This window comes from Taudactylus pleione, unplaced genomic scaffold, assembly GCF_031769625.1.
Source record: "Taudactylus pleione unplaced genomic scaffold, aTauple2 ptg001065l, whole genome shotgun sequence".
Taxonomy (NCBI): Eukaryota; Metazoa; Chordata; class Amphibia; order Anura; family Myobatrachidae; genus Taudactylus; species Taudactylus pleione.
The window spans coordinates 16551-513894 of NW_028285466.1; the positions used below are offsets into that span (position 1 = coordinate 16551).

The window sequence follows — 497344 nt, forward strand, 5'->3', positions numbered from 1 at the left end:
GCTGGAGCCAATTGCAGTGTGGTGATTGCATCCATATTTATATGAGGGAACATTGAGTCCCGGTTTGATGTTGTTCCAAGTGACGTTCTTGACCCTGCGTGATCGCTGTTAGAGTGAGATGGACAACGGGCGCGGTGACAGGACGCTTATGATTGAGGAATGGGGCCGCTGGTCACCTTCCAGCACAATGCCACTTACCGTCCCCTGTAATCTGCATATATTTCATTAGCAATTTATAGGAAACCTGTAAAAATGTCCAAGTCACGGATTGTCGTAAACCTTCCCCGAGCCGGAGAAGATGTGGTGGCCTCTGTTATAGAAACTAATCAAGTGTCTGCCGAATTATTACCCCGTACAGTCCCGAAATCCTCATAATGCACAACGCTGGCAGAAGTGTTTTATTGTCAGCTCTGTGGGTTACAGAGACATAAAAACAGGATTGTAAGCTCTGCGGGCTAGTCACAAGCCTGATAGTAATCTCTGCTGCATATATAGAAGCTAGATGGTAAGCTCTATGGGTTAGATTTAACAAGATGGTTAACTCTGGCTGAGAAATGATGAATACTGTAGTCAGCTTTGGCAAACACAATAGTAAGCGCTATGGGGGGGGATTAGTGAGCTGCGATAACACATTTACACGATTTGACGCAGGTAAATACAACCTACTGTAATGCGCCCGGATGCACATTCATTACTATTCAGTTAGCCGTGCGGATTAGCTCACATTAACTCTCCATAGGATTTAACACACACATTTATATTAGCCCCTGAGCAGGTGAAAATTTGGGGATAATCCCTATTTTATTGTGAAAATTTGTCAAAAATAACACAAATATTTACTTACAGGCATTTTCATGCACCTCAGATGTGAACATGACTGTGCTGCAAATTACTCGGCATTCTATTATGTTATTCCCTATTATTTTATTCCCTATTATTTTATTCCCTATTATTTTATTCCCTATTATTTTATTCCCTATTATGTTATTCCCTATTATGTTATTCCCTATTATGTTATTCCCTATTATAGCTATTTGTCACCTTGTCAGGGCCCCGAATACTTTGGCACTAATAGACTTCTATACTGTTATCCAATTATTAGTTTGCACTTTTTTGGGGTACAGACTGATTTCCCCAGTATTCTCCACACTTACCGTAGGTATTACCAGCCAGAATATCTGCACGATCGCCGGGATAAGCCATTTCCAATTGAATTGTGCGGTAAGCAGGAGCGCGCATACTTGCGGTAAACGCGTTAAAGCAAGCCGCAGCAAAAATAGATTTTACCTCTGTCAATTGTACATTTTAGCGAGCGTCTGTAAATGGTACTTTTTTTATCCGCATTGTACGCACGACGCAGCTTTTCAGCCAATCTCGCCGGTGAGCACCTTGTGGAAATTTATTTTTGCGCATATTTTGGATAACCGCCTCTGGATACACTGCACCGTTGTGTATGGACCACGTGTCACGTATCTGCCATCTGACGGTGTGAACAAATGTCTGTGTTTTTTTATTGAATTGCGCGGTTTGAGAACAGCGCAGAAAGACGCACTTTATATTGCTGTTTGCAAACCCTGTACTCTGATACATCCCCCCCTTATAATCCATCTTGTGTGTTTGTTTTCAGCCGGGACGATATCCGGAGAAGAGGTTCCACTGGTGGCCAAGATGCACATTAAAGAATATCGGGACAGTTTCTCCTGTGAGAAGTTTAACTTCAGAAGCAATCCCAATATCACCTTCTACGTGTATGTCAGCAACTTCTCCTGGCCCATCAAGATACAGGTCAGCCTCAGTGCCCTCTATGTAACATGTATGGGAGGGGGCCTCATCACATAATCCTCTGTCCAGTTGTCGCCTACATCGCGGCGTCTTAACGCTACTCCAGAAGTGCAGAGGCCTTTACCAGGGGACTGGCAGTGCCAGGGGGCATTGGTGTGTCCACTCCGCTGCAGGCCACCCTCTTTATAATGACACCCTCGCTACTATGCCAGTTTTAGTCTGTGCTTTTAGATTAAGGTCTATAAAGTTCTCTGGTACAGTATGTGTGTACTGCGGCTTATTAGGAAAGAAATGAATTTACCGGCGTCCTCAGTATTATATCTGGGCCTCCTGAGCGTCATTTCTACTTTCTCTTCGCCGAATCTTCTGAAAGTTTATTGCAAACAGCCGAAACTTTTTCATTAAAGCGTTTTCTTTTCCTGACTGAAGTTTTAACCTATATTTCAGCCTTGTTCAGCGCCTGGCGGTCTTTCTAATCCACACATGAGATAACGCTCACTACTGTGTATTATAATAATATGAGAAGACACAAAACCGTTCTGGGGCAGCACTGTAGCGAAGTAGCTAGCATTGTCGTCTCAGAGCACTGAGGTCATGAGTTCAAGCACCTATCTGTATGGAGTTTTGACGTTCTTCCCGTGTGTGCGTGAGTTTCCTCCAGGGTCTCCGATTTCCTCCAACAATGCAAAAACTCAATGGTAGGTTATTGGCTTCTGACACAAGATTAACCGCAGTGTGTACGTGTGTGTTACATGCGGTAGGGAATATAGGGCTCGATTCAGACCCGCTCACTAGATGCGCACGCCCGCACCCAGCGTATGCAAATTCTGCTAAGTGACGGCAAGGCAGGCGATCGCACGGCAAGGCATTAGCACGCCCACTATATCTTGGCGTGCGATCGCTCAGCGTATGCAGACACCCAACAGCGAAGTCTTAAGACGCCCACTTGCGCACATCATCTCTAGGAAGTGTATACAACCATCAGTACATCGGATGCGATCGCAGCGCTTGAGGTTGGCTATACCCTGCCGCAAGCACTGCGATCACTTCAGTGTGAAATACAACCAGGTGACATGTACTATGACCCCGCCTGTTAATTATGCACGCCTCTGAAACGGCGATGAGATGCTCAGGCACGCCTGCGTTCTCATCTACACTCCCCCGCCCCTGTCACCACCCATAAACGGCGCCTCCTGTCACTCACTCTGCTGGGCTGTCTATGCGCAGCGAACGAACGCTTCCCGATCTCTCGCTGCGGTTTGTGCATGCGCACCATGTGAACATCGGCCAGCTACGAGCGAACGCATCCTAGCGAGCGGGTCTGAATCAGGTCCATAGACTGTCAGCTCCCCTGGGGCAGGTAGCGATGCGAGTGCCTGAGATATCCCCTGTAAGGCGCTGCGGAATATGTGTGCGCTATGTAAATAATGGCTATAGGGCGTGCAGTGTGTCTGTCAGTGGTGTGTGGCCGCCCACCCTGTGCTTCCTTGGTAATTGCTGGGTTTATTACACATCGTTTATTAGATCTGAACTAATCAGAGGCTCTGGGCCATTGGGTAGAAATGCGCCAGTTTTTTTTAATCTGACCAACAGACCTGGGGCAATTTCTGGCTGCCGCCGTCACGCGCGGGTTCTGCACCGTTCACGTAATTATCTTGTCGTCTTGGGTTAGTTCCTCAGTGTCCGAGGTGATTACATGTAAGATCCGCATCAGGGTTTGGCACCCAGATTTCAGATCTACCGATATCACCGGCTCCTTCCGCCCAGTCACGGTGCAGCAGTGATACCTCCTAATATTATCACCCTGCTAAACACCGCTGTAATAATGTGTGATAGAAGATGTCATTAGCTTAGAACCACGACAACCAATGGGACACGTCACCTTCAGATGGGTTGTGTATGAGATCCCGGCAGTCGGGATGTCGCTGGTCACTATACCGACAGCGGAATCCCGACACCCATAAGGAAAGCAAGTAAGGCGAACCCTTACCCATACCACTAACCCTCCCCTCTAGTGCCCAAACATAACCTCCCCTTCCCCACACCCTAAGCCTATCCTTCCCCCAAGTGCCTAAACCTAACCTACCCCTTCCCCCTAGTGCCTAACTTTCCCCCTAATGCCTAACCGTAACCTCCCCACCCATCTCCACACCCTAAAAATAACCCTCCCCCCTAGTGCCTAACCCTATCCCTCTCCGTAATGCCTAATGCTAACCTCGCACCCCAACCCTCCCCCTAATGCCTGATACGTATCTTCGGGGTCCCAGGCGGTCGGGATTCTGATGCCGAGATCCCGATGCTGTCACACGACCAGTGACCGCACTCGCAAGGGACTAGGGTTACTTTGCGGATAATATCACTGCAGAAACCGGGGGGCAGTCGTGATCTTCCAGCTCTTATCAGGCTCTACAGGTCCCACTAATGATCTATCTGCCGTAGAACCTCCATCTGCGTCTCACTATGCCTAGTACACTGAGGTGCCAGCTGGTTGTTAAAGGGTAATTACCTTCAAGACCAGTAACCCATCCAGTATGGACCCCATGTCCATAGACTTTGCTAGCAGTACTCACAGGCTCCTGGTGCTCCATTGCTGCCTGCCTCATTGTTCTACTTTCCTGAGCAACCAAGCTCCCCCCGCTGTGTCCCCTCTGGTTACCGCAACCGCTGTTCCTGCCAGTTCCCCTTTGTACATAGTGGGGACATTGTCATTAAAAATGAATATATCCTCTGGGTTTGAAACCTTAATAAATGCGTCATTTGCATAATTATTAGTACATAGACCTCTGCGCAGGGTGCACACATACTGCTATCCATGCTGGAACATTAGGAAAAGTGTATAGATTGTGAGTGTGGGTAATAGGGGGCACTGTAACCCACCCAGAGAATACAGTCTGTCACCCATTACATTACAGGTATACAGTAGTTACTAACTGATGGTCATTATCTGTATTATATGGCTGTAGCCGTAGTGTTATGTAGCGTCATTTCATAGCCCAGATCCAGGAGATTTTATAAGAAATGACAATTCTGGCTCTTCTCCATCTCCACTCTAAATTGGCACCAGTCCTCCACCACCCCCCCTCCCCGCCTTCCCCTTAACTATACTTTAAAGCTATCATAAATACTCTTTATAATGTGTGAGAGAAGTGCCGTATTAGCCGACACACACACACTTAAAGCCCATTGTGTTCCTGGAAGCAGCGTAACAATGGCCCTGCTGCCCGGACATCACAATTCATAGTCGCATATCAGCGAACGCCATATGCAAAATTCTGCTGGGTTGCTGCACAGATCATAATTACCGGGAAATGAATGATAGCGGAACGTGCGCTCTTCCTCCATAATCTGCTATAAATAAAGTCTTCGGCCCCAGCAGCTCAGCGTGTACATTTCATTGTGCGACTATTTATCACAGCGTGACAACACGCGCCGAGCTGAGATGTTTGTGTCTCTTATTTTACATGTGATTATAAAGTACACAGGGGTCAGGGAAGTCTCCTCGGCCCCAGCAGTCAGTATCCAGGGACAGCATTGTGCCGCAAGATGGAGGCGCTGTTACACAGTATCGTTGTGCCACAAGATGGAGGCGCTGTTACACAGTATCGTTGTGCCACAAGATGGAGGCGCTGTTACACAGTATCATTGTGCCACAAGATGGAGGAGCTGTTACACGGTACCGTTGTGCCACAAGATGGAGGAGCTGTTACACGGTACCGTTGTGCCACAAGATGGAGGAGCTGTTACATGGTACCGTTGTGCCACAAGATGGAGGAGCTGTTACATGGTACCGTTGTGCCACAAGATGGAGGAGCTGTTACACATTATCATTGTGCCAAAGATGGAGGCGCTGTTACACAGTATCGTTGTGCCAAAGATGGAGGCGCTGTTACACAGTATCGTTGTGCCACAAGATGGAGGCGCTGTTGCACAGTATCGTTATGCTACAAGATGGAGGCGCTGTTACACAGTATCGTTGTGCCACAAGATGGAGGCGCTGTTACACAGTATCGTTGTGCCACAAGATGGAGGCGCTGTTACACAGTATCGTTGTGCCACAAGATGGAGGAGCTGTTACATGGTACCGTTGTGCCACAAGATGGAGGAGCTGTTACATGGTACCGTTGTGCCACAAGATGGAGGAGCTGTTACATGGTACCGTTGTGCCACAAGATGGAGGAGCTGTTACACAGTATCATTGTGCCAAAGATGGAGGCGCTGTTACACAGTATCGTTGTGCCACAAGATGGAGGCGCTGTTGCACAGCATCGTTATGCTACAAGATGGAGGCGCTGTTACACAGTATCATTGTGCCACAAGATGGAGGCGCTGTTACACAGTATCATTGTGCCACAAGATGGAGGCACTGTTACACGGTACCGTTGTGCCACAAGATGGAGGAGCTGTTACACAGTATCGTTGTGCCACAAGATGGAGGCGCTGTTACACAGTATCTTTGTGCCACAAGATGGAGGCGCAGTTACACAGTATCGTTGTGCCACAAGATGGAGGCGCAGTTACACAGTATCGTTGTGCCACAAGATGGAGGCGCTGTTACACAGTATCACTGTGCCACAAGATGGAGGCGCTGTTACACAGTATCGTTGTGCAACAAGATGGAGGCGCTGTTACACAGTATAGTTGTGCAACAAGATGGAGGCGCTGTTACACAGTATCGTTGTGCTACAAGATGGAGCCGCTGTTACACAGTATCGTTGTGCCACAAGATGGAGGCGCTGTTACACAGTATCGTTGTGCCACAAGATGGAGGCGCTGTTACACAGTATCACTGTGCCACAAGATGGAGGCGCTGTTACACAGTATCGTTGTGCCACAAGATGGAGCCGCTGTTACACAGTATCGTTGTGCCACAAGATGGAGCCGCTGTTACACAGTATCGTTGTGCAACAAGATGGAGGCGCTGTTACACAGTATCGTTGTGCCACAAGATGGAGGCGCTGTTACACAGTATCACTGTGCCACAAGATGGAGGTGCTGTTACACAGTATCGTTGTGCTAGAAGATGGAGCCGCTGTTACACAGTATCGTTGTGCCACAAGATGGAGGCGCTGTTACACAGTATCGTTGTGCCACAAGATGGAGGCGCTGTTACACAGTATAGTTGTGCCACAAGATGGAGGCGCTGTTACACAGCATCGTTGTGCTACAAGATGGAGGCGCTGATGCACTTCCCCTGTAGTGTAGGGTTTTGCTGGTTCTGTCAAATTCAGGAAAGTTTAGTTTAATAGACAGGTAAAATAATAATAAAACGTAGACTATAGTTTTTTTTTTACCCCCCTGAACCTGAGAGCTGAGACCCAGGACTCAGAGAGTGGAAGTGTTGTCTCGGAGTTGGTGAAACTCAATACGCAGTGATTAATGATGCTAGAACTATGGCGTTCCCATTGGTGGAAGAAGATATCCCTGTCTTTATTGCGTCTCACACAGCCATTTATTGACAGCTCAGTGGCTATTTGTAGTGACCAGTGATATCCGGGACCAGTGTTCAGATGACAGACGAGCATTAATCAGACTAAAAGCCGACGATCTATCAATCCTGCCGGTTCCTGCTGGTGTCAGCATTCAGCCCGTGTGTCCCCCGAGGAATCTCGCAGCTCGGTCACCTTGGGGCTAATGTCCGTCACTGTCTCCTTTCTGGGTGAAATCTTTAATCAACCTCAATATCCTAATTACGGCTAATCTGCAATAATTACAAGGATTTATGTAGCGAGGCGTCATTTATTATCTGGATACATCTTTACACGTATAAGACTTTCTGACACGGTATGAATCACATTGCGAGCGAATAAGAGACGTCACGTGTTACCTTATTGATCGGAGTTATAGAAAAGCTGCGACTTGGTCACAAATTCTGTCCAAATGGCGGAAACACAGCACATGACAATTTTTCATTTCTTGCCTTTTACTTAGTAATGTTCTTTCAAGCAACATAAATGTCTTAGTACATGTATGCCGTGCTGTATAATGCTCTCCCAATAAAGGGTTAAAGTGATGCTTACAGAAAATATAACCACTCAGATGCCTAATGGAAGTAAATAACGTTTTCACATGAAAGATATCATTATCTGTGAGTATATCAGGTGATGCTGCATGTGACAGGGGCAGTGACATGATGTGAGGAGGGGAATGGAGGAGCAGGGTCCACAGCAGCACAGAGTATATCAGGAGATGAGTGATTTGTCAGTGAGGACAGGGCTGCATGTGACAGGGGCAGTGACATGATGTGAGGAGGGGAATGGAGGCAGCAGGAAGCCACAGACTGAGAGTTATATAGTGGGAGGAGCAGGGTCCCCCAGCAGCACAGGGTATATCAGGAGATGAGTGATGTGTTAGTGAGGACAGGGCTGCATGTGACAGGGGCAGTGACATGATGTGAGGAGGGGAATGGAGGCAGCAGTTACTGGCCCATACTGGGTGTTAGTGTAAAACACAACCCACTCTGGTTACTGGTCCATTCTGGGAGTTAGTATAAAACACAACCCACTCTGGTTACTGGCCCATACTGGGTGTTAGTATAAAACACAACCCACTCTGGTTACTGGCCCATACTGGGTGTTAGTATAAAACACAGCCCACTCTGGTTACTGGCCCATTCTGGGTGTTAGTATAAAACACAACCCACTCTGGTTACTGGCCCATTCTGGGAGTTAGTATAAAACACAACCCACTCTGGTTACTGGCCCATTCCGGGTGTTAGTATAAAACACAACCCACTATGGTTACTGGCTCATTCTAGGAGTTAGTATAAAGCTCAGCCCATTCTTGTTACTGGCCCATTCCTAGGGTTAGTATATAGCTCAGCCCACTCTGGTTACTGGCCCATTCTGAGGGTTAATATAAAGCACAACCCACTCTGGTTACTTGCCCATTCTGAGGGTTAGTATAAAACACAGCCAACTCTGGTTACTGGCCCATTCTGGGAGTTAGTATAAAGCTCAGCCCATTCTTGTCACTGGCCCATTCTGAGGGTTAGTATATAGCTCAGCCCACTCTGGTTACTGGCCCATTCTGAGGGTTAATATAAAGCACAACCCACTCTGGTTACTGGCTCATTCTGAGGGTTAGTATAAAACATAGCCCACTCTGGTTACTGCCCATTATGGGAGTTAGTATAAAACACAACCCACTCTGGTTACTGGCCCATTCTGGGAGTTAGTATATAGCTCAGCCCACTATGGTTACTGGTCCATTCTGAGGGTTAGTATATAGCTCAGCCCACTCTGGTTACTGGCCCATTCTGGGAGTTAGTATAAAACACAACCCACTCTGGTTACTGGCCCATTCTGGGAGTTAGTATATAGCTCAGCCCACTCTGGTTACTGGTCCATTCTGAGGGTTAATATAAAGCACAACCCACTCTGGTTACTGGCCCATTCTGGGGGTTAGTATATAGCTCAGCCCACTCTGGTTACTGGCGCATTCTGGGGGTTAGTATATAGCTCAGCCCACTCTGGTTACTTGCCCATTCTGGGAGTTAGTATATAGCTCAGCCCACTCTGGTTACTGGCGCATTCTGGGGGTTAGTATATAGCTCAGCCCACTCTGGTTACTTGCCCATTCTGGGGGTTAGTATATAGCTCAGCCCACTCTGGTTACTGGCCCATTCTGGGAGTTAGTATATAGCTCAGCCCACTCTGGTTACTGGCCCATTCTGGGAGTTAGTATATAGCTCAGCCCACTCTGGTTACTGGCGCATTCTGGGGGTTAGTATATAGCTCAGCCCACTCTGGTTACTTGCCCATTCTGGGGGTTAGTATATAGCTCAGCCCACTCTGGTTACTTGCCCATTCTGGGAGTTAGTATAAAACACAACCCACTCTGGTTACTGGCCCATTCTGGGAGTTAGTATATAGCTCAGCCCACTCTGGTTACTGGCCCATTCTGAGGGTTAATATGAAGCACAACCCACTCTGGTTACTGGCCCATTCTGGGAGTTAGTATAAAACACAACCCACTCTGGTTACTGGCCCATTCTGGGAGTTAGTATAAACCACATGCCACTCTGGTTACTGGCCCATTCTAGGAGTTCGTATAAAGCTCAGCCCATTCTGGTTACAGCTCTCCGGGGACTAGTTAGAAACACAGAACAATGATGATGGATTTAGCCTTTATTATTAATGGGTACTGTACATCTTATATAACATGTGGAATAGCAGCTGTGTGAAAAGATTGTGAATTGTGATGTATGCTGGCTGAGCCCCAGTGAGTGTCGACATCGATGTCCAACTTTAACACACACTAATTGGACAAGATTTAGCCCTTTGTACAATTTTGGCACCACGGGGTCATTTTAATGAGTTGGGAACATGACTGCAATTACCAGCATGTCCGATAATGGTGGATTTCGGTAGGTTTAGTACCAGAGCTTGTAGCCCTTTCTTTGGCCTTGACTTGGTTTATATAAGCATTGAAGCAATCTGAATGGAACAGAACGCAGATAGGTGAATCATGTTGATATAAGTAACTTTTATACTGTATACGGCATCTTACTCATCACTGTCACTCTCTTTGTATAGTCTTCACCCCTGCTCCACCAGTGGCCAAAGCCCGAGTCTCTCACCACCTGCCAGGCACACACAGTCACACTCACAATGGCTGCCTCTTCGTACCTCCAGCTGCCACCTATCCAACGTTCTCTGCTTCATACAGATTGTCTGGGTCCTAGTGCCGGGGAGACACCCTGAATATGTGACATAAGGGCTGAGGGCCACTCACCATACGTTCCGCTACTGTTTCTTTAGATGAGCTCACTTTGGGCATCCTTGGTCAGTTACATGATCCTCAGCCTCCCCCGGGTTATTGTACAATAGATGGCGGGCAGTCTCTGGGTCAGTTACATGATCCTCAGCCTCCGCCGGGTTATTGTACAATAGATGGCGGGCACTCTATGGGTCAGTTACATGATCCTCTGCCTCCGCCAGGTTATTGTACAATAGATGGCGGGCAGTCTATGGGTCAGTTACATGATCCTCAGCCTCCGCCTGGTTATTGTACAATAGATGGCGGGCAGTCTATGGGTCACTTACATGATCCTCTGCCTCCGCCAGGTTATTGTACAATAGATGGCGGGCAGTCTATGGGTCAGTTACATGATCCTCAGCCTCCCCCGGGTTATTGTACAATAGATGGCGGGCAGTCTATGGTCAGTTACATGATCCTCAGCCTCCGCCGGGTTATTGTACAATAGATGGCGGGCACTCTATGGGTCAGTTACATGATCCTCAGCCTCCGCCAGGTTATTGTACAATAGATGGCGGGCAGTCTATGGTCAGTTACATGATCCTCAGCCTCCGCCGGGTTATTGTACAATAGATGGCGGGCAGTCTATGGTCAGTTACATGATCCTCAGCCTCCCCCAGGTTATTCTACAATAGATGGCGGGCAGTCTATGGGTCAGTTACATGATCCTCTGCCTCCGCCGGGTTATTGTACAATAGATGGCGGGCAGTCTATGGGTCAGTTACATGATCCTCAGCCTCCCCAGGGTTATTGTACAATAGATGGCGGGCAGTCTATGGGTCAGTTACATGATCCTCAGCCTGTGCCAGGTTATTGTACAATAGATGGCGGGCAGTCTATGGGTCAGTTACATGATCCTCAGCCTCCGCCGGGTTATTGTACAATAGATGGCGGGCAGTCTATGGGTCAGTTACATGATCCTCAGCCTCCCCCGGGTTATTGTACAATAGATGGCGGGCAGTTTATGGGTCAGTTACATGATCCTCAGCCTCCGCCGGGTTATTGTACAATAGATGGCGGGCAGTCTATGGTCAGTTACATGATCCTCTGCCTCCCCCGGGTTATTGTACAATAGATGGCGGGCAGTCTATGGGTCAGTTACATGTTCCTCAGCCTCCGCCAGGTTATTGTACAATAGATGGCGTGCAGTCTATGGTCAGTTACATGATCCTCAGCCTCCGCCGGGTTATTGTACAATAGATGGCGGGCAGTCTATGGGTCAGTTACATGATCCTCAGCCTCCGCCGGGTTATTGTACAATAGATGGCGGGCAGTCTATGGGTCAGTTACATGATCCTCAGCCTCTCCCGGGTTATTGTACAATAGATGGCGGGCAGTCTATGGGTCAGTTACATGATCCTCAGCCTCCGCCTGGTTATTGTACAATAGATGGCGGGCAGTCTATGGGTCACTTACATGATCCTCTGCCTCCGCCAGGTTATTGTACAATAGATGGCGGGCAGTCTATGGGTCAGTTACATGATCGTCAGCCTCCCCCGGGTTATTGTACAATAGATGGCGGGCAGTCTCTGGGTCAGTTACAAGATCCTCAGCCTCCGCCAGGTTATTGTACAATAGATGCCGGGCACTCTATGGGTCAGTTACATGATCCTCTGCCTCCGACAGGTTATTGTACAATAGATGGCGGGCAGTCTATGGTCAGTTACATGATCCTCAGCCTCCCGCAGGTTATTGTACAATAGATGGCGGGCAGTCTATGGGTCAGTTACATGATCCTCAGCCTCCGCCGGGTAATTGTACAATAGATGGCGGGCAGTCTATGGGTCAGTTACATGATCCTCAGCCTCCGCCAGGTTATTGTACAATAGATGGCGGGCAGTCTATGGGTCAGTTACATGATCCTCTGCCTCCGCCTGGTTATTGTACAATAGATGGCGGGCAGTCTATGGGTCAGTTACATGATCCTCAGCCTCCGCCGGGTTATTGTACAATAGATGGCGGGCAGTCTATGGGTCAGTTAAATGATCCTCAGCCTCCGCCAGGTTATTGTACAGTAGATGGCGGGCAGTCTATGGTCAGTTACATGATCCTCTGCCTCCGCCGGGTTATTGTACAATAGATGGCGTGCAGTCTATGGTCAGTTACATGATCCTCAGCCTCCCCAGGGTTATTGTACAATAGATGGCGGGCAGTCTATGGGTTAGTTACATGATCCTCAGCCTCCGCCAGGTTATTGTACAATAGATGGCGGGCAGTCTATGGGTCAGTTACATGATCCTCAGCCTCCCCCGGGTTATTGTACAATCGATGGCGGGCAGTCTATGGGTCAGTTACATGATCCTCAGCCTCTGCCGGGTTATTGTACAATAGATGGGTGCAGTCTATGGGTCAGTTACATGATCCTCAGCCTCCGCCAGGTTATTGTACAATAGATGGCGGGCAGTCTATGGTCAGTTACATGATCCTCTGCCTCCGCCGGGTTATTGTACAATAGATGGCGGGCAGTCTATGGTCAGTTACATGATCCTCAGCCTCCCCTGAGTTATTGTACAATAGATGGCGGGCAGTCTATGGTCAGTTACATGATCCTCAGTCTCCCCCGGGTTATTGTACAATAGATGGTGGGTAGTCTCTGGGTCAATTACATGATCCTCAGCCTCCGCCAGGTTATTGTACAATAGATGGCGGGCAGTCTATGGTCAGTTACATGATCCTCAGCCTCCGTCAGGTTATTGTACAATAGATGGCGGGCAGTCTATGGGTCAGTTACATGATCCTCAGCCTCTCCCGGGTTATTGTACAATAGATGGCGGGCAGTCTCTGGGTCAGTTACATGATCCTCAGTCTCCCCCGGGTTATTGTACAATAGATGGCGGGCAGTCTATGGGTCAGTTACATGATCCTCAGCATCCGCTTGGTTATTGTACAATAGATGGCGGGCAGTCTATGGTCAGTTACATGATCCTCTGCCTCCGCCAGGTTATTGTACAATAGATGGCGGGCAGTCTATGGGTCAGTTACATGATCCTCTGCCTCCGCCAGGTTATTGTACAATAGACGGCGGGCAGTCTATGGGTCAGTTACATGATCCTCAGCCTCCGCCGGGTTATTGTACAATAGATGGCGGGCAGTCTATGGTCAGTTACATGATCCTCTGCCTCCCCCGGGTTATTGTACAATAGATGGCGGGCAGTCTATGGGTCAGTTACATGTTCCTCAGCCTCCGCCGGGTTATTGTACAATAGATGGCGGGCAGTCTATGGGTCAGTTACATGATCCTCAGCCTCCGCCGGGTTATTGTACAATAGATGGAGGGCAGTCTATGGGTCAGTTACATGATCCTCAGCCTCCCCCGGGTTATTGTACAATAGATGGCGGGCAGTCTATGGTCAGTTACATGATCCTCTGCCTCCCCCGGGTTATTGTACAATAGATGGCGGGCAGTCTATGGGTCAGTTACATGTTCCTCAGCCTCCGCCAGGTTATTGTACAATAGATGGCGTGCAGTCTATGGTCAGTTACATGATCCTCAGCCTCCGCTGGGTTATTGTACAATAGATGGCGGGCAGTCTATGGGTCAGTTACATGATCCTCAGCCTCCCCCGGGTTATTGTACAATAGATGGCGGGCAGTCTATGGGTCAGTTAAATGATCCTCCCCCTCCCCCGGGTTATTGTACAATAGATGGCGGGCAGTCTATGGGTCAGTTACATGATCCTCAGCCTCCGCCAGGTTATTGTACAATAGATGGCGGGCAGTCTATGGGCCAGTTACATGATCCTCAGCCTCCCCCGGGTTATTGTACAATAGATGGCGGGCAGTCTATGGGTCAGTTACATGATCCTCAGCCTCCCCCGGGTTATTGTACAATAGATGGCGGGCAGTCTATTGGTCAGTTACATGATCCTCAGCCTCCCCCGGGTTATTGTACAATAGATGGCGGGCAGTCTATGGTCAGTTACATGATTCTCTGCCTCCCCCAGGTTATTGTACAATAGATGGCGGGCTGTCTATGGGTCAGTTACATGATCCTCAGCCTCCGCCAGGTTATTGTACAATAGATGCGGGCAGTCTATGGGTCAGTTACATGATCCTCAGCCTCCCCCTGGTTATTGTACAATAGATGGCGGGCAGTCTATGGGTCAGTTACATGATCCTCAGTCTCCCCCGGGTTATTGTACAATAGATGGCGGGCAGTCTATGGGTCAGTTACATGTTCCTCAGCCTCCGCCAGGTTATTGTACAATAGATGGCGTGCAGTCTATGGTCAGTTACATGATCCTCAGCCTCCGCAGGGTTATTGTACAATAGATGGCAGGCAGTCTATGGGTCAGTTACATGATCCTCAGCCTCCGCCGGGTTATTGTACAATAGATGGCGGGCAGTCTATGGGTCAGTTACATGATCCTCAGCCTCCCCCGGGTTATTGTACAATAGATGGCGGGCCTGCCTCCCCCGGGTTATTGTACAATAGATGGCGGGCAGTCTATGGGTCAGTTACATGATCCTCAGCCTCCCCCGGGTTATTGTACAATAGATGGCGGGCAGTCTATGGGTCAGTTAAATGATCCTCACCCTCCCCCGGGTTATTGTACAATAGATGGCGGGCAGTCTATGGGTCAGTTACATGATCCTCAGCCTCCGCCAGGTTATTGTACAATAGATGGCGGGCAGTCTATGGGTCAGTTACATGATCCTCAGCCTCCCCCGGGTTATTGTACAATAGATGGCGGGCAGTCTATGGGTCAGTTACATGATCCTCAGCCTCCCCCGGGTTATTGTTCAATAGATGGCGGGCAGTCTATTGGTCAGTTACATGATCCTCAGCCTCCCCCGGGTTATTGTACAATAGATGGCGGGCCTGCCTCCCCCGGGTTATTGTACAATAGATGGCGGGCAGTCTATGGGTCAGTTACATGATCCTCAGCCTCCGCTGGGTTACTGTACAATAGATGGCAGGCAGTCTACGGGTTAGTTACATGATCCTCTGCCTCCGCCGGATTATTGTACAATAGATGGCGGGCAGTCTATGGGTCAGTTACATGATCCTCAGCCTCCCCCGGGTTATTGTACAATAGATGGCAGGCAATCTATGGGTCAGTTACATGTTCCTCAGCCTCCGTCGGGTTATTGTACAATAGATGGCGGGCAATCTATGGGTCAGTTACATGATCCTCAGCCTCCGCCAGGTTATTGTACAATAGATGGCGGGCAGTCTATCGGTCAGTTACATGATCCTCAGCCTCCCCCGGGTTATTGTACAATAGATGGCGGGCAGTCTGTGGTCAGTTACATGATCCTCAGCCTCCGCCAGGTTATTGTACAATAGACGGCGGGCAGTCTATTGTCAGTTACATGATCCTCAGCCTCCGCCAGGTTATTGTACAATAGATGGCGGGCAGTCTATAGGTCAGTTACATGATCCTCAGCCTCCCCCAGGTTATTGTACAATAGATGGCGGGCAGTCTATGGGTCAGTTACATGATCCTCAGCCTCCGCCAGGTTATTGCACAATAGATGGCGGGCAGTCTATGGGTCAGTTACATGTTGGTTCTCATGTGGAGCTTCCGGCACATGTGCAATACATTAGGCCTGATTTATACTCTATATTCCGCAATGTTTTTTCTTCTGTGCATGTGTCCTATACTGTACTTACAGAGTCACGGTACAGATTTGGAGACACTGTAGCAGAATTGTGAGGGAAGGTCTTCATAGCAGCATTAGCATAAAGATGCCGACACGTCTTATTCTCATATTCTCTCTCTTTACCTCCCCTCTCTCCCTCTCATTAAATTGAGTGATTGAACGATAACGACATCGTTATTGTTCAATCGCTCATTAATCGTTCACAAATCGGGCTTGAAAATGTCGAAAACGACCAGTGATGCGCGCTCCCGCTGCTATTTGTTTTCAACATCAATCATCGCCTGAACATGCCGGTCATTCTGGCGATAACGTCAGATTGCCCATGTTCGGGGATGAGGGGGGGTTGTCTGCACTGAACGTCATATGATTCAGTGTAGGAAGCTACAGAATGTTGTAATCGTAGTGTCGTTCCTCTATCGCCTTATGGATACGCACAGTAAGACTTCTTGCTGTGGATTCCAATCCTTATCTGGTGATGGGATGATGATGATTACATTATTATTCGTCATTTACATACTGTAGCTCCATCACGTCAGTCACTCACATGTACTCATGTACTCATTCCTGCCAGTCCCTGCCCCAGTGAGCTTACAGTCTGATTCCTGTCCTGCGCACAATGCATTTCTCTTCTTATTCTTGCAGAGCCACGAGCGCCTCCCTGTGACGGCCATGGAGCGTGTGCCTCCATTTACATCCGCTCCCTTGTGCCACATCGCAGACTGGAGAGAGAAGGGCGCATAAATCAGCCGCGCAGTTAGTGGCTGCAGTGTTGTGGTTTTGGTTCAGGAGGAAACTTATCCAAAGCATTTAAATATCCCAATCATTTGCTTGGTGCGACTTTTCCCTGGTCCGGCTGAGCATGGTCAGAGCGCTGAGATAAATCAACAGACTCCACCACTCTTCCCAGCTTTCTTTATGAGCTCAATAATAGCTCAGTAAATCATATGTGCATATAGCATCAGTGAACGGCCTCTCACTATATGGCATTGCTGGGAGTCTGATTGACTTACACAGCCGGCCTAGCTAGCTACATTACTGTCAGAGCCTGACTTATAGAGCCCAGCCTCTCTGTACCGCTCTGCGCTACCTTCCCATGAAATCTCATTTATAGTGCTGCCTGATTCATTCCATCACCGCTCTCTGACTAACAGCTGCGCGGATGCGCCCAGGCAGCAGTGCATTTTACACACACTCCGTACAACCAGCAGAACTTGGGTTGAAGCCATAGAACCTCACAGTTTTGGTGAACTCATCCAGCCAACATTACTCTGTGTCCCATTCTTATATCTGCAACTGGGAAAGGAGAGATGCACACAGCGCTGTGCAGACAGTGATTATGCAGAGCCGTGGCGCTCTCCATCTAGCGCTGTGGTAGTTTCTGCGCAGACAGTGATGATGCAAACCGGAATGTGGTGGGAAAACGGCCGCATACTCTGTAACGTAGCATTTCCTATACATATACAGCTGCAGTCACACACACAACATACACATGCCGCATACACTGTAACATAGCATTTCCTATACATATACAGCTGCAGTCACACACAGAGCATACACATGCCACATACACTGTAACATAGCATTTCCTATACATATACAGCTGCAGTCACACACAGAGCATACACATGCCGCATACACTGTAACTTAGCATTTCCTATACAGATATATCCGCAGTCACACACAGAGCATACACATGCCACATACACTGTAACATAGCATTTCCTATACATATACAGCTGCAGTCACACACAGAGCATACACATGCCGCATACACTGTAACGTAGCATTTCCTATACATATACAGCTGCAGTCACACACAGAACATACACATGCCGCATACACTGTAACGTAGCATTTCCTATACATATACAGCTGCAGTCACACACAGAACATACACATGCCGCATACACTGTAACGTAGCATTTCCTATACATATACAGCTGCAGTCACACACAGAACATACACATGCCGCATACACTGTAACATAGCATTTCCTATACATATACAGCTGCAGTCACACACAGAGCATACACATGCCACATACACTGTAACATAGCATTTCCTATACATATACAGCTGCAGTCACACACAGAACATACACATGCCACATACACTGTAACGTAGCATTTCCTATACATATACAGCTGCAGTCACACACAGAGCATACACATGCCACATACACTGTAACATAGCATTTCCTATACATATACAGCTGCAGTCACACACAGAACACACACATGCCACATACACTGTAACGTAGCATTTCCTATACATATACAGCTGCAGTCACACACAGAGCATACACATGCCGCATACACTGTAACGTAGCATTACCTATACAGATACAGCTGCAGTCACACAGAGCACACACATGCCGCATACACTGTAACGTAGCATTTCCTATACAGATACAGCTGCAGTCACACACAGAGCACACACATGCCGCATACACTGTAACGTAGCATTTCCTATACAGATACAGCTGCAGTCACACACACAGAGCACACACATGCCGCATACACTGTAACGTAGCATTTCCTATACAAATACAGCTGCAGTCACACACACAGAGCACACACATGCCGCATACACTGTAACGTAGCATTTCCTATACACATACAGCTGCAGTCACACACAGAACATACACATGCCGCATACACTATAACGTAGCATTTACTATACAGATACAGCTGCAGTCACACACAGAATATAGGCATGCCGCATACTCTATAACGTAGCATTTACTATACAGATACAGCTGCAGTCACACACAGAGCACACACATGCCGCATACACTGTAACGTAGCATTTCCTATATAGATACAGCTGCAGTCACACACACAGAGCACACACATGCTGCATACACTGTAACGTAGCATTTCCTATACATATACAGCTGCAGTCACACACATGCCGCATACACTGTAACGTAGCATTTCCTATACAGATACAGCTGCAGTCACACACAGAGCATACACATGCCGCATACACTGTAACATAGCATTTCTTATACAGATACAGCTGCAGTCACACACAGAGCACACACATGCCGCCTACACTGTAACGTAGCATTTCCTCTACAGATACAGCTGCAGTCACACACACAGAGCATACACATGCCGCATACACTGTAACATAGCATTTCCTATACAGATACAGCTGCAGTCACACACACAGAGCATACACATGCCGCATACACTGTAACGTAGCATTTCCTATACAGATACAGCTGCAGTCACACACACAGAGCACACACATGACACATACACTGTAACGTAGCATTTCCTGTACAGATACAGCTGCAGTAACATACAGAGCACACACATGCTGCATACACTGTAACGTAGCATTTCCTATACATATACAGCTGCACTCACACACACAGAGCACACACATACCACATACACTGTAACATAGCATTTCCTATACATATACAGCTGCAGTCACACACACAGAGCACACACATGCCGCATACACTGTAACATAGCATTTCCTATACATATACAGCTGCAGTCACACACACAGAGCACACACATGCCGCATACACTGTAACGTAGCATTTCCTATACAGATACAGCTGCAGTCACACACAGAGCACACAGATGCCGCATACACTGTAACGTAGCATTTCCTATACAGATACAGCTACAGTCACACACAGAGCACACACATGACACATACACTGTAACATAGCATTTCCTATACAGATACAGCTGCAGTCACACACAGAGCACACACATGCCGCATACACTATAACGTAGCATTTCCTATATAGATACAGCTGCAGTCACACACAGAGCACACAGATGCCGCATACACTGTAACGTAGCATTTCCTATATAGATACAGCTACAGTCACACACAGAGCACACACATGACACATACACTGTAACATAGCATTTCCTATACAGATACAGCTGCAGTCACACACAGAGCACACACATGCTGCATACACTGTAACGTAGCATTTCCTATACAGATACAGCTGCAGTCACACATAGAGCATACACATGACACATACACTGTAACGTAGCATTTCCTATACAGATACAGCTGCAGTCACACAGAGCACACACATGCCGCATACACTGTAACGTAGCATTTCCTATACAGATACAGCTGCAGTCACACACAGAGCACACACATGCCGCATGCACTGTAACGTAGCATTTCCTATACAGATACAGCTGCAGTCACAGACAGAACACACACATGACACATACACTGTAACATAGCATTTCCTATACAGATACAGCTGCAGTCACACACAGAGCACACACATGCCGCATACACTGTAACGTAGCATTTCCTATACAGATACAGCTACAGGCACACACAGAGCACACACATGACACATACACTGTAACATAGCATTTCCTATACAGATACAGCTGCAGTCACACAGAGCACACACATGCCGCATACACTGTAACGTAGCATTTCCTATACAGATACAGCTGCAGTCACACACAGAGCATACACATGCCGCATACACTGTAACGTAGCATTTCCTATACAGATACAGCTGCAGTCACACACAGAGCACACACATGCCGCATACACTGTAACGTAGCATTTCCTATACAGATACAGCTGCAGTCACACACACAGAGCACACACATGCCGCATACACTGTAACGTAGCATTTCCTATACAAATACAGCTGCAGTCACACACACAGAGCACACACATGCCGCATACACTGTAACGTAGCATTTCCTATACACATACAGCTGCAGTCACACACAGAACATACACATGCCGCATACACTATAACGTAGCATTTACTATACAGATACAGCTGCAGTCACACACAGAATATAGGCATGCCGCATACTCTATAACGTAGCATTTACTATACAGATACAGCTGCAGTCACACACAGAGCACACACATGCCGCATACACTGTAACGTAGCATTTCCTATATAGATACAGCTGCAGTCACACACACAGAGCACACACATGCTGCATACACTGTAACGTAGCATTTCCTATACATATACAGCTGCAGTCACACACATGCCGCATACACTGTAACGTAGCATTTCCTATACAGATACAGCTGCAGTCAAACACAGAGCATACACATGCCGCATACACTGTAACATAGCATTTCTTATACAGATACAGCTGCAGTCACACACAGAGCACACACATGCCGCCTACACTGTAACGTAGCATTTCCTCTACAGATACAGCTGCAGTCACACACACAGAGCATACACATGCCGCATACACTGTAACATAGCATTTCCTATACAGATACAGCTGCAGTCACACACACAGAGCATACACATGCCGCATACACTGTAACGTAGCATTTCCTATACAGATACAGCTGCAGTCACACACACAGAGCACACACATGACACATACACTGTAACGTAGCATTTCCTGTACAGATACAGCTGCAGTAACATACAGAGCACACACATGCTGCATACACTGTAACGTAGCATTTCCTATACATATACAGCTGCACTCACACACACAGAGCACACACATACCACATACACTGTAACATAGCATTTCCTATACATATACAGCTGCAGTCACACACACAGAGCACACACATGCCGCATACACTGTAACATAGCATTTCCTATACATATACAGCTGCAGTCACACACACAGAGCACACACATGCCGCATACACTGTAACGTAGCATTTCCTATACAGATACAGCTGCAGTCACACACAGAGCACACAGATGCCGCATACACTGTAACGTAGCATTTCCTATACAGATACAGCTACAGTCACACACAGAGCACACACATGACACATACACTGTAACATAGCATTTCCTATACAGATACAGCTGCAGTCACACACAGAGCACACACATGCCGCATACACTATAACGTAGCATTTCCTATATAGATACAGCTGCAGTCACACACAGAGCACACAGATGCAGCATACACTGTAACGTAGCATTTCCTATATAGATACAGCTACAGTCACACACAGAGCACACACATGACACATACACTGTAACATAGCATTTCCTATACAGATACAGCTGCAGTCACACACAGAGCACACACATGCTGCATACACTGTAACGTAGCATTTCCTATACAGATACAGCTGCAGTCACACATAGAGCATACACATGACACATACACTGTAACGTAGCATTTCCTATACAGATACAGCTGCAGTCACACAGAGCACACACATGCCGCATACACTGTAACGTAGCATTTCCTATACAGATACAGCTGCAGTCACACACAGAGCACACACATGCCGCATGCACTGTAACGTAGCATTTCCTATACAGATACAGCTGCAGTCACAGACAGAACACACACATGACACATACACTGTAACATAGCATTTCCTATACAGATACAGCTGCAGTCACACACAGAGCACACACATGCCGCATACACTGTAACGTAGCATTTCCTATACAGATACAGCTACAGGCACACACAGAGCACACACATGACACATACACTGTAACATAGCATTTCCTATACAGATACAGCTGCAGTCACACACAGAGCACACACATGCCGCATACACTGTAACGTAGCATTTCCTATACAGATACAGCTGCAGTCACACACACAGAGCACATACATGCTGCATACACTGTAACGTAGCATTTCCTATACAGATACAGCTGCAGTCACACATAGAGCATAGACATGACACATACACTGTAACGTAGCATTTCCTTTACAGATACAGCTGCAGTCACACACAGAGCACACACATGCCTCATACACTGTAACGTAGCTTTTCCTATACAGATACAGCTGCAGTCACACAGAGCACACACATGCCGCATACACTGTAACGTAGCATTTCCTATACAGATACAGCTGCAGTCACACACAGAGCATACACATGCCGCATACACTGTAACGTAGCATTTCCTATACAGATACAGCTGCAGTCACACACAGAGCACACACATGCCGCATACACTGTAACGTAGCATTTCCTATACATATACAGCTGCAGTCACACACAGAGCACACACATGCCTCATACACTGTAACGTAGCATTTCCTATACAGATACAGCTGCAGTCACACACACATGCCGCATACACTGTAACGTAGCATTTCCTATACAGATACAGCTGCAGTCACACACAGAGCATACACATGCCACATACACTGTAACGTAGCATTTCCTATACATATACAGCTGCAGTCACACACAGAACATACACATGCCGCATACACTGTAACGTAGCATTTCCTATACAGATACAGCTGCAGTCACACACAGAGCACCCACATGCCGCATACACTGTAACGTAACATTTCCTATACAGATACAGCTGCAGTCACACACTGAGGACACACATGCCGCATACACTGTAACGTAGCATTTCCTATACAGATACAGCTGCAGTCACACACAGAGCACACACATGCCTCATATTCTGTAACGTAGCATTTCCTGTACAGATGCAGCTGCAGTCACACACACAGCACACACATGCCACATACACTGTAACGTAGCTTTTCCTATACAGATACAGCTGCAGTCACACACAGAGCACCCACATGCCGCATACACTGTAACGTAGCATTTCCTATACAGATACAGCTGCAGTCACACACTGAGGACACACATGCCGCATACACTGTAACGTAGCATTTCCTATACAGATACAGCTGCAGTCACACACAGAGCACACTCATGCCTCATATTCTGTAACGTAGCATTTCCTGTACAGATGCAGCTGCAGTCACACACACAGCACACATATGCCACATACACTGTAACGTAGCATTTGCTATACATATACAGCTGCAGTACCATAGAGCACACACATGCCGCATACACTGTAACGTAGCATTTCCTATACAGATACAGCTGCAGTCACACACAGAGCATACACATGCCGCATACTCTGTAACGTAGCATTTCCTATACAGATAAAGCTGCAGTCACACACAGAGCACACACATTCCGCATACACTGTAACATAGCATTTCCTATACAGATACAGCTGCAGTCACACACAGAGCACACACATGCCGCATACACTGTAACGTAGCATTTCCTATACAGATACAGCTGCAGTCACACACACAGAGCACACACATGCTGCATACACTGTAACGTAGCATTTCCTATACATATACAGCTGCAGTTACACACAGAGCACACACATGCCGCATACACTGTAACGTAGCATTTCCTATACAGATACAGCTGCAGTTACACACAGAGCATACACATGCCACATACACTGTAACATAGCATTTCCTATACAGATACAGCTGCAGTCACACACAGAGCACACACATGCCGTCTACACTGTAACGTAGCATTTCCTATACAGATACAGCTGCAGTCACACACACAGAGCATACACATGCCGCATACACTGTAACATAGCATTTCCTATACAGATACAGCTGCAGTCACACACACAGAACATACACATGCCGCATACACTGTAACGTAGCATTTCCTATACAGATACAGCTGCAGTCACACACACAGAGCATAGACATGCCGCATACACTGTAACTTAACATTTCCTATACAGATACAGCTGCAGTCACACACACAGAGCACACACATGACACATACACTGTAACGTAGCATTTCCTATACAGATACAGCTGCAGTAACATACAGAGCACACACATGCTGCATACACTGTAACGTAGCATTTCCTATACATATACAGCTGCAGTCACACACACAGAGCACACACATGCCACATACACTGTAACATAGCATTTCCTATACAGATACAGCTGCAGTAACATACAGAGCACACACATGCTGCATACACTGTAGCGTAGCATTTCCTATACATATACAGCTGCAGTCACACACACAGAGCACACACATGCCACATACACTGTAACATAGCATTTCCTTTACATATACAGCTGCAGTCACACACACAGAGCACACACATGCCGCATACACTGTAGCGTAGTATTTCCTATACAGATACAGCTGCAGTCACACACACAGAGCACACACATGCCGCATACACTGTAACGTAGCATTTCCTATACAGATACAGCTGCAGTCACACACACACAGCACACACATGCCGCATACACTGTAACGTAGCTTTTCCTATACAGATACAGCTGCAGTCACACCCATAACACCCACATGCCGCATACACTGTAACGTAACATTTCCTATACAGTTACAGCTGCAGTCACACACAGAGCATACACATTCCGCATACACTGTAACGTAGCATTTCCTATACATATACAGCTGCAGTCACACACAGAGCACACACATGCCTCATACACTGTAACGTAGCATTTCCTATACAGATACAGCTGCAGTCACACACACATGCCGCATACACTGTAACGTAGCATTTCCTATACAGATACAGCTGCAGTCACACACACAGAGCATAGACATGCCGCATACACTGTAACGTAGCATTTCCTATACATATACAGCTGCAGTCACACACAGCATACACATGCCACATACACTGTAACGTAGCATTTCCTATACATATACAGCTGCAGTCACACACAGAGCATACACCTGCCGCATACACTGTAACGTAGCATTTCCTATACAGATTCAGCTGCAGTCACACACACAGAGCATACACATGCCGCATACACTGTAACGTAGCATTTCCTATACAGATACATCCGCAGTCACATACACACAGCACACACATGCCGCATACACAGTAACGTAGCATTTCCTATACAGATACAGCTGCAGTCACACACAGAGCACACACATGCCACATACACTGTAACATAACATTTCCTATACACATACAGCTGCAGTCACACACAGAGCACACACATGCCACATACACTGTAACGTAGCATTTCCTATACAGATACAGCTGCAGTCACACACATAGCACACACATGCCGCATACACTGTAACGTAGCATTTCCTATACAGATACAGCTGCAGTCACACACACAGCACACACATGCCGCATACACTGTAACGTAGCATTTCCTATACAGATACAGCTGCAGTCACACACAGAGCATACACATGCCGCATACACTGTAACGTAGCATTTCCTATACTGATACAGCGACAGTCACACACAGAGCACACACATGCCGCATACTCTGTAACGTAGCATTTCCTATACAGATACAGCTGCAGTCACACACAGAGCACACACATGCTGCATACACTGTAACGTAGCATTTCCTATACAGATGCAGCTGCAGTCACACAGAGCACACACATGCCACATACACTGTAACGTAGCATTTCCTATACAGATACAGCTACAGTCACACACACAGAGCACACACATGCCACATACACTGTAACGTAGCATTTCCTATACATATACAGCTACAGTCACACACACAGAGCACACACATGCTGCATACACTGTAACGTAACATTTCCTATACAGATACAGCTGCAGTCACACACAGAGCACACACATGCTGCATACACTGTAACGTAGCATTTCCTATACAGATAAAGCTGCAGTCACACACACAGAGCACACACATGCTGCATACACTGTAACGTAGCATTTCCTATACAGATACAGCTGCAGTCACACAGAGCACACACATGCCACATACACTGTAACGTAGCATTTCCTATACAGATACAGCTACAGTCACACACACAGAGCATAGACATGCCGCATACACTGTAACGTAGCATTTCCTATACATATACAGCTGCAGTCACACACAGAGCATACACATGCCGCATACACTGTAACGTAGCATTTCCTATACAGATACAGCTGCAGTCACACACAGAGCACACACATGCCACATACACTGTAACGTAGCTTTTCCTATACAGATACAGCTGCAGTCACACACAGAGCACACACATGCCGCATACACTGTAACGTAACATTTCCTATACAGATATAGCTGCAGTCACACACACAGCACACACATGCCGCATACACTGTAACGTAACATTTCCTATACAGATACAGCTGCACTCACACACACAGCATACACATGCCACATACACTGTAACGTAGCATTTCCTATACAGCTACAGTCACACACAGAGCACACACATGCAGCATACACTGTAACGTAGGATTTCCTATACAGATACAGCTGCAGTCACACACAGAGCACACACATACCGCATACACTGTAACATAGCATTTCCTATACAGATACAGCTGCAGTCACACACAGAGCACACACATGCCGCATACACTGTAACATAGCATTTCCTATACAGATACAGCTGCAGTCACACACAGAGCACACACATGCCGCATACACTGTAACGTAGCATTTCCTATACAGATACAGCTACAGGCACACACAGAGCACACACATGCCACATACACTGTAACGTAGCATTTCCTATACAGATACAGCTGCAGTCACACACACACAGCACACACATGCCGCATACACTGTAACGTAGCATTTCCTATACAGATACATCTGCAGTCACACACAGAGCACACACATGCCGCATACACTGTAACGTAGCTTTTCCTATACAGCTACAGTCACACACAGAGCACACACATGCCGCATACACTGTAACGTAGCATTTCCTATACAGATACAGCTGCAGTCATACACAGAGCACACACATGCCACATACACTGTAACGTAGCATTTCCTATACAGATACAGCTGCAGTCACACACACACAGCACACACATGCCACATACACTGTAACGTAGCATTTCCTATACATATACAGCTGCAGACACACACAGAGCATACACATGCCGCATACACTGTAACGTAGCATTTCCTATACAGATACAGCTGCAGTCACACACAGAGCACACACATGCCACAAGCACTGTAACGTAGCATTTCCTATACAGATACAGCTGCGGTCACACACAGACCACACACATGCCGCATACACTGTAACGTAACATTTCCTATACAGATATAGCTGCAGTCACACACACAGCACACACATGGCGCATACACTGTAATATAGCATTTCCTATACAGATACAGCTGCAGTCACACACAGAGCACACACATGCCACATACACTGTAACGTAGCATTTCCTATACAGCTACAGTCACACACAGAGCACACACATGCCGCATACACTGTAACATAGCATTTCCTATACAGACACAGCTGCAGTCATACACAGAGCATACACATGCCGCATACACTGTAACGTAGGATTTCCTATACAGATACAGCTGCAGTCACACACAGAGCACACACATGCCGCATACACTGTAACCTAGCATTTCCTATACAGATACAGCTGCAGTCACACACAGAGCACACACATGCCGCATACACTGTAACGTAGCATTTCCTATACAGATACAGCTGCAGTCACACACACACAGCACACACATGCCGCATACAATGTAACGTAGCATTTCCTATACAGATACAGCTGCAGTCACACTCAGAGCACACACATGCCGCATACACTGTAACGTAGCATTTCCTATACAGATACAGCTGCAGTCACACACAGAGCACACACTTGCCGCATACACTGTAACGTAGCTTTTCCTATACAGATACAGCTGCAGTCACACACACACAGCACACACATGCCGCATACACTGTAACGTAGCTTTTCCTATACAGATACAGCTGCAGTCACACACACAGAGCACACACATGCTGCATACACTGTAACGTAGCATTTCCTATACATATACAGCTGCAGTTACACACAGAGCACACACATGCCGCATACACTGTAACGTAACATTTCCTATACAGATATAGCTGCAGTCACGCACACAGCACACACATGCCGCATACACTGTAACGTAACATTTCCTATACAGATACAGCTGCACTCACACACACAGCATACACATGCCACATACACTGTAACGTAGCATTTCCTATACAGCTACAGTCACACACAGAGCACACACATGCCGCATACACTGTAACATAGCATTTCCTATACAGATACAGCTGCAGTCATACACAGAGCATACACATGCCGCATACACTGTAACGTAGCATTTCCTATACAGATACAGCTACAGTCACACACAGAGCATACACATGCCGCATACACTGTAACGTAGCATTTCCTATACATATACAGCTGCAGTTACACACAGAGCACACACATGCCGCATACACTGTAACGTAACATTTCCTATACAGATATAGCTGCAGTCACGCACACAGCACACACATGCCGCATACACTGTAACGTAACATTTCCTATACAGATACAGCTGCACTCACACACACAGCATACACATGCCACATACACTGTAACGTAGCATTTCCTATACAGCTACAGTCACACACAGAGCACACACATGCCGCATACACTGTAACATAGCATTTCCTATACAGATACAGCTGCAGTCATACACAGAGCATACACATGCCGCATACACTGTAACGTAGCATTTCCTATACAGATACAGCTACAGTCACACCGAACATACACATGCCACATACACTCTAACGTAGCATTTCTTATACAGATACAGCTGCAGTCACACACAGAGCACACACATGCCACATACACTGTAACGTAGCATTTCATATACAGATACAGCTGCAGTCACACAGAGCACACACATGCCACATACACTGTAACGTAGCATTTCCTATACAGATACAGCTACAGTCACACACACAGAGCACACACATGCCACATACACTGTAACGTAGCATTTCCTATACAGATACAGCTGCAGTCACACACACACAGCACACACATGCCACATACACTGTAACGTAGCATTTCCTATACATATACAGCTGCAGACACACACAGAGCATACACATGCCGCATACACTGTAACGTAGCATTTCCTATACAGATACAGCTGCAGTCACACACAGAGCACACACATGCCACATACACTGTAACGTAGCATTTCCTATACAGATACAGCTGCGGTCACACACAGACCACACACATGCCGCATACACTGTAACGTAACATTTCCTATACAGATATAGCTGCAGTCACACACACAGCACACACATGGCGCATACACTGTAATATAGCATTTCCTATACAGATACAGCTGCAGTCACACACAGAGCACACACATGCCACATACACTGTAACGTAGCATTTCCTATACAGCTACAGTCACACACAGAGCACACACATGCCGCATACACTGTAACATAGCATTTCCTATACAGACACAGCTGCAGTCATACACAGAGCATACACATGCCGCATACACTGTAACGTAGGATTTCCTATACAGATACAGCTGCAGTCACACACAGAGCACACACATGCCGCATACACTGTAACCTAGCATTTCCTATACAGATACAGCTGCAGTCACACACAGAGCACACACATGCCGCATACACTGTAACGTAGCATTTCCTATACAGATACAGCTGCAGTCACACACACACAGCACACACATGCCGCATACAATGTAACGTAGCATTTCCTATACAGATACAGCTGCAGTCACACTCAGAGCACACACATGCCGCATACACTGTAACGTAGCATTTCCTATACAGATACAGCTGCAGTCACACACAGAGCACACACTTGCCGCATACACTGTAACGTAGCTTTTCCTATACAGATACAGCTGCAGTCACACACACACAGCACACACATGCCGCATACACTGTAACGTAGCTTTTCCTATACAGATACAGCTGCAGTCACACACACAGAGCACACACATGCTGCATACACTGTAACGTAGCATTTCCTATACATATACAGCTGCAGTTACACACAGAGCACACACATGCCGCATACACTGTAACGTAGCATTTCCTATACAGATACAGCTGCAGTCACACACAGAGCACACACATGCCGCATACACTGTAACGTAGCATTTCCAATACAGATACAGCTGCAGTCACATATAGAGCACACACATGCTGCATACACTGTAACGTAGCATTTCCTATACAGATACAGCTGCAGTCACACACAGAGCATACACATGCCGCATACACTGTAACATAGCATTTCCTATACAGATACAGCTGCAGTCACACACAGAGCACACACATGCCGCCTACACTGTAACGTAGCATTTCCTATACAGATACAGCTGCAGTCACACACACAGAGCATACACATGCCGCATACACTGTAACATAGCATTTCCTATACAGATACAGCTGCAGTCACACACACAAAACATACACATGCCGCATACACTGTAACGTAGCATTTCCTATACAGATACAGCTGCAGTCACACACACAGAGCATAGACATGCCGCATACACTGTAACGTAACATTTCCTATACAGATACAGCTGCAGTCACACACACAGAGCACACACATGACACATACACTGTAACGTAGCATTTCCTATACAGATACAGCTGCAGTAACATACAGAGCACACACATGCTGCATACACTGTAACGTAGCATTTCCTATACATATACAGCTGCAGTCACACACACAGAGCACACACATGCCACATACACTGTAACATAGCATTTCCTATACAGATACAGCTGCAGTAACATACAGAGCACACACATGCTGCATACACTGTAGCGTAGCATTTCCTATACATATACAGCTGCAGTCACACACACAGAGCAAACACATGCCACATACACTGTAACATAGCATTTCCTTTACATATACAGCTGCAGTCACACACACAGAGCACACACATGCCGCATACACTGTAGCGTAGTATTTCCTATACAGATACAGCTGCAGTCACACACACAGAGCACACACATGCCGCATACACTGTAACGTAGCATTTCCTATACAGATACAGCTGCAGTCACACACACACAGCACACACATGCCGCATACACTGTAACGTAGCTTTTCCTATACAGATACAGCTGCAGTCACACACATAACACCCACATGCCGCATACACTGTAACGTAACATTTCCTATACAGTTACAGCTGCAGTCACACACAGAGCATACACATTCCGCATACACTGTAACGTAGCATTTCCTATACATATACAGCTGCAGTCACACACAGAGCACACACATGCCTCATACACTGTAACGTAGCATTTCCTATACAGATACAGCTGCAGTCACACACACATGCCGCATACACTGTAACGTAGCATTTCCTATACAGATACAGCTGCAGTCACACACACAGAGCATAGACATGCCGCATACACTGTAACGTAGCATTTCCTATACATATACAGCTGCAGTCACACACAGAGCATACACATGCCACATTCACTGTAACGTAGCATTTCCTATACATATACAGCTGCAGTCACACACAGAGCATACACCTGCCGCATACACTGTAACGTAGCATTTCCTATACAGATTCAGCTGCAGTCACACACACAGAGCATACACATGCCGCATACACTGTAACGTAGCATTTCCTATACAGATACATCCGCAGTCACATACACACAGCACACACATGCCGCATACACAGTAACGTAGCATTTCCTATACAGATACAGCTGCAGTCACACACAGAGCACACACATGCCACATACACTGTAACATAACATTTCCTATACACATACAGCTGCAGTCACACACAGAGCACACACATGCCACATACACTGTAACGTAGCATTTCCTATACAGATACAGCTGCAGTCACACACAGAGCACACACATGCCGCATACACTGTAACGTAGCATTTCCTATACAGATACAGCTGCAGTCACACACACAGCACACACATGCCGCATACACTGTAACGTAGCATTTCCTATACTGATACAGCGACAGTCACACACAGAGCACACACATGCCGCATACTCTGTAACGTAGCATTTCCTATACAGATACAGCTGCAGTCACACACAGAGCACACACATGCTGCATACACTGTAACGTAGCATTTCCTATACAGATGCAGCTGCAGTCACACAGAGCACACACATGCCACATACACTGTAACGTAGCATTTCCTATACAGATACAGCTACAGTCACACACACAGAGCACACACATGCCACATACACTGTAACGTAGCATTTCCTATACATATACAGCTACAGTCACACACACAGAGCACACACATGCTGCATACACTGTAACGTAACATTTCCTATACAGATACAGCTGCAGTCACACACAGAGCACACACATGCTGCATACACTGTAACGTAGCATTTCCTATACAGATACAGCTGCAGTCACACACACAGAGCACACACATGCTGCATACACTGTAACGTAGCATTTCCTATACAGATACAGCTGCAGTCACACAGAGCACACACATGCCACATACACTGTAACGTAGCATTTCCTATACAGATACAGCTACAGTCACACACACAGAGCATAGACATGCCGCATACACTGTAACGTAGCATTTCCTATACATATACAGCTGCAGTCACACACAGAGCATACACATGCCGCATACACTGTAACGTAGCATTTCCTATACAGATACAGCTGCAGTCACACACAGAGCACACACATGCCACATACACTGTAACGTAGCTTTTCCTATACAGATACAGCTGCAGTCACACACAGAGCACACACATGCCGCATACACTGTAACGTAACATTTCCTATACAGATATAGCTGCAGTCACACACACAGCACACACATGCCGCATACACTGTAACGTAACATTTCCTATACAGATACAGCTGCACTCACACACACAGCATACACATGCCACATACACTGTAACGTAGCATTTCCTATACAGCTACAGTCACACACAGAGCACACACATGCCGCATACACTGTAACGTAGGATTTCCTATACAGATACAGCTGCAGTCACACACAGAGCACACACATACCGCATACACTGTAACATAGCATTTCCTATACAGATACAGCTGCAGTCACACACAGAGCACACACATGCCACATACACTGTAACATAGCATTTCCTATACAGATACAGCTGCAGTCACACACACAGAGCACACACATGCCTCATACACTGTAACGTAGCATTTCCTATACAGATGCAGCTGCAGTCACACACAGAGCACACACATGCCACATACACTGTAACATAGCATTTCCTATACAGATACAGCTGCAGTCACACACACAGAGCACACACATGCCGCATACACTGTAACGTAGCATTTCCTATACAGATGCAGCCACAGTCACACACACAGCACACACATGCCGCTTACACTGTAACGTAGCATTTCCTATACAGATGCAGCCGCAGTCGCACACAGAGCACACACATGCCACATACACTGTAACATAGCATTTCCTATACAGATACAGCTGCAGTCACACACACAGAGCACACACATGCCGCATACACTGTAACGTAGCATTTCCTATACAGATGCAGCCACAGTCACACACACAGCACACACATGCCGCTTACACTGTAACGTAGCATTTCCTATACAGATGCAGCCGCAGTCGCACACAGAGCACACACATGCCGCTTACACTGTAATGTAGCATTTCCTATACAGATACAGCTGCAGTCACACACAGAGCACACACATGCCGCATACACTGTAACGTAGCATTTCCTATACAGATGCAGCTGCAGTCACACACACAGAGCACACACATGCCGCATATACTGTAACGTAACATTTCCTATACAGATACAGCTGCAGTCACACACACATGCCGCATACACTGTAACGTAGCATTTCCTATACAGATACAGCTGCAGTCACACACACAGAGCATAGACATGCCGCATACACTGTAACGTAGCATTTCCTATACATATACAGCTGCAGTCACACACAGAGCATACACATGCCACATTCACTGTAACGTAGCATTTCCTATACATATACAGCTGCAGTCACACACAGAGCATACACCTGCCGCATACACTGTAACGTAGCATTTCCTATACAGATTCAGCTGCAGTCACACACACAGAGCATACACATGCCGCATACACTGTAACGTAGCATTTCCTATACAGATACATCCGCAGTCACATACACACAGCACACACATGCCGCATACACAGTAACGTAGCATTTCCTATACAGATACAGCTGCAGTCACACACAGAGCACACACATGCCACATACACTGTAACATAACATTTCCTATACACATACAGCTGCAGTCACACACAGAGCACACACATGCCACATACACTGTAACGTAGCATTTCCTATACAGATACAGCTGCAGTCACACACAGAGCACACACATGCCGCATACACTGTAACGTAGCATTTCCTATACAGATACAGCTGCAGTCACACACACAGCACACACATGCCGCATACACTGTAACGTAGCATTTCCTATACAGATACAGCTGCAGTCACACACAGAGCATACACATGCCGCATACACTGTAACGTAGCATTTCCTATACTGATACAGCGACAGTCACACACAGAGCACACACATGCCGCATACTCTGTAACGTAGCATTTCCTATACAGATACAGCTGCAGTCACACACAGAGCACACACATGCTGCATACACTGTAACGTAGCATTTCCTATACAGATGCAGCTGCAGTCACACAGAGCACACACATGCCACATACACTGTAACGTAGCATTTCCTATACAGATACAGCTACAGTCACACACACAGAGCACACACATGCCACATACACTGTAACGTAGCATTTCCTATACATATACAGCTACAGTCACACACACAGAGCACACACATGCTGCATACACTGTAACGTAACATTTCCTATACAGATACAGCTGCAGTCACACACAGAGCACACACATGCTGCATACACTGTAACGTAGCATTTCCTATACAGATACAGCTGCAGTCACACACACAGAGCACACACATGCTGCATACACTGTAACGTAGCATTTCCTATACAGATACAGCTGCAGTCACACAGAGCACACACATGCCACATACACTGTAACGTAGCATTTCCTATACAGATACAGCTACAGTCACACACACAGAGCATAGACATGCCGCATACACTGTAACGTAGCATTTCCTATACATATACAGCTGCAGTCACACACAGAGCATACACATGCCGCATACACTGTAACGTAGCATTTCCTATACAGATACAGCTGCAGTCACACACAGAGCACACACATGCCACATACACTGTAACGTAGCTTTTCCTATACAGATACAGCTGCAGTCACACACAGAGCACACACATGCCGCATACACTGTAACGTAACATTTCCTATACAGATATAGCTGCAGTCACACACACAGCACACACATGCCGCATACACTGTAACGTAACATTTCCTATACAGATACAGCTGCACTCACACACACAGCATACACATGCCACATACACTGTAACGTAGCATTTCCTATACAGCTACAGTCACACACAGAGCACACACATGCCGCATACACTGTAACGTAGGATTTCCTATACAGATACAGCTGCAGTCACACACAGAGCACACACATACCGCATACACTGTAACATAGCATTTCCTATACAGATACAGCTGCAGTCACACACAGAGCACACACATGCCACATACACTGTAACATAGCATTTCCTATACAGATACAGCTGCAGTCACACACACAGAGCACACACATGCCTCATACACTGTAACGTAGCATTTCCTATACAGATGCAGCTGCAGTCACACATGCCGCATACACTGTAACGTAGCATTTCCTATACAGATGCAGCCACAGTCACACACACAGCACACACATGCCGCTTACACTGTAACGTAGCATTTCCTATACAGATGCAGCCGCAGTCGCACACAGAGCACACACATGCCGCTTACACTGTAATGTAGCATTTCCTATACAGATACAGCTGCAGTCACACACAGAGCACACACATGCCGCATACACTGTAACGTAGCATTTCCTATACAGATGCAGCTGCAGTCACACACACAGAGCACACACATGCCGCATATACTGTAACGTAACATTTCCTATACAGATACAGCTGCAGTCACACACACAGAGCACACACATGCCTCATACACTGTAACGTAGCATTTCCTATACAGATACAGCTACAGTCACACACAGAACATACACATGCCACATACACTGTAATGTAGCATTTCCTATACAGATACAGCTGCAGTCACACACAGAGCACACACATGCCACATACACTGTAACGTAGCATTTCCTATACAGATGCAGCTCCAGTCACACACACAGAGCACACACATGCCGCATACACTGTAACGTAGCATTTCCTATACAGATACAGCTACAGTCACACACACAGAGCACACACATGCCGCATACACTGTAATGTAGCATTTCCTATACAGATACAGCTGCAGTCACACACAGAGCACACACATGCCGCATACACTGTAACGTAGCATTTCCTATACAGATACAGCTGCAGTCACACACACAGAGCACACACATGCCGCATACACTGTAACGTAGCATTTCCTATACAGATACAGCTGCAGTCACACACACAGAGCACACACATGCCGCATACACTGTAACGTAGCATTTCCTATACAGATACAGCTACAGTCACACTCACAGAGCACACACATGCCGCATACACTGTAACGTAGCATTTCCTATACAGATACAGCTGCAGTCACACACACAGAGCACACACATGCCTCATACACTGTAACGTAGCATTTCCTATACAGTTAAAGCTGCAGTCACACACAGAGCACACACATGCCGCATACACTGTAACGTAGCATTTCCTATACAGATACAGCTACAGTCACACTCACAGAGCATACACATGCCACATACACTGTATCGTAGCATTTCCTATACTGATACAGCTGCAGTCACACACAGAGCACACACATGCCGCATACACTGTAACGTAGCATTTCCTATACAGATACAGCTGCAGTCACACACAGAGCACACACATGCCACATACACTGTAACGTTGCTTTTCCTATACAGATACAGCTGCAGTCACACACAGAGCACACACATGCCGCATACACTGTAACGTAGCATTTCCTATACAGATACAGCTGCAGTCACACACACAGAGCACACACATGCCGCATACACTGTAACGTAGCATTTCCTATACAGATACAGCTGCAGTCACACACACAGAGCACACACATGCCGCATACACTGTAACGTAGCATTTCCTATACACATACAGCTGCAGTCACACACAGAGCACACACATGCCTCATTCACTGTAACGTAGCTTTTCCTTTACAGATACAGCTGCAGTCACACACAGAGCACACACATGCCGCATACACTGTAACGTAGCATTTCCTATACAGATACAGCTGCAGTTACAGACAGAGCATACACATGCCGCATACACTGTAACGTAGCTTTTCCTATACAGATACAGCTGCAGTCACACACAGAGCACACACATGCCGAATACACTGTAACGTAGCTTTTCCTATACAGATACAGCTGCAGTCACACACAGAGCACACACATGCCGCATACACTGTAACGTAGCTTTTCCTATACAGTTACAGCCGCAGTCACACACAGAGCACACACTGCCGCATACACTGTAACGTAACATTTCCTATACAGATACAGCTGCAGTCACACAGAGCACACACATGCCGCATACAGTATAACGTAGCATTTCCTATACAGATACAGCTGCAGTCACACACAGAGCATACACATGCCGCATACACTGTAACGTAGCAGCTCCAGCGTGCGCATGCGCAGTAGGGTACCATGGATCCGCTTGCGCGCGCTATGCGCTCGCGAGCGAGTCTGAATCAGGCCCTAGGTGCGATTAGAAGGGCTGTTTAACACGAATGCAGCAACGACTGAGGACACATCTGTATGTTTTCATGGCTGTTGTTAGGGACAATTTCATTGTGTAATGAAACCTGCGATGCCTGCTCTGTCTACAGCATTTTGTTATACCGGTCATTTCTGTATTTAGGGCCTGATTCAGTAGTACATGCAAGCGCACTGGCTTATCGCAGATTCCCGATGATGAGGAATCTGCGCGTACGCAGGACCCATTCTGCGTCTGTCAAGAATGGGTCCTGCATAGTTGCACGCAGACCCTTGTCTGTCTATCTGGCGTGCAGTGTTCCCGTAATGAGGCGTGTCAGCTCGGTTTTTGTGGGAATGGCCAGCCCAGGATCTGTATTGATCAACGCAGTTTCCTAGGGTCGCAAGCTGGCCAGCCTGAGGCCCTGCGCCGTCCGTGTATATATTATATATCTGTAGCCTGCGTGTATATATTATATACAGTATCTTTAGCCTGCGTGCATATACATCATATCTATAGCCTGCGTGCATATATTATATATCTATAGCCTGCATGCATATATTATATATCTATAGCCTGCGTGCATATATTATATATCTATAACCTGCGTGCATACATTATATATCTATAGCCTGCATGTATACATTATATATCTAAAGCCTGCGTGCATATATTATATATCTATAGCCTGCGTGCATACATTATATATCTATAGCCTGCATGTATACATTATATATCTAAAGCCTGCGTGCATATATTATATATCTATAGCCTGCGTGCATACATTATATATCTATAGCCTGCATGTATACATTATATATCTAAAGCCTGCGTGCATATATTATATATCTATAGCCTGCGTTTATACATCATATCTATAGCCTGCATGTATACATTATATATCTATAGCCTGCATGTATACATTATATATCTATAGCCTGCATGTATACATTATATATCTATAGCCTGCGTGCATATATTATATATCTATAGCCTGCATGTATACATTATATATCTATAGCCTGCATGTATACATTATACATCTATAGCCTGCATGTATACATTATATATCTATAGCCTGCGTGCATATATTATATATCTATAGCCTGCGTGCATATATTATATATCTATAGCCTGCGTGCATACATTATATATCTATAGCCTGCGTGCAGCTTTGCATTTGCAATCCTTGCTGAATCAGGCCCTTAGTATTTTAAAAGCAAAAGTGTAATAAAAACCGCATTCTGCCATTGCTGCTGCTCACACTAGTGGCGTAATTGCTGTCGGCAATATCCTGCTCTCTGCCTGTGAGGTCATTTTGTTATATTGCGTGGGGATTTTACAGCCGTTATTTAGTGAATTAATACACGCCAGACGCATTTACCTTTGTCCAGTTCAGTAGTTGGCGGCAGGGCACGCCGAGCTTGTCACAACTCCCAGCAGATGATCAATTTGCATTTTCTCCACATATTTCTGGTTTAATCAACCTGATCAAATGACTTTTCTCCGAGTGGAGAAGCTGCTCTTAGACTCAGCTGGTGGCCGGTAATTGTCCGCTCAGTGAAGCAACTCGTTATATACCAGTAGCCCCAGCATCATTACCGGGAACGATCTGCTTTTGCGTCTTCATAATGTCTTTGCACAGTGAGAGTTACGGCGGCTGTATTCTCACTGCACAAAGAGATGTATTAGCATTGCTGATGGCGGAGAAGGCGAATGGAACCGATTCCCACCGGGGGACGCTTCACCTCCTGCTAAGTGGTGTGACCACCATCCATCACGCCAAATCAGGACACATATAAATAACTGCTAGTAATACCATAAAAACACAACACTTGAGTAAATATACCAAGTACCGTATACTAACATTAGTATATTGCTGCAGATTGCAGTTATCATCCCGTCATGCTTAGTAACATGTTTAACAATGGCGAGCTGGGCTGGACGCTCAATATATTGGTCACCGTCCTTCGAGAACAGTGGGCCTGATTCAGAGCCGTTCGCTATTTGCGGTCGTTCGTTCAAAAACAAGGGGTGGCTATTCAAATGATCCGTTCGCAAATTGCAGTCTGTTCACACCTCTAAGTCTGAACGAGCGAGCAAAACATACGCTTGTTTATTTGTTAAAAACACCCCCTGGCCGCTCGCACCATACGTCATGTCCGCTATTTATTAGATTAATCGAGTACATCGACCAGCGTATGAACTGCTCGCTATTCTTGTGGTTGGTTTTTGCTACCACAATCTTGCGAGCAGTTCTGACTATAAAATAACCCAGTGACGTGGTCAATGACGCTGCTGTATTAATTATGCACACCCATAAAACGCCCGTTTTGACCTTTAAGCACGCCTGCGTTCGGATCTCCACTCCCCATTTTCAAGCACCTTCCCCTGTTACCACCCACATACGCCTCATTCTGTCACTCAAAATAGCAGGCATTCGCTATATTGCGAGCACATGAATTTCGGCCGCACTGACTGGTTCGCGCATGCGTATAACGATCCGTACGCATGCGCAGATGTGCGAGCATCGCTCGGAACGAGCGTACTGCCGCTAGTGAGTGGCTCTGAATGAGGGCCAGTGTCTGAGGTGAGGTTGGTATTTAAAGGGCGGCCGTGTAGGGAACGGCGATTGGACCGTAATATCTGTCATTGGCTTCAAAACGCAACAGGCTCTGAGTGAGTAGAATGCAGATCTCAATAACACAACATTAACAAGTAGAGTCCATTGAGAACGTCACAAAGGCGGGTTCTGTGGTTGGGTCACGGTGTATGAAGCCTACAGGACAGGGAGATAAATAGGCAGCGTCTTATTGCGCAGGAACAAATGGTTGTAGCCGTCCATTGCTGTGTTCCCCAGTCATTGTATGTGCACTCACTGAGAAGCCTACACCATAGGCCAGAACCTAACTCCTACCGTACTTCTTCATTATTTGCCGGATATCCCCTAGCAGAGCCAATCTAGCACTTACCGTACCCGCCGTTCTCCCATTATTCGGGAGAGGGCCGTATACCGTATGAAGACCATTGTAACCATACACAAAGCAGCATGCTGGCCCAGTGTCAGTAGCACACGCGTCTGGTGTACGCCAGGATTATGCCGCATACATTTACTGCCAACTTGCCCCCATGTCTATTACCATTTATTGTATACAATATAAGGCATCAGTAAAATGGCCTTGTGTATGAAAGCAGTTTTGCCTAAACACGCGCAGAAATGTATTTACCTAACGCTGCGGATGGTCATCACAAGAGCCCATCGTTATTTCAGGCGCACATAAATACAGTACCACCCCCTCACTTACCTATAATGGTGCGAGCAAACACCCCCTATCATCCTGGCCCTACAGTACCACCCCCTCACTTACCTATAATGGTGCGAGCATACACCCCTTACCATCCTGGGCCTACAGTACCACCCCCTCACTTACCTATCATGGTGCGAGCAAACACCCCTTACCATCCTGGCCCTACAATACCACCCCCTCACTTACCTATCATGGTGCGAGCAAACAACCCTTACCATCCTGGGCCTACAGTAACACCCCTCACTTGCCTATCATGCTGCGAGCAAACACCCCTTACCATCCTGGGCCTACAGTACCACCCCCTCACTTACCTATCATGGTGCGAGCAAACAACCCTTACCATCCTGGGCCTACAGTAACACCCCCTCACTTACCTATCATGGTGCGAGCAAACACCCCTTACCATCCTGGGCCTACAGTAGCACCCCCTCACTTACCTATCATGGTGCGAGCATACACCCCTTACCATCCTGGGCCTACAGTACCACCCCCTCACTTACTTATCATGCTGCGAGCATACACCCCTTACCATCCTGTGCCTACAGTACCACCCCCTCACTTACCTATCATGGTGCGAGCATACACCCCTTACCATCCTGGGCCTACAGTAACACCCCCTCACTTACCTATCATGGTGCGAGCAAACACCCCTTACCATCCTGGGCCTACAGTACCACCCCCTCACTTGCCTATCATGCTGCGAGCAAACACCCCTTACCATCCTGGGCCTACAGTACCACCCCCTCACTTACCTATCATGGTACGAGCAAACTCACCTTACCATCCTGGGCCTACAATACCACCCCCTCACTTACCTATAATGGAACGAGCATACACCCCTTACCATCCTGGACCTACAGTAGCACCCCCTCACCTATCATGGTGCGAGCATACACCCCTTACCATCCTGGGTCTACAGTAACACCCCCTCACTTACCTATCATGGTGCGAGCAAACACCGCTTACCATCCTGGCCCTACAGTAGCACCCCCTCACTTACCTATAATGGTGCGAGCATACACCCCTTACCATCCTGGGCCTACAGTAGCACCCCCTCACTTACCTATCATGGTGCGAGCATACACCCCTTACCATCCTGGGCCTACAGTACCACCCCCTCACTTGCCTATCATGCTGCGAACAAACACCCCTTACCATCCTGGGCCTACAGTACCACCCCCTCACTTACCTATCATGGTACGAGCAAACTCACCTTACCATCCTGGCCCTACAGTACCACCCCCTCACTTACCTATAATGGTACGAGCATACACCCCTTACCATCCTGGACCTACAGTAGCAACCCCTCACCTATCATGGTGCGAGCATACACCCCTTACCATCCTGAGCCTACAGTAGCACCCCCTCACATACCTATCATGGTGCGAGCAAACACCCCTTACCATCCTGAGCCTACAGTAGCACACACCTCACTTACCTATCATGGTGCGAGCAAACAACCCTTACCATCCTGGCCCTACAGTAGCACCCCCTCACTTACCTATCATGGTGCGAGCAAACACCCCTTACCATCCTGGGCCTACAGTAGCAACCCCTCACTTACCTATCATGGTGCGAGCAAACACCCCTTACCATCCTGGGCCTACAGTAGCACCCCCTCACTTACCTATCATGGTGCGAGCATACACCCCTTACCATCCTGGGCCTACAGTAGCACCCCCTCACTTACCTATCATGCTGCGAGCAAACACCCCTTACCATCCTGGGCCTACAGTACCACCCCCTCACTTACCTATCATGGTACGAGCAAACTCACCTTACCATCCTGGGCCTACAGTACCACCCCCTCACTTACCTATAATGGTACGAGCATACACCCCTTACCATCCTGGACCTACAGTAGCAACCCCTCACCTATCATGGTGCGAGCATACACCCCTTACCATCCTGAGCCTACAGTAGCACCCCCTCACATACCTATCATGGTGCGAGCAAACACCCCTTACCATCCTGAGCCTACAGTAGCACACACCTCACTTACCTATCATGGTGCGAGCAAACAACCCTTACCATCCTGGCCCTACAGTAGCACCCCCTCACTTACCTATCATGGTGCGAGCAAACACCCCTTACCATCCTGGGCCTACAGTAGCAACCCCTCACTTACCTATCATGGTGCGAGCAAACACCCCTTACCATCCTGGGCCTACAGTAGCACCCCCTCACTTACCTATCATGGTGCGAGCATACACCCCTTACCATCCTGGGCCTACAGTAGCACCCCCTCACTTACCTATCATGGTGCGAGCAAACACCCCTTACCATCCTGGGCCTACAGTAACACCCCTCACTTACCTATCATGCTGCGAGCAAACACCCCTTACCATCCTGGGCCTACAGTACTACCCCCTCACTTACCTATCATGGTGCGAGCATACACCCCTTACCATCTTGGCCCTACAGTAGCAACCCCTCACTTACCTATAATGGTACGAGCAAACACCCCTTACCACCCTGGGCCTACAGTAACACCCCTCACTTACCTATAATGGTGCGAGCAAACACCCCTTACCATCCTGGGCCTACAGTACCACCCCCTCACTTACCTATAATGGTGCAAGCATATATCCCTTACCGTCCTGGGCCTACAGTAGCACCCCCTCACTTACCTATCATGGTGCGAGCAAACACCCCTTACCATCCTGGGCCTACAGTAGCACACCCTCACTTACCTATCATGGTGCAAGCAAACACCCCTTACCATCCTTGCCCTACAGTAGCACCCCCTCACTTACCTATCATGGTGCGAGCAAACACCCCTTACCATCCTGGCCCTACAGTAGCACATCCCTCACTTACCTATCATGGTGCGAGCATACACCCCTTACCATCCTGTGCCTACAGTAGCAACCCCTCACTTACCTATCATGGTGCGAGCAAACACCCCTTACCATCCTGGGCCTACAGTAGCACCCCCTCACTTACCTATCATGGTGCGAGCAAACACCCCTTACCATTCTGGGCCTACAGTACCACCCCCTCACTTACCTATAATAGTGCGGGCAAACACCCCTTACCATCCTGGGCCTACAGTAGCAAGCCCTCACTTACCTATAATGGTGCGGGCAAACACCCCTTACCATCCTGGCCCTACATCAGCACCCCCTCACTTACCTATAATGGTGCGAGCAAACACCCCTTACCATCCTGGGCCTACTGTACCACCCCCTCACTTACCTATCATGGTGCGAGCAAACACCCCTTACCATCCTGGGCCTACAGTACCACCCCCTCACTTACCTATGATGGTGCGAGCAAACACCCCTTACCATCCTGGGCCTATAGTACCACCCAACACTTACCTATCATGGTGCGAGCAAACACCCCTTACCATCCTGGGCCTACAGTACCACCCCCTCACTTACTTATGATGGTGCGAGCATACACCCCTTACCATCCTGGGCCTACAGTAGCAACCCCTCACTTACCTATCATGGTGCGAGCAAGCACCCCTTACCATCCTGGCCCTACAGTAGCACACCCCTCACTTACCTATCATGGTGCGAGCAAACACCCCTTACCATCCTGGGCCTACAGTAGCACCCCCTCACTTACCTATCATGGTGCGAGCAAACACCCCTTAACATCCTGAGCCTACAGTAGCACACCCCTCACTTACCTATCATGGTGCGGGCAAACACCCCTTACCATCCTGGCCCTACAATACCACCCCCTCACTTACCTATCATGGTGCGAGCATACACCCCTTACCATCCTGGGCCTACAGTAGCACCCCCTCACTTGCCTATCATGGTGCGAGCAAACACCCCTTACCATCCTGGGCCTACAGTAGTACCCCCTCACTTACCTATCATGCTGCGAGCAAACACCCCTTACCATCCTGGGCCTACAGTACCACCCCCTCACTTACCTATCATGGTGCGAGCATACACCTCTTACCATCCTGGCCCTACAGTAGCACCCCCTCACTTACCTATCATGCTGCGAGCAAACACCCCTTACCATCCTTGCCCTACTGTACCACCCCTACACTTACCTATCATGGTGCGAGCATACACCCCTTACCATCCTGGCCCTACAGTAGCACCCCCTCACTTACCTATCATGCTGCGAGGAAACACCCCTTACCATCCTGGGCCTACAGTACCACCCCCTCACTTACCTATCATGGTGCGAGCAAACACCCCTTACCATCCTGACTCTACAATAGCACCCCCTCACTTACCTATCATGGTACGAGCAAACACCCCTTACCATCCTTGCCCTACAGTAGCACATCCCTCACTTACCTATCATGGTGCAAGCAAACACCCCTTACCATCCTGGGCCTACAGTAGCACACCCTCACTTACCTATCATGGTGCAAGCAAACACCCCTTACCATTCTGGCCCTACAGTAGCACACCCTCACTTAGCTTTCATGGTGAAAGCAAACACCCCTTACCATCCTGGGCCTACAGTAACACCCCCTCACTTACCTATCATGGTGCGAGCAAACAACCCTTACCATCCTGGCCCTACAGTAGCACCCCCTCACTTACCTATGATGGTGCGAGCAAACACCCCTTACCATCCTGGGCCTGCAGTAGGTTCCCCTCACTTACCTATCACGGTGCGAGCAAACACCCCTTACCATTCTGGGCCTACTGTAGCACCCCCTCACTTACCTATCATGGTGCGAGCAAACACCCCTTACCATCCTGGGCCTACAGTAGCACATCCCTCACTTACCTATCATGGTGCAAGCAAACACCCCTTACCATCCTGGGCCTACAGTAGCACACCCTCACTTACCTATCATGGTGCAAGCAAACACCCCTTACCATCCTGGGCCTACAGTAGCACACCCTCACTTACCTATCATGGTGCAAGCAAACACCCCTTACCATCCTGGCCCTACAGTAGCACACCCTCACTTACCTATCATGGTGCAAGCAAACACCCCTTACCATCCTGGGCCTACAGTAGCACCCCCTCACTTACCTGTCATAGTGCGACCAAACAACCCTTACCATCCTGGCCCTACAGTAGGACCCCCTCACTTACCTATCATGGTGCGAGCACACACCCCTTACCATCCTGGGGCTACAGTAGCACATCTCTCACTTACCTATCATGGTGCAAGCAAACACCCCTTACCATCCTGGCCCTACAGTAGCACATCCCTCACTTACCTATCATGGTGCGAGCAAACACCACTTACCATCCTGGACCTACGGTAGCACCCGCTCACTTACCTATCATGGTGCGAGCAAACACCCCTTACCATCCTGGGCCTACAGTAGCACCCCCTCACTTACCTATCATGGTGCGAGCAAACACCCCTTACCATCCTGGGCCTACAGTAGCACCCCCTCACTTACCTATCATGGTGTGAGCATGCACCCCTTACCATCCTGGCCCTACAGTAGCACACCCCTCACTCACCTATCATGGTGCGAGCAAACACCCCTTACCATCCTGGCCCTACAGTAGCACGCCCCTCACTCACCTGTCATGGTGCGAGCAAACACCCCTTACCTTCCTGGGCCTACAGTACCACCCCCTCACTTACCTATCATGGTGCGAGCAAACACCCCTTACCATCCTGGCCCTACAGTAGCAACCCCTCACTTACCTATCATGGTGCGAGCAAACACCCCTTACTATCCTGGCCCTACAGTAGCACCCCCTCACTTACCTATCATGGTGCGAGCAAACACCCCTTACCATCCTGGGCCTACAGTAGGAACCCCTCACTTACCTATCATGGTGCGAGCAAACACCCCTTACCATCCTGGCCCTACAGTAGCACCCCCTCACTTACCTATCATGGCGCGAGCAAACACCCCTTACCATCCTGGCTCTACAGTAGCACATCCCTCACTTACCTATCATGGTGCGAGCAAACACCACTTACCATCCTGGGCCTACAGTAGCACACCCTCACTTACCTATCATGGTGCGAGCAAACACCCCTTACCATCCTGGGCCTACAGTAGCACACCCTCACTTACCTACCATGGTGCGAGCAAACACCCCTTACCATCCTGAGCCTACAGTAGCACACACCTCACTTACCTATCATGGTGCGAGCAAACAACCCTTACCATCCAGGCCCTACAGTAGCACCCCCTCACTTACCTATCATGGTGCGAGCAAACACCCCTTACCATCCTGGCCCTACAGTAGCACCCCCTCACTTACCTATCATGGTGCGAGCAAACACCCCTTACCATCCTGGGCCTACAGTAGCACCCCCTCACTTACCTATCATGGTGCGAGCATACACCCCTTACCATCCTGGGCCTACAGTAGCACCCCCTCACTTACCTATCATGGTGCGAGCAAACACCCCTTACCATCCTGGGCCTACAGTAACACCCCTCACTTACCTATCATGCTGCGAGCAAACACCCCTTACCATCCTGGGCCTACAGTACTACCCCCTCACTTACCTATCATGGTGCGAGCATACACCCCTTACCATCTTGGCCCTACAGTAGCAACCCCTCACTTACCTATAATGGTACGAGCATACACCCCTTACCATCCTGGCCCTACAGTACCACCCCCTCACTTACCTATCATGGTGCGAGCAAACACCCCTTACCATCCTAGCCCTACAGTAGCACATCCCTCACTTACCTATCATGGTGCAAGCAAACACCCCTTACCATCCTGGGCCTACAGTAGCACAACCTCACTTACCTATCATGGTGCAAGCAAACACCCCTTACCATCCTGGCCCTACAGTAGCACACCCTCACTTACCTATCATGGTGCAAGCAAACACCCCTTACCATCCTGGGCCTACAGTAGCACCCCCTCACTTACCTGTCATAGTGCGACCAAACAACCCTTACCATCCTGGCCCTACAGTAGGACCCCCTCACTTAGCTATCATGGTGCGAGGAAACACCCCTTACCATCCTGGGGCTACAGTAGCACATCTCTCACTTACCTATCATGGTGCAAGCAAACACCCCTTACCATCCTGGCCCTACAGTAGCACACCCTCACTTACCTATCATGGTGCGAGCAAACACCCCTTACCATTCTGGGCCTACAGTACCACCCCCTCACTTACCTATAATAGTGCGGGCAAACACCCCTTACCATCCTGGGCCTACAGTAGCAACCCCTCACTTACCTATAATGGTGCGGGCAAACACCCCTTACCATCCTGGCCCTACATCAGCACCCCCTCACTTACCTATCATGGCGCGAGCAAACACCCCTTACCATCCTGGCTCTACAGTAGCACATCCCTCACTTACCTATCATGGTGCGAGCAAACACCACTTACCATCCTGGGCCTACAGTAGCACACCCTCACTTACCTATCATGGTGCGAGCAAACACCCCTTACCATCCTGGGCCTACAGTAGCACACCCTCACTTACCTACCATGGTGCGAGCAAACACCCCTTACCATCCTGAGCCTACAGTAGCACACACCTCACTTACCTATCATGGTGCGAGCAATCACCCCTTACCATCCTGGCTCTACAGTACCACCCCCTCGCTTACCTATCATGGTGCGAGCAAACACCCCTTACCATCCTGGGCCTACAGCAGCACACACTTCACTTACCTATCATGGTGCGAGCAAACACCCCTTACCATCCTGGGCCTACAGTAGCACCCCCTCACTAACCTATCATGGTGTGACCAAACACCCCTTACCATCCTTGGCCTACAGTAGCACCCCCTCACTTACCTATCATGGTGCAAGCAAACACCCCTTACCATCCTGGCCCTACAGTACCACCCCCTCACTTACCTATCATGGTGCGAGCAAACAACCCTTACCATCCTGGCCCTACAGTAGCAGCCCCTCACTTACCTATCATGGTGCGAGCAAACAGCCCTTACCATCCTGGCCCTACAGTAGCACCCCCTCACTTACCTATCATGGTGCGAGCAAACACCCCTTACCATCCTGGCCCTACAGTAGCACCCCCTCACTTACCTATCATGGTGCTAGCAAACACCCCTTACCATCCTAGCCCTACAGTACCACCCCCTCACTTACCTATCATGGTGCGAGCATACACCCCTTACCATCCTGGGCCTACAGTACCACCCCCTCACTTACCTATCATGGTGCGAGCATACACCCCTTACCATCCTGGGCCTACAGTAACAGCCCCTCTCTTACCTATCATAGTGCGAGCAAACACCCCTTACCATCCTGGCCCTACATTAGCACACCCTCACTTACCTATCATGGTGCGAGCAAACACCCCTTACACCCAGATACACTTACACCTAACCAGGTCATAGGCACAAGGAAAGTTACTTCAGGGACACTTACACCTACCCAGATTATAGGCACAAGGAAGGTTACATCAGGGGCACTTACACCCAGATACACTTATACCTACCCAGGTCATTGGCACAACGAAAGTTACATGAGGGACACTTACACCCAGATACACTTACACCTACCCAGGTCATAGGCACAAGGAAAGTTACATCAGGGACACTTATACCTACCCAGGTCATAGGCACAAGGAAAGTTACATCAGAGACACTTACACCCAGATACACTTACACCTACCCAGGTCATAGGCACAAGGAAAGTTACATCAGGGACACTTACACCTACCCAGGTCATGGTGCAAGCAAACACCCCTTTCCATCCTGGCCCTACAGTAGCACACCCTCACTTACCTATCATGGTGCAAGCAAACACCCCTTACCTTCCTTGGCCTACAGTAGCACCCCCTCACTTACCTATCATGGTACGAGCAAACACCCCTTACCATCCTGGGCCTACAGTAGGACCCCCTCACTTACCTATCATGGTGCGAGCAAACACCCCTTACCATCCTGGGCCTACAGTAGCACATCCCTCACTTACCTATCATGGTGCGAGCAAACACCACTTACCATCCTGGCCCTACAGTAGTACCCCCTCACTTACCTATCATGGTGCGTGCAAACACCCCTTACCATCCTGGGCCTACAGTAGCACACCCTCACTTACCTATCATGGTGCGAGCAAACACCCCTTACCATCCTGGACCTACAGTAGATTCCCCTCACTTACCTATCATGGTGCGAGCAATCACCCCTTACCATCCTGGCTCTACAGTAGCACCCCCTCCCTTACCTATCATGGTGCGATCAAACACCCCTTACCATCCTGGGCCTACAGTAGCACACCCTCACTTACCTACCATGGTGCGAGCAAACACCCCTTACCATCCTGAGCCTACAGTAGCACACCCTCACTTACCTATCATGGTGCGAGCAAACACCCCTTACCATCCTGTGCCTACAGTACCACCCCCTCACTTACCTATCATGGTGCGAGCATACACCCCTTACCATCCTGGGCCTACAGTAGCACCCCCTCACTTACCTATCATGGTGCGAGCAAACACCCCTTACCATCCTGGCCCTACAGTAGCACCCCCTCACTTACCTATCATGGTGCTAGCAAACACCCCTTACCATCCTGGCCCTACAGTACCACCCCCTCACTTACCTATCATGGTGCGAGCATACACCCCTTACCATCCTGGGCCTACAGTAGCACATCCCTCACTTACCTATCATGGTGCAAGCAAACACCCCTTACCATCCTGGCCCTACAGTAGCACACCCTCTCTTACCTATCATGGTGTGAGCAAACACCCCTTACCATCCTGGCCCTACAGTAGCACACCCTCACTTACCTATCATGGTGCGAGCAAACACCCCTAACACCCAGATACACTTACACCTATCCAGGTCATAGGCACAAGGAAAGTTACATCAGGGACACTTACACCCAGATACACTTACACCTACCCTGGTCATAGGCACAAGGAAAGTTACATCAGGGACACTTACACCTACCCAGGTCATAGGCACCAGGAAACTTACATCAGGGACACTTACACCTACCCAGGTCATAGGCACAAGTAAAGTTACATCAGGGACACTTACACCCAGATACATTTACACCTGCCCAGGTTATAGGCACAAGGAAAGTTACATCAGGGACACTTACACCTACCCAGGTTATAGGCACAAGGAAGGTTACATCAGGGGCACTTACACCCAGATACACTTATACCTACCCAGGTCATAGGCACAAGGAAAGTTACATCAGGGTCACTTACACCCAGATACACTTACACCTACCCAGGTCATAGGCACAAGGAAAGTTACATCAGGGTCACTTACACCCAGATACTCTTACACTTACCCAGGTTATAGGCACAAGGAAAGTTACATCAGGGTCACTTACACCCAGATACACTTACACCTACCCAGGTCATAGGCACAACGAAAGTTACATCAGGGACACTTACACCCAGATACACTTACACCTACCCAGGTCATAGGCACAAGGAAAGTTACATCAGGGTCACTTACACCCAGATACACTTACACCTACCCAGGTCATAGGCACAAGGACAGTTACATCAGGGACACTTACACCCAGATACACTTACACCTACCCAGGTCATAGACACAAGGAAAGTTACATCAGGGACACTTACACCTACCCAGGTTATAGGCACAAGGAAAGTTACATCAGGGACACTTACACCCAGATACATTTACACCTGCCAATGTCATAGGCACAAGGAAAGTTACATCAGGGACACTTACACCCAGATACATTTACACCTGCCCAGGTCATAGGCACAACGAAAGTTACATCAGGGGCACTTACACCCAGATACACTTACACCTACCCAGGTCATAGGCACAAGGAAGTTACATCAGGAGCACTTACACCCAGATACACTTACACCTACCCAGGTCATAGGCACAACGAAAGTTACATCAGGGACACTTACACCCAGATACACTTACACCTACCCAGGTCATAGGCACAACGAAAGTTACATCAGGGACACTTACACCCAGATACACTTACACCTACCCAGGTTATAGGCACAAGGAAGGTTACATCAGCGGCACTTACACCCATATACACTTATACCTACCCAGGTCATAGGCACAAGGAAAGTTACATCAGGGACTCTTACACCAAAATACACTTACACCTACCCAGGTCATAGGCACAAGGAAAGTTACATCAGGGACACTTATACCTACCCAGGTCATAGGCACAAGGAAAGTTACATCAGAGACACTTACACCCAGATACACTTACACCTACCCAGGTCATAGGCACAAGGAAAGTTACATCAGGGACACTTACACCTACCCAGGTCATGGTGCAAGCAAACACCCCTTACCATCCTGGCCCTACAGTAGCACACCCTCACTTACCTATCATGGTGCAAGCAAACACCCCTTACCATCCTGGGCCTACAGTAGCACCCCCTCACTTACCTATCATGGTGCGAGCAAACACCCCTTAACATCCTGAGCCTACAGTAGCACACCCCTCACTTACCTATCATGGTGCGGGCAAACACCCCTTACCATCCTGGCCCTACAATACCACCCCCTCACTTACCTATCATGGTGCGAGCATACACCCCTTACCATCCTGGGCCTACAGTAGCACCCCCTCACTTGCCTATCATGGTGCGAGCAAACACCCCTTACCATCCTGGGCCTACAGTAGTACCCCCTCACTTACCTATCATGCTGCGAGCAAACATCCCTTACCATCCTGGGCCTACAGTACCACCCCCTCACTTACCTATCATGGTGCGAGCATACACCTCTTACCATCCTGGCCCTACAGTAGCACCCCCTCACTTACCTATCATGCTGCGAGCAAACACCCCTTACCATCCTTGCCCTACAGTACCACCCCTACACTTACCTATCATGGTGCGAGCATACACCCCTTACCATCCTGGCCCTACAGTAGCACCCCCTCACTTACCTATCATGCTGCGAGGAAACACCCCTTACCATCCTGGGCCTACAGTACCACCCCCTCACTTACCTATCATGGTGCGAGCAAACACCCCTTACCATCCTGACTCTACAATAGCACCCCCTCACTTACCTATCATGGTACGAGCAAACACCCCTTACCATCCTGGCCCTACAGTAGCACATCCCTCACTTACCTATCATGGTGCAAGCAAACACCCCTTACCATCCTGGGCCTACAGTAGCACACCCTCAGTTACCTATCATGGTGCAAGCAAACACCCCTTACCATTCTGGCCCTACAGTAGCACACCCTCACTTAGCTTTCATGGTGCAAGCAAACACCCCTTACCATCCTGGGCCTACAGTAACACCCCCTCACTTACCTATCATGGTGCGAGCAAACAACCCTTACCATCCTGGCCCTACAGTAGCACCCCTTCACTTACCTATGATGGTGCGAGCAAACACCCCTTACCATCCTGGGCCTGCAGTAGGTTCCCCTCACTTACCTATCACGGTGCGAGGAAACACCCCTTGCCATTCTGGGCCTACTGTAGCACCCCCTCACTTACCTATCATGGTGCGAGCAAACACCCCTTACCATCCTGGCCCTACAGTAGCACCCCCTCACTTACCTATCATGGTGCGAGCAAACACCCCTTACCATCCTAGCCCTACAGTAGCACATCCCTCACTTACCTATCATGGTGCAAGCAAACACCCCTTACCACCCTGGGCCTACAGTAGCACAACCTCACTTACCTATCATGGTGCAAGCAAACACCCCTTACCATCCTGGCCCTACAGTAGCACACCCTCACTTACCTATCATGGTGCAAGCAAACACCCCTTACCATCCTGGGCCTACAGTAGCACCCCCTCACTTACCTGTCATAGTGCGACCAAACAACCCTTACCATCCTGGCCCTACAGTAGCACCCCTTCACTTACCTATGATGGTGCGAGCAAACACCCCTTACCATCCTGGGCCTGCAGTAGGTTCCCCTCACTTACCTATCACTGTGCGAGGAAACACCCCTTACCATTCTGGGCCTACAGTAGCACCCCCTCACTTACCTATCATGGTGCAAGCAAACACCCCTTACCATCCTAGCCCTACAGTAGCACATCCCTCACTTACCTATCATGGTGCAAGCAAACACCCCTTACCATCCTGGGCCTACAGTAGCACAACCTCACTTACCTATCATGGTGCAAGCAAACACCCCTTACCATCCTGGCCCTACAGTAGCACACCCTCACTTACCTATCATGGTGCAAGCAAACACCCCTTACCATCCTGGGCCTACAGTAGCACCCCCTCACTTACCTGTCATAGTGCGACCAAACAACCCTTACCATCCTGGCCCTACAGTAGGACCCCCTCACTTAGCTATCATGGTGCGAGGAAACACCCCTTACCATCCTGGGGCTACAGTAGCACATCTCTCACTTACCTATCATGGTGCAAGCAAACACCCCTTACCATCCTGGCCCTACAGTAGCACACCCTCACTTATCTATCATGGTGCGAGCAAACACCCCTTACCATTCTGGGCCTACAGTACCACCCCCTCACTTACCTATAATAGTGCGGGCAAACACCCCTTACCATCCTGGGCCTACAGTAGCAACCCCTCACTTACCTATAATGGTGCGGGCAAACACCCCTTACCATCCTGGCCCTACATCAGCACCCCCTCACTTACCTATAATGGTGCGAGCAAACACCCCTTACCATCCTGGGCCTACAGTACCACCCCCTCACTTACCTATCATGGTGCGAGCAAACACCCCTTACCATCCTGGGCCTACAGTACCACCCCCTCACTTACCTATGATGGTGCGAGCAAACATCCCTTACCATCCTGGGCCTATAGTACCACCCAACACTTACCTATCATGGTGCGAGCAAACACCCCTTACCATCCTGGGCCTACAGTACCACCCCCTCACTTACTTATGATGGTGCGAGCATACACCCCTTACCATCCTGGGCCTACAGTAGCAACCCCTCACTTACCTATCATGGTGCGAGCAAGCACCCCTTACCATCCTGGCCCTACAGTAGCACACCCCTCACTTACCTATCATGGTGCGAGCAAACACCCCTTACCATCCTGGGCCTACAGTAGCACCCCCTCACTTACCTATCATGGTGCGAGCAAACACCCCTTAACATCCTGAGCCTACAGTAGCACACCCCTCACTTACCTATCATGGTGCGGGCAAACACCCCTTACCATCCTGGCCCTACAATACCACCCCCTCACTTACCTATCATGGTGCGAGCATACACCCCTTACCATCCTGGGCCTACAGTAGCACCCCCTCACTTGCCTATCATGGTGCGAGCAAACACCCCTTACCATCCTGGGCCTACAGTAGTACCCCCTCACTTACCTATCATGCTGCGAGCAAACATCCCTTACCATCCTGGGCCTACAGTACCACCCCCTCACTTACCTATCATGGTGCGAGCATACACCTCTTACCATCCTGGCCCTACAGTAGCACCCCCTCACTTACCTATCATGCTGCGAGCAAACACCCCTTACCATCCTTGCCCTACAGTACCACCCCTACACTTACCTATCATGGTGCGAGCATACACCCCTTACCATCCTGGCCCTACAGTAGCACCCCCTCACTTACCTATCATGCTGCGAGGAAACACCCCTTACCATCCTGGGCCTACAGTACCACCCCCTCACTTACCTATCATGGTGCGAGCAAACACCCCTTACCATCCTGACTCTACAATAGCACCCCCTCACTTACCTATCATGGTGCAAGCAAACACCCCTTACCATCCTGGGCCTACAGTAGCACACCCTCACTTACCTATCATGGTGCAAGCAAACACCCCTTACCATTCTGGCCCTACAGTAGCACACCCTCACTTAGCTTTCATGGTGCAAGCAAACACCCCTTACCATCCTGGGCCTACAGTAACACCCCCTCACTTACCTATCATGGTGCGAGCAAACAACCCTTACCATCCTGGCCCTACAGTAGCACCCCTTCACTTACCTATGATGGTGCGAGCAAACACCCCTTACCATCCTGGGCCTGCAGTAGGTTCCCCTCACTTACCTATCACGGTGCGAGGAAACACCCCTTACCATTCTGGGCCTACTGTAGCACCCCCTCACTTACCTATCATGGTGCGAGCAAACACCCCTTACCATCCTGGCCCTACAGTAGCACCCCCTCACTTACCTATCATGGTGCGAGCAAACACCCCTTACCATCCTAGCCCTACAGTAGCACATCCCTCACTTACCTATCATGGTGCAAGCAAACACCCCTTACCATCCTGGGCCTACAGTAGCACAACCTCACTTACCTATCATGGTGCAAGCAAACACCCCTTACCATCCTGGCCCTACAGTAGCACACCCTCACTTACCTATCATGGTGCAAGCAAACACCCCTTACCATCCTGGGCCTACAGTAGCACCCCCTCACTTACCTGTCATAGTGCGACCAAACAACCCTTACCATCCTGGCCCTACAGTAGCACCCCTTCACTTACCTATGATGGTGCGAGCAAACACCCCTTACCATCCTGGGCCTGCAGTAGGTTCCCCTCACTTACCTATCACTGTGCGAGGAAACACCCCTTACCATTCTGGGCCTACAGTAGCACCCCCTCACTTACCTATCATGGTGCAAGCAAACACCCCTTACCATCCTTGCCCTACAGTAGCACCCCCTCACTTACCTATCATGGTGCGAGCAAACACCCCTTACCATCCTAGCCCTACAGTAGCACATCCCTCACTTACCTATCATGGTGCAAGCAAACACCCCTTACCATCCTGGGCCTACAGTAGCACAACCTCACTTACCTATCATGGTGCAAGCAAACACCCCTTACCATCCTGGCCCTACAGTAGCACACCCTCACTTACCTATCATGGTGCAAGCAAACACCCCTTACCATCCTGGGCCTACAGTAGCACCCCCTCACTTACCTGTCATAGTGCGACCAAACAACCCTTACCATCCTGGCCCTACAGTAGGACCCCCTCACTTAGCTATCATGGTGCGAGGAAACACCCCTTACCATCCTGGGGCTACAGTAGCACATCTCTCACTTACCTATCATGGTGCAAGCAAACACCCCTTACCATCCTGGCTCTACAGTAGCACATCCCTCACTTACCTATCATGGTGCAAGCAAACACCACTTACCATCCTGGCCCTACGGTAGCACCCGCTCACTTACCTATCATGGTGCGAGCAAACACCCCTTACCATCCTGGGCCTACAGTAGCACCCCCTCTCTTACCTATCATGGTGTGAGCTTGCACCCCTTACCATCCTGGCCCTACAGTAGCACACCCCTCACTCACCTATCATGGTGCGAGCAAACACCCCTTACCATCCTGGCCCTACAGTAGCACACCCCTCACTCACCTGTCATGGTGCGAGCAAACACCCCTTACCTTCCTGGGCCTACAGTACCACCCCCTCACTTACCTATCATGGTGCGAGCAAACACCCCTTACCATCCTGGCCCTACAGTAGCAACCCCTCACTTACCTATCATGGTGCGAGCAAACACCCCTTACTATCCTGGCCCTACAGTAGCACCCCCTCACTTACCTATCATGGTGCGAGCAAACACCCCTTACCATCCTGGGCCTACAGTAGGAACCCCTCACTTACCTATCATTGTGCGACCAAACACCCCTTACCATCCTGGCCCTACAGTAGCACCCCCTCACTTACCTATCATGGCGCGAGCAAACACCCCTTACCATCCTGGGCCTACAGTAGGAACCCCTCACTTACCTATCATGGTGCGAGCAAACACCCCTTACCATCCTGGGCCTATAGTAGCACATCCCTCACTTACCTATCATGGTGCAAGCAAACACCCCTTACCATCCTGGCTCTACAGTAGCACATCCCTCACTTACCTATCATGGTGCGAGCAAACACCCCTTACCATCCTGGCCCTACAGTAGCACACCCTCACTTACCTATCATGGTGCAAGCAAACACCCCTTACCATCCTGGGCCTACAGTAGCACACCCTCTCTTACCTATCATGGTGCGAGCAAACACCCCTTACCATCCTGGCCCTACAGTAGCACACCCTCACTTACCTATCATGGTGCGAGCAAACACCCCTTACACCCAGATACACTTACACCTATCCAGGTCATAGGCACAAGGAAAGTTACATCAGGGACACTTACACCCAGATACACTTACACCTACCCAGGTCATAGGCACAAGGAAAGTTACATCAGGGACACTTACACCTACCCAGGTCATAGGCACAAGGAAAGTTACATCAGGGACACTTACACCTACCCAGGTCATAGACACAAGTAAAGTTACATCAGGGACACTTACACCCAGATACATTTACACCTGCCCAGGTTATAGCCACAAGGAAAGTTACATCAGGGACACTTACTTACACCCAGTTACATTTACACCTGCCCAAGTTATAGGCACAAGGAAAGTTACATCAGGGACACTTACACCTACCCAGGTTATAGGCACAAGGAAGGTTACATCAGGGGCACTTACACCCAGATACACTTATACCTACCCAGGTCATAGGCACAAGGAAAGTTACATCAGGGTCACTTACACCCAGATACACTTACACCTACCCAGGTCATAGGCACAAGGAATGTTACATCAGGGACACTTACACCCAGATACACTTACACCTACCCAGGTCATAGGCACAAGGAAAGTTACATCAGGGTCACTTACACCCAGATACACTTACACCTACCCAGGTTATAGGCACAAGGAAAGTTACATCAGGGTCACTTACACCCAGATACACTTACACCTACCCAGGTCATAGGCACAAGGAAAGTTACATCAGGGACACTTACACCCAGATACACTTACACCTACCCAGGTCATAGGCACAAGGAAAGTTACATCAGGGTCACTTACACCCAGATACACTTACACCTACCCAGGTCATAGGCACAAGGAAAGTTACATCAGGGACACTTACACCCAGATACACTTACACCTACCCAGGTCATAGACACAAGGAAAGTTACATCAGGGACACTTACACCTACCCAGGTTATAGGCACAAGGAAAGTTACATCAGGGACACTTACACCCAGATACATTTACACCTGCCAAGGTCATAGGCACAAGGAAAGTTACATCAGGGACACTTACACCCAGATACTTTTACACCTGCCCAGGTCATAGGCACAACGAAAGTTACATCAGGGGCACTTACACCCAGATACACTTACACCTACCCAGGTCATAGGCACAAGGAAAGTTACATCAGGAGCACTTACACCCAGATACACTTACACCTACCCAGGTCATAGGCACAACGAAAGTTACATCAGGGACTCTTACACCCAGATACACTTACACCTACCCATGTCATAGGCACAACGAAAGTTACATCAGGGACACTTACACCCAGATACACTTACACCTACCCAGGTTATAGGCACAAGGAAGGTTACATCAGGGGCACTTACACCCATATACACTTATACCTACCCAGGTCATAGGCACAAGGAAAGTTACATCAGGGACTCTTACACCAAAATACACTTACACCTACCCTTGTCATAGGCACAAGGAAAGTTACATCAGGAGCACTTACACCCAGATACACTTACACCTACCCAGGTCATAAGCACAAGGAAAGTTACATCAGGAGCACTTACACCCAGATACACTTACACCTACCCAGGTCATATGCACAAGGAAAGTTACATCAGGGTCACTTACACCCAGATACACTTACACCTACCCAGGTCATAGGCACAAGGAAAGTTACATCAGGGACACTTACACCCAGATACACTTACACCAACCCTGGTCATAGGCACTAGGAAAGTTACATCAGGGACACTTACGCCTGCCCAGGTCATAGGCACAAGGAAAGTTACATCAGGAGCACTTACACCCAGACACACTTACACCTACCCAGGTCATAGACACAAGGAAAGTTACATCAGGAGCACTTACACCCAGATACACTTACACCTACCCAGGTCATAGGCACAAGGAAAGTTACATCAGGAGCACTTACACCCAGATACACTTACACCTACCCAGGTCATAGGCACAAGGAAAGTTACATCAGGGGCACTTACACCCAGATACACTTACACCTACCCAGGTCATAGGCACAAGGAAAGTTACATCAGGAGCAATTACACCCAGATACACTTACACCTACCCAGGTCATAGACACAAGGAAAGTTACATCAGGGACACTTACACCCAGATACACTTACACCTACCCAGGTCATAGACCCAAGGAAAGTTACATCAGGGACACTTACACTTACCCAGGTCATAGGCACAAGGAAAGTTACATCAGGAGCAATTACACCCAGATACACTTACACCTACCCAGGTCATAGACACAAGGAAAGTTACATCAGGAGCACTTACACCCAGATACACTTACACCTACCCAGGTCATAGGCACAAGGAAGGTTACATCAGGAGCACTTACACCCAGATACACTTACACCTGGCCAAGTCATAGGCACAAGGAAAGTTACATCAGGAGCACTTACACCCAGATACACTTACACCTGCCCAGGTCATAGACACAAGGAAGGTTACCTCAGGAGCACTTACACCCAGATACACTTACACCTACCTAGGACATAGACACAAGGAAAGTTACATCAGGGACACTTACACCTACCCAGGTCATAGACACAAGGAAAGTTACATCAGGAGCACTTACACCCAGATACACTTACACCTACCCAGGTAATAGACACAAGGAAAGTTACATCAGGAGCACTTATACCCAGATACACTTACACCTACCCAGGTCATAGGCACAACGAAAGTTATATCAGGGACACTTACACCTACCCAGGTCATAGACACAAGGAAAGTTACATCAGGGGCACTTACACCCAGATACACTTACACCTACCCAGGTCATAGGCACAAGGAAAGTTACATCAGGAGCAATTACACCCAGATACACTTACACCTACCCAGGCCATAGGCACAAGGAACGTTACATCAGGAGCACTTACACCCAGATACACTTATACCTACCCAGGTCATAGGCACAAGGAAAGTTACATCAGGGGCAATTACACCCAGATACACTTACACCTACCCAGGTCATAGGCACAAGGAAGGTTACATCAGGGACACTTACACCCAGATACACTTACACCTACCCAGGTCATAGACACAAGGAAAGTTACATCAGGGACACTTACACCCAGATACACTTACACCTACCCAGGTCATAGGCACAAGGAAAGTTACATCAGGGGCAATTACACCCAGATACACTTACACCTACCCAGGTCATAGACACAAGGAAAGTTACATCAGGGGCACTTACACCCAGATACACTTACACCTACCCAGGTCATAGGCACAAGGAAAGTTACATCAGGGACACTTACACCCAGATACACTTACACCCAGATACACTTACACCCAGGTACACTTACACCTACCCAGGTCATAGGCACAAGGAAAGTTACATCAGGAGCAATTACACCCAGATACACTTACACCTACCCAGGTCATAGGCACAAATAAAGTTACATCAGGGGCACTTACACCCAGATACACTTACACCTACCCAGGTCATAGGCACAAGGAAAGTTACATCAGGAGCACTTACACCCAGATACACTTACACCTACCCAGGTCATAGGCACAACGAAAGTTACATCAGGGACACTTACACCCAGATACACTTACACCTACCCAGGTCATAGGCACAAGGAAAGTTACATCAGGGACACTTACACCCAGATACACTTACACCTACCCAGGTTATAGGCACAAGGAAGGTTACATCAGGGGCACTTACACCCATATACACTTATACCTACCCAGGTCATAGGCACAAGGAAAGTTACATCAGGGACTCTTACACCAAAATACACTTACACCTACCCATGTCATAGGCACAAGGAAAGTTACATCAGGAGCACTTACACCCAGATACACTTACACCTACCCAGGTCATAGGCACAAGGAAAGTTACATCAGGAGCACTTACACCCAGATACACTTACACCTACCCAGGTCATATGCACAAGGAAAGTTACATCAGGGTCACTTACACCCAGATACACTTACATCTACCCAGGTCATAGGCACAAGGAAAGTTACATCAGGGACACTTACACCCAGATACATTTACACCTACCCAGGTCATAGGCACAAGGAAAGTTACATCAGGAGCACTTACACCCAGATACACTTACACCTACCCAGGTCATAGGCACAAGGAAAGTTACATCAGGGTCACTTACACCCAGATACACTTACACCTACCCAGGTCAAAGGCACAAGGAAAGTTACATCAGGGGCACTTACACCCAGATACACTTACACCTACCCAGGTCATAGGCACAAGGAAAGTTACATCAGGAGCAATTACACCCAGATACACTTACACCTACCCAGGTCATAGGCACAAGGAAAGTTACATCAGGAGCACTTACACCTACCCAGGTCATAGACACAAGGAAAGTTACATCAGGGGCACTTACACCCAGATACACTTACACCTACCCAGGTCATAGGCACAAGGAAAGTTACATCAGGAGCAATTACACCCAGATACACTTACACCTACCCAGGTCATAGGCACAAGGAACGTTACATCAGGAGCACTTACACCCAGATACACTTATACCTACACAGGTCATAGGCACAAGGAAAGTTACATCAGGGGCAATTACACCCAGATACACTTACACCTACCCAGGTCATAGGCACAAGGAAGGTTACATCAGGGACACTTACACCCAGATACACTTACACCTACCCAGGTCATAGACACAAGGAAAGTTACATCAGGGACACTTACACCCAGATACACTTATACCTACCCAGGTCATAGACACAAGGAAGGTTACATCAGGGACACTTACACCCAGATACTCTTACACCTACCCAGGTCATAGGCACAAGGAAAGTTACATCAGGGGCAATTACACCCAGATACACTTACACCTACCCAGGTCATAGACACAAGGAAAGTTACATCAGGGGCACTTACACCCAGATACACTTACACCTACCCTGGTCATAGACACAAGGAAAGTTACATCAGGAGCATTTACACCCAGATACACTTACACCCAGATACTCTTACACCCAGATACACTTACACCTACCCAGATAAACACATACAGAGGTGATTGTGCAGAGCAGCCAATTAGAAGCAGCATCACCTTAAACGTGTGCCTGCACCAGCACTCACAAACGATAACGCAGCTGATAGGCACATTTGCAGCGCTGCGCGCTATTACGCGAACACGCCTCCACTGTACTCGCCCTACTCTTCCCTCCCTGTCCTGCGTCTTCAGCCGCAACAAGTGTCTCCATATGCATATAGGCATGCAGTTTTTTATTGCGAGCTTACGCAGTGAAAATTTGCGTAGTTTAACTAATGCAAACAGAGGAGTGTCCATCTTAGCGTCAGGCTAATGTCTTTATCGCTATCACAATATCATTTAGCAGCAGATCTCCGAATGCAGTGAGGTGCTGTCTCGCACGGGACCCGTCAGTGTTTTGCAGTTGTACGTCCCTTAATGGGATGAAGTTTTGCAGAGAGCTCGGTGGTGTCAGATTGTGACGTTCCGGCACTGATATGATATTACTATAAATGACATTTGGGTAGCCATGGAACGCTCGCCTCCCTGAATCTGCCCTTTCAGAAACAGCAGGGAGAGAAGTAAGAAGCTTTTAGATTTGCCGAACTAGTGATATGTCTACAAAAATGGATCCACAAAATTATAGAGCTGCCGCAGCAAGTTTTATGTAAGAGCTATTAGCTGCAACCGGGGAAAATAATCCGCTTTAGGCGTTCCGTCACTTGCCACAGACACGTCGGAACGATGGAGACCGGTCCCAATTCTCTGCAGAAATTGTGTGTTGCACAAGAGAAAAACCAGCAGGATATTATGGTCTCCACCCCAGGGGTCTGTAGTTTCTGGTTTTCTTTTCTGACACAAATAAAATAGTACATAAGACAGTTGTGTATTAATCAATAGAACTATAAAGGGCCTGGTTCATTGGTGACGCAGTTGCGGCCACGGCGGTAATATGCAAGTGCTAACTTCAGCCTTCCCCTTGTTCACTAGCCTGCGTCAGAGCCCTGGGACGACTACTTTCTATGCCCATGGACAGTAACATCCGCCGGTGATTCCGGACACTCCACCATCGGCGCACCATCACGTCCACTATCGATACCTGGACCAGCTTATTACTGGTGCAGTGTCTCCTTCTGAACTCCGTCTAAACATGGCCGCTGTGGGTCTGCATTTGGGAACACAGCTACGTTCTCTGATACGCCTGTTGCACTCCTATAACTCACCACCGAGACTTCAGGCTGTCCCCCAGGAACGCCCTTATTGTGCTTTGCTGGTTCTAACGCCGTGCCTCCGCACACAGCAGCATACTATGGGCCTGATTCAGAGCCGGACGCAATTAGCGCTCGCTCGTCCAGAAAATAGGGGTGGCTATTCAAATGAACCGTTCGCTCTTTGCGGTCTGTTCACGCCTCTAGGTCTGAACGAGCGAACAAAACTTGCGGGGGTTTTTTTGAAAAAATACGCCCCCTGCGTCATGTCCGCTATTTATTAGATTAATCGAGTACATCGACCAGGGAATGAACTGCTCGCTATTCTTGTGGTTGGTTTTTGCTACCACAATATTGCGAGCAGTTCTGACTATAAAATAACCCAGTGATGTGGTCAGTGACGCTGCTGTATTAATTATGCACACCCATAAAACGCCCGTTTTGACCTTTAAGCACGCCTGCGTTCGGATCTCCACTCCCCGTTTTCAAGCACCTTCCCCTGTTACCACCCACATACGCCTCCTCCTGTCACTCATATTAGCAGGCATTCGCTATTTAGCGAACAAACGATTTTCGACCGCACTGACTGGTTCGCGCATGCGTATAACGATCCGTATGCATGCGCAGTTGGGCAAACATCGCTCGGAGAGAACGAGCGGCCGCTTACGAGCGGCTCTGAATCAGGCCCTATGCGTACACTCAGGGGAACGCATACTCTGCGTACACTCAGGGAGCGCAGGCTCCGTACACTCAGGGGAACGTGTGCTCCGTACACTCAGGGGAACGCATACTCTGCGTACACTCAGGGGAGCGCATGCTCCGTACACTCAGGGGAACGAATACTCTGCGTACACTCGGGAACGCGTGCTCCGTACACTTGAGGGAAGGCGCGCTCCGTACACTCTGGGGAAGGCGCGCTCCGTACACTCGGGGGAAGGTGTGCTCCGTACACTCGGGGGAAGGCGCGCTCCATACACTTCGGGGAAGGTGTGCTCCATACACTCGGGGGAAGGTGCGCTCCGTACACTCAGGGGAACGCATAGTCTGCGTACACTCAGGGGAACGTGTGCTCCATACACTCCATACACTCAGGGGAGCGCATGCTCCGTACACTCAAGGGAACGCATACTCTGCGTACACTCAGGAACGCGTGCTCCGTACTCTCGGGGGAAGGCGCGCTCCGTACACCCGGGGGAAGGCATACTCTGCGTACACTCAGGGGAACGTGTGCTCCATTCACTCAGGGGAGCGCATGCTCCGTACACTCAAGGGAACGCATACTCTGCGTACACTCGGGAACGCGCGCTCCGTACACTCGGGGGAAGGTGTGCTCCGTACACTCGGGGGAAGGCGCGCTCCATACACTTCGGGGAAGGTGTGCTCCATACACTCGGGGGAAGGTGCGCTCCGTACACTCAGGGGAACGCATAGTCTGCGTACACTCAGGGGAACGTGTGCTCCATACACTCCATACACTCAGGGGAGCGCATGCTCCGTACACTCAAGGGAACGCATACTCTGCGTACACTCGGGAACGCGTGCTCCGTACTCTCGGGGGAAGGCGTGCTCCGTACACTCGGGGGAAGGCGCGCTCCGTACACTCAGGGGAAGGTGCGCTCCGTACACTCGGGGGAAGGTGCGCTCCGTACACTCGGGGGAAGGCGCGCTCCGTGCACTCGGGGGAAGGTGTGCTCCGTACACTCGGGGGAAGGCGCGCTCCGTGCACTCGGGGGAAGGTGTGCTCCGTACACTCGGGGGAAGGCGCGCTCCGTACACTCGGGGGAAGGTGCGCTCCGTACACTCGGGGGAAGGCGCGCTCCGTGCACTCGGGGGAAGGTGTGCTCCGTACACTCGGGGGAAGGCGCGCTCCGTGCACTCGGGGGAAGGTGTGCTCCGTACACTCGGGGGAAGGCGTGCTCCGTACACTCGCTGGAACGCATACTCCGTACGGGTTTTCAGGATTTTCACGCACGCACACGCAGTAGCAAATAGTCGCTCATCTGCCCAAACCTGGGCACTGTGTTCCCCTCTCCATCAGCCCCAAACTCATCTTCCCAGAAGCAAGGACACTTTCTCCAGCTGCCTTTGTGTTAATGAGCGCAAAGTATCTTCTCGTAGCGTTTCCAGCAACACTCTGCGTGCGAACAGCGAGGAAAAGGATTTACCCCAAATTACTCCTAAATGCTGGAAATAAATCAGAATAAAAAGTTAATTGCGCCACTGATGATATATTTATATTACTGCCATAATGATTCCTCTATAATGTCCTAATTGTCCTCCAGAAATAACCTGCGTGCTTACGTGTTACTTATATACAAGCCGTAAGGAGACGGTGAGGCGCCATGTTTCGCCATCACATGGTCTCTGCGTACATATCTGGAATTCGTAGAATGATGAACTAGGCCTGCGGTAACTAATGAGTAAGGGAATGTAACAGCGACACGTTTCATGGGACTATTCATCTCTGCGGAACAAAGGCGGCAGCTTGTCCTGTAATTGGCATCTTCTCTTACATGCCCAAATGCCCCTGACATGTACACAGGAGGGTGGGGTGTACACTGCTGTCATTGCTGCCTGTGTACCTCCTGTATCTGATACCACGCACATTGTCATTAAGCCAAAGACTATAGCGCCTGGGAGAACCAATCACAGCTCGGCGCCGCAAGCAGAGGTCCGCGCACTTGTTTCACTCCTCAAGAGCTCAATGCACAAATAATGTTACACTTCACCGTTCAATCCCCCGATCTTATTTCCTGGCGATTCTGGAATGAGCGCTATAAAATGACAGTTCTATGGCCTAATAGGTGAATGAGCTGGAAATGACTGCGTGAAAACCGTGGGGCTTACAGGGCGCAATTACAATCATTATCCCGCGGAAGAGTGAGATTACGCCAGGTTAACCGTGGTAAATGTATCTGTGTCGGCAGCATTACCTCTGTCATCTTTTGTCTAGTATTCACAATACCGACAGTCGGCGTTTGCCGCGTCCTCACCGCTGTCAGCCGCCTGTTGATGTTTCTCTGTTGTTAGAATTAAGTTTCAGCCGAGACGATTGATTCTGCAGCAGTTGGAATAATGGCTGCAGCCGCACTTAGAACCTGCGTTATATATTGCCAGGAGGATTTATCAGACACAGTAATTGGAGTAAGTGATGGGGGTTCGGGGTCTTTTTCTGGTCGTCTATTAACGTATCCGATGTCTTTGGGCTGAAAACACAACACGGTCGGCTGATTTCTCCTTCTGCACCAAATCGGCGTGATCTTGCATGGTTGTGATCTGGAAACCGTCTTCATTAATGTAACTGGGCAGTAGCAGCGCATTCGCACATAGGGGCCTATTTGTCATAAATATTTATGTCATCATAATAAGTATCCCCCAGAAGTACTAAGGAGGGAACGGAGAAGGTATCACCTAATATCTGCTGTGGACCCCAGCAGCAGCCCCCCCCCCCCCCTCCCCATAGGCTTCTACGAGGGATGTGATGCCGTCAGATTTACCAAGCTCCGGATTGCTTTGCGGCTTACCCCCTCATAAGATGGCGTCGTGCTGCCGCAGCCTATAGTCTACACTTTATGACATTTCCTTAGCGAGGATTCCTTGTGTTCAGGGCCTTATTCAGCAATCGTGGCAGCAAGCGCGTACGGAGTTCTGCTGAGAATTATTGAAATGACTGCGATCGCAATGACCCCGCAGCGCAATATAAAGACGCCCACTTCCCATTATTCACATCTGTAATACCTTGAAAGTTTGTGAAAACATCGGGACCATCGAGGACCATCGGTGCCTCGCGCTCAATTAAGGCAGGTCAGACCTCACTCACACACAGCTAAACTTCCTGCCGGTATCTAGTGCTCAGGCTGCGTGTTAATTATACACAACCCTGTAACGGCGTTGAAACGCACTGGCACGCCTGCGTTTCTCCGACCACCCCCCGTTACCACCCGCAAACGGTAGTTCTTGTCAATCACTCTGTGATGGGTCTACATAGTCACTGCGATCTCATACCCGATCGCAGATCCTTGCTGAATCAGGCCCTTAGATCGCAGTGAATATGTGATATTATTGATAAATGAGCCCCGTAGTAGGTTGCAGCGTCGCAGAGATGAGCGTACACGAGTTTTCAGATGGATCCCTTGCACTAAGGATGGGATTGGTGCACGTGCACACTTATACTGAGGACACTAAGTGTATGCAGAGGGGCTGCTGCAGCTGCAGAAATGTGTACAAACCCGTGTACGGGGAAATATACACTTTCCTGTGCACACAATTCACGTGTAATTGCGGTTTTATCAACAGAGATGTCGATCTAACTCCACATTTGTGAATATTACATACTGTACATACCATACATGCATGCAGACATACTGTCCATGCATGCAAACATACTGTACATACAGGCATACATACTATACATGCATACATACTGTACATACATACGAACAGAGACTGAGAATATCAGGCAGCATACAGAGACTGACAATATCAGCCAGCATACAGAGACTGACAATATCAGCCAGCATACAGAGACTGACAATATCAGCCAGCACACAGAGACTGAGAGTATCAGCCAGCACACAGAGACTGAGAATATCAACCAGCACACAGAGACTGAGAATATCAGCCAGCACACAGAGACTGAGAATATCAGCCAGCACACAGAGACTGAGAATATCAACCAGCACACAGAGACTGAGAATATCAGCCAGCACACAGAGACTGAGAATATCAGCCAGCACACAGAGACTGAGACTATCAGCCAGCACACAGAGACTGAGAATATCAGCCAGCACACAGAGACTGAGACTATCAGCCAGCACACAGAGACTGAGAATATCAGGCAGCACACAGAGACTGAGAATATCAGGCAGCACACAGAGACTGAGAATATCAGCCAGCACACAGAGACTGAGAGTATCAGCCAGCACACAGAGACTGACAATATCAGCCAGCACACAGAGACTGAGACTATCAGCCAGCACACAGAGACTGAGACTATCAGCCAGCACACAGAGACTGAGACTATCAGCCAGCACACAGAGACTGAGACTATCAGCCAGCACACAGAGACTGAGAATATCAGCCAGCACACAGAGACTGAGAATATCAGCCAGCACACAGAGACTGAGACTATCAGCCAGCACACAGAGACTGAGACTATCAGCCAGCACACAGAGACTGAGAATATCAGACAGCACACAGAGACTGAGAGTATCAGCCAGCACACAGAGATTGAGAGTATCAGCCAGCACACAGAGACTGAGAATATCAGCCAGCATACAGTGCGCAAGCCCCGGAGCGAGAGAGAAACTCTCTCGCTCCGGAGCTCTCTACAAAAGGGGCGGCTGTCGATGTTGATCGACAGCTCGCCCCGTTTTGTAGGCAGGCCGGGGGGTTGGTTTCCAAAATGGAGGCGTTCCTTAAGGAGATGCATAAAATGTATTCGTTATATAGTAAATTACGTATATAGCGCACACATATTCCGCAGCGCTGTACAGAGAGTACTCCAGCCAGTCACATCAGCCCCTGTTGCAGTGGAGCTTACACTCTATGCTCCCTGTCACATATACACACACTAAGGTTATTTTTTTGTGAGTAAACCAGTCATGTTATGTCGCTGACGAGAGCGGAGAGGAAGTAAGACGATCGCCCCCCAGCGAGCGCTCCAAGCTGATGAGGTCTCCTCTTCTTGCCTGGACTCTTACCGGGCTGGTATTCAGTACATGACACAGGTTGGTGCTATTACAGATCGGCACGTGCTCTGCTCAGATCTGCCTCACTGGCGTGCCTCATGCCTCACTCATTATCTCATTATACAGCCCACAGAATAGCGCCCTCTGCTGTGTACATGATGGCAATGATCGGATGACCAGAGTCTTTGCCATGCTGGAGTGTGTAGATACCTCAGATACTAACGTTACACCTTTACATTCTGACTCATTTTGTTGAATGGTTTTTGGATAATTGAGAAAATCTGCTGAAGTTTTGAGCTGAAATTTCCTTATGAAACAGGTAATAAATGCTCCACTAAGGCCAGAGCGTTTGGGGCGCAAATCGCGGGAATTCTTTAGAATGTAAGCTCTCACGAGCAGGGCCCTCTTCCCTCATGTTCTTCTCCTTCCCTCACTCATACGATCATCTACTCCAGACTCCCCACAAGGGTATAACACTTGGTAGCTGACGCCCCGCTGCTTATTCTGAGTGTTAAGGTGCACATCCACTAGCAGATATTAATGGACGACTGAACGATAACGACAACGTTGTTGTCCATTAATCGGGCATGAATCGGGCACTAAAATGTCAGAAACGACCAACGATGCGCGATCCCGCTGGTCGTTTCCGAAATCAATCATCGCCCGAACATGCCGGTCAATCTGCCGATAACGACTGATCGCTCAGTGTAGGCACTGCAGGGGATGGGGAACGATGGTACGATTACGATGTCGTAATTGTACTGTCTTCCCTGGGTTGCGTAGTGGATACGCACCTTTATGAGCGCTATTGCAGCAATGTTTATAAACATTGTCCTTGTCCTGCATTGTTTTCTACTGTGAGTCGATGTTTTGTGTTGCTTCTTTGTGAGGCGCTGCGGAACCCTTGTGGCGCCATATAAATAGAGGATAATAATAATTCTGGCAGCAGATGAAGGACCATCAGGAGCGCATCATTAATATCAAATAAACTGATTTAGTGAAAGAATCATTTACAGAATTTACAATGTCCCTAATACAGAAGTCAGTGCAGACGCCAGCCTGACGCACTCTAGTTATTAGGAGGTTTATACCCCCATATACAACTCACGTACAGGCACCCTGACTGCTTGTGTAAGGCTTCTCAATGGGCGAAGCACATAATCCGTTATGGTCCTTGTTATTTAGCTGTGCATTATACACATCTATAACAGTAATGAGATAAAGGCTCGTATAAAGTTTGCGCATTTGTGCTCCGAGAGTAGACGTAACAATCATGTTGAAAAAAACACCAAGTTACTGTACATTCTGACATACTGTCAGTTTGTATCTAACTGAGCAGACTACAGTTGTGTATAATATGTGTAACAATAGTGCAGTAATGCGTACAGTAGTGTATAATATGTGTAACAATAGTGCAGTAATGCGTACAGTTGTGCATAATACGTGTAACAATAGTGCAGTAATGCGTACAGTTGTGTATAATATGTGTAACAATAGTGCAGTAATGCGTACAGTTGTGCATAATATGTGTAACAATAGTGCAGTAATGCGTACAGTTGTGTATAATACGTGTAACAATAGTGCAGTAATGCGTACAGTTGTGTATAATACGTGTAACAATAGTGCAGTAATGCGTACAGTTGTGTATAATACGTGTAACAATAGTGCATTAATGCGTACAGTTGTGTATAATACGTGTAGCAATAGTGCAGTAATGCGTACAGTTGTGCATAATACGTGTAACAATAGTGCAGTAATGCGTACAGTTGTGCATAATACGTGTAACAATAGTGCAGTAATGCGTACAGTTGTGCATAATACGTGTAACAATAGTGCAGTAATGCGTACAGTTGTGCATAATACGTGTAACAATAGTGCAGTAATGCGTACAGTTGTGCATAATACGTGTAACAATAGTGCAGTAATGCGTACAGTTGTGCATAATACGTGTAACAATAGTGCAGCAATGCGTACAGTTGTGCATAATACGTGTAACAATAGTGCTGTAATGTGTACAGTTGTGCATAATACGTGTAACTATAGTGCAGTAATGCGTACAGTTGTGCATAATACGTGTAACAATAGTGCAGTAATGCGTACAGTTGTGCATAATACGTGTAACTATAGTGAAGTAATGCGTACAGTTGTGTATAATACGTGTAACAATAGTGCAGTAATGCGTACAGTTGTGTATAATATGTGTAACATTAGTGCAGTAATGCGTACAGTTGTGTATAATACGTGTAACAATAGTGCAGTAATGTGTACAGTTGTGTATAATACGTGTAACAATAGTGCAGTAATGTGTACAGTTGTGCATAATACGTGTAACAATAGTGCAGTAATGCGTACAGTTGTGTATAATACGTGTAACAATAGTGCAGTAATGTGTACAGTTGTGCATAATACGTGTAACAATAGTGCAGTAATGTGTACAGTTGTGCATAATACATGTAACAATAGTGCAGTAATGCGTACAGTTGTGTATAATATGTGTAACAATAGTGCTGTAATGCGTACAGTTGTGTATAATACGTGTAACAATAGTGCAGTAATGCGTACAGTTGTGCATAATACGTGTAACAATAGTGCAGTAATGTGTACAGTTGTGCATAATACGTGTAACAATAGTGCAGTAATGCGTACAGTTGTGTATAATACGTGTAACTATAGTGCAGTAATGCGTACAGTTGTGTATAATACGTGTAACAATAGTGCAGCAATGCGTACAGTTGTGTATAATACGTGTAACAATAGTGCAGTAATGCGTACAGTGGTGTATAATATGTGTAACAATAGTGCAGTAATGCGTACAGTTGTGTATAATACGTGTAACAATAGTGCAGTAATGCGTACAGTTGTGTATAATACGTGTAACAATAGTGCAGTAATGCGTACAGTTGTGTATAATATGTGTAACAATAGTGCAGTAATGCGTACAGTTGTGTATAATATGTGTAACAATAGTGCAGTAATGTGTACAGTTGTGTATAATACGTGTAACATTAGTGCAGTAATGCGTACAGTTGGTTATAATACGTGTAACACAAGTGCAGTAATGCGTACAGTTGTGCATAATACGTGTAACAATAGTGCAGTAATGCGTACAGTTGTGCATAATACGTGTAACTATAGTGCAGTAATGCGTACAGTTGTGTATAATATGTGTAACAATAGTGCAGTAATGCGTACAGTTGTGTATAATACGTGTAACAATAGTGCAGTAATGTGTACAGTTGTGTATAATATGTGTAACAATAGTGCAGTAATGTGTACAGTTGTGTATAATACGTGTAACAATAGTGCAGTAATGTGTACAGTTGTGTATAATATGTGTAACAATAGTGCAGTAATGCGTACAGTTGTGTATAATACGTGTAACAATAGTGCAGTAATGCGTACAGTTGTGTATAATACGTGTAACAATAGTGCAGTAATGTGTACAGTGGTGTATAATACGTGTAACAATAGTGCAGTAATGCGTACAGTTGTGTATAATACGTGTAACAATAGTGCAGTAATGCGTACAGTGGTGTATAATATGTGTAACTATAGTGCAGTAATGTGTACAGTTGTGTATAATACGTGTAACAATAGTGCAGTAATGCGTACAGTTGTGTATAATACGTGTAACAATAGTGCAGTAATGCGTACAGTTGTGTATAATACGTGTAACAATAGTGCAGTAATGCGTACAGTTGTGTATAATACGTGTTACAATAGTGCAGTAATGTGTACAGTGGTGTATAATATGTGTAACAATAGTGCAGTAATGCATACAGTTGTGTATAATACGTGTAACAATAGTGCAGTAATGTGTACAGTTGTGTATAATACGTGTAACATTAGTGCAGTAATGCGTACAGTTGTGTATAATATGTGTAACAATAGTGCAGTAATGTGTACAGTTGTGCATAATATGTGTAACAATAGTGCAGTAATGTGTACAGTTGTGCATAATATGTGTAACAATAGTGCAGTAATGTGTACAGTTGTGTATAATACGTGTAACAATAGTGCAGTAATGCGTACAGTTGTGCATAATACGTGTAACAATAGTGCAGTAATGTGTACAGTTGTGCATAATATGTGTAACAATAGTGCAGTAATGTGTACAGTTGTGTATAATATGTGTAACATTAGTGCAGTAATGCGTACAGTTGTGTATAATACGTGTAACAATAGTGCAGTAATGCGTACAGTTGTGTATAATACGTGTAACAATAGTGCTGTAATGCGTACAGTTGTGCATAATACGTGTAACAATAGTGCAGTAATGCGTACAGTTGTGCATAATACGTGTAACAATAGTGCAGTAATGCGTACAGTTGTGCATAATACGTGTAACAATAGTGCAGTAATGTGTACAGTTGTGCATAATACGTGTAACAATAGTGCAGTAATGCGTACAGTTGTGCATAATACGTGTAACAATAGTGCAGTAATGCGTACAGTTGTGCATAATACGTGTAACAATAGTGCAGTAATGCGTACAGTTGTGCATAATACGTGTAACAATAGTGCAGTAATGCGTACAGTTGTGCATAATACGTGTAACAATAGTGCAGTAATGCGTACAGTTGTGCATAATACGTGTAACAATAGTGCAGCAATGCGTACAGTTGTGCATAATACGTGTAACAATAGTGCTGTAATGTGTACAGTTGTGCATAATACGTGTAACTATAGTGCAGTAATGCGTACAGTTGTGCATAATACGTGTAACAATAGTGCAGTAATGCGTACAGTTGTGCATAATACGTGTAACTATAGTGCAGTAATGCGTACAGTTGTGTATAATACGTGTAACAATAGTGCAGTAATGCGTACAGTTGTGTATAATATGTGTAACATTAGTGCAGTAATGCGTACAGTTGTGTATAATACGTGTAACAATAGTGCAGTAATGTGTACAGTTGTGTATAATACGTGTAACAATAGTGCAGTAATGTGTACAGTTGTGCATAATACGTGTAACAATAGTGCAGTAATGCGTACAGTTGTGCATAATACGTGTAACAATAGTGCAGTAATGCGTACAGTTGTGTATAATACGTGTAACAATAGTGCAGTAATGTGTACAGTTGTGCATAATACGTGTAACAATAGTGCAGTAATGTGTACAGTTGTGCATAATACATGTAACAATAGTGCAGTAATGCGTACAGTTGTGTATAATATGTGTAACAATAGTGCTGTAATGCGTACAGTTGTGTATAATACGTGTAACAATAGTGCAGTAATGCGTACAGTTGTGCATAATACGTGTAACAATAGTGCAGTAATGTGTACAGTTGTGCATAATACGTGTAACAATAGTGCAGTAATGCGTACAGTTGTGTATAATACGTGTAACTATAGTGCAGTAATGCGTACAGTTGTGTATAATACGTGTAACAATAGTGCAGCAATGCGTACAGTTGTGTATAATACGTGTAACAATAGTGCAGTAATGCGTACAGTGGTGTATAATATGTGTAACAATAGTGCAGTAATGCGTACAGTTGTGTATAATACGTGTAACAATAGTGCAGTAATGCGTACAGTTGTGTATAATACGTGTAACAATAGTGCAGTAATGCGTACAGTTGTGTATAATATGTGTAACAATAGTGCAGTAATGCGTACAGTTGTGTATAATATGTGTAACAATAGTGCAGTAATGTGTACAGTTGTGTATAATACGTGTAACATTAGTGCAGTAATGCGTACAGTTGGTTATAATACGTGTAACACAAGTGCAGTAATGCGTACAGTTGTGCATAATACGTGTAACAATAGTGCAGTAATGCGTACAGTTGTGCATAATACGTGTAACTATAGTGCAGTAATGCGTACAGTTGTGCATAATACGTGTAACATTAGTGCAGTAATGTGTACAGTTGTGCATAATACATGTAACAATAGTGCAGTAATGCGTACAGTTGTGTATAATATGTGTAACAATAGTGCAGTAATGCGTACAGTTGTGTATAATACGTGTAACAATAGTGCAGTAATGCGTACAGTTGTGCATAATACGTGTAACAATAGTGCAGTAATGCGTACAGTTGTGTATAATACGTGTAACAATAGTGCAGTAATGCGTACAGTTGTGCATAATATGTGTAACTATAGTGCAGTAATGCGTACAGTTGTGCATAATACGTGTAACAATAGTGCAGTAATGCGTACAGTTGTGCATAATACGTGTAACAATAGTGCAGTAATGCGTACAGTTGTGCATAATACGTGTAACTATAGTGCAGTAATGCGTACAGTTGTGCATAATACGTGTAACAATAGTGCAGTAATGCGTACAGTTGTGCATAATACGTGTAACAATAGTGCAGTAATGCGTACAGTTGTGTATAATACGTGTAACAATAGTGCAGTAATGCGTACAGTTGTGCATAATACGTGTAACAATAGTGCAGTAATGCGTACAGTTGTGCATAATACGTGTAACAATAGTGCAGTAATGTGTACAGTTGTGCATAATACGTGTAACTATAGTGCAGTAATGCGTACAGTTGTGCATAATACGTGTAACAATAGTGCAGTAATGCGTACAGTTGTGCATAATACGTGTAACAATAGTGCAGTAATGTGTACAGTTGTGCATAATACCTGTAACTATAGTGCAGTAATGTGTACAGTTGTGCATAATACGTGTAACTATAGTGCAGTAATGCGTACAGTTGTGTATAATACGTGTAACAATAGTGCAGTAATGCGTACAGTTGTGTATAATACGTGTAACAATAGTGCAGTAATGCGTACAGTTGTGCATAATACGTGTAACAATAGTGCAGTAATGTGTACAGTTGTGCATAATATGTGTAACTATAGTGCAGTAATGCGTACAGTTGTGTATAATACGTGTAACAATAGTGCAGTAATGCGTACAGTTGTGCATAATACGTGTAACAATAGTGCAGTAATGCGTACAGTTGTGCATAATACGTGTAACTATAGTGCAGTAATGCGTACAGTTGTGTATAATACGTGTAACAATAGTGCAGTAATGTGTACAGTTGTGCATAATACGTGTAACTATAGTGCAGTAATGCGTACAGTTGTGCATAATACGTGTAACAATAGTGCAGTAATGTGGCTTGAGAGTATTAAAAGCAAGTGGTAAAGTTGCGTTACCCTATTCGTACACAATATAATTATGTAAGAACAAGTTGTGTAAATAAGAGCGTCTTGTCAATATTTAGAAAGTTGCAGGTTATATATGATCTGTAATTTCATACAAACATCTCACGTGCATTGGTGACACCTTTAAAATTTAAACCAGAATCTTCTTTTTGCAGTAATCTGAATGGAAATGATAAATAATGTGAACAGGAGATTGTGACGTATAATATAGCCAATCCTAAGTGGCACTATAGGATTGCTGATGGGCTGCGCCATTGCGTACCTTTGCGCCAACACTCCAGTACCCTTCCGTCTATTTACGTTGAATCTTTACGATGTCTCTATGTAAATACGTCTTTACCTGCCTTCCTGCTGACTTACCCCACTGTTCTGCTTCCCCAGTGGCTGAAAGTCTACAATAGGCGCAAATGTAGATGCTGACGCGCATCGGTACACATGCCCCGCACGTTATCGCGTATATTCCAGTGACAACCGTTGATGCAGGAGCCAGATCTAAATGAGGTCCATAACCGCTGTTTTACCCTTTGTCATTGTTATAGTAATCTTTGATTCCCATTTCCTCCATACTAATGATAATCACATTACTGACTGTGATACGTGAGCAAAGCTTAATGTAGGAATGTTACTGTATCATTAAACTCCTGATACTCACTTCCAGGCATTAACATTTCATAGCGCTGCCCTTTATATCACCCCGCAAACAAGCGGAGAACACAAACCAGCGTCACAAGTTTGTGCCTGAAATGTCACGTTGTGCGGGGAACCAGCTCAATGCTCCGGGGTACCTGGGGGTGACCCGCGGGAGCTGCCGGGAAAGGTCCGTCCGCTGGAAAACAGATTGTTTCCACAGCTCGCTAAATTGGCCGCGTTCGTAGAGCTGGAATATTCCACTTACTGTGTATGAGATATATAAAGTAATCTGCTGAGTCCCATCAGTGACCATAACGACTTCCAGTGATACCGTACATCGCTACTTATAAGGGAGTTAGGCTGAGTATATTGCTTTATCTACTTCTGTCTTTGGGCAGAATTTATTTCCCTTGCATTGAGCTCTCCACAGTAACGACAGCTGTAGCCAGCGATCAGCTTTGTGTCATAATGAAGTAACCTTGTACGATGATATAAAGATCTGTCTGAAGAGCACATAAGAAATTATTAAAGAATAATAGAGAAACAGAACAAAGGATAAATCCCGTCTGGTGTAAAACGCATTTATACAGCCTGAAAGCGCAACTGAGGGGCGAAAACTAGTGTACAATACAGCAACAAAACGTATTTACCTGTGGAATAGCGTCTGTCACCCACGTTTCCACTGTAGGTGATCACGGCCGGACCTACCATCAGTACCATACTCCTCCTCCTACCAAGGGTCAGCCAGGTGCCCACAGCGCTACCTCTGACCACAGGTCCCAGAACTGCAAATGGCCAAAGAAGAACACTGGACACTTTCATGGAAATACAGCTTTTGTTTTGTTCACAGATAGTGTGTCGCAGATAGCGTGTCGCAGATAGCGTGTCGCAGATAGCGTGTCGCAGATAGCGTGTCGCAGATAGCGTGTCGCAGATAGTGTGTCGCAGACTGTGTGTCGCAGATAGTGTGTCGCAGACTGTGTGTCGTTGCAGACTGTGTGTAGCAGACTGTGTGTCACAGATAGCGTGTCACAGATAGTGTGTCGCAGACTGTGTGTCGCAGATAGCGTATCACAGATAGCGTGTCGCAGATAGTGTGTCGCAGACTGTGTGTCGCAGACTGTGTGTCGCAGACTGTGTGTCGCAGACTGTGTGTCGCAGATAGCGTGTCGCAGATAGCGTGTCGCAGACTGTGTGTCGCAGACTGTGTGTCGCAGACTGTGTGTCGCAGATAGTGTGTCGTTGCAGACTGTGTGTAGCAGACTGTGTGTCGCAGACTGTGTGTGATTGTGTGTCGCTTTCAGATACAATGTATCCTGTAACACATATTACACAGTTACCAACACCATATGGCCAGATAGCTAGGACAGTACTGGTCAGGGGCACAATACAAAGGGCCTTTCACATGGAGTTCTATGTCCGTCCGTCCTCCTCTGCTTTTGTAACAGATGATGGGGGAATGGGGTAGAAGAATATAAGCAATGTGGGTGTATTCCCTAATTCAGGAAGTTATTTTTGTGCTTACTATGTGAACATTGACCTGCATATAGAGCATTAATGCACACAGTATGTACAGGGTTAGTGTATGTATATATATATAGAGAGAGAGAGAGAGAGAGAGAGAGAGAGAGAGAGAGAGAGAGAGAGAGTATAGTGATACTGGGGGGAGGGGTAGGTCATACAGATACTGTCATGAGACCTATATAGGAACAGTGTGTGATGTATTAAGATCTAAAAGAGGGAGCACGTGGGAGATAATGCAGATTCTATTCTATCCAGTGGGTTGGCCACTGTAAAGAATAGAGTAGAGAATAGCCCACTACTCACTCCTAAACCATTTCTCACAATTCTAGTCCATTACTCATGCTCCTAGACCACTACTCATGTTCCTAGACCACTACTCATGCTCCTAGACCATTACTCACACTCCTAGATCACTACTCATGCTCCTAGACCATTACTCACACTCCTAGACCACTACTCATGCTCCTAGACCATTACTCACTCTCCTAGATCACTACTTATGCTCCTAGACCATTACTCACACTCCTTGACCATTGCTCATGCTCCTAGACCATTACTCACACTCCTAGACCACTACTCATGCTCCTAGACCATTACTCACACTCCTAGACCACGAATCATGCTCCTAGACCATTACTCTCACTCCTAGACCACGAATCATGCTCCTAGACCATTACTCACACTCCTAGACCACTACTCATGCTCCTAGACCATTACTCACACTCCTAGACCACTACTCATGCTCCTAGACCATTACTCACACTCCTTGACCACTGCTCATGCTCCTAGACCATTACTCACACTCCTAGACCACTACTCATGCTCCTAGACCATTACTCACACTCCTAGACCACGAATCATGCTCGTAGACCATTACTCACACTCCTAGACCACGAATCATGCTCCTAGACCATTACTCACACTCCTAGACCACTACTCATGCTCCTAGACCATTACTCACACTCCTTGACCACTGCTCATGCTCCTAGACCATTACTCACACTCCTAGACCACTACTCATGCTCCTAGACCATTACTCACACTCCTAGACCACGAATCATGCTCCTAGACCATTACTCACACTCCTAGACCACGAATCATGCTCCTAGACCATTACTCACACATATAGGCTGCTAGTCATATTCATAGGCCACTACTAATGCTTATAAACCACTACTCACACTTATAGTTCACTACTCATACACCACGAATCATGATTATAAACCACTACTTACACTCATAGGCCACTACTCACACTCAGACCAATACTCACGCTCATAGACCACTACTTACTCCTAGACCACTACTCGCGCTCATAAACCACTACTCACTCATAGGCCACTACTCACGCTCATAGGCCACTACTCACACTCATAGACCACTACTCACTCATAAACCACTACTCACGCTCATAGGCCACTACTCACGCTCATAGGCCACTACTCACACTCATAGACCACTACTCACACTCATAGACCACTACTTACGCTCATAGGGCCTGATTCAGAGCCGGACGCTATTTGCTGACGGTCGTTCCAAAAAAGGGGCCGGCTATTTAAATTGAGCGCTCGCTCTTTGCGGTTTGTTGACGCCTCTATGTCTGAGCGAGCGAACGAAAAATGTGCTCGCTATTTTGTAAAGACGCCCCATCTCCGGTATTTATTAGATTAATTGGGTACATCGAAAGGCATCTGAACTGCTCGCAGTGCTTGTGGTAGGTTTTTCTTACCGCTATCACTGCGAGCAGTTCAGGCTAAAAGACAACCAAGTGACGTGGTCGATGACGCTCCTTTACTAATTATGCACTCCCATTAAACGCCCTTTTGAACGTTTGGCACGCCTGCATCCGGATCTCCACTCCCCGTTTTCAAGCACCTTCCCCTGTTACCACCCACAAACGCCTCATTCTGTCAATCAAATTAGCAGCCCCTCGCTGTTTTGCGAGCGCACGATTTCCAACCGCAATGACTGGTTTGCGCATTACGACCCATACGCATGCGCAGTTGTGCGAACATCGCTCAGAGCAAACGAGCGGCCGCTTACGAGCGGCTCTGAATCAGGCCCATAGACCACTACTTACTCGTAGACCACTACTCGCGCTCAAAGTGCTATGATCGCCTAATTGCTAAATTCCCCTTTTCACTCGCACAGTTCTATTATGCCTATCAGCTTTTGCGAGTGGCCAGGTGATGGTCGCGACCATCGGGCTTGCGACGAGACCCTTCCTACTGAGAGTGATGTCAGTAGGGCCGCCCTCAAACGGCGGGCATTCCTTCGAGAACACCTCCGTTTGGCCAGCCACCCCCCCCCCCGCCTACAAAACGGGGCAAGCTGTCGATCAACATAGACTGCCGCCCCGTTTTGTTGCGAGCCCCGGAGCAAGTGATTTCTCGCTCGCTCCGGAGCACGCGCAGTACGTGCGCACTGCCCACCCATCGACCCGCTTGCGAGCACATAGCGCTTGCGAGCGGATGTGAATCAGGCCCTCTGTACCCAATTGGTGGTAGCTGTCTTGGATTTGACCATTTATTTTTCCATGAGGTTTGGGCACATATTGGCTGAAGCTACATTATGCCTCCATTCTGTATAGGTGACATGCGCACTTCTATATACATGTATGTAATCAGTGGTGTTTAGGCTTCTGCATATATTATACTGTACTTTATAGTTGTACTCATGTTTCTTACATTTTGTGCCCTCGCTGTATATATGACCATTCATATGCTTTGCGGTTTATTACTCCAGAGAAAAAGTTTTGTTTGTACAAATTACAGCATTTCCATCCTTACGTGCAGTTACATGGGTCTGTCTGTCTGTCTGTACAGCGCTGAATAACCCGCCGCTGCCCAGGCACGTCCTGCTATTTACTTCCCGCTAGTTCTCATTGTTGACTCAAAGAAAAAAAAAAGTGATAAACTTAATTACAGCAATTTCCAATTTATATCAAATGACTGAATATTACTTTATGGAACCCAAATTGGATTGAAATCTAATTATATGTGGATTATCTCTGGGATGCAAAGTAACTGCATAAATACACAGCCGGCTTCCGGTGCTGTACACAGTGTACGGGCAGTCAGACAATGAGCGTCAGTAATTGTGTACTGAGGAATGCACAGTATGTACCAAGGTGCACCATATCCATCTGGTGTATATATATGTATACATGTGGGATCGGTATGATTTACCAGCGGACGGGATGCCAGCGGTCACAGGACTGACAGCGGTATTCCAATGGTGAAAATCCCGACAGGCCAGTAAGTAACCTAACCCTCCCCCGGTGATGCCTAAACCTAACCCTCTCTTCCCGCACCCTAAACCTAACCCTCTCCGGGCAGTGCCTAACCATAACCTCCCCGGGTAGTGCCCAACCCCTAACCCACCGTTTATTTAAATTTTGTGGTCACACTTGCTAGGGCACCCTGTATTTCAAATGTAAGACAAACTTTTTTTCTTTTTCCAGGTGCTTATTAGCTGATAGCCCTGGGTGTGGTCCTGTCTCTTTAAGGCAGGACCCAGGTTCATGTATAAAATGTATGCAAGCTTGAGCCAAAGGTGGCAGATCAAGTTCATTTATCTGAGAATCAGTGTAGGGACTGGCCAGATGGGAACGACCGTGAAGCGGTGGTCAGCTTAACAAATTATTGCAATATTTTGGAACCAACATTCCCTATGTTTAAAGGAGCTGCAGTTTGAAAAGCATGTGAGTGCCGAGTTTGTATGATATTTTTTATGTAGATGGTGTGGTCACATGCCAAGGGCACCCCGGATGGTTGAGTGCCGTGGATTAAGCTTCTCGTATATATATATATATATATATCATACATGCCTACCCTCCCGGTATTCGCGGGAGGCTCCCGATTCTTCGGGTAACCCCCCGCACCCCCGGAAGGGTAGGCATTTCTCCCGCATTCTGCCCACTTCCTAGTGAAGTGGGCAGAATGGGGAGAGCTTCCGCGGCAATCGCGGGTCTCTGTGTAGGGGGCGGGGCTTAATTACGCGATTCTGCACGAATCACGTCATTTAGGGGCCTAATGACGCAAGATGTCAGGCCCCGCTCCCATCACAACCCGATTTTTCTCCTCTCCCCAAGTCTCCCGCAAAAGCTAAGTACAATGTAGGCAAGTATGATATATATACACAGTATATACTGCTGCATGTCCTATTCAGCGTCAAATGCCAGATTCCCCATGATAAGTAGAGAGATTTATGTAATAACACTTAGAATAGTTTTTAAGACGTTCTATGATAAAGGGAGAAGTTCCATATCAGACATCAGCTGGAAATATACCCGCACACGCCAGCTCTATGCCCAATTTGCCACACCGGTGCTAGTGATTTGGTCTATAATACACTGGTAGCGTGTACAGTACTCATAGCAAAACGATGCTTGCCACTTACCTACATAGGAAACATACGTGTTTAGGAACATTTACCTACATCGGAAACATACGTGTTTAGGAACGTTTACCTACATAGGAAACATACGTGTTCAGGAACGTTTACCTACATAGGAAACATACGTGTTTAGGAACGTTTACCTACATAGGAAACATACGTGTTTAGGAACGTTTACCTACATAGGAAACATACGTGTTCAGGAACATTTACCTACATAGGAAACATACGTGTTCAGGAACGTTTACCTACATAGGAAACGTGTTTAGGAACATTTACCTACATAGGAAACATATACGTGTTTAGGAACGTTTACCTACATAGGAAACATATACGTGTTTAGGATCGTTTACCTACATAGGAAACATACGTGTTCAGGAACGTTTACCTACATAGGAAACATATGTGTTTAGGAACGTTTACCTACATAGGAAACATACGTGTTTAGGAACGTTTACCTACATAGGAAACATACGTGTTTAGGAACGTTTACCTACATAGGAAACATACGTGTTTAGGATCGTTTACGTACATACAGTAGGAAACATACGTGTTCAGGAACGTTTACCTACATAGGAAACATACGTGTTCAAGAACGTTTACCTACATAGGAAACATACGTGTTTAGGAACGTTTACCTACATGCTCCCGAATCTGATCACACACGGACCAATCAGAGTCTGATTGGAAAATGTATCAAGCTGCGAAAACAGTGGAGAAGTTTTTATCATACCAACCAATCAGCACGTACCTATCATTTTTTTAGAGTGTTCTGGATAAATGCTACCTGAAAGCTGATTGGTTGCTATGGGCAGCTTCTCCACTGGTTCACATCTCCATTCTTTCCGTGGTTTGATACATCTCTCCCCTTGGTGTGGTCAGGGGGCAGAGAGGGCGATCACGGCAATCTGTGTGCCTCACTCATCTCCAACATGGCGGATAATAATTCCATTGATCGTTGTGGATGCGATTGGGTTGGCGTAGCGATATCCCTGTGATGGAAGAGGAGGCGGAGGACCAGGCCCCAGCATTATGCCTCATGTGGTTCCACTAATACTGTAATAAAATAGCAGAATGCCTGTTTAGCTTAATGAGCAAATGACCACCGGATGCAGTTCCCTCTCTGTGTGTACTGGTCCTGGCTGATCACATTGCAGTGACTGATGGCCGTTTCCCAGATCAGAAGTATATGATGGTTCCGTGTTCCGCGCACGTTTCATCTTAATGGCATTTTGTAGTCCATGTATCATGCCCTCACGTTACAGTCACCCTGGACTGAATGTCATTCCAGTCATCTGGCTTCTGAAAGCCGGTGATTGAGGACTTGGCACTAACTTGTCATGGAGTTGGCTCTGTCCTGCTGTGCACAGAGAGAAATACATTATAGGGAGACTTGTACACGCAAGTCAGAGCCCTGTTCCTGACAGCGTGCTTGGAGATGATTCACGCTGTAGGTCTCTCAGGCTCTAGCTTGTGACCTAGCCTGTCAGGTGGAGTATGTCCGGGGGTCCTGCTGTCTTCCAGAGCATATGTTAGGCTCCGTGCGGGTGAGACCAGCACACAGCCCCGCGGAGAAACTGAAAGACGCGGGAAGGTCGTAGGAAAAGTCAGTAACTTTTTACTTAGGCATTGGCCAGAGAATATTTTCTATAGCGGTGCACCTTCTCACCGAGCCGGCATACTGTGTCTGTACCTCACGTGAGGCCTGAGATTGTGTACTGACCACTTCCTTCCTGCCTTTCAGATTGCCTTCTCCCAACACAACACAATCATGGACCTGGTGCAGTTCTTCGTCACCTTCTTCAGGTAAGAGCTGACGCGACGAATGCTCGCCGTGACTAGATGTGAATAAGATACAGTACTCCGCTGGTGCCATGCAGTATTGTTCCCCCGAAATTGGGGCCATGTTATAACCCGCTCTGCACATGTGACCATTTCATAACAGCTTTGGCCTTGCGGGGCACCTCCTTATGCTGAAGTGCCCGTCATTTCTGTCACAACGCGAGAGTCTGCTTAGGTTCCAAAGTAAATTGGGAGAGGGGGGGGGGTACATTTATAGGGACATGAGCACTCTTGAGATTTTTCCTCCTCACTACTCTTCTAGTTTGTGGAGGCGTCTCCGGAGTGCGCCGAGCAGGTGACAGCGTGGTTTGCGCTGAGCGGCCCTTATACAGAAGATGCTCTGGTACTAAACCAAGAAGATTTGCAGTGCTCACCCTCTGCGCTTCATAAATGACGTCCAGGGGTCACCGATGGGTCATGGGCTGCCAGAATTTATCAGAAGGCAACGTTTTCTCTAAACTACAGCAGCCAATCCGGTACTGTCATTGTTTATTTTGCACTAGACAGATAAAAGCTAGTTGCTGATTGGATGGTACGGCTCAGTAGAAAATATGTACCTAAATCTATCATTCTTAGTAAATGAGCCCTTCTGTATGGTATATGGAGGGTAGTGTGCAGGAATAACCCCAATCCCATGGATCATCTCTACTTCTAATATCTAAGCCTGAAGGCCCTCAGTCAGTTGTGTCTGCTGCCTGTAATAGGTCTCTCTTCCCATCTCTTTGGCCTAAAGTCTATCAGCCGTTATCGCCCATTTCCTGATGGATGACCCAACGCTTCCTGAAACGTCATCTCTCCAATCCTGATGTCATTGTCTCCCCCTCTCCATGGTCCTGTCTCTGCCCCCTTTATACCATTGGCATTACTAACCTCTTCGTGAATCTATCTTCTCATTCATTTCTCACTGATGAAGCCACGAAAACCACCATACACACCCTTATCATCTCCCACCTTTATTACTGTAACCTGATCTTCTCGCCCTACGTACTCTCTGCTACTCTTCAATCCGTCCTCAGCCTCCTGCCCACTTTTCTTCTCTCGCTGCTACTCCTCTGGTGATCCCTCCCCGTCAGTCACTTCACTGGCTCCTCAGCCTATACACAATCAAACTCACATCTGTCTTTAAACTGCAAATCTCCTGTCCTGTAGCTGTATTATTATTATTATCATTATTATTATTATTATTATTATTATTATTATTATTATTATTATTATTATTATTATTATTATTATTATTATTATCCTTAACTTATATGGTGCCACAAGTGGTCCACTACACCTTATATACTACATAGACAGAAGCAGAGCAAACGTACCAAGACAAAAGTGCAAAAGACTCACAGTATAAAACATTGCAGAACATGGTATACAGGCTATATAACTACTGCACAGTACAACACATTGCAGAACATGGTATACAGGCTATATAGCTACTGCACAGTACAAAACATTGCAGAACATGGTATACAGGCTATATAGCTACTGCACAGTACAAAACATTGCAGAACATGGTATACAGGCTATATAGCTACTGCACAGTACAAAACATTGCAGAACATGGTATACAGGCTATATAGCTACTGCACAGTACAACACATTGCAGAACATGGTATACAGGCTATATAGCTACTGCACAGTACAACACATTGCAGAACATGGTATACAGGCTATATAGCTACTGCACAGTACAAAACATTGCAGAACATAATATACAGGCTATATAGCTACTGCACAGTACAAAACATTGCAGAACATGGTATACAGGCTATATAGCTACTGCACAGTACAAAACATTGCAGAACATGGTATACAGGCTATATAGCTACTGCACAGTACAAAACATTGCAGAACATGGTATACAGGCTATATAGCTACTGCACAGTACAACACATTGCAGAACATGGTATACAGGCTATATAGCTACTGCACAGTACAAAACATTGCAGAACATGGTATACAGGCTATATAGCTACTGCACAGTACAACACATTGCAGAACATGGTATACAGGCTATGTAACTACTGCACAGTATAAAACATTGCAGAACATGGTATACAGGCTATATAGCTACTGCACAGTACAAAACATTGCAGAACATGGTATACAGGCTATATAGCTACTGCACAGTACAAAACATTGCAGAACATGGTATACAGGCTATATAACTACTGCACAGTACAACACATTGCAGAACATGGTATACAGGCTATATAGCTACTGCACAGTACAAAACATTGCAGAACATGGTATACAGGCTATATAGCTACTGCACAGTACAAAACATTGCAGAACATGGTATACAGGCTATATAGCTACTGCACAGTACAACACATTGCAGAACATGGTATACAGGCTATATAGCTACTGCACAGTACAACACATTGCAGAACATGGTATACAGGCTATATAGCTACTGCACAGTACAAAACATTGCAGAACATGATATACAGGCTATATAGCTACTGCACAGTACAAAACATTGCAGAACATGGTATACAGGCTATATAGCTACTGTACAGTACAAAACATTGCAGAACATGGTATACAGGCTATATAGCTACTGCACAGTACAAAACATTGCAGAACATGGTATACAGGCTATATAGCTACTGCACAGTACAACACATTGCAGAACATGATATACAGGCTATATAGCTACTGCACAGTACAAAACATTGCAGAACATGATATACAGGCTATATAGCTACTGCACAGTACAACACATTGCAGAACATGGTATACAGGCTATTTAGCTACTGCACAGTACAACACATTGCAGAACATGGTATACAGGCTATATAGCTACTGCACAGTACAAAACATTACAGAACATGGTATACAGGCTATATAACTACTGCACAGTACAAAACATTGCAGAACATGGTATACAGGCTATGTGACTACTGCACAGTACAAAACATTGCAGAACATGTTATACAGGCTATATAGCTACTGCACAGCACAAAACATTGCAGAACATGGTATACAGGCTATATAACTACTGCACAGTACAAGACATTGCAGAACATGGTATACAGGCTATATAGCTACTGCACAGTACAAAACATTGCAGAACATGGTATACAGGCTATATAGCTACTGCACAGTATAAATCATTGCAGAACATGATATACAGGCTATATAGCTACTGCACAGCACAAAACATTGCAGAACATGGTATACAGGCTATATAACTACTGCACAGTACAACACATTGCAGAACATGGTATACAGGCTATATAGCTACTGCACAGTACAAAACATTGCAGAACATGGTATACAGGCTATATAGATACTGCACAGTACAAAACATTGCAGAACATGGAAAACAGGCTATATAGCTACTGCACAGTACAAAACATTACAGAACATGGTATACAGGCTATATAACTACTGCACAGTACAAAACATTGCAGAACATGGTATACAGGCTATGTGACTACTGCACAGTACAAAACATTGCAGAACATGTTATACAGGCTATATAGCTACTGCACAGCACAAAACATTGCAGAACATGGTATACAGGCTATATAACTACTGCACAGTACAAGACATTGCAGAACATGGTATACAGGCTATATAGCTACTGCACAGTACAAAACATTGCAGAACATGGTATACAGGCTATATAGCTACTGCACAGTATAAATCATTGCAGAACATGATATACAGGCTATATAGCTACTGCACAGTACAAAACATTGCAGAACATGGTATACAGGCTATATAGCTACTGCACAGTACAAAACATTGCAGAACATGGTATACAGGCTATATAGCTACTGCACAGTACAAAACATTGCAGAACATGGTATACAGGCTATATAGCTACTGCACAGTACAAAACATTGCAGAACATGGTATACAGGCTATATAGATACTGCACAGTACAAAACATTGCAGAACATGGAAAACAGGCTATATAGCTACTGCACAGTACAAAACATTACAGAACATGGTATACAGGCTATATAACTACTGCACAGTACAAAACATTGCAGAACATGGTATACAGGCTATGTGACTACTGCACAGTACAAAACATTGCAGAACATGGTATACAGGCTATATAGCTACTGCACAGTACAAAACATTACAGAACATGGTATACAGGCTATATAGCTACTGCACAGTACAACACATTGCAGAACATGGTATACAGGCTATATAGCTACTGCACAGTACAACACATTGCAGAACATGGTATACAGGCTATATAGCTACTGCACAGTACAGCACATTGCAGAACATGGTATAAAGGCTATATAGCTACTGCACAGTACAACACATTGCAGAACATGGTATACAGGCTATATAGCTACTGCACAGTACAACACATTGCAGAACATGGTATACAGGCTATATAGCTACTGCACAGTACAACACATTGCAGAACATGGTATACAGGCTATATAGCTACTGCACAGTACAACACATTGCAGAACATGGTATACAGGCTATATAGCTACTGCACAGTACAACACATTGCAGAACATGGTATACAGGCTATATAGCTACTGCACAGTACAACACATTGCAGAACATGGTATACAGGCTATATAGCTACTGCACAGTACAACACATTGCAGAACATGGTATACAGGCTATATAGCTACTGCACAGTACAACACATTGCAGAACATGGTATACAGGCTATATAGCTACTGCACAGTACAAAACATTGCAGAACATGGTATACAGGCTATATAGCTACTGCACAGTACAAAACATTGCAGAACATGGTATACAGGCTATATAGCTACTGCACAGTACAAAACATTGCAGAACATGATATACAGGCTATATAGCTACTGCACAGTACAAAACATTGCAGAACATGATATACAGGCTATATAGCTACTGCACAGTACAAAACATTGCAGAACATGATATACAGGCTATATAGCTACTGCACAGTACAACACATTGCAGAACATGGTATACAGGCTTTATAGCTACTGCACAGTACAACACATTGCAGAACATGGTATACAGGCTATATAGCTACTGCACAGTACAAAACATTGCAGAACATGGTATACAGGCTATATAGCTACTGCACAGTACAACACATTGCAGAACATGGTATACAGGCTATATAGCTACTGCACAGTACAACACATTGCAGAACATGGTATACAGGCTATATAGCTACTGCACAGTACAAAACATTGCAGAACATGGTATACAGGCTATATAGCTACTGCACAGTACAAAACATTGCAGAACATGGTATACAGGCTATATAGCTACTGCACAGTACAAAACATTGCAGAACATGGTATACAGGCTATATAGCTACTGCACAGTACAAAACATTGCAGAACATGGTATACAGGCTATATAGATACTGCACAGTACAAAACATTGCAGAACATGGAAAACAGGCTATATAGCTACTGCACAGTACAAAACATTACAGAACATGGTATACAGGCTATATAACTACTGCACAGTACAAAACATTGCAGAACATGGTATACAGGCTATGTGACTACTGCACAGTACAAAACATTGCAGAACATGGTATACAGGCTATATAGCTACTGCACAGTACAACACATTGCAGAACATGGTATACAGGCTATATAGATACTGCACAGTACAAAACATTGCAGAACATGGTATACAGGCTATATAGATACTGCACAGTACAAAACATTGCAGAACATGGTATACAGTCTATATAGATACTGCACAGTACAAAACATTGCAGAACATGGTATACAGTCTATATAGCTACTGCACAGTACAAAACATTGCAGAACATGGTATACAGGCTATATAGCTACTGCACAGTACAAAACATTGCAGAACATGGTATACAGGCTATATAGCTACTGCACAGTACAAAACATTACAGAACATGGTATACAGGCTATATAACTACTGCACAGTACAAAACATTGCAGAACATGGTATACAGGCTATGTGACTACTGCACAGTACAAAACATTGCAGAACATGGTATACAGGCTATATAGCTACTGCACAGTACAACACAGTGCAGAACATGGTATACAGGCTATGTGACTACTGCACAGTACAAAACATTGCAGAACATGGTATACAGGCTATATAACTACTGCACAGTATAATACATTGCAGAACATGGTATACAGGCTATATAGCTACTGCACAGTACAAAACATTGGAGAACATGGTATACAGGCTATATAGCTACTGCACAGTACAAAACATTGCAGAACATGGTATACAGGCTATATAGCTACTGCACAGTACAAAACATTGCAGAACATGGTATACAGGCTATATAGATACTGCAAAGTACAAAACATTGCAGAACATGGTATACAGGCTATATAGCTACTGCACAGTACAACACATTGCAGAACATGGTATACAGGCTATATAGCTACTGCACAGTACAAAACATTACAGAACATGGTATACAGGCTATATAACTACTGCACAGTACAAAACATTGCAGAACATGGTATACAGGCTATGTGACTACTGCACAGTACAAAACATTGCAGAACATGTTATACAGGCTATATAGCTACTGCACAGTACAAAACATTGCAGAACATGGTATACAGGCTATATAACTACTGCACAGTACAACACATTGCAGAACATGGTATACAGGCTTTATAGCTACTGCACAGTACAACACATTGCAGAACATGGTATACAGGCTATGTGACTACTGCACAGTACAAAACATTGCAGAACATGGTATACAGGCTATATAGCTACTGCACAGTACAAAACATTGCAGAACATGGTATACAGGCTATGTGACTACTGCACAGTACAACACATTGCAGAACATGGTATACAGGCTATATAGCTACTGCACCGTACAACACATTGCAGAACATGGTATACAGGCTATATAACTACTGCACAGTACAAAACATTGCAGAACATGGCATACAGGCTATATAACTACTGCACAGTATAATACATTGCAGAACATGGTATACAGGCTATATAGCTACTGCACAGTACAACACATTGCAGAACATGGTATACAGGCTATATAGCTACTGCACAGTACAAAACATTGCAGAACATGGTATACAGGCTATATAACTACTGCACAGTACAAAACATTGCAGAACATAGTATACAGGCTCTGTGACTACTGCACAGTACAAAACATTGCAGAACATGGTATACAGGCTATATAGCTACTGCACAGTACAAAACATTGCAGAACATGGTATACAGGCTATATAACTACTGCACAGTACAAAACATTGCAGAACATGGTATACAGGCTATGTGACTACTGCACAGTTCAAAACATTGCAGAACATGGCATACAGGCTATATAACTACTGCACAGTACAAAACATTGCAGAACATGGTGTACAGGCTATATAGATACTGCACAGTACAAAACATTGCAGAACATGGAAAACAGGCTATATAGCTACTGCACAGTACAAAACATTACAGAACATGGTATACAGGCTATATAGCTACTGCACAGTACAAAACATTACAGAACATGGTATACAGGCTATATAACTACTGCACAGTACAAAACATTGCAGAACATGGTATACAGGCTATGTGACTACTGCACAGTACAAAACATTGCAGAACATGGTATACAGGCTATATAGCTACTGCACAGCACAAAACATTACAGAACATGGTGTACAGACTATATAGATACTGCACACTACAAAACATTGCAGAACATGGAAAACAGGCTATATAGCTACTCCACAGTACAAAACATTGCAGAACATGGTATACAGGCTATATAGCTACTGCACAGTACAAAACATTGCAGAACATGGTATACAGGCTATATAGCTACTGCACAGTACAAAACATTGCAGAACATGGTATACAGGCTATATAGCTACTGCACAGTACAAAACATTGCAGAACATGGTATACAGGCTATATAACTACTGCACAGTACAAAACATTGCAGACCATGCTATACAGGCTATGTAACTACTGCACAGTACAAAACATTGCAGAACATGGTATACAGGCTATATAGCTACTGCACAGTACAAAACATTGCAGAACATGGTATACAGGCTATATAGCTACTGCACAGTACAAAACATTGCAGAACATGGTATACAGGCTATATAGCTACTGCACAGTACAAAACATTGCAGAACATGGTATACAGGCTATATAACTACTGCACAGTACAAAACATTGCAGAACATGGTATACAGGCTATGTGACTACTGCACAGTACAAAACATTGCAGAACATGGCGTACAGGCTATATAACTACTGCACAGTACAAAACATTACAGAACATGGTGTACAGGCTATATAGATACTGCACAGTACAAAACATTGCAGAACATGGAAAACAGGCTATATAGCTACTGCACAGTACAAAACATTACAGAACATGGTATACAGGCTATATAGCTACTGCACAGTACAAAACATTACAGAACATGGTATACAGGCTATATAGCTACTGCACAGTACAACACATTGCAGAACATGGTATACAGGCTATGTGACTACTGCACAGTACAAAACATTGCAGAACATGGTATACAGGCTATATAGCTACTGCACAGTACAAAACATTGCAGAACATGGTATACAGGCTATATAACTACTGCACAGTACAAAAGATTGCAGAACATGGTATACAGGCTATATAACTACTGCACAGTACAAAACATTACAGAACATGGTATACAGGCTATATAGCTACTGCACAGTACAAAACATTGCAGAACATGGTATACAGGCAATATAGCTACTGCACAGTACAAAACATTGGAGAACATAGTATACAGGCTATATAGCTACTGCACAGTACAAAACATTGCAGAACATAGTATACAGGCTATATAGCTACTGCACAGTACAAAACATTGCAGAACATGGTATACAGGCAATATAGCTACTGCACAGTACAAAACATTGGAGAACATAGTATACAGGCTATATAGCTACTGCACAGTACAAAACATTGCAGAACATGGTATACAGGCTATATAACTACTATACAGTACAAAACATTGCAGAACATGGTATACAGGCTATGTGACTACTGCACAGTACAAAACATTGCAGAACATGGCATACAGGCTATATAACTACTGCACAGTACAAAACATTACAGAACATGGTGTACAGGCTATATAGATACTGCACAGTACAAAACATTGCAGAACATGGAAAACAGGCTATATAGCTACTGCACAGTACAAAACATTACAGAACATGGTATACAGGCCATGTGACTACTGCACAGTACAAAACATTGCAGAACATGGTATACAGGCTATATAGCTACTGCACAGTACAAAACATTGCAGAACATGGTATACAGGCAATATAGCTACTGCACAGTACAAAACATTGCAGAACATGGTATACAGGCAATATAGCTACTGCACAGTACAAAACATTCCAGAACATGGTATACAGGCTATATAGCTACTGCACAGTACAAAACATTGCAGAACATGGTATGGGCACTGCTTACAAGAGCTTACAATCTGTAAGTAGCATGTCCACATCTGTGCCATGTGCATAACTGGAACCATAGCTGATTTACCGCGCTATTTGCATTTTTCACTGTCCCAGCCATGTGCACTTACCAGTGATCTCATTACATCAGAGCCGTAACTAGGGTAGTGCGACCAGTGCCATGGCACAGGGCAGGGGGCGCTGTTTGGGCCTGTCACTTTTCTGTTTATTATCAGTCTCACTTGTAGCTTCCTCTTCTTTTATCCCCAGCATCTCCTGGCCTCCCCTATCTCTTCCCTGACCCTTCCCCATGAGGCCATGGCCCTCTCTCAGGTGCACTATATTATGTCCCTATTTATCCCCAGCATCTCCTGGCCTCGCCTATCTCTTCCCTGGCCCTTCCCCATGAGGCCATGGCCCTCTCTCAGGTGCACTATATTATTTCCCTATTTATCCCCAGCATCTCCTGGCCTCCCCTATCTCTTCCCTGGCCCTTCCCCATGAGGCCATGGCCCTCTCTCTCAGGTGCACTATATTATGTCCCTATTTATCCCCAGCATCTCCTGGCCTCCCCTATCCCTTCCCTGGCCCTTCCCCATGAGGCCATGGCCCTCTCTCAGGTGCACTATTTTATGTCCCTATTTATCCCCAGCATCTCCTGGCCTCCCCTATCTCTTCCCTGGCCCTTCCCCATGAGGCCATGGCCCTCTCTACCAGGTGCACTATATTATGTCCCTATTTATCCCCAGCATCTCCTGGCCTCCCCTATCTCTTCCCTGGCCCTTCCCCATGAGGCCATGGTCCTCTCTAAGGTGCACTATATTATGTCCCTATTTATCCCCAGCATCTCCTGGCCTCCCCTATCTCTTCCCTGTCCCTTCCCCATAAGGCCATGGCCCTCTATCAGGTGCACTATATTATGTCCCTATTTATCCCCAGCATCTCCTGGCCTCCCCTATCTCTTCCCTGGCCCTTCCCCATGATGCCATGGCGCTCTCTCAGGTACACTATATTATGTCCCTATTTATCCCCAGCATCTCCTGGCCTCCCCTATCTCTTCCCTGGCCCTTCCCCATGAGGCCATGGCGCTCTCTCAGGTGCATTATATTATGTCCCTATTTATCCCCAGCATCTCCTGACCTCCCCTATCTCTTCCCTGGCCCTTCCCCATGAGGCCATGGCGCTCTCTCAGGTGCACTATATTATGTCCCTATTTATCCCCAGCATCTCCTGGCCTCCCCTATCTCTTCCCTGGCCCTTCCCCATGATGCCATGGCCCTCTCTCAGGTGCACTATATTATGTCCCTATTTATCCCCAGCATCTCCTGGCCTCCCCTATCTCTTCCCTGGCCCTTCCCCATGAGGCCATGGCCCTCTCTCAGGTGCACTATATTATGTCCCTATTTATCCCCAGCATCTCTTGGCCTCCCCTATCTCTTCCCTGGCCCTTCCCCATGAGGCCATGGCCCTCTCTCAGGTGCACTACATAATGTCCCTATTTATCCCCAGCATCTCCTGGCCTCCCCTATCTCTTCTCTGGCCCTTCCCCATGAGGCCATGGCCCTCTCTCAGGTGCACTATATTATGTCCCTATTTATCCCCAGCATCTCCTGGCCTCCCCTATCTCTTCCTTGGCCCTTCCCCATGAGGCCATGGCCCTCTCTCAGGTGCACTATATTATGTCCCTATTTATCCCCAGCATCTCCTGGGCTCCCCTATCTCTTCCCTGGCCCTTCCCTATGAGGCCATGGCCCTCTCTCAGGTGTACTATATAATGTCCCTATTTATCCCCAGCGTCTCCTGGCCTCCCCTATCTCTTCCCTGGCCCTTCCCTATGAGGCCATGTCCCTCTCTCAGCTGCACTCTATTATGTCCCTATTTATCCCCAGCATCTCCTGGCCTCCCCTATCTCTTCCCTGGCCCTTCCCCATGAGGCCATGGCCCTCTCTCAGGTGCACTATATTATGTCCCTATTTATGCCCAGCATCTCCTGGCCGCCCCTATCTCTTCCCTGGCCCTTCCCCATGAGGCAATGGTCCTCTCTCAGGTGCACTATATTATGTCCCTATTTATCCCCAGCTTCTCCTGGCCTCCCCTATCTCTTCCCTGGCCCTTCCCCATGAGGCCATGTCCCTCTCTCAGCTGCACTCTATTATGTCCCTATTTATCCCCAGCATCTCCTGGCCTCCCCTATCTCTTCCCTGGCCCTTCCCCATGAGGCCATGGCCCTCTCTCAGGTGCACTATATTATGTCCCTATTTATGCCCAGCATCTCCTGGCCGCCCCTATCTCTTCCCTGGCCCTTCCCCATGAGGCAATGGTCCTCTCTCAGGTGCACTATATTATGTCCCTATTTATCCCCAGCTTCTCCTGGCCTCCCCTATCTCTTCCCTGGCCCTTCCCCATGAGGCCATGGCCCTCTCTCAGGTGCACTATATTATGTCCCTATTTATGCCCAGCATCTCCTGGCCGCCCCTATCTCTTTCCTGGCCCTTCCCCATGAGGCAATGGTCCTCTCTCAAGTGCACTATATTATGTCCCTATTTATCCCCAGCATCTCCTGGCCTCCCCTATCTCTTCCCTGGCCCTTCCCCATGAGGCCATGGTCCTCTCTCAAGTGCACTATATTATGTCCATATTTATCCCCAGCATCTCCTGGCCTCCCCTATCTCTTCCCTGGCCCTTCCCCATGAGCCATGGCCCTCTCTCAGGTGCACTATATTATGTCCCTATTTATCCCCAGCATCTCCTGGCCTCCCCTATCTCTTCCCTGGCCCTTCCCCATGAGCCATGGCCCTCTCTCAGGTGCGCTATATTATGTCTCTGGCACAGGGCTCCAAAAAGTCTAGTTATGGCTCTGCATTACATCACAGACGGCTGTAAGGGGGAGGCTCGGCAGCTTACCAAACAGTACTGTCCAGCCCATTACTCTTCCCCGCTACAATTTTTTCTACACACTCACCCCCCTCCCACTCTCCTAGCTGTGCCACAGACCGCCGCTTCACCTGATCCCTTCTTCCCACTTCCAGGATTCCTCCAGTGCTGGTGCCAGCCTCTGGAATATCTTCGTATTCTCCATTAGACTTTCACACAGCCTCTCATCTCCTCATTGATACCTACCACACCTCCTCCTAACGCTGAGCCCCTACACCACGCAGCTCCCTATGTCCGCCTACAGCCCCTCTAGAATTAAAGCTCCAAGAGTAGGGCCCCTAACTGTGCAAAAATGAGATATTGGTAACACGGATGGATATAATACACCTGTAATTCTTATATATAAAGTACTGTCAGGTTGGAGAGGTCAGTATCAGCCAATCGGAAGCAGCTAGACATGGCTGCCATTAGTCATTGCGTATCTTTGCACCATCCCCCTGGTTCCTACAAGGCATACACCTCCTAGTCAGTGGACACAGCCACATCTAATACATTGCACTTACTGTACATGGACATAACTTTGCACTCAGCAGTAACGCCGACCCCATAGATAAACATCCGCTGGATAAACTGGGCCACAATGTTTTCAGACCGCAAATGACCTCAATTCCGCTCCCTCCCGCTAACACCGGTCTTAACGCCTGATACAGGGGTGCACGCAATTCAAACGCAATGCCGATATTGACATACTACAGCTGAGCGATTATTTGCTACTGTGCATGTGCAAAAAGTTCATAAAACCCCTACGGCGCGTGTGTACGGACAGCGGGGCTGATGCGTTCGGTACAGACGTTATCATATATGGTGCGGCGTTCCCGGGCCGTGACCTGAAGTAAACGTAAAAAAGTCTGTCTCATGGGCGCGTCGGTGAAATGACTACGTTCTCAAACGCACAGCCTCAGGGACCATGTTCAGACAAATAAATTGCTCCTGCTGTAGGGCTGTGCAAGTGTCGATGTTGGTGCGGCATCGTTGTAACAGCGCACAGAGGCGCAGAAAGTGGGCGGGTCAGAGCTTGCACAGGCTACTACAGAAGGAGGAGGCTAAAACTAGCATTTGCATATTATCGCAGCCGTGACTCCGGGACGAGCGGATGCTGCAGCGCCGACCTCTGAGTGGGACGCACAGGGACATTACTGTGCGCGAGCACATAATGAATAGATGAAGAATAGCAGTTTGCAGCCATTATTTCCTTCCAATGTTTCTCCATTAGGAGCATTTTGCATTTAGGATACAATGGACACCTTGGGCTAAATCCAATTACTGCAGCTCAGTGGACGCCTTGTATAGTAATGCTGATTAGTGTAAACATGCTTATTTTCAGCACGCCACCATTTGCCCGATAGACTGGAATATGTCCTTTTTTTTGCCTATTCCCTATTTTAACTTGGCGAGCCAGGCGATGTTCTTCCTGCGCAGCTAAGCGAACATGACGTGAATCCTCTTTTGACAAAGTTGCACAACTCTCCAGGCTGTCAGCCCTCCAGGATAAGAGCCGTGAAGGGCGAGTGTGAGCTTGGAGGAGGGCTATGAATTATGAAACAAAATATTTCAAGGGTGAGATAGCTTGTGCCCCAGCAGCTAGATTCAGTCTAAGCTGATCATGTTATATATTCCTCCCACTTGTGATACAAACAGCTCCCCTCTATCTGGCTGTGTCGCACCATCTACTGGTTAGCACTCGCTGCCAGGTGATATTCTGTGTTATCTGCTAACTGGAGGCTTAGTTATTGGTTATACTGCTGTCAGGTGATATACCGTGGTGTCTGCTGACTGGGGGCTCAGGTGTTGGTTAGCACTCGCTGCCAGGTGATATTACGTTGTGTCTGCTCACTGAGGGCTCAGATATTGGTTAGCTCTCGCTGCCAGGTGATATTCCATGGTGCCTGCTGACTGGGGGCTCAGGTATTGGTTAGCACTCGCTGTCAGGTGATATTCCTTGGTATCTGCTGACTGGGGTCTCAGGTATTGGTTAGCACTCGCTGCCAGGTGATATTATGTTGTATCTGCTGACTGGGGTCTCAGGTATTGGTTAGCACTCGCTGCCAGGTGATATTATGTTGTATCTGCTGACTGGGGTCTCAGGTATTGGTTAGCACTCGCTGCCAGGTGATATTATGTTGTATCTGCTGACTGGGGTCTCAGGTATTGGTTAGCACTCGCTGCCAGGTGATATTATGTTGTATCTGCTGACTGGGGTCTCAGGTATTGGTTAGCACTCGCTGTCAGGTGATATTCCGTGATGTCTGCTGACTTCGGTCTCAGGTATTGGTTAGCACTCGCTGTCAGGTGATATTCCGTGATGTCTGCTGACTGGGGTCTCAGGTATTGCTTAGCACTCGCTGTCAGGTGATATTTCTTGGTATCTGCTGACTGGGGTCTCAGGTATTGGTTAGCACTCGCTGCCAGGTGATATTATGTTGTATCTGCTGACTGGGGTCTCAGGTATTGGTTAGCACTCGCTGCCAGGTGATATTACGTTGTATCTGCTGACAGGGGTCTCAGGTATTGGTTAGCACTCGCTGTCAGGTGATATTCCATGATGTCTGCTTACTGGGGGCTCAGGTATTGGTTAGCACTCGCTGTCAGGTGATATTCCATGGTGTCTGCTGACTGGGGGCTCAGGTATTGGTTAGCACTTGCTGTCAGGTGATATTACGTTGTGTGTGCTGACTGGGGTCTCAGGTATTGGTTAGCACTTGCTGTCATGTGATATTACGTTGTGTCTGCTGACTGGGGGCTCAGGTATTAGTTAGCACTCGCTGTCAGGTGATATTCCTTGGTATCTGCTGACTGGGGGCTCAGGTGTTGGTTAGCACTCGCTGTCAGGTGATATTCCGTGGTATCTGCTTACTGGGGGCTCAGGTATTGGTTAGCACTCGCTGCCAGGTGATATTCCATGGTGTCTGCTGACTGGTGGCTCAGGTATTGGTTAGCACTTACTGTCAGGTGATATTACGTTGTGGCTGCTGACTGGGGTCTCAGGTATTGGTTAGCACTTGCTGTCAGGTGATATTCCGTGGTGTCTGCTGACTGGGGACTCAGGTATTGGTTACCACTTGCTGTCAGGTGATATTACGTTAGCTCTGCTGACTGGGGGCTCAGGTATTGGTTAGCACTCGCTGTCAGGTGATATTCCGTGGTGTCTGCTGACTGGGGGCTCAGGTATTGGTTAGCACTCGCTGTCAGGTGATATTCCGTGGTGTCTGCTGACTGGGGGCTCAGGTATTGGTTAGCACATTCGCTGCCAGGTGATATTACGTTGTGTCTGCTGACTGGGGGCTCAGGTATTGGTTAGCACTCGCTGTCAGGTGATATTCCGTGATGTCTGCTGACAGGGGTCTCAGGTATTGGTTAGCACTCGCTGTCAGGTGATATTTTGTGGTATCTGCTTACTGGGGGCTCAGGTATTGGTTAGCACTCGCTGTCAGGTGATATTCCATGGTGTCTGCTGACTGGGGGCTCAGGTATTGGTTAGCACTTGCTGTCAGGTGATATTACGTTGTGTGTGCTGACTGGGGTCTCAGGTATTGGTTAGCACTTGCTGTCATGTGATATTACGTTGTGTCTGCTGACTGGGGGCTCGGGTATTGGTTAGCACTCGCTGTCAGGTGATATTCCTTGGTATCTGCTGACTGGGGGCTCAGGTGTTGGTTAGCACTCGCTGTCAGGTGATATTCCGTGGTATCTGCTTACTGGGGGCTCAGGTATTGGTTAGCACTCGCTGCCAGGTGATATTCCATGGTGTCTGCTGACTGGTGGCTCAGGTATTGGTTAGCACTTGCTGTCAGGTGATATTACGTTGTGGCTGCTGACTGGGGTCTCAGGTATTGGTTAGCCCTTGCTGTCAGGTGATATTCCGTGGTGTCTGCTGACTGGGGACTCAGGTATTGGTTAGCACTCGCTGCCAGGTGATATTCCATGGTGTCTGCTGACTGGTGGCTCAGGTATTGGTTAGCACTTGCTGTCAGGTGATATTACGTTGTGGCTGCTGACTGGGGTCTCAGGTATTGGTTAGCCCTTGCTGTCAGGTGATATTACGTTGTGTCTGCTGACTGGGGGCTCAGGTATTGGTTAGCACTCGCTGTCAGGTGATATTCCGTGGTGTCTGCTGACTGGGGGCTCAGGGATTGGTTAGCACTCGCTGTCAGGTGATATTCCGTGGTGTCTGCTGACTGGGGGCTCAGGTATTGGTTATACTGCTGTCAGATGATATTCTGTGGTGTCTGCTGACTGGGGGCTCAGGTATTGGTTAGCACATTCGCTGCCAGGTGATATTACGTTGTGTCTGCTGACTGGGGGCTCAGGTATTGGTTAGCACTCGCTGTCAGGTGATATTACGTTGTGTCTGCTGACTGGGGGCTCAGGTATTGGTTAGCACTCGCTGTCAGGTGATATTTCGTGGTGTCTGCTGACTGGGGGCTCAGGTATTGGTTAGCACTTGCTGTCAGGTGATATTACGTTGTGTCTGCTGACTGGGGGCTCAGGTATTGGTTAGCACTTGCTGCCAGGTGATATTACGTTGTGTCTGCTGACTGGGGGCTCAGGTATTGGTTATCACTCGCTGCCAGGTGATATTACATTGTGTCTGCTGACTGGGGGCTCAGGTATTGGTTAGCACTCGCTGCCAGGTGATATTCCGTGGAGTCTGCTGACTGGGGGCTTAGGTATTGGTTATACTGTTGTCACGTGATATTCCATGGTGTCTGCTCACTGAGGGCTCAGGTATTGGTTAGCACTCACTGCCAGGTGATATTCAGTGGTGTCTGCTGACTGGTGGCTCAGGTATTGGTTAGCACTCTCTGTCAGGTGATATTCCGTGGTGTCTGCTGACTTCGGACTCAGGTATTGGTTCGCACTTGCTGTCAGGTGATATTCCGTGGTGTCTGCTGACTGGGGACTCAGGTATTGGTTAGCACTTGCTGTCAGGTGATATTACGTTGTGTCTGCTGACTGGCGGCTCAGGTATTGATTAGCACTCGCTGTCAGGTGATTTTCCGTGGTGTCTGCTGACTGGGGGCTCAGGTATTGGTTAGCACGCGCTGTCAGGTGATATTCCGTGGTGTCTGCTTACTGGGGTATTGGTTATACTGCTGTCAGATGATATTCTGTTGTGTCTGCTGACTGGGGGCTCAGGTATTGGTTAGCACTCGCTGTCAGGTGATATTACATTGTGTCTGCTGACTGGGGGCTCAGGTATTGGTTAGCACTCGCTGTCAGGTGATATTTTGTGGTGTCTGCTGACTGGGGGCTCAGGTATTAGTTAGCACTCGCTTCCAGGTGATATTCCGTGGAGTCTGCTGACTGGGGGCTTAGGTATTGGTTATACTGCTGTCACGTGATATTTCGTGGTGTCTGCTCACTGAGGGCTCAGGTATTGGTTAGCACTTGCTGTCAGGTGATATTACGTTGTGTCTGCTGACTGGGGGCTCAGATATTGGTTAGCACTCGCTGCCAGGTGATATTCCATGGTGCCTGCTGACTGAGGGCTCAGATATTGGTTAGCTCTCGCTGCCAGGTGATATTCCATGGTGCCTGCTGACTGGGGGCTCAGGTATTGGTTAGCACTCGCTGTCAGGTGATATTACATTGTGTCTGCTGACTGGGGGCTCAGATATTGGTTAGCACTCGCTGTCAGGTGATATTTTGTGGTGTCTGCTGACTGGGGGCTCAGGTATTGGTTAGCACTCGCTTCCAGGTGATATTCCGTGGAGTCTGCTGACTGGGGGCTTAGGTATTGGTTATACTGCTGTCACGTGATATTTCGTGGTGTCTGCTCACTGAGGGCTCAGGTATTGGTTAGCACTTGCTGTCAGGTGATATTACGTTGTGTCTGCTGACTGGGGGCTCAGATATTGGTTAGCACTCGCTGCCAGGTGATATTCCATGGTGCCTGCTGACTGAGGGCTCAGATATTGGTTAGCTCTCGCTGCCAGGTGATATTCCATGGTGCCTGCTGACTGGGGGCTCAGGTATTGGTTAGCACTCGCTGCCAGGTGATATTCCGTGGTGTCTGCTCACTGAGGGCTCAGGTATTGGTTATACTTATGTAAGAATCAGGTTGGATGTACTTCTCCAGGATTTGGCTGGCTGTGATGTGCTGGTTATAATGTGTGACAGCAGCCGTGCTTTTGTCTGATACTTGTGTATCTGTAGGATTCCTGTATCCTGTCACTGGTCAAACACGTGTCCTGATGCAGAGACTTACGCTAATGCCGCTGCAGCTGTGAATTTGTATGCAGCGCCTGTGCAAAAATATGAAAACGCTGCAGCAGCCTAGATTGTTATTGAGATGCCCACCAGCAGCTTTGCAAATCCAAGCAGCTGCGTACAAAGACGCAGCATCAGTCACATGGCATGATTCAGTATGGATCGCAATAACGATTACGCACACAGCCTCACTGCGAAGATATGGTAATCCTCCACGATTGCTATGCCATACACAGCACTACATAAGGACGCCCACCTTACCTTACACACATCCATAATACTTAGCAAGACTGCGACACCATCGGTAACATGGAGTACCATCACAGCCTCACGCACACTTACACAGGCTCTGACCTTACTCAGGAATTACTAACCTCATCACACGCAGTGATTACACAAGACTGAGATAACATCAGTAACATGGAGTACCATCACATCCTCACACACACTTACACAGGCTCTGACCTTACTCAGGAATTACTAACCTCATCACACACAGTGATTACACAAGACTGAGAGACCATCAGTTACATGGAGTACCATCACAGCCTCACACAGACTTACACAGGCTCTGACCTTACTCAGGAATTACTAACCTCATCACCCGCAGTGATTACACAAGACTGAGAAACCATCAGTAACATGGAGTACCATCACATCCTCACACACACTTACACAGGCTCTGACCTTACTCAGGAATTACTAACCTCATCACACACAGTGATTACACAAGACTGACAAACCATCAGTAACATGGAGTACCATCACATCCTCACACACACTTACACAGGCTCTGACCTTACTCAGGAATTACTAACCTCATCACATGCAGTGATTACACAAGACTGAGAGACCATCAGTAACATGGAGTACATCACAGCCTCACACACACTTACACAGGCTCTGACCTTACTCAGGAATTACTAACCTCATCACATGCAGTGATTACACAAGACTGAGAGACCATCAGTTACATGGAGTACCATCACAGCCTCACACACACTTACACAGGCTCTAACCTTACTCAGGAATTACTAACCTCATCACATGCAGTGATTACATAAGACTGAGATACCATCAGTAACATGGAGTACCATCACAGCTTCACACACACTTACACAGGCTCTGACCTTACTGAGGAATTACTAACCTCATCACACACAGTGATTACACAAGACTGAGATACCATCAGTAACATGGAGTACCATCACATCCTCACACACACTTACACAGGCTCTGACCTTACTCAGGAATTACTAACCTCATCACATGCAGTGATTACACAAGACTGAGACACCATCAGTAACATGGAGTACCATCATATCCTCACACACACTTACACAGGCTCTGACCTTACTCAGGAATTACTAACCTCATCACACACAGTGATAACACAAGACTGAGATACCATCAGTAACATGGAGTACCATCACATCCTCACACACACTTGCACAGGCTCTACCATACTCAGGAATTACTAACCTCATCACTCGCAGTGATAACACAAGACTGAGAAACCATCGGTAACATGGAGTACCATCACATCCTCACACACACACTTACACAGGCTCTACCATACTCAGGAATTACTAACCTCATCACTCGCAGTGATAACACAAGACTGAGAAACCATCGGTAACATGGAGTACCATCACATCCTCACACACACACTTACACAGGCTCTGACCTTACTCAGGAATTACTAACCTCATCACACACAGTGATTACACAAGACTGAGAGACCATCAGTAACATGGAGTACCTCACATCCTCACACACACTTACACAGGCTCTACCTTACTCAGGAATTACTAACCTTATCACACGCAGTGACTACACAAGACTGAGAGACCATCAGTAACATGGAGTACCCTCACATCCTCACACACACTTACACAGGCTCTGACCTTACTCAGGAATTACTAACCTCATCACACACAGTGATAACACAAGACTGAGATACCATCAGTAACATGGAGTACCATCACATCCTCACACACACTTACACAGGCTCTGACCTTACTCAGGAATTACGAACCTCATCACACACAGTGATAACACAAGACTGAGATACCATCAGTAACATGGAGTACCATCACATCCTCACACACACTTACACAGGCTCTACCATACTCAGGAATTACTAACCTCATCACTCGCAGTGATAACACAAGACTGAGAAACCATCGGTAACATGGAGTACCATCACATCCTCACACACACACTTACACAGGCTCTGACCTTACTCAGGAATTACTAACCTCATCACACACAGTGATTACACAAGACTGAGAGACCATCAGTAACATGGAGTACCTCACATCCTCACACACACTTACACAGGCTCTACCTTACTCAGGAATTACTAACCTCATCACACGCAGTGACTACACAAGACTGAGAGACCATCAGTAACATGGAGTACCATCACAGCCTCACACACACTTACACAGGCTCAGACCTTACTCAGGAATTACTAACCTCAGCGCACGCAGTGATTACACAAGACTGAGAGACCATCAGTAACATGGAGTACCATCACATCCTCACACACACTTACACAGGCTCTACCTTACTCAGGAATTACTAACCTCATCACACGCAGTGACTACACAAGACTGAGAGACCATCAGTAACATGGAGTACCCTCACATCCTCACACACACTTACACAGGCTCTGACCTTACTCAGGAATTACTAACCTCATCACTCGCAGTGATAACACAAGACTGAGACACCATCAGTAACATGGAGTACCATCACATCCTCACACACACTTACACAGGCTCTGACCTTACTCAGGAATTACTAACCTCATCACATGCAGTGATTACACAAGACTGAGACACCATCAGTAACATGGAGTAACATCACATCCTCATGCACACTTACACAGGCTCTGACCTTACTCAGGAATTACTAACCTCATCACACACAGTGACTACACAAGACTGAGATACCATCAGTAACATGGAGTACCATCACATCCTCACACACACTTACACAGGCTCTACCTTACTCAGGAATTACTAACCTCATCACATGCAGTGACTACACAAGACTGAGAGACCATCAGTAACATGGAGTACCCTCACATCCTCACACACACTTACACAGGCTCTGACCTTACTCAGGAATTACTAACCTCATCACACACAGTGATAACACAAGACTGATATACCATCAGTAACATGGAGTACCATCACATCCTCACACACACTTACACAGGCTCTACCTTACTCAGGAATTACTAACCTCATCACTCGCAGTGATAACACAAGACTGAGATACCATCAGTAACATGGAGTACCATCACAGCCTCACACACACTTACACAGGCTCTACCTTACTCAGGAATTACTAACCTCATCACACACAGTGATAACACAAGACTGAGATACCATCAGTAACATGGAGTACCATCACATCCTCACACACACTTACACAGGCTCTACCTTACTCAGGAATTACTAACCTCATCACACACAGTGATAACACAAGACTGAGATACCATCAGTAACATGGAGTACCATCACATCCTCACACACACTTACACATGCTCTGACCTTACTCAGGAATTACTAACCTCATCACATGCAGTGACTACACAAGACTGAGATACCATCAGTAACATGGAGTACCATCACATCCTCACACACACTTACACAGGCTCTACCTTACTCAGGAATTACTAACCTCATCACTCGCAGTGATAACACAAGACTGAGATACCATCAGTAACATGGAGTACCATCACAGCCTCACACACACTTACACAGGCTCTACCTTACTCAGGAATTACTAACCTCATCACACACAGTGATAACACAAGACTGAGATACCATCAGTAACATGGAGTACCATCACATCCTCACACACACTTACACAGGCTCTGACCTTTCTCAGGAATTACTAACCTCATCACACACAGTGATAACACAAGACTGAGATACCATCAGTAACATGGAGTACCATCACATCCTCACACACACTTACACAGGCTCTGACCTTACTCAGGAATTACTGACCTCATCACTCGCAGTGATAACACAAGACTGAGAAACCATCAGTAACATGGAGTACCATCACATCCTCACACACACTTACACAGGCTCTACCTTACTCAGGAATTACTAACCTCATCACTCGCAGTGATAACACAAGACTGAGATACCATCAGTAACATGGAGTACCATCACAGCCTCACACACACTTACACAGGCTCTACCTTACTCAGGAATTACTAACCTCATCACACACAGTGATAACACAAGACTGAGATACCATCAGTAACATGGAGTACCATCACATCCTCACACACACTTACACAGGCTCTACCTTACTCAGGAATTACTAACCTCATCACACACAGTGATAACACAAGACTGAGATACCATCAGTAACATGGAGTACCATCACATCCTCACACACACTTACACAGGCTCTGACCTTACTCAGGAATTACTAACCTCATCACACACAGTGATAACACAAGACTGAGAAACCATCAGTAACATGGAGTACCATCACAGCCTCACACACACTTACACAGGCTCTGACCTTACTCAGGAATTACTAACCTCATCACACACAGTGATAACACAAGACTGAGATACCATCAGTAACATGGAGTACCATCACATCCTCACACACACTTACACAGGCTCTGACCTTACTCAGGAATTACTAACCTCATCACTCGCAGTGATAACACAAGACTGAGAAACCATCAGTAACATGGAGTACCATCACATGCTCACACACACTAACACAGGCTCTGACCTTACTCAGGAATTACTAACCTCATCACACACAGTGATTACACAAGACTGAGACACCATCAGTAACATGGAGTACCATCACTGTCTCACACACACTTACACAGGCTCTGACCTTACTCAGGAATTACTAATCTCATCACACACAGAGATTACACAAGACTGAGATACCATCTGTAACATGTAGTACCATCACAGCCTCACACACACACTTAAATAGACTCTGACCTTACTCAGGAATTACTAACCTCATCACACACAGTGATTACACAAGTCTGAGAGACCATCAGTAACATGGAGTATTATCACAGCCTCACACACACTTACACAGGCTCTGACCTTACTCAGGAATTACTAACCTCATCACACGCAGTGACTACACAAGAGTGAGATACCATCAGTAACATGGAGTACCATCACATCCTCACACACACTTACACAGGCTCTGACCTTACTCAGGAATTACTAACCTCATCACACACAGTGATTACACAAGACTGAGACACCATCAGTAACATGGAGTACCATCACATCCTCACACACACTTACACAGGCTCTACCATACTCAGGAATTACTAACCTCATCACTCGCAGTGATAACACAAGACTGAGAAACCATCGGTAACATGGAGTACCATCACATCCTCACACACACACTTACACAGGCTCTGACCTTACTCAGGAATTACTAACCTCATCACACACAGTGATTACACAAGACTGAGAGACCATCAGTAACATGGAGTACCATCACATCCTCACACACACTTACACAGGCTCTACCTTACTCAGGAATTACTAACCTCATCACACGCAGTGACTACACAAGACTGAGAGACCATCAGTAACATGGAGTACCATCACAGCCTCACACACACTTACACAGGCTCAGACCTTACTCAGGAATTACTAACCTCAGCGCACGCAGTGATTACACAAGACTGAGAGACCATCAGTAACATGGAGTACCATCACATCCTCACACACACTTACACAGGCTCTACCTTACTCAGGAATTACTAACCTCATCACACGCAGTGACTACACAAGACTGAGAGACCATCAGTAACATGGAGTACCCTCACATCCTCACACACACTTACACAGGCTCTGACCTTACTCAGGAATTACTAACCTCATCACACACAGTGATAACACAAGACTGAGATACCATCAGTAACATGGAGTACCATCACATCCTCACACACACTTACACAGGCTCTACCTTACTCAGGAATTACTAACCTCATCACTCGCAGTGATAACACAAGACTGAGACACCATCAGTAACATGGAGTACCATCACATCCTCACACACACTTACACAGGCTCTGACCTTACTCAGGAATTACTAACCTCATCACATGCAGTGATTACACAAGACTGAGACACCATCAGTAACATGGAGTAACATCACATCCTCATGCACACTTACACAGGCTCTGACCTTACTCAGGAATTACTAACCTCATCACACACAGTGACTACACAAGACTGAGATACCATCAGTAACATGGAGTACCATCACATCCTCACACACACTTACACAGGCTCTACCTTACTCAGGAATTACTAACCTCATCACATGCAGTGACTACACAAGACTGAGAGACCATCAGTAACATGGAGTACCCTCACATCCTCACACACACTTACACAGGCTCTGACCTTACTCAGGAATTACTAACCTCATCACACACAGTGATAACACAAGACTGATATACCATCAGTAACATGGAGTACCATCACATCCTCACACACACTTACACAGGCTCTACCTTACTCAGGAATTACTAACCTCATCACTCGCAGTGATAACACAAGACTGAGATACCATCAGTAACATGGAGTACCATCACAGCCTCACACACACTTACACAGGCTCTACCTTACTCAGGAATTACTAACCTCATCACACACAGTGATAACACAAGACTGAGATACCATCAGTAACATGGAGTACCATCACATCCTCACACACACTTACACAGGCTCTACCTTACTCAGGAATTACTAACCTCATCACACACAGTGATAACACAAGACTGAGATACCATCAGTAACATGGAGTACCATCACATCCTCACACACACTTACACATGCTCTGACCTTACTCAGGAATTACTAACCTCATCACATGCAGTGACTACACAAGACTGAGATACCATCAGTAACATGGAGTACCATCACATCCTCACACACACTTACACAGGCTCTACCTTACTCAGGAATTACTAACCTCATCACTCGCAGTGATAACACAAGACTGAGATACCATCAGTAACATGGAGTACCATCACAGCCTCACACACACTTACACAGGCTCTACCTTACTCAGGAATTACTAACCTCATCACACACAGTGATAACACAAGACTGAGATACCATCAGTAACATGGAGTACCATCACATCCTCACACACACTTACACAGGCTCTGACCTTACTCAGGAATTACTAACCTCATCACACACAGTGATAACACAAGACTGAGAAACCATCAGTAACATGGAGTACCATCACAGCCTCACACACACTTACACAGGCTCTGACCTTACTCAGGAATTACTAACCTCATCACACACAGTGATAACACAAGACTGAGATACCATCAGTAACATGGAGTACCATCACATCCTCACACACACTTACACAGGCTCTACCTTACTCAGGAATTACTAACCTCATCACTCGCAGTGATAACACAAGACTGAGACACCATCAGTAACATGGAGTACCATCACATCCTCACACACACTTACACAGGCTCTGACCTTACTCAGGAATTACTAACCTCATCACATGCAGTGATTACACAAGACTGAGACACCATCAGTAACATGGAGTAACATCACATCCTCATGCACACTTACACAGGCTCTGACCTTACTCAGGAATTACTAACCTCATCACACACAGTGACTACACAAGACTGAGATACCATCAGTAACATGGAGTACCATCACATCCTCACACACACTTACACAGGCTCTACCTTACTCAGGAATTACTAACCTCATCACATGCAGTGACTACACAAGACTGAGAGACCATCAGTAACATGGAGTACCCTCACATCCTCACACACACTTACACAGGCTCTGACCTTACTCAGGAATTACTAACCTCATCACACACAGTGATAACACAAGACTGATATACCATCAGTAACATGGAGTACCATCACATCCTCACACACACTTACACAGGCTCTACCTTACTCAGGAATTACTAACCTCATCACTCGCAGTGATAACACAAGACTGAGATACCATCAGTAACATGGAGTACCATCACAGCCTCACACACACTTACACAGGCTCTACCTTACTCAGGAATTACTAACCTCATCACACACAGTGATAACACAAGACTGAGATACCATCAGTAACATGGAGTACCATCACATCCTCACACACACTTACACAGGCTCTGACCTTACTCAGGAATTACTAACCTCATCACACGCAGTGATTACACAAGACTGAGACACCATCAGTAACATGGAGTACCATCACATCCTCACACACACTTACACATGCTCTGACCTTACTCAGGAATTACTAACCTCATCACATGCAGTGACTACACAAGACTGAGAAACCATCAGTAACATGGAGTACCATCACAGCCTCACACACACTTACACAGGCTCTGACCTTACTCAGGAATTACTAACCTCATCACACACAGTGATAACACAAGACTGAGAGACCATCAGTAACATGGAGTACCATCACATCCTCACACACACTTACACAGGCTCTGACCTTACTCAGGAATTACTAACCTCATCACTCGCAGTGATAACACAAGACTGAGACACCATCAGTAACATGGAGTACCATCACTGTCTCACACACACTTACACAGGCTCTGACCTTACTCAGGAATTACTAATCTCATCACACACAGAGATTACACAAGACTGAGATACCATCTGTAACATGTAGTACCATCACAGCCTCACACACACACTTAAATAGACTCTGACCTTACTCAGGAATTACTAACCTCATCACACACAGTGATTACACAAGTCTGAGAGACCATCAGTAACATGGAGTACCATCACATCCTCACACACACTTACACAGGCTCTGACCTCCGACTCAGACGCATGTTACCGAAAATCTCTCAACCACACAAACATCGGCATCGTGACTAGCGCTGGTTCAGAGCTGTGAGCAAAATAAAAGCAGTAACTGTGGACCGCGCACACTGCAGGGGGCACAGAGCAGAGAGTTAGATGTGGGAGTAACAAGTCCTGGATGAGGTATAAGCTGCAGTGTAATAATGTGTGAGCTACATACAGCAGCAGCCAGTATTTACCCTGCATACAGACATAGTACATGCATTTGCCCCCCTTGCATTGGTTATGTGTAAGGTGCCACAAGCTCCGCAGTACCAGACAGCCAGCATTATTAATCTATTCGTGTAATAGACAACTCTACCGCTATCTCTGATCCGATGTTGAAAGAGAACTATTTGGGAAATTAATGTTGTAGTAAAATCACTAAACGTGGGGATTGTCACATAATTTATGGGCTTGGAGTTGGCGTGGCAATGTCCATTAGTACGAGGGCTGATTGAGAAGTAACGAGGCTGCCTCTGTGTTTCCCTGTCCCATAGGTAGACGTGACAGCGCTAAGCTTGTTATTGTGAAGCTCATACACCGAGGTGACTGAACCTGCGGTTGGGCTGCCGTAGTCCTCTGTGTTTGGTCACAGCGAGTGGAAGATCTTCGTACAGTACATTTAGTCATGGAGGATGAGGAAGACGTGTCTGCGAGATTATTACGTCGGAGACGTGAGATTGAATTTTGGGCCTGATTCAGAGCTGCTCGTAAGCGGCCGCTCGTTCGTTCCGAGCCATGTTTGCCCAACTGCGCATGCGTACGGATCGTTATACGCATGCGCGAACCAGTCAGTGCGGTCGAAATTCATGTGCTCGGAAAATAGCGAATGCCTGCTATTTTGAGTGACAGGAGAAGGCGTATGTGGGTGGTAACAGGGGAAGGTGCTTGAAAACGGGGAGTGGAGATCCGAACGCAGGCGTGCTTAAAGGTCAAAACGGGCGTTTTATGGGTGTGCATAATTAATACAGCAGCGTCATTGACCACGTCACTGGGTTATATTATAGTCAGAACTGCTCGCAAGATTGTGGTAGCAAAAACCAACCACAAGAATAGCGAGCAGTTCATACGCTGGTCGATGTACTCGATTAATCTAATAAATAGCGGACATGACGTAGGATGCGAGCGGCCAGGGGGCGTAGTTTTCCAAAAAACGACCGCAAGTTTTGTTCGCTCGTTCAGACCTAGAGGCGTGAACAGACCGCAAAGAGCGAACGGTTCATTTGAATAGCCACCCCTGTTTTCTGGACGAGCGAGCGCTAATTGCGTCCGGCTCTTTGTGTTAAACTTGGGAAAAAAAGCGGAATTGAGACTCCATGAAATGTTACGGCGTACTGTGGAGAGACAACTAGCCGCGCTGTAGTATGTCAGTGGTGGAAGCACTTCAGAGTGGGTAATACACAAATGACTGGCGAAACGCGTTCTGGTAGACCATCCACCGCGGTTACAGATGTCACCATTGTCATAGCTGCGGAGATGTTGCAAAATGACAGAATGTAACTTAAAACTTTCGGCTTCACTTGGCAATCCACGATTACGTCACACATCACAATTCGATGGCAGGAAATCTGGTATCTTCTCCGACATTCGAACAGTGGGCCTGATTCAGAGCCGCTCGTAAGCGGCCGCTCGTTCGCTCCGAGCGATGTTCGCACAACAGCGCATGCGTATGGGTTGTAATACGCATGCGCGAACCAGTCATTGCGGTCGGAAATTGTGTGCTCGCAAAATAGCGAATGCCTGCTAATTTGAGTGACAGGATGAGGCGTTTGTGGGTGGTAACAGGGGAAGATGCTTGAAAACGGGGAGTGGGGATCCGAACGCAGGCGTGCCTTAAGTTCAAAACGGGCGTTTTAAGGGTGTGCATAATTAACAAAGCAGCGTCATCGGCCACGTCACTTGGTTGTCTTTTAGCCTGAACTGTTCGCATGATTGCGGTAGGAAAATCCAACCACAAGCACTGCGAGCAGTTCAGACGCCTTTCGATGTACTCGATTAATCTAATAAATAGCGGAGATGACGTAGGATGCGAGCGGCCAGGGGGCGTTTTTTTAAAAATAGCGAGCGCATGTTTTGTTTGCTCGTTCAGACATAGAGGCGTGAACAGACCGCAAAGAGCGAGCACTCTATTTAAATATCCGGTCCCTTTTTCTGAACGAGCGAGCGCAAATAGCGTCTGGCTCTGAATCAGGCCCTGTGTTCTTGCATGATTCAACTCGTCGTCGCATCTGCTCTTCTGTGAGATCTCTGGGTACCCACCTGGCACACACGCGATGTATTGTCAGTTCCTCTGTCACAGAATGCTGAACCCATTGGAATGAGATGCCAAGTGACGCCGAAAGTTTTTGTAAAGTTATCCTTCTGTCACTGTGCAAAATCTCCGCAGCTTTGGCAATGGTGACATCTGTAACCGTGGTGGATGGTCTCCCAGAACGCGGTTTGTCAGTCACCTCTTTGAGGTGCTTCCACCACCGAAATACTGCAGCGCGGCTGATTGTTTCTCCACCGTATGCTTGCCGTAACATTTCATGGAGGTTCGTTTCCACTTTTTCCAAGTTTAACAAAAAATTCAATCACACGTCTCTGACGCAATCTCACAGACACGTCTTCCTCATCCACCATGACGAAAGGTACGAAGATCTTCCACTCACTGTCACCAAACAAAGAAGACTACGGCAGCCCAACCGCAGGTTCAGACACGCCGATGTATGAGCTGCACAATAACCAGCTTAGCGCTGTCACGTCTATCTATGGGACAGAAACACAGAGGCAGCCTCGTTACTTCTCAATCAGCCCTCGTATATGAAATAGGGGTATAACTGGGTGCACTTGTTACCTGCCTGTATCAGCTCAGCCCATAATCCCATAAATCAGCCACAGATATAACCATCTGCTCCGGAGCTGTACATTTACCAGGTGGAGGGTACAGACAGTGCCAGGGGGTGATGATGGAGTGGTGCATTTGGTAGAGTCACACACTGGTCACTATGTAACGCTGGTGAACTTACCATATCCAGGGGCTATAAAGCCTCTGTGTCCCTTCTAGGACAGGAAGGATAAAAGCGAATGTTTGCTGTGCGTGTCTATTACTCAGCTGCAATAATCTTTCTGCTATATCTGGGTTTCTCCACCGCCCGAGGGAAGGAGATTTGTGAGATGAGTTTAGCGCAGAACAATTTGAGATATATTGAGCACATAAGTGACTGGATAACTTGTCCTGTGCAGCTATTAGAGGCGTCATTAAGTCCCCGCAATAGTAAGAATATAATCAAAGCCTCTTCTGCGCCATCATTCTCTTATCATCCAGCAGTTTGAGATTTGTACTAATAAAGTAGGAAAACACTGTTTAAAGTGATGGGCTGGAGAGATGAGAAACCTCTGAGGGTAATTACGCCATGCCCGGCAGAGAGCGCTGAGAGGCGCAGGGTCACTTCTGCAGCCATTGTGATTTCTGGGTGTCTAATCTGATCACTAAGTCAGTCTACTGTTATATGCACGGGGGGGGGGGGGCTTCACCCCTTATCACCCTCATTCCCACTCTATCGTTTTTCCACGCAGACACCACATTACACTTATGTTTATAGAACACGTGTATCCTGAGTGCATGAAATATAAGGTGAGAGCTGAGGATTGTGAGTCCAGGGTGATTGAGATGTATATTGCATGCAGGGGATTTGGAATGCAGATGCCACGTGAGGTAAGGTGTGTGCAGGTGGCATGGGATGTAAGGTGAGTGCAGGCGGCATGGGATGTAAGGTGAGTGCAGGTGGCATGGGATGTAAGGTGAGTGCAGGTGGCATGGGATGTATGGTGAGTGCAGGTGGCATGGGATGTATGGTGAGTGCAGGCGGCATGGGATGTATGGTGAGTGCAGATGGCATGTGATGTATGGTGAGTGCAGGCGGCATGGGATGTAAGGTGAGTGCAGGCGGCATGGGATGTAAGGTGAGTGCAGGCGGCATGGGATGTATGGTGAGTGCAGGTGGCATGGGATGTATGGTGAGTGCAGGTGGCATGGGATGTATGGTGAGTGCAGGCGGCATGGGATGCAAGGTGAGTGCAGGCGGCATGGGATGTAAGGTGAGTGCAGGTGGCATGGGATGTAAGGTATGTACAGGGGCATGGGATGTAAGGTGAGTGCAGGTGGCATGGGATGTAAGGTGAGTGCAGGTGGCATGGGATGTAAGGTGAGTGCAGGTGGCATGGGATGTAAGGTGAGTGCAGGTGGCATGGGATGTAAGGTGAGTGCAGGTGGCATGGGATGTAAGGTGAGTGCAGGCGGCATGGGATGCAAGGTGAGTGCAGGCGGCATGGGATGTATGGTGAGTGTTGGTGGCATGGGATGTAAGGTATGTACAGGGGCATGGGATGTAAGGTGAGTGCAGGTGGCATGGGATGTAAGGTGAGTGCAGGTGGCATGGGATGTAAGGTGAGTGCAGGTGGCATGGGATGTAAGGTGAGTGCAGGTGGCATGGGATGTAAGGTGAGTGCAGGTGGCTTGAGATGTGGTTTGCGTTGCTCATACAGTTATTATTGGATTTACATAAGTCACACACTTCACTACACTGTACCCTACCTCATAAGTGTAGGATTAGAGACCGCTGCTCATGTGGATTTTCATATGCTAGGGGTCCATGGAGGGGAGTTTGGACCAGGACTGAGATAGTGAGGTCAGTTGGACATCGCTGAATTGCCCCATATACTGTAGGGTCTCAGACAAAGCAGGTCCTCCTGGAACATCACATTTCATTTCCTAATGAAACCCGGCCACATAAGCAGCTAAGATAAAACCTCAAAAGGTTCAACTATCTATTTTTACTAATACCCCTTTACCAGTCCTGGGTCTGACACCAGATAATGAGCACAGGGCCTTATTCAGACCTGCTCGCAAGCAGGTCGATGGTGGGGCACTGCGCACGCATGGCGTGCGAAATGCGCGAGCGAAAGCCCCGGAGCGAGTGAGAAATTCACTCCCTCCGGGGCTCGCTACAAACGGGGCGGCTGTCGATGTTGTTCAGCCCCGTTTTGTAGGCAGGGAGGGGGGTGGCTGGCTAAACGGAGGCGTTCCCTTAGGAACACCTGCCGTTTGAGGGCGGCCCTACTGACATCACCAGCGACCATCACCTGGCCGCTCGCAAAAGCTGTGGGTGGTCACCCACAGCTATGCGAGCGGCCAGGAGGCCGGTTTTAAAAATAAAAAAGCGGCCGCCCTGATTCAGAGCGAGCGCTCGCTTTTTGCGAGCGGCTCTGAATCAGGCCCACAGTTCCAAACTGGGTCAGACCCCTTTCAACTCTGGCACCGTGCAGTGCAGACACTTGGAGATGACATCTTCTCCTTGTGCTGGAATGCGGCTCTCCCAGTGCTGGAAATGGCTCCCAGTTCGGATAACTCGGGTTACCTGGTTACACTGAGCCTTACACGGGTCCTTCCCGGGAAAATTCCTGCGCGCTTGAAGGGTTGGCTTCCAGGGTAACTGGACCCGGTGGAGCCGTTTCCACTGACAGAAATCCCGGGTTGGTACTCGCTCATGTACAATAACCCAGGACTCTCATGGCAGTGTAACAGGTTATGTGGGTGGTCCTAGGATCTGATCAGCTGCCTGACGAGGGGAGGGAACATCAAAGTCAGATTCACCAACTTCAGGGTAATATGTTTATTTGGAATGGACCTGATTCTGTTGGGGAAGACCTGGGGACTTCTGCGCTAAATGTGGGCGGTGGGATATTGATATTGGAAATGAGATCCGTAATGAGCAGCCGCAAAACCGATTTTCTTCCCACCACTGACCTCTATGTTACGTTTGCTGGGGAGTCGCCGTGCGCTATCAATGGGGTGTTGTAGCTGAAATGCCTGAAATCCCACCAAAATAGTCATTGCCGCCGCCTTTGCTGTGTATGTGTACGCAACTGCGATGCGAAAATAAGTACTGACACCCACCTGCAGCATTGACCATCCTGGTATCTGCGTACACAGGGCGTGATTCAGCAAGGAACGCGACTGCGAATGCAATAGCGATTACGCATTCATTGCAAATGCTCTGCCATACGCAGCACTACATCAGGACGCCCACCTTACCATACTCACATCCGTAATGTATAGCAAGACTGTGAAACCATCGGTAACAGCGAGCACCATCGCAGCCTCACGCACACCTGCACAAGATCTGACCATAATCAGGAATGACTAACCTCATCGCACGCTATCAGGCCTCAGGCTGCGTACGGCACCACAGTGACTAATTTATGCACGCCTGTGTTTCCCCGACCACCCCCTGTCACCACCCACAAACATCTGCGTAGTCACTGCGATCGCAGTACCGGCGGCAATGGCCAGTTCGGGCACGCACACTGCGATGCATACGCATGTACAGAACGCAACAATCGGCCGATTGCTGAATCAGGCCCACAGACGTAGCGTCGGTCGCAGATCGTTATTGCAGCTCTGAGTGAGTGTATGGTCCCGCAGAATGGCCACGGGAATTGGAACGGCGGAGATAATATCCCTTCTGTAAGAGCTCGCAGTTGCAGGGTAAAACACCAACATAAAATGGTAGTGACATGCCTGCGTTCCGTGCCGCCACTCGGTAATGTATTGTGGTGCATGAGCCGTAGGATTTTCTTTTCAAAAAGTTTTGTGCATGTACAGTTGCAAACAACACTCATCAATGTGAATATGGGCGTTTTGTGCGCCTGCGAATCCGGCACGAAGTGTCCCCCTCTTAGAATTCTCCAGTCCCGGATGACAGTACGTTTCCGTATCGCGCCATGTCCTGCGGGTGTTAGATCCCTGCTGTCCGCCCATAGCACAAGCACAAGTAGATTATTTCGAAGTAGTGTTGCTGTCAGTTACTTGTCTCCCAGCCCCTGTGTCTGACTATTACATCGTGTATTACGCCCGTCGGCCCCTGTGTCTGACTGTTACATCGTGTATTACGCCCGTCGGCCCCTGTGTCTGACTGTTACATCGTGTATTACGCCCGTCGGCCCCTGTGTCTGACTGTTACATCGTGTATTACGCCCGTCGGTCCCTGTGTCTGACTGTTACATTGTGTATTACGCCCGTCGGTCCCTGTGTCTGACTGTTACATCGTGTATTACGCCCGTCGGCCCCTGTGTCTGACTACTACATCGCGTATTACGCCCGTCGGCCCCTGTGTCTGACTATTACATCGCGTATTACGCCCGTCGGCCCCTGTGTCTGACTATTACATCGCGTATTAGGCCCGTCGGGCCCTGTGTCTGACTATTACATCGTGTATTACGCCCGTCGGGCCCTGTGTCTGACTGTTACATCGTGTATTACGCCCGTCGGTCCCTGTGTCTGACTGTTACATTGTGTATTACGCCCATCGGGCCCTGTGTCTGACTATTACATCGTGTATTACGCCCGTCGGCCCCTGTGTCTGACTGTTACATTGTGTATTACGCCCGTCGGTCCCTGTGTCTGACTGTTACATCGTGTTTTACGCCCGTCTGCCCCTGTGTCTGACTACTACATTGCGTATTACGCCCGTCTGCCCCTGTGTCTGACTACTACATTGCGTATTACGCCCGTCGGCCCCTGTGTCTGACTATTACATCGCATATTACGCCCGTCGGCCCCTGTGTCTGACTATTACATCGCGTATTACGCCCGTCGGCCCCTGTGTCTGACTATTACATCGCGTATTACGCCCGTCGGCCCCTGTGTCTGACTATTACATCGCGTATTACGCCCGTCGGGCCCTGTGTCTGACTATTACATCGTGTATTACGCCCGTCGGGCCCTCTGTCTGACTGTTACATCGTGTATTACGCCCGTCGGTCCCTGTGTCTGACTGTTACATTGTGTATTACGCCCGTCGGGCCCTGTGTCTGACTATTACATCGTGTATTACGCCCGTCGGCCCCTGTGTCTGACTGTTACATTGTGTATTACGCCCGTCGGTCCCTGTGTCTGACTATTACATCGTGTTTTACGCCCGTCGGGCCCTGTGTCTGACTATTACATCGTGTATTACGCCCGTCTGCCCCTGTGTCTGACTACTACATTGCGTATTACGCCCGTCGGCCCCTGTGTCTGACTATTACATCGCGTATTACGCCCGTCGGCCCCTGTGTCTGACTATTACATCGCGTATTACGCCCGTCGGGCCCTGTGTCTGACTATTACATCGTGTATTACGCCCGTCGGGCCCTGTGTCTGACTGTTACATCGTGTATTACGCCCGTCGGTCCCTGTGTCTGACTGTTACATTGTGTATTACGCCCGTCGGGCCCTGTGTCTGACTATTACATCGTGTATTACGCCCGTCGGCCCCTGTGTCTGACTATTACATTGTGTATTACGCCCGTCGGTCCCTGTGTCTGACTATTACATCGTGTATTACGCCCGTCGGCCCCTGTGTCTGACTATTACATCGTGTATTACGCCCGTCGGCCCCTGTGTCTGACTATTACATCGTGTATTACGCCCGTCGGTCCCTGTGTCTGACTCTTACCTCGTGTATTACGCCCGTCGGCCCCTGTGTCTGACTATTACATCGTGTATTACGCCCGTCGGTCCCTGTGTCTGACTGTTACGTCGTGTATTACGCCCGTCGGTCCCTGTGTCTGACTGTTACATCGTGTATTACGCCCGTCGGCCCCTGTGTCTGACTGTTACATCGTGTATTACGGCCGTCGGGGCCTGTGTCTGACTATTACATCGTGTATTACGCCCGTTGGCCCCTGTGTCTGACTGTTACATCGTGTATTACGCCCGTCGGGCCCTGTGTCTGACTGTTACATCGTGTATTACGCCCGTCGGGCCCTGTGTCTGACACTTACATCGTGTATTACGCCCGTCGGCCCCTGTGTCTGACTATTACATTGTGTATTACGCCCGTCGGTCCCTGTGTCTGACTATTACATCGTGTATTACGCCCGTCGGCCCCTGTGTCTGACTATTACATCGTGTATTACGCCCGTCAGTCCCTGTGTCTGACTATTACATCGTGTATTACGCCCGTCGGCCCCTGTGTCTGACTATTACATCGTGTATTACGCCCGTCGGTCCCTGTGTCTGACTGTTACGTCGTGTATTATGCCCGTCGGTCCCTGTGTCTGACTGTTACATCGTGTATTACGCCCGTCGGCCCCTGTGTCTGACTGTTACATTGTGTATTACGCCCATCGGGCCCTGTGTCTGACTATTACATCGTGAATTACGCCCGTCGGTCCCTGTGTCTGACTATTACATCGTGTATTACGCCCGTCGGCCCCTGTGTCTGACTGTTACATCGTGTATTACGCCCGTCGGTCCCTGTGTCTGACTATTACATCGTGTATTACGCCCGTCGGCCCCTGTGTCTGACTATTACATCGTGTATTACGCCCGTCGGTCCCTGTGTCTGACTATTACATCGTGAATTACGCCCGTCGGTCCCTGTGTCTGACTATTACATCGTGTATTACGCCCTTCGGCCCCTGTGTCTGACTATTACATCGTGTATTACGCCCGTCGGCTCCTGACTATGCTGATGTAAAATTACTTTACTTTCCTCACAAGTCCTTTGTCATTCTATAGCAAATTGTGCCGTGTTCTCTGGGGACGCTGATGTTTGACTCATTAAGTGAAAATCAAGGTATTGCATTAAATGGAAAAAGCCAGTTGCCTAAACGTCCCTAAGTCCCCAGCTCAGCAACCATCAATCTTGGTGAAGCGAGTGCTGTGTGGGCGCTTACAGGCTACGCGGGAACATATTATGTTCGGCTTGTGCAGAGGGGCCCTCTCCTACATCCTGACTCCTCTGACGCTGAGCACTCGCCCCTGGCCGGCGGCCTAGTCGGGACACAAATGTACAGTACGGCAATTTGTCCATCGCACAGACAGGCCGTAGCAAGGTGACTATGTAACACTAGTGGTGCATACACACGGTCAGATTTTTCTTCAGATCTGAACGATAACGATTTTAAAAATCGTTCATATCTGAAAGGAAAATCTGACATGTGTGCAATGATGAACGATGAGCGTTCCCGATTGTCAGATAACGATATCTGACATCTGATGTGTTTGCAGTCAGTTTTGGACGATTTCCATTCATTTTAATACAGGCTGAAATCGTTCATCTGACATATCTGACTGTGTGTATGCACCTTTATAAGGGTATCATGGAATGTGACACCTCGTCGCGGTGTGATGGAGGCGTCCCTGTCACCTAGTCACAGCGCAGCTAGCCGATTTGTGGACTTAATTAACCAGTATTCACGAGCGCACAACCTGCCAATTGAACAAGAAAAATGTGACATCATTACGTGCCTCAGTTACTGGTGTAGGGACAGACGACAAATTAGCAGCGTACACGGGGCCTGAATCTAAATGTGGACGGATCTTGTTATGTTTAGCAAACTGCGCACTCATTGCGGCCTGTATGCACAACATACGTAGGAGCGAGTCGGAGTCATTCGCTTCTCACATACATGATATTTACCAGTATTATTTTTACTAACACAATGTACAAACCGTTATTGTCACACCCATTGCACATTATTTTAGTATCACATAAATGTATTAATGGGCTTTTACTGCACAGAGTAGCTAATCAGTATAATATACACCTGTAAAATATACAGTGCCCATTCCCTGCTGATCAGTATTATATACAGTGCCTATTCCCTGCTGATCAGTATATTATATACAGTGCCTATTCCCTGCTGATCAGTATTATATACAGTGCCTATTCCCTACTGATCAGTATATTATATACAGTGCCCATTCCCTGCTGATCAGTATATTATATACAGTGCCTATTCCCTGCTGATCAGCATAATATACAGTGCCCATCCCCTGCTGATCAGTATAATATACAGTGCCTATTCCCTGATGATCAGTATATAATACAGTGCCCATTCCCTGCTGATCAGTATATTATATACAGTGCCCATTCCCTGCTGATCAGTATTATATACAGTGCCCATTCCCTGCTGATCAGTATTATATACAGTGCCCATTCCCTGCTGATCAGTATATTATATACAGTGCCCATTCCCTGCTGATCAGTATATTATACAGTGCCCATTCCCTGCTGATCAGTATATTATATACAGTGCCCATTCCCTGCTGATCAGTATTATATACAGTGCCTATTCCCTGCTGATCAGTATATTATATACAGTGCCCATTCCCTGCTGATCAGTATTATATACAGTGCCCATTCCCTGCTGATCAGTATATTATATACAGTGCCCATTCCCTGCTGATCAGTATATTATACAGTGCCCATTCCCTGCTGATCAGTATATTATATACAGTGCCTATTCCCTGCTGATCAGTATATTATATACAGTGCCCATTCCCTGCTGATCAGTATTATATACAGTGCCCATTCCCTGCTGATCAGTATAATATACAGTGCCCATTCCCTGCTGATCAGTATTATATACAGTGCCCATTCCCTGATGATCTGTATTATATACAGTGCCCATTCCCTGCTGATCAGTATATTATACAGTGCCAATTCCCTGCTGATCAGTATATTATACAGTGCCCATCCCCTGCTGATCAGTATAATATACAGTGCCTATTCCCTGATGATCAGTATATTATACAGTGCCCATTCCCTGCTGACCAGTATGGTATACATGGCCCATTCCCTGCTGATCAGTATAATATACAGTGCCCATTCCCTGATGATCAGTATATTACACAGTGTCCATTCCCTGCTGACCAGTATAGTATACGTTACCCATTCTCTTCTGACCAGTATAATATACAGTGCCCATTCCCTGCTGACCAGTGTAATGTACAGTTCCCATTCCCTGCTGACCAGTATAATATACAGTGCCCATTACCTTCTGACCAGTATAATATACAGTGCCCATTCCGTGCTAACTAGTATAATATACATTGCCCATTCTCTTCTGACCAGTATAATATAATGCCCATTCTCTGCTGACCAGTATAATATACAGTCCCCATTCCCTGCTGACCAGTATAATATACAGTACCCATTCCTTGCTGACCAGTATAATATACAGTACCCATTCCTTGCTGATACGTATAATATACAGTGCCCATTTTTTTCCTGACCAGTATATTATACAGTGCCCTATCCCTGCTGACCAGTATAATATACAGTTCCCATTCCCTGCTGATCAGTATAACATACAGTGCCCATTCCCTGCTGACCAGTATAACATACAGTGCCCATTCCCTGTTGATCACTATAACATACAGTTCCCATTCCCTGCTGACAAGTATAATATACAGTGCCCGTTCCCTGCTGATCAGTATAATATACAGTGCCCGTTCCCTGCTGTTCAGTATAATATACAGTGCCCATTCCCTACTGACCAGTATAATATACTGTGCCCATTCCCTGCTGACCAGTATAGTATACAGTGCCCATTCACTGCTGATCTGTATTATATACAGTATCCATTCCCTGCTGACCAATATAACATACAGTGCTCATTCCCTGCTGATCAGTATAACATAAAGTGCCCATTCCCTGCTGACCAGTATAATATACAGTTCCCATTCCCTGCTGATCAGTATAGTATACAGTTCCCATTCCCTGCTGACCTGTATTATATACAGTGCCCATTCCCTGCTGACCAATATAACATACAGTGCCCATTCCCTGCTGATCAGTTTAACATACAGTGCCCATTCCCTGATGATCAGTATAATATAAAGTGCCCATTCCCTGCTGACCAGTATTATATACAGTGCCCATTCCCTGCTGATCAGTATGTTATACAGTGCCCATTCCCTGCTGATCAGTATGTTATACAGTGCCCATTCCCTGCTGATCAGTATAATGTACAGTGCCCATTCCATGCTGACCAGTATGTTATACAGTGCCCATTCCCTGCTGATCTGTATTATATACAGTGCCCATTCCCTGCTGATCAGTATATTATGCAGTGCCCATTCCCTGCTGATCTGTATTATATACAGTGCCCATTCCCTGCTGATCAGTATATTATGCAGTGCCCATTCCCTGCTGATCTGTATTATATACAGTGCCCATTCCCTGCTGATCTGTATTATATACAGTGCCCATTCCCTGCTGATCAGTATATTATGCAGTGCCCATTCCCTGCTGATCAGTATATTATGCAGTGCCCATTCCCTGCTGATCAGTATATTATACAGTGCCCATTCCCTGCTGAACTGTATTATATATATTGCCCATTCCCTGCTGACATGTATAATATACAGTGCCCATTCCCTGCTGATCTGTAATATATACAGTTCCCATTCCCTGTTGATCTGTATTATATATAGTGCCCATTCCCTGCTGATCAGTATAATATACAGTGCCCATTCCCTGCTGACAAGTATAGTATACAGTGCCCATTCCCTGCTGATCTGTATTATATACAGTGCTCATTCCCTGCTGATCTGTATTATATACAGTGCCCATTCCCTGCTTATCTGTATTATATACAGTGCCCATTCCCTGCTGATCAGTATATTATACAGTGCCCATTCCCTGCTGACCAGTATAGTATACAGTGCCCATTCCCTGCTAATTTGTATTATGTACAGTGCCCATTCCCTGCTGATCAGTATATAATACAGTGCCCATTCCCTCCTGATCTGTATTATATATAGTGCCCATTCCCTGCTGACCAGTATAATTTACAGTGCCCATTCCCTGCTGATCTGTATTATATACAGTGCCCATTCCCTGCTGATCAGTATAATATACAGTGCCCATTCCCTGCTGACCAGTATAATATACAGTGCCCATTCCCTGCTGATCTGTATTATATACAGTGCCCATTACCTGCTGATCTGTATTATATACAGTGTCCATTCCCTGCTGATCAGTATAATATACAGTGCCCATTCCCTGCTGATTTGTATTATATAATGTGCCCATTCCCTGCAGACCAGTGTAATATACAGTGCCCATTCCCTGCTGATCTGTATTATATACAGTGCTCATTCCCTGCTGATCTGTATTATATACAGTGTCCATTCCCTGCTGACCAGTATAATATACAGTGCCCATTCCCTGCTGATCTGTATTATATACAGTGCCCATTCCCTGCTGACTAGTATAATATACAGTTCCCATTCCCTGCTGATCAGTATATTATGCAGTGCCCATTCCCTGCTGATCAGTATATTATACAGTGCCCATTCCCTGCTGAACTGTATTATATATATTGCCCATTCCCTGCTGACATGTATAATATACAGTGCCCATTCCCTGCTGATCTGTAATATATACAGTTCCCATTCCCTGTTGATCTGTATTATATATAGTGCCCATTCCCTGCTGATCAGTATAATATACAGTGCCCATTCCCTGCTGACAAGTATTATATACAGTGCCCATTCCCTGCTGACCAGTATTATATACAGTGCCCATTCCCTGCTGATCGATATATTATACAGTGCCCATTCCCTGCTGACCAGTATTATATACAGTGCTCATTCCCTGCTGATCTGTATTATATACAGTGCCCATTCCCTGCTGATTGATATATTATACAGTGCCCATTCCCTGCTGATCGATATATTATACAGTGCCCATTCCCTGCTGACCAGTATTATATACAGTGCCCATTCCCTGCTGATCAGTATATTATACAGTGCCCATTGTATTTCAAGCTATATCACATCTGCCATCATCACTGCGGCGAGGGGGCGGGACGGTAAACCTTACAGTCATGGCGGCAGCCTTAGCCCGGTGGTGCTCCTGATTCCTGATACTCCATGTGCTGGTACTACGGTGAGACATGTATGTAATAAATGTAAGGCCGTGATCAGCAGGCGGTGTAGGCATCTGTACCCTGATGTTGTGCAGCGCTGCATTTGGGGAGACAATCTGAAGGGTGTTCAGTTAGATAGGAAACGTCCGAAAATTTTGGCCTGTCTGACTTTTCGCCTCATTCACCTGTTTCAGAGGCGAAATCATTCCGTGCGCATCCCCGCTTTTCACCTAATTCAATTGCAAAACAGTCAAAATGGAAATTGTCGAATGAGGAACAGGCGAAAAGTACTGAAAGAATTGGGGAAATCAGTCTGTACCCCAGAAAAAGATGCACTAACAGGGAATCAATATAGATGTGTACTAATAGCCCTAATAACATAGGGAATCACTATAGATGTGTACTAATAGCCCTAATAACATAGGGAATCACTATAGATGTGTACTAATAGCCCTAATAACATATTAAGTGAATATTGATGTGTACTAATAGCCCTAATAACATAGGGAATGAATATAGATGTGTACTAATAGCCCTAATAACATAGGGAATAATATAGATGTGTACTAATAGCCCTAATAACATAGGGAATCACTATAGATGTGTACTAATAGCCCTAATAACATAGGGAATCACTGTAGATGTGTACTAATAGCCCTAATAACATAGGGAATCACTATAGATGTGTACTAATAGCCCTAATAACATAGGGAATCACTATAGATGTGTACTAATAGCCCTAATAACATAGGGAATCACTATAGATGTGTACTAATAGCCCTAATAACATAGGGAATCAATATAGATGTGTACTAATAGCCCTAATAACATAGGGAATCACTATAGATGTGTACTAATAGCCCTAATAACATATTAAGTGAATATAGATGTGTACTAATAGCCCTAATAACATAAGGAATCAATATAGATGTGTACTAATAGCCCTAATAACATAGGGAATCACTATAGATGTGTACTAATAGCCCTAATAACATAGGGAATGAATATAGATGTGTACTAATAGCCCTAATAACATAGGGAATAATATAGATGTGTACTAATAGCCCTAATAACATAGAGAATCACTATAGATGTGTACTAATAGCCCTAATAACATATGGAATCACTATAGATGTGTACTAATAGCCCTAATAACATATTAAGTGAATATAGATGTGTACTAATAGCCCTAATAACATAGGGATGAATATAGATGTGTACTAATAGCTTTAATAACATAGGGAATAATATAGATGTGTACTAATAGCCCTAATAACATAGGGAATCACTATAGATGTGTACTAATAGCCCTAATAACATAGGGAATCACTATAGATGTGTACTAATAGCCCTAATAACATAGTAAGTGAATATAGATGTGTACTAATAGCCCTAATAACATAGGAAATTAATTTAGATGTGTACTCATAGACCTGATAACATAGGGAATGAATATAGATGTGTACTAATAGCCCTAATAACATAGGAAATGAATATGGATGTGTACTAATAGCCCTAATAACATAGGGAATCACTATAGATGTGTACTAATAGCCCTAATAACATAGGGAATGAATATAGATGTGTACTAATAGCCCTAATAACATAGGGAATGAATATAGATGTGTACTAATAGCCCTAATAACATAGGAAATGAATATGGATGTGTACTAATAGCCCTAATAACATAGGGAATGAATATAGATGTGTACTAATAGCCCTAATAACATAGGAAATTAATATGGATGTGTACTAATAGCCCTAATAACATAGGGAATCACTATAGATGTGTACTAATAGCCCTAATAACATAGGGAATGAATATAGATGTGTACTAATAGCCCTAATAACATAGGAAATGAATATGGGTGTGTACTAATAGCCCTAATAACATAGGGAATCACTATAGATGTGTACTAATAGCCCTAATAACATAGGGAATGAATATAGATGTGTACTAATAGCCCTAATAACATGGGGAATGAATATAGATGTGTACTAATAGCCCTAATAACATAGGGAATCACTATAGATGTGTACTAATAGCCCTAATAACATAGGGAATCACTGTACATGTGTACTAATAGCCCTAATAACATAGGGAATCACTGTACATGTGTACTAATAGCCCTAATAACATAGGGAATCACTATAGATGTGTACTAATAGCCCTAATAACATAGGGAATGAATATAGATGTGTACTAATAGCCCTAATAACATAGTAAGTGAATTTATATGTGTACTCATAGACCTGATAACATAGGGAATGAATATAGATGTGTACTAATAGCCCTAATAACATAGGAAATTAATATGGAATTGTACTAATAGCCCTAATAACATAGGGAATGAATATAGATGTGTACTAATAGCCCTAATAACATAGGAAATGAATATGGATGTGTACTAATAGCCCTAATAACATAGGGAATCACTATAGATGTGTACTAATAGCCCTAATAACATAGGGAATGAATATAGATGTGTACTAATAGCCCTAATAACATAGGGAATGAATATAGATGTGTACTAATAGCCCTAATAACATAGGAAATGAATATGGATGTGTACTAATAGCCCTAATAACATAGGGAATGAATATAGATGTGTACTAATAGCCCTAATAACATAGGAAATGAATATGGATGTGTACTAATAGCCCTAATAACATAGGGAATCACTGTAGATGTGTACTAATAGCCCTAATAACATGGGGAATGAATATAGATGTGTACTAATAGCCCTAATAATATAGGAAATTAATATGGATGTGTACTAATAGCCCTAATAACATAGGGAATCACTATAGATGTGTACTAATAGCCCTAATAACATAGGGAATGAATATGGATGTGTACTAATAGCACTAATAACATAGGGAATCACTATAGATGTGTACTAATAGCCCTAATAACATAGGGAATCACTGTACATGTGTACTAATAGCCCTAATAACATAGGGAATCACTGTACATGTGTACTAATAGCCCTAATAACATAGGGAATCACTATAGATGTGTACTAATAGCCCTAATAACATAGGGAATGAATATGGATGTGTACTAATAGCCCTAATAACATAGGGAATGAATATAGATGTGTACTAATAGCCCTAATAACAGGAAATTAATATAGATGTCTACTAATAGCCCTAATAACATAGGAAATGAATATAGATGTGTATTAATAGCCCTAATAACATAGGAAATGAATATAGATGTGTACTAATAGCCCTAATAGCATAGGGAATCACTATAGATGTGTACTAATAACCCTAATAACATAGGAAATTAATAAAGATGTGTACTAATAGCCCTAATAATACCCCTTTTCCACCTAAATTCCGTGTCTGACCTGGAGTTGGAACAAAGTTCCTATTCGGATCAGACCCGGAATTTTGCCGGCGCTGACTCTGGATATTCCCGAGTCAGCGCCGCTCACACCGCAGTCAGGTCTGCATAGACCCGGCTATTGCGGAGTGAAAGTGGACGCTTGGAGATGACGACATCTACAAGCGCCACTGAAGCCGGACCAATTGGCCGGCTAGCAGCGCACTCCAGGTCTTCGTGACCCGGAGTGTGCTGTTCCCATAGCAGGGTTTCACGGGCTATGCCCGTGTTAAACCCTGCTAGTTACCTGGGCTGGATTGCCGGGTCACTCGACCCGGCGATCCAACCCTCTGCCCTTTTACACCAGGGAGCTGCCCGGGTTAACCCTTCAAAAACCCGGGTTTTAGCTCCGGTGTAAAAGGGGTATAACATAGGGAATCACTATAGATGTGTACTAATAGCCCTAATAACATAGGGAATCACTATAGATGTGTACTAATAGCCCTAATAACATAGGGAATCACTATAGATGTGTACTAATAGCCCTAATAACATAGGGAATCACTATAGATGTGTACTAATAGCCCTAATAACATAGGGAATCACTATAGATGTGTACTAATAGCCCTAATAACATAGGGAATCACTATAGATGTGTACTAATAGCCCTAATAACATAGGGAATCACTATAGATGTGTAGTATTAGCCCTAATAGTATAGGGAATGAATATAGATGTGTACTAATAGCCCTAATAACATAGGGAATGAATATAGATGTGTACTAATAGCCCTAATAACATAGGGAATCACTATAGATGTGTACTAATAGCCCTAATAACATAGGGAATGAATATAGATGTGTACTAATAGCCCTAATAACATAGGGAATAATATAGATGTGTACTAATAGCCCTAATAACATAGGGAATCACTATAGATGTGTACTAATAGCCCTAATACCATAGTAAGTGAATATAGATGTGTACTAATAGCCCTAATAACATAGGGAATCACTATAGATGTGTACTAATAGCCCTAATAAGACTATTTTGCGTACTTTAGTTGTGTAAATTGCTTGCTATTAGCGTCTTTGTAAAAGTGGTGAAGAATGGCATTAAGCTGTATTTTTTGGTGACAATAAGTAGTCCAGTCAAATTTGGGGTACTTGAAATTGGGTGCTAGTATATTTTTATGTCTCTAAAGTGAAGTTTTAAAAAACATGAAAAATCACCTGCTGCATGCACCTGCAATCCCAAAAACACCTGACCCATACCTGGGGACCCCCAAGAAGTCTATTTTGCTAGTTTTTATGCTTGTCCCCCCACTTTTTACATTTTTACCCCAAAACTTTTTTGGGGTGTTCTTAGGTTTTTGTTTTTGTTCTTTTTCGCAGATTTGTCTTTTTGGGAGCTGTCCCAAGGGTCGTTTCCCCATGTTTGCACCCCAAAATAAAGATTCTGCACTTATTTTCACCAGCTATTGATTTGAGAATCTTTCTTGCAGAATTCAATGCATCGAGTTTCCGCTTAGGCGAAATTGTCCTGGAATTGAATTAGGCGAAATTTTCACCAAAAAACAGGTGAAAAAGTATTTCCGCCTCTAATTGGTTATGGCCCTATGGGCCTGATTCAGAGCCGCTCGTAAGCGGCCGCTCGTTCGCTCCGAGCGATGTTCGCACATCTGCGCATACGTATGGGTCGTAATGCGCATGCGCCAACCAGAGTGCGATCGGAAATCGAGCGCTCGCAAAATAGCAAGTGCCTGCTAATTTGAGTGACAGGATGAGGCGTTTGTGGGTGGTAACAGGGGAAGGTTCTTGAAAACGGGGAGTGGTGATCCGAACGCAGGCGTGCCTAACGGTCAAAACGGGCGTTTTAAGGGTGTGCATAATTAACAAAGCAGCGTCATCGACCACGTCACTTGGCTGTTTCTTAGCCTGAACTGCTCGCATGATTGCGGTAGGAAAATCCAACCACAAGCACTGCGAGCAGTTCAGACGCCTTTTCGATGTACTCGATTAATCAAATAAATAGCGTAGATGACGTAGGATGCGAGCGGCCAGGGGGCGTCTTTACAAAATAGCGAGCGCATGTTTCGTTCGCTCAGACATAGAGGCGTCAACAGACCGCAAAGAGCGAGCGCTCAATTTAAATAGCCGGCCCCTTTTTCTGAACGAGCGAGCGCAAATAGCGTCTGGCTCTGAATCAGGCCCTCTGTATGTAAGGGACATACTGCTGATCCTCTCATTACATGGTGATTGCTGTACCTCTCACTGTACCTCTCACTGTACCTCTCAGTAATTGCTGTATTGTGTTACTGACATTGACCCGTTTCCCCTTTGTCTCCCCCCAGCTGTTTTCTGTCGCTCCTACTGGTGGCCGCCGTGGTCTGGAAGATTAAACAGACGTGTTGGGCGTCACGCCGGAGAGAGGTGCGGCCATTTCTATTACTGATGTGTTCTTTATTTATCCTTAATAGTGATATCAGCCTGTGAGAATAACCCTGATTCAGATGAGATGGGCACCTGTGTTTATGTATAGTGTGTTATTGACATATACTGTATATATTTTAATGCTGGAACATAGAGTTTTCCACCTCCCAGTCTTATTTTATAAATCCACCCTGTTCCCACACTAGTGCTTTGACAGGGGTCTCTTCCCTTGGCGGGGGGTCTCTTCCCTTGCTGGGAATCTCTATGTTTGGTGGGGTCTCTTCCCTTAGGTCTTTTCTATTGGAGAGCCGACCATCATCCTACTACCCTGCCATTAAAGGTCATTGGACCCAACCCCCCGTGTACTGGTATGGAAGAGGGGGCCTAAGACACAAGGCCGGGGAGTGGAACGTTCCTCTTATTCATATCGTGTGTGATGGGCACACATTGCTGGGCATTGGTGTATCTATCTCCCTGTGACCACACTGGGTGTGATGGGCACACATTGCTGGGCATTGGTGTATCTATCTCCCTGTGACCACACTGGGTGTGATGGGCACACATTGCTGGGCATTGGTGTATCTTCCTGTGACCACACCGGGCGTGATGGGCACGCATTGTTGGGCACTGGAATGATGGCAGATCTATGAGATGTAAAGCAGACGTTTGATCTCGGAGCTGGTACATATGCCAGATGCACGGACAGGTGTTTGAGCGCTGAAGGCTGCCCGGTGCTCTGCACAATAACCCCACGGGGGGCATAGGGCACAGCGCCACATGGAGCAAAGCTGCCAGCCTCCTCTGTGACATTGGTACCTCACCTCTCTCTTCATACAGGCGATGCCAGGTGTTGTAGCCGCCCCGTTAGGGAAATGCTCTTATCTAGTAACTAGAGATTTTAGTTGGTTAAATATCTAGTAACCCATAGTGTACAGATTGTGTACTGATAGTATATATATATATATATATATATAGTGTGTATGCAGATAGTGTATAGATATTGTATACAGATAGTGTGTGTGTATGTGTATGTATATATATATATATATATATATATATATATATAGTGTGTATGCAGATAGTGTATAGATATTGTATACATATAGTGTGTATATAGATAGTGTACAGAGAGTGTGTAAAGATATTGTATACAGATGGTGTATATATATATATATATATATATATATATATATATATAGTGTATACAGATAATGTACAGATAGTGTATATAGATAGCATACATATAGCGTACACAAATGCAGGCGTGCCACGACCGTTTTCAGGGCCTGTCTTTACCTGCGCCTGATCCCGTACACAGTGATAATGGCTCCGGTTCCCGGAAGCCCTGACATACGTCCATAGGAGACTGATACGTTGGTGATTCTTCATTGCTGATATGTTTCTGTTATTAGTGAGTGTTATATATTTCGGCTGGAGTTGAATCCCCCATGCTCATATATTGTGTGCCTCTATATTGTGTGCCTCTGCATTGTGTGCCTCTACATTGTGTGCCTCTACATTGTGTGCCTCTACATTGTGTGCCTCTACATTGTGTGCCTCTACATTGTGTGTCTCTTCATTGTGTGACTCTACATTGTGTGCCTCTATATTGTGTGCCTCTACATTGTGTGACTCTATATTGTGTGACTCTATATTGTGTGCCTCTATATTGTGTGCCTCTATATTGTGTGACTCTATATTGTGTGACTCTACATTGTGTGACTCTACATTGTGTGCCTCTACATTGTGTGCCTCTACATTGTGTGCCTCTACAATGTGTGCCTCTACATTGTGTGCCTCTACATTGTGTGCCTCTACATTGTGTGCCTCTATATTGTGTGCCTCTACATTGTGTGCCTCTATATTGTGTGCCTCTATATTGTGTGCCTCTATATTGTGTGCCTCTATATTGTGTGCCTCTGCATTGTGTGCCTCTATATTGTGTGCCTCTATATACATACCCGCAGCTGGGATTTAGCTGCGTGTCCCCCTAATCCCCCCCATACACGGATTGCCGCCTGTCCCCCTTATTCCCCCCCATACACAGATTGCCGCCTGTCCCCCTAATCCCCCCCATACACAGATTGCCGCCTGGCCGCCCAGCAGATGCTATCAGGGAAAGTCCTGTAATAAGGGTCTGTGTCAGGTCTTCATTCTTTATCTTTCTCTAGGAAATGCCAATCTGCCATCCCTCACTGATTATCATGCTGTCTGCACCTGTATTACTATCCTGCTACTTAATTGTATCCAAATAAGTCAAAGTAAGGCTGGATAATGCCAGTGTGCCGTGATTGTGGCTGTCATTCCTCAGCGTAATCGGATTATCTGCCTGTGATGTCTCAGGGTGAACATAAATAGCTGCGCTCTCATTAACTCTCTCTGTGCCACTTCCAGCCGTCATCCAGATCATGCTGGAGCTGGCGCTCGGAGACTTGGGATGCTGGGAATATCGGGCCCGGTGTGTGACGAGCTCTGAGACCGGCCTGTCCCGTGTCTCCCTGAGAGGCCTATACATAAATAACGAAGGATCATTATAATCGTGTACCCGCCGGGCATACAGAGAAGCATCACTCATGGGGAATCCATTACGTATCCCCTTCCCATCTCACCCATCAGTACATGGGACCCGCACAGGTGGCACCACCACCACCGAGTACAGATGGCCACATTGCAGTCTCTCCCATGGTACCAGGACTGACCAGGGAATAGATAGCGGAAGATACAGTCCTGCTGGGCTATCCATAAATAATCAGCCCGACGGGTGTCAGATCCTTTATATTTGCCTCTATTATGCCGTATCTGGGGCGCGTTACTCCTGTGGCCGAGGATAAATACAATATTCTGCCTCGGAAGATTAGGGAGCGGCTCCTTTAGCAGATATTCAGGGAAATGGGGGAACGTTTGATGCTTATTGTAACCAAAAATATTATAATATAAAACAGAACATCAGAAGCATAAATTATATTATATACCATACACGTTTCACTGTGATATACTTTTGGCTTTTCAGAATTAAAATCACATCCAGAGTCTACAATGAGCTCGACGGTCATCTTACAGCTATTACTTACCTGCCGGCCCCCAATCTCTGAGATGGATGGATAGATATGAGTGATAGATATGAGATAGATAGATAGGTAATCATTATCTTCTGTCTCTCGGAGACATAATATGCGCAGTCCGTCTCTCGGAGGCATAATATACGCAGTCCGTCTCCCGGAGACATAATATGCGCAGTCCGTCTCTCGGAGGCATAATATGCGCAGTCCGTCTCTCTGAGACATAATATGCGCAGGTATATACTGTATTTATTTACGCTGAGCCGCATAATGTCTGTAAGGAGCATTCATGTTATATGTAACTGAGGAGTGGGGTCGGGGCTGTGTGTACAGTACATGTAACTGAGGAGTGGGGGCGGGTCTGTGTGTACAGTATATGTAACTGAGGAGTGGGGGCGGGTCTGTGTGTACAGTATATGTAACTGAGGAGTGGGGGCGGGTCTGTGTGTACAGTATATGTAACTGAGGAGTGGGGCCGGGTCTGTGTGTACATTACATGTAACTGAGGAGTGGGGCCAGGTCTGGGTGTACAGTACATGTAACTGAGGAGTGGGGCCGGATCTGTGTGTACAGTACATGTAACTGAGGAGTGGGGCCGGGTCTGTGTGTACAGTACATGTAACTGAGGAGTGGGGCCGGGTCTGTGTGTACAGTATATGTAACTGAGGAGTGGGGCCGGATCTGTGTGTACAGTACATGTAACTGAGGAGTGGGGGCGGGTCTGTGTGTACAGTATATGTAACTGAGGAGTGGGGCCGGGTCTGTGTGTACAGTACATGTAACTGAGGAGTGGGGCCAGGTCTGTGTGTACAGTACATGTAACTGAGGAGTGGGGCCGGATCTGTGTGTACAGTACATGTAACTGAGGAGTGGGGTCGGGTCTGTATGCACAGTACATGTAACTGAGGAGTGGGGCCGGATCTGTGTGTACAGTATATGTAACTGAGGAGTGGGGTCTGGTCTGTGTGTACAGTACATGTAACTGAGGAGTGGGGTCGGGTCTGTGTATACAGTATATGTAACTGAGGAGTGGGGCCGGGTCTGTGTGTACAGTATATGTAACTGAGGTGTGGGTCGGGTTTGTGTGTACAGTACATGTAACTGAGGAGTGAGGCCGGGTCTGTGTGTACAGTACATGTAACTGAGGAGTGGGTCCGGATCTGTGTGTACAGTATATGTAACTAAGGAGTTGGGTCGGGTCTGTGTGTACAGTACATGTAACTGAGGAGTGGGGCCGGGTTTGTGTGTACAGTACATGTAACTGAGGAGTGGGGCCGGATCTGTGTGTACAGTACATGTAACTGAGAAGTGGGGCCGGGTCTGTGTGTACAGTACATGTAACTGATGAGTGGGGCCGGGTCTGTGTGTACAGTATATGTAACTGAGTAGTGGGGCCGGGTCTGTGTGTACAGTACATGTAACTGAGGTGGGGGGCCGGGTTTGTGTGTACAGTACATGTAACTGAGTGGGGCCAGGTCTGTGTGTACAGTATATGTAACTGAGGAGTGGGGCCGGATCTGTGTGTACAGTACATGTAGCTGAGGAGTGGGGTCGGGTCTGTGTGTACAGTACATGTAACTGAGGAGTGGGGGCGGGTCTGTGTGTACAGTATATGTAACTGAGTAGTGGGGCCGGGTCTGTGTGTACAGTACATGTAACTGAGGTGGGGGGCCGGGTTTGTGTGTACAGTACATGTAACTGAGTGGGGCCAGGTCTGTGTGTACAGTACATGTAACTGAGGAGTGGGGCCGGATCTGTGTGTACAGTACATGTAACTGAGGAGTGGGGCCGGGTTTGTGTGTACAGTATATGTATTTGAGGTGTGGGTCCGGGTCTGTGTGTACATTATATGTATTTGAGGTGTGGGTCCGGGTCTGTGTGTACATTATATGTATTTGAGGTGTGGGTCCGGGTCTGTGTGTACAGTATATGTATTTGAGGTGTGGGTCCGGGTCTGTGTGTACATTATATGTATTTGAGGTGTGGGTCCGGGTCTGTGTGTACATTATATGTATTTGAGGTATGGGTCCGGGTCTGTGTGGGTTCCGGGTCTGTGTGTACAGTATATGTATTTGAGGTGTGGGGCCAGGTCTGTGTGTACAGTATATGCATTTGAGGTGTGGGTCCGGGTCTGTGTGTACATTATATGTATTTGAGGTGTGGGTCCGGGTCTGTGTGTACATTATATGTATTTGAGGTGTGGGTCCGGGTCTGTGTGGGTTCCGGGTCTGTGTGTACAGTATATGTATTTGAGGTGTGGGCCGGGTCTGTGTGTACAGTATATGTATTTGAGGTGTGGGTCCGGGTCTGTGTGGTTTCTGGGTACGGGTTTAATCTGTATTTACTTTGTCTTCCGTGATCCAACAATACGTCATATAATCAGGCGCATTACAGGCGGCTCCTCTGCTACATCTCATTAATGAGACATTTTTTAACAAAGTATGAGGTTGCAGTGAGCGCTATGATGATAATGACAGATCTCTATCTCTCCAGCATAGCGCTTGTACCAAGAATTAGTGCGTATTGTGCTCGCAGCCCAGCATCACGGGTCCATGTGTCTGCGTGTTCTGCACTGACAGCCCAGCGTCACAGGTCCATGTGTCTGCGTGTTCTGCACTGACATCCCAGCATCACGGGTCCATGTGTCTGCGTGTTCTGCACTGACATCCCAGCATCACGGGTCCATGTGTCTGCGTGTTCTGCACTGACAGCCCAGCGTCACGGGTCCATGTGTCTGCGTGTTCTGCACTGACATCCCAGCAACACGGGTCCATGTGTGTGCGTGTTCTGCACTGACAGCCCAGTGTCACGGGTCCATGTGTCTGCGTGTTCTGCACTGACATCCCAGCAACACGGGTCCATGTGTGTGCGTGTTCTGCACTGACAGCCCAGTGTCACGGGTCCATGTGTCTGCGTGTTCTGCACTGACAGGCCAGTGTCACGGGTCCATGTGTCTGCGTGTTCTGCACTGACAGCCCAGCGTCACGGGTCCACGTGTCTGCGTGTTCTGCACTGACAAACCAGCGTCACGGGTCCACGTGTCTGCGTGTTCTGCACTGACACCCCAGCGTCACGGGTTCATGTGTCTGTGTGTTCTGCACTGACAGCCCAGCGCCACGTGTCCATGTGTCTGCGTGTTCTGCACTGACAGGCCAGTGTCACGGGTCCATGTGTCTGCGTGTTCTGCACTGAAAGCCCAGCGTCACGGGTCCACGTGTCTGCGTGTTCTGCACTGACAGCCCAGCGTCACGGGTCCACGTGTCTGCGTGTTCTGCACTGACACCCCAGCGTCACGGGTTCATGTGTCTGCGTGTTCTGCACTGACATCCCAGCAACACGGGTCCATGTGTGTGCGTGTTCTGCACTGACACCCCAGCGTCACGGGTTCATGTGTCTGCGTGTTCTGCACTGACATCCCAGCAACACGGGTCCATGTGTGTGCGTGTTCTGCACTGACAGCCCAGTGTCACGGGTCCATGTGTCTGCGTGTTCTGCACTGACAGGCCAGTGTCACGGGTCCATGTGTCTGCGTGTTCTGCACTGAAAGCCCAGCGTCACGGGTCCACGTGTCTGCGTGTTCTGCACTGACAAACCAGCGTCACGGGTCCACATGTCTGCGTGTTCTGCACTGACACCCCAGTGTCACGGGTTCATGTGTCTGTGTGTTCTGCACTGACAGCCCAGCGCCATGTGTCCATGTGTCTGCGTGTTCTGCACTGACAGCCCAGCGTCACGGGTTCATGTGTCTGTGTGTTCTGCACTGACAGCCCAGCGCCACGTGTCCATGTGTCTGCGTGTTCTGCACTGACATCCCAGCGTCACGTGTCCATGTGTCTGCGTGTTCTGCACTGACAGCCCTGCGTCACGGGTCCAAGTGTCTGCGTGTTCTACACTGACATCCCAGCGCCACGTGTCCATGTGTCTGCGTGTTCTGCACTGACATCCCAGCGTCACGTGTCCATGTGTCTGCGTGTTCTGCACTGACAGCCCTGCGTCACGGGTCCATGTGTCTGCGTGTTCTGCACTGACAGCCCAACGCCACGTGTCCACGTGTCTGTGTGTTCTGCACTGACAGCCCAGTGCCACGTGTCCACGTGTCTGCGTGTTCTGCACTGACAGCCCAGCGTCACAGGTCCTTGTGTCTGCGTGTTCTGCACTGACAGCCCAGCATCACGGGTCCATGTGTCTGCGTGTTCTGCACTGACATCCCAGCATCACGGGTCCAAGTGTCTGCGTGTTCTACACTGACATCCCAGCGCCACGTGTCCATGTCTCTGCGTGTTCTGCACTGATAATCACCGTCTCTGTGTTGCATCTCAGAACAGCAAACGTTAGGGCACATGTGCAGACTGAAATCATCGGCGCTTGCGTCGAACACTGACGCATCTGAATCTCGCTATAGTATACCAGGTACTGAAGATTAGTATTTGTCTCAAAGGCATTTGTGTAAATGTCAGTTTAAGCACGACGACACCTGCCGCAGGGCACTCGTATCGCATGTTCACCATAGATTGGGCACTTTTTCCTCCATTGTGGTGCTTTTGCTCAGCGTTACGTTTTAGGATTAGTGTTTTGGCGCCGCTAAGTCACATAGGGACAGATGTACTAAGCTCTGGGAGGTGATAAACGATCAACCAATCAGCTCCTAACTGTCATTTTTCAAACACAGCCTTTAACATGACAGGAGCCGATTGGTTGGTCATTTATCACCTCCCAGAGCGTCATACATCTGCCCCATAGTCTGCTGCACGCTAATTGGGGCTATTTGGCGCACATTTAGGATAGGGGTGTATGGTCACGTCTGTATGTAGCCGGGCTGTAATGTCGTACATAGGTCCCCAAACCATAGGAGCTTACAGTCTAAATAACGCTCACACGGCCAGGGCAATCCCGCAGGAGCACAGAGAACACATACAAACACCGTGGTGGGATTTGAACCCATGGTCCCAGCCCTCTGAGGAAGCACTGCCAACCACTGTGCAACCTGCCGCCCGAGATGTGGATAGTATACAATGATATACTGCACATTTCTAGGCAGAGAGCGGTGTGAGAGGATCCCTCAGCCTTAGCAGCAGATATGCCTCACACCTCATTCCTGGTGTTAATGAATATAGCAGATTTGATTTTTTTTAATCACATTTTTATTAATGAGACATTTGCCTGCAGAAGATACTTAAAATACACACATTACCCAGCAATGAAAGCGCTCATCAGCAGTATTTGCCGTGCGGAGCTGTGATAAGCTCATTAAGAACGCAGTGTTTGCTTCTGTAAAATTAGCAAATGGGTTCAGTGGATGCGAAGCTCTGCGGGCATTACAGTGACACCCTCGCTCATTAATAATACAGTAATGGCTCCTAATCCCCCAGCGGCACAAGTGAGGAGAAAATGCCCAGCGCTCAGGGTGCAGCCGAACTACAACACCCATCACACACAGTCAGCGGCTTTACAATCTCGTTCTGTTATTTACTGTACGGGGAGCAGATACTGGGGACCTACTTCATATCTCCACCCCCCACCCAATAACCAAATCCTTCCCTTTTACCCCCTCCGTGTGACAGGATTGCCACTGGTCATATACAATAACCAGCTCACATGTTCTGTCACGTCTTAGAGGAACATTATTCATTAGAGCTTTCCTCCAGTCCTAAACGCCTGTGGGGTCTGTGCTTGGTACCGCAGACCCTCTGCCTCATGTCACAGTATTGGGTACAAGGCTACTGGTAATCTCACAAATCATGTCTGTTCCTCAGTATGAAACATATACAAGAATATAGCACTATCAATTGCTCTAAATGTGCACAAATATTTATGTAAAAGTAGAATACTATTAGCAAAGAGCAGGAATCAGCGTTTCTGTCTATACAGGAGGCTGACACTGAGGCTACACGTGGAAATCATATTATACTGTACATCATTGTCATGTCTGTCATAGATCACAGTATTATAGGTATGACATGATATTATACTGTACATCATTGTCATGTCTGTCATAGATCACAGTATTAAAGGTATGACATGATATTATCATACTGTACATCATTGTCATGTCTGTCATAGATCACAGTATTATAGCTATGACATGATATTATCATACTGTACATCATTGTCATGTCTGTCATAGATCACAGTATTATAGGTATGACATGATATTATACTGTACATCATTGTCATGTCTGTCATAGATCACAGTATTATAGGTATGACATGATATTATACTGTACATCATTGTCATGTCTGTCATAGATCACAGTATTATAGGTATGACATGATATTATACTGTACATCATTGTCATGTCTGTCATAGATCACAGTATTAAAGGTATGACATGATATTATCATACTGTACATCATTGTCATGTCTGTCATAGATCACAGTATTATAGCTATGACATGATATTATCATACTGTACATCATTGTCATGTCTGTCATAGATCACAGTATTATAGCTATGACATGATATTATACTGTACATCATTGTCATGTCTGTCATAGATCACAGTATTATAGGTATGACATGATATTATTATACTGTACATCATTGTCATGTCTGTCATAGATCACAGTATTATAGGTATGACATGATATTATACTGTACATCATTGTCATGTCTGTCATAGATCACAGTATTATAGGTATGACATGATATTATACTGTACATCATTGTCATGTCTGTCATAGATCACAGTATTATAGGTATGACATGATATTATCATACTGTACATCATTGTCATGTCTGTCATAGATCACAGTATTATAGGTATGACATGATATTATCATACTGTACATCATTGTCATGTCTGTCATAGATCACAGTATTATAGGTATGACATGATATCATACTGTACATCATTGTCATGTCTGTCATAGATCACAGTATTATAGGTATGACATGATATCATACTGTACATCATTGTCATGTCTGTCATAGATCACAGTATTATAGCTATGACATGATATTATTATACTGTACATCATTGTCATGTCTGTCATAGATCACAGTATTATAGGTATAACATGATATTATCATACTGTACATCATTGTCATGTCTGTCATAGATCACAGTATTATAGCTATGAGATGATATTATACTGTACATCATTGTCATGTCTGTCATAGATCACAGTATTATAGGTATGACATGATATTATACTGTACATCATTGTCATGTCTGTCATAGATCACAGTATTATAGGTATGACATGATATTATCATACTGTACATCATTGTCATGTCTGTCATAGATCACAGTATTATAGGTATGACATGATATTATCATACTGTACATCATTGTCATGTCTGTCATAGATCACAGTATTATAGGTATGACATGATATTATACTGTACATCATTGTCATGTCTGTCATAGATCACAGTATTATAGGTATGACATGATATCATACTGTACATCATTGTCATGTCTGTCATAGATCACAGTATTATAGCTATGACATGATATTATTATACTGTACATCATTGTCATGTCTGTCATAGATCACAGTATTATAGGTATAACATGATATTATCATACTGTACATCATTGTCATGTCTGTCATAGATCACAGTATTATAGGTATGACATGATATTATACTGTACATCATTGTCATGTCTGTCATAGATCACAGTATTATAGGTATGACATGATATTATCATACTGTACATCATTGTCATGTCTGTCATAGATCACAGTATTATAGCTATGAGATGATATTATACTGTACATCATTGTCATGTCTGTCATAGATCACAGTATTATAGGTATGACATGATATTATCATACTGTACATCATTGTCATGTCTGTCATAGATCACAGTATTATAGGTATGACATGATATTATCATACTGTACATCATTGTCATGTCTGTCATAGATCACAGTATTATAGGTATGACATGATATTATCATACTGTACATCATTGTCATGTCTGTCATAGATCACAGTATTATAGGTATGACATGATATTATACTGTACATCATTGTCATGTCTGTCATAGATCACAGTATTATAGCTATGACATGATATTATCATACTGTACATCATTGTCATGTCTGTCATAGATCACAGTATTATAGCTATGACATGATATTATACTGTACATCATTGTCATGTCTGTCATAGATCACAGTATTATAGGTATGACATGATATCATACTGTACATCATTGTCATGTCTGTCATAGATCACAGTATTATAGGTATGACATGATATTATACTGTACATCATTGTCATGTCTGTCATAGATCACAGTATTATAGGTATGACATGATATCATACTGTACATCATTGTCATGTCTGTCATAGATCACAGTATTATAGGTATGACATGATATTATCATACTGTACATCATTGTCATGTCTGTCATAGATCACAGTATTATAGGTATGACATGATATTATACTGTACATCATTGTCATGTCTGTCATAGATCACAGTATTATAGGTATGACATGATATTATCATACTGTACATCATTGTCATGTCTGTCATAGATCACAGTATTATAGGTATGACATGATATTATACTGTACATCATTGTCATGTCTGTCATAGATCACAGTGTTATAGCTATGACATATTATACTGTACATCATTGTCATGTCTGTCATAGATCACAGTATTATAGGTATGACATGATATTATACTGTACATCATTGTCATGTCTGTCATAGATCACTGTATTATAGGTATGACATGATATTATCATACTGTACATCATTGTCATGTCTGTCATAGATCACAGTATTATAGCTATGACATGATATCATACTGTACATCATTGTCATGTCTGTCATAGATCACAGTATTATAGGTATGACATGATATTATCATACTGTACATCATTGTCATGTCTGTCATAGATCACAGTATTATAGGTATGACATGATATTATACTGTACATCATTGTCATGTCTGTCATAGATCACAGTATTATAGCTATGACATGATATTATCATACTGTACATCATTGTCATGTCTGTCATAGATCACAGTATTAAAGGTATAACATGATATTATACTGTACATCATTGTCATGTCTGTCATAGATCACAGTATTATAGGTATGACATGATATTATACTGTACATCATTGTCATGTCTGTCATAGATCACAGTATTATAGGTATGACATGATATTATCATACTGTACATCATTGTCATGTCTGTCATAGATCACAGTATTATAGGTATGACATGATATTATACTGTACATCATTGTCAGGTCTGTCATAGATCACAGTATTATAGCTATGACATGATATTATCATACTGTACATCATTGTCAGGTCTGTCATAGATCACAGTATTATAGGTATGACATGATATTATCATACTGTACATCATTGTCATGTCTGTCATAGATCACAGTATTATAGGTATGACATGATATTATCATACTGTACATCATTGTCATGTCTGTCATAGATCACAGTATTATAGCTATGACATGATATTATACTGTACATCATTGTCATGTCTGTCATAGATCACAGTATTATAGGTATGACATGATATTATACTGTACATCATTGTCATGTATGTCATAGATCACAGTATTATAGCTATGACATGATATTATACTGTACATCATTGTCATGTCTGTCATAGATCACAGTATTATAGCTATGACATGATATTATCATACTGTACATCATTGTCATGTCTGTCATAGATCACAGTATTATAGGTATGACATGATATTATCATACTGTACATCATTGTCATGTCTGTCATAGATCACAGTATTATAGGTATGACATGATATTATACTGTACATCATTGTCATGTCTGTCATAGATCACAGTATTATAGGTATGACATGATATCATACTGTACATCATTGTCATGTCTGTCATAGATCACAGTATTATAGCTATGACATGATATTATCATACTGTACATCATGTCATGTCTGTCATAGATCACAGTATTATAGGTATGACATGATATTATACTGTACATCATTGTCATGTCTGTCATAGATCACAGTATTATAGGTATGACATGATATTATCATACTGTACATCATTGTCATGTCTGTCATAGATCACAGTATTATAGCTATGACATGATATTATACTGTACATCATTGTCATGTCTGTCATAGATCACAGTATTATAGGTATGACATGATATTATCATACTGTACATCATTGTCATGTCTGTCATAGATCACAGTATTATAGGTATGACATGATATTATCATACTGTACATCATTGTCATGTCTGTCATAGATCACAGTATTATAGGTATGACATGATATCATACTGTACATCATTGTCATGTCTATCATAGATCACAGTATTATAGGTATGACATGATATTATACTGTACATCATTGTCATGTCTATCATAGATCACAGTATTATAGCTATGAGATGATATTATACTGTACATCATTGTCATGTCTGTCATAGATCACAGTATTATAGGTATGACATGATATCATACTGTACATCATTGTCATGTCTATCATAGATCACAGTATTATAGGTATGACATGATATTATCATACTGTACATCATTGTCATGTCTGCCATAGATCACAGTATTAAAGGTATGACATGATATTATACTGTACATCATTGTCATGTCTGTCATAGATCACAGTATTAAAGGTATGACATGATATTATACTGTACATCATTGTCATGTCTGTCATAGATCACAGTATTATAGGTATGACATTATATTATACTGTACATCATTGTCATGTCTGTCATAGATCACAGTATTATAGCTATGACATGATATTATCATACTGTACATCATTGTCATGTCTGTCATAGATCACAGTATTATAGGTATGACATGATATTATCATACTGTACATCATTGTCATGTCTGTCATAGATCACAGTGTTATAGGTATGACATGATATTATCATACTGTACATCATTGTCATGTCTGTCATAGATCACAGTATTATAGCTATGACATGATATTATACTGTACATCATTGTCATGTCTGTCATAGATCACAGTATTATAGGTATAACATGATATTATACTGTACATCATTGTCATGTCTGTCATAGATCACAGTATTATAGGTATGACATGATATTATCATACTGTACATCATTGTCATGTCTGTCATAGATCACAGTATTATAGCTATGACATGATATTATACTGTACATCATTGTCATGTCTGTCATAGATCACAGTATTATAGGTATGACATGATATCATACTGTACATCATTGTCATGTCTGTCATAGATCACAGTATTATAGCTATGACATGATATTATCATACTGTACATCATTGTCATGTCTGTCATAGATCACAGTATTATAGGTATGACATGATATCATACTGTACATCATTGTCATGTCTGTCATAGATCACAGTATTATAGCTATGACATGATATTATTATACTGTACATCATTGTCATGTCTGTCATAGATCACAGTATTATAGGTATGACATGATATTATTATACTGTACATCATTGTCATGTCTGTCATAGATCACAGTATTATAGCTATGACATGATATTATACTGTACATCATTGTCATGTCTGTCATAGATCACAGTATTATAGGTATGACATGATATTATCATACTGTACATCATTGTCATGTCTGTCATAGATCACAGTATTATAGGTATGACATGATATTATACTGTACATCATTGTCATGTCTGTCATAGATCACAGTGTTATAGGTATGACATGATATTATCATACTGTACATCATTGTCATGTCTGTCATAGATCACAGTATTATAGGTATGACATGATATTATACTGTACATCATTGTCATGTCTGTCATAGATCACAGTATTATAGGTATGACATGATATTATCATACTGTACATCATTGTCATGTCTGTCATAGATCACAGTATTATAGGTATAACATGATATTATCATACTGTACATCATTGTCATGTCTGTCATAGATCACAGTATTATAGGTATGACATGATATTATACTGTACATCATTGTCATGTCTGTCATAGATCACAGTATTATAGGTATGACATGATATTATACTGTACATCATTGTCATGTCTGTCATAGATCACAGTATTATAGGTATGACATGATATTATCATACTGTACATCATTGTCATGTCTGTCATAGATCACAGTATTATAGCTATGACATGATATTATACTGTACATCATTGTCATGTCTGTCATAGATCACAGTATTATAGGTATGACATGATATTATCATACTGTACATCATTGTCATGTCTGTCATAGATCACAGTATTATAGGTATGACATGATATTATACTGTACATCATTGTCATGTCTGTCATAGATCACAGTATTATAGGTATGACATGATATTATCATACTGTACATCATTGTCATGTCTGTCATAGATCACAGTATTATAGGTATGACATGATATTATCATACTGTACATCATTGTCATGTCTGTCATAGATCACAGTATTATAGGTATGACATGATATCATACTGTACATCATTGTCATGTCTGTCATAGATCACAGTATTATAGGTATGACATGATATTATACTGTACATCATTGTCATGTCTGTCATAGATCACAGTATTATAGCTATGACATGATATTATCATACTGTACATCATTGTCATGTCTGTCATAGATCACAGTATTATAGGTATGACATGATATTATCATACTGTACATCATTGTCATGTCTGTCATAGATCACAGTATTATAGCTATGACATGATATCATACTGTACATCATTGTCATGTCTGTCATAGATCACAGTATTATAGCTATGACATGATATCATACTGTACATCATTGTCATGTCTGTCATAGATCACAGTATTATAGGTATGACATGATATTATCATACTGTACATCATTGTCATGTCTGTCATAGATCACTGTATTATAGGTATGACATGATATTATACTGTACATCATTGTCATGTCTGTCATAGATCACAGTATTATAGGTATGACATGATATCATACTGTACATCATTGTCATGTCTGTCATAGATCACAGTATTATAGGTATGACATGATATTATACTGTACATCATTGTCATGTCTGTCATAGATCACAGTATTATAGCTATGACATGATATTATCATACTGTACATCATTGTCATGTCTGTCATAGATCACAGTATTATAGCTATGACATGATATTATACTGTACATCATTGTCATGTCTGTCATAGATCACAGTATTATAGCTATGACATGATATTATACTGTACATCATTGTCATGTCTGTCATAGATCACAGTATTATAGCTATGACATGATATTATCATACTGTACATCATTGTCATGTCTGTCATAGATCACAGTATTATAGCTATGACATGATATCATACTGTACATCATTGTCATGTCTGTCATAGATCACAGTATTATAGCTATGACATGATATTATACTGTACATCATTGTCATGTCTGTCATACATCACAGTATTATAGCTATGACATGATATTATCATACTGTACATCATTGTCATGTCTATCATAGATCACAGTATTATAGCTATGACATGATATTATCATACTGTACATCATTGTCATGTCTGTCATAGATCACAGTATTATAGCTATGACATGATATTATACTGTACATCATTGTCATGTCTGTCATAGATCACAGTATTATAGGTATGACATGATATTATCATACTGTACATCATTGTCATGTCTGTCATAGATCACAGTATTATAGCTATGACATGATATTATCATACTGTACATCATTGTCATGTCTGTCATAGATCACAGTATTATAGCTATGACATGATATTATCATACTGTACATCATTGTCATGTCTGTCATAGATCACAGTATTATAGGTATGACATGATATTATCATACTGTACATCATTGTCATGTCTGTCATAGATCACAGTATTATAGGTATAACATGATATTATCATACTGTACATCATTGTCATGTCTGTCATAGATCACAGTATTATAGGTATGACATGATATTATCATACTGTACATCATTGTCATGTCTGTCATAGATCACAGTATTATAGCTATGACATGATATTATCATACTGTACATCATTGTCATGTCTGTCATAGATCACAGTATTATAGCTATGACATGATATTATACTGTACATCATTGTCATGTCTGTCATAGATCACAGTATTATAGGTATGACATGATATTATACTGTACATCATTGTCATGTATGTCATAGATCACAGTATTATAGCTATGACATGATATTATACTGTACATCATTGTCATGTCTGTCATAGATCACAGTATTATAGGTATGACATGATATTATCATACTGTACATCATTGTCATGTCTGTCATAGATCACAGTATTATAGGTATGACATGATATTATCATACTGTACATCATTGTCATGTCTGTCATAGATCACAGTATTATAGCTATGACATGATATTATCATACTGTACATCATTGTCATGTCTGTCATAGATCACAGTATTATAGCTATGACATGATATTATCATACTGTACATCATTGTCATGTCTGTCATAGATCACAGTATTATAGGTATGACATGATATTATCATACTGTACATCATTGTCATGTCTGTCATAGATCACAGTATTATAGGTATGACATGATATTATCATACTGTACATCATTGTCATGTCTGTCATAGATCACAGTATTATAGGTATGACATGATATTATCATACTGTACATCATTGTCATGTCTGTCATAGATCACAGTATTATAGCTATGACATGATATTATCATACTGTACATCATTGTCATGTCTGTCATAGATCACAGTATTATAGGTATGACATGATATTATCATACTGTACATCATTGTCATGTCTGTCATAGATCACAGTATTATAGCTATGACATGATATTATCATACTGTACATCATTGTCATGTCTGTCATAGATCACAGTATTATAGGTATGACATGATATTATACTGTACATCATTGTCATGTATGTCATAGATCACAGTATTATAGCTATGACATGATATTATACTGTACATCATTGTCATGTCTGTCATAGATCACAGTATTATAGGTATGACATGATATTATCATACTGTACATCATTGTCATGTCTGTCATAGATCACAGTATTATAGGTATGACATGATATTATACTGTACATCATTGTCATGTCTGTCATAGATCACAGTGTTATAGGTATGACATGATATTATCATACTGTACATCATTGTCATGTCTGTCATAGATCACAGTATTATAGCTATGACATGATATTATCATACTGTACATCATTGTCATGTCTGTCATAGATCACAGTATTATAGCTATGACATGATATTATACTGTACATCATTGTCATGTCTGTCATAGATCACAGTATTATAGGTATGACATGATATTATACTGTACATCATTGTCATGTCTGTCATAGATCACAGTATTATAGGTATGACATGATATTATACTGTACATCATTGTCATGTCTGTCATAGATCACAGTATTATAGGTATGACATGATATCATACTGTACATCATTGTCATGTCTGTCATAGATCACAGTATTATAGGTATGACATGATATTATCATACTGTACATCATTGTCATGTCTGTCATAGATCACAGTATTATAGCTATGACATGATATTATCATACTGTACATCATTGTCATGTCTGTCATAGATCACAGTATTATAGCTATGACATGATATTATCATACTGTACATCATTGTCATGTGTGTCATAGATCACAGTATTATAGCTATGACATGATATTATCATACTGTACATCATTGTCATGTCTGTCATAGATCACAGTATTATAGGTATGACATGATATTATAACATCTAACCGCATTGTCAGTCTTCTGCATAGAACAGAGAACTACATAAAGAATGATTGTTTCTTTTTAAGAATGAACAGGATAAAATATTATTTTTTTAAGGGATGAAAAGCATGTTATTATACGCTATTACACATATTTACACGTTATTACACGGTTTTGCATGTTATTGCACGTTATTAAATGTTATTACACATTCTTACACGCTATTACACACTATTGCATGTTATTGCACACTATTACACATATTTACACGTTATTACACGGTTTTGCATGTTATTGCACGTTATTAAATGTTATTACACATTCTTACACGCTATTACACACTATTGCATGTTATTGCACACTATTACACATTTTTACACGCTATTACAAGTTATTACACATTTTTACACGCTATTACACACTGTTGCATGTTATTACACGTTATTAAGCATTTTTACATGTTATTACATGTTATTACACGCTATTGCTCGTTATTACATATTATTACACACTATTGCATGTTATTACAAGTTATTACACATTTTTACAAATTTTTACACGTTATTACACACTATTGCATGTTATTACACGCTATTACAAGCTATTACACATTTTTACACGTTATTACACACTATTGCATGTTATTACACAATTTTACTTGTTATTACACGTTATTACACATTATTACATGTTATTACACATCATTACACGCTATTGCTCGTTATTGCACATTATTACACATTTTCATACGTTATTAAAGCTTATGTGTAAAATTGGGTATTCGTATTTATCTGCTGCCATGAATGATAAAGGCCCAAGTGGTTCTTCTGCTGTGGTGACCTGAGCCGACGTACCTGGTGCTTAATGCAGCTGTGACCATAAGGGGAAGCATCGTAAATAGGTGAAACATTTGAATTTGTTATTGGTTTCTCCAGACAGTGGTGTTTTATGGGCAGAAGAGATCCTCTAATCAGAAATATAAAATTTTTAAAATATTCTATACAATGACTACATTCAATGACTACATACAATGACTACATACAATGACAACATACAATGACAACATACAATGACAACATACAATGACTACATACAATGTCTACATACAATGACAACATACAATGGCCCTCATTCAGAGCCACTCGCTAGCGGCAGTACGCTCGTTCCGAGCGATGTTCGCACATCTGCGCATGCGTACGGTTTTTAGTACGCATGCGCGAACCAGTCAGTGCGGCCGAAAATCGTTGGTACGCAATATAGCGAGGGCCTGCTATTTTGAGTGACAGAATGAGGCGTATGTGGGTGGTAACAGGGGAAGGTGCTTGAAAACGGGGAGTGGAGATCCGAACGCAGGTGTGCTTAAAGGTCAAAACGGGCGTTTTAAGGGAGTGCATAATTAACAAAGCAGCGTCATTGACCACGTCACTTGGTTTTTTTTAACTCAGAACTGCTCGCAAAATAGCGGTTGAAAACACCAACCACAAGAATAGCGAGCAGTTCATACGCTGTACGATGTACTCGATTAATCTAATAAATAGCGGACATGACGTATGGTGCGTGCGGCCAGGGGGCGTTTTTATCAAATAAACGAGCGTATGTTTTGCTCGCTCGTTCAGACTTAGAGGTGTGAACAGACTGCAATTTGCGAACGGATCATTTGAATAGCCACCCCTTGTTTTTGAACGAACGACCACAAATAGCGAACGGCTCTGAATCAGGCCCAATGACTACATACAATGACATCACCAGATATCATCATAAGCTTTGTCTATAGAATGTCTGCCGTGGCCACTTCATCCGCTCGCTTCTAAACCGATACAGAGTCAGACATATTTATTAGTAGTTGCGGGAACCCCTGCGGTATCGGCATACTGTACAGCGCTGTATCGGCGCTACAGTAGGTTGGAGCAGTCATGAAATGAGAGGAAGGAGACAAGTTATAGATCTTATATATAAAAGTCATTGGTCTGTCTTTTTTACTTGTCCGTCTGTCTGTCTGGTTATGCATTCGGACACCCCTGCACCAAGTGGGATGAAACCAACGCGAGGTGGTCCAGTTGGATCTTGGCCAGGTTTTAGAGGGGTTGATATCTCGGTCGGACCGTTGGTGTACGCTGGGCAGAACTGTGACCCGGGGAGCCTGCTCTCTACCTTCCACTGGATGGATTTGGATGACGTCACATAATAAAACGTAATATCTTGAAGCTTTAGACCCGGGCAGCGCCGGGCACTTCAGCTAGTAGAAAATATTTATGTTTTTAAATAAGTGATGTGAAGTAGAATTGCCAGGTGGTGATACTACGTCCTCCTCATTTATACAGTGTGTCAGGATACCTGGACATTTGCGGCTTTCTTACCGTGCCGACTAGTAGAAGGAGCCTAACGACAGCCTCATACGCCAGCAATCGGACAAATATATTGGTAAAGCCCTCATTCAGAGCCTTTCGCTATTTGCGTTCGTTCGTTCAAAAACAAGGGGTGGCTATTCAAATGATCCGTTCGCACATTGCAGTCTGTTCACACCTCTAAGTCTGAACGAGCGCGCAAAACATACGCTCGTTTATTTGTTAAAAACGCCCCCTGGCCGCTCGCACCATACGTCATGTCCGCTATTTATTAGATTAATCGAGTACATCGAACAGGATATGAACTGCTCGCTATTCTTGTGGTTGGTTTTTTCAACCGCTATTTTGCGAGCAGTTCTGAGTTAAAAAAAAACAAGTGACGTGGTCAATGACGCTGCTGTATTAATTATGCACACCCATAAAACGCCCGTTTTGACCTTTAAGCACGCCTGCGTTCTGATCTCCACTCCCCGTTTTCAAGCACCTTCCCCTGTTACCACCCACATACGCCTCATTCTGTCACTCAAATTAGCAGGCACTCGCTATATTGCGTACTAACGATTTTCGGCCGCACTGACTGGTTCGCGCATGCGCACTAAAAACCGTACGCATGCGCAGATGTGCGAACATCGCTCGGAACGAGCGTACTGCCGCTAGCGAGTGGCTCTGAATGAGGGCCACAGCTTTTTTTCTTTACTGCAACACACTGAGAAGCCGCCTATAGTGTAAGAGCTCATCATTCTCAGCTCCCTATGTCAGCAAGTCAGGGACCGGGATCTGTGTCAGCCCCGATGTTTGCACGCAATGTGACAAAGGGCTTGTTCAGAATCACACGCGGCTGCGTCTTACGCCAATGCGGCATCCGATTTTCTTAATATTAAGACCCTCACTTGTATCTTATGGCAGATACAGATTCTCCATCTGACCGCGGCCCCCTGTGTGAGCGGCTGTGCGTCTTTGGATGCAGAGGGTTACAGCGACACGCCCGCGTCTGCTTAGCCAGACCCTCCCAGGAACGCCCTTTGAAACCCTGCATCCAAATCTGTTTTGCATCTCCAATAACATCGGGATGCATGCACTGTGCAATGCCGACCCGTGCGCAGAAGAAAAACCATTGGCCATTTGCGTGAATATCGGTATAGAGTGCGACTGAGTCACCCAAAGGCTGCTGAGTCTAGAAGTCATATCTAAAGGTTTCTGCCACTGTCCCTTGACTAACCCAACAGGAGCTGTAACCGCACTTACCATAACAGTCCGCCTGCCGCTTGTGCCTGGTTTGGTGGTCCGCCATCGATGGTCGATGAGCCATCTATAGTTACTGTTCTGCACATGTGCGTTTGGTGCCTGCGCATGCTAAAAATGCATTTGTCTTTCAACAATGGGCTGACCATCGATGGGGAAACCACAAACCATCGGCCCCTGACCATCAATGTTTGATAAACCATTAATGGTCGATGGCCAACTCTAGCCTGATTTGGCACATGTGCAGTCACCGATTTCTTTCTATGGCGCATGTGCAGTATGCGGATAACTAGTACTACCTTCTACACGGTCCTGAGCCAGAGGTTCCCAAACTCGCTCCTCAAGGCGCCCTAACATCCCAGGTTTTAAGGATATCCATGCTTGATCACAGGTGACTTAGGGCCTGATTCAGGTTGGATTGCAAGTGTGCGTGAGCTGCGCCGGTACTCCATGTTACCGATGGTTTCGCAGTCTTGCTAAACATTACGGATGTGTATATGGTATGATGGGCTTCCTTATGTTGTGCTGCGACGGCATAGCGATTGTAATGGATTAGCATATCATCGCAGTCAGGCTGCGTGCGTAATTGCTGTTGCGATCCAATCTGAATCAGGCCCTTACTTAGTACCTCAGTCAGTTTGATCTAATCACCTGTGCTCAACCACGGTTATCCCTAAAACCAGACCTGTTGGGGTGCTCTGAGGACCGTGTCCTTGGCTATTCTGCAATCTGGAATCGTGTTACAAGGAATGTCCTGGCTAATATAGATTATTTCTAGAGTATACATCCATACAGGGTAGTGCCCGCCCCCTGCGACTCGCACCTGCCTAGGTAACCCAGCTGCCCGCAGACAGAGCAAGCCGTCATTTCTCCCTCTGTTATGTCATTAATCATTTACATAAAAGCGTCTTTTATCTGTATGTATTGACAGGCGTCAGGGTGAATTAAAAGCCTTATGTAAGAAACGAATGCTTTGAAATGCAAAATGGGATTAAAATTGATGTAATGATATTTTAAGGGGCCGTGAGTGCGAGCGAAAGACTCTATGGGGAAGTTGATGAATATTTGAACAGACCATTATTTTAATCAGCAGTGTTTAATTAATATGTACGTCAGCTCAGCAATACGTGGAGATTCGGGTGAGGTGGGGTTTTTTAGGATTTCTTTTTATTATACACTTCGTCTGACAGCCAAGAAAGCTAAATTATAACCTTGGTAAATTACCCCAGACTCTTGTACCAATCAATTTAAACATGTAATTAACTAAAATGAAACTGCCACAAACACAATTGGCTGGCGCTTTCCTGATGTTTTATGTATATTTGAAAACCTTTTGCTAATCATAACAAACTTAATAACTTAGTAGCTGTTATATAAAAAATGCATCGGGGTGAAGTGCGAGCAGACTGCGAGGTGCGATTGCAGTGCAGCAGCTGTCCCGAGTTTCCGCTGCTGAACATTACTGAGAGTGCAGTGAGGGTAATGGGATTGTCGCTGTGCCAGTGATATTTCCTAGGACAGGAACCAGCGAGCTCCGGTCATGCCTGTCTCGTGCTATTCCCGGTACTATCAGAGGTGTCTTCTGCATATGTCTGGTATCTTCTTAGTACAGCATAAGCCCCACGTGTGCTTCTCCGAATATATGAAGATTCAGTGGTGCCACCAACAGTTAGATAACCCGGGTTACATTGATTCCTCCTCCTGGGATCTGTGGATGAATAAGCTGAGACAGTGAGATAAGTACTGTACAGTAAGTGGCAGCACAGTCACATGGGTGGGATGTATCGTGATTGTGCCCTTCTACCTGCAGTAATACCAACATAGTGTACAATATTTACTTTACCCTAAATCCTTCTATTATTGCTCTCCTGAGTAGCCCTAGAACTCCTGCTCTTTGTAGAGATCCTGCTCTTTGTAGAGATCCTGCACTTTGTAGAGATCCTGCACTTTGTAGAGATCCTGCACTTTGTAGAGATCACCTGAACTTTGTAGAGATCACCTGAAGTTTGTAAATACCTCCCGTGCTTTGTAGAGACCTCCTGTGCTTGTAGAAACCGCCCATGCTTTGTAGAGATCTCCTGCTCTTTGTAGAAAACTCCTGTGCTTTGTAGAGAACCCCTGTGCTTTGTAGGGATCTCCTGCTCTTTGTGAAGACCTCCCGTGCTTTGTAGAGACCTCCCGTGCTTTGTAGAGATCTCCTGCTCGTTGTAGAAACCTCCTGTGCATTGTAGAGAATCCCTGTGCTTTGTAGGGATCTCCTGCTCTTTGTGAAGACCTCCCGTGCTTTGTAGAGATCTCCTGCTTGTTGTAGAAACCTCCCGTGCTTTGTAGAGACCTCCTTTGCTTTGTAGGGGGTCTCCTGCTCTTTGTGAAGACTTCCTGTGCTTGGAAGTGACCTTCCGTGCTTTGGAGAGATCTCCCGTGCTTTGCAGAGACCTCCCGCGCTTTGCAGAGACCTCCCGCGCTTTGCAGAGACCTCCCGCGCTTTGCAGAGACCTCCCGCGCTTTGCAGAGACCTCCCGCGCTTTGCAGAGACCTCCCGCGCTTTGCAGAGACCTCCCGCGCTTTGCAGAGACCTCCCGCGCTTTGCAGAGACCTCCCGCACTTCTGCAGAGACCTCCCGCACTTTTGTAGAGACCTCCCGAGCTTTGCAGAGACCTCCCGCGCTTTGCATAGACCTCCTGCGCTTTGCACAGACCTCACGCACTTTTGTAGAGACCTCCCGAGCTTTGCAGAAACCTCCCGTGCTTTGTAGAGACCTCCTTTGCTTTGTAGGGGGTCTCCTGCTCTTTGTGAAGACTTCCTGTGCTTGGAAGTGACCTTCCGTGCTTTGGAGAGATCTCCCGTGCTTTGCAGAGCCCTCCCGCACTTTTGCAGAGCCCTCCCGCACTTTTGCAGAGCCCTCCCGCACTTTTGCAGAGCCCTCCCGCACTTTGTAGAAATCTGCTGCTTTATTTTGGACTTTTCTATACAGAGTTTTGGTGCATTTGTCACAAGTTGATCTGTTAACTTGGCAATAACACTGTGAGATAGTAACTTTATAGACCTGGGAGAGTGATGTCTGGATCATCTGAATACTGTACTGATCCCTGTTATGCCTGATCTCCTGTTCATTTGTGCAGTATTTTAATTTACTTTTTTTTCTTTATTAATGTACTCATACCTATACATCTTACACTATAATTACAGTTCAGAAGACTGTAATTGGTGGTAATTGTAAAGCATTAATTCTCGCAGATCATTATACTCCTTCCACACAGAACAAAACACAACATTCTTTATAGATCTTTCCGGTGAGGTGTGAGGTATACCCGGTTGTCTATTCCTGTCACCGTTCCCTGCCTGAGCACTAAGGGGTCTATTTACTAAGCCTTGGAGAGAGAGAAAGCAGACAGAGATAAAGTACCAACCAATCAGCTCCTGTTACAAGTCGGGGTCACGACTTGTCTCCTTCAAGCAGTTTACCCAGTCAGGACGGGGTTACTCCGGTCACTAGGCGATTAGCACGCCTCAGGAAGTGACGTGTCATCCGCAGTGCAGCGTGATTGGTGCTTCCTCCTATTTGTACTCACTGGACTTTTCCAATCAGCCTGGCTGCATGGTCAGCGTTCTGTTCTCCTCGTGGTGCAGATTTTCCGATAGTGGCTTCGGTGGCACCACCGGCTCTCCAGCTTCTTCTATAGCTTCCAAGCCGCACCTACACTACCGTGCTGCCACCGACTACTTACTGCTCTACCATCGCCTCTTGCCGCACCTTCGGCACATTTTCCGCACCAACAGCTTCCACGCAGTTACCAGCTCTCCAGCTTCTTCTACGGCTTCCAAGCCGCACCTACACTACTACTGTCGTCAGGGTGCTGCATGTTATGGAATGGGGGAGCCCGGCGCTGAATGATATCGTTAATGATATCGTTCAGCGGGTGTGCTCTATGTCATGAACGACACTGAGCACAGCCTACCGGGGACACACTAGACGATATCGCTCAGGGAGCATATCATGTAGTGTGTACGCACCATTACAATATCTGAGGACTGCATTAGCCAGCGGGGCCTACATAGCCCCAGACCAGGGTCCCCATTGAGAATAGTGGCCGCTGAGGTCTGCAGAGCTAATCAGCCTTTTGCAGGACTTATATGTGATGTCTCCTGCATTAGGTTACTGCTCCGTAGCTTGATACATCATCCGCCAATATCTCCCCTTTATGGCTCTATCTTCCCCCCCAGTTTCTGCAGAGCAGGTAAAATACACCGTCCTTTATCAGCGTGTTCTCGGTTACCGAGCAAGTTCCAATCTCTTTCTACCTCTAATGCTGCAAATCTGGAGGGAAGAGCGATGACTGTAATGAGACGGACACACGGAATGTACATTCTCATCTCATCATACCCGTTCCGAGTTATAAATGAAGGCTGAAATCACTTTCCAGATATTTTATAAAGTACTCGGCTGTGTACGAGAGCTGGGGGCCCTGGAAAGTGGTGCCCGCCATCTCCAGCGAGATGGAAAAGTTTAATCCAGTGAATCATAAAATGCTCTCTCTGAGTCAAGTCAATCAAGTAATTCAAGGAGAAAACATTTATGCCCTCGCCTGAAAGTTAACAAGGCATTATAATACCACCTGGCCATCAGCTGCCATCGCAGTGCGTTCATGGGCCGCGCTGTGTCTGCCGTACAAGTCTTCCCGTGTCATGTTCACATTTACCATCCTGTTTACAATTGCTTTTCCTAGTTTTGGTGCTTTGTGTATTAATTGTTCCTTAATGACCACATGCTGAGTAATAATTGTCTCAGGTTAGTCAGAAAGAGCACGTCTCGCTCTAAACATGGCTGGTGGAGTGTGTAACACTGCAACATCACGTTATGGGGTTATTTCCCCCTGTTAAAACAAAATTCCAGAATTATTGTTTGTTTGTTTGTTTGTTTGTGTGTGTGTGTGTGTGTGTGTGTGTGTGTGTGTGTGTGTGTGTGTGTGTAACGTTAGGCTGCAATAAGGGCTGGGGTTAGGCTAAAACTAGCATTAGAATTAGTCTGCAATTACCATTAGAGTAAGGCTTTAACTAGGTTTAGTCTGCAATTAGCATTAGGTTTAGACTGCAATTAGCATAAGAGTTAGACTATAATTAAGGTTAGAGTTAGTCTGCAATTAGCATTAGGGTTAGGCTGCAATTTAGACTATAATTAAGGTTAGGGTTAGTCTGCAATTAGTAAGGTTACGGTTAATCTGCAATTAGCGTTAGGCTGCAATTAGGGCTAGAGTTAAGCTGGCCACACACTAGACCAACTTACATCCAACCAGACAACTTGTTGATTGGTTGGAATGAAAATCTGGTAACGTATGGGAGTAACTGATGATCAGCAATTTGCTCCTAAATGCCAGAAAACAGATGAAAATGGCGTCAGACAAGTTTGTTAAATGTTTGATCTAAACTATTTGTTCAAACAACAGTTTTGGTCCATTTTCCAGCGTTTGGGAGCAAATTGCTGATTGTCATTTACTGTCATACCTTACCAGATTTTCATTCCAACCAATCAACTAGTTGGCTGGTTGGACATATAGGCCCTCATTCAGAGCCACTCGCTATTTGCGGTCGTTCGTTCTAAAACAAGGGGTGGCTATTCAAATGAACCGTTCGCTGTTTGCAGTCTGTTCACGCCTCTGTCTGAACGAGCGAGCAAAACTTGCGTTCGTTTTTTGGAAAAATACGCCCCCTGGCCGCTCGCATCCTACGTCATGTCCGCTATTTATTAGATTAATCGAGTAGTTCTGACTCTAAAATAACCCAGTGACGTGGTCAATGACGCTGCTGTTTTAAATATGCACACCCATAAAACGCCCGTTTTGACCTTTAAGCATGCCTGCGTTCGGATTTCCACTCCCCATTTTCAAGCACCTTCCCCTGTTACCACCCATGTACGCCTCTTTCTGTCACTCAAAATAGCAGACATTCGCTATTTTGCGAGCACATGAATTTCAGCCGCACTGACTGGTTAGCGCATGCGTATAACGATCCGTACGCATGCGCAGTTGGGCTAACATCGCTCGGAACGAACGAGCGGCCGCTTACGAGCGGCTCTGAATCAGGCCCATAATCTTTAGATGTGTGGCCAACTTTAGTCTGCAATTAGCATTAGAGTTGGGCTGCAATTAGCAATAGAGTTAGGCTGCAATTAGCGTTAGAATTGGGCTGCAATTAGGGCTAGGGTTAGGCTGCAATTAGCGTTAGAATTGGGCTGCAATTAGGGCTAGGGTTAGTCTGCAATTAGCGTTAGAGTTATAGTGCATACACAGATCTGTCAGATGAACGATTTGAATGATTTTACCAAAGATTTGAAAGATTGAACGATTTTTGACTGCATTGAAATGAATGGAATTGTCCAAGTCTGACTGCAAACACATCAGATGTCAAATATCGTTATCTGACCATCGGTAACGCCCATCGTTCATCGTTCAGGCATGTCAGATATGTCAGATTTTCCTTCAGATATGAACGATTGAACGATTTTTTAAATCGTTATCATTCAGATCTGAAGAAAAATCTCATTGTGTGTATGTACCATAAGACTGCAATTAGGGCTAGGGTTAGGCTGCAATTAGTGTTAGAGTTAGGCTGCAATTAGGGCTAGGGTTAGGCTGCAATTAGCGTTAGAGTTAGGCTGCAATTAGGGCTAGGGTTAGCTTGCAATTAGCTTTAGAATTGGGCTGCAATTAGGGCTAGGGTTAGGCTGCAATTAGGGCTAGGATTAGGCTGCAATTAGGGCTAGGGTTAGGCTGCAATTAGGGCTAGGGTTAGGCTGCAATTAGCATTAGAGTTAGGCTGCAATTAGGGCTAGGGTTAGGTTGCAATTAGCGTTAGAATTAGGCTGCAATTTGGGCTAGGGTTAGGCTGCAATTAGCATTAGAATTAGGCTGCAGTTAGGGCTAGGATTAGGCTGCAATTAGTGTTAGAATTAGGCTGCAATTAGGGCTAGGGTTAGGCTGCAATTAGGGCTAGGGTTAGGCTGCAATTAGGGCTAGGATTAGGCTGCAATTAGTGTTAGAATTAGGCTGCAATTAGGGCTAGGATTAGGCTGCAATTAGTGTTAGAATTAGGCTGCAATTAGGGCTAGGGTTAGGCTGCAATTAGCATTAGAGGTAGGCTGCAATTAGGGCTAGGGTTAGCTTGCAATTAGCTTTAGAATTGGGCTGCAATTAGGGCTAGGGTTAGGCTGCAATTAGCATTAGATTTAGGCTGCAATTAGGGCTAGGGTTAGGCTGCAATTAGCGTTATAGTTAGGCTGCAATTAGGGCTAGGGTTAGGCTGCAATTAGTGTTAGAGTTAGGCTGCAATTAGGGCTAGGGTTAGGCTGCAATTAGCGTTAGAGTTAGGCTGCAATTAGGGCTAGGGTTAGCTTGCAATTAGCTTTAGAATTGGGCTGCAATTAGGGCTAGGGTTAGGCTGCAATTAGGGCTAGGATTAGGCTGCAATTAGGGCTAGGGTTAGGCTGCAATTAGGGCTAGGGTTAGGCTGCAATTAGCATTAGAGTTAGGCTGCAATTAGGGCTAGGGTTAGGTTGCAATTAGCGTTAGAATTAGGCTGCAATTTGGGCTAGGGTTAGGCTGCAATTAGCATTAGAATTAGGCTGCAGTTAGGGCTAGGATTAGGCTGCAATTAGTGTTAGAATTAGGCTGCAATTAGGGCTAGGGTTAGGCTGCAATTAGGGCTAGGGTTAGGCTGCAGTTAGGGCTAGGATTAGGCTGCAATTAGCATTAGAATTAGGCTGCAGTTAGGGCTAGGATTAGGCTGCAATTAGTGTTAGAATTAGGCTGCAATTAGGGCTAGGGTTAGGCTGCAATTAGGGCTAGGGTTAGGCTGCAATTAGGGCTAGGATTAGGCTGCAATTAGTGTTAGAATTAGGCTGCAATTAGGGCTAGGATTAGGCTGCAATTAGTGTTAGAATTAGGCTGCAATTAGGGCTAGGGTTAGGCTGCAATTAGCATTAGAGGTAGGCTGCAATTAGGGCTAGGGTTAGCTTGCAATTAGCTTTAGAATTGGGCTGCAATTAGGGCTAGGGTTAGGCTGCAATTAGCATTAGATTTAGGCTGCAATTAGGGCTAGGGTTAGGCTGCAATTAGCGTTATAGTTAGGCTGCAATTAGGGCTAGGGTTAGGCTGCAATTAGTGTTAGAGTTAGGCTGCAATTAGGGCTAGGGTTAGGCTGCAATTAGCATTAGAGTTAGGCTGCAATTAGGGCTAGGGTTAGCTTGCAATTAGCTTTAGAATTGGGCTGCAATTAGGGCTAGGGTTAGGCTGCAATTAGGGCTAGGATTAGGCTGCAATTAGGGCTAGGGTTAGGCTGCAATTAGGGCTAGGGTTAGGCTGCAATTAGCATTAGAGTTAGGCTGCAATTAGGGCTAGGGTTAGGTTGCAATTAGCGTTAGAATTAGGCTGCAATTTGGGCTAGGGTTAGGCTGCAATTAGCATTAGAATTAGGCTGCAGTTAGGGCTAGGATTAGGCTGCAATTAGTGTTAGAATTAGGCTGCAATTAGGGCTAGGGTTAGGCTGCAATTAGGGCTAGGGTTAGGCTGCAGTTAGGGCTAGGATTAGGCTGCAATTAGCATTAGAATTAGGCTGCAGTTAGGGCTAGGATTAGGCTGCAATTAGTGTTAGAATTAGGCTGCAATTAGGGCTAGGGTTAGGCTGCAATTAGGGTTAGGGTTAGGCTGCAATTAGGGCTAGGATTAGGCTGCAATTAGTGTTAGAATTAGGCTGCAATTAGGGCTAGGATTAGGCTGCAATTAGTGTTAGAATTAGGCTGCAATTAGGGCTAGGGTTAGGCTGCAATTAGCATTAGAGGTAGGCTGCAATTAGGGCTAGGGTTAGCTTGCAATTAGCTTTAGAATTGGGCTGCAATTAGGGCTAGGGTTAGGCTGCAATTAGCATTAGATTTAGGCTGCAATTAGGGCTAGGGTTAGGCTGCAATTAGCGTTATAGTTAGGCTGCAATTAGGGCTAGGGTTAGGCTGCAATTAGTGTTAGAGTTAGGCTGCAATTAGGGCTAGGGTTAGGCTGCAATTAGCGTTAGAGTTAGGCTGCAATTAGGGCTAGGGTTAGCTTGCAATTAGCTTTAGAATTGGGCTGCAATTAGGGCTAGGGTTAGGCTGCAATTAGGGCTAGGGTTAGGCTGCAATTAGCATTAGAGTTAGGCTGCAATTAGGGCTAGGGTTAGGTTGCAATTAGCGTTAGAATTAGGCTGCAATTTGGGCTAGGGTTAGGCTGCAATTAGTGTTAGAATTAGGCTGCAATTAGGGCTAGGGTTAGGCTGCAATTAGGGCTAGGGTTAGGCTGCAATTAGGGCTAGGATTAGGCTGCAATTAGTGTTAGAATTAGGCTGCAATTAGGGCTAGGATTAGGCTGCAATTAGTGTTAGAATTAGGCTGCAATTAGGGCTAGGGTTAGGCTGCAATTAGCATTAGAGGTAGGCTGCAATTAGGGCTAGGGTTAGCTTGCAATTAGCTTTAGAATTGGGCTGCAATTAGGGCTAGGGTTAGGCTGCAATTAGCATTAGATTTAGGCTGCAATTAGGGCTAGGGTTAGGCTGCAATTAGCATTATAGTTAGGCTGCAATTAGGGCTAGGGTTAGGCTGCAATTAGTGTTAGAGTTAGGCTGCAATTAGGGCTAGGGTTAGGCTGCAATTAGCGTTAGAGTTAGGCTGCAATTAGGGCTAGGGTTAGCTTGCAATTAGCTTTAGAATTGGGCTGCAATTAGGGCTAGGGTTAGGCTGCAATTAGGGCTAGGATTAGGCTGCAATTAGGGCTAGGGTTAGGCTGCAATTAGGGCTAGGGTTAGGCTGCAATTAGCATTAGAGTTAGGCTGCAATTAGGGCTAGGGTTAGGTTGCAATTAGCGTTAGAATTAGGCTGCAATTTGGGCTAGGGTTAGGCTGCAATTAGCATTAGAATTAGGCTGCAGTTAGGGCTAGGATTAGGCTGCAATTAGTGTTAGAATTAGGCTGCAATTAGGGCTAGGGTTAGGCTGCAATTAGGGCTAGGGTTAGGCTGCAGTTAGGGCTAGGATTAGGCTGCAATTAGTGTTAGAATTAGGCTGCAATTAGGGCTAGTATTAGGCTGCAATTAGTGTTAGAATTAGGCTGCAATTAGTGTTAGAATTAGGCTGCAATTAGAGCTAGGATTAGGCTGCAATTAGTGTTAGAATTAGGCTGCAATTAGGGCTAGGGTTAGGCTGCAATTAGTGTTAGAATTAGGCTGCAATTAGTGTTAGGGTTAGGCTAAAATTGCATCAACATTATGACTTGACATTTTGTCGGTGTCTACATTGTGAATGGTGACATGACATACCACACCCATGTTGGGAAACCAATGAGAAGCCACAATCGCAGATGCTGCAGATTCTCATTGGTCCTCCTGGTCACACCCCTGTTCTCAGCTATTTGGAAATAGGGAACAGAGACATTCAGCACAGCAGGTGGCGGTGCAGGTCTGCCAGATATCCCTTAGCTACTGTTTATCCTGGTTAGAAGCCGGGGACGCAGTCCTTTTCTTGGACAACGGCAGTGCTCCATGCTCCATGCTGCCAATTACCAAATCAATTATGGAGGAACCTTTCTCTTACTTATAAAAGTGCAGAGTGTTTGTATCACTGCATTAATGCTGAATATTTACCATCACTTTCCATGGCGATGGCCGGGGCGGATAAAGTGAAAGCAGCAAATGACAGATTTCTATTCTCAGGCTTTATTTTATTCTTTACATTATAAATTTAAGATATTAAGCATTTTCATTCTTGTTCTAAGACAATGGGGTGTTTTTTAGCTTGCCTGAGAGTCTCACCTCACTTCTCACTGTGTGTTGGTTGGTTACGCTTGTGATGGCCAATAAGGTGATGTCTTACATTCCGTTAACGAAAATTTTACCTATTTCAATACCAAAATTATGTGGAAAATACATTCAACATGGGTAACCCCACTATTTCAGTGTTTTTGTCATTTTGACTAAATATGAACAGTACATGTTATCTGCGCACGTGGGGGCAGCCGTTTTGTGCCAGTAACCTGCGGCCAAATTACCTTCTTGTGCTCATCAAACATTGCACAGTTAGGGGTATAGTTACTAAAGTGAGAGATTTTAGAAGTGGAGATGTTGCCCATAGCAACCAATCAGATTCTACTGAACATATAACTAGCACCTTCTAGAAGATAATAGCTAGAATCTAATTGGTTGCTATGGACAACATCTCCACTTCCAAAAACTCTCACTTTAGTAACACTCTTGGCATTCTCTTAATCAGCTCCATGAGGTGTCTCCTGGAATGGTTTTCCAAAAGTCTTCATGGAGTTCCCAGAGGTGCTGAGCACTTGTTGGCTGTTTTTCCTTCACTCTGCGGTCCAACTCATCCCACACCAGCTCAATTGGGTTTAGGTCGGGCGATTGTGGAGGCCAGGTCATCTGACGCAGCACTCCATCACTTTCCTTCTTGGTCAAGTAGCCCTTACACAGCCTCTAGGTGTGTTTGAGGTCATTGTCTTGTTGAAAAACAAATGATGGTCCCAGTAAGCGCATACCTGATGGGATGGCATGGTGCTGCAGAATGCTGTGGCAGCCATGCTGGTTAAGTGTGCCTTGAACGTTGAATAAATCACCAACAGTGCCACCAGCCAAGCACCCCCTCACCCTCACACCACCTCCTCCATGCTTCACAGTGGGAACCACACATGCAGAAACCATCCGCTCACCTTCTCTGCGTCTCACAAAGACACGGCGGTTGGAACCAAAAATCTCAAATTTGGACTCATCAGACCAAAGTACAGATTTCCACTGGTCTAATGTCCATTCCTTGTGTTTCTTGACCCAAACAATTATCTTCTTCTTGTTGTTCATCCTCAGTAGTGGCTTCTTCACAGCAATACGGCCATGAAGGCCTGATTCACGCAGTCTCCTCTGACCAGTTGATGTTGAGATTTGTCTGCTACTTGAACTCTGTGAAGATTTTATGTGGTCTCTAATCTGAGGTGCTGTTAAGTAGCGGTTTCTGAGGCTGATAACTCTAATGAATTTATCCTCTGCAGCAGAGGTAACTCTTGGTCTTCCTTTCCTGGGGCGGTCCTCATGAGAGCCAGTTTCATCATAGCATTTGATGGTTTTTGCAACTGCACTTGAGGATACGTTCAAAGTTATTGAAATTTTCTGTATCGACTGACCTTCATGTCTTAAAGTAATGATAGACAGTCGTTTCTCTTTACTGAGCTGAGTGGTTGGTGCCACTATATGGATTACAACAGTAGTCAAATAGTGGTGTCCACTGTGTACTAACCCTACCTCTGCACAACACCACTGATGGTCTCAAACACATTAAGAGAAGACAAGTAATTCCACAGAGTGACTCTTGACAAGGCAACACCTGTTACTTCTACACCATTCCAGGAGACACCTCATGTAGCTGAGAGAATGCCAAGTGTGCAAAGCTGTCATCCAAGCAAAAGGGGGCTACTCTGAGGAATCTAAAACATATTTTGATTTGTTTGACACTTTTTTGTTTACAACATAATCCCATATGTTCTCTCATAGTTTTGTCGTCTTCAGTATTAATCTAAGTTGAAAATAATTTAAATAAACAAAAACCATTGAATGAGAAGGTGTGTCCAAAATTTTGACTGGTACTGTGTGTATATATATATATATATATATATATATAAACTCTAGAACACTGTCATTCCCAATGACATCTAGATTATTATTACTGAGCCGGTGCCAATGGCTTTGTTTGGTCAGCGCAGTCTTGCAGTACACGTTATACACAGAGTATGGAAGGGAGAGAACACGTGTAGCTATCACTACCGCCGCGCACGTCTGATCAGAGCAGACAGGCAGAAGGAAAGCTGGTGGCAGTGACATCCATTGGAATTAATGCATCTGCTTGAAAATAACTCGCTGGTAAAGATGTTATTATGCAAAAGTTAATCAGAATAATTCCCCCCGTCCAACAGACAGAGAATTACATTTTCCATCATTTATTTATACACTGCTGACACGCAGGAAAAGTAACGCTCGCATTTATATTAATACATCCCAGAAATATACAAAACCTGAATATGAGCTCAAATAAACGCTGTTAACTGTTTAGGATGAATGGCCGGAGATGGCGCGGGATTATGTCGTGATTGCAGGAGGGAGCAGAGGTATCGCCCGATGAACTGTTACCATCAGGTACTTAGTAGCGTTTCCCCTCTGCAGCACAAACGCGCAACCTCGCCGGGGAGCTGCAGATCCCGCTGTAGCTCGTCTCACACTCTCTGAACCTTACGTGCAATGCTGAACCAGCCCCACAGTCCGCAGGTCTGATCCTTCCTGGTCCTTTATGAGACCATGATGACGCTGGTATCAGAATACTTTATCCAAGAGATTTCAGAATCACATCCCTCAGGAAGAGGAACCCCTAATGTTCTAGATAGGGACACATCATCCCTTCCTTCACTTATATCACCAAGCTACCATCCGCCTCCCCGTACTACCAATGCTTCACTCTGTATGTCTGGCTCAGGGAGGAAGAGTACATGTGTATCAGCTTCCAAGGGTCCCACACCCAAGCTCCAGTCCTGGCACCATACGTGCTGACTCCCCCTGAACAGAAAGTATGGTGGTCGCTCACATCAGCTGAATGACATAGCACAGGTGCTTGTAAAGGGCGCGGTTTACACTGAACACAGAAAAAAAAGCGATTTGCCCTCCAGCTCACTGCAGCAATATTAGCAAAAATACTTGAATCCTACATGATGATAGAAATAGGTATAGGTTACATACATTTGCAAATATATGATTAAGCGCCGGGCCAGCGTCAAGGCTCCTCTAATACTGGCATCCCTAACATTAAGGGGTTCACGTCCGAGGCACAAGGCACCCCAAAAGAACCCAGCCAAGGACCATCCCCAGGGCATCACATGAAAAAGGAAAAACAAAGGTGATAGTGAAGTGTAAAGTATAAATGTATCAAGATAATCAATAAGTGTTAATATAATAAGAAAGAATTAAAATTACATAAATAATAAACAAACAAATAGAAAGGTGATGAAAAAATATCTATGTGAATTAAGTGGTGATGCCCTGAAAATGGCTCAGCTACAGCAACTCCGGGGGCCCCACGCCCAAATGCTCACCCCAAAATAATTATTGCTACCTAATAGTAGCACCCACTTTAGGTCATATAGTTACAATTAATGTACTGCATAATAACAGCACATATATATAAGCCGAGAGCTGACTCACCTAGGAGGTACCCCAGAAACCTCCAAATGGCACTATACGGACCAGCACATCCAATGCTGGCTCCTTTCATGCCTCTCAAGACTGCAAATGGAAAGTATGGTTGTCGCTCACATCAGCTTAATGATATTGCCCAGGTGCGTGTAAAGTGCGGGGTTTACACTGAACTGCAGGAAAAAAAGGGATATTTCCTCCAGCACGCTGCAACAATAATATCAAAAATACTTCAATCCTACATGATAATAGAAATTCAGAGGTATTGGTTACATACATTTGCAAATATATTATTAAGCGCCAGGCCAGCGTCAAGACTCCTCTATAGCGGCGTCCTTAACATTAAGGGGTTCACGTCCGAGGCGCAAGGCACCCCAAAACAATCCAGCCAAGGACCATCCCCAGGGCATTTTGTCTGTGTGTATGCTTTGAATGAATTGTGTTGCAAACATTGTTTCTCTTTTCTTTGACTTGTGTCCGAGTTTTATAGAGTGCAACATTTATATTACATTGTATTCGTGCTTTACATTCCGGCCACACGCAGCTACAAGCCGTTCTATCCAACTTAGAATCAGGCCCATAGTTTGGTCATTTTTCATCCAGTCTGACTGACGCTGCATTAACCCTACACATCGCTGCGTTTCTTGTCTGTCTGGCTCTCTAGAGTTAGGGCCAAAGTGAAGCACAACGGCATAAGCTGGTAATATAATATAAATGATATAGTCTATAGCGTTGGTGGTGTAATGGTAGTAATGTCCTGTACCGCTGGGGAGACAGGGGTTAATACGGTGTATTTCCAGACAAGCACCTCACACAAACAAGCATCACTTTCCTCTCTGTCAGGGAGAATATCTTCTCCTCCAAACCAGATCTCTCGGGCAAAGAGCGTGATTGTTAAACAACGGCACAATGGCCTCCAGCCGCAGGGCATAAATATTAAAAGGTCCAAAGTGTTTCCCTGAAAGCAGAAATGCAGAGACTAATTGTACATGAATGCATAACCTAGCCGGATTACTGGAGTCATTCAGCCAGAAGAATTGCAGTTTTGTTCTGTCGGATGAACTTGTTTAAATGGCTTATGTCAGCGAGCTCTTCCTAGACCCCGCTGATGTGCTGCATGTTCACACCAAGCCCCCCTCTCAGTCTCTGCCCTCCCTCTAACATCTGCATTCTTCTCCCATTTTCCCTGCATAATTCTACATCAGACAATTTCTTCCTATTGGACTTATGAAACCATTTTCTGTTCTGTCATAGGTTATCCAGCGGATCATTTACTAAGAAAGTATCATTGTGCAGGTGCCCATGGCTGCCAATCCACACTTAGCAGTGATCAATTAATGACAATTACACAGAAGAGGGGTAATTGTCTTATATGTTAATTGTAACAACTCTACAGTTTTGAATATAGTGGCACTTAGACAAGTCAAAACCTCAATGTAGAAATGCTAAATTGGGTTCCATCAGATAAACAGAAGTACTTATCAAAGGTCAACTTCATTCCATGTACAGGTGGCTTTCTCGCCATAAACTTCATACATCAATGTTTAAATAGCCTCACATCACTATTCTGTGCTGCTGGGGACCCTGCTCTTTTCACTATATAACTCTCAGTCTGTGACTTCCTGCTGCCTCCATTCCCCTCCTCACATCATGTCACTGCCCCTGTCACATGCAGCCCTGTCCTCACTAAGACATAACTCAGTTCCTGATATACTCTGTGCTGCTGGGGGACCCTGCTCCTCCCACTATATAACTCTGTCTGTGGCTTCCTGCTGCCTCCATTCCCCTCCTCACATCATGTCACTGCTCCTGTCACATGCAGCCCTGTCCTCACTAAGACATAACTCAGTTCCTGATATACTCTGTGCTGCTGGGGGACCCTGCTCCTCCCACTATATAACTCTGTCTGTGGCTTCCTGCTGCCTCCATTCCCCTCCTCACATCATGTCACTGCTCCTGTCACATGCAGCCCTGTCCTCACTAAGACATAACTCAGTTCCTGATATACTCTGTGCTGCTGGGGGACCCTGCTCCTCCCACTATATAACTCTGTCTGTGGCTTCCTGCTGCCTCCATTCCCCTCCTCACATCATGTCACTGCTCCTGTCACATGCAGCCCTGTCCTCACTAAGACATAACTCAGTTCCTGATATACTCTGTGCTGCTGGGGGACCCTGCTCCTCCCACTATATAACTCTCAGTCTGTGGCTTCCTGCTGCCTCCATTCCCCTCCTCACATCATGTCACTGCCCCTGTCACATGCAGCCCTGTCCTCACTAAGACATAACTCAGTTCCTGATATACTCTGTGCTGCTGGGGGACCCTGCTCCTCCCACTATATAACTCTCAGTCTGTGGCTTCCTGCTGCCTCCATTCCCCTCCTCACATCATGTCACTGCCCCTGTCACATGCAGCCCTGTCCTCACTAACACATCACTCATCTCCTGATATACTCTGTGCTGCTGGGGGAACCTGCTCCTCCCACTATATAACTCTCAGTCTGTGGCTTCCTGCTGCCTCCATTCCCCTCCTCACATCCTGTCACTGCCCCTGTCACATGCAGCCCTGTCCTCACTGACACATCACTCATTTCCTGATATACTCTGTGCTGCTGGGGGAACCTGCTCCTCCCACTATATAACTCTCAGTCTGTGACTTCCTGCTGCCCCCATTCCCCTCCTCACATCATGTCACTGCCCCTGTCACATGCAGCCCTGTCCTCACTAACACTTCACTCATCTCCTGATATACTCTGTGCTGCTGGGGACCCTGCTCCTCCCACTATATAACTCTCAGTCTGTGGCTTCCTGCTGCCTCCATTCCCCCTCCTCACATCATGTCACTGCCCCTGTCACATGCAGCCCTGTCCTCACTAACACTTCACTCATCTCCTGATATACTCTGTGCTGCTGGGGACCCTGCTCCTCCCACTATATAACTCTCAGTCTGTGGCTTCCTGCTGCCTCCATTCCCCCTCCTCACATCATGTCACTGCCCCTGTCACATGCAGCCCTGTCCTCACTAACACATCACTCATCTCCTGATATACTCTGTGCTGCTGAGGACCCTGCTCCTCCCACTATATAACTCTCAGTCTGTGGCTTCCTGCTGCCTCCATTCCCTCCTCACATCATGTCACTGTCCCTGTCACATGCAGCCCTGTCCTCACTACTATTACATACATTACTACTATTACATACATTACTACTATTACATACATTACTACTATTACATACATTACTACTATTACATACATTACATTGCTGTACAAATGGTGAGAATGCTTTCATTTGAGCTGCTGTGACTTATTAGTTGGGATCTGTGTATGAGTAAACCTTACAGTTGATTCCAAATTCGTGCAATTAAGTCTGATGTTCTGTCAGTCACTCTATGGGCTCAATACAATTAGATGCAAAGGGAGCAAATTGCATTCGCAATGGCATAGAAACGCCGGCAAGAGCCCACAATTAGCCCCCCTCGCGGAGTAGCACCTACCACAGAAAATAGCAACTTGCTGTAGAGGGGTTAAAGAGAGCATGGCGGTCATATATAAAACAAACATATATATATATATATATGCTTTGGAGCACACAGAGCTAGTCTGACACCCGTATGATGTTACCGTTGTGCTGTCTGTAATTATTTTTTGCCCAATCTTACTGTACTTTTAAGAACTGAATCCAACGCAGAACATTTTATTTTCTCTTGATTTGGCTTCCACTTAGCATAACACGTGCGGAGCGTCCCTTCATCTGTGCGATGCTGTGCGTAGCGCTGTCTCTTCTATCCAAATCACACAACCAGCCGAGTGACGAGGTCGGCAGCCAGCACCAGCTTTGTGAGTGTAATCTGTTATCACAGCTTTTCCCCACGCAGCCCTTATCTTTAAATATTCGTTTGCAACGTACAGGATATCCTCCAAGCCTTACGTCATAGGGGATACGGGGGCTGGGAACAGGTGATTACTGAGGTGCCGACCAGGCTGGCAGGGAGCATTGCTGCAGAGCATCGCATATTGTGGCAGCCCAGAAACAGCGTTAATCTCTATAGTAAGAATCTGCTTATAAACAAACGACTCTTCACGCTGGTCGGTTACGTCAGATGGTTTATTTACTCATCACAATGTTATCACAGCACATTGGTATACATGAGATGGCTTCCTGACACTATTGCCCACCAGCCCTAGCTATCGTCCGGCTGCTAGTCAGCATTGGAAGCCCCGTTCTCTGCATCCCACAATCCTTTTATCCATCACACACTCCAGAGCAATCACACCCATGTAGTGCAGCTGTGTGTAATACCTTCCCTGTAGGAGACAGCAGGATCCTTAACCCTGTCTGCCCCTTGTTCTAGGGAGCGAGTCCTGTTCTAGACATCAGAACATGGCAAAGTACCCTCTTTGCAACTATGGCCCGTACTCAATTTAATGCGAAAAGTCCAGACTTTTTGCTCGCTGGATTTTTCGCCTCCTTCGCCTGTTTTCCAGGCGGAAAAGTATCGCGCGCGTGCCCGATATTCAATTTAGAAGGATGCGAAAACGGGACACAGCGAAACTTGGAGCGGTGAAAAAAAAATGGGAATTTTTGGGAAATCATTCTTGGACCCCTCCTAAAGATGTCTAGACATGGGGATCACTATGGGTACCCCCGTTTTTGCATGCTGAAGGGAAGTCGGGTTTTTAAATAGCCGCGTCAGGTGCATAAATGCGGCTTTGAAGAAGGTGATGCAGAAGAGCATTTATCAATATCTTTTTGGGAAAAATAACTATGCCCATCAAATCTGTTTTACATGTCAATAATGCCCCTGCCGCTGCTCCCCGCATTGAAGAATACACCTGCCACATAGATGGGAACGTCTCGGGATTACAATTAGCTAATTTACAAGTGTTTTCCATATTATTTTTTTTTCAACCCCAAAATGTAAAATATTTTTTAGGGGTGTCCCGATTTTTTTTTAAAACTTTTTATTTTGCACACATTGTTTTCAGGGGGCATTCCCAGGGGTGCAGGCTATTTTTTTTAATCCTGCATCCCTATACCCCAATTAGGCACTTTTTTTCGCCAGCTAAGGGCTGGCAAAAAATTATCCCCATTTTTTTACATTGACTTTTCGCACCGGCGAATTGAATACGGGGATAATGACAATAGGTATCAAATTTAATATGGCCCTATATATATATATATATATATATATATATATATACATACATACATACGCAGTATTGGAGATATAAACATAATGATACGGGCCCTATGTCTTATTTTTATTTTTTTGCTGATACATCTTTTTCCTCTATCTGTTACACCCAGACCTGATTGTATCCCGTGTACTTATCCTGTTCCCTGTGACTAGTGCACTCTGCTTTCCGCAGACATCTGTCACTCGTACACGTAGTGTCACTTATGACCTGTAAGTCTGATACGCTAAAGGCTTTTAGGGCTCACTAACCTGCTGCAGTAGAGGGAATCCCTCCGTAATGCAGCAGCCGGCTGGGTACCTGGGAGATGGCGACAGCACGGACATAAGTGTCTATTATTTACATTATCCTGAGCTGCAGTCAGCAGAGGCCTAGATATGTGTCTGTGCGCAGATATAACATCACTAGGTCCTCTCAGCCCTGGATTAATACATACATGTGAGTGTCACTTCTGCTGTGTACTTGTGACATTACTCTGAAGGTCGGACATCGCTGTGACAATACGCCTTTTATCATTACGTTTGTTAGCCAGACGGACGTTTATTACAAATCTTTGTTTAAACAGACCTAAATATGTCATAAAGGATTCGCAGCTCATGGGGAAGTTTTGCATTAATGCTGGCAGTTATATGGCAGTTAGATGGCAGTTAGATGAAATATATGCAGATCATACATTAATTTAGCGTGGTTTAAGCGAGCTGGAAAGTGGGACCAGACAAATTCACTGGGTTGTCACATTATAAATGGAGACATATTTCAAAACTTGCTGTCCATGCAGTGGTCAATGTCGTACATTGAAAACCCGTGTAGAAATCTCTCTTTGGATACCAATGTGATATATTACTCTAGTGATCACACCTGAAATCGTAATCTACCTGAAATCAACTGTGCAAAACTCAGATACAAACATTTGATGAATAGCTTGTGAATAGCTGAATTTCCTTACCATGATCTTTAGGCACGTATTTAATAAAGGCACTGTAGTTTGTATCCATGGCGACACAGTTCAGTGATTCATTAGCAATATCAAATGGCAACAAAAGTCTATTTCTGTGTTATCCGCAGAGCATTTCTGGCATAAGTATAATTTCATACATCAGGAGGTAAGTTACTGTATCCAGTATCATCATATTTATGTGGAGATAGAAGCAAAAACAAGTCGTCATTTACTTTATAAGCAAACTAGACACGAGCAGAGCATGTTAGTAATGGTAATTATTCTAATTGCATTTTTCCTTTTATTATATTTGTGTCAGACACAGGGGCCTGCGGATTTGGGGTGCCCTATTATGTGTATTATCTTATTGGGCAGGGTCAGTCCTACACCCAGCCCTGAGCGCACACACCCTACAATAGCAAGGATAACGTATGTGAGATACGCCGTGCGTCGGTCCCTATGTGTATGTACAGTGATGGCCAATCTGTAGCCTGACCCTGTACTGATAGTAACGCAGACACTGGGGCGGGCGGATGTACAGCTACGTCTGTATATACATGTAAGGAATCATGGCGGTTGTGTTACCCTCTTCATGTAACAGACTTTATGGCCTGTATCTAAATCCGCATATGAATGTGCCAGGACTGAGACGCCCGCTGTCAGCGTCCGTACTCCCAGCAATACCAATTGGTGCGGCCTTGGGGCCTGATCCAGCTTTGGGAATAGAGGGCCTGATTCAGACCCGGTCGCAAGCGCTGTGCATTCGTAACCGGGTCGATGGTGGGAAAGTGCGCTTGCGCACGACTGAGCCGGCTCTGTCGTGCGTATGCGCGAGACCCGGATAGCGATGGGCACTCCGTCGCTCCGGGTCTCGCAAAAAAAAGGGGGCGTGCTGTCGATGTTGAGTGACAGCACGCCCCCTTTGGTGGGCGGGTCTGGGGAGTGGCTGCAAACGGAGGCATTCCCATGTGAACGCCTCCATCTGGGGCCAGACCCACTGACATCACGAGTGATGTCAGTGGGAGAGATTTCGACTCTGTTAGAGCCGAAATCTCTCTGGGGCTTGCGGCAACGAGACCCTACCACAAGGGTCTCGTCGCAAGCCCGATGGTCATCTTCCTGGCCGCTCGATGTAGCTGTTGGTGGTCACCCACAGCTATGCGAGCGGCCAGGAGGCCGCTCTTAAAAACAAGGCCGGCCCTGATTCAGAGCGAGCGGCTCTGAATCAGGGCCAGAGTAAGATATATGGGAACAGTGAGTCCAAACTGACATCTAAATTGCAGTGTAAAGTAACACTGAGCAGTATTTGTGGGCTACATTTATTTATTACCAGTTACTTATATAGCGTACACATATTCCGCAGCGCATTACAGAGAGTATTTGGCTATTCGCATCTGTCACTGCCCCAGAGGAGCTTACAGTCTATGGGGTCTAGTTACTAAGCAGTGTTAGGAGACAGAGTGAAAAGTGATAAGGTACCAGCCAATCAGCTCCTAACTGTCATTTTTCAAACACAGCCTGTGAGATGACAGGAGCTGATTGGCTGGCACCTTATCACTTTCTTATCACTTTTCACTCTGTCTCCTAACACTGCTTAGTAACTAGACCCCTATATTCCCTACCACATGCATACAAAAGCAGCTAGTATTTACCCTACATGCAAAATAAAACGTATGTATTGCCCCCTTGCATTACATGGTTTGACCAGGTGCACAGTTACTTGTTCTATCTCACTCTATTCACAAAGCTGAATACGGCCCTTAGACAACACAATCAGTCGCACCTTGAAAACTCGCCTCAGCTCTATAGCAGGAGCAGTTTCTGCGTCGTCCTATATCCTCCTGAGTGGGGGGAGCGTCTGTGTATACAAATACTTTCACCGACTCACACGCGACACTTCCTAAAAAAAAAGGAGCATCTCCGTGCGTGCGCTAAGCTCAGGCTAGCCGACAATATGGCTGCCTCTTCTGGGAGAGACAGCCAGCTCGGCACAGCTGGGGGCGTGACACGATTTTGAGGGCGGGGCGAGGGGCATGAACGCGTCATCGCAACCCCACCTTTGCTACACAATGCCGAGATTTCCGGCATCGTGTTGCCAGGGGCGGGGCCACGATGATGCAATTTAGAGCAAATCGAGTCATCAGCTGCCCCCAAACCGGCCAATTATCGAAGGTAGCAGTGGACTCCGGCAGGAGTTGCAGGGGGCTGCTGGCGGGCGACGCTGGCCGAAAGACTTGCCCTCTCTTCCGGGAGCGACACCTAATTTTTGGGAGGCTCCTGACCATTTCGGGAGAGTAGGTAAGTATGGCTAAGCTACTGCCCAATACATATTCAATGCACTTATCCCTGCATGCTCCTGAAATCATAACTGTGACCCTACATGGACACAATTGGAACACATGCTCGGTACCACTCAGACTCAACTTCAGGTTCCCCAGCCTGACCTAAGGAGCAGCCTCCTGCGTCTGAGATGGACACATTTGTGTGCCGCTTGTGTGCCGCTCTGCAAATCCGTCCCTCTCTGAATAAGGACCATAGTGTATCACCCGGCTACATTGCTATAACTTGCAGGATGGGCACAGACCTAGGCTAAGAGACACTTAATAGGGTTGAAGCAGATCGGGCCAGAGAACCATCCTCCTCTGTGGGTGTTGTTCAGTTGCCTGTAAGATTGAGCTGCTAAATAATCAGACTAATACAAATGAGGGGACATCAAAGGCTAAGGGAAGCCGGCTCAGTCTTTCTCCCTTTGGGGGTGATTCAGCTTAGGACGGAATTGCAAAGCTACACGCAGGCAGCACACAGCATCGCAGGCAGGCACAGAGCAAACAAGCACACATGAACGCAGGTAGCACACAGGCAGCACACAGGCAGCTCGCAGGAACTCAGGCAGCTCACAGGCAGCACACAGGCAGCTCGCAGGAACTCGGGCAGCTCACAGGCAGCACACAGGCAGCTCGCAGGAACTCAGGCAGCACACAGGCAGCACACAGGCAGCTCGCAGGAACTCAGGCAGCACACAGGCACACTGGCAGCATTACAATTTTGTCCTTGGTAATAGGCAAATGCAGCAGGTGGTGTATGACACCCCATGCTGTATCTGCGATCCCAGCACTGAGACACTGAGGTGACAGGCTGGGATAACCATCGCGTCTATCGGTCATGATGGTGGATGGCGCTGGGCAGCCAGCTGCGTAAGTCTCAGCTTGCTCAGGCTGGCCGGCTTGCGAGGCCAGGAAACTGCGTCTGTGAATGCAGCCCCTGGCCTTGCCACTCCTTGAAAATGGGACGGACACGCCCCCGTTTCCGAGAACGCTGGCCGTCCACGCACCGGCCCTTAAATGCCTCTGCCTGTCAATGGACAGGCAGAGACACCGAAGGGGCTGCGTGCGATCACGGGTCCTGCGCAAGTGCAGATTCACGATAATTGTGCAATGCTGAATCAGCCCTATTAATTGGAGAATACGTAGAGGTTCCTTCTACCTAAAGGTCTCTCCCTCGTCCACCTGACTGCGCAAATGCAGGAATTGTATTTACATGTCCCGGACTCCATTTACTAGTGTGAACTTTAGGGGTGTATATACTAAAGTGAGAGATTCTAGAAGTGGAGATATTGCCTATAGCAACCAATCAGATTCTATTTAACATTTATCTAGCACCTTCTAGAAGATAATAGCTAGGATCTGATTGGTTGCTATGGGCAACATCTCCACTTCTAACTACCCGCACTTTAGTTAATATACCCCTCATTGTCTTCAGTGCAGCGTTACATAACACAAACTACTTTGTAGCTGGCGACAATTCCATGTGATTCAGGGAAACGTTACTGTCCCTCCACGCCGTTACAGCTGCTCCAGCTCCGCACAGCACCACGGCGGCACGAATGCAGACAGTGCGCCATTTGAATAATGCATCATTTGTCTGGTTTTGTGGAATAACTATTTGATTATACGTCTTTATCTTCCCTGCTGAATCTGCGCCTCCATCGCGTGTTATTGGACGCAGCTACGACAAGTGCCCCCAGGCCTCTAATCGTTCCCTAATTCCCAGAAACATCTCCCAGCAGCTGGCGCTCAGCTCCGGCCTGATCAATACTTGTGTTATTGGATGTAGTGTTTGATTTAGCTGAATATTTTATTGCTGTTTAAGTGAGATTGGTAGTAATAGTTTATTATCACTGATTGGATTTCCTTTAATAAATGCTCTGGCTCCGCGACGGGCGCAGGTTTCTCGCTAATCTCTTGACGTTAGTGGCTGATTAATATTTATCTGTTCTTGTAGTTATAAGATCTGTAATATCTACCTGGATGTTATTTACCTGGCAGTGTAACAGGGGCTGTTTATTACTGTTGTACATTTATTATGTTATATAAATGTATAATATTTCCCTGGGATTACCTTATCCAATGTATAAAGCTCTAAAATAGCATTTTAGGGGGCTTAAAGTCCTTATTTAGCACCGTGTTTTACTTTGTGCAGACTACAGTGTGAATTATGGGCCTGATTCAGACCCACTCGCGAGCGGCTGTCCGCTCGCAAGTGGGTCGATGTTGTGCACTGCGCATGCGCACGACGGCGGGAGCTCCATCGTGCGCAAGCGCCAGACGCGACGAGCGAAGGACTTTCCTTCGCTCGTTGTGATAGATCAAAGGGGGCGTGCTGTGGATGTTGATTGACAGCACACACCCTTTGGTGGGCGTGCCGGGGGCGTGCCTCCCTGACGGGGGCGTTCCCAAGGGAACGCCTACCGTCAGAAGCCGGCCCACTGACATCACTAGTGATGTCAGTGGGAGTGATTTTGGCTCTGATAGAGCCAAAATCACTCCGGGCCTTGCGGTTGAAAACCTCAACCGCAGGCTCCGGCTCGCAGTCGCGATGGTCAAGACCATCGCGGCCATCAAACTGCACGCTCGTATAGGCTGTGGGTGGTGACCCACAGCTATACGAGCGTCCAAGAGGACGCTCCATAATTATGGAGGGCGGCCCTCATTCAGAGCGTGCGCTCTGCTCAGAGCGTACGGCTCTGAATGAGGGCCTATAATCCATAATGTGCTCAGCAGGAGAACAGCAGGGTGCCGGGATGTTAGGGCGACATTCATCTTGTCTACACAGATGGCATGTCGACGTGATAGAACATCCCTGGTGGCCCAGGAGTCACTTACCTGGTCCCGGTGGCTGCAGCGACTTCTTCGGCGGTCACGTGTGAGGAGCGTCGGTTGAGGTAAGTATTATTCCTCAAACCCTCCCTAGTACAGTGATACGTGGCCTCTGATTGGCTCAGTGTAAAATAGGGAACATTCCTGTAGAATCACATGTGTAGAAAGTTTTGGAGGTTAGTGGGACAGGCTGCGGACTGCCGGCATCGCTAGTCATGTAATAGGCTAAACCCAGCTGATTTTGCCTCTTAAATAACTGCTACTGTAAAGCATGGCTCAGTCTCGCATGGGTATCGCCGATGCCAGGAGTGCGCAACCTATTACATATACCCCATGGGCTCCACTCTGATCTTATACAACCTTCTCATTACATTAGAGTCCGTGACTAGTACAGTACATTACATTAGTCTGTGACTAGTACAGTACATTACATTAGAGTCTATGACTAGTACAGTACAGTATATTACATTAGAGTCCGTGACTAGTACAGTACATTACATTACATTAGTCTGTGACTAGTACAATACAGTATATTACATTAGAGTCTGTGACTAGTACAGTACATTACATTACATTAGTCTGTGACTAGTACAATACAGTATATTACATTAGAGTCTGTGACTAGTACAATACAGTACATTACATTAGAGTCTGTGACTAGTACAGTACAGTACATTACATTAGAGTCTGACTAGTACAGGACATTAGAGTCCGTGACTAGTACAGTACATTACATTAGTCTGTGACTAGTACAATACAGTATATTACATTAGAGTCTGTGACTAGTACAGTACATTACATTACATTAGTCTGTGACTAGTACAGTACAGTATATTACATTAGAGACCTTGACTAGTACAGTACATTACATTAGTCTGTGACTAGTACAGTACAGTACATTACATTAGTCTGTGACCAGTACAGTATATTACATTAGAGTCTGTGACTAGTACAGAACATTACCTTAGAATCTATGACTAGTACAGTACATTAAATTACATTAGTCTGTGACTAGTACAGTACATTACATTAGAGTCTGTGACTAGTACAGTACATTACACTTTTACACTGTCCACTTTAACTGTTTCAGCGCTGGTCGCAGTGGGAGCTGGCTCTCTCTGTCCCGCAGCGGCCATGACACATTCTACCTACACTCCCCCAGTGCAGCGGGTGCAGGCCGCTGCATATAAAAAATTAAAAACACACTTATCAACACTCAGCGCGTAGCGCATAGTATACATTTACAATAGGCGCCTGGCGCCTTTTGTCCTTTTAAAAATGGCGGCACAGCACGGGGGTTAACCCCTTCAGTGCTTTGGCAGCCATTAACCCCGTGTGGCCTGCCTCCGGCCACACTAGTACAGTACATTACATTAGAGTCTGTGACTAGTACAGTAGAGTACATTACATTAAAGTATGTGACTAGTACAGTACATTACATTAGAGTCTGACCAGTACAGTACATTACATTAGAGTCTGTGACCAGTACTGTACATTAGAGCCCGTGACTAGTACAGTACAGTACATTACATTAGAGTCCGTGACTAGTACATTACATTAGAGTCTGTGACTAGTACATTACATTACATTAGAGTCTGTGACTAGTACAGTACATTAGTCTGACTAGTACAGTACATTACATTAGAGTCTGTGACTAGTACAGTACGTTACATTAGAGTATGTGTCTAGTACAGTAGATTACATTACATTAGTCTGACTAGTACAGTACATTACATTAGAGTCTGTGACTAGTACAGTACGTTACATTAGAGTATGTGTCTAGTACAGTAGATTACATTACATTAGTCTGTGACTAGTACAGTACGTTACATTAGAGTCTGTGACTAGTACAGTACAGTACATTACATTAGTCTGTGACTAGTACAGTACAGTACATTAGAGTCTGTGATTAGTACAGTACAGTAGAGTCTGTGATTAGTACAGTACAGTAGAGTCTGTGATTAGTACAGTAGAGTCTGTGATTAGTACAGTACATTAGTCTGTGATTAGTAAAGTACAGTAGAGTCTGTGATTAGTACAGTACAGTAAAGTCTGTGATTAGTAAAGTACAGTAGTCTGTGATTAGTACAGTAGAGTCTGTGATTAGTACAGTACATTAGAGTCTGTGACTAGTACAGTACCGCACATTAGAGTCTGTGATTAGTACAGTACATTAGAGTCTGTGACTAGTACAGTACAGTACATTACATTACATTAGAGTCTGTGACTAGTACAGTACATTAGTCTGTGACTAGTACAGTACATTACATTAGAGTCTGTGACTAGTACAGTATGTTACATTAGAGTCTGTGACTAGTACAGTAGATTACATTACATTAGTCTGTGACTAGTACAGTACGTTACATTAGAGTCTGTGACTAGTACAGTAGATTACATTACATTAGTCTGTGACTAGTACAGTACGTTACATTAGAGTCTGTGACTAGTACAGTACAGCACATTACATTAGAGTCTGTGACTAGTACAGTACATTACATTAGTCTGTGACTAGTATAGTACAGTACATTAGAGTCTGATTAGTACAGTACAGTAGAGTCTGTGATTAGTACAGTACATTAGTCTGTGATTAGTAAAGTACAGTAGAGTCTGTGATTAGTACAGTACAGTAAAGTCTGTGATTAGTAAAGTACAGTAGTCTGTGATTAGTACAGTAGAGTCTGTGATTTGTACAGTACATTAGGGTCTGTGACTAGTACAGTACAGTACATTAGAGTCTGTGATTAGTACAGTACATTAGAGTCTGTGACTAGTACAGTACAGTTCATTAGAGTCTTTGATTAGTACAGTACAGTAGAGTCTGTGATTAGTACAGTACAGTCTGTGATTAGTACAGTAGAGTCTGTGATTAGTAAAGTACAGTAGAGTCTGTGAATAGTACAGTACAGTAGAGTCTGTGATTAGTACAGTACATTAGTCTGTGATTAGTACAGTACATTAGAGTCTGTGATTAGTACAGTACAGTAGAGTCTGTGATTAGTACAGTAGAGTCTGTGATTAGTACAGTACATTAGAGTCTGTGATTAGTACAGTACATTAGAGTCTGTGATTAGTACATTACATTAGAGTCTGACCAGTACAGTACATTACATTAGAGTCTGTGACCAGTACTGTACATTAGAGCCTGTGACTAGTACAGTATATTACATTAGAGTCCGTGACTAGTACATTACATTAAAGTCTGTGACTAGTACAGTACAGTACATTACATTAGAGTCTGTGACTAGTACAGTACATTAGTCTGTGACTAGTACAGTACATTACATTAGAGTCTGTGACTAGTACAGTACGTTACATTAGCGTCTGTGACTAGTACAGTAGATTACATTACATTAATTTGTGACTAGTACAGTACGTTACATTAGAGTCTGTGACTAGTACAGTACAGCACATTACATTAGAGTCTGTGACTAGTACAGTACAGTACATTACATTAGTCTGTGACTAGTACAGTACAGTACATTAGAGTCTGTGATTAGTACAGTAAAGTCTGTGATTAGTACAGTACATTAGTCTGTGATTAGTAAAGTACAGTAGAGTCTGTGATTAGTACAGTAAAGTCTGTGATTAGTAAAGTACAGTAGAGTCTGTGATTAGTACAGTAGAGTCTGTGATTACTACAGTACATTAGAGTCTGTGACTAGTACAGTACAGTACATTAGAGTCTGTGATTAGTACAGTACATTAGAGTCTGTGACTAGTACAGTACATTAGAGTCTTTGATTAGTACAGTACAGTAGAGTCTGTGATTAGTACAGTACAGTAGTCTGTGATTAGTACAGTAGAGTCTGTGATTAGTAAAGTACAGTAGAGTCTGTGATTAGTACAGAACAGTAGAGTCTGTGATTAGTACAGAACAGTAGAGTCTGTGATTAGTACAGAACAGTAGAGTCTGTGATTAGTACAGTACAGTAGAGTCTGTGATTAGTACAGTACATTAGAGTCTGTGATTAGTAAAGTACAGTAGAGTCTGTGATTAGTACAGTACAGTAGAGTCTGTGATCAGTACAGTAGAGTCTGTGATTAGTACAGTACAGTAGAGTCTGTGATTAGTACAGGACATTAGAGTCCGTGACTAGTACAGTACATTACATTACATTAGTCTGTGACTAGTACAGTAAATTACATTAGAGTCTGTGACTAGTACAGTACAGTATATTACATTAGAGTCTGACTAGTACAGGACATTAGAGTCCGTGACTAGTACAGTACATTACATTACATTAGTCTGTGACTAGTACAATACAGTATATTACATTAGAGTCTGTGACTAGTACAGTACATTACATTACATTAGTCTGTGACTAGTACAGTACAGTATATTACATTAGAGACCTTGACTAGTACAGTACATTACATTAGTCTGTGACTAGTACAGTACAGTATATTACATTAGAGTCTGTGACTAGTACAGTACAGTACATTACATTAGTCTGTGACCAGTACAGTATATTACATTAGAGTCTGTGACTAGTACAGTACAGTACATTACATTAGTCTGTGACCAGTACAGTATATTACATTAGAGTCTGTGACTAGTACAGAACATTACCTTAGAGTCTATGACTAGTACAGTACATTAAATTACATTAGTCTGTGACTAGTACAGTACATTACACTTTTACACTGTCCACTTTAACTGTTTCAGCGCTGGTCGCAGTGGGAGCTGGCTCTCTCTGTCCCGCAGCGGCCATGACACATTCTACCTACACTCCCCCAGTGCAGCGGGTGCAGGCCGCTGCATATAAAAAATTAAAAACACACTTATCAACACTCAGCGCGTAGCGCATAGTATACATTTACAATAGGCGCCTGGCGCCTTTTGTCCTTTTAAAAATGGCGGCACAGCACGGGGGTTAACCCCTTCAGTGCTTTGGCAGCCATTAACCCCGTGTGGCCTGCCTCCGGCCACACTAGTACAGTACATTACATTAGAGTCTGTGACTAGTACAGTAGAGTACATTACATTAAAGTATGTGACTAGTACAGTACATTACATTAGAGTCTGACCAGTACAGTACATTACATTAGAGTCTGTGACCAGTACTGTACATTAGAGCCCGTGACTAGTACAGTACAGTACATTACATTAGAGTCCGTGACTAGTACATTACATTAGAGTCTGTGACTAGTACATTACATTACATTAGAGTCTGTGACTAGTACAGTACATTAGTCTGACTAGTACAGTACATTACATTAGAGTCTGTGACTAGTACAGTACGTTACATTAGAGTCTGTGTCTAGTACAGTAGATTACATTACATTAGTCTGTGACTAGTACAGTACGTTACATTAGAGTCTGTGACTAGTACAGTACAGCACATTACATTAGAGTCTGTGACTAGTACAGTACAGTACATTACATTAGTCTGTGACTAGTACAGTACAGTACATTAGAGTCTGTGATTAGTACAGTACAGTAGAGTCTGTGATTAGTACAGTACAGTAGAGTCTGTGATTAGTACAGTAGAGTCTGTGATTAGTACAGTAGAGTCTGTGATTAGTACAGTACATTAGTCTGTGATTAGTAAAGTACAGTAGAGTCTGTGATTAGTACAGTACAGTAAAGTCTGTGATTAGTAAAGTACAGTAGTCTGTGATTAGTACAGTAGAGTCTGTGATTAGTACAGTACATTAGAGTCTGTGACTAGTACAGTACCGCACATTAGAGTCTGTGATTAGTACAGTACATTAGAGTCTGTGACTAGTACAGTACAGTACATTACATTACATTAGAGTCTGTGACTAGTACAGTACATTAGTCTGTGACTTGTACAGTACATTACATTAGAGTCTGTGACTAGTACAGTATGTTACATTAGAGTCTGTGACTAGTACAGTAGATTACATTACATTAGTCTGTGACTAGTACAGTACAGCACATTACATTAGAGTCTGTGACTAGTACAGTACATTACATTAGTCTGTGACTAGTATAGTACAGTACATTAGAGTTTGATTAGTACAGTACAGTAGTCTGTGATTAGTACAGTACATTAGTCTGTGATTAGTAAAGTACAGTAGAGTCTGTGATTAGTACAGTACAGTAAAGTCTGTGATTAGTAAAGTACTGTAGTCTGTGATTAGTACAGTAGTCTGTGATTTGTACAGTACATTAGAGTCTGTGATTAGTACAGTACATTAGAGTCTGTGACTAGTACAGTACAGTTCATTAGAGTCTTTGATTAGTACAGTACAGTAGAGTCTGTGATTAGTACAGTACAGTCTGTGATTAGTACAGTAGAGTCTGTGATTAGTAAAGTACAGTAGAGTCTGTGAATAGTACAGTACAGTAGAGTCTGTGATTAGTACAGTACATTAGTCTGTGATTAGTAAAGTACAGTAGAGTCTGTGATTAGTACAGTACAGTAGAGTCTGTGATTAGTACAGTAGAGTCTGTGATTAGTACAGTACATTAGAGTCTGTGATTAGTACAGTACAGTAGAGTCTGTGATTAGTACAGTACAGTAGAGTCTGTGATTAGTACAGTAGAGTCTGTGATTAGTACAGTACATTAGAGTCTGTGATTAGTACAGTACATTAGAGTCTGTGATTAGTACATTACATTAGAGTCTGACCAGTACAGTACATTACATTAGAGTCTGTGACCAGTACTGTACATTAGAGCCTGTGACTAGTACAGTATATTACATTAGAGTCCGTGACTAGTACATTACATTAAAGTCTGTGACTAGTACAGTACAGTACATTACATTACATTAGAGTCTGTGACTAGTACAGTACATTAGTCTGTGACTAGTACAGTACATTACATTAGAGTCTGTGACTAGTACAGTACGTTACATTAGAGTCTGTGACTAGTACAGTAGATTACATTACATTAATTTGTGACTAGTACAGTACGTTACATTAGAGTCTGTGACTAGTACAGTACATTAGTCTGTGACTAGTACAGTACATTACATTAGAGTCTGTGACTAGTACAGTACGTTACATTAGAGTCTGTGACTAGTACAGTAGATTACATTACATTAATTTGTGACTAGTACAGTACGTTACATTAGAGTCTGTGACTAGTACAGTACAGCACATTACATTAGAGTCTGTGACTAGTACAGTACATTAGTCTGTGACTAGTACAGTACATTACATTAGAGTCTGTGACTAGTACAGTACGTTACATTAGAGTCTGTGACTAGTACAGTAGATTACATTACATTAGTCTGTGACTAGTACAGTACAGTACATTAGAGTCTGTGATTAGTACAGTAAAGTCTGTGATTAGTACAGTACATTAGTCTGTGATTAGTTAAGTACAGTAGAGTCTGTGATTAGTACAGTAAAGTCTGTGATTAGTAAAGTACAGTAGAGTCTGTGATTAGTACAGTAGAGTCTGTGATTACTACAGTACATTAGAGTCTGTGACTAGTACAGTACAGTACATTAGAGTCTGTGATTAGTACAGTACAGTAGAGTCTGTGACTAGTACAGTACATTAGAGTCTTTGATTAGTACAGTACAGTAGAGTCTGTGATTAGTACAGTACAGTAGTCTGTGATTAGTACAGTAGAGTCTGTGATTAGTAAAGTACAGTAGAGTCTGTGATTAGTACAGAACAGTAGAGTCTGTGATTAGTACAGTACAGTAGAGTCTGTGATTAGTACAGTACAGTAGAGTCTGTGATTAGTAAAGTACAGTAGAGTCTGTGATTAGTACAGTACAGTAGAGTCTGTGATTAGTACAGTACAGTAGAGTCTGTGATCAGTACAGTAGAGTCTGTGATTAGTACAGTACAGTAGAGTCTGTGATTAGTACTGTACATTAGAGTCTGTGATTAGTACAGTACAGTAGTCTGTGATTAGTACAGTAGAGTCTGTGATTAGTACAGTAGAGTCTGTGATTAGTACAGTACAGTAGAGTCTGTGATTAGTACAGTACAGTAGAGTCTGTGATTAGTACAGTAGAGTCTGTGATTAGTACAGTACATTAGAGTCTGTGATTAGTACAGTACAGTAGAGTCTGTGATTAGTACAGTACAGTAGAGTCTGTGATTAGTACAGTACATTAGAGTCTGTGATTAGTACAGTACAGTAGAGTCTGTGATTAGTACAGTAGAGTCTGTGATTAGTACAGTACAGTAGAGTCTGTGATTAGTACAGTAGAGTCTGTGATTAGTACAGTACATTAGAGTCTGTGATTAGTACAGTACAGTAGAGTCTGTGATTAGTACAGTACAGTAGAGTCTGTGATTAGTACAGTAGAGTCTGTAATTAGTACAGTAGAGTATGTGACTAGTACAGTACAGTACATTAGAGTCTGTGATTAGTACAGTACATTAGAGTCTGTGATTAGTACAGTACACTATAAGTTGGTGCGATCAAGGGACAACTTTCATAAATATTTCAGTATGTGGTTGTGAGCAGAATACAGAGACATTTACTACAGACACAATTCCAGGAGCATAAGAATTACAGCTTCTTAGTCATAATGAGAATCTCTAGCAATATGCTCAGCATGGGAAAGTGCGTTGTGCATTACCAAATGCCGTCTGTCATACATGTAACACAGTAACATGCATTTCTGCTCCCAGCGGTCCAGCCATCATTCCACTGAGCCCCCCTGTCCAGCGCCGTCTGTGTCTGTCGGAGAAGCCAAGCGCTGAACCAGCCGCATTCTTTATATAAATAACCTTTTTTACAAACTATCATCTTAACCACTTATCTGTCGTGGTCACATGGGATGCGATGCCGCCAGCTGTCTTTATCTGACACGTTCCCATCCCGCGACACCGCGTCGTCCGCTGCCTCCTAAAGAGGAGATCTGAGCTACAGAAATGCAGCGCAGATCACCTTTGACTCCCTGGACTCCAGGTCTGTGACCGCCGACATCACTGCCGGAATCGCGCCCCAGAATGCCGTGCACACAGGCTTGTTAGACGGGAGCTAGTTGGGGTATGAAGCAGTGCCTCTTTTTTTCTGTGACCACAGGAGGATCTATTGCCAAAATGGGTAAGAGGTAAGCTCACAATTGGGGTTCATGGACACGATGGGTTGCGAGATACACCCCCCCCCCCAAGGCTTTTTTTTTTCAATAAAATATTTAAATATATTTGAAAAAATACTGGGCCTGATTCAGACCCGCTCGCGAGCGCTCGCAAGCGGGTCGATGGTGCCCAAGTGCGCATGCGCGAGACCCGAATAACGACGGCCAAGCCGTCGTTAAGGTTCTCGCACCAAAGGGGACGTGCTGTCGATGGTGATTGACAGCACGCCCCCTTTGGTGGGCGTGCCGGGGGAGTGGCTGCCCAGACGGAGGCGTTCCCATGGGAACACCTACCGCCTGGAGCCGGCCCCACTGACGTCACTAGTGATCTCAGTGGGAGTGCTCTCGGCTCTGATAGAGCCAAAAGCACTCCTGGGCTTGCGGCAGCGAGACCCTACTGCAGGGTCTCGTCGCAAGCCCGATGGACAAGATGGTATTGACCATCGCGACCATCATTTTGGCCGTTCGCTATAGCTGTGGGTGGTCACCCACAGCTATGCGAGTGGCCAGGAGGCCGCTCCAAAAAGGAGCAGGGACGGCCCTGATTCAGAGCGAGCGCTCTGTCAGAGCGTCCGGCTCTGAATCAGGGCCACTGTCTAAACTTTATTCAATTTAAAATAAAAATTATTTCTGACTGGTTTGGGGGAAATAAAGTGTCAGTTAAGTGGATGATCTGTTTGTATGATGTATGAATGGTGTCCGAGGGCAGCATCTATATTGCTGGCTCAGTGATGTTGCGGTCAGTGGGCAGAGCATGGTCTGGGCCTCCGCGCTGTTATTTTCCAGCTCCCTTCTTGCAGCGATGGGAAGTGAATGGGTAAATGGCAGCCGCCTGTCCTTCTAATTCTCGTAGGCGTAGCCGCTGACCCAAGCTATTTCATTTTGGACTTGGTCCATTTTAAAGTACCCAAGAGCCATATTGCATAATATATCACGTTTAGGCAGAGATGCATCCTGTATTTATGGGACCATTCAATTAGTATAAGATGCTGGGAGCTAACCTGATATATTTATTGAGATTATTCCCAAACAAGGCAACTCTGTGACTATCAATCTTCCTGTCCTCACCCATTGTGGCAGCTGCGTGGTGCTCGGAGGGGAAGATAGATGTCACTGGGGAAAGTCCCTTATTACTGAGTGCCGGGCTGCCCAGGTGCCCTATGTCTCATATAACCCTGTTTGCAGACCTAATTAAGTTATGATATAATATGACAGTTTCTTGAGCTTGTGAAGAAATGTAGGAACCCCCAAATATCCGTAGAGGGTCTCATCAATCCCAGGCGCTCCACGGGACAGCTCTGCCTTATTGGGGATGTGGTTGGGGACTTGGCTTCATACTGTGACACTTAGGGGACATATTTGTGGGCATCGGTAGATATTAAGCACCAGCTGGATGTATGCACGGGTGACTGCGTCTGCTGCTGTCCTCTGCCCCCTTAGTAACTACACAGTGCTGATACCAAGCAACTCAGAGCTTAGCACCATCTTCATATAGCGTTCGCCATTGCAGCCTATGGGCTTCAGATCACAAGAATTTCCAGGAGCGCGGCCGCGTCTCGGACCTGGAAGTAAAGTGATCACATTAACGATCACTTTACTGTTAAACGTGGCAGGTGTTCCTGAATGTGAACATCAATACTTTACTCTGATAAGCAGAAATAGAATAAATATAATTATTGGGATCAAGTCCGGATAATTAATAAATATGTCCCTATGGCTGGAATAGCTCAGGGTGGATACAAGCAGATATTTAACAAGTTATTTTCATGCTGCAGTCAGAGCGAGAACCCTGCTCACTGTGTTCATGGTGATTCCAGTTCTCAGGTAATAGGGCAGATTATATATCTCAATCCCCATAGAGATTTACCATATTGTCTTTACCAGCCTTTGTGTAGAGGCTGCTGATTTGTGCAACATATCATGGGTGCTATCTCTTGTTACCATGGGGGCAGTCTCATTTTACCATGGGTGCAGTTTCATGCTACCATGGGTGCTATCTCTTGTTACCATGGGGGCAGTCTCATTTTACCATGGGTGCTATCTCTTGTTACCATGGGTGCAGTTTCATGTTACCATGGGTGCTATCTCTTGTTACTATAGTTGCAGTCTCATGTTACCATGGGTATAGTCTCATGTCACCATGGGTGCAATCTTGTGATACCATTGGGTGCAAATTTATGTCTCCATGGGTGCAATCTCATGTCTCCATGGGTGCAATCTCATATCTCCATGGGTGCAATCTCATGTCTCCATGGGTGCAATCTCATGTCTCCATGGGTGCAATCTCATGTCTCCATGGGTGCAATCTCATGTCTCCATGGGTGCAATCTCATATTACCTAGGGTGCAATCTCATGTCGCCATGGATGCAATCTTATATTATCATGGGTGCAATATCATATTACCATGGGTGCAATCTCAAGTCACCATGGATGGAATCTCACATTACAGTACCATGGGTGCAATCTCATATCACCATGGGTGCAATATCATATTACCTTGGGTGCAATCTCATATCACCATGGGTGCAATCTCATATTACCTTGGGTGCAATCTCATATCACCATGGGTGCAATCTCATATCACCATGGGTGCAATCTCATATCACCATGGGTGCAATCTCATATTACCTTGGGTGCAATCTCATATTACCATGGGTGCAATCTCATATCACCATGGGTGCAATCTCATATCAACATGGGTGCAATCTCATGTTACCATGGGTGCAATCTCATATTACCTTGGGTGCAATCTCATATCACCATGGGTGCAATCTCATATCACCATGGGTGCAATCTCATATCACCATGGGTGCAATCTCATATTACCTTGGGTGCAATCTCATATCACCATGGGTGCAATCTCATATCACCATGGGTGCAATCTCATATCACCATGGGTGCAATCTCATATTACCTTGGGTGTAATCTCATATTACCATGGGTGCAATCTCATATCAACATGGGTGCAATCTCATATCAACATGGGTGCAATCTCATATTACCATGGGTGCAATCTCATATTACCTTGGGTGCAATCTCATATCACCATGGGTGCAATCTCATATCACCATGGGTGCAATCTCATATCACCATGGGTGCAATCTCATATTACCTTGGGTGCAATCTCATATCACCATGGGTGCAATCTCATATTACCTTGGGTGCAATCTCATATCACCATGGGTGCAATCTCATATCACCATGGGTGCAATCTCATATCAACATGGGTGCAATCTCATATTACCATGGGTGCAATCTCATATTACCTTGGGTGCAATCTCATATCACCATGGGTGCAATCTCATATCACTATGGGTGCAATCTCATATTACCATGGGTGCAATCTCATATTACCTTGGGTGCAATCTCATGTTACCATGGGAGTATCTTAGTGTTACATGGGTGCAATCTCATATTACCATGGGTGCAATCTCATATTACCATGGGAGTATCTTAGTGTTACATGGGTGCAATCCCATCTTGTGTGCACAATACATTCTAACAGGTTCACACTAATACCCACATACTAAATGATTGTACCAAGTATAATGAAAGAATAAGGTTCCAGAGCATTACATTCCCATTGCATATGTAATAGCTGAGTCGGCATATTATTCTCCCCGTCCCGTGAGTCGGCATATTATTCTCCCCGTCCCGTGAGTTGGCATATTATTCTCCCCGTCCCGTCAGTCGGCATATTATTCTCCCCATCCCGTGAGTCGGCATATTATTCTCCCCATCCCGTGAGTCGGCATATTATTCTCCCCATCCCGTGAGTCGGCATATTATTCTCCCCATCCTGTGAGTCGGCAATATGTGTGCGTATAACAAGAATGGATAATTGGTGGCCGTGCCACTTTCCCGGTGATCTGTGCATGCGCGGTAGACTCTGGGCACAGACTACTGCCCAGAATTTATTGCTGTGGTGACACGACCATCCGCTGTGGAGAGAGGAGGGGGCCCGGGACGGGGAATGCTCACCGGCCCCCTCCTCTTATAAAAAGCCTCTGCCCCTCTCTCTGGAAGCTGGGGTTTCCTACAGGTAAATATGACACTGGTTTGCACCATACTGGCCAACTATCCCTGATTGTATGAGAGACTCCCTGTAATAGCAGCAATCTCCCTGATTACAATTTACCCCCTTTATGAAGCTTATATGTAAAAAAAAAACCCCAGAGATATATACACTCAAATGGGACCATTAGTATCATTTCCCTGCATTGGGTATAAGGCACAGTGATCCCTATGGCTACATGTATTAGTATCATTTCCCTGCATTGGGTATAAGGCACAGTGATCCCTATGGCTACATGTATTAGTATAATATCCCTGCATTGGGTATAAGGCATAATGATCCCTATGGCTACATGTATTAGTATAATATCCCTGCATTGGGTATAAGGCACAATGATCCCTATGGCTACATGTATTAGTATAATTTCCCTACATTGGGTATAAGGGACAATGATCCCTATGGCTACATGTATTAGTATAATATCCCTGCATTGGGTATAAGGGACAATGATCCCTATGGCTACATGTATTAGTATAATATCCCTGCATTGGGTATAAGGCACAATGATCCCTATGGCTACATGCATTAGTATCATTTCCCTGCATTGGGTATAAGGGACAATGATCCCTATGGCTACATGTATTAGTATAATATCCCTGCATTGGGTATAAGGCACAATGATCCCTATGGCTACATGCATTAGTATAATTTCCCTGCATTGGGTATAAGGGACAATGATCCCTATGGCTACATGTATTAGTATAATTCCCTGCATTGGGTATAAGGCACAATGATCCCTATGGCTACATGCATTAGTATCATTTCCCTGCATTGGGTATAAGGCACAATGATCCCTATGGCTACATGTATTAGTATAATTCCCTGCATTGGGTATAAGGCACAATGATCCCTATGGCTACATGCATTAGTATCATTTCCCTGCATTGGGTATAAGGCACAATGATCCCTATGGATACATGTATTAGTATAATATCCCTGCATTGGGTATAAATCGCAATGATCCCTATGGCTACATGTATTAGTATCATTTCCCTGCACTGGGTATAAGGCACAATGATCCCTATGGCTACATGTATTAGTATAATATCCCTGCATTGGGTATAAGGCATAATGATCCCTATGGCTATATGTATTAGAATAATTTCCCTGCATTGGGTATAAGGCACAATGATCCCTATGTATACATGTATTAGTATAATTTCCCTGCATTGGGTATAAGGCACAATGATCCCTATGGCTACATGTATTTTCTGATAAGTATCAGTGTGTTTTCATCAACAAATAGATATTACTGACTGCTTTGGGGCTCATTCACATTTGGATGTAAGTCAGTTATATGACACGCCTCTCAGATGTAGCAGTACACGCCTATCACATGTATGACACGTCTCTCAGATGTAGCCGTACACGCCTATCACATGTATGACACGCCTCTCAGATGTAGCTGTATACGCCCACTTTACCGCCACGCTCATGCTGTCATGCTGTCACAATCTCCCTGACATGGTTTTTCAAAAGTAGACAAGTACTATATGGTTTGGACAGATCTGGTTATTGGTTCAGCGACAGTTATGTCACATATGAGCAGAGATGTGCGCTGACCCCCGTGTTTTGGTTTTGGATCTGGATTGGTTTTGCCAAAACCGCCCTTGTGTGTTTTGTTTTTTGGTTTTGGATCTGGATTTTTTCTAAAAAATATTATAAAAACAGCTAAAATCACATAAAATGGGCCTGTTTCTGTTCCTACAGTATAATTACCCTCAATAACATTTATTTCCAGTAATTTCCAATCAATTTTGACCACCTCACAATATTATTTGCTTCATCTAGTTAAGGCCAAAAGGTTGCATCCAGCTAGCTGGCTGACTAAGCTAAGTGACATGCTGGGCGGCACTAACGTATGGCAGTTCAGTTTGTACTTTCCAACACGGATACAGTGTGTTATACAGTGTGGGTTGGATACACCAATAGTGCACTTACTGTGACAGCAGTGTCAGCAGTGCGGGTGCTGGCGGTGTCTTCAATGTGGGGTCCTGATGGTGTCGGCAGTGCACGGGTGTCGGTGGTGTCTTCAATGCAGGGTGCCAGCGGGGGATGCAGCCAGTGGGGGTCGGCGATGTCAGGCAAGAGGGATGGGTGGCATCTTCCTGCTTCCTGTGCCCATATTCAATGGGCTTAACGCTGATTGGCTGAGAGCTGTGACAGCGGGATCGCAGGGTTTTGCCTCGAAAAGGGATTTGGGGCAAGCATAGAGAACCGGACCCGCTCATCCCTACATATGAGTGTCTGTGTATTTACATCTGCAAATGGGTCATTTATGGAGTTACAGTATAGGCAACAATGTTACCTCTTTTAGGGCAACAATCCACAAAGGACCCTGTAGCATGTAAAGTTACTAGCGTGTATCATGTGCGCTAACCGTCTGACCTGTAATGTTTGGTATCGCCTTCCATTAGCCGGCAGTAACTTTGGGTGTGCGGGCGCTGGCGCCACCTCTCGGGGGCCAGCCGTAGACTAAATAGAAACAGAAATGTAACCGGGAAGTCACATGATCATTACTGCGCCTGTGCTATGGGTGGAGCCTCACCTGTACAACGCATCTAAAGGAAAGTACTCCCCAACAGCCTGCGCATGAATACTCCTGTCCATGGGATCCGGGAGCGGAGGCAGAAGGCGGGGGTGCCAGATTATGGGGCAGTGAATTGCGTCATTGTGATGGGGTTTTTCGGATGCCTTTTTCACCTGCACTTTTTTAACAAAATTTCTCCCAACTGTACATGAGACTCGGTGACTGTAAGTGGCGACACTCCGTGGCCTATGTATCAATAATCACAGAACCGCCGTGATGAATAAGGATCCGTATCGCAATGGATATTTTTATGTACAAAGCAGAACTTGCAGTGATTGCGGTAACCGCTGTCGAGTTATATCTCCGGCATTTTGTTGAAGTCTTTCTCGTTTGTAGAAGACTTCTCCGGGCGTAGCTGACATTGCGCTTGCGCACTGCGTTAGCTTCCGGAGCCGACCAGGGACTGCACGTGAGAGATAGAAAGTTCTCTCTCCTGCCCCCTGGAGCCCCCATAAGCTCACAGCTGTTTACACCAACGCTTTTTGGCGTTTGGTACACAGGGGTCAGATCGTAGTCCCCATTGATGATAATGAGAACTGAGATCTGTAGTGCGAATTAATTCTCCTGCATTGTGCTAATTATTAGTACATAGGTACAACTCATGATGCAGAAACTGCAGTTTTTTTTCATATACAGTATATTTTATATTTTTTTAAGGCTTGGTAAATAAGCCCCTTAGTTATTTCCCCATTTCTCTGTAGGGTTTCCAGATATCAGATGCCATAGCGCTGTATATTATACATTATACACGTTCTAGGCTTCCAGAAGGATTTGGCTCCTTAATGAATACACAGGGAGTTGCTGTGTGTGGTATTTGGAGTGGTACACTTACCTATTAATTTGTGTACTGTATATGTCATTATTTATTATAGGAACAAACACCTTCCGGGCCTCATTCAGAGCCGCTCGCAAAAAGCGAGCGCTCGCTCTGATTCAGGGCGGCCGCTTTATTTTTAAAAACCGGCCTCCTGGCCGCTTGCTAAGCTGTGGGTGACCACCCACAGCATTTGCGAGCGGCCAGGTGATGATCTCGATGGCTTGCGACGTGACCCTTGCGGTAGGGTCTCGGCTCTAACAGAGCCGGAAGCTCACCACTGACATCACTTGTGATGTCAGTAGGGCCGCCCCCAAACGGCAGGCGTTCCTTCGGGATCGCCTCCGTTTGGCCACCCCCCACCCCCCAACCCACCTACAAAACGGGGAGAGCTATCGAACAACATCGACAGCCGCCCTGTTTGCAGGGAGCCCCGGAGCGAGTGATTTTCTCACTCACTCCGAGGCTTGCGCACGCCGCGCTTGCGTAATGACCTATCATCGACCCGCTTGCGAGCGTGTCTGAATCAGGCCCTCTGTCTCAAGGCCCCCATACATCAGAGATTGATTGCAGATTGCAGAATTGCCACAATTGATTGAAAAGGGAAAGATTTTTATACACAATCGATTGCAAATTGCACGATTGCTGCAATCCATCTCTGATGTATGGGGGCCTGCAGATATGTAAACTATCCTATTAATATATGTGGGCAGTGTGTTCCTGTAGGTCGGGGGGGCAGGTGACCTCTGCTATCCTCAGCTTCTGCATAATTTCATTCTAAATTACTCCTGGTGAACTTTGAACGTTTTATTCTGAATTAATTAAAATGTTCTCCTTCCTAGCCCCCAATGGTGTCTTTCTCTGTAATTAGATGTTTCCTATACGCATACAGCACTCTTCTGTCACCAGACTGAATCACCCCAAGTTTGCATCCAATTATTAGAATGTAGTAATATTATTTATCTTAGCTTTCTTACATTTAATAACAACATGGAAGAAGCCATTACAGATTCTGGATTGAATTTCATAAATATGGCTTGTGAAGGTCGTTTGAAATACTGCACTAATTAATGTTTTATATCCAGTCTCCTTAATTATTCTTACCAGATGGTCCTTTATTTATGCTATTGTCGGCTTAGATTGATTTCTTTATTATAATGTGGAAATTAGAGACAAACGCACACTTATATATATATATACCATGTATGTAACTGTAAACAAAGCCCCACTGTGCCTGCACCTAATCATCTTCCTGGTCACTGAGGACCCTTCTGCTAGCATAGGGTACTGGTATAATAAGTAGTCCCCCCAGTGTCAGTGTGTCATTGTCCTGTCACCCCCAGTGTCAGCGTGTCATTGTCCTGTCACCCCCAGTGTCAGTGTGTCATTGTCCTGTCACCCCCAGTGTCAGTGTGTCATTGTCCTGCCACCCCCAGTGTCAGTGTGTCATTGTCCTGTCACCCCCAGTGTCAGTGTGTCATTGTCCTGTCACCCCCAGTGTCAGTGTGTCATTGTCCTGTCACTCCCAGTGTCAGCGTGTCATTGTCCTGTGACCCCCAGTGTCAGTGTGTCATTGTCCTGTCACCCCCAGTGTCAGTGTGTCATTGTCCTGCCACCCCCAGTGTCAGTGTGTCATTGTCCTGTCACCCCCAGTGTCAGTGTGTCATTGTCCTGTATCCCCCCAGTGTCATTGTGTCATTGTCCTGTCACTCCCAGTGTCAGCGTGTCATTGTCCTGTGACCCCCAGTGTCAGCGTGTCATTGTCCTGTCACCCCCAGTGTCAGTGTGTCATTGTCCTGTCACCCCCAGTGTCAGTGTGTCATTGTCCTGTCACCCCCAGTGTCAGTGTGTCATTGTCCTGTCACTCCCAGTGTCAGCGTGTCATTGTCCTGTCACCCCCAGTGTCAGTGTGTCATTGTCCTGTCACCCCCAGTGTCAGTGTGTCATTGTCCTGTCACCCCCAGTGTCAGTGTGTCATTGTCCTGTCACCCCCAGTGTCAGCGTGTCATTGTCCTGTGACCCCCAGTGTCAGTGTGTCATTGTCCTGTCACCCCCAGTGTCATTGTGTCATTGTCCTGTCACCCCCAGTGTCAGTGTGTCATTGTCCTGTATCCCCCCAGTGTCATTGTGTCATTGTCCTGTCACCCCCAGTGTCAGCGTGTCATTGTCCTGTCACCCCCAGTGTCAGTGTGTCATTGTCCTGCCACCCCCAGTGTCAGTGTGTCATTGTCCTGTCACCCCCAGTGTCAGTGTGTCATTGTCCTGTATCCCCCCAGTGTCATTGTGTCATTGTCCTGTCACTCCCAGTGTCAGCGTGTCATTGTCCTGTGACCCCCAGTGTCAGCGTGTCATTGTCCTGTCACCCCCAGTGTCAGCGTGTCATTGTCCTGTCACCCCCAGTGTCAGTGTGTCATTGTCCTGTCACCCCCAGTGTCAGTGTGTCATTGTCCTGTCACCCCCAGTGTCAGTGTGTCATTGTCCTGTCACTCCCAGTGTCAGCGTGTCATTGTCCTGTGACCCCCAGTGTCAGTGTGTCATTGTCCTGTCACCCCCAGTGTCAGTGTGTCATTGTCCTGTCACCCCCAGTGTCAGTGTGTCATTGTCCTGTCACCCCCAGTGTCAGTGTGTCATTGTCCTGTCACCCCCAGTGTCAGCGTGTCATTGTCCTGTCACCCCCAGTGTCAGTGTGTCATTGTCCTGCCACCCCCAGTGTCAGTGTGTCATTGTCCTGTCACCCCCAGTGTCAGTGTGTCATTGTCCTGTATCCCCCCAGTGTCATTGTGTCATTGTCCTGTCACTCCCAGTGTCAGCGTGTCATTGTCCTGTGACCCCCAGTGTCAGTGTGTCATTGTCCTGTCACCCCCAGTGTCAGCGTGTCATTGTCCTGTCACCCCCAGTGTCAGTGTGTCATTGTCCTGTCACCCCCAGTGTCAGTGTGTCATTGTCCTGTCACCCCCAGTGTCAGTGTGTCATTGTCCTGTCACTCCCAGTGTCAGCGTGTCATTGTCCTGTGACCCCCAGTGTCAGTGTGTCATTGTCCTGTCACCCCCAGTGTCAGTGTGTCATTGTCCTGTCACCCCCAGTGTCAGTGTGTCATTGTCCTGTCACCCCCAGTGTCAGCGTGTCATTGTCCTGTGACCCCCAGTGTCAGTGTGTCATTGTCCTGTCACCCCCAGTGTCATTGTGTCATTGTCCTGTCACCCCCAGTGTCAGTGTGTCATTGTCCTGTATCCCCCCAGTGTCATTGTGTCATTGTCCTGTCACCCCCAGTGTCAGCGTGTCATTGTCCTGTCACCCCCAGTGTCAGTGTGTAATTGTCCTGCCACCCCCAGTGTCAGTGTGTCATTGTCCTGTCACCCCCAGTGTCAGTGTGTCATTGTCCTGTATCCCCCCAGTGTCATTGTGTCATTGTCCTGTCACTCCCAGTGTCAGCGTGTCATTGTCCTGTGACCCCCAGTGTCAGCGTGTCATTGTCCTGTCACCCCCAGTGTCAGCGTGTCATTGTCCTGTCACCCCCAGTGTCAGTGTGTCATTGTCCTGTCACCCCCAGTGTCAGTGTGTCATTGTCCTGTCACCCCCAGTGTCAGTGTGTCATTGTCCTGTCACTCCCAGTGTCAGCGTGTCATTGTCCTGTGACCCCCAGTGTCAGTGTGTCATTGTCCTGTCACCCCCAGTGTCAGCGTGTCATTGTCCTGTCACCCCCAGTGTCAGTGTGTCATTGTCCTGTCACCCCCAGTGTCAGCGTGTCATTGTCCTGTCACCCCCAGTGTCAGTGTGTCATTGTCCTGTATCCCCCCAGTGTCATTGTGTCATTGTCCTGTCACTCCCAGTGTCAGCGTGTCATTGTCCTGTCACCCCCAGTGTCAGTGTGTCATTGTCCTGTCACCCCCAGTGTCAGCGTGTCATTGTCCTGTCACCCCCAGTGTCAGCGTGTCATTGTCCTGTCACCCCCAGTGTCATTGTGTCATTGTCCTGTCACCCCCAGTGTCATTGTGTCATTGTCCTGTCACTCCCAGTGTCAGCGTGTCATTGTCCTGTCACCCCCAGTGTCAGCGTGTCAATCTCCTGTCACCCCCAGTGTCAGTGTGTCATTGTCCTGTCACCCCCAGTGTCAGTGTGTCATTGTCCTGTCACCCCCAGTGTCAGTGTGTCATTGTCCTGTCACCCCCAGTGTCAGTGTGTCATTGTCCTGTCACTCCCAGTGTCAGCGTGTCATTGTCCTGTGACCCCCAGTGTCAGTGTGTCATTGTCCTGTCACCCCCAGTGTCAGTGTGTCATTGTCCTGTCACCCCCAGTGTCAGTGTGTCATTGTCCTGTCACCCCCAGTGTCAGCGTGTCATCGTCCTGTCACCCCCAGTGTCAGTGTGTCATTGTCCTGTATCCCCCCAGTGTCATTGTGTCATTGTCCTGTCACTCCCAGTGTCAGCGTGTCATTGTCCTGTGACCCCCAGTGTCAGTGTGTCATTGTCCTGTCACCCCCAGTGTCAGCGTGTCATTGTCCTGTCACCCCCCAGTGTCATTGTGTCATTGTCCTGTCACTCCCAGTGTCAGCGTGTCATTGTCCTGTCACCCCCAGTGTCAGCGTGTCAATCTCCTGTCACCCCCAGTGTCAGCGTGTCATTGTCCTGTGACCCCCAGTGTCAGCGTGTCATTGTCCTGTCACCCCCAGTGTCAGCGTGTCATTGTCCTGTCACCCCCAGTGTCAGTGTGTCATTGTCCTGTCACCCCCAGTGTGTGTGTCATTGTCCTGTATCCCCCCAGTGTCATTGTGTCATTGTCCTGTCACTCCCAGTGTCAGCGTGTCATTGTCCTGTGACCCCCAGTGTCAGTGTGTCATTGTTCTGTCACCCCCAGTGTCAGCGTGTCAATCTCCTGTCACCCCCAGTGTCAGCGTGTCATTGTCCTGTGACCCCCAGTGTCAGCGTGTCATTGTCCTGTCACCCCCAGTGTCAGCGTGTCATTGTCCTGTCACCCCCAGTGTCAGTGTGTCATTGTCCTGTAAACCCCAGTGTCAGTGTGTCATTGTCCTGTAATCCCCAGTGTCAGCGTGTCATTGTCCTGTCACCCCCAGTGTCAGCGTGTCATTGTCCTGTCACCCCCAGTGTCAGTGTGTCATTGTCCTGTCACCCCCAGTGTCAGTGTGTCATTGTCCTGTATCCCCCCAGTGTCAGCGTGTCATTGTCCCGTCACCCCCAGTGTCAGCGTGTCATTGTCCTGTCACCCCCAGTGTCAGCGTGTCATTGTCCTGTCACCCCCAGTGTCAGCGTGTCATTGTCCTGTCACCCCCAGTGTCAGCGTGTCATTGTCCTGTCACCCCCCAGTGTCAGTGTGTCATTGTCCTGTCACCCCCCAGTGTCAGTGTGTCATTGTCCTGTCACCCTCAGTGTCAGTGTGTCATTGTCCTGTCACCCCCCAGTGTCAGTGTGTCATTGTCCTGTCACCCCCAGTGTCAGCGTGTCATTGTCCTGTCACCCCCCAGTGTCAGTGTGTCATTGTCCTGTCACCCCCAGTGTCAGTGTGTCATTGTCCTGTATCCCCCAGTGTGAGTGTGTCATTGTCCTGTCACCCCCAGTGTCAGCGTGTCATTGTTCTGTCACCCCCAGTGTCAGCGTGTCATTGTCCTGTAGCCCCCAGTGTCAGCGTGTCATTGTCCTATCACCCCCAGTGTCAGTGTGTCATTGTCCTGTATCCCCCCAGTGTCAGTGTGTCATTGTCCTGTATCCCCCCAGTGTCAGTGTGTCATTGTCCTGTATCCCCCAGTGTCAGCGTGTCAATCTCCTGTCACCCCCAGTGTCAGCGTGTCATTGTCCTGTCACCCCCAGTGTCAGCGTGTCATTGTCCTGTCACCCCCAGTGTCAGTGTGTCATTGTCCTGTCACCCCCAGTGTCAGCGTGTCATTGTCCTGTCACCCCCGGTGTCAGTGTGTCATTGTCCTGTAAACCCCAGTGTCAGTGTGTCATTGTCCTGTAAACCCCAGTGTCAGCGTGTCATTGTCCCGTCACCCCCAGCGTCAGTGTGTCATTGTCCCGTCACCCCCAGCGTCAGTGTGTCATTGTCCTGTCACCCCCAGTGTCAGTGTGTCATTGTCCTGTCACCCCCAGTGTCAGGGTGTCATTGTCCTGTCACCCCCAGTGTCAGCGTGTCATTGTCCTATAACGCCCAGTGTCAGCGTGTCATTGTCCTGTCACCCCCAGTGTCAGCGTGTCATTGTCCTGTCACCCCCCAGTGTCAGCGTGTCATTGTCCTGTCACCCCCAGTGTCAGTGTGTCATTGTCCTGTCACCCCCAGTGTCAGTGTGTCATTGTCCTGTCACCCCCAGTGTCAGCGTGTCATTGTCCTGTCACCCCCAGTGTCAGTGTGTCATTGTCCTGTCACCCCCAGTGTCAGTGTGTCATTGTCCTGTAAACCCCAGTGTCAGTGTGTCATTGTCCTGTAAACCCCAGTGTCAGTGTGTCATTGTCCTGTCACCCCCAGTGTCAGTGTGTCATTGTCCTGTCACCCCCAGTGTCAGTGTGTCATTGTCCTGTCACCCCCAGTGTCAGTGTGTCATTGTCCTGTCACCCCCAGTGTCAGTGTGTCATTGTCCTGTCACCCCCAGTGTCAGCTTGTCATTGTCCTGTCACCCCCAGTGTCAGCGTGTCATTGTCCTGTCACCCCCAGTGTCAGCGTGTCATTGTCCTATAACCCCCAGTGTCAGTGTGTCGTTGTCCTGTCACCCCCAGTGTCAGTGTGTCGTTGTCCTGTCACCCCCAGTGTCAGTGTGTCGTTGTCCTGTCACCCCCAGTGTCAGTGTGTCGTTGTCCTGTCACCCCCAGTGTCAGTGTGTCATTATCCTATAACCCCAGTGTCAGCGTGTCGTTGTCCTGTCACCCCCAGTGTCAGCGTGTCATTGTCCTGTCACCCCCAGTGTCAGTGTGTCATTGTCCTGTATCCCCCCAGTGTCAGCGTGTCATTGTTCTGTCACCCCCAGTGTCAGCGTGTCATTGTCCTGTCACCCCCAGTGTCAGCGTGTCATTGTCCTGTCACCCCCAGTGTCAGCGTGTCATTGTCCTGTGACCCCCAGTGTCAGCGTGTCATTGTCCTGTCACCCCCAGTGTCAGCGTGTCATTGTCCTGTCACCCCCAGTGTCAGCGTGTCATTGTCCTATAACCCCCAGTGTCAGTGTGTCATTGTCCTGTAACCCCCAGTGTCAGTGTGTCATTGTTCTGGGACCCCCAGTGTCAGTGTGTCATTGTTCTGGGACCCCCAGTGTCAGTGTGTCATTGTTCTGGGACCCCCAGTGTCAGTGTGTCATTGTTCTGGGACCCCCAGTGTCAGTGTGTCATTGTTCTGGGACCCCAAGGGATATTGCACAGATCACGCAAATTAATTGTAAAGTGATTGGCAGGAAGTGACGTTTGTGGGTTTCACGGGGAGTGGTCAGCCGAACGCAGGTGTGCGCTTGAACGCCGTTACAGGGGCGTGCATAAAATAGCCACTGTGATGCCATACGTAGCCTGAGTGTTCACCGCGTACAGGAAAGTTATCAATTTATAAGTGAGGTCTGACCTGACTTAATTTTGCGAGTGGCTCCAATGGTATTCCTTGTTACTGATGGTACTCGATGTTACTGATGTTTTGGCTGGATTGCAAGGTGTTAATGATGTGCGAGAGGGGAAGTTGGCGTCTGCATGTTGTCCGTGCTAGTGCACAGTTGCACATATTATCATACTCTCGCAGCAGACTTGCGTACACCGTTGCACATATTAGCATACTCTCGCAGCAGACTTGCGTACACAATTGCACATATTAGCATACTCTCGCAGCAGACTTGCGTACACAGTTGCACATATTAGCATACTCTGGCAGCAGACTTGCGTACACAGTTGCACATATTAGCATAGTCTCGCAGCAGACTTGTGTACACAGTTGCACATATTAGCATACTCTCCCCGCAGACTTGTGTACACAGTTGCACATATTAGCATACTCTCGCAGCAGACTTGCGTGCACACTTGCACATTTTAGCATACTCTCGCAGCAGACTTGCGTACACAGTTGCACATATTAGCATACTCTCGCAGCAGACTTGCGTACACAATTGCACATATTAGCATACTCTCACAGCAGACTTGCGTACACAGTTGCACATATTAGCATACTCTCGCAGCAGACTAGCGTGCACAGTTGCACTTATTAGCATACTCTCGCAGCAGACTTGCGTACACAGTTGCACATATTAGCATACTCTCGCAGCAGACTTGTGTGCACAGTTGCACATATTAGCATACTCTCGCAGCAGACTTGCGTTCACATTTGCACATATTAGCATACTCTCGCAGTAGACTTGCGTACACATTTGCACATATTAGCATACTCTCGCAGCAGACTTGCGTACACAGTTGCACATATTAGCATACTCTCGCAGCAGACTTGCGTGCACAGTTGCACATATTAGCATACTCTCGCAGCAGACTTGCGTACACAGTTACACATACTAGCATACTCTCGCTGCAGACTTGCGTACACAGTTGCACATATTAGCATACTCTCGCAGCAGACTTGCGTACACAGTTGCACATATTAGCATACTCTCGCAGCACACTTGTGTACACAGTTGCACATATTAGCATACTCTCGCAGCAGACTTGCATACACAGTTGCACATATTAGCATACTCTCGCACCAGACTTGCGTACACAGTTGCACATATTAGCATGCTCTCGCAGCAGACTTGTGTACACAGTTGCACATATTAGCATACTCTCGCACCAGACTATCGTACACAATTGCACATATTAGCATACTCTCGCAGCAGACGTGCGTACACAGTTGCACATATTAGCATACTCTCGCTGCAGACTAGCGTACACAATTGCACATATTATCATACTCTCGCAGCAGACTAGCGTACACAATTGCACATATTAGCATACTCTCGCAGCAGACTTGCGTACACAATTGCACATATTAGCATACTCTCGCAGCAGACTTGCGTACACAATTGCACATATTAGCATACTCTCGCAGCAGACGTGCGTACACAGTTGCACATATTAGCATGCTCTCGCAGCAGACTTGTGTGCACAGTTGCACTTATTAGCATACTCTCGCAGCAGACTTGCGTGCACAATTGCACATATTAGCATACTCTCGCAGCAGACTTGCGTACACAGTTGCACATATTAGCATACTCTCGCAGCAGACTTGCGTGCACAGTTGCACATATTAGCATACTCTTGCAGCAGACTTGCGTACACAGTTACACATATTAGCATACTCTCGCAGCAGATTTGCGTACACAGTTGCACATATTAGCATACTCTCGCAGCAGACTTGCGTACACAGTTGCACATATTAGCATACTCTCGCAGCAGACTTGCGTACACAGTTGCACATATTAGCATACTCTCGCAGCACACTTGTGTACACAGTTGCACATATTAGCATACTCTCGCAGCAGACTTGCATACACAGTTGCACATATTAGCATACTCTCGCACCAGACTTGCGTACACAGTTGCACATATTAGCATGCTCTCGCAGCAGACTATCGTACACAATTGCACATATTAGCATACTCTCGCAGCAGACGTGCGTACACAGTTGCACATATTAGCATACTCTCGCAGCAGACTTGCATACACAGTTGCACATATTAGCATACTCTCGCACCAGACTTGCGTACACAGTTGCACATATTAGCATACTCTCGCACCAGACTATCGTACACAATTGCACATATTAGCATACTCTCGCAGCAGACGTGCGTACACAGTTGCACATATTAGCATACTCTCGCTGCAGACTAGCGTACACAATTGCACATATTAGCATACTCTCGCAGCAGACTTGCGTACACAATTGCACATATTAGCATACTCTCGCAGCAGACTTGCGTACACAATTGCAGATATTAGCATACTCTCGCAGCAGACGTGCGTACACAGTTGCACATATTAGCATACTCTCGCAGCAGACTTGCGTACACAATTGCACATATTAGCATACTCTCGCAGCAGACTTGCGTACACAGTTGCACATATTAGCATACTCTGGCAGCAGACTTGCGTACACAGTTGCACATATTAGCATAGTCTCGCAGCAGACGTGTGTACACAGTTGCACATATTAGCATACTCTCCCCGCAGACTTGTGTACACAGTTGCACATATTAGCATACTCTCGCAGCAGACTTGCGTGCACACTTGCACTTATTAGCATACTCTTGCACCAGACTTGCGTGCACAGTTGCACTTATTAGCATACTCTCGCAGCAGACGTGCGTACACAAGTGCACATATTAGCATACTCTCGCTGCAGACTAGCGTACACAATTGCACATATTATCATACTCTCGCAGCAGACTTGCGTACACAATTGCACATATTAGCATACTCTCCCCGCAGACTTGTGTACACAGTTGCACATATTAGCATACTCTCGCAGCAGACTTGCGTGCACACTTGCACATTTTAGCATACTCTCGCAGCAGACTTGCGTACACAGTTGCACATATTAGCATACTCTCGCAGCAGACTTGCGTACACAATTGCACATATTAGCATGCTCTCGCAGCAGACTTGTGTACACAGTTGCACATATTAGCATACTCTCGCACCAGACTTGCGTGCACAGTTGCACTTATTAGCATACTCTCGCAGCAGACGTGCGTACACAAGTGCACATATTAGCATACTCTCGCTGCAGACTAGCGTACACAATTGCACATATTATCATACTCTCGCAGCAGACTTGCGTACACAATTGCACATATTAGCATACTCTCGCAGCAGACTTGCGTACACAATTGCACATATTAGCATACTCTCGCAGCAGACTTGCGTACACAATTGCACATATTAGCATACTCTCGCAGCAGACTTGCGTACACAATTGCACATATTAGCATACTCTCGCAGCAGACTTGCTTACACATTTGCACATATTAGCATACTCTTGCAACAGACGTGCGTACACAATTGCGATGGCATTAGCGATCCTTGCTGAATCAGGCCCAAAGACTCTTCCGGATGTGACTCTGCCAGGAGTCTTGTTAGCGCCACGTAAATTCCTGCAGTAATAATATTTGTACACATTTGTGTCCTGATCTGTACAGTGACGGAGGGGCAGTGCCGCTGCGCGGGTCCTATGTATCATTCTGACGGTATTTATGTACCAGCAGTAATACGCAGATCCTGGTATTATCCTGATCACTAATGAGGCCTCGTGCTGTCTCTTACTGCTCCTGTATTTGTGATCATTCTCTGCACACCAAATGTCACACCATCTGCCGGATTCGCCGCTGACTCCGCTCCTTCCCAGCACTAATTCCCGATTCTCTCTGCTCTATTGATTTTGTTGGACCAATCCAATCATTTTCTTTTCTCCAGAATAAATCTACACCCGTCCATCTAGGCCAAACGTAATCCATTCGTGTTCATGACTTTAATCTGGGGGGATTACTTCATCTGTTATCAGACACATGGAAAAGACGCTGACCCTATGACATCACATTCAGCGATAAACGTACCGCTTGTATTAATTAGCTGCTCGCGCCAGTCGCACAAGTCCGGAGTTAGTTCATCAATCCATCAACGGATTAATCCTTGTGAAGAAATCAATCTGATAATCCCTCTGACAAGCACATCGTGTTCTCATTTGTAGGCAGCAATGGACGTTTCCCTGCTCAGTTACTGACGGATGACTATGGGCTCGATTCAGCAGCGATCGCAAATGCACCTACGTACGCAGATCGAGCGATTGTTTGCCATTGCGCATGCGTATAAGCCGCACTGTGCGCGTGCTGCGATCGCATTGCGATTACGGACACACAGGAATCCATCGCAGAGCAAGTGACAGACTATCAGCATTTGGGGGTGATGACGGGGGGGGTGGTCGGGAGAACGCAGACGTGTCTGTCCGTTTGAACGCCGCTGCATGCGCAGCTTGTGTACTCACTGCGTGCGAGGAGTGTCAGACCTGGTGTAAATCTGCGTACCTGTGCGATGTGTGGCGCCATTACCGATGTTTATGCGGAAGAGCGTTATTGGCCAGATGTGAGAAGTCAGTGGGCGTCTTTATTGCGGCTGAGCTTTGGAAAGCATTAGCATATTTTTGCTGCTGCATTCCACGCAAATTTGCAGCTACGATCCCTACTGAATCAGGCCCTACGACTGCTGTAGACCTGTGTGTGCCGTAACGGACTGTAGCGACACCAGAAGTGACCCCACCGCTCCGCCTGATTGCTGTTGGGCTGAGGGCACCCTTATTTCTGGTGGCCGGTTTCGGAATGGACTGGTCTGGCTATGGTATAGCGGTGGCACCCTCTGTCCCGCATACAGGCAGCATCCCGGGTCTTAGTGCCGCGGCAAGCCAACGTACAGTGATCCCTGTTTATACCAGCAGACACATACTCTGTGCGCGAACCTGTCCATGCCATCGGGAAGCGTTCGCTCGCAGCGCATAGCCACCTTGCTAGAATGAGTGACAGGACGAGTCGTTTGTGGGTGGTGACAGGTGATGGAAATGGGGGTGTGGTGGTGTGACCGCAGGCATTTCTGTGTGTCTTAACGCCGTTTCAGATGCGTGCATAAGTAAGACGCAGCGTCATAGTACACGTCACATGGCTGAATTACACACAGCAGCGCTTGCGGTAGGGTAGGGTCAGCCACAAGTGCTGCGTATGGCTCCGATGTTACCGATTGTTGATTACACTTCCTGGCGATGATGTATGTTACTAAGGGAAAGTGGGCGTCTTAAGACAGGCTGGTGGGCGTCTAAATATATACTGCGATCGCACGCCAAGACATAGTGGGCGTGCTGCCTTGCCGTGCGATGGCAGAATTTGTGCTTCCCTGCACTGTAATGATCAGGGCCAGGAGACACATGACCCTGTGCCAGCATCAACCGCTACCGACCTGTGTGAGCGCTGATGTGTCTGACTGTCGGCAAACAAAGGCGCCTTTATGCTGCTATGAGGCCACGGCATGTCTAATTACACCCCTGCAGAAAACCACAGTCAGCCATCTTACCGACCTGGAACCCAGCGCGTGTCGTGTTCGTATTTCTGCCTACACATGGATCATTGCTGGATAAGTGTTTCAGAAATGCCACCTGGGCCTCCTGATATCATGGTCCTCTCCCCCCCTGCCAGCTCCTGCAGTAGGACCTGTTCCCAGGGAGCCCAGACATTGCCGGGAGGAGGACGCCAGGCGGCCTACCTAGCGCTACAGATCCTGCACGATTCACTCACGACGCGCAGCAGCAGGAGGAGGCTGAGATTCTCTTGATAACCAGCCCGGGGCGCTGAGAATAATGTGTAATACAGCATCAGTACATTGCCGGATGCCACTTGCATGTGGATGTATTTTTAGAGGAGGTTGTCTGGCAAAGTGAGTATTAATATAAGAGCTGTATCTGTCAGGAGCGGCCCCTCGGCGGGGAGTATAATGTGTGATAACGCACTTATCGAGACTTTTATTCTTCCTCTTCTACATAATGTAATCAGACTCCCAGGGAGCGTCACATACAGCAATATCATCCGTATTCTCCTTGTCCTGCGTATGGAGGCGACATATTCTGCCGCGCTGTACAATCCGGGAGACTAATGAATATCCCAATGATCTAGCCAGGAATGGACGATCCAATGTCCCACGTGTCCTCTCTTTCCATTTCCTAGGGCTGAATAATAAATCCCATGCACAAAGCCTGTGTACGTCTCCAGCTCCCCCCTCTACGTTATTAGGCTTATAAGCTGGGCGCACACTGAAGCGATGTCGGGACGATTTGCCGTTTCGTAATGACAAATCGTTGTGTACTGGCGATTGGGCACTCCTGCGGTCGCAGCACATCGTACCTAGCGATATCGCTAGCGACCTGTCGTAAATTAATGAAGGACGGAACAGCGTCGTTCATTAACTCGTTTCAGTGTGGATTGGCGATCCCCGTTCAAGGGCTTTTGTTCCGATGCCCTTCGCTCCAGTGTGTACCCAGCTGTAATGCCAGCACAGCTCGCGGCTTCATGTCACTGTGTGTCTGCGCCGAAAATACCTTGTTAATCGGCTTTTGAAAACTATTACTATTAATGACTTTTCTATAAGCCCATATTGATCCTGGGGTGGGTAACTGGTATCCCTACATTCATCGCTTGTGCTGATTTATATAACATTGCATTGGGAAGATTTATAGCAGCCTGTGAATGATCTCAACCTCAGGTTTAGTGTTCTTGTAGCAGATTGTGGAAGCAGAATGGGGCGGAGCTATGACACACGCCGCGGTGGCGCAGTACAGCCTGGGCGTGCCGCTTGTTACAGGACATCTCGCACCGTTTAGTCTTGTCATTCCCACCCTGTCTGATAGAGATGGAACTAAGGACCTGATTCAGAGCCGGACGCTATTTGCGCTCGCTCTTTCAGAAAAAGGGGCCGGATATTTAAATTGAGCGCTCGCTCTTTGCGGTCTGTTGACGCCTCTATGTCTGAGCGAGTGAACGAAATATGCGCTCGCTATTTTGTAAAGACGCCCCCTGGTAGCTCGCATCACACGTCATCTACGGTATTTATTAGATTAATCGAGTACATCGAAAGGCATCTGAACTGCTGGCAGTGCTTGTGGTAGGTTTTACTTCCCGCAATCACTGCGAGCAGTCCAGGCTAAGAAACAACCAAGTAACGTGGTCGATGACGCTGCTTTGTTAATTATGCACACCCATAAAACGCCCGTTTTGCGCTTTTGGCACGCCTGCGTTCGGATCACCACTCCCCGTTTTCAAGCACCTTCCCCTGTTACCACCCACAAACGCCTCATCCTGTCACTCAAATTAGCAGGCACTCGCAATTTTGCGAACACACGATTTCCGACCGCAATGACTGGTTGGCGCATGCGCATTACGACCCATGCGCAGATGTGCGAACATCGCTCGGAGCGAACGAGCGGTCGCTTACGAGCGGCTCTGAATCAGGCCCTAAATGCCTTTTACGCTGATACTTTCTGTAATATAGAGAAAAAAAATTCTGCAATAATCATCCCGTGCCATCTCGGGGCACCGGGTACAGTATGTGCGCCGGCGGAGACAGCCGGCATGTTCAGCAGCACTCGGTTCTCCTGAGATCTGGGAAATATGTGCGAGCATTAACGCAATAGGAAGTGACTTTTATCATAATGACACCACGTTCATTGCCGTCCGAGATGTCTAAAGCATCCGTCATTCTTGTTCTGCGTTTATTTTCTGGGAATTTAATGTGACGTTGGTAAATACAATTAGTCTCCTGAGTCTGAGCTGCAGCAACTTCCCCCAAAGTCTTTTATAGATCCATGCGTTTCATCTGCCGCTTTCCTGGGGCCTATTTACAGCGGCAGCCGTGACGTGCGGGGAAGGAAGACGTATTATCTGCTCATATCTCAGCATCATTTAGGGGGAAGGAGATAACAGGCGGAATGGCGACAAATGAGATCTTCTGGGACCTGGTTACCGCGTCCATACACTCAGCACGTGATGCGTAGATAGAGAAGCCGTTGCCTGGTCATAACGGGCAGGGGGTGATGTATTACACGGCCCTGCAGTACATTGACATAGATTGTGCATTTTGTGTTATTTTGGGCCTTGTACAGAGAATTGTGGGATATTAGACGTCCCCGGGCAGTTCTGTGTTGCGCCCTTGTACCCAGCGCAGACTCCAGGAACCTGTCAGCTAACAAGAGGGGGGGGACAGGGAAAACCAGAGACGGAGAGGAGGGGGGACATTAGTCTACAGTCTAAGTCTTACTGTCCCACCCCCAGGCTGATTCTGCCATATCCTGCGCTTAGGACGACTTACGCTTAGAGAGGTGGATCAGCGCCCCGTAACGCTCATGCGCCAATCTGGAGGTGTAAATTTTGTTGATGCTCAACCCTTGATGCAAAATCCATACTGGTAATGAGGATCACCGGCCGCTTCTGATTGGCTGACTGCGTCTTGGTCCATCCCACAGATACTGTTATTAGCGCGGCTGCTGTTGTCCATTCACATTATGTCATTGATATTTGCAGTCAGTCCGCGGCACAGACGCAGGTTCCAACGTCATTTTTTTTAAAGGTGAAAACATTAATTCAAAGAATTACGCGAATCTAATCGCAACTGCAGCATAGGGACGCCCACTGCTGCCTCCTCATATCCGTACAGTGTAATTACAGCCCAGCATAGGGACGCCCACTGCTGCCTCCTCATATCTGTACAGTGTAAGCACAGCCCAGCATAGGGACGCCCACTACTGCCTCCTCATATCCATACAGTGTAAGCACAGCCCAGCATAGTGACGCCCACTGCTGCCTCCTCATATCCATACAGTGTAATCACAGCCCAGCATAGGGACGCCCACTGCTGCCTTCTCATATCTGTACAGTGTAATCACAGCCCAGCATAGGGACGCCCCCTGCTGCCTCCTCATATCCATACAGTGTAAGCACAGCCCAGCATAGGGACACCCACTGCTGCCTTCTCATATCCATACAGTGTAAGCACAGCCCAGCATAAGGACACCCACTGCTGCCTTCTCATATCCATACAGTGTAAGCACAGCCCAGCATAGGGACACCCACTGCTACCTTCTCATATCTGTACAGTGTAAGCACAGCCCAGCATAAGGACACCCACTGCTGCCTTCTCATATCCATACAGTGTAAGCACAGCCCAGCATAGGGACACCCACTGCTGCCTTCTCATATCCGTACAGTGTAAGCACAGCCCAGCATAAGGACGTCCACTGCTGCCTTCTCATATCCGTACAGTGTAAGCACAGCCCAGCATAAGGACGTCCACTGCTGCCTTCTCATATCCGTACAGTGTAAGCACAGCCCAGCATAGGGACACCCACTTCTGCCTTCTCATATCCGTACAGTGTAAGCACAGCCCAGCATAGGGACGCCCACTGCTGCCTCCTCATATCTGTACAGTGTAAGCACAGCCCAGCATAGGGACGCCCACTGCTGCCTCCTCATATCCATACAGTGTAATCACAGCCCAGCATAGGGACGCCCACTGCTGCCTTCTCATATCCGTACAGTGTAAGCACAGCCCAGCATAGGGACGCCCACTGCTGCCTCCTCATATCTGTACAGTGTAAGCACAGCCCAGCATAGGGACGCCCACTGCTGCCTTCTCATATCCGTACAGTGTAATCACAGCCCAGCATAGGGACGCCCACTGCTGCCTCCTCATATCCATACAGTGTAATCACAGCCCAGCATAGGGACGCCCACTGCTGCCTTCTCATATCCGTACAGTGTAAGCACAGCCCAGCATAGGGACGCTCACTGCTGCCTTCTCATATCCGTACAGTGTAACCACAGCCCAGCATAGGGATGCCCACTGCTGCCTTCTCATATCAGTACAGTGTAACCACAGCCCAGCATAGGGACGCCCACTGCCGCCTCCTCATATCCATACAGTGTAAGCACAGCCCAGCATAGGGACGCCCACTGCTGCCTTCTCATATCCGTACAGTGTAAGCACAGCCCAGCATAGGGACGCCCCCTGCTGCCTTCTCATATCCGTACAGTGTAAGCACAGCCCAGCATAGGGACACCCACTGCTGCCTTCTCATATCTGTACAGTGTAAGCACAGCCCAGCATAGGGACACCACTACTGCCTCCTCATATCCATACAATGTAAGCACAGCCCAGCATAGGGACACGCACTGCTGCCTCCTCATATCTGTACAGTGTAAGCACAGCCCAGCATAGGGACACCCACTGCTGCCTCCTCATATCCGTACAGCGGCAGCACAGCCCAGCATAGGGACGCCCACTGCTGCCTTCTCATAGCCGTACAGCGGCAGCACAGCCCAGCATAGGGACACCCACTGCTGCCTCCTCATATCCGTACAGTGTAAGCACAGCCCAGCATAGGGACACCCACTGCTGCCTCCTCATATCCGTACAGCGGCAGCACAGCCCAGCATAGGGACACCCACTGCTGCCTCCTCATATCTGTACAGTGTAAGCACAGCCCAGCATAGGGACGCCCACTGCTGCCTCCTCATATCCGTACAGTGTAATCACAGCCCAGCATAGGGACGCCCACTGCTGCCTTCTCATATCCTTACAGTGTAAGCACAGCCCAGCATAGGGATGCCCACTGCTGCCTTCTCATATCCGTACAGTGTAAGCACAGCCCAGCATAGGGACACCCACTGCTGCCTCCTCATATCCGTACAGTGTAAGCACAGCCCAGCATAGGGACACCCACTGCTGCCTCCTCATATCCGTACAGTGTAAGCACAGCCAAGCATAGGGACACCCACTGCTGCCTTCTCATATCCATACAGTGTAAGCACAGCCCAGCATAGGGACACCCACTGCTGCCTCCTCATATCTGTACAGTGTAACCACAGCCCAGCATAGGGACGCCCACTGCTGCCTTCTCATATCCGTACAGTGTAATCACAGCCCAGCATAGGGACGCCCACTGCTGCCTTCTCATATCCATACAGTGTAAACACAGCCCAGCATAGGGACGCCCACTGCTGCCTTCTCATATCTGTACAGTGTAAACACAGCCCAGCATAGGGACGCCCACTGCTGCCTTCTCATATCCATACAGCGGCGGCACAGCTTGCGTTTCTCATGCCACCCCGTTACCTCCCCCCAGTCGCTGACTAGCTATCATTCACTTTGCGAGCGTAATCACAATACAATTGCTGCGCATGCAGAGTGCGACTTACATGCGTGCATAATGGCTAACAATGTCTCAATCTGCGTAAATATCGGCATTGCGCAAATCTCGGAATCAGGCCTTTAGTTAGAACTTTTATTTTGTATTTACATCTGTATTTATTTGGATTTTACACAGTAAATGGGACTTTATTATTTATTAATAACACTGTCTTGGCACAGACAGACTGTCTTATAGGATATGTCATTAAAGTGCTGAATTACATTGTAACTTAACCATTTAATACATTTTGTACAAACACCGTGAAGCCACATAAACCAGGCTCATATACTACTGCACGCTCCTGGCGCAAATCTGTTTCAGATTCTATCATTGCAGAGCCGCGACCTGCTGCGCAAATTGCCTCAAAAGCAGCCGCCAGTCTGTCAGTCATTAATATGGAGAGATCTCTGCAATAGAGGAAAGGATTATTATCTGTTGTTTATTTGGCGCCGCAATGTGTCCGCAGCGCCGTGCAGGAGAGCCGTAGGTTCTGCGTGTTTATAATCGCTTTCCCTGTGCGCAGATGAATCTGCTGCCCCTCTCTCTAGTCTGGGACACTGGTGACACTTATTAAATGACCGAATGGTACCGAGCGTCTGTCCCGTGGCTATGACCGTCCAAACAGCTGCAGGAAGTCTCTCCGTCTGCGCTGTACACAGACGGGCGGTTTTTTATTGTCCTCCGCGGGTCTTATTTGTCAGGATCCATCCGGCTCACTCGTATTTCACAGTTGACTGTAAATTATGACCTCAGCCATTTGGATCCTGACATCGGGGGGCCTGGGGGAGATCCGGTACATATGTCAGGTGGGTGAGATAACCGAGGGGAGCAGGTGGCCGCAGGACATGACAGCACGCAAGTAACATCTCGTACCCCAGAGCGATTGTGTATTCCAGTCTCATCCTTCCAAGGGCCTCATTCCAAGCGTGCATATGGTAATCTGTGTTTAGTAAGCAGCATAAGCCTCATTCCAGCAGCAGAGAAGGAGGTTTCCCCCGCACAAGTCATTAGCTCACTTACAGATCTCCCCACAATCTGATCAGGCCAGAAGATCTTTGCAGTAACTGTTGTCAAAGACTTTAATCAGTGCAAGACATAAGTCATCCTGGCAGCGTTGCGTCTCGCAGGGCGGCAGAAGGGGACCGGGGTTTAGGACAATCTGCGGATATTTCGTAGCAAGCTAATGATTAGCATCTGTGCCCCAGTCTCTGTACCGCAGGATAAGTCCTCTGTGCCATCTTATTGTTGCACGCTTGTTTACTTGAATAAACTCGTTGTTGTTGGATAAAAAGAGCAGTGAGACCGGGGAGTTAATGAGTCTACGAGAACATCTGCTGAGAGGACCTTCATTACCAGGAGCTTCTGAGAGAGGCAGCTCGCGCTGCCAGGGTTCTATACCAGCAAATAGCAGGGAGACCCCAGAATAAAGTGACACTATGCAGAGACAGTACAAGTATCCTGTAAGCGGCAGGGTCCTTTCTTCCTGGGGGAGGGGAGGGAGGGGGGATATGTATTACTCAATCATAAGTATAAAATTATGATTCTGAATGTATTCATCCTGGAGATGACAAATAGAGATTGGTTTTGATAACAATTGATTGTTGGGCCCTTTATCTGAGATTACTTTGCGGTAATCAATAAAGTGTTATATCAGAGAAATGAGCGCTGGGTTACAGGCTGGCGATTATCAGGACAGTAATCAGGTGTTTTTAGGGATTTTCAGGCTCACTTATAAAAATCAATCTGTTTAGTTCTTGCAATGGTCATTTGTACTTGTTACATGACAGGCCTCTTTATCATCCAGAAAGTATTTCTCGCATTTATCTTAGAGGCCGTAAAGTGGCTGCGAGCGGGCGTCGGCCTGTGGCGCGTCTCCTGCGCAGTGCTTGCCCATAGTGGTCTGATACGGTGACATGGGCCCAACCATAGACACTGCTAAATTGGCCGAGCTATGGGTGACGTCGGCGGGGGCTTATCAGAGGCTGCGCCGGATGTTGTGTCTCACAAACGCACATAAGGCGTCAGCGCCGCATACAGGGCTGATAACGGAGAAACATTAGCTGGCACAGCTAGGTAACACATGCCGCCTCCACTACCTCACCTCCCGCCATAGTGACGTCTAACATGTCCCTTTGTCATTATCCCAAGACTCCTTTTCATCTTGGACTAATCTGCGCGTTGGGTCCTGTGAGGGAGCACATTCTAAAATTATGCAAATTTGAATATGTTATTTAAAATAAGATACTGTAGCCGTGTTCCTGTGGCTGCGCCCAGCCTCGCCGGTCTCCTCGCTGTGAGATAGATCAGCCTCTGCCCAAGTCTCATTCCTATGGCTGATCGTGGGCGTCACACGTCTCGCACTAGGAGACCGTCACCGATTCGCTCATTCTCTCGCCAATCTGTAGAACCAGTTACTGGTCACAGAAAATAGGAATACATGAGGGAATAAAGGGTCCGGTTCTGAGTCGCCCTCTATTTTTGCGTCCGTATCTAGCGGGTTTTAGCAAGCTGCACATATGCCGCAGAGAACATGCGCATCTTTGCGCATCTACAAGCAATACCTGGTCAGACCTCTGTCCGAGGAGACGCTAAAGTGGAATCTCTTGCATCTAGCTTGGGGTAGGTGTACGTGGCAATAATAGTGATCACAGCAGCTCTAGCGGACAGCGCTGGGGGCGGTGCAGGGGCAGAGACCTACGTGACTCAGAATACGGACGGATACTCGCATTCGCTTTCAGATCGCGGCCGGTGGACAGAATTGCGTCAGTTGCGTGTGACAGGTCCCAAGTACGTTGTGGTCTGTGCAGCAGAGCATTTGGTCACAGGGTAAGGGGAATATTTACTAGAGTGAGAGTTTTTAGTAATGCAACCAATCAGATTCTACTTAACATTTAACTAGCGACTTCTAGAAGATAATGGGGTAGATGTAACGTGCCGCTATAACACTCTCTGCTTCACCTCTTTACCGAGGCGAAGCAGGAAGCACTGCCAATGACATGTAAGAACATCTCATCGGCCGGAGAGGGGGAGCGTTAACTTCCCCCTCCGGCTCTACCGCTAGAGACCGCAACCGACCGGCTGCAGGGACAGCGCTTTCCCTGCTGTGGAGATAGGGCAGCACCAGGCTGTAGCTGTCGATAAAGACAGCTACTGCGGACTGAATGGTCAGGCGATCTGACCGTTCGTACATGGCCCATGGCCCATAGCGCCTCTGTCTTTTACCGCCCAGACTCCCGATCATACATCGTGGAGGAGCGGCATCAGCGCACATAACGTGCGCTTATACCGTATCTGGGCTTATTACATCTCCCCCAATAGCTGGAATCTGATTGGTTGCTATGGGTAACATCTCCACTTCTATAAACCCGCACTTTAGTAACTATACCCCTAAATTTGTGGACAGCGATAGAAACAGTGACACCAGCTGGAGGAGCACTGTAATAACATCCAACAGCAAATATCAGTACAGTATTTACATTGGACGTAATAATACCCTTCACAGAAATAAGTGTTTAAATTGTTGTGTACCCCATAATGTATACCCATAGCCCCCATAGTGAGTAAGGGGCATGTAGAAGGGGGCTTCCAGTTCCCCTCTATCTGGTCTCCGTCTCATATCAGTATTATATAATAATGTCAGTGTATGATCACAATAACAGACAGGTGCCTCAGCATATATAAAAGGGGCAGCACACCCCCTTAGTCCCCGGTCTGGCGTCCCCAGTGCCCGGTAAATGCGCTGGGAACGCTGGTGATTATCATACAGCGGCTGGATAGGGTACTCAGTATATCTGTATGATGCATTAAACAAGGGCGAGCAGTCAGCATACACTGACAGACATTGCTGGGCACTTAGAGGGCAATGTTTGCAGCAAAGTGATAAGTTGATATGTTAATAAGCCACGATACGATAATATGTTAATAAGTTAATGTGTGAAGGTTGTTAGTATAGTGCAATGTACATGTGTGTCAGAGCCTGGCTAATGGTAGAGGTCATTTATTTATTAGACAGCAGCATACACCCTGTGACAGCCGCTCGCTGTGTGCTGCAGCCATTTACAGTACAGCGTCATCGTAACTGCGGAGAGCAGCGTCTCCCCGGGTTAGTGTGACAAGTCTTATTGTTGTTCCCAAATCAAGTATCCCCTCCAGCAATCAGGCGCCCCATCGTTCTGCGGGCTCAGTTGCCCCATGTTGGTGTGTGACATGTTCCCCCCAGCCTGCCCCCCCCCACACACACCAGTGGTAGGTCAGCTGCCCCACCCGGCCTGGCTGTGTGCATGAGGCCTGCGTCTTGGATATTAGATTGTAAGCTCAGCTGGGAGAGCGGGAGAGCGTCATTGTATATCTCTCTGCATGTGAACACGGTTCCCTTAGCGGTACAAGTACAGAGGATAACAGGGCAGACGGGAATCTCTCTGTGATCTTAACTCGCTCTGGTAAAAGTATAGAAAGTGCTTAGAAAGCTCAGGATATTGTGCTACAGACGGGCGATCTCAGTGAATGGGCTCATTCTCCCACCTAATTATTTCCTCTCGGCCAAGGAAAGGAGCTTAATCCTCGATGCCTGAGTGCCCTCTAATGCCTCCAATTTGGCGATGCCTTTTATCAGGCTCTGATAGAGATCTTGTAGAAAGGACGACCTTCCACCAGCCGCAGATCAGCGCCCACATTGTTATATACCAGGAGGGAACCGTGTGGGCTGGGAAGTGTCAGGAGATGAAATCTCTTGTGGTCACTCAGTGGGAACCTTGTAATTAATAGGGGGGGGGGTTATTGGTCCTACATTGAGCCCTTTGTATTAGTCCAGCTTTAATGTTTTGCACAAGGGGAGGGAAAGTCAGAGTGTGAATTGTAGGGGTACGTGAGACGGGTCAGTCATACAGGACGGGAACACGTATATATTCGGCATAAACAGCTGTTATAGTTACAGTTGTGGATAATAATGATGGCGGCTGGTTTGGTAGGTAGTTTCACGTCTACAGCCACCCCCCCCCCACACACACACGCACACACACACATACCCCCCAACACACACACACGCACACACACACATACCCCCCAACACACACACACGCACACACACACCCCCACACAGACACACCCACACACACACACGCACCCCCACACACACACAACCGTGGCACCTTCTAATGACGGGGGGCTTTTACCCCTCTAGAGAACAACTGCTTAGCTGTAACATCTGTATGAATGAGACTTTGTGCAAAGTTCCAGATCACAGATCTGTTTCCATAAAACTTGTGTCTTTACCTAATTTTATCCCATTTTCACATCTCAGTGAACTTCTGTTAAACCCCGCGCCCCCCTCCCAGGGAAGTCTGTGCACCCCTTTGCTGGGACCACTGGGAGGATTCCATGGATTTAATCCCGTCACAGAGAGACGGGGAAGGAGTGGAGGCGGCCGGTGAGGTTCCAGGCCATTGGCTTCCTCTGTTGTATTCCATTGTTATAACCACAGTGATGGGCGTCCGTGCCCATGTCTTCCCCTCGCTGTCTTACCTCCATCTGCTCAGTGTCTCTTCCCATCTTCTATTCAGGTCTCATGTGCAGATCTTTGTTTATTGACGCAATAATGAGTGTATGGACGCCAGCGCCATGCGAGTGTGAGTGCAGTCCTGGTGCATGCAGCATACTCAGCGCCACAGAGAGTGTAGTGACCGTACAGGAAGCTTGTGGTACCATGTGAGTGTGAGCGCAGACCTGGTGCATGCGCCACAGAGAGTGTAGTGACCATACAGGAAGCTGGTGGCTCTTACATGGCTCACACCGGCCCTGAGCACCGCGCACTGTCTGTATCTTACAGAGCTTCCAGTACTATCCGTAGTCAGAGCTCCCGCTCTAATGACTTCATGGCCCTGATTCTGAGCCGCACATAGCGGCAGCCATGTTGGGGTGATTTCTTATATTCTGTGCAAGCTTCTAAGTTGCACTGCGCAATGCATCCAGAGAGTGCGCGCCGTTGGAGCTGGGATTGGGGTGCTCGAGAGATGCGCCTCTCATAAATGTTTTGAAAATGTTTTCGCTATTCCTGAGCGGTGACGTGGAGGGCGTGATATGTGAGTGCCGCTGGCGTGTTGGCAAAAGTTGCTGCATACAGAGACCTCAGCCACTTACATAGGAGGCCGTACATGGGTCATACAGAGATCCTCAGCCACTTACATAGGAGGCCGTACATGGGTCATACAGAGACCTCAGCCACTTACATAGGAGGCCGTACATGGGTCATACAGAGACCCTCAGCCACTTACATAGGAGGCCGTACATGGGTCATACAGAGACCCTCAGCCACTTCAGTAGGAGGCCGTACATGGGTCATACAGAGACCCTCAGCCACTTACATAGGAGGCCGTAGATGGGTCATACAGAGACCCTCAGCCACTCACATAGGCCGTACATGGGTCATACAGAGACCCTCAGCCACTTACATAGGAGGCCGTACATGGGTCATACAGAGACCCTCAGCCACTTACATAGGAGGCCGTACATGGGTCATGCAGAGACCCTCAGCCACTTACATAGGAGGCCGTACATGGGTCATACAGAGACCCTCAGCCACTTACATAGGAGTCCGTACATGGGTCATACAGATACCCTCAGCCACTCACATAGGAGGCCGTACATTGACGGGGAATCTGCACCTGGCATCGGGCTGGTATAAATTTCAAAGCGGTGTTACAGTGTCCAAGGATGCCCAAAGTGGGCATCTCAGCCCTTGCACAGTCAGACGCACGCTGTAAACCAGGGAATGGCATTAGCATAAAATGGTGGACGCGACAACGGCAAAAGATACTAAATCGATAACAGCAGAGTAGAACTGTGTCTGTTACTAGGGGTATTAAAATGGCTCTGATTGCTGAGTACTGTCTGAACTGATTCTTATTCGGACGCAAGCTGCGTCTCACAGTCATGTCTTACAGATGTGTCCTCATACATCTAGCCTCCTGGCGCGATAACCTGCCCATCTAGTCGCGCCATGCCATGGCATGACTCTGTAGCACAGTGCGTTTTTTACCTTCAAATGCGTCTTATTCGCACAACAATGCAAATAGATAGCACAAACAGCTTCTGCTGATTAAAATGATATGCGGCATGCCTATGTTATCTGTGTGCGACTGCGGCTCTATCTGCATGCGAAACGCTACGTTAACGTGTTACAGCTGCTAAGTAAAATGATATGCGGCATGCCTATATTCTATGTGTGACCGCGGGTGACAGTGTAATGTAGTGTTACACATGCAGATACACCCGCAGTCACACACACAGATAACATAGGCATGCAGCATATCATTTTACTCAGCAGAAGCTGCTTGTGCTATCCGCATCATTGTGCGAATAAGACACATTTGAAGGTAAAAAGAAGAACAAAAAGATGCTCAGCGCCTCCAAGTCACACTGAGCTCCCGCGTTATGTGTGGCGCGACTTGAAGCGCACGGAGAATAGATGTATGTGGACACATGTGTATGCTAGCGCTGCAGCTTATTTTCACATAACTGCGATGCCATCTCGCAGTCTCATTACTGTCGCTGCGCATGCGCAGACTTAAAACATCGGTCAACTGAGTGCGGCATCAACACTGCGCCCGACACAGGATCAGGCCATTATGTGCTAAATGTACAGTTCTTCTCTGAAGCCATAAACCTGTGGTGGTTTGTGGTGGAGTGACATGGTACATCCTAAATAGTAATGCGATAAGTGAAACAGGGTATTTATCAAAGCTTGGAGATAGATAAAATTGTGAGTGATAAAGTACTAACCAATCAGCTCCTAACTGTCATTACAGCCTGTAACATGTAAGCCTGGTTGGTACTTTATCTCTCCAAGCTGTGATACATACCAAAGGTGCGCGAGAGGGACGAGGAAGAGTAAAGCCCTGAGAGTGAATGGCGCCGGCTGTGAGAGCTCCTGAATATCTCCGTGATATGAGAAGATGAGAGGATACAGCGGGGCGAATGCTGGTTAGAGCACAGTATATATTTTATGTTGGATGTTGGTTGCGCTGTGATACTTTGTTTAGTCGGTAAATGTGTAAAGAACACTTTGAAGCCCCCCTGGAATCCCCACGCTCGTAGATCAATCTGTAACAGCGTTCCTGAGAAGAACCTTTACAAGCGATTCGGGATTACGCTGCTAATTACCATCGGAGCAGACTGGGAAATGCAGAGCGACTGAGCGCCTCTTCCCCGCTCCTGTGCTGCAGCTTCAGAGGCCGAGAGCCGCAAACACACTCCCAAAATATTCCATAAATAAAATATCACCTATAAAGTTTGTGGCTGTGTGAGGAATGTAAATGAGAGGTTTACGGTTCCGGGAGCTGCCGCACAATACAGCGAGGATCTAGGGAGAGAGTCTTTCTAGGATGCAGGATGCTGATGGGGTCACTTATGCACACGTCCTGTGTGACGCAAAACAACTACCGGCACAGCACCCAGGGAGACCATGGTCCAGGCTGTACCCCAGTGACCTGTAGGGACTACATCCTTATCACTCATGTTCCTTACCCCCTGGGTCTTGTGTTCCTTACCCCCTGGGTCTCGTGTTCCTTTCCCCATGGGTCTCCTGTTCCTTTCCCCCTGGGTCTCCTGTTCCTTTCCCCCTGGGTCTCGTGTTCCTTACCCCCTGGGTCTCGTGTTCCTTGCCCCCCTGGGTCTCGTGTTCCTTGCCCCCTGGGTCTCGTGTTCCTTGCCCCCCTGGGTCTCGTGTTCCTTACCCCCTGGGTCTCGTGTTCCTTTCCCCCTGGGTCTCGTGTTCCTTTCCCCCTGGGTCTCGTGTTCCTTTCCCCCTGGGTCTCGTGTTCCTTTCCCCCTGGGTCTCGTGTTCCTTTCCCCCTGAGTCTCGTGTTCCTATCCCCCTGGGTCTCGTGTTCCTTGCCCCCCTGGGTCTCGTGTTCTTTTGCCCCCTGGGTCTCGTGTTCCTTGCCCCCCTGGGTCTCGTGTTCCTTACCCCCTGGGTCTCGTGTTCCTTTCCCCCTGGGTCTCGTGTTCCTTTCCCCCTGGGTCTCGTGTTCCTTTCCCCCTGGGTCTCGTGTTCCTTTCCCCCTGGGTCTCGTGTTCCTTTCCCCCTGGGTCTCGTGTTCCTTTCCCCCTGGGTCTCCTGTTCCTTTCCCCCTGGGTCTCCTGTTCCTTTCCCCCTGGGTCTCTGGACACTGCACCCCGCTTTGCTGATGCCAGACGGCTCTGAGGACGCGAGTCAGCAGTGATACATGTAACAATGAATGGTAGCCATGTCTTATTACTGGCAGCACGGGTGTGTTCCCAGTGTCTTACATTATGGCGTAATGGGCGGCTCTAACCTTTATTGCCGGTGCCTGGACCCTCCATTTGTCACAGCTCCCAACATTTCTTATACATAAGTAGGACAAGAGGTGACAATGTGGGGTGTGTGCACCGTCCTTCCCTCCAGACACCCGTTCATGGCAGCGTACACCAGTGAGAGTGCGCACACCAGCCATAGTGCGCACACCAGCCATAGTGCGCACACCAGCCATAGTGCGCACACCAGCCATAGTGCGCACATCAGCCATAGTGCGCACATCAGCCATAGTGCGCACACCAGCCATAGTGCGCACACCAGCCATAGTGCGCACACCATAGCCATAGTGCGCACACCAGCCATAGTGCGCACACCAGCCATAGTGCGCACATCAGCGATAGTGCACACCGCTCCGGTTCACCACTGCTCAAGCCTTGAATCGGGACTATCTTGCCTAAATCAAGACAGGGATGTATGAGATGTGCCCGGGGTACTGTCCAGCTTTCTGCTCGCCGTATATACAAAAACTGGACATGGCAGCTCGGTGCTCGGGCCAGGCAGCACCTGACACTGGGCCTCATTCTCTACAGATCGCTATTGTGATCACAGCTGCGATAGTATGCTGATCCATTGTGATCGCTGTGCTGTCGCTGCACTACATACAGACATATCCGTGATGTTTAGCAAGACTGCGAAACCATCAGTACAACCGAGTACCATCGTAGCCTGACGCACACTTGTACAAGGTCAGACCTTCATCGCACGCTATGAGTCCTCAGGCTGCGTACCGCTAATTTATGCATGCCCCTGCAATGGCGATGAAACGCACCGGCACGCCTCCGTTTCTCCCCCGTCACCACCCACAAACGATACTTCCTGTCAATCACTCTGCGATGGGATTGCAGTCCCGAACGCTGTGGCCGGTTCGCCACACGCACTCCGACGCATACGCAGAATGCAACAATGGGCCAATTGCGTGCGTAATCGCAGTTGAGAACGGTAGTGAATCAGGCCCTTTGTATGGGCACATTTGGTTCCTTTAATTGTTTAGTGCAAGCAGGAAAGTGCAGACAAGCAAGGATTAATTATAAGGGTAGGTTGGCACCCGAAGGGGCGACACAGGTCAGGCAGCCATCTTTACTATAGGGGCGGCACAGGTCAGGCAGCCATCTTTACTATAGGGGCGGCACGGGTCAGGCAGCCATCTTTACTATAGGGGCGGCACAGGTCAGGCAGCCATCTTTACTATAGGGGCGGCACAGGTCAGGCAGCCATCTTTACTATAGGGGCGGCACAGGTCAGGCAGCCATCTTTACTATAGGGGCGGCACAGGTCAGGCAGCCATCTTTACTATAGGGGCGGCACAGGTCAGGCAGCCATCTTTACTATAGGGGCGGCACAGGTCAGGCAGCCATCTTTACTATAGGGGCGGCACAGGTCAGGCAGCCATCTTTACTATAGGGGCGGCACAGGTCAGGCAGCCATCTTTACTATAGGGGCGGCACAGGTCAGGCAGCCATCTTTACTATAGGGGCGGCACAGGTCAGGCAGCCATCTTTACTATAGGGGCGGCACAGGTCAGGCAGCCATCTTTACTATAGGTGCGGCACAGGTCAGGCAGCCATCTTTACTATAGGGGCGGCACAGGTCAGGCAGCCATCTTTACTATAGGGACGGCACAGGTCAGGCAGCCATCTTTACTATAGGGGCAGCACAGGTCAGGCAGCCATCTTTACTATAGGGACGGCACAGGTCAGACAGCCATCTTTACTATAGGGGCGGCACAGGTCAGGTAGCCATCTTTACTATAGGGGCGGCACAGGTCAGGCAGCCATCTTTACTATAGGGGCGGCACAGGTCAAGATCACAATTCCATCTCCAGTGGCCAAAAATGGCTGTGCCGATGTATAGGGCCAAATGGAGTGTGATTATATTATATGTTCCTCGTTCTCTCAGCGCGCTCATACTGGGCTATAAGAGCACTAACACTGCATCTGTCACAGAGATCATGGCAGCCTGTGTAACGCTGATTCTTCCCTTCCCGGTGGGGAATCTGCAGCTTTGGTGCCACTAAGTTATGTCTGCAGGTTGAGCAGCATTCTGTGCTGTCCCATTCATTTGTCTGTGACGTTTCTCTTTGCGTTATGACAAATGTGTGCGTTGCCCGTAACCGGCTGCAGATTGTCACCATCATACTGACCCCTGGGTATGTGGCTCTGGAGGTAACCAGTGTAAAGTACATTGTGGACACTTGGTGAACTATTAATAAAGACCAGAATGATCATTCATCTTCCTAAATGAGGAAAGAATGACTCTGCCTGTGTCGTTCCCTCTCAGCCCTCTCCTGAGCGCCCCTCCTGCATTACATTACAATAAATGAAAGCTGTCAGGCCGAGAGGATGATGGAGGCTAATTTAATGTGATATAATGGATGGAGCTATCTCGCTGGAAGCAGGTGACCCCTCAGGAACCCTCAGGAACCCGCTGACTGAGTGGAAGATTGTAGGGGGTAAATCCGAGGCTCCGCTGTATAGTTACAGGTCAGAGGTCAGCCAGCAGCTGCAGGGTCATTGCTGGTTCCTTCTGTGCCCAGGTAACGCCCGCACACACCTCACCCGCACACACCTCACCCGCACACACCTCGCCTATCTGCATTTGCTGGAAGTTTCTAAACAGTGAAATATTTGTTACTTTCTATCCGGATATTTTTGCTGTTGGCGACAAAGGTTATTTACTAACAATCCCCTCAGCCCAGGCCCATTATTCTGCACCTCCTGAATGGATGCTCAGCTTAACGAGGTTCCCTGTCACACGTGTCACAGTTACATGTAGCTCTCAAAGAGGGGAGCTCAGCTTAGCGAGGGTCTCTGTCACACGTGTCACAGTTACATGTAGCTCTCACAGAGGGGTGCTCAGCTTAGCGAGGGTCTCTGTCACACGTGTCACAGTTACATGTAGCTCTCACAGAGGGGAGCGCAGCTTAGCGAGGGTCCCTGTCACACGTGTCACAGTTACATGTAGCTCTCACAGAGGGGAGCTCAGCTTAGCGAGGGTCTCTGTCACACGTGTCACAGTTACATGTAGCTCTCACGAAGGGGAGCTCAGCTTAGCGAGGGTCTCTGTCACACGTGTCACAGTTACATGTAGCTCTCAATGAGGGGAGCTCAGCTTAGCGAGGGTCTCTGTCACACGTGTCACAGTTACATGTAGCTCTCACAGAGGGGTGCTCAGCTTAGCGAGGGTCTCTGTCACACGTGTCACAGTTACATGTAGATCTCACAGAGGGGAGCTCAGCTTAGCGAGGGTCTCTCACACGTGTCACAGTTACATGTAGCTCTCACAGAGGGGTGCTCAGCTTAGCGAGGGTCTCTGTCACACGTGTCACAGTTACATGTAGATCTCACAGAGGGGAGCTCAGCTTAGCGAGGGTCTCTGTCACACGTGTCACAGTTACATGTAGCTCTCACAGAGGGGAGCTCAGCTTAGCGAGGGTCTCTGTCACACGTGTCACAGTTACATGTAGCTCTCACAGAGGGGGAGCTCAGCTTAGCGAGGGTCTCTGTCACACGTGTCACAGTTACATGTAGCTCTCACAGAGGGGAGCTCAGCTTAGCGAGGGTCTCTGTCACACGTGTCACAGTTACATGTAGCTCTCACAGAGGGGAGCTCAGCTTAGCGAGGGTCTCTGTCACACGTGTCACAGTTACATGTAGCTCTCACAGAGGGGAGCTCACCTTAGCGAGGGTCTCTGTAAAACGTGTCACAGTTACATGTAGCTCTCACAGAGGGGTGCTCAGCTTAGCGAGGGTCTCTGTCACACGTGTCACAGTTACATGTAGCTCTCACAGAGGGGTGCTCAGCTTAGCGAGGGTCTCTGTCACACGTGTCACAGTTACATGTAGATCTCACAGAGGGGAGCTCAGCTTAGCGAGGGTCTCTGTCACACGTGTCACAGTTACATGTAGCTCTCACAGAGGGGTGCTCAGCTTAGCGAGGGTCTCTGTCACACGTGTCACAGTTACATGTAGATCTCACAGAGGGGAGCTCAGCTTAGCGAGGGTCTCTGTCACACGTGTCACAGTTACATGTAGCTCTCACAGAGGGGTGCTCAGCTTAGCGAGGGTCTCTGTCACACGTGTCACAGTTACATGTAGATCTCACAGAGGGGGAGCTCAGCTTAGCGAGGGTCTCTGTCACACGTGTCACAGTTACATGTAGCTCTCACAGAGGTGAGCTCAGCTTAGCGAGGGTCTCTGTCACACGTGTCACAGTTACATGTCTCTCACAGAGGGGTGCTCAGCTTAGCGAGGGTCTCTGTCACACATAGTTACATGTAGCTCTCACAGAGGGGTGCTCAGCTTAGCGAGGGTCTCTGTCACACGTGTCACAGTTACATGTAGCTCTCACAGAGGGGGTGCTGAGCTTAGCGAGGGTCTCTGTCACACGTGTCCCAGTTACATGTAGCTCTCACAGAGGGGAGCTCAGCTTAGCGAGGGTCTCTGTCACACGTGTCACAGTTACATGTAGCTCTCACAGAGGGGTGCTCAGCTTAGAGAGGGTCTCTGTCACACGTGTCACAGTTACATGTAGCTCTCACAGAGGGGGTGCTCAGCTTAGCGAGGGTCTCTATCACACGTGTCACAGTTACATGTAGATCTCACAGAGGGGGAGCTCAGCTTAGCGAGGGTCTCTGTCACACGTGTCACAGTTACATGTAGCTCTCACAGAGGGGGAGCTCAGCTTAGCGAGGGTCTCTGTCACACGTGTCACAGTTACATGTCTCTCACATAGGGGAGCGCAGCTTAGCGAGGGTCTCTGTCACACGTGTCACAGTTACATGTCTCTCACAGAGGGGAGCTCAGCTTAGCGAGGGTCTCTGTCACACGTGTCACAGTTACATGTAGATCTCACAGAGGGGGTGCTCAGCTTAGCGAGGGTCTCTGTCACACGTGTCACAGTTACATGTAGATCTCACAGAGGGTCAGCTCAGCTTAGCGAGGGTCTCTGTCACACGTGTCACAGTTACATGTAGCTCTCACAGAGGGGGAGCTCAGCTTAGCGAGGGTCTCTGTCACACGTGTCACAGTTACATGTAGCTCTCACAGAGGGGGAGCTCAGCTTAGCGAGGGTCTCTGTCACACGTGTCACAGTTACATGTAGGTCTCACAGAGGGGGAGCTCAGCTTAGCGAGGGTCTCTGTCACACGTGTCACAGTTACATGTACCTCTCACAGAGGGGGTGCTCAGCTTAGCAAGAGTCTCTGTCACACGTGTCACAGTTACATGTAGATCTCACAGAGGGGGTGCTCAGCTTAGCGAGGGTCTCTGTCACGTGTCACAGTTACATGTCTCTCACAGAGGGGAGATCAGCTTAGCGAGGGTCTCTGTCACACGTGTCACAGTTACATGTAGCTCTCACAGAGGGGAGCTCAGCTTAGCGAGGGTCTCTGTCACACGTGTCACAGTTACATGTAGCTCTCACAGAGGGGGTGCTCAGCTTAGCGAGGGTCTCTGTCACACATGTCACAGTTACATGTAGCTCTCACAGAGGGGAGCTCAGCTTAGCGAGGGTCTCTGTCACACATGTCACAGTTACATGTAGCTCTCACAGAGGGGTGCTCAGCTTAGCGAGGGTCTCTGTCACACGTGTCACAGTTACATGTAGCTCTCACAGAGGGGAGCTCAGCTTAGCGAGGGTCTCTGTCACACATGTCCCAGTTACATGTAGCTCTCACAGAGGGGAGCTCAGCTTAGCGAGGGTCTCTGTCACACGTGTCACAGTTACATGTAGCTCTCACAGAGGGGAGCTCAGCTTAGCGAGGGTCTCTGTCACACGTGTCACCGTTACATGTAGCTCTCACAGAGGGGATCTCTGCTTATCGAGGGTCTCTGTCACACGTGTCACAGTTACATGTAGCTCTCACAGAAGGGAGCTCAGCTTAGCGAGGGTCTCTGTCACACGTGTCACAGTTACATGTAGCTCTCACAGAGGGGGTGCTCAGCTTAGAGGGGGTCTCTGTCACACGTGTTCTGGGTGTAATTCTCAGTATCTGTTGTTATGCTGTAGGTATGGATGACTGCACAGTACCACTTCCCCAGCTATGTGTGCTGGTGTGACTCTCAGTATCTGTTGTTATGCTGTAGGTATGGATGACTGCACAGTACCACTTCCCCAGCTATGTGTGCTGGGTGTGACTCTCAGTATCTGTTGTTATGCTGTAGGTATGGATGACTCTACAGTACCACTTCCCCAGCTATGTGTGCTGGTGTGACTCTCAGTATCTGTTGTTATGCTGTAGGTATGGATGACTGCACAGTACCACTTCCCCAGCTATGTGTGCTGGGTCTGACTCTCAGTATCTGTTGTTATGCTGTAGGTATGGATGACTGCACAGTACCCCTTCCCCAGCTATGTGTGCTGGTGTGACTCTCAGTATCTGTTGTTATGCTGTAGGTATGGATGACTGCACAATACCACTTCCCCAGCTATGTGTGCTGGGTGTGACTCTCAGTATCTGTTGTTATGCTGTAGGTATGGATGACTGCACAGTACCACTTACCCAGTTATGTGTGCTGGGTGTGACTCTCAGTATCTGTTGTTATGCTGTCGGTATGGACGACTGCACAGTACCACTTCCCCAGTTATGTGTGCTGGTATGACTCTCAGTATCTGTTGTTATGCTGTAGGTATGGACGACTGCACAGTACCACTTCCCCAGCTATGTGTGCTGGTGTGACTCTCAGTATCTGTTGTTATGCTGTAGGTATGGACGACTGCACAGTACCACTTCCCCAGCTGTGTGTGCTGGTGTGATTCTCAGTATCTGTTGTTATGCTGTAGGTATGGATTACTGCACAGTACCACTTCCCCAGCTATATGTGCTGGATGTGACTCTCAGTATCTGTTTTTATGCTGTAGGTATGGACGACTGCACAGTACCCCTTCCCCAGCTATGTGTGCTGGGTGTGACTCTCAGTATCTGTTGTTATGCTGTAGGTATGGATGACTGCACAGTACCACTTCCCCAGCTATATGTGCTGGATGTAACTCTCAGTATCTGTTGTTATGCTGTAGGTATGGACAACTGCACAGTACCACTTCCCCAGCTATGTGTGCTGGTGTGACTCTCAGTATCTGTTGTTATGCTGTAGGTATGGACGACTGCACAGTACCACTTCCCCAGCTATGTGTGCTGGTGTGACTCTCAGTATCTGTTGTTATGCTGTAGGTATGGATGACTGCACAGTACCACTTCCCCAGTTATGTGTGCTGGGTGTGACTCTCAGTATCTGTTGTTATGCTGTAGGTATGGACGACTGCACAGTACCCCTTCCCCAGCTATGTGTGCTGGGTGTGACTCTCAGTATCTGTTGTTATGCTGTAGGTATGGATGACTGCACAGTACCACTTCCCCAGCTATATATGCTGGATGTGACTCTCAGTATCTGTTGTTATGCTGTACGTATGGACGACTGCACAGTACCACTTCCCCAGCTATGTGTGCTGGTGTGACCTTCAGTATCTGTTGTTATGCTATAGGTATGGACGACTGCACAGTACCACTTCCCCAATTATGTGTGCTGGGTGTTACTCTCAGTATCTGTTGTTATGCTATGGGTATGGACGACTGCACAGTACCACTTCCCCAATTGTGTGCTGGATGTGACTCTCAGTATCTGTTATGCTGTAGGTATGGACGACTGCACAGTACCACTTCCCCAGCTATGTGTGCTGGTGTGACTCTTGGTATCTGTTGTTATGCTGTAGGTATGGATGACTCCACAGTACCACTTCCTCTGTTATGTGTGCTGGGTGTGACTCTCAGTATCTGTTGTTATGCTGTAGGTATGGATGATTCCACAGTACCACTTCCCCAGCTATGTGTGCTGGTGTGACTCTCAGTATCTGTTGTTATGCTGTAGGTATGGATGACTGCACAGTACCACTTCCCCAGTTATGTGTGCTGGGTGTGACTCTCGGTATCTGTTGTTATGCTGTAGGTATGGATGACTCTACAGTACCACTTCCCCAGCTATGTGTGCTGGTGTGACTCTCGGTATCTGTTGTTATGCTGTAGGTATGGACGACTGCACAGTACCACTTCCCCAGCTATGTGTGCTGGTGTGACTCTCGGTATCTGTTATGCTGTAGGTATGGACAACTGCACAGTACCACTTCCCCAGCTATGTGTGCTGGTGTGACTTTCAGTATCTGTTGTTATGCTGTAGGTATGGACAACTGCACAGTACCACTTCCCCAGTTATGTGTGCTGGTGTGACTCTCAGTGTCTGTTGTTATGCTGTAAGTATGGACGACTGCACAGTACCCCTTCCCCAGCTATGTGTGCTGGGTGTGACTCTCAGTATCTGTTGTTATGCTGTAGGTATGGATGACTGCACAGTACCACTTCCCCAGCTATATGTGCTGGATGTGACTCTCAGTATCTGTTGTTATGCTGTACGTATGGACGACTGCACAGTACCACTTCCCCAGCTATGTGTGCTGGTGTGACCTTCAGTATCTGTTATGCTATAGGTATGGACGACTGCACAGTACCACTTCCCCAATTATGTGTGCTGGGTGTGACTCTCAGTATCTGTTGTTATGCTATGGGTATGGACGACTGCACAGTTCCACTTCCCAAATTGTGTGCTGGATGTGACTCTCAGTATCTGTTATGCTGTAGGTATGGACGACTGCACAGTACCACTTCCCCAGTTATGTGTGCTGGTGTGACTCTCAGTATCTGTTGTTATGCTGTAGGTATGGACGACTGCACAGTACCACTTCCCCAGTTATGTGTGCTGGTGTGACTCTCAGTATCTGTTGTTATGCTGTAGGTATGGACGACTGCACAGTACCCCTTCCCCAGCTATGTGTGCTGGTGTGACTCTCAGTATCTGTTGTTATGCTGTAGGTATGGATGACTGCACAGTACCACTTCCCCAGCTATGTGTGCTGGTGTGACTCTCAGTATCTGTTGTTATGCTGTAGGTATGGTTGACTGCACAGTACCACTTCCCCAGTTATGTGTGCTGGATGTGACTCTCAGTATATGTTGTTATGCTGTAGGTATGGACGACTGCACAGTACCCCTTCCCCAGCTATGTGTGCTGGTGTGACTCTTAGTATCTGTTGTTATGCTGTAGGTATATTTGACTCCACAGTACCACTTCCCCAGCTATGTGTGCTGGTGTGACTCTCAGTATCTGTTGTTATGCTGTAGGTATGGATGACTGCACAGTGTCACTTCCCCAGCTATGTGTGTTGGGTGTGACTCTCAGTATCTGTTGTTATGCTGTAGGTATGGATGACTCCACAGTACCACTTCCCCAGCTATGTGTGCTGGTGTGACTCTCAGTATCTGTTGTTATGCTGTAGGTATGGACGACTGCACAGTACCACTTCCCCAGCTATGTGTGCTGGGTGTGACTCTCAGTATCTGTTGTTATGCTGTAGGTATGGATGACTGCACAGTACCACTTCCCCAGTTATGTGTGCTGGATGTGACTCTCAGTATATGTTGTTATGCTGTAGGTATGGACGACTGCACAGTACCCCTTCCCCAGCTATGTGTGCTGGTGTGACTCTTAGTATCTGTTGTTATGCTGTAGGTATGGACGACTGCACAGTACCACTTCCCCAGCTATGTGTGTTGGGTGTGACTCTCAGTATCTGTTGTTATGCTGTAGGTATGGATGACTGCACAGTACCCCTTCCCCAGCTATGTGTGCTGGTGTGACTCTCAGTATCTGTTGTTATGCTGTAGGTATGGACGACTGCACAGTACCCCTTCCCCAGCTATGTGTGCTGGTGTGACTCTTAGTATCTGTTGTTATGCTGTAGGTATGGACGACTGCACAGTACCACTTCCCCAGCTATGTGTGTTGGGTGTGACTCTCAGTATCTGTTGTTATGCTGTAGGTATGGATGACTGCACAGTACCCCTTCCCCAGCTATGTGTGCTGGTGTGACTCTTAGTATCTGTTGTTATGCTGTAGGTATGGACGACTGCACAGTACCACTTCCCCAGCTATGTGTGTTGGGTGTGACTCTCAGTATCTGTTGTTATGCTGTAGGTATGGATGACTGCACAGTACCCCTTCCCCAGCTATGTGTGCTGGTGTGACTCTCAGTATCTGTTGTTATGCTGTAGGTATGGACGACTGCACAGTACCACTTCCCCAGCTATGTGTGCTGGGTGTGACTCTCAGTATCTGTTGTTATACTGTAGGTATGGATGACTGCACAGTACCACTTCCCCAGTTATGTGTGCTGGATGTGACTCTCAGTATATGTTGTTATGCTGTAGGTATGGACGACTGCACAGTACCCCTTCCCCAGCTATGTGTGCTGGTGTGACTCTTAGTGTCTGTTGTTATGCTGTAGGTATGGACGACTGCACAGTACCACTTCCCCAGCTATGTGTGTTGGGTGTGACTCTCAGTATCTGTTGTTATGCTGTAGGTATGGATGACTGCACAGTACCCCTTCCCCAGCTATATGTGCTGGTGTGACTCTCAGTATCTGTTGTTATGCTGTAGGTATGGACGACTGCACAGTACCCCTTCCCCAGCTATTTGTGCTGGTGTGACTCTTAGTATCTGTTGTTATGCTGTAGGTATGGACGACTGCACAGTACCACTTCCCCAGCTTAATGTGCTGGTGTGACTCTCAGTATCTGTTGTTATGCTGTAGGTATGGATGACTGCACAGTACCCCTTCCCCAGCTATGTGTGCTGGTGTGACTCTCAGTATCTGTTGTTATGCTGTAGGTATGGACGACTGCACAGTACCCCTTCCCCAGCTATGTGTGCTGGTGTGACTCTTAGTATCTGTTGTTATGCTGTAGGTATGGACGACTGCACAGTACCACTTCCCCAGCTATGTGTGTTGGGTGTGACTCTCAGTATCTGTTGTTATGCTGTAGGTATGGACGACTGCACAGTACCACTTCCCCAGCTATGTGTGTTGGGTGTGACTCTCAGTATCTGTTGTTATGCTGTAGGTATGGATGACTGCACAGTACCCCTTCCCCAGCTATGTGTGCTGGTGTGACTCTCAGTATCTGTTGTTATGCTGTAGGTATGGACGACTGCACAGTACCACTTCCCCAGCTATGTGTGTTGGGTGTGACTCTCAGTATCTGTTGTTATGCTGTAGGTATGGATGACTGCACAGTACCCCTTCCCCAGCTATGTGTGCTGGTGTGACTCTCAGTATCTGTTGTTATGCTGTAGGTATGGACGACTGCACAGTACCACTTCTCCAGCTATGTGTGTTGGGTGTGACTCTCAGTATCTGTTGTTATGCTGTAGGTATGGACGACTGCACAGTACCACTTCCCCAGCTATGTGTGCTGGGTGTAATCTTGTGATTGTTATTTTTATTATATTTTTATTTCTTTCATAAAGCTAAATCCAGTAACATTATAATAAGTGTCACCTGCAGTAAGTGATAATGGGGGAGATGTACTAAGCTCTGGAATGTGATAAACTACCAACCACTCAGCTCCTAACTGTCATCTTACAGGCTGTGTTTGAAAAATGACAGGAGTTGATTAGTTGGTAGTTTATCACTCTCCTAGTTATCACTTTCCAGAGCTTAGTACATCTGCCCCAGTGTTCTCATGCTGTCATTACTATGGGTATGAGACCGCGTTATGTTTGGCGACAATGTGACAGACAGCTGACTATGCGCAGTATCTGCGTAAGCGCCTTCCTCCCCGCAGGGCTACACCCCATTCCTAACAGCGCCAATCAGCAGAACACGCTACGTACGATATTGGCAAGAGATCATTTTCTATGCAAAACAAATCCTCCTGCGAATCCCGACTCCCAGCGTTTCCCTCCCACCTTACACTGAATATATTTAGCGAGGAGAAGATCTTTTCCTACTTACTAACCTCTCATTTGGTTTTCATTTGATGAAAATTTCATAGACCTTTTAATCCAGTCCGGTCTAAAGACTTTAAAAGGAGCCGTATTTAGCATGGCAGCTATTAGCCGCCACCGTGCTGCCTGCGCTAACAGCAAAATAATGACATTTGCAGCGCAGATATATATTTCAAAGGCTCTTGATTAGGAAGAGGCAGAGGAGCCGGGTCAGTTCTGCCTTTAGGAAGAGTTAAGTGCCTCTCGGGAGAAGCCGGGATGATTATTGTCGGTCGCTGGTTAAACGTTCTACAAGGACTAAGGCAGCGCGTTAAGTGAAAAAGATAACAGGATTAGGCCTCATTGAGAGCTGCTAAAGTGAGAAATCTCCGCAGCGCTGCTCAGAATTCAATCTCGGGACTATTATTGATTCTTAAAGCGCCCAAAAAAATAAAATATTCCGCAGCAAATGAATTCTCATGGCAGAAAAGAAAATGTGAAGGATTGATCCAGGCTTCCCTGTAACACAGTGTTTCCAGTTACACATGAGAGCCAGCCAACAGCAGCAGGTCAGGTTTTCTAGATGTCCTTGTGTAAGAACAGGTATAAGTACTGATCGACCAGCTCCTAATGATCCTGATGGATGTTTTTAGACAACTGTAGATCGGCCAAGATGAACTAGACGCTCCTTAGTAAATTAAATTAATTTCCTTTATCAAGTATAATACAGTCAGGTGCATAAATATTGGGACATTGACAGAATTTTCATATTTTGGCCTCTATTCACCACCACAATGGCTTTGAAATGAAACAAACAAGATGTGATTTACCTGCAGACTTTCAGATTTAATTTGAGGGTAATTACATCCAAATCAGGTGAACGGTGTAGGAATTACAGCAGTTTCTATATGTGCCTCCCACTTTTTAAGGGGCCAAAAGTAATGAGACTATCAACTCAAAAGCCATTTCATGGACAGGTGTGGGCTATTCCCTCGTTATTTCATTATCAATTAAGCAGGTAAAAGGTCTGGAGTTGATTCTAGGGGCGGAATTCAATTCTTGCTCCTGTCGGGCGCGATCAGCTGCCAGCGCTACATTTCAGCTCGCAACCCCTGGGGATGAGAGCTGAAATGTGCGAAAAGTGACATGTTTGGGCGCCCACACATCACTTTTCGCGATGTCGCCCAGCACTTTGGTCGGGTTTAGCTGCTTTACGCGGCTAAACCTGACCTCTATGGGCGCGATCAGCACTAAAATCTTGGACAATTGCATAGCGGCCCGCGATCTCCTGTCACTTTAGGCGGGAGATGCTTGCCGCGAATACAATTGAATTCCGCCCTAGGTGTGACATTTGCATTTGGAATCAGTAGCTGTAATATATATATATATATATATATATATATATTTATATTAGCTTTTTAGAAAAACTTGATTCAGTCGCAGAACGGGTGACCTGGTGGCATAGTGGTTAGCATTGCTATGGCCAAGTGTGGAACTTGTAAGTTCTGCCCATGTTGGGGCACAAGACTCAGTAACCTCTGGGAGGCACTGCGTTATAGAAAGGTTCCAGATAAAGAAACAACAATATATAGTAATTACAGCGGAATGAGATAGGAAACATCCAGCAGAGAACGCCGGCCCGGAGGGATGACAACCTTACTCAGAGAGAGCTGGGATTCTGTGCTGTCACTACAGGTAGATTTGATGTATGGGTTTGTGCTGTAAGCCTTGGCCAGCAGCGGCCGGTCCCTGTGTATGTTCCTGTGCTGAGGTCCCCGCGGAACAAGTCTGATAATAAGACTCGCTGTAAGAGAAGCCCCTGAACAGCTCCCAACCATATCCTGTAATGTCTGCTTCCCACAGCCCTGAGATCAAGTGAAATAGTAACAGGACATGTTGGACCGGAGGGGGGAGTAAAGGCCTCAGCGCCTGTTCTGGTTGTGTGAATGCGCCAGGTAAGAGGAATGCGGTATATATCCGTCTCAATTATAGGATGTGCAGTATATGCCAGGGACGTCAGACACTGATTGCAGAGCTGCAGGCGGGGCCACACCACGGGCAGTAAGCTGCACAGAAAGAGAGCTAATAGAGGCATGCCTCTGAGTATGGGGGAGCGCTCCTTGAGCACTGATGGACACCTTGGATGTGTCATGTGACCAGGAAGTGCACTGCAGTGTTTAGAGATCGGAGCTCAGTCAGCAGCAGCAAGAGAAGACACAGCGATGCAGGTAGGAGAATCAGTGGTCACTGTAGCTTAGTGTAGTGAGGGGATACTTACAGTGAGTAGGGGGTGAGACAGGCTCCCAGCACTCGGACCCATCTCCATCTATTCCTCCCCAGCCAATCACCTTACTGCAGACCACTGGCATATGGTGCATCTGTCAGAGCACCTGCTGCTTCGGTGACCATGGTACTTACATCAAGCAAGAAAGCTCTGGAGAAATCATCCCCCTTTGGGGCCGATTCAGATATTCATGGGTTCCGTTACCACAGATACAAAATATCTCTTCGGCTTCTATTTTTTAGCTGTTCAGTTAGAAAATCTACGTTAAGTTAACGTGGGTCACAATGGGAGTTTACACAGTTTTTACTTTGCTGGCCCTGAGTGGGTGAATAATGAATAATCACAGTGTACACCCTCCCAATGAGTAATCAGGGTGTACACCCTCCCAATGAGTAATCAGGGTGTACACCCTCCCAATGAGTAATCAGGGTGTACACCCTCCCAATGAGTAATCACGGTGTACACCCTCCCAATGAGTAATCACGGTGTTCACCCTCCCAAAGAGTAATCACGGTGTTCACCCTCCCAAAGAGTAATCACGGTGTACACCCTCCCAATGAGTAATCACGGTGTACACCCTCCCAAAGAGTAATCACGGTGTACACCCTCCCAAAGAGTAATCACGGTGTACACCCTCCCAATGAGTAATCAGGGTGTACACCCTCCCAATGAGTAATCACGGTGTACACCCTCCCAATGAGTAATCAGGGTGTACACCCTCCCAATGAGTAATCACGGTGTACACCCTCCCAATGAGTAATCACGGTGTTCACCCTCCCAATGAGTAATCACGGTGTTCACCCTCCCAATGAGTAATCACGGTGTACACCCTCCCAAAGAGTAATCACGGTGTACACCCTCTCAAAGAGTAATCACGGTGTACACCCTCCCAATGAGTAATCAGGGTGTACACCCTCCCAATGAGTAATCAGGGTGTACACCCTCCCAATGAGTAATCACGGTGTACACCCTCCCAATGAGTAATCACGGTGTACACCCTCCCAATGAGTAATCAGGGTGTACACCCTCCCAATGAGTAATCAGGGTGTACACCCTCCCAATGAGTAATCAGGGTGTACACCCTCCCAATGAGTAACCATGGTGTACACCCTCCCAATGAGTAACCAGGGTGTACACCCTCCCAATGAGTAATCACGGTGTACACCCTCCCAATGAGTAATCACGGTGTACACCCTCCCAATGAGTAATCACGGTGTACACCCTCCCAATGAGTAATCACGGTGTACACCCTCCCAATGAGTAATCACGGTGTACACCCTCCCAATGATTAATCACGGTGTACACCCTCCCAATGAGTAATCAGGGTGTACACCCTCCCAATGAGTAATCAGGGTGTACACCCTCCCAATGAGTAACCAGGGTGTACAGCCTCCCAATGAGTAATCACGGTGTACACCCTCCCAATGAGTAATCACGGTGTACACCCTCCCAATGAGTAATCACGGTGTACACCCTCCCAATGAGTAATCACGGTGTACACCCTCCCAATGAATAATCAGGGTGTACACCCTCCCAATGAATAATCATACACTTGGAGGTGTTTAATTAGCATGATGTAGACAGTAAATACGTCATTTTTCAGGTGATTTTCTGTGAATAGTGAATAAATGTGTATAACTGTGGCTCATGTACAGTATTATTGGGTGTTGTATTGTTGGGAAAGTGGTTTTTGAACATGCAGTCGGGAGTTACAAGTGTTTATTTTTTTTTTTAATTTCAACTTGCATAAAAATTAATAAAAATCACATTAGACATTTTTCTGTACCCCAAAATAATGTAATCGCTCCGGGGAGAACATTCTATCGTTTTTCCACTGTAAATAAAAAAGGTGAAAATCTGCCAATCTGACACCTGTAAGTACCTCACATACTTTGCTTATGGCCACTTCTAGCCCTCTATACTGTTATTTCCCACCTTTCTGTCTTGTATTCCCCCCCAGGAGGAGCCCATGCTGATTACTGGCTACCCCTTACTCTTACCCGCTGTAACGTCTCAGCTCCACGTGATTTATTGCCCCTTTGTCAGATTGGGGCTAATTCTGAGTTGCACGGATCACTCTTTGCAGACACAAATGGCGAGTTTTTGCACAAAGCGCATGCACTTACGCGTGTTTGCATATGCCCGTCCTATTCTGAGTCAGACTGAAATTGGCCGGATCTTTCCGTGAAATTGGGCATTTTGGGTGCAGGAACTGGAAGGTGGCAAAGCGATCGCACGGAGCCAGCCTGACCTGCGAGGTACACGTGATCCGTGCGTATGGCGAGGGGAAGCCTGTGTCTGACGGATCTCCCGCACCTAACATGGGGCTGGTGCACATGCTGATACTGATGATGGCGGTTGTGGCGACCGGCGTAGAATGAATGAGCGGCGCGGATTTTCTCTTGTAGGAGCACGATCCCTCTCATACAGATACAGCCAGTGTGGGGGAAGGGAGCCTCAGTACCGTGATACCCTACGGAATGTGTGGCCCGTCCAGCATCGCCAGTCTCCGCCTATAACCCCAGTTACACGCAGTCACTTGGCTGCATCTGGGTAACTAACGTCTGGGGCTCAGCTATGGTGCAGACTTCTGCTATTTATCAGCAAAGTCGCTGGAATAGAACTGTAGGAATATAATTCAGCTGCCTCCGTGTATGATTAACGGCCTCTATCGCAGTGTACGGAAGAGTGTAATACATTAGTAACGCTAACTGGGCGATCATCTGTTCTGTAACTGCACTGTTACAGCAATTACATTAGACCTAACAGTTCAGATTGTAATGTAATAATACATCACTAGAAATAATAAGAATCGTTTGTGGGTTTTGTTCCCCTGAATGATGTGAATGGTGTAGATTGCGTTAGTGCACAGCGAGGAGAGAATTGCGCGTGTACCATAGATTATAAGGATACTGGAAGACGCATGTACATGTCACTCACATGAGCCTCATTATCACCCTGTAATCAGAACTGTGCCGGATTCCTGACAACGCTGACGCTGTAAGTACCGCACTCAACCGACGTGGTCACATGGGATGCGAACGCAGCCAACTATGCAGCAGCTGACAAGGTGCGACAGGGGTGTGTTATAAGAGACAGACAGTAATTAGTTACACAATGTCTAGATAGACACCAGATGTTAGACAGTCAATAGTTAAGGTGCGTACACACTGGGCGATAAAGTGGACGACTGAACGATAACGATATCGTTATCGTTCAGTCGTCCACTTTATCGTCCATTATTAACCCCAAAAAGATGAACGATAACGGCGACGCGCGTTCCCGCGGGTCATTCGTCATCATCGTTCATCGGGCTGACATGCAGGCCAACATGACGATCTCGTCAGGTTGCTGCATGTCAGGGAATGGGGGAGAGAGCCCGGCGCTGAACGATATCGTTAATGATATCGTTCAGCGGCTGTGCTCAATGTCATGAACGACACTGAGCACAGCCTGCCGGGGACAACACTACACAATATCGCTCAGGGAGCATATCGTGTAGTGTGTACCCGCCATTAAGTTACACATGTAAAAAGGTCGACAGGGTCAAAAGTTCGACATGAAAATGGTCAACACAAAAATGGTCGACAATTATTATTTTTTTGTTTTTTTAGCCCTAATCTTCACCCTAACCCTCCCCTTGGTGCCTGACCCTAACTGTGGTGGTAAGTGCCTAATCCTAACACTCCTGTAAGTGCCTAATCCTAACCCTCCTGTAAGCGCCTAACCCTAAACTTAACCCTAAAAAAATAAATAAAAATGTGTCGACCATTTTTGTGTCGATCTTTTTTATGTCGAACTTTAGTGTATCTGACTTTTGTCTGTGTCGAACTTTTTTCCCTGTCTATTAACTGTCTAACATCTGGTGTCTATCTAGACATTGTCTAATTACTGTCTGTCTGTAGTCCGGAACCCGTGTGACAGTACCGCCCCGCTGTGTACACATGTGCAGATCGTATCTCCACTGACTCCCCGGAGACTCCTGCGGACCCGGCAATTTCTGACCGGCTTTGCCTGAAAAAATCATCCGCTAAGTGGGTAACGTAAGGGAGATACGGAGCCGCTGCGAGGACCCGAAACATCGATCAGGGGTTTCTAATAACGAGGGATCAGAAACATGAATAAAGTGCAACAGATGGGGCACATTTACCAATATCGGGCTAAATATCATTTCTTATCGCCGTATATATTGTGACAATACGAAATAACAAATGCGTAATTTACCAAATGGCTCTTACTGGGACACGGGCTCATCTCAACGCAGAGTTAGAGGCACAGTGACCACTATTACCTCCGCCTCGGACCTGGTGAGTGTAATGCGCATCCAGCGGCGTGGGGCGGCACGTGTGCCAGTATGGGCTGATGGGGAAGGGTCCCCATGGGGGAGAAATAACACGTCCATGTTTATTTTCACCATTCTGTAATGCAGTCTTTATGGTGATTACTGCCCCTATTCTTTGGTAAATACCGGTATGTGTGACTACTTACCTGCTCTCCCTATGTACCGCTGTCCCGGCTACAGTAAGTACCCACTTCTGGGATTACGTCTCTGGCGTCCTAATGCTCATGCTGCGCCCTCAACCAGCGCGTGCACAAGCCGTGGGGGGTTATTCAGATCCCTCTCCGGGGGGCTTCTTACAGAAAGAAGTTCTTAGGTTTCTATAGGCAACGACATCTATACATGGTGCTGGCTATTGGGCACAAGCTCCGGAAAGTTCCGCTTTTCATTGCTGGATGCACATGGGCACAACGCAGCCACATATAATCCTATGAGGTCTGCAGCGCCAGCAGTCGCAGCAGCTATCTCCGATATCTGCCGCGGACCGATATCTGCCGCGGACCTTTGCAGTAAACCTCAGAAAACATCAGTTTTTGGACACTTTATCTAATTTTTAGTAGTGATGCATCCAGAGCGCAGTGTTTTAGGTGCCCCCTAGGTAACAGCCCAGGATCAGCTTCTGCGCTATTTACCACCAGGGTATCGCCACGGAGATCAGAGGAGATCCGCTGCTATCCTACAAAAGGAGCCCCCACAGCTTTCTATGCGGACTGCGACATTACCCAGCTAGGACCTGGTAGCAGGCATGTAGTCATGTGACCGGCGGCGCACAATCCCGACAGCGGAATGCCGCCTAGGGATTTATGATAGGTGTCGAAATACCGACGCCTATCATCCCAACGCCGAGGACGCCATCCCGAACCAAAGTAAGTCCGGGGCGCCCTTAGTGTTAGCCGCAGGGAGGGAGGATTAGGATTAGGGAGTCTAGTGGGGTTAGGTACCCCCTGTTGGAGGGTTAGGTTTAGGGAGCGGTAAGGGGGGGTTAGGGTTAGGCACCTTACTCAGGAATTGCTAACCTCATCGCACACAGGGCCTGATTCAGACCCGCTCGCGAGTGCCTCCGGCGTGTGCATGCGCGAGACCCAGCTTGCGACGGGCGCTCCGTCGCTACAGGTCTCGAACCAAAGCGGGGCAACTTTTGATTGTGATTGACAGCTTTCCCCATTTTGGAGGCGGGCAGGGGGGGTGGCTGGCCAAACGGAGGCGTTCCCGAAGGAACGCCTGCCGTTTGGGGGCGGCCCCACTGACATCACGAGTGATGTCAGTGGGTGGGCTTCCGGCTCTCACTGGGGCTTGCGGGAACGAGACCCCACCACAAGGGTATCGTCGCAAGTCGCGATGGTCGCAACCATCACCTGGCCGCCCATAGCTTAGCGAGCGGCCAGGAGGCTGTCTTTAAAAAAAAAAAAAAAGGGACGTCCTGATTCATAGCGAACGCTCTCAAAGAGCGTCCGGCTCTGAATCAGGCCCACAGTGAGTACACAAGCTGCGTATGGCATTGTAGTGGCTAATTTATGCATGCCCTTGTAACAGCGTTCAAACGTACTGCGACATCTGCTTACCACCACCAAACGGCACTTCCCGTCAATCACTCTGCGATGGGTCTGCGTAGTGGAGTATTCGCGCACGCGCAGAAATCAACAGTCAGGCGTTTGCGTGCCTAATCGCAGTTGCGATCGATAATGAGTCAGGCCCACAGAAACGCAATCAGGGTCCGAACGTGGCAGCAAAACTATCACTTATTAGCTACTCACCGTGACAGCCACAGGTAGCAAAATCTATTTCTTATTGCTGCGATGTGCGGCACTAAAACATGACCGCTAATGGGCGACTTTATGTCACGTGTAAAAGCCGATGAGTGAATAAGCTGAAATTGCCTAGGACAGGAGATAAAAGATCGGCGACAGGCACCAGCGCAAGGTATACGGCCTCCCGTGTGCAGTGTGTAACCTCGCTATGGAATACAGATTACAGACGCCAGCTCGGCTCTCACTTCGCTCAGATAATAAAATGAGCTGTAAACGAGCAGCGAGACTGCGGCTTTAAAAAGAGACACTTGATCCTGAAGTTCTGTAATGGCTCCGACAACAACTGGTCCAGGCTGCTCTCAACAAACACTTAAGCTTCATAAAGGCACAAATGACCCTAAGTGCTGCCATTCCGCTCTTTATCAAATGGCTGTAAAATGTGAAATTGCCGGCACAATGTGATTACTCTGCTATTACCACAATGAGCTGGGACATTTTCATCTTCATTAGGGATATCCTCCAAACAGCGCAGCCGGTAAAATGCTGAGAGACACCTGTTAGGCCGTCCCCAGGTTATTCAGGCTCAGGCAGGGAACGGACCATCCATTGCAGCTGTGGAAAAAACTGTACAACCGACCTTGGCGTGCGTCGCCCATTAGCATAACCTGATTTTGCCGCAGTGTGTGCTCATTAATAGCTTAATGCCAGCGAACTGCGCCAGCTGATAACGCCAGATATTTTTTTTTCCATCTATTATCGTTATAAAAAATAAGTACAATATAGTATCGGTCTTCAAGGTGAGCAGGTTTACAGCGCACGCATTCGGAATGTCCGTGATTTACGCCATTTTATATTCATTGCCGAAAGCTGGTGCTACCTGCTCTTCCCACCCAAGTGCATTAAAAAGTCCCCAAAAATATCATGTTACTGTATTTACTTTCTCTCTGGCTTTTTCATTTTACACCTGATCAGTTCTTAAATAAAGAATGAAAAACAAAAAAATTTCCAAAAAGAAAACAAAACTGTCGCAGGACCGCGTTCTCCGGGCCGTCTTTCCTCCCCTCCCTCGGGCCTTGGTGGCTTCAATTTCGCTGTTTAGAAAATAAAGCACAGGTGAGACGTGACGTTATGGCGACAGCAGGCTAATAGAGACGTAGGTGAAATCATTGTTAATCCCCGGCACTCAGCTGTGCGCACTACGAGGAAGACCTGACAGGCGGCTTTTCTGGCGGTGATTCTGCTGGGGCCTATTCTGTGCATAAATATCCAGCACACGCTGGGCTAATACTCCAGTACAGACTCCACCATGTGTTTAATTGCTTTTAATTTGCAGGAAAGTGAGATTATAGTTGCTGTGGGTTCCGCTATTACCTCTTCTCAGTTGCACGGCTCTGTAAATGAAATGATGTTCTCTGCTATAGGGCACGGCAGCCACTGAGGGGAAGGGGCTATTATCTGCAGATACAGAGAGAAGGGAAGGGGCTATTATCTGCAGATACAGAGAGAAGGGAAGGGGCTATTATCTGCAGATACAGAGAGAAGGGAAGGGGCTATTATCTGCAGATAGAGAGAGAAGGGAAGGGGCTATTATCTACAGATACAGAGAGAAGGGAAGGGGCTATTATCTGCAGATACAGAGATAGAAGGGAAGGGGCTATTATCTGCAGATACAGAGAGAAGGGAAGGGGCTATTATCTGCAGATACAGAGAGAAGGGAAGGGGCTATTATCTGCAGATACAGAGAGAAGGGAAGGGGCTATTATCTGCAGATACAGAGAGAAGGGAAGGGGCTATTATCTGCAGATACAGAGAGAAGGGAAGGGGCTATTTATCTATAGATACAGAGAGAAGGGAAGGGGCTATTATCTGCAGATACAGAGAGAGAAGGGAAGGGGCTATTATCTGCAGATACAGAGAGAGAAGGGAAGGGGCTATTTATCTATAGATACAGAGAGAAGGGAAGGGGCTATTTGCAGATAGAGAGAGAAGGGAAGGGGCTGTTATCTGCTGATACAGAGAGAAGGGAAGGGGCTATTATCTGCTGATACAGAGAGAAGGGAAGGGGCTATTATCTGCAGATACAGAGAGAGAAGGGAAGGGGCTATTTATCTATAGATACAGAGAGAAGGGAAGGGGCTATTTATCTGCAGATACAGAGAGAAGGGAAGGGGCTATTATCTGCAGATACAGAGAGAAGGGAAGGGGCTATTATCTGCAGATACAGAGAGAAGGGAATGGGCTATTATCCGCAGATACAGAGAGAAGGGAAGGGGCTATTATCTGCAGATACAGAGAGAAGGGAAGGGGCTATTTATCTATAGATACAGAGAGAAGGGAAGGGGCTATTATCTGCAGATACAGAGAGAAGGGAAGGGGCTATTTGCAGATACAGAGAGAAGGGAAGGGGCTATTTATCTATAGATACAGAGAGAAGGGAAGGGGCTATTATCTGCAGATACAGAGAGAAGGGAAGGGGCTATTATCTGCAGATACAGAGAGAAGGGAAGGGGCTATTATCTACAGATACAGAGAGAAGGGAGAAGGGAAGGGGCTATTATCTGCAGATACAGAGAGAAGGGAAGGGGCTATTTATCTATAGATACAGAGAGAAGGGAAGGGGCTATTATCTGCAGATACAGAGAGAAGGGAAGGGGCTATTATCTGCAGATACAGAGAGAAGGGAAGGGGCTATTATCTACAGATACAGAGAGAAGGGAGAAGGGAAGGGGCTATTATCTGCAGATACAGAGAGAAGGGAAGGGGCTATTATCTGCAGATACAGAGAGAAGGGAAGGGCTATTATCTGCAGATACAGAGAGAAGGGAAGGGGTTATTATCTGCAGATACAGAGAGAAGGGAAGGGGCTATTTATCTATAGTTACAGAGAGAAGGGAAGGGGCTATTATCTTGCAGATACAGAGAGAAGGGAAGGGGCTATTTGCAGATACAGAGAGAAGGGAAAGGGCTATTATCTGCAGATACAGAGAGAAGGGAAGGGGCTATTATCTACAGAGAGAAGGGAAGGGGCTATTATCTGCAGCTACAGAGAGAAGGGAAGGGGCTATTATCTGCAGATACAGAGAGAGATTTCCATAACATTGTATTTTCTGCAGGACACATAACATCTTGTACGGTGATTTTGCATCCTTCTGTTCCACGCGGAATCACATGTCATCTTATTCCTATTCCACATTAATATATTTTTGATATATTGAACCATATTGTGTCACCCCATTTTCTGAAGGCATTTCTGCCATTATTCCCACTTGAAAATAAGATCTGAAACCCACTTTAATCATTAAGCGTCTCTGGCGCAGTATTGGCGTCACAATTCTGCCACTAAAGCTGCATAAACACGTAAAGATTTTCCGCCCAACCATCCAACTAGCTGATTGGTTGGAATGAAAATCTGGTAATCTATGACAGCAAATGACAACAAGCAATTTGCTCCCAAACGCCAGAAAATGGACAAAAACATTTAACAAACTTGTCTGACGCCATTTTCATCTGTTTTCTGACATTTAGGAGCAAATTGCTGATCATCAGTTAGTCCCATACGTTACCAGATTTTCATTCCAACCAATCAATGGTTGGACAGAAAATCTGTACATGTGTATGCAGCTTTAGATTGCTTCCTGCGTGTAAACGGGCGCAAAAAAATCCTTCTGCCAAATGAGACCGTACATATCTGGGTTATTACTGGCGTGTAACTTCACCGTGCAGCTTTCATTTCCTCTTCCATTTCAGCATGTCCGACGCACATCGGCGCAGTTGAAAACTTACATTCATCTCAATGGATAAGATGCGGTTAAGTAGCGTTTACACACGCGTCAGATTTGAAGAGGTGACAAAGTCCTGATTTGTCACAGAGGCATGTTTATATTGCAGAGATTGAGCATACTGTAATTATACAGCACATATTGAATGCGCTCTCACACAGTGCGGTTTATATATAGGTTATACAGTACATACTATATACGCTCGCAGTGTTCCTAGTACTGTAGGTTCTGCTGTGGTGAGTGGTAACAGTGAGGAGGAGAAAGTTCAGTCTATTCCTGTAATTACAGTGACGGGTGGGAGAGGGGGACCCCCAGCAACAACAACTAGCAACCCAGCTAATGACGGGTCCAAAATACAAGTAGTACTGTATAGATATATATATATTGTGACACAGTTGGGATAGAGGTCCCTCTCCAGGGGTAGATGGACTCCCTCTTTACACACAGCAGCCGTAGAAACAGGAGACAAGTCAGAGGTTCTCGAACAAACTGGTCTGCGCCAGTCTCCATTGTGCCAAATTAATATAAACATAAAACATAAATATAAGTCCAAGCCCGGCTGGGCACTAACTACACAGCAGATTCTTTTGCTATAACAATGGTAGGGCCTATTGCCCTCACCATCAACAAAACACGTGCACAGTACTTACAGAGTTTTAACCAAGTGTCTCTGAAAAGGCTAGACTGCCAGCTCCCCTAGGTGTGAGACATTCAGCCACAAATAAACCCAGCTTAAATAGCCAGTTCCAGGTGGAAGCCCTAATGAGCCTGCTACCAGGCTGAAAGGCTCAAAACCTGGAGTGGCCTGTGGATGGAGTGGCCTTCCTCTCCTCACATCCACACCCCCAGGACCCAAACCGGCTTTTCCAAAAACCGACACACTGGTCTGTTCACTAGGGTGAGGGTTAGGCACTAGGGGGAGGGTTAGGGTTAGGCACTAGGGGGAGGGTTAGGCACTAGGGGAAGGGTTAGGGTTATGCACCAGGGGGAGGGTAAGGGTTAGGCACTAGGGGGAGGGTTATGCACTAGAGGGAGGGTTAGGGTTATGCACTAGAGGGAGGGTCAGGGTTAGGCACTAGGGGGAGAATTAGGCACTAGGGGGAGCGTTAGGGTTAGGCACTAGGGGGAGGTTTAGGGTTATGCACTAGGGGGAGGGGGAGGGTTAAGCACTAGGGGTAGGCACTAGGGGGAGGGTTAGGGTTATGCACTAGAGGGAGGGTGAGGGTTAGGCACTAGGGGGAGGGTTAGGATACTTAGCGATAGGTGTCGATATAATAACCGTGTTGGGATGCCGTTGTTGGGATTCTGACTGCGGGGATCCTGTACCCAACATATCGTGTCAGTTTCTGTATATTATTCTGTGTGTATTGTGTTATGGGTATGTTCTGTTCCCTATTTCTCATGTCTTCTATTGTGTCTAAAATACTGGTTTATCTACTTATTAACCCATTTAACAGGACTGTAATTAATGAGTGTATAATTAGTAATGGATAATTACCCCCTTGTAATGGCTTATATGGTTTCCTATCCATTATTGCAGGCACATAATACATTTAATTAGCAGCAAGTCCTCTTGGAGAGAAATTGGAGTTGGTGAATTAGGAAAATAAAACTACGTTATAGCCGGCAGCGCTTGTGTGTGATGTCACCGTCCAGTACTCTCAGGTTATACCAAGCCGGTCAGCATGGCCACAGAGGAGGCTGCACAATGAGCCAATGCGCCCAAACCCGTGCTCATACGGCCGAGTGGGCATTGGGTGTGTGCCCATAGGAGTGTATTGTGGGTGTGTGCCCATAGGAGTGTATTGTGTATTGTGGGTGTGTGCCTATAGGAGTGTATTGTGGGTGTGTGCCCATAGGAGTGTATTGTGGCTGTGTGCCCATAGGAGTGTATTGTGGGTCTGTGCCCATAGGAGTGTATTGTGGGTGTGTGCCCATAGGAGTGTATTGTGGCTGTGTGCCCATAGGAGTGTATTGTGGCTGTGTGCCCAAAGGAGTGTATTGTGGGTGTGTGCCCATAGGATTGTATTGTGGGTGTGTGCCCATAGGAGTGTATTGTGGGTGTGTGCCCATAGGAGTGTATTGTGGGTGTGTGCCCATAGGAGTGTATTGTGGATGTGTGCCCATAGGAGTGTATTGTGGATGTGTGCCCATAGGAGTGTATTGTGGGTGTGTGCCCATAGGAGTGTATTGTGGGTGTGTGCCCATAGGAGTGTATTGTGGGTGTGTGCCCATAGGAGTGTATTGTGGGTGTGTGCCCATAGGAGTGTATTGTGGGTGTGTGCCCATAGGAGTGTATTGTGGGTCTGTGCCCATAGGATTGTATTGTGGGTCTGTGCCCATAGAAGTGTATTGGGGTCCTGCACGTTGTGGTAGCTCTACCTGACCCCCACACAGTCAGATGTGACAATCTGACCGCCCCTGTGTGATCTGCCGGCAGCCAGGCTCTGCGTGACCGTAATGTATGTATGTAATGTATGTATGTAATGTATGGTATGTAATGTATGGTATGTAATGTATGTAATTATGTATGGTATGTAATGTATATATGTTATGTATGTATGTAATATATGTAATGTATGTATGCAATTATGTATGTAATGTATGGTATGTAATGTATGTATGTATGTAGTTATGTATGTAATGTATGGTATGGAATGTATGTATGTAATGTATGGTATGTAATTATGTATGTATGTATTGTATGTATATATGTAATGTATGGCATGTATGTAATTTATGTATGTAATGTATGTACGTAATATATTTATGTATGTCATTTATGTAATGTATGGTATGTATGTAATTTATGTAATGTATGAATGTAATGTATGTACTTAATTTATTTATGTATGTATATATGTAATGTATGGTATGTATGTAATGTATATATGTAATGTATGGTATGTATGTAATGTATTTATGTATGTATGTATGTATATATGTAATGTATGTATGTAATGTATTTATGTATGTAATGTATGTATATATGTAATGTATGTATGTATATATGTTATGTATGTAATGCATTTATGTATGTATGTAATGTATGGTATGTATGTAATGTATTTATGTATGTAATGTATTTATGTATGTAATGTATGGTATGTATGTATGTATGTCTCACATGATACATTTTGTATGGGTTACATGTACTGGGAAGGGCATATTGTGAGATTGGCATCAGAATTCCTTGTACCTTAATAAAATATAAATATCTGATTTATGATCTGTAATACAGGGGTCCGGGTCTGTAATACAGGGGTCCGGGTCTGTAATTCAGGGGTCCGGGTCTGTAATACAGGGGTCCGGGTCTGTAATTCAGGGGTCCGGGTCTGTAATACAGGGGCCCGGGTCTGTCCTGGGACACAGGGAATAGATCTCATTGGTAAATTAGTGAAAACACAACTTGTATCATACAGAAGTGATAGACAGCTGCCGTATCAGGGGCACTATACAGCCATCTACACCTCATTGTCAGGAGATAATCTGCAATACACAGATACGTGTAACCAATGGGGGTCTCCAGGCAGCAAGTCCCTCCGCTCCGGTGAGCAATTACTGGCAGGATGTGCGCAGCTTACCGTATCCAGAGCTGATATATGTGCGCTGTGTTTTTCTGAGGCTCTAGTGGGCCTAATACATCATGTAATGTGATATACAAGTCATCATGATGCGAAGGAGAGAACCAGCATCGCCTACCAATCAGGCACTTGCTTTCATTACCCAGATAGCGCTAGGTATACATAAGCGCATTGCTGATTGGTTGCTGTGGCTCAGTGATAATGGAGGTACACAGATATAGGTAAGTGTGGGATAATAGGACGTATGTCTCCCATCACCAGGTCACTTATTACATTAGGTCACCTGTCAGCCCGGAGAACTGTCACATCATAAACAGTACTTTATGCATCTTTTTGTCACCTTGTTACTATTATCTATTATTATTGTTGTTGTATTATATAGTTTTCCGAAGTGCCGTACAGGTAAATTACAATAAAACACATATAATATAGCCAAACGGTACCAGGAGAAGCAATAAGAGACAACTGTGACAGATAATAACAATAGCAGCGCTCCGATAGGGCGCTCTGAGAGATAATAACAAGAGCAGCGCTGTGATAGGGCGTTCTGAGAGATAATAACAATAGCAGCGCTCCGATAGGGCGCTCTGAGAGATAATAACAATAGCAGCGCTCCGATAGGGCGCTCTGAGAGATAATAACAATAGCAGCGCTCTGATAGGGCGCTCTGAGAGATAATAACAATAGCAGCGCTCCGATAGGGCATTCTGATAGATAATAACAATAGCAGCGCTCTGATAGGGCGCTCTGATAGATAATAACAATAGCAGCGCTCCGATAGGGCGCTCTGAGAGATAATAACAATAGCAGCGCTCTGATAGGGCGCTCTGAGAGATAATAACAATAGCAGCGCTCTGATAGGGCGCTCTGAGAGATAATAACAATAGCAGCGCTCTGATAGGGCGCTCTGAGAGATAATAACAATAGCAGCGCTCCGATAGGGCGCTCTGAGAGATAATAACAATAGCAGCGCTCTGATAGGGCGCTCTGAGAGATAATAACAATAGCAGCGCTCCGATAGGGCGTTCTGAGAGATAATAACAATAGCAGCGCTCTGATAGGGCGCTCTGAGAGATAATAACAATAGCAGCGCTCCGATAGGGCGCTCTGAGAGATAATAACAATAGCAGCGCTCTGATAGGGCGCTCTGAGAGATAATAACAATAGCAGCGCTCTGATAGGGCGCTCTGAGAGATAATAACAATAGCAGCGCTCCGATAGGGCGTTCTGAGAGATAATAACAATAGCAGCGCTCCGATAGGGCGCTCTGAGAGATAATAACAATAGCAGCGCTCTGATAGGGCGCTCTGAGAGATAATAACAATAGCAGCGCTCTGATAGGGCGCTCTGAGAGATAATAACAATAGCAGCGCTCCGATAGGGCGTTCTGAGAGATAATATCAATAGCAGCGCTCTGATAGGGCGCTCTGAGAGATAATAACAATAGCAGCGCTCTGATAGGGCGCTCTGAGAGATAATAACAATAGCAGCGCTCTGAGAGATAATAACTATAGCAGCTCTCTGATAGGGCGCTCTGAGAGATAATAACTATAGCAGCGCTCCGATAGGGCGCTCTGAGTGATAATAACAATAGCAGCGCTCTGATAGGGCGCTCTGAGAGATAATAACAATAGCAGCGCTCTGATAGGGCGCTCTGAGAGATAATAACAATAGCAGCGCTCCGATAGGGCGCTCTGAGAGATAATAACAATAGCAGCGCTCCGATAGGGCGTTCTGAGAGATAATAACAATAGCAGCGCTCTGATAGGGCGTTCTGAGAGATAATAACAAGAGCAGCGCTGTGATAGGGCGTTCTGAGAGATAATAACAATAGCAGCGCTCCGATTGGGCGCTCTGAGAGATAATAACAATAGCAGCGCTCTGATAGGGCGTTCTGAGAGATAATTACAATAGCAGCGCTCCGATAGGGCGCTCTGAGAGATAATAACAAGAGCAGCGCTCTGATAGGGCGCTCTGAGAGATAATAACAATAGCAGCGCTCCGATAGGGCGCTCTGAGAGATAATAACAATAGCAGCGCTCCGATAGGGCGCTCTGAGAGGTAATAACAATAGCAGCGCTCTGATAGGGCGCTCTGAGAGATAATAACAATAGCAGCGCTCCGATAGGGCGTTCTGAGAGATAATAACAATAGCAGCGCTCCGATAGGGCGCTCTGAGAGATAATAACAATAGCAGCGCTCTGATAGGGCAGATAGACATGAACAGAGCAGCTTTGTGAGTGAGAGACAGGAGAGTGAGGGTCCTGCCCGTCAGAGCTTACAGTCTAGGGGAGTGGGGTGACACTGGGCGGTGAGCTAGGAAGAGACTATCCCCAACATATATATATATAACAGAGTTACTCTCCATTATATACACTATAATGTATTACCACACATCCCACATCACAAAATAATGGTATTAACCAGCGACCGATGAGAATAAGGAAGATTAGGGCAGAGGGACCACCCACTGGCATTAAATCTGCATTTTTAGCGCATGCTGAGTGTATATAATCTGCTGGGAGATAGAAATCGTTGTGCGGAGGGGAGGGGGCTTACACGTGAACCTGCGCTCAGGGCTTTATTCAGCAGCGCACCTAGCTTCCCGATGGTCGCAAATCTGCGCATGTACAGTATGATTCCCGTGTGATTGTCAGTCTGCTGCTATTTGGGGGGCGGGAGGGGCGGAGACGGCCTCCGTGTCGCCGCCATTGTGGGTAGGGAAGAGACCAGGATCTTCCAGATTTCCTGGCCTCTTTCCCTCATCTATGATGGCCGGCCTGCGTGACTCCATGGTCACTCAGCCGGCCAGGGATCACGCAGATCCGATGCGTCCATGGATGCAGGTATGATCATTAATGCATGACGCCTCCTGCTGCATTAACATAATTGCAAGGACGGAATTACACGGCTGCTTGTGTGCGCTACTGAGTCATCCCCTCAGTGCGCTATTTTCACGCTGCTTGTTCCATTTCTGTGTGTGTGACGCATAATCTAAGGATCCCAAAACCCTGTTACATGTGTTCAGCCACAAATGAAACATAACTTGTATTATTTATTCGTCCGAGTAAGGGACTATCCCAAATAACGAGGAGGGTCGGAAGCCTGTAGACAGCGTCAGCGATTGAGACATTTATAGTAATGACAACTTTTTTCTCCACAGCAACTGATGCGAGAGCGGCAGCAGATGGCGAGCCGGCCCTTCGCCTCCGTAGATGTGACGCTGGAGGTAGGAGCTGAGCAGACGGAGTTGGCGCGGGGACCAGCGGAGGTAAGGCGCCTCAGACCTCTCACTTCTCCTCTTTCTTTGCTGAATCCTGAATCTCAGTCACATAATTATCGGTTTCCCAAAGTTTTGCTGCTGAGAATAGTAATCGGGCGCCAGTACAGTAAATGTGTGTTTGCAGCCACTTGTGGGCTGCGCCTAAATTCATGAGAATTCATTAGCAACCAGTGACATCACAGAGGCATGAGGCACGGAATGCCTCGCACTTCTGTGATGTCACAAGGTATTGGTGGTATGTGTAACATTGACCCAGTGACCTACTGAGTGTGTGCACCTGGAGCCTCCTTACTAGCATAAACCCATATAAATGACACGGGTGTTCTGCGCTGCGGGGGGAGAGTGGGAGCCGCGTGTCATTGCATTCCTTGTATTTGGGAGATTGGGAAAGTAAGTGATGTTTTCATTTGTGGCTAATGGCCGTGCTATTGACTATTGAGCCGTCCTAATGGAGGAGAAGGGCTGAAGATTGCAGTACACAGTGTTACAGGGGTGCAGCAGCCCATGAAATGGTTTCCTTACCTGTCACTTACAGAGAGGGAGAGACACGGGGAGATCAGACAGGGTATTGTGCCCCCTGCCTCCCTCCTTCCTTCTGCTCCTTACTGTACAGCAAAGCCTCCAACCTCATATCGTCATTCCCCCGAGACACCGTGTACTACAATCCCCAACATCCACCGCATGTCCCCACCCGGCTGCACATCGTGTTCTCACATATAAATTCCCCGTTTAATAAATAGTCACTTATACAGCTGGGAGGATACAAACTCATAGTGGAAAGCTAATTCACTATATAGAATAGTAACAGGGCAGGAATACAGGATGACCTCTGTAAGCACGTGTCTGCAGTACACTGTGTATACAGTATATATAATTGTTTTATTTATATAGCATTCTATCTCCAGTAGGACTCAAGGCGCTTTTTTTTTGGATATTAGGGAGCACGGACGGTGTAGTGGTTAGCATTACTGCTCTCAGCACTGAGGTTCCATTCCCGGTTATGGCCTATCTGGGCAGCACAGACGGGGTAATGGTTATTATTACTGCCTCACAGCACTGAGGTCGTGGGTTCAATTACTACGGCCCTAACTGTGTGGAGTTTGTATATTCTCCCTGTGCTTGCGTGGGTTTCCTCCGGGTACTCCGGTTTCCTCCCACACTCCAAAAAATATACTGGTAGGTTATTTGTCTCCCAACAAACATTAACCCTTGTGTGTAAACATGTGTGTGATCATGTGTTAGGGAATATAGAGTGTAGTCTCCACTGATGTGAATGGACAAATATCCCAGGGCTATCAGCCTTGGCCTGGGGCGCCCTCTAGGGGGGACCCTTGTATTGGGGGGTCCCCAGCGATCCCCGGCCCGGGCTTCCCCGGCTGTGGCATTACTCCATCCCCCTCGCTAGGAACAGTCTGGTGCTGGTTCTGGAATTTACAGGGGAACCCTAAGCATTTTGTTCCCCTGTATTTCCAGAACCAGGACCGGCTCAGAGCCCATTGCTGGTTGTGCTTAATAAGGGGATCCCTACATCGTTTGTCCCCTGTATTTAGCACAACCAGTACTGGGTCTCCAAAGCCTGGTGCTGGTTGTTCTTTTGGGGAGGGGGCCAAACCGTTTTTTTTCCTAATTTTACACTGGTTTTAATTTTTTTAACCCCGACAGTGCGTCTGTGTTTATTCGTTCGAGTTAGTGAAAACCGAAAGGTAATTAGAAATGAATAATACGAATGACAATGAATGATTACACCATCGAACAACACGAATGACAGGAACTCGGCAGCCTAGTAATCAGTAACCTGTTAGAAAAATGAGACACATGAATCCAGACGATGTCAGAGATTGATCTGGGATGACATAGAACTCAGCACCTTAGTAAATTTACCCCTTACAGTCTGTAGTGTCTTATAGCCTGTGGCGTGTACAGTCCCTGCCATGCACAGCATTATACCCGTGGTTATTATAAAGGCACTCCATCCAATATACTAATGGACTATTCATAAAACAATAAATAGAGTGGACAGATTTTGTTTTTTTTATTTCTTTTCAAAACTGAACGAACAAATCGGATTTCAGCAGCGTCCAGTAATATGGAGTGACTGGGGAATGTCCGTGCGGCTGTATATATAGCGGGGTTCTCCCTGTAGGAGTATGATAATATTGGGGTCTAGCACACATAACAGGGTGTTAGAAACGCTGATATTCCCTAATGATGCGCGTTTTATACTGTGACTGGTCCCTAGGATGCAGGGACGTGCAGATGAATGAGGTCATTGTTCTTATGAGGGGGACGGGGGTACTGGGAACTCAGATGCCACAGACAAACCCTGAGCCGCATTCCTTAGCGCCATCCGTCTTTCTGAGTTTATTGTTTATCACGATGTGCGACGCGTCAGTAAACACCAGTAACAGTTGTTTACTGTATGAGGTGAACTCTGCGCCAAATCCAGGTCTGCGAAATCTCATCCACATCAAAGCCGGGGGCCCCTGCAAGCAATTCTCATTCATCACCATGCCGTTACTGGCGTTGGTGGATTATTTATATATATAAATGTCCAGACATATAGCTGACTGCCCGCTTACTATTCATGTAGGGTTTTCCCTGGGAAGGGTCTTTATCGGGGGCATTTTTTATTTACATTCAACAAAACTTTGTGATTCGTTGAAGACAGAGAACTGAGCGATTCTTGCGTGTACCCATCGGTCGCTGTAGGATGTTCCTCTAATGGGGCAGATCGCTGTCCCGGGCGCAGACCTTGTCGGGAATTCATTGAAAGTCTTATCAGCTTTCTGGGGAAAAAAAATGAAACCAGTAATAATAGCGGTGAGTAGTAGTAGGAACTAAGGGCCTGATTCAGAGGCGCTCGCTCTGAATCAGGGCGGATTTAAAAAAAAAAAAAATCCACCTCCAGGCCACTCGCATAGCTGTGGGTGCGAGTGGCCTGGCGATGGTCACGCTTGCGACGATAATAGAGCAGGAAGTTCACTACTGACATCACAAATTATGTCAGTAGGGCCGCCCACAAACAGCTGGCGTTCCTTCGGGAACGTCTCCGTTTGTCCAGCCACCCCCCCTCCCCGCCTACTAAACGGGGCGAGCTGTCGATCAACATTGACAGCCGCCCCATTTTGTAGCGAGCCTCGGAGTGAGTGAAGTTCTCACTCACTCCGGGGCTCGTGCATTGCGTACGCCGCGCGTGCGCACTGGCTGACCATCAACTTGCTTGCGAGCGCTATGTGCTCGCGAGCGGGTCTGAACCAGGCCCTCATATTTGTTACCTTGTTGGTAGATAAAATAATGGTAAAAGTTATAATATTCTACATGACGTTATGGGGCGAGGTGGCCGCCATGTCCCTTTCCTCCAGCCACGAGGTGGTAGCCATGTCTCTTTCCTCCAGCCACGAGGTGGCCGCCACGTCACCTTCCTCCAGCCACGAGGTGGTAGCCATGTTCCTTTCCTCCAGCCACGAGGTGGCCGCCTCGTCACCTTCCTCCAGCCACGAGGTGGTAGCCATGTCCCTTTCCTCCAGCCACGAGGTGGCCGCCATGTCCCTTTCCTCCAGCTGCGAGGTGGTAGCCATGTCACTTTCCTCCAGCTGCGAGGTGGTAGCCATGTCACTTTCCTCCAGCCGCGAGGTGTCCGCCAGGTCCCTTTCCTCCAGCCGCGAGGTGGTCACCTTGTCCCTTTCCTCCAGCCGCGAGGTGTCCGCCAGGTCCCTTTCCTCCAGCCGCGAGGTGGTCACCATGTCCCTTTCCTCCAGCCGCGAGGTGGCCGCCATGTCCCTTTCCTCCAGCTGCGAGGTGGCCGCCATGTCACTTTCCTCCAGCCGCGAGGTGGCCGCCATGTCCCTTTCCTCCAGCCGCGAGGTTCCCTGTAAGCGGATGGACAGCTCAATCCCACTGCATCCCCCAGCTCGTGTGACAACAACTCGTTATAATGATTTCTGTGTATATAATATATATATAATTAGTGTCACCGGCAGGATTCCAAGCTGCACAGAGCGCTGCCCACTCACTGTGACATGTACGATAGCCGCGCACTCCAATTAATGTCATGATGGTCTCAGCACTGACCAGCTATAACCACTGATGGATGCAGAGGCCATAATTACACTAATTGGAGCTCTGTGCTGGGGAATATATGTGATTTATACTGTTACATGGTGACGTGCAGTAATCAGAGATCTGTAATACAGCAGGAAAGCATCTAGAACATGGAAATGGCGGTCGCTGCACTCTGGGCCTGGTACGGAGATGGGCGCTAATGCTGCCGCTGCGTCTTTGTATTCAGCTGACGTGCGAAAATATGCAAATGTCGCAGACACCCAGGAACGTACCGAGACGCCCCCTCGCGGCTGTGCAGATCCAAGCAACTGCAATACAAAGATGTAGAATCAGTCGCAGGAACTGAGACGATGGAGCCATTTTTCTTGCGTACGGGGTAGCAGATGCAAGATGTGACGCGCCCCCCGAAATGGTTGTGACAAGCCTGCGTTCCTTGCCGCCACTGCCCGTTACCTCCCCCAAATGCGTCATGACTGTCAATCATTGTAAATAGTATATAGTTGCTGCAAGAGACTGCGGTAATGTATCTTGACGCATGCGTGGTTAACCAATAATCACTCAACTCCGCAAATATTGGCATAGCGTCCATCGCTGAATCAGGCCCTCTGCGTTTTTCTGTTTCTACGCACACTCGATGTACAGTGTAAAACGCCTTTTTGCGTTCTGGCTCAGAGGTCGTCCAGCGCATACTCAGGTGCTATCTGCTCTCCGCTCTCGGAAGATGCCCCCAGGATGGTCCTCTCATTATTAATATTTTCTTTTTATAATGGATTTTACCAGGAGAGAGATCGTGAGATATAAATCTCCTTTTTCTGGATCCAGGGATTGCATTAGGATAGAAATGTTCGGTGTCTCGTATGGTTCATTCTGTACAAACCTTTACGATGTGACTGAAATGAGGAGTAAAGTGAGAGCTGTGTAACGACGCTTCCTTCCTGTATCATGGTCCCGTCTGTAGGGTCCCTGTAGCTGCGTCCTCATAGATAATCTGTCAGCGCAGATCTGGGGGCGCCCAGAGTATATTCTGTCCCCCCAGCAGCTACTACACCGGCGAATGTAGAAGGGACCTGTGCTGTGCGTAACAATGGCCAATCCTGGGGCAAACGCCTTACACAGTACACGGGGGTATTAGAGAGAGGGGTAATTCAGCTGGGAACTTGTTGGTCTTTATTCTACCCTGGGTGGGCTGACATAGGGATCAGGAGGGCAATTGATTATTACAGATTAATGACAGACGGAGGTCACTTATTCATTATTAGCAATGGTTAGTGCATAAAGAACATTACTGTATATGTAATATATAGGTATATACTGTATATGTAATATATAGGTATATACTGTATATGTAATATATAGGTATATACTGTATATGTAATATATAGGGATATACTGTATATGTAATATATAGGAATATACTGTATATGTAATATATAGGGATATACTGTATATAAGCTGTAGACATGTTTTAGTCTGTTTTCCACGTGCTCCCCACAAGTTGCAGTTTCTCCAGTAAAATCTATTTTAGTTGTGACGTAGATCGGAAGAAACAGGTCAGTCCGCGTTCTAAAGGTTTCAGCGCAATTGTGGAAAAAAAATTATCTATTCATTAGCTTTAAATACGCTTGTCAGGCAATAACTGATTGGTGTGAATGAGCCCCTACACGTTTAACAATGTGACTAAAATGTAGGCGCACAGAAGACGCTATGGTTAGAGGTGCTCGGCTGTGCCCGTCTCTACATCACACCCAGAGGAGGGGACAGTTTAGTACCCCAAGGCCGCAGAGAGTGATGGCTGCCCGGGTTGGTAGATTGCCATTGTTGTATAGTCTAACCAGTCTAATGTATCCGAAAGTTTAGCGGACACTTGAGGCTCATTCAGGGGCCCATTAATTAATGATCACGTTTGCAATGCGATCTGAGCGTGATATTAGTGCCCAGAATGCGGTCATAGCGCTGGGATATAACAAAATGCACCCACAGGGAAAGGGACTCCAAAAGACGTCCGTCCCTGCGATGTGCCGGCAGGGAAGTGATTCCATCTACGGTCTCGTCACTCCTATGCCGGGACTCCTGCGCCGTCTACAGACCTATGGAGCCCTCTCCCAGCTGTAGCCCATAGGCTAGAGCGGGTGACGCCATCTTCAGATTTCCCACCGCAATAACTGATTTGTGCATGCGCATTAAGACCCATACGCATGCACAGTTGTGCGAACATCGCTCAGAGCGAACGAGCGGCTCTGAATCAGGCCCCGAGAACACAGAGTCATGCTCTATCTGTCTGCACTGAGAACAAAGAGTCACACTCCTTTTCTGTGTATTTGTCTGCGTAGGACGCCTTCTACCATTTGTACAGCGTAGCGTGATGTGTAGGATGGATGGTGCCTCCTCGTATCTATGACCACACATGTAATACAATACACTGCTGAAATGACGTGGTAGTTATGATCATGCGTGTCTGAGTGATTTGCGTACATGACATTGCGTCCTGCTTATACTGCCCTCCGGGAGCGTCAGTCCTGCACCATGAATGTAGCAGTCACTCCCCTCCTCTTATACAGGGGTCTCCGGTTCTCTGTATTACACGCTGTAATGTTATTTCTCTCTCCCCCCACACCTGGAAGCGATCTCCCTGTCCGGCCGCTCCATCATATGCTGAGGAAACGCTCAGGTTACAGATGTTTTATGTTTTGCTCACCCTGAGGATGAAATTACTTTTCTTCATTACAGCGGCTGCTCCTGATGTGACCGCGGCCGTCTCTCGCCGGCTGCCATGTCTCAGCGCCACATATTATCTTCCCGGACAATGATGGAATATGAAAAGCAGCGACGTATGTGCCATTGGCCCATGTCAGTCCATCTAATCACAGGGCCTCGGTTACGTCATGTTACAGGGGACCTCCAGCCTTTATCACCTAACTGGGAGCACAATTCAGATGTTATTCCAGGAGGTAGAAGCTATACTGAGGTTCTGCTCCAATTTCCAGGGTTCTGCGGCATCTCAGTGTTTGTTGCTGAGAAATCATTAAGGGCCCAATTCCGAGCTGCACGCCGTGCGCAAAACATCCCTAAAAACTACTACAGCGCATGTGTTACACAGAGCGTACATACAAAGGCGTTTTTCTGGGCGGTGACCGGGAGGTTGCTTAGCGCACGCACGTAGATGGTCTGTCTCATGGGCGTGTATTGGGCGGCGACCGGGAGGTGGCTTACTGCACACACGGAGATGGTCTGTCTTATGGGTGTGTTATGGGCGTGTTATGGGAAGTGACAGGGAGGTGGCTTAGTGCGCACATCCGGAGATGGTCTGTCTCACGGGCGTGTTATGGGCGGTGACAGAGAGGTGGCTTACTGCACACACAGAGATGGTCTGTCTCATGGGAGTGTTATGGGCGGTGACAGGGAACGTGGCTTAGTGCACACACGGAGATGGTCTGTCTCATGGGAGTGTTATGGGCGGTGACAGGGAACGTGGCTTAGTGCACACATGGAGATGGTCTGTCTTATGGGTGTGTAATGGGAGGTGACAGGGAACGTGGCTTAGTGCACACATGGAGATGGTCTGTCTTATGGGTGTGTAATGGGAGGTGACAGGGAACGTGGCTTAGTGCACACATGGAGATGGTCTGTCTTATGGGTGTGTAATGGGAGGTGACAGGGAACGTGGCTTAGTGCGCACACACGGAGATGGTCTGTCTTATGGGCATGTTATAGGAGGTGACGGAGGTGGCTTAGTGCGCACACACGGAGATGGTCTGTCTCATGGGCGTGTTATGGGAGGTGACAGGGAGGTGGCTTAGTGCGCACACACGGAGATGGTCTGTCTCATGGGCGTGTTATGGGAGGTGACAGGGAGGTGGCTTAGCGCACACACGGAGATGGTCTGTCTCATGGGCGTGTAATGGGAGGTGACAGGGAGGTGGCTTAGTGGGGAAAGAATTCGGAATGGAAAGGCGCTGTGGTTAAATGATGTGTAGTATTGTCAATCTACCTGCTGCTCTCTAAAAGTGGTGACTAGTCACTTTAATGGGTAACCCAAAAAAATAATAAAAGAGATATGAAAGCGTAATGAAATATGACAATTGAATAATGACAGATGATTTAATATTAATGAATGATAAGTGATATTAAATTGTATTAAAAATAGTACTGTGTCACAAAGAATAAATAAATACACAATATAAAATAAATGGACACTAATGGCATCAAATACAGCATATAAATAAATTAGGTACACATGAGATACTAAATGTACAAATATGTAGTTAATGTTGTAGTGAATAGTAACCACACTTCTGTCTGTGAGACAGAATGAAATGATAGTCTCGGATGGTACAGATAAAACCAGTAAGAGTACTCCTATTGAAGGTGTATTAGCGTTGGTATTGTGCACAATACAGGCTAACCTTTAAGTTGTAGCTCCCGGTTAGACTTCACTGGAGAACAGAGGGCAGTGTCCGGAATGCCTCTCTGTTTTAATTCTCACCGACCAATGGATAATCCGGCCTCCTACCAATGTAGGGGAATGAAGGTAAAGTGCGGTGGCAGGGAAAGTTCGATGCGGAGTGACCGCTATATAAAAATCTGAGGACCGGTCTCTGCCACGTCCTATAAGCGGCAGTACCTATTCGTGCCTTCTGCTGTCGGCTGTCGGGACTCCGTGTGCAGGAGAACCAGGGGGGTCAGTGCGCCCAGTGTCAGCTGATGAACGGCCGTGGTGGAAAAGGCCGTGCTGACACACTCCGACCTGGGAGGTGACAGGGAGGTGGCTTAGCGCACACACGGTGAAGGTGTGTTCCAGAAAACCGGCGCATCGGTTTCGTTTCTGGGCGTCCCGAAACCGGTGGCTGCATCCCTAGACTACCAGTGCAGAATTTCACCAAACATCCTGAGAAGCGCATTGATGGCGATGGCGATCCGATGCAGCTTCTTCGGACACAACAGCGGATCACAGAAGCATTTTACTGAAGATGCCTCTGCGGCCTTTCTATTATTCCGCACAGCTGCTGCGTACAAAGTCGCGCCGGCTGTACCTTTAGCGTTTGTCTTGGAATCAGCCCCGCAGACACTCCCCTAGGAGGCCATAGCCGGACGGAGACTCTACACCTGCCATAGGGTCTAAGGACGCACCGATTTACATTTCAGCGCCTACGGACGCTGATGATGGGCGTCTCAGTACTTGTACACAAGGACACCGATGGAGGCGCTGTATAGCAGCATGTGACAAGAGGGCGACCACCACTACACGCAGCCATTGCCGCGTCTTTGTCTACCTCTGAATCAGACCCAATAGTGAGAATTAAAGGTGCATTATGAGACCCGGGGTTTTTTTAGGAAGTAAATCCCGATCTGTACATATTTAAAAGGGCAATGTATTTACTAGCCAGGTTTTGCTAGCCAGGTTTTGCTAGCCAGGTTTTGCTAGTAAATGCATTGCCCTTTTAAATAAGGGGCATAAACCTGTACAGAGGTATCGGGATTCCCAACCTGACGTAAATAAACCCCCAGGTGGTAAATTACTATGCGGCGGCTTCTTGTCGTTTTTAAGCTGAAAATTTAAAACAGCAAAAACTATTCAAGGCACAAACGTTATGTTAGTACATATACCCCGATGTTACTGTTCAGCTAGGCAACTACTTGATCTACAGCTGCTACAGAACTACAAATACCAGCATGCCTGGAACACTGGTACGTATGGTTCTGAAACATCTGCCAGGTCATCGGTGGGTTCCTCTGCAGAACAGAATAATAGGGGGATGATATTCGTCTGCTGAGACCCTTTATCCTGCGATCCTGGCAGCCTGATCAGGGGGGGACACAGCTTATTATAGAAGATTGATGACACTTATTGGGTGCCTGATCAGGGGGGGACACAGCTTATTATAGAAGATTGATGACACTTATTGGCAGCCTGATCAGGGGGGGACACAGCTTATTATAGAAGATTGATGACACTTATTGGCTGCCTGATCAGGGGGGGACACAGCTTATTATAGAAGATTGATTACACTTATTGGCAGCCTGATCAGGGGGGGACACAGCTTATTATAGAAGATTGGTGACACTTATTGGCAGCCTGATCAGGGGGGGACACAGCTTATTATAGAAGATTGATGACACTTATTGGCAGCCTGATCAGGGGGGGACACAGCTTATTATAGAAGATTGATTACACTTATTGGCAGCCTGATCAGGGGGGGACACAGCTTATTATAGAAGATTGATGACACTTATTGGCTGCCTGATCAGGGGGGGACACAGCTTATTATAGAAGATTGATGACACTTATTGGCAGCCTGATCAGGGGGGACACAGCTTATTATAGAAGATTGATTACACTTATTGGCAGCCTGATCAGGGGGGGACACAGCTTATTATAGAAGATTGATTACACTTATTGGCAGCCTGATCAGGGGGGGACACAGCTTATTATAGAAGATTGATGACACTTATTGGCTGCCTGATCAGGGGGGGACACAGCTTATTATAGAAGATTGATTACACTTATTGGCAGCCTGATCAGGGGGGGACACAGCTTATTATAGAAGATTGATTACACTTATTGGCAGCCTGATCAGGGGGGGACACAGCTTATTATAGATGATTGATGACACTTATTGGCAGCCTGATCAGGGGGGGGACACAGCTTATTATAGAAGATTGATTACACTTATTGGCAGCCTGATCAGGGGGGGACACAGCTTATTATAGAAGATTGATTACACTTATTGGCAGCCTGATCAGGGGGGGACACAGCTTATTATAGAAGATTGATGACACTTATTGGCAGCCTGATCAGGGGGGGACACAGCTTATTATAGAAGATTGATGACACTTATTGGCAGCCTGATCAGGGGGGGACACAGCTTATTATAGAAGATTGATGACACTTATTGGCAGCCTGATCAGGGGGGGACACAGCTTATTATAGAAGATTGATTACACTTATTGGCAGCCTGATCAGGGGGGGACACAGCTTATTATAGAAGATTGATGACACTTATTGGCAGCCTGATCAGGGGGGGACACAGCTTATTATAGAAGATTGATGACACTTATTGGCTGCCTGATCAGGGGGGGGACACAGCTTATTATAGAAGATTGATGACACTTATTGGCAGCCTGATCAGGGGGGGACACAGCTTATTATAGAAGATTGATGACACTTATTGGCTGCCTGATCAGGGGGGGACACAGCTTATTATAGAAGATTGATGACACTTATTGGCAGCCTGATCAGGGGGGGACACAGCTTATTATAGAAGATTGATGACACTTATTGGCAGCCTGATCAGGGGGGGACACAGCTTATTATAGAAGATTGATGACACTTATTGGCAGCCTGATCAGGGGGGGACACAGCTTATTATAGAAGATTGATTACACTTATTGGCAGCCTGATCAGGGGGGGACACAGCTTATTATAGAAGATTGATGACACTTATTGGCAGCCTGATCAGGGGGGGGACACAGCTTATTATAGAAGATTGATGACACTTATTGGCAGCCTGATCAGGGGGGGACACAGCTTATTATAGAAGATTGATGACACTTATTGGCTGCCTGATCAGGGGGGGACACGGCTTATTATAGAAGATTGATTACACTTATTGGCAGCCTGATCAGGGGGGACACAGCTTATTATAGAAGATTGATGACACTTATTGGCTGCCTGATCAGGGGGGGACACAGCTTATTATAGAAGATTGATGACACTTATTGGCTGCCTGATCAGGGGGGGACACAGCTTATTACAGAAGATTGATGACACTTATTGGCAGCCTGATCAGGGGGGGACACAGCTTATTATAGAAGATTGATGACACTTATTGGCTGCCTGATCAGGGGGGGACACAGCTTATTATAGAAGATTGATTACACTTATTGGCAGCCTGATCAGGGGGACACAGCTTATTATAGAAGATTGATGACACTTATTGGCTGCCTGATCAGGGGGGGACACGGCTTATTATAGAAGATTGATGACACTTATTGGCTGCCTGATCAGGGGGGGACACAGCTTATTATAGAAGATTGATGACACTTATTGGCTGCCTGATCAGGGGGGGACACAGCTTATTATATAAGATTGATGACACTTATTGGCTGCCTGATCAGGGGGGACACAGCTTATTATAGAAGATTGATGACACTTATTGGCAGCCTGATCAGGGGGGGACACAGCTTATTATAGAAGATTGATGACACTTATTGGCAGCCTGATCAGGGGGGACACAGCTTATTATAGAAGATTGATGACACTTATTGGCAGCCTGATCAGGGGGGACACAGCTTATTATAGAAGATTGATAACACTTATTGGCAGCCTGATCAGGGGGGGACACAGCTTATTATAGAAGATTGATTACACTTATTGGCAGCCTGATCAGGGGGGGACACAGCTTATTATAGAAGATTGATGACACTTATTGGCAGCCTGATCAGGGGGGGACACAGCTTATTATAGAAGATTGATGACACTTATTGGCAGCCTGATCAGGGGGGGACACAGCTTATTATAGAAGATTGATGACACTTATTGGCTGCCTGATCAGGGGGGGACACAGCTTATTATAGAAGATTGATGACACTTATTGGCAGCCTGATCAGGGGGGACACAGCTTATTATAGAAGATTGATAACACTTATTGGCAGCCTGATCAGGGGGGGACACAGCTTATTATAGAAGATTGATGACACTTATTGGCAGCCTGATCAGGGGGGGACACAGCTTATTATAGAAGATTGATGACACTTATTGGCAGCCTGATCAGGGGGGGACACAGCTTATTATAGAAGATTGATGACACTTATTGGCAGCCTGATCAGGGGGGGACACAGCTTATTATAGAAGATTGATGACACTTATTGGCAGCCTGATCAGGGGGGGACACAGCTTATTATAGAAGATTGATGACACTTATTGGCAGCCTGATCAGGGGGGGACACAGCTTATTATAGATGATTGATGACACTTATTGGCTGCCTGATCAGGGGGGACACAGCTTATTATAGAAGATTGATGACACTTATTGGCTGCCTGATCAGGGGGGGACACAGCTTATTATAGAAGATTGATGACACTTATTGGCAGCCTGATCAGGGGGGGACACAGCTTATTATAGAAGATTGATGACACTTATTGGCTACCTGATCAGGGGGGGACACAGCTTATTATAGAAGATTGATGACACTTATTGGGTGCCTGATCAGGGGGGACACAGCTTATTATAGATGATTGATGACACTTATTGGCTGCCTGATCAGGGGGGGACACAGCTTATTATAGAAGATTGATGACACTTATTGGCAGCCTGATCAGGGGGGGACACAGCTTATTATAGAAGATTGATGACACTTATTGGCAGCCTGATCAGGGGGGGACACAGCTTATTATAGAAGATTGATTACACTTATTGGCAGCCTGATCAGGGGGGGACACAGCTTATTATAGAAGATTGATGACACTTATTGGCAGCCTGATCAGGGGGGGACACAGCTTATTATAGAAGATTGATGACACTTATTGGCTGCCTGATCAGGGGGGGACACAGCTTATTATAGAAGATTGATGACACTTATTGGGTGCCTGATCAGGGGGGACACAGCTTATTATAGATGATTGATGACACTTATTGGCTGCCTGATCAGGGGGGGACACAGCTTATTATAGAAGATTGATGACACTTATTGGCAGCCTGATCAGGGGGGGACACAGCTTATTATAGAAGATTGATGACACTTATTGGCAGCCTGATCAGGGGGGGACACAGCTTATTATAGATGATTGATTACACTTATTGGGTGCCTGATCAGGGGGGGACACAGCTTATTATAGAAGATTGATGACACTTATTGGGTGCCTGATCAGGGGGGGACACGGCTTATTATAGAAGATTGATGACACTTATTGGGTGCCTGATCAGGGGGGGACACAGCTTATTATAGAAGATTGATGACACTTATTGGCTGCCTGATCAGGGGGGGACACAGCTTATTATAGAAGATTGATGACACTTATTGGCTGCCTGATCAGGGGGGGACACAGCTTATTATAGAAGATTGATGACACTTATTGGCAGCCTGATCAGGGGGGGACACAGCTTATTATAGAGGATTGATGACACTTATTGGCAGCCTGATCAGGGGGGGACACAGCTTATTATAGAAGATTGATGACACTTATTGGCAGCCTGATCAGGGGGGGACACAGCTTATTATAGAAGATTGATGACACTTATTGGGTGCCTGATCAGGGGGGGACACAGCTTATTATAGAAGATTGATGACACTTATTGGGTGCCTGATCAGGGGGGGACACGGCTTATTATAGAAGATTGATGACACTTATTGGGTGCCTGATCAGGGGGGGACACGGCTTATTATAGAAGATTGATGACACTTATTGGGTGCCTGATCAGGGGGGGACACAGCTTATTATAGATGATTGATGACACTTATTGGCTGCCTGATCAGGGGGGACACAGCTTATTATAGAAGATTGATGACACTTATTGGCTGCCTGATCAGGGGGGGACACAGCTTATTATAGAAGATTGATGACACTTATTGGCAGCCTGATCAGGGGGGACACAGCTTATTATAGAAGATTGATGACACTTATTGGCAGCCTGATCAGGGGGGACACAGCTTATTATAGAAGATTGATAACACTTATTGGCAGCCTGATCAGGGGGGGACACAGCTTATTATAGAAGATTGATGACACTTATTGGCAGCCTGATCAGGGGGGGACACAGCTTATTATAGAAGATTGATGACACTTATTGGCAGCCTGATCAGGGGGGGACACAGCTTATTATAGAAGATTGATGACACTTATTGGCAGCCTGATCAGGGGGGGACACAGCTTATTATAGAAGATTGATGACACTTATTGGCAGCCTGATCAGGGGGGGACACAGCTTATTATAGAAGATTGATGACACTTATTGGCAGCCTGATCAGGGGGGACACAGCTTATTATAGAAGATTGATAACACTTATTGGCAGCCTGATCAGGGGGGGACACAGCTTATTATAGAAGATTGATGACACTTATTGGCAGCCTGATCAGGGGGGGACACAGCTTATTATAGAAGATTGATGACACTTATTGGCAGCCTGATCAGGGGGGGACACAGCTTATTATAGAAGATTGATGACACTTATTGGCAGCCTGATCAGGGGGGGACACAGCTTATTATAGAAGATTGATGACACTTATTGGCAGCCTGATCAGGGGGGGACACAGCTTATTATAGAAGATTGATGACACTTATTGGCAGCCTGATCAGGGGGGGACACAGCTTATTATAGAAGATTGATGACACTTATTGGCAGCCTGATCAGGGGGGGACACAGCTTATTATAGATGATTGATGACACTTATTGGCTGCCTGATCAGGGGGGACACAGCTTATTATAGAAGATTGATGACACTTATTGGCTGCCTGATCAGGGGGGGACACAGCTTATTATAGAAGATTGATGACACTTATTGGCAGCCTGATCAGGGGGGGACACAGCTTATTATAGAAGATTGATGACACTTATTGGCTGCCTGATCAGGGGGGGACACAGCTTATTATAGAAGATTGATGACACTTATTGGGTGCCTGATCAGGGGGGACACAGCTTATTATAGATGATTGATGACACTTATTGGCAGCCTGATCAGGGGGGGACACAGCTTATTATAGAAGATTGATGACACTTATTGGCTGCCTGATCAGGGGGGGACACAGCTTATTATAGATGATTGATGACACTTATTGGCAGCCTGATCAGGGGGGACACAGCTTATTATAGAAGATTGATGACACTTATTGGCAGCCTGATCAGGGGGGGACACAGCTTATTATAGAAGATTGGTGACACTTATTGGCAGCCTGATCAGGGGGGGACACAGCTTATTATAGAAGATTGATGACACTTATTGGCAGCCTGATCAGGGGGGACACAGCTTATTATAGAAGATTGATGACACTTATTGGCAGCCTGATCAGGGGGGGACACAGCTTATTATAGAAGATTGATGACACTTATTGGCAGCCTGATCAGGGGGGGACACAGCTTATTATAGAAGATTGATGACACTTATTGGCAGCCTGATCAGGGGGGGACACAGCTTATTATAGAAGATTGATGACACTTATTGGCAGCCTGATCAGGGGGGGACACAGCTTATTATAGAAGATTGATGACACTTATTGGCAGCCTGATCAGGGGGGGACACAGCTTATTATAGAAGATTGATTACACTTATTGGCAGCCTGATCAGGGGGGGACACAGCTTATTATAGAAGATTGATGACACTTATTGGCAGCCTGATCAGGGGGGGACACAGCTTATTATAGAAGATTGATGACACTTATTGGCTGCCTGATCAGGGGGGGACACAGCTTATTATAGAAGATTGATGACACTTATTGGGTGCCTGATCAGGGGGGACACAGCTTATTATAGATGATTGATGACACTTATTGGCTGCCTGATCAGGGGGGGACACAGCTTATTATAGAAGATTGATGACACTTATTGGCAGCCTGATCAGGGGGGGACACAGCTTATTATAGAAGATTGATGACACTTATTGGCAGCCTGATCAGGGGGGGACACAGCTTATTATAGATGATTGATTACACTTATTGGGTGCCTGATCAGGGGGGGACACAGCTTATTATAGAAGATTGATGACACTTATTGGGTGCCTGATCAGGGGGGGACACGGCTTATTATAGAAGATTGATGACACTTATTGGGTGCCTGATCAGGGGGGGACACAGCTTATTATAGAAGATTGATGACACTTATTGGGTGCCTGATCAGGGGGGGAGACAGCTTATTATAGATGATTGATGACACTTATTGGCTGCCTGATCAGGGGGGGACACAGCTTATTATAGATGATTGATGACACTTATTGGCTGCCTGATCAGGGGGGGACACAGCTTATTATAGAAGATTGATGACACTTATTGGCAGCCTGATCAGGGGGGGACACAGCTTATTATAGAAGATTGATGACACTTATTGGCAGCCTGATCAGGGGGGGACACAGCTTATTATAGAAGATTGATGACACTTATTGGGTGCCTGATCAGGGGGGACACAGCTTATTATAGATGATTGATGACACTTATTGGCAGCCTGATCAGGGGGGGACACAGCTTATTATAGAAGATTGATGACACTTATTGGCAGCCTGATCATGGGGGGACACAGCTTATTATAGAAGATTGATGACACTTATTGGCAGCCTGATCAGGGGGGGACACAGCTTATTATAGAAGATTGATTACACTTATTGGCAGCCTGATCAGGGGGGGACACAGGTTATTATAGAAGATTGATGACACTTATTGGCAGCCTGATCAGGGGGGGACACAGCTTATTATAGAAGATTGATGACACTTATTGGCTGCCTGATCAGGGGGGGACACAGCTTATTATAGAAGATTGATGACACTTATTGGGTGCCTGATCAGGGGGGACACAGCTTATTATAGATGATTGATGACACTTATTGGCTGCCTGATCAGGGGGGGACACAGCTTATTAAAGAAGATTGATGACACTTATTGGCAGCCTGATCAGGGGGGGACACAGCTTATTATAGAAGATTGATGACACTTATTGGCAGCCTGATCAGGGGGGGACACAGCTTATTATAGATGATTGATTACACTTATTGGGTGCCTGATCAGGGGGGACACAGCTTATTATAGAAGATTGATGACACTTATTGGGTGCCTGATCAGGGGGGGACACGGCTTATTATAGAAGATTGATGACACTTATTGGCTGCCTGATCAGGGGGGGACACAGCTTATTATAGAAGATTGATGACACTTATTGGCTGCCTGATCAGGGGGGGACACAGCTTATTATAGAAGATTGATGACACTTATTGGCTGCCTGATCAGGGGGGGACACAGCTTATTATAGAAGATTGATGACACTTATTGGCAGCCTGATCAGGGGGGGACACAGCTTATTATAGAAGATTGATGACACTTATTGGCAGCCTGATCAGGGGGGGACACAGCTTATTATAGAAGATTGATGACACTTATTGGCAGCCTGATCAGGGGGGGACACAGCTTATTATAGATGATTGATTACACTTATTGGGTGCCTGATCAGGGGGGGACACAGCTTATTATAGAAGATTGATGACACTTATTGGGTGCCTGATCAGGGGGGGACACGGCTTATTATAGAAGATTGATGACACTTATTGGGTGCCTGATCAGGGGGGGACACAGCTTATTATAGAAGATTGATGACACTTATTGGGTGCCTGATCAGGGGGGACACAGCTTATTATAGATGATTGATGACACTTATTGGCTGCCTGATCAGGGGGGACACAGCTTATTATAGAAGATTGATGACACTTATTGGCTGCCTGATCAGGGGGGGACACAGCTTATTATAGAAGATTGATGACACTTATTGGCAGCCTGATCAGGGGGGGACACAGCTTATTATAGAAGATTGATGACACTTATTGGCAGCCTGATCAGGGGGGACACAGCTTATTATAGAAGATTGATAACACTTATTGGCAGCCTGATCAGGGGGGGACACAGCTTATTATAGAAGATTGATGACACTTATTGGCAGCCTGATCAGGGGGGGACACAGCTTATTATAGAAGATTGATGACACTTATTGGCAGCCTGATCAGGGGGGGACACAGCTTATTATAGAAGATTGATGACACTTATTGGCAGCCTGATCAGGGGGGACACAGCTTATTATAGAAGATTGATGACACTTATTGGCTGCCTGATCAGGGGGGGACACAGCTTATTATAGAAGATTGATGACACTTATTGGCAGCCTGATCAGGGGGGACACAGCTTATTATAGAAGATTGATAACACTTATTGGCAGCCTGATCAGGGGGGGACACAGCTTATTATAGAAGATTGATGACACTTATTGGCAGCCTGATCAGGGGGGGACACAGCTTATTATAGAAGATTGATGACACTTATTGGCAGCCTGATCAGGGGGGGACACAGCTTATTATAGAAGATTGATGACACTTATTGGCAGCCTGATCAGGGGGGGACACAGCTTATTATAGAAGATTGATGACACTTATTGGCAGCCTGATCAGGGGGGGACACAGCTTATTATAGAAGATTGATGACACTTATTGGCAGCCTGATCAGGGGGGGACACAGCTTATTATAGAAGATTGATGACACTTATTGGCAGCCTGATCAGGGGGGGACACAGCTTATTATAGAAGATTGATGACACTTATTGGCAGCCTGATCAGGGGGGGACACAGCTTATTATAGATGATTGATGACACTTATTGGCTGCCTGATCAGGGGGGACACAGCTTATTATAGAAGATTGATGACACTTATTGGCTGCCTGATCAGGGGGGGCACAGCTTATTATAGAAGATTGATGACACTTATTGGCAGCCTGATCAGGGGGGGACACAGCTTATTATAGAAGATTGATTACACTTATTGGCAGCCTGATCAGGGGGGGACACAGCTTATTATAGAAGATTGATGACACTTATTGGCAGCCTGATCAGGGGGGGACACAGCTTATTATAGAAGATTGATGACACTTATTGGCTGCCTGATCAGGGGGGGACACAGCTTATTATAGAAGATTGATTACACTTATTGGCAGCCTGATCAGGGGGGACACAGCTTATTATAGATGATTGATGACACTTATTGGCTGCCTGATCAGGGGGGGACACAGCTTATTATAGAAGATTGATGACACTTATTGGCAGCCTGATCAGGGGGGGACACAGCTTATTATAGAAGATTGATGACACTTATTGGCAGCCTGATCAGGGGGGGACACAGCTTATTATAGATGATTGATTACACTTATTGGGTGCCTGATCAGGGGGGGACACAGCTTATTATAGAAGATTGATGACACTTATTGGGTGCCTGATCAGGGGGGGACACGGCTTATTATAGAAGATTGATGACACTTATTGGGTGCCTGATCAGGGGGGGACACAGCTTATTATAGAAGATTGATGACACTTATTGGGTGCCTGATCAGGGGGGGACACAGCTTATTATAGATGATTGATGACACTTATTGGCTGCCTGATCAGGGGGGGACACAGCTTATTATAGATGATTGATGACACTTATTGGCTGCCTGATCAGGGGGGGACACAGCTTATTATAGATGATTGATTACACTTATTGGCTGCCTGATCAGGGGGGGACACAGCTTATTATAGAAGATTGATGACACTTATTGGGTGCCTGATCAGGGGGGGACACAGCTTATTATAGATGATTGATTACACTTATTGGCTGCCTGATCAGGGGGGGACACAGCTTATTATAGAAGATTGATGACACTTATTGGGTGCCTGATCAGGGGGGGACACAGCTTATTATAGATGATTGATTACACTTATTGGGTGCCTGATCAGGGGGGGACACAGCTTATTATAGAAGATTGATGACACTTATTGGGTGCCTGATCAGGGGGGGACACAGCTTATTATAGAAGATTGATGACACTTATTGGGTGCCTGATCAAGGGGGGACACAGCTTATTATAGATGATTGATGACACTTATTGGCTGCCTGATCAGGGGGGGACACAGCTTATTATAGATGATTGATGACACTTATTGGCTGCCTGATCAGGGGGGGACACAGCTTATTATAGATGATTGATTACACTTATTGGCTGCCTGATCAGGGGGGGACACAGCTTATTATAGAAGATTGATGACACTTATTGGGTGCCTGATCAGGGGGGGACACAGCTTATTATAGATGATTGATTACACTTATTGGGTGCCTGATCAGGGGGGGACACAGCTTATTATAGATGATTGATTACACTTATTGGGTGCCTGATCAGGGGGGGACACAGCTTATTATAGATGATTGATTACACTTATTGGGTGCCTGATCAGGGGGGGACACAGCTTATTATAGATGATTGATTACACTTATTGGCTGCCTGATCAGGGGGGGACACAGCTTATTATAGAAGATTGATGACACTTATTGGGTGCCTGATCAGGGGGGGACACAGCTTATTATAGATGATTGATTACACTTATTGGGTGCCTGATCAGGGGGGGACACAGCTTATTATAGATGATTGATGACACTTATTGGGTGCCTGATCAGGGGGGGACACAGCTTATTATAGAAGATTGATGACACTTATTGGCAGCCTGATCAGGGGGGGACACAGCTTATTATAGAAGATTGATGACACTTATTGGCAGCCTGATCAGGGGGGGACACAGCTTATTATAGAAGATTGATGACACTTATTGGCAGCCTGATCAGGGGGGGACACAGCTTATTATAGAAGATTGATGACACTTATTGGCAGCCTGATCAGGGGGGGACACAGCTTATTATAGAAGATTGATGACACTTATTGGCAGCCTGATCAGGGGGGGACACAGCTTATTATAGAAGATTGATGACACTTATTGGCAGCCTGATCAGGGGGGGACACAGCTTATTATAGAAGATTGATGACACTTATTGGCTGCCTGATCAGGGGGGGACACAGCTTATTATAGAAGATTGATTACACTTATTGGCAGCCTGATCAGGGGGGACACAGCTTATTATAGATGATTGATGACACTTATTGGCTGCCTGATCAGGGGGGGACACAGCTTATTATAGAAGATTGATGACACTTATTGGCAGCCTGATCAGGGGGGGACACAGCTTATTATAGAAGATTGATGACACTTATTGGCAGCCTGATCAGGGGGGGACACAGCTTATTATAGATGATTGATTACACTTATTGGGTGCCTGATCAGGGGGGGACACAGCTTATTATAGAAGATTGATGACACTTATTGGGTGCCTGATCAGGGGGGGACACGGCTTATTATAGAAGATTGATGACACTTATTGGGTGCCTGATCAGGGGGGGACACAGCTTATTATAGATGATTGATGACACTTATTGGCTGCCTGATCAGGGGGGGACACAGCTTATTATAGATGATTGATGACACTTATTGGCTGCCTGATCAGGGGGGGACACAGCTTATTATAGATGATTGATTACACTTATTGGCTGCCTGATCAGGGGGGGACACAGCTTATTATAGAAGATTGATGACACTTATTGGGTGCCTGATCAGGGGGGGACACAGCTTATTATAGATGATTGATTACACTTATTGGCTGCCTGATCAGGGGGGGACACAGCTTATTATAGAAGATTGATGACACTTATTGGGTGCCTGATCAGGGGGGGACACAGCTTATTATAGATGATTGATTACACTTATTGGGTGCCTGATCAGGGGGGGACACAGCTTATTATAGAAGATTGATGACACTTATTGGGTGCCTGATCAGGGGGGGACACAGCTTATTATAGATGATTGATTACACTTATTGGGTGCCTGATCAGGGGGGGACACAGCTTATTATAGATGATTGATGACACTTATTGGGTGCCTGATCAGGGGGGGACACAGCTTATTATAGAAGATTGATGACACTTATTGGCAGCCTGATCAGGGGGGGACACAGCTTATTATAGAAGATTGATGACACTTATTGGCAGCCTGATCAGGGGGGGACACAGCTTATTATAGAAGATTGATGACACTTATTGGCAGCCTGATCAGGGGGGGACACAGCTTATTATAGAAGATTGATTACACTTATTGGCAGCCTGATCAGGGGGGGACACAGCTTATTATAGAAGATTGATGACACTTATTGGCAGCCTGATCAGGGGGGGACACAGCTTATTATAGAAGATTGATGACACTTATTGGCTGCCTGATCAGGGGGGGACACAGCTTATTATAGAAGATTGATTACACTTATTGGCAGCCTGATCAGGGGGGACACAGCTTATTATAGATGATTGATGACACTTATTGGCTGCCTGATCAGGGGGGGACACAGCTTATTATAGAAGATTGATGACACTTATTGGCTGCCTGATCAGGGGGGGACACAGCTTATTATAGAAGATTGATGACACTTATTGGCAGCCTGATCAGGGGGGGACACAGCTTATTATAGATGATTGATTACACTTATTGGGTGCCTGATCAGGGGGGGACACAGCTTATTATAGAAGATTGATGACACTTATTGGGTGCCTGATCAGGGGGGGACACGGCTTATTATAGAAGATTGATGACACTTATTGGGTGCCTGATCAGGGGGGGACACGGCTTATTATAGAAGATTGATGACACTTATTGGGTGCCTGATCAGGGGGGGACACAGCTTATTATAGATGATTGATGACACTTATTGGCTGCCTGATCAGGGGGGGACACAGCTTATTATAGATGATTGATGACACTTATTGGCTGCCTGATCAGGGGGGGACACAGCTTATTATAGATGATTGATGACACTTATTGGCTGCCTGATCAGGGGGGGACACAGCTTATTATAGAAGATTGATGACACTTATTGGCAGCCTGATCAGGGGGGGACACAGCTTATTATAGAAGATTGATGACACTTATTGGCAGCCTGATCAGGGGGGGACACAGCTTATTATAGAAGATTGATGACACTTATTGGCTGCCTGATCAGGGGGGGACACAGCTTATTATAGATGATTGATTACACTTATTGGCTGCCTGATCAGGGGGGGACACAGCTTATTATAGAAGATTGATGACACTTATTGGGTGCCTGATCAGGGGGGGACACAGCTTATTATAGATGATTGATTACACTTATTGGCTGCCTGATCAGGGGGGGACACAGCTTATTATAGAAGATTGATGACACTTATTGGGTGCCTGATCAGGGGGGGACACAGCTTATTATAGATGATTGATTACACTTATTGGGTGCCTGATCAGGGGGGGACACAGCTTATTATAGAAGATTGATGACACTTATTGGGTGCCTGATCAGGGGGGGACACAGCTTATTATAGATGATTGATGACACTTATTGGGTGCCTGATCAGGGGGGGACACAGCTTATTATAGAAGATTGATGACACTTATTGGGTGCCTGATCAGGGGGGGACACAGCTTATTATAGATGATTGATGACACTTATTGGGTGCCTGATCAGGGGGGGACACAGCTTATTATAGATGATTGATGACACTTATTGGGTGCCTGATCAGGGGGGGACACAGCTTATTATAGATGATTGATGACACTTATTGGGTGCCTGATCAGGGGGGGACACAGCTTATTATAGATGATTGATGACACTTATTGGGTGCCTGATCAGGGGGGGACACGGCTTATTATAGAAGATTGATGACACTTATTGGCAGCCTGATCAGGGGGGGACACAGCTTATTATAGAAGATTGATGACACTTATTGGCAGCCTGATCAGGGGGGGACACAGCTTATTATAGAAGATTGATGACACTTATTGGCTGCCTGATCAGGGGGGGACACAGCTTATTATAGATGATTGATTACACTTATTGGCAGCCTGATCAGGGGGGGACACAGCTTATTATAGAAGATTGATGACACTTATTGGGTGCCTGATCAGGGGGGGACACAGCTTATTATAGATGATTGATTACACTTATTGGGTGCCTGATCAGGGGGGGACACAGCTTATTATAGAAGATTGATGACACTTATTGGGTGCCTGATCAGGGGGGGACACAGCTTATTATAGATGATTGATGACACTTATTGGGTGCCTGATCAGGGGGGGACACAGCTTATTATAGAAGATTGATGACACTTATTGGGTGCCTGATCAGGGGGGGACACAGCTTATTATAGATGATTGATGACACTTATTGGCAGCCTGATCAGGGGGGGACACAGCTTATTATAGATGATTGATGACACTTATTGGGTGCCTGATCAGGGGGGGACACAGCTTATTATAGATGATTGATGACACTTATTGGGTGCCTGATCAGGGGGGGACACAGCTTATTATAGAAGATTGATGACACTTATTGGCTGCCTGATCAGGGGGGGACACAGCTTATTATAGATGATTGATTACACTTATTGGCTGCCTGATCAGGGGGGGACACAGCTTATTATAGAAGATTGATGACACTTATTGGGTGCCTGATCAGGGGGGGACACAGCTTATTATAGATGATTGATTACACTTATTGGCTGCCTGATCAGGGGGGGACACAGCTTATTATAGAAGATTGATGACACTTATTGGGTGCCTGATCAGGGGGGGACACAGCTTATTATAGATGATTGATGACACTTATTGGGTGCCTGATCAGGGGGGGACACAGCTTATTATAGAAGATTGATGACACTTATTGGGTGCCTGATCAGGGGGGGACACAGCTTATTATAGATGATTGATGACACTTATTGGGTGCCTGATCAGGGGGGGACACAGCTTATTATAGATGATTGATGACACTTATTGGGTGCCTGATCAGGGGGGGACACAGCTTATTATAGATGATTGATGACACTTATTGGGTGCCTGATCAGGGGGGGACACAGCTTATTATAGATGATTGATGACACTTATTGGGTGCCTGATCAGGGGGGGACACAGCTTATTATAGAAGATTGATGACACTTATTGGCTGCCTGATCAGGGGGGGACACAGCTTATTATAGATGATTGATTACACTTATTGGCTGCCTGATCAGGGGGGGACACAGCTTATTATAGAAGATTGATGACACTTATTGGGTGCCTGATCAGGGGGGGACACAGCTTATTATAGATGATTGATTACACTTATTGGCTGCCTGATCAGGGGGGGACACAGCTTATTATAGAAGATTGATGACACTTATTGGGTGCCTGATCAGGGGGGGACACAGCTTATTATAGATGATTGATGACACTTATTGGCTGCCTGATCAGGGGGGACACAGCTTATTATAGAAGATTGGTGACACTTATTGGCAGCCTGATCAGGGGGGGACACAGCTTATTATAGAAGATTGATGACACTTATTGGGTGCCTGATCAGGGGGGGACACAGCTTATTATAGAAGATTGATGACACTTATTGGGTGCCTGATCAGGGGGGGACACGGCTTATTATAGATGATTGATGACACTTATTGGCAGCCTGATCAGGGGGGGACACAGCTTATTATAGAAGATTGATGACACTTATTGGGTGCCTGATCAGGGGGGGACACAGCTTATTATAGAAGATTGATGACACTTATTGGGTGCCTGATCAGGGGGGGACACAGCTTATTATAGATGATTGATGACACTTATTGGGTGCCTGATCAGGGGGGGACACAGCTTATTATAGAAGATTGATGACACTTATTGGGTGCCTGATCAGGGGGGGACACAGCTTATTATAGATGATTGATTACACTTATTGGCTGCCTGATCAGGGGGGGACACAGCTTATTATAGAAGATTGATGACACTTATTGGGTGCCTGATCAGGGGGGGACACAGCTTATTATAGATGATTGATGACACTTATTGGCTGCCTGATCAGGGGGGACACAGCTTATTATAGAAGATTGGTGACACTTATTGGCAGCCTGATCAGGGGGGGACACAGCTTATTATAGAAGATTGATGACACTTATTGGGTGCCTGATCAGGGGGGGACACAGCTTATTATAGAAGATTGATGACACTTATTGGGTGCCTGATCAGGGGGGGACACGGCTTATTATAGATGATTGATGACACTTATTGGCAGCCTGATCAGGGGGGGACACAGCTTATTATAGAAGATTGATGACACTTATTGGCTGCCTGATCAGGGGGGGACACAGCTTATTATAGAAGATTGATGACACTTATTGGGTGCCTGATCAGGGGGGGACACAGCTTATTATAGATGATTGATGACACTTATTGGGTGCCTGATCAGGGGGGGACACAGCTTATTATAGAAGATTGATGACACTTATTGGGTGCCTGATCAGGGGGGGACACAGCTTATTATAGATGATTGATGACACTTATTGGGTGCCTGATCAGGGGGGGACACAGCTTATTATAGATGATTGATGACACTTATTGGGTGCCTGATCAGGGGGGGACACAGCTTATTATAGATGATTGATGACACTTATTGGGTGCCTGATCAGGGGGGGACACAGCTTATTATAGATGATTGATGACACTTATTGGGTGCCTGATCAGGGGGGGACACAGCTTATTATAGAAGATTGATGACACTTATTGGCTGCCTGATCAGGGGGGGACACAGCTTATTATAGATGATTGATGACACTTATTGGGTGCCTGATCAGGGGGGGACACAGCTTATTATAGATGATTGATGACACTTATTGGGTGCCTGATCAGGGGGGGACACAGCTTATTATAGAAGATTGATGACACTTATTGGCTGCCTGATCAGGGGGGGACACAGCTTATTATAGATGATTGATTACACTTATTGGCTGCCTGATCAGGGGGGGACACAGCTTATTATAGAAGATTGATGACACTTATTGGCTGCCTGATCAGGGGGGGACACAGCTTATTATAGAAGATTGATGACACTTATTGGGTGCCTGATCAGGGGGGGACACAGCTTATTATAGATGATTGATGACACTTATTGGGTGCCTGATCAGGGGGGGACACGGCTTATTATAGATGATTGATGACACTTATTGGCTGCCTGATCAGGGGGGGACACAGCTTATTATAGATGATTGATGACACTTATTGGCAGCCTGATCAGGGGGGGACACAGCTTATTATAGAAGATTGATGACACTTATTGGGTGCCTGATCAGGGGGGGAAACAGCTTATTATAGAAGATTGATGACACTTATTGGGTGCCTGATCAGGGGGGACACTGCTTATTATAGATGATTGATTACACTTATTGGGTGCCTGATCAGGGGGGACACAGCTTATTATAGAAGATTGATGACACTTATTGGCAGCCTGATCAGGGGGGGACACAGCTTATTATAGAAGATTGATGACACTTATTGGGTGCCTGATCAGGGGGGGACACAGCTTATTATAGAAGATTGATGACACTTATTGGGTGCCTGATCAGGGGGGGACACAGCTTATTATAGAAGATTGATGACACTTATTGGCTGCCTGATCAGGGGGGGACACAGCTTATTATAGATGATTGATGACACTTATTGGCAGCCTGATCAGGGGGGGACACAGCTTATTATAGAAGATTGATGACACTTATTGGGTGCCTGATCAGGGGGGGACACAGCTTATTATAGAAGATTGATGACACTTATTGGCAGCCTGATCAGGGGGGGACACAGCTTATTATAGATGATTGATTACACTTATTGGCTGCCTGATCAGGGGGGACACAGCTTATTATAGAAGATTGATGACACTTATTGGGTGCCTGATCAGGGGGGGACACAGCTTATTATAGAAGATTGATGACACTTATTGGGTGCCTGATCAGGGGGGACACGGCTTATTATAGATGATTGATTACACTTATTGGGTGCCTGATCAGGGGGGACACAGCTTATTATAGATGATTGATGACACTTATTGGGTGCCTGATCAGGGGGGGACACAGCTTATTATAGAAGATTGATGACACTTATTGGGTGCCTGATCAGGGGGGACACAGCTTATTATAGAAGATTGATGACACTTATTGGGTGCCTGATCAGGGGGGGACACAGCTTATTATAGAAGATTGATGACACTTATTGGCAGCCTGATCAGGGGGGGACACAGCTTATTATAGAAGATTGATGACACTTATTGGGTGCCTGATCAGGGGGGGACACAGCTTATTATAGAAGATTGATGACACTTATTGGGTGCCTGATCAGGGGGGACACAGCTTATTATAGAAGATTGATGACACTTATTGGCAGCCTGATCAGGGGGGGACACAGCTTATTATAGATGATTGATGACACTTATTGGCAGCCTGATCAGGGGGGGACACAGCTTATTATAGAAGATTGATGACACTTATTGGGTGCCTGATCAGGGGGGGACACAGCTTATTATAGAAGATTGATGACACTTATTGGGTGCCTGATCAGGGGGGGACACAGCTTATTATAGAAGATTGATGACACTTATTGGCAGCCTGATCAGGGGGGGACACAGCTTATTATAGAAGATTGATGACACTTATTGGCAGCCTGATCAGGGGGGACACAGCTTATTATAGAAGATTGATGACACTTATTGGCAGCCTGATCAGGGGGGGACACAGCTTATTATAGAAGATTGATGACACTTATTGGCTGCCTGATCAGGGGGGACACAGCTTATTATAGAAGATTGATTACACTTATTGGGTGCCTGATCAGGGGGGACACAGCTTATTATAGAAGATTGATGACACTTATTGGCTGCCTGATCAGGGGGGGACACGGCTTATTATAGAAGATTGATGACACTTATTGGCTGCCTGATCAGGGGGGGACACGGCTTATTATAGAAGATTGATGACACTTATTGGCTGCCTGATCAGGGGGGACACAGCTTATTATAGAAGATTGATTACACTTATTGGGTGCCTGATCAGGGGGGACACAGCTTATTATAGAAGATTGATGACACTTATTGGCTGCCTGATCAGGGGGGGACACGGCTTATTATAGAAGATTGATGACACTTATTGGCTGCCTGATCAGGGGGGGACACGGCTTATTATAGAAGATTGATGACACTTATTGGCAGCCTGATCAGGGGGGACACAGCTTATTATAGAAGATTGATGACACTTATTGGCTGCCTGATCAGGGGGGGACACGGCTTATTATAGAAGATTGATGACACTTATTGGGTGCCTGATCAGGGGGGACACAGCTTATTATAGAAGATTGATGACACTTATTGGGTGCCTGATCAGGGGGGACACGGCTTATTATAGATGATTGATTACACTTATTGGGTGCCTGATCAGGGGGGACACAGCTTATTATAGAAGATTGATGACACTTATTGGGTGCCTGATCAGGGGGGGACACGGCTTATTATAGAAGATTGATGACACTTATTGGCTGCCTGATCAGGGGGGGACACAGCTTATTATAGATGATTGATGACACTTATTGGGTGCCTGATCAGGGGGGGACACGGCTTATTATAGAAGATTGATGACACTTATTGGGTGCCTGATCAGGGGGGACACAGCTTATTATAGAAGATTGATGACACTTATTGGGTGCCTGATCAGGGGGGGACACAGCTTATTATAGAAGATTGATGACACTTATTGGGTGCCTGATCAGGGGGGGACACAGCTTATTATAGAAGATTGATGACACTTATTGGCTGCCTGATCAGGGGGGGACACAGCTTATTATAGATGATTGATGACACTTATTGGCAGCCTGATCAGGGGGGGACACAGCTTATTATAGAAGATTGATGACACTTATTGGGTGCCTGATCAGGGGGGGACACAGCTTTTTATAGAAGATTGATGACACTTATTGGCAGCCTGATCAGGGGGGGACACAGCTTATTATAGATGATTGATTACACTTATTGGCTGCCTGATCAGGGGGGACACAGCTTATTATAGAAGATTGATGACACTTATTGGGTGCCTGATCAGGGGGGGACACAGCTTATTATAGAAGATTGATGACACTTATTGGGTGCCTGATCAGGGGGGACACGGCTTATTATAGATGATTGATTACACTTATTGGGTGCCTGATCAGGGGGGACACAGCTTATTATAGATGATTGATGACACTTATTGGGTGCCTGATCAGGGGGGGACACAGCTTATTATAGAAGATTGATGACACTTATTGGGTGCCTGATCAGGGGGGACACAGCTTATTATAGAAGATTGATGACACTTATTGGGTGCCTGATCAGGGGGGGACACAGCTTATTATAGAAGATTGATGACACTTATTGGCAGCCTGATCAGGGGGGGACACAGCTTATTATAGAAGATTGATGACACTTATTGGGTGCCTGATCAGGGGGGGACACAGCTTATTATAGAAGATTGATGACACTTATTGGGTGCCTGATCAGGGGGGACACAGCTTATTATAGAAGATTGATGACACTTATTGGCAGCCTGATCAGGGGGGGACACAGCTTATTATAGATGATTGATGACACTTATTGGCAGCCTGATCAGGGGGGGACACAGCTTATTATAGAAGATTGATGACACTTATTGGGTGCCTGATCAGGGGGGGACACAGCTTATTATAGAAGATTGATGACACTTATTGGGTGCCTGATCAGGGGGGGACACAGCTTATTATAGAAGATTGATGACACTTATTGGCAGCCTGATCAGGGGGGGACACAGCTTATTATAGAAGATTGATGACACTTATTGGCAGCCTGATCAGGGGGGACACAGCTTATTATAGAAGATTGATGACACTTATTGGCAGCCTGATCAGGGGGGGACACAGCTTATTATAGAAGATTGATGACACTTATTGGCTGCCTGATCAGGGGGGACACAGCTTATTATAGAAGATTGATTACACTTATTGGGTGCCTGATCAGGGGGGACACAGCTTATTATAGAAGATTGATGACACTTATTGGCTGCCTGATCAGGGGGGGACACGGCTTATTATAGAAGATTGATGACACTTATTGGCTGCCTGATCAGGGGGGGACACGGCTTATTATAGAAGATTGATGACACTTATTGGCTGCCTGATCAGGGGGGACACAGCTTATTATAGAAGATTGATTACACTTATTGGGTGCCTGATCAGGGGGGACACAGCTTATTATAGAAGATTGATGACACTTATTGGCTGCCTGATCAGGGGGGGACACGGCTTATTATAGAAGATTGATGACACTTATTGGCTGCCTGATCAGGGGGGGACACGGCTTATTATAGAAGATTGATGACACTTATTGGCAGCCTGATCAGGGGGGACACAGCTTATTATAGAAGATTGATGACACTTATTGGCTGCCTGATCAGGGGGGGACACGGCTTATTATAGAAGATTGATGACACTTATTGGGTGCCTGATCAGGGGGGACACAGCTTATTATAGAAGATTGATGACACTTATTGGGTGCCTGATCAGGGGGGACACGGCTTATTATAGATGATTGATTACACTTATTGGGTGCCTGATCAGGGGGGACACAGCTTATTATAGAAGATTGATGACACTTATTGGGTGCCTGATCAGGGGGGGACACGGCTTATTATAGAAGATTGATGACACTTATTGGCTGCCTGATCAGGGGGGGACACAGCTTATTATAGATGATTGATGACACTTATTGGGTGCCTGATCAGGGGGGGACACGGCTTATTATAGAAGATTGATGACACTTATTGGGTGCCTGATCAGGGGGGACACAGCTTATTATAGAAGATTGATGACACTTATTGGGTGCCTGATCAGGGGGGGACACAGCTTATTATAGAAGATTGATGACACTTATTGGGTGCCTGATCAGGGGGGACACGGCTTATTATAGATGATTGATTACACTTATTGGCAGCCTGATCAGGGGGGGACACAGCTTATTATAGAAGATTGATGACACTTATTGGCTGCCTGATCAGGGGGGACACAGCTTATTATAGAAGATTGATGACACTTATTGGGTGCCTGATCAGGGGGGGACACAGCTTATTATAGAAGATTGATGACACTTATTGGCTGCCTGATCAGGGGGGGACACAGCTTATTATAGAAGATTGATGACACTTATTGGCTGCCTGATCAGGGGGGACACAGCTTATTATAGAAGATTGATGACACTTATTGGCAGCCTGATCAGGGGGGGACACAGCTTATTATAGAAGATTGATGACACTTATTGGGTGCCTGATCAGGGGGGGACACAGCTTATTATAGAAGATTGATGACACTTATTGGCTGCCTGATCAGGGGGGGACACAGCTTATTATAGAAGATTGATGACACTTATTGGCTGCCTGATCAGGGGGGGACACAGCTTATTATAGAAGATTGATGACACTTATTGGCTACCTGATCAGGGGGGGACACAGCTTATTATAGAAGATTGATGACACTTATTGGCTGCCTGATCAGGGGGGGACACAGCTTATTATAGAAGATTGATGACACTTATTGGCTGCCTGATCAGGGGGGGACACAGCTTATTATAGAAGATTGATGACACTTATTGGCTGCCTGATCAGGGGGGGACACAGCTTATTATAGAAGATTGATGACACTTATTGGCTGCCTGATCAGGGGGGGACACAGCTTATTATAGAAGATTGATGACACTTATTGGCTGCCTGATCAGGGGGGGACACAGCTTATTATAGAAGATTGATGACACTTATTGGCTGCCTGATCAGGGGGGGACACAGCTTATTATAGAAGATTGATGACACTTATTGGCTGCCTGATCAGGGGGGGACACAGCTTATTATAGAAGATTGATGACACTTATTGGCTGCCTGATCAGGGGGGGACACAGCTTATTATAGAAGATTGATGACACTTATTGGCTGCCTGATCAGGGGGGGACACAGCTTATTATAGATGATTGATGACACTTATTGGGTGCCTGATCAGGGGGGGACACAGCTTATTATAGATGATTGATGACACTTATTGGCTGCCTGATCAGGGGGGGACACAGCTTATTATAGATGATTGATGACACTTATTGGCTGCCTGATCAGGGGGGGACACAGCTTATTATAGATGATTGATTACACTTATTGGCTGCCTGATCAGGGGGGGACACAGCTTATTATAGAAGATTGATGACACTTATTGGGTGCCTGATCAGGGGGGGACACAGCTTATTATAGATGATTGATTACACTTATTGGGTGCCTGATCAGGGGGGGACACAGCTTATTATAGATGATTGATTACACTTATTGGGTGCCTGATCAGGGGGGGACACAGCTTATTATAGATGATTGATTACACTTATTGGCTGCCTGATCAGGGGGGGACACAGCTTATTATAGATGATTGATGACACTTATTGGGTGCCAGTGTATATTACTCTCTGAGCACAATCTATACCGACTCGCATCTCCTGGCTCATGAATATTCTCCAATATCACTAAATTATCCCCCTTCCCAGCAGCCTGTACAGATGTAACTCTATATAGAATAATTGATGTTTACGGCAGGATTGATGCTCTGTGCGAGTAACGTCCGTGCACAAGGGCTGGAGGAGAAATCATGGCACATATTGCTGGGAAATAATGGATCGTTAGACTCCTGTCTGTACAGTAATAACATAGAGTCACATCGTTCTGGGCTAAAGATCCTCAACTAAACTTATTTTATTTCCCTTATGTTTTTATTAAAGAAATACAGAAAACAAACCAGTCCGGGGTTCAGACAGTCCGGGGTTCAGACAGTCCGGGGTTCAGACAGTCCGGGGTCTGACAGTCTGGGGTTCAGACAGTCCGGGGTGAGACGGTCCGGCCAGCTGTCATCCAGAACGTTATTTCTGTACAGATTAAGTGACAGTTTGTGGAGGATTTACAGTATTTAGAGGTTCAGAGGTTTCTGTAGAGTCCAGCATTAACCTCCATATGTTCAGTCTGAGGCACTTGCATATGTGTCATCTGTACAGGTGCTCTGTGATATGTTGTGCGCCCATAGATCGCAGAGCATTGCTCTGTCCCATCCTACCCACTGATAGATACACTGTGATATGTTGTGCGCTCATAGATCGCAGAGCATTGCTCTGTCCCGTCTACTCCCTGATAGATAAACTGTGATATGTTGTGCGCCCATAGATCGCAGAGCATTGCTCTGTCCCATCCTACCCCCTGATAGATACACTGTGACATGTTGTGCGCCCATAGATCGCAGAGCATTGCTCTGTCCCATGTACTCCCTGATAGGTACACTGTGATATGTTGTGCGCCCATAGATTGCAGAGCATTGCTCTGTCCCATCGGAATGGGTATGAAATACCACCGGCCGCATTGCCGGCGGTTCAATTCCCGTCAGCGGCATCCCGACATGAGTTCGAAGCAGCGGAAGCCCGACAGCGCTGGAAATCCTGATCATGGATAGGTGAGTATCTACTAACCTAACCCCCCTAACACTAACCCTCCTTAGGGGTGCCTAACCCTAACTTCCCCCCCAATTGCCTAACCCTAATCCCCCCTCTAAGTGCCTAACCCTAACCACCCCCTTCCCCGTTGCCTAAACCTAAGTCCCTCGGGGGGGTGCCTAACCCTAAGTCCCCCCCGGGGGTGCCTAACCCTAACCCTCCCTCCCCCTAGCCTAACCCTAACCCTCCCGAGGGGGTGCCTAATCCTAAGTCCCCCCCGGGAGCCCTAAATCTAACCCCCCCCCGCGCGGCTGTCCTACGATAGGGATGCCGGGGCGCCGGTCTCCCGGCATCGGGGAAATGCGGACGTCTACATCTAGACGCCCGGCATTTCACCCTTGCCGGGATATGACAGTCGGGAAGCCGGCTGCCGGTATTTAGGCAGTCGGCTTCCCGATTGCATACCGTCCCATCTACTCTCTGACAGATACATGATAGTGATATATTGTGCAGATTATTACATTACTGACCGCTCTAGAGATCTGCAGAACATTGCCCTGTCCCATCAGGATGTAGATAATTTACCAGCGCCCGGAATGCCGGCTGCCAGAATCCCGAAGCGGAAAGCCCAATTTGAGATTAAAGTAGGTATCTTTAGCCCGACACCGAGATCCCAACAGCCGCCATGCCGAACGAAGATAAGCGGGGGATGTTAGCTGTTAACCGCGGGAGGGGAGGTTAGGGATAAGCACCACGTGGGGGGAGGTTAGATACCACTAAGGAAGGGTTAGGGGGGGACAGGGGAGGGTTAGGGTACTTACCAGCCCCAGTCGGGATGTAGAGTGTTCGGCTTCCGGCGTCAATATTTCTTCCAGCGTCTAATCAGCCGTCTGCATTACATACCGATTCCATCCCATCTACCCCCTGACAGATACATGGTGATATATATATGGGCCCAGCTAGATTGTTGCTCATAGCGCACCATTAAGGTCTCTGTGTCACGTCATGGAACGTTGCGTAATGGTTGTACTGTGGCGTACCGTGGTATTCTTCAACGAAAGATACGCTACGGCATGTAATACACCGCTTAACCGCTGGGTGGCGAGCAGGACCACCGACAGCCATGCTGGGCCCAGGTGACGGGGCGTGGCCTAATTGCCTGGGGGCGTAATCATTTTTGCAGCACGGCAAGGCGGCATAGGAGACTGCTCCGGCTGGTGCTTTAGCGTGTGCTGGGCTGCTGTGATGTAAGAGGCAGGGGGAGCGATGCCGGACCCCTACAGGTAATCACCCGCCCCCCCCCTCTCTGCACCCCTGGTGGCGAGTGCTCCACTGATGTAATTTGTACTGAATACCATACTGTTACATTGGACGGAGATCCCTGACGAGCGTGCCAATCACATTCACGCAGTGTATTTGCATATTGCATGTTCGCACAACCAATCTTTTTAATAATATCACATAAGCTCTTAGAATGAGACGCAAATCAGTACACATACATAACTACAGTAGTGTAAGTGTAATTGCCGTGTTCTTATGACGGTATAACCGATATTATACATTAACGAGACGCACGCACAGCTTTCATTGAGACGGGATGAATTATTCTCTGGGGTACTGTGTATATACTGTATGTACTAGTATAATATTTTGTAAGGAAGACACATTTTTTTTATTATTAAAAACAGCAGCGGGTGGGTGGAGGACACACGGTTGAGCCCGATATTGACATTGTACACAGTGCCTGCTGTAATTCGCAGATGTCACATCTAGAGATGAGCGGCTCAGATTCTGTGGAACACGACCCTCTCCGAACATAGGGGATCCGAGTTCCCCGCCTGACTCAGATCCCCGTTCAGGGGCCGAACGGCGGCCGCCTGATGTCGGATTCTCGCTAGAGAATCCGACATCAGGGCTCCTCTAGTGTAGGGCAGAACACTGAGATAGCGGTCTGCCCTACACAGAACAAATACACAGCCGCCAGCGGCAGCGCAGCTGTGTGTTTGTTACAGCAGCCAATGAGAGTCACACAGACTCTCATTGGCTGCTGCACGGAGGGAGCCGGCTGGAGCTCACCCAGGAGCTCCGTCTTCCGGCTCCCTCCTTGTCGCGTGGCAGCAGAGCAGACGGCGGCTGGAGCAGGTACAGGTAAGTTTATTTATTTATTTATTTTATGTGTGTGTATGGGGGCCTGCTAATGGGGTCATACTTCTGGGGGCCAGCTAATGGGGGGCATACTACTGGGGGGGCATACTACTGGGGGCCTGCTTATGGGGGCATACTACTGGGGGCCTGCTTATGGGGGCATACTATTGGGGGGGAATACTACTGGGGGCCTGCTTGTGGGAGCATACTACTGGGGGGTCATACTACTGGGGTGGCATACTACTGGGGACCTGCTAATGGGGGGCATACTACTGCTGGGGGCACTGCATAGGGGGCCCTACTACTAAGGGGACTGCATAGGGGGCACCACTACTGGGGGCATTGTGTAAGGGACACCACTGCTGGGGGCATTGTGTAAAAGGGGCACTACTACTGTGGGCATTGTGTAAAAGGGTCACTACTGTGGGCATTGTGTAAAAGGGGCACTACTGTGGGCATTGTGTAAAAGGGGCACTACTGTGTTTGGTAACATAAATAAGACACACTACTTTATGGTGTAATGTGAATCAGGGACACTATGTGCGGAGTAATGTGAATAAGATTGTGCACTGTGACTCCTAGGACCGTAGCCCACCTTGTAAACAAGTACTGTGACTCTGCTGGCCGTACCCCACTGGGTGGGTACACTACTTTTCATTTCTGCCACTGCTGTGTGGCAGTGTGTCATAGATGTGCTTTATACTGTGGTTTCTGTGCCGCTGCTTTGTTGCTTAGTAACCAGTCAGCTCACTGCAACCATTGGCCAATAATGTTGAAAACAATATTATAAGCTGTGATATGGTCTAAATTGACTATAAATTAATGTTATTGAGGTTAATAATACTCTAGGAAGAAAAAAAAGACCAATTTATGTGATTTTGGCTTTTTTTGTCAATTTTTGTAAAAAAAATCCAAATCCAAAACCAGTCACCGCAGTTTGGCAAATCCAAATCCAAAGCCGGACGACGAGTTAGAACCAAATCCAAATCCGGCAAAAATGTTCCAGCGCACATCCCTATTCACATAACATACACGACAGGTGCGGCTCTTGATACGGCTGGCGTGTGGGCTAGAGGTTCGGTGAGCGACTTGCAGAGTGGTTGTCTCGGGCTTGAGACCTGAAAAAAAAAAATTTTTTTTTTTTTTTCTAAATCTTCACTACAGGATTAAAAAGAAATCACTTGATGGTGTGTGACTTCTGTCATTTATACAGGTAACTGTGTTGAGCAAAAAGACGCATTGCATAAAGACAAAGCTATAGAATTTCAGTATTGTTATCCAAGCCTACTAAACTCAATACATCATCCACAACTTCCCACCACCTGGCATTTCTATGCTACTTTATGCCACTGTGCTGCTGATGTACGGTATGCTCAAGAAAGTGGTGTGTGGCGATCCATACAGTACGCCACTAAGCGCCCTGCTAGTCGCACTATGCAGATTATTACATTACTGAATTCTTTAGAGGTCTGCAGAACATTGCTTTGTCCCAACTACCCCCTGACAGATACATAGGGGCCTATTCATCATCAAGGAGTTTTCACTTGTGATAATTTAGTTTTGAATTGTTAGAGAATAAATTGTAAAAAATTATAGCTATTAATCATACCACCCTCACTAGTATCACTTCCGAAAAGCTGCTGTTTTTGCGAAGCAGTTTTTCGGACTTGTGATACTTTTCCCCTTTATCCATGCTGTCTCCCTCTTAGCCCACAACCTCTGGCCCGTGTCTAACACTCTTCCTACCCTCTGTCTCTCCTATCAATGCGCTCCCTTGCCAGCTGCCTGTCCCCGGTGTCCCCTCTCCCTGTGCTCCCCTGACCGCTGCCTGTCCCCGGTGTCCCCTCTCCCTGTGCTCCCCTGACCGCTGCCTGTCCCCGGTGTCCCCTCTCCCTGTGCTCCCCTGACCGCTGCCTGTCCCCGGTGTCCCCTCTCCCTGTGCTTCCCTGACCGCTGCCTGCCCCCGGTGTCCCCTCTCACTGTGCTCCCCTGACTACTGCCTGTCCCCGGTGTCCCCTCTCCCTGTGCTCCCCTGACTACTGCCTGTCCCCGGTGTCCCCTCACCCTGTGCTCCCTTGACTGCTGCCTGTCCCCGGTGTCCCCTCCCTGTGCTCCCCTGACCACTGCCTGTCCCCGGTGTCCCCTCGCCCTGTGCTCCCCTGACCGCTGCCTGTCCCCGGTGTCCCCTCGCCCTGTGCTCCCCTGACCGCTGCCTGTCCTCGGTGTCCCCTCTCCCTGTGCTCCCCTGACTGCTGCCTGTCCCCGGTGTCCCCTCTCCCTGTGCTCCGCTTGCCACAGCCTGTCATGCTCCCTGCACTCCCCTGCCAGCGCCGGCAGTGTTGTAGATAGAGGCAGGAGCAGTGACAAGCCTCCGGAGGGGTTGCGGTTGCTGTGGAGAAAGTCACTGCTCTCCCGCCTCTCCTCTGTATAGTACTAAAGTATGGGGACTGTATAGTACTAAAGTATGGGGACTGTATAGTACTAAAGTATGGGGATTGTATAGTACTAAAGTATGGGGATTGTATAGTACTACAGTATGGGGATTGTATAGTACTACAGTATGGGGATTGTATAGTACTACAGTATGGGGACTGTATATTACTAAAGTATGGGGATTGTATAGTACTAAAGTATGGGGACTGTATATTACTAAAGTATGGGGATTGTATAGTACTACAGTATGGGGATTGTATAGTACTACAGTATGGGGTTTGTATAGTACTACAGTATGGGGATTGTATAGTGCTAAAGTATGGGGATTGTATAGTACTACAGTATTGGGACTGTATAGTACTACAGTATGGGGACTGTATAGTACTACAGTATGGGGACTGTATAGTACTAAAGTATGGGGATTGTATAGTACTACAGTATGGGGATTGTATAGTACTAAAGTATGGGGATTGTATAGTACTACAGTATGGGGATTGTATAGTACTAAAGTATTGGGACTGTATAGTACTACAGTATGGGGATTGTATAGTACTACAGTGTGGGGACTGTATAGTACTACAGTGTGGGGACTGTATAGTACTAAAGTATGGGGATTGTATAGTACTACAGTATGGGGACTGTATAGTACTACAGTATGGGGACTGTATAGTACTAAAGTATGGGGACTGTATAGTACTACAGTATGGGGACTGTATAGTACTACAGTATGGGGACTGTATAGTACTACAGTATGGGGACTGTATAGTACTAAAGTATGGGGATTGTATAGTACTACAGTATGGGGATTGTATAGTACTAAAGTATGGGGATTGTATAGTACTACAGTATGGGGATTGTATAGTACTACAGTATGGGGATTGTATGGTACTACAGTATGGGGATTGTATAGTACTACAGTATGGGGACTGTATAGTACTACTGTATAGTACTACAGTATGGGGACTGTATAGTACTACAGTATGGGGACTGTATAGTACTAAAGTATGGGGCCTGTATAGTACTAAAGTATGTGGATTGTATAGTACTAAAGTATGGGGACTGTATAGTACTACAGTATGGGGACTGTATAGTACTAAAGTATGGGGACTATATAGTACTACAGTATGGGGACTGTATAGTACTAAAGTATGGGACCTGTATAGTACTACAGTATGGGGATTGTATAGTACTACAGTATGGGGATTGTATAGTACTAAAGTATGGGGACTGTATAGTACTACAGTATGGGGACTGTATAGTACTAAAGTATGGGGACTGTATAGTACTACAGTATGGGGACTGTATAGTACTAAAGTATGGGACCTGTATTGTACTAAAGTATGTGGATTGTATAGTACTAAAGTATGTGGATTGTATAGTACTACAGTATGGGGATTGTATAGTACTAAAGTATTGGGGCTGTATAGTACTACAGTATGGGGACTGTATAGTACTAAAGTATGGGGATTGTATAGTACCAAAGTATGGGGACTGTATAGTACTACAGTATGGGGACTGTATAGTACTACAGTATGGGGACTGTATAGTACTAAAGTATGGGGACTGTATAGTACTACAGTATGGGGACTGTATAGTACTAAAGTATGGGACCTGTATAGTACTAAAGTATGGGGATTGTATAGTACTACAGTATGGGGATTGTATAGTACTAAAGTATGGGGACTGTATAGTACTACAGTATGGGGACTGTATAGTACTAAAGTATGGGGACTGTATAGTACTACAGTATGGGGACTGTATAGTACTAAAGTATGGGACCTGTATTGTACTAAAGTATGTGGATTGTATAGTACTAAAGTATGTGGATTGTATAGTACTACAGTATGGGGATTGTATAGTACTAAAGTATTGGGGCTGTATAGTACTACAGTATGGGGACTGTATAGTACTAAAGTATGGGGACTGTATAGTACTACAGTATGGGGACTGTATAGTACTAAAGTATTGGACCTGTACTGTACTAAAGTATGTGGATTGTATAGTACTAAAGTATGTGGATTGTATAGTACTACAGTATGGGGATTGTATAGTACTAAAGTATTGGGGCTGTATAGTACTACAGTATGGGGACTGTATAGTACTACAGTATGGGGATTGTATAGTACTACAGTATGGGGATTGTATAGTACTACAGTATGGGGATTGTATAGTACTACAGTATGGGGATTGTATAGTACTAAAGTATGGGGATTGTATAGTACTACAGTATGGGGATTGTATAGTACTAAAGTATGGGGATTGTATAGTACTACAGTATGGGGATTGTATAGTACTAAAGTATGGGGACTGTATAGTACTAAAGTATGGGGATTGTATAGTACTACAGTATGGGGATTGTATAGTACTACAGTATGGGGACTGTATAGTACTACAGTATGGGGACTGTATAGTACTACAGTATGGGGATTGTATAGTACTACAGTATGGGGATTGTATAGTACTACAGTATGGGGACTGTATAGTACTAAAGTATGGGGATTGTATAGTACTACAGTATGGGGATTGTATAGTACTAAAGTATGGGGATTGTATAGTACTAAAGTATGGGGATTGTATAGTACTACAGCATGGGGATTGTATAGTACTACAGCATGGGGATTGTATAGTACTACAGTATGGGGATTGTATAGTACTAAAGTATGGGGACTGTATAGTACTAAAGTATGGGGACTGTATAGTACTAAAGTATGGGGACTGTATAGTACTACAGTATGGGGACTGTATAGTACTACAGTATGGGGACTGTATAGTACTACAGTATGGGGACTGTATAGTACTACAGTATGGGGATTGTATAGTACTACAGTATGGGGATTGTATGGTACTACAGTATGGGGACTGTATAGTACTACAGTATGGGGACTGTATGGTACTACAGTATGGGGACTGTATGGTACTACAGTATGGGGACTGTATAGTACTACAGTATGGAGATTGTATAGTACTACAGTATGGGGATTGTATAGTACTACAGTACGGGGACTGTATAGTACTACAGTACGGGGATTGTATAGTACTACAGTATGGGGATTGTATGGTACTACAGTATGGGGACTGTATAGTACTACAGTATGGGGATTGTATAGTACTACAGTATGGGGACTGTATAGTACTACAGTATGGGGATTGTATAGTACTACAGTATTTGTATAGTACTACAGTATGGGGATTGTATAGTACTACAGTACGGGGATTGTATAGTACTACAGTACGGGGATTGTATAGTACTACAGTACGGGGATTGTATAGTACTACAGTACGGGGATTGTATAGTACTACAGTACGGGGATTGTATAGTACTACAGTACGGGGATTGTATAGTACTACAGTACGGGGACTGTATAGTACTACAGTACGGGGATTGTATAGTACTACAGTATGGGGACTGTATAGTACTACAGTATGGGGATTGTATAGTACTACAGTATGGGGACTGTATAGTACTACAGTATGGGGATTGTATAGTACTACAGTATGGGGATTGTATAGTACTACAGTATGGGGATTGTATAGTACTACAGTATGGGGATTGTATAGTACTACAGTATGGGGATTGTATAGTACTAAAGTATGGGGATTGTATAGTACTACAGTATGGGGACTGTATAGTACTACAGTATGGGGACTGTATAGTACTACAGTATGGGGACTGTATAGTACTACAGTATGGGGATTGTATAGTACTATAGTATGGGGATTGTATAGTACTACAGTATGGGGATTGTATAGTACTACAGTATGGGGATTGTATAGTACTACAGTATGGGGATTGTATAGTACTACAGTATGGGGACTGTATAGTACTACAGTATGGGGACTGTATAGTACTACAGTATGGGGACTGTATAGTACTACAGTATGGGGATTGTATAGTACTACAGTATGGGGACTGTATAGTACTACAGTATGGGGATTGTATAGTACTACAGTATGGGGATTGTATAGTACTACAGTATGGGGACTGTACAGTACTACAGTATGGGGATTGTATAGTACTACAGTATGGGGATTGTATAGTACTACAGTATGGGGATTGTATAGTACTACAGTATGGGGATTGTATAGTACTACAGTATGGGGATTGTATAGTACTACAGTATGGGGACTGTATAGTACTACAGTATGGGGATTGTATAGTACTACAGTATGGGGACTGTATAGTACTACAGTATGGGGACTGTATAGTACTACAGTATGGGGATTGTATAGTACTACAGTATTGGGACTGTATAGTACTACAGTATGGGGACTGTATAGTACTACAGTATGGGGACTGTATAGTACTACAGTATGGGGATTGTATAGTACTACAGTATGGGGACTGTATAGTACTACAGTATGGGGATTGTATAGTACTACAGTATTTGTATAGTACTACAGTATGGGGATTGTATAGTACTACAGTATTGGGACTGTATAGTACTACAGTACGGGGATTGTATAGTACTACAGTACGGGGATTGTATAGTACTACAGTACGGGGATTGTATAGTACTACAGTACGGGGATTGTATAGTACTACAGTACGGGGATTGTATAGTACTACAGTATGGGGACTGTATAGTACTACAGTATGGGGATTGTATAGTACTACAGTATGGGGACTGTATAGTACTACAGTATGGGGATTGTATAGTACTACAGTATGGGGACTGTATAGTACTACAGTATGGGGATTGTATAGTACTACAGTATGGGGATTGTATAGTACTACAGTATGGGGATTGTATAGTACTACAGTATGGGGATTGTATAGTACTACAGTATGGGGATTGTATAGTACTAAAGTATGGGGATTGTATAGTACTACAGTATGGGGATTGTATAGTACTACAGTATGGGGATTGTATAGTACTACAGTATGGGGACTGTATAGTACTACAGTATGGGGATTGTATAGTACTACAGTATGGGGATTGTATAGTACTACAGTATGGGGATTGTATAGTACTACAGTATGGGGATTGTATAGTACTACAGTATGGGGATTGTATAGTACTACAGTATGGGGACTGTATAGTACTACAGTATGGGGACTGTATAGTACTACAGTATGGGGACTGTATAGTACTACAGTATGGGGATTGTATAGTACTACAGTATGGGGATTGTATAGTACTACAGTATGGGGACTGTATAGTACTACAGTATGGGGATTGTATAGTACTACAGTATGGGGATTGTATAGTACTACAGTATGGGGACTGTATAGTACTACAGTATGGGGATTGTATAGTACTACAGTATGGGGATTGTATAGTACTACAGTATGGGGATTGTATAGTACTACAGTATGGGGATTGTATAGTACTACAGTATGGGGATTGTATAGTACTACAGTATGGGGATTGTATAGTACTACAGTATGGGGATTGTATAGTACTACAGTATGGGGATTGTATAGTACTACAGTATGGGGACTGTATAGTACTACAGTATGGGGACTGTATAGTACTACAGTATGGGGACTGTATAGTACTACAGTATGGGGACTGTATAGTACTACAGTATGGGGATTGTATAGTACTACAGTATGGGGACTGTATAGTACTACAGTATGGGGACTGTATAGTACTACAGTATGGGGACTGTATAGTACTACAGTATGGGGATTGTAGAAATTATCGGGGCACAATTGTAACCATGATGTATCTAATATCTCCTGCGTTACATGATTGATGAATTGGCCGGACGCTTTATTTATACAAAAGCAGGTGAAAATTAACATTTTTCACCTGCTTTTGTATAATTAAGTGATGATGAATAGGCCCCAGAGTGATATATCCTGCAGATTATTACATTACTGGTCTCTCTAGAGATCTGCAGAACATTGCTCTGTTCTATCTCCCACTTGCAGATACATATTCAGACATCTTCCATGTTACATTGTACAGTGCTTTATGAACTCGTCAGGTGATTATTTTATTGGAGTTTTAATGAAGATAAACATTTTCTGTTGTGTATCTGCCAGTTGCTAATTGTTCCTGTATTTCCAGGAACGATCAAATGTTCACATTCATTATTTCCTACTTATTCCTTACCCTCCTACACGTCTCCACGCGCAGACCATTTATATTCGCCGTTCCTGGGATAATATTACTCTGCAGAACTGATTTAGAGAAACTAATTTCTGTCTCCATCTTCCAGCGAGGTTTCCGCAGCTCGGAGTGATCTAAACAGCAGCCGCCTGATTACAGCCCAAAACTTCCTCACAACTTCCACTTATTAAAAGGATACGGTACCTGCAGAACACGGTCATAAAATGGTTGGTTCACACCGTGCGCGGCGATGTGAGCAGTCTGTCGCTGCTGTCTCTATAGAAGCTAAACGTTCCGTCCAGAATCTAGCGGTAATGCACAGTGTAATTTTTTAGACATAGGAAATAGTTTTGACATATACGGTAATTATACATAAATATTCATTAATTCCTCATCACATGCTGGCTAATGAAATCACTGGATTCCAGCTTGTCAGTGATCTGGGTAATCCCCTCCAGGCCACAGGGAAAGTGCAGCCCACGATGACATAAGGGCGGACTATATGCCGGAGCTGTTTCTCCAGTTATCCATTTGAATATTGGCAGAAAAAAAGAAGGTTCTTCTATCGGTGCGTATCGGAGAGGTGGCGAATGTGTGGGTCTGATTCAGCACGGATCACAAGTGCTAATACACACGCAGATGGTCAATGTACGCAGTCTGCGAATGCGCAAATTCTCCACTGCGATCGGCAAAGCGATCGCAGTGACTGCGCAGACCCATTGCAGAGTGATTGACAGGAAGTACCGTTTGGGTGTGTTCTAGCTAGAATGTTCTAGCTCCTCTCCGGGCTGCCCGCTGTGTAATGCTGCACAGAATGTTCTAGCTCCTCTCCGGGCTGCCCGCTGTGTAATGCTGCACAGAATGTTCTAGCTCCTCTCCGGGCCGCCCGCTGTGTAATGCTGCACAGAATGTTCTAGCTCCTCTCCGGGCTGCCCTCTGTATAATGCTGCACAGAATGTTCTAGCTCCTCTCCGGGCTGCCCGCTGTGTAATGCTGCACAGAATGTTCTAGCTCCTCTCCAGGCTGCCCGCTGTGTAATGCTGCACAGAATGTTCTATCCCCTCTCCGGGCTGCCCGCTGTGTAATGCTGCACAGAATGTTCTAGCTCCTCTCCAGGCTGCCTGCTGTGTAATGCTGCACAGAATGTTCTAGCTCCTCTCCGGGCTGCCCGCTGTGTAATGCTGTACAGAATGTTCTAGCTCCTCTCCGGGCTGCCCGCTGTGTAATGCTGCACAGAATGTTCTAGCTCCTCTCCGGGCTGCCCTCTGTGTAATGCTGCACAGAATGTTCTAGCTCCTCTCCGGGCTGCCCGCTGTGTAATGCTGCACAGAATGTTCTAGCTCCTCTCCGGGCTGCCCGCTGTGTAATGCTGCACAGAATGTTCTAGCTCCTCTCCGGGCTGCCCTCTGTGTAATGCTGCACAGAATGTTCTAGCTCCTCTCCGGGCTGCCCGCTGTGTAATGCTGCACAGAATGTTCTAGCTCCTCTCCGGGCCGCCCGCTGTGTAATGCTGCACAGAATGTTCTATCCCCTCTCCGGGCCGCCCGCTGTGTAATGCTGCACAGAATGTTCTAGCTCCTCTCCGGGCCGTCCGCTGTGTAATGCTGCACAGAATGTTCTAGCTCCTCTCCGGGCCGCCCGCTGTGTAATGCTGCACAGAATGTTCTAGCTCCTCTCCGGGCTGCCCGCTGTGTAATGCTGCACAGAATGTTCTATCCCCTCTCCGGGCTGCCCGCTGTGTAATGCTGCACAGAATGTTCTAGCTCCTCTCCAGGCTGCCCGCTGTGTAATGCTGCACAGAATGTTCTATCTCCTCTCCGGGCTGCCCGCTGTGTAATGCTGCACAGAATGTTCTATCCCCTCTCTGGGCTGCCCGCTGTGTAATGCTGCACAGAATGTTCTATCCCCTCTCTGGGCTGCCCGCTGTGTAATGCTGCACAGAATGTTCTAGCTCCTCTCCAGGCTGCCCGCTGTGTAATGCTGCACAGACTGTTCTAGCTCCTCTCCGGGCTGCCCGCTGTGTAATGCTGCACAGAATGTTCTAGCTACTCTGCGGGCTGCTTGATGTATATCACAGCAAAGAAATTTCTAGCTCCTCTACCTGCTGCCTGATGTATAACAGACACAGAAAGTTCTAGCTCCTCCCCGGGCTGCCTGCTGTATAACACTGATAGAAAGTTAAAGCTCCTCTACTAGGTGCCTGATGTAGAAAGCCATACAGAAAGTTCTAGCTCCTCTATGGGCTGCCTGATGTATTACATCGCACAGAAAGTTCTAGCTCCTTTCCGGGCTGCCTGCTGTATAGTGATGCACAGAAAGTTCTAGCTCCTCTACAGGCTGCCCGATGTTTAACACAGTACAGAAAGTTCTAGCTCCTCTCCAGGCTGCCTGATGTATAACGCAGCACAGAAAGTTCTAGCTCCTCCCTGGGCTACCTGCTGTATAACACTGACAGAAAGTTGTAGCTATTCTGCGGGCTGCCTGATGTATAGTGCCGTACAGAAAGTTCCAGCTCCTCTATGGGCTGCCTGATGTATAACACTGCACAGAAAGTTCTAGCTCCTCTGTGGGCTGCCTGATATATAACACAGCACAGAAAGTTCTAGCTTTTTTATGGGCTGCCTGACGTATAACACAGCACAGAAAGTTCTAGCTCCTCTCCAGGCTGCCTGATGTATAACGGCGTACAGAAAGTTCTAGCTCCTCTACGGGCTGCTTGATGTATAACTCTGCACAAAAAGTTCTAGCTCCTCTGTGGGCTGCCTGATGTATAACACAGCACAGAAAGCTAGCTTTTCTATGGGCTGCCTGATGTATAACACCGCACAGAAAGTTCTAGCTCCTTTCCGGGCTGTCCGCTGTATAGTGATGCACAGAAAGTCTAGCTCCTCTCCAGGCTGCCTGATGTATAACGCCGTACTGAAAGTTCTAGCTCCTTTACGGGCTGCCTGATGTATAACGCAAAACAGAAAGTTCTAGCTCCTCTACGGGCTGCCTGATATATAATGCCGTACAGAAAGTTCTAGCTCCTCTACGGGCTGCCTGATGTATAATGCCATACAGAAAGTTCTAGCTCCTCTAAGGGCTGCTTGATGTACTCTGCACAGAAAGTTCTAGCTCCTCTGTGGGCTGCCTGATGTATAACACAGCACAGAAAGTTCTAGCTCCTTTCCAGGTTGTCCGCTGTATAGTGATGCACAGAAAGTCTAGCTCCTCTCCAGGCTGCCTGATGTATAATGCCGTACAGAAAGTTCTAGCTCCTCTACAGTCTGCTTGATTTACAGATGCACCCAGTTACATTGTTGCTGATCACACCACAAACGTGCGCAGGCATCGCGTCATGCGATTCCCTGCGACTGCATACGCTACGGTAAGCTATGGCGCACACTGCGATCGCACCATGCCTTTCTATGGAGGTGCGGTCACGTACGCAGTGCACGTATCTGTTCATGGGCACGCACTCCCGCAATGCGTGGCACAATTTGCTGCGCTACCGGCAACTATATAGCTGGGCATATCTGTATAACACTGTACAGAAAGTTCTAGCTCCTTTGCGGGCTGCTTGATGTATAACACACACAGAAAGTTCTAGCTCCTCTATGGGCTGCCTGATGTATAACACACAGAAAGTTCTAGCTCCTCTATGGGCTGCCTGATATATAACACACACAGAAACTTCTAGCTCCTCTATGGGCTGCTTGATGTATTACACAGCACAGAAAGTTCTAGCTCTTCTACGGGCTGCCTGATGTATAACACACACAGAAAGTTCTAGCTCTTCTACGGGCTGCCTGATGTATAACACACACAGAAAGTTCTAGCTCTTCTACGGGCTGCCTGATGTATAACACACAAAGTTCTAGCTCCTTTCCGGGCTGTCCGCTGCATAGTGATGCGCAGAAAGTTCTATTTCCTCCCCAGGCTGCCTGATGTATAACGCCGTACAAAAAGTTCTAGCTCCTCTACAGGCTGCTTGATGTATAACGCCGTACAGAAAGTTATAGCTCCTCTACAGGCTGCTTGATGTATAACACTGTACAGAAAGTTCTAGCTCTTCTACAGGCTGCTTGATGTATAACGCCGTACAGAAAGTTCTAGCTCCTCTATGGGCTGCCTGATGTATAGCACCACACAGAAAGTTCTAGCTCCTTTCCGGGCTGTCCGCTGCATAGTGATACGCAGAAAGTTCTATTTCCTCCCCAGGCTGCCTGATGTGTAACGCCGTACAGAAAGTTCTAGCTCCTCTATGGGCTGCCTGATATATAACACACTCAGAAAGTTCTAGCTCCTCTATGGGCTGCCTGATGTATAACACACACAGAAAGTTCTAGCTCCTCTACTGGCTGCCTGATGTATAACACACACAGAAAGTTCTAGCTCCTCTATGGGCTGCCTGATGTATAACACACACAGAAAGTTCTAGCTCCTCTACTGGCTGCCTGATGTATAACACACACAGAAAGTTCTAGCTCCTCTACTGGCTGCTTGATGTATAACGCTGTACAGAAAGTTTTAACTCCTCTCCGGGCTGCTTGATGTATAACACTGTACAGAAAGTTCTAGCTCCTCTACTGGCTGCTTGATGTATAACGCCGTACAGAAAGTTCTAGCTCCTCTATGGGCTGCCTGATGTATAAAGCTTTACAGAAAGTTCTAGCTCCTCTCCAGGCTGCCCGCAGTATAATGATGCACAGAAAGTTCTATTTCCTCCCCAGGCTGCCTGATGTATAACGCCGTACAGAAAGTTCTAGCTCCTCTACTGGCTGCTTGATGTATAACGCCGTACAGAAAGTTCTAGCTCCTCTACGGGCTGCCTGATGTATAACGCTGTACAGAAAGTTGTAGCTCCTTTGCGGGCTGCTTGATGTATAACGCTGTACAGAAAGTTCTAGCTCCTCTACAGGCTGCCTGATGTATTACACAGCACAGAAAGTTCTAGCTCTTCTACGGGCTGCCTGATGTATAACACACACAGAAAGTTCTAGCTCCTGTATGGGCTGCCTGACGTATTACAAAGCACAGAAAGTTCTAGCTCTTCTACGGGCTGCCTGATGTATAACACACACAGAAAGTTCTAGCTCCTCTCCGGGCAGCTGCTTTATAAAGCTCAGAGAATAATGAGCACTTATGTTGCTCTGTTGCTAAATTGATGCTGACACTAAACTGACACAATGCCCTTGGTGTTAATAGTGTTTGTTCATAGCTAGAAGCAGTGATGTTTTGTGTTTGTTACACGGGGAAAAAAAAAACACCTTTATTTAGTTGAGCAAAGAGATCATAAATAGCTGGAAATCATGTGCATGCGAGACTGCTGGTTAATTGTCTGTATCTCGCTAACAAACCTCGGTAATTGGCAAAATAACCTTGACACATTTCATTCTGAGTTTTGCTCCATTCTGCACAGTCTGCAATCCTTTGCATACACTGTACTTCCAAATTAACTGGAGCGTGGCACTTCTTACAAACGGGTACTCTGAGCGGAGGGCAAACAACATGGGTGCACTGAAGAATATCAGCTGTGGCCAAACATCCAGTTTTAATGAGCTGATGCTGCTGTCACTCAGAGCGATATACAAGGAGGGAAGTGACTGTACCAGCTCCTAGAACAGGGCAGTGTTTCAGACCTGGCTTATAATGAAGCATTGTGTGATGCCATTCTACCCCTGGCATCCACTGAGATACGTCTGTGCGCTGACGGCTGAGCTTGGCACAATACGTAAATCAGTCACAATGATAATGATGAGCTGAGGAGGGAATCTGTGGCTCTATTATATTGTTGTAGAACTTTTGCTCTGGGCATGTCCCGCCATGTAGAAGCATTGAGATAGGGATCCTGCCATTTTGGACAAAGCAGACTTGCAAAAATATGATGTGTTCTCATTGCACTAAGGGCCATGCTTGGCACAATATATATATATAGGGCACTGACATTCCCTGCAATACATCTCCCTGCCTCCAGGAGGCACCTTGAGGGAATCATAATACGCATGTCACGTCAGTGAAACTGATTGCAGCCCATGTGTATTGTGAATTCATTTTTGGCATCTTTGCTCTTAGTGGAGGTTAATGTTACTGCGGTACGTAGCCTGGGCTGGATCCCACTATGTCATTCAGACAATGAGCGTAGGAACCCAGCCATAATGGAAACCAGCTTTATGCATTGGGATACTGATTGGTCAGCAACCTCCGGCTGTGTAAATGCCCCTTATTGCTCTGCTGCTTTATGGCAGTACACCCCAGAGCCATAACTAGGCTTTTTGGTTCCCTGTGCCAGAGAGAGCATTGGTGCCCCATACCCATTTTTTAAATAGGGACATAAGATAGTACACCCGAAAAAGGGCCATAGCCTCATGGGGAAGGGCCAGGGAAGAGATAGGGGAGGCCAGGAGATGCTGGGGATAAATAGGGACATAATATAGTGCACCTGAGAGAGGCCCATGGCCTCATGGGGAAGGGCCAGGGAAGAGATAGGGGAGGCCAGGAGATGCTGGGGATAAATAGGGACATAATATAGTGCACCTGAGAGAGGGCCATGGCCTCATGGGGAAGGGCCAGGGAAGAGATAGGGGAGGCCAGGAGATGCTGGGGATAAATAGGGACATTATATAGTGCACCTGAGAGAGGGCCATGGCCTCATGGGGAAGGGCCAGGGAAGAGATAGGAGAGGCCAGGAGATGCTGGGGATAAATAGGGACATATTATAGTGCACCTGAGAGAGGGCCATGGCCTCATGGGGAAGGGCCAGGGAAGAGATAGGGGAGGCCAGGAGATGCTGGGGATAAATAGGGACATAATATAGTGCACCTGAGAGAGGGCCATGGCCTCATGGGGAAGGGCCAGGGAAGAGATAGGGGAGGCCAGGAGATGCTGGGGATAAATAGGGACATAATATAGTGCACCTGAGAGAGGGCCATGGCCTCATGGGGAAGGGCCAGGGAAGAGATAGGAGAGGCCAGGAGATGCTGGGGATATATAGGGACATAATATAGTGCACCTGAGAGAGGGCCATGGCCTCATGAGGAAGGGCCAGGGAAGACATAGGGGAGGCCAGGAGATGCTGGGGATAAATAGGGACATAATATAATGCACCTGAGAGAGGGCCATGGCCTCATGGGGAAGGGCCAGAGAAGAGATAGGGGAGGCCAGGAGATGCTGGGGATAAATAGGGACATAATATAGTGCACCTGAGAGAGGGCCATGGCCTCATGGGGAAGGGCCAGGGAAGAGATAGGGGAGGCCAGGAGATGCTGGGGATAAATAGGGACATAATATATATAGTGCACCTGAGAGAGGGCCATGGCCTCATGGGGAAGGGCCAGGGAAGAGATAGGGGAGGCCAGGAGATGCTGGGGATAAATAGGGACATAATATAGTGCACCTGAGAGAGGGCCATGGCCTCATGGGGAAGGGCCAGGGAAGAGATAGGAGAGGCCAGGAGATGCTGGGGATAAATAGGGACATAATATAGTGCACCTGAGAGAGGGCCATGGCCTCATGAGGAAGGGCCAGGGAAGAGATAGGGGAGGCCAGGAGATGCTGGGGATAAATAGGGACATAATATAGTGCACCTGAGAGAGGGCCATGGCCTCATGGGTAAGGGCCAGGGAAGAGATAGGGGAGGTCAGGAGATGCTGGGGAGAACATGGTCTATGCATTGCTGTTAACAAAAGGGTCTGGAGAGAGGGGTAGAACCCTTCCCCCGGCCTGTGCAGGCTCCCTTCCCGATGTAACAGTCTGCGCTAATGATGTGGAGTCAATCTGTTATTATTGTAAACTGTACACCAGCTACCACCAGCAAAAAATGCGTCACATAGGGCCTCAGCTGGGTCGGTGTCTGTGTTTGCCGGTCGTCTGGTTGTGACTTTATGTGAATACCGCTACAGGCCCTTCCCTGGTGTACATCCATGCATATGAGTGTACAAAGACTGAGGGGCTCAAGGTGCTGCCATCATGCCTGGTGTATCTTTATGCGCCACCATCCGTCGCCCCATGGAAACACACCATCCCCATGCTAGGTGCACATTTTGCGTTCAGAGTATGGCCTCCAATGTGACACGCCCATAAACGGTACGTTTTCGTGTGTCTGAATAGTCACCTCCCAGTCACCACCCAGGAAACATCTTCTGCGTGCGTGCGTCCAAAGTCACTACTGCGACTGTCTTAGATGCGTGCGCAGTAAGAAAAAAAATGTCTCAACTGCATCCGACATCAGCGTAGCGCTCTCATAATATTCATCATATAGAAAAGACAGAAATGGAAGAAAAGCTGGTGGTAAAGAGAAGCAAGTCCTCCGCTCTGAGAGTATAGCTGTCACAATGTGACCTAGAACTCTTCCCAGATAGGGTTCAGTAACAAGCTGGTGTAGAAATGTGCAGATACTGTAGATATTATCTTTGCATGAGTTGAACGTACGGGATCTATAAGCTACTATCTCACACAACCTCTTCTGTAACGGCCACTTTACTGCTTGGACTTGTGCATCAGATTAGTCCCCGTTCTCCGAGCCCTGCGGAATGGTGAGAGCACGATATTGATATTTCAATATTTTCTAAAGTGAAAGGTGAGTGTCCACTGATTTGGGGGAATGTTCCAAGTTCTGGTGAGTGGAGCGAAATATTATGGGGTCAGGTTTCATGAATGTCTGATGAGAAGAGGGTGTGTTTAAAAGCTCGGAAACTAGTGTTTGGTGGGGACAGGAGGGACGAATTGATTGGAGCAGAGGTGATTTGTGGAGCTGAGGCTCAGTTTGGGGAAGCAACTGTAGATTAGGGAGGAGATACAAGGATGGCCAGGTTTACCCAGTGTTTTATGGGTTACCAGTAGGATTTCGGACTGTTCCTGCACATTATTGGGAGCCAGCATGGAAGCCTGAGGAGCAGAGGTGCAGAGTTACCCTGGTGCAGGAGCTGTGGGGCCGGGTGGTGAGAAGGGCCTGTAGTCACTGACTCCCTGCAATCGCAGCAGTACACAATGGAGCACCATTGGGAGAAAAGCCTTCTCCTCAATCATTCACTGTACATTGCCCAGAGTGGCCGTGTGAATGGCATTTGAGATCTCGAGGTCCCACTATAAAGTTCTGCTTAAGCTGCATTCTGATGGTGAAGGCTCAGTGCAGCCAAACACAGGCCAGAGTCAGAATGGTCGGCAAAACCGCGTCACGAAACATGGGCCTGATTCAGACACGGTCGCAAGCGCTGGGTCGATGGTGGCCCAGAGCGCATGCGCACGACAGGATGACGGTCTTGACCATCGCGACCGTCATCCTGGCCGCTCGCATTAGCTGTGGGTGGCAGGAGGCCGCTCCATAAAAAAAAAAAAGACGCCCTGATTCGGAGCGAGCGCTCTGTCAGAGCGTCCGGCTCTGAATCAGGGCCCAAGTCCATTGCTACTCCTTCCAATATCCTCAGGATGCAGAACATGAGGACTATAAGCAGCGCCGACAGCTTAGGAGGAACAAAAACAGAGCTCTTTGCCGGGCACCAGATTGTCATTTTGTGTCACAAACCGCGCAGAGATGTCCCCTGGGGGTCAATAGGGAGATAATGCTACTGAGGAGATGCAGTGAGCCGGGGGTCGCTTACGTCGCCTGATAATAGTCACCACCACAGATTCTCTTGTACTGTAAGGTGGAAAGGGTTAAACCAAATGTTTCCACACAAAACCCGCAGCCCTGCACGATCTGAGTCCAGGATGGGAGAATCTTCAGGCGTCTTCAGTCACCGTCACATCGGATTTTTTTTTACAATGTGATTTTCTTTACTTGTTATTGAGCAAATTGTTGCTCAGTTGGCTGCATGCTCCTTTCTCCTCCGTATATATCCCACCAAGAAGCGCCAATCAGACTCCCGACCGCGGTTACATGTAGGATTATCTCTGAAACAAGTTCTTTTTCTCCTGTAGCACTTCCGGAATAATAACTAGTTGCCGGACCAATTACCCAAAAGAATCATATTTTTGAAAGAAAATAATTCTGACTCGAGTCTAATTTTTGACTCTTACACTGATGCGTCTCACGCTCGTTTATCTGTGCATGCGGGAAACGCTGTCTTGTCTTTTTTAATACTAAAACTGTTCTGCAAATTGCTACATGCTTAATAAATCTTCAGTGATAAAAGCCTGAGGCAAAACATTCTTTTCCGATCTATGGCAGCTCAGCTGGAAACCAGGGGGAAGGGGGCTGGAGCTTAACCCGTTCTATAATCTTTCCGTGGCGCTTTCTACGCCAATATGGGATGATCAATAATGAGGTAATCTGTGTTATCACGCCAACCAATGACACATTAACTTTTACTGAACGAGACTGATTAAAGGAAGAGCTGATTGGTTACCAAGTATCACCGAGCAATGAGGCTTAATACTTAAAGTGGCTGAGTCACTGTGTATAGTGGAGGCTAAGCCATTCTTAGCCGATCAGTTCAAAAGTGACCCATAGGCCTGATGTCCGCCCTTGCTCTCATGATTCATAGCCATAAGTAATTACAGACTAAGCCGTCTTTTCAAGCAATTCTTTACCTGCCATTACAGGTGAAGTTGCATCCAACGTTGTTAGGACCTGATACAGGACAACGAGATGAAAAATCAGATAAAGCGTGCCAGTTAGCTAGCAGACCCTGCTCTGTGTATGAACCGACCCATCTGAGAGCTGGAAAGAGCCCATTATCTTGGAGGGTGGCTAGCCAATCACAAGAGCTGGACATGGCGTATAGCGGCTATGTGCAGCTTCATCATCACCTCAATGATTGCAAGAACTTCCAAAACCACCACATCCCCATAACACAAGGTTACTGTTACATTAAGTCAGAGGTTACATTATTTATGTACAGAGATGTCACGTTTTATTTTATTACTTCATTGAAGAGATTTTCTAAATAACTAATTTAAATGAGACCATAAATCCCACCTCTAGCCTCCTGGCCAAGCGTGCGTGATAAAGAGATTCACATCATCGCTAATCCGTGGGTGTAACAAAACAAGTCTAACCAAATCACCCAACCTGAATTGGTAGACCCACCGAACCTGACTCCGTAAACCCACCACATCTGACTCAGTAGACCTGCTGTCAGCACCATCGGAAGAACAGGTTAAACTAAAGACAGTTATTCAATAAAAGATGGTAATAACAGGGTTAGCTCAACCGGTACCCAAACCATTTAAGGACCTAACCCTTCCACTGTCAGAAAGGGGACAATGTTCTCCAAAGCAACACAGGACCCCAGATGTACGCTGTTAAAGTAGAAAATGTCTATGGAAATATACATAGCAGGCATTGGCCGGAAGTTATGTTACTAAAAGTCCCAGCAGACCTTGCCAGCTGGAGCCACATGAGAAGCATGCTATGGTTGTGGGCACAATGTCTGTACTACAATCTGTGGGTGAAGGGGCACAGTCCAGTTCACAATCAGCGAATGGCATTGATTACATTAACAAACTAACAGAGGAGAAATTCGGTAGACAAAACATGGAAGGAAAGAGCCAGACGGAATTCATCAATCACTATTGCTCATGTCTCCACCTGCTCCCACACTGCAATGCTGACAGAAGGCTTTCATTTGGAGTAGGTTGTAGTGTCTGGAGGTGGCTCAGTTACCAGCATGAAAGGCTTCTCCCGCTAACACCAAGGCTCTGGGGAGAGCAGAGATGTCCGGTCAGGCAGCTGTCCTGTCGTTTTACCTGTAGACGTGTGGAGACAGCTAACAGCCCAAACATGGGGGAGCAGCAGTATTGGGTGACACTTGTGTATGTGTTTCTCTACAGAAAGTACCCACAGTCCAAACACAACCCCTCTCCTTTTCCCTTCCCCGCTGCTCGAGTGGAATATATAAAAATATATCATGGCTCTGGGTCTTGCACACATTGTGGTGCAGCTGATTGTCTGTTTGCACACACTGGTGACAGCATCTGTCCTGGAAACCCCGTCACACCAGAGCTTAGTGTTCCTGAATGCACAGCTGGGAATAATCAGGACAGTTTTATTATAGCTGCTGAAAACTAGCTAGACAAAAAAAAATAGCTTGTAGAAAGAGATCTGTCTGACAACATCGGGGGTAGGATGCGTCCTCGGGGGGCCAGAGGAAAGTCTGAGATGGCTGAATGTATGACGGGAGGGCAGGCAGAGATACGACAGGAACAACTCGCCTCCCTGAGACGCAGCACAACAAAACTGTAGCATAAGATATTTGCACAATAAGGTGATCAGAAACAAATGTGGTTTCAGTGCGTGTAAATATCAATAATGATGTCAGTGGTCCCCAAGGCAAATACATTAAATACCTGACGAGTAGTAGATCCACAGAGAACTGATGCCCAGGACCCCTCCTGTTCATGAGCCCACCCTCACCTGCATCAGTAACAGTGACTTCACATGGGGGAATGGCCAACACTACTGCTGTGATTCACTAATCAGATGCTACAATAGAGGAGAGTTACTAAATAGATACAAATGTTCAACTGCGCATTCAAGAGCCAATAAATGTCGCTGGCAGATTCTCCTGTGGGTTACAGTAGACAAATAACTGGAAATGTGAAATAATTTGATAAGGAAATAAGGGAACATCACTCAGATGGAAGTCTGCTGCAGGCAATTTAAAGCCAAACTCAATGTTAAATGAATCTCTCTCCCTCCACGCGTTTCGCTCTTCACTTTAGAAAATATTGAAATAACAATATCGTGCTCTCACCATTCGTGTACGTGTGTGTGAGGCAGTGATGGTACTCCATGTTACTGATGGTCTCTCAGTCTTGTGTAGTCACTGTGTGTGATGAGGTTAGTAATTCCTGAGTAAGGTCAGAGCCTGTGTAAGTGTGTGTGAGGATGTGATGGTACTCCATGTTACTGATGGTCTCTCAGTCTTGTGTAATCACTGCGTGTGATGAGGTTAGTAATTCCTGAGTAAGGTCAGAGCCTATGTAAGTGTGTGTGATGCTGTGATGGTACTCCATGTTACTGATGGTGTCTCAGTCTTGTGTAGTCACTGTGTGTGATGAGATTAGTAATTCCTGAGTAAGGTCAGAGCCTGTGTACGTGTGTATGAGGCTGTAATGGTACTCCATGTTACTGATGGTATCTCAGTCTTGTGTAGTCACTGTGTGAGATGAGATTAGTAATTCCTGAGTAAGGTCAGAGCCTGTGTAAGTGTGTGTGAGGATGTGATGGTACTCCATGTTACTGATGGTGTCTCAGTCTTGTGTAATCACTGCGTGTGATGAGGTTAGTAATTCCTGAGTAAGGTCAGAGCCTATGTAAGTGTGTGTGATGCTGTGATGGTACTCCATGTTACTGATGGTGTCTCAGTCTTGTGTAATCACTGTGTGTGATGAGATTAGTAATTCCTGAGTAAGGTCAGAGCCTGTGTAAGTGTGTGTGAGGCTGTGATGGTACTCCATGTTACTCATGGTGTCTCAGTCTTGTGTAATCACTGCATGTGATGAGGTTAGTAATTCCTGAGTAAGGTCAGAGCCTGTGTAAGTGTGTGTGAGGATGTGATGGTACTCCATGTTACCAATGGTTTCTCAGTCTTGTGTAGTCACTGTGTGTGATGAGGTTAGTAATTCCTGAGTAAGGTCAGAGCCTGTGTAAGAGTGTGTGAGGCTGTGATGGTACTCCATGTTACTGATGGTATCTCAGTCTTGTGTAGTCACTGCGTGTGATGAGGTTAGTAATTCCTGAGTAAGGTCAGAGCCTGTGTAAGTGTGTGTGTGGCTGTGATGGTACTCCATGTTACTGATGGTGTCTCAGTCTTGTGTAGTCACTGCATGTGATGAGGTTAGTAATTCCTGAGTAAGGTCAGAGCCTATGTAAGTGTGTGTGATGCTGTGATGGTACTCCATGTTACTGATGGTGTCTCAGTCTTGTGTAATCACAGTGTGTGATGAGGTTAGTAATTCCTGAGTAAGGTCAGAGCCTGTGTAAGTGTGTGTGAGGCTGTGATGGTACTCCATGTTACTGATGGTGTCTCAGTCTTGTGTAATCACTGCGTGTGATGAGGTTAGTAATTCCTGAGTAAGGTCAGAGCCTGTGTAAGTGTGTGTGAGGATGTGATGGTACTCCATGTTACTGATGGTTTCTCAGTCTTGTGTAGTCACTGTGTGTGATGAGGTAGGTAATTCCTGAGTAAGGCCAGAGCCTGTGTAAGAGTGTGTGAGGCTGTGATGGTACTCCATGTTACTGATGGTGTCTCAGTCTTGTGTAGTCACTGCGTGTGATGAGGTTAGTAATTCCTGAGTAAGGTCAGAGCCTGTGTAAGTGTGTGTGTGGCTGTGATGGTACTCCATGTTACTGATGGTATCTCAGTCTTGTGTAATCACTGTGTGTGATGAGGTTAGTAATTCCTGAGTAAGGTCAGAGCCTGTGTAAGTGTGTGTGAGGCTGCGGTGGTACTCCATGTTACTGATGGTGTCTCAGTCTTGTGTAATCACAGTGTGTGATGAGGTTAGTAATTCCTGAGTAAGGTCAGAGCCTGTGTAAGTGTGTGTAAGGATATGATGGTACTCCATGTTACTGATGGTATCTCAGTCTTGTGTAATTACTGTGTGTGATGAGGTTAGTAATTCCTGAGTAAGGTCAGAGCCTGTGTAAGTGTATGTGAGGCTGTGATGGTACTCCATGTTACTGATGGTGTCTCAGTCTTGTGTAATCACAGTGTGTGATGAGGTTAGTAATTCCTGAGTAAGGTCAGAGCCTGTGTAAGTGTGTGTAAGGATATGATGGTACTCCATGTTACTGATGGTATCTCAGTCTTGTGTAATCACTGCGTGTGATGAGGTTAGTAATTCCTGAGTAAGGTCAGAGCCTGTGTAAGTGTGTGTGAGGATGTGATGGTACTCCATGTTACTGATGGTGTCTCAGTCTTGTGTAATCACTGTGTGTGATGTGGTTAGTAATTACTGAGTAAGGTCAGAGCCTGTGTAAGTGTGTGTGAGCCTGTGATGGTACTCCATGTTACTGATGGTGTCTCAGTCTTGTGTAATCACTGTGTGTGATGAGGTTATAGTAATTCCTGAGTAAGGTCAGAGCCTGTGTAAGTGTGTGTGAGGATGTGATGGTACTCCATGTTACTGATGGTATCTCAGTCTTGTGTAATCACTGCTTGTGATGAGGTTAGTAATTCCTGAGTAAGGTCAGAGCCTGTGTAAGTGTGTGTGAGGCTGTGATGGTACTCCATGTTACTGATGGTGTCTCAGTCTTGTGTAGTCACTGCATGTGATGAGGTTAGTAATTCCTGAGTAAGGTCAGAGCCTATGTAAGTGTGTGTGATGCTGTGATGGTACTCCATGTTACTGATGGTGTCTCAGTCTTGTGTAATCACTGCGTGTGATGAGGTTAGTAATTCCTGAGTAAGGTCAGAGCCTGTGTAAGTGTGTGTGAGGATGTGATGGTACTCCATGTTACTGATGGTTTCTCAGTCTTGTGTAGTCACTGTGTGTGATGAGGTAGGTAATTCCTGAGTAAGGCCAGAGCCTGTGTAAGAGTGTGTGAGGCTGTGATGGTACTCCATGTTACTGATGGTGTCTCAGTCTTGTGTAGTCACTGCGTGTGATGAGGTTAGTAATTCCTGAGTAAGGTCAGAGCCTGTGTAAGTGTGTGTGTGGCTGTGATGGTACTCCATGTTACTGATGGTATCTCAGTCTTGTGTAATCACTGTGTGTGATGAGGTTAGTAATTCCTGAGTAAGGTCAGAGCCTGTGTAAGTGTGTGTGAGGCTGCGGTGGTACTCCATGTTACTGATGGTGTCTCAGTCTTGTGTAATCACAGTGTGTGATGAGGTTAGTAATTCCTGAGTAAGGTCAGAGCCTGTGTAAGTGTGTGTAAGGATATGATGGTACTCCATGTTACTGATGGTATCTCAGTCTTGTGTAATCACTGTGTGTGATGTGGTTAGAAATTCCCGAGTAAGGTCAGAGCCTGTGTAAGTGTGTGTGAGGATGTGATGGTACTCCATGTTACTGATGGTGTCTCAGTCTTGTGTAATTACTGTGTGTGATGAGGTTAGTAATTCCTGAGTAAGGTCAGAGCCTGTGTAAGTGTGTGTGAGGCTGTGATGGTACTCCATGTTACTGATGGTGTCTCAGTCTTGTGTAATCACAGTGTGTGATGAGGTTAGTAATTCCTGAGTAAGGTCAGAGCCTGTGTAAGTGTGTGTAAGGATATGATGGTACTCCATGTTACTGATGGTATCTCAGTCTTGTGTAATCACTGCGTGTGATGAGGTTAGTAATTCCTGAGTAAGGTCAGAGCCTGTGTAAGTGTGTGTGAGGATGTGATGGTACTCCATGTTACTGATGGTGTCTCAGTCTTGTGTAATCACTGTGTGTGATGAGGTTAGTAATTCCTGAGTAAGGTTAGAGCCTGTGTTAGTGTGTGTGAGGATGTAATGGTACTCCATGTTACTGATGGTATCTCAGTCTTGTGTAATCACTGTGTGTGATGAGGTTAGTAATTCCTGAGTAAGGTCAGAGCCTGTGTAAGTGTGTGTGAGCCTGTGATGGTACTCCATGTTACTGATGGTGTCTCAGTCTTGTGTAATCACTGTGTGTGATGAGGTTATAGTAATTCCTGAGTAAGGTCAGAGCCTGTGTAAGTGTGTGTGAGGCTGTGATGGTACTCCATGTTACTGATGGTCTCTCAGTCTAGTGTAATCACTGCTTGTGATGAGGTTAGTAATTCCTGAGTAAGGTCAGAGCCTGTGTAAGTGTGTGTGAGGCTGTGATGGTACTCCATGTTACTGATGGTATCTCAGTCTTGTGTAATCACTGTGTGTGATGAGGTTAGTAATTCCTGAGTAAGGTCAGAGCCTGTGTAAGTGTGTGTGAGCCTGTGATGGTACTCCATGTTACTGATGGTGTCTCAGTCTTGTGTAATCACTGTGTGTGATGAGGTTATAGTAATTCCTGAGTAAGGTCAGAGCCTGTGTAAGTGTGTGTGAGGCTGTGATGGTACTCCATGTTACTGATGGTCTCTCAGTCTAGTGTAATCACTGCTTGTGATGAGGTTAGTAATTCCTGAGTAAGGTCAGAGCCTGTGTAAGTGTGTGTGAGGCTGTGATGGTACTCCATGTTACTGATGGTATCTCAGTCTTGTGTAATCACTGTGTGTGATGAGGTTAGTAATTCCTGAGTAAGGTCAGAGCCTGTGTAAGTGTGTGTGAGGCTGTGATGGTACTCCATGTTACCAATGGTTTCACAGTCTTGCTAAACAGTACATATGTTTGTAAGGTAAGGGGGGCGTCCCTGCGTAGTGCTGCAATGGAATAGCGTTCTCAGCGGATTAGCATACTATAGCAGTTGAACCGCGTGCGTAATCGCTATTGCATATGCAGTTCCGTAGTGAATCAGGCCCTAATTAGTTACTTTGGGTAAATTGTCTGCTGATACTGATGGTGAGGATCTCAGTATTTTATGTAACGGGGGGAAAGTGTTACAGAAAAGAAGATTCTATTGTTGTAAACATGTTTCTTATATTCTCATTAAGAATTAATTTGGTCCCCTGTGCGGCTGATAGATTTCATACCGTGTTTCTGGTTAGAGTTTCAGGCATTAAAGCCATAACATTGGGATATGATCTGTGATATACAATATGAAGCACATCATTCTATATTTAGTGTTACATTTGTGGTATGCTGTGAATAGCTCTTAGGTTCATTTTATGCAGTCACAGCAGACCCTGACCGTCGCCCTTGTGTGCAGTGCAATCATTTCATATGGTTTATGCTAAAAAGGACATTGGCCTCAAAAGGTTCTTATCTTGAAAGCTGTATTATTGCAATTTAATGCACGCAGTACACTTGCCTACTTAATGGCCCGTGCCCGTGCGTTGGAAGCGGATGCAGGACTGACGTCTGACATCTGGTCCTACTACAGTACATTCTTAGCCTTAAAGCCCTATCGCCTGCCAAAACGGCCTAGTACAGACAGCGGTAACCATTGCTGGGGTTCCCAGCGACATCCTTCCCTATGCAGGCGTGCGTAGGGAAGATCACAGAGCAGGGGCGGATCTAGACTGTTCTATTAGGGGGGGGTGAGCTAATGATGAATTCCAACTCCTCCTCCTTCCTGTACTGTCACCTCCCCTTTTTGGTCCCAGCTCCTCCCCTTCACAGGTTTTTTTTTTTTGCTGGCCACATTGATTTGTACAATCAATATATGTTTAAGTACCCCCCCCCCGCGACCCCCCCTCGCGGCCCCCCCCACGGTACACACTAAAGATTTGAGCTAAATTGGTCCATAAGGCTGATGTCACCATACTGCTACCAGTGGCACATGTTTCGGCATCGGCATCCCCTGTCATACCAGGATTTCGGCAGCCAGCATCCTGATCATCGGGATATTTACTAAATCCCATTATTTTCCAATTAATGCAACAATTAAAAGTTTATTTAATTGCAAACTGGAACTTTGAACTTCAAGCTGTTCATTTAAATATCGAACTGAGAATCCAAATCTAACTGGGACAGAAATCAGGGTATTATCACAAGTTTGGAGCCCTAGAACTGCCCATATTCGGGTAGACATCTCCTTACTAAACCACAAGCTTTCTAGAAGGTGGTAGGAAGAGGACTGGTAATGTTTACATCTCAGACTATGGGCGTGTGTGGAGGGCGGAGGTTGCAGTCATTTCCTCCAAATTGGGAAGCACAGATTAAGCACCAGGATTAAGGCCCCCATATATCTGTTATGTATTTGGGCAATTTCAAGATCCCCAGTTGTCGGGGTTGGCACATCGGTAAAATCCAACATGATCATTATTGGCAAATTGGGGATTTTTAACATGAAGACATTCCCACACGGATCGGTGATCATCGGTTGTCAGCGATTGGCGGTTCTGGTTGGATCGGGGAAAGGCCACCTGATGTATGGGGCCCTATCCTCTATGTGCCTTGTATAAGGGGTCACAGAATAGAGAACTGCTTAGAGGAGACTCACAGAGAACACGTAGCTGGACGGTGGGATCCAGGGCTCATCCACAGCGGGGGGGCTGGATATTATGGAATGAGTGGTCACCATTTTTTAATGTTGTTTATAAACTTCATATTTGGACAGAAATGGTAAAAAAAAATTCAACTTAATAATAGAAGAAAACACCACGTCGTGATGCGGTTGCAGATGTGTTAATAAAACATGCTTATAAGTGCGAAGAATTAAGATATATTAAAACTATAAGCACCAATGACATTATCATAAATTATCAAATATTTACATAAATCATCAGCTGTTTAAAATACAAATAATTAACTATTCAAATAAATACCTTTTTCTGGTACTGCTGGGTGTTTATTTGCATAATGAAGTTGAAGTATTATACATAAGGACTGAGTATCAGGCCTGGAATCTGACACCAGGTAATTATCACTTTTACTCCATCGCTGACTGATTAACACCAGTGATTCCGGCGTCTAATCTGTCCCTCTATTCAGCATCAGCAGATATCTGCATGAGGACATGTATTACCTCTATGGCTGTCTGTGGATGAAGCAGATCACCATGGCTATATGTGAATTTAGGCCCTCATTCAGAGCCGCTCGCTATTTGCGGTCGTCCGTTCTAAAACAAGGGGTGGCTATTCAAATGAACCGTTCGCTAATTGCGGCCTGTTCACGCCTCTAAGTCTGAACGAGCGAGCAAAACTTGCGGCTGTAATTTTGAAAAATACGCCCCCTTGCCGCTCGCACCATACGTCATGTCTGCTATTTATTAGATTAATCGAGAACATCGAACAGCGTATGAACTGCTCGCTATTCTTGTGGCTGGTTTTATCAACTGCTATTTTGCGAGCAGTTCTGAGTAAAAAAAACAAGGTGACGTGGTCAATGACGCTGCTGTATTAATTATGCACTCCCTTAAAACGCCCGTTTTGACCTTTAAGCACGCCTGCGTTCTAATTCCACACCCCCGTTTTCAAGCACCTTCCCCTGTTACCACCCACATACGCCTCATTCTGTCACTCAAAATAGCAGGCATTCGCTATTTAGCGAACCAACGATTTTCGGCCGCACTGACTGGTTCGCGCATGCGTATTAAAATCCGCACGCATGCGCAGATGTGCGAACATCGGTCAGAACGAATGAGCGGCCGCTTACGAGCGGCTCTGAATCAGGGCCTTAGTGCTGATGATAAATAATGATAAACATATGACTTGTACATTTAGGATACTGCTGAGCCCCTCCCCCACAATAACACACATATACTATAATAACCTGTCCACATGGATCTTCTCTGGCTATGCCTTTCTTCCCACCTTGTGAATATTAACTGATTGGCTTCTCCCTGGCTTGGCCCCCAAGTTCTGTGTTTGTAACAGGAAATTAGATTGTTAGATTCAGAGATGGAGGCAGTAGCTCAGCCCCCGCGTCTTTGGTCCTGATTCAGAGATGGAGGCAGTATAGCTCAGCCCCCGCGTCTTTGGTCCTGATTCAGAGATGGGCACAGTAGCTCAGCCCCCGCGTCTTTGTGTCTGATTCAGAGATGGAGGCAGTAGCTCAGCCCCCGCGTCTTTGGTCCTGATTCAGAGATGGAGGCAGTAGCTCAGCCCCCGCGTCTTTGTGTCTGATCCAGAGATGGAGGCAGTAGCTCAGCCCCCGCGTCTTTGGTCCTGATTCAGAGATGGACAAAGTAGCTCAGCCCCCGCGTCTTTGGTCCTGATTCAGAGATGGAGGCAGTAGCTCAGCCCCCGCGTCTTTGGTCCTGATTCAGAGATGGAGGTAGTATAGCTCAGATCCGCATCTTTGTGTCTGATTCAGAGATGGAGGCAGTAGCTCAGCCCCCGCGTCTTTGGGCCTGATTCAGAGATGGAGGTAGTATAGCTCAGCCCCCGCGTCTTTGGTCCTGATTCAGAGATGGAGGCAGTAGCTCAGCCCCCGCATCTTTGTGTCTGATTCTGAGATGGAGGCAGTAGCTCAGCCCCCGCGTCTTTGGTCCTGATTTAGAGATGGAGGTAGTATAGCTCAGATCCGCATCTTTGTGTCTGATTCAGAGATGGAGGCAGTAGCTCAGCCCCCGCGTCTTTGGGCCTGATTCAGAGATGGAGGCAGTAGCTCAGCCCCCGCGTCTTTGGTCCTGATTCAGAGATGGAGGTAGTATAGCTCAGCCCCCACGTCTTTGGTCCTGATTCAGAGATGGAGGTAGTATAGCTCAGCCCCCACGTCTTTGGTCCTGATTCAGAGTTGGCGGCAGTAGCTCAGCCCCCGTGTCTTTGTGTCTGATTCAGAGATGGAGGCAGTAGCTCAGCCCCCGCGTCTTTGGTCCTGATTCAGAGATGGAGACAGTAGCTCAGCCCCCGCATCTTTGTGTCTGATACAGAGATGGAGGCAGTAGCTCAGCCCCCGCGTCTTTGGGGCTGATTCAGAGATGGAGGCAGTAGCTCAGCCCCCGTGTCTTTGTGTCTGATTCAGAGATGGAGGCAGTAGCTCAGCCCCCGCGTCTTTGGGCCTGATTCAGAGATGGAGGCAGTAGCTCAGCCCCCGCGTCTTTGGTCCTGATTCAGAGATGGAGGCAGTATAGCTCCGGCCCCCGCGTCTTTGTGTCTAATTCAGAGATGGAGGCAGTAGCTCAGCCCCCGCGTCTTTGGTCCTGATTCGGAGATGGAGGCAGTAGCTCAGCCCCCAAGTCTTTTGTCCTGATTCGGAGATGGAGGCAGTAGCTCAGCCCCCGCTAATTGTGTAGATATACAGATAACTGTGTAGGAATCGCTCAGCATTGCTGTACAGTGATGAGATAATCTAGATGAGTGGAGAGTGCCCCCAGACAGAGGGCTCCCAGGGCCTAGCATTGTGCCCCCCGAGGTGCGGTCCTCACAGCCTGATACTACTTCCTCTGAAACTGGATGTAACCACCATGCACCAGGGATCTGTGCACCACTGTAATGAGGACAGATACATTTGGAAATAGGGAAAATAAATATGTAACTGACACAATGTATTTAGCGTAGTGTAGATTGTGCATCACCCCCTTATATACCCCGGGATGCACAGCCTGGTACACTATACCCGCCAGCTTGTACCCAGACGCTGCCCCTGGACAGATTGCACCTTCTCTGTGTTATTACTGTTTCTCTGCCCTAAGTATATTACATTTCTCTCGGCATTAGTAAAATATACAAATGTATCCAAAATTCATACATAATAACACTTCTAGGTGAACACATTAACAGTCCCTTTGTTTGTCAGCTGCTTTTAATTATCTTTATATTGTCGTCTAATAATGTAGCTGCTGCCGCGTGCGCTTAGGGCTGTCAGTAAAATCTGCAAAAAAAAATGTCTGCCAGGTTTTTCATTTTATTTACAATGTGTCGATGGATTTTAGGATGTTGTCATTGGTTTATCATTGAATGCACTTTGTTTATGCGGCACTCGTCACGTGCTACATCTGTCTGTCTGTCTGACCATCTAGTGTTATTATCTATACATAGTATAAAATAGTATAGTATAAAATAAAGTCCCTGGTAGGCATATGTCTGTGTGTTCGGGCTAATCTCAAGAACCACTGGACAGATTTTGATGCAGTTGTCCCAATTCTATAGAGCATTTGTCGAAGAAGGCTTAGGTGTATGACACATTAATGCATGACACAAGGGAGCAAGTCCATGAAATAACAGACGTCGCTGGGGGGGGGGGGGAAGAGGCCAGGATCTCCATCGGGTGACGGAGACTTCCTAGCCTCTTTTGAGCAACTGTGTTCGCTGCCTTGAGTGACCCCCATAGCACCTTTCTTGGCTAAGACGTTTGCACAAAATAAGTGTAGAGGAATGTATGGTTACAAGAGGAGAACATCCAGAAGAATAACAGCTCATGAGTGGAGGAAGGATAGGTTATGAAGGATAGGTTATGGGTGGAGGAAGGATAGGTTATGGGTGGAGGAAGGATAGGTTATGAGTGGAGGAAGGATAGGTTATGGGTGGAGGAAGGATCGGTTATGAGTGGAAGAAGGATAGGTTATGAAGGATAGGTTATGAGTGGGGGAAGGATAGGTTATGAGTGGAGGTAGGATAGGTTATGAGTGGAGGAAGGATAGGTTATGAGTGGAGGTAGGATAGGTTATGAGTGGAGGGAGGGCAGGTTATGAGTGGAGGAAGGATAGGTTATGAGTGGAGGAAGGGCAGGTTATGAGTGGAGGAAGGGCAGGTTATGAGTGGAGGAAGGATAGGTTATGACTTGGATGAAGGATAGGTTGTGAATGAAGGAAGGGCAAGTTATGAATTGAGGAAGAACAGGTTATGAGTAAGTGAAGGTTAGGTTGTGAATGGAGGAAGGCCAGGTTATGAGTGGAGGAAGGGTAGGTTATGAGTGGCGGAAGGGCAGGTTATGAGTGGAGAAAGGATAGGTTATGAGTAGAGGAAGGATAGGTTATGAGTTGGAGGAAGGGCACATTAGGAATGGAGGAAGGATACTGTAGGTTATGAGTAAGTGACAGTTAGTTTGTGTGTGGAGGAAGAGTAAGTAATTGGTGGAATAAGAGCACCTTATGATTGGAAGGAAAGTAGATTTCTGTGGAGGAAGAGCGAGATATGGGTGGAGCAATGGCAGGTTATGGGTGGAGCAATAGCAGGTTATTTATGGGTGGAGCAACGGCAGGTAATAGATGGAGCAATGGCAGGTTATGGATGGAGCAATGGCAGGTTATGGATGGAGTAGGGGAAGGTTATGAAGATCAAGGAGTTTATAAAAAGTCATAAATATTAACACAACTGTTTGTATATATGGAATTGATTTAATTCCATGTTCTCAACTTTCTGTTGCCCTCAAAAATGACATTTCCAAGCAATATGTCTGCCAGTGAGCTGTGACATGTTGTGTGGGACATTACATGAATTGCAGGTTCCCTGCTGTTTGGTTTATAATATAAGCGCACAGACACCTTTACACTTCTACGCCTCTCCCGTCTCTTTCTCTTATGCTTCCATTAGTTTGTTTCCTTTCCATTCCCCGGTAGGCATTACTTACCGGCACATTGAATTATTCTTCCCTCTGGAGCTGGCGGGGAATGTGGGGCTCAGTAATGTGTTGTGTGACCTGTGGCAGAAAGAAATTCACAGCTCATACACCGGCTCCTCGCTTAGTATTTCATCCGGACCCCATCGCAAATGGAACCTTCACCCCCAAAGCAGGGCTGCTGTTAGGTATTCCTGACACCCGGTGCTGTGCCTGAGAAGCAGGGCGCTGTCTGTAATACCTGTAAGCTGAGGGGAGGGGGAGGCACAGCACCATCCTCCTCCATTCTGTGGGGGGTCACTAACAGGTTGTATATCTCTGTACGCTGCCAATACAATGGAGATATAAGAACACTGCAGCAATTTATCACCCTCATTGTGTTTCATTACTGTGCGATCTGCTGGTTCTCGCTGCATCTGTGTGGCTGGGGCTGCCAGCTCATATTACAATGCTTCCAAGAAGGACTGCGTGAAGCCCTGTCGTGCGCAGGACATTGTTAGAGAGTAATGACATTGTCTACGCCTGCTGTCGTTCACCGGTTCAGGGAGAAGCGCCTTATCGCAGCTGCTCTGGTGATCTACCACGCTGAGCTGGCAGCCATGTTTCAGAGGGGCACATAACTTATCCCGGAATTATAGGACTTCACCGACGTATCAGATCAAGGCAGATTGCAGCCAAGACCCATGTCCCCCTCCTCATTATAGTGGATGAGTACAGGAAGGCAGTTTATGGCCTGCAGAGGTAATTGGATTATTGTACGGAGCAGGTATTTCCATCTGAGAGGGGGACTTATGTTGGGAGTAACGTAATCATTTAGAGGTCCGCGTGAAGTATCAGCTCCTCTATCTGACAGCAAGTTAGACACAAATGATTATCAGTGGCCCATTCCCTGAGAGGACCTGGAGAACGCGGCGCTATCCCATCCGGGCACGTCGCTATATAGTACATTCTGCTGCCATTCTTCATGTCTCACACTCCCGGCAGGTTGGCGGATCTCAGGAGCATTAGGCCCATGGTTTGATTTTCATAAGTTCTCCTCAGGACCTATCAATGATGTCAGAGACATAGAGTAATAACATATTTATCGTCAGAAGAAGCTTCAGGGGTGTAATCACCACGGAGAGGTCTCACCGTTTATAGGTCTGGTGATCATAGCACCCTTAGGTTCTCCGTACAAAGCATTGTGCCCAGCAATTGTAACTCTGCAAAACCTATTACTATTTATTACCAGTTATTTATATATATTTCAGTCACTCACATCAGTCCCTGCCCCAGTGGAGCTTACAATCTATATTCCCTATCACATGTACACACACACGCACACAAATATGCAGAGAAGGTGGCACTCATGTATGTCAATGCCGAGTGTTTCAGTCCTTTTATAGACTTTTATCAAGAGCAGCGCTGCCTCATGGCTGCCAAACACATCCCTATGTTCCATGGTTGTCAGCCAGCTGGGTGGTTGTCATCCTTCCAGAGTCTCCTCTCGCGCCGGCTGAGCATGGGCGTCACCCCTTGATAAAATACATCACCTGACTAACCACCAACCAGAGGCTGCTATCCGATCATCTGATCTGTGCAGCCGGTGAGAAATCCTGGCACCCTATTTAATCCTGTTCTGCAGTCAGACCATTGCCAGAAGAACAACTATTTTCCTGAGACCTGATTCCTGGCTCACTGTGTCTGCGTCTGCTCCAGTCTGAATTACACTGCAGTTGCTGATTCTATTTCAGTTTGTGCACTATTTACAGCAAGCGCCAGAATTCAATCCAGGCTGTGCGATTCTCCCATCAAATACCAGCATCCACTCCAGTGTGTGCACTACTCCCAGCAAGTGCCAGCATCCACTCCAGGCTGTGCGCTATTTACAACAAGTGCCAAACATCCATTCAAGGTTGTGTGCTACTCCCAGCAAGTACCAGCATCCACTCCAGGCTGTGCGCTATTTACAGCAAGTGCCAGAATCCACTCCAGGCTGTGCGCTACTCCCAGCAAGTTCCAATATCCACTCCAGGCTGTGCGCTACTCCCAGCAAGTGTCAGCATCCACTCCAGGCTGTGCGCTACTCCCAGCAAGTGTCAGCATCCACTTCAGGCTGTGCGCTATTTACAACAAGTGCCAAACATCCATTCAAGGTTGTGTGCTACTCCCAGCAAGTACCAGCATCCACTCCAGGCTGTGCGCTATTTACAGCAAGTGCCAGCATCCACTCCAGGCTGTGCGCTACTCCCAGCAAGTTCCAATATCCACTCCAGGCTGTGCACTACTCCCAGCAAGTGTCAGCATCCACTCCAGGCTGTGCGCTACTCCCAGCAAGTGTCAGCATCCACTTCAGGCTGTGCGCTATTTACAACAAGTGCCAAACATCCATTCAAGGTTGTGTGCTACTCCCAGCAAGTACCAGCATCCACTCCAGGCTGTGCGCTATTTACAGCAAGTGCCAGCATCCACTCCAGGCTGTGCGCTACTCCCAGCAAGTTCCAATATCCACTCCAGGCTGTGCGCTACTCCCAGCAAGTTCCAATATCCACTCCAGGCTGTGCGCTACTCCCAGCAAGTTCCGATATCCACTCCAGGCTGTGCGCTACTCCCAGCAAGTGTCAGCATCCACTCCAGGCTGTGCGCTATTTACAACAAGTGCCAAACATCCATTCAAGGTTGTGTGCTACTCCCAGCAAGTACCAGCATCCACTCCAGGCTGTGCGCTACTCCCAGCAAGTTCCAATATCCACTCCAGGCTGTGCGCTACTCCCAGCAAGTGTCAGCATCCACTCCAGGCTGTGCGCTATTTACAACAAGTGCCAAACATCCATTCAAGGTTGTGTGCTACTCCCAGCAAGTACCAACATCCACTCCAGGCTGTGCACTACTCCCAGCAAGTTCCAATATCCACTCCAGGCTGTGCACTACTCCCAGCAAGTGTCAGCATCCACTCCAGGCTGTGCGCTATTTACAACAAGTGCCAAACATCCATTCAAGGTTGTGTGCTACTCCCAGCAAGTACCAGCATCCACTCCAGGCTGTGCGCTACTCCCAGCAAGTTCCAATATCCACTCCAGGCTGTGCGCTACTCCCAGCAAGTGTCAGCATCCACTCCAGGCTGTGCGCTATTTACAACAAGTGCCAAACATCCATTCAAGGTTGTGTGCTACTCCCAGCAAGTACCAGCATCCACTCCAGGCTGTGTGCTACTCCCAGCAAGTTCCGATATCCACTCCAGGCTGTGCGCTACTCCCAGCAAGTGTCAGCATCCACTCCAGGCTGTGCGCTATTTACAACAAGTGCCAAACATCCATTCAAGGTTGTGTGCTACTCCCAGCAAGTACCAGCATCCACTCCAGGCTGTGCGCTACTCCCAACAAGTTCCAATATCCACTCCAGGCTGTACGCTACTCCCAGCAAGTGTCAGCATCCACTCCAGGCTGTGCGCTATTTACAACAAGTGCCAAACATCCATTCAAGGTTGTGTGCTACTCCCAGCAAGTACCAGCATCCACTCCAGGCTGTGCGCTACTCCCAGCAAGTTCCAATATCCACTCCAGGCTGTGCGCTACTCCCAGCAAGTGTCAGCATCCACTCCAGGCTGTGCGCTATTTACAACAAGTGCCAAACATCCATTCAAGGTTGTGTGCTACTCCCAGCAAGTACCAGCATCCACTCCAGGCTGTGCGCTACTCCCAGCAAGTTCCGATATCCACTCCAGGCTGTGCGCTACTCCCAGCAAGTGTCAGCATCCACTCCAGGCTGTGCGCTATTTACAACAAGTGCCAAACATCCATTCAAGGTTGTGTGCTACTCCCAGCAAGTACCAGCATCCACTCCAGGCTGTGCGCTACTCCCAGCAAGTTCCGATATCCACTCCAGGCTTTGCGCTACTCCCAGCAAGTGTCAGCATCCACTCCAGGCTGTGCGCTATTTACAACAAGTGCCAAACATCCATTCAAGGTTGTGTGCTACTCCCAGCAAGTACCAGCATCCACTCCAGGCTGTGCGCTACTCCCAGCAAGTTCCAATATCCACTCCAGGCTGTGCGCTACTCCCAGCAAGTGTCAGCATCCACTCCAGGCTGTGCGCTATTTACAACAAGTGCCAAACATCCATTCAAGGTTGTGTGCTACTCCCAGCAAGTTCCAGCATCCACTCCAGGCTGTGCGCTACTCCCAGCAAGTTCCGATATCCACTCCAGGCTGTGTGCTACTCCCAGCAAGTGTCAGCATCCACTCCAGGCTGTGCGCTATTTACAACAAGTGCCAAACATCCATTCAAGGTTGTGTGCTACTCCCAGCAAGTACCAGCATCCACTCCAGGCTGTGCGCTACTCCCGGCAAGTTCCGATATCCACTCCAGGCTGTGCGCTACTCCCAGCAAGTGTCAGCATCCACTCCAGGCTGTGCGCTATTTACAACAAGTGCCAAACATCCATTCAAGGTTGTGTGCTACTCCCAGCAAGTACCAGCATCCACTCCAGGCTGTGCGCTACTCCCAACAAGTTCCGATATCCACTCCAGGCTGTGCGCTACTCCCAGCAAGTGTCAGCATCCACTCCAGGCTGTGCGCTATTTACAACAAGTGCCAAACATCCATTCAAGGTTGTGTGCTACTCCCAGCAAGTACCAGCATCCACTCCAGGCTGTGCGCTACTCCCAGCAAGTTCCGATATCCACTCCAGGCTGTGTGCTACTCCCAGCAAGTGTCAGCATCCACTCCAGGCTGTGCGCTATTTACAACAAGTGCCAAACATCCATTCAAGGTTGTGTGCTACTCCCAGCAAGTACCAGCATCCACTCCAGGCTGTGCGCTACTCCCAGCAAGTTCCAATATCCACTCCAGGCTGTGCGCTACTCCCAGCAAGTGTCAGCATCCACTCCAGGCTGTGCGCTATTTACAACAAGTGCCAAACATCCATTCAAGGTTGTGTGCTACTCCCAGCAAGTACCAGCATCCACTCCAGGCTGTGCGCTACTCCCAGCAAGTTCCAATATCCACTCCAGGCTGGTGCGCTACTCCCAGCAAGTGTCAGCATCCACTCCAGGCTGTGCGCTATTTACAACAAGTGCCAAACATCCATTCAAGGTTGTGTGCTACTCCCAGCAAGTACCAGCATCCACTCCAGGCTGTGCGCTACTCCCAGCAAGTTCCAATATCCACTCCAGGCTGTGCGCTACTCCCAGCAAGTGTCAGCATCCACTCCAGGCTGTGCGCTATTTACAACAAGTGCCAAACATCCATTCAAGGTTGTGTGCTACTCCCAGCAAGTACCAGCATCCACTCCAGGCTGTGCGCTACTCCCAGCAAGTGTCAGCAGCCACTTCAGGCTGTGCGCTACTCCCAGCAAGTGTCAGCAGCCACTTCAGGCTGTGCGCTATTTACAACAAGTGCCAAACATCCATTCTATGTTGTTTGGCACTTGTTGTAAGTCACTTGTCACAGCAAGTATTGCGTCAAATTCCAGTTACTACACTACTCACTGCAAATTCTACACTTCCAACCTGGGGGCTCTGTATATCCTGCCCCAGCATTTGTTCCTTGGGGCGTACTTTACACCACAAACTATGGGCCTGATTCACTACCATACGCAGCTGCGAATATGCACGCAATCTGCTGATTGTTTCTCAGTGCACGTGCGTGTACCGGCCACTGCGAAACAATCTGCGACAATCGCAGCGGATACGCAGACCCATCGCAGAATGATTGACGGGAAGTGCCGTTTGTGGGTGGTAACGGGGTTGTGGTGGGCGTAAAGCAGGCTGTCCGGCATGCGAGCCCAGCAGACTGCGTACGTCCACGCAGTCCCTGGGCTGGCCACTCCCGGAAAATGGGACGGACATGCCCTGTTTCCGGGAACGCCGACTGACACCACACCCGCACCGCCCTTTAAATGCCCCTGTCTGTAAATCAGGCAGAGGTACACAAAGGCTTGCGTGTGTCTTACCCGGACCCATTCTGTACACTCGCAGAATGGGTCCTGCGCACGGGAATCTGCATTCAGGCCCAAAGTGCAGAACCAATTGGTTTCCCCACACGTTATAATGCAAGACCTGCATTTTAGAATGGATTTTACCTCGCAGCCCCTAAGGACTAACCCTGCCCCTGGGGATTAGCGCGTAGGGTTTAAGCAGCCAATTGAATCGGGTAGTGTGATTAATTTGCTGCGAGGTAAACCATGTGGCTAATTAAATTCTCACCTGTGTTTTTTAATCCAGTAATATTTATAGGAAGTGATGAGGTAACTGTGACCGTTCTCGCCCAGGATCGCCAGTGCTGCTGAGTGATGCTCAGCTTCTCAGCGATGTTATAGGACATTATGGCACAGTGGTTAGCATTGCTGCCTCATAGTGCTGGGGTCATGAGTTCAATTCCTGTTTAATTAGTGTACATAAGTAACAAGTAGAGAGATATCCGGCAGATAGATGGTAAATGTTTGTGAGCTGTCCGGATCGTCCGAGTGCTGAACAGCCCTAAACAACGATACTCCCAACACTATGCTTCATGGTTATAATGATACTTCCCAACACTATGCTTCATGGTTATAATGATACTTCCCAACACTATGCTTCATGGTTATAATGATACTTCCCAACACTATGCTTCATGGTTATAATGATACTTCCCAACACTATGCTTCATGGTTATAATGATACTTCCCAACACTATGCTTCATGGTTATAATGATACTTCCCAACACTATGCTTCATGGTTATAATGATACTTCCCAACACTATGCTTCATGGTTATAATGATACTTCCCAACACTATGCTTCATGGTTATAATGAGCTTTCATTTTCTCCCAACATAAAACTTTCTGCATTACTGGGAAAAGCTTCTGTTTCATCTCCTGTGAGCACAGAACATTCCTCCAGCAGTCTGCGAGCGCCAGGTGTCCTTGGATATATTGGTGGTAATATTCTTTTCTCCTCTAATGCACAGCACTTTGTGCGTGTTCCGTGTGCTGCGCTCACTGACATTATTAATATCACCTGCGTTATAGGGCGCCACACTATTACCCAGCACCTTACACATTATACATAAGGCTTTAGCTGAACATCAACAACAAGCTAAGTAACGCAAATATCGGACAAACGTGAAGCATAAATGCAAATACAAGGACGCACAATTACTATAGATGAGATGGAAACAGACAAGTAGGCAGCAGGATAAAGAGACCTGTGCCATAGAGCTTGCAATCTAATTTAAATAGTACAGGAAAGCTCCAGATTCTGGGCTGTGACCTTGTGGTCATCGCCTCAGATGGAGTTTTATACCGTAGAGACACCTAGAGGTCAATTCAATTAGCACGGCGCCAGTACAGTTGCAACAGTGTGAAATCTCTGCCATCCGCCCCTCATCTTGCCCCCATCTTACCCGGGGCTTCTGGATTTTTGTACGTAGCTTTATGGGGCTACGAACAAACATCAGCTACTCCGGGGCTACTGTAAGTGCAACATATGGCTGCTGTAAGTGCAACATATGGCTACCGTAAGTGCAACATATGGCTACTGTAAGTGCAACATATGGCTACCGTAAGTGCAACATATGGCTACCGTAAGTGCAACATATGGCTACCGTAAGTGCAACATATGGCTACCGTAAGTGCAGCATATGGCTACCGTAAGTGCCGACTTGCGGCTAATTGATTTGGCCCCCTAGAACGAGTATCAGTCTTGTGGATCTTGCTCCCTTTGTGCCTCTCACAGATGATTTTTACACTCACAGCCTTCTGCCCAGAAACCCGCAGCGCCCCAGTAATACAGTGTCACTCCAGCATAAGATATATTACACACAGAGTTACTTGTAACATTTTGGATAATATTTTAGAACTGGTTATAAATGTTATCATTGCTTTTGGGTGCTGTTTGGCATTTGCGTATTTGCCAACTAGGCGTTGATAAGTTTCCGGCACACTGGCCACACTCATGGGGAGCACCAGTGATTGGTGAGACCAGAACAAGGCGCTTCAACTCATTTTTGTTCAGGCAGAAACTTTCCAGTAAAATCCACAGGTGACCGCTGGTTGCCACCAACATCATTGCGCCAATCTAATTTTGAAGGAAATATTGTTGAAATATTTGATTGTATTTTGCGTTAACAAACACAATAGGATGTTGCAATGTATTTTACATGAATAGAAAACAAAAAATCCCTGTAATTGAACGTTTTGCTCAGAATTTATTTACTTTTGGCAACTTTGTATCTGTTGAGAGTGTTTAGTCGCTGACTAATTTATGTTCATGGACAGCAGTTACAACAGTGACACCTGCTGGTCACAGAACTTAATGATGAAAATAATAAAGAGGCGAGAGGAGATGCAACATATCAAGCATAGAAACTGCATTGTGTGCTACACTTAGCTGCATACTAATAGACCATATAGAGACATATATACGCCCGTTTCATTTCTCTTTAAAGATAAAATGGTTTGAATTTAGATAGAAGATCACGGACAAAGCAATCATGGCGGGAGCAATGTGACAGAGCCTGTCTGACATCATCATTACCGATGTCACCGATTTATACCAGTACCGGCGCATCCGGGGAAAGTGACCTGACTGTGTGTGCGCTGTTCATTTGTATAATGTGCACTTACAATAGCACTTTCATTATGTATGGAAATGTAGTATCTGCAGGGGTAGAAGAAGGATTTTGGCAGCTAGCAATCATCCAGTCACTTCTTAGCATGGAGATTATATACATTATCATGGGTTCTGTACCTTTTACGGCGAGAATGGTGCGTGCAGGTAGTAATTATATGCAACCTGTGGGTGTCTGTGGCGTTGAATTCCTGGGGGTGACTCTGCTCGGTAAAGCGGAGGTGACTGCAGGCAGCTGAGAAACATTGTCATAAATCTTATTGTTTAACGTTGGTAATTAGCTATTTATGTGGGTTCTACTAAAATGTATGCTATATTTATAGAATGTAACAAATTATTGTATAGCATTATAGCTGCTATCAGCATTGAAACCAAAGGCTCTGCTTTATATCAGAGAACTGAACACCAGAGGGCGATAGTGTTCACTAGCATTTATCACTTACGTACTTGCAAAGGCGCAATAGCTTTATAATTTAGTATTATACGGAAATCCTCCTAGCTGCGTTAATAATAACAGACACTTCACTTCCCGTCACCCCCATGTCCTGGAGCTTCTCACCTACCGCCACCTCTATATCCTAGTGCTTCTCACCTCCCACTACCTCTATGTCCTTGGTCTTCTCACCTACCACCACCTCTATATCCTGGTGCTTCTCACCTCCCACCACCTCTATGTCATTGGTCTTCTCACCTACCGCCACCTCTATATCCTGGTGCTTCTCACCTCCCACCACCTCTATGTTATTGGTCTTCTCACCTACCGCCACCTCTATATCCTGGTGCTTCTCACCTCCCACCACCTCTATGTCCTGGGACTTCTCACCTTCCACCACCTCCATATCCCAGAGCGTCTCACCTTCTGCAACCACCATGTTGTGGATAATACAACAGTCCAGAAGCTTCTCACCTCCCGCCACCTCCATGTGCCCGAGCTTCTCACCTACCGCTACCTCCATGTCCTGGAGCTTCTCACCTTCTGCAACCACCATGTTGTGGATAATACAACAGTCCAAGAGCTTCTCACCTACCGCCACCTCAATGTTGTGAACAATGCTACAACAGTCCAGAAACTTCTCACTTTCCACCACCTCAGTATCCTGGATAATACGATGATAGTCCATAAGCTTCTCACTTTCCACCACCTCAGTATCCTGGATAATATGACGACAGTCCAGAAGCTTCCCACCTCCCGCCACCTCCATGCCCTGAATAAAATTAGAACAGTCAGTCCAGAAGCTTCTCACCTCCCGCCACCTGAATGTTCTGGATAATACAAGAACATTCCATAAGCTTCTCACCTTCTGCCACTTGAGTGTTCTGGATAATACAACACATGCAACATTCCAGAAGCCTCTCACCTACCGCCACCTCCATGGCCTGAATATTCTGGATAATATGAGAGCAGTCCAGCAGCTTCTCACCTCCTTCCACCTGAATGTTCTGGATAATACAAGACCAGTCCAGAAGCTTCTCACCTCATTCTCACCTCCCGCCCCTTCAATGTTCTGGATAATACAACACATGCAACATTCCAGAAGCCTCTGACCTCCCGCCACCTAAATGGTCTGTATAATACGAGAGCAGTCCAGCAGCTTCTCACCTCCCTCCACCTTAATATTCTGGATAATATGAGAGCAGTCCAGCAGCTTCTCATCTTCCGCCACCTGAATGTTCTGGACAATACAAGAACAGTCCAGAAGCTTCTCACCTCCTGCCACTTCAGTGTTCTGGATAATACAACACATGCAACATTCCAGAAGCCTCTCACCTACCGTGACCTCCATGGCCTGAATATTCTGGATAATATGAGAGCAGTCCAGCAGCTTCTCACCTCCTTCCACCTGTATGTTCTGGATAATACAAGACCAGTCCAGAAGCTTCTCACCTCATTCTCACCTCCCGCCCCTTCAATGTTCTGGATAATACAACACATGCAACATTCCAGAAGCCTCTGACCTCCCGCCACCTAAATGGTCTGTATAATACGAGAGCAGTCCAGCAGCTTCTCACCTCCCTCCACCTTAATATTCTGGATAATATGAGAGCAGTCCAGCAGCTTCTCATCTTCCGCCACCTGAATGTTCTGGACAATACAAGAACAGTCCAGAAGCTTCTCACCTCCTGCCACTTCAGTGTTCTGGATAATACAACACATGCAACATTCCAGAAGCCTCTCACCTACCGTGACCTCCATGGCCTGTATAATATGATAACGTTCCAGAAGCTTCTCACCTACCGTGACCTCCATGGCCTGTATAATATGATAACGTTCCAGAAGCTTCTCACCTCCCGCCACCTAAATGGCCTGAATAATATGAGAGCAGTCCAGCAGCTTCTCACCTCCCGCCACCTGAATGTTCTGGATAATACAAGAACAGTCCAGAAGCTTCTCACCTCATTCTCACCTCCCGCCACTTCAATGGTCTGGATAATACAACACACGTAACATTCTAGAAGCCTCTCACCTCTCACCTCCCACCACCTCCATGGCCTGGATAATATGCCAATATTCCAGAAGTGGACTACCTGTTACTCACTGAGTGAATGCTGTGGGCGAGCGTAATCAAACCAAACGCTTTACAGTTTTCACACTTGCACAATGGCTAACAATCGCTCAATCTGCGTAAATATCGTTATTGGGTAAATCTCTGAATCAGGCCCACATTTTGGAGATGCGTATATTTATGCCACAAAGGATGGCTGCCCCATCTCCCCTGCTTATGGTAACTGTGCTCAGGTGTCTGCGCTGGATAAATCTGCCTCCGCACAGCCGCTCTGCGATTTCATCTTACCACAGCTAAATGGCGTTTCCTGAGCCTCATTACAATGAGCTGAAGTAGAGTTTCCTATTATAGACCTGGAGCTGTGCCCCCTGTATGAGGGTCTGCGGGTATGGAGGTTCTCTGCAACACCACGTAATGTAGAACACCTGCACTGCTGATCGCAGAACGCAGCACGCACCACCCAGGTATAGGAGCCAAGGAAGACGCTGCTGCTGACACCACTTTATGTAGATATTTAGGGGCCTGATCGCCATCACTAAATGTAAGTGACAGTAGTCATTGTCACCTATGTACCGGAACTGTTCAGCACAGTGGTAATGCCGAGATTTCACCGACTTACCCATTATCTCCGATCCTGGCCGCAGTCCCCATACACTAGTCCCTATACGCAAGTCCCCGTACACTAGACCCCATACACTAGACCCATACACTAGTCCTCATACACTAGATCCCATACACTAGTCCCAATACAGTAGACCCCAGACACTAGTCCCCATACACTAGTCCCGATACAGTAGACCCCAGACACTAGTCCCCATACACTAGTCCCCATACACTAGTCCCCATACACTAGACCCCATACACTAGATCCCATACACTAGTCCTCATACAGTAGACCCCATACCCTAGACCCCATACACTAGTCCCCATACACTAGTCCCCATACACTAGTCCCCATACACTAGTCCCCATACACTAGTCCCCATACACTAGACCCCATTCACTAGACCCCATACACGAGTCCCCATACAGTAGTCTCCATACACTAGTCCCCATACACTAGACCCCATACACTAGACCCCATACACTAGTCCCCATACACTAGACCCCATGCACTAGACCCCATGCACTAGACCACATACACTAGACCCCATGCACTAGACCCCATACACGAGTCCCCATACACTAGACCCCATTCACTAGTCCCTATACAGTAGTCTCCATACACGAGTCCCCATACAGTAGTCTCCATACACTAGTCCCCATACAGTAGTAAGGAGACCTTCATTCATCACATGCCGGAAGCTGAAAGTGTTCGGAGTCTGACAGTGAGAACCTCTGCCATCCTCAGGCTTTATAAATAGGCCCCACAGTCCCCATCTTACCGCAGGGATTCTTGTTCCCATCACAAATGAATAGTGAGCGCATCATGCAGCTCTGCGTACCACTCATTTTCTGCGCAAGTGTAGTGCGACTCCACGCATGATACTTAGCGCAATAAGGGAGCGCACTGAAATCCGCTGCAGCCCCATTGCCTCTAACGCCACGTTGGGAAATACCACTAATGTATCACTTTATATAGTCTTCATAAATCCAATCATTTAAATATATTTTTTAAATGTGACCAGAAAAACCTGTCTGCGTTGCTCAGAATTAAGGCTGAATACCGCACTTTACCCCAAATCCCTGGATAACCAGAATATGTATTATTGAACGTTCAGTTAATTGGAATCCGAAGGATCAAACAGACAATTAATTCAGCTTCCGAGGGAACGTCAGATGAGAATAAAGGTGGTTAAGTGCGCGACAATGGGAACACAGGTTCCACCTTAACATACGTGTAATGTGTAACATGGACACGGCTTCCCTGCCAGTAGTTAATCACACAGCCCTGTGTAATCCATATTTGCTTTTCTCCTCCGCTCTCCTAATTAAGACCCATTGGCGCTGTAAGAAGTGCGCGAGCCTGCGGCTGCTAATTGATATACTTTCTTCTCTGTATTTTTTTTTTTTTTTTTGTCTGTAGAGTGAAACAATGTTGTTTTTTATCCCGGTAACAAGCACATACTATTCAGTCCCACTCGTCAGACTGAGAGACTTTGACAGTCTAACTACCAGCAAATATTAATCTATTGTCAAGGAAAATATAAGGCCCAAATTATTCCATCTCATGGCGCATTACTGAGCGAGAGCACACGGCTGAAATTACAGTGTGTTGCCTGAAACCGGGGATAATGGCAGAGGAGACTCTCTTCCCCGGCAACAATTACCGCTAAAAGGGTTCAAGCGTATTGGGGCTCTGAGATGGCTGACAGTAAAGTGAGGGATTGTTAGCTCGTAATCCTGGAGCAAAATGGTGCAGAAATAATAGATTTTGTTAAAGTCCAATAGTCTGAGGTAAATAACTATGCAAATCTATCCACGGAGGTCACCGCGGCCCTTCCTGCGCTGTACTTTATATATACACACAGAAAATCCCTGACGTTTACATGTATTGTGTGTGGTGTGTCACTACATAAGAGCCCTGACAGAAGGAGCCGCAGGGCCTGGCACCAAATCCATGCTCCAGGGCAATGGCGTAACGTAGGCAGGGGCGCGGTCTGATGGCTCCGGCACACGCTAACCGCTGCCATGTAAACGTTTGTATTGCAGAGCTATCTGTGCTCAGTAATGTGTATACTGCAAATGCATTCGTGCCATAGGAATATACAATGAGGCCTTCATGAGGGCAGAGATGTACACAGCATGCTGGGGCATGTAGTTCCACATGCTATTTACTAAGGACGTTGTGGACATGAGTCCTTGGTCCTGTGTGTGCCCTGTGAGATAATAGAGGGAGGGACTGCGCTGAACGCTGGGGATTGGGATAATTACCGTAGGTTGCTGCTTCACGAGGTGAGAGCACTACTTTACCTCATGATATTGTATATATGGTTCTAGAGAAAAGGGAGGACGCTAAGCGCATCCCGTAGCCCTTTGGACAATAAAAATAATTAAATCAGTCTGAATAAAATATAATTTATTTATTGAATGTATTAAAAGTATATATAAGATTCAATTTGTTTTAAACTAATAAGTATATAGTTAACACTAATTAAAAGATCTAATACTGATATGCAACATATAATATCACATACACATATTGCAACATATAATATCACATACACATATTGCAACATATAATATCACATACACATATTGCAACCTATAATATTACATACACATATTGCAACATATAATATCACATACACATATTGCAACATATAATATCACATACACATTTTGCAACCTATAATATTACATACACATATTGCAACATATAATATTACATACACATATTGCAACATATATTACATACACATATTGCAACATATAATATCACATACACATATTGCAACCTATAATATTACATACACATATTGCAACATATCACTGGGCAGTGTGTAACAAGCGCTATCACTGGGCAGTATGTAACAAGCGCTATCACTGGGCAGTATGTAACAAGCGCTATCACTGGGTAGTATGTAACAAGCGCTATCACTGGGCAGTATGTAACAAGCGCTATCACTGGGCAGTGTGTAACAAGCGCTATCACTGGGCAGTGTGTAACAAGCGCTATCACTGGTCAGTGTGTAACAAGCGCTATCACTGGGCAGTGTGTAACAAGCGCTATCACTGGGCAGTATGTAACAAGCGCTATCACTGGGCAGTGTGTAACAAGCGCTATCACTGGGCAGTGTGTAACAAGCGCTATCACTGGGCAGTATGTAACAAGCGCTATCGCTGGGCAGTATGTAACAAGCGCTATCACTGGGCAGTATGTAACAAGCGCTATCACTGGGCAGTGTGTAACAAGCGCTATCACTGGGCAGTGTGTAACAAGCGCTATCGCTGGGCAGTGTGTAACAAGCGCTATCACTGGGCAGTGTGTAACAAGCGCTATCGCTGGGCAGTGTGTAACAAGCGCTATCGCTGGGCAGTATGTAACAAGCGCTATCCCTGGGCAGTGTGTAACAAGCGCTATCACTGGGCAGTGTGTAACAAGCGCTATCACTGGGCAGTGTGTAACAAGCGCTATCACTGGGCAGTGTGTAACAAGCGCTATCACTGGGCAGTATGTAACAAGCGCTATCACTGGGCAGTGTGTAACAAGCGCTATCACTGGGCAGTATGTAACAAGCGCTATCGCTGGGCAGTATGTAACAAGCGCTATCGCTGGGCAGTATGTAACAAGCGCTATCGCTGGGCAGTGTGTAACAAGCGCTATCACTGGGCAGTATGTAACAAGCGCTATCGCTGGGCAGTGTGTAACAAGCGCTATCGCTGGGCAGTGTGTAACAAGCGCTATCACTGGGCAGTGTGTAACAAGCGCTATCACTGGGCAGTGTGTAACAAGCGCTATCACTGGGCAGTGTGTAACAAGCGCTATCACTGGGCAGTGTGTAACAAGCGCTATCACTGGGCAGTGTGTAACAAGCGCTATCACTGGGCAGTATGTAACAAGCGCTATCACTGGGCAGTGTGTAACAAGCGCTATCACTGGGCAGTGTGTAACAAGCGCTATCACTGGGCAGTGTGTAACAAGCGCTATCACTGGGCAGTGTGTAACAAGCGCTATCACTGGGCAGTGTGTAACAAGCGCTATCACTGGGCAGTATGTAACAAGCGCTATCACTGGGCAGTATGTAACAAGCGCTATCACTGGGCAGTGTGTAACAAGCGCTATCACTGGGCAGTGTGTAACAAGCGCTATCGCTGGGCAGTGTGTAACAAGCGCTATCGCTGGGCAGTGTGTAACAAGCGCTATGGCTGGGCAGTGTGTAACAAGCGCTATCGCTGGGCAGTATGTAACAAGCGCTATCGCTGGGCAGTATGTAACAAGCGCTATCACTGGGCAGTGTGTAACAAGCGCTATCACTGGGCAGTATGTAACAAGCGCTATCACTGGGCAGTGTGTAACAAGCGCTATCCCTGGGCAGTGTGTAACAAGCGCTATCACTGGGCAGTGTGTAACAAGCGCTATCCCTGGGCAGTATGTAACAAGCGCTATCACTGGGCAGTATGTAACAAGCGCTATCAGTGGGCAGTATGTAACAAGCGCTATCACTGGGCAGTGTGTAACAAGCGCTATCACTGGGCAGTATGTAACAAGCGCTATCACTGGGCAGTGTGTAACAAGCGCTATCACTGGGCAGTATGTAACAAGCGCTATCACTGGGCAGTATGTAACAAGCGCTATCACTGGGCAGTATGTAACAAGCGCTATCACTGGGCAGTGTGTAACAAGCGCTATCACTGGGCAGTGTGTAACAAGCGCTATCACTGGGCAGTGTGTAACAAGCGCTATCACTGGGCAGTGTGTAACAAGCGCTATCACTGGGCAGTGTGTAACAAGCGCTATCACTGGGCAGTGTGTAACAAGCGCTATCACTGGGCAGTGTGTAACAAGCGCTATCACTGGGCAGTGTGTAACAAGCGCTATCACTGGGCAGTGTGTAACAAGCGCTATCACTGGGCAGTATGTAACAAGCGCTATCACTGGTCAGTGTGTAACAAGCGCTATCACTGGTCAGTGTGTAACAAGCGCTATCACTGGGCAGTGTGTAACAAGCGCTATCACTGGGCAGTGTGTAACAAGCGCTATCACTGGGCAGTGTGTAACAAGCGCTATCACTGGGCAGTGTGTAACAAGCGCTATCACTGGGCAGTATGTAACAAGCGCTATCACTGGGCAGTATGTAACAAGCGCTATCACTGGGCAGTATGTAACAAGCGCTATCACTGGGCAGTGTGTAACAAGCGCTATCACTGGGCAGTGTGTAACAAGCGCTATCACTGGGCAGTATGTAACAAGCGCTATCGCTGGGCAGTATGTAACAAGCGCTATCGCTGGGCAGTGTGTAACAAGCGCTATCCCTGGGCAGTGTGTAACAAGCGCTATCACTGGGCAGTGTGTAACAAGCGCTATCACTGGGCAGTGTGTAACAAGCGCTATCACTGGGCAGTGTGTAACAAGCGCTATCACTGGGCAGTGTGTAACAAGCGCTATCACTGGGCAGTGTGTAACAAGCGCTATCACTGGGCAGTATGTAACAAGCGCTATCACTGGGCAGTATGTAACAAGCACTATCACTGGTCAGTGTGTAACAAGCGCTATCACTGGTCAGTGTGTAACAAGCGCTATCACTGGGCAGTATGTAACAAGCGCTATCACTGGGCAGTATGTAACAAGCGCTATCACTGGGCAGTATGTAACAAGCGCTATCACTGGGCAGTATGTAACAAGCGCTATCACTGGGCAGTGTGTAACAAGCGCTATCTGCCATTTTCTCTATTTGCCTTGTGATAAATATCCCCTGGGGGTGGGGGGAGTACTTACACCTATATCCGGACATTGCGGAGCCCCTGATATTCCTGCCTGCCCCTAACGTGCTCCTGATTCATCATCCCTGGGAGATGGGACCTGTGAATTGCTAGCTCTGGTATCTAGGACACAATCATTGCCCAATCAGAGCTCTCTCTACAGAACATTATACAGGGAATATTTGTTTCCAGTTGACGGACACATAGAATTGATAGCAGTGATTCCTGCTGCACCTCACGACTCTGAGGCACCGAGGTGACACCATACAGCTTATTATTGTCCTGAGAATACACATCGCAAATCTGCCCAGCAAAATGTCTGCCCTGTGCTTTGTTTTCCCGCTGAGAATGTTATTTGTAAGGAGCGGCGTATCCATATGATGAGCAGAGACTGTATACGGCCGGGGCGGGAATATAAGCGACAGGCTCTCTCCTCGCTGCCGTCACAGATGTGACAAATCAAAGCTTATTCCCGTTCTATGGCAGGCACCAAAAATATACGTCTGTACCGACTGATTGTTCCTACTCTGGTTTTATGTGCGCTCCAGAGGCGATAAATCAGAACATTGCCCAGAACCTTGTGTGGTATTTACCAAAGCCTAGTATCAGATAATGTATACAGAAAAGGCGTATAGACCGCCCCGATGGCCCCTCCAGCACAGCTCTCTGCCTGTCGTTAATTGTTATACATAATCCTATTTACTATGAGAATTGGGCCCAGTTTGGAGAGGGCATCTCACATCTTCTAATATGGTGCTTTGCTCAGGATTTATACACGTATTACATGTCCGGGAGGCTATAATGAATGACTGTAATGCGCGTGGCGCAGTGTGCGAGGTTTCCATGGTTACTGCGCACTCTGGAGATCACTAAATGTGGAATGTTGGACAATATTCTGCTATCTGGAGTGGTTATTGGAGATGCCAACAGCAGCATATGTGTTAGCTATCCCTAATGTACACAGACAGTCCCAGTTTTTAGATATTTGTACCGAAAATCTCCCTTTTCCCCTTATTGACCTACAGCCCCTCTCAGAGCGCCCTCTGAGCAACCGTGTCGCTCGAAATGTGCATCTTATTTGCCCAACTACTGTAAGCGATGCAACAACTCTGCTAGATTGCGCTGATCAATGTGATGTGTGACATTTGTACATCTGTGTGCGACTGAGTCTGTGTACGCAGTGCTACCATGCGCTGAGTCTGTGTACGCAGTGCTACCATTCGCTGAGTCTGTGTACGCAGTGCTACCATTCGCTGAGTCTGTGTACGCAGTGCTACCATTCGCTGAGTCTGTGTACGCAGTGCTACCATTCGCTGAGTCTGTGTACGCAGTGCTACTATTCGCTGAGTCTGTGTACGCAGTGCTACCATTCGCTGAGTCTGTGTACGCAGTGCTACCATTCGCTGAGTCTGTGTACGCAGTGCTACCATTCGCTGAGTCTGTGTACGCAGTGCTACCATTCGCTGAGTCTTTGTACGCAGTGCTACCATTCGCTGAGTCTGTGTACGCAGTGCTACCATTCGCTGAGTCTGTGTACGCAGTGCTACCATGCAGCGGCCGCGTTCTGCTCTGTTCTGCTGCATCTGCGACTGTTCACCTAGCTAATTCCTGTGTGTCGTTAGTACACTGTGAGTGGTGTTTCGCTGAGTCTGTGTACGCAGTGCTACCATTCGCTGAGTCTGTGATGCGAGTAAGATACAAAATGTAAATAAAAGACTGTATGCTACACCCCTAGGAGCGGCCCCATTGCGCCAGAAATCTCGCACCGTGTGGCGTATTGAGGCTAGGTGTATGAGGATGCATCTGTATATTTTAGGTTTTAGAAATGAATATTTATTGCGGATGGAATGAAAGGGTACACTACTATCATAAATAATAAACCCAGCATGGTGGGGGCTCCGGTGCTCTGCGATCTGTCACAACGAGCATAAAACACGTGGGGACATTGAATCACACAAATATGAGAATATGTATCGCACCTCCCAACATATGTAACGGCCACAGCGAGACGAGAGAGAAGGGACCCAGTGCAAGCAAAACGGTGGACCGCCCTCACGCAGTTCCCTTCCCCTTGCGCACACCATGGCCGGCGTGGGAGGCACCCATTCACCGCTGCTCTGCTTTGCATGTTATTCATAAAGCTTTTTTTAACATTGTAAACTATCAGTGTTGGGCACATATACTGTAACTGCGGATAGTGCACATATACTGTAACTGCGGATAGGGCACATATACTGTAACTGCGGATAGGGAACATATACTGTAACTGCGGATAGGGCGCATATGCTGTAACTGCGGATAGGGCGCATATACTGTAACTGCGGATAGGGCGCATATACTGTAACTGCGGATAGGGCACATATACTGTAACTGCGGATAGGGCACATATACTGTAACTGCGGATAGGGAACATATACTGTAACTGCGGATAGGGCGCATATACTGTAACTGCGGATAGGGCGCATATGCTGTAACTGCGGATAGGGCGCATATACTGTAACTGCGGATAGGGCGCATATACTGTAACTGCGGATAGGGCGCATATACTGTAACTGCGGATAGGGCACATATACTGTAACTGCGGATAGGGCACATATACTGTAACTGCGGATAGGGCACATATACTGTAACTGCGGATAGGGCGCATATACTGTAACTGCGGATAGGGCGCATATGCTGTAACTGCCGATAGGGCGCATATGCTGTAACTGCCGATAGGGCGCATATGCTGTAACTGCCGATAGGGCGCATATGCTGTAACTGCCGATAGGGCGCATATGCTGTAACTGCGGATAGGGCGCATATACTGTAACTGCGGATAGGGCGCATATACTGTAACTGCGGATAGGGCGCATATGCTGTAACTGCGGATAGGGCGCATATGCTGTAACTGCCGATAGGGCGCATATGCTGTAACTGCGGATAGGGCGCATATGCTGTAACTGCCGATAGGGCGCATATGCTGTAACTACGGATAGGGCGCATATACTGTAACTGCGGATAGGGCGCATATGCTGTAACTGCGGATAGGGCGCATATGCTGTAACTGCGGATAGGGCGCATATGCTGTAACTGCGGATAGGGCGCATATGCTGTAACTGCGGATAGGGCGCATATGCTGTAACTGCGGATAGGGCGCATATGCTGTAACTGCCGATAGGGCGCATATGCTGTAACTGCCGATAGGGCGCATATGCTGTAACTACGGATAGGGCACATATACTGTAACTGCGGATAGGGCGCATATACTGTAACTGCGGATAGGGCGCATATGCTGTAACTGCGGATAGGGCGCATATGCTGTAACTGCGGATAGGGCACATATACTGTAACTGCGGACATAACTACAGACTGGGACAGGACGGTCTGTGTAATACGGTGGAGAATGGGATAATAGGCCTAGTACTGAGGACATGTTGGGCAGGAGAGTGACGCCCCTCAGTGGTAGTGGGCTCAGGCACGGACTTCCGGCAGGGGTGGTGTGTAATATACTGATTACACGCCTATTGCAGACATCCTTCCTTTCATTTCTTATTTCTTCCCTTTATCCTCCGTATATCGCTCAGCAGAAGCCGCGTCTAATGGCGAGCATTGAGGATATTTATAGGGCCACATGACATTTATGGCATTTGTGACTTAGAATTTTATTAGACGTGTCTGAGGAGTAATTCATTGTTCTAGTTTTCCATTGTAGTTCCCTAAAAGGCCATCACCATCCAATGCTGGGGGTTTGATCGGACCCTTCTCACCAGCCAGAACACACGGTCGCCCCCCCCCCCCCCCCCCATTAGGGCTGGACCCAGAGCCAAAGTGCTGCAGATACAGTGTATGGAATGGCTGTGAGGAGCTGGAATGGCTGTGAGGAGCTGGAATGGCTGAGAGTAAGAGGTGCTGATTTATCTGTTCTACGTGATTACCTAAATTAATTTGCAGCGAGCAGCCTTCAAAGGGATAATATTATTACATGGCGCCTCGTTACGTCCATAGGGTGCCGTTTATTGCCCTGACACCAGATTAAAACCCACAATTAGGAGGATAGCAAATGAGCCAAGTATGGAAATGAGACAGTCTCAGCTCCCCAGCATGAGACGTGACCTTGCCGGCGAGAGACAGAGCCCAGTGTTAGGGCCGTCTCACATCAGACAGCTGAGAGGGAAGGAACAGTTCATCCAGCGTCAGATATATGTGCTTTACCTCTGTGCTCCTACAATTTCTCCTATGTGCATCGCTCTGCCGTAATACCTTCTTCTGTGCTTTCCATCCAGTGCTTTACGTCATCAGGCGTCATATGCATTGCCGACCGTTCATGCCTGTGTCTGCCAATTGTATGTACTCAGGAAATGGACTGCACATACGTGTGTCACATGAAATGACACATAATGGAATATGTGAGAGTAACTCACTTTCATTCCAATATACACAAGTTCCTCTGGTTACAGAAATGGCGCACAGGCGTTACTGGAAACGTGGGATTATTTTGGTATTCGGATCAGACTTTAGTATAACGAGATTAAATAAATGACTATCAATTATTTAAAAACAGGTTTTAGCGATAAGCCAGGATGCCGTGCTCTAATAGCGATAAGCCAGGACGCCGTGTTCTAATAGAGATAAGCCAGGATGCCGTGTTCTAATAGCGATAAGCCAGGACGCCGTGTTCTAATAGCAATAAGCCAGGACGCCGTGTTCTAATAGCGATAAGCCAGGACGCCGTGTTCTAATTAATAGCGATAAGCCAGGACGCCGTGTTCTAATTAATAGCGATAAGCCAGGACGCCGTGTTCTAATTAATAGCGATAAGCCAGGATGCCGTGTTCTAATAGTGATAAGCCAGGACGCTGTGTTCTAATTAATAGCGATAAGCCAGGACGCCGTGTTCTAATAGCGATAAGCCAGGATGCCGTGTTCTAATAGCGATAAGCCAGGACACCATGTTCTAATAGCCATAAGCCAGGACGCCGTGTTCTAATTAATAGCGATAAGCCAGGACGCCATGTTTTAATAGCGACAAGCCAGGACGCCGTGTTCTAATAGCGATAAACCAGGATGCCGTGTTCTAATAGCGATAAGCCAGGACGCCTTGTTCTAATAGCGATAAGCCAGGACGCCTTGTTCTAATAGCGATAAGCCAGGACGCCGTGTTCTAATAGCGATAAACCAGGATGCCGTGTTCTAATAGCGATAAGCCAGGACGCCTTGTTCTAATAGCGATAAGCCAGGACGCCTTGTTCTAATAGCGATGAGCTAAGACGCCGTGTTCTAATAGCGATAAGCCAGGACGCCTTGTTCTAATAGCGATAAGCCAGGACGCCGTGTTCTAATAGTGATAAGCCAGGAAAATATGCTAGCACCCAATTTGCCGGGACTACTTATTTTCACACAAAAAACCTGCTAAATGCTATTCCTCACCACTTGTGCAAAGACGCTAATTAGCAGCTACTGAGAGCATTTACGTACCCCAAATACCTTCAGCAGGGTTATTCAGGGGTATCTATAGTGATCCCCAATGTCAGTGCATCTTTTGGGGGGTGTCAGATGGATTTCCCCAAATCTGACAGCACTTTTCGCCAGTTCCGAATTCGCCAGGTCCCGTTTTCACCGATTTCTAATTGAATGTGGGGACGAGCGCGATACTGTTTCCCATGGAAAACCAGCGATGTCGGCGAAAAGTACGGGACTTCTATTTATTTATTACACAGGGCAGTGATGTCACTTCCCAGGAGCTACAGTCGGGTGACACATTAGCGGTTAATGCTGCCTATAACTCCTCATTCTGTAATTATACGTCATTCACTCTGCGCTCACCTTTATATATAGGTAACAGGAGGTGTGGGCGGGGCCCGGAATAGCCGCCATGAGAGCATGGTACAGCAGCGCACAGAGTACTGGTACTGATTGCCCGGGTTCCAGGCTATAGCGGATAATATGAGGATGTAGAGTACACTATGTTCTTTATTATCTAACTCATTTCCTAGAACTCTCACAGATTGTCGTCTGCAGTAATTAGATGAGTAATTAGATGATTACTATGTTTATTGATGATTTTATCAGATATAGATCTCAGTGGACAAACTAGAGTCGCTGTGTGATTTATTCCTCATTTGTGCCTGTAGCTTCCTATAACAGCGTAACAGGAGCAGATAGAGGAACTGTCCCACTCCAGACAGTCCCCAACCGCATAATACCTACATTATAGCCAAGGGAAACTGAGAACATTGTGCTTCAGGGAGCAGAGGGGCTTCCTGAGGGGGCTGGTTTCACTATTAATTACATACCCCTCCCATAGTGGTACAATACTGGGTGTAGTGGGTGCAGCCTCTGCGGGCCTGGAGGTAACCAGTGCCTGAAGCCCCGCAACCACCGGATCATACATGCTCAGCTACAGTGGCCCCTTCCCGAATTATGCCTATAGAGGGTTGAACCTTGTCCAGTGAAGTTTCTGTACATGTGGCCCCGACTGCTGCAGTCCAGCGTTCCTATTAGCACATTTATCTTCATTTACCAGGGCTGTATCCCCAGCATTTCCTGGCCACCCCTATCTCTTCCCTGGCCCTTCCCCATGAGGCCATGGCCCTCTCTCAGATGCAGTATATTATGTCCCTATTTATCCCCAGCATCTCCTGGCCTCTCCTATCTCTTCCCTGGCCCTTCCCCATGAGGCCATGGCCCTCTCTCAGGTGCAATATATTATGTCCCTATTTATCACTAGCATCTCCTGGCCTCCACTATCTCTTCCCTGGCCCTTCCCCATGCATGAGGCCATGGCCCTCTCTCAGGTGCAATATATTATGTCCCTATTTATCCCCAGCATCTACTGGCCTCCCCTATCTCTTCCCTGGCCCTTCCCCATGCATGAGGCCATGGCCCTCTCTCAGGTGCAATATATTATGTCCCTATTTATCCCCAGCATCTCCTGGCCTCCCCTATCTCTTCCCTGGCCCTTCCCCATGAGGCCATGGCCCTCTCTCAGGTGCAATATATTATGTCCCTATTTATCCCCAGCATCTCCTGGCCTCCACTATCTCTTCCCTGGCCCTTCCCCATGCATGAGGCCATGGCCCTCTCTCAGGTGCAATATATTATGTCCCTATTTATCCCCATCATCTCCTTGCCTCCTCTGTCTCTTCCCTGGCCCTTCCCCATGAGGCCATGGCCCTCTCTCAGCTGCACTATATTATGTCCCTATTTATCACCAGCATCTCCTGGCCTCTCCTATCTCTTCCCTGGCCCTTCCCCATGAGGCCATGGCCCTCTCTCAGGTGCACTATATTATGTCCCTATTTATCCCCAGCATCTCCTGGCCTCCCCTATCTCTTCCTTGGCCCTTCCCCATGAGGCCATGGCCCTCTCTCAGGTGCACCATATTATGTCCCTATTTATCCCCAGCATCTCCTGGCCTCCCCTATCTCTTCCCTGGCCCTTCCCCATGAGGCCATGGCCCTCTCTCAGGTGCAATATATTATCTCCTTATTTATCCCCAGCATCTCCTGGCCTCCCCTATCTCTTCCCTGGCCCTTCCCCATGAAGCCATGGCCCTCTCTCAGGTGCACCATATTATGTCCCTATTTATCCCCAGCATCTCCTGGCCTCCTCTATCTCTTCCCTGGCCCTTCCCCATGAGGCCATGGCCCTCTCTCAGGTGCAGTATATTATGTCCCTATTTATCCCCAGCATCTCCTGGCCTCCCATATCTCTTCCCTGGCCCTTCCCCATGAGGCCATGGCCCTCTCTCAGGTGCAATATATTATGTCCCTATTTATCCCCAGCATCTCCTGGCCTCCCCTATCTCTTCCCTGGCCCTTCCCCATGAGGCCATGGCCCTCTCTCAGGTGCAATATATTATGTCCCTATTTATCCCCAGCATCTCCTGGCCTCCCCTATCTCTTCCCTGGCCCTTCCCCATGAGGCCATGGCCCTCTCTCAGGTGCAATATATTATGTCCCTATTTATCCCCAGCATCTCCTGGCCTCCCCTATCTCTTCCCTGGCCCATCCCCATGAGGCCATGGCCCTCTCTCAGGTGCACCATATTATGTCCCTATTTATCCCCAGCATCTCCTGGCCTCCCCTGTCTCTTCCCCATGAGGCCATGGCCCTCTCTCAGCTGCACTATATTATGTCCCTATTTATCCCCATCATCTCCTGGCCTCCTCTGTCTCTTCCCTGGCCCTTCCCCATGAGGCCATGGCCCTCTCTCAGGTGCACTATATTATGTCCCTATTTATCCCCATCATCTCCTGGCCTCCTCTGTCTCTTCCCTGGCCCTTCCCCATGAGGCCATGGCCCTCTCTCAGCTGCACTATATTATGTCCCTATTTATCACCAGCATCTCCTGGCCTCTCCTATCTCTTCCCTGGCCCTTCCCCATGAGGCCATGGCCCTCTCTCAGGTGCTCTATATTATGTCCCTATTTATCCCCAGCATCTCCTGGCCTCCCCTATCTCTTCCCTGGCCCTTCCCCATGAGGCCATGGCCCTCTCTCAGGTGCAGTATATTATGTCCCTATTTATCCCCAGCATCTCCTGGCCTCCCCTATCTCTTCCCTGGCCCTTCCCCATGAGGCCATGGCCCTCTCTCAGGTGCACTATATTATGTCCCTATTTATCACCAGCATCTCCTGGCCTCTCCTATCTCTTCCCTGGCCCTTCCCCATGAGGCCATGGCCCTCTCTCAGGTGCACTATATTATGTCCCTATTTATCCCCAGCATCTCCTGGCCTCCCCTATCTCTTCCCTGGCCCTTCCCCATGAGGCCATGGCCCTCTCTCAGGTGCAGTATATTATGTCCCTATTTATCCCCAGCATCTCCTGGCCTCCCCTATCTCTTCCCTGGCCCTTCCCCATGAGGCCATGGCCCTCTCTCAGGTGCAATATATTATCTCCTTATTTATCCCCAGCATCTCCTGGCCTCCCCTATCTCTTCCCTGGCCCTTCCCCATGAGGCCATGGCCCTCTCTCAGGTGCACCATATTATGTCCCTATTTATCCCCAGCATCTCCTGGCCTCCTCTATCTCTTTCCTGGCCCTTCCCCATGAGGCCATGGCCCTCTCTCAGGTGCAGTATATTATGTCCCTATTTATCCCCAGCATCTCCTGGCCTCCCATATCTCTTCCCTGGCCCTTCATCATGAGGACATGGCCCTCTCTCAGGTGCAATATATTATGTCCCTATTTATCCCCAGCATCTCCTGGCCTCCCCTATCTCTTCCCTGGCCCTTCCCCATGAGGCCATGGCCCTCTCTCAGGTGCAATATATTATGTCCCTATTTATCCCCAGCATCTCCTGGCCTCCCCTATCTCTTCCCTGGCCCTTCCCCATGAGGCCATGGCCCTCTCTCAGGTGCAATATATTATGTCCCTATTTATCCCCAGCATCTCCTGGCCTCCCCTATCTCTTCCCTGGCCCATCCCCATGAGGCCATGGCCCTCTCTCAGGTGCACCATATTATGTCCCTATTTATCCCCAGCATCTCCTGGCCTCCCCTGTCTCTTCCCCATGAGGCCATGGCCCTCTCTCAGCTGCACTATATTATGTCCCTATTTATCCCCATCATCTCCTGGCCTCCTCTGTCTCTTCCCTGGCCCTTCCCCATGAGGCCATGGCCCTCTCTCAGGTGCACTATATTATGTCCCTATTTATCCCCATCATCTCCTGGCCTCCTCTGTCTCTTCCCTGGCCCTTCCCCATGAGGCCATGGCCCTCTCTCAGCTGCACTATATTATGTCCCTATTTATCACCAGCATCTCCTGGCCTCTCCTATCTCTTCCCTGGCCCTTCCCCATGAGGCCATGGCCCTCTCTCAGGTGCACTATATTATGTCCCTATTTATCCCCAGCATCTCCTGGCCTCCCCTATCTCTTCCCTGGCCCTTCCCCATGAGGCCATGGCCCTCTCTCAGGTGCAGTATATTATGTCCCTATTTATCCCCAGCATCTCCTGGCCTCCCCTATCTCTTCCCTGGCCCTTCCCCATGAGGCCATGGCCCTCTCTCAGGTGCAATATATTATCTCCTTATTTATCCCCAGCATCTCCTGGCCTCCCCTATCTCTTCCCTGGCCCTTCCCCATGAGGCCATGGCCCTCTCTCAGGTGCACCATATTATGTCCCTATTTATCCCCAGCATCTCCTGGCCTCCCCTGTCTCTTCCCCATGAGGCCATGGCCCTCTCTCAGCTGCACTATATTATGTCCCTATTTATCCCCATCATCTCCTGGCCTCCTCTGTCTCTTCCCTGGCCCTTCCCCATGAGGCCATGGCCCTCTCTCAGCTGCACTCTATTATGTCCCTATTTATCCCCATCATCTCCTGGCCTCCTCTGTCTCTTCCCTGGCCCTTCCCCATGAGGCCATGGCCCTCTCTCAGCTGCACTATATTATGTCCCTATTTATCACCAGCATCTCCTGGCCTCTCCTATCTCTTCCCTGGCCCTTCCCCATGAGGCCATGGCCCTCTCTCAGGTGCACTATATTATGTCCCTATTTATCCCCAGCATCTCCTGGCCTCCCCTATCTCTTCCCTGGCCCTTCCCCATGAGGCCATGGCCCTCTCTCAGGTGCAGTATATTATGTCCCTATTTATCCCCAGCATCTCCTGGCCTCCCCTATCTCTTCCCTGGCCCTTCCCCATGAGGCAATGGCCCTCAGGTGCACTATATTATGTCCCTATTTATCCCCAGCATCTCCTGGCCTCCCCTATCTCTCCCCTGGCCCTTCCCCATGAGGCCATGGCCCTCTCTCAGGTGCAATATATTATGTCCCTATTTATCCCCAGCATCTCCTGGCCTCTCCTATCTCTTCCCTGGCCCTTCCCCATGAGGCCATGGTCCTCTCTCAGGTGCACTATATTATGTCCCTATTTATCCCCAGCATCTCCTGGCCTCCCCTATCTCTTCCCTGGCCCTTCCCCATGAGGCCATGGCCCTCTCTCAGGTGCACTATATTATGTCCCTATTTATCCCCAGCATCTCCTGGCCTCCCCTATCTCTTCCCTGGCCCTTCCCCATGAGGCCTTGGCCCTCTCTCAGGTGCAATATATTATGTCCCTATTTATCCCCAGCATCTCCTGGCCTCCCCTATCTCTTCCCTGGCCCTTCCCCATGAGGCCATGGCCCTCTCTCAGGTGCAATATATTATGTCCCTATTTATCCCCAGCATCTCCTGGCCTCCCCTATCTCTTCCCTGGCCCATCCCCATGAGGCCATGGCCCTCTCTCAGGTGCACCATATTATGTCCCTATTTATCCCCAGCATCTCCTGGCCTCCCCTGTCTCTTCCCCATGAGGCCATGGCCCTCTCTCAGCTGCACTATATTATGTCCCTATTTATCCCCATCATCTCCTGGCCTCCTCTGTCTCTTCCCTGGCCCTTCCCCATGAGGCCATGGCCCTCTCTCAGGTGCACTATATTATGTCCCTATTTATCCCCATCATCTCCTGGCCTCCTCTGTCTCTTCCCTGGCCCTTCCCCATGAGGCCATGGCCCTCTCTCAGCTGCACTATATAATGTCCCTATTTATCACCAGCAACTCCTGGCCTCTCCTATCTCTTCCCTGGCCCTTCCCCATGAGGCCATGGCCCTCTCTCAGGTGCACTATATTATGTCCCTATTTATCCCCAGCATCTCCTGGCCTCCCCTATCTCTTCCCTGGCCCTTCCCCATGAGGCCATGGCCCTCTCTCAGGTGCAGTATATTATGTCCCTATTTATCCCCAGCATCTCCTGGCCTCCCCTATCTCTTCCCTGGCCCTTCCCCATGAGGCCATGGCCCTCTCTCAGGTGCAATATATTATCTCCCTATTTATCCCCAGCATCTCCTGGCCTCCCCTATCTCTTCCCTGGCCCATCCCCATGAGGCCATGGCCCTCTCTCAGGTGCACCATTTTATGTCCCTATTTATCCCCAGCATCTCCTGGCCTCCCCTGTCTCTTCCCCATGAGGCCATGGCCCTCTCTCAGCTGCACTATATTATGTCCCTATTTATCCCCAGCATCTCCTGGCCTCCTCTGTCTCTTCCCTGGCCCTTCCCCATGAGGCCATGGCCCTCTCTCAGGTGCACTATATTATGTCCCTATTTATCCCCATCATCTCCTGGCCTCCTCTGTCTCTTCCCTGGCCCTTCCCCATGAGGCCATGGCCCTCTCTCAGCTGCACTCTATTATGTCCCTATTTATCCCCATCATCTCCTGGCCTCCTCTGTCTCTTCCCTGGCCCTTCCCCATGAGGCCATGGCCCTCTCTCAGCTGCACTATATTATGTCCCTATTTATCACCAGCATCTCCTGGCCTCTCCTATCTCTTCCCTGGCCCTTCCCCATGAGGCCATGGCCCTCTCTCAGGTGCACTATATTATGTCCCTATTTATCCCCAGCATCTCCTGGCCTCCCCTATCTCTTCCCTGGCCCTTCCCCATGAGGACATGGCCCTCTCTCAGGTGCAGTATATTATGTCCCTATTTATCCCCAGCATCTCCTGGCCTCCCCTATCTCTTCCCTGGCCCTTCCCCATGAGGCAATGGCCCTCAGGTGCACTATATTATGTCCCTATTTATCCCCAGCATCTCCTGGCCTCCCCTATCTCTCCCCTGGCCCTTCCCCATGAGGCCATGGCCCTCTCTCAGGTGCAATATATTATGTCCCTATTTATCCCCAGCATCTCCTGGCCTTTCCTATCTCTTCCCTGGCCCTTCCCCATGAGGCCATGGTCCTCTCTCAGGTGCACTATATTATGTCCCTATTTATCCCCAGCATCTCCTGGCCTCCCCTATCTCTTCCCTGGCCCTTCCCCATGAGGCCATGGCCCTCTCTCAGGTGCACTATATTATGTCCCTATTTATCCCCAGCATCTCCTGGCCTCCCCTATCTCTTCCCTGGCCCTTCCCCATGAGGCCATGGCCCTCTCTCAGGTGCAATATATTATGTCCCTATTTATCCCCAGCATCTCCTGGCCTCCCCTATCTCTTCCCTTGCCCTTCCCCATGAGGCCATGGCCCTCTCTCAGGTGCAATATATTATGTCCCTATTTATCCCCAGCATCTCCTGGCCTCCCCTATCTCTTCCCTGGCCCTTCCCCATGAGGCCATGGCCCTCTCTCAGCTGCACTATATTATGTCCCTATTTATCCCCATCATCTCCTGGCCTCCTCTATCTCTTTCCTGGCCCTTCCCCATGAGGCCATGGCCCTCTCTCAGGTGCAGTATATTATGTCCCTATTTATCCCCAGCATCTCCTGGCCTCCCCTATCTCTTCCCTGGCCCTTCCCCATGAGGCCATGGCCCTCTCTCAGGTGCAGTATATTATGTCCCTATTTATCCCCAGCATCTCCTGGCCTCCCCTATCTCTTCCCTGGCCCTTCCCCATGAGGCCATGGCCCTCTCTCAGGTGCAGTATATTATGTCCCTATTTATCCCCAGCATCTCCTGGCCTCCCCTATCTCTTCCCTGGCCCTTCCCCATGAGGCCATGGCCCTCTCTCAGGTGCAATATATTATGTCCCTATTTATCCCCAGCATCTCCTGGCCTCCCCTATCTCTTCCCTGGCCCTTCCCCATGAGGCCATGGCCCTCTCTCAGGTGCAATATATTATGTCCCTATTTATCCCCAGCATCTCCTGGCCTCCTCTATCTCTTCCCTGGCCCTTCCCCATGAGGCCATGGCCCTCTCTCAGGTGCACTATAGATCTAGTGCAGTGGTCAGGGAACAGGGGTAAATTACCCCACATGGGGTAATAATGAAATTCCTGGGGCTAATGGACGGACAGCCGGGCATGCATATGAATATAGAATGATTCATATGCATGCCCGGCTGTGCCGCAGGGAGGCTCTAAGCCAGACGCCCGCTGAGATGTTATTACCAGTGGGCGCCCGGCTCCTTCCCTGTTCCGGAGGCTGTAGTTGTCTTCTGAACTCCAGCTTCCGCCTATCTCCATGCGCACTATGACGTCTCTCCCATAGTTCAGAGGAGCAGCCGGGCGGACAGGTCGGCGGTGGATGCAGGAGCGGGGATTAAGGTAAGTTTTTTTTTTTTTTTTTTACAAGCGGCATTACAGGGGCATTATATGGGGGCACTACTACAGGGGCATTATATGGGGGCACTACTACATGGGCATAATATGGGGCACTACTACAGGGGCATTATATGGGGGCACTACTACAGGGGCATTATATGGGGGCACTACAGGGACATTATATGGGGGCACTACTACAGTGGCATTATATGAGGCACTACTACAGAGGCATTATATGGCGGCACTACTACAGGGGCATAACTATGGGGGCACTACTACATCGGCATTATATAGGGGCACTACTACAGAGGCATTATATGGGGCACTACTACAGAGGCATTATATGGCGGCACTACTACAGGGGCATAACTATGGGGGCACTACTACATCGGCATTATATAGGGGCACTACTACAGAGGCATTATATGGGGGCACTACTACCGGGGCATTATATGGGGGCACTACTACAGGGGCATAACTATGGGGGCACTACTATATGATTTCCTTCCTTTCAAAAGAAAGGGGTAACGTCGGTGTATCTAAATATATTTTGGGGTAAAAGGTAAAAAAGTTCCCTGACCCCTGGTGTAGTGTAAAGTGCAAGTTCCCCAGGTGCAGTGACACAGTGTAATTTGGATCACATTACCCAATGCCTGGGCACAGCCAGTCGTGCTGGACAAATGGGGACTTTCTGCCTCGCTGACGTCTCTAGTTCTCCCTGGATTCATTAGCTGAACTTTGTGTAAATGAAATATAATAATATAAATTATAATATAATGAATCAGAAAACATTTCTGTCTTTTCAGCACATTTACCTATGAAGGGATCACATCGCTCCTCATGGAGTATAAACTATAAGAGGACTGTCCTCTATGGCTAATCCTAGTCTGTTATAATTATATTATACTCGTTATAGCATGGGGGGGGGGATATTATAGCAAGCAGGCGTTGTAGCACATTAGCGTCTTACCTGCCGTGTATCCGCCATAGTGTATGTAGCTCTGTTACATTTACAAATTGGAGTATTTCTAAACAAAAAGCTGACGACATGAAGTGTCGGCATCAGTGTAAATCACCCATGGGGGAGCCAGTAATTAGCATTAGAGTGACGCTTTGTTACTTATACAGGACGGGGAAATAGAGTCTCGGGGGCCTTTTCATCAGACGTAAAATGGCCCGTTATCCATGCGAGACGCTAGTTTCCGATATTTACGTTTCCAGGCTATTCATCATCAGGGGTCCGAAGAGTTTGCCCGCGAGAACAACAGCGCCATCTACAGAAGGCGATTGTTCTCGTAGCCCTGCTCATTCCTATTGGAAGGAGTTCCGGGGATGCGAAGAGGGATCCCTTTGCCGCCATCTCACCAGCTCCCCGGCGGCTTTGCGCAGGCGTAACCTCAGGTGACGCATACGCAGGACCCGGCCGCAGGGACAGGTAAGTAACGCAGCCACTTCTGTACCTGCGCTACTAATCGCGGGGGCAGCTGCTTTTTGGAGTAGCTCTCCCCACCCTGGAGTAATGATGATAACTATCCCCCGCGGCGAGGTAAATACAGTACTTCATCATCGGGGGGACATACGGCCTCCCATGATGAATAGGCCCCTCTTATACCCCTTTCAGAGTTGTTTCTACTGAGCAAGCGTCCAAGTCGCGCTGCGCATGTGCCGCGATGGATTTCAGACAACAGTCGTAGTGAGGATTTGGATACAGAATGATTGACAGGCAGTGAGCGTTTGTGGGCGGTAACGGGGTGGCGAGTCAAATGCAGGTGGGATGCGACCATTTCGGGGGCTTGTCGCAGCCAGCGACCACGTCATTGCACGCAGTGGTACTGGCCTAGGGCATCTTCATTCCAACAGACATTGTGAGGAACCATGGATTGCTCAGGGGTTCGATGGTGCAACCGATAGTACAGATCCCGGCCGTAGCGATGTTACCATATTCTGCAGCATCGGGATTTTGCCCACCTGTGAATCGGGCCCTTAGTGCTTCCAGTTTCCAGTGTCAGAGTGTAAGAGTGCGGTGACCCGTCACCGGATCGGCAGAGCGTTACAGCCTACGTGCGTCTGACTAATCATCTCACAGATGAAGAGGGACGTTTCCTGTTGAATCACTGGAGGATCTCTTGCTTTGAAAAGGCCTCTAAGTCATTAATATTTCTCCTAGTGACGCTGTGCTCTTGATTAACACGTGTGTGCGAGTGCACTTAGCTGTGACTCGTTATTACAGCTGCTTTGTAAAAATCCCTTTTTAATTTACTCAGTTAATTAAAGGTTGTTTTTTTTTGCAAACATTCCCTTTGTTGTGGCGCTTTGGTCCTCGTCTTACAAGGAACACGCCGAGCACAGGTTTAATATATCCAATCACATGTAATTTGTCACGCCTGTCAGACGAGATGATAAAGTACTACATTACATCTAAGCAGAAGTCATGATCGATTGAAATGAATGCAGACTCGTTTTTCATGCATGCACATTTATTTATTTTCTTCATTAACAATTATTTATATAGCGCCAGCGTTCTCCGCAGCACTTTACAGCTGGGAAAAAAACAGTGATTCAAAAAAATATAAGAACTTGGGGCCTGATTCAGAGGCGCTCGCTATTTACGTGCGCTCGCTCTGAATCACGGCGTCCCTATTTTTTTAAATTCCGGCTTCCAGGCCGCTCGCTCAGCTGTGGGTGACCACCCACAGCTTGTGCGAGTGGCCTGGTGATGATCGCGATTATCGCGACCATCGGCATTGCGAGCAGACCTTTGTGGTACAGTCTCAGCACTCGCAATGCCAAGTGGCCTTCCAGCTCTAATAGATCCGGAAGTGCACTACTGACATCACGAGTGATGTCAGTAGGGCCGCCCACCAACGTCAGGCGTTCCTTCGGGAACGCCTCCGTTTGTTCAGCAACTCCCCCCCGACCCGCCTACAAAACGGGGCGAGCTGTCGATCAACATCGACGGCCGCCCAGTTTTGCTGCGAGCTCTCACTCGCTCCGCGGCTCGCGCACGCGCTTCTGGGCCACCATCGACCCGCTTGCGAGCGCTATGTGCTCGCGAGCGGGTCTGAATCAGGCCCTTGGTCTTTACAGATGGGCTGAGAGGTAAGAGAGGGTGGGGCTGTGTATTGCCGCGTGTAGGGGTCCCTGCAATCCTGCTGTAACCTCCTCCCCTCCGTCTGCTCGTTTTGCCAGATATTAGTAACTGAGCAAAGGTGGCAACTTTGTGTCACATTAGTTTCAATACAAAATACATTTTTCTAAGTTGATAAATAGTTTACCATATCCCTTTTTCCACTGCCGCAATAACCCGGGATATTTCTGGGTCTACTCGGGTTGAGGCTCAGTGGAAAAGGGTCCCTGAAAAATAACCCAGTGACCCGGGAACCCGACCCTTGTCGCAACCCGCCAAGGGTAGCGTTCTAGTGTAAACAGCATGACCCAGGTCACGATAACATGGGTCATGTCTCAGGCCAGCGCATTGGCTGGCTTCAGTAGCGCTTAGAGATGACATCATCTCCAAGCGTCCACTGTAACTCCGGAAGACCCGGGTCCGGTGTGAATGTAAAAGGGGTAAAATCCGGCTCCGAGCTGTTCTCAGTCCGTGGTCAGTGTCCTGGGTTGGAGCCGGGTTTTTGGTGGAAAATGGGTATAAGTGAATGAATATTTATCTCACCTGTTAGTATTGGCGTACTCCTACAATAAGCACTGATTGGCTGATCTCTCTGTTGCTGTTCGGTTATAAGATTTATCACATCATTACCAATCGGGCAGACAGATTTAGCGATTGCCACCAAATTGACCCAAAATGTATGCGTGTGTGCTAGCTTCCTGCGACCACCAATGACGGCAGACGACGAATAAAATCCATTCACGCGTTATTTCTTCCTAACCGAAAATGCAGGAGGACGGCGGAGGCAGACGTTATGTGTGCTCTTACCTGTGGCTATAATAACCTGTTACAAGTCCAGTTCAGGACTTGCACATGGCTCAAGATTCTCCTGCTCCTCTCCCCACTGGATCTGCTCCCAGGAGATCAGGACGGCTGAGACCTGGGCTGGGTTCCTCCCAGGTCACCTGATGTGTCCTTCCTCTATTTTTACACACTGGAGTCCAGCTGCCTCGCCGGCTATAGCGTTTATTTCACAGCGCTCGGCACAGCTGCATAGTCAGCTATTTTCTTCCAGCTATTTCACCGTGGAATGTTACCCGGCTTCTTAGCCAATCCAGCATCCGTTCTCCCACAGCCCGCACTTCGGCCCCACGCCGTGCTCTAGTCACAACATCGGCCTCAAGCGGCAACATCTGCCTCAGGCCTCAACATCGGGCTCTAGCCGCAACATCAACCTCAGGCCATAACATCGGGCTCTAGCCACAACATCCGCCTCAAGCTGCATCATCGGTCTTAAGCCACATCATCGGCCTCAAGCCGCAACACTGGCTTCAAGTCGCAACACTGGCCTCAAACCGCAGCATCGGCCTCAAGCCGCAATATCGGCCTCGGTAACAACACCGGCCTCAAGCTGCAACATCGGCCGCAAGTTGCTACTTCGACCTCAGCTGTTCCACTCAGCCAAATCCTCGGCACCAGCTTCCTCTTCACCAGTTGGCCAACTGCTACAGCTATCTGACGCAAACGCCTCCATCAGTATCCGCTTACCATCAAAAAGACTTTCCCTTCCACCTTGTCTGCACCGCTCTAGCGCAGGGATTCTTGGGTGTTCGGATCCCCGGCATCCGTAACATAACCGCAGGCCTCCTGACAGCAGGGCTCTTTTTCCAATGTGGCCAAGGATCGAGCCAATTTGCCAACGAAAAGATCTTGATGTGAGTGTGGCCAATGTTACATGAAATTTGCACATTCAGCTATTGGACATCATCCTCTTTATTACATGGACATACGAGGCTTTGTTGCACCTGCAGGTCCCATGTCTCCCCAGGTTTGTAGTTCTCTGACTTCTTGGACCACTTCCGCTTGGCCATCATTCTCAGCGCTGGTCCGATGACCAGTTTCTCTATCTGACCTGCTTCCTGAAGACCACACTTGGTGCCCCTCCCCTTAGTAGTGAACTACGCAATGTCTCTGGATTGTGCTGTTTCTGGTGGGCCCCCTGGCTGGCAGGAGAAGTCTCTCGCTGGACACCACATGGTTAATCAGTGACCTACTTGTTGTTAACTTTGATCTGTAATTTTTCTGGAGGTAATCTCATCTTCCCTGCGGAAACATGCGGACTGATTAACATCTTCGCTCAGCCGCTGGCACTAATAAGGAAAAGCCAATTAGCATCTTTGTATTGCTCAGCAATTTGGAGAAAGATTTTACCTGAATCAAATGAAAGCAGTCACCTGGGACCCCGGGCCTGGAACAATGGAGGGAGTTGGAGCTACGAGAAAACTTTGAGTGGGTCGGGTGCCAGCACCCCTCTTATTAGTCTGCGATGCGAGAGGTATGAAACCCCCTCCTATAGTGCCGTCCCTGTCCTGATAATCAGTCACTTCTGCCTAATTTCAATTGAATACTATATTTATAAATGAATAATCCGGGTTTTACTTCCCTGTAACTTGTTAACATGAAGAATTAGGGAATGACAATATTTTTTAAGCTCACTAATCGTTCTTTTGTTTGTGGATGTTACTGCTGTGGATGTTACTGCTGTGGATGTTACTGCTGTGTATGTTACTGCTGTGAATGTTACTGTTGTGGATGTTACTGCTGTGGGTGTTACTGCTGTGGGTGTTACTGCTGTGAATGTTACTGCTGTGGGTATTACTGCTGTGGATGTTACTGCTGTGGATGTTACTGCTGTGGATGTTACTGCTGTGGATGTTACTGCGTGGATGTTACTGCTGATTGATGGCCGTTAAGAAAAAAAATTCTACTAAAAAGCAAAAATGAAGCCAGTGTGTAATAGTATCTGCATAATCTGTCCCAGTAATGGTGATTTACCCCTTTACGTTGCGCACGCAGCCTGGCTTTCCGCCTTGCTATAATAAATGCGGCAATGCGGGTATTAGAACGGCCAGTGAGGAGCCTTCTACACGGTTGTGAGATTGATGGTCTGACTGGAAAATAAAAAACGTCACTTCAGTCCCCCCTCCTGCTACACCATTCGTGCCACGTCATTCATTTCAGCTTTTCTGTTTTTGTCTAACAGAATGAGGCCTCAAGCATCAACAACACTAAAATAACAGTTTTGAGGACATTTTCCTTAATTACCGTTTTTTTTAGTATTCATGAATACACTTAACCAGGAGATATCACTGATATCTCCTCCCTAAGTCTGCCTGTGTTAATATCCACACTCCCGTCCCCATACATTAGTACATTAGTATGGGGATATTAGTACATTAGTACATTAGTATGGGTACATTAGTATGGGGATATTAGTACATTAGTACATTAGTATGGGTACATTAGTATGGGGATATTAGTACATTAGTACGGGGATATTAGTACATTAGTATGGGGATATTAGTACATTAGTACATTAGTATGGGGATATTAGTACATTAGTATGGGGATATTAGTACATTAGTACATTAGTATGGGGATATTAGTACATTAGTATGGGGATATTAGTACATTAGTACATTAGTATGGGGATATTAGTACATTAGTATGGGGATATTAGTATGGGGATATTAGTACATTAGTATGGGGATATTAGTACATTAGTATGGGGATATTAGTACATTAGTATGGGGATATTAGTACATTAGTACATTAGTATGGGTACATTAGTATGGGGATATTAGTACATTAGTATGGGGATATTAGTACATTAGTATGGGGATATTAGTACATTAGTACATTAGTATGGGGATATTAGTACATTAGTATGGGGATATTAGTACATTAGTACATTAGTATGGGGATATTAGTACATTAGTGTGGGGATATTAGTACATTAGTATGGGGATATTAGTACATTAGTATGGGGATATTAGTACATTAGTATGGGGATATTAGTACATTAGGATGGGGATATTAGTACATTAGGATGGGGATATTAGTACATTAGTATGGGGATATTAGTACATTAGTATGGGGATATTAGTACATTAGTATGGAGACATTAGTATGGGTACATTAGTATGGGGATATTAGTACATTAGTATGGGGATATTAGTACATTAGTACATTAGTATGGGGATATTAGTACATTAGTACGGGGATATTAGTACATTAGTACATTAGTATGGGGATATTAGTACATTAGTATGGGGATATTAGTACATTAGTACGGGGATATTTGTACATTATTATGGGGATATTCGTACATTATTATGGGGATATTCGTACATTAGTATGGGGATACTAGTACATTAGTACATTAGTATGGGGATATTAGTACATTAGTATGGGGATATTAGTACATTAGTATGGGGATATTAGTACATTAGTATGGGGATATTAGTACATTAGTACATTAGTATGGGGATATTAGTACATTAGTATGGGGATATTAGTACATTAGTACATTAGTATGGGGATATTAGTACATTAGTATGGGGATATTAGTACATTAGTACATTAGTATGGGGATATTAGTACATTAGTATGGGGATATTAGTACATTAGTATGGGGATATTAGTACATTAGGATGGGGATATTAGTACATTAGTACATTAGTATGGGGATATTAGTATGGGTACATTAGTATGGGGATATTAGTACATTAGTATGGGGATATTAGTACATTAGTATGGGGATATTAGTACATTAGTACGGGGATATTAGTACATTAGTACATTAGTATGGGGATATTAGTACATTAGTATGGGGATATTAGTACATTAGTACGGGGATATTTGTACATTATTATGGGGATATTCGTACATTAGTATGGGGATATTCGTACATTAGTATGGGGATATTAGTACATTAGTATGGGGATATTAGTACATTAGTATGGGGATATTAGTACATTAGTATGGGGATATTTGTACATTAGTATGGGTACATTAGTACATTAGTATTGGGATATTAGTACAATAGTATGGGTACATTAGTATGGGGATATTAGTACATTAGTATGGGTACATTAGTATGGGGATATTCGTACATTAGTATGGGTACATTAGTATGGGGATATTAGTACATTAGTATGAGTACATTAGTATGGGTACATTAGTATGGGGATATTAGTACATTAGTATGGGTACATTAGTATGAGTACATTAGTATGGGGATATTCGTGCCTTAGTATGGGTACATTAGGATGGGGATATTAGTACATTAGGATGGGGATATTTGTACATTAGTACGGGGATTTTAGTACATTAGTACGGGGATTTTAGTACATTAGTATGGGGATATTAGTACATTAGTATGGGGATATTAGTACATTAGTATAGGGATATTAGTACATTAGTATGGGGTTATTAGAACATTAGGATGGGGATATTAGTACATTAGTATGGGGATATTAGTACATTAGTATGGGGATATTAGTACATTAGTATAGGGATATTAGTACATTAGTATGGGGTTATTAGTACATTAGGATGGGGATATTAGTACATTAGGATAGGGATATTAGTACATTAGGATGGGGATATTAGTACATTAGTATGGGTACATTAGTATGGGGATATTAGTACATTAGGATGGGTACATTAGTATGGGGATATTGGTACATTAGGATGGGGATATTTGTACATTAGTATGGGAATATTAGTACATTAGTATGGGGATATTAGTACATTAGTATGGGTACATTAGTATGGGGATATTAGTACATTAGTATGGGGATATTAGTACATTAGTATGGGTACATTAGTATGGGGATATTAGTACATTAGGATGGGGATATTAGTACATTAGGATGGGGATATTTGTACATTAGTATGGGGATATTAGTACATTAGTATGGGGATATTAGTACATTAGTATGGGTACATTAGTATGGGGATATTAGTACATTAGTATGGGGATATTAGTACATTAGTATGGGTACATTAGTACATTAGTATGAGTACATTAGTATGGGGATATTAGTACATTAGTATGGGGATATTAGTACATTAGTATGGGGATATTAGTACATTAGTATGGGGATGTAGAAATTAGGCTATTCATCAAATTCCGAAAATGATGTACTTTTGGAATTTTATGGTGTTACTATCCGTCACTCTTCAGCGTGGGCAGGTCCTCGGCTCCCTCCGTCGCTCCCTGCTCCCTCCTCCGGCTGCTGTGCTGACACCGTGTTCTCCCGGCAGAACACAGTAAAGTTTAAAAAAAAGAATAATACATATATTTTTTAAACTTTACTGTGTTCTGCCGGGAGAAGACAGTGACAGAGCTGCAGCCGGTGCCGTAGGCGGCTGCAGCGGGCAGGTAAGTGGGGGACAGGGAGGTGAGCGGAGGGGTGGAGGGGGGTGTTGGTGAGGGGGGGGCAGAATTACGGCAGCTGTAGGCAGAGCTGCACATGCGCTGCTATTGTGAATGTAACGGCGTATGCTGATACTGATTACAGCTGCGAAAAGTATTTATTTCCCGAAAAGCTGTCATCGCAAAAAATGACAGCTTTTGGGAATAGATAGTGATGGGGAGAAGGAATGATGGATCCTCCGGTAATTAGGTAGAACTCCATGCGAGCACTAAACCTAATTACCTCCATCGAGTTTTCAGTAATGATGAATAGGCCCCTGAGTCCTGATTTTATCTTATTTGTAGCTTAAAGCAGAGGTTCCCAAACGGTTTTGAATTGCGACGCCCTAGAGTATCGGCATTCTTTCCCCGGCACCCCCGGGACAAACGTTTCTTATTGAGAAATTCAGAAACAAATGAAATGAAGTAAATTGTGCGTCTATGTCACCCGTAGGGTCAGTTATGTGCTGGGTGACAGGGCTGTGCGTCTATGTCACCTGTAGGGTCAGTTATGTGCTGGGTGACAGGGCTGCGCGTCTATGTCACCCGTAGGGTCAGTTATGTGCTGGGTGACAGGGCTGGCGTCTATGTCACCCGTAGGGTCAGTTATGTGCTGGGTGACAGGGCTGCGCGTCTATGTCACCCGTAGGGTCAGTTATGTGCTGGGTGACAGGGCTGCGCGTCTATGTCACCCGTAGGGTCAGTTATGTGCTGGGTGACAGGGCTGTGCGTCTATGTCACCCGTAGGGTCAGTTATGTGCTGGGTGACAGGGCTGCGCTTCTATGTCACCCGTAGGGTCAGTTATGTGCTGGGTGACAGGGGTGGCGTCTATGTCACCCGTAGGGTCAGTTATGTGCTGGGTGACAGGGCTGTGCGTCTATGTCACCCGTAGGGTCAGTTATGTGCTGGGTGACAGGGCTGTGCGTCTATGTCACCCGTAGGGTCAGTTATGTGCTGGGTGACAGGGCTGCGTGTCTATGTCACCTGTAGGGTCAGTTATGTGCTGGGTGACGGCTGCGCGTCTATGTCACCCGTAGAGTCAGTTATGTGCTGGGTGACAGGGCTGCGCGTCTATGTCACCCATGGGGTCAGTTATGTGCTGGGTGACAGGGCTGCGCGTCTATGTCACCCGTAGGGTCATTTATGTGCTGGGTGACGGCTGCGCGTCTATGTCACCCGTAGGGTCAGTTATGTGCTGGGTGACAGGGCTGCGCTTCTATGTCACCCGTAGGGTCAGTTATGTGCTGGGTGACAGGGCTGTGTGTCTATGTCACCCGTAGGGTCAGTTATGTGCTGGGTGACAGGGCTGTGCGTCTATGTCACCCGTAGGGTCGGTTATGTGCTGGGTGATGGCTGTGCGTCTATGTCACCCGTAGGGTCAGTTATGTGCTGGGTGACGGCTGCGCTTCTATGTCACCCGTAGGGTCAGTTATGTGCTGGGTGACGGCTGTGCGTCTATGTCACCCGTAGGATCAGTTATGTGCTGGGTGACAGGGCTGTGCGTCTATGTCACCCGTAGGGTCAGTTATGTGCTGGGTGACGGCTGCGCTTCTATGTCACCCGTAGGGTCAGTTATGTGCTGGGTGACGGCTGTGCGTCTATGTCACCCGTAGGGTCAGTTATGTGCTGGGTGACGGCTGTGCGTCTATGTCACCCGTAGGGTTAGTTATGTGCTGGGTGACGGCTGCGCGTCTATGTCACCTGTAGGGTCAGTTTTGTGCTGGGTGACGGCTGCGCGTCTATGTCACCTGTAGGGTCAGTTATGTGCTGGGTGACGGCTGTGCGTCTATGTCACCCGTAGGGTCAGTTATGTGCTGGGTGACGGCTGCGCTTCTATGTCACCTGTAGGGTCAGTTATGTGCTGGGTGATGGCTGTGCGTCTATGTCACCCGTAGGATCAGTTATGTGCTGGGTGACAGGGCTGTGCGTCTATGTCACCCGTAGGGTCAGTTATGTGCTGGGTGACGGCTGCGCTTCTATGTCACCCGTAGGGTCAGTTATGTGCTGGGTGACGGCTGTGCGTCTATGTCACCCGTAGGGTCAGTTATGTGCTGGGTGACAGGGCTGCGCGTCTATGTCACCCGTAGGGTCAGTTATGTGCTGGGTGACGGCTGCGATTCTTTCTGTACATATGTTCTCTGACTGGCATTAGCACTGGTTTTGCCTATTACACTGAATACAATTTTATTTGGTACTGGTCCACCAACCCGAGGCCCTTAGGCACCCCAGGGTGCCAGGGCACACAGTTTGGGAACCACTGCCTTAAAGTAATTAGAATGACGTGTAAAGGTCGTGAGATGTATCCGGCAAAGCGTGTAAACAAGTCTCACCTGCTGGGAAAACACATTATACGCCGCCCTCCCCTCGGACAGGGAATCCCCCCTAAATGCGCCTTTTACACCCCTTGAGTCTCATTTAAATCTCAGTATGCAAAACAGAGCCTGTGTTTTACATGTGGGCACAATACAAGGTACAGGAGTGCATGATGCCCGTCTTAGCAAATAACCCCCCCAATGCCCCACAATAGGGGCTGCAAAATGTTCCTAATCCATTCCCATTGCATTACATTTGGAATATTAGTGAATAAAAGCAGCAAACACTCTATATACGCTGCAGGCGCCATACTTTTACATGTTGGGAAATGAGGCACACTGCCTCAGTTTCATTTGTGTGAGATGTTCACAGTTGGAATATGTAAGAGATACTATGTAGCATGGTGTGACATCACAGTAGACCCTTAGCCAATCAGAGAGCTGAGATCTCCACAATTGGAGTATGTACGAGATTACACTGTGTAGCATGGTGTGACATCACAGTAGAACCTTAGCCAATCAGAGAGCTGAAATCTCCACAATTGGAGTATGTACGAGATTATACTGTGTAGCATGGTGTGACATCACAGTAGACCCTCAGCCAATCAGAGAGCTGAGATCTCCACAATTGGAGTATGTACGAGATTATACTGTGTAGCATGGTGTGACATCACAGTAGACCCTCAGCCAATCAGAGAGCTGAGATCTCCACAATTGGAGTATGTACGAGATTATACTGTGTAGCATGGTGTGAAATCACAGTTAGCCCTCAGCCAATCAGAGAATGAGATACCTGCAGTTGGAGTATGCATGATGTGATATCAGAGTAGGCCCTCAGCCAATCAGCGAGCTGAGATGCCCACTAGAGGATGTATGAGGATACAGTGTAGCATTGCATCACATCACAGCAGACCCTCAGCCCATCAGGGAGCAGAGATGCCCGCACAAGATGTAGGAGATTACAGTGTACCATGGTGTGCCATCACCCTCAGCCCATCAGGGAGCAGACATGCCCGCACACTATGTAGGAGAGTACAGTGTACCATGGTGTGCCATCACCCTCAGCCCATCAGGGAGCAGAGATGCCCGCACAGGATGTAGGAGATTACAGTGTACCATGGTGTGCCATCACCCTCAGCCCATCAGGGAGCAGAGATGCCCGCACACTATGTAGGAGATTACAGTGTACCATGGTGTGCCATCACGCTCAGCCCATCAGGGAGCAGAGATGCCCGCACACTATGTAGGAGATTACAGTGTAGCAGGGTGTGCCATCACCCTCAGCCCATCGGGGAGCAGAGATGCCCGCACACTATGTAGGAGAGTACAGTGTAGCATGGTGTGCCATCACGCTCAGCCCATCAGGGAGCAGAGATGCCCGCACACGATGTAGGAGAGTACAGTGTACCATGGTGTGCCATCACCCTCAGCCCATCGGGGAGCAGAGATGCCCGCACAGGATGTAGGAGATTACAGTTTACCATGGTGTGCCATCACCCTCAGCCCATCAGGGAGCAGAGATGCCCGCACAGGATGTAGGAGATTACAGTGTACCATGGTGTGCCATCACCCTCAGCCCATCGGGGAGCAGAGATGCCCGCACACGATGTAGGAGATTACAATGTACCATGGTGTGCCATCACGCTTATCCCATCAGGGAGCAGAGATGCCCACACACTATGTAGGAGATTACAGTGTACCATGGTGTGCCATCACCCTCAGCCCATCAGGGAGCAGAGATGCCCGCACACTATGTAGGAGATTACAGTGTACCATGGTGTGCCATCACCCTCAGCCCATCAGGGAGCAGAGATGCCCGCACACAATGTAGGAGATTACAGTGTAGCATGGCGTGCCATCACCCTCAGCCCATCAGGGAGCAGAGATGCCCGCACACTATGTAGGAGATTACAGTGTAGCATGGCGTGCCATCACCCTCAGCCCATCAGGGAGCAGAGATGCCCGCACAGGATGTAGGAGATTACAGTGTAGCATGGTGTGCCATCACCCTCAGCCCATCAGGGAACAGAGATGCCCGCACAGGATGTAGGAGAGTACAGTGTACCATGGTGTGCCATCACCCTCAGCCCATCAGGGAGCAGAGATGCCCGCACACGATGTAGGAGATTACAGTGTAGCATGGTGTGCCATCACCCTCAGCCCATCAGGGAGCAGAGATGCCCGCACACTATGTAGGAGATTACAGTGTACCATGGTGTGCCATCACGCACAGCCCATCAGGGAGCAGAGATGCCCGCACACGATGTAGGAGATTACAGTGTACCATGGTGTGCCATCACGCTCAGCCCATCAGGGAGCAGAGATGCCCGCACACTATGTAGGAGATTACAGTGTACCATGGTGTGCCATCACCCTCAGCCCATCAGGGAGCAGAGATGCCCGCACACTATGTAGGAGATTACAGTGTAGCATGGTGTGCCATCACCCTCAGCCCATCAGGGAGCAGAGATGCCCGCACACTATGTAGGAGATTACAGTGTAGCATGGTGTGCCATCACCCTCAGCCCATCAGGGAGCAGTAATGCCCGCACACGATGTAGGAGATTACAGTGTACCATGGTGTGCCATCACGCACAGCCCATCAGGGAGCAGAGATGCCCGCACACGATGTAGGAGATTACAGTGTACCATGGTGTGCCATCACCCTCAGCCCGTCAGGGAGCAGAGATGCCCGCACAGGATGTAGGAGATTACAGTGTAGCATGGCATTACATTGAGCTGCAGTAGATGAATGCTGGCATCAGCAGACGTCTATGTACAAGGTGACTACAGCTGGGAGTCTGAGAAACATCTGGTGATTCTCCTGTAATGGAGACTGTACGGGGTCTCACTGCGGCCTCCTACTGACCCGTAGCCTGAGAGGGGAGAAAGTAATGTGTAGTAATCTGCCAGGACTGCGGAGACATTAATGGAGGTAATATTATCACTGCGTCTCTCCGGATGTATGACTAACGCTGCCAGATTACAGGTCTGGGAAATACACGGTATAGGATGTAGCATAACATAAATATTTTGGGATATGAAAGTCTGCAGAACGTAAAGCGACGAGTTCCGGAGGATTTCCCGTGCGATCTGGAGAAACGCGCGGCTCCTGTACAGCCGCTCGGCATCATGGACTGTGCTGTGTGTGCTGGGAACTCGTCTGCTCACATCCCACTATATTGGAGCCTGCATGAGAACCAAGTGAGCACGTCTGACAGTCACACGCCATCTCTCGCCAGCCGTGCTCTTCACGTGTTCTGCAATTACACACAGGGCCTCATCCCGTTTTGCGGATGGATCTCTTGCAGCAATTATAGGGCTGGTGTAAGGACTCACTGATCGGGATGGCGGTGCGGTGCGGCCGGCACTGAATATTGGCGTAGATCCGCATTTATTCCCAAGCACACAAGATGTTCGCTGCTGATTCAGAGGTGGACGCTAAAGGCAGCGCTGCTGGGTCTTTGTACGCAGGACTGTGCTAAATTCTGCAAAAGCCACAGGAGGCGTCTTGTGATAAGACTCTTATTTCCGGCTTCTGTGATCCGCCGGCAGCACCCAAAGACGCAGCATCAGATCCTCTGCGTGACCATCAGGCGGCCATCAGACATCTGAGTATACCCTCAGGCTACTCAGGATGTGCGGCGAAGCCATGCTACCAGGGCCTGTGACACTGCATCCGAGGACGCAGCCACTGGCTTCAGTATGCCCAGAAAACAGCCAACATGCCCTCAATTTCTTCTCCCTGACGCCACCCCCAAACGCCAGCTGCATATGCCAGGCTGTGGATTACCGAGCACTGCAACCGAAGTCGCAGGACCAGATCGGCACATGCACAGCGCGGCTCCTCCGTATGCGCACATAAAAAAAATGGAGATCTGCAAGAACATCGAAGTTCCATAAATCTCTGAATCAGCGGCCAGTCACCGACCCACGCTCATACCCACACCCACGCCAGTCACCGACCCACGCTCATACCCACACCCACGCCAGTCACCAGCCCACGCTCATACCCGGACCCATGCCGGTCACCGACCCACGCTCATACCCACACCACGCCAGTCACCGACCCACGCTCATACCCACACCCACTCCAGTCACCAGCCCACGCTCATACCCAGACCCACGCCAGTCACCGACCCACGCTCATACCCGGACCCACGCCAGTCACCGACCCACGCTCATACCCGCACCCACGCCAGTCACGACCCACGCTCATACCCGCACCCATGGCCGTTTCACACCCTGCAACAGCGTTAGGTCTGCCGCTGAGTATGTCCATGCATTGTAAGCTTGGCGACAATACGACCCTGCAAGTGCGATATTCAGGAGTACGACAACAAATATACGCTGACATACACAGCACTTGCCTGTATGAGCTGACAGTCCGAGGGGGACACATGGGGTACACAGTGCACTAATCCATGGCTCTATGGGTCTCATTCAGAGCCGCTCGTAAGCGGCCGTTCGCTCGCACATCTGCGCATGCGTATGGGTTGTAATACGCATGCGCGAACCAGTCAGTGCGGTCGGAAATTGTGTGCTCGCAAAATAGCGAATGCCTGCTATTTTGAGTGACAGGAGGAGGCGTTTGTGGGTGGTAACAGGGGAAGGTGCTTGAAAACGGGGAGTGGTGATCCGATCGCAGGCGTGCTTAAAGGTCAAAACGGGCGTTTTAAGGGTGTGCATAATTAATACAGCAGCGTCATTGACCACGTCACTGGGTTATTTTATAGCCAGAACTGCTCGCAACATTGCGGTAGGAAAAACCAACCACAAGAATAGCAAGCAGTTCAGACGCCGTTCAATGTACTCGATTAATCTAATAAATAGCGGACATGACGTATGATGCGAACGGCCAGGGGGCGTTTATTTCAAAATTACGACCGCAAGTTTTGTTCGCTCGTTTAGACATAGAGGCGTGAACAGACCACAAAGAGCGAACTGTTCATTTGAATAGCCACCCCTATTTTCTGAACGAACGACCGCAAATAGCGTCCGGCTCTGAATCAGACCCTATGTTCCCAGGCTCCCCATGTCGGGGATCACTGCAGGACATCTGTTAGCGGTGACAGGTGCGTTCCTGCTCGGCCTGCTGGGACTGTAACAATAACAGGAGGTGTTAATGCTGGACGGCTTCCAGTCTCTGTGCAGTGACCTCGAAGTGATTGGAGCCCAGGCTCGCTGATATCACACTGCTGGGCTGACATCATTCATTCCTGCAGCCTGCTCATGTGACACTGGCTGGAAACCTTCCCGGGTAACCCAAAGTACACCCCCTTCCATCCATCTTCATGTATGCAAATGGCAGGCTTCCATACAGTCAGGCTCAGTAAGGGCCACATAGGTGTCATGGCATTATGTATGATATATGTACTAAGATCTCGCCAGGGGTCATCAGTGCCGGAATATATTATAGTGGACAAGCAGCTGCGCAGGTGCAAGGCCGCTCTCTCGTCCTCTAATTCTTGGTACCAGTGGAGCGGAAAATTGATACAACTGGCTACATGACTGGCCGTATGCCACTAAGAGGGTCCTGACGTGCGCCCTTCCGGCATTCCACAACGCCCTGCTGTATTGCCACAATTGTCTTAAGCACTTTACTTATCGATGGTGTCCGCCATCCATACCAATGCAGTCTTCATGTACTATAAGGGGGATCACCCGACTTTTAGTAACTATGTGTACAGAGAGTGTTCATAGTCCCCTCCACTAGGTTTAGTCCACGGATCAACGTGGCTTACCGGGCTGTGGCCGCTGCGAACATAACAGCTACTTGGAGCCACGAGTGGTGAGTTATGGAGGCCTGCAGCCCAGTCGGCAACTACCACACACAGGCAGCGAGTCCACCGCTAGTTCTGTAAAGGGCCTACTGCTAGACACCCCGGTACTAAAGCACTGTGGGAAGCATAGCGGGAATGGGAATCCTGCAAGAAATTATGGCCCTCATTCAGAGCCACTCGCTAGCGGCAGTACGCTCGTTCCGAGCGATGTTCGCACATCTGCGCATGCATACGGATCGTTATACGCATGCGCGAACCAGTCAGTGCGGCCGAAATTCATGTGCTCGCAATATAGCGAATGCCTGCTATTTTGAGTGACAGAATGAGGCATATGTGGGTGGTAACAGGGGAAGGTGCTTGAAAATGGGGAGTGGAGATCCGAACGCAGGCGTGCTTAAAGGTCAAAACGGGCGTTTTATGGGTGTGCATAATTGATACAGCAGCGTCATTGACCACGTCACTGGGTTATTTTATAGCCAGAACTGCTCGCAAGATTGTGGTAGCAAAAACCAACCACAAGAATAGCGAGCAGTTCATACGCTGGTCGATGTACTCGATTAATCTAATAAATAGCGGACATGACGTACGGTGCGAGCGGCCAGGGGGGCGTTTTTAACAAATAAGCGAGCGTATGTTTTGCTCGCTCGTTCAGACTTAGAGGTGTGAACAGGCCGCAATTTGCGAACGGATCATTTGAATAGCCACCCCTTGTTTTTGAACGAACGACCGCAAATAGCGAACGGCTCTGAATCAGGCCCTATGTGCAGTGACATCATCCAGATGTAGGTTGTGACAGGTCCATATAATGTAAATCCAGCTGCTTCTGATTGGTGAGATTAGACCCTGTACACAAAGCGTCAGGTGCGACAGGCAGGAGAGGAATGTCCGCCAGATCTTTATCCAGGTCCTACCCTTATAATACCCAAACGTAAAGAGGACTTTCTGCAAAGTGCTAGAGCTCAGTGGCCCCTCGCTTGTTATATATTGTAATCCCACATAGAAGGCTTTATTTATTTTTCTTTAACTTGCCAGTTAAGTAACTTTTAATCTGTCATTTTTCTTAGTTGTCGTCCTAAAAATTAGTATCTCCTTTTCAAAACCTCTCTGGACAGACGACCACTACAGCTTCCAGTCACACACACAGACTAACAGTGCACAGACCCGATTGAGGTCACTACATCATGTGCCATGTGGCTGTGGTTGCCGTGGTAGTCACCTGACTCTATAGAATTATAAATCATTAATAGCAGCCTGAGGAACGAGCCGAGAAGAAATGCTATCTGCTAAGATGCTTCTTGTAACCTGCCACCTTGATTTATATTAATAAACCTCAGTTCAGTTACTCATGGGATCACTGCTTTAAATAGCGTTATCCCTAATGCAAGCTGGGACTTGGGGAGGGGGAGTTTTGATGAAAGTAGAGTAATCAAGAAGACCCTCAGACTAGACCTGTTACTCAGAGGGGGGTGGGGTGTCATTTGTAGTAGTCTATGGGAGAGCAGTGATCTATGAAGTATACTCCGGAACCTCAGGGAATAATGCCGGCGCCCTCAGTAAAGGTATCTGAGTCTGTAGCTTCTTCATGTGGACACAACTTGTATCTTTGTGAAAGCAGCTGCTGCGGTAAATCACTGCGCTCTACCAGCCATGAGAGCTTCCCCTGCGCCCGCCGCTTCCTAACCGACTTTTAATTTAAGTATTGAGGGACTGGTAGAGGAGGGGGCCCTCCAGGAGCAGAGACCATTGTCGGATCAATAGCTGAACCATCAATAGAGAGGATGGATGGCTGTCTGTAGTACTCGGAGATCGCTCTTGCTAGAAAAGACGGCAATATAACATGCCATTAAAATTATGAAATATGGTGTTGTCTCATTAATTCACTTTCCTTTAGGGAATTGTTCTGCGGAGCGATGGGAGCTTTCACTCTGGCTAGAGAGCAATTCATTAGGAGTCGTAGATTGTACATAAAAATCTTTGAACTGAGCAGCATCTAAAGTGAACGACTGGGAACTTGTGACTATTCTGTAACTCTGGAGATAATGAGTATTTGTTACGTGCCTTTGTGCCTGCAATCTGTCTGCCGTCTCCATGCAAGTTGTGCCGAAACGCCGGCTCCTGTCTGCTGTTCAGCGTACGGATTCCTGGGCTGATCTTTCTGCGCCGGTGGGTTGATGAGCTATGACACGGAGACATGTTTTCTCATTGCTGAGCAAAGAGACGTCTGGCGGGAAACAAACCGGGTGCCAGGAGCCCATTAGATGACGCTTCTTTAGATTCTTTGTCACTTGTGTTAAAGACTCATCTCACAGAATGCAGCATGATATTGGGAGCCGCGACTAGCCCCCCGGGAAACGTGCGCGGTGACATTCTTACGCCTATCCAGCCGCCCAGCAGCGGTGGTAACACCAAGCCAGAGGCCGTCTGAAAGTTGTCTGTTTTCCAATCTGCAACGTGTGTTGTAGACACTTTGCTACCAATGAGAAGTATCGCGTAGAAACGGACAAAAGGCGCAGATTCTACGCAGAAGAATTGCTATGAGGGATCGGAGCCCCAAGCATGTAACATTTGATGGTGTCACTGTCCAATGAGATCACCCCAGCAAATGAGATCCACTCAACCCTAAGACAGTTCTCTGGTGGCGGACGCAGGGGATGTGCGCAAGTCCGCGGTGGTCTGAAAAGACTTCTCCTTTTTGTCCATAGCCATTGCTTACAGGGGCGTAACATCCTGCATACTGCAGGCCATCTCCATAGTCACACATCAGCACACAGAAGAGCTCAGTGACATTGAACATGGTACCATCATAGGCCGGTATGCATGAACAAAAACGCAAAGGACTGCTCTCTCGGTAAGAGCTGTCCTTTGTGAATGAGGAACTTTCGGTTCTATGACCTAGAAGTCCCTCTGGTGTCTGGGACACACACACCGTGGGGGGTGCTGAGTGGGTTCCAGTTTGGATCCCTGTCAGAGCTCTCTGCAATAAGAAGCTCATAGGCTTCTATAGGGTAACTCCATCTGAAGATGACGTTACCCACCGCATCCAAGGGGCTTGGTGCATATGAAAAATGCATGTTGCCTTTTTCAGGGGTTTGTCCGCATTTCTTGCTTTTTGGTGCACCCCGTCCCCCAGATCACCATGTGCAATGCTGAACATCAGCTGCAGTGGTAATCTGGGGTGATCAATCACGCATCACCATTTGGCGCTCTGACAGACGAATCTCAAGTTTAAAGGACGCTAGGAGGACGCTTTCTGCACGGTAAGGTTTGATGGAGAAGGACTGGAGGTGTGGGGCTCCTGTCATGGTGTGGCCTGGGACCCTTTACTTCCTGTAAAGGGAAATCTTACTGTTACAGCACACAATGGGGGTCATTCAGACCCACTCGCGAGCAGCAGTACGCTCGCAAGTGGGTCGATGTTCCCCACTGCGCATGCGCACGACGGAGGGAGCTCCGTCGTGCGCATGCGTGAGACCCGGCGAGCGAAGGACTTTCCTTCGCTCGGAGTGTCTCACCAAAGGGGGCGTGCCCTTTGGTGGGCGTGCCGGGGGCATGCCTGCCAGACGGAGGCGTTCCCAAGGGAACGCCTACCGTCTGAAGCCGGCCCCACTGACATCACTAGTGATGTCAGTAGGAGTGATTTTGGCTCTAATAGAGCCAAATCACTCCTGGCCTTGCGGTTGGGAAACCCAACCGCAGGCTTTCACTCGCAGTTCCGATGGTTGCGATGGTCAAGACCATCGCGACCATCTTTTTGCATGGTCGTATATGCTGTGGGTGGTGACCCACAGCTATACGAGCGTCCAGGAGGATGCTCCATTTTAATGGAGGTGGGCCCTGATTCAGAGCGAGCGCTCTGGTCAGAGCATCCGGCTCTGAATCAGGGCCAATGTCTGCCCAAAGAATTGCGTACCTGTAACTCTATGGTAGCAGACTGGGGAAGGCGCTTTCCTGTGTTGGCAGAACAATGACCCACCCATGCACAAAGCCAGGTCCATCAAGAAATGGTTTGCCCATTTTGCTGTGGAAGAACTTAATTGTCCTGCACAGAGCCCTGACGTGTGAGCCCGACCTTATCACCTAAGATCAGTGCTCGACCTCACTAATGCTCTTGTGGCTGGAAGCATGCAAATCCCGGCATTGAGGTCCCACAATCTAGTGAGGACCAGATCCATATTACAGCCCATCGTTGCTGTGCTGTAGTGCTGTGATGATCAGTTGTCGATAGACTTTTTTTCAATGTAATGTACATAGACTGTATGTATACAGGGCCTGAATCAGACCCGGACGCTAAGTTGCGCTCGCTGGAGCTAAGCGGTGGTCACCCGTATAAGTCACACTGCGTGTGCGCAAACTAGTACGAGTCCTGAAAAGACTGCCCAGTGGAATGAGTGACAGCGCCGTTTGTGGGTGGTAACATGGGAAGGTGCTTGTGAACGGGGGGAGTGGATGTGCGAACGCAGGCGTGTCTGGCCGTCAGAGTAGAATTTAATGGGTTTGCATAAATACGTCACTTGGTTGTTTTTTTACCCTGAACTGCTCGCAGTGCTTGCGGGAGGGTAAGGTCTACCTCAAGCGCTGCGAGCAGCTCCGATGGCTCTCTATGTTACCGATTAATCCTTCAAATACCGGAGATGACGTGTAGCGAGTGGCAAGGGGGCGTCTTTAAACACTAGCGAGCGCTTATTGCTGGGGCTCGCTAAGACATAGAGGGCGTCATTACGAGACGCAGTGCGAGCGCTTAATTTAAATATCCGGATCCGGCCTCTTTGCCAACGAGCGGCCGCAATTCGAATGCGGGTCTGAATCAGGCCCACAGTCCATTGTTCTTGTAGCTGCCTAATGAATGTAACATGCGGGATACCAGAACAATCCATTATAAAGTCGGGGATCCAGGGCTGCCTGGCCATAACTTAGCCGTCCATTAGAAGGAGAGTAGACAATGGGGGTCAGTCAGGGGTTCCCCAGCTCCTGGCATCATGTGACATCTGATGGGTTTCTGCACTGATAACAGAGCGTTTCCACAGTGCGCAGTTCTGGGACCCCTGAGCCGTCCCCTCTGCCGTGACCCTGTCACCATGTACTTGTGTGGGTGTTGGCTGAGGGCCGACGTCACCTCTTACTGAACAGACGCTGTGTGATTTCTGTCACAGCCCCCGAATTTCATATGTTCCCTTTATGCCCTTTGCAGAGTGCACAGAAGTGTAATTCATCACACAGGAGGCCGCGGGCAGTGTCTTTGTATCTATATGGATAGAACCGTCTTCCATTGCTCAGCTACCAGGCGGCGACCCGACCAAACGTCGCCATGTCCTTTTTTGGACACCACTTTATATGCATTGGAGAAGCGCTGCGTCTGGTCATATTTTCTCTTTATTTCAGTCATTTTCAGAAGTGCATCTAATTTTCAGAAGTACATTACTATACTGCTCGGCAAATGCACTGCGCTGGTCCGGCCGCCTCCGCCTGCATGCCAAGAAAGCAATTAGAGGATTGGATGGAGAAATTAAGGATTGATGTCTCTCTGTTCTGCGTGCCAGCAGGAATAATCATTGTGAGAGGGGTAAGCGAACGTGTGACAGCACCCAGGAAATATGGGCCTCAGATGGGCCTGACAGATGAACAAAAACTCCGACACACCCAGGATTTAATTGCTGCCCGAGAGGGGGGAACACTGTACATCTGGCCACGGATTCACAAACACAAGGGATTATTCTCTGTTACGTAATTGTCTGTAAATCAGAATAAAGTTGTGTATTTCATTATGGTGAGGGGTCAGGATCGGTAACTGTGCTACAGTAAGTTATATTATTACCGTGTCACAGACCAACATGACCATACACATACTGTGACCCATGTTCTCATGTCTCATATTTACACGCAAAGCTGCAATATCAGACGTGTTCTGTTATATTCCCCTGACATAACCCCCTCTGGTTGGAGCATGTGCAGACACATGGGATCACACGCAAAGCTGCAATATCAGACGTGTTCTGTTATATTCCCCTGACATAACCCCCTCTGGTTGGAGCATGTACAACACATGGGATCACACGCAAAGCTGCAATATCAGGCGTGTTCTGTTATATTCCTCTGACATAACCCCCTCTGGTTGGAGCATGTGCAGACACATGGGATCACACGCAAAGCTGCAATATCAGACGTGTTCTGTTATATTCCCCTGACATAACCCCCTCTGGTTGGAGCATGTACAACACATGGGATCACACGCAAAGCTGCAATATCAGACGTGTTCTGTTATATTCCTCTGACATAACCCCCTCTGGTTGGAGCATGTGCAGACACATGGGATCACACGCAAAGCTGCAATATCAGGCGTGTTCTGTTATATTCCTCTGACATAACCCCCTCTGGTTGGAGCATGTGCAGACACATGGGATCACACGCAAAGCTGCAATATCAGACGTGTTCTGTTATATTCCTCTGACATAACCCCCTCTGGTTGGAACATGTGCAGACACATGGGATCACACGCAAAGCTGCAATATCAGACGTGTTCTATTATATTCCTCTGACATAACCCCCTCTGGTTGGAGCATGTGCAGACACATGGGATCACACGCAAAGCTGCAATATCAGACGTGTTCTGTTATATTCCCCTGACATAACCCCCTCTGGTTGGAGCATGTACAACACATGGGATCACACGCAAAGCTGCAATATCAGGCGTGTTCTGTTATATTCCTCTGACATAACCCCCTCTGGTTGGAGCATGTGCAGACACATGGGATCACACGCAAAGCTGCAATATCAGACGTGTTCTGTTATATTCCCCTGACATAACCCCCTCTGGTTGGAGCATGTACAACACATGGGATCACACGCAAAGCTGCAATATCAGACGTGTTCTGTTATATTCCTCTGACATAACCCCCTCTGGTTGGAGCATGTGCAGACACATGGGATCACACGCAAAGCTGCAATATCAGGCGTGTTCTGTTATATTCCTCTGACATAACCCCCTCTGGTTGGAGCATGTGCAGACACATGGGATCACACGCAAAGCTGCAATATCAGACGTGTTCTGTTATATTCCTCTGACATAACCCCCTCTGGTTGGAACATGTGCAGACACATGGGATCACACGCAAAGCTGCAATATCAGACGTGTTCTATTATATTCCTCTGACATAACCCCCTCTGGTTGGAGCATGTGCAGACACATGGGATCACACGCAAAGCTGCAATATCAGGCGTGTTCTGTTATATTCCTGTGACATAACCCCCTCTGGTTGGAGCATGTACAGACACATGGGATCACACGCAAAGCTGCAATATCAGGCGTGTTCTGTTATATTCCTCTGACATAACCCCCTCTGGTTGGAGCATGTGCAGACACATGGGATCACACGCAAAGCTGCAATATCAGACGTGTTCTATTATATTCCTCTGACATAACCCCCTCTGGTTGGAGCATGTGCAGACACATGGGATCACACGCAAAGCTGCAATATCAGGCGTGTTCTGTTATATTCCTCTGACATAACCCCCTCTGGTTGGAGCATGTGCAGACACATGGGATCACACGCAAAGCTGCAATATCAGACGTGTTCTGTTATATTCCTCTGACATAACCCCCTCTGGTTGGAGTATGTACAGACACATGGGATCACACGCAAAGCTGCAATATCAGACGTGTTCTGTTATATTCCTGTGACATAACCCCCTCTGGTTGGAGTATGTACAGACACATGGGATCACACCCAAAGCTGATCGCATGTCGGTTTTTCGGACGTACTGTACCAAACATATTTGGTCACTGCTCCGGCGCTTACGCAAGTACAGACTACACCGACTTGTGCGCAGTGCAGTGGCATCTCCACGTGTAGCTGTCGGGATGTTGTGGTCACCCACATCTATGTGAGCGGCCAGGAGGGTGCACAAAAAATAAAAACGCCCAGATTCAGAGCGAGCGCTCGTTCAGAGTCTCCGTCTCTGAATCAGTCCCTCTGTCCTCAGGACCCCAAACAGGTCATATTTTCCAGGTCGCCCATCAGGTGCACAGGTGTAGTCATTACTCACTAACACACATTTTAAAAGATGCACAGGTGGAGCTAATTATTTCACTTGTGATTCTGTGAGGAGACCTGGAAAACATGCACTGTTTTGGGTCCTAAGAACTGAGTTTGAGAATCTGTGTACTAGACTATTTATTGGTATTGGAATATACCAACGCCCCACACACGCACAATTTTCCAACAGCGTCATGCTGATATTGTACGTAGCACAGCATTAGACCACGGGGCACAGCATTAGACCACGGGGCACAGCATTAGACCACGGGGCACAGCATTAGACCACGGGGCATAGCATTAGACCACGGGGCACAGCATTAGACCACGGGGCACAGCATTAGACCACGGGGCACAGCATTAGACCACGGGGCATAGCATTAGACCACGGGGCACAGCATTAGACCACGGGGTATGATCCAGTCATATACTCACTTATTATGGTGAGATCAGAGTTCTGTGTGTGGAGAGTTGGGCTGCACCCAGTAATTAGGAGTGCTCCTTCGCTGGCTGTGTCTCCCTAATAAAACAGATCCGTCCAGTGGAAATAGTACAAGATTCATTTATTTCCTAATCGATATCAGTAAAAAAATCTTTGCACAAATTGGCGAAAGCAGCGATTACAGAGAAACACTTAGGTCGGTGACATCGCCGCATTGTGGGCACTTTGTGACCAGCTTTGGTTGTGCAATAAATTAATTTTGTATTATTGCTGCTGGAGGAATTTGCTTTGATGGGGTTTTTTTTAATACATGAATTGAAAACAGTAAGAGGTATATTTACTAAGTGAGAGTTTGTAGAAGTGGAGATGTTGCCCATAGCAACCAATCAGATTATAGCTATTATCTTCTAGAAGTTGCTAGAGAAATGTTAAGTAGAATCTGATTGGTTGCTATGGGCAACATCTCCACTTCTACAAACTCTCACTTTAGTAAATATACCTCTAAGAAAGAGAAGAAGTAAGTCTGCGATTATTGCGGCATCTCCGCTAAGAACTGCTATAACCTGACTCTCGGCAGCAAGCATTGAGCAACCGACCAGTGATTTCTAGCGCAGCGTGCATATCACACGCACATTCTGTACATTTCCTCCATGTGTCGCAGCCTAAGGAGCGAGAAGATCCTTGTACCATAGAGCTGGTTACAAAGTCGCAGCGGTTTCTTCTGTTGAATTTTATGTATCTGGGTCCAGAGCTTGTTCCAGTCCTCGATGAGAGAAGTTGATTTGGAATAACGGGTGTAAGTGAAATGTGATCTCTTCTTAATAACCCATTTGTTAGGAAAGCTTTCACAGTCATTTTTACTGATTTTAATTTGTTTTTCAAACCATTTTTATGGAAGCAAATTATAATTGTGAAAGTGGCAATATTTCACTTGTTATGGCTGCACGGAAGACAGTTCTATGTGCGCAATGCGTTATCATTAGCACAGCTACAGTATTTGCAGAGGCAAACGATGTCTCCTTATGGGATGTATCCATAAGTGCTCGGTAACACGATATGACCTTCCAGCATTCGTGGGATCTGTGACCATCCACGCCCAGCGTATCCCCCATCCCGCACCTGGATAGTGACACAGCCAGACCTTCTCTGAGGTCACACTGCACAGCATACCCCTCATCCCACACCTGGATAGTAACACAGCCAGACCTTCTCTGAGGTCACACTGCACAGCGTATCCCCCATCCCACACCTGGATAGTAACACAGCCAGACCTTCTCTGAGGTCACACTGCACAGCGTATTCCCCATCCCGCACCTGGATAGTGACACAGCCAGACCTTCTCTGAGGTCACACTACACAGCGCATCCCCCATCCCGCACCTGGATAGTGACACAGCCAGACCTTCTCTGAGGTCACACTGCACAGCGCATCCCCCATCCCGCACCTGGATAGTGACACAGCCAGACCTTCTCTGAGGTCACACTGCACAGCGTATCCCCCATCCCGCACCTGGATAGTGACACAGCCAGACCTTCTCTGAGGTCACACTGCACAGCGCATCCCCCATCCCGCACCTGGCTAGTGACACAGCCAGACCTTCTCTGAGGTCACACTGCACAGCGTATCCCCCATCCCGCACCTGGATAGTGACACTGCCAGACCTTCTCTGAGGTCACACTGCACAGCGTATCCCCCATCCCGCACCTGGATAGTGACACAGCCAGACCTTCTCTGAGGTCACACTGCACAGCGTATCCCCCATCCCACACCTGGATAGTGACACAGCCAGACCTTCTCTGAGGTCACACTGCACAGCGTATCCCCCATCCCGCACCTGGATAGTGACACAGCCAGACCTTCTCTGAGGTCACACTGCACAGCGTATCCCCCATCCCACACCTGGATAGTGACACAGCCAGACCTTCTCTGAGGTCACACTGCACAGCGTATCCCCCATCCCGCACCTGGATAGTGACACAGCCAGACCTTCTCTGAGGTCACACTGCACAGCGTATCCCCCATCCCGCACCTGGATAGTGACACAGCCAGACCTTCTCTGAGGTCACACTGCACAGCGTATCCCCCATCCCGCACCTGGATAGTGACACAGCCAGACCTTCTCTGAGGTCACACTGCACAGTGTATCCCCCATCCCGCACCTGGATAGTGACACAGCCAGACCTTCTCTGAGGTCACACTGCACAGCGTATCCCCCATCCCACACCTGGATAGTGACACAGCCAGACCTTCTCTGAGGTCACACTGCACAGGGTATCCCCCATCCCACACCTGTATAGTGACACAGCCAGACCTTCTCTGAGGTCACACTGCACAGTGTATCCCCCATCCCGCACCTGGCTAGTGACACATATACTACTGTTCTCTCCTGGTGTAATGAGATGTATCCAGGCCTGCACCTCTACCATTGCTGTTAGTCCAGCAGCCTCAGTGTATGAGATGTATCCAGGCCTGCGCCTCTACCATTGCTGTTAGTCCAGCAGCCTCAGTGTATGAGATGTATCCGGGCCTGCACCTCTACCATTGCTGTTAGTCCAGCAGCCTCAGTGTATGAGATGTATCCGGGCCTGCACCTCTACCATTGCTGTTAGTCCAGCAGCCTCAGTGTATGAGATGTATCCAGGCCTGCGCCTCTACCATTGCTGTTAGTCCAGCAGCCTCAGTGTATGAGATGTATCCGGGCCTGCGCCCCTACCATTACTGTTAGTCCAGCAGCCTCAGTGTATGAGATGTATCCAGGCCTGCACCTCTACCATTGCTGTTAGTCCAGCAGCCTCAGTGTATGAGATGTATCCAGGCCTGCGCCTCTACCATTGCTGTTAGTCCAGCAGCCTCAGTGTATGAGATGTATCCGGGCCTGCACCTCTACCATTGCTGTTAGTCCAGCAGCCTCAGTGTATGAGATGTATCCGGGCCTGCACCTCTACCATTGCTGTTAGTCCAGCAGCCTCAGTGTATGAGATGTATCCAGGCCTGCACCTCTACCATTGCTGTTAGTCCAGCAGCCTCAGTGTATGAGATGTATCCAGGCCTGCGCCTCTACCATTGCTGTTAGTCCAGCAGCCTCAGTGTATGAGATGTATCCGGGCCTGCGCCCCTACCATTACTGTTAGTCCAGCAGCCTCAGTGTATGAGATGTATCCAGGCCTGCACCTCTACCATTGCTGTTAGTCCAGCAGCCTCAGTGTATGAGATGTATCCGGGCCTGCACCTCTACCATTGCTGTTAGTCCAGCAGCGCCTGCATCTCTACCATTGCTGTTAGTCCAGCAGCCTCAGTGTATGAGATGTATCCAGGCCTGCATCTCTACCATTGCTGTTAGTCCAGCAGCCTCAGTGTATGAGATGTATCCAGGCCTGCACCTCTACCATTGCTGTTAGTACAGTAGCCTCAGTGTATGAGATGTATCCAGGCCTGCGCCTCTACCATTGCTGTTAGTCCAGCAGCCTCAGTGTATGAGAGATATCCAGGTCTGCGCATCTACCATTGCTGTTAGTCCAGTAGCCTCAGTGTATGAGATGTATCCAGGCCTGCGCCTCTACCATTGCTGTTAGTCCAGCAGCCTCAGTATATGAGATGTATCCCGGCCTGCGCCTCTGCCATTGCTGTTAGTCCAGTAGCCTCAGTGTATGAGATGTATCCAGGCCTGCGCCTCTGCCATTGCTGTTAGTCCAGTAGCCTCAGTGTATGAGATGTATCCAGGCCTGCGCCTCTACCATTGCTGTAAGTCCAGTAGCCTCAGTGTATGAGATGTATCCAGGCCTGCGCCTCTACCATTGCTGTTAGTCCAGTAGCCTCAGTGTATGAGATGTATCCCGGCCTGCGCCTCTACCATTGCTGTTAGTCCAGCAGCATCAGTGTATGAGATGTATACAGGCCTGCACCTCTACCATTGCTGTTAGTCCAGTAGCCTCAGTGTATGAGATGTATCCTGGCCTGCGCCTCTACCATTGCTGTTAGTCCTGCAGCATCAGTGTATGAGATGTATCCAGGCCTGCGCCTCTACCATTGCTGTTAGTCCAGCAGCCTCAGTGTATGAAATGTATCCAGGCCTGCGCCCCTACCATTACTGTTAGTCCAGCAGCCTCAGTGTATGAGAGATATCCAGGCCTGCGTCTCTACCATTACTGTTAGTCCAGCAGCCTCAGTGTATGAGATGTATCCGGGCCTGCGCCTCTACCATTTCTGTTAGTACTGCAGCATCAGTGTATGAGATGTATCCAGGCCTGCGCCTCTATCATTGTTGTTAGTCCAGCAGCCTCAGTGTATGAGATGTATCCAGGCCTGCGCCTCTACCATTGCTGTTAGTCCAGCAGCCTCAGTGTATGAGAGATATCCAGGCCTGCGCCTCTACCATTGCTGTTAGTCCAGCAGCCTCAGTGTATGAGAGATATCCAGGCCTGCGCCTCTACCATTGCTGTTAGTCCAGCAGCCTCAGTGTATGAGAGATATCCAGGCCTGCGCCTCTACCATTGCTGTTAGTCCAGCAGCCTCAGTGTATGAGATGTATCCAGGCCTGCGCCTCTATCATTGCTGTTAGTCCAGCAGCCTCAGTGTATGAGATGTATCCAGGCCTGCGCCCCTACCATTACTGTTAGTCCAGCAGCCTCAGTGTATGAGATGTATCCAGGCCTGCATCTCTACCATTGCTGTTAGTCCAGCAGCCTCAGTGTATGAGATGTATCCAGGCCTGCACCTCTACCATTGCTGTTAGTACAGTAGCCTCAGTGTATGAGATGTATCCAGGCCTGCGCCTCTACCATTGCTGTTAGTCCAGCAGCCTCAGTGTATGAGAGATATCCAGGTCTGCGCCTCTACCATTGCTGTTAGTCCAGTAGCCTCAGTGTATGAGATGTATCCAGGCCTGCGCCTCTACCATTGCTGTTAGTCCAGCAGCCTCAGTATATGAGATGTATCCCGGCCTGCATCTCTACCATTGCTGTTAGTCCAGCAGCCTCAGTGTATGAGATGTATCCAGGCCTGCGCCTCTGCCATTGCTGTTAGTCCAGTAGCCTCAGTGTATGAGATGTATCCAGGCCTGCGCCTCTACCATTGCTGTTAGTCCAGTAGCCTCAGTGTATGAGATGTATCCAGGCCTGCGCCTCTACCATTGCTGTTAGTCCAGTAGCCTCAGTGTATGAGATGTATCCAGGCCTGCGCCTCTACCATTGCTGTTAGTCCAGCAGCCTCAGTGTGTGAGATGTATCCAGGCCTGCGCCTCTACCATTGCTGTTAGTCCAGCAGCATCAGTGTATGAGATGTATACAGGCCTGCACCTCTACCATTGCTGTTAGTCCAGTAGCCTCAGTGTATGAGATATATCCTGGCCTGCACCTCTACCATTGCTGTTAGTCCTGCAGCATCAGTGTATGAGATGTATCCAGGCCTGCGCCTCTACCATTGCTGTTAGTCCAGCAGCCTCAGTGTATGAAATGTATCCAGGCTTGCGCCTCTACCATTACTGTTAGTCCAGCAGCCTTAGTGTATGAGAGATATCCAGGCCTGCGTCTCTACCATTACTTTTAGTCCTGCAGCATCAGTGTATGAGATGTATCCGGGCCTGCGCCTCTACCATTGCTGTTAGTCCTGCAGCATCAGTGTATGAGATGTATCCAGGCCTGCGCCTCTACCATTGCTGTTAGTCCAGCAGCCTCAGTGTATGAAATGTATCCAGGCCTGCGCCCCTACCATTACTGTTAGTCCAGCAGCCTCAGTGTATGAGAGATATCCAGGCCTGCGCCTCTACCATTGCTGTTAGTCCAGCAGCCTCAGTGTATGAGATGTATCCAGGCCTGCGCCTCTATCATTGCTGTTAGTCCAGCAGCCTCAGTGTATGAGATGTATCCAGGCCTGCGCCTCTACCATTGCTGTTAGTCCAGCAGCCTCAGTGTATGAAATGTATCCAGGCCTGCGCCTCTATCATTGCTGTTAGTCCAGCAGCCTCAGTGTATGAGATGTATCCAGGCCTGCGCCTCTATCATTGCTGTTAGTCCAGCAGCCTCAGTGTATGAGATGTATCCAGGCCTGCGCCTCTATCATTGCTGTTAGTCCAGCAGCCTCAGTGTATGAGATGTATCCAGGCCTGCGCCTCTATCATTGCTGTTAGTCCAGCAGCCTCAGTGTATGAGATGTATCCAGGCCTGCGCCTCTATCATTGCTGTTAGTCCAGCAGCCTCAGTGTATGAGATGTATCCAGGCCTGCGCCTCTATCATTGCTGTTAGTCCAGCAGCCTCAGTGTATGAGATGTATCCAGGCCTGCACCTCTATCATTGCTGTTAGTCCAGCAGCCTCAGTGTATGAGAGATATCCAGGCCTGCGCCTCTATCATTGCTGTTAGTCCAGCAGCCTCAGTGTATGAGATGTATCCAGGCCTGCTCCTCTATCATTGCTGTTAGTCCAGCAGCCTCAGTGTATGAGATGTTTCCAGGCCTGCGCCTCTATCATTGCTGTTAGTCCAGCAGCCTCAGTGTATGAGATGTATCCAGGCCTGCGCCTCTACCATTGCTGTTAGTCCTGCAGCCTCAGTGTATGAGATGTATCCAGGCCTGTGTCTCTATCATTACTGTTAGTCCAGCAGCCTCAGTGTATGAGATGTATCCAGGCCTGCGCCTCTATCATTGCTGTTAGTCCAGCAGCCTCAGTGTATGAGATGTATCCAGGCCTGCGCCTCTACCATTGCTGTTAGTCCAGCAGCCTCAGTGTATGAGATGTATCCAGGCCTGCGCCTCTATCATTGCTGTTAGTCCAGCAGCCTCAGTGTATGAGATGTATCCAGGCCTGCGCCTCTACCATTGCTGTTAGTCCAGCAGCCTCAGTGTATGAGATGTATCCAGGCCTGCGCCTCTACCATTGCTGTTAGTCCAGCAGCCTCAGTGTATGAGATGTATCCAGGCCTGCGCCTCTACCATTGCTGTTAGTCCAGCAGCGTCCGTGTATGAGATGTATCCAGGCCTGCGCCCCTACCATTGCTGTTAGTCCAGCAGCCTCAGTGTATGAGATGTATCCAGGCCTGCGCCTCTATCATTGCTGTTAGTCCAGCAGCCTCAGTGTATGAGATGTATCCAGGCCTGCGCCTCTACCATTGCTGTTAGTCCTGCAGCCTCAGTGTATGAGATGTATCCAGGCCTGCGTCTCTATCATTGCTGTTAGTCCAGCAGCCTCAGTGTATGAGATGTATCCAGGCCTGCTCCTCTATCATTGCTGTTAGTCCAGCAGCCTCAGTGTATGAGATGTTTCCAGGCCTGCGCCTCTATCATTGCTGTTAGTCCAGCAGCCTCAGTGTATGAGATGTATCCAGGCCTGCGCCTCTACCATTGCTGTTAGTCCTGCAGCCTCAGTGTATGAGATGTATCCAGGCCTGTGTCTCTATCATTACTGTTAGTCCAGCAGCCTCAGTGTATGAGATGTATCCAGGCCTGCGCCTCTATCATTGCTGTTAGTCCAGCAGCCTCAGTGTATGAGATGTATCCAGGCCTGCGCCTCTACCATTGCTGTTAGTCCAGCAGCCTCAGTGTATGAGATGTATCCAGGCCTGCGCCTCTACCATTGCTGTTAGTCCAGCAGCCTCAGTGTATGAGATGTATCCAGGCCTGCGTCTCTATCATTGTTGTTAGTCCAGCAGCCTCAGTGTATGAGATGTATCCAGGCCTGCGCCTCTATCATTGCTGTTAGTCCAGCAGCCTCAGTGTATGAGATGTATCCAGGCCTGCACCTCTACCATTGCTGTTAGTCCAGTAGCCTCAGTGTATGAGATGTATCCAGGCCTGCGCCTCTACCATTGCTGTTAGTCCAGCAGCCTCAGTGTATGAGATGTATCCAGGCCTGCACCTCTACCATTGCTGTTAGTCCAGTAGCCTCAGTGTATGAGATGTATCCAGGCCTGCGCCTCTATCATTGCTGTTAGTCCAGCAGCCTCAGTGTATGAGAGATATCCAGGCCTGCGCCTCTATCATTGTTGTTAGTCCAGCAGCCTCAGTGTATGAGATGTATCCAGGCCTGCGCCTCTATCATTGCTGTTAGTCCAGCAGCCTCAGTGTATGAGATGTATCCAGGCCTGCACCTCTACCATTGCTGTTAGTCCAGCAGCCTCAGTGTATGAGATGTATCCAGGCCTGCGTCTCTATCATTGCTGTTAGTCCAGCAGCCTCAGTGTATGAGAGATATCCAGGCCTGCGCCTCTATCATTGCTGTTAGTCCAGCAGCCTCAGTGTATGAGATGTATCCAGGCCTGCGCCTCTATCATAGCTGTTAGTCCAGCAGCCTCAGTGTATGAGATGTATCCAGGCCTGCGCCTCTACCATTGCTGTTAGTCCAGCAGCCTCAGTGTATGAGATGTATCCAGGCCTGCGCCTCTACCATTGCTGTTAGTCCAGCAGCCTCAGTGTATGAGATGTATCCAGGCCTGCGCCTCTACCATTGCTGTTAGTCCAGCAGCGTCCGTGTATGAGATGTATCCAGGCCTGCGCCCCTACCATTGCTGTTAGTCCAGCAGCCTCAGTGTATGAGATGTATCCAGGCCTGCGCCTCTATCATTGCTGTTAGTCCAGCAGCCTCAGTGTATGAGATGTATCCAGGCCTGCGCCTCTACCATTGCTGTTAGTCCTGCAGCCTCAGTGTATGAGATGTATCCAGGCCTGCGTCTCTATCATTGCTGTTAGTCCAGCAGCCTCAGTGTATGAGATGTATCCAGGCCTGCACCTCTATCATTGCTGTTAGTCCAGCAGCCTCAGTGTATGAGATGTATCCAGGCCTGCGCCTCTATCATTGCTGTTAGTCCAGCAGCCTCAGTGTATGAGATGTATCCAGGCCTGCGTCTCTATCATTGCTGTTAGTCCAGCAGCCTCAGTGTATGAGATGTATCCAGGCCTGCGCCTCTACCATTGCTGTTAGTCCAGCAGCCTCAGTGTATGAGATGTATCCAGGCCTGCGCCTCTACCATTGCTGTTAGTCCAGCAGCCTCAGTGTATGAGATGTATCCAGGCCTGCGTCTCTATCATTGCTGTTAGTCCAGCAGCCTCAGTGTATGAGATGTATCCAGGCCTGCGCCTCTATCATTACTGTTAGTCCAGCAGCCTCAGTGTATGAGATGTATCCAGGCCTGCGCCTCTACCATTACTGTTAGTCCAGTAGCCTCAGTGTATGAGATGTATCCAGGCCTGCGCCTCTATCATTGCTGTTAGTCCAGCAGCCTCAGTGTATGAGATGTATCCAGGCCTGCGTCTCTATCATTGCTGTTAGTCCAGCAGCCTCAGTGTATGAGATGTATCCAGGCCTGCGCCTCTACCATTGCTGTTAGTCCAGCAGCCTCAGTGTATGAGATGTATCCAGGCCTGCGCCTCTACCATTGCTGTTAGTCCAGCAGCGTCCGTGTATGAGATGTATCCAGGCCTGCGCCCCTACCATTGCTGTTAGTCCAGCAGCCTCAGTGTATGAGATGTATCCAGGCCTGCGCCTCTATCATTGCTGTTAGTCCAGCAGCCTCAGTGTATGAGATGTATCCAGGCCTGCGCCTCTACCATTGCTGTTAGTCCTGCAGCCTCAGTGTATGAGATGTATCCAGGCCTGCGTCTCTATCATTGCTGTTAGTCCAGCAGCCTCAGTGTATGAGATGTATCCAGCCCTGCGCCTCTATCATTGCTGTTAGTCCAGCAGCCTCAGTGTATGAGATGTTTCCAGGCCTGCGCCTCTATCATTGCTGTTAGTCCAGCAGCCTCAGTGTATGAGATGTATCCAGGCCTGCGCCTCTACCATTGCTGTTAGTCCAGCAGCCTCAGTGTATGAGATGTATCCAGGCCTGCGTCTCTATCATTGCTGTTAGTCCAGCAGCCTCAGTGTATGAGATGTATCCAGGCCTGCGCCTCTATCATTGCTGTTAGTCCAGCACCCTCAGTGTATGAGATGTATCCAGGCCTGCGCCTCTACCATTGCTGTTAGTCCAGCAGCCTCAGTGTATGAGATGTATCCAGGCCTGCGCCTCTACCATTGCTGTTAGTCCAGCAGCCTCAGTGTATGAGATGTATCCAGGCCTGCGTCTCTATCATTGTTGTTAGTCCAGCAGCCTCAGTGTATGAGATGTATCCAGGCCTGCGGCTCTATCATTGCTGTTAGTCCAGCAGCCTCAGTGTATGAGATGTATCCAGGCCTGCACCTCTACCATTGCTGTTAGTCCAGTAACCTCAGTGTATGAGATGTATCCAGGCCTGCGCCTCTACCATTGCTGTTAGTCCAGCAGCCTCAGTGTATGAGATGTATCCAGGCCTGCACCTCTACCATTGCTGTTAGTCCAGTAGCCTCAGTGTATGAGATGTATCCAGGCCTGCGCCTCTACCATTGCTGTTAGTCCAGCAGCCTCAGTGTATGAGATGTATCCAGGCCTGCGCCTCTATCATTGCTGTTAGTCCAGCAGCCTCAGTGTATGAGATGTATTCAGGCCTGCGCCTCTATCATTGCTGTTAGTCCAGCAGCCTCAGTGTATGAGATGTATCCAGGCCTGCGCCTCTATCATTGCTGTTAGTCCAGCAGCCTCAGTGTATGAGAGATATCCAGGCCTGCGCCTCTATCATTGCTGTTAGTCCAGCAGCCTCAGTGTATGAGATGTATCCAGGCCTGCGCCTCTACCATTGCTGTTAGTCCAGCAGCCTCAGTGTATGAGATGTATCCAGGCCTGCGCCTCTATCATTGCTGTTAGTCCAGCAGCCTCAGTGTATGAGATGTATCCAGGCCTGCGCCTCTATCATTGCTGTTAGTCCAGCAGCCTCAGTGTATGAGATGTATCCGGGCCTGCGCCTCTACCATTGCTGTTAGTCCAGCAGCCTCAGTGTATGAGAGATATCCAGGCCTGCGCCCCTATCATTGCTGTTAGTCCAGCAGCCTCAGTGTATGAGATGTATCCAGGCCTGCGCCTCTACCATTACTGTTAGTCCAGCAGCCTCAGTGTATGAGAGATATCCAGGCCTGCGCCTCTATCATTGCTGTTAGTCCAGCAGCCTCAGTGTATGAGATGTATCCAGGCCTGCGCCTCTACCATTGCTGTTAGTCCAGCAGCCTCAGTGTATGAGATGTATCCAGGCCTGCGCCTCTATCATTGCTGTTAGTCCAGCAGCCTCAGTATATGAGATGTATCCAGGCCTGCGCCTCTACCATTGCTGTTAGTCCAGCAGCCTCAGTGTGAGAGATGTATCCAGGCCTGCGCCTCTATCATTGCTGTTAGTCCAGCAGCCTCAGTGTATGAGATGTATCCAGGCCTGCGCCTCTATCATTGCTGTTAGTCCAGCAGCCTCAGTGTATGAGATGTATCCAGGCCTGCGTCTCTATCATTGCTGTTAGTCCAGCAGCCTCAGTGTATGAGATGTATCCAGGCCTGCGCCTCTACCATTGCTGTTAGTCCAGTAGCCTCAGTGTATGAGATGTATCCGGGCCTGCGCCTCTATCATTGCTGTTAGTCCAGTAGCCTCAGTGTATGAGATGTATCCAGGCCTGCGCCTCTACCATTGCTGTTAGTCCAGTAGCCTCAGTGTATGAGATGTATCCGGGCCTGCGCCTCTATCATTGCTGTTAGTCCAGCAGCCTCAGTGTATGAGATGTATCCAGGCCTGCACCTCTATCATTGCTGTTAGTCCAGCAGCCTCAGTGTATGAGATGTATCCAGGCCTGCGCCTCTACCATTGCTGTTAGTCCAGCAGCCTCAGTGTATGAGAGATATCCAGGCCTGCGCCTCTATCATTGCTGTTAGTCCAGCAGCCTCAGTGTATGAGATGTATCCAGGCCTGCGCCTCTACCATTGCTGTTAGTCCAGCAGCCTCAGTGTATGAGATGTATCCAGGCCTGCGCCTCTACCATTGCTGTTAGTCCAGCAGCCTCAGTGTATGAGATGTATCCAGGCCTGCGTCTCTATCATTGCTGTTAGTCCAGCAGCCTCAGTGTATGAGATGTATCCAGGCCTGCGCCTCTATCATTGCTGTTAGTCCAGCAGCCTCAGTGTATGAGATGTATCCAGGCCTGCGCCTCTATCATTGCTGTTAGTCCAGCAGCCTCAGTGTATGAGATGTATCCAGGCCTGCGCCTCTACCATTACTGTTAGTCCAGCAGCCTCAGTGTATGAGATGTATCCAGGCCTGCGTCTCTACCATTGCTGTTAGTCCAGCAGCCTCAGTGTATGAGATGTATCCAGGCCTGCGTCTCTATCATTGCTGTTAGTCCAGCAGCCTCAGTGTATGAGATGTATCCAGGCCTGCACCTCTATCATTGCTGTTAGTCCAGCAGCCTCAGTGTATGAGATGTATCCAGGCCTGCGTCTCTATCATTGCTGTTAGTCCAGCAGCCTCAGTGTATGAGATGTATCCAGGCCTGCGTCTCTATCATTGCTGTTAGTCCAGCAGCCTCAGTGTATGAGATGTATCCAGGCCTGCGCCTCTATCATTGCTGTTAGTCCAGCAGCCTCAGTGTATGAGATGTATCCAGGCCTGCGCCTCTATCATTGCTGTTAGTCCAGCAGCCTCAGTGTATGAGATGTATCCAGGCCTGCGTCTCTATCATTGCTGTTAGTCCAGCAGCCTCAGTGTATGAGATGTATCCGGGCCTGCGTCTCTATCATTGCTGTTAGTCCAGCAGCCTCAGTGTATGAGATGTATCCAGGCCTGCGTCTCTATCATTGCTGTTAGTCCAGCAGCCTCAGTGTATGAGATTTATCCAGGCCTGCGTCTCTATCATTGCTGTTAGTCCAGCAGCCTCAGTGTATGAGATGTATCCGGGCCTGCACCTCTATCATTGCTGTTAGTCCAGCAGCCTCAGTGTATGAGATGTATCCGGGCCTGCACCTCTATCATTGCTGTTAGTCCAGCAGCCTCAGTGTATGAGATGTATCCAGGCCTGCGCCTCTATCATTGCTGTTAGTCCAGCAGCCTCAGTGTATGAGATGTATCCAGGCCTGCGTCTCTATCATTGCTGTTAGTCCAGCAGCCTCAGTGTATGAGATGTATCCGGGCCTGCACCTCTATCATTGCTGTTAGTCCAGCAGCCTCAGTGTATGAGATGTATCCAGGCCTGCGCCTCTATCATTGCTGTTAGTACAGTAGCCTCAGTGTATGAGATGTATCCAGGCCTGCGCCTCTATCATTGCTGTTAGTCCAGCAGCCTCAGTGTATGAGATGTATCCGGGCCTGCACCTCTATCATTGCTGTTAGTCCAGCAGCCTCAGTGTATGAGATGTATCCAGGCCTGCGCCTCTATCATTGCTGTTAGTCCAGCAGCCTCAGTGTATGAGATGTATCCAGGCCTGCGTCTCTATCATTGCTGTTAGTCCAGCAGCCTCAGTGTATGAGATGTATCCGGGCCTGCACCTCTATCATTGCTGTTAGTCCAGCAGCCTCAGTGTATGAGATGTATCCAGGCCTGCGCCTCTATCATTGCTGTTAGTACAGTAGCCTCAGTGTATGAGATGTATCCAGGCCTGCGCCTCTATCATTGCTGTTAGTCCAGCAGCCTCAGTGTATGAGATGTATCCGGGCCTGCACCTCTATCATTGCTGTTAGTCCAGCAGCCTCAGTGTATGAGATGTATCCAGGCCTGCGCCTCTATCATTGCTGTTAGTCCAGCAGCCTCAGTGTATGAGATGTATCCAGGCCTGCGTCTCTATCATTGCTGTTAGTCCAGCAGCCTCAGTGTATGAGATGTATCCGGGCCTGCACCTCTATCATTGCTGTTAGTCCAGCAGCCTCAGTGTATGAGATGTATCCAGGCCTGCGTCTCTATCATTGCTGTTAGTCCAGCAGCCTCAGTGTATGAGATGTATCCAGGCCTGCGCCTCTATCATTGCTGTTAGTCCAGCAGCCTCAGTGTATGAGATGTATCCAGGCCTGCGTCTCTATCATTGCTGTTAGTCCAGCAGCCTCAGTGTATGAGATGTATCCGGGCCTGCACCTCTATCATTGCTGTTAGTCCAGCAGCCTCAGTGTATGAGATGTATCCAGGCCTGCGCCTCTATCATTGCTGTTAGTACAGTAGCCTCAGTGTATGAGATGTATCCAGGCCTGCGCCTCTATCATTGCTGTTAGTCCAGCAGCCTCAGTGTATGAGATGTATCCGGGCCTGCGTCTCTATCATTGCTGTTAGTCCAGCAGCCTCAGTGTATGAGATGTATCCAGGCCTGCGCCTCTATCATTGCTGTTAGTACAGCAGCCTCAGTGTATGAGATGTATCCGGGCCTGCACCTCTATCATTGCTGTTAGTCCAGCAGCCTCAGTGTATGAGATGTATCCGGGCCTGCGTCTCTATCATTGCTGTTAGTCCAGCAGCCTCAGTGTATGAGATGTATCCAGGCCTGCGCCTCTATCATTGCTGTTAGTCCAGCAGCCTCAGTGTATGAGATGTATCCAGGCCTGCGTCTCTATCATTGCTGTTAGTCCAGCAGCCTCAGTGTATGAGATGTATCCGGGCCTGCACCTCTATCATTGCTGTTAGTCCAGCAGCCTCAGTGTATGAGATGTATCCAGGCCTGCGCCTCTATCATTGCTGTTAGTACAGTAGCCTCAGTGTATGAGATGTATCCAGGCCTGCGCCTCTATCATTGCTGTTAGTCCAGCAGCCTCAGTGTATGAGATGTATCCGGGCCTGCACCTCTATCATTGCTGTTAGTCCAGCAGCCTCAGTGTATGAGATGTATCCAGGCCTGCGCCTCTATCATTGCTGTTAGTCCAGCAGCCTCAGTGTATGAGATGTATCCAGGCCTGCGTCTCTATCATTGCTGTTAGTCCAGCAGCCTCAGTGTATGAGATGTATCCGGGCCTGCACCTCTATCATTGCTGTTAGTCCAGCAGCCTCAGTGTATGAGATGTATCCAGGCCTGCGTCTCTATCATTGCTGTTAGTCCAGCAGCCTCAGTGTATGAGATGTATCCAGGCCTGCGCCTCTATCATTGCTGTTAGTCCAGCAGCCTCAGTGTATGAGATGTATCCAGGCCTGCGTCTCTATCATTGCTGTTAGTCCAGCAGCCTCAGTGTATGAGATGTATCCGGGCCTGCACCTCTATCATTGCTGTTAGTCCAGCAGCCTCAGTGTATGAGATGTATCCAGGCCTGCGCCTCTATCATTGCTGTTAGTACAGTAGCCTCAGTGTATGAGATGTATCCAGGCCTGCGCCTCTATCATTGCTGTTAGTCCAGCAGCCTCAGTGTATGAGATGTATCCGGGCCTGCGTCTCTATCATTGCTGTTAGTCCAGCAGCCTCAGTGTATGAGATGTATCCAGGCCTGCGCCTCTATCATTGCTGTTAGTACAGTAGCCTCAGTGTATGAGATGTATCCAGGCCTGCGCCTCTATCATTGCTGTTAGTCCAGCAGCCTCAGTGTATGAGATGTATCCGGGCCTGCGTCTCTATCATTGCTGTTAGTCCAGCAGCCTCAGTGTATGAGATGTATCCAGGCCTGCGCCTCTATCATTGCTGTTAGTACAGCAGCCTCAGTGTATGAGATGTATCCGGGCCTGCACCTCTATCATTGCTGTTAGTCCAGCAGCCTCAGTGTATGAGATGTATCCGGGCCTGCGTCTCTATCATTGCTGTTAGTCCAGCAGCCTCAGTGTATGAGATGTATCCAGGCCTGCGCCTCTATCATTGCTGTTAGTCCAGCAGCCTCAGTGTATGAGATGTATCCAGGCCTGCGTCTCTATCATTGCTGTTAGTCCAGCAGCCTCAGTGTATGAGATGTATCCGGGCCTGCACCTCTATCATTGCTGTTAGTCCAGCAGCCTCAGTGTATGAGATGTATCCAGGCCTGCGCCTCTATCATTGCTGTTAGTACAGTAGCCTCAGTGTATGAGATGTATCCAGGCCTGCGCCTCTATCATTGCTGTTAGTCCAGCAGCCTCAGTGTATGAGATGTATCCGGGCCTGCACCTCTATCATTGCTGTTAGTCCAGCAGCCTCAGTGTATGAGATGTATCCAGGCCTGCGCCTCTATCATTGCTGTTAGTCCAGCAGCCTCAGTGTATGAGATGTATCCAGGCCTGCGTCTCTATCATTGCTGTTAGTCCAGCAGCCTCAGTGTATGAGATGTATCCGGGCCTGCACCTCTATCATTGCTGTTAGTCCAGCAGCCTCAGTGTATGAGATGTATCCAGGCCTGCGTCTCTATCATTGCTGTTAGTCCAGCAGCCTCAGTGTATGAGATGTATCCAGGCCTGCGCCTCTATCATTGCTGTTAGTCCAGCAGCCTCAGTGTATGAGATGTATCCAGGCCTGCGTCTCTATCATTGCTGTTAGTCCAGCAGCCTCAGTGTATGAGATGTATCCGGGCCTGCACCTCTATCATTGCTGTTAGTCCAGCAGCCTCAGTGTATGAGATGTATCCAGGCCTGCGCCTCTATCATTGCTGTTAGTACAGTAGCCTCAGTGTATGAGATGTATCCAGGCCTGCGCCTCTATCATTGCTGTTAGTCCAGCAGCCTCAGTGTATGAGATGTATCCGGGCCTGCGTCTCTATCATTGCTGTTAGTCCAGCAGCCTCAGTGTATGAGATGTATCCAGGCCTGCGCCTCTATCATTGCTGTTAGTACAGCAGCCTCAGTGTATGAGATGTATCCGGGCCTGCACCTCTATCATTGCTGTTAGTCCAGCAGCCTCAGTGTATGAGATGTATCCAGGCCTGCGTCTCTATCATTGCTGTTAGTCCAGCAGCCTCAGTGTATGAGATGTATCCAGGCCTGCGCCTCTATCATTGCTGTTAGTACAGCAGCCTCAGTGTATGAGATGTATCCAGGCCTGCGTCTCTATCATTGCTGTTAGTCCAGCAGCCTCAGTGTATGAGATGTATCCGGGCCTGCACCTCTATCATTGCTGTTAGTCCAGCAGCCTCAGTGTATGAGATGTATCCAGGCCTGCGCCTCTATCATTGCTGTTAGTCCAGCAGCCTCAGTGTATGAGATGTATCCAGGCCTGCGTCTCTATCATTGCTGTTAGTCCAGCAGCCTCAGTGTATGAGATGTATCCAGGCCTGCGTCTCTATCATTGCTGTTAGTCCAGCAGCCTCAGTGTATGAGATGTATCCAGGCCTGCGCCTCTATCATTGCTGTTAGTCCAGCAGCCTCAGTGTATGAGATGTATCCAGGCCTGCGCCTCTATCATTGCTGTTAGTCCAGGGTGACTGCTGTGTGAGACTCTTCTAGAGACACCATGGACCTGGCTCAGCTATTATTTCTGACATTAACATTAAACTGACATTTATACTGTTTATAGGACAATACTCTATATTTAAATACAAAAAACAAAAACATTTCCTTTTATATTGTGGATATTTGTCTTTGATAGTTCATAGGATTTATATGGGGAGTGAATGAGAACATTTGGAAACATCGTAATATTGTCAGAGACACATTGTTGCTGCCCATAACACTGTCCCCATCAGGTTTCCTCCATTGTAATAAACATTCACTTATAATAATGAGAATAGATGGTGAGAACAATGGGCCTCATTCAGTGTTTAATGCTCTCTGTGCTGCTCACGTGCCGACCACTGATGGCGGCCGCAGTCCTATCTAAGCTGCAGCATGACTGACATGTAGCGGCCGTTTGGTGGTGGGGATGAGGCGGTGATGGCCGGTGTCCTATCTAAGCTGAAGCATGACTGATATGTAGCAGCCGTTTGGATGTGGAAATGGGGCGGTGATGGCTGGCGTTCTTGGAAACAAGAGCGTCGTCCGCATTTCACGGCGTGCTGAGGCCAGGGTCTGCGTCATCCTACACATATTTTGTTGCCTTGGCAAAGTAAAAACACCGGGCATCCTACGTAACCTGAGGGTCACTCAGATGTCCAATGTTTTTGCAGCGTCCTCAGACACAGCAGCGGATCACAGCGTGCAGGAGACAGCAATTTACACTAGACATTACCATATTTATGCGCAGCAGCTGCGCCATCTCTGAATCAGCCCTATGTGCGGCATGCAGATAAGATGTGGGATTGGTCAGCACTGATGCTTAGGGACTAAAATCCCCGAATATCTCCCCGGACATTAGGGACAGCCGGCAGCTACTTATCACATGTGTAATATTCTGTTCATTCTTCTTTCCAGGGTGTGCCGAAACCGATCGCTATTGAGCCGTGTTCCGGGAATAAAGCCGCCGTCCTCACCGTGTTTCTCTGTCTACCAAGAGGATTAACCGGCATCCCTCCTCCGGGACAGTCAGGTAAAGCGCTTGGTATACAGTATTATATGATTTATGCTCCTATGTAGGTCAGTGATTGCACCTTAAACTGCCGCCTCCCACCCGGCGCCCTCTCCGCCTTTTTCTGGCGGGCGCACGGTGCCACGTCCGCAGAGCGCTGAATGAAAGGGTTAATATGCGTACACTGCTCGCTGTCCTGTCTTTTTACCAGGAACACACAATAAATATTCAGCGGCTGGAATGGGCTGACAGGAAACAGCAAGGTAATATAAATGAATGCTGATTACCAGGAATGAGGGGAGAAATGATGAATTCAGTAGCGCTGTGGAGGTAATGAATATTGGAGCAGCACCCGCTGAGCACCTGTATCGCACAGAGCCGGACGAGATCGCGGCTGAGCTCTGCTGCTCTCATCTCACACAATACAATAGTATCAAATGTTTTGGTAAATTGTGGATTTTAGGATATTTCATATGAGTGACGTTTGTCAGAGGTCTCTGCAGTAACGTCAGCGACTGGCCGGGGAATGCGAGAGAGGCCTCCGATTATCATCGTCTCTGGGCTACTGCTGACATCTGTTTCTCTGCGGAACTGGTAGCGGTTTATTGAGTTACAGGGTTACAGGGAGGGCACATTAGGTCATTCCCTGAGCGTCACATCCCCCACAGTGACACGGACACATCGCTCACATACAGCCCGCAGCTGCAGAGAATTACACTGATCATTTAGTAACAGCGCTGTAACCCGTAGCAACCAGGTATTCATCTAACCTTACACTCACCTCTTTAAAGCTGATAACTGATGAATTCCTGTGAGTTATAACACATTGGGGTTGGTATAGAGTTGAATATACGTCTGTGGGCCTGATTCACAAATTGACGCAGTGCCGATATTTACACCGCTGAGCGATGTTTTGCTACTACGCATGTGTGAAAAGTCCAATAATCCCTCACTGCGCACATGCAATACCAAGTACCCAATGGCGTTCTGCATCGCTAACACGTGAGAAGGGGTTTACGATCCTAGGGTATATCAGGGCGGAGACTGGGAGGTGACTTAAAGTGAGCGCTAAAAGGGGCCGTGCCATGGGTGTGTAATGGGTGTGTCATGAGTTGGTTATGGGAGTGTCACACGTGTGTGTGCATGCATGTATGTTTGTGTATGTGCCTCGTATGTGTGTGTATATGTGTGTATGCATGTATGTGTGTGTGCATGTATGTGTGTGCATGTATGTGTATGTTTGTATATACTGTATGTGATAGAAGCACTGGTACACTTTTGAATGGCGTCTATGTCTGTCCCAGATTCCTGTCCTATGTATTTTAAAACCCCCAGGAGAAGTCTATTTGGAAAAACAGACTAGAAATGTTGGCTTAGTGAAAAGCCTGAATGGGTCCTGGGGGTGTGGATGTGAGGAGAAGAAGGGCTCCACAGGCCACTCCAGGTGTTGGGCCTTTCAGCCTGGTAGCAGGCTCGTTAGGGCTTGCACCTGAAAGTGGCTCAGAAAAGCTGGGTTTTGATATAGCTGAGTGTCTCATACCTGGGAGAGCAGGCCAGCACGCAGGTTAGCTTGCTCTGAGACACTGTTTGCTACAAACCAGAAGGTACTGTGGACGTGAACTTATTTAGTCTTCTGTTACTGAGGGAGCCTGCTGACTAGTTAGAGCCCAGATGGGTTAGGATTTTTGTTTGTGCTTTATATGTGTGTCCAATACAATAAAGACTGGCTCCGACCAGCTTGCACGAGAACTCCAGAATTGTGTCCTGTTTCTCCGGCTACTGTGTATGTAAAGAGGGAGTCCATCTACCCAGGAGAGGGACCCCTATCCCGACTGTCACAGTATGTATCTATGTGTGTGCATGTATGTGTGTGTGTGCATGTATATGTATGTGTGTGTGCATGTATATGTATGTGTGTATGTGTGTGTACATGTATATGTATGGGTGTGTGCATGTATATGTATGTGTGTGTGCATGTATATGTGTGTGCATGTATGTGTGTGTGCATGTATATGTATGTGTGTGTGCATGTATGTGTGTGTGCATGTATGTGTGTGTGCATGTATGTGTGCATGTATGTGTGTGTGCATGTATATGTATGTGTGTGTGCATGTATGTGTGTGTGCATGTATATTTATGTATGTGTGCATGTATATGTATATGTGTGTGCTTGTATGTGTGTGTGCATGTATATGTATGTGTGTGCATGTATATGTATGTGTATGTATGCGTGTGTGTGTGCATGTATATGTGTGTGTGTGCATGTATGTGTGTGTGCATGTATATGTATGTGTGCATGTATATTTATGTATGTGTGCATGTATATGTATGTGAGTGTGCATGTATATGCATGTGTGGGTACATGTATGTGTATGTGTGCATGTATGTGTGTGTGCATGTGTGTGTGAGGATGTATATGTATGTGTGTGTGCATGTATATGTATGTGTGTATGCATGTATATGTATGTGTGTGTACATGTATGTATATGTGTGCATGTATGCGTGTGCGTGTGTGTGTGTGTGTGTGTAAAATAAAAGTAAAGATAGTGAATGTAGATAGTTCTGTGACCTCTTACACTTGCTGAATGTATCACAATAATATAACAGTTACTATCAGCCCCAGCTTCCCCCACAGTGATCTCCAATTAGGAACAAACATCATAAGATTATAAAACTAGATTATTAACAATTAGACAAAGTGGTGAGAGGGCGCTTCCCGCAGTGTGGGAGAGAGTGCAGTGTGGGAGAGAGTGCAGTGTGGGAGAGAGTGCAGTGTAGGGAGAGAGTGCAGTGTGGGAGAGAGTGCTGTGTGGGAGAGAGTGCAGTGTAGAGAGAGTGCAGTGTAGAGAGAGTGCAGTATAGAGAGAGAGTGCAGTGTGGGAGAGAGTGCAGTGTGGGAGAGAGTGCAGTGTGGGAGAGAGTGCAGTGTAGGGAGAGAGTGCAGTGTGGGAGAGAGTGCAGTGTGGGAGAGAGTGCTGTGTGGGAGAGTGTGCAGTGTAGAGAGAGTGCAGTATAGAGAGAGAGTGCAGTGTGGGAGTTATTGCAGTGGGGGAGAGAGTGCAGTAGGAGAGAGTGCAGTGAGGGAGAGAGAGAGTGCTGTGTGGGAGGGAGAGAGTGCAGTGTGTGAGAGGGTGCAGTGTGGGGGAGAGAGTGCAGTGTGGGGGAGAGAGTGCAGTGTGTGAGAGAGTGCAGTGTGTGAGAGAGTGCAGTGTGGGGGAGAGAGTGCAGTGTGGGGGAGAGAGTGCAGTGTGGGAGAGAGTGCAGTGTAGGGAGAGAGTGCAGTGTGGGAGAGAGTGCTGTGTGGGAGAGAGTGCAGTGTAGAGAGAGAGCAGTATAGAGAGAGAGTGCAGTGTGGGAGTTATTGCAGTGGGGGAGAGAGTGCAGTAGGAGAGAGTGCAGTGTGGGGGAGAGAGTGCAGTGTGGGAGAGAGTGCAGTGTAGGGAGAGAGTGCAGTGTGGGAGAGAGTGCTGTGTGGGAGAGAGTGCAGTGTAGAGAGAGTGCAGTATAGAGAGAGAGTGCAGTGTGGGAGAGAGTGCAGTGTGGGGGAGAGAGTGCAGTGTGGGAGAGAGTGCAGTGTGGGGGAGAGAGTGCAGTGTGGGAGAGAGTGCAGTATAGGGAGAGAGTGCAGTGTGGGAGAGAGTGCTGTGTGGGAGAGAGTGCAGTGTAGAGAGAGTGCAGTATAGAGAGAGAGTGCAGTGTGGGAGTTATTGCAGTGGGGGAGAGAGTGCAGTAGGAGAGAGTGCAGTGAGGGAGAGAGAGAGTGCAGTGTGGGGGAGAGAGTGCAGTGTGGGAGAGAGTGCAGTGTAGGGAGAGAGTGCTGTGTAGGAGAGAGTGCTGTGTGGGAGAGAGTGCAGTGTAGAGAGAGTGCAGTATAGAGAGAGAGTGCAGTGTGGGAGTTATTGCAGTGGGGGAGAGAGTGCAGTAGGAGAGAGTGCAGTGAGGGAGAGAGAGTGCTGTGTGGGAGGGAGAGAGTGCAGTGTGTGAGAGAGTGCAGTGTGGGGGAGAGAGTGCAGTGTGGGGGAGAGAGTGCAGTGTGTGACAGAGTGCAGTGTGTGAGAGAGTGCAGTGTGTGAGAGAGTGCAGTGTGGGGGAGAGAGTGCAGTGTGGGAGAGAGTGCAGTGTAGGGAGAGAGTGCAGTGTGGGAGAGAGTGCTGTGTGGGAGAGAGTGCAGTGTAGAGAGAGAGCAGTATAGAGAGAGAGTGCAGTGTGGGAGTTATTGCAGTGGGGGAGAGAGTGCAGTAGGAGAGAGTGCTGTGAGGGAGAGAGAGTGCTGTGTGGGAGGGAGAGAGCGCTGTGTGGGAGGGAGAGAGTGCAGTGGGGGAGAGAGTACAGTGGAGGAGAGAGTGCAGTGTGGGAGAGAGTGCTGTGTGGGAGTTATTGCAGTGGGGGAGAGAGTGCAGTAGGAGAGAGTGCTGTGAGGGAGAGAGAGTGCTGTGTGGGAGGGTGAGAGTGCAGTGGGGGAGAGAGTGCAGTAGGAGAGAGTGCAGTGTGGGAGAAAGTGCAGTAGGAGAGAGTGCAGTGTGGGAGAGAGTGCTGTGTAGAGAGAGAGTGCAGTGTAGAGAGAGAGTGCTGTGTGGGAGGGAGAGAGTGCAGTGTGGAAGAGAGTGCAGTGTAGAGAGAGAGTGCAGTGTGGGAGAGAGTGCAGTGTAGAGAGAGAGTGCAGTGTGGGAGAGAGTGCAGAGGGGGAGAGAGTGCAGTGTGGGAGAGAGTGCTGTGTAGATAGAGTGCAGTGGGGGAGAGAGTGCTGTGTGGGAGTTATTGCAGTGGGGGAGAGAGTGCAGTAGGAGAGAGTGCTGTGAGGGAGAGAGAGAGTGCTGTGTGGGAGGGAGAGAGTGCAGTGTGGGAGAGAGTGCAGTGTGGGAGAGAGTGCAGTAGGAGAGAGTGCAGTGTGGGAGAGAGTGCAGTGGGAGAGAGTGCAGTGTGGGAGAGAGTGCTGTGTAGAGAGAGAGAGTGCAGTGTGGGAGAGAGTGCTGTGTTGGAGAGAGTGCAGTGTAGAGAGAGAGTGCAGTGTGGGAGGGAGAGAGTGCAGTGTGGGAGAGAGTGCAGTGTAGAGAGAGTGTGCAGTGTGGGAGAGAGTGCAGTGTAGAGAGTGAGTGCAGTGTGGGAGAGAGTGCAGTGTGGGAGAGAGTGCAGTGTGGGAGAGAGTGCAGTGTAGAGAGAGAGTGCAGTGTGGGAGAGAGTGCAGTGTGGGAGAGAGTGCAGTGTGGGAGAGAGTGCAGTGTGGGAGAGAGTGCTGTGTGGGAGTTATTGCAGTGGGGGAGAGAGTGCAGTAGGAGAGAGTGCTGTGAGGGAGAGAGTGCAGTGTGGGAGAGAGTGCAGTGTGGGAGTTATTGCAGTAGGAGAGAGTGCTGTGAGGGAGAGAGTGCTGTGTGGGAGGGAGAGAGTGCAGTGTGGGAGAGAGTGCAGTAGGAGAGAGTACAGTGTGGGAGAGAGTGCAGTAGGAGAGAGTGCAGTGTGGGAGAGAGTGCTGTGTAGAGAGAGAGTGCTGTGTGGGAGAGTGCAGTGTAGAGAGAGAGTGCTGTGTGGGAGGGAGAGAGTGCAGTGTGGGAGAGAGTGCAGTCGGGGAGAGAGAGTGCAGTGTAGAGAGAGAGAGTGCAGTGTGGGAGAGAGTGCAGTGTGGGAGTTATTGCAGTGGGGGAGAGAGTGCAGTAGGAGAGAGTGCAGTGTAGAGAGAGAGTGCTGTGTGGGAGAGAGTGTAGTGTGGGAGTAATTGCAGTGGAGTAGAGAGTGCTGTGAGGGAGAGAGAGAGTGCAGTGTGGGAGAGAGTGCAGTAGGAGAGAGAGCTGTGTGGGAGAGAGAGTGCAGTGGGGGAGAGAGTGCAGTAGGAGAGAGAGCTGTGTGGGAGAGAGAGAGTGCAGTGGGGGAGAGAGTGCAGTGTGGGAGAGAGTGCAGTGTGGGAGAGAGTGCAGTGTGGGAGAGAGTGCAGTGTGGGAGAGAATGCAGTGTAGGGAGAGAGTGCAGTGTGGGAGAGAGTGCAGTGTGGGAGAGAGTGCAGTGTGGGGGAGAGTGCAGTGTGGGGGAGAGTGCAGTGTGGGAGATATTGCAGTGGGGGACAGAGTGCAGTGGGAGAGAGTGCAGTGTGGGAGAGAGTGCTGTGTAGAGAGAGAGAGTGCAGTGTGGGAGAGAGTGCTGTGTGGGAGAGAGTGCAGTGTAGAGAGAGAGTGCAGTGTGGGAGGGAGAGAGTGCAGTGTGGGAGAGAGTGCAGTGTAGAGAGAGTGTGCAGTGTGGGAGAGAGTGCAGTGTAGAGAGTGAGTGCAGTGTGGGAGAGAGTGCAGTGTGGGAGAGAGTGCAGTGTGGGAGAGAGTGCTGTGTGGGAGTTATTGCAGTGTGGGAGTTATTGCAGTAGGAGAGAGTGCTGTGAGGGAGAGAGTGCTGTGTGGGAGGGAGAGAGTGCAGTGTGGGAGAGAGTGCAGTAGGAGAGAGTACAGTGTGGGAGAGAGTGCAGTAGGAGAGAGTGCAGTGTGGGAGAGAGTGCTGTGTAGAGAGAGAGTGCTGTGTGGGAGAGTGCAGTGTAGAGAGAGAGTGCTGTGTGGGAGGGAGAGAGTGCAGTGTGGGAGAGAGTGCAGTGTAGAGAGAGAGTGCAGTGTAGAGAGAGAGTGCAGTGTAGAGAGAGAGTGCAGTGTGGGAGAGAGTGCAGTGTGGGAGAGAGAGTGCAGTGTGGGAGTTATTGCAGTGGGGGAGAGAGTGCAGTAGGAGAGAGTGCAGTGTAGAGAGAGAGTGCTGTGTGGGAGAGAGTGTAGTGTGGGAGTTATTGCAGTGGAGTAGAGAGTGCTGTGAGGGAGAGAGAGAGTGCAGTGTGGGAGAGAGTGCAGTAGGAGAGAGAGCTGTGTGGGAGAGAGAGTGCAGTGGGGGAGACAGTGCAGTAGGAGAGAGAGCTGTGTGGGAGAGAGAGAGTGCAGTGAGGGAGAGAGTGCAGTGGGGGAGAGAGTGCAGTGTAGAGAGAGAGTGCAGTGTAGAGAGAGAGTGCAGTGTAGAGAGAGAGTGCAGTGTGGGAGAGAGTGCAGTGTGGGAGAGAATGCAGTGTAGGGAGAGAGTGCAGTGTGGGAGAGAGTGCAGTGTGGGAGAGAGTGCAGTGTGGGAGAGAGTGCAGTGTGGGAGAGAGTGCAGTGTGGGAGATATTGCAGTGAGGGAGAGAGTGCAGTAGGAGAGAGTGCAGTGAGGGAGAGAGTGCAGTGTGGGAGATATTGCAGTGGGGGACAGAGTGCAGTGAGGGAGAGAGAGAGTGCAGTGTGGGAGAGAGTGCAGTGGGGGAGATATTGCAGTGAGGGAGAGAGTGCAGTAGGAGAGAGTGCTGTGTGGGAGAGAGTGCAGTGTGGGAGAGAGTGCAGTGTAGGGAGAGAGTGCTGTGTGGGAGAGAGTGCAGTGTAGAGAGAGTGCAGTATAGAGAGAGAGTGCAGTGTGGGAGTTATTGCAGTGGGGGAGATATTGCAGTGAGCTAGAGAGTGCAGTAGGAGAGAGTGCAGTAGGAGAGAGTGCAGTGTGGGAGATATTGCAGTGAGGGAGAGAGTGCAGTGAGGGAGAGAGTGCAGTAGGAGAGAGTGCAGTGAGGGAGATATTGCAGTGAGGGAGAGAGTGCAGTGAGGGAGAGAGTGCAGTGAGGGAGAGAGTGCAGTAGGAGAGATTGCAGTGAGGGAGAGAGTGCAGTGAGGGAGAGAGTGCAGTGAGGGAGAGAGTGCAGTAAGGGAGAGAGTGCAGTGAGGGAGAGAGTGCAGTGAGGGAGAGAGTGCAGTAGGAGAGAGTGCAGTGAGGGAGAGAGAGAGTGCAGTGTGGGGGAGAGAGCAGTGTAGGGAGAGAGTGCAGTGTGGGAGAGAGTGCTGTGTGGGAGAGAGTGCAGTGTAGAGAGAGTGCAGTATAGAGAGAGAGTGCAGTGTGGGAGTTATTGCAGTGGGGGAGAGAGTGCAGTAGGAGAGAGTGCAGTGAGGGAGAGAGAGAGTGCAGTGTGTGAGAGAGTGCAGTGTGTGAGAGAGTGCAGTGTGGGGGAGAGAGTGCAGTGTGTGAGAGAGTGCAGTGTGTGAGAGAGTGCAGTGTGTGAGAGAGTGCAGTGTGGGGGGGAGAGTGCAGTGTAGGGAGAGAGTGCAGTGTGGGAGAGAGTGCTGTGTGGGAGAGAGTGCAGTGTAGAGAGAGAGCAGTATAGAGAGAGAGTGCAGTGTGGGAGTTTTTGCAGTGGGGGAGAGAGTGCAGTAGGAGAGAGTGCAGTGTGGGGGAGAGAGTGCAGTGTGGGGGAGAGAGTGCAGTGTGGGAGAGAGTGCAGTGTGGGAGAGAGTGCTGTGTGGGAGAGAGTGCAGTGTAGAGAGAGTGCAGTACAGAGAGAGAGTGCAGTGTGGGAGAGAGTGCAGTGTGGGGGAGAGAGTGCAGTGTGGGAGAGAGTGCAGTGTGGGGGAGAGAGTGCAGTGTGGGGGAGAGAGTGCAGTGTGGGGGAGAGAGTGCAGTGTGGGAGAGAGTGCAGTGTAGGGAGAGAGTGCAGTGTGGGAGAGAGTGCTGTGTGGGAGAGAGTGCAGTGTAGAGAGAGTGCAGTATAGAGAGAGAGTGCAGTGTGGGAGTTATTGCAGTGGGGGAGAGAGTGCAGTAGGAGAGAGTGCAGTGAGGGAGAGAGAGAGTGCAGTGTGGGGGAGAGAGTGCAGTGTGGGAGAGAGTGCAGTGTAGGGAGAGAGTGCTGTGTGGGAGAGAGTGCAGTGTAGAGAGAGTGCAGTATAGAGAGAGAGTGCAGTGTGGGAGTTATTGCAGTGGGGGAGAGAGTGCAGTAGGAGAGAGTGCAGTGAGGGAGAGAGAGAGTGCTGTGTGGGAGGGAGAGAGTGCAGTGTGTGAGAGAGTGCAGTGTGTGAGAGAGTGCAGTGTGGGGGAGAGAGTGCAGTGTGTGAGAGAGTGCAGTGTGTGAGAGAGTGCAGTGTGTGAGAGAGTGCAGTGTGTGAGAGAGTGCAGTGTGGGGGAGAGAGTGCAGTGTGGGAGAGAGTGCAGTGTAGGGAGAGAGTGCAGTGTGGGAGAGAGTGCTGTGTGGGAGAGAGTGCAGTGTAGAGAGAGAGCAGTATAGAGAGTGCAGTGTGGGAGTTATTGCAGTGGGGGAGAGAGTGCAGTAGGAGAGAGTGCTGTGAGGGAGAGAGAGAGTGCTGTGTGGGAGGGAGAGAGCGCTGTGTGGGAGGGAGAGAGTGCAGTGGGGGAGAGAGTACAGTGGAGGAGAGAGTGCAGTGTGGGAGAGAGTGCTGTGTGGGAGTTATTGCAGTGGGGGAGAGAGTGCAGTAGGAGAGAGTGCTGTGAGGGATAGAGAGTGCTGTGTGGGAGGGAGAGAGTGCAGTGGGGGAGAGAGTGCAGTGTGGGAGAAAGTGCAGTAGGAGAGAGTGCAGTGTGGGAGAGAGTGCTGTGTAGAGAGAGAGTGCAGTGTGGGAGAGAGTGCAGTGTAGAGAGAGAGTGCTGTGTGGGAGGGAGAGAGTGCAGTGTGGAAGAGAGTGCAGTTTAGAGAGAGAGTGCAGTGTGGGAGAGAGTGCAGTGTAGAGAGAGAGTGCAGTGTGGGAGAGAGTGCAGTGTAGAGAGAGAGTGCAGTGTGGGAGAGAGTGCAGTGGGGGAGAGAGTGCAGTGTGGGAGAGAGTGCTGTGTAGAGAGAGTGCAGTGGGGGAGAGAGTGCTGTGTGGGAGTTATTGCAGTGGGTGAGAGAGTGCAGTAGGAGAGAGTGCTGTGAGGGAGAGAGAGAGTGCTGTGTGGGAGGGAGAGAGTGCAGTGTGGGAGAGAGTGCTGTGTAGAGAGAGAGAGTGCAGTGTGGGAGAGAGTGCTGTGTGGGAGAGAGTGCAGTGTAGAGAGAGAGTGCAGTGTGGGAGGGAGAGAGTGCAGTGTAGAGAGAGTGTGCAGTGTGGGAGTGAGTGCAGTGTGGGAGAGAGTGCAGTGTGGGAGAGAATGCAGTGTAGAGAGAGAGTGCAGTGTGGGAGAGAGTGCAGTGTGGGAGAGAGTGCAGTGGGGGAGAGAGTGCTGTGTGGGAGTTATTGCAGTGGGGGAGAGAGTGCAGTAGGAGAGTGTGCTGTGAGGGAGAGAGAGAGTGCAGTGTGGGAGAGAGTGCAGTGTGGGAGAGAGTGCAGTGTGGGAGTTATTGCAGTAGGAGAGAGTGCTGTGAGGGAGAGAGTGCAGTGTGGGAGAGAGTGCAGTAGGAGAGAGTACAGTGTGGGAGAGAGTGCAGTAGGAGAGAGTGCAGTGTGGGAGAGAGTGCTGTGTAGAGAGAGAGTGCAGTGTGCGAGAGAGTGCTGTGTGGGAGAGTGCAGTGTAGAGAGAGAGTGCTGTGTGGGAGGGAGAGAGTGCAGTGTGGGAGAGAGTGCAGTCGGGGAGAGAGTGCAGTGTAGAGATAGAGAGTGCAGTGTGGGAGAGAGACTGCAGTGTGGGAGTTATTGCAGTGGGGGAGAGAGTGCAGTAGGAGAGAGTGCAGTGTAGAGAGAGAGTGCTGTGTGGGAGAGAGTGTAGTGTGGGAGTTATTGCAGTGGAGTAGAGAGTGCTGTGAGGGAGAGAGAGAGTGCAGTGTGGGAGAGAGTGCAGTAGGAGAGAGAGTGCAGTGGGGGAGAGAGTGCAGTAGGAGAGAGAGCTGTGTGGGAGAGAGAGAGTGCAGTGAGGGAGAGAGTGCAGTGGGGGAGAGAGTGCAGTGTAGAGAGAGAGTGCAGTGTAGAGAGAGAGTGCAGTGTGGGAGAGAGTGCTGTGTGGGAGAGAGTGCAGTGTAGAGAGAGAGCAGTATAGAGAGAGAGTGCAGTGTGGGAGTTTTTGCAGTGGGGGAGAGAGTGCAGTAGGAGAGAGTGCAGTGTGGGGGAGAGAGTGCAGTGTGGGGGAGAGAGTGCAGTGTGGGAGAGAGTGCAGTGTGGGAGAGAGTGCTGTGTGGGAGAGAGTGCAGTGTAGAGAGAGTGCAGTACAGAGAGAGAGTGCAGTGTGGGAGAGAGTGCAGTGTGGGGGAGAGAGTGCAGTGTGGGAGAGAGTGCAGTGTGGGGGAGAGAGTGCAGTGTGGGGGAGAGAGTGCAGTGTGGGAGAGAGTGCAGTGTAGGGAGAGAGTGCAGTGTGGGAGAGAGTGCTGTGTGGGAGAGAGTGCAGTGTAGAGAGAGTGCAGTATAGAGAGAGAGTGCAGTGTGGGAGTTATTGCAGTGGGGGAGAGAGTGCAGTAGGAGAGAGTGCAGTGAGGGAGAGAGAGAGTGCAGTGTGGGGGAGAGAGTGCAGTGTGGGAGAGAGTGCAGTGTAGGGAGAGAGTGCTGTGTGGGAGAGAGTGCAGTGTAGAGAGAGTGCAGTATAGAGAGAGAGTGCAGTGTGGGAGTTATTGCAGTGGGGGAGAGAGTGCAGTAGGAGAGAGTGCAGTGAGGGAGAGAGAGAGTGCTGTGTGGGAGGGAGAGAGTGCAGTGTGTGAGAGAGTGCAGTGTGTGAGAGAGTGCAGTGTGGGGGAGAGAGTGCAGTGTGGGGGAGAGAGTGCAGTGTGTGAGAGAGTGCAGTGTGTGAGAGAGTGCAGTGTGTGAGAGAGTGCAGTGTGGGGGAGAGAGTGCAGTGTGGGAGAGAGTGCAGTGTAGGGAGAGAGTGCAGTGTGGGAGAGAGTGCTGTGTGGGAGAGAGTGCAGTGTAGAGAGAGAGCAGTATAGAGAGTGCAGTGTGGGAGTTATTGCAGTGGGGGAGAGAGTGCAGTAGGAGAGAGTGCTGTGAGGGAGAGAGAGAGTGCTGTGTGGGAGGGAGAGAGCGCTGTGTGGGAGGGAGAGAGTGCAGTGGGGGAGAGAGTACAGTGGAGGAGAGAGTGCAGTGTGGGAGAGAGTGCTGTGTGGGAGTTATTGCAGTGGGGGAGAGAGTGCAGTAGGAGAGAGTGCTGTGAGGGATAGAGAGTGCTGTGTGGGAGGGAGAGAGTGCAGTGGGGGAGAGAGTGCAGTGTGGGAGAAAGTGCAGTAGGAGAGAGTGCAGTGTGGGAGAGAGTGCTGTGTAGAGAGAGAGTGCAGTGTGGGAGAGAGTGCAGTGTAGAGAGAGAGTGCTGTGTGGGAGGGAGAGAGTGCAGTGTGGAAGAGAGTGCAGTTTAGAGAGAGAGTGCAGTGTGGGAGAGAGTGCAGTGTAGAGAGAGAGTGCAGTGTGGGAGAGAGTGCAGTGTAGAGAGAGAGTGCAGTGTGGGAGAGAGTGCAGTGGGGGAGAGAGTGCAGTGGGGGAGAGAGTGCAGTGTGGGAGAGAGTGCTGTGTAGAGAGAGTGCAGTGGGGGAGAGAGTGCTGTGTGGGAGTTATTGCAGTGGGTGAGAGAGTGCAGTAGGAGAGAGTGCTGTGAGGGAGAGAGAGAGTGCTGTGTGGGAGGGAGAGAGTGCAGTGTGGGAGAGAGTGCAGTGGGAGAGAGTGCAGTGTGGGAGAGAGTGCTGTGTAGAGAGAGAGAGTGCAGTGTGGGAGAGAGTGCTGTGTGGGAGAGAGTGCAGTGTAGAGAGAGAGTGCAGTGTGGGAGGGAGAGAGTGCAGTGTAGAGAGAGTGTGCAGTGTGGGAGTGAGTGCAGTGTGGGAGAGAATGCAGTGTAGAGAGAGAGTGCAGTGTGGGAGAGAGTGCAGTGTGGGAGAGAGTGCAGTGTGGGAGAGAGTGCAGTGGGGGAGAGAGTGCTGTGTGGGAGTTATTGCAGTGGGGGAGAGAGTGCAGTAGGAGAGTGTGCTGTGAGGGAGAGAGAGAGTGCAGTGTGGGAGAGAGTGCAGTGTGGGAGAGAGTGCAGTGTGGGAGTTATTGCAGTAGGAGAGAGTGCTGTGAGGGAGAGAGTGCAGTGTGGGAGAGAGTGCAGTAGGAGAGAGTACAGTGTGGGAGAGAGTGCAGTAGGAGAGAGTGCAGTGTGGGAGAGAGTGCTGTGTAGAGAGAGAGTGCAGTGTGCGAGAGAGTGCTGTGTGGGAGAGTGCAGTGTAGAGAGAGAGTGCTGTGTGGGAGGGAGAGAGTGCAGTGTGGGAGAGAGTGCAGTCGGGGAGAGAGTGCAGTGTAGAGATAGAGAGTGCAGTGTGGGAGAGAGTGCAGTGTGGGAGAGAGACTGCAGTGTGGGAGTTATTGCAGTGGGGGAGAGAGTGCAGTAGGAGAGAGTGCAGTGTAGAGAGAGAGTGCTGTGTGGGAGAGAGTGTAGTGTGGGAGTTATTGCAGTGGAGTAGAGAGTGCTGTGAGGGAGAGAGAGAGTGCAGTGTGGGAGAGAGTGCAGTAGGAGAGAGAGTGCAGTGGGGGAGAGAGTGCAGTAGGAGAGAGAGCTGTGTGGGAGAGAGAGAGTGCAGTGAGGGAGAGAGTGCAGTGGGGGAGAGAGTGCAGTGTAGAGAGAGAGTGCAGTGTAGAGAGAGAGTGCAGTGTAGAGAGAGAGTGCAGTGTGGGAGAGAGTGCAGTGTGGGAGAGAGTGCAGTGTGGGAGAGAATGCAGTGTAGAGAGAGAGTGCAGTGTGGGAGGGAGAGAGTGCAGTGGGGGAGAGAGTGCAGTAGGAGAGAGTGCAGTAGGAGAGAGTGCAGTGAGGGAGAGAGTGCAGTGTGGGGGAGAGTGCAGTGTGGGAGATATTGCAGTGGGGGAGAGAGTGCAGTGAGGGAGAGAGAGAGTGCAGTGTGGGAGAGAGTGCAGTGGGGGAGATATTGCAGTGAGGGAGAGAGTGCAGTAGGAGAGAGTGCTGTGTGGGAGAGAGTGCAGTGTAGAGAGAGAGTGCTGCGTGGGAGGGAGAGAGTGCAGTGTGGGAGGGAGAGAGTGCAGTGTGGGAGAGAGTGCAGTGTAGAGAGAGTGCAGTGTGGGAGAGAATGCAGTGTAGAGAGAGAGTGCAGTGGGGGAGAGAGTGTTGTGTGGGAGTTATTGCAGTGGGGGAGAGAGTGCAGTAGGAGAGAGTGCTGTGAGGGAGAGAGAGTGCAGTGTGGGAGAGAGTGCAGTGGGGGAGAGAGTGCAGTGTGGGAGTTATTGCAGTGGGGGAGAGAGTGCAGTAGGAGAGAGTGCTGTGAGGGAGAGAGAGAGTGCTGTGTGGGAGGGAGAGAGTGCAGTGTGGGAGAGAGTGCAGTAGGAGAGAGTGCAGTGTGGGAGAGAGTGCAGTAGAAGAGAGTGCAGTGTGGGAGAGTGCTGTGTAGAGAGAGAGTGCAGTGTAGGAGAGTGCAGTGTCGAGAGAGAGTGCTGTGTGGGAGGGAGAGAGTGCAGTGTGGGAGAGAGTGCAGTGTGGGAGAGTGCAGTGTAGAGAGAGAGTGCTGTGTGGGAGGGAGAGAGTGCAGTGTGGGAGAGAGTGCAGTGGGGGAGAGACTGCAGTGTGGGAGAGAGTGCAGTGTAGAGAGAGATTGCAGTGTGGGAGAGAGTGCAGTGTAGAGAGAGAGAGTGCAGTGTGGGAGAGAGAGTGCAGTGTGGGAGTTATTGCAGTGTGGGAGTTATTGCAGTGGAGTAGAGAGTGCTGTGAGGGAGAGAGAGAGTGCAGTGGAGTAGAGAGTGCTGTGAGGGAGAGAGAGAGTGCAGTAGGAGAGAGAGCTGTGTGGGAGAGAGAGAGAGTGCAGTAGGAGAGAGTGCAGTGGGGGAGAGAGTGCAGTAGGAGAGAGCTGTGTGGGAGAGAGAGAGTGCAGTAGGAGAGAGTGCAGTAGGAGAGAGTGCAGTGTGGGAGAGAGTGCAGTGTGGGAGATATTGCAGTGAGGGAGAGAGTGCAGTAGGAGAGAGTGCAGTGAGGGAGAGAGTGCAGTGTAGAGAGAGAGTGCTGCGTGGGAGGGAGAGAGTGCAGTGTGGGAGAGAGTGCAGTGTGGGAGAGAGTGTGCAGTGTGGGAGAGAGTGCAGTGTAGAGAGAGTGCAGTGTGGGAGAGAATGCAGTGTAGAGAGAGAGTGCAGTGTGGGAGAGAGTGCAGTGGGGGAGAGAGTGCTGTGTGGGAGTTATTGCAGTGGGGGAGAGAGTGCAGTAGGAGAGAGTGCTGTGAGGGAGAGAGTGCAGTGTGGGAGTTATTGCAGTGGGGGAGAGAGTGCAGTAGGAGAGAGTGCTGTGAGGGAGAGAGAGAGTGCTGTGTGGGAGGGAGAGAGTGCAGTGTGGGAGAGAGTGCAGTAGGAGAGAGTGCAGTGTGGGAGAGAGTGCAGTAGGAGAGAGTGCAGTGTGGGAGAGAGTGCTGTGTAGAGAGAGAGTGCAGTGTGGGAGAGAGTGCAGTGTAGAGAGAGATTGCAGTGTGGGAGAGAGTGCAGTGTAGAGAGAGAGAGTGCAGTGTGGGAGAGAGTGCAGTGTGGGAGAGAGAGTGCAGTGTGGGAGTTATTGTAGTGTGGGAGAGAGTGCAGTGTAGAGAGAGAGTGCTGTGTGGGAGAGAGTGTAGTGTGGGAGTTATTGCAGTGGAGTAGAGAGTGCTGTGAGGGAGAGAGAGAGTGCAGTAGGAGAGAGAGCTGTGTGGGAGAGAGAGAGTGCAGTAGGAGAGAGTGCAGTGTGGGAGATATTGCAGTGAGGGAGAGAGTGCAGTGTGGGGGAGAGTGTAGTGTGGGGGAGAGTGCAGTGTGGGAGATATTGCAGTGAGCTAGAGAGTGCAGTAGGAGAGAGTGCAGTGTGGGAGAGAGTGCAGTGAGGGAGAGAGTGCAGTAGGAGAGAGTGCAGTGAGGGAGAGAGTGCAGTGAGGGAGAGAGTGCAGTGAGGGAGAGAGTGCAGTAGGAGAGATTGCAGTGAGGGAGAGAGTGCAGTAGGAGAGAGTGCAGTGTGGGAGATATTGCAGTGAGGGAGAGAGTGCAGTGTGGGGGAGAGTGTAGTGTGGGGGAGAGTGCAGTGTGGGGGAGAGTGCAGTGTGGGAGATATTGCAGTGAGCTAGAGAGTGCAGTAGGAGAGAGTGCAGTGTGGGAGATATTGCAGTGAGGGAGAGAGTGCAGTGAGGGAGAGAGTGCAGTAGGAGAGAGTGCAGTGAGGGAGAGAGTGCAGTGAGGGAGAGGGTGCAGTGAGGGAGAGAGTGCAGTAGGAGAGAGTGCAGTGTGGGAGATATTGCAGTGAGGGAGAGAGTGCAGTGTGGGGGAGAGTGTAGTGTGGGGGAGAGTGCAGTGTGGGAGATATTGCAGTGAGCTAGAGAGTGCAGTAGGAGAGAGTGCAGTGTGGGAGATATTACAGTGAGGGAGAGAGTGCAGTGAGGGAGAGAGTGCAGTAGGAGAGAGTGCAGTGAGGGAGAGAGTGCAGTGAGGGAGAGAGTGCAGTGAGGGAGAGAGTGCAGTAGGAGAGATTGCAGTAGGAGAGATTGCACTGAGGGAGAGATTGCAGTGAGGGAGAGAGTGCAGTGAGGGAGATATTGCAGTGAGGGAGAGAGTGCAGTGAGGGAGAAAGTACAGTGAGGGAGAGAGTGCAGTGAGGGAGAGAGTGCAGTGAGGGAGAGAGTGCAGTGAGGGAGAGAATGCAGTGAGGGAGATATTGCAGTGAGGGAGAGAGTGCAGTGAGGGAGAGAGTGCAGTGTGGGAGATATTGCAGTGTGGGAGAGAGTGCAGTGAGGGAGAGAGTGCAGTAGGAGAGATTGCAGTGAGGGAGATATTGCAGTGAGGGAGATATTGCAGTGAGGGAGAGAGTGCAGTGAGGGAGAGAGTGCAGTGAGGGAGTGAGTGCAGGGAGGGAGAGAGTGCAGGGAGGGAGAGAGTGCAGTGAGGGGGAGAGAGTGCAGTGAGGGAGAGAGTGCAGTGAGGGGGAGAGTGCAGTGAGGGAGAGAGTGCAGTGAGGGAGAGAGTGCAGTGAGGGAGAGAGTGCAGTGAGGGGGAGAGTGCAGTGAGGGAGAGAGTGCAGTGAGGGGGAGAGTGCAGTGAGGGAGAGAGTGCAGTGAGGGGGAGAGAGTGCAGTGAGGGAGAGAGTGCAGTGAGGGAGAGAGTGCTATGTGTGGTTACATTACAGCCCCCTGATTATACTCCGTTACCGGTGTCGGCTGTAGCGCTCCCCCCGATTTCTCATTAGCTTTATGTAGCGGTTACTGAGTGACAGCAGCTATAATGACAGAACCAGATACGCCAGGGAAACGCGTCACTTGCGCAGGAAGGTCGCCTACAGAATAACCGCGGGGCCCCCGGCCCTTTGTCTGATCCTGTAAACACTAATCTCTAGGTAATGACACTGTGACTTGTAATCTACAATTATTCCAATTACAGCCAGCGCAGTGCGCGTCCTGTCACTTGTCTGCAGCTGATGGGTGTAGAAGTTACTGATTGTGTTTCTGTGTAGCGCACGTATACGGTATATACAGGTATACAAGGTGCAATAGCCTATGTGATAAGCAGCTTCTGGTCTTCATTGAAGTGAGGAGGGACGAGCTGAGGCGGCAGGAAGCCAAAGACTGAGAGTTACAGTACATAGCAGAAGGAACAAGCTCCCCAGCAGCACAGAGTATATCAGGAGATGAGTGATGTGTCAGTGAGGACAGCATACCTCTCCACTGCCCCGCGGTCCTGTGTGCCACGGTGTCCTAACTGTGCCCGCTGTCCTAACTGTGTGCCCGCTGTCCTGTGTGCCCGCTGTCCATCCACGGGCCCCGGGCAATAACATGCTATGATGCCCCTTCCAATATGACATATATATGACACAGCAGCAGAACATTGATCCATGACAGGGGGCTCTGCAGCGTGCTGATCATTCCGGCTTCCTTCAAGGGTGAGATTATTGGCCGGCTACCAGCCCCCCTCTGTGTCCGTGCCCAGTACTTCAGTACCAGCTGTACCCCCCTGATGGTGGGCCTGTGTGAGGCTCCTGTTATACTTCCATCCATTCCCCTCCTCACGTCACTGCTCAGTGCTGCTGTGAGACCCTGCCCGCTGCACCACTCCTGGGCAGCACAGCTGAGAGCCGGGCGTCACAGACTATTGACCAAGCATCACGCCCCGGGTTATTTTGTACAAAATGCATCGACCTTTATCGCCAGATTTTTATAAACAAGCACAAATGCCAGTATTTACCCCTCTGAAATGCCCCCTGATGCCCTGGCTACCCCGCAGTGGTATCTCTCGTCCCCTCAGTATATAAAGCAGAGATTGCGGGTCTGTGATCACACCCTCCCCCCTTACGCGTCCGCTGCACGTGCTGTTCTTTGAAATGCGCTGACGCCCGATCCGCTCCATTGTGTGGTGACAGAACTGGCAGCGCTCTCTGCTGCGCGACAAACGGTTTCTCAGAACTGGTATCTGGTGACTTCGTGTCTCCAGAGTTCCCAGAAGATATGCGCGATTTCAAAGGGAATAATGTATAGTGTGTTTTTGATTTGAAGGATCTGGGTTTGTGAGAATTATTCTAAAGATCTATTTATTATCTCACACATCCAGAAGCTGCTGACATTATACAAACACTCAAGGGTCTATGGCCCTCATTCAGAGCCGTTCGCTATTTGCGGTCGTTCGTTTAAAAACAAGGGGTGGCTATTCAAATGATCCGTACGCACATTGCAGTCTGTTCACACCTCTAAGTCTGAACGAACGAGCAAAACATACGCTCGTTTATTTGTTAAAAACGCCCCCTGGCCGCTCGCATCCTACGTCATGTCCGCTATTTATTAGATTAATCGAGTACATCGACCAGCGTATGAACTGCTCGCTATTCTTGTGGTTGGTGTTTGCTACCACAAATTTGCGAGCAGTTCTGGCTCTAAAATAACCCAGTGACGTGATCAATGACGCTGCTGTTTTAAATATACACACCCATAAAACGCCCGTTTTGACCTTTAAGCACGCCTGCGTTCGGATCTCCACTCCCCATTTTCAAGCACCTTCCCCTGTTACCACCCACATACGCCTCATTCTGTCACTCAAAATAGCAGGCACTCGCTATATAGCGTACAAACGATTTTCGGCCGCACTGACTGGTTCGCGCATGCGTACTAAAAAGCGTACGCATGCGCAGATGTGCAAACATCGCTCGGAACGAGCGTACTGCCGCTAACGAGCGGCTCTGAATGAGGGCCTATGTACTAAGCAGTGTTAGGAGACAGCGAAAAGTGATAAGAAAGTGATAAGGTGCCAGCCAATCAGCTCCCAACTGTAATTTTTCAAACACAGCCTGTGAGATGACAGTTGGGAGCTGATTGGCTGGCACCTTATCACTTTCTTATCACTTTTCACTCTGTCTCCTAAGACTGCTTAGTAAATAGACCCCTTAGAGGTTTAGCTGAGTGTAAGGAGGCAGACGCCATCTGTGCGTAATGCGTGTGCCTGTAGTGGAGGGTTACTCGCCAGGCCCGCGCTGCGTATGAATGTTTGGTAATTTGGGGCAGATGTACTAAGCTCTGGAAAGTGATAAACTACCAAACACTCTGCTCCTAACTGTAATGTTACAAGCTGTGTTTGAAAAATGACAGGAGCTGATTGTTTGGTCCTTTGATATCACTCTCCAAGGCTTAGTGAATAGACGCCATTGTCTGTAATCAGTTCTGCAGTAATGTCATTTAGTTATGTATGTATGTTCTACCCCCCTTTGTACAGCATTAGGGAATGCCGGTGGCGATGTGTAAACACGAGATAAGAATAATTATACACATGGCGCGGCACTGGAATCGCTTTTGGAGGGCATGTTCCTCTGTGAGTGGCTCAGACGTGAAGTGCGCAGTTTGTGCCTATGCGGATGGCGTACAGGGTGGCGATGTGTTGGCGACCAGCCCTTAGCAGGTTAGGGCCTCTCTTATCTTACTAAACAAAAGGACTTTACTCCTTATTAATGATTTGTATCTTTGAGAAATGCTGTGACTTTTCCGCTTTGGATATAACCATCAGTATTTGGAATATTGACATTTATGGAACCCAGGTGCAGTGCTGGGCTGATATTATTGCACTTCTAGTCTGAATACTACAGAGAAATTACGTTCAGCCCTCGTCCAAGTTTTACAGCTCCCTCTGGACTATATATAACATTCTGTGCTTTAACCTGACCTCTCATTGTAAGACAGAGAAGAATATAACGGCTATTAATCTGCCCCCTGGGGACTGATTGGCAGCTGGGCAAATACTGGGAGAAGAACTCAGCGTATTAAATAATCATCATGATCATCATTTATTTGTAAGGCAACACAAAAATATACATTACCAGACAGTCAGAGAGATAAATCTTACACAGCACAGACTGCACAGGACACGTACAGATGAGGTGGACAATGGCGGTGTAGATGCGAGACAGAGTGCAGAGAGGGCTCTGTTCCTGAGCGCAGAGAGGGCTCTGTTCCTGAGCGCAGAGAGGGGTCTGTTCCTGAGCGCAGAGAGGGCTCTGTTCCTGATTGCTTATGGTCTATTGGCAAAGGCCAGTAGTGAGATATTAGGGGCTCAATACAATTAGGTGCGAAGGGGGCGAATTGCCATTGCAATAGCTTACAATTCGCCTGCAAACAAAAATTTGCAAATCTGGCCTGGTGGCACCGTAAATGCGGCATACAGCCGCATAGGCGGAGGTCAGAGGCAAATCTAAGATAGTGTGAGGAGGAGTGACTGACGGTTAGCAGCAGATCTAACAAGGTGTAAGGATAGGCAGGGATCAGAGAAAAATCTAAAAGCATGAGGAGAGGAGGAGGTCAGAAGCAGATCTAAGAGGGTGTGAAGAGGATAGACGGGGTTCAGAGAAGATCTAAGAGAGCATGAGGAGAGGAGGAGGTCAGAAGCAGATCTAAGAGGGTGTGAGGAGGAAAGGCGGGGTTCAGAGAAAGATCTAAGAGAGCATGAGGAGAGGAGGAGGTCAGAAGCAGATCTAAGAGGGTGTGAGGAGGATAGGCGGGGTTCAGAGAAAGATCTAAGAGAGCAAGAGGAGAGGAGGAGGTCAGAAGCTGATCTAAGAGGGTGTGAGAAGGATAGGCAGGGTTCAGAGAAAGATCTAAGAGAACAAGAGGAGAGGAGGAGGTCAGAAGCTGATCTAAGAGGGTGTGAGGAGGAATGGCGGGGTTCAGAGAAAGATCTAAGAGAGCATGAGGAGAGGAGGAGGTCAGAAGGTGATCTAAGAGGGTGTGAGGATAGGTGGGGTTCAGAGAAAGATCTAAGAGAGCATGAAGAGAGGAGGAGATCAGAAGCAGATCTAAGAGGGTGTGAGGAGGAATGGCAGGGTTCAGAGAAAAATCTAAGAGCATGAGGAGAGGAGGAGGTCAGAAACTGATCTAAGAGGGTGTGAGGAGAATAGGCGGGGTTCAGTGAAAGATCTAAGAGAGCATGAAGAGAGGAGGTCAGAAGCAGATCTAAGAGGGTGTGAGGAGGATAAGCAGGGTTCAGAGAAAGAGCTAAGAGAGCAAGAGGAGAGAAGGAGGTCAGAAGCTGATCTAAGAGAGTATGAAGAGGATAGGCAGGGTTCAGAGGAAGATCTAAGAGAGCATGAAGAGAGGAGGAGGTCAGAAGCAGATCTAAGAGGGTGTGAGGAGGATAGACGGTGTTCAGAGAAAGATCTAAGAGTGCATGAAGAGAGGAGGAGATCAGAAGCTGATCTAAGAGGGTGTGAGGAGGAATGGCGGGGTTCAGAGAAAGATCTAAGAGAGCATGAAGAGAGAAGGAGGTCAGAAGCAGATCTAAGAGGGTGTGAGGAGCATAGGCGGAGTTCAGAGAAAGATCTAAGAGAGCATAAAGATAGGAGGAGATCAGAAGCAGATCTAAGAGGGTGTGAGGAGGAATGGCGAGGTTCAGAGAAAGATCTAAGGGAGCATGAACAGAGGAGGAGGCCAGAAGCAGATCTAAGGGTGTGAGGAGGATAGGCGGGGTTCAGAGGAAGATCTATGAAAGCATGAAGAGAGGAGGAGGTCAGAAGCAGGTCTAAGAGGGTGTGAGGAGGAATGGCGGGGTTCAGAGAAAGATCTAAGAGAGCATGAGGAGAGGAGGAGGCCAGAAGCAGATCTAAGAGGGTGTGTGGAGGATAGGCGGGGTTCAGAGAAGGATCTAAGAGAGCATGACGAGAGGAGGAGGTCAGAAGCAGATCTAAGAGGGTGCGAGTAGGAATGGCGGTGTTCAGAGAAAAATCTAAGAGCATGAGGAGAGGAGGAGGTCAGAAGCTGATCTTAAAGGGTGTGAGGAGGTTAGGCGGGGTTCAGAGAAAGATCTAAGAGAGCATGAAGAGAGGAGGTCAGAAGCAGATCTAAGAGGGTGTGAGGAGGATAGGCGGGGTTCAGAGAAAGATCTAAGAGAGCAAGAGGAGAGGAGGAGGTCAGAAGCTGATCTAAGAGGATGTGAGGAGGAATGGCAGGGTTCAGAGAAAGATCTAAGAGAGCATGAAGAGAGGAGGTCAGAAGCAGATCTAAGAGGGTGTGAGGAGGATAGGCGGGGTTCAGAGAAAGATCTAAGAGAGCATGAGGAGAGGAGGAGGTCAGAAGCTGATCTAAGAGGGTGTGAGGAGGATAGGCGCGGTTCAGTGAAAGATCTAAGAGAGCATGAAGAGAGGAGGAGATCAGAAGCAGATCTAAGAGGGTGTGAGGAGGAATGGCGGGGTTCAGAGGATGAGCTAAGAGAGCATGAAGTAAGGAGGAGGTCAGAAGCTGATCTAAGAGGGAGTGAGGAGGATAGGCGGGGTTCAGAGAAAGATCTAAGAGCATGAGGAGAGGAGGAGGTCAGAAGCAGATCTAAGAGGGTGTGAGAAGGATAGGCGGGGTTCAGAGAAAGATCTAAGAGCATGAGGAGAGGAGGAGATCAGAAGCAGATCTAAGAGGGTGTGAGGAGGAATGGCAGGGATCAGCGAAAGATCTAAGAGAGCATGAGGAGAGGAGCAGGTCAGAAGCAGATTTAAGAGGGTGTGAGGAGGATAGGCAGGGATCAGAGAAAGATCTAAGAGAGCATGAGGAGAGGAGGAGGTCAGAAGCTGATCTAAGAGGGTGTGAGGATAGGCGGGGTTCAAAGAAAGATCTAAGAGAGCATGAGGACAGGAGGAGGTCAGAAGCTGATCTAAGAGGGTGTGAGGAGGAATGCGGGGTTCAGAGAAAGATCTAAGAGAGCATGAGGAGATGAGGAGGCCAGAAGCAGATCTAAGAGGGTGTGAGGATTGGCGGGGTTCAGAGAAAGATCTAAGAGAGCATGAGGAGAGGAGGAGGTCAGAAGCTGATCTAAGAGGGTGTGAGGAGGAATGGCGGGGTTCAGAAAAAAATCTAATACCACTTTCAGACAGAAAAATCCCCAAAACCCGGGTTTTTCCCGTATCGTTCAACCCGGGAAGGACCCGGGAATTTGCTCCTAACCCACTTTCACACAGCACATAATTCCCGGGAAATTCCTGGGTCGACCCCTTTCACACAGAACCCAGATTATCCCTGCAATATATAGTGTGTCATAATAAATCGACTGCTTTATGGAACGCAGAGATGAGGTCATGAAAAGTGCAGCCTGTGCACCGCCATCTCAGCCAATAAGCGCTGCTTACTATGCCTGGAGTAGAAAAACCCGGGTCCGCACCTTTCAGACAGCCGCCAACCCGTGTAAGACCCGGGAAAAACCCTGGTAAATACCTGGGTCGAAGTACCCGGGAATCAGGTCCCGTGTTGACCCTTTCAGATAGAAAAAAAAACCTGGGTCGACCCGGCAAGAGCCGGAAAATTACCGGGTTCTTTTCTCTGTCTGAAAGGGGTATAAGACAGCATGAGGAGAGGAGGAGGTCAGAAGCAGATCTAAGAGGGGTTCAGTCAGAGACAGATTTAAGTAAGCAAGAGGAGGAAAGGCGTTGGTTTGAGGCAGATCTAAGAGGGTTAGTGTAGGAGAAGAGGAGGTCAGAGGCATATCTAAGAGGGCAAGAGGAGGAGAGGCGAAGGTGAAAGGTAGATATAAAAGGGCAAGAGGTGGAGGTCAGAGCCAGATCTAAGAAGACTAGAGGAGGAGAGGAGGAAAACAGGCATCTCTAAGAGAGTAAGAGTGTCATGTGATGAGGTCTGTGGCACTGCTTAGAGAAATCTCAGCACGGAAGTCATGATGGATTATATAGACAGAAAAGGCGAAAGAGGGGACGTCAAGACGGGAACCCGCATTCTGTATGTCTGTACATTGGAGCACACCCGCATTCTATATGTCTGTACATTGGAGCACACCCGCATTCTGTATGTCTGTACATTGGAACACACCCTCATTCTGTATGTCTGTACATTGGAGCACACCCGCATTCTGTATGTCTGTACATTGGAGCACACCCGCATTCTGTATGTCTGTACATTGGAACACACCCTCATTCTGTATGTCTGTACATTGGAGCACACCCGCATTCTGTATGTCTGTACATTGGAGCACACCCGCATTCTGTATGTCTGTACATTGGAACACACCCTCATTCTGTATGTCTGTACATTGGAGCACACCCGCATTCTGTATGTCTGTACATTGGAGCACACCCGCATTCTGTATGTCTGTACATTGGAGCACACCCGCATTCTGTATGCCTGTACATTGGAACACACCCCCATTCTGTACGTCTGTACATTGGAGCACACCCGCATTCTGTATGTCTGTACATTGGAGCACACCCGCATTCTGTATGTCTGTACATTGGAGCACACCCGCATTCTGTATGTCTGTACATTGGAGCACACCCGCATTCTGTATGTCTGTACATTGGAGCACACCCTCATTCTGTATGTCTGTACATTGGAGCACACCCGCATTCTGTATGTCTGTACATTGGAGCACACCCGCATTCTGTATGTCTGTACATTGGAGCACTCCCGCATTCTGTATGTCTGCACATTGGAGCACACCCGCATTCTGTATGTCTGTACATTGGAGCACACCCGCATTCTGTATGTCTGTACATTGGAGCACACCCGCATTCTGGATTACATTGGAGCACACCCGCATTCTGTATGTCTGTACATTGGAGCACACTCGCATTCTGTATGTCTGTACATTGGAGCACACCCCCATTCTGTATGTCTGTACATTGGAGCACACCCCCATTCTGTATGTCTGTACATTGGAGCATACCTCCATTCTGTATGTCTGTACATTGGAGCACACCCCCATTCAGTATGTCTGTACATTGGAGCACACCCGCATTCTGTATGTCTGTACATTGGAGCACACCCGCATTCTGTATGTCTGTACATTGGAGCACACCCCCATTCTGTACATCTGTACAATGGAGCACACCCGCATTCTGTATGTCTGTACATTGGAGCACACCCGCATTCTGTATGTCTGTACATTGGAGCACACCCGCATTCTGTATGTCTGTACATTGGAGCACACCCGCATTCTGTATGTCTGTACATTGGAGCACACCCCCATTCTGTATGTCTGTACATTGGAGCACACCCCCATTCTGTATGTCTGTACATTGGAGCACACCCCCATTCTGTATGTCTGTACATTGGAGCACACCACCATTCTGTATGTCTGTACATTGGAGCACACCCCCATTCTGTATGTCTGTACATTGGAGCACACCCCCATTCTGTATGTCTGTACATTGGAGCACACCCCCATTCTGTATGTCTGTACATTGGAGCACACCCGCATTCTGTATGTCTGTACATTGGAGCACACCCGCATTCTGTATGTCTGTACATTGGAGCACACCGGCATTCTGTATGTCGGTACATTGGAGCACACCCGCATTCTGTATGTCTGTACATTGGAGCACACCCGCATTTTGTATGTCTGTACATTGCAGCACACCCCCATTCTGTATGTCTTTATATTGGAGCACACCCCCATTCTGTATGTCTGTACATTGGAGCACACCCGCATTCTGTATGTCTGTACATTGGAGCACACTCGCACTCTGTATGTCTGTACATTGGAGCACACCGCCATTCTGTATGTCTGTACATTGGAGCACACCCCCATTCTGTATGTCTGTACATTGGAGCACACCCGCATTCTGTATGTCTGTACATTGGAGCACACCCGCATTCTGTATGTCTGTACATTGGAGCACACCCGCATTCTGTATGTCTGTACATTGGAGCACACCCGCATTCTGTATGTCTGTACATTGGAGCACACCCCCATTCTGTATGTCTGTACATTGGAGCACACCCGCATTCTGTATGTCTGTACATTGGAGCACACCCGCATTCTGTATGTCTGTACATTGGAGCACACCCGCATTCTGTATGTCTGTACATTGGAGCACACCCTCATTCTGTATGTCTGTACATTGGAGCACACCCGCATTCTGTATGTCTGTACATTGGAGCACACCCGCATTCTGTATGTCTGTACATTGGAGCACACCCGCATTCTGTATGTCTGCACATTGGAGCACACCCGCATTCTGTATGTCTGCACATTGGAGCACACCCGCATTCTGTATGTCTGTACATTGGAGCACACCCGCATTCTGGATTACATTGGAGCACACCCGCATTCTGTATGTCTGTACATTGGCGCACACCCGCATTCTGTATGTCTGTACATTGGAGCACACCCCCATTCTGTATGTCTGTACATTGGAGCACACCCCCATTCTGTATGTCTGTACATTGGAGCATACCTCCATTCTGTATGTCTGTACATTGGAGCACACCCCCATTCTGCTGATATATATAATCACCACATGTCAGTGCAGCCCCTTCAATTGAACATTTGCATTTTTCTTCCCAGTATAATAGTTGTTTGTTCCTGGTTTATATATTAAGTCATGTATAACAACTGGGGGTCTTAAGATTGTCTTTGAGGGGGTGATTTAGAGATGTACTGTACAGTCTGTGGGCGTGATTCAGAGATGTACTGTACAGTCTGTGGGGGTGATTCAGAGATGTACTGTACAGTCTGTGGGAATGATCAGAGATGTACTGTACAGTCTGTGGGAATGATCAGAGATGTACTGTACAGTCTGTGGGAATGATCAGATATGTACTGTACAGTCTGTGGGAATGATCAGAGATGTACTGTACAGTGTGTAGGAATGATCAGAGATGTACTGTACACTCGGTGGGAATGATCAGAGATGTACTGTACAGTCTGTGGGAATGATCAGAGATGTACTGTTCAGTCTGTGGGAATGATCAGAGATGAATTGTACTGTCTGTGAGGGTGATTCAGAGATGTACTGTACAGTATGTGGGAATGATCAGAGATGTACTGTACTGTACAGTCTGTGGGAATGATCAGAGATGTACTGTACTGTACAGTCTGTGGGAATGATCAGAGATGTACTATACAGTCTGCGGGAATGATCAGAGATGTACTGTACTGTACAGTCTGCGGGAATGATAAGAGATGTACTGTACAGTCTGTGGGAATGATCGGAGATGTACTGTACAGTCTGTGTAAATGATCAGAGATGTACTGTACAGTCTGTGGAGGTGATTCAGAGATGTACTGTACACTATGTGGGAATGATCAGAGATGTACTATACAGTCTGTGGGAATGATCAGAGATGTACTGTACAGTCGGTGGGAATGATCAGAGATGTACTGTACAGTCGGTGGGAATGATCAGAGATGTACTGTACAGTATGTAGGAATGATCAGAGATGTACTGTACAGTCTGTGGGAATGATCAGAGATGTACTGTACAGTCTGTGGGAATGATCAGAGATGTACTGTACAGTCTGTGGGAATGATCAGATATGTACTGTACAGTCTGTGGGAATGATCAGAGATGTACTGTACAGTGTGTAGGAATGATCAGAGATGTACTGTACACTCGGTGGGAATGATCAGAGATGTACTGTACAGTCTGTGGGAATGATCAGAGATGTACTGTTCAGTCTGTGGGAATGATCAGAGATGAATTGTACTGTCTGTGAGGGTGATTCAGAGATGTACTGTACAGTATGTGGGAATGATCAGAGATGTACTGTACTGTACAGTCTGTGGGAATGATCAGAGATGTACTGTACTGTACAGTCTGTGGGAATGATCAGAGATGTACTATACAGTCTGCGGGAATGATCAGAGATGTACTGTACTGTACAGTCTGCGGGAATGATAAGAGATGTACTGTACAGTCTGTGGGAATGATCGGAGATGTACTGTACAGTCTGTGTAAATGATCAGAGATGTACTGTACAGTCTGTGGAGGTGATTCAGAGATGTACTGTACACTATGTGGGAATGATCAGAGATGTACTATACAGTCTGTGGGAATGATCAGAGATGTACTGTACAGTCTGTGGGAATGATCAGAGATGTACTGTACAGTCTGTGGGAATGATCAGAGATGTACTGTACAGTCTGTGGGAATGATCAGAGATGTACTGTACAGTCTGTGGGAATGATCAGAGATGTACTGTACAGCCTGGGGGAATGACCAGAGATGTACTGTACAGTCTCTGGGGGTGATTCAGCAGAGGACGGAATTGCAGAGCCGCATACAAGCAGCTTTGTAATTCCATCCTTGCTTAGATGCAAATGTAGCAGGAGGTGTCTGACACCCCAGCACTGCGGCCGAGGTCACCACGGCAACCATCGGTTGCGATGGTGTACGGCGCCTCAGTTTAAGCAGGCTGGCTAGCGTGCGTGGCCAGGAATCTGCATCCATGAACGCAGATCCCGGCCTCGCCACTCTCGGAAAACCGTTTCCTGGAACGCAGGCCGACCCCGAGATCACACTGAACCCTTTTGGCACATGCGCAGGACGGGTCCGGCGTAGACGTAGAATCCTGATAATTGGGAACCTGCGTGCAATGCTGAATCAGGCCCTGTGCTAGGTGTCAAAGTGCGACGCTCTATTTCCGGTAGAACATGTGATCTGTCCATTGAAAGCAATAGCTGAGGCCCATAGATCGCAGAGGTGCGGTGAAAACATGCAAAGTTCATTAACATAACTCGTCCCGCGGTACAAAGTCTCAGGTTTATAGGCATCCTATCGCACAGGGGAGAGGGGGGGACTGTTTGCATGGCACCTTCTCACTTACCCATCTTCGTAAGTAACTACCCAGTATCACAAGCCCATCAGCAGGGCAGGCTGTGGAGCCTTGGCATCCCCATACCCCATCTGTGTTATCTTGACCTTGAAATGTGTTTGTGACTTGCACAGACTACTTCGCTGTCAGTCATTCATTGCGCTATAATCTGAAGCGACAGTCTCCCGTCTACAGACCGCATAACATGATGCCTTTCTAGACGCTCCATAACAGACTGACAGGCTTCCTCAGAACAAGCATGAAGCTGGGCCCTTCTGCCCCAATTAGCCACACTGGTGAGTAATTCATTATTGCAGGACAGTGAAAGATGCTACAGCGGTCTATGGCCCAGTATCCTCATCTTCCGTGTCGCCTTCCCGGCTCTACCCACCTGATCCTTTCTCTCTGATTTCATGCCAGGGCCGGGAGAAGTGTAATTGTGCGGCTGTCTAATGGGCCTTTCTTCACGTCTACAAGATGATCTGCCAAGTGCAGGGGGGAGAGAGAAGCCATCGATATGGGAGAGTGTAAAATTGCTCCCAGGTCTGGGTGCTCACGTCTCACCTCTGTCTGTGGCTCCACAGTTGTCTGTAAAATCATTTTTGTTGCAGAGTGTCCAGAAGTCTAATTTTCTGCCAGCGGAGCTCCATGTTCTCTCTTGTTTTGGAGACAAAGGGATCGTTGTTTATCTGTGTCCCAGGGGAGCCATCGGCCTTTGTTTATTGGGCCTGTGATCTATACACCGAGGGGGCAGCTGACCAGTGATGTCCCGGATTCCGTGCAGTAACCTGTACAGGGCTATATATACAGGTGACAGTCTAATAAGAAGAGGTGTACGATATAAATCCCTATAAAGAGATACTATTAGTACAGTTGTGTGTAAGTTACTGTTATGCTGAAACCAAGCATGAAGATAAAATGTCCTCAGTTTCCCAATTGCAGTTTTCTTGCATTACTGCTGTACAGTACATCATGTCTGGGAATTATTTATACAGGGAGACACTCAGGGATCCTCTAAGACCACGTTTGCCCTTAAGAGGCCATTTGATATGAGGCACTTTTTGTGGTCTTTACTCTTTCCCCATCCGGCTTTCCTCAGAGCAGGGGAGATCAGGACAAGCAGTGAGCGTAGTACCCATATGGATGAGGGGTATTAGTGTGGAGCAGTCTGCCGGACCCTCGTGGCAGAGCCGTAACTAGACTTTTTGGTGCCCTGTGCCAGAGAGAACATTGGCGCCAAAACCCCCCACCACCCATTTTTTTAAATAGACATAATATTGTGCACCTGAGAGAGGGCCATGGCCTCATGGGGAAGGGCCAGGGAAGAGATAGGGGAGGCCAGAAGATGCTGGGGATAAATAGGGACATAATATAGTGCACCTGAGAGAGGGCCATGGCCTCATGGGGAAGAGATAGGGGAGACCAGGAGATGCTGGGGATAAATAGGGACATAATATAGTGCACCTGAGAGAGGGCCATGGCTTCATGGGGAAGGGCCAGGGAAGAGATAGGGGAGGCCAGAAGATGCTGGGGATAAATAGGGGCATAATATAGTGCACCTGAGAGAGGGCCATGGCCTCATGGGGAAGGGCCAGGGAAGAGATAGGGGAGGCCAGGAGATGCTGGGGATAAATAGGGACATAATATAGTGCACCTGAGAGAGGGCCATGGCCTCATGGGGAAGGGCCAGGGAAGAGATAGGGGAGGTCAGGAGATGCTGGGGAAAAATAGGGACATAATATAGTGCACCTGAGAGAGGGCCATGGCTTCATGGGGAAGGGCCAGGGAAGAGATAGGGGAGGCCAGGAGATGCTGGGGATAAATAGGGACATAATATAGTGCACCTGAGAGAGGGCCATGGCCTCATGGGGAAGGGCCAGGGAAGAGATAGGGGAGGCCAGGAGATGCTGGGGATAAATAGGGACATAATATAGTGCACCTGAGAGAGGGCCATGGCCTCATGGTGAAGGGCCAGGGAAGAGTTAGGGGAGGCCAGGAGATGCTGGGGATAAATAGGGACATAATATATTGCACCTGAGAGAGGGCCATGGCCTCATGGTGAAGGGCCAGGGAAGAGTTAGGGGAGGCCAGGAGATGCTGGGGATAAATAGGGACATAATATATTGCACCTGAGAGAGGGCCATGGCCTCATGGGGAAGGGCCAGGGAAGAGATAGGGGAGGCCAGGAGATGCTGGGGATAAATAGGGACATAATATTGTGCACCTGAGAGAGGGCCATGGCTTCATGGGGAAGGGCCAGGGAAGAGATAGGGGAGGCCAGAAGATGCTGGGGATAAATAGGGGCATAATATAGTGCACCTGAGAGAGGGCCATGGCCTCATGGTGAAGGGCCAGGGAAGAGTTAGGGGAGGCCAGGAGATGCTGGGGATAAATAGGGACATAATATATTGCACCTGAGAGAGGGCCATGGCCTCATGGGGAAGGGCCAGGAAAGAGATAGGGGAGGCCAGGAGATGCTGGGGATAAATAGGGACATAATATTGTGCACCTGAGAGAGGGCCATGGCTTCATGGGGAAGGTCCAAGGAAGAGATAGGGGAGGCCAGAAGATGCTGGGGATAAATAGGGGCATAATATAGTGCACCTGAGAGAGGGCCATGGCCTCATGGGGAAGGGCCAGGGAAGAGATAGGGGAGGCCAGGAGATGCTGGGGATAAATAGGGACATAGGCCCTCATTCAGAGCCGCTCGCAATTAGCGCTCGCTCGTTCATAAAAAGGGGGTGGCTATTCAAATGAACCGTTCGCTCTTTGCGGTCTGTTGCCGCCTCCATGTCTGAACGAGCGAGCAAAACATACGCTCGTTTATTTGATAAAAACGCCCCCTGGCCGCTCGCATCATACGTCATGTCCGCTATTTATTAGATTAATCGAGTACATCGAACAGCGTATGAACTGCTCGCTATTCTTGTGGTTGGTTTTTTCAACCACAATATTGCGAGCAGTTCTGACTATAAAATAACCCAGTGACGTGGTGAATGACGCTGCTGTATTAATTATGCACACCCATAAAACGCCCGCTTTGACCTTTAAGCACGCCTGCGTTCTGATCTCCACTCCCCCTTTTCAAGCACCTTCCCCTGTTACCACCCACATACGCCTAATTCTGTCACTCAAATTAGCAGGCACTCACTATATAGCGAACAAACGATTTTCGGCCGCACTGACTGGTTCGCGCATGCGTACTAAAAACCGTACGCATGCGCAGATGTGCAAATATCGCTCGGAACGAGCGTACTGCCGCTTACGAGCGGCTCTGAATGAGGGCCATAATATATTGCACCTGAGAGAGGGCTATGGCCTCATGGGGAAGGGCCAGGAAAGAGATAGGGGAGGCCAGGAGATGCTGGGGATAAATAGGGACATAATATAGTGCACCTGAGAGAGGGCCATGGCCTCATGGGGAAGGGCCAGGGAAGAGATAGGGGAGGCCAGAAGATGCTGGGGATAAATAGGGACATAATATAGTGCACCTGAGAGAGGGCCATGGCCTCATGGGGAAGAGATAGGGGAGACCAGGAGATGCTGGGGATAAATAGGGACATAATATAGTGCACCTGAGAGAGGGCCATGGCTTCATGGGGAAGGGCCAGGGAAGAGATAGGGGAGGCCAGGAGATGCTGGGGATAAATAGGGACATAATATAGTGCACCTGAGAGAGGGCCATGGCCTCATGGTGAAGGGCCAGGGAAGAGATAGGGGAGGCCAGGAGATGCTGGGGATAAATAGGGACATAATATAGTGCACCTGAGAGAGGGCCATGGCCTCATGGGGAAGGGCCAGGGAAGAGATAGGGGAGGTCAGGAGATGCTGGGGAAAAATAGGGACATAATATAGTGCACCTGAGAGAGGGCCATGGCTTCATGGGGAAGGGCCAGGGAAGAGATAGGGAAGGCCAGGAGATGCTGGGGATAAATAGGGACATAATATAGTGCACCTGAGAGAGGGCCATGGCCTCATGGGGAAGGGCCAGGGAAGAGATAGGGGAGGCCAGGAGATGCTGGGGATAGATAGGGACATAATATAGTGCACCTGAGAGAGGGCCATGGCCTCATGGGGAAGGGCCAGGGAAGAGATAGGGGAGGCCAGGAGATGCTGGGGATAAATAGGGACATAATATAGTGCACCTGAGAGAGGGCCATGGCCTCATGGTGAAGGGCCAGGGAAGAGTTAGGGGAGGCCAGGAGATGCTGGGGATAAATAGGGACATAATATATTGCACCTGAGAGAGGGCCATGGCCTCATGGTGAAGGGCCAGGGAAGAGATAGGGGAGGCCAGGAGATGCTGGGGATAATATAAGAGGAAGCTACAAGTGAGAATGATAATAAACAGGAAAAGTGACAGGTCTAAGCAGCGCCCCGTGCCCTGCAGTGCCCTGTGCCATGGCACTGGTCTCACTACCCTAGTTACAGCCCTGTCTCTTGGCTTTGGGAGGAGGTGTTGTAAATTGCGACATTTGTCTGATATGGGTGAGAATGTGCCATGAGGATCCATGTTCCATTACACTTAGTTGGCTATTTACTAAGCCTTGTATGGAGATAAAGTGAACAAAGTACCAGCCAATCAGCTCCTAACTGCCATGTCACAGGCTGTGACAGATAAAAGTTGGTTAGCTGGTATTTTGTCTCCATCCAAGGCTTAGTAAATAGCCCCCTAATAGTTCCTGATATTGACAGTTATAACAATATAATAATAATAATAATAATAATAATCTTTATTTATATAGCGGTTTTCTAAATTGCTCCCAGGTCTGGGTGCTCACGTCTCACCTCTGTCTGTGGCTCCACAGTTGTCTGTAAAATCATTTTTGTTGCAGAGTGTCCAGAAGTCTAATTTTCTGCCAGCGGAGCTCCATGTTCTCTCTTGTTTTGGAGACAAAGGGATCGTTGTTTATCTGTGTCCCAGGGGAGCCATCGGCCTTTGTTTATTGGGCCTGTGATCTATACACCGAGGGGGCAGCTGACCAGTGATGTCCCGGATTCCGTGCAGTAACCTGTACAGGGCTATATATACAGGTGACAGTCTAATAAGAAGAGGTGTACGATATAAATCCCTATAAAGAGATACTATTAGTACAGTTGTGTGTAAGTTACTGTTATGCTGAAACCAAGCATGAAGATAAAATGTCCTCAGTTTCCCAATTGCAGTTTTCTTGCATTACTGCTGTACAGTACATCATGTCTGGGAATTATTTATACAGGGAGACACTCAGGGATCCTCTAAGACCACGTTTGCCCTTAAGAGGCCATTTGATATGAGGCACTTTTTGTGGTCTTTACTCTTTCCCCATCCGGCTTTCCTCAGAGCAGGGGAGATCAGGACAAGCAGTGAGCGTAGTACCCATATGGATGAGGGGTATTAGTGTGGAGCAGTCTGCCGGACCCTCGTGGCAGAGCCGTAACTAGACTTTTTGGTGCCCTGTGCCAGAGAGAACATTGGCGCCAAAACCCCCCCCCACCCATTTTTTTAAATAGACATAATATTGTGCACCTGAGAGAGGGCCATGGCCTCATGGGGAAGGGCCAGGGAAGAGATAGGGGAGGCCAGAAGATGCTGGGGATAAATAGGGACATAATATAGTGCACCTGAGAGAGGGCCATGGCCTCATGGGGAAGGGCCAGGGAAGAGATAGGGGAGGCCAGGAGATGCTGGGGATAAATAGGGACATAATATAGTGCACCTGAGAGAGGGCCATGGCCTCATGGGGAAGGGCCAGGGAAGAGATAGGGGAGGCCAGAAGATGCTGGGGATAAATAGGGACATAATATAGTGCACCTGAGAGAGGGCCATGGCCTCATGGGGAAGAGATAGGGGAGACCAGGAGATGCTGGGGATAAATAGGGACATAATATAGTGCACCTGAGAGAGGGCCATGGCTTCATGGGGAAGGGCCAGGGAAGAGATAGGGGAGGCCAGGAGATGCTGGGGATAAATAGGGACATAATATAGTGCACCTGAGAGAGGGCCATGGCCTCATGGTGAAGGGCCAGGGAAGAGATAGGGGAGGCCAGGAGATGCTGGGGATAAATAGGGACATAATATAGTGCACCTGAGAGAGGGCCATGGCCTCATGGGGAAGGGCCAGGGAAGAGATAGGGGAGGTCAGGAGATGCTGGGGAAAAATAGGGACATAATATAGTGCACCTGAGAGAGGGCCATGGCTTCATGGGGAAGGGCCAGGGAAGAGATAGGGAAGGCCAGGAGATGCTGGGGATAAATAGGGACATAATATAGTGCACCTGAGAGAGGGCCATGGCCTCATGGGGAAGGGCCAGGGAAGAGATAGGGGAGGCCAGGAGATGCTGGGGATAGATAGGGACATAATATAGTGCACCTGAGAGAGGGCCATGGCCTCATGGGGAAGGGCCAGGGAAGAGATAGGGGAGGCCAGGAGATGCTGGGGATAAATAGGGACATAATATAGTGCACCTGAGAGAGGGCCATGGCCTCATGGTGAAGGGCCAGGGAAGAGTTAGGGGAGGCCAGGAGATGCTGGGGATAAATAGGGACATAATATATTGCACCTGAGAGAGGGCCATGGCCTCATGGTGAAGGGCCAGGGAAGAGATAGGGGAGGCCAGGAGATGCTGGGGATAATATAAGAGGAAGCTACAAGTGAGAATGATAATAAACAGGAAAAGTGACAGGTCTAAGCAGCGCCCCGTGCCCTGCAGTGCCCTGTGCCATGGCACTGGTCTCACTACCCTAGTTACAGCCCTGTCTCTTGGCTTTGGGAGGAGGTGTTGTAAATTGCGACATTTGTCTGATATGGGTGAGAATGTGCCATGAGGATCCATGTTCCATTACACTTAGTTGGCTATTTACTAAGCCTTGTATGGAGATAAAGTGAACAAAGTACCAGCCAATCAGCTCCTAACTGCCATGTCACAGGCTGTGACAGATAAAAGTTGGTTAGCTGGTATTTTGTCTCCATCCAAGGCTTAGTAAATAGCCCCCTAATAGTTCCTGATATTGACAGTTATAACAATATAATAATAATAATAATAATAATAATAATAATCTTTATTTATATAGCGGTTTTCTAAATTGCTCCCAGGTCTGGGTGCTCACGTCTCACCTCTGTCTGTGGCTCCACAGTTGTCTGTAAAATCATTTTTGTTGCAGAGTGTCCAGAAGTCTAATTTTCTGCCAGCGGAGCTCCATGTTCTCTCTTGTTTTGGAGACAAAGGGATCGTTGTTTATCTGTGTCCCAGGGGAGCCATCGGCCTTTGTTTATTGGGCCTGTGATCTATACACCGAGGGGGCAGCTGACCAGTGATGTCCCGGATTCCGTGCAGTAACCTGTACAGGGCTATATATACAGGTGACAGTCTAATAAGAAGAGGTGTACGATATAAATCCCTATAAAGAGATACTATTAGTACAGTTGTGTGTAAGTTACTGTTATGCTGAAACCAAGCATGAAGATAAAATGTCCTCAGTTTCCCAATTGCAGTTTTCTTGCATTACTGCTGTACAGTACATCATGTCTGGGAATTATTTATACAGGGAGACACTCAGGGATCCTCTAAGACCACGTTTGCCCTTAAGAGGCCATTTGATATGAGGCACTTTTTGTGGTCTTTACTCTTTCCCCATCCGGCTTTCCTCAGAGCAGGGGAGATCAGGACAAGCAGTGAGCGTAGTACCCATATGGATGAGGGGTATTAGTGTGGAGCAGTCTGCCGGACCCTCGTGGCAGAGCCGTAACTAGACTTTTTGGTGCCCTGTGCCAGAGAGAACATTGGCGCCAAAACCCCCCCCCACCCATTTTTTTAAATAGACATAATATTGTGCACCTGAGAGAGGGCCATGGCCTCATGGGGAAGGGCCAGGGAAGAGATAGGGGAGGCCAGAAGATGCTGGGGATAAATAGGGACATAATATAGTGCACCTGAGAGAGGGCCATGGCCTCATGGGGAAGGGCCAGGGAAGAGATAGGGGAGGCCAGGAGATGCTGGGGATAAATAGGGACATAATATAGTGCACCTGAGAGAGGGCCATGGCTTCATGGGGAAGGGCCAGGGAAGAGATAGGGGAGGCCAGAAGATGCTGGGGATAAATAGGGGCATAATATAGTGCACCTGAGAGAGGGCCATGGCCTCATGGGGAAGGGCCAGGGAAGAGATAGGGGAGGCCAGGAGATGCTGGGGATAAATAGGGACATAATATAGTGCACCTGAGAGAGGGCCATGGCCTCATGGGGAAGGGCCAGGGAAGAGATAGGGGAGGCCAGGAGATGCTGGGGATAAATAGGGACATAATATAGTGCACCTGAGAGAGGGCCATGGCCTCATGGGGAAGGGCCAGGGAAGAGATAGGGGAGGCCAGGAGATGCTGGGGATAAATAGGGACATAACATAGTGCACCTGAGAGAGGGCCATGGCCTCATGGGGAAGGGCCAGGGAAGACATAGGGGAGGGCAGGAGATGCTGGGGATAAATAGGGACATAATATAGTGCACCTGAGAGAGGGCCATGGCCTCATGGGGAAGGGCCAGGGAAGAGATAGGGGAGGCCAGGAGATGCTGGGGATAAATAGGGACATAATATAGTGCACCTGAGAGAGGGCCATGGCCTCATGGGGAAGGGCCAGGGAAGAGATAGGGGAGGCCAGGAGATGCTGGGGATAAATAGGGACATAACATAGTGCACCTGAGAGAGGGCCATGGCCTCATGGGGAAGGGCCAGGGAAGACATAGGGGAGGGCAGGAGATGCTGGGGATAAATAGGGACATAATATAGTGCACCTGAGAGAGGGCCATGGCCTCATGGGGAAGGGCCAGGGAAGAGATAGGGGAGGTCAGGAGATGCTGGGGAAAAATAGGGACATAATATAGTGCACCTGAGAGAGGGCCATGGCTTCATGGGGAAGGGCCAGGAAAGAGATAGGGGAGGCCAGGAGATGCTGGGGATAAATAGGGACATAACATAGTGCACCTGAGAGAGGGCCATGGCCTCATGGGGAAGGGCCAGGGAAGACATAGGGGAGGGCAGGAGATGCTGGGGATAAATAGGGACATAATATAGTGCACCTGAGAGAGGGCCATGCTTTGCAGAATGAGCCTCAGAAGACAAATGTGCGCTTTATATTTTTATGCCTTTGACAGCGTGTAAGAGCCATTTGTCAGCCCTCCAGATGTTGGCAATAAACCTCCCGAGCAGCGAATGAGGATGTGTAGATGAGGGCGGGGAGCTGGGTGCGCAGAGGGGGGAGCTGCACGCTGCAGTCAGTCACTCATCCCCGCTACCTGCAAACTTACATTGCACATGGCAATACCTTATATTACTCATATAAAGCTCCGGTTACTGCAGTGTAATAAGCCGGGAACTGTCATTACTTTCTAGAACCGTCTCTGTAAAAAACATTAAAATATTCTAATGTATAAAACTCTTAGGCTCCATGTTTGCGGCTTGTTCTGGGAATGTTAGAAGATTTGTCATGTTCTGTAATATCTCCTGTATACTGCTGCCAGCTCCCAGGTATTACCAGCGGCATCATGCCATGCCAATAATCCAGTAGGGTATACAGGAGACGGGCCAGTACCTGTGGGGAGAGAAATAATAGGGTCATCAGAAACTCCCAGCAATGACAGTATATCATCTAGGCAGAGTGCCGCCTAGCGCAGGGGGTTTCTCTTCATACATTTGTATCTGCTGTTACCGGCTGTCAGCAAAACTCATCTACACCTGGGGGTCTGTACAGTGGTGTAAGGGGCAACTGTACTTATTACCTGAATGTCAGCATACCGGGCCTATGGGCAGCTCTTATGCCCACTCAGCCCACAGCAGCGGGTTAGCAGAGGGTACCCGGTACCACCGTGGGTTCTGAATCACTTAGACAAAGGAAAGAGAAAGATGCAAAAGGAACTTTAATCCGTATGAGAAAGTCGTCTTCTGGACGTTCCTGGGCGGTGGGCTGAAGCGAGCGCAAAAAATGCCGTCTCAGGGGCGTCAGACTGTCAGCGAATGCGGCTGTGTTCTCAGACGCAGAGCGCAGCCACAGAGGCCATGTTTAGAGAGCGTTTATAAAGAGACTGCGCCAGCCATAGGGCATGGTAAGTGTCCGTGGTCACGCCGATGGTGGAGTGTTTGAGTCCACTGGGGAAATTTCCACAGACATTGGAAGTGGGAGGGTAATCTCCGGCGCTCGCAGTTACACGGGGAGACTGAGACTAGCACTTCTATATTATCACAGCTGCGAATCCAAAGACATCGCAGCCGCTCATGTATTACTGCCCACTTCTGAATAAGGCCTATTCTGCAGATTATTACATTACTGACCTCCACAGATCTGCAGAACATTGCTCTGTCCCATCTATTCCTTGACAGATACACAGTCATATATGCTGCAGATTAATACATTACTGACCTCCACAGATCTGCAGAACATTGCTCTGTCTCATCTATCCCCTGACAGATACACAGTCATATATTCTGCACATTATTACATTACTGACCTCTCCACAGATCTGCAGAACATTGCTCTGTCCCATCTATCCCCTGACAGATACACAGTCATATATTCTGCAGATTATTACATTACTGACCTCTCTACAGATCTGCAGAACATTGCTCTGTCCCATCTACCCCCTGACAGATACACAGTCATATATTCTGCAGATTATTACATTACTGACCTCTCTACAGATCTGCAGAACATTGCTCTGTCCCATCTATCCCCTGACAGATACACAGTCATATATTCTGCAGATTATTACATTACTGACCTCTCTACAGATATGCAGAACATTGCTCTGTCCCATCTATCCCCTGACAGATACACAGTCATATATTCTGCAGATTATTACATTACTGACCTCTCCACAGATCTGCAGAACATTGCTCTGTCCCATCTATTCCTTGACAGATACACAGTCATATATGCTGCAGATTATTACATTACTGACCTCCACAGATCTGCAGAACATTGCTCTGTCCCATCTATCCCCTGACAGATACACAGTCATATATTCTGCAGATTATTACATTACTGACCTCCACAGATCTGCAGAACATTGCTCTGTCCCATCTATCCCCTGACAGATACACAGTCATATATTCTGCACATTATTACATTACTGACCTCTCCACAGATCTGCAGAACATTGCTCTGTCCCATCTATCCCTTGACAGATACACAGGCTTATATTCTGCAGATTATTACATTACTGACCTCTCCACAGATCTGCAGAACATTGCTCTGTCCCATCTACCCCCTGACAGATACACAGTCATATATTCTGCAGATTATTACATTACTGACCTCCACAGATCTGCAGAACATTGCTCTGTCCCATCTACCCCCTGACAGATACACAGTCATATATTCTGCAGATTATTACATTACTGACCTCTCCACAGATCTGCAGAACATTGCTCTGTCCCATCTATCCCCTGACAGATACACAGTCATATATTCTGCAGATTATTACATTACTGACCTCTCCACAGATCTGCAGAACATTGCTCTGTCCCATCTATCCCCTGACAGATACACAGTCATATATTCTGCAGATTATTACATTACTGACCTCCACAGATCTGCAGAACATTGCTCTGTTCCATCTATCCCCTGACAGATACACAGTCATATATTCTGCAGATTATTACATTACTGACCTCCACAGATCTGCAGAACATTGCTCTGTCCCATCTATCCCCTGACAGATACGCAGTCATATATTCTGCAGTTTATTACATTACTGACGTCTCTAGTGATCAGCAGAACATTGCTCCATTGTCCATACCTATATACTGCAGAGCATTTCATACTTATGACAGCACTAGACCCAATGCGTGTCTACTTGTCTTTTTACTTCCAGAGCACTTCCTAATGGGGCTCTGTTCCAGCAAATAAATCCTTACAGCAAATCCTCTTTCACAGGTTAACTCCCAGTATGTAGACCTGTAGTTTGTCCTTTTATTAGAAAGTTTATAAGTTTTATTACACTCCTTAAACTTGTGCAGAAGTGGTAAAGCCGCGTCCGGGATCTCCTGGCATCTGGCACAGTGCGGATGATTAGAGAGCTGGATACGATTATTCCTGAGTCTCTGTATAGGGGAATCACTGGTGGAATAAGAAAGATCACCTTTAATTCCTGCCGGCTTCTAGCATCAAGGGAGTTGGCCGAGATACAGATTTCTCTTCTCGTTAACACGAGTCCTGTGTGAGTTTATTGTAAACCTGGAAGCAGCCACATAAAAGTGAGAAGCGTCTGCGGAGAGGTAGAGTTCTGACAGGTGTGTTCCTGCAAGACCCCAGCTCACCTGCCGGGCAGCGAGAGAGGCGGGCCAGGCGCTCTGCATGGGTTCATGTATTGTATACTGTATACGTACAGCTGTACTCATGCTGTCAGCGATCTCTGCGTCTCGCCCAGGCTAATGCCTTGCCACCTGATATTACACCTGGATCTGTCTGCAGACTCTGACCTACACAATGCCCCCGAGCACCACCACCCCCGTCTTCCTCTGAGATGAATATACTGAGATGTAGGAATTTATCCAGCTCATCGTCTCATCCGTCATAAATCGCTGCAATCGCAATATAAACGGGAAATCCGGGGCAGATTTTGTGCCGGGTGGAGGGGGTTATAGTTGGAGGTCAGGAGGGAGGACACAGCGCCATACTGTCTGACACATAAAATATTTGTAATAATTGCAATGAAACCTCGCCACCTTGCCCAGCATTGTATTATGCGACCTGCGTCTAATGTATGAGTATAATAAGATACAAACTAAATCATTGCCCGTTCCCTGGATCTGCAGAGCATCACTCTTTGCTAATTACCCCGGGGAGATACATTGAGGCTCTGTACATACGAAGAAATCTGGTTTTGTTTCTACTCCTGAAGGGACAATACAGTATTTCCATCTAAGCCCCTATAGGTGTTTCTGCACAGATCTCAGGTTCCCATTTACGCTCTGTTCCAGTGTACAGGATGGGCACTGGGGGAGGAGCCAGCGGTACACGGCTGGCACAGTGGGCGCATTTCTGTTTTGCCTCTTCTGTGAATGACATAGAAAATAACGGTGATGGTAGACAGTGTACGACAGCCTCGCAACCGCCGGATAGTACTGTACTGGTGTCATCATTCTTCAATTAACCTTTACTAACTAGTATCTTACTTCTTACTTGCTGGGAGTTTCTATAGCAACTAAACCGAGAATCCTAGTTACTCCACATCGCCGGTACCTTTGTTATTGTGACATTTGCAGCCTGATTGAGAACGGCGGAAGCCGGGAAAATTACACTCTAGCTGCACTTTCTAGGATGGTTTCACCACATGTTTATGGGGAAAACCAGTCTATCATTTCCCATTGGGGGCATTCTGCATTTATCAGGTTACAGAGAGAAGCGTCAGCTCTGTCTGTAAGATCTGCGCAAAGCGACTGCTACACTAGTAACCCTGCGTCCCTGTATACCCCGTGAAATGATCTCTCTGTATACCCCATGAGATAATCTCTCTGTATACCCCATGAGATAATGTCTCTGTATACCCCATGAGATAATGTCTGTGTATACCCTATGAGATAATGTCTGTGTATAGCCCATGAGATAATGTCTCTGTATACCCCATGAGATAATGTCTCTGTATACCCCATGAGATAATGTCTGTGTATAGCCCATGAGATAATGTCTCTGTATACCCCATGAGATAATGTCTCTGTATACCCCATGAGATAATGTCTCTGTATAGCCCATGAGATAATGTCTCTGTATAGCCCATGAGATAATGTCTGTCTACACCCCATGAGATAATGGCCCTCATTCAGAGGCGGTCGGAGGATGCAAGCGGTCGCTCAGAAACTGGGCGGCCGCTTGCATCCTGACCGGCCGCCTCTGTTCGGTCGTTAGGCTGTGGGTTTACACCCACAGCTCTAACGACCGCTAGGGTGATGGTCGCGATGGTCATAGACCATCGCGACCATCGGGGCTTACGACGAGACCCTAGGGTAGGGTCTCACTTGTCGTAAGCTCTCCACATCACTAGTGATGTCAGTGGGGCCTACCCCAAACGGCAGGCGTTCCCATGGGAACGCCTCCGTTTGGGCTGCCACCCCCCCGGCCCGCCTTCCAAACGGGGCGAGCTGTCGTAGTAAAAAAAAACCAAGTGACGTGGTCAATGACGCTGCTGTATTAATTATGCACTCCCTTAAAACGCCCGTTTTGACCTTTAAGCAGGCCTGCAATCTAATTCCACACCCCCGTTTTCAAGCACCTTCCCCTGTTACCACCCACATACGCCTCCCTCTGTCACTCAAAATAGCAGCCATTCGCTATATAGCGAACAAACGATTTTCGGCCGCACTGACTGGTTCGCGCATGCGTATTAAAATCCGTACGCATGCGCAGATGTGCGAACATCGGTCAGAACGAGCGAGCGGCCGCTTACGAGCGGCTCTGAATGAGGGCCTAAATCCAAGACTTAGGATCAATAGATTCAGGACGAAACGGTAAAGTCAGTCATAAACAGAATGGAGGCAAACAAGTTTTTGTATGTATAGGCATCAAGGGTGCCTACCTTCACGTGCCCATTTGGAAAGGCCATCAAAATCTTTTAAGATTTGCGGTCAGATGAAGACCTTACCCCAATTCAGGACTCTTCCTTTTGGGTTAGCCACAGCCTCTTAAATTGTTACAAAGGTCATGGCAGACCTCCTAAGATCTATGGGAATAAAGATTGTTCCCTATTTAGACAATTTAATTTTCAAGGCAGACGCAAAGGTTTTCTTCAGTCAAATCTGCTAAGGGCAGTGAGTGTCCTACAGTCCCATGGCTGGGTTATCACTTGGCAAAAGATGATTCCAGGTTGGTGCATGAGATTTTAGGTCTCATTGTTAAATACCCTAGCCATGATCTTCTTTCCAACAGAAAAAATTAGAGACAAATGAAATGTAGTCCGAAAACTTTTGAAGGTCAGAAGTTCATTTGTTCTTGTTCCATAAAACTATTAGGTATTATCGTTTGAAGCAGTCCAATATGCAAGGCTGCATTCCAGGATTTTCCAGTTAAATATTCTAAAAGCTTGGTTGTATTCTAGTCATTGGCTATAACTCAATTTATCACCCTGTCACTGGAAACGAGACAGACTCTCAGATGGTGGAGCCGGTCAGAAAACGTGAACAAGGGCAGGAGCTTCCTCAACCCGAATTGTTTGGTTATCACAACCGATGTTGGTCTCCTGGGATGGGGGGGGGCGGTGTTTCTGAACCATCATTTTCAGGGACTAGATTTCATTGGTTCGATACCCACTACGGCCCTAAATTTGTGGAGTTTGTATATTCTGTGCTTGCGTGGGTTTCCTCTGGGTGCTCCGGTTTCCTCCCACACTCCAAAAATATACTGGTAGGTTAATTGGCTCCTAACAAAATTACCCCTAGTGTGTATATGTAATCACCCGCCACACAGAGATCCTGTAATCACCCGCCACACAGAGATCCTGTAATCACCCGCCACACAGAGATCCTCTAATCACCCTCCACACAGAGATTCTGTAATCACCATCCACACAGAGATCCTGTAATCACCCTCCACACACATACTGTAATCACCCGCCACATGGAGATCCTGTAATCACCCTCCACACACATACTGTAATCACCCGCCACACACATACTGTAATCACTCGCCACACGGAGATCCTGTAATCACCCTCCACACACATACTGTAATCACCCTCCACACAGAGATTCTGTAATCACCATCCACACAGAGATCCTGTAATCACCCTCCACACACATACTGTAATCACCCGCCACACAGAGATCCTGTAATCACCCGCCACACAGAGATTCTGTAATCACCCGTCACACAGAGATCCTGTAATCACCTGCCACACACATACTGTAATCACCCGCCACACGGAGATCCTGTAATCACCCTCCACACACATACTGTAATCACTCGCCACACAGAGATCCTGTAATCACCCGCCACACATATACTGTAATCACCCGCCACACACATACTGTAATCACCCGCCACACGGAGATCCTGTAATCACCCGCCACACACATACTGTAATCACCCGCCACACAGACATACTGTAATCACTCGCCACACAGAGATCCTGTAATCACCCGCCACACACATACTGTAATCACCCGCCACACACATACTGTAATCACCCGCCACACAGAGATTCTGTAATCACCCGCCACACAGAGATCCTGTAATCACCCTCCACACACATACTGTAATCACCCGTCACACACATACTGTAATCACTCGCCACACGGAGATCCTGTAATCACCCTCCACACACATACTGTAATCACCCGCCACACAGAGATCCTGTAATCACCCGCCACACACATACTGTAATCACTCGCCACACGGAGATCCTGTAATCACCCTCCACACACATACTGTAATCACTCGCCACACAGAGATCCTGTAATCACCCGCCACACACATACTGTAATCACCCGCCACACAGAGATTCTGTAATCACCCGCCACACACATACTGTAATGACCCGCCACACGGAGATCCTGTAATCACCCGCCACACACATACTGTAATCACCCGCCACACAGACATACTGTAATCACTCGCCACACAGAGATCCTGTAATCACCCGCCACACACATACTGTAATCACCCGCCACACACATACTGTAATCACCCGCCACACAGAGATCCTGTAATCACCCGCCACACAGACATACTGTAATCACCCGCCACACACATACTGTAATGACCCGCCACACGGAGATCCTGTAATCACCCTCCACACACATACTGTAATCACTCGCCACACAGAGATCCTGTAATCACCCGCCACACACATACTGTAATCACCCGCCACACAGAGATTCTGTAATCACCCGCCACACAGAGATCCTGTAATCACCCGCCACACAGACATACTGTAATCACCCGCCACAGAGATCCTGTAATCACCCGCCACACACATACTGTAATGACCCGCCACACAGAGATTCTGTAATCACCCGCCACACAGACATACTGTAATCACCCGCCACACAGACATACTGTAATCACCCGCCACACAGAGATCCTGTAATCACCCGCCACACAGACATACTGTAATCACCCGCCACACAGACATACTGTAATCACCCGCCACACGGAGATCCTGTAATCACCCGCCACACAGAGATCCTGTAATCACCCGCCACACAGAGATCCTGTAATCACCCGCCACACAGAGATCCTGTAATCACCCGCCACACAGACATACTGTAATCATCCGCCACACAGAGATCCTGTAATCACCCGCCACACACATACTGTAATCACCCTCCACACGGAGATCCTGTAATCACCCGCCACACAGAGATCCTGTAATCACCCGCCACACAGAGATCCTGTAATCACCCGCCACACAGACATACTGTAATCACCCGCCACACACATACTGTAATCACCCGCCACACACATACTGTAATCACCCGCCACAGAGATCCTGTAATCACCCTCCACACAGACATACTGTAATCACCCGTCACACAGAGATCCTGTAATCACCCTCCACACAGAGATCCTGTAATCACCCGCCACACAGAGATCCTGTAATCACCCGCCACACAGAGATTCTGTAATCACCCACCACACAGAGATTCTGTAATCACCCGCCACACACATACTGTAATCACCCGCCACACAGAGATTCTGTAATCACCCGCCACACAGACATGCTGTAATCACCCGCCACACAGAGATACTGTAATCACCCACCACACAGACATACTGTAATCACCCGTCACGCAGAGATCCTGTAATCACCCGCCACACAGAGATCCTGTTATCACCCGCCACACAGACATCCCGTAATCACCTGCCACACACACATACTGTAATCACCCGCCACACGGAGATCCTGTAATCACCCGCCACACAGAGATCCTGTAATCACCCGCCACACAGAGATCCTGTAATCACCCGCCACACAGACATACTGTAATCACCCTCCACACACATACTGTAATCACCCTCCACACGGAGATCCTGTAATCACCCACCACACAGAGATCCTGTAATCACCCGTCACACAGAGATCCTGTAATCACCCGTCACACAGAGATCCTGTAATCACCCGCCACACAGACATACTGTAATCACCTGCCACACACATACTGTAATCACCCGCCACACAGAGATTCTGTAATCACCCTCCACACAGACATACTGTAATCACCCGCCACACAGAGATCCTGTAATCACCCGCCACACATACTGTAATCACCCGCCACAGAGATCCTGTAATCACCCACCACACAGAGATCCTGTAATCACCCGCCACACACATACTGTAATCACCCGCCACACAGAGATCCTGTAATCACCCACCACACAGAGATCCTGTAATCACCCGCCACACACATACTGTAATCACCCGCCACAGAGATCCTGTAATCACCCGCCACACAGAGATCCTGTAATCACCCGCCACACAGACATACTGTAATCAACCGCCACACACATACTGTAATCACCCGCCACAGAGATCCTGTAATCACCCGCCACAGAGATCCTGTAATCACCCGCCACACAGAGATCCTGTAATCACCCGCCACACAGACATACTGTAATCACCCGCCACACACATACTGTAATCACCCGCCACACAGAGATTCTGTAATCACCCTCCACACAGACATACTGTAATCACCCGCCACACAGAGATCCTGTAATCACCCTCCACACACATACTGTAATCACCCGCCACACAGAGATCCTGTAATCACCCACCACACAGAGATCCTGTAATCACCCGCCACACACATACTGTAATCACCCGCCACAGAGATCCTGTAATCACCCACCACACAGAGATCCTGTAATCACCCGCCACACACATACTGTAATCACCCGCCACACAGAGATCCTGTAATCACCCACCACACAGAGATCCTGTAATCACCCGCCACACACATACTGTAATCACCCGCCACAGAGATCCTGTAATCACCCGCCACACAGAGATCCTGTAATCACCCGCCACACAGACATACTGTAATCACCCGCCACACACATACTGTAATCACTCGCCACAGAGATCCTGTAATCACCCGCCACACAGAGATCCTGTAATCACCCGCCACACAGAGATCCTGTAATCACCCGCCACACAGAGATCCTGTAATCACCCGCCACACAGACATACTGTAATCACCCTCCACACAAATACTGTAATCACTCGCCACACAGAGATCCTGTAATCACCCGCCACACACATACTGTAATCACCCGCCACACAGAGATCCTGTAATCACCCGCCACACAGAGATCCTGTAATCACCCGCCACACAGACATACTGTAATCACCCGCCACAGAGATCCTGTAATCACCCGCCACACACATACTGTAATGACCCGCCACACAGAGATTCTGTAATCACCCGCCACACAGAGATCCTGTAATCACCCGCCACACAGACATACTGTAATCACCCGCCACACAGAGATCCTGTAATCACCCGCCACACAGACATACTGTAATCACCCGCCACACTGACATACTGTAATCACCCGCCACACGGAGATCCTGTAATCACCCGCCACACAGAGATCCTGTAATCACCCGCCACACAGAGATCCTGTAATCACCCGCCACACACATACTGTAATCACCCGCCACACAGAGATCCTGTAATCACCCACCACACAGAGATCCTGTAATCACCCGCCACACACATACTGTAATCACCCGCCACAGAGATCCTGTAATCACCCGCCACACAGAGATCCTGTAATCACCCGCCACACAGACATACTGTAATCACCCACCACACAGAGATTCTGTAATCACCCTCCACACAGACATACTGTAATCACCCGCCACACAGAGATCCTGTAATCACCCGCCACACATACTGTAATCACCCGCCACAGAGATCCTGTAATCACCCACCACACAGAGATCCTGTAATCACCCGCCACACACATACTGTAATCACCCGCCACACAGAGATCCTGTAATCACCCACCACACAGAGATCCTGTAATCACCCGCCACACACATACTGTAATCACCCGCCACAGAGATCCTGTAATCACCCGCCACACAGAGATCCTGTAATCACCCGCCACACAGACATACTGTAATCACCCGCCACACACATACTGTAATCACTCGCCACAGAGATCCTGTAATCACCCGCCACACAGAGATCCTGTAATCACCCGCCACACAGAGATCCTGTAATCACCCGCCACACAGACATACTGTAATCACCCGCCACACACATACTGTAATCACCCTCCACACACATACTGTAATCACTCGCCACACAGAGATCCTGTAATCACCCGCCACACACATACTGTAATCACCCGCCACACAGAGATTCTGTAATCACCCGCCACACAGAGATCCTGTAATCACCCGCCACACAGACATACTGTAATCACCCGCCACAGAGATCCTGTAATCACCCGCCACACACATACTGTAATGACCCGCCACACAGAGATTCTGTAATCACCCGCCACACAGAGATCCTGTAATCACCCGCCACACAGACATACTGTAATCACCCGCCACACAGACATACTGTAATCACCCGCCACACAGAGATCCTGTAATCACCCGCCACACAGACATACTGTAATCACCCGCCACACAGACATACTGTAATCACCCGCCACACGGAGATCCTGTAATCACCCGCCACACAGAGATCCTGTAATCACCCGCCACACAGAGATCCTGTAATCACCCGCCACACAGAGATCCTGTAATCACCCGCCACACACATACTGTAATCACCCTCCACACGGAGATCCTGTAATCACCCGCCACACAGAGATCCTGTAATCACCCGTCACACAGAGATCCTGTAATCACCCGCCACACACATACTGTAATCACCCGCCACACACATACTGTAATCACCCGCCACACACATACTGTAATCACCCGCCACAGAGATCCTGTAATCACCCTCCACACAGACATACTGTAATCACCCGTCACACAGAGATCCTGTAATCACCCTCCACACAGAGATCCTGTAATCACCCGCCACACAGAGATTCTGTAATCACCCGCCACACAGAGATTCTGTAATCACCCGCCACACACATACTGTAATCACCCGCCACACAGAGATTCTGTAATCACCCGCCACACAGACATGCTGTAATCACCCGCCACACAGAGATACTGTAATCACCCACCACACAGACATACTGTAATCACCCGTCACGCAGAGATCCTGTAATCACCCGCCACACAGAGATCCTGTAATCACCCGCCACACAGAGATTTTGTAATCACCCGCCACACAGACATCCCGTAATCACCTGCCACACACACATACTGTAATCACCCGCCACACGGAGATCCTGTAATCACCCGCCACACAGAGATCCTGTAATCACCCGCCACACAGAGATCCTGTAATCACCCGCCACACAGAGATCCTGTAATCACCCGCCACACAGACATACTGTAATCATCCGCCACACAGAGATCCTGTAATCACCCGCCACACACATACTGTAATCACCCTCCACACGGAGATCCTGTAATCACCCGCCACACAGAGATCCTGTAATCACCCGTCACACAGAGATCCTGTAATCACCCGCCACACAGACATACTGTAATCACCCGCCACACACATACTGTAATCACCCGCCACACACATACTGTAATCACCCGCCACAGAGATCCTGTAATCACCCTCCACACAGACATACTGTAATCACCGTCACACAGAGATCCTGTAATCACCCTCCACACAGAGATCCTGTAATCACCCGCCACACAGAGATCCTGTAATCACCCGCCACACAGAGATTCTGTAATCACCCACCACACAGAGATTCTGTAATCACCCGCCACACACATACTGTAATCACCCGCCACACAGAGATTCTGTAATCACCCGCCACACAGACATGCTGTAATCACCCGCCACACAGAGATACTGTAATCACCCACCACACAGACATACTGTTATCACCCGTCACGCAGAGATCCTGTAATCACCCGCCACACAGAGATCCTGTAATCACCCGCCACACAGAGATTTTGTAATCACCCGCCACACAGACATCCCGTAATCACCTGCCACACACACATACTGTAATCACCCGCCACACGGAGATCCTGTAATCACCCGCCACACAGAGATCCTGTAATCACCCGCCACACAGAGATCCTGTAATCACCCGCCACACAGACATACTGTAATCACCCTCCACACACATACTGTAATCACCCTCCACACGGAGATCCTGTAATCACCCACCACACAGAGATCCTGTAATCACCCGTCACACAGAGATCCTGTAATCACCCGTCACACAGAGATCCTGTAATCACCCGCCACACAGACATACTGTAATCACCTGCCACACACATACTGTAATCACCCGCCACACAGAGATTCTGTAATCACCCTCCACACAGACATACTGTAATCACCCGCCACACAGAGATCCTGTAATCACCCGCCACACATACTGTAATCACCCGCCACAGAGATCCTGTAATCACCCACCACACAGAGATCCTGTAATCACCCGCCACACACATACTGTAATCACCCGCCACACAGAGATCCTGTAATCACCCACCACACAGAGATCCTGTAATCACCCGCCACACACATACTGCAATCACCCGCCACAGAGATCCTGTAATCACCCGCCACACAGAGATCCTGTAATCACCCGCCACACAGAGATCCTGTAATCACCCGCCACACAGACATACTGTAATCACCCGCCACACACATACTGTAATCACCCGCCACAGAGATCCTGTAATCACCCGCCACAGAGATCCTGTAATCACCCGCCACACAGAGATCCTGTAATCACCCGCCACACAGACATACTGTAATCACCCGCCACACACATACTGTAATCACCCGCCACACAGAGATTCTGTAATCACCCTCCACACAGACATACTGTAATCACCCGCCACACAGAGATCCTGTAATCACCCGCCACACATACTGTAATCACCCGCCACAGAGATCCTGTAATCACCCACCACACACATACTGTAATCACCCGCCACACAGAGATCCTGTAATCACCCGCCACACACATACTGTAATCACCCGCCACAGAGATCCTGTAATCACCCGCCACACAGAGATCCTGTAATCACCCGCCACACAGAGATCCTGTAATCACCTGCCACACAGACATACTGTAATCACTCGCCACAGAGATCCTGTAATCACCCGCTACACAGAGATCCTGTAATCACCCGCCACACAGAGATCCTGTAATCACCCGCCACACAGACATACTGTAATCACCCGCCACACACATACTGTAATCACCCGCCACACAGAGATTCTGTAATCACCCTCCACACAGACATACTGTAATCACCCGCCACACAGAGATCCTGTAATCACCCGCCACACATACTGTAATCACCCGCCACAGAGATCCTGTAATCACCCACCACACAGAGATCCTGTAATCACCCGCCACACAGAGATCCTGTAATCACCCACCACACAGAGATCCTGTAATCACCCGCCACACACATACTGTAATCACCCGCCACAGAGATCCTGTAATCACCCGCCACACAGAGATCCTGTAATCACCCGCCACACAGACATACTGTAATCACCCGCCACACAGACATACTGTAATCACCCGCCACACACATACTGTAATCACCCTCCACACGGAGATCCTGTAATCACCCGCCACACAGAGATCCTGTAATCACCCGTCACACAGAGATCCTGTAATCACCCGCCACACAGACATACTGTAATCACCCGCCACACACATACTGTAATCACCCGCCACACACATACTGTAATCACCCGCCACAGAGATCCTGTAATCACCCTCCACACAGACATACTGTAATCACCCGTCACACAGAGATCCTGTAATCACCCTCCACACAGAGATCCTGTAATCACCCGCCACACAGAGATCCTGTAATCACCCGCCACACAGAGATTCTGTAATCACCCACCACACAGAGATTCTGTAATCACCCGCCACACAGAGATACTGTAATCACCCACCACACAGACATACTGTAATCACCCGTCACGCAGAGATCCTGTAATCACCCGCCACACAGAGATCCTGTAATCACCCGCCACACAGAGATTTTGTAATCACCCGCCACACAGACATCCCGTAATCACCTGCCACACACACATACTGTAATCACCCGCCACACGGAGATCCTGTAATCACCCGCCACACAGAGATCCTGTAATCACCCGCCACACAGAGATCCTGTAATCACCCGCCACACAGACATACTGTAATCACCCTCCACACACATACTGTAATCACCCTCCACACGGAGATCCTGTAATCACCCACCACACAGAGATCCTGTAATCACCCGTCACACAGAGATCCTGTAATCACCCGTCACACAGAGATCCTATAATCACCCGCCACACAGACATACTGTAATCACCTGCCACACACATACTGTAATCACTCGCCACACAGAGATTCTGTAATCACCCTCCACACAGACATACTGTAATCACCCGCCACACAGAGATCCTGTAATCACCCGCCACACATACTGTAATCACCCGCCACAGAGATCCTGTAATCACCCACCACACAGAGATCCTGTAATCACCCGCCACACAGAGATCCTGTAATCACCCACCACACAGAGATCCTGTAATCACCCGCCACACACATACTGTAATCACCCGCCACAGAGATCCTGTAATCACCCGCCACACAGAGATCCTGTAATCACCCGCCACACAGAGATCCTGTAATCACCCGCCACACAGACATACTGTAATCACCCGCCACACACATACTGTAATCACCCGCCACAGAGATCCTGTAATCACCCGCCACAGAGATCCTGTAATCACCCGCCACACAGAGATCCTGTAATCACCCGCCACACAGACATACTGTAATCACCCGCCACACACATACTGTAATCACCCGCCACACAGAGATTCTGTAATCACCCTCCACACAGACATACTGTAATCACCCGCCACACAGAGATCCTGTAATCACCCGCCACACATACTGTAATCACCCGCCACAGAGATCCTGTAATCACCCACCACACAGAGATCCTGTAATCACCCGCCACACACATACTGTAATCACCCGCCACACAGAGATCCTGTAATCACCCGCCACACACATACTGTAATCACCCGCCACAGAGATCCTGTAATCACCCGCCACACAGAGATCCTGTAATCACCCGCCACACAGACATACTGTAATCACCCGCCACACACATACTGTAATCACTCGCCACAGAGATCCTGTAATCACCCGCCACACAGAGATCCTGTAATCACCCGCCACACAGAGATCCTGTAATCACCCGCCACACAGACATACTGTAATCACCCGCCACACACATACTGTAATCACCCGCCACACACATACTGTAATCACCCGCCACACACATACTGTAATCACCCGCCACACAGAGATCCTGTAATCACCCGCCACACAGACATACTGTAATCACCCGCCACACACATACTGTAATCACCCGCCACACAGAGATTCTGTAATCACCCTCCACACAGACATACTGTAATCACCCGCCACACATACTGTAATCACCCGCCACAGAGATCCTGTAATCACCCACCACACAGAGATCCTGTAATCACCCTCCACACACATACTGTAATCACCCGCCACACAGAGATCCTGTAATCACCCACCACACAGAGATCCTGTAATCACCCGCCACACACATACTGTAATCACCCGCCACAGAGATCCTGTAATCACCCGCCACACAGAGATCCTGTAATCACCCGCCACACAGACATACTGTAATCACCCGCCACACACATACTGTAATCACTCGCCACAGACATCCTGTAATCACCCGCCACACAGAGATCCTGTATTCACCCGCCACACACATACTGTAATCACCCGCCACACAGAAGTATTTCTGTCCCCTGTTTGCTGACTTTTGTGACCTCCTTATTGGAGGTTCATGGGGGTGTGTGAGAGGTGTGGCCATGATGACATCATTTGCATTGATTATGGAAATAACGCCGCCAAGACCCTGCTCTGCCCACTTCACACAATACAGAATATCCAATAGGAGGCCTACAGTATTCCCTCCGGGGGTCCCTAGTGTATGTCCTGTCCTTTCACATGTACAGCAGAACTGAACACTGAGCCCCAATAAGGGAGAAGCAATCTCTCTATATACAGGAGTCAGTAACCGTCCACATATAGTCATTTCCCAGCACCTCCTGCACTGTGCCGGCCTGCCTCTATGTAACACGTGGCTTATTGTAAGCATAAACTTGTACTGGGGGTAGGGAAGCCAACCCGGGATCCCGATTTAGCCTCAAAAAGCCCAGGAATTTAATCCTGGAGTTGGAGGCACCAATCCCGGGATTTCGGAATCAAATAAAACTAAAAAGCTGGCGCTAACTTCTTAGATGGGCAATAACAATTCCAATTAAATGAACAAACAGCTGCCTCCACCTATTGGGAATCTGGACCACCCCAAATTTTGGAATTAAACCTGCGGGCACAGCATCCTCCGCAGCGGCATATGCACTTAGTGCGGCTATCTTGTTCTTCTGGCCCAGGCAGCGCTGAGCTCTTCCGGCAACTCAGGCACGGCGCGTTCCGTGACATATAATGGCAATGCGGTGGTTTGAGGTCATAGGTCACACAGCCGCATGCCAGTCCGGACTCCAGCCCACACTGTGACTGAGGCGGGTGAGGGAGGGACTGAGGCGGGTGAGGGCGGGACTGAGGCGGAGCTCCTCTCTTCTTGCCTGACGTCTGTGGTCCGTTGGAGAGCCTGAGAGGCGAGTGACAGCTAAGGGGTGTGGTCAGGCTCAGGGTCCTTCTTCAGTGTGGGGCTGGGGGCAATGAATTTTTCCTGTGGGGGCTATGATTGTCAACTCAATCCCGGTGATCATGGGATCGAGATATTTTTTTTTTATCCCGAATGCCGGGAATTACAAAAATGGATTGGGATTGCACGCCCTAATTGGGGGGGTATGATGGGAACTGCTCAATGCTGCCTCGTGTGGCTGGGTGAGGTATGGGTGCCGTAGAAGAGAGGCTGTAACAATCCCGGAATGCTGGGCCCAGAGCCGGCTCCTATTCACCACATAAAATGCCGCTGAGCAGGTGGCAGTGCCGCTGAACTCTAGTTTTTCGTGCCCGATCCATTTCATTCTGTTGTCTCCTGCAGCGAAGCGAGTGGGGAAAATACTTCAGCAGAGATATTTGTCACTGAGATCTGCTTATTGCAGAATATTAAAGGTTTAGAGGAAGCACAAACACCAGCGGCTGAGAGCCGGCGGATGGCGAGACTGTAAAACAGAGGAATCTGGGTCCTTCCTTCCTCTCCCTAATTATACTTTAGGCCGCCAATTAAACGTTTATGCACAGAGAAGCCGTTAGCGGGTATATAAAGTGCGCGGCGGGCCCTGGCCTCTCGGCTCCATGCTAATGTACACGGAAAGCAGTAGATTGTTCTGTCCCTGGCCATCCCGTTGTCACGCTCGTTATTTTATTATTTTACTTATTAATTGTCCGGCATAATGCTGGAACCACACACCAGTAATTTTATCATCAGGCTGTTCGCGTTTCCGCCGCTGCTGAAATCCTTCAATTTCCATTAGTCGAAACAAAGAGAAGAGAAAAAAAAACCCAGAGATGTTTCTCCACATGAGGCTGCAACATTTGTCAACAATCCCCAGGTTTTATCGCTTATATTTTATATAACAGACATAAAATGATCTGTGCCGTTGCAGTTGTATAAATTTCTATAAAGCCAGCTATATTCCGCATAAAATCATTATTTAAGCCCCGTTGTGTAACAGCAGATTCTGTTTGTGCAGTTCCCTCTGTATTTGTCTGGCGTGTAGAGTTTTTGTTGTTTGTTGGGTTGGGGGAAGGGGGGGGAGAGTCCGAGAAGCGAGGGGCCATGTTGCCCCTCTGGATGCTTTAATAACTGCGCTTATAGAATGCGATGAGTAAGTCGCACCTTTACCGGGACTCGCCCCGACTGCCAGCAGATAATGTCTCTCCGAAAACTAAATTAGGCATGATGGTATACTGCATTCTTCCCCAATACCCTACCCTTGTATTATCACAGTACAGTAGCTGCAATCCATCCATATCCAACCTTCCTGACCTCCACTATCACTAACCCGCATTCCCACCCTGCACCCTCACAGTAACCAGCAATCCTGGCCTCCACTATCACTGTATCCAGCAATCCCGGCCTCCACTATCACTAACCAGCATTCCCACCCTGCACCCTCACAGTAACCAGCAATCCTGGCCTCCACTATCACTGTATCCGACATTCCTGACCACCACTATCACTAACCCGCATTCCTACCCTGCACCCTCACAGTAACCAGCAATCCTGGCCTCCACTATCACTGTATCCTGCAATCCCGGCCTCCACTATCACTAACCAGCATTCCCACCCTGCACCCTCACAGTAACCAGCAATCCTGGCCTCCACTATCACTGTATCCGACATTTCTGACCTCCACTATCACTAACCCGCATTCCTACCCTGCACCCTCACAGTAACCAGCAATCCTGGCCTCCACTATCACTGTATCCAACATTCCTGACCTCCACTATCACTAACCCGCATTCCCACCCTGCACCCTCACAGTAACCAGCAACCCCGGCCTCCACTATCACTGTATCCAACATTCCTGACCTCCACTATCACTAACCCGCATTCCCACCCTGCACCCTCACAGTAACCAGCAACCCCGGCCTCCACTATCACTGTATCCAGCAATCCCGGCCTCCACTATCACTAACCAGCATTGCCACCCTGCACCCTCACAGTAACCAGCAATCCCGGCCTCCACTATCACTGTATCCAGCAATCCCGGCCTCCACTATCACTAACCAGCATTCCCACCCTGCACCCTCACAGTAACCAGCATTTCTGGCCTCCGCTATCACTGTATCCAACATTCCTGACCTCCACTATCACTAACCCGCTTTCCCACCCTGCACCCTCACAGTAACCAGCATTTCTGGCCTCCACTATCACTGTATCCAACATTCCTGACCTCCACTATCACTAACCCGCATTCCTACCCTGCACCCTCACAGTAACCAGCATTTCTGGCCTCCACTATCACTGTATCCAACATTCCTGACCTCCACTATCACTAACCAGCATTCCCACCCTGCACCCTCACAGTAACCAGCATTTCTGGCCTCCACTATCACTGTATCCAACATTCCTGACCTCCACTATCACTAACCCGCATTCCCACTCTGCACCCTCACAGTAACCAGCATTTCTGGCCTCCACTATCACTGTATCCAACATTCCTGACCTCCACTATCACTAACCCGCATTCCCACCCTGCACCCTCACAGTAACCAGCATTTCTGGCCTCCACTATCACTGTATCCAACATTCCTGACCTCCACTATCACTAACCCGCATTCCCACCATGCACCCTCACAGTAACCAGCATTTCTGGCCTCCACTATCACTGTATCCAGCAATCCGGGCCTCCACTGTCACTGTATCCAGCAATCCGGGCCTCCACTATCACTGTATCCAGCAATCCCGGTCTCCACCATCACAGTATCCAGCAATCCCGGCCTCCACTATCACTGTATCCAGCAATCCCGGCCTCCACTATCACTGTATCCAGCAATCCCACCCTGCACCCTCACAGTAACCAGCATTCCTGACCTCCACTATCACTGTATCCAGCAATCCCAGCCTCCACTATCACTGTATCCACCAATCCCAGCCTCCACTATCACTGTATCCAGCAATCCTGACCTCCACTATCACTGTATCCAGCAATCCCAGCCTCCACTATCACTGTATCCAGCAATCCTCATCTCCACTATCACTGTTTCCAGCAATCCCAGCCTCCACTATCACTGTATCCAGCAATCCCGGCCTCCACTATCACTGTATCCAGCAATCCCAGCCTCCACCATCACTGTATCCAGCAATCCCGGCCTCCACTATAACTGTATCCAGGAATCCCGGCCTCCACTATAACTGTTAAATCACAGGTGACAATTAAAAACCAAGAAAAATACTTATCTTAAACTATCTCATATGTTGCTATTACTGACCCTACACAGTCCTATGATATTAATTGTTTATACAGATTGTATAAACAATTAATATCATAGGACTGTGATTGTATAAACAATTAATATCATAGGACTGTGTAGGGTCAGTAATAGCAAGTTGGATTAGGTTATTCTGCAACTGGGTATATTTCAGAGATTTGTGAAGGGTAATACACAATGGATTATTTGTTTTTTTACATATCTATATGAACGACTTGAATTGATGTGAAAGAGTGACAATATCAACCAAATGAGCAACATATGAGATAGTTTAAGATAAGTATTTTTCTTGGTTTTTAATTGTCACCTGTGATTTAAGAGATATCGCCTCACCTTTGCACACATCTTTATATTGTATTATTGGTTACCCATTATTTAGACCTTCAGGGATTGGTCTTAATAGTGCAAAAGGGCAGAAATCTTGGAAGTGTAGCGCCACTTCTTCTCCCAGCACCCAATTTGTTCTCCACTATAACTGTATCCAGCATTCCCGACCTCACCTATCACTGTATCCAGCAATCCCAGCCTCCACTATCACTGTATCCAACATTCCTGACCTCCACCATCACTAACCCGCATTCCCCCCCAGCACCCTCCCGCATTGCCCCCCAGCACCCTCACAGTAACCAGCAATCCCAGCCTCCACTATCACTTTATCCAGCAATCCCGGCCTCCACCATCACAGTATCCAGCAATCCCAGCCTCCACCATCACTGTATCCAGCAATCCCGGTCTCCACCATCACAGTATCCAGCAATCCCGGCCTCCACTATCACTGTATCCAGCAATCCCGGCCTCCACTATCACTGTATCCAGCAATCCCAGCCTCCACTATCACTGTATCCAACATTCCTGACCTCCACCATCACTAACCTGCATTCCCCCCCAGCACCCTCCCGCATTGCCCCCCAGCACCCTCACAGTAACCAGCAATCCCAGCCTCCACTATCACTGTATCCAGCAATCCCAGCCTCCACTATAACTGTATCTAGAATTCCTGACCTCCACTATCACTGTATCCTGCAATCCCAGCCTCCACTATTATTGTATCCAGCAATCCTGACCTCCACTATCACTGTATCAGGAGGAGGGGATATGGTAGGAGATATATCAGGAGGAGGGGGATGGTAGGAGATGTATCGGGGGGAGGGGGATGGTAGGAGATCTATCAGGAAGAGGGGGATGGTAGGAGATGTATCAGGGCGAGGGGGATGGTAGGAGATGTATCAGGAGGAGGGGGATAGTAGGAGATGTATCAGGAGGAGGGGGATGGTAGATGTATCAGGAAGAGGGGAATGGTAGGAGATGTATCAGGGGGAGGGGGATGGTAGGAGATGTATCAGGAGGAGGGGGATGGTAGGAGATGTATCAGGAGGAGGGGGATGGTAGGAGATGTATCAGGAGGAGGAGGAGGATGGTAGGAGATGTATCAGGGGGAGGGGGATGGTAGGAGATGTATCAGGAGGAGGGGGATGGTAGATGTATCAGGAAGAGGGGGATGGTAGGAGATGTATCAGGGGGAGGGGGATGGTAGGAGATGTATCAGGGGGAGGGGGATGGTAGGAGATGTATCAGGGGGAGGGGGGATGGTAGGAGATGTATCAGGGGGAGGGGGATGGTAGGAGATGTATCAGGAGGAGGGGGATGGTAGGAGATGTATCAGGAGGAGGGGGATGGTAGGAGATGTATCAGGAGGAGGGGGATGGTAGGAGATGTATCAGGGGGAGGGGGATTGTAGGAGATATATCGGGGGGAGGGGGGATGGTAGGAGATGTATCAGGAGGAGGGGGATGGTAGGAGATGTATCAGGAGGAGGGGGATGGTAGGAGATGTATCAGGGGGAGGGGGATGGTAGGAGATGTATCAGGAGGAGGGGGATGGTAGGAGATGTATCAGGAGGAGGGGGATGGTAGGAGATGTATCAGGAGGAGGGGGATGGTAGGAGATGTATCAGGAGGAGGAGGATGGTAGGAGATATATCAGGAGGAGGGGGATGGTAGGAGATGTATCAGGAGGAGGGGGATGGTAGATGTATCAGGAAGAGGGGGATGGTAGGAGATGTATCAGGGGGAGGGGGATGGTAGGAGATGTATCAGGGGGAGGGGGATGGTAGGAGATGTATCAGGGGGAGGGGGATGGTAGGAGATGTATCAGGAGGAGGGGGATGGTAGGAGATGTATCAGGGGGAGGGGGATGGTAGGAGATGTATCAGGGGGAGGGGGATGGTAGGAGATGTATCAGGAGGAGGGGGATGGTAGGAGATGTATCAGGAGGAGGGGGATGGTAGGAGATGTATCAGGAGGAGGGGGATGGTAGGAGATGTATCAGGGGGAGGGGGGATGGTAGGAGATGTATCAGGGGGAGGGGGGATGGTAGGAGATGTATCAGGAGGAGAGGGATGGTAGGAGATGTATCAGGGGGAGGGGGATGGTAGGAGATGTTTTGGGGGGAGGGGGATGGTAGCAGATGTATCGGGGGGAGGGGGATGGTAGGAGATGTATCGGGGAGGGGGATGGTAGGAGATGTATAAGGGGGAGGGGGGATGGTAGGAGATGTATCAGGGGGAGGGGGGATGGTAGGAGATGTTTTGGGGGAGGGGGGATGGTAGGAGATGTATCGGGGGGAGGGGGATGGTAGGAGATGTATCGGTGAGGGGGGATGGTAGGAGATGTATCAGGGGGAGGGGGGATGGTAGGAGATATATCAGAGGGAGGGGGGATGGTAGGAGATGTTTTGGGGGGAGGGGGATGGTAGGAGATGTATCGGGGAGGGGGATGGTAGGAGACGTATCCGGGGGAGGGGGATGGTAGGAGACGTATCGGGGGGAGGGGGATGGTAGGAGACGTATCGTGGGGAGGGGGATGGTAGGAGATGTGTTAGGGAGAGGGGGATGGTAGGAGATGTATCAGGGGGAGGGAGATGGTAGGAGACGCATCGGGGGGAGGGAGATGGTAGGAGACGCATCGGGGGGAGGGGCATGGTAGGAGATGTATCGGGGAGGGAGATGGTAGGAGACGCATCGGGGGGAGGGGGATGGTAGGAGACGCATCGGGGGGAGGGGGATGGTAGGAGACGCATCGGGGGGAGGGAGATGGTAGGAGACGCATCGGGGGGGAGGGGGATGGTAGGAGACGCATCGGGGGGAGGGAGATGGTAGGAGACGCATCGGGGGGAGGGGGATGGTAGGAGACGCATCGGGGGGAGGGGGATGGTAGGAGATGCATCAGGGGGAGGGGGATGGTAGGAGACGCATTGGGGGGAGGGGGATGGTAGGAGACGCATCGGGGGAGGGGGATGGTAGGAGATGTATCGGGGGGAGGGGGATGGTAGGAGATGTGTCAGGGGGAGGGGGATGGTAGGAGATGTATCGGGGGGAGGGGGATGGTAGGAGATGTGTCAGGGGGAGGGGGATGTGTGAGTTCTCTGCGGACATGCGCAGTGCAAATTAGGGCAATTTACCAATTGTAAATTGACAAAACCTCCGCCTGACATCAGCATTAGGGGTATAGTTACTAAGGTGCGGGTATTTAGAAGTGGAGATGTTGCCCATAGCAACCAATCAGATTCTAGCTATTGTCTTCTAGAAGGTGCTAGATAAATGTTAAATATAATCTGAATGGTTGATATGGGCAACATCTGCACTTTTAAAAAACAGCACTTTAGGTATAAAGATGGTCATTGTGGGGAGGTGGGGGAAGATATTTGTATATGCACCACAGACTTCCTGCTCTTCCTTTACTTCAGAAAGTAACTAATAATAGAGAGGAGTCTGTACTACCTGTATAAATGGCATAAGGACTATTCATGGACCTGTAATGCATCTGTGTGCGCCAGGGGCTGACATCTACAGTATTTCATGGCGAACACTAACATCATGTTCTCTGGAAGCGCCGTTGGAAGCTAAATGTGCAGGGTGGATACTGTGATAAATGCAGATGATAATGGAAACAATGTAAACGCCCCCCTACTGTAATTTGTGCCTGATTCAGCAAGGATCGCTGATGCGATCGCTGCAGCAAGCGTGTACGCAGTTCTGCAAAATTATGCAAATGACTACGGTCGCAATGCTGCCGCAGCACAATATAAAGACGCCCAGTTACCTTTACATAAGTTATACCTTGCAAGTCTGCAAAAACATCGGTACAATGGAGTACCATCGGAGCTTCATGCACAATTAAGGCAGGTTAGACCTTACCCAGAAATTGCCGGTATCTAGAGCTCAGGCTACGTATGCCCTCGCAGGGGCTTAATTATACACGCCCCTGTAACGCCGTTCAAACGCACTGGCACGCCTGCATTCCCTCGACCACCCCCCGTCATCACCCCAAATGGTACTTCCTGTCAATCACTCTGCGTAGTCACTGCGATCTCATTCCCGATCACAGTGGCTTGTTCTCGCACGCGCAATGCATGCGCATATCGTGAAAATCATCCGACTGCGTGCGTCTTAGCACTTGTGATCCTTACTGAATCAGACCCTCTTATCCCTAATTTAGTGCCCACCCCCCATCGCCTTCCTTTATTTTAATTTCTCCTTTTCTATTCAAAAACCGCGCTCAGTCTCTGCTCATCTCTTGTTATAGCAATCGTTACTGTGAGGCCCCTGCGGGACCGTCTCTATCACATACGGCACCATTGTGTGTGTTATAACAATCGTTACTGTGATGCCCCTGCGGGACCGTCTCTATCACATACGGCAGCATTGTGTGTGTTATAGCAATCGTTACAGTGAGGCCCCTGCGGGACCGTCTCTATCACATACGGCAGCATTGTGTGTGTTATAGCAATCGTTACAGTGATGCCCCTGCGGGACCGTCTCTATCACATACGGCAGCATTGTGTGTGTTATAGCAATCGTTACAGTGATGCCCCTGCGGGACCGTCTCTATCACATACGGCAGCATTGTGTGTGTTATAGCAATCGTTACAGTGATGCCCCTGCGGGACCGTCTCTATCACATACGGCAGCATTGTGTGTGTTATAGCAATCATTACAGTGATGCCCCTGCGGGACCGTCTCTATCACATACGGCAGCTTTGTGTGTGTTATAGCAATCGTTACTGTGAGGCCCCTGCGGGACCGTCTCTATCACATACGGCAAAATTGTGTGTGTTAGAGCAATCGTTACTGTGATGCCCCTGCGGGACCGTCTCTATCACATACGGCAGCATTGTGTGTGTTATAGCAATCGTTACAGTGATGCCCCTGCAGGACCGTCTCTATCACATACGGCAGCATTGTGTGTGTTATAGCAATCGTTACAGTGATGCCCCTGCGGGACCATCTCTATCACATACGGCAGCTTTGTGTGTGTTATAGCAATCGTTACTGTGATGCCCCTGCGGGACCGTCTCTATCACATACGGCAGCTTTGTGTGTGTTATAGCAATCGTTACTGTGATGCCCCTGCGGGACCGTCTCTATCACATACGGCATCTTTGTGTGTGTTATAGCAATCGTTACTGTGATGCCCCTGCGGGACCGTCTCTATCACATACGGCAGCATTGTGTGTGTTATAGCAATCGTTACTGTGATGCCCCTGCGGGACCGTCTCTATCACATACGGCAGCATTGTGTGTGTTATAGCAATCGTTACAGTGATGCCCCTGCAGGACCGTCTCTATCACATACGGCAGCATTGTGTGTGTTATAGCAATCGTTACAGTGATGCCCCTGCGGGACCGTCTCTATCACATACGGCAGCTTTGTGTGTGTTATAGCAATCGTTACTGTGATGCCCCTGCGGGACCGTCTCTATCACATACGGCATCTTTGTGTGTGTTATAGCAATCGTTACTGTGATGCCCCTGCGGGACCGTCTCTATCACATACGGCAGCATTGTGTGTGTTATAGCAATCGTTACAGTGATGCCCCTGCGGGACCGTCTCTATCACATACGGCAGCTTTGTGTGTGTTATAGCAATCGTTACTGTGATGCCCCTGCGGGACCGTCTCTATCACATACGGCATCTTTGTGTGTGTTATAGCAATCGTTACTGTGAGGCCCCTGCGGGACCGTCTCTATCACATACGGCAAAATTGTGTGTGTTAGAGCAATCGTTACTGTGATGCCCCTGCGGGACCGTCTCTATCACATACGGCAGCATTGTGTGTGTTATAGCAATCGTTACAGTGATGCCCCTGCAGGACCGTCTCTATCACATACGGCAGCATTGTGTGTGTTATAGCAATCGTTACAGTGATGCCCCTGCGGGACCGTCTCTATCACATACGGCAGCTTTGTGTGTGTTATAGCAATCGTTACTGTGATGCCCCTGCGGGACCGTCTCTATCACATACGGCATCTTTGTGTGTGTTATAGCAATCGTTACTGTGATGCCCCTGCGGGACCGTCTCTATCACATACGGCAGCATTGTGTGTGTTATAGCAATCGTTACAGTGATTCCCCTGCGGGACCGGCTCTATCACATACGTCAGCTTTATGTGTGTTATAGCAATCCTTACAGTGAGGCCCCTGCGGGACCGTCTCTATCACATACGGCAGCATTGTGTGTGTTATAGCAATCGTTACAGTGATGCCCCTGCGGGACCGTCTCTATCACATACGGCAGCATTGTGTGTGTTATAGCAATCGTTACAGTGAGGCCCCTGCGGGACCGTCTCTATCACATACGGCAGCATTGTGTGATTGTGTGTGTTATAGCAATCGTTACAGTGATTCCCCTGCGGGACCGTCTCTATCACATACGGCAGCTTTGTGTGTGTTATAGCAATCGTTACAGTGATGCCCCTGCGGGACCGTCTCTATCACATACGGCAGCTTTGTGTGTGTTATAGCAATCCTTACAGTGATGCCCCTGCGGGACCGTCTCTATATAAATACGGCAGCTTTGTATGTGTTATAGCAATCGTTACAGTGATTCCCCTGCAGGACCGTCTCTATCACATACGGCAGCTTTGTGTGTGTTATAGCAATCGTTACAGTGATTCCCCTGCGGGACCGTCTCTATCACATACGGCAGCTTTGTGTGTGTTATAGCAATCGTTATAGTGATTCCCCTGCGGGACCGTCTCTATCACATACGGCAGCTTTGTGTGTGTTATAGCAATCGTTACAGTGATTCCCCTGCGGGACCGTCTCTATCACATACGGCAGCTTTGTGTGTGTTATAGCAATCGTTACAGTGATTCCCCTGCGGGACCGTCTCTATCACATACGGCAGCTTTGTGTGTGTTATAGCAATCGTTACAGTGATTCCCCTGCAGGACCGTCTCTATCACATACGGCAGCATTGTGTGTGTTATAGCAATCGTTACTGTAATGCCCCTGCGGGACCGTCTCTATCACATACGGCAGCTTTGTGTGTTATAGCAATCGTTACAGTGATTCCCCTGCGGGACTGTCTCTATCACATACGGCAGCTTTGTGTGTGTTATAGCAATCGTTACAGTGATTCCCCTGCGGGACCGTCTCTATCACATACGGCAGCTTTGTGTGTATTATAGCAATCGTTACAGTGATTCCCCTGCGGGACCTTCTCTATCACATACGGCAGCTTTGTGTGTTATAGCAATCGTTACAGTGATGCCCCTGCGGGACCGTCTCTATCACATACGGCAGCTTTGTGTGTGGTATAGCAATCGTTACAGTGATTCCCCTGCGGGACCGTCTCTATCACATACGGCAGCATTGTGTGTGTTATAGCAATCGTTATAGTGATGCCCCTGCGGGACCGTCTCTATCACATACGGCATCTTTGTGTGTGTTATAGCAATCGTTACTGTGATGCCCCTGCGGGACCGTCTCTATCACATACGGCAGCATTGTGTGTTATAGCAATCGTTACAGTGATGCCCCTGCGGGACCGTCTCTATCACATACGGCAGCTTTGTGTGTGTTATAGCAATCGTTACAGTGATTCCCCTGCGGGACCGTCTCTATCACATACGGCAGCTTTGTGTGTGTTATAGCAATCGTTATAGTGATGCCCCTGCGGGACGGTCTCTATCACATATGGCAGCTTTGTGTGTTAGAGTGTTAGAGTGTGTTTAGTATATTGTACAATGGGGGCTACGAGAGCTCAGTGACTGACCCGATGCACAGTTTTCTTTGGAGGAAACAGCTTTGTGTGTGTTATAACAATCGTTACAGTGATTCCCCTGCGGGACCGTCTCTATCACATACGGCAGCATTGTGTGTGTTATAGCAATCGTTACTGTAATGCCCCTGCGGGACCGTCTCTATCACATACGACAGCTTTGTGTGTTATAGCAATCGTTATAGTGATGCCCCTGCGGGACCGTCTCTATCACATACGGCAGCATTGTGTGTGTTATAGCAATCGTTACAGTGATGCCCCTGCGGGACCGTCTCTATCACATACGGCAGCATTGTGTGTGTTATAGCAATCGTTACAGTGAGGCCCCTGCGGGACCGTCTCTATCACATACGGCAGCATTGTGTGATTGTGTGTGTTATAGCAATCGTTACAGTGATTCCCCTGCGGGACCGTCTCTATCACATACGGCAGCTTTGTGTGTGTTATAGCAATCGTTACAGTGATGCCCCTGCGGGACCGTCTCTATCACATACGGCAGCTTTGTGTGTGTTATAGCAATCCTTACAGTGATGCCCCTGCGGGACCGTCTCTATATAAATACGGCAGCTTTGTATGTGTTATAGCAATCGTTACAGTGATTCCCCTGCAGGACCGTCTCTATCACATATGGCAGCATTGTGTGTGTTATAGCAATCGTTACAGTGATTCCCCTGCGGGACTGTCTCTATCACATACGGCAGCTTTGTGTGTGTTATAGCAATCGTTACAGTGATTCCCCTGCGGGACTGTCTCTATCACATACGGCAGCTTTGTGTGTGTTATAGCAATCGTTACAGTGATTCCCCTGCGGGACCTTCTCTATCACATACGGCAGCTTTGTGTGTTATAGCAATCGTTACTGTGATGCCCCTGCGGGACCGTCTCTATCACATACGGCAGCATTGTGTGTGTTATAGCAATCGTTACAGTGATGCCCCTGCGGGACCGTCTCTATCACATACGGCAGCATTGTGTGTGTTATAGCAATCGTTACAGTGATTCCCCTGCGGGACGGTCTCTATCACATACGGCAGCATTGTGTGTGTTATAGCAATCGTTACAGTGATTCCCCTGCGGGACCGGCTCTATCACATATGGCAGCATTGTGTGTGTTATAGCAATCGTTATAGTGATGCCCCTGCGGGACCGTCTCTATCACATACGGCAGCATTGTGTGTGTTATAGCAATCGTTACAGTGATGCCCCTGCGGGACCGTCTCTATCACATACGGCAGCATTGTGTGTGTTATAGCAATCGTTACAGTGAGGCCCCTGCGGGACCGTCTCTATCACATACGGCAGCATTGTGTGATTGTGTGTGTTATAGCAATCGTTACAGTGATTCCCCTGCGGGACCGTCTCTATCACATACGGCAGCTTTGTGTGTGTTATAGCAATCCTTACAGTGATGCCCCTGCGGGACCGTCTCTATATAAATACGGCAGCTTTGTATGTGTTATAGCAATCGTTACAGTGATTCCCCTGCAGGACCGTCTCTATCACATACGGCAGCTTTGTGTGTGTTATAGCAATCGTTACAGTGATTCCCCTGCGGGACCGTCTCTATCACATACGGCAGCTTTGTGTGTGTTATAGCAATCGTTATAGTGATGCCCCTGCGGGACCGTCTCTATCACATACGGCAGCTTTGTGTGTGTTATAGCAATCGTTACAGTGATTCCCCTGCGGGACCGTCTCTATCACATACGGCAGCTTTGTGTGTGTTATAGCAATCGTTACAGTGATTCCCCTGCAGGACCGTCTCTATCACATACGGCAGCATTGTGTGTGTTATAGCAATCGTTACTGTAATGCCCCTGCGGGACCGTCTCTATCACATACGGCAGCTTTGTGTGTTATAGCAATCGTTACAGTGATTCCCCTGCGGGACTGTCTCTATCACATACGGCAGCTTTGTGTGTGTTATAGCAATCGTTACAGTGATTCCCCTGCGGGACTGTCTCTATCACATACGGCAGCTTTGTGTGTATTATAGCAATCGTTACAGTGATTCCCCTGCGGGACCTTCTCTATCACATACGGCAGCTTTGTGTGTATTATAGCAATCGTTACAGTGATGCCCCTGCGGGACCGTCTCTATCACATACGGCAGCTTTGTGTGTGGTATAGCAATCGTTACAGTGATTCCCCTGCGGGACCGTCTCTATCACATACGGCAGCATTGTGTGTGTTATAGCAATCGTTATAGTGATGCCCCTGCGGGACCGTCTCTATCACATACGGCATCTTTGTGTGTGTTATAGCAATCGTTACTGTGATGCCCCTGCGGGACCGTCTCTATTACATACGGCAGCATTGTGTGTGTTATAACAATCGTTACAGTGATTCCCCTGCGGGACCGTCTCTATCACATACGGCAGCATTGTGTGTTATAGCAATCGTTACAGTGATGCCCCTGCGGGACCGTCTCTATCACATACGGCAGCTTTGTGTGTGTTATAGCAATCGTTACAGTGATTCCCCTGCGGGACCGTCTCTATCACATACGGCAGCTTTGTGTGTGTTATAGCAATCGTTACAGTGATTCCCCTGCGGGACGGTCTCTATCACATATGGCAGCATTGTGTGTGTTATAGCAATCGTTATAGTGATGCCCCTGCGGGACCGTCTCTATCACATACGGCAGCATTGTGTGTGTTATAGCAATCGTTACAGTGATGCCCCTGCGGGACCGTCTCTATCACATACGGCAGCATTGTGTGTGTTATAGCAATCGTTACAGTGAGGCCCCTGCGGGACCGTCTCTATCACATACGGCAGCATTGTGTGATTGTGTGTGTTATAGCAATCGTTACAGTGATTCCCCTGCGGGACCGTCTCTATCACATACGGCAGCTTTGTGTGTGTTATAGCAATCGTTACAGTGATGCCCCTGCGGGACCGTCTCTATCACATACGGCAGCTTTGTGTGTGTTATAGCAATCCTTACAGTGATGCCCCTGCGGGACCGTCTCTATATAAATACGGCAGCTTTGTATGTGTTATAGCAATCGTTACAGTGATTCCCCTGCAGGACCGTCTCTATCACATACGGCAGCTTTGTGTGTGTTATAGCAATCGTTACAGTGATTCCCCTGCGGGACCGTCTCTATCACATACGGCAGCTTTGTGTGTGTTATAGCAATCGTTATAGTGATGCCCCTGCGGGACCGTCTCTATCACACACGGCAGCTTTGTGTGTGTTATAGCAATCGTTACAGTGATTCCCCTGCGGGACCGTCTCTATCACATACGGCAGCTTTGTGTGTGTTATAGCAATCGTTACAGTGATTCCCCTGCAGGACCGTCTCTATCACATACGGCAGCATTGTGTGTGTTATAGCAATCGTTACTGTAATGCCCCTGCGGGACCGTCTCTATCACATACGGCAGCATTGTGTGTGTTATAGCAATCGTTACAGTGATTCCCCTGCGGGACTGTCTCTATCACATACGGCAGCTTTGTGTGTGTTATAGCAATCGTTACAGTGATTCCCCTGCGGGACTGTCTCTATCACATACGGCAGCTTTGTGTGTATTATAGCAATCGTTACAGTGATTCCCCTGCGGGACCTTCTCTATCACATACGGCAGCTTTGTGTGTTATAGCAATCGTTACAGTGATGCCCCTGCGGGACCGTCTCTATCACATACGGCAGCTTTGTGTGTGGTATAGCAATCGTTACAGTGATTCCCCTGCGGGACCGTCTCTATCACATACGGCAGCATTGTGTGTGTTATAGCAATCGTTATAGTGATGCCCCTGCGGGACCGTCTCTATCACATACGGCATCTTTGTGTGTGTTATAGCAATCGTTACTGTGATGCCCCTGCGGGACCGTCTCTATCACATACGGCAGCATTGTGTGTGTTATAACAATCGTTACAGTGATTCCCCTGCGGGACCGTCTCTATCACATACGGCAGCTTTGTGTGTTATAGCAATCGTTACAGTGATGCCCCTGCGGGACCGTCTCTATCACATACGGCAGCTTTGTGTGTGTTATAGCAATCGTTACAGTGATTCCCCTGCGGGACCGTCTCTATCACATACGGCAGCTTTGTGTGTTATAGCAATCGTTACAGTGATGCCCCTGCGGGACCGTCTCTATCACATACGGCAGCATTGTGTGTGTTATAGCAATCGTTACAGTGATGCCCCTGCGGGACCGTCTCTATCACATACGGCAGCATTGTGTGTGTTATAGCAATCGTTACAGTGATGCCCCTGCGGGACGGTCTCTATCACATACGGCAGCATTGTGTGTGTTATAGCAATCGTTACAGTGATGCCCCTGCGGGACCGTCTCTATCACATACGGCAGCATTGTGTGTGTTATAGCAATCGTTACAGTGATGCCCCTGCGGGACGGTCTCTATCACATACGGCAGCATTGTGTGTGTTATAGCAATCGTTACAGTGATGCCCCTGCGGGACCGTCTCTATCACATACGGCAGCATTGTGTGTGTTATAGCAATCGTTACAGTGATGCCCCTGCGGGACGGTCTCTATCACATATGGCAGCTTTGTGTGTTAGAGTGTTAGAGTGTGTTTAGTATATTGTACAATGGGGGCTACGAGAGCTCAGTGACTGACCCGATGCACAGTTTTCTTTGGAGGAAACAGCTTTGTGTGTGTTATAGCAATCGTTACTGTGATTCCCCTGCGGGACCGTCTCTATCACATACGACAGCTTTGTGTGTTATAGCAATCGTTACAGTGATTCCCCTGCGGGACCGTCTCTATCACATACGACAGCTTTGTGTGTTATAGCAATCGTTACAGTGATTCCCCTGCGGGACCGTCTCTATCACATACGGCAGCTTTGTGTGTGTTATAGCAATCGTTACAGTGATTCCCCTGCGGGACCGTCTCTATCACATACGGCAGCATTGTGTGTGTTATAGCAATCGTTACAGTGATGCCCCTGCGGGACCGTCTCTATCACATACGGCAGCTTTGTGTGTGTTATAGCAATCGTTACAGTGATGCCCCTGCGGGACCGTCTCTATCACATACGGCAGCATTGTGTGTGTTATAGCAATCGTTACAGTGATTCCCCTGCGGGACGGTCTCTATCACATACGGCAGCTTTGTGTGTGTTATAGCAATCGTTATAGTGATGCCCCTGCGGGACCGTCTCTATCACATACGGCAGCATTGTGTGTGTTATAGCAATCGTTACAGTGATGCCCCTGCGGGACCGTCTCTATCACATACGGCAGCTTTGTGTGTGTTATAGCAATCGTTACTGTGAGGCCCCTGCGGGACCGTCTCTATCACATACGGCAGCATTGTGTGTGTTATAACAATCGTTACAGTGATTCCCCTGCGGGACCGTCTCTATCACATACGGCAGCTTTGTGTGTTATAGCAATCGTTACAGTGATGCCCCTGCGGGACCGTCTCTATCACATACGGCAGCTTTGTGTGTGTTATAGCAATCGTTACAGTGATTCCCCTGCGGGACCGTCTCTATCACATACGGCAGCTTTGTGTGTGTTATAGCAATCGTTACAGTGATGCCCCTGCGGGACCGTCTCTATCACATACGGCAGCATTGTGTGTGTTATAGCAATCGTTACAGTGATGCCCCTGCGGGACCGTCTCTATCACATACGGCAGCATTGTGTGTGTTATAGCAATCGTTATAGTGATGCCCCTGCGGGACCGTCTCTATCACATACGGCAGCATTGTGTGTGTTATAGCAATCGTTACAGTGATGCCCCTGCGGGACGGTCTCTATCACATATGGCAGCTTTGTGTGTTAGAGTGTGTTTAGTATATTGTACAATGGGGGCTACGAGAGCTCAGTGACTGACCCGATGCACAGTTTTCTTTGGAGGAAATAGCTTTGTGCTCCCCACAAATCAGTGACTGCCCCTGTAACTACCCCCAACCCTCCCGTCTCATGTGAATCATCACAATGTGAAATCTTGTTTCTGCATTTTGGTTTAAAAGTAACCGATTGCCCAATTCATCCTGTCACCTGCTACGGACGTTTGCCCTGTTTGCCCCCTGATGCCATCTCTTTCCTGGCTGTAATAGCAGGGGTCCGGCAGTATGAGGCGTTTGTGCTGCAGTTGGTCCTTTAATAGGAGCTGGAAGCAGAAAAATGGTTCCTGCTCTTGCAGCGAGACAGCCAACTTGTGCAATTCATTACCAAAGCTCCAGAGGTTCCAGGGTTACACCATTAATTTACTCCTCGCGCTGCCTGATCCAGTGAGAAATAAGGTTTTCATTTTGGGGTCAGGAACATATTTATTCTGGATACAAAATAGCCACCTGGTCCCCGGGGTAAATAGTTTTTCCTTTCCTCCGGACGCGGTAAAGGTCAGAGACGACAGCCGTGCGTCTTTCGCCCGCTTTCCAAAAAGATCGTGTATTTTTATTCCATCATCTTTCTCTGCCAAATGTATAAAAAAAAATAAGAAAACAAATAACTGAAATAGCGCGGCGTCGGCGGCAGCATGTGGATTTTCATTTCCAACTTTAATCACGAGAGAAATTGCTTTGTGCTCTATAAATGGCGGATGACGGCGGAGCGTCCCCCCGGAGCACACGGACATTTGATCCCTACACTAGTGCTGAGAGGCCAATTAATCAATGACAATTTTATCATCTTCTTCTCCTTAATTAGTGCTACATTTTGTACAACGGCGAGGTTGTGTTACACGTGGGACTAAGAGCACGTATCAGTCACGCGAGACACCAGAGCCGCTCCCTGTCAGTGTTGCTGGGAAGACGCAGGATGGGGTCTCATCACCTGCTCCCCACTCACACCCTGAGCTGTACAATGGGAGTGATTAGTGGGGGATAGTCTCCAGATGGGGGACCGAAAACTGATGGCAGAAGAAACAGACTGAAATAATGACTTTACTACTAGTCAGTGGTCTCATTTATATTATAAAGCAGGTGATTTTTATGCTCATATTAGATATTCACAGATCAGTTCTGAGTCTCTCACTTCCGTTAGTATTCACTAATGTACAGAGAGTTCCTCACATTCCTCATTATAGGGCTCATGTCAGACGCGCAATCTGAGCCCCGTTACTGCTCTGGGCTGATTATATGATTGAGCTTTTCATCCTTGTAGTGCCACTATCCTGTCCGTCTGCACTCCGGGTTAGTGGCGCGTATTACACTTTACACCAGTGTTGGGCAACCTGACACAATTCATACTTGCGGCCTCGCTGATCTTCAATAGGGTCACACATAGGACCTCAATCAGAGGCGGTCGTTAGTTGCAAGCGGTCGCAGTGAATCAGGGCTGAATCACAGCTCTATCGATTGACATGGGTGATGGTCGCGATGGTCAAGACCATCGGGGCGTACGACCAGACACTAAGGTTGGGTCTGGGCACTCGTAAGCCCCAGGGAGCTTCCTGCTCTGATCGAGCAGGAAGCTACCCACTGACATCAGCAATGATGTCAGTGGGGCCGCCCCAAAACGGCAAGCGTTCTGGTGGGAGCGCCTCCGTTTGGGCAGTCACGCCCCCTGCCCGCCTCCCAAACGGGGCGATCTATCACTCACCATCGACAGCTCGCCCCGTCTGCTGCGAGACCCCTAGCGACAGAGCGTCCGCTGCTAGCCGGGTCTCGCGCATGCTCCGTCGTGCGTATGCCCAGTGGGGCAAGATCGAGTCGGTGGCGAGCGCTCAGCACTTGCGACCGACTCTGAATGACCCCCATAATCCTTAGGGGTATATTTACTAAATTGCTGGTTTTTAGAAGTGGAGATGTCGCCCATAGCAACCAATCAGATTCTACTTAACATTTATCTAGCACCTTCTAGAAGATAATAGCTAGAGTCTGATTGGTTGCTATGGGCAACATCTCCACTTCTAAAACTCTCACTTTAGTAAACAAGTCTCAAGACCAAGGGCCTAATTCTATGCCGACATCTTTGCAAGTACAGCGATTTTTTGTCGCACTGCGCACGCGTCCAGGTACATAAACGTGGTCACAAGTCTTTATGTGCAGTGTGATTTACAGGCGGGGAGTGTCGGCTAAAGATGGAGGTGTGTCTCCAGCGGTTGAGGGGGGGGGGGTCACATCCTGCATTTGCGATCCCGTACGAAGGAAACAGGGCTCCGACATCTTGGTTACGGCGGCCATTCTGAGTGACCATAGACTAAAAGAATCGCTGTCTGTCTGCTCTGCGCCGGAATGCCGCCTACGCGTACATAGCTGCGATGGCTCCAGTGGGCGTCTCAGTACAAGTCCCGGCGGCTGTTCCATTCGCTTATTATCACAAATCCTCAGCTGATAAATTGCACGTTACACAGCAAATAGCGCACAGCACTGAATAGGGCCCCAAGTTACCCCAATACATGTAATCAGAGCCAGCACATTCTGTTAGAGAAGCTCCCCCGTGCCACTTATACGCCCAAAACACCCCTCTGACTCCTCACAACGGCCCCTCGCCCTAAACGTCGCATACTGTGTGCACTATAGCACCTGGTACACCGCAAAGAGGCTTTTTTATATATTTATTTTACAGCCAATAATTGTAATTTCCTATCACCGATATTTCATACTAATGGCTGGGAGGCCCCGAAAAGCGAGAGGTGGACAAGTCTCCCGAGGGCAGTAGTCACATCTCCCCATTGAATTCGGCGGCACAGAGGCCGATGAAGCAATTTGCGTTAATTAACGTCCTCGTGGCTCCTCCCCCCACAATGCCGGTAATCATGGCATTGCGTAACAGGAGCGGAACACCATCACGCCTCCAGACCTTCAGCCGAGCCCCACGTGCCTCCGCCCCCAGACCAGATGAGCCCCGCCCCCCGCGGTGCCAACCTGGATGCCTCCTACAGCAAGTATGCGCTATTTGCAACAATAGCAAACTAAGATTCGTCTGAAATTATATCTTGCCCCTCCTCATAGACGCCCTGCTGCCGGGGCAAGACCCTGGGATGCATCACATTCTGGAGCTTAGTAAATCTGACATCTCAGCAGCTGCTTCTGCCGACAGAAAGGAATAATGACGATATCTGCTGCAGCCCCTCTGTGGTACATTTCCAGGTATTTCCCCCAAAAAAATGTCTGTGTGTCGACAGTCCGTTTTGGGGTTACGGTTACCTGCGGTTGTGGGTACCGTTATAGCTCAGATCATCATGTTGACATTCTGGACAACGTCTGTATCGATTTTCGGACCATTTCAGCATCTGGTGTCCGCACTCTGAATGCTGCCATTTTGTGCCTCACCTGTCGGTCTCCCCTCCCCCTTGTGTCGCTATGCGCTGTACAGAGTAAGGTTCCCTTTGCCCATGTTTGTCCCATGCTGGTCATCCCGGCTATTACAGTATAATCTGCTCTCCAGCCATATGTAATAGTCATTGCCCTGCTCCCGTTTATTGATGCGGCATTTGCATGCCATTACCGCCCATAATTACATTGCAAGATGCGGTAATAGCGCCAGAATGTATCATCCGGCACATGCAGGGGCAAAAGGAACCCGCCCCTGTGATGGCGTTAGCTCGGGGGCAAATCTCCGGAATGCGTCGCTTCCCTTGTAGAAATCTATGGGGAAAGCGGCTGACGGCGGGAATGGAGGATCACGGCAGGTATAGGAGATATTTGCTGCCGTCCCCCCTTCATACATACAGGGGGTACTTAATATCCCCTGAAAACGGGCGCGTTTGGGGATTAAGCCATAAATATATAATGATGAATGGGCCCCTTAGTCTCTGTAAGGAGCTGACACCCGTAATCTGACGTGTAATAAAGCCCAGGATCTGCGCAGACAGGCGCACGTTGCTGGGTGTACGGGACTGAATATCGGGTTATTGTTTTGTTACCTGGACATTTGTCACTTTTCCATCAGAAGCTGATGACCGGATGATTTAGGACACGCGGATCTCCTCCCGGCTTGTTATCACGCGGAGTGACTGACGCAGATCATTTCCTGTCCCCCCGTCTCGGAAATGACAGAATTAGTAATTAGAGAAATAATTGGGGCGTGAATACATTTGCACCTAATTGCGATAAAGCCGCAGTCTCTATGGTTTCTCTGTGTAACTCTCCACATCTCTGGCCGCAGCGTCTTGTGCGCAGCGACGTTTAGCCCGAGGAAGGCTTCTTAGATGTATCTTCAGTATAGAGAGCCGGGAATACAGAGGCGCCATCGCGGCCTCATCGCAAGAAACACGCTTCATATTACACAGAAGGAGGACGGAACATTCTCTGGCGTTTAGGAGGGACGCGGAGAAGTGTTGGGGATCTGTCTGTAAATGGTTAGAATAAAATGTGGGATCATCGGCAGCTGTAACGTGTAATCTCATAGGCTGCGCTGATCGCGCCATCTTTCCCTCTGTGTCAGGTCTGCTCCCAGTTTTAGGTACAAGCTGTAAAGCTGAGTGTACACTATGCGATACGTCCTACAGTATATCGTACAGACGCGGGTCGGAATGATTTATTGTGGTGATCGCCAAATCGCACGTGAGCGCGAGTCGTTCGACGCATCATCCGATCTGATGTGCTGCACAGCAGATGGAGCGATGCGATGAATGGCGCCATGCTACTAAATGCAACATGGAATGACACTGTGCAGTCGTATACCAGATCGCGCAGTTTGAACATACGGCGCAATGTATCGTTCCATTGCGTCGTCCCGTTGGCTGGGCACACAATCGCTTAGTGTGTAGATGTTATTGTATAGGTAATATATGCATTATTGTTTGATGTGGTGTATTTGTCGCTTATTCACAGTGGGGCAGCCATTTTGTGTGTCAGACTGAGCGCCCCCGGAATGGCTTCCAATGCGGGAAACAGTGCCCATTATACACACAGCGCCTTCTGAGATGCACACAAATCGCCTGTAACCTTATGCTAATGCCAGTATCCGCGCAGGAAGCCGCGCCGCCCACTGTTTATCCATCCATAGCCACCATCATTAGTATTGGCACTTACCGCAGCCCCATACTGAGTACAGGAGATGCGAGTACAGTGATCGATAGCCATAACTACCACGTGCGCAGATCTGTAAATGAATGTATCACTATACGCCAAGTTTTACACAACTAGGCTGAAAGTTCCGTGTGATATCGTTGTCTCTCTGATGATTAGTTTGTGGATTGAACCTGTCGTTCCCTATTGACGATTAGGATTCCGAGGTGGACGCTGTGCGTCTCCGGTCGCAGCGGATCTGAGTGAATATACTAATGCTGCAGGTGGCGTGTTTTGTTGAAAGACGTCCACTGCCGGCTTTTCAGATCCGCTGCCTACGCCCGGAAACGCAGCGTCGGATTCACAGCGCAAGCATCAGGTTACTCAGGATATCTGGCAAAACTACGCCGCCAGGGAAACTGCGTCTGAGAACGCCGGCATGCCCAGAAAATGGTGCCGACACTCCCCATTGCCTCCCCGAAATGCCAGCAGCATGTCAGCCGGGCTCCATTTAATCTGGTCCTGCGCTGCAGAGCATTACTCTGCAGACTGCGGAGAGGTAAGTATAACCTTATATGGGTGCAGGGAGCCTGGAGCCAGCAGCCCGTGTGCAGCCATTATAGATTCGCCATTGTCTGCACCAACCTGACATGGAGGAGCACCGGACAGCTGCACAGGTAACGTAGTATCTGTCCTCTGCTTCTCCTCCATGTCAGCGGCCGGTGTACTCATTCACTAGTCCAGGGTACCCAGCTGCTGTGGAACTACATGTCCCAACATGCCCTGCCACAGTTTTAGCATACCCTAACAGCAAAGCTGTAGCAGGGCATGTTGGTATATGTAGTTCTACAGCAGCTGGATCATTGTCCTGGGTAAGTAAGTTTGCCCAAAATAAAGGCGGCTTACATCGTTAGACACCATACACATGGGGGGTATTTGTGCTGAAGGCAGTAAGATTGCCCCCCTGCAGTGTAACAGGGTTTGTCTACTTCTAGTTGCAAATTTAATTTAATTTTAACTCTAAGAGCCGTATTCAATTAGAAGCGAAAAGCAGAGATCCGCAAAAAAGTTACGCCGGTAGTTGGAAACGTATCTCCGTATTCAATTCCAAATAGTTTTCGCGTGCGCGGAAACGCAATGCAATGTAATAGGCGAAAAATATTCTTCTCTGAATAACAGGAGAAGAGGTGCATTTTTTTATTTTGGGGTGCACAGGTGGGGAAACCACTCAGTACCCTTGGCACAGGCCCCCAAAAAATCCCTTAAAAAAGTGAGAAATACCCCTAAAAAGTAGTTTAAATTTGGGGGCGAAAAAGTACAAATTGGGGGTACAAATATAAAAAGTAGCTAAATAGACTTTTGGGGGGTCTGCAGGGACGGGTCAGGTGTTTTTGGGATTGCAGGTGGTTGCGGCAGGTGCATTTTTCATGTTTTTTGAAACTTCACTTTAGCGACTTTAAAACGTGCTCGCACCCATTTCATGTACCCCAAATTTGCCAGGACTACTTATTTTCTCCCCAAAAAAATCCTGCTTTATGCCATTCTTCACCAATTGTGCAAAGACGCTAATTAGAGGCAATTGTACCAACTTAAGTACCCCAAACAGTTTTAGTAGGGATAATCGGGCACTACTACATTGTTCCCCAATATTTCTGCATCTTTTTGGGGAGTACAGGCTGATTTCCCCGATTCTGACACCACTTACCGCGTGTTGTGACTTAGCGTGTCGCAGTTTTCCCGTCTTTTGAAATTCAATAGGGCGAATAGCGGGTACGCGCACGATAGGTTTCCGCGACTAAAAGACGCGATGTAGGAGAAATGTCCGGCAGGCGAAACTTTATTGCGTACGCGGAACTAATTGAATACCTCCCTAATTATCTTAACGTCCTGCCGTCTCAAGTGTGTAGTGTTACATTATATACATTATAAAACAATGTGACTTATTGGTGAAGTGTTTTGTACCAATACCGTGATCCAAAAGTAATTCGTCCTCTCTCTGTTTGCAGGTCTTGCCATCGCTAGTGCTTTGATAGACATATCCCAACAGAAGTCCTTGGATTGCAAGGATAAAAGTTCCTGCGTTCGGAATCGGAAGCCGCACCCCCCAACCAGACAAGGAACTTGTGTCTGAACCTCCAGCTGGATGGATTTGACAATTTATTGTTGTTTTTTGTTTTTTTTTCCTTTCCTAAAACGGCTTCCACTGAAAGATCTACTAATGCCCTAAGTTATCATAGAGGCCTGGCCTCAGCGTTAGATCCACCGACTCGCCAGAACCGGGAACTTCCGGGAGCCGCGAGGCGGAGAACGATTGCATGACAAGTGGCGCAGTGGCCACATCTGGAAAAGGGACTCATGTAGAGAAATAGCGGCATCTGGGAACAACACAAGATTTGGAGGGTGTTGTATGAATTAGGTGTATGTGTACATATCTCGTGGAGACAGGATCCCACGGAACGTGGATTATGACTCTGCAGCATGTCCGTAACCGGTAGAGACGAAAGGGATTTCTGCGAGCATTATGGGTACTTGAACAAATAAGCACTAACTAGACTTTTTTATATATATATTAAAAATATATATCTTAAAAGGGACACAGTCAGGGCTGCAGATGTATTTCATTCTGCATTTAGAGACAAGTTACGGAAGGAAGGACTAGTAGCGTGCGCTCGGCCGCGCTGTCCTGGCCAGAATAATCAGTGATCCCTGACGCAGAACATCCGCCAATTAGAATAGGGACGCACCACTCCATCGCAGGAGGATATTACATTTGTTTTCCTGTTTTTATTCCTTTGTAGAGAATGGGTTAGTGCAATAAGCAGCATCTATCAGTAACATCTCGAACAGGAGGTCGCGGCTAATATTCTATGTACATAGCAGAGTTTCCCGGCTGCCGCTAATTGCTGACAAAACGGCAGAAGTCAGGTTTATGCGTTGGGAGGATTTGAGGAGAAGTGTCAGGACGTGGAGAGCTGGTGACGTAGTGGAATGTTTTCCTCCAGCTATTAATGATGCAGATATACAGCAGAGACTTTGTCCCAGGGCTGACATGGTTGGAGGCACACACGTCTCTCAGGAGCTGCAGGCATGCCTCCTCCTGTTAATGGGCAGCACCACGTGAAGCAGGCGTGCAGGCAGAGGACGCTGTTTGCACATGCCGAGGTAGTGATAGAGCCCAGGCGATAAGACAAGGCGGCCGCTCCCAGACCTTTTGTATCACAGAAGTTAGTAATAAAAATAAAACAGACGCAGATATTGGAAAAGTGATAAATGATGTTTTGCAATCTCTAAGACCCCATTTTCATTTTACTGTTTACAATGGACTCTGTAGGTAAATGCATGCGGATGCCACGATGGCGCAATGGAGTAATATATTTTCTCTTTTTTTATGATTATTATTATTATTTGTTTACGTGTTTTAATTTGTAATTCTGTTCCTATGAGAATATACAGCTCTGTTTTGCTGGAAATGTACATTATTATATATATAGAACACAATGTACAGTTTGTAACAGTCATATACAGGATTCTTCGGGTTGCATTCAGTGGGAAATGCGACATTATTCCAATAAATTGTGTTTTTAGCCCTAAACATATGCAAATCCTTCACGTCCGGCAGGATGGGTTCAACTTTTTATGATCTGAGACGGCGTTTTCGTATCCTGATCACACTGGATTACAAATGTGTCCGTTATCTCGTGTTCGAGTAAGAGAACAAGAACTCTGACAATAAACAACCTTTAATGCCAAAGTGTCATTTGTTTTGTGTGGAGAAAATGTGCAGAAAGAGAATTACACAACTGCGGGACCGTTTGGGTCCATTGGGCGCTAGCGGCAGCTTTACAGACCCCCAGACAAATATTATGATAGAGCCAGAATGCTATGAAATGAGAGACAATGAGGCGCCTTACGCCCCATAGTCACCTCTGCAGGTCATAGAACAGTATGGAAGGCCGGACGTTGGTAAGCAGCCCCCCTCAGCCCATGTCAGTGCACAATAAGGGGGACACTACAATCTCACCTGTACAATTGGTTCACAGACACATTACAGTTTTGATTGGACAGTGCAGGAAATAAGGGCAGGGCCGGCAGTGTGCAAATGAAAAGGAGAAACTGTCCATTACGCGGATGAATCAGGTTTTATATGCTGGTGATACTGTTCCCTTTGTGCTGTATTAGCAGCTGCAACTATAAAAGTCAGATTAATATTATTTGTCAGAGACTAACAGTATATATTTTACCAGTCTTTCTGTGAAGGACAACAGGGTCTGAAAAATAACAACGGAGCCAGTCAGTCAGGAAGCTCTGTAGTGGTCACGTGATGGCAGAGGAGGGGCTGAGAAGAGGGTTTATTCTATAGCCTCTCTATTCACCACATATGTCATCTGACTGTGGTTGCCATGGTAGTAACATGACAACATGAGAACAAAGCAGTGTGTCCTCATACACGTAACTGAGTAATTCACATTACAAGAAGCCTTGAAGATCCCGGAACAGGGGACATATGAAATACCCCCAAATTAATGTTATAATGTAGTAACTGGCTCATTTATACCCCTCTCACTGTGGTCTCAGTTGTATCCAGAAGAATAGATTTAAGATCTCGATATTAAAGGGACTTTGAACATGAAACACTGACAGCGCCGAGGCACTTTGTCGCTGAACAGATTACGAGATCATTATAAACGCCCCTATTTTTACGCCAAATATTTTCCGTTATATTTAAAATAACAGGAAGGTGTTTAGCTGAAAGCACAGGAGACCGCCGGCAGGTTTATGAAAGTAGATACGGACGGCGGTGTCGCCCCCCCAGGTTCAGAATCTCCATCCTACATCGCAGTAACGCAGCCTGAGAGCTCATATAGATATCATTGGTCCCTACAATGGCCGGGATGTCAGCACACGCTGATAGTTTCTCAGGCACCACTTACCGCACTAGGGGGCCTATTTACTAAGCAGTGTTAGGAGACAGAGTGAAAAGTGATAAGGTACCAGCCAATCAGCTCCTAACTGTCATTTTTCAAACACAACCTGTGACATGGCAGTTAGGAGCTGATTGGCTGGTACATTCTCATTTCACTTTATCTCCTAACACTGCTTAGTAAATAGACCCTTAATGATCGTCTCTGTATTGCTCCTCTGGTGCATGGCAGCATTTTCATTGAACAATTTAGTCTGCTGACACCCAACATACAAAACTTCCAGCGACATGAGACGGCTTGTCTGACATTCCGCCCATAGCAAGTGATAACAACATGTACGTGCTAATGTTCAGACGCCTTTCAATTAGACATTCAGAGAAACGTTTATTGCTCAGCCAAGTCGTTTAATTAAGTCATTTATAGCACATGTTGATTTACCATTTACGTGTCTCCTGGAGAGAATGTCACAACGCTACCAAGTTTTACCCAAAAACGTTCAATGCTGGTTCCTGAATATATTCAGTTATATTTCATATCTATTGTACAAGGTGTCGGCACAGGGTTGTCCATAGGCAAACGCAGGGGGGGTTCCGGTTGCCTGGAAACCCCCCAGCCGAGCCCACACCACGACTACAATAGAAATAGAAATATAGTAGAATTTTACTAGTGTTGCATGTTTTTATCAGTATCACAAATTAAATAACTAGTAACACCTGTGGATCTTTTAACAAGTGTCAGCCAGTAGTAAATACACCTATGCGCCAACTAGGAGATCTGGAAAACATGCATGTTAGGGGTGCACTGCTATAGACTATCTATAGGCTTAATTGTTAACACTGGATAATAATACACTATCCAGTGCATAACGAGACCAATATGTACATATATGTGCAGGGCAGTGCTGGGTTCTTCTGCTGCTCCCCCAGACTCCCGAACTTGCTCCAATGCTCTGTAATGGTGCCAGCATCTAACATAAATACATTCTGCTCAGGTAAGATGGCCGTACTGCGCATCTAATGGTTACTGTGATCACTGGTCCTGTATATGCTGGAATTATGACACACAATACACTATGTATGACACATATAATGGGTTACTGTGATCACTGGTCCTGTATATGCTGGAATTATGACACAATACACTATGTATGATACATATAATGGGTTACTGTGATCACTGGTCCTGTATATGCTGGGATTATGACACACAATACACTATATATGACACATATAATGGGTTACTGTGATCACTGGTCCTGTATATGCTGGAATTATTACACACAATACACTATGTATGACACATATAATGGTTACTGTGATCACTGGTCCTATATATGCTGGAATTATGACACACAATACACTATGTATGACACATATAATGGTTACTGTGATCACTGGTCCTGTATATGCTGGAATTATGACACAATACACTATGTATGACACATATAATGGTTACTGTGATCGCTGGTCCTGTATATGCTGGAATTATGACACACAAACTATGTATGACACATATAATGGTTACTGTGATCGCTGGTCCTCTTATATGCTGGAATTATGACACACAATACACTATGTATGACACAATATAATGGGTTACTGTGATCACTGGTCCTGTATATGCTGGAATTATGACACACAATACACTATGTATGACACATATAATGGGTTACTGTGATCACTGGTCCCTGTATATGCTGGAATTATGACACACAATACACTATGTATGACACATATAATGGGTTACTGTGATCACTGGTCCTGTATATGCTGGAATTATGACACACAATACACTATGTATGACACATATAATGGGTTACTGTGATCACTGGTCCTGTATATGCTGGAATTATGACACACAATACACTATGTATGACACATATAATGGTTACTGTGATCGCTGGTCCTGTATATGCTGGAATTATGACACACAATACACTATGTATGACACATATAATGGTTACTGTGATCGCTGGTCCTGTATATGCTGGAATTATGACACACAATACACTATGTATGACACATATAATGGGTTACTGTGATCACTGGTCCTGTATATGCTGGAATTATGACACACAATACACTATGTATGACACATATAATGGGTTACTGTGATCACTGGTCCTGTATATGCTGGAATTATGACACACAATACACTATGTATGAAACATATAATGGGTTACTGTGATCACTGGTCCTGTATATGCTGGAATTATGACACAATACACTATGTATGATACATATAATGGGTTACTGTGATCACTGGTCCTGTATATGCTGGAATTATGACACACAATACACTATATATGACACATATAATGGGTTACTGTGATCACTGGTCCTGTATATGCTGGAATTATGACACACAATACACTATGTATGACACATATAATGGTTACTGTGATCACTGGTCCTATATATGCTGGAATTATGACACACAATACACTATGTATGACACATATAATGGGTTACTGTGATCGCTGGTCCTGTATATGCTGGAATTATGACACAATACACTATGTATGACACATATAATGGTTACTGTGATCGCTGGTCCTGTATATGCTGGAATTATGACACACAATACACTATGTATGACACATATAATGGTTACTGTGATCGCTGGTCCTTTATATGCTGGAATTATGACACACAATACACTATGTATGACACATATAATGGGTTACTGTGATCACTGGTCCTGTATATGCTGGAATTATGACACACAATACACTATGTATGACACATATAATGGGTTACTGTGATCACTGCTCCTGTATATGCTGGAATTATGACACACAATACACTATGTATGACACATATAATGGGTTACTGTGATCACTGGTCCTGTATATGCTGGAATTATGACACACAATACACTATGTATGACACATATAATGGGTTACTGTGATCACTGGTCCTGTATATGCTGGAATTATTACACACAATACACTATGTATGACACATATAATGGTTACTGTGATCGCTGGTCCTGTATATGCTGGAATTATGACACACAGTACACTATGTATGACACATATAATGGTTACTGTGATCGCTGGTCCTTTATATGCTGGAATTATGACACACAATACACTATGTATGACACATATAATGGGTTACTGTGATCACTGGTCCTGTATATGCTGGAATTATGACACACAATACACTATGTATGACACATATAATGGGTTACTGTGATCACTGGTCCTGTATATGCTGGAATTATGACACACAATACACTATGTATGAAACATATAATGGGTTACTGTGATCACTGGTCCTGTATATGCTGGAATTATGACACACAATACACTATGTATGACACATATAATGGGTTACTGTGATCACTGGTCCTGTATAAGCTGGAATTATGACACACAATACAGTATGTATGACACATATAATAGGTTACTGTGATCACTGGTCCTGTATATGCTGGAATTATGACACACAATACACTATGTATGACACATATAATGGGTTACTGTGATCACTGGTCCTGTATATGCTGGAATTATGACACACAATACACTATGTATGACACATATAATGGGTTACTGTGATCACTGGTCCTGTATATGCTGGAATTATGACACACAATACACTATGTATGACACATATAATGGGTTACTGTGATCGCTGGTCCTGTATATGCTGGATATATGACACACAATACACTATGTATGACACATATAATGGGTTACTGTGATCGCTGGTCCTGTATATGCTGGAATTATGACACACAATACACTATGTATGACACATATAATGGTTACTGTGATCGCTGGTCCTGTATATGCTGGCATTATGACACACAATACACTATGTATGACACATATAATGGGTTACTGTGATCACTGGTCCTGTATATGCTGGAATTATGACACACAATACACTATGTATGACACATATAATGGGTTACTGTGATCACTGGTCCTGTATATGCTGGAATTATGACACACAATACACTATGTATGATACATATAATGGGTTACTGTGATCTCTGGTCCTGTATATGCTGGAATTATGACACACAATACACTATGTATGACACATATAATGGGTTACTGTGATCACTGGTCCTGTATATGCTGGAATTATGACACACAATACACTATGTATGACACATATAATGGGTTACTGTGATCGCTGGTCCTGTATATGCTGGAATTATGACACACAATACACTATGTATGACACATAAATGGGTTACTGTGATCGCTGGTCCTTTATATGCTGGAATTATGACACACAATACACTATGTATGACACATATAATGGGTTACTGTGATCACTGGTCCTGTATATGCTGGAATTATGACACACAATACACTATGTATGACACATATAATGGGTTACTGTGATCACTGGTCCTGTATATGCTGGAATTATTACACACAATACACTATGTATGACACATATAATGGGTTACTGTGATCACTGGTCCTGTATATGCTGGAATTATGACACACAATACACTATGTATGACACATATAATGGGTTACTGTGATCACTGGTCCTGTATATGCTGGAATTATGACACACAATACACTATGTATGACACATATAATGGGTTACTGTGATCGCTGGTCCTTTATATGCTGGAATTATGACACACAATACACTATGTATGACACATATAATGGGTTACTGTGATCACTGGTCCTGTATATGCTGGAATTATGACACACAATACACTATGTATGACACATATAATGGGTTACTGTGATCACTGGTCCTGTATATGCTGGAATTATGACACACAATACACTATGTATGACACATATAATGGGTTACTGTGATCGCTGGTCCTTTATATGCTGGAATTATGACACACAATACACTATGTATGACACATATAATGGGTTACTGTGATCACTGGTCCTGTATATGCTGGAATTATGACACACAGTACACTATGTATGACACATATAATGGGTTACTGTGATCGCTGGTCCTGTATATGCTGGAATTATGACACACAATACACTATGTATGACACATATAATGGGTTACTGTGATCACTGGTCCTGTATATGCTGGAATTATGACACACAATACACTATGTATGATACATATAATGGGTTACTGTGATCACTGGTCCTGTATATGCTGGAATTATGACACACAATACACTATGTATGACACATATAATGGGTTACTGTGATCACTGGTCCTGTATATGCTGGAATTATGACACACAATACACTATGTATGACACATATAATGGGTTACTGTGATCGCTGGTCCTGTATATGCTGGAATTATGACACACAATACACTATGTATGACACATATAATGGGTTACTGTGATCACTGGTCCTGTATATGCTGGAATTATGACACACAATACACTATGTATGACACATATAATAGGTTACTGTGATCACTGGTCCTGTATATGCTGGATATATTGCACACAATACACTATGTATGACACATATAATAGGTTACTGTGATCACTGGTCCTGTATATGCTGGAATTATGACACACAAATACACTATGTATGACACATATAATGGGTTACTGTGATCACTGGTCCTGTATATGCTGGAATTATGACACAATACACTATGTATGACACATATAATGGGTTACTGTGATCACTGGTCCTTTATATGCTGGAATTATGACACACAATACACTATGTATGACACATATAATGGGTTACTGTGATCACTGGTCCTGTATATGCTGGAATTATGACACAATACACTATGTATGACACATATAATGGGTTACTGTGATCACTGGTCCTGTATATGCTGGAATTATGACACACAATACACTATGTATGACACATATAATGGGTTACTGTGATCGCTGGTCCTTTATATGCTGGAATTATGACACACAATACACTATGTATGACACATATAATGGGTTACTGTGATCACTGGTCCTGTATATGCTGGAATTATGACACACAGTACACTATGTATGACACATATAATGGGTTACTGTGATCACTGGTCCTGTATATGCTGGAATTATGACACACAATACACTATGTATGACACATATAATGGGTTACTGTGATCACTGGTCCTGTATATGCTGGAATTATGACACACAATACACTATGTATGACACATATAATGGTTTACTGTGATCACTGGTCCTGTATATGCTGGAATTATGACACACAATACACTATGCTATGACACATATAATGGGTTACTGTGATCACTGGTCCTGTATATGCTGGAATTATGACACACAATACACTATGTATGACACATATAATGGGTTACTGTGATCACTGGTCCTGTATATGCTGGAATTATGACACACAATACACTATGTATGACACATATAATGGGTTACTGTGATCACTGGTCCTGTATATGCTGGAATTATGACACACAATACACTATGTATGACACATATAATGGGTTACTGTGATCACTGGTCCTGTATATGCTGGAATTATGACACACAATACACTATGTATGACACATATAATGGGTTACTGTGATCGCTGGTCCTGTATATGCTGGAATTATGACACACAATACACTATGTATGACACATATAATGGGTTACTGTGATCACTGGTCCTGTATATGCTGGAATTATGACACACAATACACTATGTATGACACATATAATAGGTTACTGTGATCACTGGTCCTGTATATGCTGGATATATTGCACACAATACACTATGTATGACACATATAATAGGTTACTGTGATCACTGGTCCTGTATATGCTGGAATTATGACACACAATACACTATGTATGACACATATAATGGGTTACTGTGATCACTGGTCCTGTATATGCTGGAATTATGACACAATACACTATGTATGACACATATAATGGGTTACTGTGATCACTGGTCCTTTATATGCTGGAATTATGACACACAATACACTATGTATGACACATATAATGGGTTACTGTGATCACTGGTCCTGTATATGCTGGAATTATGACACAATACACTATGTATGACACATATAATGGGTTACTGTGATCACTGGTCCTGTATATGCTGGAATTATGACACACAATACACTATGTATGACACATATAATGGGTTACTGTGATCGCTGGTCCTTTATATGCTGGAATTATGACACACAATACACTATGTATGACACATATAATGGGTTACTGTGATCACTGGTCCTGTATATGCTGGAATTATGACACACAGTACACTATGTATGACACATATAATGGGTTACTGTGATCACTGGTCCTGTATATGCTGGAATTATGACACACAATACACTATGTATGACACATATAATGGGTTACTGTGATCACTGGTCCTGTATATGCTGGAATTATGACACACAATACACTATGTATGACACATATAATGGGTTACTGTGATCACTGGTCCTGTATATGCTGGAATTATGACACACAATACACTATGTATGACACATATAATGGGTTACTGTGATCACTGGTCCTGTATATGCTGGAATTATGACACACAATACACTATGTATGACACATATAATGGGTTACTGTGATCACTGGTCCTGTATATGCTGGAATTATGACATACAATACACTATGTATGACATATAATGGGTTACTGTGATCGCTGGTCCTGTATATGCTGGAATTATGACACACAATACACTATGTATGACACATATAATGGGTTACTGTGATCGCTGGTCCTTTATATGCTGGAATTATGACACACAATACACTATGTATGACACATATAATGGGTTACTGTGATCACTGGTCCTGTATATGCTGGAATTATGACACACAATACACTATGTATGACACATATAATGGGTTACTGTGATCACTGGTCCTGTATATGCTGGAATTATGACACACAATACACTATGCTATGACACATATAATGGGTTACTGTGATCACTGGTCCTGTATATGCTGGAATTATGACACACAATACACTATGTATGACACATATAATGGGTTACTGTGATCACTGGTCCTGTATATGCTGGAATTATGACACACAATACACTATGTATGACACATATAATGGGTTACTGTGATCACTGGTCCTGTATATGCTGGAATTATGACACACAATACACTATGTATGACACATATAATGGGTTACTGTGATCGCTGGTCCTTTATATGCTGGAATTATGACACACAATACACTATGTATGACACATATAATGGGTTACTGTGATCGCTGGTCCTGTATATGCTGGAATTATGACACACAATACACTATGTATGACACATATAATGGGTTACTGTGATCACTGGTCCTGTATATGCTGGAATTATGACACACAATACACTATGTATGACACATATAATGGGTTACTGTGATCACTGGTCCTGTATATGCTGGAATTATGACACAGAATACACTATGTATGACACATATAATGGGTTACTGTGATCACTGGTCCTGTATATGCTGGAATTATGACACACAATACACTATGTATGACACATATAATGGGTTACTGTGATCACTGGTCCTGTATATGCTGGAATTATGACACACAATACACTATGTATGACACATATAATGGGTTACTGTGATCGCTGGTCCTTTATATGCTGGAATTATGACACACAATACACTATGTATGACACATATAATGGGTTACTGTGATCGCTGGTCCTGTATATGCTGGAATTATGACACACAATACACTATGTATGACACATATAATGGGTTACTGTGATCGCTGGTCCTTTATATGCTGGAATTATGACACACAATACACTATGTATGACACATATAATGGGTTACTGTGATCGCTGGTCCTGTATATACTGGAGTTATTACACACAATACACTATGTATGACACATATAATGGGTTACTGTGATCGCTGCTCCTGTATATGCTGGAATTATGACACACAATACACTATGTATGACACATATAATGGGTTACTGTGATCGCTGGTCCTTTATATGCTGGAATTATGACACACAATACACTATGTATGACACATATAATGGGTTACTGTGATCACTGGTCCTGTATATGCTGGAATTATTACACACAATACACTATGTATGACATATAATGGGTTACTGTGATCGCTGGTCCTGTATATGCTGGAATTATGACACACAATACACTATGTATGACACATATAATGGGTTACTGTGATCACTGGTCCTGTATATGCTGGATATATGACACACAATACACTATGTATGACACATATAATGGGTTACTGTGATCACTGGTCCTGTATATGCTGGAATTATGACACACAATACACTATGTATGACACATATAATGGGTTACTGTGATCGCTGGTCCTTTATATGCTGGAATTATGACACACAATACACTATGTATGACACATATAATGGGTTACTGTGATCACTGGTCCTGTATATGCTGGAATTATGACACACAATACACTATGTATGACACATATAATGGGTTACTGTGATCGCTGGTCCTTTATATGCTGGAATTATGACACACAATACACTATGTATGACACATATAATGGGTTACTGTGATCACTGGTCCTGTATATGCTGGAATTATGACACACAGTACACTATGTATGACACATATAATGGGTTACTGTGATCGCTGGTCCTGTATATGCTGGAATTATGACACACAATACACTATGTATGACACATATAATGGGTTACTGTGATCACTGGTCCTGTATATGCTGGAATTATGACACACAATACACTATGTATGACACATATAATGGGTTACTGTGATCACTGGTCCTGTATATGCTGGAATTATGACACACAATACACTATGTATGACACATATAATGGGTTACTGTGATCGCTGGTCCTGTATATGCTGGAATTATGACACACAATACACTATGTATGACACAGATAATGGGTTACTGTGATCGCTGGTCCTGTATATGCTGGAATTATGACACACAATACACTATGTATGACACATATAATGGTTACTGTGATCGCTGGTCCTGTATATGCTGGCATTATGACACACAATACACTATGTATGACACATATAATGGGTTACTGTGATCACTGGTCCTGTATATGCTGGAATTATGACACACAATACACTATGTATGATACATATAATGGGTTACTGTGATCTCTGGTCCTGTATATGCTGGAATTATGACACACAATACACTATGTATGACACATATAATGGGTTACTGTGATCACTGGTCCTGTATATGCTGGAATTATGACACACAATACACTATGTATGACACATATAATGGGTTACTGTGATCGCTGGTCCTGTATATGCTGGAATTATGACACACAATACACTATGTATGATACATATAATGGGTTACTGTGATCTCTGGTCCTGTATATGCTGGAATTATGACACACAATACACTATGTATGACACATATAATGGGTTACTGTGATCACTGGTCCTGTATATGCTGGAATTATGACACACAATACACTATGTATGACACATATAATGGGTTACTGTGATCGCTGGTCCTGTATATGCTGGAATTATGACACACAATACACTATGTATGACACATATAATGGGTTACTGTGATCGCTGGTCCTTTATATGCTGGAATTATGACACACAATACACTATGTATGACACATATAATGGGTTACTGTGATCACTGGTCCTGTATATGCTGGAATTATGACACACAATACACTATGTATGACACATATAATGGGTTACTGTGATCACTGGTCCTGTATATGCTGGAATTATGACACACAATACACTATGTATGACACATATAATGGGTTACTGTGATCACTGGTCCTGTATATGCTGGAATTATGACACACAATACACTATGTATGACACATATAATGGGTTACTGTGATCGCTGGTCCTTTATATGCTGGAATTATGACACACAATACACTATGTATGACACATATAATGGGTTACTGTGATCACTGGTCCTGTATATGCTGGAATTATGACACACAGTACACTATGTATGACACATATAATGGGTTACTGTGATCGCTGGTCCTGTATATGTGGAATTATGACACACAATACACTATGTATGACACATATAATGGGTTACTGTGATCGCTGGTCCTGTATATGCTGGAATTATGACACACAATACACTATGTATGACACATATAATGGGTTACTGTGATCACTGGTCCTGTATATGCTGGAATTATGACACACAATACACTATGTATGACACATATAATGGGTTACTGTGATCACTAGGTCCTGTATATGCTGGAATTATGACACACAATACACTATGTATGACACATATAATGGGTTACTGTGATCACTGGTCCTGTGTATGCTGGAATTATGACACACAATACACTATGAATGACACATATAATGGGTTACTGTGATCACTGGTCCTGTATATGCTGGAATTATGACACACAATACACTATGTATGACACATATAATGGGTTACTGTGATCGCTGGTCCTTTATATGCTGGAATTATGACACACAATACACTATGTATGACACATATAATGGGTTACTGTGATCACTGGTCCTGTATATGCTGGAATTATGACACACAGTACACTATGTATGACACATATAATGGGTTACTGTGATCGCTGGTCCTGTATATGCTGGAATTATGACACACAATACACTATGTATGACACATATAATGGGTTACTGTGATCACTGGTCCTGTATATGCTGGAATTATGACACACAATACACTATGTATGATACATATAATGGGTTACTGTGATCACTGGTCCTGTATATGCTGGAATTATGACACACAATACACTATGTATGACACATATAATGGGTTACTGTGATCACTGGTCCTGTATATGCTGGAATTATGACACACAATACACTATGTATGACACATATAATGGGTTACTGTGATCGCTGGTCCTGTATATGCTGGAATTATGACACACAATACACTATGTATGACACATATAATGGGTTACTGTGATCACTGGTCCTGTATATGCTGGAATTATGACACACAATACACTATGTATGACACATATAATAGGGTTACTGTGATCACTGGTCCTGTATATGCTGGATATATTGCACACAATACACTATGTATGACACATATAATAGGGTTACTGTGATCACTGGTCCTGTATATGGCTGGAATTATGACACACAATACACTATGTATGACACATATAATGGGTTACTGTGATCAC

General features: G+C 47.3%; 1 protein-coding gene and 1 long non-coding RNA gene across 2 annotated transcripts; both read left to right on the forward strand.

Moving 5' to 3' along the window:
• The first annotated feature begins 1630 nt into the window (after positions 1-1630).
• On the forward strand, positions 1631-484064 carry LOC148453895 (attractin-like protein 1). The gene is made up of 6 exons (XM_088461549.1): positions 1631-1785; positions 86247-86308; positions 134225-134303; positions 257471-257578; positions 402574-402688; positions 482328-484064. Exons 1-6 carry the CDS (start codon positions 1669-1671, stop codon positions 482450-482452), a joined length of 606 nt encoding a protein of 201 aa, XP_088317675.1. The 5' UTR covers positions 1631-1668; the 3' UTR covers positions 482453-484064.
• LOC148453896 (uncharacterized) lies at positions 431786-438618 on the forward strand. Its single transcript, XR_015874860.1, has 3 exons — positions 431786-432092; positions 436118-436316; positions 438427-438618. It is a non-coding gene; the product is annotated as an uncharacterized LOC148453896 (long non-coding RNA).
• Positions 484065-497344: the final 13280 nt, after the last annotated feature.

Coding starts and splice junctions, on each gene's coding strand:
- LOC148453895 (XM_088461549.1), top strand. CDS start 1,669: ATGCACATTAAAGAATATCGGGACAGTTTCTCCTGTGAGAAGTTTAAC. Junction 257,579..402,573: donor TGGCGCGGGGACCAGCGGAG/GTAAGGCGCCTC, acceptor TCTTCTTTCCAG/GGTGTGCCGAAACCGATCGC. Junction 402,689..482,327: donor CCCTCCTCCGGGACAGTCAG/GTAAAGCGCTTG, acceptor CTCTGTTTGCAG/GTCTTGCCATCGCTAGTGCT.